General features: G+C 46.8%; 2 protein-coding genes across 10 annotated transcripts in view; one reads left to right on the forward strand and one right to left on the reverse strand.

Moving 5' to 3' along the window:
• Positions 1–17,744: 17,744 nt before the first annotated feature.
• hipk2 (homeodomain interacting protein kinase 2) lies at positions 17,745–349,171 on the reverse strand. 5 transcript variants are annotated; one of them, XM_070900688.1, is made up of 15 exons: positions 348,908–349,171; positions 304,789–305,875; positions 91,916–92,039; positions 76,183–76,302; positions 68,817–68,903; positions 60,515–60,699; positions 55,897–56,059; positions 48,082–48,208; positions 47,277–47,398; positions 45,787–45,926; positions 43,878–44,054; positions 40,229–40,510; positions 34,104–34,354; positions 25,828–25,988; positions 17,745–24,601 (listed from the first exon to the last, which is right to left on the reverse strand). In XM_070900688.1, the coding sequence occupies exons 1-15, from the start codon at positions 348,915–348,917 to the stop codon at positions 24,134–24,136; spliced, it is 3,504 nt and encodes a 1,167-aa protein (XP_070756789.1). In that variant the 5' UTR covers positions 348,918–349,171; the 3' UTR covers positions 17,745–24,133. The 5 variants fall into 5 exon arrangements, with proteins under 5 accessions (XP_070756789.1, XP_070756788.1, XP_070756786.1 ...); XM_070900687.1 differs by having other exon boundaries at positions 45,787–45,929; XM_070900685.1 differs by having other exon boundaries at positions 48,082–48,301.
• A 43,165-nt stretch (positions 349,172–392,336) lies between these two features.
• The window catches only part of tbxas1 (thromboxane A synthase 1 (platelet)), a 329,644-nt gene continuing 145,264 nt past the window's right edge, over positions 392,337–576,716 (forward strand). The window contains exons 1-6 of one of the 5 annotated variants that reach the window (XM_070900690.1): positions 392,337–392,377; positions 439,911–440,039; positions 458,446–458,539; positions 501,988–502,040; positions 536,587–536,683; positions 541,409–541,525. In XM_070900690.1, the coding sequence (XP_070756791.1) occupies positions 439,933–440,039; positions 458,446–458,539; positions 501,988–502,040; positions 536,587–536,683; positions 541,409–541,525 (468 nt within the window). In that variant the 5' untranslated portion in view covers positions 392,337–392,377; positions 439,911–439,932. Of the gene's footprint in view, positions 392,378–439,662; positions 439,769–439,910; positions 440,040–458,445; positions 458,540–501,987; positions 502,041–522,064; positions 522,252–536,586; positions 536,684–541,408; positions 541,526–576,716 lie in introns of those variants that run through there. The other 4 variants (XM_070900689.1, XM_070900691.1, XM_070900693.1 and 1 more) reach the window with 4 other exon arrangements.

A 576,716-nucleotide genomic window follows, 5' to 3' on the forward strand; every position in this document is an offset into this window, starting at 1 on the left:
CTGATTTACCGCTCCAATCCCCTCTTCAGGCGGTAAAACTGAATTCTGCAGTTGGCGGAGGTAAAAATAATCACTGAATTTCCATTCCTATGGCCTAGAAATTCTCTGTTATAGCGATGGCTGTTAAGGCCGGATTTGTTGAAAAGATGACGGCCGCCTCGCTTCTTCCCGCTTCTGGCGCAGGACACGGCGTAAGGGCCATTGCGCTGCCGTTGCCAGTGCTGGCTTTTCAAATTTAAATGAACAGATCGTGACGTTAATCGACATGCTGCGTCTGATTTGACACCACAACTGCTATTTTGGACGTCGCCACAAGCCAAAATTCCCAGTCCTAAATATGCACAAAAATCGTGGATGCAGCAGCCCTGCAGAGATGCTGTCAGCGCTTCTTAAATGGACACAGCCATCTTTCAGGTAAGTTTCGATTTCAGCTTTTGGACTGATTTTTAAAAATGATTTATTGAAGTAGTGGCTTGGTGCAATACATTTAATAAGTGTGCAGGGAGTGCTGCTGGATGCTTCCAAGGCTTTGGATGGTAAAGCAAGACCTCTGAGCAAACAGAAAATGCTGGAAATACCCAGCAGGTCAGGCAGCATGGGCGGAGAGAGAAACAGAGTTAACAGTTCGGGTCGAGATTCTGCCTGATCTGCTGAGTATTTCCAGCATTTTCTGCTTTTATTTCAGATTTCCAGCATCTGCAGTATTTGGCTTCTGAGAACACCACTTGCTCACAGAAGCAGAGGCAGCAAAGGGGACAAGCTGCTTGCAGGGGGAAGAGGAGGAAGCGAAAGGAAGGATGCAACCCAGACAGTCCCTTTCTGGCCGGGATATCCGGGAGCGAATCATCCGCCTGCGGTCCCAGTGAACACAACCTCAATTCCCCTTTCAACGTTTGTCCCACACCTTCTCTTCCCCCTGTTACTGACCATCACAGCATCCTCTGGGCAACCATGCTGAAATAAAAGCCACTACAAAGTCAACTTTCCAATCCAACTTTATCCATATATGCATGACTGTTTTGTAATGCTTTTATATATGTTGGTGATTTGCACCTCACAGTTATCCATTGTTCTCCTTTAGATGTCTGTGAATAGTCCTTTGTGTTTCTCATGTGTGTGTGATTTCTTTCTGTGCTTTGTGTATTCTAACCCTCCGTCTCTCGTTGGTCTGTCACTCCCCCTTCCTTGCCGACGTCTCATTTTTCCTCATCTCACCATGTGCTCATTTGGCTGCACTAGAAATAGGTAAGAGCCATTTGTCACCTTGTACAAATTAACCAGTGATTTGACCTGTTCTGGACTTTGTCTTGGTCATGTTGAAAGTTGTAAAATTGAAATATATTTGAAGCCTTTTACTAGGGTTCATGAGGAGGGTTTTTGAGCAGCCATTAGCTGGCAGTGAATTCAGACCAGTATGTTGAATTTATCTTGAAGATTTAATGATTGATGCAATTAAGGGGAAGCTAGATAAGCATGTGGCAGAAAGGAATAGAAGGATATGCGGGTAGGGTGAGATGAAAGATGGGAGGGGGAGACTCGCATGGAGCATGGATCTGTTGGGCTAAATGGCCTGTTCTATGCTGTAGACTCGATGTAATTCGCACCAACTCCCAGACAAGGAAATCAAACTTAATTGATTACAAAGCAACAAAAGATTCCTGCCTCTGACTGTTTCAGCTTCCTAGAGCCCGGCCATTACTAAAAAAAGAAAGCTGCATTTATGTTGCAGACGGTGTGTCGGGAGAATGAGCTAAATGTGCCGCTCCTGCACTTGTGTTCGAGTAAAGCCGTCGGTCTCCAGCTCCCAGAGCGAATCCCAATACACAGGCGTACGTGCAAATAGGCTGTGACTACTCGCCCATTGTGCATGCGTGGAATGCCTGTGTCGTGACATCGGCACTTGCTGGCAGCATGGCCCGACTGCAGGGATTGCACTGCTGCCAGTACAGGGTGCTTATTGGGCCCAGGAAAACCAGCAGTGTTTAGGGGATCCAGCAAAGACAATGGGGGTGGGGTTGGGATGGTCTTCTAACAGGTGGTACTGAAACAAAATACGCTGAGTTTAGCCTGTGGTTGTTGTCATGGGCCGCCCCGACCTGTGTGAGAACATCACCACAGGTTGAGTCTATAAATAGAGCTGGAGTGCCGAACCCTGGAACATCATGGGCTGCCCCAACCTGTGTGAGAACACCACCGCAGGTCGGGGCTATAAATAGAGCTGGAGCGGGGGCCCTGGAACATCGTGGCGGAGGTGCGGTGAATGAGGGTACGGAGCCCAGAAGAGCCTCGGGCCCAGGGGCAGCACGGGCCAGCCCACACTGCGATATGTGTGCGCACTAGGTCCGTGCAGCAGAGCAGGTCTCCAGCCGTCCTGGTTAATCCTTGCCACTGGACCAAGACCTAGCTCTGTCAAGCCCATGTGGTGGCTGGTGTGCAACGGCCACCACACGTTAAAAAAATCTACACACAGACATCTTCCACCCCCTCAATTGGAGTTCAGGACTGGAACATCGGGTTCTTCATTGAAACATCTGTGAACTCATGTGGAAGCAAGTCATCCTCGTTCGAGGGACCACCTATGATGATGATGACTACATCAAAAAATCAACTAATCACCCGTATGCATTCTCTTAGTGTCTCATGTGTGTCTCTGCCTATCCTACTGATGTCACACAATGCTACCACAGTGGCTGCAGCAAGGCTGATGGAAGGCTGCTGACTTTCAGTGGGGGACAAGGCAGATGGCCTTGCTGGCCGACCTCGAGGAGCTGGTGGCTGGGAGTGTGAAATGAAGTGATGGTGTTTCTTCTTCTTCTTCACTCTCCTCTCCCTCTCCTTGGTCAACCATTGGCTGGGCAAGCTGGATTTCTTGGGTGCCTGAAATGAGGAAGGCACAAGGGTTGGGTTGTGGTGAGGGGAGGGGATAAAGCATGGGTGCATGCTTACACCATGCACAGCTTGTACATCAGAAGCGATTGTGGGATGAGGGGGAAGTGGGATGCAAGAAGGATTATAATGTATGAGGATACTGGCATTTTATATTCTTTCATCCCCGCCACTGGCCTAGGGCTCAGCCATGCCCCTGCCAAGAATGGCCTGCACCGTCTCCTCCAAGGGGGTGAGGTGATGCTAGGAATGGGAGGTGGGCCTCGTGATTGGTACAGATCATTGGTAGGTGAGTGATGGGGGTGGAGGGTCGTGCATTGAGCAGTGTGAGAGGTTAATGGTGCTGTTGGTAGGAGACGGCTTTTGAAGATGTATTCACTGACCTTGACCGCTGGTCTGAGGTCATTAAACTTCTTTCGGCACTGGAGCCAGGTCCTGGAGGGGGCGGGGGGGAAGCGGGGTGACACTGCTGGCAATGATGGCCTCAGTGATCTGGTCCCACATCCTTATTTCTGGAGGTCCTCCTAGCCCTCTGTGGGTAGAGGTCCCCTCTTGCAGTGTTGACCCCCTGTACAAAGCTGGAGTGCTGTGTGTGAGACCCTGGATGCCCTTTCCCTGGGTGGCTGAGCTATTTGTGTTAGTACTGAAGCTCTTTTAACATTTTTTTTTTATGTACAGAAGGCAGTTCAGCTTTAAGAGCTGAAAACTGCCATTTTGAAATTATTTTTAATGTTTTTTGTCAGATGGCAGTTGAGCTCCAAGAACTAAAGACTGCCTATTTTTAAATGATTTATTTTTTTAATTTAGAAGGCAGTTCCCCTTTAAGGGCTTGAGACTGCTTGCCAAAATGACAGCTTAACTTTAAGAAAATGTTACCTTGCTCCAGGGCCGTTACAGCCATGCTACATTGGGCCTGCTGCTGAACGCACCGCCTGAAACAGCGCGTTGCACGGTACATTCCGCGCTGCAATCGTTTAAATCAGCAGGCAGCACTAGAGTCAACCTTGCTCCACGGTGACACTGCATGTTTTTGGGCTTTGTCGGATTTCTAGGCCACAGACTGAAGGATCAGGGACAGAGAGAGACACAGATTAAAGGATTGGGGACAGAGGGTGAGATGTGATGCATCCTACATTGCTGAGCGAAGAATGGAAATAGCAGAGGTAGTGTTCCCTCTAATTTTTTTTTTGTGCGCTGTCCCTTTAACTGGCTGCGCGGCCCATTCAAAGTTTTGGGCATTGGCGGTTTCTTCCATATAAGAGCCAGTGAGCGGCCTGAATGGGACCTCCAGATCACTCCATGGCTGTGCAGCTTAGCAGGAACATTGATTGGAGGCGCTGCACACAATTTCACCTATGGAGGCGGGCTAAGTGCAGCTGAGGTAGGTCGTGGACTGAGACTCCACTCCTGGTTCCATCACGCTCCGTTGAAGTGATTTTGCCCAGCCAATCAAAAGGAAGCAGGTCTGATGACGTCATTTGATGTCATCAGCTGGTTTTCTTAAAGGGACCATGCCCACATTCATGTTGACAGTTGTGCTGTCAGTGTTCTGCAGCATTGAGGAGCTGCAAACACAGATAAGCACTGCACATAGACGCAAGGCTGCACCCAAGCTCTCCCATCACTCCCTCCATATGCTTATGGAGGGAGTCACAGCACGTAGGGAGGTTCTCTTCCCTTCCAATGGGTGGAAGAGACCTCCCCAGGACACCAACGCAGCCTGACTGCACATTGTACAGCAGGGCACAAGCAGGGATGTTGTCAGGAGGACTGGGCTACAGTGGCGCAAATCATGAAACGTTAATACACAGCCACACTCAACCTCATCCTGCTGTGCCCCTCATCACATCCACATCACTCTGCCTTCCATACCCTACTCCTGCACATCCTTATTCACACCAACTTACCTTGCACCTCCACCCATCCCTCTCTATTTACATTATCAATTCCCCATCTCACTAGCTATCCCTCACACTCACCCTCATCCTTGTCCAATCATACGAAATAACAACATTGGTGATAACACCCAAGGGTAGGCACTTGGGTGTTATCACCAATGTTCATGTCAAGCTTCTATTAATGTGTAGTCAAACACTGAAACCTTTATTTTCAACACTTTGCCTTCTTAGACAGATCTGTGTGCACCTATGGAAGTGGCTTTGTGAGTTGCAGTGAATGGTGAGACATAACGGTATCACCGAATCGTGATGACTGAAAGGAATAGCTTGGGCATTGTAGGGATGCTTTATGGTGTTGGTGTGGGGTGGTGCCAACCTGACGCATCATGTGGCAGCCAGGGTGTACAGCGTCAAGTGAAGTAAATCTGACCATGGTGACGCCATCCCTGGCCTGGAAGGCATCAATGTGGTCAACTGCTAATTCCCTGTGTCCTGTGCAGCTTCAGGTGATTGCAGAGAAGGTTGGTGTTGTTGTTGGTGATGGTGGTGTGCCTGGTGATGCTGGTGTTGGGGCTGATCATAGAAATTTACAGCACGGAAGGAGGCCATTTTGGTCCATCGTGTCCGTGTCAGCCGATCAAGAACTATCCAGCCTAATCCCACTTTCCAGCTCTTGGTCCGTAGCCCTGCAGGTTACGGCACTTTAAGTGCACATCCAAGTATTTTTTAAATGTGGTGAGGGTTTCTGCCTCTACCGCCCTTTCAGGCAGTGAGCTCCAGACCCCCACCACCCTCTGGATGAAGACATTTCCCCTCAACTCCCCTCTAAACCTTCTACCAATTACATTAAATCTATGCCCATTGATTATTGACCCCTCTGCCAAGGGAAGCAGATCGTTCCTATCCACTCTATCCAGGCCCCTCATAATTGTATACACCGCAATAAGGTCTCCCTTCAGCCTCCTCTGTTTCAAAGACAACAGACCCAGCAACTCCAATTTTTCCTCATAGTCAAAATTCTCCAGTCTAGGCAACATTCTTGTACATCTCCTCTGCACCCTTTCCAGTGCAATCACATCTTTCCTGTAATGTGGTGACCAGAACTGCATGCAGTACTCCAGCTGCAGCCTAACCAGTGTTTTATACAGTTCAAGGATAACCTCCTTGCTCTTGTATTCCATGCCTCGACTAATAAAGGCAAGTTATTCCATCTGCCTTCTTAACCACCTTATCTATCTGGCCTGCTACCTTCAGGAACCTGTGGACCTGCACTCCAAGGTCCCTTTGTTCCTCTACACTTTTCAGTGTTGTACCATTTAATGTGTATTTCCTTGCCTTGTTAGACCTCCCCAAATACGTAACCTCACACTTATCCAGATTGAATTCCATTTGTCACTGTTCTGCCCACCTGACCAGTACATTGGAGTTAGATGTGGCCCTTACTGCTAAAGGGATCAGGGGGTATGGAGAGAAGGCAGGAGTGGGGTACTGAAGTTGCATGATCAGCCATGATCATATTGAATGGCCTGTTCCTGCACCTATTTTCTATGTTTCTATGTTTCCTGCAGTCCACATAGCCAATTTTAGTGTCATCTGCAAACTTCTTAATCATACCCCAACATTCAAGTCCAAGTCATTGATATATAGCATATAAAGCAAGGGACCCAGTACTGAGCCCTGTGAAACCCCACTGGAAACAGCCTTCCAGCCAATTAAACACCCATCAGCCATTACCCGTTGCTTCCTGCCTCTGAGCCAATTTTGGATACAACTTGCCACTTTGCCCTGGATCCCATGGACTTTTACTTTCGTGACCAGTCTGCCATGTGGGACCTTATCATAAGCTTTGCTAAAATCCATATAAACTACATAATCGACCCATATGTCGACCCTCCTGGTTACCTCCTCGAAAAATTAAATCAGGTTAGTCAAACATTAATTTTCCTTAACAAATCCATGCTGATTGTCCTTGATTAATCCATGTCTTTCCAAATGAAGATTTATCCTGTCCCTCAGGATTTTACCAATAATTTTCCCACCGCCGAGGTTAGGCTGACTGGCCTGTAATTACTCGGTCTATCCCTTTCTCTCTTGTTAAACAAAGCTCCAACATTAGCAGTCCTCTGGCACCACACCTGTAGCCAGAGAGGACTGGAAAATGATGGTCAGAGCCTCTGCTATTTCCTCTTTTGCTTCTTTTAACAGCCTGGGATACATTTCATCCGGGCCTGGGGATTTATCCACTTTCAAAGTTGCTAAGCCCCTTAATACTTCATCTCTCACTATGTTTATCTCGTCTAATATTTCACACTCCTCCTCCCTCATTGCAAAGTCTGCATCACCTCTCTCTTTTGTGAAAACAGATGCAAAGTATTAATTGAGAATCATACCCACGTCTTCTGCCTCCACCCACAGATTTCCTTTATGGTTTCTTATAGGCCCCACTCTTTCTCTAGATATCCTCTTGCTCTTAATGTATTTTTGAAACATCAACAGGGGGCTGTAGATTTGTTAGCCCCACCCTTTTTTTTTAAAGGGAATGTACTTGCTCTGTACCCTCAGGATCTCTTCCTTGAATGCCTCCCACTGCTCTGACACTGATTTACCATCAAGTAGTCAGATCCTGAGGACCAAGGTGAGATTTTTTCAAGGGCATTAATGCTCATGGAATAGATGGCCGGTGAAGTTGAGATGACAGAAGCGATCTGTCAATGGTGAGAGAGGTTGCTCCAAGGAGGTGACAGTGGAGAGAGATTACTCCAAAAACTTCCAAACTGCATAAAGTTCAAAAGTGTCTTCCAAATTCTGAAGGCTCCAGCTTCTAAAATTGGAAAGTGAACAGCTGTGAAATGGAAGCTTTTATACCAGTTTTGTAGCTGTCACCTATTCAAAGCAATGGAGAGTCATTGAGAACCCGACGTACTTACCTGACGTGATCCCCGATACATGGGAACCTCATGAGAAAGTTGGAAAAATAGTTAGTAGTTGGTAAAATGCTGCTTAAATACCTTTAAACACCCTCTTAAGTATTTGAATTGGCTCACCTGCCGTTTAGTGCCGGGTCTGCAAGGCGCAGGCAGAGCCAGAAATTGGGAAACTTACACCTTGGGAAACCTCCAAAGGCACCCTCTGAGCGCTGGCAAAATCCAACCCAGTCTTTCAATCCTCATTGGATCGGCAAGCGGCAGAGGACTGGAGAATTGCAAATGTTACACGCCTGTTCAAAAGAGGAGGGATAAACTCAGTGTGAAACTTCTAGAGACCATAATCCAGGACAAAATTAATTGTCACTTGGAAAAACATGGGTTAATAAGTGACAGCCGATAAGGCTTTGTTAAGGATCGTTTCTGACAAACTTGATTGAGTTCGATGCTTTGATGGAGAGGGTGGATGAATTGCAATTGATGCTGCGTACATGGTCTTTCAAAAGGCATTTAATTAAGTGCTCCATAAATAGACATGCTCGCAAAATTAAAGCCCATGGGATTAAAGAGGCGGAAATCTAAGCGCTCTGTGAGGCTCATCCAAGCGGACATCATTTCCATAACAGCAGTCGGTACAAAGACTGACCTGGTAACACAACTCCTACCTGGTGAAAGCTGCCATTCATTGAAGGACGTCATTTTGGTCAAAGAAGATCAGATTAGCCCCTATCTCAGAATAGTAGTTCCAAATTAATAGGCAAGACTGTGTTCAACAGTTTACTTGAGGCATCAAGTAATAGAAGACTTGTGCACTTATCAAGTGCAAATTCAATTACTGTATCTTGTTTTTGAGAGGCCCCAAGGAACTTTGGAAAGACTATCGTTATGTGAGCAGCTCTTTGTAAAGTTGGGGAATTGCTCTGAAGCATTTTGTTAGCTTGCTGTAAATGTTAAGTGCAGGTTTTGTTTGTCTGACTGCCAAACCTTCCCCACTGACTGTTCACAGCCAGTACCTACCAGCAATTGAGAAACCACTTCGCTGGCAAGTTTGGGTAGTCAAGTCGAGCCTAGGCCAACAAAAACAAAATGGTTGGCAGCATGGACAGTGCCAACATTGATGTTACTGCTCTGGTGCTGCTGCCTCCACGTTTTCCGATGATAACGACCTCTTTTTATGGTGAGCTGCGGTGCTGCTATAGTCAGCAGTAAGACTTCATTCACCTATCGCTCCGTAATCAGAGGTAGCCTCTATGAAGAGGGTGAAGACTGGGAAATAGTTATTCACACAGGACAGACAAGGGTAGAAAGCTCCAACAGTGCCTCAGTTGTCAAAGACAGGGGCTAACTCAGCCATACAGACAAGCGAGCTCAGTCATTTGATCCGTGCTGACTGATTGACCTGGCAGCAGCAGAAGGCCCAACACCGAGACTTCATTTGCACTCAGAGCCCCTGGGTCAGCGAACAAAAAGTCGCTTTGGGTTCCTGCTCCTTGTCACCGGAAAATACTGAGGTGTGAATGGTGGGATGAGAATGGAATCAGGCTGGCTGTGGTGCTCCTGCAGTTGAATAGCCTGCTAAAACTCGCCAGCAAGGCACACACAACTTGTATTTATATAGAGCCTTTAATGTGGAAAATAATTCCAAGGCATTTTACAGAGGCCTCATCAAAAGATGGAGAGCGAGCCAAAGAAAGAACTTGCATTTATATAGCGCTTTTCACAACCTTAGGACATTCCAAAGTGTTTAACAGCCAATGAAGTGCTTTGACAGTATAGTCACTGTTCTAACGCAAGGAAACACGGCACCCAATTTGCACAAAGCAAGGTCCCACAAACAACAATGAGACAAATGACCCAATAATCTGTTTTAGTGATGTTGGTTGAGGGATAAATATTGGCCAGGACACCGGGGATAACTCCCCTGCTCTTATTTGACTAATAGCATGGGATCTTTTACATCCACCTGAAAGGGCAGAAGGGGCCTTGATTTATCATTTCATCTGAAAGACAGCACATCTGGTAATGCAGAACTCCTTCAGTACTGCACTGTTATGTCAGCCAAGATGTTATGCTCAAGTCTCTGGAGTGGGATGCAGAGGTGAGAATGCTACCACTGAGCCAAGACTGTCACCATGGAGATGTTAGGAGGGCGTCAACAAGGTGGGTTTTAAGGAGGATCTTAAAGGAGGAGAGTGAGGTAGAGAGGAGGTTTCTGGGAGGCATTTCCAGAGCGTGGGGCCGAGGTGGCTGAAGTGATGGGTGCCAATGCTGGGAAAAAGGGAGAGGGCTATTTACAAGAGGCGGGATTCAGAGGAATGTAAAATTCGGTGGTGGGGGGATTGTTGGCCTGGAAATGGTTGCAGAGATGACTTTGGATGGTCTCAATCCAACTCTTTGTGGCAATAATTTGGCAATTTCACTCAGAAGCCAAAAGGTGGTAAGTATCAGAAATGGATGAACACCATTCAGAGTCAACAGCCTGGATTTTTCCTCTGTTTTTGAGCTATAAAATGAGGTGAAATGGAGTGCTGTGACATACCACCACAATCCCGCCCAAAATAACGGGCCACCAAACATTTCTAGCACCGGTCAGCATTGCTAACTGACCAGGACTACATGTAAATAAGAGCAGGTGTGACCAGCCATGTTTTCTGAGCCATTTCCCCTAAATTCCGCCCCTAACCCAAGCTCCCAGAGAATGACCACTACTAACATGAGCAGCAGAGTGGTATCACTGAGGCTGATACCCGATGCAGGAGACCATTTCGGGTTTCTTGCCTGAAGCTTACAGAGACATTGCTCGCACTGCAATTTTTGGTTGGTTCTCAAACTTCCTCGAAGGTTTCTCCTGTGGTTCCGTGACTAGTTGAAAGTGAATTTCTGGAGAATTCCTCTATTAAGAGCAGGGGAGTTACCCCCGGTGTCCTGGCCAATATTTATCCCTCAATCAATATAACAAAAAACGGATTATCTGGTCATTATCGCATTGCTGTTTGTGGGAACTTGCTTGTGCGCAAATTGGCTGCCGTGTTTCCCACATTATAACAGTGACTACACTCCAAAAGTACTTAATGGGCTGTAAAGCACTTTGAGACGTCCAGTGGTCGTGAAAGGCGCTATATAAATGCAAGTCTTATTGTGCTATGAAGAGTAGAAGGGGGATGGGGATAAAGAAGAGGCGACTCAAGAATAAGGCATCACTGCTGACACCCCGGGACCGCCCCTCTAATGAGGCGCAGCGCCTGAGACAGTGATCCACCTCGTTTGAGGAGCGCAAAGCCCAATTGATCACTGGGGGTGGGACGTCCGGCTCAGGCCCCGGAAGATTACAGACCCCAAATAGGCCGCGGTGCAATTTCGGCCCCCGTGTTTTTAAAAATGTTCTTTGAACATTTTTGCATACTAGTTATAAAAATATTGGGGTTGGAGAAAAAGACCGACTGACAGTTAAGATTTATCCAGTCGGGTAGCGAAGAGCTTATTCACTTTCTGATTGGCGTAGGAAGGCGGGGCATCATGACTCAACATGATGGACATTTTGGGCAAACAATGGCAAAAGTGTGGGGGCGGGGTGGTTGGAGTCTGTAGGTCATGTGATGAAACCTCCAGGAACATGTTCAGGCAGAGTTGGCAACCCTATTGGCAAGAGCAATTGCAGCAGGAGCAGCAAGATCGGGGCGAAAGAGCGGCGAGACTGTGGAGGGATGTGGTCAGGGCCCAGGAGAGGCGTGAGTTCGGGGCCAGGGGCCCAGGGGCAGCATGGGCCAGCCCATACTGCGATATGTGTGTGCACTAGGTCGTGCAATCGTCTTGGTTAATCCTTGCCACTGGACCAAGACCTAGCTCTGTCAAGCCCGTGTGATGGCTGGTGTGCAATGGCCATTCCACATTAAAAAAATCCACGCACAGGCATCTTCCACCCTTCAGGACGTAGTTCCGGTTCTTCATTCGAAACACCTGTTTTTTTGGCGTGGAAGCAAGTCATCCTCGTTTCGAGGGACTGCCTATGATGACGATGATGATTGACAACAGAGGCATGAACCAAGACATGAACAGAAATAGTTTGCCGTGGGAAATTTTCTTTTCAACATTTTCTGAGGTAATTTGACTTTGCAAACAGCTAAGAAACCTGCTGCGATAAACATTAATGAATTGCACCTACGACAGTGCAGAAAGCAGTCAGTGTGGGTGCGTCTATGCTCGTGGCTTCCACCGAGTTAATCTCTCCTGCAGTCAGGCATGCAGCACCCAAAACAAACGTTCTCAATTTATCTTCACTAAATGGCCATTTACATTGGAGACAAATAGTGCTGTGAGGCACTGCTGCCAACTGTGAAGCCGGCATGTGCCTACTTATGCTCAGTGTGTACGAACAAGGGGAGCCGCCAAGTCAGACCCATTACTGGCATCTCCCTGCGATTCTGGCCTTCTGCTAGAGCAGCTCCTGTGAGGAACAGAACTGATCGGGGGGGGGGGGGGGGAAATTGCGGTCGGAGGCTTCCTGCGGACGAACGCCTTCGACCTGAAAAAATTTACGAAAATACTTGATGGTCTTGGGGAACGCAGGATTGCGGCCGGAGGTCTCAATTCGCAGTCCAGCGTACGAGAACATGTCCTCCAGATACGTATGCACATCCTGGGATCACGTGGGCCTGGACCACCAATCACAATGTGGTATTCTCATTGATAATAATGGGAACTTTGTTTATATAAGCTCCCATTACTATCAATGAGAAAAAAAACCCCAAAAACAAAAAAAACACAACACAATAAAAAAAACTCATATTTAAAATTAATTGAAATTGAATGTAATTAAATGTTTTAGAAAAAAAATATATATTTTTTTAGTGTGTTTTAATAGTTAAAAATATACTTACCTTAATAGACAGGGTTTTTAATATAAAAATGAATGATTAGATTACATTTTTCGATGTTTTAAAACTTTTACGCTGGCAAAAGTAGGCTATATGCTTGGTTTTACCAGGTGTAAGAGTTTGAAGGATATTCGCTGGGCAATAGTTGGTCAATTAGCCCAACCTCTGCCTCAGATGTCCTTCTCCTGGGGATGCGTGCGATCTGTCAAAAGACATTGTAACAGATCGCAAAAGATGGTTCTTGGCACATGCACATCGCGCGCTGAGAACCGGCATTTGCGAGGCCTCTTCGGGTGTGTACACATCGTGAGAGATTGCAATGTACTGCCCAATATTTGGGGTATTAGATAAAAGACCTTGCAGTCTAGGGGCAGCAGCAGCGAGACTGTGGCCGACTGATGAAACAGCGATTAGGTGAATCTTGCTTTGCGCTCAGCAGGGTGAGAGGGGTGTGAGTTACATGGAGCTACAGCACAGAAACAAGTCATTCAGCCCAACTGGTTCATGCTCCACACAAGCCTACTCCCACCCTTCACCCTATCAATATATCCCTCTATTCCTTATCCTCTCGTGTGTTTATCTAGCTTCCCCTTCAATGCATCGATACTATTCGCTTCAACCACTCCCTGTGACAGCGAGTTCCACATTTTCACCAAACTCTGAGTAAAGAAGTTTCTCCTGAATTCCCTATTAGTGACTCTCTTACATTTATGACCTCTAGTTTTCCACAAGTGGAAACATTTCTGGGAAGACACCTACCGCCCCCCTCCAACCCCTACCCATCAGTGTCAGCATCAAGCACATCCAGCTCTGGTAGAGAACAGTTAAATGCAATGTGAAGCTCACCTCTTCTCTGCCCCAATAATACAATAACAACTTGTATTTATATAGCACCTTTAACGCAGTGAAACGTCCCAAGGCGCTTCACTGGAGAATTAAGAGACAAAAAAAAATTGACACCAAATTTGTGTTGTAACCTGATCCTTTTTTCCCCAGACCTATGCACGTGCCTTTTCCCAGCAGGGGTCAGTGTTGAGAGCAGCTCACGCAAGCAACGGAACTGTACATATTTGGGAAAATACATCTAGGAACATGCATTCATGGAGACCGAAAAAAAAACAACTTGCATTTCTATTGCACCTTTCACAACCTCAGGACGCCCCAATGTGGTTTACAGCCAATGAAGTATTTTTGAAGTTCAGTCACTGTTGTAATGCAAGAATCGCGGCAGCCAATTTGCCCACAGCAAGGACCTGCAAACAGCAATGTGATAATGGGCAGATAATCTGTTTTGGTTCAGGGATAAATATTGAACAGGAGATCGAGAGAACTTAGCTGTTCTTCTTCGAAATAGTGCCAGGGATCTTTTACCTCCACTTGAGAGGGCAGACGGGGCCTCGGTTTAACGTCTCATCTGAAAGAGAGCATCGAGGTTTTTGTGCTCAAGTCTCCAGAATGGGACTTGAACCCACAATCTTCTGACTCAGAGGCAAGAGTGCTATCAACAGTGGGAAATCTTCAATATGAGATGGATTGAGTACAAAAAATATATATTCCTACAAGGTAAAAGGAACATAGAATGTGCCATAGGGAGGTATAAAGGGAGGTTAGAAGAAAATGTGAAAGAGACTACTAGATCATAAAAACGGAAATAGTAAGGGATTTTATTATATGAAAAGGAAATGAATATTTGGAGAGAGGGTAAGGCCACTCAGGGATGAAGCATGGAATCTAATTGTGCAATATGAATCTATGGCAGAGATACAAAATAAATATTTTGCATTGTTTTTTTACAAATGATGGTGGAAGTGAGGAAGTAGATGTTCCAGAGGAGGAAAGGACCAATTGTCAAGAGATCAGAAAACTATTTCAAAAATGTTAAAAAGCAAAATTAAATCATTGAACAATCTGAAATCACCAGGGGAACAAATGTGAGCTTGCTACTTGCCAATGTTCTGGATTTTTCCACATGTAAAGGTAAATTCATTCCTTCACCAAACAGTCATTATAAACTCCCCCAGATGGACAAGGTAATTTTTTGAGAGAATGAGAATGAGAGCAGGAGAGACAGAGGGAGGGAATGGGAGGGAGAGAGATAGAGAGAAGGGGAGAGAGAGTGTGTGTGACCCAGCTGGGTGTTTGACACACACACACAGAAATGCATCATCATATCTCCAAGCCAAGTGACATGAAATGGGTTTCTTTTTACCCGTTATGATACTAGAGAAACACTTCCCACTTAACTCCTCTCAATGAACTTGAGTGAAAGTTGGTAAAACAAGTCTTTAGGGCCACCCCCGATGTGTGCACAGCTGTAGAGCAGGTCTTTAATCAGTTGAAACCATGCTAGTTTCCAGAAAACACTGGTAAGCTTGGCACGGCTAGGATCACCTTACCCGAGTGAATCGGCTTGCAGCTAATCTGCAGCAGAGTGGGAAGAATCACCAAGTCCCGTTGCCAGATGTACCCCTCCAGAGTCCAGGCTGACTGGTCAATTGTCAGCAGTGCCCTCGAGTACTGATGGCAGATCTGGTTCAGGATTCAAATGACCGAGTTTGTTAGAGAGGACTGCGAAGAGAAGAGAAGGGAGGAAGGGAAGGAGGGAAGAGAGAAAGAAGGAAGGAAGGACAGACATTTATGTGGCGCCTTTCATGACCTCAGGACGTCCCAAAGCGCTTTACTGGCACGGAAATACGTTTGAAGTGTTGCCACTGTTGCAATATAGGAAACATGGCAGCCAATTTGCACAAAACAAGATCACACAAACAGCAACAACTCCAATAAAGGCCAAGCCCCACTACCTTCCCATTAAACAATGATGGGCCGAATGGCCTCCTTCTGTGTCGTAATTTTCTATAATTCTATGACAAGTGCCCAAGCTTGGGTTGAGCCCTGGTGAGACAGACAGCGGGGGCTGGTGACAAATGGTATGACACGTGTACATCGTGCGTGGTGACAGAATGTGACAGGTAGGCACACACACAGACTGGTCCTGCGGTGACTTAAAACAGTTTAATGTAAATCCAAGACAGTGTGTGATTACATTTCCACACATATACAATATGCATATGTGAATGTATATATTCTGATTAGGAGATAAGCAGATTCACCTTGGAGACCGAAAAAATGATCAACAACCAGTGAACTACAAGCTAAACAGTTCACAACAATAGATCCCCTTTTCTCCCGACAGTTAGTAGTAACAGTTAAAATAACTATATACTCTATATTTTTTTTCATTAAAATCCTCTTTTAATTTACAATGCTTCTAATATTAGTTTCCGGATGAGACCATAACATTTCCACTCGTCCCTCCTACAACTGAAACAGTTAAGAGTGAGCTTACAACATCATTAGAGAAACACACGCGTTTAGTCGCTACAACGGAGCTTCTGGCTGAATCTTGGTTTTTTAAAACACTACAATTCAGTAAAATAAACATTCTCGTAACCATACCTAGAATATGGGGCAAAGATATAGGTTTCTACATTGTACATATATTCCTACAACATCTCACTCCTCCCCCGCCCCCCACTCCCCACCTTTAGAAGACAACAGATCACATAGCAAAAAAGACAGTTCACAAAGAAAAACATAGAATAACACTTTGATACACAAACCTACACAGAGTTTAATGCAGATTACCAGGCCTTGAAGCTGAATGAGAATGAGATGGAATTTTGAGTTTAGAAAAACCCAAAGATATCTTGGAGAGGGATGATCAGATTTGCAGCAGAGGTTGGGTACAGGAGGTGGGGTACTGTCCAACAGTTTGTGTCAATGCAGTAAATGTGCCCCGCGCTGACCTTTGAGATTCCCCCTTCTCTCAATTCAATCTTGTGAGATTCCTGGAAAGTCATCTCAGTGAGGGGAGTCTTCCCAGATACCGGGAAGTAAAGGCTTTTAATTCCAAGCAGACATCAGTTAGAAAATGCAGAATGGCACTTCACCATGGGCTGGATCACATCTCGCCAGGGACAACAAAAATCAAAGCCGTGTCATTATTGGGGGTGGGGGGAGAATTCTTGGGTCTTTACCAGGTCATTAAGGACAATAAATAAAGATTTTTGTGACTGGAGGTTTAATCTGTGCAGTGTAACTTATTTACTGTTCTTACTTTCCGTTTGCCTCTTTTCCCGAAACTTTCTATCCTTGGCTGGTAGGGTGGCAAACTCCAGCCTGTGCTTGGTTTTCTCCCAGGCTGTCTTGGGCATCGCTCCTTAATCGACTTGCTAGCTGTGCTGCAGCAGTGTGGGTAAGGCAGGGCATTGTGGGGGGAAAGGGCAGGGCAGTGTGGGGCAGTGTGAGCAGGGCAGTGTGGGTAGGACAGGGTGAGCGGGGCAGTGTGGGTTGGGCAGGAAGGATGGGTGGGACAGGGTGGGCGGGGCAGTGTGGGTAGGGCAGGGTTGGCGGGGTTGTGTGGGTGGGGCAGGGTAGTGTGGGTGGGGCAGGATGGGCGGGGCGAGCAGGGCAGGGTGGGTGGGGCAAACAGGGAACTTGCCGAGCTGCTTCAGCAGTTTTGCCCCTCGCTTTAATCCGACCATGGTTGGCCAGTCCATAGTCTGCAGGCTGTGTGTGAACACAAGCAGAGACCGAGAGTCAGACTAATTTCTTCTTCAGGAGTCTGGATCGCTTTTAGCGACCAGAATTCCCTACAGTGCTTGAATCATTGAGCTATTTGATGGACACTGGAAGTTGTACAGGGGGAGAGTTGATTGAATTTTTTAATATACATTTTTCCCCTTAAAGCAAGTACTAAATCATGGACATTTTACAACTTTCTCTCACTCTGAAGCATCTTAAATGCAACTATAATACATACCAAGTACATCACAAACCACTGTAGCCCTCGTTAGTCCTTCTTGTGAATTGTGCACAATGCAATTATCTCGCTTCATTGACATAGCAACCTCAACCCTTCTCCAACCCATCACTCGACTCCTTCCCACTGACTTTTCAACCCCCCACACCTATCCCTCTTCTCTTCAGCTCAGTTGCAACTGTACAAGTTACCAACATCACTTTTCTTCCAATCCATAGCTGGTGTTGGTATGTATTATAGAAAACAGACAAGTGCCACCGAGCGAGTTCGAAGTGTGATTTAACTTCCTCTGGTGCCCTCCTCCCTCCCCCCCCCCCCCCCCCCCCGATGGCTCAGTGAGTTCAGTCAGGGAATAGGAAGGTCCAAGAACTATGCTGAGTGAGGCATTTTGAGCCAGACCAATGTTGGGGGCGCTACAGTTAGGCCTATCGGGTTCCTGTTGCTAATCATTATTCAGAATCTTGGGGGTCCTGTCCATACCCATCGTTGAGGTTGACGGGTGAAGATTGGCCACTTGAGCAAGGCATCAGGTAAGACGGCACACCAACAAGGAGGGGAGGGGAGAAGGGGGCACTGACAATGTTCACGGTGCGAGAGCCCCACCGCAGACTCCCTCCGCTGTATCCATGCGCAATGACATATTGAAGGACAGCCTGTTTTTGAGACTTAAAGAAAAAGTCAACAAGTCGACAACGTAGCACTAAATCGACCACCGTTTCTCTTTTTATCTTGTTCAGGCCGGATTAGTCTGTGGAGCAAAAAAATCCTCCCACAAAATGAGCATCAGCCCCTGAATATATTCCAGCCCACAGTAAGAACCCAAACACCTGCACAACAACTTTTTGCAACCTAGCAGCTAAAAACAAAAACCTGAAATGTAGTATGTACAGATCAAATGCAACTCCCCCCAAAAAGTTACAGACATGTTTCCGGCAATGTTGGAGTCTCTTTAGACCTAGTCTCACTATACTTGCCAACTCTCACAAAGACAGTTGAGAGACGTTGGGAGGGTGATGGGATAAGGAGGCATATAACTCCCAAATATATGATGGTGCTTATTTTTGTCCCCCTCTCCAAATCCCAAATTTGCTCCAATGCTTCTCTAGGGTTGCCAACCCTGATTGGACCTTTCCTGGGAGTTTCATCACATGACGTCCAACTGCCCGGTCAAACAGCCCCATTTCCCCCATCTCCCAATATTTTTATAATTAAAAGAAATTGGGAAAAAAGAGAGGCATTTTTTTTTAATGCCCTGTGATTTTTCTCCCGGATTGCTCGCAGCGGTGTTTGCGAGATTAATCTTTATTTCCTGGAAACCCCAAGACAATCCCAAAGGGTTGGCAACCCCAAGGCTTCGCACCTCCACCCCACGTAACTCTTTACATATGATAGCACCTCCGTTATGGGTCATTTCTGTTGAACGAAGCAATGTTCCCAATGCCACACTCAGAGGGAGCCTGTGTGGGAGAGTCGCGACCAGTGTTGTAGCTCTGACTCCACTCAGTGCTCGGCATCAGCGAATTGCCGCTGCTTTCTTATGCACGTTTGAAAGCCGCCTTCTTTTTTTTAAAGAGCTGTGCGCTCTATTGCCAATACACCTAGAAGGGCCTCCGAGACTAAGGCACTTTCAGCCGAGTTGTTGAGATGCTCAGAGCGCATCTTTGCCATAGCATTTTACTCAATCGACAAGCGTAAAGATGACTAGTGCATCTTAAACCTCCAAACTGCAGCGAGCGGCAAGATACCTGAAGAAGGAGGTATTGTGGGACATTGTCAGACATCGCATGGACTTCAGGTTACCCAGAAAATCCAACCATGCCTGGCTCTACTTGTAATTGGTTAATCCTCTCAATGTCAACACCGACTCCCCCCACCCCAACCCTGCACCCACCCAATGGTTTCGGGTAGTGGGGGTGGGGGGGAGAGGGGCTTTCTGTTGGCATTGAATGACCTAACACTTACATCTCAATACGCCGTTAAAAGGTACATGTATAAATGCATTAAACAGAATAAAAATGGATTCCTGTGTGAGTTAAGAACTAAACTGTGCAGACAGCTCACTTTTTCTGGTAGTCAGTAGATTTTCAAGCCCCATTTCTTCCTGGACTTAATGATTAGGAACAATTTTTTTTCCTCTTTTTTTTATATATAAATATATGTATATACATACAGAACAGATACGGACTCACTCAAATGTTTAAATACATCAAAATAGCAGCAATGCCAGTTACCGTTAAACCTTTAAGAAATTCCCACCTAATGAAACAAGATGAAGTCGGGAAGTAAGAGTTAGTTACACATGAAGAGGAATACGTTCTGGCTCCTTCCTCCGAACAGGGTAAAGAAAGCTTCATGAACGTGCCTGGCAATCAAGGGCAGCAAAGCACATATAACGCAATAAAATGTGGTTTCTTTGGTGACAAGAGCCATTTTGTTTTTTTGTGTACGTGTGTGACTGATTCCTCCCTCCACATCCTCGCCCACAACCAACTCTTCTCCACCTTCGCTGGTTTCTGCCGGGCCAAGCATGAGGCGTGGCCTCCAGAGCGCACAGTGACCGCGGGCATCATTATATAATAATCCAGCCCAGGGGAATGTTCCCAATGCAGTTATTCCAGGGCCAGCCATTCAACTTGACCTCAAAGAGCTGACACAGCTTACGTCAACCTTTAACAACCCAACAACCACTCGATTACACAACTCAGGCAAGGCGGCAAACTCTGTGCGGGAAATTCAACCACCACACCATCAACGTTCTACCAGGTACCTGCTCTAAAGCAATGTTGCCCAATATGTGAGCCACTTGCCTCATGTGACTCATTAGGACTCCAGATGTGGCCAATTGGGAATAAACATGGATAATTGGGAATAGATGTGGATAATTGGGAATAGTTGTGGATAATTGGGAATACAGATGTGGATAATTGGGCCTCCAGATGTGACTGAGACTCCACATGTGGCTAATTTGGACTACAGATGTGACTAATTTGGACTACAGATGTGACTAATTGGGACTGCAGATGTGGCTAATTGAATTTTGGATTAGTAAATAAAAAATAATTGTCATTGGGCCTGTGATCTCAATACACATATTCGTGCGACATATGCGAGTGAACTTTGTAACTAATTTGTGCATTTGTTGGTAACAAGGTGCGAGCATTTATTGGTTGTCATGAGTGCGTTACTGCCTCAGTTACTAGATGGTGCTGGATGTGTGTTCAGTAAATATACACGTGTGACGTACTGCATTGTTTGAGTTGTGTGTAATTAAAATGAGTCCGTGTGGCAAAAAGTGTGTGGCTAAAAGTGGCCAGACCTGTGTCGAGTCAGCGATTCCTATTGGACAACACTGCTCCAACCAAGCCCAAACACAGCCCAGCGTCAAACAAACACGCAGAGAGAAATGAAACGCTTTGCACTAAGACGTGGGGGGCTGGTTTTCAGCGGAAAGAAAACGAATGAACCGAGAGTGGGGAAAAAAAGAACACTAATTCAAAAAGTGCAAAGCAGCAGCTAAAGGTGAAAACTGAATATAGCACTGACAAGGGACAGATGAAACGTTTGTTTAAAAACTGCTAGTCACAGTTCTGTGTAATGATCAAGGCAATTCTGCTCATTATCGGTACGATCTGCTTTTAAAACATTCATTTTCCTAAAAAAATATTTCAAGGAGAAGAATCCCTAACTTGCTTGTGACATTGCACCGCTTAGAAAGTTTCCTGCACTTTGTTCCAATTCCCAACCGGCCCTTTCTCCTCTGCACACGATGCTCTTCACCACCAGGTGGCAGTCAGGCACACAGTACAGAGTCTCGTCGCCGAGAGCATGCAGAAACCAAGCGCAGGCAGCGGAAGGAGCGTGCGGCAAACCAGACTCGCCACCCAACCTTTCCTTCAACCACTTGTCTGTCCCACCTGTGACAGAGACTGTGGTTCTCATATTGGACTGTTCAGCCACCTAAGAACTCATGCTAAGAGTGGAAGCAAGTCTTCCTCGATTCTGAGGGACTGCCGATGATGATGACAGAGGTGTCGTGGCTCAGGGCCAGTCAGAATTACTGGTGATGTAGGTCCCTTCTTAAACTATCTGTTCCACTCCCCTCACGTCTCAACTGGTCAGATCAGTCAGCCGCTTCCATCGGTGGACTGTGCGGTCAGCTGATGAGACACAGTAAGGGGGAGCAATAGTTGGTCTCAGTAATCCTGGATCAGATAGGCAGGGACAGTACAAGACACCCCTCCCCCACACCTCCCGCCAGGTCTCTCCTGGTCAACATCTAGCACATCCTCGGGATGTAAGCACAAGCGGGCAGAATTAGGGTCGGCAATGATGCTTCCTGGGGTTGGACAGCCAACCAATGTTCAATCTCAAGGCTCCAGCAGGCAGCCGCAGATAAGTATCTTGAGGAATCATAGAAATTTACAGCACGGAAGGAGGCCATTTCGGTCCATCACGTCCGTGCCGGCCGACCAAAAGCTATCCAGCCTAATCCCACTTTCCAGCTTTTGGTCCGTAGCTCTGGAGGTTCCGGCACTTCAAGCACTTTTTAAATGTGGTGAGGGTTTCTGCCACTACCACCCTTTCAGGCAGTGAGTTCCAGACCCCCACCACCCTCTGGGGGAAACGTTTCCCCTGAATTCTCCTCTATACCTACCACCAATTCGATGAAAGGGAGGAACACAGGAACAGGAGTAGGCCATTCAGCCTGTTGTACCATTCAGTTCGCTCAGGGCGGATATGTATCTCAATTCCAAGGAATTGGGGAAGGCAGGGGAGGAAACGGGCAGAAAGCAAAGTGTTGCATTTGTACGCAGGACAACATGGTATCACATGACATACAGATGGCAGGAAACAGTTAAATGTTGAATCACCGCAACTAAGCGATGCTGTAAAGGAGAGATGACGGCTTTTTCCTCATTTAATTGAAAAAGGCAGGCAATATTAAAACGGAGGAAACATTTTTTTCCAAGAGAAAACAGAAGTAGAGTGTTTTGGTGGACTGAGGTCAACTTGTTTTGCGGGTGAGGTTGGAATGTGTCAAGCTCATCTCAGCACCTAAACTAATGCACCAGCACCCCATACATTGTGATAACGTCGAGTTTGGTGGGACACAGCAGCTCTATATGGCCCTGTCTCCCATCTTTTCCTGTCCCTGCCTCAGTGCACACTTCTTGTGAAGGACAGGATCAGTGGTGCTGTAATGCCTTCCATGGTTGAATTGCCCACCAACACTGAGAAAGTAGTTGATTCAATGGCAATTGACACCTTAGAGAGGAGGGGCACCGATAGTTGTAAGAGATATTAGTGGCAAGACTTTATATTGTTTTCAGGGAGGAACCGATGGGCAGACAGAGGGGAGGGGGCTGATGGGGCAAATGGCATTTTCTTGCTTGAGACATCCTGTTATTCGACCTACACTGGCTGATCACTTCGGAGAGGGAATGGTGAGCTGCCAACACCTGCGGAGCTGCAAACGCGGGAGAGAGGACGGAGCAAGCAGAGACCACAAGTCCCCCTCCACCCCACCCCACGGCCTCTTCCAGCCAGTCCTTCTTGCCAGCTGGGAGCGTGAAGTCACGCCCAAGAGTGGCAATGGGCGGACGGCCTCAGCGTTAACACTGCCTCCATTACGTCTGTCGCAAGCCCGGAGGAAGTCTCACCCCTTTTCTGTAAGGCACTACAAGGGAATATGTTTGAAGCCAAAGACTATGACAGGAAGCTCTCTGCTGAAGAAACCACAGACAGCATACGCACACACACGTACACACACACACACACATACGTACACGCACATACACACACACACACACACACGTACACACACACACACACACGTACACACACACACACGTACACACACACACACGTACACACACACACACACATACGTACACGCACATACACACGTACACACACACGTACAGAAACACACACACACGTACACACACATACACACACACACATACACACGTACACACACTCACACATACACACACTCACACATACACACACACACACGTACACACACACACACACACGTACAGAAACACACACACACACGTACACACACACACATACACACACACACACACATACACACACACACACACACGTACAGAAACACACACACACACAGTGGAGCTCAGGACAGTACGACTAACATGCCTTAAGAACAGAGCTAGGTTGGATCATGGTTGTGCAATCACGATTAATATCTATTGGTATCGTATCATTGAATGAAGCTTTCCTTGCCTCTACCTTCTAAAAGGGGCCCCGGAAACCTCTACCTTCACAAGGAGGGTTCGACTTAGGGAAGGAAGAGCAGCTCTTTGTTTTTCCAACAAAAAAAAAGAAACTAAAATGGGGAAAGTCAACAACTATAGTACATATACTGAACTTCATTGATAAAACTCCGACCAAACTCTCAGAGTAGCTTCCAGGGTCCCATGGTCGCAGGTCATTAAGGAATATTCCAGAGATGAAGTATCTCCCGACTGTCTGTTGCTTGACTCCCCGTCGAAGGTCTTCGTCACTGGCCACAGGTCCGTCCTCAGCCTTTCACATTTTGGTGACATTTTTTTTTCAATAAACTTCTGATAAAAAGGATTTGTATTTCTCATTCGGTGACCGAGCACACTTCCTTCCAGCTCATTTCTCAAGTACCTTCGTAAGTGTGAGATGCATTGTTGCTTGTTTTAATTCAATCCAACGTCACGTTGGTCTCCAGTCTTAAAGGTAGGGGTACTGGTTTACCTTGGTGGGGCTCAGTGGGTATCCGGTGTAGACTGCAGAGGCTGGCGAAGGGTTGATGTACGTCTGGTGGGCAAACTGGGCTTGGTACTGACTGGGGTGGATGGTGGGCGACGGCAGTACCCTCGGCCCCATGCCAACGGGCACTTGGTGGACCAGCCCTGCGGGGTGGGTGGCGTAGGCGTGCCTGGCGGAACCCTGCGATGCCACGAGGTGCGCCACCGTGCTCGTGGGCCCCAGGGCAGCGGGCGTGGCATAAGTGTACAGGTGAGGCTGCCCAGGTAGGTGGGCCGTCGTCAGGTGAGGGTGTACGGTGCTGTGGTGCGAAGGGCTTCGGTGCGGGAAGGAGTAGGGGGGCTGAGCAATGGTCGGCGTGATGTAGGCCTGCTGCCTTCGATGGCCGTGGTTACCACTCCGCTCCTGCAGGCCTGTCACATGCTGCTGGGCCTAAACAACAAAACAGATCGTTAACTGAGGGAGAGAAGGACACGCTGAATGACACAACCAGCTATAGACACAGGACTATTACACGGCAATCACCTCCCTCTCCCCAGGTTACACTTGGTCCTCCTCACACCTGCAGGGGTCCCAGACACACTCAATCAGGAGCAAGTGGGCAGGGATCAGGAGGGATTGGGAACCAGGGATCGGGAGGGATCGGGAACGAGGGATTGGGAGCGAGGGATCGGGAGGGATTGGGAGCAAGGGGATCGGGGCCAGGAGCGAGGGGATCGGAGGCGAGGGGATCGGGGATCAGGAGCGAGGGATCGGGAGCGAGGGGATCGGGGATCGGGAGCGAGGGGATCGGGAGTGAGGGATCGGGAGTGAGGAATCGGGTGCGAGGGGATCGGGAACGAGGCAATCAGGGATCGGGAACAAGGAATCGAGAGGGATAAGGAGCGAGGGGATCGGCGATCAGGAGCAAGGGATCGGGAGCGAGGGATCGGGAGTGAGGGGTTCCAGAGCGAGAGGACGAGGATCGGGAGCGAGGGATCGGGAGCAAGGTATCAGGAGCGAGGGATCGGGAGCAACGGATTGGGAGGGATCAGAAGTGAGGGGATCGGGAGCGAGGGGATCGGGAGGGATCAGGAGCGAGGCGATCGGGAGGGAGGGGACGGGGATCGGGAGGGAGGGATCGGGAGCGAGTGATCGGGGATCGGGAGCGAGGGATCGGGAGCGAGGGGATCGGGAGGGAGGGGACGGGGATCGGGAGGGAGGAATCGGGAACGAGGGGATGGGGGTCGGGAGCGAGGTGATCGGGAGGGATCGGGAGCGAAGGATCGGGAGGGATCGGGAGCGAGGGGATCGGGAGAGATCGGGAGCGAAGGATCGGGAGGGATCAGGAGCGAGGGATCGGGAGAGAGGGGTTCGGGGATCGGGAGCGAGGGGAAGGGATTGGGAGCGAGTGATCGGGGAATGGGAGCGAGGGATCGGGAGGGTGGGGTTCGGGGATCGGGAGTGAGGGGATGGGGGATCGGGAGCGAGGGGAAGGGATCGGGAGCGAGGGGAAGGGATCGGGAGCGAGGTGATCGGGAACGAGGGGATGGGGAGTGAGGGGAAGGGATTGGGAGTGAGGGGATCGGGAGCGAGGGGATCGGGAGCGAGGGGATCAGGGAACGGGAGCGAGTGCACTGGCTGACATTGCATGTATATAACGGCATGTATTGAGGTACCTGGCTGAGATTGAGTGGTTGCTGTTGGAAGCAGTGGGCTGTGGACCTCTGTTGCCGGAAGGACGAGAGCCCCGAGGAGCCCCCTGAGGAGTGGCTGGTACTGGATGTTGCTGTGCTGGAGTTTTTCGTCTTGTGGCCCAGCGAATGGTTCCCTTGTGTGCCTGGAAGGTAGAAAGAGCATGAAAGCTGGAGAGATACCACAGGTGGGCTGCATGGGACCCCGAGGCGCGATACTCTGATTGTCATTATTCTGTTTAAAATAAATGGATTAACACCAAATGGGAAAATCTCTGCTTCAGTGTCTAACTAAAGAGATAAGGTTGGCCTGGCAACTTCTGCAATGGATCGGGGATTGGCTGGAGTTTAAGGAGATAAGGTTCGATTACTCCACCTGGCTGTTGGCCCTTCCTGTGTACCGCCATAAAGCCTAAGATGAGGCCATGTGAGTTTAGTTTATAAGCAGGGCTTATAAACCAAGCAGTTTGTAGCACGACCAGCTGAACCTCCCTGCCACTGCTCACTATTAATAATTCCCTCTTTGCAATATTATTTTCCATCTGTTTAAGGTTTTTGTGTTCACAGCAAGAGTCAAACACATACGAAACTAAAGAATAGATTAAATTAATTTGCATTTAATAGCTTCCAATAGCGAATATCTCTGCAACTGTACTTCGTGTTACCAAATATTCCGCTTAAGTACCATCATTTGAAAAAGAAAAAGAAAGACTTGGATGTATATAGCGCCTTTCACAGCCACCAGACGTCTCAAAGTGCTTTACAGCGTAGTCACTGTTGTAATGTGGGAAACGTGGCAGCCAATTTAGGCACAGCAAGCTCCCACAAACAGCAATGTGATAATGACCAGATCATCTGTTTTTGTTATGTTGATTGAGGGATAAATATTGGCCAGGACACCGGGGATAACTCCCCTGCTCTTCTTCGAAATAATGCCGTGGGATCTTTTACGTCCACCAGAGAAGGCAGACGGGGCCTCGGTTTAACGTCTCATCCAAAAGATGGCACCTCCGACAGTGCAGCACTCCCTCAGCACTGCGCTGGAGTGTCAGCCTAGATTTATGTGCTCAAATTCCTGGAGTGGGACTTGAACCCACAACCTTCTGACTCAGAGACGAGTGTGCTGCCCACTGAGCCACAGCTGACACTAAATGAGGACTTTTATTCAGAGCCTCCCTCTGAACCTGAATGATAACAGAGTCCTTCCAGAATTTGTTATTTATGCAAACAATGGTGGTTGCTAATTTCTGAGTCAAAACATAAATTAAAAATATAGTTGGTGTAAAACCCTTTTACAGCACATCGCAAACTATAACGGCCACCGCGGGGTAATGGTACCTGCATGAACTCAATACTCCATTTCCGCACACGGCACAAGCCTCCGGCACCAAATCATTTGTTTTGGGCGTTTCTAGCACAGAAAACACTAGTGTACAGGTAATATGAGCCAATTCATGTAAATGTTTACATTTTCATATTATGCTACAAACCTTCCCTCCGGTACTATGTGCTCAGGTTAGTGGAGGAGGCAAGATGGCAGGTGAAAGAATCGGAGCATTTCATTGGTTCACCTTCTCGGGTACAACACCTGAGTTGTGCTGTTGAGTTGGACACGCAGTATGCCAGCTTTTGTATATTGGCCGTCTCCGGTGGTGTTACTCAGGGGACATGCTCTGTTTTTAAAGGGACTTCTATGGAGGTTCGAACAAGGCATCGATTGTGCCCCCTTTGTTCTGGATTTCCCCACATAGGGAAATAGTTTCTCTGTATCTACCCTATCGAATCCTATTAATCATTTTAAACACCTCAATCAAATCACCCTGCAATCTTCTTAACTCGAGGGTCATCATCATAGGCAGTCCCTCGTATCGAGGATGACTTGCTTCCATGCCAAAAAGGGATGAGTTCACGAGTGTTTCAATGAAGGACCTAATATTCCAGGTCCAGAACTACATCTTGAAGGGTGGAAAATGTCTGTGTGTGGATTTTTTTAACGTGTGGTGACCGTTGCACACCAGCCACCACACGGGCTTAACAGAGCTAGGTCTTGGTCCAGTGGCCAGGATTAATCAGGACGACTGAAGACCAGCTCTGCGGCACGGACCTAGTGCGCACACATATCGCAGTGTGGGCTGGCTCGTGCTGCCCCTGGGCCCTCGCCTCTCCTGGCTCCGATCACGTCCCTCTACGAACTCTCGTCGCTCCTCCGCCCTGATATCGCCGCTCCTGCTGTACCTGCCCACGCTCCAATCAGCGACCTGGATTTGTATGACATCAAATCCAGGCGCCCTCTTCGCAGCCATCACCCTCCTGCAGCAGCACGCGCTGCTCCCTGAAGTGGTTCGCCGCCCTCTAATGGCCTCGGCCTGCTGATGGTCTTACAGGCCAGGACCGAGGGTATACAAGCCACGTTTATTCAATCTGTCCCCATAATTTAACCCTTCAAGCCCCAATATCACTCTGGGGGCACTGTGCTGTACCTGCTCCCAAGACCAATACATCCTTCCTGAGCTGCAGTGCCCAGAACTGAGCGCAGTGCCCCAGATAGGGTCTGACCCGAGTTCAGTACAGCTCGAACCTAACTTCACTCCTTTGTATTCCAGCCTCTTGAGATAAAGGTTAACATTCCATTCACCTTTTTGATCACTGGTTACAATGTCAGCCATGACTCATTGGGCAGCACTCTCTCGGTGGGAGGGGCTAGGAGTGAGCTCTCTCTCGGTGAGAGGGGCCAGGAGTGAGCTGTCTCGGTGGGAGGAGCTACGAGTGAGCATTCTCTCGGTGGGAGGGGCTAGGAGTGAGCTCTCTCTCAGGGGGAGGGGCTAGGAGTGAGCTCTCTCTCGGTGGGAGGGGCTCGGAGTGAGCTCTCTCGGTGGGAGGGGCTAGGCGTGAGCTCTCTCTCGGTGGGAGGGGCTAGTAATGAGCTCTCTCTCGGTGGGAGGGGCTAGGAGTGAGTACTCTCTCGGTAGGAGAGGCTAGGAGTGAGCTCTCTCGGTGGGAGGGGCTAGGAGTGAGCTTTCTCTCGGTGGGAGGGGATAGGAGTGAGCACTCTCGGTGGGAGGGGCTAGGAGTGAGTACTCTCTCGGTGGGAGGGGCTAGGAGTGAGCTTTCTCTCGGTGGGAGGGGCTAGGAGTGAGCACTCTCGGTGGGAGGGGCTAGGAGTGAGTACTCTCTCGGTGGGAGGGGCTAGGAGTGAGCTCCCTCTCAGTGGGAGGGGCTAGGAGTGAGCTTTCTCTCGGTGGGAGGGGCTAGGAGTGAGTACTCTCTCGGTGGGAGGGGCTCGGAGTGAGCTCTCTCGGTGGGAGGGGCTAGGAGTGAGCTCTCTCGGTGGGAGGGGCTAGGAGTGAGCAGGTACTGCTGATTACTGCAGGAGTTGGAGTGAGTTTGTAAAACGTTGGTGGTGGGTTTTTGGGTTATTTTGTCAAATTTTAGGTTCTTTTCGGCCCATAAACGTCAGCCAGATGCTGCTGGGGGGGCTTGGAGTGCCCACCCAGGGGACAGTGCTCCCAGTGTGAATTTAATCAGGCGAGAGAATGTCTTGAGATGGGAGAATGAAAGGCCCAAAGATTTGGGCTGGGACCCCAGGAGGTTTGGAAATGAAAACACAGTGGTGGCTCAGTGCCAGGATAAGGAGATGTGAGCTTGGGATATTATCCAGGCCGTACATGAGGACTGCGGGGAGGGAAGTTGCTTTGCCTGCCGACCAAAGCTGAATGTTGGATTCTAAGTGATGGTCAGTGGCCGAGAGGAGGTGGAAAGACTTTTACTGAGCCTGAAGTTTGGTGAGAAGTACTTGGATGTATCTTTGCTGTATTCCGAAGAGGTGGTGGTTTCATTTTTAAACCTGCCGGTTTATGTTGACGACGATGTGCTGATAAAACAGTTGGAATCATGGAACATTAACTTTGCTCAGTAATAAAGAAGTGATGCTATCCTGGAACGTGGGTAGCCGATGGAACCCGTTTTGTAAAAGTGCGGTTCCCAGCGGGGGTGAAGTCATTACCCTACAGCATGAAATTCGAGACAATTGAAGGAGTGCAGTACTTCCGGGTTCTGTATGATAACCAGGTGAAGGTTTGCTATTACTGTCTTGGACACGACCATCTAGTAAGAAGCTGTCCAGATCTGTACTGTTATAACTGTGGTAAGTCTGGACACATCGCTCGGAACTGCAAGGCAGAGAGCTGTGCGGTTTGTCGCATAGGCCCCCCACCGCTGTGAGTGTGAGGCAGAAGGAAGCTCCTTGAGCGATGAGGAGATGGGAGAAGGAGCATGAGATGTGAGTGGAGTGGCCAGAAGAGTGGAGCAGACGGAGGATACAGCTGCCGAATGAAATGAGGAAAGAGCGCAAGAAGAGGCAGAAAATTGCAGAGCAGAAAACAGGATGGAGATGGTGAAAAACGTACCAAGTATGGTGGAAAAGGATAAAGTCAGCAGAGGACATCGCGAGTCAGGGACATAATATGGCTCGCCTTCAGTTGTCTGTGGGGGGAGGTGCAGGGTGCGGGCTAAGTGTAAGTACTCCAAAGAGAGATGGGGAGTTGTACATCTTGGGGAGCAAGAGAGGGCAAGACCAGGAGAGGATGCAAGAGGAAGGAGCCTTAAGGGGGCAGCAAGAAAATTTCATTGAGTGGATAAGGATTTTTTTATTCAAACACATTTAGCTGTGTTAAATGTAATGGTTTTTTTGCCAAGTATTTTCCAATACAGAGATCAGTGAGACTGGATTGTCCCCTGTCCCCATTGTTGTACACATTGGTAGCAGAATCATTAGGTTACATGATGCGAAAGCAACAAGGTGTAGTCGGGATTGCGGTTCCGAGTTCCTGGCAGGTATCGGGTATACACTAATATGCAGATGACACGACCTTAATGTTGAGAGATGGGGAGTCAGTGAGGAAAGCTATGGGAGTAGTGGAGGAGCGTTGTAGAACTTCAGGAGCCGGAGTGAATTACAGTAAGTCCCAATGCCTGGTTGTGGGAAGGAGTCGGGGGGAGTGGGAGGAGGAAAGCCCTTTTAAGGTGGTGGAGGTTTTAGAAATTCTGGGGGTGCATATTGGGTGCAAGAAGGATAGGGATGAAGTGGATCGACTAAATTGGGAACCAAAGGTTATGAAAATTACAAAGATTTTGGAAAGATGGGAAAGAAGGTGGTTGAAAGTGCAAGGAAGAGCGACAGTGGTGGCAGCTCTCCTGCTATCTAAACTATGGCACTTATTGACAGTGGAGGATATTCCTGAGTGGGCGGAAAAGTCTATCCGAGAGGTTGTGTAAAGTTTTTATGGGAAGGGAAACCAGCCTTGGTTGCTTTCAATACCATAATTGAACAGCAAAATCAGGGAGGACTCAATTTCCCAGATATTGATTTATAGAAAAATTCCTTTAGAATTAAATGGGCGAAGAGATTTCTTCAGAAGTCAAATACAAGTTTTTGGAAGAGATGTTTCCAACATTTTTTAAAAATTAAGTGGGATAGGGGGACAGGGAATATTTTATATGGAATACAACAATATGTTTTTGAAATCGATTAAACCTCTCCCTGGGTTTTATAAGGGGGTTGTAGACACTTGGGCCCAATTTTTAAAAAGTGTGCAGTTTATGCCCAAAGGTGCTGAGGAATCTTTAGAACAGCCCTTATTTTTGAACAGGTGGGTCAACATTGAAGGAGAGGTATTATTTAATCAAGCTTTTATAAAAGCTGGTATTATATATGTGAAAGATATATTATGAGGTAATTCCAGGTTGGCTGCCGGAAGCGGGAGTGAGGGACATGGTTTGGGAGGAGGATCAGGGGGTAGAGGAAAAAGCAATTAGGATCATGTGTGAGAAGATTGTGAGGGCAATGCCACAGGATTGGATGGAAGAAATAAATACGCAAATCTCTAAAGGAGGTATAATGCGTCCCGCTTTTCCAAGCTTTCTGCTGGAGAAATGGGAGGAGTTGGTCCAATTTGACAATTGTAATACTCGAGAATTCTATGGGGTATTTAGAGAGGATTGAATCCAGAGTGGATTGAACTGGATTTCAAATTGGCTCATAACTGGATTTTTCCCATGATAGTCTTATGTAAGATTGGGCGAGTAGAGTTGGCAACGTGCCCAGTGTGTGGGACACGGGGTGAGACTCTGTCCCATTTGCTGGTGTTATGTCCGCAGTTAAAGCATTTTAAGTACTGTGTTCGACAGTTGTATGAAGTTTTCTTGCTGGGTGGGGACTGAAGAGCAAGAATTGGAATCCTGTGGGACTCAATTTTGAGATGGGGATTGCAAGTGAGTCTACCCGAGTCTAGCGGAGCAGCAATTAATGTAATGTTCAGTTTGGCTAGATTTGTGATTGTGCAAAGAACGAAGGGGATGAGAATAAATCTAAAAGAGTATTTTAAATATAAACTAAAAGATCATTATAAGGCTCTGTGGATGTTTTATTCAGAAAATAATTTAAAGATAGTATTTTATAATCAATTTGCAAAGTACAATAGATTTATTATATGTTACAGGAAACAAATTAAACGTCAGGTTTTGATGTTACTATGTATTGGAGGCTGTGCAGAGGGGCAGAATAGATTTGTATGATACAATGGAATGATCACGATGTTGTAAATGTTCAATAAATATTAATTATTAAAAAAAAGTGGGTAGCACTCTCGCCTCTGGGCCAGAAGGTTGTAGGTTCAAGTCCCACTCCAGGGACTTGAGCACAAAAAAAAATCTAGGCTGACACTCCACTGCAGTGCTGAGGGAGTGCTGCAATGTCGGAGGTGCTGACTCTTGGATGAGAAGTTAAATCGAGGTCCCGTCTGCTCTCTCAAGTGGACGTAAAAGATCCCACGGCACTATTTTGAAGAAGAGCGGGGGAGTTATCCCCGGTGTCCTGGCCAAAATTTATTCCTCAATCAACTTAACAAAAACAGATTATCTGGTCATTATCACATTACTCTTTGTGGGAGCTTGCTGTGCGCAAATTGGCTGCTCCGTTTCCCACATTACAACAGTGATTACACTCCAAAAGTACCTCATTGGCTGTAAAGCGCTTTGAGACATCCGGTGGTCGTGAAAGGCGCTATATAAATGCAAGCTTTTCTTTTACTGTTTGTAGCAGTGCATCATCATTTAGTGATTTCTGTACTTGGGCTCCCAAATCCCTTTATTCCTCCAGTGCCTAGTTTCTCACCATTTAGAAAATACTCCAAATGTATCTTTCTTGGGTCCAAAGTGTCCTTCAAGTTCATAACAGTTACTCCAGCAATGAATAAAACTGTAAAAATGGGCGGCATGTTACAGCTCCAAATAAGGCCCCCCCCCCCACACCCCCATACAATGCAAATGGCCAAGGTTACACATAGTGGGGGCCGACAAACCTGAGGGCCCGGCTTCCATTCCTGGTCTGTGCTGATATAGCAGATTTTCCCTGCAGCAAAGCACAGCTGCCCAAAGTGCACCTGTGCGAGGGAGGGGTTGAGTCAGCCAGGCCTTTTGCAGCCGATCGCTATCTAATTAACCCTGCAGGGAAGTGAAGATCTGTGGGCACTGCGTTCGGACAGGAAACACCTTGACTAAGATGCCTATTGCCGGTGGTCCGAGCTATAACGGCCGCAGTCAGGTAAATAATGCCCACCCCAGGTCAGTGTCATTGTTTTTCTTTTGCGATTTATGTTACGGTGGCATTGGGAATGTTTTTGGTGTTTTTTTTTCCCCCCGAGGCTTCTCCAAGGCGCTCCGAGGCCGGCTGTTTAGCTCGGGTTTTTCCCTTGCTCAGCTGGCCTAGCGCCCTAAAAGACCCGTGCAACGCCTCCCTGAGAGCCCCGCTCCACACTCCGGGCCCAGTGGATGAATTTTGCAGCGGCAGACGCAAACCATTTGCCGGCGCAAGATTTACCGCTCCGCCCGGGACACCGCCCCAACTGAGGCACAGCCGAATTTCCCCCCCCAAGCGACAGTCACAATCAGAAGAGTCAGTGTCCTCAAGAAAGGAGGGGATAAAAAGGTGGCCTGGGCAAAGAAAAAGGCATCAGTGGGATCAGCTCTGTGCACCAAGCTCGATATCTAGAATGTTGTGAGACACAAGGATGCACCTTAATACTTCCTCACGAGCAGCCAGAATCATCAGTGTCCGCTCCAGACCGCGCTCCCCCAGTCAGGGCAAGGCACGTGGGAGATTTGCCCGTCACATCGGGGTTTGCTGGGGTTGGGGGGCAGGTGATCACTGGACTGGGGCCCGGGCAGAGGATACAGGGAGGGTTTGAGGGCAAGTCTGCAGTTACCTGGCACCAGGCGGTCACACCCTGCCACCGTGTCGCTCGACTGTGTCTTTAGAGGCGGGACGATGATGGTGCGCGGGTTGCTGCCGTACTGGCCGTCCGACCGTCCCTTGGCCGGATTGTACGCGGTGCTGCCGCCGATGGTGTGCCGTTGCCGCACGGAATACGGGCTGTTGTTGCTCGAAGAGTCCGAATCTGGCGAGTCATGGACCGTCACACAGCTGATGACGTTCTTCCTCTGCTTTGACAATCTGCTGGAGAAAGAAAAGGAGGGTGCTTTCAGTGATAGACAGGAAGCTGATTTTTTTAACCACACCAGCCTTCAGCTCCACCACCACCCTCGCCCCTACCTCTCCCGAGGGTCCTGATTCTTCGGGAACTGAGGCTCCACTGGTAACAACCAATCACCAGTAACTTGTCCAAGTTTGCCATTCTTCAGGTATGACCTTGACGGTGAGAGAGGGCGGGCAATTCACCATGGTAAGGCATCACAACTCAGCCTGATCCAGTCCTCACCTAATATCCATTCTTACACAGGCACACACTCACACTCAGTCACAGTCACACAGACACAACATACACACACAGACATGTCACACAGTCACACACTCGCACAGACACACAGACACACCACGCACAGACAGACACACCACACACAGACACACCACACACACACAGACACTCGCACTCACACACAGTCACGCACACGCACACACATACACAAACACACACCAATCACATACACAGTCACACACACACGCGCGCACACGCACAGTCACACAGGCACAGGCGCACACGCACACACACACACACACACACACGCTCTCTCCAGCACAAAAATGAACCCTGGCTGTCATTTCTCATCTCCAACATACTGGGGCCAGTTGTTGAGACCCAACTGTTGACTGAGATCAGTTCATTCAGTAGAGTCTTTGGACTGAGACCTCCTGGCCTGTGCATGTCCATTGGGGGCATCTTGACGTGTATGATGACATTTTCCAATTCTAGAAAATCCATTACCGAAACTGAGACACAATGCTGTACTTCCCGAAATAAGTTTGTGTCCAAGTATCGAGGGGACCTAATACCTGCCTGAAGGTTTGGCTCATACACGGTGTTATGCAGGATGTGGCCTTAGGAGCAATGGGATGTTCTAGAAAAGCAAATATGACAAAGTAAGGCCCGAAACCTGACTCTGAGGCAGTTGCCTTCATTACTGCAAAAACCCAGATCAAATTCAAACCCAGCTGCCAAGATCAACAGCATCAGCCGAGCTAAGGCTGCCTGTAGAAAGACTTGACCAATGAGTGCTTCTGGTCCTTGTGAGGGGCGCTAGATGGGAGGGCTTTGTGGGTTGATTTGCTTTAAGAGATGACAGGCCTAGCAATGGCAGATTGGAAGCTAGCCAACCCTCTGTAGCAGACTTGAGGTAACCTGATACCTGAGTCAGGCCGGTTCCTGGTACTCTAGGGCACGGTTAATGATCAATAAGCCATCTGGACTCATTGGTGCGGCCTGGTGTCAGGCTGCCATTCTCCCCACTCGGCTTCAGGAAACCAGTGCCCGAAGATTTAAGGTAGTCCGCTGCTCTCATAGAATGTTCCAGCTCATTCCACCCGTCCAGTCTGAATTGGTGTATTGCTCCACGTAAGCTACTTAGTTTAATCTCCCACTCTCCCTGCCCACATACTTCAATATTCTTTTTCAGGCAACTATCTAATTCCTTTTTAAAAGAATTAAAGGACTCTGCTTCAATAACAGTTTGTGGCAGGGATTTGACCGTCCCTCAAGAGAGAGAGAGAGAGAGCGAGAGCGAGAGCGAGAGAGAGAGAGAGAGAGAAAGAGAGAGAGAGTGAGAGAGTTTCCAAGTCTCCCCTTCAGTTCTTAAGATCACCGTAACTCTGGGCCCTCTCGTTACTCCCTCACTGACCGAGGGAAACAATCACTCCCTATTTACCTTATCCTAACCCTGCACAATCATACAGACCTCAACCCACTCACTCCTTGGCGCTCTCTGCACCAATCAAAAATGCCCTCATTTCTCAAGACTCTCTTCATAATTGCAAGGTATGCACCAAGAGGATGCTCACAGGTTTGTAGAGCTGTTGACCTCACAACTTGAGCCTCCTCGGGCAAATCCCCTCGTGCCTTTCAGTTCTGCGCGGAGGGGTTTCCTGTGCGGGCTGCTCCTGCACATTCTCCACCTTGCCATCCACGTCTGCCGTCTGGACGTGCCATGGCGCACCATCTTGCCATCTGGAGGAGGCGCGGGTCCACAATGGAGTGCTCTCTACGCGGGAGTCCTCCCTCTATTTATTGGGGACTTGGCCTGGAGGATGTGGCACGGAGCAGTCCCGTGCAATAAGTTTTTAAGTCGGTTCACGGACTCCCAGGCCGCCTGTAATTTCTGCGGTCTGGAAGAGTCAGTGTTCCATATTTTTATGGAATGTGCGAGGTTGCAGCTCCTCTTCCAATATTTGAAGGGGCTGCTCCTCAAATTCTGGTTGCACTTCAGTCCCACACTCCTGATCTTTGGGCACTCTGTGCGGAGGGGAGCGGGCAGGTCAGAAGGCCGCCTCGTAGGACTGCTCCTGGGCCTGGCCAAGGGTGCCATCAGCCGGTCCAGGCAGCGGGCGGTTGAGGGGGTCGTTCAGCCCGACTGCCTGCCTCTCTTCCACGGTTACATTTGAGCCAGGGTGTCCCTGGAGATGGAGCACCCCGCGAGAGGTGGGCACCGGAGGGACTGGAGTGCAGCATCACCCCCGGCAACCAAATTTTAATTTGAACCATGTCCAAAGTTTAATTTGTTTAATTTTTAGTGCCCCCCCCCCCATCTTTAATAAGGGGGCACTTGATGTTTTGTTTGACTAAAATAGTTGCAGAGTTTTTGAGTTGGGAGTGGCTGAGCCAGTCACATGATGTTCACAAGACTCAATAACCCCCCCCCCCCACCACACACACACACACAAACCCCCCCCATCACCACACACACACACACACACAAACACAATCCCCCCATCACACCACCTCCACACCCCACACACACACACACACCACACACACCCACCCACCACACACACATACACACAAACACCCCCCACCCCACACACACACACACAAATCCCCCCCACCACACACACACACAAAACCCCCCCCCCACCACACACACACACACAAACACAATCCCCCATCACACCACCCCACACACACATATCCCCCCCCAACACACACCCCACCCTGCGCACCCCACACACACACACACCACATCCCCACACAACCTACACACACACACACACCCCATACCATACCACCCCCCCCCCCCCCCCCCCTACACACCACTCATTCACCCACTGGTTTTCAAAGCATTCTATAAGGTCAGTCAAGGACCAACTTGTGTTTTAGCAATATAAACATAGAAACATAGAAAACAGGTGCAGGAGTAGGCCATTCGGCCCTTTGAGCCTACACCGTCATTCAATATGATCATGGCTGATCATGCAACTTCAGTACCCCATTCCTGCTTTCTCTCCATATTCCTTGATCCCTTTAGCCATAAGGACCACATCTAACTCCCTTTTGAATCCTTGAATCATCTTAAACACCTCAATTAGATCACCCCTTAACCTTCTATAATCAAAGGAATACAAACCTAGTCAAGGCAACCTGTCCTCATAATTTAACCCTTTTAGGACCCGGTATCATTCCGGTGAATCTGTGATGCTCCCCCCGTGTCCCCCCCCCACCCAGCCCAAGGCCAATATTTCTTCCTGTGGACTGACTGGCTCTAACCAGTTCACGTTTCTTCAAGAACCTAATAATTTTATCCCATGTTATGGATTGTAGTAGTTGATCGACAGCTGAATTAAGTCTAACTGGCCTGTGATTTCCTGGCTTATCCTGGTTTCAAGAATGGAGTCATATTTGTCACAGTCCAGTCTTCTGGCACAATTGTGCTCCCACTGTCACAGCCTGCGCTATTCCTTCCCTAGCTTCCCTCCGCATCCTCGGTCACCAACCCTCTTTCCAGGTAAGTGGCATGGTTTTACCTCGGTTAAACTCTGGCAGCATCCCTGTGCATGTTTGGGGTCCTCGAGCCTCATCTCTTGACGGGTGTCAAAAGCAGACAGACCCCGAGATGTACAACTGTGGTTCACAACTTATCTCTTTACATCATCTCAATTGCTTGCCCATTGAAAAGAAATTATTTGATCATCAGCTGCTTTAAGGTCAAAGTGATTACAGTCGTGTGATTGAGGGCCAGCTCTGGGAGTTCTTCATTGGACCGCCTGAACTAACAGGGGCTAAGCGCACGGTCCTCTCCTACCGACTGTCCATATGTGCGCGTTGGTGTGATGTTAAGGTTACTCACTGGCTCGGAGAAGACGGAAGCATGTGCTGAGATTCCGTGGAATCTCTGGTGGGCAATTGCCCCGACTAATGGGTCTTCGCCGGTCCTCTCCCTTCTACCCTACATCCCAGGACACATCCCCTGCTCTTTCAACTCTGGCCTGCTTCAGTATTTCGGAAAAGTGTAAGCACACAGCTGGAGTACTGCATGCAGTTCTGGTCACCACATTACAGGAAGAATGTGATTGCACTAGAAAGGGTGCAGAGGAGATTTACCAGGATGCTGCCAGGACTGGAAAACTTTAGCTATGAAGAAAGATTGGATAGGCTGGTTTTGTTTTCCTTGGAACAGAGGAGGCGGAGGAGAGACCTGATTGAGGTGTATAAAATTATGAGTGGGCCTAGATAGAGAGGACAGGAAGGACCTATTTCCCTTAGCGGGGTGGTGGGGGCAATAACCAGGGGGCATAGATTTAAAGTAATTGGTAGAAGGTTTAGAGGGGAGATGAGGAAATATTTCTTCACCCAGAGGGTGGTGGGGTCTGGAACTCACTGCCTGAAAGGGTGGTAGAGGTAGATACCTTCACCACATTTAAAAAGTACTTGGATGTGCACTTGAAGTGCCGTAACCTACAGGGTTACGGACCTAGAGCTAGAAAGTGGGATTAGGCTGGGATAGCTCTTTGTCGGCCGGTGCGGACACGATGGGCCGAATGGCCTCCTTCTGTTTTTTGTAAATTTCTATGATTCTCTCCCCCCAACACCCCCCCCCCCCACCCACCACTCCTACCTATTCCCACTGTTGGTGTCAAACCCTCAGCGAGCACATGCTACAGTCTGCAGCTCTCTGACTTGCAATCTCTTGCTGCTCCTTCAACAGGAGCTCAGAACCTTCTCCACAAATGCGCTGTGTTGTTGAATTCCAGATGTAGTCACCGCGACAAACTCTGTTCAAAGGCTTTCAATGGACAACGTTCCTGGAGCCAAAGGCCTTGCTTGCGTAACACTCATTAATAAATCCAGTAAAGGGTTCGAGAGAAACTTCTTCACCCAGAGTCCTAACTGGTACCGAATCCCGTTCACCCATCACCCCTGTGTTGTAACTGGCACCGAGTCCCGCTCACCCATCACCCCTGTGCTCGCTGAACTACATTGGCTCCCAGTTAGGCAACACCTCGATTTCAAAAGTATCATCCTTGTTTTAAAATCCCTCCCTGACCTCGCCCCCTCCCTAGCTCTGTAACCTCCTCCAGCCCCACAACTCTCCGAGATCTCTGTGCTCCTTCATCTCTGACCTCGTGAATGTCCCTGATTATAATCGCTCAACTTCAGCCGTACCTTCAGCTGGCATGGCCCTGAGGTCTGGAATTCCCTCTCTTAACCTCTCCTCCTTTCTGCCTCTCTTTCTGCCTTTAAGACACTCCTTAAAACTCACCTCTTTGACCAAGTCGCCCTAATATCTCCTCATGTGGATTGGTGTCAAATTTTGTTTGATAACGCTCCTGTGAAGCGCGTTGAGATATTTTACTACCTTAAAGGCGCTATATAAATGCTAATTGTTGTAGTTGTTAGATTATGGAATTAGCAATCACCTGTTGAGGTAAATAGCAGAGATGCGTTTAAGGGGAAGCTGGATAAGTACATGAGGGAGAAAGGAATTGAAGGATATGTTGATGGGGTGAGATGAAGCAAGGTTGGAGGAGGCTCTTGTGGAGCATTAACACAGACGGCTGGACCCAAGCTCTGCAATTCTATGTAACAGTGCCCGCTGTCCCCCTCACCTGTTGGGCACCCGCTTGCGTTCCTCCTCCTCGTCCGTGTCGCTGCTGATGGTGATGACGCTGACGGCGGGGCTGGGCGTGTCGGGGATGACAATGGTCTGCCTCTGGGGCTCTCGGGTTGTGCTGGTGGCCTCCCCCCAGCCACACGTCAAGTTGCTGCAGGCCGGACTGTCCTGCACCACCGCACAGCGAGGCGGCGTGTTCTCCTTCACACGCTTCGAGCGCTGCGGGGAGTGCGAGGTGAAGCTTCGCGAGGAGGAGACCTCGTAGGCCGATATATTCCTGTGGAGAAAGCGCAGAAACGTTAAGACGTGCGCAGAAAAAAACCCAGGATCCCTGTGTATTAGTCATAGCCCCGTCGCCTTAAAAGCAGTTCTTATTTAAGGCATTGAGAACCCTGTAATTATGCTTCATTTGGATTTGAGTTCCTCTCTCTTTTCTCCAATATTTCCATTCCCCTCTGAAGGCGCTGACTCGTGTTGGCACACAGCTCCATAACCACTGGCTCCTCTCCATTTTCTCACCCAATTGCCCACTCTTCATGTGTGAGCCTAAGTCCCGAATGCTGGCAGGATACTCGACAGTGGGAGCCCTCACAGTCCAGCGATTTGAGCACAAAAATCTAGGCTGAAAGTCCAGTGCAGTACTGAGGGAGTGCTGCACTGTCGGAGGTGTCGTCTTTTGGATGAGACGTTAAACCGAGGCCCTGTCTGCTCTCTCAGGTGGATGTCAAAGATCCCATGGCTCTATTTCGAAGAAGAGCAGGGGAGTTATCCCCGGTGTCCTAGCCGATATTTATCCCTCAATCAACATAACAAAAACAGGTTATCTGGTCATTATCACATTGCTGTTTGTGGGAGCTTGCTGAGTGCAAATTGGCTGCTGAGTTTCCTACATTACAACAGTGACTACACGTCACAAAAATAAAAGTACTTCATTGGCTGTAAAGCACTTTGGGAGGTCTGGTGGTTGTGAAAGGCGCTATATAAATGCAAGTCTTTTTTGAGCCTGGACCTGGAAACTACAGGCACAGACTGTCCAGCAAAGGGAGGGATGGTCACTGAACATTGAGCAGTAACCGGGGCTGATTTTCCAACCCCTTCTTAATTCACAGGTGCCAAGGCAAATTTGACCAGCTGAGTTCAATTCACTCAGCACCGACTGGAGAGTGAACCTGAGGATTCTATTATCTCTCGATATATTCACCCACCAGGGAGCTGCTGTTAGCGATTCCCATTATTTTCTCCTCCCCAACAACTCTTTTGGAGGGGGGGAGGGGGAACAAAATAAACATTAGATCAAGTGCCCCCCGATCTGGGGTACACTCCAGACACTTAACTGCCCCTTTTTCTAATAAATGTTTTTTTTGTTGTTTTTTTTTTGTGATTTTTTTTGGGGCATTAAAACCATATATTTTACAAGCACCCCCTATAAAAGAGGAGGGGTCCTCCCCAACACCCCTCGAACATGAAGATCAGGTGCATCTTGTTGAAACGATTGATGAGAATGTCACAATTTAAACAGCGCACGATCAGATGTACCATGAGCTCAGTCCGCCTGACAACCAAATGTCCCACAACCTGCAGAATCACCCCATCTATGGTAGGTTACTTAAATGTGGTGACCAGACTCTGATGTTTGCTCCCTGGTAGCTTGGTTTCCCAACAATGAATTACCCCATAGATTCTGAAATAATCACTGAGTGTGTAAATTACAGTTTAAACATCGTATCCAACAACAACAATGTATATTTATATAGCGCCTTTAATGTAGTAAAACGTCCCAAGGCACTTTACAGGAGTGTTATGATAAAAAATAAAATTTGACACACTGCCACATAAGAAGAAATTACGGCAGATGCCCAAAAGCTTGGTCAAAGAGGTAGATTTTAAAGAGCGTCTTAAAGGAGGAAAGAGAGGTAGAGAGGCGGAGAGGTTTAGGGAGGGAGTTCCAGAGCTTAGGGCCCAGGCAGCTGAAGGTTGAGCAGTTCTAATCAGGGATGTTCAAGAGGGCAGAATTTGAGGACGCAGACATCTTGGGGGGGGGGGGGGGGGGGGTTGTGGGGCTGGAGGAGATTACAGAGATAGAGAGGGGCGAGGCCATGGAGGGATTTGTAAACAAGGACGAGAATTTTGAAATCGAGGTGATGCTTGACCGAGAGCCAATGTAGGTCAGCGAGCCCAAGGGTGATGGGTGAGCGGGACTTGGTGCGAGTTAGGACACGGGCAGCCGAATTTTGGATGACCTCAAGTTTACATAGGGTAAAATGTGGGAGGCCAGCCAGGAGTGTGTTGGATTAGTCAAGTCTAGAGGTAACAAAGGCATGGATGAGGGTTTCAGCAGCAGATGAGCTGAGACAGGAATGGAGACGGGCGATGTTATGGAGACGGAAATAGGCGGTTTTAGTTATGTGGCCAGAAGCTAATTTCAGGGTCAAATTTGCCATCTAGGTTGCGAACAGTCTGGTTCAGTCTCAGACATGCTAGGGAGAGGGATGGAATCGGTGGCTACGGAATGCAGTTTGTGGTTGGGACCGAAAACAATGGCTTTGGTCTTTCCAATATTTAATTGGAAAAAATTTCCGCTCATCCAGAACTGGATGTCAGATAAACAGTCTGAAATTTAGAGACCGTGGAGGGGTTGAGAGAAGTGGTGGTGAGGTAGAGCTGGGTGTCATCTGTGTACATGTGGAAACTGACGCTGTGTTTTCGGATGATGTTGCCAAGGGGCAGCAGATAGATGAGAAATAGGAGGGGGCTAAGGATAGATCCTTGGGGGACACCAGAGGTAATGATGTGGGGGCTGGAAGAGAAGCCATTGCAAATTAAATATAAATCTGGCAAATGTAAAGTATTGCATATTACAAGAAAAAATGGGTGGCATAGGAATTCATGGGAGTAGAATTAACACAAGGAGATTTTAGAGAGAACTTGGAAGTGACAGTGGACTTGTTACTTTTCATGTGAAAAAGATCAAATATTGGGCTTGTCCAGACAGTGGTATGTAAATCTCCAGAGGTTGTGTTGAGGCTTATTGACACATGACATGCTAAGTGTAGCGGGCTTGGGAGGTTCAGGGGACTTTGGACCTGTGGTTCCCAAAGCTCTCCACCTCTGGGGGGGGTTTCCTCACCTCATGTCTGGGTCTGTTGTAGACTCATTGATAGAGATTGTTGCTGTGATTGGTCAACATCTCCATTATTGTTGCAGCATGCGACTACCAGGATGGGAGAAGGCGAACTAGCTGGACCTTGGTGTGTTTTCATCCAGCAATTCCTTTGTGCCTAAATCATTGGCAGACTGAATTGTGTTGTGTACAATTTTGGTTGGCACACTTCAGAAGGTGTAGTGTCAGGGTAGCACACATGCCTCCTGAGTCGGAAGGTTATGGTCTTAGGCCCCACTCCTGGGCACGGGTACCCAATCTTGACTGGCAGTCAGGTGCTGAATGAAGGTACCGACCTTTGCACAAATTGGCTGCCGTGTTTCGCTACAGCGATTACATTTCAAAAATACATTGTTGGCTGTAAAGCACTGTGGGACATCCTGGGGTTGTGAAAGTATATAAATGTAAGTTCTTTCTTTGTCCAAAGTCACTCACTTTCCAACAGAGAAATGACGGCATATTTCAGACGACGCATTTTACTTACCTGGTGGAGGACTGTTGCTTGTTCTTCTTTGAGGTTGAGCTTGAGGTGGGCTGCTGTCTCATCACGTGAGCAACGCCAATATTCAACGGCTGGGCCGACGGCAGGGTCACATGACTTGCCAGCAGGGCCGGCTGCTGCATAATGGTATTGTAATGGCTGGTGTGCGGGTGGGCGTTCCTGGGCCAGACAGAGGGAGGTTAAAGGACATATTTACTCAGGACAGACCAACAACGAGCCTCTCCCCAGTTACAAGTAGTCAATCTTCTCCCCGACCTGCCCTCAGTGGAGCATTTTCCTAGTTCGAGATCATTGCGAGGGAAAGGGAGGAAACAGGGTTTGTGTTTGACATGGGCAGCACGTGCAATGGCCCCTTATTTGTACACAAATTTCAGGGCATTAAATAAATCGGGCAGAGTTCACGATCGGACTGTGGAAGGAGTGGCTTTGCCGGGTGGCACATTCTCCTTCCAATTCTTACTCATGTGACCAATTGGTGACAATCCTCCTTGACCTCTGCGGAGTCAAGTTGGCTCCATGATGACACACTTGAGCATAAGTCATTGGACATTGATGGGACAGTGGAACTGAGTCAACCTTCTATGGCATTCTCGGTTATTCAACATTAAAATACATTACGGGCATCAGCGGTGTCTGACCAGCCAGTGGTGATACCTGGAGGGGTAAGTCAAGCCGTACAGACATATGAAAGAAGGGTGAGAATACACCATCAGACCAGTCGAGCCATGCACAGATGGTGCAACACTCTATACACCATGTACCCACCCCTCAGCACACAATCTTCCCGGCAACGTGGAGCTGGGATGCTTCCCACTCAGCTCCAAATAACCCTGTTGTGGTGTATTTGCTTCATGGGTCCTTTGCTTAAGAATTCATAGAGCCACATTGCTATTAGGAACTAGTTGGTTTATTAGCAAAAAGTTTAACAATCACACTGCACACTACCAGTTCATCCACCAGGCTCAAAACCACCGACCTCATCGTGGATCTCCTGAACCCAATTGGCTGGGGTTTTATTGAGTCTTGTGAACATCACGTGACTGGCTAAGCCACTCACAACTCAACAGCTCAACAACTATGTTAAGTAGAACTTTAAATCAAGTACCCTCTTTTGGCAATTGCACTAGAACCCACAAATTTCCAAATAAAAACTTTGACGGAAACTTAGATCAAATTAAAATGTTGTTGGCAGGGCTGATAATGTGGAAGGCCGCGAGCGTACCAGAAGACACCGCGTGCTCTGTCTCCAGGGACACCCTGGCGCATCAACAGCTCTACAACTATTTTAAGGTGGAACATTAATACAAGTGTCCCCTTATTAAAGGGGCACTAAAACCAACAAATTAAACTTTGGACGTTAAACAAATCAAATTAAAATTTGGTTATCAAATTAAAATTTGGTTCAACAGCGCTACAAACCTGTGAACATACTTGCCGGATGCATACATTACAGCTGTAAGCCAACAAATACAAGGAGCTGGAAGCTTACCAGTGCTCTGTGCGAGCAAGTGGCGTGGTTTGCACTGGTTAAATTGGGCGGAGACCCTTTATGCCACCCTGTGCCTCAGTTCTCTGGATTTAGGCAATGGGGCCATTTGCCTGCAGGAAGAGTGCCAACACTCGATTGTTTGGACATTTCAGTAGACTTGTTTGGAGTTGGGTTTCCACATATGGCAGACACCCGACTGACCAACACAGAGGCTAGGCACCCTTCAGCCATGTTGCTGATGCCATTCAGGCCATTACACATGGTGTCACAAGCACATCAGGCCATGTTGTCTGACGGTTCTGCCAAACCAGGTGGTTTTGGGTTATGCTGCCGCGCATTACTTCCCTCCGGAGAGGACCCGGCAGAAAATGAAGCCGCCTCATCGAGGCCGATGGAGCCTACCTCCAATCCGCCAGTTGCTGGGTCCCTGCCATTGTCTCTGGAAGAACAGTCGCGTGCTGCATTGAGGTATGGGCTGCCACTCCTGTCAGCTGCTGCCAGGCTGGAGGCAAAAGAATCTGCTGGGTCCCACTGGGCCAAGCCTGCTACCAGGAAGAGAAGCAAAATAAGAAAGGCTCATGAGGTTAAGGGGAAGGGGTAATCACAATCCTGCAGCACCTACTCCACCACCCCCCACCCCATCCCCGCCCCGCCTTCTCCGTCCTGCCCCGCGCCCTGAAGTAATTTCCAAGCTGCCAGCAACTCTATCCCAAGTTTTCAATTTAATTCATTGCTGTTTGTGGGAGATTGCTGTGCGCATGTTGGCTGCCGCGTTTCCCACATTACAACAGTGACTACACCCCAAAAGTACTTCATTGGCTGTAAAGCACTTTTGAGATGTCCGGTGGTCATGAAAGGTTTTACATAAATGTAAGTCTCGTTTACATTCACCTGTAAATCCAAAGAGAGCATACCGGGTAGATTCACTGGGATGATTGCAGGGATGGAAAACTACAGTTATGAGAGGGGGTTTAAGGTTTAAGGTTTCATCCAAAAGACGGCACCTCTGACACTGCAGCACACCCTCAGCACTGCACTGGAGTGTCAGCCTAGATTTATGTGCTCAAGTTCCTGGAGTGGGACTGGAACCCACAACCTTCTGACTCAGAGGTGAGTCACAGCTGGTACTGTAAAAGATCCCATGGCAGTATTCGAAGAAGAATAGGGCATTTCTCCTCGATGCCTTGGGCCAATAATTATCTCTCAACCAACATCACTCAAAAACAAACCTAACGATTATCTGGTCATTAACGATTATCATATTACTGTGGGAGCTTGTTTTGTGCAAATTGGCTGCAATGTTTCCAATATTACAGCAGTGACTATAAATCAAAGGTGCTTAATTGGTTGCAAAGCACTTTTGGGACGTCCTGAGGTCGTGAAAGGTACTATATAAATGTAAGTCTTTCTTTCTTTGTTCTCAGCCCACGTCCAAAGACACTCACTTTCCAACAGAGGTCATTGGATAGCGGCCAGGAGCGGGAGCCCTGTCTAATTTTTCTTCTCCCGAGCCGAGGGGGGAAAGCCAACGTAGCAGCCAACCAACCATTCCCTCACTTCAGATGAGCTACCTCGGTACAGACTAGGAATCACACACGAGACCTTCTGCCCGCATGACGTAGTGTCTATGCTCTGACTGCCATGAGGGATTTGTTGAATCCTTCCGAAGTGCAACACCTTCTCGATCACCCCAACTGCTCGGGCCAGTGTGATATATTACGAAATCACGAACACTCAGGCACAAGATGGCGTGACGTGAACTTGTCATGTGACCTTGTCACATGATCCCTTTATTGTGTTTACATGAGCAGTTGCATTACCACAGCTGCCCACTAGGTGGAGCAGTAGCCCACTAAGGGGGAGCTCGATCTTACAGTCAGCATTGCAACTACCTGTGTCAGTAGGCCAGGCTGGATCTGCAGCGGCGGCGCTCCCGGAGCCTGCGTGACGATCGGAAGGGCATTCTCCATTCGCACCGAGTAGCCGGCGTGCTTGGTGGGGGAAGCCTGCAACCCTATTGGCACCAGGGAGAGAGCATTCAAATGGTAAGAAGGAAATCACACGGAGAATGATCTGTCTGCAGCAAGTAAGAGTTTAGTCATAATTGACGCACACTGGGGCGGATTTTCGGCTCCGTTTTTTGCCTCGGAGCAGCGGCAATGGCGGCGGTGAGGTGTTCTGGGAGGGCGGTCAACCTCCAGTGACTCGGCCGCCCTGCAGCGCCCCTCACAGTGAACGCCTGGGAAATCGGGCGATGCAACGATACCGACAGCGCAGAGGTAAGTAATGGACTCCTGAGGTAAGTGAGATTGTTTTTCCTTTTAATTTTTTTTGCGATTTGTGCTGTGGTGACGTGGGTAATGTTTTGGGAATGTTTTTATTACTTTTTTTTAATGGGTTCCCCCCTGCCCCCCCCCCACCCTGGTGTCTCTGGGAGTGCTCCCGGCCCGGCTCTTTAGCTCAGGAGTTTCCCACGCTAGCGCCCGAGAGAGGTGTACAACGCCTCCCTTAGCGCTGCGCCCCCTGACTCAGGGCCCAGCTGCCCAATGTTACTGACTGACCGCAAACTATTACCGGGCGCTAACTTTACCGCCCCACCGCCATTACCGCCCCGAAAACATCAAAGCCGAAAATCCAACCCGTAAAGTTATCCAAGCAGCGGGACTGAGGAATTGAGTCAAGCACAACACGTCTCACCTTGGAATCCAGGCGGGCACACAATCAGGGCCTGCTGGAAGGGATCGGGCCGTGCGCACAGCTGTGCGGCTCCTGTCTGTAGGGGCATGCTCCGCTGGGCAACCGCCGCTATGGATGCTGCTGAAGGCTGGTAAAGTGCAGATTGGTAGTTAAGTAAGGAGACATCAGGGTTGGCAAGGGAAAGGGTGGCACTTGTGGATGTGGGAGCCAGGCTGTTGGCCTAAAGGGATGACGGGATTTAACACAAATAATAGGAGATGGTAAGCAAGGCTGTTTGGGGGGGAAGGAGAAATTAAATCACAGAAAAAGCACAACATCTCGGCCGCAACAATTTGATTTCCCGGAGTTTGAGAAGAATATCCACATCAAATCACCAGATGAATTTATTTGTTATTAAAATCGTATTTGATTAGAAATCAAATTGATGGAGCCTAGTATTGGAAGAACAATGAAGATGTTTAATAACATTCAGAAAAATCCTCAGTATTCTTAAGTCAAACTTTACCAGACAGCATATTTATACATGGCTAGTACTGACTAAAATGGTTACTGACTGTGACCTTTACCTATCTATACATACATCCATATACTTGTGTATATTTAATAAAAAACAAAGGTCTAACTTTCTAGTCAATAAGCGGTCTGCGGTTGAATAGCACTGACTTCGACAACTCTTTGTGGTCAACATAAACCCCGGAGCACAAAGCTAAAACTAATGCAGTACAGGTGGGTACAGGTCTGTCACTGTATAACACTGGGGTACAGTACTGGTGGGTACAGTCTGTCACTGTATAACACTGGGGTACAGTACTGGTGGGTACAGTCTGTCACTGTATAACACTGGGGTACAGTACTGGTGGGTACAGTCTGTCACTGTATAACACTGGGGTACAGTACTGGTGGGTACAGTCTGTCACTGTATAACACTGGGGTACAGTACTGGTGGGTACAGGTCTGTCACTGTATAACACTGGGGTACAGTACTGGTGGGTACAGGTCTGTCACTGTATAACACTGGGGAACTGCACTGGTGGGTACAGCTCTATTGCTGTATAACACTGGGGTACAGTACTGGTGGGTACAGGTCTGTCACTGTATAACACTGGGGTACAGTACTGGTGGATACAGGTCTGTCAGTGAAAAACACTGGGGTACAGTACTGGTGGGTACAGTCTGTCACTGTATAACACTGGGGTACAGTACTGGTGGGTACAGGTCTGTCACTGTATAACACTGGGGTACAGTACTGGTGGGTACAGGTCTGTCACTGTATAACACTGGGGAACTGCACTGGTGGGTACAGGTCTGTCACTGTATAACACTGGGGTACAGTACTGGTGGGTTCAGGTTTGTCACTGTATAACACTGGGGAACTGCACTGGTGGGTACAGCTCTATTGCTGTATAACACTGGGGTACAGTACTGGTGGGTACAGGTCTGTCACTGTATAACACTGGGGTACAGTACTGGTGGGTTCAGGTTTGTCACTGTATAACACTGGAGTACAGTACTGGTGGGTACAAGTCTGTCAGTGTATAACACTGGGGTACAGTAGGGGTGGGTTCAGGGCTGTCACTGTATAACACTGGGGTACAGTACTGGTGGGTACAGGTCTGTCACTGTATAACACTGGGGTACAGTACTGGTGGGTACAGGTCTGTCACTGTATAACACTGGGGTACAGTACTGGTGAGTACAGGTCTGTCACTGTGTAACACTGGGGTACAGTACTGGTGGGTACAGGTCTGTCACTGTATAACACTGGGGTACAGTACTGGTGGGTACAGGTCTGTCACTGTATAACACTGGGGTACAGTACTGGTGGGTACAGGTCTGTCACTGTATAACACTGGGGTACAGTGCTGGTGGGTACAGGTCTGTCACTGTATAACACTGGGGTACAGTGCTGGTGGGTACAGGTCTGTCACTGTATAACACTGGGGTACTGTACCGGTGGGTACAGATCTGCCACTGTATAACACTGGGGTACAGTACTGGTGGGTACAGGTCTGTAACTGTATAACACTGGGGTACAGTACTGGTGGGTACAGGTCTGTCATTGTATAACAAGGGGTACAGTGCTGGTGGGTACAGGTCTGTCACTGTATAACACTGGGGTACTGTACTGGTGGGTACAGGTCTGGTCCTGGGAATGGTGGAACCTGTTTGAGATGGTCGCACTTTAAAGGAATCCTGGATTTAAACTACATAAAAGACCTGTACACTGCAATTTTGCAAAAAAAAAAGCATCCTGGCTGAAGAAAGAAAGGAGAGGAGAGTATAAAACTGAGGATTTTTTAGAAAGCCATGATCAATATACATCTGAGAATCAAGCAAAGAGATAACTAGCACAGTAACTACTTACAATAAGAGTTCCATGATCATATTACCATTTTGAAATTGAAACCATTGTTAGTTTATATTTTGTTTAAGTTCCCCATCCCGCTCCTGAAGGTGCAACTCTTACTGAGGTGTGGTCACATGAGGATGGGTCACCCCCAAAACTCCATCCCAGTGACCAATCTTCATGGGTGCGACCTTACAGTTGGGCCACTGCAGCTGAGCCAAACTTTGTGCGCCTTTTCCCGCTGGTGTCACCGGACGAGAATCAGGAGCGTTGGCCATTGCTGATGTTTTTCACCCCCATAGTCCAGGGGCACTAAGATCAATTTGAACACTCCTCAATTATTTACAATCTATAAGAACATCAGAAATAGGAGCAGGAGTAGGCCATTTGGCCCCTCGAGCCTGCTCCGCCATTTAATAAGATCATGGCTGATCTGATCATGGATTCAGCTCCACTTCCCTGCCCGCTCCCCATAACCCTTGACTCCCTTATCGCTCACAAATCTATCTATCTTCACCTTAAATATATTCAATGACCCAGCCTCCACAGCTCTGTGGGGCAGAGAATTCCCTAGATTTACAACCCTCTAAGAGAAGAAATTCCTCCTCATCTCAGTTTTAAATGGGCGGCCCCTTATCCTGAGACAATGTCCCCGAGTTTTAGTTTTCCCTATGAGTGGAAATATCCTCTCTGCATCCACCTTGTCGAGCCCCCTCATTATCTTATGAGTTTCAATAAGATCGCCTCTCATTCTTCTGAACTCCAATGAGTATAGGCCCAACCTATTCAACCTAGCCCCATAACTCAACCCCCTCATCTCCGGAATCAACCTCGTGAACCTTCTCTGAGCAGCCTCCATTGCAAGTATATCCTTCCTTAAATACGGAGACCAAAACTGTATGCAGTACTCCAGGTGTGGCCTCACCAATACCCTGTACAGCTGTAGCAGGACTTCTCTGCTTTTATACTCTATCCCCTTCGCAATAAAGGCCAACATTCTATTTGCCTTCCTGATTACTTGCTGTACCTGCATACTAACTTTTTGTGTTTCATGCACAAGGGCCCCAGGTCCCTCTGTACTACAGCACTTTGCAATTTGTCTCCATTTAAATTATAATTTGCTCTTCTATTATTTCTGCCAAAGTGGATAACCTCTCATTTTCCCACATTATACTCCATCTTCCAAATTTTTGCCTGTCTATATCCCTTTGCAGATTTTTTGTGCCCTCCCATCTTTGTATCATCAGCAAACTTGGCTACATTACACTCGGTCCCTCAGCACTGCACTGGAGTGTCAGCCTAGATTTATTGTGCTCAAGTCCCTGTGAACCCACAGCCTTCTGACTTCCGAGGCGAGGGTGCTACCCACTGAGCCACGGCTGACACTGAAGTATAAAATAGCAGAGGGGTAACTGGTTCCCACCCCTGTCGCAGCCTGGCTCAAATACAGCGCTGCCTCAGAAGAGCCCCCTGCCAGGAGGAATGTGATGCGACAACGAGAGATTTAAAAATAGGAGCAATTAGCAGACTCGCCAACAAAGACATTGACTGCCAGTCCAGCTGTATGATTCATTTTTAATTCCAGGACTTATCCTTAAAGACATTTCTGCTTCGGGTGAAGGATGGTTCCCGGAGAGACTCGAGTCATACTTTCCGAGGACTACTGAGCTTTCGCATCGTGAATGATATCATGATGATTATTGTGACAAAGAGGCTTTGCCAACACAAATGCGGCAGTGCCTCTTTAAGACTGAAACCCCAGTGTGAGCTGTTCTAACATATGGAGTTCCTGTTTACCCAACAGTCGAGTGTTTATTCATCAAAGTGAGAGCTAAATGACGGGATTCCAACTGGCCTGTGAATGACCTTGGCAATTCAATATCACACATGTTTAGTTTTCAGTTCAAACACTAGTTTTTACAAGAAAGGCTGCATTTAGCTTATTGGAACAGTTAAAGGGAATCTATCATTTGCAGTGAAGACCATGAATGGGCAGGTTCGTTTCTTGCCATTTTTCTCTCCCCTCCTCTCCTTAAAGATGTTGTCTCTTGCTGGATTACAGTCCCATTGCTGCCAGCTGTCTTTCAGCACCGTAGTCAAGTGGCCATTCTGGTCTCTCCAACCTTGGCATTGTGTTTGTAGGCTATTCAGCTTAGAAGGCATCCTAATCCTCACACCAACACTTTCCAACATAAATGACTGGACATTGATTCCCTGTCCAATTTATATTTTTCCTCATTCCACGGTCAAGGAGCTCAGAAGCCAACTGATCGTCTAAATTCAGCATGGACCAGGAATCAGATTTGGGCCATTCAGTTCCACACCAGGCAGATTTACCCCACTGAGGGGACACCGTTTTAAAAGTTACCCTGATTACTGGAGCCCTGAATTCATCCACTTCTCAGGAATACAGCCTGTGTAGATCACATGTTGCCTTCAGATTGGTTGGTCTGATTGCAAGCCATTTCATTCTCTCAGCATTGGTGTGTTCTGTCGGATTAAGCTGGGGCTGGTCTTGAGGTAAATCAGTATCCCCATCCTTTGGGCTATCCTGTATGTCAGAGATAAATGGTTGGGTTGTGGTGCTCACTGAGCCATCTGTTCCAGATATTTCTACCCATCAGTCTGACCAACAGAACAGATCACTCAGTCTGGTTGTGACCTGTGTTGACCTGGTTTAGATCACATAGTGTCTATCTGTCTGGTTGGGCTCTGTGTTGGGGCTCTGCTCTGTGGCTCTGCTCTGTGGATGTCGCCCTCCCGGTGAGTTTTTTGGTCCGCCTAATCCCCTGGCCGAACGGCCGAAAGATCGCAGCTCGGTGCCTGCTGCCGCTGCTTCGATGGAGCGGTAGGAAATTTTAATTTTTTATTTATTGATTTATTTATCATTTATAATTGATGATGGCTCTTTATTGGTAAAAGTGAAGTGTTTAATGCTTTGGAAAATCCCCTAACTTCCCTCTAACTTCCCTTCCCCCCTCCCCCCCCCCCCCGCTATCTCTGGCTACCTGCGCCTAATTCTAAAGTGTACGCAAGGTTTTTCTGAGCGTACAAAAGTGGACACTTAGTCCGTTCTAAGTTAGTTTGGAGTAACTTTTCGCTGTCTAAACTTGCAAAACAGGCTTAACTGGCTGCTAACGCCCCCTTTTGATAAAAAATCTGAACTAAAATGAAACAACGAACTCACTAGAACTGGAGCAAACTAAATGCCAAGAATTGCAATTTCTAAGATACTCCAAACTAAACTAGTTGCTCCAAAAAAAAAACAACTCCAGCCGAAACTTGGGCTAATTCCTTGGCTGTGACCTACGTAGAGCTGGTTAAGACAAATGAGTGCAAAAATATCCAGCTGTGGCCTGTGCTGACCCAGTTTAAATCCTTCAATCGCTGACTGCCCAGCTGTGGCCTGTGTTGGCACCATATAGATCACTCTGTATATTTACTCGGTTGTACTGTGCAGAACTGGTTCGGAACACTCAGGCCTGACACCACATGCGAACGTACACACAAATGAAACGTTGGCCTTTAACTCAAGGAGGCTGGAATACAAAAGTGAAGAAGTGAAGCTGCAGCTGTACAGAGCCTTGGTCAGGCCCCATCTGGGGCACTGCGTTCAGTCCTGGGCACCTCGTCTCGGGAGAAGATATATTGGATTTGGAAGGGGTACAGCACAGATTCACCAGAATTATAAATGCTTAAATTATGAGAAGGCAGGCTTCATAAACTTGGTATGTAGTCCCTTGATTGAGGGGCAATCTGATCGAGGTCTTTAGACTGATTACATGATTCGATAGTGTAATGTATGCACGTGTGAGTGTGCGCACAGGCTTGTAGAGCTGTTGACTCTACGTGGGAGTCCTCCCTCTATTTATTGGGGACTTGGCCTGGAGGGTGGTGCACGGAGTAGTCCAGTGCAATAAGTTTTTAAGTCGGTTCACGGGCTCCCAGGCCGCCTGCAATTTCTGTGGTCTGGAGGAGTCCGTGTTCCATGTATATGTTGCGTGTGCGAGGGTGCAGCCCCTATTACATTATTTGAAGGGGCTGCTCCTCAAATTCTGGTTGCACTTCAGTCCCACACTCCTGATCTTTGGGCACCCGGTGCAGAGGGGAGCGGGCAGGTTGGAAGGCCTCCTCATAGGACTGCTCCTGGGCACGGCCAAGGTGGCCATCAACTGGTCCAGGCAGCGGGCGGTCGAGGGGGTTATTCAGCCTGACTGCCTGCCTCTCTTCCGCGGTTACATCCGAGCCAGGGTGTCCCTGGAGATGGAGCACGCGGTGCCCACCGGTATGCTCGCGGCCTTCCGTGAGAGCTGGGCACCGGAGGGACTGGAGTGCATCATCACCCCCGGCAACCAAAGTTTAATTGAACTATTATTGTTAAAAGTACATTTGTTTAATTTGTCGGTTTTAGTGCCCCTTCAATAAGGGGGCACTTGATTTATAGGTTCACAAAAATAGTTGTGGAGCTGTTGTGTTGGGAGTGGCTTAGCGGTCAAGTGATGTTGACAAGACCCAATAAAACCCCAGGGTTCGGGGGATCCATGATGAGGCAGGTGGTTGTGAGCCTGGTAATGTGTAGTGTGATTGTTAAACCTTTGCTAATAAACCAACTAGTTCTTAATAGCAATGTGTTGCTACAAATTCTTAAGCAAAGAAACCATGAAGCAAATACATTACAGATAGGGTAGATACAGAGAAACTGTTTCCTCTGGTGGGGCAATCCAGAATTAATGGCCATAAATATTAAAATTAGAGCTAGGCAATTTAAGGGTGAAATCAGAAAGTAGTGGGAATAGGAACATAGGAATTTCCAGACAATAAAAGATCACAATCCATCTAGTTCGCCTTCTAACATCCTGATATTCGCATGATACACTTTCCCTCATTGTTCATAGAATATATGTAACCTTTAGGGCTGCTGACCAAGGGCCGTGCGGCTCTTTGTCGGCTGGTGCGGACATGATGGGCCGAAATGGCCTCCCTCTGCACTGTTAATTTCTATGTTAACTAATCCCAGCAACAACCTCTATCAATAAGTCTACAACAGACCCAGACATGACACGGGGAAAATCTGAGTGGTGGAGGGTTTTGGGAACCATGGGTCCAAAGTCCCCTGATCATTGCTTTCTTGGGGGTAGCCCCTGTCTGTGCCAGAGTTACCAAGGGAAACCAGCAGAAACCCCACCCTCACAATGAATTTCACAAGACCAGGAATAGGCCTCTCATCGAGTCGAGCCAGTCCCACCATTCAGCTCAATCGTGGCTGGTCTTTACCTCAACTCCATTTACCTGTCCTTTGTTCCATGTTGCTTGATACCCTTACCCAACAAAAACCTATCGGTCTCGGTGCTGTGCCAGGAGCACCTGTCCTGTGGTAATCAGATGGCCTTGCACTGACCCCGCAAACTAGGGGCTTTCTGCCCCTCCATCTTCATCTACCCGCTTTAAATCACTCGCTTCGCACATACCTGGTTGTGCACTGTGCTGAGTTGGTTGCTGAAGGTCATCGTCAGATTGCTGGATGTGCTTGGAGCCACGTGCGTGATGAATGGCGTCTTACTCTGGTTCACAGTGTCGTACATATTGACTCTGCGCTTGCATATCTCCATGTTCTGAAAGCAGGACTTGACACTGGAAAAAAAATGGAGAGAATCATTTATTATTAAAAAGAGGAAAACGGCAATGATTTCACTCATCAAAGCACCGATCCTGAGGGCCATGAATCTTCCCACCGTTGGGGCTGAATCCTGACAGGGGCAAGCTGAGTAGGGACGGGGATGGGGGGGGGGGGGAAGTGGGGGCGTGGCAGAGCGGGCTGCGTAGGGACAGGCGCGGGGGGGGGGGGGCGGGGGTTGGGGAGGGAGAACGGTGCTCTGTCGGGAATACCAGCAGTTCGGGTTTGCTTGTATGTTGTGGAGTTTTGCTTTGACAGGGTCCCCGCCTGGAGGTCAGCCTGATGACTGCCTTGGCTTCCAGTCGGGCAGGGAACAATCTCGAGCACGTCTCAAACACAGACAAGTCGCCTGCTGCTGCTAGTGGGAGTGTGGGGTTCCAATCCACGATTCTGGGTCGGGGGTGGGGGGAGCTTGGGGGGCAAGCACTTATCTTCTCCCCCAAACTGTCCTCGCCTCCCTTAAGCTGCTGGGTTTCCCGAGGCCTGAGAAACTCGTTAATTGGCCAACCCGCCTCCTGGAAAGGGATTGGTTGCCTGCCCCTTGTCCCGCCTCCGTTAAAACTGGGCAGGTTGGAGCCGGATTGGGGTTGAGATTTAAAGTTTTAACATCTCACCCAACCCCAACTGTAATGTGCTCACCCATGAGTATCCTCACAGGTTTGTAGAGCTGTTGCATTGTGAGTGGCTTAGCCAGTCACGTGATGTACACAAGACTCAATAAAACCCCAGCCAGTTGGGTCTCGGTCATCCACGATGAGGCAGGTGGTTGTGAGTCTAGTGGATGAACCGATAATGTGTAGTGTGATTGTTAAACTTTTGCTAAAAAACCAACTAGTTCTTAATAGCAATGAGTTGCTATGAATTCTTAAGCAAAGAACCCATGAAGCAAATACATTGCACCAACCCACCCGCTTTTGGGGGTTAAGCCTCAGCCCTCTTTGTGTGTTCGAAGGATACATAGAACTCAACCACACTGCCCTAACTGTCATCAACATATACAGAAGGCAACTTCTCAATCGCATGCTGTGCTTCGCAATTCAGCAGCTGCCCCTTTCTCAGTCACATTCGTCATATTCGCACGCCTCCAGTCCCTTCACTGCAAACCACAGAGATTAGATGCAGAGTGCAAAGAGGCCAACAACTGAGCTCTGCAAGTGAAGAGATTGTTTAATTGACTGGCAAAAAGAAAGGAAGGCAGCCACAGTCAAAAGGCAAAGCCAGTCTTTTGCCCAAGCTGGAGACAGGGTGCTCAATGAATCATAACCCTGCTGTGACCAAAGCCAGTCAGCGTCGTGAACTGGATAAAAACCAGGACGGCACAGAAATTGAGCACAAGGCTCAACCATTCAGTATTTGCTGTTTCTCTTCAACCTGTCTCAAAAGTCCTGACCCAATTTTTTCTTGACTCTTGGTGGCCAGTGACCAGTTCCAGCCAGTATTAAAGCTACACATCAGGTGTGATTCTGCTTTTGGAGCAGCAGCAGATAAGGATAAGGCCGTTGTGATGGAGCACTAAAAACACAGTTACCATCACAAGATGAGGAAGGCCCATCCTAACTCATTCATTCAGAAAGATCCAACAATCTTCCCATCACAATTCCCAGCTCTTTCCTAAATTATTCCAGGGGTTGTGCCTTCACGACCCTACTGACAGTCCAGTCAAATGCTGATCACTCTTCTGGTAAAAATATGTCCTCACATATCCTTAATTCACCTCCGTCATTTTGAACCAGTGTGTCCTTGGCTTAATTTGAAATAGTGTTCCAGATTGAACTTTTTTATATCACATATTACCTTATAAACCTCTATAAGACCTCCTTATCACCTCATTCAAAAGGTAGGTACTGTACTGCATAAAATTATTTGGGCCAAGTGATCTGGATTTATCTCAATCGCTTAAGGGGTTCAGAGGAGAATTTCCCAGATTCCGCCCCCCACCCCCACAACCAAATTGCCCTGGTTTTTATCTCCCCGGAGATCACATGGTTTCGGGTGGGGTGGGGAGTGAAAATATTGTGAGGCACAAGGTGTCACAATTGTATGGGACAGGCTGGATGGACTAGTAAGCTTTTGTTCCATCATTGTTCATATGTTCATACATGCTGCCAATGTTGAAGAGTTCTCCAGTCTTTCCTCATAAGTCCTCCCTCGCTACCGGTCAACTTCCTGGCTCTTCGCTCCAAGCCAGTCCAACATGCAGGTTGCAGCCGGGCTGCAATGGGTGCCTTGCGATACATCTCAAGTTGTTAAATTCTATAACCCTGCTGTCCCCACAAACTGAAGTCCTTCTTCTGCACCACAGCAGTAGTTAACCATTAAGTATTGCCTTGGGCATCAGCTACATTTTTTGTTCGTTCATGGGATGTGGGCATCGCTGGCAAGGCCGGCATTTATTGCCCATCCCCAATTGGCCTTGAGAAGGTGGTGGTGAGCCGTCTTCTTCAACCGCTGCAGTCTGTGTGGTGAAGGTGCTCCCATAGTGCTGTTAGGGAGGGAGTTCCAGGATTTTGGCCCAGCAACAATGAAGGAACGGCCGATATATGTCAGGATGGTATGTGACTTGGAGGGGAACGTGGAGGTGGTGGTGTTACCATGTACCTGCTGCCCTTGAGCTTCTAGGTGGTTGAGGTCGCGGGTTTGCGAGGTGCTGCCGAAGAAGCCTTGGCGAGTTGCTGCAGTGCATCTTGTAAATGGTACACACTGCAGCCACAGTGCGCCGGTGGTGGAGGGAGTGAATGTTTAAGGTGGTGGATGGAGTGCCAATCAAGCGGGCTGTTTTGTCCTGGATGGTGTCGAGCTTCTTGAGTGTTGTTGGAGCTGCACTCAGCCAGTCAAGTGGAGAATATTCCATCACACTCCTGACTTGTGCCTTGTAGATGGTGAAAAGGCTTTGGGGAGTCAGGAGGTGAGACACTCGCTGCAGAATACCCAGCCTCTGACCTGCTCTTGTAGCCACAGTATTTATGTGGCTGATCCAGTTAAGTTTCTGGTCAATGGTGACCCCCAGGATGTTAATGGTGGGGGATTCGGCGATGGTAATGCTGTTGAATGTTATGGGGCAGTGGTTAGACTCTCGCTTGTTGGAGATAGTCATTGCCTGGCACTTGTGTGGCGCGAATGTTATTTGCCACTTATCAGCCCAAGACTGAATGTTGTCCATGTCTTGCTGCATGCGGGCATGGACTGTTCCATTATCTGAGGAGTTGCGAATGGAACTGAACACTGTGCAGTCATCAGCGAACATTCCCACTTCTGACCTTATGATGGAGGGAAGGTCATTAATGAAGTAGCTGAAGATGGGCCGAGGACACTGCCCTGAGGAACTCCTGCAGCGATATCCTGGGGCTGTGATGATTGACCTCCAACCACCATGGCCATCTTCCTTTGTGCTAGGTATGACTCCAGCCAGTGGAGAGTTTTCCCCCTGATTCCCATTGACTTCAGTTTGACTAGGGCTCCTTGGTGCCACACTCGGTCAAATGCTGCCTTGATGTCAAGGGCAGTCACTCTCACCTCACCTCTGGAATTCAGCTCTTTTGTCCATGTTTGGACCAAGGCTGTAGTGAGGTCTGGAGCTGAGTGGTCCTGGCGGAATCCAAATTAAGCATCAGTGAGCAGGTTATTGGTGAATAAGTGTCACTTGGTAGCACTGTCGACAACACTTTCCATCACTTTGCTGATGATTAAGAGTAAACTCATGGGGGGTAATTGGCCGGATTGGATTTGTCCTGTTTTTTGTGGACAGGTCATACCTGGACAATTCTCCACATTGTTGGGTAGATGCTGGTGCCTCACTTTGGGATTGCTTGGTTCTGACACTAGGTGCCAGAAATACCAAGTGATCTATTCCCGGTTCTTTTTTCCTAATTAATTCTGGTGATATGGCATTGTTAAAAAGGCCAGCATTTCTTGCCTATCCCTAATTGTCCTTGAGAAGGTGTTGGTGAGCCACCTCCTTGAACCACATCTGTCCTTGTGGTGAAGGTGCTCCCACAGTGCTGTTAGGTAGGGTGTTCCAGGATACTACACACTGCAGCCACAGTGCGCCGGTGGTGGAAGATGGGCTGTGGATGGGCTGCTAACCAAGTGGACTACTTTGTCTTGGATGGTGTTGAGCTTCTTGAGCATTGGTGCAGCTGCACATATCCAGGCAAATGGAGAGTATTCCATCACACTCCTGACTTGTGCCATCTCTGTCATCAATTTAAATTCCATTTGAACGGCATAACTAGATTACAGCCTTGTAAACTCTCAGAATCTCCCAGTACAACCTATATCAAAAGTGCAAAGAAAATTCACAACTTGGAGGGTATAAATGACTCAGCAAACTGATTTCCTCCGAACACTTGTCACTTTGCAGAAGTTCATATGGGGGAGAATTCAGGAAACTGCCCTAGAAGGAGGGAACGTACTGTGTGCTATGAGGAAAGTCCAGTAGGTGGGTCATCGTTACAAAGGGATGGCTCAGCGTCTCGATCGGTGTAATTCTCTTGTCTGCGTCAATTGTCAACATCTTCTTCAGCAGATCGATAAACTCCCGCCTGTCTGCCTTCTCTGCCAACATCTCACTTCCCTCCAAATCCGTGCTCATGTTTACCTGCAAGGGAAAGGCTGGCGTTAGGTGGGAAGTTGTCTTTTCCACAGTCGAATGATACAAGCCTGGAGCAGCAACAATCACAGCGGGCATTCACGTTCCCTAGCGCAGTCCCGTGCTTGAGGCACGGCACAGGACGGTAAGGGAAGGGGACCCACCCCTGCAGCGGTGCAACAAGAATGCAAAGTCTGTGGTCGAGAGGAAAGAGAGAGGCTGGCTTTATGCACAAGCTTTTCTCTCTTAGTGTTCACCACAGTGCTCAAACTCTTGCTGCAGTACAGTTCCATGGGGGCCCGAGCACAACACCAGCTGCCCATTTTTCATCCTCATGTCTGCAGCGAGGCAGTATATTTATCTCTACACATCTATCACCTATCTATTATCCATACATATCTATCATCCATCTATAAATATCTATCATCATCTATCTATTATCTATCTATTTCTCTATCTATCTTTATATATATATAGCTCTATCTATCATACATATATCTACCGGTAGATATGGATGTAAATGCAAGTTGTTGTTTTATATATAGCTCTATCTATGTATATCTTTACATATATATCTATATATATATAGCTCTATCTATGCCTATCTATATGTATTATATATATCTATAAAACAACAACTTGCACTTACATCCATGCCTACCTGTAGATATATGTATGTATATATATAACGGCCCAGAGTTTGCAGTTAAAGTAACGGTCAGGCGAATGGTGCTCACTTGTTATTTATGCGTAAACGGTGCAGCAACTTCAGGCGAGGGGCCAATGCGCGATTAAACGCGGATGCGCAAATGTTGTCTGTGCTGCTCCACCATCAATTCCCCGAAAACAGCCTCTCGCTGTCTGACTCACCATCGACATGCATTGAATGGTGTGAGGTTGCTGTGTCTGTGTGGTGGATACCAACTAAACCCACCACGGAAAGTTACGTCTTGTCATTTCAAGACTACATAACATTTTAACGATGTGATAAATGTTAATTACTGCCAATTAACTTCTCCAACACCAAAAATAAGCTATCACAAGTGGGGAAACCATTCTTTTAGATATTAATTGTTGCCGATTTTAAAAGTGCAAAATATAACATTTTAATTTTTTTAAACTTTTCCCTTCTGTCTCTCTTTATTTCTCTCATTCTTAATCCACCTTTCTTGCCTCGTTTTATTTCCCTTTCTGCACTTGATTTGACATTGAATGCATCCACTCGAATTCACCCTCCTTCTCACCCTTGCACTGTTAATTTCACAATCCTTCAATCTGATTGGTTAAGGAGATATACATTTACTTGCCCTGATCACTCAGGTCCCAGATTCCCGATTTCCCTCGCGACGGTATCAGCTCACACTCCCAGCAACTTGCCACGCAAAAACTTTAAAAACCTAAATGTGCCAGGACAAGTCTAATTAACGGCAGACACCGTTAGATGCCCTCTCTCAGCAAACGATGGCCCATTATAAACACACCGACAAATAAATGCACCACCATACCCGCTCCTAACCACTATCCAATGACTCATAACTAGAATCATAGTTTACAGCACGGAAGGAGCCATTTCGGCCCATTGTGTCCGTGCCGGCTAACAAGAGGCTATCCAGCCTAATCCCACTTTCCAGCTCTAGGTCCATAACCCTGTAGGTTACAGCACTTCAGGTGCACATCCAAGTACTTTTTAAATGTGGTGAGGGTTTCTGCCTCTACCACCCTTTCAGGCAGCGAGTTCCAGACCCCCACCACCCTCTGGGTGAAGAAATTTCCCCTCAAATCCCCTCTAAACCTCCTACCACTTACTTTAAATGTATGCCCCCTGGTTGTTGACCCTTCTGCAAAGGAAAATAGACCCTTTCTATCCACTATATCTAGGCCCCTTTATAATTTTATACACCTCAATGAGGTCATCCCTCAGCCTCCTCTGTTCCAATGAAAACAAATCCAGCCCACTGGAATCTTGGCCTTTATTGCAAAGGGGATGGAGTATAAAAGCAGGGAAATCTTGCTACAGTTATACAGGGTATTAGTGAGACCACACCTGGAATACTGCATTCAGTTTTGATTTCCATATTTACGAAAGGATATACTTGCTTTGGAGGCAGTTCAGAGAAGGTTCACTAGGTTGATTCCGGGGATGAGGGGGTTATCTTATGAGGAAAGGTTGAGTAGGTTGGGCCTCTATTCATTGGAATTCAGAAGATTGAGAGGTGATCTTATCGAAACGTATAAGATTATAAGGGGGCTTGACAGGGTGGATACAGAGAGGATGTTTCCACTGATGGGGGAGACTAGAACTAGGAGTCTTAATCTAGAATAAGGGACCACCCATTTAAAACTTAGATGAGGAGGAATTTCTTCTCTCAGAGGGTTATAAATCGGTGAAATTCGCTGCCTCAGAGAGCTGTGGAAGCTGGGACATTGAATAAATTTAAGACAGAGATAGACAGTTTCTTAACCGATAAGGGAATAAGGGGTTATGGGAAGCGGGCAGGGAAGTGGAGCTGAGTCCATGATCGGATCAGCCATGATCGTATTAAATGGTGGAACAGGCTCGAGGGGCCATATGGCCTACTCCTGCTCCTATTTCTTATGTTCTATGTTCTTATCTAATCTGTCCTCATAGCTTAGATTCTCCACTCCCGGCAACATTCTCTTAAATCTCTTCTGTACCATCTCCAGTGCAATCACGTCCTTCCTGTTAAGCGGTGACCAGAACTGCACGCAGTACACCAGTTGTGACCTAACAAGTGTTTTATACAGTTCAAGCATAACCCTCCTGCTCTGCTACTTTCAGGGATCAGTAGACATGCACTCCAAGGTCCCTTTGTTCCTCTACACTTCTCAGTATCCTACCATTTTGTGTATACCAGTTGCTTGTTAGCCCTCACGAAATGCATTATTTCACACTTCTCTGGATTAACTTCCATTTGCCTCTGTTCTGCCCACCTGACCAGTTGACTGATATCTTCCTGCAGTCCGCAGCTTTCTTCTTCATTATCAATCACACAGCCGATTTTAGTATCATCTGCAAACTTCTTAATCATACCCCATATATTCACATCTACATCATGATGTATAGCACAAAAAGCTACTGGAGAATGGTTTCACACATGAGCGTCAGGTAAGGGCAGGGTCGGTGCCGGCAGTTATTTCCAACGGCCTGCTTACAATCATGGCCTGCGTTCCTTTATGAGGAATGGCTTGTTGTGCAAGGTACTGGTGGAGATTCTGAAGACCATGTAAGCCTTCAGGGAAGAGAGGGGGTCAAATGAGGGAGTCGAGTAATAAAAATCAAACACCCCTGATGATCAGCCAAACATTTTAATAACTGTAGCTGGGGAAAGATTGGGCCAGGGGTGTCTGCCCTGGAATAAGGCTGTGATTGGGAACTCAGCTGGGGGTGGGACCCTCGCACTTTGCAGACTGGTGTGTTACATACGAACATAAGAAATAGGAGCAGGAGTCAGCCATTCGGCCCCTCGAGCCTGCTCCGCCATTCAATAAGATCATGGCTGATCTGATCTTGGCCTCAACTTCACTTCCCTGCCAGCTCCCCATAACCCTTGACTCCCTTATCGCTCAAAAATCTGTCTATCTCCAGCTTAAAAATATTCAATGACCCAGCTTCCACAGCTCTCTGGGGCAGAGAATTCCAAAGATTCATGACCCTCTGAGAGAAGAAATTCTTCCTTAAATAAGGAGACCAAAACTCCAGATGTGGCCTCACCAATACCCTCTACAGTTGTAGCAGGACTTCTCTGCGTTTATACTCTATCCCCCTTGCAATAAAGGCCAACATTCCATTTGTCTTCCGAATTACTTGCTGTACCTGCATGCTAACTTTTTGTGTTTCATGTACAAGGACCCCCAGATCCCTCTGTACTACAGCATTTTGTAATCTCTCCCCATTTAGATAATAATTTGCTTTTTTATTTTTCCTACCAATGTGGATAACCTCACATTTTCCCACATTACACCCCATCTGCCAAATTTTTGCCTACTCACTTAGCCTGACTATATCCCTTTGCAGATTCTTTGCGTCCTCCTCACAACTTGCTTTCCCACCAATCTTTGTGTCAGCAAATTTGGCTACATTACACTCAGTCCTTTCATCCAAAAAATATTGTAATTAATATATACTGTAAATAGTTGAGGCCCCAGCACTGATCCCTGAAAATTACCCGTTTATCCCGACTCTTTGTTCTCTGTTAGTTAGCCAATCATCTATCCATGCTAATATATTAGGAATCCACCTGGTGGTATGGGAGATTCAGGGACTTGCAGTAAGGCACAGGCATCCCAGGGACCTGAAAAGCCTTTCACTGGTCTCAATTTAGCAAAATGCACTTCAACAAAGACTTCAATCGAATAATTCCCCACGTTTTAGATAAAAACTGAAGTATCTGACCCACACCATCTCAGCACAGACGAGGTACAGAAATATAAGAGAGTGTTCTAGAAGTCCAAATGCAGCCAGCCTTTCTGATGTGTTTCTATTTTCAGTCCAGGGAGAAAGGACGGGTTGTAGTTGACAATCCTGTTCGTGGCTTCATTTGCCTCAGTGAGCTCAGGCACTGGGCCATGCATAGAAACATAGAAAATAGGTGTAGGAGTAGGCCATTCGGCACCACCATTCAATAAAATCATGGCTGATCATTCCCTCAGTACCCCTTTCCTGCTTTCTCTCCATACCCCTTGATCCCCTTAGCCGTAAGGTCCAAAACTAATTCCCTCTTGAATATACCCAATGAACTGGCATCAACAACTCTCTGCGGCAGAGAGGCTAACAACTCTCTGAGTGAAGAAGTTTCTCCTCATCTCAGTCCTAAATGGCCTATCACTTATCCTAAGATTGTATCTCCTGGTTCTGGACTTCCCCATCATTGGGAACATTCTACCCACATCTAACCTTTCCCGTCCCGTCAGAATCTTATATGTTTCTATGAGATCCCCTCTCATTCTTCTAAACTCCAATGTATAAAGGCCCAGTTGATCCAGTCGCTTCTCATATGTCAGTCCAGCCATCCCGGCAATCAGTCTGGTGAACCTTCGCTGCACTCTTTCAATAGCAAGATCGTCCTTCCTCAGATTAGGAGACCAAAACTGAACACAATATTCCAGGTGAGGCCTCACCAAGGCCCTGTACAACTGCAGTAAGACCTCCCTGCTCCTATACTCAAATCCCCTAGCTATGAAGGCCAACATACCATTTGCCTTCTTCACCGCCTGCTGTACCTGTATGCCAACTTTCAATGACTGATGAACCATGACACCCAGGTCTCGTTGCACCTCCCCTTTTCCTAATCTGCCGCCATTCAGATAATATTCTGTCTTTGCGTTTTTGCCCCCAAAGTGGATAACCTCACATTTATCCACATTATATTGCATCTGCCATGCATTTGCCCACTCACCTAACCTGTCCAAGTCACCCTGCAGCCTCTTAGCGTCCCCCTCACAGCTCACACCGCCACCCAGTTTAGTGTCATCTGCAAAATTGGAGATATTACACTCAATTCTTTCATCTAAATCATTGATGAATATTGTAAAGAGCTGGGGTCCCAGCACTGAGCCCTGCGGCACTCCACTAGTCACTGCCTGCCATTCTGAAAAGGACCCGTTTATCCTGACTCTCTGCTTCCTGTCAGCCAACCAGTTCTCTATCCACATCAGCACATTACCCCCAATACCATGTGCTTTGATTTTGCACACCAATCTCTTGTGTGGGACCTTGTCAAAAGCCTTTTGACCAAATACACCACATCCACTGGTTTGCCCTTGTCCACTCTACTAGTTACATCCTCAAAAAATTCCAGAAGATTTGTCAAGCATGATTTCCCTTTCATAAATCCATGCTGATTTGGACCGATCCTGTCACTGCTTTCCAAATGCGCTGCTATTTCATCCTTAATGATTGATTCCAACATTTTCCCCACTACTGATGTCAGGCTAATCGGTCTATAATTACCCACTTTCTCTCTCCCTCCCTTTTTAAAAAGTGGTGTTACATTGGCTACCCTCCAGAACTGATCCAGAGTCGATAAGACTGTTGGAAAATGATCACCAATGCATCCACTATTTCTATGGCCACTTCCTTAAGTACTCTGGGATGCAGACTATCAGGCCCCGGGGATTTATCGGCCTTCAATCCCATCAATTTCCCTAACACAATTTCCCGCCTAATAAGGATATCCTTCAGCTCATACAGCTCACAGGTTCAGTCTGTGCTGAGGTAGGACTACCATTTATTTCAGGCTCTCTGGGTTGGAAAGTTCCAGGGAAATAAAAAACGGTCAGGGTTGTTCTAGTGAGTGCGTGTGTGCGTCTGAGTGTGTGTGTATGTTTGTGCGCGTATGTGTGTGTTGGTGTGTGTTTTTGTGTGTGACTGTGTATGTACGTCTGACGTCTGTATGTGTGTGCCCGCGTGAATCTGTGTGTTGCGTGAGCGTGCGTGCGTGAGTGAGTGCGTGTGTGTTTGTGTGTGTGGGTGTGTGTGTGCGCGAGTGTGAATCTGTGTGTGTGCGTGAGTGTGTGTGCGTGAGTTTTTGTGTGTTTGTGTGTGTGTGGGTGAGTGTGTGCGTGAGTGTGTGTGTGGGTGTGTGTATGTGTGTGTGTGTGTGTGAGTGTTTTTGTCTGTTTGCGTGGGTGTGTGTGTGTGAATATGTGTGTGTGTGGGTGAGTGTGTGTGCGTAAGTGCGTGTGCGTGAGTGTGTATGTGTGCTTTTGTCTGTTTGTGTGGGTGTGTGTGTGTGAATATGTATGTGTTTGGGTGAGTGTGTGTGCGTGAATGTGCGTGTGTGTGTGTGTGTGTGTGTGTGGGTGTGGGTGTGGGTGTGCGTGTGTATTTTTGTCTGTCTGGGTGTGTGTGTGTGAATCTGTGTGTGTGTGTGTGTGTGTGGGTGTGGGTGTGAGAGTGTGTGTGTGGGTGTGTGTGTGAGAGTGTGTGTGTGGGTGTGTGTGTGTGGGTGTGTGTGTGTGTTTTTGTTTGTTTGTCTGGGTGTGTGTGTGTGAATCTGTGTGTGTGTGTGTGTGTGTGGGTGTGCGTGTGTGTTTTTGTCTGTCTGGGTGTGTGTGTGTGAATCTGTGTGTGAGTGTGTGTGTGGGTGTGTGTGTGAGAGTGTGTGTGTGGGTGTGTGTGTGTGGGTGTGTGTGTGTGTTTTTGTCTGTTTGTCTGGGTGTGTGTGTGTGAATCTGTGTGTGTATGTGTGTGTGTGTGTGTGTGTGTTTGTCTGGGTGTGTGTGTGAATCTGTGTGTGTGGGTGTGTGTGTGTGTTTTTGTCTGGGTGTGTGTGTGTGTGTTTGTCTGTTTGTCTGGGTGTGTGTGTGTGAATGTGCGTGTGTGTGGGTGTGTGGGTGTGTGTGTGTTTTTGTCTGTTTGTCTGGGTGTGTGTGTGTGTGTGTGTGTGTGTGTTTTTGTCTGTTTGTCTGGGTGTGTGTGTGTGAATGTGCGTGTGTGTGGGTGTGTGTGTGTGTGTGTGTGTTTTTGTCTGTTTGTCTGGGTGTGTGTGTGTGAATGTGCGTGTGTGTGTGTGTGTGTGTGTGTGTGTTTTTGTCTGTTTGTCGGGTGTGTGTGTGAATGTGTGTGTGGGTGTGTGTGTGTGTGTGTTTTTGTCTGTTTGTCTGGGTGTGTGTGTGTGTGTGTGTTTTTGTCTGTTTGTCGGGTGTGTGTGTGAATGTGTGTGTGGGTGTGTGTGTGTGTGTGTGTTTTTGTCTGTTTGTCTGGGTGTGTGTGTGTGTGTGTGTGTGTGTGTGTGGGTGTGTGTGTTTTTGTCTGTTTGTCTGGGTGTGTGTGTGTGTGTGCGCGTATGTGTGGGTGTGTGTGTGTGTGTGTTTTTGTCTGTTTGTCTGGGTGTGTGTGTGTGTGTGTGTGTGTGTGTGTGTGTTTTTGTCTGTTTGTCTGTGTGTTTGTGTGTGTGTGTGTGTGGGTGTGTGTGCGCCTGTGGAAGCGGTGTGAGGACAGTTCGCTCTGATGCTCCAGCCCCGCTGTGTTCAAGTACCCGGCCGCCATTCCCCACCAGGGCTCAGACGTACAAATAGCCCCGTCGTGAAGTACTGGGAGGCAGCCGGTTCCTGTAGATTGTAACCCAGCAAGGGAGCAAGCTGTCCAAGAAAGACAATCGTACCTGTGCCATATCATCCAAACAGTTAAAAATGTACTTTCTTGCCTCCTTCGACTTGATCCCCATCTCTGTCTCGTGATCTTCCGCCGTCTGTAATTTTAACAAGAACATGTTTTTAGCTCAGCATTTAATGCGGTGCAGAGAGCATTGAGGCAATTTGGTCCCCCGGAGCCCTGCTATAGTTGTGTTTCTGGCACAAGGCGTTGCCTCAGGAGTGCAGCTCCTGACTAACTGCTCTGGGTACACCTACCAACATCTCCCCACCTTCTCTCCACACTTGTAAGACTGGCCTGGCCTGGCCTGGCCTGGCCTGCAGCCTGCCCATCAATCTCGGAGGTTCTCGGATGTCAAGGAAGTGGCAGCTACACAAGGGGCTCAAGTCGTTGAACAGCATCTGCATGTTGTCGCTCTTTCTCCATCAGCCGCTGCCCCGTGTTCATTCTTGCTTGCCCAAGGGTTTGGACAAGTTCCCTTTAAACCCAACCGCGGAGTCTCTCAGAATGGCCAACACATGTGCTGTGCGAGGAGGTTCGCTCAGACACGAGACCCCAAAGTGGCGCATGTTTGTTTAAGTGCTGGGACGCACCAGCTGTCAAATAAAATATTATTGGGACAGCTGATTTTTATTTTCATCCTTTCCTGTAATTCTAAAGCAGAATAATGTGTTTCCTGGCCTGGCAGCACAGCTTGTCCCTGCACAGCGGCACGGCAAGTGGAGGAATGAGATTTATACCATCAGAAAGATGGCGCTAGATTGCAGACCTGTTGAATCGCACTTTGCTGCATTGTAGAGCGAGATTCGGCAAAGTAAATCACATGATCTAAACCGAGAAATGAGTGATCAACTCGACAGGAGAGCTGAGTATCATTCGAAGAAAGAAACAAAGAAAGACTTGCATTTATTTCGCGCCTTTCACAACCTCAGGACGTTCCAAAGTGCTTTACAACCAATTATCTACTTTTAAAAATGATGGGCTCAATTTTCCCCAATAATGTTTTTTGCCGTATTGCCAGAGTTACGCCCGTTTCTTTTGGCCCTGACTACTCCAAAAAAATAACTAGTAAGTTTCCCCGTTCTATTTTTTGAAATTGGCACCACGCAGCCTGTCCTTTAGCTTTGGGGGTGGGAGTGGGGGCGTGGGGTGGGGTGAAGCCTGCTGTCTGCGCTGAAAAAACAATGCCCCCCCACTTCTGCCCATGCGCGAAAAAATAAAATGACGTTATTGACGTGATTCCTAAGGGCACGCATGCCCAGTACAGCTCCCGGTCTGCATTCAGCCATTTTTAAAGAGCCAGTTGTGTGTGAGAACTTTAATTCTCATTGGAAAAATCGGAGCTGCAATACAAGATACAACGTGGTGCAAGGACCAAGAATTTCTCACAGGACGATGTGGAGGTACCGGTTACTGTGATTGAGGGCAGATGACACGAGCTGGACACCAGCAGAGGTCACATAAAAGTTCCACCAAAAGAAATGAAGAAACACTGGAACCAAGTTGCAGAAGATTATTGCGCAGTGGTGACCACCCCGAGGTCTAGAGGCCAGTGCAAAAAGAAGTGGCAGGATCTTGGTCAAGTAGTTAGTGTAAGTAATATTTTCATTTATTCACTGGAATTGCAATTGTAACTGTGACCATCTGTCTATGTCCCACCCAGCAGAAATACACCCTCTCTAAAAGGTTGTATTTTCATCTTTGCAGAGGAAGGTGGCACACAACAAAAGGGAAAGAACTCGAACAGGAGGAGGCCTGGCAAATCTGCACCCACTGACACCCTTTAGGAAGACAGGGTCGCTGCTTTGATGGGTCCTCCCTGGAGAAAAGCAACCACCACTGCACAAGTTGGGCCCACACTTGAGGGAGAGGGTAAGGCCTGCAAATTCCACAGTCTGGCTTTGCTAAATGTTCAGTACTGCGAGGGCTAGCCATGCTTCGGTTCATGGGGATGTCTCCGTCAGCTACGCTTCGGTTGATGTAATGTGCTATCATTCATCGTGGTCCTTCAAATCAGCCTGCTGCCTGCGCTGTGAGCCTACTCATGTCACCCACCCTGCCCCTCCTCTGCTGCTAACCATTTGTCTGTTCTGTTATATTTTGCAGAACGTGAGGCCAACCCTGACGAGCTGAAGCTGATGCTGAAGATTCAGACGTGGATCAGCCTGAAGACGAGAACATCTTCCAATCGCACCTTCTAGACCATGAGGGTGAGGATGAGGGTGAGAGTGAGGGTGAGAGTGAGGGGGAGGGGAGGGGGAGGGGGAGGGGAAGGGGAGAGTGAGGAGGAGGGGAGGGGGAGGGGAAGGGGAGGATGAAGCCCCCACTGTTGTACTCACTCTGGAGGAGGTGCAAGTTCTGCCCATTGAGGTGCCAGGCCCTTTCTTGAGTGGTACGAGTGTAGGGAAATTCCATGGTTACTCACCGTCCCAGGTTGTGGGTCCCAGTGGGGTGCAGCGAGCCACACCCAGGGTGAGGAGGGGAAGGAGAGCTCGACCACGCTCTCCTGAGGTGCAGGATCTAACAGATGTGGTTCAGATGATGGCAATGAGTGTGGAGAGCATTGACCTTACCCGATCACTCCTGGGCACCATCGGTGGGGTGGGTGATGAAGTATAGGGACTGTCGGGAGAAGTAACAACACTCTCATGAGAAATGGGAACACTGTCCGGGCACATGAGGGAGTGAATGTCGGAGATAGCTGCTTCAATAAGGTAACATGCCCAGACCCCGCGTCCATTGTGACAGAATCAACTGCCACTCCCACTCCAATCCCCAAACAGTCTCTGAAGAGGCCCAAGCCGGGCCTTCCACATTACCACCTGCCCACGCCCCCCCATCAAGAAGTGCGCATTACCAGAGATGTTCGAAAGAATACCCGAGAAACGCTGCGCCACTGCCTGCGGGCAGGGGTGGAGTCACCAAGACCAAGCGCAGCGGGCGGTCTTAGAATAAGATGGAGGAGAGATGGGTGCAGCCTTTCTTTGCTGCTGTTGTTGTTGTTATTAGTATTGTTGTTACAGTTGTAACTGTTCTCAAATTAAAAGGTTTTTTGTAAGTTATGTAAATTTACAAGTTTAAAAGTTCGTAAGTGATCTTAAAGTTTGTAAGTGATCTTAAGTGAAAACTTTGAAGTTTGATGCAAGAATATTTTTTATTAAAGTTAAGTTAAGTGCGAGCGTGTGAAGTTACGAAAGGATATACTTGCTTTGGAGGCAGTTCAGAGGAGGTTCACTAGGTTGATTCCGGGGATGAGGGGGTTGTCTTATGAGGAAAGGTTGAGTAGGTTGGACCTCTACTCATTAATGAGAGGTGATCTTATCGAAATGTATAAGATTATGAGGGGGCTTGACAAGGTGGATGCAGAGAGGATGTTTCCACTGATGGGGGAGACTAGAACTAGAGGGCATGATCTTAGAATAAGGGGCCGCCCATTTAAAACTGAGATGAGAAGACATTTCTTCTCTCAGAGGGTTGTAAATCTGTGGAATTCACTGCCTCAGAGAGCTGTGGAAGCTGGGACATTGAATAAATTTAAGACAGAAATAGACAGTTTCTTAAACGATAAGGGGATAAGGGGTTATGGGAAGCGGGCGGGGAAGTGGAGCTAAGTCCATGATCAGATCAGCCATCTTATTCAATGGCAGAGCAGGCTCGAGGGGCCGTATGGCCTACTCCTGTTCCTATTCCTTATGTTCTTATGTATGTTCTTAAATGGCGCACACATCCCCAGTCGTGGTCTGGAACAATCCAGATGCATAGAATGAAAGTGCAGCTGTAACCTTCACTTCAACTGACAAAGCAGTCCTCCTGACACTTTTAGGTTGCAGGTCTGCTTTTACTAACTCACAGAACTCGGTTACAACTTCTTTGCAGAATCACAACCTTCTCGCACAGTCTGCATCACTCAGGTGCAGGTACAAACACCTGTCTCGATATACCCGATATGGGTAAGGCCTCCTGCCCATCATCCTACGTGCTCTGAGGTTCCTCATGTGATGACGTCGAATCAATCGTCTTCTCCGCAGCACCATCATACAGAAGTCTTGCACAAGGTATGACATTGTCAGTATTGCCCCCATGATTAAATTGTATCTTTGCAAGAAGTTCAAAACAGCAGGACAAAGTTAAAGCTTCTCTCCTCTCTCTCTCCCCCCAAGGTCAATGCCCTAGTATGGTCCACACCCTGATCTGCACGTGCGCAATAGGATTGCCTAGAATGGGAAGCTAGACATTCAATGAGGACATTTGGGGCAACGAAGTCTAATGTAATTATTTTAATTTTAGATTTTTTTCAAAGTACCACCACAGCATCGACCGAACGTCTCCTCAATGGGCTCGAGAGTCGGCCAGCAGAATTGCTCCCTCGCCCGGACACAGGGGCTTGGAAAACACTCCCCATCCGGGCTGCTTTTGATGATGCTGCATAGTGTAAGGTTTCTCATGCCTTCAGTTCGGCTTCCACAACCCCCACCCCTCCCCTGGGTTTCTTTTGGAGTCGAGCCCCGAGCCCCTGAGGAAACGTTTGGTGGTGGCGTGGCACTTTGAAAAAAATCCAAAATTAACGAATTGCACTGGACTTCCATTTTCTCTGTTTTAAATTTGAAAAAAATTAAGCTTCATGATGCATATTTAATGTCTTCTTGACCCCCTCCAAAACTTTGCATAAAAACAATGGCGTCTTTCTGCACCGAGTTTTTAATGTGCGCTGGTTTTTCTTAAGCACCCAGAAGGTTTGTTAGGAGTGGTCACATTTGCTGAGCTAGGAAAAATGTAAGTTGGCCAAACTTGCATAAATCTGAAAAACTGCCGTGGACATCAGAATCGCAAAAAAAAATGAACATTAAAAAATCGTAACTAACTGAGTTACGGTGGGGCAGAAACTTTGGGGAAAGGTGGATATTTTAATTTAGGCCAAAAAAAGCAGCAGATAACTGGGAAAAATTGAGCCTGTAGTCACTGCTGTAATGTGGGAAACACAACAATCAATTTACAAACAGCAAGATCACAAAAAAACAAAGATGTGATAACGACCAGATAATCTGATTTAGTGATATGGTCGAGGGATAAACATTGGGCAGGACACCATGAGAGCTTCCCTGCTCTTCTAATAGTGACATGGGATCTTTTACATCCACCTAAGAGGGCAGACGGGGCCTCAGCTTATCTGAAGAATATCACCTCCAACATCTAGAGTATCAGCCGAGACGATGTGCTCAAGTCTCTCGAGTGGGGCTTGAACCCATGATGGCAAATGGGGCTGCAAGTAACCATCGCCTCATAGGCAGTCCCTCGGAATCGAGGAAGACTTGCTTCCACTCTTAGAATGAGTCCTTAGGTGGCTGAACAGTCCAATACGAGAGCCACAGTCCCTGCCACAGGTGGGACAGACAGCCGCTGAGGGGAAGGGAGGATGGGACTGGTTTTCCGCACGTTCTTTCCGCTGCCTGCTCTTGTCTTCTTCATCCTATAGACAACCATTCCCTGGCCTCCCCCTCTCAACCAGATCCTTTCTGGAGTAAAATCTGATGCTAGCAGTTCATACCCTGGCAAGCTGTTTGCCTGTAAATTCAACCTCTGTGCCACAATCTAAATTTATGCCAACATGCAAGTGAAACTTGTGGGCATTCTCAACCAAGGTTAAGCCTCCCTGCAGCCAGCTGCACCAGAACTGCTTACCAACCAATCTGAAATGGGCCAAGGTTACCCAGAGTGTGAACCACACCCAAACCAGACCACGCACATGTATAACAGGAGCCTGGAAACTCTACATCATTCCAATGACTCCACAGTGAGTAAATGTGGTCCGCTCCTGACCTACACAGATCAGACATTCCCAAGTTCGATTCCTGATCTGGGCTGACCAAGCTTATTGTTGCCTGAGCAACAGTTGGGGTGGTACATTTGTCCTCAGTGGCTCTAAGCTAGATATGGGATGGGATGGGGATGGGCGGGGATAGTGATTGCTGCTGATTACCATCGAGTGGACCTTGCTGGGAAGAGCATGCATTCAGACACTGGCGAGGACATTTTAGGCTCGGTCTATATAGTCATCATCATAGTCATTCCCTCAAAATCAAGGAAGACTTGCTTCCACTTTAAAAGTGAGTTCTCAGGTGACTGAACAGTCCAATATGGGAATTACAGTCTCTGTCACAGGTGGGACAGACAGTGGTTGAAGGAAAGGGTGGGTGGGACTGGTTTGCCGCACGCTCCTTCCGCTGCCTGCACTTGCTTTCTGCATGCTCTCGGCGACGAGACTCAAGGTGCTCAGTGCCCTCCCGGATGCTTTTCCTCCACTTGGGGCGGTCTCTGGCCAGTGACTCCCAGGTGTTGGTGGGGATGTTGCACTTTATCAGGGAAGCTTTGAGGGTGTCCTTGAAATGTTTCCTCTTCCCCCCCTGGGGCTCGCTTGCTGTGTAGGAGTTCCAAGTAGAGCACTTGCTTTGGGAGTCTTGTGTCAGGTATGCGAACAATGTGGCTCGTCCAATGGAGCTGGTCAAGTGTGGTCAGTGCTTCGATGCTGGGGATGTTGGCCTGATCGAGAACACTAACGTTGGTGCGTCTGTCCCCCCCAGGAGATTTGCAGGATCTTGCGGAGGCATCGTTGGTGGTATTTCTCCAGTGATTTGAGGTGTCTACTGTACATGGTCGATGTCTCTGAGCCACCCTCACAGTCAAATAGCCCAGGCAGCACTCACCATCTAGCGTCACACAAGAACTATCACTTGGGCAAGATGCCCAGGGCCAACTAGCACCCAGGGGACCACAACCTCGTGGGAGTTAGTGCTTTCAGGAGTGGTGGGTTGGGGGGAGAGAGACTGGTGCATTAATACATGCCATGAGAAGGCAGCTTAAAGGCTGAAGCAGGAAGATGGAAGTACGGGTGGATAAAGATAGTCACCAGGCCTCACTCTGGATTGCAGCTGTGCATCAGCCGAGTCACTCCCACCGTCCACTTTAGGTTTGAGAGGATCAGGGTGACAGCTGAATGCGTGCCACATAAAGAATGCAATGGTTTCAGCCAGTGCTAGGGTGAGCACAACTCTTATAGTGAGTCTCTTCTCCCAGCATTGGCACCAACACCAAGAGAAGGGCAGTGAATCACACACAGGGAGGGAGGGACCGAAAGCCAGAGCAAGGGACTCATCCGAATGCTGTTTATGCTGTGTAATTAGCTGAGGATGGACTGCCCAATGCTGGAAGAGGCCGAAACGAGGCAGGCCAAGCTGTCGTGTTAAGAGTGCGTGATGCAGTGAGCTGCAGTTGAGGGGAAAGAGGTGTAATAGTGAACATAAATGGAAAAAACCAACAAAACAAACCACACACACACAGGTCCTCCTCACTCATTATAAAATTGAAAGAGAACAAATCACCTTAAGCCTCCATAGTGGGTACGATGAATCTGGATCTCTGTTGAAGAACCGTGTTGTCTTTGTCCCTGCGCTTAACAAATACTCCGCTGGCAACCCTTGTGTTTGTGAAATGTAACGGATCTGAGGGAGAAAGAGAAAGGAAAGCAGTGAGATAGACATCTGGTATGGTGCACCCCTTCACGTGTCCACTAGAGAATTCTCACAAAATCTTCTTGCCTCCATTTTGTACCCTCCACTCTGAAAGGCATGATGTTTGTTGGGAACCTGCCCTCCTGATACCCTGCCCAGGTGATCATTCTTCATGTTTCAGCCTGGTGAGGTTTAGCAGGACACTTGATCATTGAGGAGGTGGATTTGACCAATTTGGTGGGACAATTGGGAACTTCACACCTATGTCCAATGCTGTCCTTACCCAATGTCCATGCACACACACTTTCCATCAGGGTTTACAGGATAGTGATCGTGAGTAGCAAACCAACTTAACTTTTTCTTCTCCCCATCCATGGGTCACTGAGTCCGAATATATTGGCCCCAAGTGACTTTCTGGTCTCTGTGTCTCCATCGCACACTATATTTACTCAATAGCTGTGCAGAGGAACCCAACTATCTCACAAACCTCAATTGCATCTACTCACCACCCACATACATAAGTAGTTGCACTTTGCGAGATCCTCATACACAACAAGCACTGCTTCAGAACTTTAATGCTAAAACTACAACTAGAATTACTTTATTCACATAGTTGTTTTTGAAATCCTTTCCTTGCCAACACTAAAAGTTGGATCACCTCGTTGTGAAGGCCCCAGATAAAAGCACAAGCTGATAACTATCCCCACCCCCTCCACCGCCCCTTGGAAACAAGCAATTATTTAAATAACTATCCCTTAATTCAAAGAATCACCAACCAGACACACATCTGAACAAATCACAGAGCAGGTTTGAAATTGAAATAAGTGGCTTGCTTTCTCCCTCAAGAAAACTGTCCGGCAACCAATCCACCCAGTCATTGCCACAGGCAAAACACTTGACAGCCAATGAAGTACTTTTGGAGTGTAGTCATTGTTGTAATGTAGGAAACACAGCAGCCAATTAGCGCACAAGCAAGCTCCCACACACAGCAATGTGATAATGACCAGTTTGTTTTTTTGTTATGTTAAGGGATAAGTATTGGCCACGACACCGGGGGTCAACACCCCTGCTCTTCAAAATAGTGCCGTGGGATCTTTCACGTCCATCTGTGAGGGCAGACGGCGCCTCGGTTTAACATAAGAATATAAGAACATAAGAAATAGGAGCAGGAGTAGGCCCTTCGAGCCTGCTCCGCCATTCAATAAGATCATAGTTGATCTGATCATGGACTCAGCTCCACTTCTCTGCCTGCTCCCCATAGCCCTTTATTCCCTTATCGCTCAAAAATCTGTCCATCTCCACCTTAAATATATTCAGTGACCCAGCCTCCACAGTTCTCTGAGGCAGAGAATTCCATAGATTTACAACCTTCTGAGAGAATAAATTTTTCCTCATCTCAGTCAATGTCTCCTAGTTTTAGTTTCCCCTGTGAGTGGAAATATCCTCTCTACATCCACTTTGTCGAGCCCCCTCATTATCTTATCAGTTTCAATAAGATCACCTCATTCTTCTGAACTCCAATGTGTATAGGCCAAACCTACTCAACCTATCATCATAAGTCAACCCCCTCATCTCTGGAATCAACCTAGTGAACCTTCTCTGAACAGCCTCCAATGCAAGTATATCCTTCCTTAAATACAGAGACCAAAACTGTACACAGTACTCCAGGTGTGGCCTCACCAATACCATGTACAGTTGTAGCAGGACTTCTCTGCTTTTATACTCTATCCCTCTTGAAATAAAGGCCAACATTCCATTTGCCTTCCTGATTACTTGCTGTACCTACATACTAACTTTGTGTGTTTCATGCACAAGGACCCCCAGGTCCCTCTGTACTGCAGCACTTTGCAATTTTTCTCCATTTAAATTATAATTTGCTTTTCTATTATTTCTGCTAAAGTGGATAACCTCATATTTTCCCACATTATACTCCATCTTCCAAATTTTTGCCCACTCGCCTGTCTATATCCCTTTGCAGATTTTTTGTGTCCTCCTCACAATTTGCTTTCCCACCCATCTTTGTATAATTAGCAAACTTGGCTACATTACACTCGGTCCCGTCATCCAAGTCATTAATATAGATTGTAAATAGTTGAGGACCCAGCACTGATCCCTGCGGCACCCCACTAGTCACTGTTTGCCAACTGGAAAATGACCCATTTATCCCAACTCTCTGTTCTCTGTTAGTTAGCCAATCCTCTATCCATGCTAATATATTACCCCCAACCCCATGAGCTTGTATCTTGTGCAGTAACCTCTTATGTGGCACCTTATCAAATGCCTTCTGGAAATCCAAATACACCACATCCACTGGTTCCCCCTTATCCACCCAGTTCGTTACATCCTCAAACAACATCTCATCCGAAAGACGGCACCTTCGACAGTGCAGCGTTCCTTCAGCACTGCACAGGAGTAGATTTAAGTGCTGTAGTCCCTGGAGTGGGATTTGAATCCACAACCTTCTGACTCAGAGGCGGGAATGCGACCCACTGAGCCACGGCTGAAAATGTTTACAGTGCCGGGAAGCCCAGCATTTATTGCCATCCTGAGTTGGTGGTGGGCCTCATTCATGAGCTTCTGTAGCAACGAGTGGCTTCCTAAGTGCCAATCAATTTGGTGTGGGGCCGGTGTCACATATAGGCCAGACCACGTTAGTGATCCAGTTGGATTTTTTTTGACAATCTGACAGCTTCATGGTTCCTTTTACTCATACCAGCTTTTTATTTCCAGATTTTTATTATAAACTGAATTCAAATTGGTGAGGTTTATACTCACATCTTCTGGATTACTAGTCCAATATTATAATCACTACACTACCATACACCATTGATGAATAACGTGTCAGACTGGTTTACCTGAGCAAAGAATAGATTGCTTTTGAGAGGCACAATAAGGCATGCAACTTATAGAGTGTAGAAAATGCATTTTTATTTCTATTTTTAGAACTGTTTCTTGTTAGCCCCAAGCACTCCCATGTCAGGTCTATGACAGCCAGATAGAGAATAAAACTGGAAAAAAAACAAAATGCTGGAATTCTGAAAATAAAGCAGAAACCCTTTCTTCCTCTCTCCACCAGTGCTTTCAGACCTGCTGAGTGTTAATGCAGACTAAAGCTCCTCGCCAACAATGTGCCACCCTCAGCATGGGCCTCGTACTGCGCCAGTGTGTCACTTTACCCTTGGCTTCCCACCACACCATCCTCTGACCTGTCTGGGTCAGTCTGCTACTGTAGGATCATACAGCACAGGAGGCCATTCGGCCCAAGGTGCCTGTGCCCTTTCTTTGAAAAAGCTTTCCAATTAGTCCCGCTCTTTCCCCATAACCTTGCAAATTTTTCCTTTCTAAGTATATATCCAATTTCCTTAGTGCCGAATTGGAGGAGTTTTGAGCCCTGGGCCCAGGTCCTTTAACTACTGGACTAAGAAGGCCTAAGACCCTTGCAGCCAAGAACTTAACTGTAAAAATTGTTCCATATTATTGTGCTTGACTGAACAGATTCCACAGAAACTGAAGGCAAGCACCGGCCTTGAGAAGCGAGTACCTGCCAAACTAGACGGGTACAGAAATGGGAGTAGAATATGGCAGGATCGAGCCGGCAATGCAGCAAGAACGCTGAGCTGTATTCACCACCAAAACAGAACATTTCCTGAAGCTGCAGTTTGTGTCTCCACAACAATAAGTGCTCACTGGGCAAGTGCTGATGTAGACCTCTGTGAGACCTTCGAATCAAATATATTGATACAAAGAGAAGAGGGAAAGAAGAATCTCGGTTTTGCAGCCAAGAACTCAGTGCTCATGTTTCTCCGGGCTCCCAGGAACAGCTCGTCGGCTGTGCCCAACGTCGGTTGTCGCAGTGGAATGATCTTAGAGGTCAGTACGTACATTGTAGGGTCATATTTCATCCTGAAATTAGCTTTCGACCACATATCTATATCATAACTAAGACCGCCTATTTCCACCTCCATAACATCTCCGCCCCTGCCTCAGCTCATTTGCTGTTGAAGCCCACATCCATGTCTTTATCACCTCTAGACTTGACTATTCCAATGCACTCCTGGTTGGCCTCTCACATTCTACCCTATGTAAGCTTGAGGTGATCCAAAACTCGTGTCCTGTGTCCTAGTTCGCACCAAGTCCCGCTCACCCATCACCCCTGTGCTCGCTGACCGACATTGGCTCCCGTATAGCAACGCGTCGATTTCGAAATTCTCATCCTTATTTTCAAATCCCTTGCCCCTCCCTATCTCTGTAATCTCCTCTAGCCCCACAACCTCCCAAGATGTCTGCGCTCCTCTAATTCTGGCCTCTTGGGCATCCCTGATTATAATCGCTCAACCATTGGTGGCCGGGCCTTCTGTTTCCTAGGCCCCAAGCTCTGGAATTCCGTGCCTAAACCTCTTCTTCATTCTACCTTTCTTTCCTCCTTCAAGACGTTCCTTAAAACCTACCTCTTTGGCTTTTGGTCACCTGCCCTAATTTCTCCTTATGTGGCTCGGTATCAAATCTTTTGGTCTCATAATACTCCTGTGAAGCACCTTGGGACGTTTCACTACATTAAAGGCGCTATATAAATACAAGTTGTTCTTGTTGAAGAGGTCCGCCAATCACAAAATGAACCAAAGACGTTCTCGAAGGAATGAATGGCCCAATAACCATGACCCATGGCAGCTCAGCATGGGTCATGGGTGTAGAGTTACTCAACAACATTGGCCTCCTCACCAACAGGCAACCAGCCTGGAGAAGTGACTCTGCATTTCGCATCGCCCCATCAGCTGGTTCTGATCAATGTCCTCGCCTGTGCACGTAGACTTGGCTCTGGGGCATTCACAGAGCCTGCTGCTCAGTCAGTCATGTGTTTGACCCTCTGCAATTTTCCAATTGTCCTTCAGCAGAGGAGTTGGACATTACTACATATGTACAAAAGGATATACTTGCTTTGGAGGCAGTTCAGAGAAGGTTGATTCTGGAGATGAGGGGGTTGACTTATGAGGAAAAGTTGAGGAGGTTGGCCTCTACTCATTGGAATTCAGAAGAATGAGAGGTGATCTTATTGAAACATATAAGATTATGAGGGGGTTTGACAAGGTGGATGCAGAGAGGATATTTCCACTGATGGGGGAGACTAGAACTAGAGGGCATGATCTTAGAATAAGGGGCCGCCCATTTAAAACTGAGATGAGGAGGAATTTCTTCTCTCAGAGGGTTGTAAATCTGTGGAATTTGATGCCTTAGAGAGCTGCGGAAGCTGGGTCATTGAATAAATTTAAGACAGAGATAGACAGCTTCTTAACCAATAAGGGATTAGGGGTTATGGAGAGTGGGCAGGGAAGTGGACCTGAATCCATGATCAGACCAGCCATGATCGTATTAAATGGCGGAGCAGGCTCGAGGGGCCGTAAGGCCTACTCCTGCTCCTATTTCTTATGTTCTTATGTTGTTATGTTAAACCGAGGCCCCGTCTGCCCACTCAGGTGGACGTGAAAGATCCCATGGTACTATTTCGAAGAGCGGGGGAGTTGTTATTACTGCTAGTTTTTAGTAGCATGTTTGGTTTATGGTGCTCATACCTGCAGTGTCCCTCCTCCCTCGGCATTTGAGATGAGCCGTTAGCACAGAGGTTTATTCCCCGAGATTTACAGAGGTCGAAACGTTGACTCTGCATTGAGCCAGTATTCCCACATCAAACCTGACTCAAATGTATGGGCTGTGCTGCCTCCCTGGCCAGTTTCAGTGCCGTTTCCAGCTTCCAGCTGACACTGAGTGCAACAGTGCCCGGTACCTAATCGGTGCCAATGATGCGCGTTGTTAAAGAGATGATAGACATGTGACGGGACTCAAAGGGCAGAATTTTCCCACTAAAATAACAGGTGGGTTTGGAGCGTGGGTGTAATATATATACAGTTCCACCAAGTGGATTGCTGTAGCATTGCAGCCATTGCTGTTTACAAGAATAAACAGGTCAGGTCACCTGACAGGTTCCTGACGTTATCAGCCATCTTACAGCCTGTGTGTTTGTGATGTCGTACTGAGGGGGCGTCCAATTATTAAATATGGGATTCCAGACCTGATCCCCCCCAGGCCCCACCTACATCCGGTTTTGCGGGGCAGGGGGCAGGTGACCAACCCGCTCCCAGGGGGCGGTACCGCAATTGTAATATTGTAATGAGACCGGAAGCCCCTTTCCCCCAGCCCCTTTAACTGCGTGGGTATTCGTGAAACCCATCAGTTAAACCGAGGCGGGGACTGCTGCATCCAGGGGGTAAATGGCAAATACCCACTTCCTGGATCCAGGGTCCCTGCCGAACCCATCCCCCGCGATTGGAGACCCCACCACGAGGCCTCCCATCGCACTCCCAGGCCTCCCCCACACCCCGTGATGATGAGGCCTGCCACGATCCTCCAGTGACTGGCACCCCGCCCACCCCCCGTGCTCCCCCACCCCCACCCCCCCTCCATGATCCCCTGTTCCCTCCCCACCCCCCCGTGATCCCCTATTCCCCCCCAACATCCCCACCACCCCCCCGTGATCTCCGATCCCCCACCCCCCGTGATCCCCTGGCAATCCCTGCTTGCCTGCCGATCCTGCACCCCAACCCCGCCAATCCTCTCTCCACCCTCCCGATTGCCGACCCCTCTCCCATGATCCGTCCCCCAGACCGACCCCTTGCAACTGAGGTCTACCCGCCTGCAGCCCGCCTCTCCAACTCGCTGGCTGCGGGCGGGAAAGTGAGGCCTCACATTCAGATTAGGCCCTGTCGCTAAAGCAGTTAGGGCCCGAGGGAAATCCAGTCTCCCGGGAGTCCCGCCCGCCCCGGAGGCCCCCCGCCCCCAACCCACCTCCCCGAAGAAAATTCTGGCCATCCAATCTCTTCACCTCTCCCTCATCGATTGGTCTACAATGGGTTGATGGGTCATGTCTTGCCGATTCAGTATGGTTCTGGCACCAATTGTGGACATAACAATGTGAGTGGGTGTGGCTAATCCTATTTTTGTCAGCTGTGGCTCAGTGGGTAGCACTCTTGCCTCTGAGTCAGAAGGTTGTGGGTTCAAGGCCCACTCCAGAAACTTGAACATAAAAATCTAGGCTGACACTCCAGTGCAGTGCTGAGGGAGTGCTGCACTGTCAGAGGTGCCGTCTTTCAGATGAATTGTTAAACCTGCTCTCTCAGGTGGGCGTAAAAGATCCCATGGCACTATTTCAAAGAAGGACAAGGGAGTTATCCCCGGTGTCCCGGCCAATATTTATCCCTCAATCAACATAACAAAAACAGATCATCTGGTCATTATCACATTGCTGTTTGTGGGAGCTTGCTGTGCGCAAACTGGCTGCCGTGTTTCCCACATTACAACAGTGACTACATTTCAAAAAGTACTTCATTGGCTGTAAAGCATTCTGAAACATCCTGGGATTGTAAAAGGCGCTACATAAATGCAATTCTTTCTTTGTTTAAAAAAATAACCTTATATTCATCCTTTTTCCAGTTTTCTCCCGTCCTCCCCATGGTGTGATAGCTTTAGACACTACTACACAAGCACACACACTACAAAGTGACTTCTAACAAGAACTGTGACCTTTACCCCCTAGAAGGACAAGGGCAGCAGGCACATGGGAACACCACCACCTCCACGTTCCCCTCCAAGTCACACACCATCCTGACTTGGAAATATATCGCCATTCCTTCATCGTCGCTGGGTCAACATCCTGGAACTCCCTTCCTAACAGCACTGTGGGAGCACCTTCACCACACGGACTGCAGCAGTTCAGGAAGGTGGCTCACCACCACCTTCTCAAGGGAAATTAGGGATGGGCAATAAATGCCGGCCTTGCCAGCGACGCCCACATCCCGTGAATGAATTTTAAAAAAAGACCTTTTATTGGTATTACATCAGTAGTTGTTATTACATCAGTAGTCCACTAGGTGGAACTCTATTACACGAGGATTGCTGGAATACCGTTCCACCGGTTTGCTCCAACTTGATTTCCAGTTAACTGTAAACCTGAAGAGCTTCAATAGTGCCATGGGCATACTGAACTGCAGAGAGTGCCTTCAAACAGACATCAGGCGTGAGAACAAGTGGGTGAAGACAGCACCATAGACATGGCACATAACCACACAGGCCAACAGGTGATAGGTTCAAACCTTGTTCAGCGCTGACCCGAATTCTGGCCTCGTGTGCATCCTCGATTCTCATTTGGCCCATTGCCCTGAGTTAGTGAGGAGAAAATGAGCAATGGTTTCTACTTCTGATCCCTATCCACCGACTCCTGCTAGAAATGGATGTGTTTAAACACTGGTGTATTACACATCCTCCCAATTCCAGCGCACCACCATTGCCAGCCGTGCATTCAACGTTTAGGCCCTAAGTTCTGAAATTCCCTCCCAAACCCCTCCACTTCTCTCTCTTCCTTTTAGATGCTCTTTAAAATCTACTTCTTTGACCAAACTTTGGGTCAACTGTCCGAATATCTTCTTATGTGGCTCGGTGTCAGACTTTGTCCGATGACGCGCCTTTAGCCGTTTGACATCGTCAGCTGAGGTTGATGACCTCAATTGCTCCCTGGATTAAGGAGCCAGGGTTCCTGCTCCTGACCATCATCAAATGTTGTAGATGTGAGATGAGGACAGGATTGCCCTCCATGGGTGAATTGCTTGGCACCATTGACTGTCTAGGCTCAGACATGATGGGCAGCCATTTGTTCTAATTATTAGCACTCTGCCAAAGGCTTGTCTCTGGAGAACAGACGAGAAGTAAAATTAAGAGAAAAAAAAAAGTCAGCTCCCCAAAAACAGAGTTGGTTAAGGCAGTTGAGTAAGTGACCCATACAAGCAAGGCTCCAGGTTCATTCCCCAGCCTGCACAGTGCTAGCTGTACATTAGCACTGCTGGGCCCAGGGAGGGATAAATCAGCCAGGGTTCCTGCTCCTCATCGCCACCTAGTGACCCCTGCTGTGTGTGTGCATCAAATGAGGATGGCCTTGAGGTCAGGGGTGCCCAGGTTTAATTGCGGGTCCGTGCTGAGGTGGCTGATCTCGGCTAGGCTGGGGGTGAGATCGTGATAAAATGGGCCATCGTTCTTCTGGGCTAGGCAGAAATAAAAAAATCTGTTCCAATCCTGATTGTCCACTGCAGGACAGGAGAGGAGTCGAGCGGCTGATCAAATAACCTGTCACTCCTGGGCTCACACAGGCAGAATGGGAAAGGGTCCAGGGCAGCAACCAGTATCCCTGGTGACCTGACCAAGGGTCAAGTGGGCTGATTTTCGTGTGTTCTGCACTCCGTTTTTCACCCCGGAGCAGCGGCAATGGCGGCGGTGAGGTGTTCTGGGCGGGCGGTCAGCCTCCAGTACCCCGCGGGGATTTTTGGGTCTGGTTTTGCGGCGGGTCGGAGCAGCCCTTGGTTGCGACACCGCCGTGAGTTTCGACTCTTGCCCGACCTGTCCGCCCCGCAGCGCCCCTTGCAGTGACCACCTGGGAAATCAGGCAGTGCAACGTTACTGACAGCAGAGAGGTAAGTAATGGACTCCTGAGGTAAGTGTGATTGTTTTTAAAAAAAAGAATTGTAATTTGTGTGGGGTGGCGTGGACAATGTTTTGCGGATGTTTTTGTGGCTTTTTTTAAGGCTTTTTTTCTTGCCAGGTGTCTCTCGGACGCTCCCGGCCCGGCGCTTTAGCTCGGGAGCTTCCCATGCTAGGCCCCAAGAGAGGTGTACAACGCCTCTCTTAGCGCTGTGCCCCCTGACTCAGGGCCCAGCTGCTCAATGTTACTGACTGAGGCGCAAACTGTTCCCAGGCGCTAACTTTACCGCCCCAAAAACGTCAAAGCCGAAAATCCAACCCAATGGCTCCAGGAAACTATGGGGAGAGATCTAATACTGGAGAATAAAAACACATGCACAAGATATTGCCGAGGGACATTAGCCCTTCACTGCTATGGTTTGCTGATTTAACAATGCTTTATCAAGTGCAGTGGGGATCACTCCCTGCTCTGAATGGCAGGCACGGTGATGTAATGCTGTTTGCGGACTGTCAAAGTCCCTCCCTAACATTCCCAGCTGCCCGGTATGAAATTGGGCAGCAAGGTACTTTCATACCGATTGGCGGGACAGGGAGATTGCAGTGTTCAGGCTGAGCTCTGGGATACCTCTGATCCCCGCACACAGAAATGGCGGGGGGAAACCCCAGAATCTCAGGAGCAGCAGGTTAGGGGAGAGGTCAGGAGTCTCTGTCTGGGAGTTGCCTTCACAGAGTCCCGACGTCCACACTGCAGTCTTAAATCGGTTATCCCCCTGGTCAGCCTTCCTCTGGGACAACGCACACACACACACACACACACACACACAGTGCAATAATGAATGTGGTTTTATTTCCCACACAGTGCCTCGGGCTTTGTGGATCTTTTGATTACATTACCAATGCAAATGCAGGTTTGATCCCTTCTCGGGGAGCTGGGAATACGTCCGTGAAACTGGCTTGTTTTGCGAAATTAAATAAGCCGTGAGTTTCTGTCAGAGATGTAAGTTTGCATTGTAAACTGTCACCAGTGTACCGTCGACAATGAATCAAATCCAATTCATTCAGGGACCGAGGAATGTTTTGGAAGAGGATAAGCCGCGAGGCCCAACAAGATCGCCCCTTTTTGACAGATCAACCAATGGCACTGCACCTCAAACTTAGCTAAATATCCCAGGGTCCTTCGGCACGGAGGGAGGAGATGGCGTTGACTAAAGTTGAGGTCAAACAGGTGAAGCAAGAACTTGCATTTCTATAGTGCCTTCCATGTCCTCGAGACATCCCAAAGTGCTTTACAGCCAATGAAGTACTTTTTGAAGTGCAGACAAACGTGGCAGCCAATTGGCGCACAGCAAGGTCCCACAAACAGCAATGAGATAAATGACCAGTTAATCTGTTTAAACAATGTTCGTTGAGAGATAAACGGGCACCGGGAGAAATGTCCCCAGTCATCAAATTCAGGAAGTACCTCTTTCTGCAGAATGTGATCAGCAGCTGGGCTGGGAGGCCAGGAAGGGTGGCTGAGGCCTGGACACAAAGCTGATTTCAATAGCAGCGAGATGGGGTCATGGTGAGAGAGTCGGGTCGGTACCGTGGGTGGGTGAAAAATTAACCAATGGGCCATCAGAACTGATCTAGTGACTTGGCACGAAATAACTGGGTTTCCTCTGTAACTTTTATATTAACAGCCAAGTATAATTCTGAGCAGCAAATTACTGCTTCAAGGGAGGGTGGCATTATTTAATTTTTAAACAGTTGATAGAAAAGCGCAAATCGAAATAGTTAAATTCTAAATTCCTCTCCTGTGATCTCACCCTTCAAGCATATTCACTCTAGTCTCCACACACACCCACCCTCCCCACCATCTCTCCACCGTCTCACTGTCTCCCCACCGTCTCACTGTGTCCCCACCCTCCCCACCGTCTCACCATGTCCCCACCCTCCCCACCGTCTCACCGTCCCCTCACCGTCTCCCCACCATCTCTCCACCGTCTCACCATCTCCCCACCATCTCTCCACCGTCTCCCCACCCTCCCCACCGTCTCACCGTCCCCCCACCCTCCCCACCGTCTCACCGTCTCCCCACCGTCCCCCCACCCTCACCGTCTCCCCACTCTCCCTCCACCGTCTCACCGTCCCCCCACCCTTCCCACCGTCTCACCGTCCCCCCACCCTCCCCACCGTCTCACCGTCCCCCCACCCTCCCCACCGTCTCACCGTCTCCCCACCATCTCACCGTCTCCCCACCATCTCTCCACCGTCTCACCGTCTCCCCACCCTCCCCAATGTCTCACCGTCCCCCCACCCTCCCCACCGTCTCACCGTCTCCCCACCGGCCCCCCACCCTCACCGTCTCCCCACTCTCCCCACCATCTCTCCACCCTCCCCACCGTCTCACCGCCCCCCCACCCTCCCCACCGTCTCACCGTCTCCCCACCATCTCACCGTCTCCCCACCATCTCTCCACCGTCTCACCGTCTCCCCACCCTCCCCAATGTCTCACCGTCCCCCCACCCTCCCCACCGTCTCACCGTCTCCCCACCGTCCCCCCACCCTCACCGTCTCCCCACTCTCCCCACCATCTCTCCACCCTCCCCACCGTCTCCCCAACGTCTCCCCACCGTCTCCCCACCGTCTCCTCACCGTCTCACCGTCTTCCCACCCTCCCCACCCTCACCGTCTCCCCACCGTCTTACTGTCTCCCCACCCTCCCCACCGTCTCCCCACCCTCCCCACCGTCTCCCCACCGTCTCACCGTCTCCCCACCGTCTCACCATCTCCCCACGCTCCCCACCATCTCACTGTCTCCCCACCGTCTCACCGTCTCCCCACCCTCCCCACCCTCACCGTCTCCCCACCGTCTTACTGTCTCCCCACCCTCCCCACCGTCTCCCCACCATCTCACTGTCTCCCCACCGTCTCACCGTCTCCCCACCCTCCCCACCGTCTCCCCACCGTCTCACCGTCTCCCCACCGTCTCACCGTCTCCCCACCGTCTCACCATCTCCCCACGCTCCCCACCATCTCACTGTCTCCCCACCGTCTCACCGTCTCGCCACCCTCCCCACTGTCTCACCGTCTCACTGTCTCCCCACCGTCTGACTGTCTCCCCACCCTCCCCACCGTCTGCCCACCTTCTCCCCACCGTCTCACTGTCTCCTCACTGTCTCACTGTCTCCCCACTGTCTCCTCACCGTCTCACCATCTCCCCACGCTCCCCACCATCTCACTGTCTCCCCACTGCCTCACCATCCCACCCTCCCCATCCTCCCCACCGTCTCACCGTCTCCCCACTGTCTCCTCACCGTCTCACCATCTCCCCACGCTCCCCACCATCTCACTGTCTCCCCACTGCCTCACCATCCCACCCTCCCCATCCTCCCCACCGTCTCACCGTCTCCCCACCTTCTCCCCACCGTCTCACCCATCTCCCCACGCTCCCCACCATCTCACTGTCTCCCCACTGCCTCACCATCCCACCCTCCCCATCCTCCCCACCGTCTCACCGTCTCCCCACCTTCTCCCCACCGTCTCCCCGTCTCCCCACGCTCCCCACCATCTCACTGTCTCCCCACTGCCTCACCGTCCCACCCTCCCCACCCTCCCCACCATCTCACCGTCCCACCCTCCCCACGCACCCCACCATCTCCCCACCGTCCCACCCTCCCCACCATCTCCCCACCGTCTCCCCTTCTCCCCACGCACCCCACCATCTCCCCACCGTCCCACCCTCCCCACCGTCTCCCCTTCTCCCCACCATCTCACCGCCTCCCCACTGTCTCACCGTCTCCCCACTGCCTCACCGTCCCACCCTCCCCATCCTCCCCACTCTCCCCACCATCTCCCCACCGTCTCACCGTCTCCTCACCTGTCCACTGTCTCCCCACCCTCCCCACCGCCTGCCGATTATGTCCTGCAGGAGACCAGTGCCTTGTCCTGAGCCACCCTTCCCGGCTGTTGATTTATGAAGTACTTCCTGCCATCTGTCCTGAACTTGCATTTCCAACCCTGCACCTGCTCCTTGTCCTCTGCCCTGGCCCACCAATCGAACAACCTTTTTAAAAAAGAATCTGTAACTCCTAAAGATTAAAGTTAATCTTAAAACGGAGGTGCTATCGGGCCTGAAGTAAATCAGGGTGGGGGGGCGGAGGAAAGGGGTAGATGATGAGGGAAAGAACAGGGGAACAGTTCGTGCAGGCATTTAACGGCAAATATCTGTGACTAACCAAAGCTGCCTGGCCGATATGTCTGCAGCGGGCCCACACTTTCACAAAATCAGAGGAGGCCATCCTTCAACCTGCAGATAGGATGAAACCCGAACCAATGCAGGAAGGGTGTCAGGAGCGCAGTTTTCTACAGAATGGACAAATTCATAGCAATTCTCTGGTTGAGAATCCCGTGCTCAACTGTTCTCAGCGGGGCTGTTTAATGTTGGCACATCCTGGGACGTTGCCAGTTTTGTGGGCGGGGACTGGTTCAGGCGAAGACTGTTGAGTAAGCTTAAAAGATCGCGGAAATTCAGGCGTCATGATAAACATATGAGGGGGGAAAGGAATAGAAGGATACGTTGACAGGGTGAGATGAAGTCAGGTTGGAGGAGGCTCATGTGGAGCATAAACACCGGTATGGACCATTTGGGCTGAATGGCCTGTTTCTGTGCTGTTCATTCTATGTAACAACAACTTGTATTTATATAGCGCCTTTAACGTAGTGAAATGTTCCAAGGCGCTTCACAGGAGTGTTAGGCAATAAAAGTTTGACACCGAGCCACAAAAAAATAAATTATGGCAGGTCAAAGAGGTATGTTTTAAGGAGCGTCTTGAAGGAGGAAAGAGAAGTAGAGAGACGGAGAGGTTTAGGGAGGGAGTTCCAGAGCTTGGGGCCCAGGCAGCTGAAGGCACGACCACCGCTGGTTGAGCGATTATAATCAGGGATACTCAAGAGGGCAGAATTAGAGGAGCGCAGACATCTCGGGGGGTTGTGGGGCTGGAGGAGATTACAGAGATAGGGAGGGGCGAGGCCTTGAAGGGATTTGAAAATAAGGAAGAGAATTTTGAAATCGAGGCATTGCTCAACTGGGAGCCAATGTAGGTCAGCGAGCACAGGGGTGATGGGTGAGCGGGACTTGGTGCAAGTTAGGACACGGGCAGCCAAGTTTTGGATCACCTCAAATTTACATAGGGTGGAATGTGGGAGGCCAGCCAGGAGTGCATTGGAATAGTCAAGTCTAGAGCAAGGGACACTTGAAAGGTATAGTTGCTGAAGTACATGAGGGAGCTCCATACCTTGAACTATGCCCCGATGCTGGAGTTGAACGATTTCGGAGATTATTTTTTACCTGTCTGGACCGGTTGATGGCCCCCTTGGCCAGGCCCAGGAGCAGTCGCACGAGGAGGCCTTCCGACCTTCCCTCTCCCTCGCCCTTTCAACCTCTGTCCTCCATTCCATTCACCCTGCTTTCCATCCTTTTCCTGTCAATTCTCTCTGCATTGACTGCATTGGGTGTCTTTCTGTTTGCTGCTCCCAAGAAAGGCTTGTATTTATATAGCGCCTTTCACAACTTCAGGAAGTCCCAAAGTGCTTTACAATCAATGAAGTACTTTTGGAGTGTAGTCACTATTGTAATATATTAAACGCAGCAGCCAATTAGTGCACAGCAAGCTCCCACAAACAGCATGAGATAATGACCAGATCATCTGTGTTTTAATGATGTTGGGTGAGGGACACCGAGAGAACTCCCCTGCTCTTCTAAAAAATAGTGTCATGGGATATTTAATGTACGCCTGATAGGGCAGACGGAGCCTCGTTTTAACGCCTCAATCGAAAGGCGGTACCTCTGACAGTGCTGCAACTCCCTCAGTACTGTTCCAATCTTTGGAGTGGGACTTGAACCCACAACCACTGACTCAGAGGTGAGATTGCTACCAATGAAGCCATGGCTGACAAGCATTGGGAACATGAGATCACAACCGATGAAGACAAGACCACATGGGAAAGGCCCCAGCCAATGAGAGAAGAGGCCAACATTACTCAACGCCTACCGATCAGCTCAGACGTGGCATTGGGCCTGAGATGCAATCCAGTTGAAACATACCTGATCATACTCTGAAGCCCCTGGATACAACGGCCACCCCAAGAACAGCTCGGCAATGACACACCCTAGCGACCACATGTCGATAGCCTCGCAAAACAGCAATCCCAGGATAATCTCTGGCGCTCTACAGAGAGAGAGAAAAAGAGAGTTAAGAGTTAGTCACACAAACGTCTTTTCCTTTACTCCCCTCCTCTCCCGAGTGGGGTGCGGTTCTGCTGGCATCGGCAGCTCTTCAGCACCTCACATTGTCCCTCTGCCAACTCAGATAATGAGTGCCGCCAAGCAATTGGGCAGCGGAAGGCATCACAGGTTGGTGGAGCTGTTGACACCCTGTGCGGAGGGGAGCGGGTAGGTCCGAGGGCCTCATCGTATGACTGCTCCTGGGCACGGCCAAGGGGGCCATCAGCCGGTCCAGGCAGCGGGCAGCCGAGGGGGTCGTTCAGCCCGACTGCCTTCCTCTCTTCCGCAGTTACATCCGAGCCAGGGTGTCCCTGGAGATGGAGCACGAGGTATCCACCGGTACGCTCGCGGCCTTCCGCGAGAGATGGGCACCGGAGAGACTAGAGTGCATCATCACCCCCGGCAACCAAATTTTAATCTGATCTGCTAAGTTCCCTTAAGGTTTTATTGTTCATTTTTTGGTTCTAGTGACCCTTTAATAAGGGGGCACTCGGCTTTATCTGTTCATTTAAAACAGTTGTATATCTGTTGAGTTGGGAGTGGCTTAGCCAGTCACATGATGTTCACAAGGCTCAATAAAACCCCAGCCAGCTGGGTTCAGGGGGATCCACGATGAGGCAGGTGGTTGTGAGGCTGGTGGATGAACTGGTAATGTGTAGTGTGATTGTTAAACCTTTTGCTAATAAACCAATTGGTTCTTAATAGCAATGTGTTGCTATGAATTCTTAAGCAAAGAAACCACAAAGCAAATACATTACAACAGACAGGTTTGATCCGCTCCTCGCCCCATGTGCACCTTGCAGCAGGGGCCACTGGATAGCATTCAGGAATGGGAGCTCCCTCGGACACTGAAGCCAAGTGTAACACTTTCCCCTCCCCCTCTCATCAGCTGCTGAGATCAACCAACTTAGCACAGAGCAGGAATCAGGAACTTGGGGCCTTCGTTCAACTTCCTGTCGGACTGTGCTGTCTGACACTAACCCCTCCACCGGCCTTCACAACCAGCTACCACAAACATTTTCATTGCCAGCAGCAAGCTGGACAGAGATCAAAGCGACTGGAAATGAACATAACTCAACAGGCCAACACAAAACAAATACAGATTTACTGAACAAATAAGAGAAAAAAGCAGCGATGCAGATCGATAGATAGATAGGTAGTGGGATGACATTAATCCCACATTACAACATTGACTATACCTCAAAGGTACTTCATTGGCTGAAAGCATTTTGCAACCTCCTGAGATTGTGAAAGGCGCTATATAAATGCAAGTCTTCTTTCTTTAGATTGATAGAAAGAAAGAGATATATATAGATAAATAGATGTAGATGTCAGAAAGAAAGAAGTAAGAAAGACTTGCATTTATATAGCGCCTTTCATGACTACCGGATGTCCTAAAGTGCACAGCAAGCTCCCACACACAGCAATGTGATAATGACCAGAGAATCGGTTTTTGTTATGTTGATTGAGGGAGAAATATCTACATGTATATATAGATATAAGTGGATATACAGGTAGAGATTGATAGACAGCTAAATATAGATTTGTGATTTGGTGAGAACTGCTCAGATTGGAGTTATAGCTCTGAGCGATCCAGGTCAGAACTTCAAGTCACAGTCCCAACAACCCCAATGCAGCCTGGGACCTTTGAACATTTCTGTGAATTTGGTAAACACACAGCGTTCCTGCACCATGATTGTGTTTATTGTTACACGCAGACCTGATGGGCTGCCGGTGATTAGAGAGTTGCTATATCTTCCCCTCCCCCCGCCCTCTCCTATTTCCAATAAACTGTTTCCATAAAACCACTGAGTGATAGCCGCCAAGGGGAGCTAGACTGGGTAAATTGTCGGCCTGATCCATAGCTGCTCCGAGCCAAACACGGAATTTCAACTGACCAAATAATTTCCTGCTCACCCTTATTACACAGAATGCATGATCCAGTCATAACCTTAAAGCTGCATAATTCTGAAGTGTTCCTGATTAATCGCGGGTTCCACAGCCAGCCTCCAGCTAAAAGGATCAGGTTTCTGCAATAAAGGCTTTCATTTCTATTTGCCTTCAGCTCGAGTTATAGGTATTATAATCTGTTAATAAAATAAAAGTTACAAGCTCTCCTGTTGACACAGTTGGAAAGGGCGACGAGTAACATAACTGCAGAGAGTTAAGGGCCCGAGATTTGAACCCCAGTTTGTACGGAGTCTGATATCAGCCAGGGCAGCTGTTGCAGCACCACACACTCAGCCTGGATTCCTCTGGGCCAGGGAGAGGAAAATCAGCCAGCTCCCCCATGCCTGTTGGTGAGGAGGATAGAAACATAGAATGGAATAGTACAGCACAGGAGGCCGCCATTCGGCCCCTCGAGTCTGTTATGTATGTAAACATTGTAATTGTGTAAGACTTGCCACCAGAGGGCGCAACTGTTAGAGGCCCAAGAGTCACCTGCAGACCTCGTGCAAGGGAGTATAAAAGGTTGTCTGACATGCTGCTAAGGCACTCTGGAGTTGTATTAGTTTTACTCACAGTACTCAGTCTTGTGGAGTTCTTCCATACTTAGCAATTGGCAACGAGTAACAGATTACGAACTTTCACACAGTCATGGCTGCCGTTGGTATTTTAGAGAGACTTGTAGAGGGTGATGATTGGGAAGCCTTCATTGAGCGTCTCGACCAGTACTTCGTGGCCAACGAGCTGGATGGGGATGATAAAGCGATCAAGTGCAAGGCGATTCTCCTCACCGTGTGTGGGTCCACAATATACGGCCTCATCAAGAATCTGCTAACAGCGGAGAAACCAGCGGAGAAGACATATACAGAGTTGTGTACGCTGGTTCGGAACCACCTCAAGCCGAAGGAGAGCGTCTTAATGGCCAGGTATCACTTCTACACGCACCACCGCTCCGAGGGCCAGGACGTGGCGAGTTATGTCGCCGACCTGAGACACCTTACGGGAACTTGCGAATTTACTGGATTTTTGGGGAAATGCTGTGGGATTTTTTTTGTGCTTGGCATCGGCCACGAGGCCATTCTTCGCAAGCTGCCATCCGCCGAATCCCTAGACCTGAGCAAGGCCATCACGATAGCCCAGGCATTCATATCCACGAGCGATAATACCAGACAGATATCTTCCTAGCATCGAAACTCATCGGCAAGTATTGTGCATAAAATAACATTGCTAGGAGGCAGAATTGCAAATGGCAGGGCCTACACGTCTGCAGCTGTATGACCTAGGATGACTCAGAGTCCGCCTTGGGTGTGAATGCAAATCCATTAGCACCATGTTGGCGCTGCGGGGGTAATCATCGAGCCCATCAACGTCGATTCAAGCACGACGTTTGCAAAGGCTGTGAAACAATGGGACACCTCCAGCGAATGTGCAAGAGTTCTGCGACTCACCACGTGGCAGAGTCGGCAGAGGATGATCGATCCGGCGCGGATCACGCAGAACAAACAAGAGAGGCAACTCAACCCGAGGAAGAAGTGTATGGGGTACACACTTTCACCACCAAGAGCCCTCCTATTATGCTGAAAGTCAAATTGAACGGTATTCCGGTATCAATGGAGTCAGTCAATTATGAGCCAGAAGGCTTTTGAGAAACTGTGGGGCAACAAGGCACAGAGGCCCAAACTGAGCCCGATTCAGACAAAGCTGCACACCTACACCAAAGAGCTCATACCAGTCATTGGCAGTGCGGCAGTGAAGGTATCATACGATGGAGCTGTGCATGATTTATCACTGTGGATTGGACCAGGCGATGGCCCAACGCTATTCGGCAGAAGCTGGCTGGGAAAGATTAGATGGAATTGGGATGACATCAAAGCACTATCTTGAGTGGATGATGCCTCGTGCGCCCAAGTGCTGAGCAAGTTTCTGTCGCTATTTGAACCAGGCATCGGCAACTTCACAGGTGCCAAGGTGCAGATCCATCTAGTCCCTGATGCACGACCCATTCATCACAAGGTTTGAGCGGTTCCATATATGATGAGGGAGAAAGTCGAGATCAACCTGGACAGACTACAACACGAGGGAATCATATCGCTAGTCGAGTTCAACGAGTGGGCCAGTCCGATTGTTCCAGTGTTGAAAAGCTATGGCACGGTCAGAATCTGCGGAGACCATAAGGTAACGATCAACAGAGTCTCATTACAGGACCAATACCCGCTACCCAGGCAGATGACCTGTTCGCAACGTTAGCAGGGGGGAAGTCGTTCACCAAGTTGGACCTAACCTCCGCCTACATGACACAGGAGCTGGCTGAATCTTCGAAAAGATTGACGTGCATCAACACACTGTTTATATACCACAGATGCCCTTTCGGGATTCACTCGGCAGCTGCCATGGAGAGTCTGCTGAAATCGGTTCCGCGCATCGTTGTGTTTCAAGACAACATCCTGATCACCGGTCGTGACACCACCGAACACCTACACAACCTGGAAGAGGTTCTAAGTCGACTGGACAGAGTAGGACTCAGGTTGAAACACTCCAAGTGTGTTTTCCTGGCGCCAGAGGTCGAATTTTTGGGGAGAAAGATTGCGGCAGACGGCATCAGACCCACGGACTCAAAGACAGAGGTCATTAAGAATGCAGCCAGACCACAGAATGTGACGGAGCTGTGTTTGTTCCTGGGACTCCTCAACTATTTTGGTAACGTTCTGCCCGGGTTAAGCACTTTGCTGGAACCATTGCACATGTTGCTATGTAAGGATGATGACTGGGTTTGGGGTAAATCTCAAGAGGCAGCCTTTGAGAAGCCTACTTTGTTCCAATAAGTTACTTGTACTGTATGACCTGTGTAAACGATTAGTGCTAGCTTGTAATGCATCTTCGTACGGGGTCAGCTGTGTGTTACAGCAAACCAATGTATCGGGCAAACTTCAACCGGTTGCATACGCGTCTAGAAGTCTGTCTAAGGCTGAGAGAGCCTACAGTTTGGTCGAGAAAGAGGCGTTAGCATGTGTATATGGGGTTAAGAAAATGCACCAATACCTATTTGGACTTCAGTTTGAGCTTGAAGCCGACCACAAACCGCTCATTTTGCTGTTTTCAGAGAGCAAAGGTATAAACATCAATGCTTCGTCCCACATCCAGAGATGGGCACTAACATTATCCGCCTATGATTACGTTATCCACCACAGACCAGGCACGGAGAACTGTGCTGATGCCCTCAGTTGGCTACCATTGCCCACTACCGGGGTGGCAGAGGCGCAGCCCGCAGACTTGCTTCTGGTCATGGATGCTTTTGAGAGCGAGGGGTCACCCGTCACAGATCGCCAGATCAGGACCTGGACCAGCCAGGATCCTGTGCTATCACTTGTAAAAAGTTGCATCCTCAATGGGAGCTGGTCGGCCGTTCCCGGGGAAATGCAAGATGAAATTAAGCCGTTTCACCGACGCAAAGATGAAATGTCCATCCAGTCGGATTGTCTCTTATGGGGTAATCGTGTGGTTTTACCAAAAAAAGGCAGGGAAACGTTTGTACGCAACCTACACAATACCCACCCAAGCATAGTCATGATGAAGGCTATAGCCAGGTCGCATGTTTGGTGGCCCGGCATTGACTCGGACTTAGAGACATGTATACACCAGTGCAATACATGCTCACAACTGAGCAATGCACCAAGGGAAGCTCCACTGAGTCTGTGGTCATGGCCCTCCAAACCGTGGTCCAGGATCCACGTAGATTTTACTGGCCTCTTTCTCGGAAAGATGTTTTTAGTTGTAGTGGATGCTTACTCTAAATGGATTGAATGCATAATCATGTCATCCAGCACATCCACTGCCAACATTGAAAGCCTCTGGGCCATGTTCGCCACCCATGGCTTGCCCGATGTCCTTGTCAGTGACAATGGACTGTGTTTCACCAGCTCAGAATTCAACGAGTTTATGACCCACAATGGCATGAAGCATGTCAGGTCTACCCCGTTTAAGCCCGCATCCAACGGTCAAGCGGATCGGGCAGTCCAAACTATCGAGCAGAGCTTGAAACGCGTGACGGAAGGCTCCCTGCAGATCTGTTTATCTTGGGTTCTGCTCAGCTACCGGACGTGACCCCACTCGCTCACTGGGGATCCCCCTCCAGAATTGTTAATGAAGAGAGCACTCAAAACCAGGCTCTCCCTAGTCCACCCGGATCTAAACGATCATGTGGAAACCCAGCGACACCGGCAAAACATGTACCACGATCGCGCGGCTGTTTCACGTGACATTGATGTTAACGACCTTGTGTTTGTCCTGAATTACGGTCATGGTCCCTAAATGGGTTTCTGGCACTGTCTTGGCTAAGGAGGGGAATAGCGTGCTTATAATCAAACTATTGAATGGACAAACGTGCAGAAAGCATTTGGATCAGGCTAAACTGTGGTTCACCGACAACCAGGAACAACCTGAAGAGGACATCACCATCATCGATCCACCAACACACACCCAACCAGCAATCGACCTCACTGTCAATCAAGAGGATGAACCCACCATTCCCAACAGTCCGGTCAGTCCAGCTGCGCTGCAGTGCAGCAATGGTACGACCAACTCATCCATGCCAGAGTTTGAACTCAGACAATCAACCAGGGAGCGTAGGGCCCCGGATCGTCTCAACTTGTAAATAATTTGTATCAAAGACTTTGAGGGGGGGGTGGGGCGGAGTGATGTTATGTATGTAAACATTGTAACTGTGTAAGACTTGCCACCAGAGGGCGCAAGTGTTGGAGGCCCAAGGGTCACCTGCACACCTCGTGCAAGGGAGTATAAAAGGTTGTCTGCCATGCTGCTTAGGCACTCTGGAGTTGTATTAAAGAGACTAAGGTCACATCAGTTTTAGCTCAGAGTACTCAGTCTTGTGGAGTTCTTCCATACTTAACAGAGTCTGCTCTTTCAAAGGGCCAAGAAAAGGCTTGATGAGGAGGATAGGGCAGGATTGTGCTGTACAAAACCAGGGGCAAAAGATACTGTAGAGCAGAGAAATGGCAACTCAATAGGAGCAAGGGTTTGTTCCTTTCTGTTTTTGATCAGTATTTTTAATCTTTAATCCCTACAAACCCGGGATCAAATCCAGGGCCCTCAAGTCTCTGGGTGATGAACAGGATGAGGTCGCTATGTTTCTCTCTGGGCCAGCTCGCCTACCGACACTCCGTCTAGACACACCGATCTTCTTCTTCTCAATACATATGGCAGTAGCAAAGCAAATCAAACATCAATATCTAAGTCAGATATGCAGGACAAAGCTCCCGGTGTAACAGCGTGCATATCTTGTAGGCTGCGTGCGTATTCCCTCTGAGGGCAGTGCTCAATGATGTGTCCCAGGGTCTGATTAGGAGCTCCACAGTCGCATGAAGCGGATGCTTTAATCTTCCATCTATGGAGAAGGTGGCAGTAGCAAGCGTGACCGGTTCTGAGGCGGTTGATGGTTGTCCACTGTTTGCGAGGAAGGTTTGATCCTTCAGGTTGTACTGTGGGGTCCTCTGTAAGGAATCCAGTCCGTATGTCGCTGTTCTTCCAAGCATTTTGCCATCGGTCATCAAGGCTGAGGGGAGATCGCTGAAGGGCTTCGGCGACGGTTTAAAATAGCCTTCTATTTTACAATAATGGCCACTTGGGCAGTACTCCACAAAGAGCCAGCACATTCAGGGCAGGGAGAAACTTAGTCTAGTTTCCTGAAATCCAGATCTGATCGTCCAATATCCTTAGCTGAACAAGTTGGGGGGAGCTTCACCTCGGCCCACAGACTGTTAGCCAAGGCATAGAATGGTGGCAATGTGACGTTGAATGAATATTCTGGAGTTTTGTTCTATTACCTTTGTGGATCAGATATTATTTATGCACTAGTTTCTCTCAGGAGATAAATGAGCCAGGTTCGCTTCATGATTGGCTAAACATTACATGGTCTGTCCATGGGCAGATGGGCAGAATAGCCGTTTCTTATTTTGTTAAACCAATATTTCAGCACAGTGCACTCTACTTATAACATGCTCCCTGGTGTCGATCTAATCTGTCCTGTTAACACAATGTCTCCAGAAGTGAACAGATTATTTGTAGTAGATTAATGGTGTTAGAATATATCTGAAAGGGATTAAAGCAGTGCACAGAACAGTACAAACGAATTCATGAGGGTTCAACCACCCTGACCATCTCCCCAGACGCAGTCTTCCCCTCAGCTTCCTGTTACCGCAGTCTCACCCAATCCTGCCATCGCCCAATTCCAACATCCCCCACCCACCCCTGCCCCCAGCCACCCCTGACCCAGCCCCCTCCCCGGACACCCTATCTACCAATTAACTGGAGCAGACCAAAGTTGCCTCACCATTTAATGCAGCAAGAACTGCCAAAATGAGCCCTGTGTCAGATCACATCTCGTGCCTGGGTTCTCCGGTCTAATGTATGCACCGGTGAGTACGCTCACAGGTTTGTAGAGCTGTTGCATTGTGAGTGGTTTAGCCAGTCATGTGATGTTCACAAGACTCAATACAACTCCAGCCAGTTGGGTCTAGGTCATCCACGATGAGGGATGCAGTTGTGAGCCTGGTGGATAAACTGGTAATGTGTAGTGTGATTGTTAATCCTTTTGTTAATACACCAATAAGCCTTAATAGCAATGTGTTGCTATGAATTCTTAAGAAAAGAACCCATGAAGCAAAGACATTATACCCGGATCAAAAATACTGATCAAAATCGGAAAGAAACAAAGCCTTGCTCTGGCTCACACGCCATTTCTCTGCTCAACCTTTTCTTTTGCCACCTAACTTTATACATTACCAACCTGCTCTATCCTCCTCACCAAATGGCTACACCAAATAATTTGCTAGTGTTTGGTCTCATTATACCCTATTCTCCATACCAAAGATGCCCACCATAAATGGATTGTATTGTAACAGCAGGACGGCATCTGGGACCAATTTGCATCTGCTTGCTGTTTTCTCATAAGAACATAAGAATTAGGAGCAGGAGTTGGCCATTCGGCCCCTCGAGCCTGCTCCGCCATTCAATGAGATCATGGTTAATCTTCATGCTCAAGGGCTCTTAATGGTGAACTCACAACCTCCATGCAAAGTGCTGCAGTACAGCGGGACCTGGGGGTACTTGTGCATGAAACGCAAAAGGATAGTATGCAGATACAGCAGCTGATCAGGAAGGCCAATGGTATCTTGGCCTTTATTGCAAAGGGGATGGAGTATAAAAGCAGGAAAGCCTTGCTACAGCTATATAAGGCATTGGTGAGGCCACACCTGGAATATTGCGTGCAGTTTTGGTTTCCATATTTACAAAAGGATATACTTGCTTTGGAGGCAGTTCAGAGAAGGTTCACTAGGTTGATTCCGGGGATGAGGGGGTTGACTTATGAAGAAAGGTTGAGTAGGTTGGGCCTCTACTCATTGGAATTCAGAAGAATGAGAGGCGATCTTATTGAAACATATAAGATTATGAGGGGGTTTGACAAGGTGGATGCAGAGAGGATGTTTCCACTGATGGAGGAGACTAGAACGAGAGGGCATGATCTTAGAATAAGGGGCTGCCCATTTAAATCTGAGATGAAGAGAAATTTCTTTTCTCAGAGGGTTGTAAATCTGTGGAATTCGCTGCCTCAGAGAGCTGTGGAAGCTGGGACATTGAATAAATTTAAGACAGAAATAGACAGTTTCTTAAATGATAAGGGAATAAGGGGTTATGGGGAGTGGGCAGGGAAGTGGAGCTGAGTCCATGATCAGATCAGCCATGATCGTATTAAATGGCGGAGCAGGCTCGAGGGGCCTTATGGCCTACTCCTGCTCCTATTTCTTATGTTCTTATAAACACAGGTGCACGAGCTCGTGGTGCTTAATTACATTGTTGCATCAGTCGGCAACACTTCAATCATCGCAACACCAATCTGAAAAAAGCGTGTCGCTGCAAAGGGTCTCGAGGGGATTTGGTCGCCTACTTGAGCTTAGTCTGCACAAACCAAAGAGATTGAGAACCACTTTGACTGGCAAATAGAAAACTGCTCCATTGAAAAATTCACCATAAAATCTCCAGTGTAACTGGAGCATCAGGAAGGCATGACCTATTAGACCTGTCAATGTCCTGGGCAAATATCCATCCGGGCGCTTGGATCTAAGTTTCCTTTCTCTGCCAGCTATGTGAAGTGAGGCTGGAACATCTTCAACTCAGAGGAACCGGCAAATGCCCACATCACAAAGCTGTCCCTAATTTGGTACAAATTCACACCAAACCCATTACATAGAATTTTATAGGAAAGCACACACCACTCAGCCCAACTGGGCTACACAAGCTCCACACAAGCCTCTCACGACCTTACTTCATCCCACCCTATCAACATATCCTTCTATATCTTTTCTCCCTCATGTGATTATCCAGCTTCCCCTTAAATACATCGATTGCAGAACCTCTGCTTCATGGTATTTGGATTGCACCACGTGCTCAACGTCAAAAGGCCCACTCCACAAGCGAGCCCTTGCTCTCTATGAACCAATCCCTGACCTTTGATCCACAACATCTAGTAATAGGAGTCGAACAAAACACCCTAGTTACTGTTGTAATGTATTTGCTTCATGGGTTCTTTGCTTAAGAATTCATAGCAACACATTGCTATTCAGAACGAGTTGGTTTATTAACAAAGGTTTAACAATCACACGACACATTACCAGTTCATCCACCAGGCTCACAACCACCTGCCTCATCGTGGATCCCCTAAACCCAACTGGCTGGGGTTTTATTGAGTCTTGTAAACAGCACTTGACTGGCTAAGCCACTCACAACTCAACAGCTCTACAACTATTTTTGTTGCATCTGTTAAACAAATGTAAATCAAATGCCCCCTTATTAAAGGGGCACTAAAACCGACAATTTAAACAAATTAAACTTTAAACTTTAAACGGTCAAATCAACAGCGCTACAAACCTGTGAGCATACTCATAAGTGCATACATTACAACTGTAATCTGCTCACTGGGAATGACATGAAATCTCTCGTGTCACCCTGGTCTTTGGTTAGCTTACGTGCCTCCAGTCTATCAGAACCTGTGACGGTAGTCTAAGAAACAGGTTTAGTAAAAGTAGAAACATAGAAAATAGGTGCAGGAGTAGGCCATTCGGCCCTTCGAGCCTGCACCGCCATTCAACAAGATCATGGCTGATCACCCACCCCAGCACCTCCCCCCCACGCCCCCTCCATACCCGCCCCCCCCGACCCTCCCAGCCGCAAGGACCACATCCAACTCCCTCCCGAACACATCCAATGAACTGGCATCAACAACTCTCCACGGCAGGGAACCTCACAGGCCAACAACTCCCCGAGTGAAGAAGTCTCTCCCAATCACAGCCCCAAACAGCCTACCCCCATCCCAAGAGCGTTCCCCCCACCCAGCTCCGGACCCACCCAACACCGGGAACACTCCCCCTGCACCCAACCCGCCCCGTCCCGTCAGAATCCTTCCCAAATGCCAAACACCCCCGGATGTCGAGCCCCCAGTCCTGGCCACCCCGGAGCCACGCCCCCGCGACGCCAACCACACCACATCTACCAACCGCCATCTGCGCAGTCAACCCGTCCACCCCACTCCGAACACTCCCCGCACCGAGGCACAGAGCCCCCAGGCCCGCCCCTCCAACACACTTCACCCCCCCAGACCTCCGCTGCAATGTGGCCCCTCCTGTCCCCCGTCCTGGGTTTCTCCGCCCTCCACCTCCACCACTCTCCCCACCATCCCCCGCCCCCGTCTCCCCTCATCTTCCCTCTGCCTCCCCGCACAGGCTCCCATCTTGGGGGCGGTAACCTTCTGGGGCAGGGAATTTTAGCCCCCAGCGTGGAAGTCCTGCTCCCGCTGCAGAATTGGCCTCACCACCCCTCAATGGAAGTGGAGTGCAAGTTCCCACACTCCACTTCCTTTGGGGGCAGCTACCGGGGCACGACTGGATGCTCCTGTGACAGTAAGTTTTAAGGTAGGTTTTAAAAGTAATAATGAAACAACAGCAAAAATTCAACACAATATCTAACGCACAACTTCTCACTTCACAAAATAATGTGAGATCCAATAATTTCCAAGGGGTACTGTAATATTGTGGTTACAGCAGTGGACTGACATAGAATTACATAGAATGTACAACACAGAAACAGGCCATTTGGCCCAACAGGTCAGTGCTGGTGTTTATGCTACACGCGAACCTCCTCCCACCCCTCTTCATCTTCATATCTTTCTATTCCTTTCTCCATCATGTGTTTATCGAACTTCCCCTTAAATGCATCAAGATGATGGTGTGGAACTAGCTGGTAACCTAGAGGTTGTGAGTTCACCATGAAGAGCCCTTGTTATATGGGTGGGTCCAGACACTTGTCACAAGAACCTGAACCTGTCATTAGGTCCAACGAGTTATTTGAGTGTGAGTCCTCTCCCAATACAGAGAAGTCAAGTCTGCGGTCATCAAGTTTGTTACCTCTAGACTTGATTATTCCAACGCACTCCTGGCTGGCCTCCAACATTCTACCCTACATAAACTATAGGTGATCCAAAACTCGGCTGCTCGTGTCCTAACTCACACCAAGTCCCGCTCACTCATCATCCCTGCACTCACTGACCTGCATTGGCTCCCAGTTCAGCAACACCTCAATTTCAAAATTCTCATCCTTATTTTCAAATCCCTCCAGGGCCTCGCCCCTCCCTATCTCTGTAATCTCCTCCAGCCCGACAACCACCACCCCTCCTCTCCTCCCCCGCCCCCATCCGAGATGTCTGCGTTCCTCTAATTCTGCCCTCCTGAGCATCCCTGATTATAATCACTCAACCATTGGTGGCTGTGCCTTCTGTTGCCGAAGCCCCAAACTCTGGAACTCCCTCCCTAAACCTCTCTCCCTCTCTTTCCTCCTTCAAGATGCACCTTAAAACCTACCCCTTTGACCAAGCCCTGCACTAATTTCTACATATGCGGCTCGGTGTCAAATTTTTAGCGCATAATACTCCTGTGAAGCATCTTGGGACATTTCACAATGTTAAAGGTGCTATATAAATACAAGTTGTTGTTGTTGTCAGTTTGATGTGGTTGCCTCAAACGCTTGAATAGAATCATACCGCACAGGAGGCCATTTGGCCCATCGTGCCTGGGCCGGCTCTTTGAAAGCATCCAATTAATCCCACTCATCCTGCTCTTCCCCCATAACCCTGACTAACAAAAATAAAATGCTATAAAAATGCCAATGACATTAAACAGAACAAATTCCACATATCTACATGGGATGTGTCCAAACCCAACAGACACCACTGAAAATTGGAGAGAGAAAAAAACGAACAGACGTGGATTAAAAATAAGATGTTAGAATTCTGAGGGAAAATACCAGAAAATGTAGGAAATATGGAGGAGGGTCCTACAAAACCTGAACAAGAATAGTTCAATTTGCGGGTGGGGGGTCCCTCGTTGGGAAGAGGAAGGCCGGGATAAGGAAACCAGTATAGTGTCTGTGAGCCTTGGAACAAGTTGTCCTGTAGCTCCCGCTCCCGAAATCATCATCATCATAGACAGTCCCTCGAAATCGAAATCTAAATGCCCGACACGACTCCCAAATCAAGCACTTTACTCAAAACTCCGACACGGCAAGCGCAGGGGGTAGAGGAAACGTTTCAAGGACAACCTCAAAACCTTCTTGATAAAATGCAACATCCCCACTGACCCTGGGAGTCCCTGGCCACTCTAAAAGTGAGTTCTCAGGTGACTGAACAGTCCAATACGGGAATTACAGTCTTGGTCGCAGGTGGGACAGACAGTGGTTGAGGGAAAGGGCAGGTGGGGAGTCTGGTTTGCTGCATGCTCCTTCTGCTGTCTGCGCTTGGTTTCTGCATGCTCTCGGCGACGAGAGTCGAGGTGCTCAGTGCCCTCCCGGATGCTCTTCCTCCACTTAGGGTAGTCTTTGGCCAGGGACTCCCAGGGTCAGTGGGGATGTTGCATTTTATCAAGAAGGTTTTGAGGTTGTCCTTGAAACGTTTCCTCTACCCCCTGCGCTTGCCGTGTCGGAGTTTTGAGTAAAGTGCTTGATTTGGGAGTCGTGTCGGGCATTTAGACGATGAGATCTGCCCAGTGGAGCTGATCAAGTATGGTCAGTGCTTCGATGCTGGGGATGTTAGCCCGATCGAGGACGCTAACATTGGTGCGTCTGTCCTCCCAGGGGATTTGAAGGATCTTGCGGAGACATCGTTGGTATTCCACCTGTAACCACTGCCTGGCTTCAAGCAGGAATCTACACAAATGAAGCTGGAATTACAGAAGCTTTTCCAAGTAATCTCCTCAATAATGTCTCCTTGGGGAACAATGTGAAATTACTGAGAAGCCATTCCAGTTCGTAAAAATGCCTTGATTTAATCGCTTAAGGGTAGCACACAGCAGCTCAACCTCGGAAAATGAAAACTGTTAAATTAATTTACATTTTAAATGGTGATAAGGACAGTTTGTAGGTCTGGTCTAATGAAAGTTCCCATTTGAAATGTTAATTCCAGGTTAAGTGAAAGGATAACCCGGGAGCCATTTAAAAAAAATCAAGAACAAAACAGGCCGCGATCTGGTTAACAAAGCCTTATCAATACTTGATGGCTTCCCACAAAGGTCAAATTTTATTTTTATTTTTAAATGTGTTTATCGTGCGATTTTTTTGTTCTGATATCCGGTGTTTGAAACAAGTAGTCCCACATCAGGTACAGCAAAAGAATGATGTGGATTTATATAGCGCCTTTCAGGACCACCAGACGTCTCAAAGCGCTTTACAGCCAATGAAGTACTTTTGGAGTGTAGTCACTGTTGTAATGTGGGAAATGTGGCAGCCAATTTGCGCACAGCAAGCTCCCACAAACAGCAATGTGATAATGATCAGATAATCTGTTTTTTTTGTGATGTTGATTGAGGGATAAATATTGGCCAGGAGACCGGGGATAACTCCCTCTGCTCTTCTTTGAAATCATGCCGTGGGATCTTTTACATCCGCCTGAGAGAGCAGATGGGGCCTCGGTTTAACATCTCATCTGAAAAATATCACCTCCAACAGCACTGCACTGGAGTGTCAGCCTAGATTTATGCACTCAAGTCTCAAGTCCCTGGAGTGGGACTTGAACCCACAACCTTCTGACTCAGGGATAAAAGTGCTACCCACTGAGCCACAGCTGACCATGGAACTCCCTGTATTCACCCCCAGCAAGTTTCCACAGAGCTCAATGTGAAATTTTACATTTTCTGGTTTCCTTGAATAAGATTACCAAATGACAAAGATTACACTTTAAATAAAAGATTCAATTTCCATGAGTATTTTTCGGGATGCAAGGTTAGGTTAAGAGTACAAAACATCAGTTGTTGGGTCTCATTGTGTCTTAACTGTCCTCTTGTCCGAGACGTCTGTGCTCCCCAAATTCTGCCCTCTTGAGCATCCCTGATTATAATCGCTCAACCATCGGTGGCCATGCCTTCAGCTGCCTGGGCCCCAAGCTCTGGAACTCCCTCCCTAAACCTCTCCCCCTCTCTTTCTTCCTTTAAGACGCTCCTTAAAGCCAACCTCTTTGACCAAGGTTTCGGTCATCTGTCGTAATTTCTCCTTATGTGGCTCGGTGTCAAATTTATTTGTTTTGTATATAACACCCCTGTGAAGCGCCTTGGGACGTTTTACCATGTTAAAGGTGCTATATAAATACAAGTTGTTGTTGTTGTGGAATTGCCTGGCAATCCTTCACACCAATGTTCTTGTCCAGGAATATAGTGGTGGAATGGTCAGGACGGTATCCTAACTCGCACCAAATCCCGCTCACCCATCACCGTGCGCTTGCTGACCTACATTGGCTCCTGGTCCGACAACGCCTCGACTTTAAAATTCTCATAGCTGATCCCACCTTGGCCTCTACCCTCCCTACCTCAGTAACTATCTCCAGCCCCACAACCAACGTTCCCTTTAAGCTGCGTGGCTGTGTGGCCAAGCATCGTGCTGCAGGTCCCGCGCAGCCGGGGAGCTGGATTTTAAATTCGAAAAATGGCGCAACTGCGGAATTTTGAATGGCTCTCGCAGCCCGCTAAAGGGGCCACGTGGGCCAAACAAAATGAGAGGGAACATTGCCTACAACCCTCCGAGGTCTCTGCGTTCCTCCAATTCTGGCCTCTTATCCATCCCCCCTCCATTGGTGGTCGTGGCTTCAGCTGCCCCGAAACCTCGCTCTTCCTTGAATACGCTCCTCAAAACCACCCTCTTCAACTAATATCTCCCTATGTGGCTCTGTGGCAAATTGCTTTTGATAATGCCCCTGTGAAATGCCTTGGGACATTTTACTACGTTAAAGGCATCATATAAATGCAATTTTTTGTTGTCTAATGATTGAGGGGTCGGGGGTGGGGGGGTTTCACAGTCTTCAGAACGATAGGATCAAGAAGATGCTGGGGGGGGGGGGGGGCGCGGTGCTGGGGAGGGGGAGACGTACAAAAGTGGTAGCTTTGGACTGGACAGAAGTGGCATCTTGCAGAGTAGCAGTGAGCGTGGGATGGGCAAGATTGTATGGGTATCCCTGAGCGGGTGGTGTTAGGATGGCACTGGGGAATAGAGAAACAGCACTAGAGATGATCAGACTGGCAGCCTCCAGAAATTGCAAGGCAGCGTAGAGATATGATTCAGTTGGTGATATCACCTCCAAGAATGCTTTTGCCTGCTCCTGACAGGATCGACTGCTTCTCTAACTGAATTTCAGCCTTTGGGCATGCACCATTGTTAGTTAAAGTGCTGTGTAAAGATCTGTCCCTCGAGTTGTTTTTCTGCTGACGGGTGTTCATAAGAACATAAGAAATAGGAGCAGGAGTAGGTCATACGGCCCCTCGAGCCTGCTCCGCCATTTAATAAGATCATGGCTGATCTGATCATGGTCTCATCTCCACTTCCCTGCCCGCTCCCCATAACCCCTTATCCCTTTATCGTTTAAGAAACTGTCTATTTCTGTTTTAAATTTATTAATTGTCCCAGCTTCCACAGCTCTCTGAGGCAGCGAATTCCACAGATTTACAACCGTCTGAGAGAAGAAATTTCTCCTCATCTCAGTGTTAAATGGGTGGCCCCTTATTCTCAGATCATGCCCTCTAGTTCTAGTCTCCCCCATCAGTGGAAACATCCTCTCTGCATCCACCTTGTCAAGCCCCCTCATAATCTTATACATTTCGATAAGATCATCTCTCATTCTTCTGAATTCTAATGAGTAGAGGCCCAACCTACTCAATCTTTCCTCATAAGTCAACCTCCTCATCCCCAGAATCAACCTAATGAACCTTCTCTGAACTGCCTCCAAAGCAAGTATATCCTTTCTTAAATATGGAAACTAAAACTGCACACAGTATTTCAGCTGTAGCAAGACTTCTCTGCTTTTATACTCCATCCCCTTTGCAATAATGGCCAAGATACCATTGGCCTTCCTGATCACTTGCTGTACCTGCATACTATCCTTTTGTGTTTCATGCACAAGTACCCCCAGGTCCCGCTGTACTGTGGCACTTTGCAATCTTTCTCCATTTAAATAATAGCTTGCTCTTTGATTTTTTTTTGCCAAAGTGCGTGACCTAACATTTTCCAACATTATACTCCATCTGCCAAATTTTTGCCCACTCACTTAGCCTGTCTATGTCATTCTGCAGATTTTTTGTGTCCTCCTCACACATTGCTTTTCCTCCCATCTTTGTATTGTCAGCAAATTTGGCTACGTTACACTCAGTCCCTTCTTCCAAGTTGTTAATATAGATTGTAAATAGTTGGGGTCCCAGCACTGATCCCTGTGGCAGCCCACTAGTTACTGGTTGCTAACGAGAGAATGAACCATTTATCCCGACTCTCTTGTTAGTTTGCCAATCCTCTATCCATGCTAATATATTACCCCCAACCCCATGAACTTTTATCTTGTGCAGTAACTCAGTTCACTGACAAACCAGTTGACATTTGCAACCTGCACTCCCCTGATGGCTCCGTGAGTTGATATAAAGCAGCTGGGCCATATACAGAGCCAGGTATGGTCTGCGCTGAGTTCACTGATCTCGGTAGTTGGTGCGCTACAATTAGCTTTAAATCCTGCCTGCCCTCATCATCATAGGCGGTCCCTCGAACGAGGATGACTTGCTTCCACGAGTTCACAGATGTTTCAATGAAGGACCTGATGTTCCAGTTCTGAACTCCAATTGAAGGGGTGGAAGATGCCTGTACGTGGATTTTTTTTAACGTGTGGTGGCCGTTGCACATCAGCCACCACACGGGCTTGACAGAGCTAGGCCTTTATCCAGTGGCAAGGGTTAACCAGGATGACTGGAGACCTGCTTTGCTGCACAGACCTAATGAGCACACATATCGCAATATGGGCTGGCCCGTGCTGCCCCTGGGCCCACGCCTCTTCTGGGCCCCGTACCCTCATTCGCCGCACCTCCGCCACAACCTCCCTCCGCTCCTCCGCACCAAATATTCGCCGAACCTCTGTCACAATCACCCATCAAATCTCAGCCACTCCTGGGGTTGGGGGTGCAGGCCAGGGTTCACACTCAGGAATACTAATGTTCAGGCCAATATTTATCCCTAACATTACTAAAAACGCACATTATCCGGCCATGCATCCCGGTGCTGTTTGTGGGAGCTTGCTGTGCGCAAATTCACTGTCGTGTTTCCTACTTTACAACAGTGATCGCAGTTCAAAATTAATTGTCGGCTATAACGTGCTTTGGGGTGCCCTGAGGTTGGGAGAGGCACTGTTAGATACTGTTTGGGACACTAAATATCTGTGATATAGCCCAACAATAATGGATACTTCCTGACCCACTGCAGCCCTGCTATATTTTGAAGGCAGCTCTCCAAAAATAATCTTAACCTCGGGGCCCATTTCTCTTGCACTCGATTAACCAAACGACGTCCCATGGACTCTCTATCAGCTGCTTTCACTGTCAATACCTCGGACAGAAAGAAGGGTTGGTAAAAGAAAGACTTGCATTTATATAGCGCCTTTTACGAACACCAGAAGTTCCAAAGCACTTTACAGCTAATGAAGTGCTTTTGGAGTGTAGTCACTGTTGTAATGTGGGAAACGCGGTACCCAATGTGCGCACAGCAAGCTCCCACAAACTGCAATGAGATAATGACCAGATAATCTGTTTTAGTGATATTGATTGAGGGATAAATATTGGCCAGGACACCAGGGATAATTCCCCTGCTCGCCTTCGAAATAGTGCCATGGGATCTTTTACATCCACCTGAGAGCGTAGACAGGGCCTCAGTTTAACATCTCATCCATAAGGGGAATCCGTGGCCTCTCAGACACAGTGGGTTCCCACAAGAAGGTGGGGGGGGTAATTTAGAGCCAAGTGGGGTGTGCCGTCCAGGCTCGGGCCTGCTGGGTATTTGCAGCCTGCCCAAGTGCTGATTTTCAGGCACAGTCGGGGCATTGTTGTTATTTACTGGATGCTATTCTGAAGATAAAGGGCTTTTTAAGGTATCAGCTGTGGCTCAGTGGGTAGCACACTTGCCTTGGAGTCAGAAGGTTGTGGGTTCAAGTCCCACTCCAGGAACTTGAGCACGTATGTCTGGGCTGACACTCCAATGCAGTGCTGAGGGAGTGCCACACTGTCGGAGGTGCTGTCTTTCAGATGAGACATTAAACCGAGGCCCTGTCTGCTCTCAGGTGAATGTAAAAGATCCCATGGCACTATTTTGAAGAAAGAGTAGGGGAGTTATCCCCGGTGTCCTGGCCAATATTTATCCCTCACTCAACATAACAAAAACAGATTATCTGGTCATTATCACATTGCGGGAGCTTGCTGTGTGTAAGTTGGCTGTTGTGTTTCCTACATTGCAACAATGACTGTACTTCATTGGCTGTAAAGCGCTTTGAGACGTCCGGAGCTCGTGAAAGGCGCTATATAAGTGCAAGACTTTCTTTATTTTCTTGTTTTCAAACTGCCTGCCTTAAAGGAAGTGGGAGGGGAACATTGTCTCTCTGTCTACATGAGTGCATTAGCTGAGCAAAAGCAAATCCACATGATACAAGAACTGCTGGAGGCTGCTGCCAATGTAATGGGAGATTAGGCATGGCACAGTCATATGGCTGGCATGAGAGGTGGAGGGGGAGGTGGGGGGCTGCGGACTGATGCTTTTAAGAGCAGAATTAATCAGGACTTTTCAAGTGCCCCAGACCAAGGGTTTATGGATAACACTGGGTGTCTGACAGAGCCAAGAAGGAGAGGCCCGAATGTTGCTTCAAACACACTCACGTCATTCGAAAACTATGACAGTCCACTTGAAATGTTAAAGGGGCATTGCGTTGAATGTGCGATGAACAAGCTTGGATTTCGAGAATGTCCTCATCGAACACACTCAGGATGTGGCTAAGGCCTTGACAACCCACGAACTATGAACTCTGCTGATCTCAGTCTGGGCCGTGGTGGGCAGCTAACAGTTAGCCTCAGTGCCCTGGGTGCGAGAGAGGGAAATATAATCAACCACTCCCGACTGCTATCCAGTGACCCCGGCTAGAAAGTGTGCGCATGTGTGTGAACGGGCCAGTTGAATAATCTCATGCCGTTCATACATGGGCTGGATTTTTGGGTTTTGGGGTTTTTGAGCGAAAACGGTAATGATATGTGAAAATTATCGTTTTCGCTGCACTACCGATTTTGACCAAACTTTCAGCCTTTGGGCCTCGGTAAGAGAAGTGTTGCACAAGCACTCGCGGTGCAGAACGCAATCCTCGCCAACTCTAGTGCAGAGTCGTTTGAGCTGCGAGAGAGGCCTTGGGAGGGGGAGAAAAATTCAAAAGAACATTCAAACAACATTACCAAGACCCTTAGCTACCAAATCGCTGAAAGAAAAATGTAAAATTAAAACTTTAACTTGCCTTGTTTGCAGGTTTTATAACTTACCGCTGCTGGCAGGGCTGCACCGGCAGGTTTGATCTGTCGCTGTTCTGGGCATGGCGTCTGGGTCGGGAGAGAGCCGAAACGCAGACGGTAACGCAATCCGCGGCGTTACACGTCCGCCGCACCTCTCCCGGCGGTACTTCACATCGATGCCGCAAACAACGAGCCAAGGATCCCACCCGGACTTTTCGTCGCGGAGGGTCAAACCGCGGCAAAAACCAGGTCGCAAATCCCTCGAAAATCCAGCCCATAGTGTCGGCTCACCGTGGGGAAAGGGCCACTTAAAGAAAGACTTGCATTTATATAGCACCTTTCACGATCACCAGACGTCTCAAAGCGCTTTACAGCCAATGAAGTACTTTTTGGAGTGTGGTCACTGTTGTAGTGTGGGAAACGCGGCAGCCAACCTGCGCACAGCAAGCTCCCACAAACAGCAATGTGATAATGACCTGATAATCCATTTTCTTTTCGTGATGTTGATTGAGGGATAAATATTGGCCAAGACAATTGGGAGAACTCTTCCTGCGCTTCTTCAAATAGTGCCATGGGATCTTTTACATCCACCAGAGAGAGCAGACGGGGCCTCGGTTTAACGTCTCATCCGAAAGACGGCTCCTCCAACAGTGCAGACTCCCTCAGCACAGCACTGGAGTGTCAGCCTAGATTATGTGCTCAAGTCCCTGGAGTGGGACTTGAACCCACAACCTTCTGACTCCGAGGCGAGTGTACGACCCACTGAGCCACGGTTGACATCCAAAACAAAACATGATTGAAGTTCAAATTCCAGCACGAGCCTGGCGCTGGTTTTCCACAGCCGTGATAAAAGTGTAAATAAACAGGCCCTTCAGGGCATGTGGAAAATCACCCGGGGCCTAATCTGATCAGCTATGTCCTTCAGTTAAAAATATCCTGTGTTGTGGAAACACAACAAAATAAATATGCTGGCTTCTGCGCAGAATTTCAAATGTCAAACAAGTTTCCAAAGTGAAATCTGGCTGCTTTTACTTGCCAGGGAACACTGACAGTAAACTTTCATTCCATCTTGTTCTGACGGGCAGGATGTCTGTGTAAATGTGGGCCTATTTTTAATTCAAGCTAGTGGTGCAATTTGTTAGGCCACCAACAGGTGGAGACACCGAGACCAGGTTTGACACACTGCTTTGAGAGGGAGTTGAGCAGAGGCTGAGAGCAACAGTGACAACAACGTGTATTTATATAGCGCCTTTAACGTAGTAAAACATCCCAAGGCGCTTCACAGGAATGTTATAAGACAAAAACAAATTTGACACCGAGCCACATAAGAAGAAATTACGACAGATGACCAAAAGCTTGGTCTTGAAAGAGGAAAGAGAGGTAGAGAGGCGGAGAGGTTTAGGGAGGGAGTTCCAGAGCTTGGGGCCCAAGCAGCTGAAGGCACGGCCACCAAATGTTGAGCGATTACAATCAGGGATACTCAGGAAGGCAGAATTTGAGGAGTGCAGACATCTCGGGGGGTTGTGGGGCTGGAGGAGATTACAGAGATAGGGAGGGGCGAGACCATGGAAGGATTTGAAAATAAAGATGAGAATTTTGAAATCGAGGAATTGCTTAAATGGGAGCCAATGTAGGTCAGCGAGCAGAGGGGTGATGAGTGAGTGGGACTTGGTGCGGGTTAGGACACGGGCAGCTGAGTTTTGGATCACCTCTAGTTTACGTAGGGTAGAATGTGGGAGGTCAGCCAGGGGTGCATTGGAATAGTCAAGTCTAGAGGTAACAAAGGCATGGATGAGGGTTTCAGCAGCAGATGAGCTGAGGCAGGGGATGAGACGGACAATGTTACAGAGATGGAAAAAGGCGGTTTTAGTTATATCGGACAAGCAGTCTGACAATTTAGACGGGTCGAGAGAAGTAATGGTGAAGTAGAGCTGGGTGTCATCAGTGTACATGTGGAAACTGATGCCGAGAGCAGGAGAGAAAAGGAGTGAATGGCATCCCGTGTATCTCCCGGCAACTGGCTATAGATGGCTAGAGCCCGGGGCCTGAGACTCTGTCCCCTCCTGGTCAAGCACACAGCCCAATAACAGCAGAGAGAACAGGACACACAACACAAATAGAATGGTTGTAAGCCGGTTCCCTGGTAAATCAGGTGAAGTACGGACTTGCGGCTCAGCTTTTGAGGAGACGTGTCACTTTGACAACGACTGTGTGGGGTTGAGAAATCCCCCTCGCCCTATTGCAACGTGTGCACCGGTGAGTATGCTCACAGGCTGGTGGAGCTGTTGACACCCTGTGCGGAGGGGAGCGGGCAAGTCGGAAGGCCTCCTCGTGGACCTGCTCCTGGCATGGCCAAGGTGGCGATTAACCGGTCCAGGCAGCGGGCGGTCGAGGGGGTTGTTCAGCCCGACTGCCTGCCTCTCTTCCGCAGTTACATCCGAGCCAGGGTGTCCCTGGAGATGAAGCACGCGGTGTCCACCAGTACGCTCGTGGCCTTCCGCGAGAAGCGGGCACCGGAGGGACTGGAGTGCATCATCACCCATGGCAACCAAATTTTAATTTGATTTAAGTTCTGGTAAAACATCAATTGGTTTAATTGTCGGTTTTAGTGCTCCCCGTTAATAAGGGGCACTTCATTTATAGTTATACACTAAAATAGTTGTAGAGCTGTTGAATTGTGAGTGGCTTAGCCAGTCACGTGATGTTCACAAGACTCAATAAAACCCCAGCCAGTTGGGTTCGGGGGATCCATGATGAGGCAGATGGTTGTGAGCGTGGTGGATGAACTGGTAATATGTAGTGTGATTGTTAAACTTTTGCTAAGAAACCAACTAATTCTCAATAGCAATTTGTTGCTATGAATTCTTAAGCAAAGAACCCATGAAGCAAATACATTACAGCCATGTTTAGTGGAAGTGCCTGGCAGAAACAATAACCCGGTCTGTGGTTGGGTGAGGGATCACTAAGGGCAACAGTGGAGTGAGTTGCCAACCCGCCTGGATTGACCTGAAGATTCTCTCAAACACGGCTTCCAGCAACCCGGGACATTAACCACAAATTGTGTTTTATTCCATTTTTATGGAACACTTTCAGTTATTAGTTATAAAACAATATCGCAAGCGTTAAAAAAAAGGCTGTTTGACTGAACAGTCAAGACTCAGCCATTGAAGAGTCTGTTCACCTTCCGATTGTCCGTGGAGCCGAGGACAGATGTGCTGGCTGGCCAATGGCAGGAGTGTGGGGGCGGGGCAGTCAGACACAGGAGGCTACGTGCCACCGGATCAGGCAATGTGAGGCTGTTCCATCTCGCAGTTTCTGAGCAGGACCCTCGCTGGTGAGAGCAGCAGGCATACCAACCCCAGCCTCATAAACCAAGAGACAGACTCTTAAAAATCAAGAGATTTGGTATCAAATCATGAGTTGCCATTAATTTTTTAAAACATAAACCAATGTCGATATATTGGCCCTGAAATTCCGATGTCCCGGGTCCATATGAAGTTTCTACGGACCTGGGAAGGCATCGGAAAAGCCGGCTTTCAGCGCACAAGGTGCATGTGCTGAAAACCGGCTTTTCCGATCTGTCAAGTTTCTGGCTCAACAGATCATCCGTATCTCGGGAGCGAGGACACTTGCAGGGGAAGATTTCTGATATTTACGAATATCTTGCCCTGCAAATGTCCTTTAAAATCTTGTGCCTGAAAAAGCAGGCGAACAGCCTACTTTTACCGGCGCAAGCGTTTAAAAATACACAGAAACATTTTAAAATAAAGTTATAAAAACACATTTTATTTTTAAAAACGCTCCCTACTACAGTAAGTTTATTTTGAGGCTTAATTAAAAGAACTTTTTAAAAAGTCCGAAATTTTTTTTTTGATGAATGAATGTTAAATATGTTTATTTTCTATTTTTTATTGTGTTTTGTGTGTTTGGTGGGGGGGGTTCTCATTCATAGTAATAGGAGTTCCGGACTTACGGAACTCCTATTACTATGAATGAGAATCTATACTACACCTGATTGGCTGCTGTCTCCAGCTCCCGGCCTGCACACGTCCCCACGTGCATGCGCTGCGACGCGCAGTCACCAGAAGCCTCAGGCTCGGAAGTTCCAAAGGGTGCAGCAGCAACAGGTAAGTGCGCATCTTTTTTCCCCTATCTCATTCGTTTGTCCGCGGGAAGACCTCAATCGGAATTTCAGGCCCATTGACATAAAAACAAAAAATGCTGGAAACCTCAGCGGGTCAGGCAGCATCTGTGGCTAGAAACAGAGATAACATTTCGGGTCTGTGATCCTTCGTCAGAACTCTCGCGCTAGATCAAGCGATGGCTATGGAGACCAAATCCCCCTTCATTAAAGTGGCAGTGAAAGTCCTCCATTACATCTCTATCTCTGGCCCTCCTGTCCGCTCTCTCTCTCTTAAAGGGATCGATTGTTTGCTGGATGGGGGGTAAAGGAGGGTACTGGTTCCAGAGGTGCTGGGCCAACCTCCATTACCTCCCCCATTGCCAGTAACAATGAGGCTGAATAGCGTGTGTCGGCAGGAACCGTAGCAACAGAGTCTGATCCTACCCTCGCCAAATTCCATCTCCTCTTCCCACACATGGCAGGGGTTACCAATGACTGATCAGAAGTGCCCCAACCTGGTGCTGAGGTCAAACACAATGACTCAGCTGCTGCCCCCATGTGATGTCAAGGCCCTGTCCTTTTATAGAGGACCTTCACTACTACTATGCATGCTGGGATAGCCCTACACCCATTGTCCACATTGTCCAGGGCTATGCCGTGGATCTTGATGACTGGGGGCAGTGCTGTGCGGCGAGGGTAGGCTGGTGGAGAACCTTTATCTTACATTTCGGGTCTCTCTGATAAAGTGCAACATCCTCACCGGCACCTGGGAGGCCCTGGCCAAAGACCACCCTAAGTGGAGGAAGTGCATCCGGGAGGGCGCTGAGCACTTTGAGTTTCATTGGAGATAGAGCATGCAGAAACCAAGCGCAGGCAGCGGAAGGAGCGTGCGGCAAATCTTTCCCACCCTCCCGTTACCCTCAACGACCATCTGTCCCACCTGTGACAGGGACTGTGCCTCTCGTATTGGACTGTTTAGCCACCTAAGGACTCATTTTAAGAGTGGAAGCAAATCTTCCTCGATTCCGAGGGACTGCCAATGATGATGATGATTGAAGAGGCATTATTGTCTCTTGCCTTCCCATCCTCTCCGGTGACTGAAACCATGACACCTAAACATTGATGGGCTATGAATAGAGGAAGAAATATGGGAAATAAAGGGAGACAGGGCAAGAGGGAGAAAGGCTAAGAGCAGCCCCTGTGGCAGGGTTGTAGGATTTTGGGGAAGACAAGGCCTCAGGTGTAGCATGTGTTCAATGCTGCCAACTCTTTTGGTGACTATAGAATATACTTCAGCCACTGGCAGCAATCACTGTGCTACTCAGAAAACATACAACCGTGGCATTACTGCGAATAACAGTGATGGACAACGGCAGAGTGTGGCATCAGGTATCCCCCCTTTCGATAATGAATGTGAACATTTCGAGTTTCCAAACAGAAAACAATAATTAACTCTTGCTTTGCACCAAATCTCTTGCATGGTTTTCGAAGTAGCTGTGGTTTTTATGTTTCATGTGGGTAGCGCTCTTGCCTCTCAGTCAGAAGGTTGTGGGTTCAAGTCCCCACTTCAAAGACATCAGCACAAAAATCTAGGCATGCTGCACTGTCAGAGGTGCTGCCATTTGGATGAGACATTAAACTGAGGCCCTGTCTGCCCTCTCAAATGAACTTAAACGTTCTCATGGTACTATTCGAAGGAGAGCAAGGGAGTTCTCCAGTGTTCTGGTCAATATCGATCCCTCAACCACCACCACCAAAACAGATTAACTGGTCACTTGTTTTGTTGTTCTTCATGGGACCTTGCTGTGTGCAAATTGGCTGCCGCATTTCCTGCAACAGTGACTGCACTTCATTGGCTGTGATGCACTTTGGGATGTGGTGAGGACGTGAAAGGCACTATATAAATGCACAGAGTGCCACAATGTACTGCAGCAATAACACAGTGCCAGGGCTCAGGGCTGTGATTTCTCAGGCAACCACCTCCCGAGGTCAGATGGGTCAGCGGGGGCGGGGGGGAGGAGCAAGTCCATCACCGGAGGAGTATACCTACTGTTGGGGGGCAGGGGATTGGGGGGGGTTACAAAGTGCACCAGCAGACAGCTGCGGGCAGGTTGCTTCTCAGAACTTTTTAGGAAATGTTTTAAAAAGGAAAATTAAGTAAAATAAACTTTCCAAAGTCAGGACGGTGTGTGACTTGGAGGTGGTGCTGTTCCCCTGCACCGGCTGCCCTTGTTCCGCTTGGTGGTGGAGGTTGTGGGTTTGGAATATAGCGAAGAAAATATTCTTTTCCACTTTTACTGACAAGTTAGTGGAACAGAATAGAATTAGAATCGCCTCGGAAACCAGAGCAAACAACTAAAAGGCAAATCTGCCCCATTTCTCACTGAGTGTGCCACACCAATTCAGCAGATGGCTGAGGTTTCAGCCCTGATTGAAAGGCTTGTTGTGTCAAAACTTCAACCAATGTGTCACCAAGTGAGATGCGCAGTGTGGTGTGAAGCTTAGGGCATCTCTCAAACTCCTTCTACTGGAGGCACTGGTGGTGAAATTCAGTCATGGGAGGAAGCGCCTAATGGTAACCAATCGGCAGCCCGTTTTACACCCCACCCAATTTTCTGCTCCATTGAAAAATGGGCTGTTGATTCGCTAGCGCCTGACTCATGCCAACGACCAATGGGTAGGGGGGAGGGGATGTGGGGTGGGGGGGGGGGTGGGGGGGGGGGGTGTTGGGGGTGTGTGGGTGGGTGGTGTGGGGAGGGGGTTGGGGGGTGTTTGGGGGGATGGGGGGTTTATGGGGGATGTGGGAGGTGGGTGGGGGTGTGGTGTGTGGGGGGTGGTGGGGGGAGTTGGTGAGGGGGTAGGTGGGGATTGGTGGTTGGGGGGTGGGGGGTATGTGTGGTGTGGGGGGGGTTGGTGGTGGTAGGGGTGGGGTGTGTGTGGGGGTGGTGGGGGTGTTGTCGGGGGAGTGTGTGGGGGAGGGGGGTGTGGTGGGGTGTGTGTGGGGGGTGGTGGGGGGGTTGGTAGTGGGGGTAGGTGGGGATTGGTGGTTGGGGGGTGGGGGGTGTGTGTGGGGGAGGGGGGTGTGGGGGTGTGTGTGGTGGGGGGGTTGGTGGTGGGTGTTGTGTGGGGGAGGGGGGTGTGGGGGTGTGTGTGGTGTGGTGGGGTTGGTGGTGGATGTTGTGTGGGGGAGGGGGGTGTGTGTGGTGGGGGGGGGTTGGTGGTGGGTGTTGTGTGGGGGAGGGGGGTGTGGGGGTGTGTGTGGTGTGGGGGGGGGGTTGGTGGTGGGTGTTGTGTGGGGGAGGGGGGTGTGGGGGTGTGTGTGGTGTGGGGGGGTTGGTGGTGGGTGTTGTGTGGGGGTGTTGTGTGGGGGAGGGGGGTGTGAGGGTGTGTGTGGTGTGGGGGGGGTTGGTGGTGGGTGTTGTGTGGGGGAGGGGGGTGTGGGGGTGTGTGTGGTGTGGGGGGGGGTTGGTGGTGGGTGTTGTGTGGGGGAGGGGGGTGTGGGGGTGTGTGTGGTGTGGGGGGGGTTGGTGGTGGGTGTTGTGTGGGGGAGGGGGGTGTGGGTGGTGTGGGGGGGTTGGTGGTGGGTGTTGTGTGGGGGGGGGTGTGGTGGGGGGGGTTGGTGGTGGGTGTTGTGTGGGGGAGGGGGGTGTGGGGGTGTGTGTGGTGGGGGGGGGAGGTGGTGGGTGTTGTGTGGGGGGGGGGTGTGGTGGGGGGGGTTGGTGGTGGGTGTTGTGTGGGGGAGGGGGGTGTGAGGGTGTGTGTGGTGGGGGGGGGAGGTGGGGGTGTGGGGTGGGGGGGGTGTGGGGGTGTGTGTGGTGTGGGGGGGTTGGTGGTGGGTGTTGTGTGGGGGTGTGTGTGTGGTGTGGGGGGGGTTGGTGGTGTGTGTGGTGTGGGGGGGTTGGTGGTGGGTGTTGTGTGGGGGAGGGGGGTGTGGGGGTGTGTGTGGTTTGGGGGGGTTGGTGGTGGGTGTTGTGTGGGGGAGGGGGGTGTGGGGGTGTGTGTGGTTTGGGGGGGTTGGTGGTGGGTGTTGTGTGGGGGTGTGTGTGGTGGGGGGGGTTGGTGGGGGGTGTTGTGTGGGGGGGTTGGTGGTGGGTGTTGTGTGGGGGAGGGGGGTGTGGGGGTGTGTGTGGTGTGGAGGGGGTTGGTGGTGGGTGTTGTGTGGGGGAGGGGGGTGTGGGGGTGTGTGTGGTGGGGGGGTTGGTGGTGGGTGTTGTGTGGGGGAGGGGGGTGTGGGGGTGTGTGTGGTGTGGAGGGGGTTGGTGGTGGGTGTTGTGTGGGGGTGTGTGTGGTGGAGGGGGGTTGGTGGTGGGTGTTGTGTGGGGGAGGGGGGTGTGGGGGTGTGTGTGGTGTGGGGGGGTTGGTGGTGGGTGTTGTGTGGGGGTGTGTGTGGTGGGGGGGGGTTGGTGGTGGGTGTTGTGTGGGGGAGGGGGGTGTGGGGGTGTGTGTGGTGGGGGGGGTTGGTGGTGGGTGTTGTGTGGGGGAGGGGGGTGTGAGGGTGTGTGTGGTGGGGGGGGAGGTGGGGGTGTGGGGTGGGGGGGGTGTGGGGGTGTGTGTGGTGGGGGGGGAGGTGCGGGTGTGGGGTGGGGTGGGGGAATCAGGAGCAGGAACTCTGGTTGATCCTCCTCCTTCCCCAACCCCAGGGGCACCCAGAAACCAAGAGCCCAGACCAGCGGACTGAGTGCAGGCTGGACATCGAAGCTGTGGCCTTCCACTGCACGTGGCACTGACTGAACCATCTGTGGGAAAAAGGGTGAAGAAATATGCTGAATCACAGCAACGTGAGGAGCCCGAGCTGATCCCAGCACCTATTTCACCTCCCTCTCTGTATGAAGCGCCTTGCCCTTCTTCTTCATGTTCCCCTGACAACGTTGAGCACTTCAACACCTCACTGTATGCGAGGTACGGAGGGGGTTGGTGGGGAGGAGGGGGACAGGCTCTCACTCTGTCTCATTCTTCGAATGATGCCAAATCGACTTCATCGCACCGCACCGCTCCACTGTGTTTATCCCTCCATCTGTGTGTGCCACATGGCATTTGGAATTACATAGAATGTACAGCACCAGCCAGGCCATTGGGCCCAATAGGTCCATGCTGGCATTTATGCTCCACACAAGCCTCCTCCCACTTCTCTTCATCTCACTGTATTAGTACAACCTACTATTCCTTTCCCCCTCATATATTTATCTGTGCTTTTCGCCTCAACTACTTCTTGTGGTCACAAGTTCCACATTCTAACCTCTCCCTCCAGGAAAAAGATGTTTCTCCTGAATTCCCTATTGGATTTATTGGTAACTATCAATTTATGGCCCCTAGTCTTTGTCTCCCCCACAAGTGGAAACATCTTCTCTACCTCTACTCTATCAAACCCTTTCGTCATTTTAAAGACCTCAATCAGGTAACCCCCTCAGCCTTCTATTTTCAAGAGCCCCAGCCTTTTGAATCTTTCCTGATAGTTACAACCTCTCAGTTCTGGTATCATCCTTGTAAATCTTTTCAGCATCTTCTCCAGTGCCTCTATATCCTCACCATCCATTCTGCTACTTGTCCATTAAGCTAACTGGTCTATAGTTCACTGGACTTGTTCTATCTCCATTTTTAAAGATAGGAATAATATTAGATGTTCGCCAGTCCTCTTGCACTAAATCCTTTTCTAATCATTTTTTATACATATGTAATCGTGCCTCTGCTATCTCTTTCCTAACTTCTTTTAATATGCACATATGCAATCTATCTGGACCAGGAGTTTTATCCTCTTTAAATTTGATTAGTTTATCAATTATCTCCCCGCTTTCTATTTTAAATGTCGTTATATCTTTTTTGATCTCTTCCTCTAATATCATGTCCACCTTGTGAGTTTCCCTGGTAAATACTGAGGCAAAGTAATTATTTAATATTTCTGCCAGTTCTCTATCATTACCTGTGAGTTTATCCTGTGTAATTCCTTAGTGGCCCTATCCACATCCTGATTTTTCTTTTGTTATTTATGTGTCTGTAGAATACTTCACGATTTCTTTTTATATTCCTTGATAATTTAATTTCATAGTTCCTTTTTGCTTTCCTCATTTTTTTGACTTCTTTCCAAACCTCTTCGTATTCCCTTGTCATCCTCTCCTTTATTGTCTATGTACTTCGTGTATGCCTTTTTCTTTAGTTTCAAATTTTACTATTATCTCTTTATTCATCCATGATGTTTCGGTATTAACTAGTTTGTTGCTTTTTAGGGGAATATACTTCTCCTGAACTCTATTGATCACCATTTTAAATATTTCCCGCTGCTGTCCTATCTCTGTCAATTTTGTTTTCCAGTTCACCTTCCCTAGTTCTATTCTCATGCCCTCAGAATTAGCTTTTTACCAATCTATTACTTGGTCTTTGTTTTACTTAGTCTTTCGCAATTTTTCTCTTAAGTTGTGATCGCTATTGACGAGATGTTTCCCTATGATTACTTCTCTTGTCTGCTCTGGTTCATTTCCCATTACTGGATCCAGTAGTGAATTTGCAACTCACGCTGGCGCGGCAGGAATCCATCTTCAATAACCAACAGGACGCTGAGGGAAAGGGGGAGCAGAGAGACAAGAGGCCTATCTTGATAGCTGCCCCAGAGCTAATTGTCCAGATGTAGCTGTGATTTGCTGGAATCAAGAAACTCCCGAACAGCTCTAAATTTCAAACCATGGACCCCTGCTCTTTGCAACGAGATCACTCATGTCCCTGTCATCAATGGATTGAGCTCGTATTGAGGGAGGTCATATCGAGGGAGCCGGACATGAGGGAGTTCATATCAAGGGAGCTCATATCGAGGGAGCCGGACATGAGGAAATTCATATTGAGGGAGCTCATATCGAGGGAGCCAGACAAATGAGGGAGCTCATTTTGAGGGAGCTCGTATTGAGGGAGCCAGACATGAGGGAGCTCGTTTTGAGGGAGGCGTACATGAGAGCTCTATATTAGGGAATCCATGGCAGCAATATCATTAAAAGTTATTTTTCCATGTGATAAAAACTGTCCGTTTGATTATTATTTCAAGATTTTAAAAGTGAGAGAACTCTGAACAAAGCTCGGTCCCCCTAAATGTTCCGGCCTCTTTAAGGCTGTAACATGGATTAACACTAATGCTGTAGCCAGTCTCACATATTATTGTCAGTCTGTACTCAACCTTACTATACCCAGACTCACTACAAGACTGGATATGGGCTTATATTTATGCTATATACAGACCAATGTTAAGTCTGGATATGGGCCTACATTATGGAGATTGACACTAAGGCCAGATACGGGCCTACATTAATATTATAGCGAGATTAATGATAAGGCTGGATATAGATTGACATTAATACAATATGGAGACTGACATTAAGGCTGGCGAGAGTGATATGAACACTATGTACAGAATCCGACTCCAATGGAGTAGAGGCTGACAGTGACACCAGAGACACACACATATGACAGTTTTTAATCTTATATTTCCTATGGATCGCAACAGGGTTTCAGTTATTCTCTGGGATGGTGGGAGTGGGGTGGGGGGGGGGAGGGTTTAAAGAGGAGTGGGGGAATGGGAGGCTTTGAACGCTCCCTTTAAGACCAACAGTCCATCTATCACTGAAACGTCATTAGCAGAGGTAAGTGAAAACACAAGGCTGAGAAAGGTCAGATTCCATCTCTGCCTCATTTTTCATCACTTTAATTATGCCATTACCTTGCGAGCAGGTTTCAGCAATCCTATCATTTATGGATTTCCCAGGCGTAGCAAGACAGTACACTCACTTCTCAGACACCCTCATTAAAAACACACAAATTGCAAAAGAGATGCAATAGTTTTTGAAAAATTATTCAACACTTTTACCCTCATGGGTTTAGATACTTACACCGAGAGTGAAATGACAAAAGGTAGGCTGCCCATTCACACTAGTCTCTCACACTCACCCATTCACACTAGTGCCTCACACTCGCCCATTCACACTAGTCTTTCACGTTCGTCCATTCACACAAGTCTCTCACACTTGCCCATTCACACTCGCCTTTCACGTTCGCCCATTCACACAAGTCCCTCACACTCGCCCATTCACACTAATCTCTCACACTCGCCCATTTACACTCGCCCATTCATATTCGCCCATTCACACTAGTCTCTCACACTCTCCCATTCACACAAGTCCCTCACACTCGCCCATTCACACTAATCTCTCATATTCGCCCATTCACACTAGTCTCTCACACTCTCCCATTCACACTAGTCTCTCACACTCTCCCATTCATACAAGTCCCTCACACTCGCCCATTCACACCAATCTCTCACATTCGCCCATTCACACTAGTCTCTCACACTCGCCCATTCACACTAATCTCTCACATTCGCCCATTCACATGAGTCCCTCACACTTGCCCATTTACACTCGCCCATTCATATTCGCCCATTCACACTAGTCTCTCACACTCTCCCATTCACACAAGTCCCTCACACTCGCCCATTCACACTAGTCTCTCACACTCACCCATTCACATTTGCGCATTCACACTAGTCTCTCACACTCGCGCATTCACACTGGTCTCTCACACTCGCGCATTCACACTAGTCTCTCACACTCACCCATTCACACTAGTCTCTCACACTCGCCCATTCACAATAGTCTCTCAAACTCGCCGATTCACAGTTGCCCATTCACACTGGCCCATTCACACTAGTCTCTCACACTCGCCCATTCACAATAGTCTCTTACACTCGCCCTTTCACACTAGTCTCTCACACTTGCCCATTGACAATTGCCCATTCATACTAGTCTCCCACACTCGCCCATTCACACTTGCCCATTCACACGAGTCTCTCACACTTGCCCATTCACATTAGTCTCTCACACTCACCCATTCACATTCGCGCATTCACACTAGTCTTTCACACTCGCCCATTCACACTATTCTCTCACATTCGCCCATTCACACTAGTCTCTCACACTCGCCCATTCACACTCGCCCATTCACACTAGTCTCTCACAATTCACCCATTCACATTCGCGCATTCACACTAGTCTCTCATACTCACCCATTCACACTAGTCTCTCACACTCGCGCATTCACACTGGTCTCTCACACTCGCGCATTCACACTAGTCTCTCACACTCGCGCATTCACACTAGTCTCTCACACTCGCCCATTCACACTCGCGCATTCACACTAGTTTCTCACATTCGCCCATTCACACTAGTCTCTCAAACTCGCCGATTCACAGTTGCCCATTCACACTGGCCCATTCACAATAGTCTCTCACACTCGCCTATTCACAAATCGCGCATTCACACTAGTCTCTCACACTCGCCCATTCACAATAGTCTCTTACACTCGCCCTTTCACACTAGTCTCTCACACTTGCCCATTGACAATTGCCCATTCATACTAGTCTCCCACACTCGCACATTCACACGAGTCTCTCACACTTTCCCATTCACACTAGTCTCTCACACTTGCCCATTCACACTCGCCCATTCACACTAGTCTCTCACACTCGTCCATTCACACTCGCCCATTCACACTAGTCTCACACTCACCCATTCACACTCGCGCATTCACACTAGTCTCTCACACTCACCCAATCACACGAGTCTCTCACACTCGCCCATTCACACGTGTCCCTCACACTTGCCCATTCACACTTGCCCATTCACACTCACCCATTCACACTAATCTCTCACACTCGCCCATTCACACTTGCCCATTCACACTAGTCGCTCACACTCGCCCATTCAAACTTGCCCATTCACACTCGTCCATTCACACTCGCCCATTCACACTAGTCTCTCACACGCCCATTCACACTATTCTCTCACACTCGCCCATCCACACTAGTCTCTCACACTCGCCCATTCACACTAATCTCTCACACTCGCCATTCACACTCGCCCACTCACACTTGCCCATTCACATTAGTCTCTCACACGTGCCCATTCACACTCACCAATTCACACTCGCCCGTTCACACTAGTCTCTCACACTCGACCATTCACACTAGTCCCTCACACTTGCCCATCCACACTAGTCTCTCACACTCGCCCATTCACACTAGTCTCTCACACTCGCCATTCACACTCGCTCATTCACACTCGCCCATTCATACTAGTCTCTCACATTCGCCCATTCACACTCGCCCTTTCACACTAGTCCCTCACACTCGCCCGTTCACACTAGTCTCTCACACTCACCCATTCGCACTAGTCCCTCACGCTCGCCCATTCACACTAGTCTCTCACATTCGCCCATTCTCACTCGCCCTTTCACACTAGTCTCTCACACTCGCCCATTCACACTAGTCCCTCATACTCGCCCATTCACACTCGCCCTTTCACACTAGTCTCTCACACTCGCCCATTCACACTAGTCCCTCATACTCGCCCATTCATACTAGTGCCTCACACTTGCCCATTCACATTCGCCCATTCACACTAGTCTCTCACACTTGTCATTTACACTCGGCCTTTAATATTCGCCCATTCACACTAGACTCTCACACTCTCCTATTCACACAAGTCCCTCACACTCGCCCATTCACACTAGTCGCTCACACTCGCCCTTTCACACTCACGCATTCACACTCGCCCATTCACACCAGTCTCTCACACTTGCCTATTCACACTCACCCTTTCACACTCGCCCATTCACACTAGTCTCTCACACTCACCCATTCACACAAGTCTCTCACATTCGCCCATTCACACTCGCGCATTCACACTAGTCTCTCACACTCGCCCGTTCACACTAGTCTCTCACACTAGCGCATTCACACTAGTCTCTCACACTCATGCATTCGCAGTTGCCCATTCACACTGGCCCATTCACACACGTCCATTCACAATAGTCTCTCACACTCGCCTATTCACACTCGCGCATTCATACTAGTCTCTCACACTCGCCCATTCACACTCGCGCATTCACAATAGTCTCTCACACTCACCCATTCACACTAGTCTCTCACACTTGCCCATTCACACTAGTCTCGCACACTCGCCCATTCACACTTGCCCATTCACACACATCCATTCATAATAGTCTCTCACACTCGCGCATTCACACTAGTCTCTCACACTCGCCCATTCACGCCGCCCATTCACACTAGTCTCTCACACTCGCCCATTCACACTCGCCCATTCACACTAGTCTCTCACACTTGCCCATTCACACTAGTCCCTCACACTCGTCCATTCACACTCACGCATTCACACTAGTCTCTCACACTCACCCATTCACACAAGTCTCTCACATTCACCCATTCACACTCGCGCATTCACACTACTCTCTCACACTCGCCCGTTCACACTAGTCTCTCACACTCGTCCATTCACACTGGCCCATTCACACTCATGCATTCACACTTGCGCATTCACAATAGTCTCTCACACTCACCCATTCACACTAGTCTCTCATACTTGCCCATTCACACTCGCCCATTCACACTCGCCCATTCACACACGTCCATTCACAATAGTCTCTCACACTCGCCTATTCACACTCGCGCATTCACACTCGTCTCTCACACTCGCCCATTCAAGCACGCACATTCACACTAGTCTCTCACACTTGCCCATTCACAGTTGCCCATTCACACTAGTCCCTCACACTTGCCCATTCACACTGGTCTCTCACACTTGTCCATTCACACTAGTCACTCACACTCACCCTTTCACACTCACGCATTCACACTCGCCCACTCATACCAGTCTCGCACATTTGCCTATTCACACTAGTCCCTCACACTCGCCCATTCACACTCGTCTCTCACACTCACCCACTCACACAAGTCTCTCACACTCGTCCATTCACACTCACGCATTCACACTAGTCTATCACACTCGCCCGTTCACACTAGTCTCTCACACTCGCCCATTCACAGTTGCCCATTCACACTCGCCCATTCACACTAGTCTCTCACACTCACGCATTCACACTAGTCTCTCACACTCATGCATTCACACGAGTCTCTCACACTCGCCGATTCACAGTTGCCCATTCACATTGGCCCATTCACACATGTCCATTCACAATAGTCTCTCACACTCGCCCATTCACACTCGCGCATTCACAATAGTCTCTCACACTCGCCCATTCACACCAGTCTCTCACACTTGCCCATTCACACTAGTCTCTCACACTCGCCCATTCACACTTGCCCATTCACACTCGCCAATTCACAATAGTATCTCACACTCGCCTATTCACACTAGTCTCTCACACTCGCCTTTTCACACTCGCCCATTCACACCAGTCTCTCACACTTGCCCATTCACACCAGTCTCTCACACTCGCCCATTCACACTAGTCTCTCACACTTGCGCATTCACACTAGTCTCTCACGCTCACCCATTCACACAAGTCTCTCACACTCGCCCATTCACGCTAGTCTCTCACACTTGCCCATTCACACTCGCGCATTCACATTAGTCTCTCACACTCGTCTCTCACACTCGCCCATTCACGCTTGCCCATTCACACTCAACCATTCACACTAGTCTCTTACACTTGCCCATTCACTCTAGTCCCTCACACTTACCCATTCACACTAGTCTCTCACTCGCCCATTCACATTAGTCTCTCATACTCTCCCATTCAAACTTGCTGCCCTTTCACACTCGCCCATTAAAACTCACCCATTCACATTAGTCTCTCACATGCCCATTCACACTAGTCTCTCACACTCACGCATTCACACTCACCCATTCACACCAGTCTCGCACACTTGCCTATTCACATTAGTCTCTCACACTCGCCCATTCACACTAGTCCCTCACACTCGCGCATTCACACGAGTCTCTCACACTCACCCATTCACACAATTCTCTCACACGCGCCCATTCACATTCACGCATTCACACTAGTCTCTCACACTCGCCTGTTTACACTAGTCTCTCACAGTCGCCCATTCACAGTTGCCCATTCACAGTAGTCTCTCACACTCACGCATTCACACTAGTCTCTCACACTCATGCATTCACACTAGTCTCTCACACTTGCCGATTCATAGTTGCCCATTCACACTGGCCCATTCACACTCGCCCATTCACGCTAGTCTCTCACACTTGCCCATTCACACTAGTCTCTCATACTTGCCCATTCACATTAGTCTCTCACACTCTCCCATTCACACTAGTCTCTCACACTCGCGCATTCACACTAGTCTCTCACACTCGCCTTTCACACTCATGCATTCACACTCGTCTCTCACACTCGCCGATTCACAGTTGCCCATTCACACTGGCCCATTCACACATGTCCATTCACACTCGCCCATTCACACTAGTCTCTCACACTCGCCCGTTCACACTCGCCCATTCACACTAGTCTCACAATCTCGCATTCACATTGGTCTCTCACACTCGCCCATTCACACTTGTCCATTGACACTCGTCCATTCACACTAGTCTCTCACACGCACCCATTCACACTCGCGCATCATACTAGTCTCTCACACTCGCCCGTTCACACTAGTCTCTCACACTCGCCCATTCACAGTTGCCCATTCACACTCGCCCATTCACACTAGTCTCTCACACTCACGCATTCACACTAGTCTCTCACACTCATGCATTCACACGAGTCTCTCACACTCGCCGATTCACAGTTGCCCATTCACATTGGCCCATTCACACATGTCCATTCACAATAGTCTCTCACACTCGCCCATTCACACTCGCGCATTCACAATAGTCTCTCACACTCGCCCATTCACACCAGTCTCTCACACTTGCCCATTCACACTAGTCTCTCACACTCGCCCATTCACACTTGCCCATTCACACTCGCCAATTCACAATAGTATCTCACACTCGCCTATTCACACTAGTCTCTCACACTCGCCTTTTCACACTCGCCCATTCACACCAGTCTCTCACACTTGCCTATTCACACTAGTCTCTCACACTCGCCCATTCACACTAGTCTCTCACACTTGCGCATTCACACTAGTCTCTCACGCTCACCCATTCACACAAGTCTCTCACACTCGCCCATTCACGCTAGTCTCTCACACTTGCCCATTCACACTCGCGCATTCACATTAGTCTCTCACACTCGTCTCTCACACTCGCCCATTCACGCTTGCCCATTCACACTCAACCATTCACACTAGTCTCTTACACTTGCCCATTCACTCTAGTCCCTCACACTTACCCATTCACACTAGTCTCTCACTCGCCCATTCACATTAGTCTCTCATACTCTCCCATTCAAACTTGCTGCCCTTTCACACTCGCCCATTAAAACTCACCCATTCACATTAGTCTCTCACATGCCCATTCACACTAGTCTCTCACACTCACGCATTCACACTCACCCATTCACACCAGTCTCGCACACTTGCCTATTCACATTAGTCTCTCACACTCGCCCATTCACACTAGTCCCTCACACTCGCGCATTCACACGAGTCTCTCACACTCACCCATTCACACAATTCTCTCACACGCGCCCATTCACATTCACGCATTCACACTAGTCTCTCACACTCGCCTGTTTACACTAGTCTCTCACAGTCGCCCATTCACAGTTGCCCATTCACAGTAGTCTCTCACACTCACGCATTCACACTAGTCTCTCACACTCATGCATTCACACTAGTCTCTCACACTCGCCGATTCATAGTTGCCCATTCACACTGGCCCATTCACACTCGCCCATTCACGCTAGTCTCTCACACTTGCCCATTCACACTAGTCTCTCATACTTGCCCATTCACATTAGTCTCTCACACTCTCCCATTCACACTAGTCTCTCACACTCGCGCATTCACACTAGTCTCTCACACTCGCCTTTCACACTCATGCATTCACACTCGTCTCTCACACTCGCCGATTCACAGTTGCCCATTCACACTGGCCCATTCACACATGTCCATTCACACTCGCCCATTCACGCTAGTCTCTCACACTTGCCCATTCACAGTTGTCCATTCACGCTAGTCTCTCACACTTGCCCATTCACATTAGTCTCTCACACTCTCCCATTCACACTAATCTCTCACACTCGCGCATTCACACTCGCCTTTTCACACTCACGCATTCACACCAGTCTCTCACACTCACCGATTCACAGTTGCCCATTCACACTGGCCCATTCACACTCGCCCATTCACGCTAGTCTCTCACACTTGCCCATTCACAGTTGTCCATTCACACTAGCCTCACACACTCACGCATTCACATTAGTCTCTCACACTCGCCGATTCACAGTTGCCCATTCACACTGGCCCATTCACACACGTCCATTCACAATAGTCTCTCACACTCGCCTATTCACACTCACGCATTCACACTAGTCTCTCACACTCGCCCATTCACACTTGCCAATTTACACTAGTCTCTCACACTCGCCCATTCACACTAGTCTCTCACATGCCCATTCACACTAGTCTCTCACACTCACGCATTCACACTCACCCATTCACACCAGTCTCGCACACTTGCCTATTCACACTAGTCTCTCACACTTGCCCTTTCACACTCGCGCATTCACACTCGTCTCTCACACTCACACATTCACACAAGTCTCTCACACTCGCCCATTCACACTAGTCTCTCACACTCGCCTGTTTACACTAGTCTCTCACACTCGCCCATTCACAGTTGCCCATTCACACTGGCCCATTCACACTCGCCCATTCACACTAGTCTCTCACACTCACGCATTCACACTAGTCTCTCACACTTGCCGATTCAGAGTTGCCCATTCAAACTGGCCCATTCACACACATCCATTCACATTTGCCCATTCAGACTCGCCCATTCACGCTAGTCTCTCACACTTGCCCATTCACATTAGTCTCTCACACTCTCCCATTCACACTGGTCTCTCACACTTGTCCATTCACACCAGTCGCTCACACTCGCGTTTTCAAACTCACGCGATCATACACGCCCAGTCACACCAGTCTCTCACACTTCCCTATTCATACTAGTCTCTCACACTCGCCCATTCACACGAGTCTCTCACACTTCCCTATTCACACTAGTCTCTCACACTCGCCCTTTCACACTCGCCCATTCACACGAGTCTCTCACACTTGCCTATTCACACTAGTCTCTCACACTCGCCCTTTCACACTCGCCCATTCACACGAGTCTCTCACACTCGCCCATTCACACTTGCGCATTCACACTCGTCTCTCACACTCACCCGTTCACACAAGTCTCTCACACTTGCCCATTCACACTCGCGCATTCACACGAGTCTCTCACACTCGCCCATTCACACTAGTCTCTCACACTTGCCCATTCACAGTTGCCCATTCACACTAGTCTCTCACACTCGCACATTCAAACTAGTCTCTCACACTCGCACATTCACACTAGTCTCTCACACTCGCACATTCACACTCGTCCATTCACACTCGCCCATTCACACTAGTCTCTCACACTCGCCCGTTCACACTCGCCCATTCACACTAGTCTCACAATCTCGCATTCACATTAGTCTCTCACACTCGCCCATTCACACTTGTCCATTGACACTCGTCCATTCACACTAGTCTCTCACACGCACCCATTCACACTCGCGCATTCACACTAGTCTCTCACACTCGCCCGTTCACACTAGTCTCTCACACTCGCCCATTCACAGTTGCCCATTCACACTCGCCCATTCACACTAGTCTCTCACACTCGCCCATTCACACTAGTCTCTCACACTCACGCATTCACACTAGTCTCTCACACTCATGCATTCACACGAGTCTCTCACACTCGCCGATTCACAGTTGCCCATTCACATTGGCCCATTCACACATGTCCATTCACAATAGTCTCTCACACTCGCCCATTCACACTCGCGCATTCACAATAGTCTCTCACACTCGCCCATTCACACCAGTCTCTCACACTTGCCCATTCACACTAGTCTCTCACACTCGCCCATTCACACTTGCCCGTTCACACTCGCCAATTCACAATAGTATCTCACACTCGCCTATTCACACTAGTCTCTCACACTCGCCTTTTCACACTCGCCCATTCACACTAGTCTCTCACACTTGCGCATTCACACTAGTCTCTCACGCTCACCCATTCACACAAGTCTCTCACACTCGCCCATTCACGCTAGTCTCTCACACTTGCCCATTCACACTCGCGCATTCACATTAGTCTCTCACACTCGCCCATTCACGCGCGCCCATTCACACTCGTCTCTCACACTCGCCCATTCACGCTTGCCCATTCACACTCAACCATTCACACTAGTCTCTCACACTTGCCCATTCACTCTAGTCCCTCACACTTACCCATTCACACTAGTCTCTCACTCGCCCATTCACATTACTCTCTCATACTCTCCCATTCAAACTTGCTGCCCATTCACACTCGCCCATTAAAACTGGCCCATTCACACTCGTCCATTCACACTCACCCATTCACATTAGTCTCTCACATGCCCATTCACACTAGTCTCTCACACTCACGCATTCACACTCACCCATTCACACCAGCCTCGCACACTTGCCTATTCACATTAGTCTCTCACACTCGCCCATTCACACTAGTCCCTCACACTCGCGCATTCACACGAGTCTCTCACACTCACCCATTCACACAATTCTCTCACACGCGCCCATTCACACTCACGCATTCACACTAGTCTCTCACACTCGCCTGTTTACACTAGTCTCTCACAGTTGCCCATTCACACTAGTCTCTCACACTCACGCATTCACACTAGTCTCTCACACTCATGCATTCACACTAGTCTCTCACACTCGCCGATTCATAGTTGCCCATTCACACTGGCCCATTCACACTTGTCCATTCACACTCGCCCATTCACGCTAGTCTCTCACATTTGCCCATTCACACTAGTCTCTCATACTTGCCCATTCACATTAGTCTCTCACACTCTCCCATTCACACTAGTCTCTCACACTCGCGCATTCACACTAGTCTCTCACACTCGCCTTTCACACTCATGCATTCACACTCGTCTCTCACACTCGCCGATTCACAGTTGCCCATTCACACTGGCCCATTCACACACGTCCATTCACACTCGCCCATTCACGCTAGTCTCTCACACTTGCCCATTCACATTAGTCTCTCACACTTGCCCATTCACACTAATCTCTCACACTCGCGCATTCACACGAGTCTCTCACACTCGCCTTTTCACACTCACGCATTCACACCAGTCTCTCACACTCACCGATTCACAGTTGCCCATTCACACTGGCCCATTCACACACGTCCATTCAAACTCGCCCATTCACGCTAGTCTCTCACACTTGCCCATTCACAGTTGTCCATTCACACTAGTCTCTCACACTTGCCAATTCACATTAGTCTCTCACACTCATGCATTCACACTAGCCTCACACACTCACGCATTCACACTAGTCTCTCACACTCGCCGATTCACAGTTGCCCATTCACACACGTCCATTCACAATAGTCTCTCACACTCGCCTATTCACACTCATGCATTCACACTAGTCTCTCACACTCGCCCATTCACACTTGCCAATTTACACTAGTCTCTCACACTCGCCCATTCACACTAGTCTCTCACATGCCCATTCACACTAGTCTCTCACACTCACGCATTCACACTCACCCATTCACACCAGTCTCGCACACTTGCCTATTCACACTAGTCTCTCACACTTGCCCTTTCACACTCGCGCATTCACACTAGTCTCTCACACTCGCCCATTCACACTATTCTCTCACACTCGCCCGTTTACACTAGTCTCTCACACTCGCCCATTCACAGTTGCCCATTCACACTGGCCCATTCACACTCGCCCATTCACACTAGTCTCTCACACTCACGCATTCACACTAGTCTCTCACACTTGCCGATTCAGAGTTGCCCATTCAAACTGGCCCATTCACACACATCCATTCACATTTGCCCATTCAGACTCGCCCATTCACGCTAGTCTCTCACACTTGCCCATTCACAGTTGTCCATCCACACTAGTCTCTCACACTTGCCCATTCACATTAGTCTCTCACACTCTCCCATTCACACTGGTCTCTCACACTTGTCCATTCACACCAGTCGCTCACACTCGCCTTTTCAAACTCACGCGATCACACACGCCCAGTCACACCAGTCTCTCACACTTCCCTATTCATACTAGTCTCTCACACTCGCCCATTCACACGAGTCTCTCACACTTCCCTATTCACACTAGTCTCTCACACTCGCCCATTCACACGAGTCTCTCACACTTGCCTATTCACACTAGTCTCTCACACTCGCCCTTTCACACTCGCCCATTCACACGAGTCTCTCACACTTGCCTATTCACACTAGTCTCTCACACTCGCCCTTTCACACTCGCCCATTCACACTAGTCTCTCACACTCGCCCATTCACACTTGTGCATTCACACTCACCCGTTCACACAAGTCTCTCACACTTGCCCATTCACACTCGCGCATTCACACGAGTCTCTCACACTCGCCCATTCACACTAGTCTCTCACACTTGCCCATTCACACTAGTCTCTCACACTTGCCCATTCACACTAGTCTCACACTCGCACATTCACACTCGTCCATTCACACTCGCCCATTCACACTCGCCCATTCACACTAGTCTCTCACACTCGCCCGTTCACACTCGCCCATTCACACTAGTCTCACAATCTCGCATTCACATTAGTCTCTCACACTCGCCCATTCACACTTGTCCATTGACACTCGTCCATTCACACTAGTCTCTCACACGCACCCATTCACACTCGCGCATTCACACTAGTCTCTCACAATTGCCCATTCATATTTGCCCATTCACATTCGCCCATTCATACTCACCCATTCACACTCGCCCATTCATACTAGTCTCACAATCGCCCATTCACACTCGCCCATTCACACTCGTCTCTCACACCTGCCCATTCACACTAGTCTCTCACACTCGCCCATTCACACTAGTCTCTCAAACTCGCCAATTCAAACTTCCCATTTTACACTAGTCTCTCACACTCGCCCATTCACACTAGTCTCTCATACGCCCATTCACACTAGTCTCTCACAATCGCCCATCCACACTAGTCTCTCACACTCGCCCATTCAAACTAGTCTCTCATACTCGCCCATTCACACTTGCCCATTCACACTAGTCTCTCACACTTGCCCATTCACACTCACCCATTCACACACGCCCGTTCACACTAGTCTCTCAGACTCGCCCATTCACACTAGTCCCCCACACTCGCCCATTCACACTAGTCTCTCACGTTCAGCCATTCACACTCGCCCTTTCTCACTAGTCTCTCACTCTTGCCCATTCACACTAGTCTCTCACACTCACCTATTCACACTAGTCTCTCACACTTGCCAATTTGCACTTGCCCATTCACACACGCCCGTTCACACCAGTCTCACACTCGCACATTCACACTAGTCTCTCACACTCTCCCATTCACACTCGCCCATGCACACTCGCCCATCCACACTAGTCTCTCACATTCGCCCATTCACATTTGCCCATTCACACTTGCCCATTCACACTCACCTGTTCACACTAATCTCTCACACTCGCCCATTCACACTAGTCTCTCACATTCGCCCATTCACACTAGTCTCTCACACTCACCGATTCACACTCGCCCATTCACACGAGTCTCTCACACTTGCTTATTCACACTAGTCTCTCACACTCGCCCATTCACACTTGCGCATTCACACTCGTCTCTCACACTCACCCAGTCACACAAGTCTCTCACACTTGCCCATTCACACTCGCGCATTCACACGAGTCTCTCACACTCGCCCATTCACACTAGTCTCTCACACTCGCCCATTCACACCAGTCTCTCACACTCGTCCATTCACACTCGCCCATTCACACTAGTCTCTCACACTCGCCCATTCACACTAGTCTCACAATCTCGCATTCACATTAGTCTCTCACACTCGCCCATTCACATTCGCCCATTCATACTCACCCATTCACACTCGCCCATTCATACTAGTCTCACAATCGCCCATTCACACTCGCCCATTCACAATCGTCTCTCACACCTGCCCATTCACACTAGTCTCTCACACTCGCCCATTCACACTTGCCCATTCACACTAGTCTCTCAAACTCGCCAATTCAAACTTCCCAATTTACACTAGTCTCTCACACTCGCCCATTCACACTAGTCTCTCACACGCCCATTCACATTAGTCTCTCACAATCGCCCATCCACACTAGTCTCTCACACTCACCCATTCAAACTAGTCTCTCATACTCGCCCATTCACACTCGCCTGTTCACACTAGTCTCTCACACTTGCCCATTCACACTCACCCATTCACACTCGCCCGTTCACACTAGTCTTTCAGACTCGCCCATTCACACTAGTCCCCCACACTCGCCCATTCACACTAGTCTCTCACATTCAGCCATTCACACTCGCCCTTTCTCACTAGTCTCTCACACTAGTCTCTCACTCTTGCCCATTCACACTAGTCTCTCACAGTCGCCCATTCACACTAGTCTCTCACACTCACGTATTCACACTAGTCTCTCACACTCATGCATTCACACTAGTCTCTCACACTCGCCGATTCATAGTTGCCCATTCACACTGGCCCATTCACACTTGCCCATTCACACTCGCCCATTCACGCTAGTCTCTCACACTTGCCCATTCACACTAGTCTCTCATACTTGCCCATTCACATTAGTCTCTCACACTCTCCCATTCACACTAGTCTCTCACACTCGCGCATTCACACTAGTCTCTCACACTCATGCATTCACACTCGTCTCTCACACTCGCCGATTCACAGTTGCCCATTCACACTGGCCCATTCACACACGTCCATTCACACTCGCCCATTCACGCTAGTCTCTCACACTTGCCCATTCACAGTTGTCCATTCACGCTAGTCTCTCACACTTGCCCATTCACATTAGTCTCTCACACTCTCCCATTCACACTAATCTCTCACACTCGCGCATTCACACGAGTCTCTCACACTCGCCTTTTCACACTCACACATTCACACCAGTCTCTCACACTCACCGATTCACAGTTGCCCATTCACACTGGCCCATTCACACTCGCCCATTCACGCTAGTCTCTCACACTTGCCCATTCACAGTTGTCCATTCACACGAGTCTCTCACACTTGCCAATTCACATTAGTCTCTCACACTCATGCATTCACACTAGCCTCACACACTCACGCATTCACACTAGTCTCTCACACTCGCCGATTCACAGTTGCCCATTCACACTGGCCCATTCACACACGTCCATTCACAATAGTCTCTCACACTCGCCTATTCACACTCACGCATTCACACTAGTCTCTCACACTCGCCCATTCACACTTGCCAATTTACACTAGTCTCTCACACTCGCCCATTCACACTAGTCTCTCACATGCCCATTCACACTAGTCTCTCACACTTACGCATTCACACTCACCCATTCACACCAGTCTCGCACACTTGCCTATTCACACTAGTCTCTCACACTTGCCCTTTCACACTCGCGCATTCACACTAGTCTCTCACACTCACACATTCACACAAGTCTCTCACACTCGCCCATTCACACTAGTCTCTCACACTCGCCCGTTTACACTAGTCTCTCACACTCGCCCATTCACAGTTGCCCATTCACACTGGCCCATTCACACTCGCCCATTCACACTAGTCTCTCACACTCACGCATTCATACTAGTCTCTCACACTTGCCGATTCAGAGTTGCCCATTCAAACTGACCCATTCACACACATCCATTCACATTTGCCCATTCAGACTCGCCCATTCACGCTAGTCTCTCACACTTGCCCATTCACATTAGTCTCTCACACTCTCCCATTCACACTGGTCTCTCACAATTGTCCCTTCACACCAGTCGCTCACACTCGCCTTTTCAAACTCACGCGATCACACACGCCCAGTCACACCAGTCTCTCACACTTCCCTATTCATACTAGTCTCTCACACTCGCCCATTCACACGAGTCTCTCACACTTCCCTATTCACACTAGTCTCTCACACTCGCCCTTTCACACTCGCCCATTCACACGAGTCTCTCACACTTGCCTATTCACACTAGTCTCTCACACTCGCCCTTTCACACTCGCCCATTCACACGAGTCTCTCACACTCGCCCATTCACACTTGCGCATTCACACGAGTCTCTCACACTCGCCCATTCACACTAGTCTCTCACACTTGCCCATTCACAGTTGCCCATTCACACTAGTCTCTCACACTTGCCCATTCACACTAGTCTCTCACACTCGCACATTCACACTAGTCTCTCACACTCGCACATTCACACTCGTCCATTCACACTCGCCCATTCACACTAGTCTCTCACACTCGCCCGTTCACACTCGCCCATTCACACTAGTCTCACAATCTCGCATTCACATTGGTCTCTCACACTCGCCCATTCACACTTGTCCATTGACACTCGTCCATTCACACTAGTCTCTCACACGCACCCATTCACACTCGCGCATTCATACTAGTCTCTCACACTCGCCCGTTCACACTAGTCTCTCACACTCGCCCATTCACAGTTGCCCATTCACACTCGCCCATTCACACTAGTCTCTCACACTCACGCATTCACACTAGTCTCTCACACTCATGCATTCACACGAGTCTCTCACACTCGCCGATTCACAGTTGCCCATTCACATTGGCCCATTCACACATGTCCATTCACAATAGTCTCTCACACTCGCCCATTCACACTCGCGCATTCACAATAGTCTCTCACACTCGCCCATTCACACCAGTCTCTCACACTTGCCCAGTCACACTAGTCTCTCACACTCGCCCATTCACACTTGCCCATTCACACTCGCCAATTCACAATAGTATCTCACACTCGCCTATTCACACTAGTCTCTCACACTCGCCTTTTCACACTCGCCCATTCACACCAGTCTCTCACACTTGCCTATTCACACTAGTCTCTCACACTCGCCCATTCACACTAGTCTCTCACATGCCCATTCACACTAGTCTCTCACACTTATGCATTCACACTCACCCATTCACACCAGTCTCGCACACTTGCCTATTCACACTAGTCTCTCACACTTGCCCTTTCACACTCGCGCATTCACACTAGTCTCTCACACTCACACATTCACACAAGTCTCTCACACTCGCCCATTCACACTAGTCTCTCACACTCGCCCGTTTACACTAGTCTCTCACACTCGCCCATTCACAGTTGCCCATTCACACTGGCCCATTCACACTCGCCCATTCACACTAGTCTCTCACACTCACGCATTCATACTAGTCTCTCACACTTGCCGATTCAGAGTTGCCCATTCAAACTGACCCATTCACACACATCCATTCACATTTGCCCATTCAGACTCGCCCATTCACGCTAGTCTCTCACACTTGCCCATTCACATTAGTCTCTCACACTCTCCCATTCACACTGGTCTCTCACAATTGTCCCTTCACACCAGTCGCTCACACTCGCCTTTTCAAACTCACGCGATCACACACGCCCAGTCACACCAGTCTCTCACACTTCCCTATTCATACTAGTCTCTCACACTCGCCCATTCACACGAGTCTCTCACACTTCCCTATTCACACTAGTCTCTCACACTCGCCCTTTCACACTCGCCCATTCACACGAGTCTCTCACACTTGCCTATTCACACTAGTCTCTCACACTCGCCCTTTCACACTCGCCCATTCACACGAGTCTCTCACACTCGCCCATTCACACTTGCGCATTCACACGAGTCTCTCACACTCGCCCATTCACACTAGTCTCTCACACTTGCCCATTCACAGTTGCCCATTCACACTAGTCTCTCACACTTGCCCATTCACACTAGTCTCTCACACTCGCACATTCACACTAGTCTCTCACACTCGCACATTCACACTCGTCCATTCACACTCGCCCATTCACACTAGTCTCTCACACTCGCCCGTTCACACTCGCCCATTCACACTAGTCTCACAATCTCGCATTCACATTGGTCTCTCACACTCGCCCATTCACACTTGTCCATTGACACTCGTCCATTCACACTAGTCTCTCACACGCACCCATTCACACTCGCGCATTCATACTAGTCTCTCACACTCGCCCGTTCACACTAGTCTCTCACACTCGCCCATTCACACTTGCCCGTTCACACTCACCAATTCACAATAGTATCTCACACTCGCCTATTCACACTAGTCTCTCACACTCGCCTTTTCACACTCGCCCATTCACACCAGTCTCTCACACTTGCCTATTCACACTAGTCTCTCACACTCGCCCATTCACACTAGTCTCTCACACTTGCGCATTCACACTAGTCTCTCACGCTCACCCATTCACACAAGTCTCTCACACTCGCCCATTCACGCTAGTCTCTCACACTTGCCCATTCACACTCGCGCATTCACATTAGTCTCTCACACTCGCCCATTCACGCGCGCCCATTCACACTCGTCTCTCACACTCGCCCATTCACGCTTGCCCATTCACACTCAACCATTCACACTAGTCTCTCACACTTGCCCATTCACTCTAGTCCCTCACACTTACCCATTCACACTAGTCTCTCACTCGCCCATTCACATTACTCTCTCATACTCTCCCATTCAAACTTGCTGCCCATTCACACTCGCCCATTAAAACTGGCCCATTCACACTCGTCCATTCACACTCACCCATTCACATTAGTCTCTCACATGCCCATTCACACTAGTCTCTCACACTCACGCATTCACACTCACCCATTCACACCAGCCTCGCACACTTGCCTATTCACATTAGTCTCTCACACTCGCCCATTCACACTAGTCCCTCACACTCGCGCATTCACACGAGTCTCTCACACTCACCCATTCACACAATTCTCTCACACGCGCCCATTCACACTCACGCATTCACACTAGTCTCTCACACTCGCCTGTTTACACTAGTCTCTCACAGTTGCCCATTCACACTAGTCTCTCACACTCACGCATTCACACTAGTCTCTCACACTCATGCATTCACACTAGTCTCTCACACTCGCCGATTCATAGTTGCCCATTCACACTGACCCATTCACACTTGCCCATTCACACTCGCCCATTCACGCTAGTCTCTCACACTTGCCCATTCACACTAGTCTCTCACACTTGCCCATTCACATTAGTCTCTCACACTCTCCCATTCACACTAATCTCTCACACTCGCGCATTCACACGCGTCTCTCACACTCGCCTTTTCACACTCACGCATTCACACCAGTCTCTCACACTCACCGATTCACAGTTGCCCATTCACACTGGCCCATTCACACACGTCCATTCACACTCGCCCATTCACGCTAGTCTCTCACACTTGCCCATTCACAGTTGTCCATTCACACTAGTCTCTCACACTTGCTAATTCACATTAGTCTCTCACACTCATGCATTCACACTAGCCTCACACACTCACGCATTCACACTAGTCTCTCACACTCGCCGATTCACAGTTGCCCATTCACACACGTCCATTCACAATAGTCTCTCACACTCGCCTATTCACACTCACGCATTCACACTAGTCTCTCACACTCGCCCATTCACACATGCCCATTCACACTAGTTTCTCACACTCACGCATTCACACTCACCCATTCACACCAGTCTCGCACACTTGCCTATTCACACTAGTCTCTCACACTTGCCCTTTCACACTCGCGCATTCACACTAGTCTCTCACACTCACCCATTCACACAAGTCTCTCACACTCGCCCATTCACACTCGTCTCTCACACTCGCCCGTTTACACTAGTCTCTCACACTCGCCCATTCACATTCGCCCATTCATACTCGCCCATTCACACTAGTCTCACACTTGCCCACTCACACTCGCGCATTCACACTAGTCTCTCACACTTGCCCATTCACACTCGCCCATTCACACTCGTCTCTCACACACCCATTCACCCTAGTCTCTCACACTTGCCCATTCACACTCGCCCATCCACACTAGTCTCACACTTGCCCATTCACACTAGTCTCTCACACTCGCCATTCACACTCGCCCATTCACACTAGTCTCTCACACTTGCCCATTCACACTTGCCCGTTCACACTCGCCCATTCACACTCGCCCTTTCACACTAGTCTCTCACACTCGCCATTCACACTTGCCCATTCACACTCGCCCATTCACACTCGCCCATTAAAACTGGCCCATTCACACTCGTCCCTCACACTTGCCCATTCACACTAGTCTTTCACACTCGCCCATTCACACTAGGCTCTCACACTCGCCATTCACACTCGCCCATTCACACTAGTCTCTCACACTTGCCCATTCACACTTGCCCATTCACACTCGCCCATTCACACTAGTCTCTCACACTCACCCATTCAAACTAGTCCCTCGCACTTGCTCATTCACACTTGCCCATTCACACTCGCCCATTCAAACTAGTCCCTCGCACTTGCCCATTCACACTAGTCTTTCACACTCGCCCATTCACATTAGTCTCTCACACTAGTCTCTCACACTTGCCCATTCACACTCGCCCATTCACACTCGCCCATTAAAACTGGCCCATTCACACTCGTCCCTCACACTTGCCCATTCACACTAGTCTTTCACACTCGCCATTCACACTCGCCCATTCACACTAGTCTCTCACACTTGCCCATTCACACTTGCCCATTCACACTCGCCCATTCACACTAGTCTCTCACACTCACCCATTCAAACTAGTCCCTCGTACTTGCTCATTCACACTTGCCCATTCACACTCGTCTCTCACACTCGCCCATTCAAACTAGTCCCTCGCACTTGGTCATTCACACTCGCCCATTCACATTAGTCTCTCACACTCGCCCATTCACACTAGTCTCTCACACTTGCCATTCACACTCGCCCTTTCACACTAGTCTCTCACACTTGCCCATTCACACTCGCCCGTTCACACTAGTCTCTCACACTCACCCATTCAAACTAGTCCCTCACACTTGCCATTCACACTTGCCCATTCACACTTGCCATTCACACTTGCCCATTCACACTCGTCCCTCACACTTGCCCATTCACACTAGTCTCTCACACTCACCCATTCACACCAGTCCCTCACACTTGCCCATTCACACTCGTCCGTTCACACCAGTCCCTCACACTCACCCATTCACACCAGTCCCTCACACTCACCCATTCACACCAGTCCCTCACAGTTGCCCATTCACACTCGCCCGTTCACACTAGTCTCTCACATTCGCCCATTCACACTCGCCCTTTCACACTCGTCTCTAACATTCGCCCATTCACACTAGTCCCTTACACTAGTCTTTCACACTCGCCCATTCACACTAGTCTCTCACACTCACCCATTCACACCAGTCCCTCACACTCGGCCATTCACACTAGCCTCTCACATTCGCCCATTCACACTCGCCCTTTCACACTAGTCTCTAACACTTGCCCATTCACACTAGTCCCTTACACTAGTCTTTTACACTCACCCATTCACACTAGTGCCTCAAACTCACCCATTAATATTGTGCCTCACACTTGCCCTTTCACATTCGCCCATTCACACTAGTCTCTCACACTCACCCATTCACACTGGTCTCTCACACTCGCCCATTCACACTCGCGCATTCACACTAGTCTCTCACACTCGCGCATTCACACTAGTCTCTCACACTCGCGCATTCACACTAGTCTCTCACACTCACCCATTCACACTAGTCTCTCACACTTGCCCATTCGCACTCGCCCGTTCACACTAGTCTCTCACACTCACCCATTCACACCAGTCCCACACACTTGCCCATTCACACTCACCCATTCACACTAGTCCCTCATACTTGCCCATTCACACTCGCCCGTTCACACTAGTCTCTCACACTCGCCCATTCACTCTAGTACCTCACACTTGCTCATTCACACTGGTCCCTCACACTTGCCCATTCACACTAGTCTTTCACACACGCCCATTCACACTAGTCTCTCACTATTCACACTCGCCCATTCACACTAGTCCCTCACACTCGGCCATTCACACTCGCCCATTCACACTAGTCTCTCACATTCGCCCTTTCACACTAGTCTCTCACACTCGCCCATTCACACTAGTGCCTCAATCTCACTTATTAATATTGTGCCTCACACTTGCCCATTCACATTCGCCCATTCACACTAGTCTCTCCCACTCACCCATTCACACTAGTCTCTCACACTTGCCCATTCACACTCACGCATTCACACTAGTCTCTCACACTCTCCCATTCACACTCGTCTCTCACACTCACCCATTCACATTGCCCATTCACACTGGCCCATTCACACTCGCCCATTCACACTAGTCTCTCACATTCGCGCATTCACACTAGTCTCTCACACTCGCCGATTCAGTTGCCCATTCACATTCGCCCATTCACACTCGCCCATTCACACTAGTCTCACACTCGCCCATTCAAACCTGCGCATTCTCACTAGTCTCTCACACTCTCCCATTCACACTCGCCACTCACACTCACCCATTCACAGTTGCCCTTTCACACTCGCCCATTCACACTAGTCTCTCACACTCGCGCATTCACACTAGTCTCTCTCACTCGCCGATTCACACTCGCGCATTCACAATAGTCTCTCACACTCGCCCATTCACACTAGTCTCTCACACTTGCCCATTCACAGTTGCCCATTCATACTCGTCTCTCACACGCGCCCATTCACATTAGTCTCTCACACTCGCCCATTCACACTCGCCTATTCACACTCGTCTCTCACACTCCCCCATTCACACTCACGCATTCACACTAGTCTCTCACACTCGCCCACTCACACTCGCCCATTCACACTAGTCTCACACTCGCCCATTCACACTCGACCATTCACATTAGACTCTCACACTCGCCCATTCACACTTGTCCATTCACACTCGCCCATTCACACTAGTCTCTCACACCCACCCATTCACACTAGTCTCTCACACTTGCCCATTCACATTTGCCCATTCACACTGGCCCATTCACATTCGCCAATTCATACTCACCCATTCACACTCGCCCATTCACACGAGTCTCACATTCGCCCATTCACACTAGTCTCACACTCGCCCATTCACACTACTCTCTCACACTCGCCCATTCACACTTGCCCATTCACACTCGCCCGTTCACACTCGCCCGTTCACACTAGTCTCTCACACTCGCCCATGCACACTAATCCCTCATACTTGCCCATTCACACTCGCCCGTTCACACTAGTCTCTCACACTCGCCCATTCACTCTAGTCCCTCACACTTGCTCATTCACACTCGCCCATTTACACTAGTCTCTCACACTCACCCATTCACACTAGTCTCTCACACTTGCCATTCACACTAGTCCCTCAAACTTGCCCATTGGCACTCGCCCATTCACACTCGCCCTTTCACACTAGTCTCTCACACTCGCCCATTCACACTAGTCTCTCACTATTCACTCGCCCATTCACACTTGCCCATTCACACTAGTCTCTCACACTCGCGCATTCACACTAGTCTCTCACACTCGCGCATTCACACTAGTCTCTCACACTCACCCATTCACACTAGTCTCTCACACTTGCCCATTCGCACTCGCCCGTTCACACTAGTCTCTCACACTCACCCATTCACACCAGTCCCACACAGTTGCCCATTCACACTCACCCATTCACACTAGTCCCTCATACTTGCCCATTCACACTCGCCCGTTCACACTAGTCTCTCACACTCGCCCATTCACTCTAGTACCTCACACTTGCTCATTCACACTGGTCCCTCACACTTGCCCATTCACACTAGTCTTTCACACACGCCCATTCACACTAGTCTCTCACTATTCACACTCGCCCATTCACACTAGTCCCTCACACTCGGCCATTCACACTCGCCCATTCACACTAGTCTCTCACATTCGCCCTTTCACACTAGTCTCTCACACTCGCCCATTCACACTAGTGCCTCAATCTCACCCATTAATATTGTGCCTCACACTTGCCCATTCACATTCGCCCATTCACACTAGTCTCTCCCACTCACCCATTCACACTAGTCTCTCACACTTGCCCATTCACACTCACGCATTCACACTAGTCTCTCACACTCTCCCATTCACACTCGTCTCTCACACTCGCCCATTCACATTGCCCATTCACACTGGCCCATTCACACTCGCCCATTCACACTAGTCTCTCACATTCGCGCATTCACACTAGTCTCTCACACTCGCCGATTCAGTTGCCCATTCACATTCGCCCATTCACACTCGCCCATTCACACTAGTCTCACACTCGCCCATTCAAACCTGCGCATTCTCACTAGTCTCTCACACTCTCCCATTCACACTCGCCACTCACACTCACCCATTCACAGTTGCCCTTTCACACTCGCCCATTCACACTAGTCTCTCACACTCGCGCATCCACACTAGTCTCTCTCACTCGCCGATTCACACTCGCGCATTCACAATAGTCTCTCACACTCGCCCATTCACACTAGTCTCTCACACTTGCCCATTCACAGTTGCCCATTCATACTCGTCTCTCACACGCGCCCATTCACATTAGTCTCTCACACTCGCCCATTCACACTCGCCTATTCACACTCGTCTCTCACACTCCCCCATTCACACTCACGCATTCACACTAGTCTCTCACACTCGCCCACTCACACTCGCCCATTCACACTAGTCTCACACTCGCCCATTCACACTCGACCATTCACATTAGACTCTCACACTCGCCCATTCACACTTGTCCATTCACACTCGCCCATTCACACTAGTCTCTCACACCCACCCATTCACACTAGTCTCTCACACTTGCCCATTCACATTTGCCCATTCACACTGGCCCATTCACATTCGCCAATTCATACTCACCCATTCACACTCGCCCATTCACACGAGTCTCACATTCGCCCATTCACACTAGTCTCACACTCGCCCATTCACACTAGTCTCTCACACTCGCCCATTCACACTTGCCCATTCACACTCACCCGTTCACACTAGTCTCTCACACTCGCCCATGCACACTAATCCCTCATACTTGCCCATTCACACTCGCCCGTTCACACTAGTCTCTCACACTCGCCCATTCACTCTAGTCCCTCACACTTGCTCATTCACACTCGCCCATTTACACTAGTCTCTCACACTCACCCATTCACACTAGTCTCTCACACTTGCCATTCACACTAGTCCCTCAAACTTGCCCATCGGCACTCGCCCATTCACACTCGCCCTTTCACACTAGTCTCTCACACTCGCCCATTCACACTAGTCTCTCACTATTCACTCGCCCATTCATACTTGCCTATTCACACTAGTCTCTCACACTCGCCATTCACACTCGCTCATTCTTACTTGCCCATTCACACTAGTCTCTCACACTTGCCCATTCGCAATTGCCGATTCACACTCGCCCGTTCACACTAGTCTCTCACACTCGCCCATTCAAACTAGTCCCTCGCACTTGCTCATTCACACTTGCCCATTCACACTAGTCTCTCACACTCGCCCATTCATACTAGTCTCTCACACTTGCCATTCACACTTGCCCATTCACACTAGTCTCTCACACTCACCCATTCAAACTAGTCCCTCGCACTTGGTCATTCACACTCGCCCATTCACATTAGTCTCTCACACTCGCCCATTCACACTAGTCTCTCACACTCATCCATTCACACTCGTCCATTCACACTCACGTATTCACACTAGTCTCTCACACTCGCCCACTCACACTCACCCACTCACACTCGCCCATTCACACTAGTCTCACACTCGCCCATTTACACTCGCGCATTCACACTCGCCCATTCACACTCGACCATTCACATTAGACTCTCACACTCGCCCATTCACACTTGTACATTCACACTCGCCTATTCACACTAGTCTCTCACACTTGCCCATTCACACTGGCCCATTCACACTCGCCCATTCATACTAGTCTCTCACACTTGCCATTCACACTTGCCCATTCACACTAGTCTCTCACACTCACCCATTCAAACTAGTCCCTCGCACTTGGTCATTCACACTCGCCCATTCACATTAGTCTCTCACACTCGCCCATTCACACTAGTCTCTCACACTCATCCATTCACACTCGTCCATTCACACTCACCCATTCACACTAGTCTCTCACACTCGCCATTCCCACTCGTCCCTCACACTTGCCCAATCACACACGTCCATTCACACTCGTCTCTCACACTCGCATATTAAAACTGGCCCATTCACACTAGTCTCTCACACTCGCCCATTCACACTAGTCTCTCACACTCGCCCATTCACTAGTCTCCCACACGCGCCCATTCACATTAGTCTCTCACACTCGCCCATTCACACTCGCCTATTCACACTAGTCTCTCACACTCCCCCATTCACACTCACGCATTCACACTAGTCTCTCACACTCGCCCACTCACACTCGCCCACTCACACTTGCCCATTCACATTAGACTCTCACACTCGCCCATTCACACTTGTCCATTCACACTCGCCCATTCACACTAGTCTCTCACACTTGCCCATTCACATTTGCCCATTCACACTGGCCCATTCACATTCGCCAATTCATACTCACCCATTCACACTCGCCCATTCACACGAGTCTCACATTCGCCAATTCACACTCGCCCATTCACACTAGTCTCTCAAACGCCCATTCACCCTAGTCTCTCACACTTGCCCATTCACACCCGCCCATCCACACTAGTCTCTCACACTCGCCCATTCACACTAGTCTCACACTCGCCCATTCACACGAGTCTCTCACACTCGCCCATTCACACTTGCCCATTCACACTCGCCCGTTCACACTCACCCATTCACACTAGTCTCTCACACTCGCCCATGCACACTAGTCCCTCATACTTGCCCATTCACACTCGCCCGTTCACACTAGTCTCTCACACTCGCCCATTCACTCTAGTCCCTCACACTCGTCCATTCACACTCACCCATTCACACTAGTCTCTCACACTCGCCATTCCCACTCGTCCCTCACACTTGCCCAATCACACTCGTCCATTCACACTCGTCTCTCACACTCGCCCATTCAAACTTGCCCATTTACACTCGCCCATTCAAACTTGCCGCCCATTCACACTCGCCCATTAAAACTGGCCCATTCACACTAGTCTCTCACACTCGCCCATTCACACTAGTCTCTCACACTCGCCCATCCACACCAGTCTCTCATACTCGCCCATTCACACTCGCCCATTCACACTCGTCCATTCACACCAGATTCACACTCGCCCACTCACTCGTGCATTCACACTAGTCTCTCACACTTTCCCATTCACCCTAGTCTCTCACACACCCATTCACCCTAGTCTCTCACACTTGCCCATTCACACTCGGCCATCCACACTAGTCTCTCACACTTGCCCATTCACACTAGTCTCTCACACTCGCCATTCACACTCGCCCATTCACACCAGTCTCTCACACTTGCCCATTCACACTTGCCCGTTCACACTAGTCTCTCACACTCGCCCATTCACACTAGTCCCTCACTCTTGCCCATTCACACTCGCCCTTTCACACTAGTCTCTCACACTCGCTATTCACACTCGCCCATTCATACTTGCCCATTCACACTAGTCTCTCACACTTGCCCATTCACACTCGCCCGTTCACACTAGTCTCTCACACTCGCCCATTCATACTAGTCTCTCACACTTGCCATTCACACTTGCCCATTCACACTAGTCACTCACACTCGCCCATTCAAACTAGTCCCTCGCACTTGGTCATTCACACTCGCCCCTTCACATTAGTCTCTCACACTCGCCCATTCACACTAGTCTCTCACACTTGCCCATTCACACTAGTCCCTCACACTTGCCCATTCACACTAGTCTCTCACACTCACCCATTCACACCCGCCCATTCACAGTAGTCTCTCACATTCGCCCATTCACACTTGCCTATTCACGCTAGTCTCTCACACTTTCCCATTCACACTAGTCCCTCACACTCGCCCATTCACACTAGTCTCTCACACTCGCCAATTCACACGAGTCTCTCACACTTGGCCATTCACACTAGTCTCTCACATTCACACTAGTCTCTTACACTTGCCATTCACACTCGCCCGTTCACATTAGTCTCTAACACTCACCCATTCACACTAGTCCCTCACACTCGCCCATTCACGCTCTCCCATTCACACTAGTCTCTCACATTCGCCCATTTACACTCACCCATTCACACTAGTCTCTCACACTCGCCATTCCCACTCAGCCCTCACACTTGCCCATTCACACTCGTCTCTCACACTCGCCCATTCAAACTTGCCCATTTAGACTCGCCCATTAAAACTGGCCCATTCACACTAGTCTCTCACACTCGCCCATTCACACCAGTCCCTCACACTCGCCCATCCACACTAGTCTCTCACACTCGTCTCTCACACTCGCCCATTCACACTTGCCCAGTCACACTAGTCTCTCACACTTGCCCATTAACACTCACCCATTCACACTCACCCATTCACACTAGTCTCTCACACTCGCCCATTCACACTAGTCTCTCACACTTGCCCATTAACACTCACCCATTCACACTAGTCTCTCACACTCGCCCATTCACATTAGTCTCTCACACTCACCCATTCACACTAGTCCCTCACACTCACCCATTCACACTAGTCACTCATATTCGCCCATTCACACTCGCCCATTCACACTAGTCTCTCACACTCACCCATTCACACTAGTCTCTCACACTCGCCCATTCACATTCGCCCATTCACATTAGTCTCTCACACTCACCCATTCACAATAGTCCCTTACACTCACCCATTCACACTAGTCACTCATATTCGCCCATTCACACTCGCCCATTCACACTAGTCTCTCACACTCGCCCATTCACACTAGTCCCTCACACTCGCCCATTCACACTTGCCCAGTCACACTAGTCTCTCACACTTGCCCATTAACACTCACCCATTCACACTTGCCCATTCACACTAGTCTCTCACACTCGCCCATTCACACTAGTCCCTCACACTTGCCCATTCACACTCGCCCATTCACACTAGTCTCTCACACTCGCCAGTTCACATGAGTCTCTCACACTCGCCCATTCACACTAGTCTCTCACATTCACACTAGTCTCTTACACTTGCCATTCACACTCGCCCATTCACATTCGCCCGTTCACATTAGTCTCTCACATTCGCCCATTTACACTCACCCATTCACACTAGTCTCTCACATTCGCCATTCCCACTCGTCCCTCACACTTGCCCATTCACACTCGTCCATTCACACTAGTCTCTCACACTCGCCCATTAAAACTGGCCCATTCACACTAGTCTCTCACATTCGCCCATCCACACTAGTCTCTCACACTCGCCCATTCACACTCGTCTCTCACACTCGCCCATTCACACTTGCCCCGTCACACTAGTCTCTCACACTTGCCCATTAACACTCACCCATTCACACTCATCCATTCACACTAGTCTCTCACACTCGCCCATTCACATTCGCCCATTCACATTAGTCTCTCACACTCACCCATTCACACTAGTCCCTCACACTCACCCATTCACACTAGTCACTCATATTCGCCCATTCACACTCGCCCATTCACACTCGTCTCTCACACTAGCCCATTCACACTAGTCCCTCACACTTGCCCGTTCACAGTCGCCCATTCACACTAGTCTCCCACACTCGCCCATTCACTCTAGTCCTTCACACTTGCTCATTCACACTCGCCCATTCACACTAGTCTCTCACACTCACCCATTCACACTAGTCTCTCACACTTGCCATTCACAGTAGTCCCTCACACCTGCCCATTGGCACTCGCCCATTCACACTCGCCCGTTCACACTAGTCTCTCACACTCACCCATTTACACTAGTCCCTCACACTCGTCTCTCACACTCGCCGATTCACAGTTGCCCATTCACACTGGCCTACTCACACATGTCCATTCACAATAGTCTCTCACACTCGCCTATTCACACTCGTGTATTCACAATAGTCTCTCACACTCGCCCATTCACACTCGCGCAGTCACAGTAGTCTCTCACACTCGCTCATTCACACTAGTCCCTCACACTTGCCCATTCACAGTTGCCCATTCACACTAGTCTCTCACACTCGCCCATTCACACTTGCCCATTCACACGCGCCCATTCACACTAGTCTCTCACACTTGCCCATTCACACTAGTCTCTCACACTTGCCCGTTCACACTCGCCCATTCACACTGGTCTCTTACACTCCCCCATTCACACTAGTCTCTCACACTCGTCCATTCACACTCGCCCATTCACACTAGTCTCACACTTGCCCATTCACACTCGCGCATTCACACTCGCCCATTCACACTTGCCCATTCACGCTCGACCATTCACATCAGTCTCTCACACTCGTCCATTCACACTCGCCCATTAACACCAGTCTCTCACACTCAGCCATTCACACTAGTCTCTCACACTCGTCCATTCACACTCCCCCATTCACACTAGTCTCACACTCGCCCATTCACACTCGCGCATTCTCACTCGCCCATTCACACTTGCCCATTCACGCTCGACCATTCACATCAGTCTCTCACACACGCCCATTAACACTAGTCTCTCACACTCAGCCATTCACACTCGCGCATTCACACAAGTCTCTCACGCTTGCCCATTCATATTTGCCCATTCACACTGGCCCATTCACATTCGCCCATTCACACTAGTCTCTCACACTTTCCCATTCACCGTTGCCCATTCACACTAGTCTCTCACACACCCATTCACCCTAGTCTCTCACACTTGCCCATTCACACTCGCCCATCCACACTAGTCTCTCACACTTGCCCATTCACACTCGTCTCTCACACCCGCCCATTCACACTAGTCTCTCACATTCGCCCATTCACGCTAGTCTCTCACACTTGCCCATTCACACTAGTCCCTCACACTCGCCCATTCACACTAGTCTCTCACACTCGCCAATTCACACTAGTCTCTCACACTTGCCCATTCACACTAGTCTCTCACACTCGCATATTCACACTAGTCTCTCACACTTGCCATTCACACTCGCCCATTCACATTCGCCCGTTCACACTAGTCTCTCATACTCACCCATTCACACTAGTCCCTCACACCCGCCCATTCACATTCGCCCATTCACATTAGTCTCTCACACTCACCCATTCACACTAGTCCCTCACACTCGCCCATTCACACTAGTCTCTCACATTCGCCCATTCACACTCGTCCATTCACACTCGTCCATTCACACTCGTCCATTCACACTCACCCATTCACACTAGTCTCTCACACTCACCATTCCCACTCGTCCCTCACACTTGCCCAATCACACTCGTCCATTCACACTAGTCTCTCACACTCGCCCATTCAAACTTGCCCATTCAAACTTGCCCATTCACACTCACCCATTCACACTAGTCTCTCGCACTCGCCCATTCACACAAATGTCTCACACTCGCCATTCACACTCACCCATTCACACTCGCCCATTCACACGAGTCCCTCACACTTGCCCATTCACACTCACCCATTCACACTCGCCCATTCACACGAGTCCCTCACACTTGCCCATTCACACTCACCCATTCACACTCGCCTATTCACACTAGTCTCTCACACTCGCCCATTCACACTAGTCCCTCCACACTAGTATCTCACTGGCCCATTTACACTGCACAAAACAAGCCCTTGGCTGAAGATCCGGTGACACCATAACAGGTATTTTTCCCATTTTATTCTTGCCCATCTCGGCCATGCCTCCAGGCACCTGGCTCATCCCTGCCCATATTGCTTTAACTGGTACGTGTGGGTCATGGGCCTCTCCTCACTGTCACGCTCAATACTGGTCCACCATTAAGCAACAGGAGATGTAATTTGAGGAGAACTGTGGGCTGGTCCCTGGGCATCTTCCTGCCCCACTGAAATCAGGGAAACATTTGTAACATTACAGGGTTACACGAGAGGATTACGGACAAACAGAAGATGTCAACAACACTTGACAAAATCAGGTGAACCAAACTTCCCTCCGTGAGTCTTCATATTCCTCTACTTTCTGGTGTACCTTCGCAGTGTACTTAATATTTTATATATTATATAACATCTTCCACCTACAAACACTTCCTGTCACCTTTTCCCATTATAGAAAGAAAGGAGTTGTATTTAGAACCTCAGAATGTCCCAAAACACTTTGCAGCCAATTGTACCTTTGAAGCGTCGTCACTATTGAAATGGAGGAAACGCAGCAGCCAATTTGAGCATAGCACAAATGACAATGTGACAATGACCAGGTAATCTGTTTTAGTGATGTTGGTTGAGGGATAAATATTGGCCAGGAGAACTCCCCTGCTCTTCTTTGCACAATGCACAATGCCATGGGAACCAATGCAGGGAGACAGAGGGAGACAAAAGGGAGGCAGAGGCAGGAGACGGAGGGGAGATGGGGGTGGGTGGGGGGCGGAGCGGCCCGGGGCGGGGAACAGGAAGGGCCACTGTGCGGCAGAATTCTAAAAGGACAAAGGGTGTTAAAAAAACAAGCCTGAAGGCTTTGTGTCTTAATGCAAGGAGTATCCGCAATAAGGTTGATGAATTAACTGTGCAAATAGATGTTAACAAATATGATGTGATTGGGATTACGGAGACGTGGCTCCAGGATGATCAGGGCTGGGAACTCAACATCCAGGGGTATTCAACATTCAGGAAGGATAGAATAAAAGGAAAAGGAGGTGGGGTAGCATTGCTGGTTAAAGAGGAGATTAATGCAATAGTTAGGAAAGACATTAGCTTGGATGATGTGGAATCTATATGGGTAGAGCTGCAGAACACCAAAGGGCAAAAAACGTTAGTGGGAGTTCTGTACAGACCTCCAAACAGTAGTAGTGATGTTGGGGAGGGCATCAAACAGGAAATTAGGGGTGCATGCAATAAAGGTGCAGCAGTTATAATGGGTGACTTTAATATGCACATAGATTGGGCTAGCCAAACTGGAAGCAATACGGTGGAGGAGGATTTCCTGGAGTGCATAAGGGATGGTTTTCTAGACCAATATGTCGAGGAACCAACTAGGGGGGAGGCCATCTTAGACTGGGTGTTGTGTAATGAGAGAGGACTAATTAGCAATCTCATTGTGTGAGGCCCCTTGGGGAAGAGTGACCATAATATGGTGGAATTCTGCATTAGGATGGAGAATGATACAGTTAATTCAGAGACCATGGTCCAGAACTTAAAGAAGGGTAACTTTGAAGATATGAGGCGTGAATTGGCTAGGATAGATTGGCGAATGATACTTAAGGGGTTGACTGTGAATGGGCAATGGCAGACATTTAGAGACCGCATGGATGAATTACAACAATTGTACATTCCTGTCTGGCGTAAAAATAAAAAAGGGAAGGTGGCTCAACCGTGGCTATCTAGGGAAATCAGGGATAGTATTAAAGCCAAGGAAGTGGCATACAAATTGGCCAGAAATAGCAGCGAACCTGGGGACTGGAAGAAATTTAGAACTCAGCAGAGGAGGGCAAAGGGTTTGATTAGGGCAGGGAAAATGGAGTACGAGAAGAAGCTTGCAGGGAACATTAAGGCGGATTGCAAAAGTTTCTTTAGGTATGTAAAGAGAAAAAGGTTAGCAAAGACAAACGTAGGTCCCCTGCAGTCAGAATCAGGGGAAGTCATAACGGGGAACAAAGAAATGGCAGACCAATTGAACAAGTACTTTGGTTCAGTATTCACTAAGGAGGACACAAACAACCTTCCGGATATAAAAGGGGTCAGAGGGTCTAGTAGGGAGGAGGAACTGAGGGAAATCTTTATTAGTCGGGAAATTGTGTTGGGGAAATTGATGGGATTGAAGGCCGATAAATCCCCAGGGCCTGATGGACTGCATCCCAGAGTACTTAAGGAGATGGCCTTGGAAATAGCGGATGCATTGACAGTCATTTTCCAACATTCCATTGACTCTGGATCAGTTCCTATCGAGTGGAGGGTAGCCAATGTAACCCCACTTTTTAAAAAAGGAGGGAGAGAGAAAACAGGGAATTATAGACTGGTCAGCCTGACCTCAGTAGTGGGTAAAATGATGGAATCAATTATTAAGGATGTCATAGCAGCGCATTTGGAAAATGGTGACATGATAGGTCCAAGTCAGCATGGATTTGTGAAAGGGAAATCATGCTTGACAAATCTTCTGGAATTTTTTGAGGATGTTTCCAGTAAAGTGGACAAAGGAGAACCAGTTGATGTGGTATATTTGGACTTTCAGAAGGCTTTCGACAAGGTCCCACACAAGAGATTAATGTGCAAAGTTAAAGCACATGGGATTGGGGGTAGTGTGCTGACGTGGATTGAGAACTGGTTGTCAGACAGGAAGCAAAGAGTAGGAGTAAATGGATACTTTTCAGAATGGCAGGCAGTGACTAGTGGGGTACTGCAAGGTTCTGTGCTGGGGCCCCAGCTGTTTACATTGTACATTAATGATTTAGACGAGGGGATTAAATGTAGTATCTCCAAATTTGCGGATGACACTAAGTTGGGTGGCAGGGTGAGCTGCGAGGAGGATGCTATGAGGCTGCAGAGTGACTTGGATAGGTTAGGTGAGTGGGCAAATGAATGGCAGATGAAGTATAATGTGGATAAATGTGAGGTTATCCACTTTGGTGGTAAAAACAGAGAGACAGACTATTATCTGAATGGTGACAGATTAGGAAAAGGGAAGGTGCAACGAGACCTGGGTGTCATGGTACATCAGTCATTGAAGGTTGGCATGCAGGTACAGCAGGCGGTTAAGAAAGCAAATGGCATGTTGGCCTTCATAGCGAGGGGATTTGAGTACAGGGGCAGGGAGGTGTTGCTACAGTTGTACAGGGCCTTTGTGAGGCCATACCTGGAGTATTGTGTACAGTTTTGGTCTCCTAACTTGAGGAAGGACATTCTTGCTATTGAGGGAGTGCAGCGAAGATTCACCAGACTGATTCCCGGGATGGTGGGACTGACCTATCAAGAAAGACTGGATCAACTGGGCTTGTATTCACTGGAGTTCAGAAGAATGAGAGGGGACCTCATAGAAACGTTTAAAATTCTGACGGGTTTAGACAGGTTAGATACAGGAAGAATGTTCCCAATGTTGGGGAAGTCCAGAACCAGGGGTCACAGTCTAAGGATAAGGGGTAAGCCATTTAGGACCGAGATGAGGAGAGACTTCTTCACCCAGAGAGTGGTGAACCTGTGGAATTCTCCGCCACAGAAAGTGGTTGGGGCCAATTCACTAAATATATTCAAAAGGGAGTTCGATGAAGTCCTTACTACTCGGGGGATCAAGGGGTATGGCGAGAAAGCAGGAAGGGAGTACTGAAGTTTCATGTTCAGCCATGAACTCATTGAATGGCGGTGCAGGCTAGAAGGGCTGAATAGCCTGCTCCTGCACCTATTTTCTATGTTTCTATGTTTCACATCCACCTGAGAGCGTAGACGAGGTCTCAGGTTAACATCTCATCTGAAAGACGGCACCTCTGACAGTGCAGCACTCCCTCAGCACGACCCAATCACCCCCCACCTTAATGTTCATTGTTCTACAGTGGCACCCAGTCTGGCAAAGCCTCAAATTTAAAATTCTCATTCTTGTTTTCAGATCTCTCCATGGCCTCGCCCCTCCCTATCTCTGTAACCTCCTCCAGCCTGACAGCCCTCCGCGATCTCTGTGTTCCTCCATTTCTGGCCTCTTGTGCATCCCCGGTTTGCTTTGCCCCACCACAGGTGGCCATGCTTGCAGCTGTCTAGGTCCCAATTTCTGAATTCCCACCGTAAAGCTCCACCTCTAAATGCCCCCTAGTTGTGACACCGGCGCGGGTTTTGACTTCAGCCCGACCTGTCCGCCCCGCAGTGACCACCTAGGAAATTGGGCGGTCTAACGATACCGACAGTGAAGAGATAAGTCATGGACTCCTCAGGTAAGTGCGATTGTTTCTTCTTTACATTTTTTTTGTGAGTTGTGTTGTGGTGGCGTAGGCAATATATTGGGAATGTTTTTGTGGGGGGTTTTTAGGTCCCCCCCTCCAGTCCCTGGCGTCTCTCGGAGTGCGCCCGGCCCGGCTCTTTAGCTCGGGAGTTTCCCATCCTAACGCCCCAAGAGGTGTACAACGCCTCCCTTAGCACTGTGCCCGCTGACTCAGGGCCCAGATGCCCAATGTTACTGACTGAGGCGCAAACTGTTCCCAGGCACTAACTTTACTGCCCCGCCACCCCGGAATCATCAAAGCCGAGAATCCAGCCTGTCTTCCACCATACTTTGGTTTAGTTCCCGATCTGTCAGCTGATCACACCCCAGTGTTGCAGACAGACTACATTTGGCCTCGGTGTAGCAGGTTAGCTAAGAGACAACTGTTTTGATTCCCTGCTCCTGATTGCTACACAGCATTCCCTGCCAGAACATATGTGTAGGTCCGCATTGGCTGAGGCACAGGCTGTGATGCTTTCTGGAGTTGAATAGTCTGCAGGCACTCAATGTCTCGGCAATGGGGGAAATAGAGGAGGGCGAACGGCAACTCTACCCTGGCGATGAGTCAACACCTTTAGAAATGAAGGGGATAGAATTGGGGAGTGAAAATAATATTTATCTTGCTCCCTGCCCCCACCCCCCCCCCCCCCGCCCCCGTTCACGGCAGCATTCCTCGACAAGAGTGCTGGGAGACCAGTTGCCTGTGGCAACTGCCAATTGTGATCTAGAGCTGGAAGCTTTGGGAGAGAAATGCAGGGTGATGTACAGTACAATCTTCCCTCTTTCTTTCTCTCTCCAAGGAAGTGCCCCTCATCCAGATAGTCCGGCTGACATCGCAAGCCCACCGTGTGAGGAAGGACAGGAGTCATGCCCGTCTGTGGGCAGTGAGTCAATGCCCCAGCATCACCGCGATGTACGGAGGGGGGAAGGGGCGAAACATCCCAAGAGGCTTCACAAGAGAGGGAATCGGACACCGAACTGGGTGAAGAGTTAGGGGCAAGGACTGAAGTTGAAGAGTTAGGTTAGAGGAGACTTTGGAGATGGAGCAAGGAGAGAGCATTTTAGACATCAGTCCCATGTTGGCTGTACCACAGCGGGGGAGGGGGGAAAGGAGCGATCCACAGCGACCCGCAGATTCAAAAGAGTAGAGGGTGAAGTCTGTGACGGAGGGTCGGAGAAGGTTCCAGAGGTAGAGAGGAACGAGGGCACGAAGGGACTTGTAAACGAGGCTGAGGATCTCAAAATCAATTTGTTGGGCATGGGGAGCGAGTGCAGGTCAGCAAGCACGGGTGCAATTGATGAACAGTATACATCTGGATACAGGCAGACATCTGGATAAGCTGGGTCTGCGTAGGATGGAATGTCGGTGGCCAGTGAGGAGATAAGAGCTCGGAGATGAAAGCATTGATATTGAGGAGAAGAAAGGATAGAGGCGGCTGCCATTGCGGGGGTGGAAAGAGGCTGTCTTGCTCATGTTCTGGATGTAGGTTTTGAAGCTTAGCTCAGGTCAAATGGGTTATGTTTACCCTCAGTGAGCAATAATAACTTGTGTACCCTTAACATAGGAAAATGTCCCAAGGTGCTTCACAGGAGCATAATCAGACAAAAATTTATTAGGCGCCACATATTGGGAGAGGTGACCATCATCATCATAGGCAGTCCCTTGAAATCGAGGAAGACTTGCTTCCACTCTAAAGATAAGTTCTCCAGTGACTGAACAGCCCAATACAGGAATTACAGTCTCTGTCACAGGTGGGACAGACAGCGGTTGAAGGAAAGGGTGGGTGGGGAGTCTGGTTTGCTGCACGCTCCTTCCGCTGCCTGCACTTGTTTTCTGCATGCTCTCGGCGACGAGACTCGAGGTGCTCAGCGCCCTCCCGGATGCTCTTCCTCCACTTAGGGCGGTCTTTGGCCAGGGACTCCCAGGTGTCGGTGGGGATGTTGCACTTTATCAAGGAGGCTTTGAGGGTGTCCTTGAAGAGTTTCCTCTGCCCACCTGGGGCTCGCTTGCTGTGTAGGAGTTCCAAGTAGAGCGCTTGCTTTGGGAGTCTTGTGTCGGGCATGCGGACAATGTGGCCCGCCCAACGGACCAATAGCTTGGTCAAAGAGGTAGCTTTTCAGGAAGGTCAAAGGAGGAGAGGTAGAGAGGCAGAGAGGTGAAGGAAGGAATCCCAGAGCTTAAGGCCTAGGCAGCTGAATGCACAACTGCTAATGGAGACGGGCAGCGGGGTAGACCCAGGGGCTAAGTTCAAATCTTTTGGAGCGAATTGAATAGAATAGCTTTGGTTTTGCCATTGTTTAGTTGGAGGACATTCTAGTTATTTGCGACTCTTGATGCTGGAGAGAAAGTCATACTGGCGGAGAGGTAACGCTGGGTATCTTTACCGTGCTCACAGAGTCTGATCTCCATGTCTACAGATGATGTCGTTGAGAAGCAGAATCTCAGCGTTATGACAGGCTTATCAGTTTGACTTCCGTTGAAGACAATCACAGCTGATATGCGGACTCGGATTCAGAAAATCAACTCAAATTAGCACAATTTACAGAGGGAAGGAAATTAGAAGGGACAGTTGATTGTGAGGAGGCAGCTTGGAAAATATAAAGTGATTTGGACAAAATATGTTAATAGGCAAAACAATGGCAGAATAAAGGTATGGGTAAAATATCGGAAAAGAAATGAGTAACAAACATACTCCATGAATCATGGCAAAACAGCCAAGGATAAAGGTGGCGGAGAACTCTGGAGTTTCACTTGGGCAATGTAATGTATTTGCTTCAAGGGTTCTTTGCTTAAGAATTCATAGCAACACATTGCTATTAAGAACTAGTTGGTTTATTAGAAAAAGTTTAACAATCACACTACACATTACCAGTTCATCCACCAGGCTCACAACCGCATACCTCATCATGGATCCCCCGAACCCAACTGGCTGGGGTTTTATTGAGTCTTGTCAACATCATGTGACTGGCTAAGCCACTCACAACTCAACAGCTCTACAACTATTTTAAGTTGAAACCATAAGTCAAGTGCCCCTGATTAAAAGGGGGGGGGGGCACTAAAACCGACACATTAAACAAATTAAACCTTTGACAATAAACTTAAATCAAATTAAAATGTGGCTGCCGGGGGCGATGATGCACTCTAGTCCCTCCGGCGCCCACTCTCGCTCTACAACTCTTTTTGGCTGTAAAACAATAAATCAATTAAATCAAGTGCCCCCTGATTAAAGGGGGTGACACTCCAAACAGTCTTCAAGTGCCCTTTTTTGGGTTTTTTTGTGTTTTTTTGGGGGGCACTAAAATCACAAATTATACAAGTGCCCCCTGGCTAAAAGGGAGGGAGACACTAAAACCCGGCACAATAAAACAAATTAAACTTTAAAACATATAAGATCAAATTAAAATTTGGTTGCCGGGGGTGATGATGCACTCCAGTCCCTCTGGCGCCCACCTCTCGCGGAAGGCCCGAGCGTACCGGTGGAACAACAGCTCGACAACTCTTTTTGGGGGGAACAAAATAAACATTAAATCAAGTGCCCCCCGATCTGGGGGACACTCCAGACACTTTTAACTGCCCTCTTTTTAAAATATTTTTTTTTTTTGTTTTTTTGGGGGGCATTAAAATTATATATTTTACAAGTGCCCCCTATTAAAAGGGGAGGGGAGCACTAAAACCCGGCAATTAAAATAAATTAAACTTTAAAACATAAAATCAAATTAAAATTTGGTTGTCGGGGGTGATGATGCACTCCAGTCCCTCCGGCGCCACAACAGCTTTACAAACCTGTGAGCATACACACAGGTGTATACATTACAGATGTGACACTCAACATGTCTGATCAATGCAGAGCAGCAATCAGCAAAAGAGAATCGCCTGTTGAACGACATTGCCAAAATATGGGTATGTTTGCCGAGTGGTCTTGGCACTGGACCTAGAGGTCCTGAGCTCAAATCCCACCATGGTAAGTTGAGAAATTGATTTCAAATAAATCTGGTACTTTGTGTGCTGGCACCAGAACAAAATCACCATTTAAAAAAATGGGGTCACCCATGGCTCGTTGGGTAGCACTCGCTCACCTCAGAGTCGGAAGATCAAGGGTTCAAGTCCCACTCACGGACTTGAGCACATAATCCAGGCTGACACTTCAGTGCAGTGCTGAGGGAGTGCTGCACTGTCGGAGGTGCTGGGCTGGATTTTCGGTCTTCTACCGCTCCAGTAGCACTTCCGGGCAGACGGCCAGTTTCCAGCGCCCTGCCGGGACATTCGGGGCCGGTTCCGAGGGGGCGCGGAACAGTACCACCCGGAAGTGGTGAGCTGGTGTGCAACGCTGCTGGTGACGACACCAGTCAGATATTTGCTTCGCGTCCGCCACGTAGCGCCACGTAGCACGCCCCGGTGGGACCGCCTGTGGAAGCTGGCCTTTCGAGCTGTAGCGGCCGCAGTGAGGGAAGTAATGCCGACCTGAGATCGTCAATAACGTCAATCTGCGATTGATTTTTTTTTTTGAGATTTATGTTGGCGTGAGTTATTTATTGTGAATGTTTTTGGTGTTTTTTTTCAGAGTTTTATTTTTCCCCGCAGATCTCTCTTATGGCGCTCCGAGGCCGGCTGTTTAGCTCGGGATTTTCACTTGCTCAGCCGGCCTAGCGCCCTAAAAGAGGTGTGCAACGCCTTCCTTAGCGCCCCGCTCCAAACTCCGGGCCCAGCTGATGATTTTGCGGCAGCAAATGCAAATCATTTGCCGGCACAAAACTTACCGCTCCACCCGGGACACCGCGCCAACTGAGGAGCGACCAAATTTCTCCCCCTTATAAAGTCCCTCAGATAAAACTTAAACCGTGACCCTGTCTGCCCTCTCAGGTGGAAGTAAAAGATCACATGGCACTATTTCGCAGAGCAGGGGAATTCTCCCTGGTGTTCTGGCTAACAATTATCCCTTAACCACCACCTAAAACAGATGATCTGGTCATCATCTCATTGCGGTTTATGGGACCTTGCTGTGCCCTAATTGGCTGCTGCGTTTCCAACATTACAATTGTGAGTACATTGGCTGCATAGTCCTTCGGGATGTCCTTCGGTTGTGAAAGGCGCTATAGAAATGCAAGTCCTTTCTTTCTTTATGAACACTGCAGGATCATCGTAAAACCTGAACTGGTTGATGGATGGCCTTCAGGGAAGCGAACCCGCCACCCTGGCCTTCGAGTGACTCCGGTAACACACAGCTCTTAATGTCCTCAGGGCAACTAGACACGGCAATGGGGACTGTGTTGTTGGTGTTGCTCAGAACAGCAGAGTACAAGTTGGAGGAAATCCCACACCCGAGTCCTGCTCTGGCGACGAGGAGGACATTTAAGCCCTGGAGGAGGTTTGGGGATGAGCCACAAGACTGGTCCTCCGTGTCCGAGCAGATGGGATCTTGAATTATGAGGAAAGATTGTGGCTTTTGCGCTTTGAAGATATGCATCCGAGAGGTGATCTTACAGAGATCTGCAAGATCGTAAACGGAACAGAAGAGGGAAATCTGGGAGACAGCTATTAACCGACTTGTGAGAGGAGGGCAAGATGATAAATATCAAACCAATAAAAAGAAAATTAAACGCTGATGACACACAGGAAGTTGTTCAGATACAGAGCAATCTGCACACGGAATAGTCGGGTAGAGAAGACTCGGCAAAACCCCGCATTCGTTAAAGTAATACTGAGACGGTTGGGTTTTCAGAATCTTGTGATTGTCGGACTACACTTAAAATTCCCAAATTCACTCTGTATCCTCCTCTCCAAAATACAGTGAAAGTTACCGAGACACCTTCCCATGTCAGCCCGTGAGGCTCAGCAGACTAGTTCAATTTGGGAGGGGAGGCATCATAAACCAGTCCCGTATATTCTTGATCTGACATCGACACTCGCTTGCATTCCTGGCTTCTGGCTTGCTTGTCGAGTACCATAATCACTCGGCTCTTAATTAGGGCCCTCAATTAATGAATTCCCGACTGTTTGATCTTGGTGGTGCCGTGGCCTCATTTGAACTCAGAGAGAGTTGTTTGCATGCTGAACACATGAAACAACACTGGCTAAGCAATTTGTGTTGACAGGAAATGGAAAACATTGACTTTGAAACTTATTTGACTGCAGAGATAAAGGGGAATGAGTTCTGGGAGCAAGGTACCAAGAGAAGGCCCTGTGCCTTCAGTGCAAATGTCACCCCAGGGTTTCTTTGGAATGGGCAAAGATAAGTCACCTATGACTCAACAATTTCAGCAGAATTACTTAAATTCTATCAACGATCAGCAAATTAAAAACATATATTTAAAGTGTCAGCTGTGGCTCAGTGAGTAACATTCTCGCCTCTGAGTTAGAAGATTATGGGTTCAGGTCCCACTTCAGAGACTTGAGCACATAAATCTAGGCTGATACTCCCAGTGCTGTGCTAAGGGAGTGCTGCACTGTCGGAGGTGCCGTCTTTCGGATGAGACGTTAAACTGAGGCCCCGTCTGCTCTCTAAGGTGGACATAAAAAATCCCATGCCAATATTTCGAAGAAGAGCGGGGGAGTTATCCCCGGTGTCCTGGGCCAATATTTATCCCTCAATCAACATAACAAAAAAAAAAATTATCTGGTTATTATCACATTGCTGTTTGTGGGAGCTTGCTGTGTGCAAATTGGCTGCCACGTTTCCCACAAATACAACCGTGACCACACTCCAAAAGTACTTCATTGGCTGTAAACGGCTTTGAGACGTCCGGAGGTCATGAAAGGCGCTATCTAAATGCAAGTCTTTCTTTCTAATGATCTCAGCTCCGTTAACGAGTTAGCCGATCTCAGCCCAGGGCAGTAGTCGATGTGCAACGGTTGGCCTTAGTGCACACAGGTGAAGGAATGGAGAACTCCACCCAATAACAACCTGCATTTATATAATGCCTTAGAAACATAGAAACATAGAAAATAGGTGCAGGAGTAGGCCATTCGGCCCTTCGAGCCTGCACCACCATTCAATAAGATCATGGCTGAATATTCACCTCAGTACCCCTTTCCTGCTTTCTGTCCATACCCTTGATCCCCTTAGCTGTAAGGGCCATATCTAACTCCCTCTTGAATATATCCAATGAACTGACATCAACAACTCTCTGCGGTAGGGAATTCCACAGGTTCACAATTCTCTGAGTGAAGAAGTTTCTCCTCATCTCGATCCTAAATGGCTTACCCCTTATCCTTAGACTGTGACCCCTGATTCTGGACTTCCCCAACATCGGGAACATTCTTCCTGCATCTAACCTGTCCAGTCTCGTCAGAATTTTATATGTTTCTATGAGATCCCCTCTCATTCTTCTAAACTCCAGTGAATAAAAGCCCAGTCGATCCAGTCTCTCCTCATATGTCAGTCCTGCCATCCCGGGAATCAGTCTGGTGAACCTTCGCTGCATTCCCTCAATAGCAGGATCGTCCTTCCTCAGATTAGGAGACCAAAACTGAACACAATATTCCAGGTGAGGCCTCACCAAGGCCCTGATTAACTGCAGTAAGACCTCCCTGCTCCTATACTCAAAACCCCTAGCTATGAAGGCCAACATACCATTTGCCTTCTTCACCGCCTGCTGTACCTGCATGCCAACCTTCAATGACTGATGTACCATGACACCCAGGTCTCGTTGCACCTCTCCTTTTCCTAATCTGCCGCCATTCAGATAATATTCTGCCTTCATGTTTTTGCCCCCAAAGTGGATAACCTCACATTTATTCACATTATACTGTATCTGCCATGCATTTGCCCACTCGCCTAACCTGTCCAAGTCACCCTGCAGCCTGTAAGGGGGATGCTAAGATCCTCCTCACATCCTCCTCCTCACAGGGCCTCGGCAGCTGAAGGCACGGTTGCCAATAGTGGGGCAATGGAAACCGGGGATGAGCAAGAGGCCAGAATCGGAGGAGCGCAGAGATCTTGGAGGGTTGTAGGTAATGCGCCCTCTAATTGTTTTCCCCTGCAAGGGCCCTTTAAATTTGCTATGTGACTGTGCATGTGCAGTATCTCTTTCAGCAGCAATGCTGGTGGATAGCCCGTGCGGGGCCTGGGGATTAGTGCACAGCCGCCCAACCTTAGGGGGAAATATCAGTTGTGGGGCTGGAGGAGCACACACAGATGGGGTAGTGCGAGGCCATGGAGGGATTTGAACACAAGGATCAGGATTTCAAAACGGAGGAGTTGTCGTTTGGGAGCCAATGTAGGTCAGAGGGCTCAACATCACTGCTCCTTTGGGTAGCTGGCATGTAGGCGTTGTACAAGAGTTGGATCCAACTCGACCAGACGTCAGGCAGTTGTCACGGTGACTGAACATTCCGCAGAGGCCGAATGGCCTTCAGACACTAGCACGTGAAAAATTGGCCAATTGGGCAGGGTACTCATGGGCCTGTGAAACAGTACCCTTGCAACATTCAGCGCTAGGGGGGAAAATAACAAGGGTACATCGATGATGATACATTTCTGACAAGTAATATCAGCTTTTCCATCCTCTTGTAAGAGGCCTGAAACTGTCCATTTGACTATAGAATAGAAACCTGTGCACTAGTGCGTTTTTTGGTTTAATTTCCCCCTGCTCTCCTGAACCCACTGCCTCTAGCTCAAGGGCAGGTCCACAGGCTCCAACAGCCCATCCAATTTGCAGGTCTGCATGCAGAAGTGCGCATCAGCAAGCTATTCGCCTTTAGAGGGCATCACTGTCGAATCTAATCCTGTCCTCGCACATATATTGTCCAGCAGGCGACACTGGGTAGCAATCAGGAGCAGGAAACCTGGCTCATTTGTCCTTCCATAGCCCGGGGGCAACTGCAGCACCACAATTGCTGTCCTCAGCTAATATCCGCAAACTCGGTACAGACCAGGGATCGAATCTGCAGCGTTCTGGGTCTTCATGACTCACTAATGTAGCAAAAGGGATGGCCAGCAAACAATGCAGTAAAGTAGGACAAGACATGACCAGTCAACAACAGATGCTCATTTGTCATTGTCGGCTGTTCACGTTGCTGGTTAATATATTATATATAAGGGCAGAGAAACAGACTGAAAGAGACACACACACGCTGGAAGAAAGATAGAGACACAGAATGAGACACAGATATATAGAGAGAGCAACACAAAAGAAGAGAGACATAGACACAGAGCGAGAGAGAAAGATAGAGTGAGAGAAACACATAGGAAGAGAAATATAGAAAGAAAGACTTGCATTTATGTAGCGCCTTTCACGTCCACCGGACGTGTCAGAGCGCTTTACAGCCAATGCAGTACCTTTGGAGTGTAGTCACTGTTGTAATGTGTGAAACGTGGCAGCCAATTTGCACACAGCAAGCTCCCTCAAACAGCAATGTGGTAATGACCAGATAATCTGTTTTTGTTATGTTGATCGAGGGATAAATATCTACTCGGAACTCCTACACGACAAGCGAGCCCCAGGTGGGCAGAGGAAACGTTACAAGGACACCATCAAAGCCTCCTTGATAAAATGCAACATCCCCACAGACACCTGGGAGTCCCTGGCCAAAGACCGCCCTAAGTGGAGAAAGTGAATCTGGGAGGGCGCTGAGCACCTCCAGTCTCGTTGCTGAGAGCATCCAGAAAACAAACGCAGGTAGCGGAAGGAGCTTGCTGCAAACCAGACTCCCCACCCACCCTTTCCTTCAACAACTGTCTGTCCCACCTGAGACAGAGACTGTAATTCCCATATTGGACTGTACAGACACCAAAGAACTCACTTTTAGAGTGGAAGCAAGTCTTCCTCGATTTCAAGGGACTGCCTATGAATAATGAAGAAGATTGGCCAGGACACCGGGGATAACTTGCCTGCTCTTCTTCGAAATAGTGCCGTGGGATCTTTTATGTCACTTGAGAGAGCAGGATTTAACGTCTCATCCAAAAAACAGCACCTCCAACAGTGTAGCACTCCCTCAGCACTGCACTGGAGCGTCAGCCTAGATTTTTGTGCTCAAGTCCCTGGAGTGGGACTTGAACCCACAACCTTCTGACTCAGAGGCGGGAGTGCTACCCACTGAGCCACTGATAGAGATATAGATGCTCATATGTCATTGCCAGGTGCTCGCGCTGCTGGTTAATATATTATATGTAAGGGCAGAGAAACAGACAAACAGAGACAGAGAGAAGACACACACACATGCTGGAAGAGAGATATAGATACAGAGTGAGACACAGATATAGAGGGAGAGCAACCTGCAGGATATAGATACAGAGCAAGAGAGAGAGAGCAAAACACACACAGCAGGAGAGACAGACACAGAGTGAGAAAGCAAGGAAAACATACAGGAAGACATCGAGGCACAAGAGATAGAGAAAGATTAACACAGGACGGCAGACAGAGACACAGCAAGAGAGAACGGGACAGAGAGGGAGAGAGAGATGGAGAGGAAGACAAACAGTGAGACAGAAAAAGAGAGAGAAATACAGAATGAGCAAGGGAGAAAAGGGTGAAACACAAAGAAAGAAAAGCAGAGACTGCGTGAGTGGGAAACAGAGAGCAAGTTGCAGTTTGTCCTTTGTCATGTCCAGCTGATACTCTACAATGAAATGTTGAGAGACAGTGAGGGCCCAGATGGTCCCAGAGTTTGATTCCCGGCACGTGGTGGGTTAACTGAAGTCGGGTCACAGATCGGGGTGTCAACCGGGTGAGGTAGCAGGTGGCAACTTGCCCACCCCCACTCCAGCAGGACCAGGGGCTTCAGGAGAAGGGGAGCGTAACTGCGGGCAGGGGAGGAAGCTTCGGAGTTTGCTACAGCTACACGGTGAGCCAGACATAGACTGCAGGATTTAGCCAGACGATCAGACTAAGCAACATCTGCTCCCGACAACCTGACTGACTGTATTAGCGTGTCGGAGCGGAGAAAGGAAGCTGCACGTCTCGTGGTGGAACTCACTGACCCTCGCTGACCATTGCTCCTCCTCCTCCCCTTTCAGTCCGCACTGTTAATCTCCAGTGTTGGTCATCAGCATTTCACACCGCAACAAAGCCCAAACTCTCTCACAGCCTCTCAACAAAACCTTTGTGTCATGCCGCAACTCAGAATTCAACTGGGTCCATTGAGAAATAGTTCAGTTCGGGTCGATTTAAAGCGAGGAGCCTTTTATTGGCAAGTTACCCTCTCTTGATGCGCCAACTCAGTGCAGTGCCAGTGCCCTCTGGTACATTGCCCAAACGGCCACTTTAGCACGTGAGAGCCGGGACTGCGGGTACTGGCAGGCTGGTCGAGTGACAATATCCTAACCCAACATCCACTTTCCTGCAGGGTTTAGCAATCGGGAGCAGAAAAATGGCTGACTCTGCAGTAGGGCATGGAAACCGCTAACAATGGCCCCTCCAACTAAAATTAGCTACAGAAAGACTTGCATTTCTATAGCGCCTTTCATGATCCCAGGATGTCCCAAAGCGCTTCACAGCCAATGAAGCACTTTTGAAGTGTTGTAATGTAGGAAACACTGAAGCCAATTTCTGCACAGCAAGCTCCCACAAACAGCAATGAGATAAATGACCAGGTCATCTGTTCTTACGTGTTGGTTGAGGAATAAATATTGGCCAGGACACCGGGAAATAAAACCCTGTGCTTCTTTGAAAACATCTTTCACACCCACCTTAGAGGGCAGATGGGGGCCTTGGCTTAACATCTCATGCGAAAGATGGCACCTCCAACAGTGCGGCACTCCCTCAGCACTGCACTGGGAGTATCAGTGTGCTCAAGTCTCTGGAGTGGGACTTGAATCCATAACCTTGTGACTCTTGATGCGAGAGTGCTGCCCACTGAGCCACGGCTGACACCCTGACAGAGCAGAGATCGAACCCGACATGTGCGACTGACTCCTTATCACACCAGCCTGTGTCTTTATCCACTGGGCCATTGGGAAACCAGCTAATTTAAAGTAATAAGTTCATCTTGCTAAAAAAACTCCAGTTAAGATTAATACCGGCAGAAACCAATTTGAAATAGGCCCTGGCTAATCCTCATCAATAATCTGATTAGTTGCCTGACAGCTATCCATCCGAATCAAAACATAGGATCAGGCTTTTCTTGCTGTCCAGGGCCCTGCCAGCTGACCCCATTTGGATCTATTTGCTTCTTGTTGCTAATTGTAGCGAGAACGCCAGCGGCCCTGAAATCCCGCGTACTTTCTCCCGAAGGCCCAGAGAGAGGCGCACGTCACATTCCAAGGCCAGCGGAAGTAGAAAATGGAGGGAAACGGTTTGTATTTTTTCCTTTAGAGATGTCAGTCAGAGTCAGAAGATTGTAGGTTCAAGGCCCACTCAATAGACTTGAGCACATCACCATCATAGGCAGTCCCGCGTTCGAGGATGACTTGCTTCCACACCGAAAGGGACGCGTTTGCAGATGTTTCAATAAAGGTCCCGATATTCCAGTCCTGAACTCCACGACTGGAGACCTGCTCTGCTGCATGGACCTAGTGCGCACACATATCGCAGTGTGGGCTGGCCCGTGCTGTTCTTGGGCCCTCGGCTCTCGTAGGCCTCGTACCCTCATTCGCTGCACCTCCGCCTCGATCTCTCGCCGCACCTCCGCACCAAAACATTCACCGCACCTCCACTACGATCTCTCGCCAAATCTCAGCCATGATCTCTCACCGCTCCTCCGCCTCAATCATCTGCTGCATCTCCCATAACTCCAGCCTGACACTCCAGTGCAGTGCTGAGGGAGTGCTGCACTGTCAGAAGTGCCGTCTTTGGGATGAGACGTTAAACCGAGGCCCCGTCTGCCGTCTCAGGTGGACGTAAAAGAGCCCACGGCACTATTTTGAAAAGAGCAGGGGTGTTATCCCTGGTATATTGGTCAATATTTATCCCTCAATCAACATCACTAAAAACAGAATACCTGGTAATTTATCTCATTGCTGTTTGTGGGAGCTTGCTGTGTGCAAAATGGCTGCCGCGTTTCCTACATTACAACAGTACATTACTCCAAAGGTATTCCAGCAAAATGCTGCGGAGGCTGAAAATCTGAAATAAAAACAGAAAGTGCTGGGACTACCCAGCGGGTCAGGCAGCGTCTGTGGAGAGAGAAGCAGAGTTAATGTTTCAGGTCGATGAACCTTCGGCAGAAAACTGCCTGAGTATTTCCAGCATTTTCTGTTTTTACTTCAAAAGTATTTCATTGGCTGTAAACCACTTCGGGATGTCCTGAGGTCATGAAAGGCGCTATATAAATGCAAGTTCTTTCTTTTTTTATGTGCCATTGCAATAATTTTTCACTGACATGTGAAAGTCCTAGTTTATATAACATCGTATCAGGTCACTGAAACATCCTAAAGTGTTTCACATACAGCACAATACTTCACTGTTGTTCTGCCGACAGTGATCGGAGAGGGGGGGGGGGGGGGGGATACAACAACAACTTGTATTTATATAGCGCCTTTAACGTAGTGAAATTTCCAAGGCGCTTCACAGGAGTATTATGAGATTAAAAAAAAAGAGATAAAATATAACTGACTGAACACACTCACTGGCAAAGAGCAGGCCCTGGGGTGTAAATCCAGACCCCAGCAAGGAGCTTGCAGATTCGGGGAGAGGAGGGCAGGGGGAAACGCGGGTAGCAAAACAAGATATTTAAAAGATAAAACTTTTCTCTTTCTGTTGTTAACTCTGCCCTCTCCTCCCCTCCCCCCACAAAGCGCGGAATCCATCCTGTGAACACAAGCTATCGGGGAACGAGCAGTCCTGGGATGTCGAAGCGGCAGATACAGAGCAGACCTGGGCAAGACGCCCAGCTGACAGCCCATTGTGAGGGCGAATCAGAGGGGGAACATTATTCAAGAAGCAGGCTATGCAACCCACGATTAGTACTGGAGGAGGCCGTCCCCGGTCTCCTCAGTTGCTGGATCTGAGTCAACTTCTCTGCTGTCGGTTACATGAGAGGCCGCTGAGCACCTCGAGTCTCGTCGCCCAGAGCGTGCAGGAATCAAGCGCAGACAGCGGAAAGAGCGTGCAGCAAACCAGTCCCACCCACCCTTTCCCTCAACAACTGTCTGTCCCACCTGTGACAGAGACTGTGGCTCTCGTATCGGACTGTTCAGCCACCAAAGAACTCACTTCAGGAGTGGAAGCAAGTCTTCCTCGATTCCGAGGAACTGCCTATGATAATGAATGCTTTAAATTCTAATATTTTTCTTTTGCCAATTCCCCACCGCCCTCCCACTCCCCTCCCCTACCTTCCCTGAAGGTGCTAACTCTCACTGGAGTTTGATTCCACGGGCCCTCGTCGGGGCCGAAACCTCGCCCGATTGGCCTTCCTTCATGTGTGCCTGACAGTGACAGCTGGCAGGCTGTTCGGGCATGGGGGTTTTGCTGTTTTCACCCAACATATAGAGACACAAACACACGCACACATGCACAGACACACGTGCACTCAAGCAGGGGTCATCAGGAGGAGGAACGTTGATTAACATTCCCCCCCGCCAGCCCAGCGGCACGGAGGTAAATTCCAGCGCCTCAATTGACCAGCTATCTAAGAACAGACCGGGTATAAAACCGAGCTTCTGCTGGTCTGTGTGGCTCTACTACAAACTGACTAGGGCCAACTGAGGAACATACATACTACATCACTCCATACCCTGCTCTTACTCATTCAAAACCAAAAAAAAACTTGCATTTATATAGCGCCTTTCACGACCACCGGACGTCTCAAAGCACTTTACTGTCAATGACGTACTCTTGGAGTGTAGTCACTGTTGTAATGTGGGAAATGCAGCAGCCAATTTGCACACAGCAAGCTCCCACAAACAGCAATGTGATAATGACCAGATAATCTGTTTTTTTCTTATGTTAATTGAGGGATAAATATTGGCCAGGACACCAGGGATAACTCCCCTGCTCTTCTTCGAAATAGTGCCATGGGACCTTTTACATCCACCTGAGAGAGCAGGCGGGGCCTCGGTTTAACGTCTCATCCGAAAGACTCAAGCAGGTGCCATCAGGATGAGAAACTTTTCCCCCTCTCCAGCCCAGCCACACGGAGGTAAATTCTAGCGCCCCAATTGGCCAGCGCCCCAATTTCTAGGATCGTAAACTGATGGAATTCCTTCCTCCCTCCCGTAATTCTTACCTCTCTCCGACGGTCTTCAGGAAGTAAAACCTGAGCTTAGCATTTCCTCATCAGAATATAAACAGGGGAGCAGGAGTCGGCCATTCGGTCCCTCGAGCCTGCTCCACTATTCAATAAGATCATAGCTGGTCTGATCATGGACTCAGCTCCACTTCCCTGCCCGCTCCCATATCGCTCAAAAATGTGTCTACCTCCACCTTACCCCATCTCTGTGGTGTCCTGCATGGGGACTGTGACCCTTCACTTTAGATCCTCCGTGACGTTTTACAAACTGCCCTATCACAGATTATCTGGTCATTTATCCCTGTGTTGTTTCTGTGATCTTGTTTTGCGAAATTGGCTGTCACATTTCCCTAAATTACAACTAGTGACTACACTTCAAAAACGTCTTCATCGGCTGGAAAACGCTTCGGGCTGTCCTGAGGTTGTGAAATGTGTTTGATAATACAAGTTCTTTCTTATTGTACTGAGGGAGTGCCACACTGTCGGAGGGGCAGTACTGAGGGAGTGCCACACTGTCGGAGGGGCAGTACTGAGGGAGTGCCACACTGTCGGAGGGGCGGTACTGAGCGAGTGCCGCACTGTCGGAGGGGCAGTACTGAGGGAGTGCCACATTGTCGGAGGGGCGGTACTGAGCGAGTGCCGCACTGTCGGAGGGGCGGTACTGAGGGAGCGCCACACTGTTGGAGGGGCGGTACTGAGGGAGCGCCACACTGTCGGAGGGGCGGTAGTGAGGGAGTGCCACACTGTCGGAGGGGCGGTACTGAGGGAGTGCCACACTGTCAGAGAGGCAGTAGTGAGGGAGTGCCGCACTGTTGGAGAGGCAGTACTGAGGGAGTGCCACACTGTCGGAGGGGCAGTACTGAGGGAGTGCCATACTGTTGGAGGGGCCGTACTGAGGGAGTGCCACACTGTTGGAGGGGCGGTACTGAGGGAGTGCCACACTGTCGGAGGGGCGGTACTGAGGGAGTGCCACACTGTCGGAGGGGCAGTACTGAGGGAGTGCCATACTGTTGGAGGGGCCGTACTGAGGGAGTGCCACACTGTTGGAGGGGCAGTACTGAGGGAGTGCCACACTGTCGGAGGGGCGGTACTGAGGGAGTGCCACACTGTTGGAGGGGCGGTACTGAGGGAGTGCCACACTGTCGGAGGGGCGGTACTGAGGGAGTGCCACACTGTCGGAGGGGCGGTACTGAGGGAGTGCTGCATTGTTGGAGATGCCGTCTTTCGGATGAGACGTTAAACCGAGGCCCCGCCTGCTCTCTCAGGTGGATGTAAAAGATCCCATGGCATTATTTCGAAGAAGAGCAGGGGAGTTATCCCCGGTGTCTTGGCCAATATTTATCCCTCAATTAACATAATTTAAAAAACAGATTATCTGGTCATTATCACATTGCTGTTTGTGGGAGCTTGCTGTGCGTAAACTGCCTGGCACGTTTCCCACATTATAACAGTGACTACACTCCATAAATACATCATTGGCTGTAAAGTGCTTTGAGACATCCGGTGATCGTGAAAGGCGCTATATAAATCCAAGTCTTTCTTTATTTTTGGCCACTGAGGGCAAAAGGCCCCAGGGAGAAAAGGAAGAGAAAAAAGAAAATAGAAAGAGCTACACAAAATGGAGGATCTGGAACAAGGTGACTTAACGGAAACCACAAACGATGTGTGGAGGTGAGAAACATACAGAATAGGATGATATCTCAACACGTGGGAGTGACTGACTGTGTCCGCCATGCAGCGTGTCACTCATACAGCCTTCTTTCTTTGAATTGGAAAGAAAGAAAACAAGGAAGAAAGGACAGACAGACAGACCTGCATTTATATAGCGCCTTTCACGACCACTGGACGTCTCAAAGCACTTTACAGCCAATGAAGTACTTTTGGAGTGTAGTCACTGTTGTAATATTTGGGGAAATTCCATGATCTCATGCTCCTGTACCACTTCCTTGTTTCTCAAATTGCTGCAAGTTTATAATAAATATACAATCGAAGCATTATATAAAATAAGGACAGAATATATGATTTTAAAATGAGGACTGAAATATGTCGGCATTCCCTTTCTAATTATTATCCGTCCTGTAATTCCGCTTTCACCCAAACGCAGCATTTAATCACTGAAATCCGTATGGGAGATCGCCATAAATTAGATGTTATTGTTGATGTTTAATGTCCCTACAACCCTTTAAGTTATAAGCCGCATTCGCATCAAGGAAACACAAGGTATAAAACAGGCTTGTGCTCACGCAGCACCTTGTCATAGCTCAGACATGTCTCACGGGCACTTCGCATGAGTTACTTGGAAGTGCGGCAACTGTTGCTCAGTGGGCAAATACAGCGGCCAGTTTGTGCACAGCACGATCCCACGGGCAGCAATGAGGTGAATAACCAGGAACGTTGGTCAGGACTCCAGGAGAAGACCCTGAACAGGATCAAAGAAATCTTTATCGACCGATTGGTGTAGCACAAAATGACCCCTGTGCTAAAAGGGTTAGATTATGAGCACGGTGTATTTTATAGTTATCTCGTTACAGACAGATTGCATAGATTAGGCTTGTATTCCCGCGAGTATAGCAGATTAACGAGTGATCTAATCAAGGTGTTTAAGGTGATGAAAGGATTTGATAGGGTAGATACAGAGAGAAGCGATTTCCTCTGGTGGAACAAGGGGGCATAACCTTAAAATTAGAGGTCCTGCAGGGATGATGTACAAAGGATAGCGGAAATCTGGAACTCTGTCCCCCCTCCCCCCAAAAAATAGCTGTTGAGGCTGGGGGGTCAACTGAAACTTCAAAACTGTGATTGATAGTTTTTTGCTCGGTATATAGAGCCAGGGTGGGCAGATGGAGTTAAGATACAGATCAGCCATGATCTAATTGAATGGCCGAATAGGCGCGAAGGGTTGAATGGCCTTCTCTTGTTCCAATGAACCACCAGGTATAAAGCAAACGAGGCCTCGGTTTAAAGTTCCATCTGAAGGACGATGGAACCTCTGACAATGCAGGGCTCCTTCAGTATTGCACTGGATCGAGAGCCTAACAACGTGCTCACATACAGGCCCTTCCGACTCAGCTGTGGCACCATCAGCACCAGCCAGCTAAAATGGAAAGGCTTCAAGATTGAACTGTTCAACTGGACTCACAGGGGGAGAAATTCGGTCGGAGAAGTTGGGGCGGTGTCCTGGGCAGAGCGGTAAATTTTGCGCCGGCAAATGGATTGCCTCTGCCACCGCAAAGTTCATCAGCTGGGCCCGGAGTTTGGAGCGGGGCTCTAAGGGAGGCCGTTGCACATCTCTTTTAGGGCACTAGGCCGGCTGAGCAAACGAAGTTAAACAGCCGGCCTCGGAGCGGCATAAGAGAGGCCTTGCTGGGGGGGGGGGGGGGAACAAAACCTGAAAAAAAACAGCAAAAACATTCCCAATAAATAACTCACGGCGCCATAACATAAATCTAAAAAAAAACAAAAACACTTGCCTGAGGTCGACATTATTTACCTCACTGCAGCCGTTACAGCTCGGAACGCCAGCTTCCACAGGCGTTCCCATCAGGTGGCAGCCAAAAATCGAGTAGGTGTCGCAACCAGGGGCGTTGCACACCGGTTCGCCTCTCCCGGGCGGTAATGCTCCGCGCACCTTCAAAACAGACACCGAATGTCCCAGCGGGGTGCTGGAAGCTTGCCGCCCGCCCGGTAGTGCTTACCATCACCATTGCCGCCCCCTCCGGGGCGCTAACAGGGGCGGCAGAAGACCAAAAATCCAGCCCAGCGAGATCTGCTTCACAGCCAATGAAGACCACCAGCAGCCAAGGTTCAGGGTTATTTTGTAGAAATAGTGGCAGACATCTGATCCACACAAGCCCACTTAGGTTTAAATGAACTCATTATCCACACAGGGAAGAGAAGCCTAGTGGTTCCATGGCAGTGAAAGTGATCATTAACATTCACAATCAGTCAAGACAAATGGGCTTCCATTATTTCACAGCACATGCAGCTGGGCTACACAATTACTGCAGCAAATTAGCCCAGCTAAATGCAAATGGCATAATCAATTCACAGTGGCTCGAGAACACCTTCATCCATCCACCCCGGCAAAAAAAATTAACATTACATCAACAGTTAAAAATAAACAAAGAGCAAATTCTGACTAAACTCTCCCATCACTTTCATCAGCCACTTCATCCGACCTTTGGTTGACCTGGGCCTCCATTTATCGGGAGCTTCGAACACGTCAAAGCTCCAGAACATCATTTTCTTTAGCTGGGGGGGTGGGGGAGCACAGCAACATTTGGTCACAAACCCCAGTGAGCAACAGTGCAGACTCATCATTCTCCCAGCTCTGGGCTTCAATCCATCCCAGACTGACGGGATTGAAGCCCCCTCTCCTCGCTGGTTCTCAAGGTCAAAGGTGAAGTGCGGTTACATGGAGAGTTTGGGGCAGTTACTGCCCAATAAACTCTGCAACTTCACGGGCAGCCAACAAAGAGTCAAATTCACCCTCCATGTGTACAAGGTCGAATACCCAAACAATGTGGCGGCCACAAACATGCACAGCATTAGATGTCAAATAAATAATCTCCAAGAACAAGGACATTAGCAACAACAACTTGCATTAATATAGCGCCTTAACGGCGAAATGTATGCACCGGTGAGGATGCTCACAACTTTGTAGAGCTGCTGAGTTGGGAGTGGCTTAGCCAGTCACGTGATGTTCACAAGACTCAATAAAACCCCAGCCAGTTGGGTTCGGGGGATCCACGATGAGGCAGTTGGTTGTGAGCCTGGTGGATGAATTGGTAATGTGTAGTGTGATTGCTAAACCTTTGCTAATAAACCAACTAGTTTTAATAGCGACATGTTGCTATGAATTCTTAAGCAAAGAACCCATGAAGCAAATACATTACAGACGTAGTAAAACGTCCCAAAGTAAACAGGCAGCAGGCAATGGAGGCAATACCAGTGTGCAACCATCATCTGCCAGATTATGAAGGGATGGTAACTAGGGAGGCTTTGACTGAGACTCTCAAGCTGAGCAAACGACCCAGCTGCCCTCCGCACCTCCCCATTTCCTCAACGTAAGTGGCGTGCCGATCCATCATCAGCGGGATGAGGCGACGACACGTTCCCAGTGGCAACAGTTATTGTGAGCATTCCAGGCAGCAGTAAGCAATCGAGCTTACACCAACAGGATCTGCAGTAGCTCAATGTATTGACTCAGCACTGGGTCTCAATGTTGGCCATTAAGATAGCAACATCGTTAAAGGCAGTCACACTCAGTGCTTGGCATTCATTATTAGTCATATTTATATACAATGGTCAGATATCTGACTGACTTCATTCTGTTGGCAAAACCTGAGGTGTATCCTTCATTTAAAGAAAGACTCGCATTTATATCGCGCCTTCCATGACCTCAGGACGTCCCAAACTGCTTTACAGCCAATAAAGTACTTTTTGAAGTGTAGTCACTGTTGTTATGTAGGAAATGTGGCAGCCAATTTGTGCACAGCAAGCTCCCACAAACAGGGCGACTGAAAGGTGAGAGTGCTACCGACTGACGAAGGGCCATCGACCCAAAACGTTAACTCTGATTCTCTCTCCACAGATGCTGCCTGACCTTTTCTGTTTTTATTCCAGATTCCAGCATCCGCAGTATTTTGCTTTTGTGCTACCGACTGAGTCAAGCTGACACTTAATTAGCCAGAATTGGCCCTATAACAATGAGCATTAATGAAGACAGTTTGCATATAAGTGGAGCCGAAAATTAAGCATAAACCTATTTAAATTCTGTCATGCGACTGACAACTCTGATCTCTGATTGGTATGTACAACCCAACCACGATAGGATATATTGCAACATCAAACAGCTCCGACTCCAACTCTACACTCTCTATTTTAATTTCTCACCTCTTGAAGAGGCCAGTCTGACCCTCAAAGCTTCTTAACTCCTCGATCATCCATCCAGATACACAGTCCCTCCCATTGCAACATCCAATTATCTCTTCAATGACTCCCAAGATTTTTGCCTGCGTGACCTTTCATTCCATGAGTCAAACTATCTTAGTGTGAAAATCCTTATGACATCTGTTCCACAATCAAAGCTGTTACTGTCATCTACTACGAATAGGATCACCAACTCTGATTGGACGTATTCCTGGAGGTTTCATCACATGACCTCAACCGTCCCGCCCCCACGCTCCTGCCATTGGTCGCTCTTGTGGTGCATCACCTTCCCACACCAATTGGAAAGCGAACATGCTCTTCGTTACCTGACTGGATGATTCTTACCTGTCAAACAGCCTTATTTTTTTCAATCTCCAATAGTTTTTGAACTAATAAACATTCAAAAAAAAAGAAAAAAACACAACTGTTCATAATGCCCCTATGGTTTTTCTCCAGCAGAAACGTCCGGGAGCTTAATCTTTCAACCACATATCCGCAGCATAACTAAGATCGCCTATTTCCATCTCCGTAACTTCGCCCTTGCCTCAGCTCATCTGCTGCTGAAGCCCTCATCCATGCCTTTGTTACCTCTAGACTTGACTATTCCAACGCACTCCTGGCTGGCCTCCCACATTCTACCCTACGTAAACTAGAGGTGATCCAAAACTTGGCTGCCCCGTGTCCTAGCTCGCACCAAGTCCTGCTCACCATCACCCCCTGTGCTCACTACCTACAATGGCTTCTGGTTAAGCAACGCCTCGATTTCAAAATTCTCATCCTTATTTTCAAATCCCTCCATGGCCTATCCTCTCCCTATCTCTGTAATCTCCTCCATCCCCACAAACCGCCCCCCCACCCCACACCGAGATGTCTGCGCTCCTCTATTTCTGCCCTCCTGATCATTCCTGATTATAGTTGTTCAACCATTGGTGGCCATGCCTTCTGTTGCCTAGACAACCAAGCTCTGGAATTCCCTGCCTAAAAATATCCGCCTCTCTACTTCTCTTTCCTCCTTTAAGACGCTCCTTAAAACCTGCCTCTTTGACAAAGCTTTTGGTCACCTGCTGTAATTTCTACTTATGTGGCTCAGTGTCAAATATTTATCGCATAATACTCCTGTGAAGTGCCTTGGGACGTTTCACTGCATTAAAGGCGCTATATAAACACAAGTTGTTGTTGTTAATTCCTGTAGGCTCCAGGGCAATCCTGGAGGGTAGGCAACCCAATCTGTGAAGTCCATGTAAGCCTATAGGCCGAATAGAATGGTCTTCACTCTAGTATTTACTGAGCAGATTTCTCTTCCACCATCAGCTGTCTCAGACTTCTCCCATTCCCTTCACAAGCCTCCCTACTGTCCATCTCTAGCCCACATGGGAAGGAGTGGACTTGTTCTCAGGCTTCTATCAATGCGCACAGGAGGTGGGCAGGCCCTCAGTACTGCAAGGCACAGCTCTGCCTCTCCAGGTCCCAATAGTGAGCCAACTAGCCTGGCTCATTGCTGTGAGCTGCAGGAATACCCCCATCACTGGGGGGAGGGGGGCTTGGATTATTCACATTCAGCTCCAGGTAACCTTGCCAGTCGACACCTTAACGGGAATGATGGTTGGCCTCCAGTCGTCTTGGTTAACTCTTGCCACTGGATCAAAACCTAGCTCTGTCAAGCCCGTGTGGTGGCTGGTGTGCAATGGCCACCCCACGTTAAAAGAACCCACGCACAGGCATCTTCCACCCTTCAGGATGTAGTTTGGGACCAAGATTATAAGGTCCCTCACTGAAACACCTGTGAACTCATCCCTTTTTGGTGTGAAAGCAAGTCTTCCTCGATACGAGGGACTGCCTAATACTGGTTGTAACTGGGCAAGGAGGGCAAAGCTTACTTATGCTCTGCATCGATAGGATCCACAGTTTAATGGGTTGACCTCCAGCCGTACCCTTGTGTGAGGATTGCCAGCTCTACAAGCCAAGCGTGGAGGGTTGGTAACCCATACCTTGTGCACATTTTGGGGGAGTCCCCAAGCCTCAGCTGTTAACAACATCAGCCTCACCATTTATTCACCAAACGCAAACAGAATATCATTCTCAGGCCAACAAAACAATTCACTTCTGGAAATTAAAATCAGAGATGATTCAGTCTTCACTTGCTTCGCTTTACAGCCATTGTTTTAAAATGTGTTGATGTCTTAGCTCCGTCCCTCTCTCTAGGGCCTTGCAACTGGTTTGGCTGAGTATCACTCCATTGTGCAGGGCAATGGAGCGGTTACTTTGAGCTGGATTAGTGTGGCGGACGCAGCCATCGCAGCGTCCTTCTGGCAGGATGTCAGCATGCAGGGTCCTCTGGGTGTTCCCAGGGCTCTCACACAATCCTCTCTGCCCAACAGAGTGATGGCAAGCTCCAAAAGAGAAGGCACCTGCTCCTCCGACTGCCAATCTATCGCATACACTTTAAACCAAGTCAAGCAGACACAGAACGGACAATGGGCCAGTCACATCGAGGCAGCCGATGGCTTGTCACCCTGGCCTTGGAGATACGTGATGGGACGTGAAGAGCTGACCCTGTTAGCGCATTGGCTGCACTCTACCAGGGCTGAGACATTGAACAAGTGCAGGTGATATGGCCACAGGGGAAGTGCTGCAGTATAAAACAACCCAGCACGAGACTGACACTGCGGTCATCTGACTGCACATAGTGGCTGTCATGTGATTCGAGGCTCGGAACTACGAGTACAGAGCAGCAATCCGCTCAGACTGTGCCACAGTGCTAATGTTTAAAATCTATCGGACAGACTGCCAATGACGCACAGACACGCTCCATTTTTTTTACAACTATATGTTTAGTATTGTCAAAGGACGGGTAATAATGAGAGCACGTTAACAGGAGCTTGTTCTTTCCAAGTGAGGGGTTATACACAGCCACCCAACAGGTACAGACAGCGGTGGAGCTATATACAGAGGACCTCAACAGGTAGAAAGGGAGGTGAAGCGAAAGCAGGGCAGCCCAACACGTACTGATGGACTATTATATACCGACCATATCGACAGGTACTGATGCACTATTATATACTGACCATCAGGACAGGTACTGATGGACTATTAGAAACTGACCATATCGACAGGTACTGATGGACTATTATATACCGACCATATCGACAGGCACTGTTGGACTATTAGATACTGACCATATCGACAGGTACTGATGGACTATTATATACTGACCATATCAACAGGTACTGATGGACTATTATAAACTGACCATATCGACAGGTACTGATGGACTATTATATACCGACCATATCGACAGGCACTGTTGGACTATTAGATACTGACCATATCGATAGGTACTGATGGACTATTATACACTGACCATATCTACAGGTACTGATGGATTATTATATACTGACCATATCGACAGGTACTGATGTACTATTATATACTGAACATCGGGGCAGGTACTGATGGATTATTATATACTGACCATATCGACAGGTACTGATGGACTATTATATACTGACCATATCGACAGGTACTGATGGACTATTATAAACTGAACATCGGGGCAGGTACTGATGGATTATTATATACTGACCATATCGACAGGTACTGATGGACTCTTATATACTGACCATCAGGACAGGTACTGATGGACTATTGGAAACTGACCATATCGACAGGTACTGATGGACTATTATATACTGACCATATCGCCAGGTACTGAGGGACTATTATATACTGACCATCAGGACAGATACTGATGGACTAATTTACACTGACCATATCGACAGGTGCTGATGGACTATTATATACTGACCATCGGGACAGGTACTGATGCACTATTATATACTGACCATATCGTCAGGTACTGATGGACTATTATATACCGACCATATCGACAGGCAATGTTGGACTATTAGATACTGACCATATCTATAGGTACTGATGGACTATTATACACTGACCATATCTACAGGTACTGATGAATTATTATATACTGACCATATCGACAGGTACTGATGTACTATTATATACTGAACATCGGGGCAGGTACTGATGGATTATTATATACTGACCATATCGACAGGTACTGATGGACTATTATATACTGACCATATCGACAGGTACTGATGGACTATTATAAACTGAACATCGGGGCAGGTACTGATGGATTATTATATACTGACCATATCGACAGGTACTGATGGACTTTTATATACTGACCATCAAGACAGGTACTGATGGACTATTGGAAACTGACCATATCGACAGGTACTGATGGACTATTATATACTGACCATATCGCCAGGTACTGAGGGACTATTATATACTGACCATCAGGACAGATACTGATGGACTAATTTACACTGACCATATCGACAGGTGCTGATGGACTATTATATACTGACCATCGGGACAGGTACTGATGCACTATTATATACTGACCATATCGTCAGGTATTGATGGACTATTATATACTGACCATCAGGACAGGTACTGATGGACTATTATATACTGACCATCAGGACAGGTACAGATGGACAATTATATACTGACCATATCGACAGGTACTGAGGGACTATTATATACTGACCATCAGGACAGGTACAGATGGACTATTATATACTGACCATATCGACAGGTACTGAGGGACTATTATATACTGACCATCAGGACAGATACTGATGGACTAATATATACTGACCATATCGACAGGTACAGGTGGACGATTATATACTGACCATATCGTCAGGTATTGATGGACTATTATATACTGACCATCAGGACAGGTACAGATGGACTATTATATACTGACTATATCGACAGGTACTGATGGACTATTATATACTGACTATCGGGACAGGTATTGATGGACTATTATATACTGACCATATCAACAGGTACTGATTGACGAATATATACTGACCATATCGACAGGTACTGATGGACTATTATATGGTGACCATCAGGACAGATACTGATGGACTATTATACACTGACCATATCGATAGGTGCTGATGGACTATTATACACTGACCATATTGACAGGTACTGATTGACGAATATATACTGACCATATCGACAGGTACTGAGGGACTATTATACACTGACCATCAGGACAGCTAATGATGGACTATTATATAGTGACCATCAGGACAGGTACTGATGGACTATTACATACTGACCATATCGACAGGTACTGATGGACTATTATACACTGACCATCAGGACAGGAACTGATGGACTATTCTGGACTGATCATATCGACAGGTAATGATGGAATATTATAGACTGACCATATCGACAGGTACTGACGGACTATTATATACTGTCCACATCGACAGGTACTGATGGGCTATTATATACTGACCATCGGGACAGGTACTGATGGACTATTATATACTGACCATCAGGACAGATACTGATGGAGCAGTTTACACTGACCATATCGACAGGTGCTGATGGACTATTATATACTGACCATATCGACAGGTACTGATGGACTTTTATATACTGACCATTGGGGCAGGTACTGATGGACTATTATAAACTGACCATCAGGACAGATACTGATGGACTATTATATACTGAACATTAGGAAAGCTACTGATGGACTAATTTGCACTGACCATATCGACAGTTACTGATGGACTATCATATACTGACCATATCGACAGGTACTGATGGACTATCATATACTGACCATATCGACAGGTTCTGATCAACTATTATACACTGACAATATCGACAGGTACTGATCAACTATTATACACTGACAATATCGACAGGTACTGATGGATTATTATTTCCTGACCATCGGGGCAGGTACTGATGGACTATTATGTACTGACCATATCGACAGGTACTGATGGACTATTATACACAGACCATATCGACAGGTACTGATGGACTATTATATACTGACCATCGGGAAAGGTACTGATGGACTATTATATACTGACCATCAGGACAGGTACTGATGGACTATTATATACTGACCATATCGACAGGTATTGATGGACTATTATATACTGACCATATCGACAAGGTACAGATGGACTATTATATACTGACCATCAGGACAGGTACTCATGGACTCTTATATACTGACAATCGGGACAGGTACTGATGGACTATTATGTCTTGACCATCAGGCCAGATACTGACAGATTATTATATACTGACCATATCGACAGGTACTGATGGACTATTATAGACTGACCATATCAACAGGTACTGTTGGACTATTATATATTGACCATATCGACAGGTACTGATGGACGATTATATACTGACCATATCGACAGGTACAGATGGACTATTATATGCTGACCATATCGACAGGTACTGATGGATTATTATCTACTGACCATAGCGACAGGTACTGATGGACTATTATATACTGACCATCAAGACAGGTACTGATGGACTATTATATACTGACCATCAGGACAGGTACAGATGGACTATTATATACTGACCATATCAACAGGTACTGATTGACGAATATATACTGACCATATCGACAGGTACTGATGGACTATTATATGGTGACCATCAGGACAGATAGTGATGGAATATTATACACTGACCATATCGATAGGTGCTGATGGACTATTATATACTGACCATATCGACAGGTGCTGATGGACGATTATATACTGACCATCAGGACAGTACTGAAGCACTATTAGAAACTGACCATATCGACAGGTACTGTTGGACTATTATATATTGACCATTTCGACAGGTACTGATGGACGATTATATACTAACCATATCGACAGGTATTGATGGACTATTATATTCTGACCTTCGGACAGGTACTGATGGATTATTATATACTGACCATCGGGACAGATACTGATGGACAATTATACTCTGACCATATCTACAGGTACTGATGGGCTATTATATACTGACCATAAGGACAGATACTGACGGACTATTATATATTGACCTGATAGACAGGTACTGATGGACTATTATACACGGACCATATCGACAGGGACTGATGGGCTTTTATATACTGACCATATCGACCGGTACTGATGGGCTATTATATACTGACCATATCGACCGGTACTGATGGACTACTACATACTGACCATATCAACAGGTACTGATGGGCTATTATATACTGACCATCGGGACAGGTACTGACATACTATTATATACTGACCATCAGGACAGATACTGATGGACCAGTTTACACTGACCATATCGACAGGTGCTGATGGACTATTATATAATGACCATATCGATAGGTACTGATGGACTATTATATACTGACCATTGGACAGGTACTGATGGAATATTGTAAACTGACTATCAGGACAGACACTGATGGACTATTATATACTGACCATATCGACAGGTACTAAGCGACTATTATGTAATGACCATTAGGAAAGCTACTGATGGACTAATTTACACTGACCATATCGACAGATACTGATGGACGATCATATACTGACCATATCGACAGGGACTGATGGACTATTATACACTGACAATATCGACAGGTACTGATGGGTTATTATTTCCTCACCATCGGGACAGGTACTGATGGACTATTATACACTGACCATATCGACAGGTACTGATGGACTATTATACACAGACCATATCGACAGGTACTGATGGGCTATTATAGACTGACCATATCGACAGGTGCTGATGGACAATTACAAACTGACCATATGAGAGGTACTGATGGACTATTATAGACTTACCATATCGACAGGTACTGATGGACTATTATATACCGACCATAGCGACAGGTACTGATGGACTATTATATACTGACTATCGGGACAGGTATTGATGGACTATTATATACTGACCATCAGGGCAGGTACTGATGGACTATTATTCACTGACGATTGCGACAGGAACTGATGGACAATTATACACTGACCATATCGACAGATACTGATGGACTATTATATACTGACCATGTCGACAGGTACTGATGGACTATTATATATTTACCATATCGACAGTTACTGATGGACGATTATATACTGACCATATCGACAGGTATTGATGGACTATTATATACTGACCTTCGGACAGCTATTGATGGACTATTATATACCGACCATTGGGACAGATACTGATGGACAATTGTACTCTGACCAGATCTACAGGTACTGATGAACTATTATATACTGACCATTAGGACAGATACTGACGGACTATTATATATTGACCATATCGACAGGTACTGATGGACTATTATACACGGACCATATCGACAGGGACTGATGGACTATTATATACTGACCATATCGACAGGTACTGATGGACTATTTTTTGGCAACCATATCAACACGTACTGATGGGCTATTATATACTGACCATCGGGACAGGTACTGATGGACTATTATATACTGACCATCAGGACATATACTGATGGACGAGTTTACACTGACCATATCGACAGGTGCTGATGGACTATTATATACTGACCATATCGACAGGTACTGATGGACTACTATATACTGACCATTGGGACAGGTACTGATGGACTATTACATACTCTCCATATCGACAGGTACTGCTGGACTATTAAACACTGACCATATCGAAAGGTACTGATGGACTATTATACACTGACCATATCGACAGGTGCTGATGGACTACTATATACTGACCATATTGACAGGTACTGATGGACGATTATATACTGACCATATCGACAGGTACTGATTGACGAATATATACTGACCATATCGACAGGTACTGAGGGACTATTATACACTGACCATCAGGACAGGTAATGATGGTCTGTTATATAGTGACCATCAGGACAGGTAATGATGGACTATTATACACTGATCATCAGTACAGGTACTGATGGACTATTACATACTGACCATATCAACAGGTACTGATGGGCTACTATATACTGACCATCGGGACAGGTACTGATGGACTATTATATACTGACCATCAGGACAGGTACTGATGGACTATTATATACTGACTATCGGGACAAGTACTGATGGACTATTATATACTGACCATCAGGACAGGTACTGATGGACTATTATACACTGACCATATCGACAGGTACAGATGGACTATTATATATTGACCATATCGACAGGTACTGATGGACTATTATATATTGACCATATGAGAGGTACTGATGGACTATTATATACTGACCATATCAACAGGTACTGATGGACTATTATATACTGACCATATCGACAGGTACAGATGGACTATTATATACTGACCATATCGACAGGTACTGACCGACTGTTATATACTGAGCATCAGGACAGGTACTAATGGACTAATATATATTGACCATATCGACAGGTACAGATGGACTATTATATGCTGACCATATCGACAGGTACTGATGGATTATTATCTACTGACCATAGCGACAGGTACTGATGGATTATTATATACTGACCATCAGGACAGGTACTGATGGACTATTATGTACAGACCATCAGGACAGGTACTGATGGACTATTATATACTGACCATCAGGACAGGTACAGATGGACTATTATATACTGACCATATCGACAGGTACTGATGGACTATTAAACACTGGCCATGTAGACAGGTACTGATGGACTATTATATACTGACCATATCAACAGGTACTGATTGACGAATATATACTGACCATATCGACAGGTACTGATGGACTATTATATGGTGACCATCAGGACAGATAGTGATGGAATATTATACACTGACCATATCGATAGGTGCTGATGGACTATTATATACTGACCATATCGACAGGAGCTGATGGACGATTATGTACTGACCATCAGGACAGTACTGAAGCACTATTAGAAACTGACCATATCGACAGGTACTGTTGGACTATTATATATTGACCATTTCGACAGGTACTGATGGACGATTATATACTGACCATATCGACAGGTATTGATGGACTATTATATTCTGACCTTCGGACAGGTACTGATGGATTATTATATACTGACCATCGGGACAGATACTGATGGACAATTATACTCTGACCATATCTACAGGTACTGATGGGCTATTATATACTGACCATAAGGACAGATACTGACGGACTATTATATATTGACCTGATAGACAGGTACTGATGGACTATTATACACGGAGCATATCGACAGGGACTGATGGGCTTTTATGTACTGACCATATCGACCGGTACTGATGGACTACTACATACTGACCATATCAACAGGTACTGATGGGCTATTATATACTGACCATCGGGACAGGTACTGACATACTATTATATACTGACCATCAGGACAGATACTGATGGACCAGTTTACACTGACCATATCGACAGGTGCTGATGGACTATTATATAATGACCATATCGATAGGTACTGATGGACTATTATATACTGACCATTGGACAGGTACTGATGGAATATTGTAAACTGACTATCAGGACAGACACTGATGGACTATTATATACTGACCATATCGACAGGTACTAAGCGACTATTATGTAATGACCATTAGGAAAGCTACTGATGGACTAATTTACACTGACCATATCGACAGATACTGATGGACTATCATATACTGACCATATCGACAGGGACTGATGGACTATTATACACTGACAATATCGACAGGTACTGATGGGTTATTATTTCCTCACCATCGGGACAGGTACTGATGGACTATTATACACTGACCATATCGACAGGTACTGATGGACTATTATGCACAGACCATATCGACAGGTACTGATGGGCTATTATAGACTGACCATATCGACAGGTGCTGATGGACAATTACAAACTGACCATATGAGAGGTACTGATGGACTATTATAGACTTACCATATCGACAGGTACTGATGGACTATTATATACCGACCATAGCGACAGGTACTGATGGACTATTATATACCGACCATAGCGACAGGTACTGATGGACTATTATATACTGACTATCGGGACAGGTATTGATGGACTATTATATACTGACCATCAGGGCAGGTACTGATGGATTATTATATACTGACCATCGGGACAGATACTGATGGACAATTATACTCTGACCATATCTACAGGTACTGATGGGCTATTATATACTGACCATAAGGACAGATACTGACGGACTATTATATATTGACCTGATAGACAGGTACTGATGGACTATTATACACGGACCATATCGACAGGGACTGATGGGCTTTTATATACTGACCATATCGACCGGTACTGATGGGCTATTATATACTGACCATATCGACCGGTACTGATGGACTACTACATACTGACCATATCAACAGGTACTGATGGGCTATTATATACTGACCATCGGGACAGGTACTGACATACTATTATATACTGACCATCAGGACAGATACTGATGGACCAGTTTACACTGACCATATCGACAGGTGCTGATGGACTATTATATAATGACCATATCGATAGGTACTGATGGACTATTATATACTGACCATTGGACAGGTACTGATGGAATATTGTAAACTGACTATCAGGACAGACACTGATGGACTATTATATACTGACCATATCGACAGGTACTAAGCGACTATTATGTAATGACCATTAGGAAAGCTACTGATGGACTAATTTACACTGACCATATCGACAGATACTGATGGACGATCATATACTGACCATATCGACAGGGACTGATGGACTATTATACACTGACAATATCGACAGGTACTGATGGGTTATTATTTCCTCACCATCGGGACAGGTACTGATGGACTATTATACACTGACCATATCGACAGGTACTGATGGACTATTATACACAGACCATATCGACAGGTACTGATGGGCTATTATAGACTGACCATATCGACAGGTGCTGATGGACAATTACAAACTGACCATATGAGAGGTACTGATGGACTATTATAGACTTACCATATCGACAGGTACTGATGGACTATTATATACCGACCATAGCGACAGGTACTGATGGACTATTATATACTGACTATCGGGACAGGTATTGATGGACTATTATATACTGACCATCAGGGCAGGTACTGATGGACTATTATTCACTGACGATTGCGACAGGAACTGATGGACAATTATACACTGACCATATCGACAGATACTGATGGACTATTATATACTGACCATGTCGACAGGTACTGATGGACTATTATATATTTACCATATCGACAGTTACTGATGGACGATTATATACTGACCATATCGACAGGTATTGATGGACTATTATATACTGACCTTCGGACAGCTATTGATGGACTATTATATACCGACCATTGGGACAGATACTGATGGACAATTGTACTCTGACCAGATCTACAGGTACTGATGAACTATTATATACTGACCATTAGGACAGATACTGACGGACTATTATATATTGACCATATCGACAGGTACTGATGGACTATTATACACGGACCATATCGACAGGGACTGATGGACTATTATATACTGACCATATCGACAGGTACTGATGGACTATTTTTTGGCAACCATATCAACACGTACTGATGGGCTATTATATACTGACCATCGGGACAGGTACTGATGGACTATTATATACTGACCATCAGGACATATACTGATGGACGAGTTTACACTGACCATATCGACAGGTGCTGATGGACTATTATATACTGACCATATCGACAGGTACTGATGGACTACTATATACTGACCATTGGGACAGGTACTGATGGACTATTACATACTCTCCATATCGACAGGTACTGCTGGACTATTAAACACTGACCATATCGAAAGGTACTGATGGACTATTATACACTGACCATATCGACAGGTGCTGATGGACTACTATATACTGACCATATTGACAGGTACTGATGGACGATTATATACTGACCATATCGACAGGTACTGATTGACGAATATATACTGACCATATCGACAGGTACTGAGGGACTATTATACACTGACCATCAGGACAGGTAATGATGGTCTGTTATATAGTGACCATCAGGACAGGTAATGATGGACTATTATACACTGATCATCAGTACAGGTACTGATGGACTATTACATACTGACCATATCAACAGGTACTGATGGGCTACTATATACTGACCATCGGGACAGGTACTGATGGACTATTATATACTGACCATCAGGACAGGTACTGATGGACTATTATATACTGACTATCGGGACAAGTACTGATGGACTATTATATACTGACCATCAGGACAGGTACTGATGGACTATTATACACTGACCATATCGACAGGTACAGATGGACTATTATATATTGACCATATCGACAGGTACTGATGGACTATTATATATTGACCATATGAGAGGTACTGATGGACTATTATATACTGACCATATCAACAGGTACTGATGGACTATTATATACTGACCATATCGACAGGTACAGATGGACTATTATATACTGACCATATCGACAGGTACTGACCGACTGTTATATACTGAGCATCAGGACAGGTACTAATGGACTAATATATATTGACCATATCGACAGGTACAGATGGACTATTATATGCTGACCATATCGACAGGTACTGATGGATTATTATCTACTGACCATAGTGACAGGTACTGATGGATTATTATATACTGACCATCAGGACAGGTACTGATGGACTATTATATACAGACCATCAGGACAGGTACTGATGGACTATTATATACTGACCATCAGGACAGGTACAGATGGACTATTATATACTGACCATATCGACAGGTACTGATGGACTATTAAACACTGGCCATGTAGACAGGTACTGATGGACTATTATATACTGACCATATCAACAGGTACTGATTGACGAATATATACTGACCATATCGACAGGTACTGATGGACTATTATATGGTGACCATCAGGACAGATAGTGATGGAATATTATACACTGACCATATCGATAGGTGCTGATGGACTATTATATACTGACCATATCGACAGGAGCTGATGGACGATTATGTACTGACCATCAGGACAGTACTGAAGCACTATTAGAAACTGACCATATCGACAGGTACTGTTGGACTATTATATATTGACCATTTCGACAGGTACTGATGGACGATTATATACTGACCATATCGACAGGTATTGATGGACTATTATATTCTGACCTTCGGACAGGTACTGATGGATTATTATATACTGACCATCGGGACAGATACTGATGGACAATTATACTCTGACCATATCTACAGGTACTGATGGGCTATTATATACTGACCATAAGGACAGATACTGACGGACTATTATATATTGACCTGATAGACAGGTACTGATGGACTATTATACACGGAGCATATCGACAGGGACTGATGGGCTTTTATGTACTGACCATATCGACCGGTACTGATGGACTACTACATACTGACCATATCAACAGGTACTGATGGGCTATTATATACTGACCATCGGGACAGGTACTGACATACTATTATATACTGACCATCAGGACAGATACTGATGGACCAGTTTACACTGACCATATCGACAGGTGCTGATGGACTATTATATAATGACCATATCGATAGGTACTGATGGACTATTATATACTGACCATTGGACAGGTACTGATGGAATATTGTAAACTGACTATCAGGACAGACACTGATGGACTATTATATACTGACCATATCGACAGGTACTAAGCGACTATTATGTAATGACCATTAGGAAAGCTACTGATGGACTAATTTACACTGACCATATCGACAGATACTGATGGACTATCATATACTGACCATATCGACAGGGACTGATGGACTATTATACACTGACAATATCGACAGGTACTGATGGGTTATTATTTCCTCACCATCGGGACAGGTACTGATGGACTATTATACACTGACCATATCGACAGGTACCGATGGACTATTATACACAGACCATATCGACAGGTACTGATGGGCTATTATAGACTGACCATATCGACAGGTGCTGATGGACAATTACAAACTGACCATATGAGAGGTACTGATGGACTATTATAGACTTACCATATCGACAGGTACTGATGGACTATTATATACCGACCATAGCGACAGGTACTGATGGACTATTATATACCGACCATAGCGACAGGTACTGATGGACTATTATATACTGACTATCGGGACAGGTATTGATGGACTATTATATACTGACCATCAGGACAGGTACTGATGGACTATTATTCACTGACGATTGCGACAGGAACTGATGGACAATTATACACTGACCATATCGACAGATACTGATGGACTATTATATACTGACCATGTCGACAGGTACTGATGGACTATTATATATTTACCATATCGACAGTTACTGATGGACGATTATATACTGACCATATCGACAGGTATTGATGGACTATTATATACTGACCTTCGGACAGCTATTGATGGACTATTATATACCGACCATTGGGACAGATACTGATGGACAATTGTACTCTGACCAGATCTACAGGTACTGATGAACTATTATATACTGACCATTAGGACAGATACTGACGGACTATTATATATTGACCATATCGACAGGTACTGATGGACTATTATACACGGACCATATCGACAGGGACTGATGGACTATTATATACTGACCATATCGACAGGTACTGATGGACTATTTTTTGGCAACCATATCAACACGTACTGATGGGCTATTATATACTGACCATCGGGACAGGTACTGATGGACTATTATATACTGACCATCAGGACATATACTGATGGACGAGTTTACACTGACCATATCGACCGGTACTGATGGACTACTACATACTGACCATATCAACAGGTACTGATGGGCTATTATATACTGACCATCGGGACAGGTACTGACATACTATTATATACTGACCATCAGGACAGATACTGATGGACCAGTTTACACTGACCATATCGACAGGTGCTGATGGACTATTATATAATGACCATATCGATAGGTACTGATGGACTATTATATACTGACCATTGGACAGGTACTGATGGAATATTGTAAACTGACTATCAGGACAGACACTGATGGACTATTATATACTGACCATATCGACAGGTACTAAGCGACTATTATGTAATGACCATTAGGAAAGCTACTGATGGACTAATTTACACTGACCATATCGACAGATACTGATGGACGATCATATACTGACCATATCGACAGGGACTGATGGACTATTATACACTGACAATATCGACAGGTACTGATGGGTTATTATTTCCTCACCATCGGGACAGGTACTGATGGACTATTATACACTGACCATATCGACAGGTACTGATGGACTATTATACACAGACCATATCGACAGGTACTGATGGGCTATTATAGACTGACCATATCGACAGGTGCTGATGGACAATTACAAACTGACCATATGAGAGGTACTGATGGACTATTATAGACTTACCATATCGACAGGTACTGATGGACTATTATATACCGACCATAGCGACAGGTACTGATGGACTATTATATACTGACTATCGGGACAGGTATTGATGGACTATTATATACTGACCATCAGGGCAGGTACTGATGGACTATTATTCACTGACGATTGCGACAGGAACTGATGGACAATTATACACTGACCATATCGACAGATACTGATGGACTATTATATACTGACCATGTCGACAGGTACTGATGGACTATTATATATTTACCATATCGACAGTTACTGATGGACGATTATATACTGACCATATCGACAGGTATTGATGGACTATTATATACTGACCTTCGGACAGCTATTGATGGACTATTATATACCGACCATTGGGACAGATACTGATGGACAATTGTACTCTGACCAGATCTACAGGTACTGATGAACTATTATATACTGACCATTAGGACAGATACTGATGGACTATTATATATTGACCATATCGACAGGTACTGATGGACTATTATACACGGACCATATCGACAGGGACTGATGGACTATTATATACTGACCATATCGACAGGTACTGATGGACTATTTTTTGGCAACCATATCAACACGTACTGATGGGCTATTATATACTGACCATCGGGACAGGTACTGATGGACTATTATATACTGACCATCAGGACATATACTGATGGACGAGTTTACACTGACCATATCGACAGGTGCTGATGGACTATTATATACTGACCATATCGACAGGTACTGATGGACTACTATATACTGACCATTGGGACAGGTACTGATGGACTATTACATACTCTCCATATCGACAGGTACTGCTGGACTATTAAACACTGACCATATCGAAAGGTACTGATGGACTATTATACACTGACCATATCGACAGGTGCTGATGGACTACTATATACTGACCATATCGACAGGTACTGATTGACGAATATATACTGACCATATCGACAGGTACTGAGGGACTATTATACACTGACCATCAGGACAGGTAATGATGGTCTGTTATATAGTGACCATCAGGACAGGTAATGATGGACTATTATACACTGATCATCAGTACAGGTACTGATGGACTATTACATACTGACCATATCAACAGGTACTGATGGGCTACTATATACTGACCATCGGGACAGGTACTGATGGACTATTATATACTGACCATCTGGACAGGTACTGATGGACTATTATATACTGACTATCGGGACAAGTACTGATGGACTATTATATACTGACCATCAGGACAGGTACTGATGGACTATTATACACTGACCATATCGACAGGTACAGATGGACTATTATATATTGACCATATCGACAGGTACTGATGGACTATTATATATTGACCATATGAGAGGTACTGATGGACTATTATATACTGACCATATCAACAGGTACTGATGGACTATTATATACTGACCATATCGACAGGTACAGATGGACTATTATATACTGACCATATCGACAGGTACTGACCGACTGTTATATACTGAGCATCAGGACAGGTACTAATGGACTAATATATATTGACCATATCGACAGGTACAGATGGACTATTATATGCTGACCATATCGACAGGTACTGATGGATTATTATCTACTGACCATAGTGACAGGTACTGATGGATTATTATATACTGACCATCAGGACAGGTACTGATGGACTATTATATACAGACCATCAGGACAGGTACTGATGGACTATTATATATTGACCTGATAGACAGGTACTGATGGACTATTATACACGGAGCATATCGACAGGTACTGATGGACTATTATATACTGACCATATCAACAGGTACTGATTGACGAATATATACTGACCATATCGACAGGTACTGATGGACTATTATATGGTGACCATCAGGACAGATAGTGATGGAATATTATACACTGACCATATCGATAGGTGCTGATGGACTATTATATACTGACCATATCGACAGGAGCTGATGGACGATTATGTACTGACCATCAGGACAGTACTGAAGCACTATTAGAAACTGACCATATCGACAGGTACTGTTGGACTATTATATATTGACCATTTCGACAGGTACTGATGGACGATTATATACTGACCATATCGACAGGTATTGATGGACTATTATATACTGACCTTCGGACAGGTACTGATGGATTATTATATACTGACCATCGGGACAGATACTGATGGACAATTATACTCTGACCATATCTACAGGTACTGATGGGCTATTATATACTGACCATAAGGACAGATACTGACGGACTATTATATATTGACCTGATAGACAGGTACTGATGGACTATTATACACGGAGCATATCGACAGGGACTGATGGGCTTTTATGTACTGACCATATCGACCGGTACTGATGGACTACTACATACTGACCATATCAACAGGTACTGATGGGCTATTATATACTGACCATCGGGACAGGTACTGACATACTATTATATACTGACCATCAGGACAGATACTGATGGACCAGTTTACACTGACCATATCGACAGGTGCTGATGGACTATTATATAATGACCATATCGATAGGTACTGATGGACTATTATATACTGACCATTGGACAGGTACTGATGGAATATTGTAAACTGACTATCAGGACAGACACTGATGGACTATTATATACTGACCATATCGACAGGTACTAAGCGACTATTATGTAATGACCATTAGGAAAGCTACTGATGGACTAATTTACACTGACCATATCGACAGATACTGATGGACTATCATATACTGACCATATCGACAGGGACTGATGGACTATTATACACTGACAATATCGACAGGTACTGATGGGTTATTATTTCCTCACCATCGGGACAGGTACTGATGAACTATTATACACTGACCATATCGACAGGTACTGATGGACTATTATGCACAGACCATATCGACAGGTACTGATGGGCTATTATAGACTGACCATATCGACAGGTGCTGATGGACAATTACAAACTGACCATATGAGAGGTACTGATGGACTATTATAGACTTACCATATCGACAGGTACTGATGGACTATTATATACCGACCATAGCGACAGGTACTGATGGACTATTATATACCGACCATAGCGACAGGTACTGATGGACTATTATATACTGACTATCGGGACAGGTATTGATGGACTATTATATACTGACCATCAGGGCAGGTACTGATGGACTATTATTCACTGACGATTGCGACAGGAACTGATGGACAATTATACACTGACCATATCGACAGATACTGATGGACTATTATATACTGACCATGTCGACAGGTACTGATGGACTATTATATATTTACCATATCGACAGTTACTGATGGACGATTATATACTGACCATATCGACAGGTATTGATGGACTATTATATACTGACCTTCGGACAGCTATTGATGGACTATTATATACCGACCATTGGGACAGATACTGATGGACAATTGTACTCTGACCAGATCTACAGGTACTGATGAACTATTATATACTGACCATTAGGACAGATACTGACGGACTATTATATATTGACCATATCGACAGGTACTGATGGACTATTATACACGGACCATATCGACAGGGACTGATGGACTATTATATACTGACCATATCGACAGGTACTGATGGACTATTTTTTGGCAACCATATCAACACGTACTGATGGGCTATTATATACTGACCATCGGGACAGGTACTGATGGACTATTATATACTGACCATCAGGACATATACTGATGGACGAGTTTACACTGACCATATCGACAGGTGCTGATGGACTACTATATACTGACCATTGGGACAGGTACTGATGGACTATTACATACTCTCCATATCGACAGGTACTGCTGGACTATTAAACACTGACCATATCGAAAGGTACTGATGGACTATTATACACTGACCATATCGACAGGTGCTCATGGACTACTATATACTGACCATATTGACAGGTACTGAGGGACTATTATACACTGACCATCAGGACAGGTAATGATGGTCTGTTATATAGTGACCATCAGGACAGGTAATGATGGACTATTATACACTGATCATCAGTACAGGTACTGATGGACTATTACATACTGACCATATCAACAGGTACTGATGGGCTACTATATACTGACCATCGGGACAGGTACTGATGGACTATTATATACTGACCATCAGGACAGGTACTGATGGACTATTATATACTGACTATCGGGACAAGTACTGATGGACTATTATATACTGACCATCAGGACAGGTACTGATGGACTATTATACACTGACCATATCGACAGGTACAGATGGACTATTATATATTGACCATATCGACAGGTACTGATGGACTATTATATATTGACCATATGAGAGGTACTGATGGACTATTATACACTGACCATATCAACAGGTACTGATGGACTATTATATACTGACCATATCGACAGGTACAGATGGACTATTATATACTGACCATATCGACAGGTACTGACCGACTGTTATATACTGAGCATCAGGACAGGTACTAATGGACTAATATATATTGACCATATCGACAGGTACAGATGGACTATTATATGCTGACCATATCGACAGGTACTGATGGATTATTATCTACTGACCATAGCGACAGGTACTGATGGATTATTATATACTGACCATCAGGTCAGGTACTGATGGACTATTATATACTGACCATCAGGACAGGTACTGATGGACTATTATATACTGACCATCAGGACAGGTACAGATGGACTATTATATACTGACCATATCGACAGGTACTGATGGACTATTAAACACTGGCCATGTAGACAGGTACTGATGGACTATTATATACTGACCATATCAACAGGTACTGATTGACGAATATATACTGACCATATCGACAGGTACTGATGGACTATTATATGGTGACCATCAGGACAGATAGTGATGGACTATTATACACTGACCATATCGATATGTGCTGATGGACTATTATATACTGACCATATTGACAGGTACTGATTGACGAATATATACTGACCATATCGACAGGTACTGATTGACGAATATATACTGACCATATCGACAGGTACTGAGGGACTATTATACACTGACCATCAGGAAAGGTAATGATGGACTATTATATAGTGACCATCAGGACAGGTACTGATGGACTATTAAATACTGACCATATCGACAGGTACTGATGGAGTATTATAGACTGATCATCGGGACAGGAACTGATGGACTATTATGGACTGATCATATCGATAGGTAATGATGGAATATTATAGACTGATCATATCGACAGGTACTGATGGACTATTATATATTGACCATATCAACAGGTACTGATGGACGATGATATATTGACCATATCGACAGGTATTGATGGACTATTATGTACTGACCTTCGGACAGGTACTGAGGGACTATTATATACTGACCATCGGGACAGATACTGATGGACAATTATACTCTGACCATATCTACAGGTACTGATGGACTATTATATACTGACCATTAGGACAGACTGTGACGGACTATTATATATTGACCATATCGACAGGTACTGATGGACTATTATACACGGACCATATCGACAGGGACTGATGGACTTTTATATACTGACCATATCGACAGGTACTGATGGACTATTACATACTGACCACATGAACATGTACTGATGGGCTATTATATACAGACCATCGGGACAGGTACTGATGGACTATTATATACTGGCCATATCGACAGGTGCTAAGGGACTATTATGTACTGAACATTAGGAAAGCTACTGATGGACTAATTTACACTGACCATATCGACAGATACTGATGGACTATCATATACTGACCATATCGAAAGGTACTGATAGATTATTATTTCCTGACCATCGGGACAGGTGCTGATGGCATATTATGTACTGACCATATCGACAGGTGCAGATGGACTATTATATACTGACCATCGGACAGGTTCTGATGGACTATTATATACTGACCTTATCGGCAGGTACTGATGGACTATTATATACTGACCATCAGAACAGGTACTGATGGACTATTATATACTGACCATATCGACAGGTACTGCTGGACTATTATACACTGACAATATCGACAGGTACTGATGGGCGATTATAGACTGACCATATCGACAGGTGCTGATGGACGATTATATACTGACCATCAGGACAGGTGCTGATGGACTATTATAAACTTATCATATCGACAGGTAATGATGGAGTATTATAGACTGACCATATCGACAGGTACTGACGGGCTATTATATACTGACCACATCGACAGTTCCCGATGGACTATTAAATACTGACCATCAGGACATGTACGGATGGACTATTATACACTGACCATATCGACAGGTGCTGATGGACGATTATATACTGAACATCAGGACAGGTACTGATGGACTATTATATACTGATCATATCGACAGGTAATGATGCAATATTATATACTGACCATCAGGACAGGCACTGATGTACTATTATATAGTGAGCATCGAGACAGGTACTGATGGACTATTATATCCTGACCATCTGGACAAGTACTGATGGACTATTATATACTGAACATCGGGAGAGGTGCTGATGGACTATTAAATACTGACCATGTCGACAAGTTCTGATAGACTATTATATACTGACCATATCGACAGGTACTGATGGACTATTACATACTGACCATATCAACAGGTACTGATGGACTATTTGATACTGACCATCAGGACAGATGCTGATGGACTATTATACACTGACCATATTGACAGGTGCTGATGGACTATTATATACTGACCATATTGACAGGTACTGATGGACGATTATATGCTGACCATATCGACAAGTACTGATTGACGAATATATACTGACCATATCGACAGGTACTGATGGACTATTACATACTGACCATCGGGACAGGTACTGATGGAATATTATGGACTGATCATATCGACAGGTAATGATGGAATATTATAGACTGACCATATAGACAGGTGCTGATGGACGATTATATACTGACCATCAGGACAGTACTGAAACACTATTAGAAACTGACCATATCGACAGGTACTGTTGGACTATTATATATTGACCATATCGACAGGTACTGATGGACGATGATATACTGACCATATCGACAGGTATTGATGGACTATTATATACTGACCTTCGGACAGGTACTGATGGACTATTATAAACTGACCATCGGGATAGATACAGATGGACAATTACACTCTGACCATATCTACAGGTACTGATGGACTATTATATACTGACCATTAGGACAGATACTGACGGACTATTATATATTGACCATATCGACAGGTACTGATGGACTATTATACACGGACCATATCGACAGGGACTGATGGGCTATGATATACTGACCATATCGACAGGTACTGATGGACTATTACATACTGACCATATCAACAGGTACTGATTGACGAATATATACTGACCATATCGACAGGTACTGATGGACTATTATATACTGACCATATCGACAAGGTACAGATGGACTATTACATACTGACCATCAGGACAGGTACTGATGGACTATTATATACTGACCATTAGCCAGGTACTGATGGATTATTATATACTGACCATATCGACAGGTGCTAATGGACTATTATATACTGACCATATCGACAGGTACTGATAAACTATTATATATTGACCATATGAGAGGTACTGATGGACTATTATATACTGACCATATCAACAGGTACTGATGGACTATTATATACTGACCATCAGAACAGGTCCTGACGGACTATTATATATTGACCATATCGACAGGTACTGATCGACTATTATATACTGACCATATCGACAGGTGCTGATGGACTATTATATACTGACCATCGGGAGAGGTACTGATGGACGATTATATACTGATGATATCAACAGGTACTGATGGACTATTTTATACTGATCTTCGGACAGGTGCTGATGGACTATTATATACTGACCATCGGGACAGGAACTGATGGACAATTATACTCTGACCATATCGACAGGTAATGATAGACTATTATATACTGACCATCAGAAGAGGTACTGACGGACTATTATATATTGACCATATCGACAGGTACTGATAAACTATTATATATTGACCATATGAGAGGTACTGATGGACTATTATATACTGACCATATCAACAGGTACTGATGGACTATTATATACTGACCATCAGAAGAGGTACTGACGGACTATTATATATTGACCATATCGACAGGTACTGATGCACTATTATACACTGACCATATCGACAGGTACTGATGGACTTATATACTGACCATCGGGACTGATACTGATGGACTATTATATACTGATCATCAGGACAGGTACTGATGGACTATTATACACTGACCATCAGGACAGCTACTGATGGACTATTTTATACTGACCATGTCGACAGGTACTGATTGACTATTATACACTCACCATAGCGACAGTTACTGAAGGATTATTAAAAACTGAACATCTCGTCAGGGACTGATGGACTATTGTATACTGACCAAATCGACAGGTACTGATGGACTATGATACATTGACCATCAGGACAGGTACTGATGGACTATTATATACTGACCATATCGACAGGTACTGCTGGACTATTATACACTGACCATCAGGACAGGTAATGATGGACTATTATATCGTGACCATCAGGACAGGTACTGATGGACTATTATATACTGACCATAGAGACAGGTACTGATGGACGATTATGTACTGACTATCGGGACAGGTATTGATAGGCTATTATATACTGACCATCAGGACAGGTACTCATGGACTATTATACACTGACCATTACGACAGGTACTGATGGACAATTATACTCTGACCATATCTACAGGTACTGATGGACGATTATATGCTGACCATATTGACAGGTACTGAAGGACGATTATATACTGACCATATCGACAGGTACTGATGGGACTTTTGTAAACTGACCATATCAACAGTTACTGATGGACAATTATATACTGACCATATCGACAGGGACTGATGGACTTATATACTGACCATATCGACAGTTACTGAAGGACTATGATATACTGACCACATCGACAGGTACTGATGGACTATTATATACTGACCATCGGGACTGGTACTGATGGACTATTATATACTGATCATCAGGGCAGGTACTGATGGACTATTATACACTGACCATATCGACAGGTACTGATGGACTATTATACACTGACCATATCGACAGGTACTGATGGACTATAATATACTGACCATCGCGACAGGTACTGATGGACTATTATACACTACCCATATCAACAGGTACTGATGGACAATTATATACTGACCATATCGACAGGTAATGATGGACTATTATATACTGACCATCAGGAGAGATACTGATGGACTATTATGCACTGACCATATCGACAGGTGCTGATGGACTATTATATACTGACCATATTGAGAGGTACTGATGGACGATTATATACTGACCATATCGACAGGTACTGATTGACGAATATATACTGACCATATCGACAGGTACTGCGGGACTATTATACACTGACCATCAGGACAGGTAATGATGGACTATTATATCGTGACCATCAGGACAGGTACTGATGGACTATTACATACTGACCATATCGACAGGTACTGATGGACTATTATATACTGACCATCGGGACAGGAACTGATGGACTATTGCAGACTGATCATAGCGACAGGTAATGATGGAATATTATAGACTGACCATATCGATAGGTACTGACAGACTATTAAATACTGACCATCAGGACAGGTACTGATGGACTATTATATATTGACCATATCGACAGGTACTGATGGACTGTTATATACTGACCATAGCGACAGCTACTGATGGACTATTATATACTGACCATCAGGGCAGGTACTGATGGACTATTATTCACTGACGATTGCGACAGGAACTGATGGACAATTATACACTGACCATATCGACAGATACTGATGGACTATTATATACTGACCATGTCGACAGGTACTGATGGACTATTATATATTTACCATATCGACAGTTACTGATGGACGATTATATACTGACCATATCGACAGGTATTGATGGACTATTATATACTGACCTTCGGACAGCTATTGATGGACTATTATATACCGACCATTGGGACAGATACTGATGGACAATTGTACTCTGACCAGATCTACAGGTACTGATGAACTATTATATACTGACCATTAGGACAGATACTGACGGACTATTATATATTGACCATATCGACAGGTACTGATGGACTATTATACACGGACCATATCGACAGGGACTGATGGACTATTATATACTGACCATATCGACAGGTACTGATGGACTATTTTTTGGCAACCATATCAACACGTACTGATGGGCTATTATATACTGACCATCGGGACAGGTACTGATGGACTATTATATACTGACCATCAGGACATATACTGATGGACGAGTTTACACTGACCATATCGACAGGTGCTGATGGACTATTATATACTGACCATATCGACAGGTACTGATGGACTACTATATACTGACCATTGGGACAGGTACTGATGGACTATTACATACTCTCCATATCGACAGGTACTGCTGGACTATTAAACACTGACCATATCGAAAGGTACTGATGGACTATTATACACTGACCATATCGACAGGTGCTGATGGACTACTATATACTGACCATATTGACAGGTACTGATGGACGATTATATACTGACCATATCGACAGGTACTGATTGACGAATATATACTGACCATATCGACAGGTACTGAGGGACTATTATACACTGACCATCAGGACAGGTAATGATGGTCTGTTATATAGTGACCATCAGGACAGGTAATGATGGACTATTATACACTGATCATCAGTACAGGTACTGATGGACTATTACATACTGACCATATCAACAGGTACTGATGGGCTACTATATACTGACCATCGGGACAGGTACTGATGGACTATTATATACTGACCATCAGGACAGGTACTGATGGACTATTATATACTGACTATCGGGACAAGTACTGATGGACTATTATATACTGACCATCAGGACAGGTACTGATGGACTATTATACACTGACCATATCGACAGGTACAGATGGACTATTATATATTGACCATATCGACAGGTACTGATGGACTATTATATATTGACCATATGAGAGGTACTGATGGACTATTATATACTGACCATATCAACAGGTACTGATGGACTATTATATACTGACCATATCGACAGGTACAGATGGACTATTATATACTGACCATATCGACAGGTACTGACCGACTGTTATATACTGAGCATCAGGACAGGTACTAATGGACTAATATATATTGACCATATCGACAGGTACAGATGGACTATTATATGCTGACCATATCGACAGGTACTGATGGATTATTATCTACTGACCATAGCGACAGGTACTGATGGATTATTATATACTGACCATCAGGACAGGTACTGATGGACTATTATATACTGACCATCAGGACAGGTACTGATGGACTATTATATACTGACCATCAGGACAGGTACAGATGGACTATTATATACTGACCATATCGACAGGTACTGATGGACTATTAAACACTGGCCATGTAGACAGGTACTGATGGACTATTATATACTGACCATATCAATAGGTACTGATTGACGAATATATACTGACCATATCGACAGGTACTGATGGACTATTATATGGTGACCATCAGGACAGATAGTGATGGACTATTATACACTGACCATATCGATATGTGCTGATGGACTATTATATACTGACTATATTGACAGGTACTGATTGACGAATATATACTGACCATATCGACAGGTACTGATTGACGAATATATACTGACCATATCGACAGGTACTGAGGGACTATTATACACTGACCATCAGGAAAGGTAATGATGGACTATTATATAGTGACCATCAGGACAGGTACTGATGGACTATTAAATACTGACCATATCGACAGGTACTGATGGAGTATTATAGACTGATCATCGGGACAGGAACTGATGGACTATTATGGACTGATCATATCGATAGGTAATGATGGAATATTATAGACTGATCATATCGACAGGTACTGATGGACTATTATATATTGACCATATCAACAGGTACTGATGGACGATGATATATTGACCATATCGACAGGTATTGATGGACTATTATGTACTGACCTTCGGACAGGTACTGAGGGACTATTATATACTGACCATCGGGACAGATACTGATGGACAATTATACTCTGACCATATCTACAGGTACTGATGGACTATTATATACTGACCATTAGGACAGACTGTGACGGACTATTATATATTGACCATATCGACAGGTACTGATGGACTATTATACACGGACCATATCGACAGGGACTGATGGACTTTTATATACTGACCATATCGACAGGTACTGATGGACTATTACATACTGACCACATGAACATGTACTGATGGGCTATTATATACAGACCATCGGGACAGGTACTGATGGACTATTATATACTGGCCATATCGACAGGTGCTAAGGGACTATTATGTACTGAACATTAGGAAAGCTACTGATGGACTAATTTACACTGACCATATCGACAGATACTGATGGACTATCATATACTGACCATATCGAAAGGTACTGATAGATTATTATTTCCTGACCATCGGGACAGGTGCTGATGGCATATTATGTACTGACCATATCGACAGGTGCAGATGGACTATTATATACTGACCATCGGACAGGTTCTGATGGACTATTATATACTGACCTTATCGGCAGGTACTGATGGACTATTATATACTGACCATCAGAACAGGTACTGATGGACTATTATATACTGACCATATCGACAGGTACTGCTGGACTATTATACACTGACAATATCGACAGGTACTGATGGGCGATTATAGACTGACCATATCGACAGGTGCTGATGGACGATTATATACTGACCATCAGGACAGGTGCTGATGGACTATTATAAACTTATCATATCGACAGGTAATGATGGAGTATTATAGACTGACCATATCGACAGGTACTGATGGACTATTTTTTGGCAACCATATCAACACGTACTGATGGGCTATTATATACTGACCATCGGGACAGGTACTGATGGACTATTATATACTGACCATCAGGACATATACTGATGGACGAGTTTACACTGACCATATCGACAGGTGCTGATGGACTATTATATACTGACCATATCGACAGGTACTGATGGACTACTATATACTGACCATTGGGACAGATACTGATGGACTATTACATACTCTCCATATCGACAGGTACTGCTGGACTATTAAACACTGACCATATCGAAAGGTACTGATGGACTATTATACACTGACCATATCGACAGGTGCTGATGGACTACTATATACTGACCATATTGACAGGTACTGATGGACGATTATATACTGACCATATCGACAGGTACTGATTGACGAATATATACTGACCATATCGACAGGTACTGAGGGACTATTATACACTGACCATCAGGACAGGTAATGATGGTCTGTTATATAGTGACCATCAGGACAGGTAATGATGGACTATTATACACTGATCATCAGTACAGGTACTGATGGACTATTACATACTGACCATATCAACAGGTACTGATGGGCTACTATATACTGACCATCGGGACAGGTACTGATGGACTATTATATACTGACCATCAGGACAGGTACTGATGGACTATTATATACTGACTATCGGGACAAGTACTGATGGACTATTATATACTGACCATCAGGACAGGTACTGATGGACTATTATACACTGACCATATCGACAGGTACAGATGGACTATTATATATTGACCATATCGACAGGTACTGATGGACTATTATATATTGACCATATGAGAGGTACTGATGGACTATTATATACTGACCATATCAACAGGTACTGATGGACTATTATATACTGACCATATCGACAGGTACAGATGGACTATTATATACTGACCATATCGACAGGTACTGACCGACTGTTATATACTGAGCATCAGGACAGGTACTAATGGACTAATATATATTGACCATATCGACAGGTACAGATGGACTATTATATGCTGACCATATCGACAGGTACTGATGGATTATTATCTACTGACCATAGCGACAGGTACTGATGGATTATTATATACTGACCATCAGGACAGGTACTGATGGACTATTATATACTGACCATCAGGACAGGTACTGATGGACTATTATATACTGACCATCAGGACAGGTACAGATGGACTATTATATACTGACCATATCGACAGGTACTGATGGACTATTAAACACTGGCCATGTAGACAGGTACTGATGGACTATTATATACTGACCATATCAATAGGTACTGATTGACGAATATATACTGACCATATCGACAGGTACTGATGGACTATTATATGGTGACCATCAGGACAGATAGTGATGGACTATTATACACTGACCATATCGATATGTGCTGATGGACTATTATATACTGACTATATTGACAGGTACTGATTGACGAATATATACTGACCATATCGACAGGTACTGATTGACGAATATATACTGACCATATCGACAGGTACTGAGGGACTATTATACACTGACCATCAGGAAAGGTAATGATGGACTATTATATAGTGACCATCAGGACAGGTACTGATGGACTATTAAATACTGACCATATCGACAGGTACTGATGGAGTATTATAGACTGATCATCGGGACAGGAACTGATGGACTATTATGGACTGATCATATCGATAGGTAATGATGGAATATTATAGACTGATCATATCGACAGGTACTGATGGACTATTATATATTGACCATATCAACAGGTACTGATGGACGATGATATATTGACCATATCGACAGGTATTGATGGACTATTATGTACTGACCTTCGGACAGGTACTGAGGGACTATTATATACTGACCATCGGGACAGATACTGATGGACAATTATACTCTGACCATATCTACAGGTACTGATGGACTATTATATACTGACCATTAGGACAGACTGTGACGGACTATTATATATTGACCATATCGACAGGTACTGATGGACTATTATACACGGACCATATCGACAGGGACTGATGGACTTTTATATACTGACCATATCGACAGGTACTGATGGACTATTACATACTGACCACATGAACATGTACTGATGGGCTATTATATACAGACCATCGGGACAGGTACTGATGGACTATTATATACTGGCCATATCGACAGGTGCTAAGGGACTATTATGTACTGAACATTAGGAAAGCTACTGATGGACTAATTTACACTGACCATATCGACAGATACTGATGGACTATCATATACTGACCATATCGAAAGGTACTGATAGATTATTATTTCCTGACCATCGGGACAGGTGCTGATGGCATATTATGTACTGACCATATCGACAGGTGCAGATGGACTATTATATACTGACCATCGGACAGGTTCTGATGGACTATTATATACTGACCTTATCGGCAGGTACTGATGGACTATTATATACTGACCATCAGAACAGGTACTGATGGACTATTATATACTGACCATATCGACAGGTACTGCTGGACTATTATACACTGACAATATCGACAGGTACTGATGGGCGATTATAGACTGACCATATCGACAGGTGCTGATGGACGATTATATACTGACCATCAGGACAGGTGCTGATGGACTATTATAAACTTATCATATCGACAGGTAATGATGGAGTATTATAGACTGACCATATCGACAGGTACTGACGGACTATTATATACTGACCACATCGACAGTTCCCGATGGACTATTAAATACTGACCATCAGGACATGTACGGATGGACTATTATACACTGACCATATCGACAGGTGCTGATGGACGATTATATACTGAACATCAGGACAGGTACTGATGGACTATTATATACTGATCATATCGACAGCTAATGATGCAATATTATATACTGACCATCAGGACAGGCACTGATGTACTATTATATAGTGAGCATCGAGACAGGTACTGATGGACTATTATATCCTGACCATCGGGACAAGTACTGATGGACTATTATATACTGAACATCGGGAGAGGTGCTGATGGACTATTAAATACTGACCATGTCGACAAGTTCTGATAGACTATTATATACTGACCATATCGACAGGTACTGATGGACTATTACATACTGACCATATCAACAGGTACTGATGGACTATTTGATACTGACCATCAGGACAGATGCTGATGGACTATTATACACTGACCATATTGACAGGTGCTGATGGACTATTATATACTGACCATATTGACAGGTACTGATGGACGATTATATACTGACCATATCGACAAGTACTGATTGACGAATATATACTGACCATATCGACAGGTACTGATGGACTATTACATACTGACCATCGGGACAGGTACTGATGGAATATTATGGACTGATCATATCGACAGGTAATGATGGAATATTATAGACTGACCATATAGACAGGTACTGATGGACGATTATATACTGACCATCAGGACAGTACTGAAACACTATTAGAAACTGACCATATCGACAGGTACTGTTGGACTATTATATATTGACCATATCGACAGGTACTGATGGACGATGATATACTGACCATATCGACAGGTATTGATGGACTATTATATACTGACCTTCGGACAGGTACTGATGGACTATTATAAACTGACCATCGGGATAGATACAGATGGACAATTACACTCTGACCATATCTACAGGTACTGATGGACTATTATATACTGACCATTAGGACAGATACTGACGGACTATTATATATTGACCATATCGACAGGTACTGATGGACTATTATACACGGACCATATCGACAGGGACTGATGGGCTATGATATACTGACCATATCGACAGGTACTGATGGACTATTACATACTGACCATATCAACAGGTACTGATTGACGAATATATACTGACCATATCGACAGGTACTGATGGACTATTATATACTGACCATATCGACAAGGTACAGATGGACTATTACATACTGACCATATCAACAGGTACTGATTGACGAATATATACTGACCATATCGACAGGTACTGATGGACTATTATATACTGACCATATCGACAAGGTACAGATGGACTATTACATACTGACCATCAGGACAGGTACTGATGGACTATTATATACTGACCATTAGCCAGGTACTGATGGATTATTATATACTGACCATATCGACAGGTGCTAATGGACTATTATATACTGACCATATCGACAGGTACTGATAAACTATTATATATTGACCATATCGACAGGTACTGATGGACTATTATATACTGACCATATCAACAGGTACTGATGGACTATTATATACTGACCATCAGAACAGGTCCTGACGGACTATTATATATTGACCATATCGACAGGTACTGATCGACTATTATATACTGACCATATCGACAGGTGCTGATGGACTATTATATACTGACCATCGGGAGAGGTACTGATGGACGATTATATACTGATGATATCAACAGGTACTGATGGACTATTTTATACTGATCTTCGGACAGGTGCTGATGGACTATTATATACTGACCATCGGGACAGGAACTGATGGACAATTATACTCTGACCATATCGACAGGTAATGATAGACTATTATATACTGACCATCAGAAGAGGTACTGACGGACTATTATATATTGACCATATCGACAGGTTCTGATGCACTATTATACACTGACCATATCGACAGGTACTGATGGACTATTATATACTGACTATATCAACAGTTACTGATGGACAATTATATACTGACCATATCGACAGGTACTGATGGACTTATATACTGACCATCGGGACTGATACTGATGGACTATTATATACTGATCATCAGGACAGGTACTGATGGACTATTATACACTGACCATCAGGACAGCTACTGATGGACTATTTTATACTGACCATGTCGACAGGTACTGATTGACTATTATACACTCACCATAGCGACAGTTACTGAAGGATTATTATAAACTGACCATCTCGTCAGGGACTGATGGACTATTGTATACTGACCAAATCGACAGGTACTGATGGACTATGATACATTGACCATCAGGACAGGTACTGATGGACTATTATATACTGACCATAGAGACAGGTACTGATGGACGATTATGTACTGACTATCGGGACAGGTATTGATAGGCTATTATATACTGACCATCAGGACAGGTACTCATGGACTATTATACACTGACCATTACGACAGGTACTGATGGACAATTATACTCTGACCATATCTACAGGTACTGATGGACGATTATATGCTGACCATATTGACAGGTACTGAAGGACGATTATATACTGACCATATCGACAGGTACTGATGGGACTATTGTAAACTGACCATATCAACAGTTACTGATGGACAATTATATACTGACCATATCGACAGGGACTGATGGACTTATATACTGACCATATCGACAGTTACTGAAGGACTATGATATACTGACCACATCGACAGGTACTGATGGACTATTATATACTGACCATCGGGACTGGTACTGATGGACTATTATATACTGATCATCAGGGCAGGTACTGATGGACTATTATACACTGACCATATCGACAGGTACTGATGGACTATTATACACTGACCATATCGACAGGTACTGATGGACTATAATATACTGACCATCGCGACAGGTACTGATGGACTATTATACACTACCCATATCAACAGGTACTGATGGACAATTATATACTGACCATATCGACAGGTAATGATGGACTATTATATACTGACCATCAGGAGAGATACTGATGGACTATTATGCACTGACCATATCGACAGGTGCTGATGGACTATTATATACTGACCATATTGAGAGGTACTGATGGACGATTATATACTGACCATATCGACAGGTACTGATTGACGAATATATACTGACCATATCGACAGGTACTGCGGGACTATTATACACTGACCATCAGGACAGGTAATGATGGACTATTATATCGTGACCATCAGGACAGGTACTGATGGACTATTACATACTGACCATATCGACAGGTACTGATGGACTATTATATACTGGCCATCGGGACAGGAACTGATGCACTATTGCAGACTGATCATAGCGACAGGTAATGATGGAATATTATAGACTGACCATATCGATAGGTACTGACAGACTATTAAATACTGACCATCAGGACAGGTACTGATGGACTATTATATATTGACCATATCGACAGGTACTGATGGACTGTTATATACTGACCATAGCGACAGCTACTGATGGACTATTATATACTGACCATCAGGACAGGTACGGATGGACTATTATAAAGTGATCATATCGACAGGTACTGATGGACTATTATATACTGACTATCGCGACAAGTATTGATGGACTATTATACACTGACCATCAGGACAGGTGCTGATGGACTATTATTCACTGACCATTACGACAGGTACTGATGGACTATTAAATACTGACCATCGGGACAGGTACTGATGGACTATTATATACTGACCATATCGACAGGTACTGATGGACTATTATACACTGACCATATCGACAGGTACTGATGGACTATAATATACTGACCATCGCGACAGGTACTGATGGACTATTATACACTACCCATATCAACAGGTACTGATGGACAATTATATACTGACCATATCGACAGGTAATGATGGACTATTATATACTGACCATCAGGAGAGATACTGATGGACTATTATGCACTGACCATATCGACAGGTGCTGATGGACTATTATATACTGACCATATTGAGAGGTACTGATGGACGATTATATACTGACCATATCGACAGGTACTGATTGACGAATATATACTGACCATATCGACAGGTACTGCGGGACTATTATACACTGATCGTCAGGACAGGTAATGATGGACTATTATATCGTGACCATCAGGACAGGTACTGATGGACTATTACATACTGACCATATCGACAGGTACTGATGGACTATTATATACTGACCATCGGGACAGGAACTGATGGACTATTGCAGACTGATCATAGCGACAGGTAATGATGGAATATTATAGACTGACCATATCGATAGGTACTGACAGACTATTAAATACTGACCATCAGGACAGGTACTGATGGACTATTATATATTGACCATATCGACAGGTACTGATGGACTGTTATATACTGACCATAGCGACAGCTACTGATGGACTATTATATACTGACCATCAGGACAGGTACGGATGGACTATTATAAAGTGATCATATCGACAGGTACTGATGGACTATTATATACTGACTATCGCGACAAGTATTGATGGACTATTATACACTGACCATCAGGACAGGTGCTGATGGACTATTATTCACTGACCATTACGACAGGTACTGATGGACTATTAAATACTGACCATCGGGACAGGTACTGATGGACTATTATATACTGACCATATCGACAGGTACTGCTGGACTATTAAAAACTGACCATATCGACAGGTACTGATGGACTATTATATACTGACCAGATCAACAGGTACTGATGGGCGATTATATACTGACCATATCGACAGGTACTGATTGACTATTATATCCTGACCATCAGGACAGATACTGATGGACTATTATGCACTGACCATATCGACAGGTGCTGATGGACTATTATATACTGACCATATTGACAGGTACTGATGGACGATTATATACTGACCATATCGACAGGTACTGATTGACGAATATATACTGACCATATCGACAGGTACTGCGGGACTATTATACACGGACCATCAGGACAGGTAATGATGGACTAGTATATAGTGACCATCAGGACAGGTACTGATGGACTATTACATACTGACCATATCGACAGGTACTGATGGACTATTATATACTGACCATCGGGACAGGAACTGATGGACTATTGTGGACTGATCATATCGACAGGTAATGATGCAATATTATAGACTGACCATATCGACAGGTACTGACAGACTATTTTATACTGACCACATCGAAGGTACTGATCGACTATCAAATACTGAGCATCAGGACAGGTACCGATGGTCTATTATACACTGACCATATCGACAGGTACTGATGGGCTATTATAGACTGACCATATCGACAGGTGCTGATGGACGATTATATACTGACCATATCGACAGGTACTGATGGACGATTATATACTGACCATATCGACAGGTACTGATGGACTATTATATACTGACCATCAGGACAGATACTGATGGACCAGTTTACACTGACCATATCGACAGGTGTTGATGGACTATTATATACTGACCATCAGGACAGATACTGATGGACTATTTTATACTGACCATATAGACAGGTACTGATGGACTATTATATACTGACCATCAGGACAGGTACTGATGGACGATTATATACTGACCATCAGGACAGGTACGGATGGACCATTATACACTGAGCATCAGGACAGGTATTGATGGACTATTATATACTGACCATATCGACAGGTACTGATGGACTATTATATACTGACCATCAGGACAGGTACTGATGGACTATTATATACTGACCATCAGGACAGGTACGGATGGACCATTATACACTGACCATCAGGACAGGTATTGATGGACCATTATACACTGACCATATCGACAGATACTGATGTACTATTACATACTGACCATATCGACAGGTACTGATGGACTATGATATACTGACCATATCGACAGGTACTAATGGACTATTATATACTGACCATCAGGACAGGTACTGATGGACTATTATATACTGACCATCAGGACAGGTACGGATGGACAATTATACTCTGACCATATCGACAGGTAATGATAGACTATTATATACTGACCATCAGAAGAGGTACTGACGGACTATTATATATTGACCATATCGACAGGTACTGATGCACTATTATACACTGACCATATCGACAGGTACTGATGGACTATTATATACTGACTATATCAACAGTTACTGATGGACAATTATATACTGACCATATCGACAGGTACTGATGGACTTATATACTGACCATCGGGACTGATACTGATGGACTATTATATACTGATCATCAGGACAGGTACTGATGGACTATTATACACTGACCATCAGGACAGCTACTGATGGACTATTTTATACTGACCATGTCGACAGGTACTGATTGACTATTATACACTCACCATAGCGACAGTTACTGAAGGACTATTATAAACTGACCATCTCGTCAGGGACTGATGGACTATTGTATACTGACCAAATCGACAGGTACTGATGGACTATGATACATTGACCATCAGGACAGGTACTGATGGACTATTATATACTGACCATAGAGACAGGTACTGATGGACGATTATGTACTGACTATCGGGACAGGTATTGATAGGCTATTATATACTGACCATCAGGACAGGTACTCATGGACTATTATACACTGACCATTACGACAGGTACTGATGGACAATTATACTCTGACCATATCTACAGGTACTGATGGACGATTATATGCTGACCATATTGACAGGTACTGAAGGACGATTATATACTGACCATATCGACAGGTACTGATGGGACTATTGTATACTGACCATATCAACAGTTACTGATGGACAATTATATACTGACCATATCGACAGGGACTGATGGACTTATATACTGACCATATCGACAGTTACTGAAGGACTATGATATACTGACCACATCGACAGGTACTGATGGACTATTATATACTGACCATCGGGACTGGTAATGATGGACTATTATATACTGATCATCAGGGCAGGTACTGATGGACTATTATACACTGACCATATCGACAGGTACTGATGGACTATTATACACTGACCATATCGACAGGTACTGATGGACTATAATATACTGACCATCGCGACAGGTACTGATGAACTATTATACACTACCCATATCAACAGGTACTGATGGACAATTATATACTGACCATATCGACAGGTAATGATGGACTATTATATACTGACCATCAGGAGAGATACTGATGGACTATTATGCACTGACCATATCGACAGGTGCTGATGGACTATTATATACTGACCATATTGAGAGGTAGTGATGGACGATTATATACTGACCATATCGACAAGTACTGATTGACGAATATATACTGACCATATCGACAGGTACTGCGGGACTATTATACACTGACCATCAGGACAGGTAATGATGGACTATTATATCGTGACCATCAGGACAGGTACTGATGGACTATTACATACTGACCATATCGACAGGTACTGATGGACTATTATATACTGACCATCGGGACAGGAACTGATGGACTATTGTGGACTGATCATATCGACAGGTAATGATGCAATATTATAGACTGACCATATCGACAGGTACTGACAGACTATTTTATACTGACCACATCGAAGGTACTGATCGACTATCAAATACTGAGCATCAGGACAGGTACCGATGGACTATTATACACTGACCATATCGACAGGTACTGATGGGCTATTATAGACTGACCATATCGACAGGTGCTGATGGACGATTATATACTGACCATATCGACAGGTACTGATGGACGATTATATACTGACCATATCGACAGGTACTGATGGACTATTATATACTGACCATCAGGACAGATACTGATGGACCAGTTTACACTGACCATATCGACAGGTGTTGATGGACTATTATATACTGACCATCAGGACAGATACTGATGGACTATTTTATACTGACCATATAGACAGGTACTGATGGACTATTATATACTGACCATCAGGACAGGTACTGATGGACGATTATATACTGACCATCAGGACAGGTACGGATGGACCATTATACACTGACCATCAGGACAGGTATTGATGGACTATTATATACTGACCATATCGACAGGTACTGATGGACTATTATATACTGACCATCAGGACAGGTACTGATGGACTATTATATACTGACCATCAGGACAGGTACGGATGGACCATTATACACTGACCATCAGGACAGGTATTGATGGACCATTATACACTGACCATATCGACAGATACTGATGTACTATTACATACTGACCATATCGACAGGTACTGATGGACTATTATATACTGACCATATCGACAGGTACTAATGGACTATTATATACTGACCATCAGGACAGGTACTGATGGACTATTATATACTGACCATCAGGACAGGTACGGATGGACCATTATATATTGACCATATCGACAGGTATTGATGGACTATTATATACTGACCATATCGACAGGTACTGATGGACTATTATATACTGACCATCGGGAGAGGTACTGATGGACGATTATATACTGACGATATCAACAGGTACTGATGGACTATTTTATACTGATCTTCGGACAGGTGCTGATGGACTATTATATACTGACCATCGGGACAGGAACTGATGGACAATTATACTCTGACCATATCGACAGGTAATGATAGACTATTATATACTGACCATCAGAAGAGGTATTGATGGACTATTATATACTGACCATATCGACAGGTACTGATGGACTATTATATACTGACCATCAGGACAGGTACTGATGGACTATTATATACTGACCATCAGGACAGGTACGGATGGACCATTATACACTGACCATCAGGACAGGTATTGATGGACCATTATACACTGACCATATCGACAGATACTGATGTACTATTACATACTGACCATATCGACAGGTACTGATGGACTATTATATACTGACCATATCGACAGGTACTAATGGACTATTATATACTGACCATCAGGACAGGTACTGATGGACTATTATATACTGACCATCAGGACAGGTACGGATGGACCATTATATATTGACCATATCGACAGGTATTGATGGACTATTATATACTGACCATATCGACAGGTACTGATGGACTATTATATACTGACCATCGGGAGAGGTACTGATGGACGATTATATACTGACGATATCAACAGGTACTGATGGACTATTTTATACTGATCTTCGGACAGGTGCTGATGGACTATTATATACTGACCATCGGGACAGGAACTGATGGACAATTATACTCTGACCATATCGACAGGTAATGATAGACTATTATATACTGACCATCAGAAGAGGTACTGACGGACTATTATATATTGACCATATCGACAGGTACTGATGCACTATTATACACTGACCATATCGACAGGTACTGATGGACTATTATACACTGACCATAACGACAGGTACTGATGGACTATTATACAATGACCATATCGACAGGTACTGATGGACTTATATACTGACCATCAGAACAGGTACTGATGGACTATTATATACTGATCATATCGACAGGTAATGATGGAATATTATAGACTGACCATATCGACAGGTACTGATGGACGATTATACACTGACCATATCGACAGGTACTGAGTGACTATTAAATATTGACCATATCGACAGGTACTGATGGACGATTATATCCTGACCATATCGACAGGTACTGAGGGACTATTATATACTGACCATATTGACAGGTACTGATGGACGATTATATAATGACCATATCGACAGATACTGATGGACTATTATATATTGACCATATCGACAGGTACTGATGGATGATTATACACTGACCATATCAGCAGATACTGATGGACTGTTATACACAGACTATCAGGACAGGTACTGGTGGACTATAATCTACTGATCATATCGACAGGAACTGATGGATTATTACATACTGACCATTGGGACAGATACTGATGGACTATTATATATTGACCATTTCATAAAGATACTGATGGACAATCGTACTCTGACCATATCGACAGGTACTGATGGACTATTATGCACTGATCATTAGGACAGATACTGACGGACTATTATATATTGAGCATATCAGACAGGTACTGATGGACTATTATACACTGACCATATCGACAGGTACTGATGGACTATTATACACGGACCATATCGACAGGTACTGATGGACTATTCTATACTGACCATATCGACAGGTACTGATGGACTATTACATACTGACCATATCAACAGGTACTGATGGGCTATTATATACTGACCAGTGAGACAGGTACTGATGGACTGTTATATACTGACTATCAGGACAGTACTGATGGACTATTATACACTGACCAAATCGACAGGTACTGATGGACTACTATATACTGACCATCAGGACAGGTACTCATGGACTATTATACACTGACCATTACGACAGGTACTGATGGACAATTATACACTGACCATATCGACAGGTACTGATGGACTATTATATACTGACCATATCGACAGGTACTGAAGGGCTGTTATAGACTGATCATATCGTCAGGTGCTGATGGACGATTATATACTGACCATCAGGACAGATACTGATGGACTATTATATACTGATCATATCGACAGGCAATGATGGAATATTATAGACTGACCATATCGACATTACTGACGGACTATTATATACTGACCACATTAACAGGTACTTATGGACTATTATATACTGACCATCAGGACAGGTACTGATGGACTATCATACACTGACCATATTGACAGGGACAAATGGGCTATGAAAGACTGACCATATCGACAGTTGCTGATGGACGATTATATATTGACCATCAGAACAGGTACTGATGGACTATTATATACTGATCATATCGACAGGTAATGATGGAATATTATAGACTGACCATGTCGACAGGTACAGATGGACTATTATATTTTGATATTAACGACAGTTACTGATGGACTATTATACACTGACCATATCGACTGGTACTGATGGACTATTATACACTGACCATATCGACAGGTACTGATGGGCTATTATATACTGACCACATCGATAGGTACTGATTGACTATTATATCCTGATCATATCGACGGGTAATGATGGAATATTATATATTGACCATATCGACAGGTACTAATGCACGATTATATACTGACCATATCAACAGGTACTGATGGACTATTATATACTGACCTTCGGACAGATGCTGATGGACTCTTATAGACTGATCATCAGGACAGGTACTGATGGACTATTATATACTGACCATATCGACAGGTACTGATGGACTATTATATACTAACTATCGGGACAGGTATTGATGGACTATTATATACTGACCATATCGACAGCTACTGCTGGACTATTATATACTGACCACATCGACAGGTACTTATGTACTATTATATACTGACCATCAGGACAGGTACTGATGGACTATCATACACTGACTATATCGACAGGGACAGATGGGCTATGAAAGACTGACCATATCGACAGTTGCTGATGGACGATTATATATTGACCATCAGAACAGGTACTGATGGACTATTATATACTGATCATATCGACAGGTAATGATGGAATATTATAGACTGACCATGTCGACAGGTACAGATGGACTATTATATATTGACCTTAACGACAGGTACTGATGGACTATTATATACTGACCATAGTGACAGGTACTGATCGACTATTATATACTCACCATCAGGACAGGTACTGATGGATTATTTTATATTGACTATCAGGACAGGTACTGATGGACTATTATACACTGATCATCAGGACAGGTACTGATGGACTATTATATACTGACTATCGGGAGAGGTATTGATGGACTATTATATACTGAACATCAGGACAGGTACTGATGAAATTTTATATACTGACCATTAAGACAGGTACTGATGGACTATTATATACTGACCATCGGGAGAGGTGCTGATGGACTATGATATACTGACCATATTGACAGGTACTGATGGACGATTATATAATGACCATATCGACAGATACTGATGGACTATTATATATTGACCATATCGACAGGAACTGATGGACGATTATACACTGACCATATCGACAGGTACTGAGTGACTATTATACACTGACCATCAGGGCAGGTAATGATGGACTATTATATAGTGACCATCAAGTCAGGTACTGATGGACTATTACATACTGACCATCAGGACAGGTACTGAAGCAGTATTATATACTGACCATATCGACAGGTACTGATGGACTTTTATAAACTGACCATTAGGACAGATACTGGCGGACTATTATATATTGACCATATCAGACAGGTACTGATGAACTATTATGCACTGACCAAATCGACAGGTACTGATGGATTATTATATGCTGACCATTCGGACAGATACTGACGGACGATTATATATTGACCATATCAAACAGGTACTGATGGACTATTGTACACTGACCATATCGACAGGTACTGATGGACTATTATTCACTGATCATATCGACAGTTACTGATAGACTATTATGCACGGACCATATTGACAGGTACTGATGGACTATTATATACTGACCATATCGAAAGGTACTTATGGACTATTACATACTGACCATATCAACAGGTACTGATGGGCTATTATATACTGACCATCGAGACAGGTACTGATGGACTATTATATACTGACCATATCGACAGGTACTGATGGACTATTATATACTGACCATTAGGACAGGTACTGATGGACTATTATATACTGACCATTAGGACAGATACTGACGGACTATTATATATTGACCATATCCGACAGGTACTAATGGACTATTATACACTGACCATATCGACAGGTACTGATGGACCATTATACACTGACCATATCGACAGGTACTGATGGACTATTATACACTGATCATATCGACAGTTACTGATGGACTATTATACACTGACCATATCAACAGGTACTGATGGACTATTATATACTTACTTTCGGACAGGTGCTGAGGGACTATTATATACTGACCATCGGGACAGGTACTGATGGACAATTATACTCTGAACATATCGACAGGTAGTGATGGACAATTATATACTGTCCATTAGGACAGGTACTGATGGACTATTATACACTGACCATATCGACAGGGACTGATGGGCTATGAAAGACTGACCATATCGACAGTTGCTGATGGCGATTATACACTGAACATCAGAACAGGTACTGATGGACTATTATATGTTGACCTTAACGACAGGTTCAGATGGACTATTATATACTGACCATAGCGAATGGTACTGATCGACTATTATATACTGACCATCAGGACAGGTACTGATGGATTATTATATACTGACCATCAGGACAGGTACTGATGGACGATTGTAAACTGACCATATCGACATGTACTGATGGACTATTATATTGACCTTAACGACAGGTACAGATGGACTATTATATACTGACCATATCGACAGGTACTGATGGACTATTATATACTGACCATAGCAACAGGTACTGATGGACTATTATATACTCACCATCAGGACAGGTACTGATGGATTATTATATACTGACCATCAGGACAGGTACTGATGGACTATTATACACTGATCATCAGGACAGATACTGATGGACTATTATAAACTGAACATATCGACAGGTACTGATGGACTATTATATACTGACTATCGGGATAGGTATTGATGGACTATTATATACTGACCATCAGGACAGGTACTGATGGACTATTATATACTGACCATCAGGACAGGTACTGATGGACTATTATATACTGACCATCGGGACAGGTGCTGATGGACTATTATATACTCACCATATTGACAGGTACTGATGGACTATTATACACGGACCATATCGACAGGTACTGATGGACGATTATATACTGACCATTAGGACAGATACTGACGGACTATTTTATATTGACCATATCCGACAGGTACTGATGGACTATTCGACACTGACCATATCGACAGGTACTGATGGACTATTATATATTGATCACATCGACAGGTACTGATGGACTATTATATATTGATCATATCGACAGATATTGATGGACTATTATATACTAACTATCGGGACAGGTACTGATGGACTATTATATACTGACCATATCGACAGGTACTGCTGGACTATTATACACTGACCACATTGACAGATACTGATGGACTATTATATACTAACTATCAGGACAGGTACTGATGGACTATTATATACTGACCATATCGACAGGTACTGCTGGACGATTATACACTGACCATATCGACAGCTACTGATGGTCTATTATACACTGACCATATCGACAGGTACTGACGGACTATTATATACTGACCACATCGACAGATACTGATGGACTATTATATACTGATCATATCGATAGGTAATGATGGAATATTATATACTGACCATATCGACAGGTACTGATGGACTATTATATATTGACCATATCGACAGGTACTGATACACGATTATATACTGACCATATCAACAGGTACTGATGGACTATTATATACTTACTTCCGGACAGGTGCTGAGGGACTATTATATACTGACCATCGGGACAGGTACTGATGGACAATTATACTCTGACCATATCGACAGGTAGTGATGGACAATTATATACTGTCCATTAGGACAGGTACTGATGGACTATTATACACTGACCATATTGACAGGGACTGATGGGCTATGAAAGACTGACCATATCGACAGTTGCTGATGGACGATTATACACTGAACATCAGAACAGGTACTGATGGACTATTATATATTGACCTTAACGACAGGTACAGATGGACTATTATATACCTACCATAGCGACAGGTACTGATCGACTATTATATACTGACCATCAGGACAGGTACTGATGGATTATTATATACTGACCATCAGGACAGGTACTGATGGACTATTGTAAACTGATCATGTCGACATGTACTGATGGACTATTATATATTGACCATAACGACAGGTACAGATGGACTATTATATACTGACCATATCGACAGGTACTGATGGACTATTATATACTGACCATAGCAACAGGTACTGATGGACTATTATATACTCACCATCAGGACAGGTACTGATGGATTATTATATACTGACCATCAGGACAGGTACTGATGGACTATTATACACTGATCATCAGGACAGATACTGATGGACTATTATAAACTGAACATATCGACAGGTACTGATGGACTATTATATACTGACCATCAGGACAGGTACTGATGGACTATTATATACTGACCATCAGGACAGGTACTGATGGACTATTATATATTGACCATATCGACAGGTACTGATGGACGATTATACACTGACCATATCGACAGGTACTGAGGGACTATTATACACTGACCATATCGACAGGTACCGATGGACTATTATACACTGACCATATCGACAGATACTGCTAGACTATTATACACTGACCATATCGACAGATACTGATGGACTATTATATACTGACTATCGGGACAGATACTGATGGACTATTATATACTGACCATATCGACAGGTACTGCTGGACTATTGTACACTGACCATATCGACAGCTACTGATGGACTATTATACACTGACCATATCGACAGGTTCTGATGGGCTATTATAGACTGACCATATCGACAGGTACTGACGGACTATTATATACTGACCACATCGACAGATACTGATGGACTATTATATACTGATCATATCGATAGGTAATGATGGAATATTATAGACTGACCATATCGACAGGGACTGATGGGCTATGAAAGACTGACCATATCGACAGTTGCTGATGGACGATTATACACTGAACATCAGAACAGGTACTGATGGACTATTATATGTTGACCTTAACGACAGGTTCAGATGGACTATTATATACTGACCATAGCGAAAGGTACTGATCGACTATTATATACTGACCATCAGGACAGGTACTGATGGATTATTATATACTGACCATCAGGACAGGTACTGATGGACTCTTGTAAACTGACCATATCGACAGGTACTGATGGACTATTATATACTGACCATAGCAACAGGTACTGATGGACTATTATATACTGACCATATCGACAGGTACTGCTGGACTATTATACACTGACCATATCGACAGCTACTGATGAACTATTATATACTGATCATATCGACAGGTACTGATGGACTATTATACACTGACCATATCGACAGATACTGATGGACTATTATACACTGACAATATCGACAGGTACTGATGGGCTATTATATACTGACCATATCGACAGGTACTGACGTACTATTATATACTGACCACATCGACAGATACTGATGGACTATTGTATACTGATCATATCGAGAGGTAATGATGGAATATTATAGACTGACCATATCGACAGGTACTGATGGACTATTCTATATTGACCATATCGACAGGTACTGATACACGATTATATACTGACCATATCAACAGGTACTGATGGACTATTATATACTTACTTTCGGATAGGTGCTGAGGGACTATTATATCCTGACCATCGGGACAGGTACTGATGAACAATTATACTCTGACCATATCGACAGGTATTGATGGACAATTATATACTGTCCATTAGGACAGGTACTGATGGACTATTATACACTGACCATATCGACAGGGACTGATGGGCTATGAAAGACTGACCATATCGACAGTTGCTGATGGACGATTATACACTGAACATCAGAACAGGTACTGATGGACTATTATATATTGACTATAGCGACAGGTACTGATCGACTATTATATACTGACCATCAGGACAGGTACTGATGGATTATTATATACTGAACATCAGGACAGGTACTGATGGACGATTATATACTGACTATCGGGATAGGTATTGATGGACTATTATATACTGACCATCAGGACAGGTACTGATGGACTATTATATACTGACCATCAGAACAGGTACTGATGGACTATTATATACTGACCATCGGGACAGGTGCTGATGGACTATTATATACTGACCATATTGACAGGTACTGATGGAAGATTATATAATGACCATATCGACAGATACTGATGGACTATTATATATTGACCATATCGACAGGTACTGATGGATGATTATACACCGACCATATCGACAGGTACTGAGGGACTGTTATATATTGACCTTAACGACAGGTACAGGTGGACGATTATATACTGACCATATCGACAGGTACAGATGGACTATTATATACTGACCATAGCAACAGGTACTGATGGACTATTTTATACTAACCATCAGGACAGGTACTGATGGATTATTATAAACTGACCATCAGGACAGGTACTGATGGACTATTATACACTGATCATCAGGACAGATACTGATGGACTATTATAAACTGAACATATCGACAGGTACTGATGGGCTATTATATACTGACTATCGGGATAGGTATTGATGGACTATTATATACTGACCATCAGGACAGGTACTGATGGACTATTATATACTGACCATCAGAACAGGTACTGATGGACTATTATATACTGACCATCGGGACAGGTGCTGAATCACTATTATATACTGACCATATTGACAGGTACGGATGGACGATTATATAATGACCATATCGACAGATACTGATGGACTATTATATATTGACCATATCGACAGGTACTGATGGACGATTATAAACTGACCATATCGACAGGTACTGAGGGACTGTTATACACTGACCATCAGGACAGGTAATGATGGACTATTATATAGTGACCATCAGGACAGTTACTGATGGACTATTACATACTGACCATCAGGACAGGTACTGAATCACTATTATATACTGACCATATCGACTGGTACTAATGGACTATTATATATTGACCATATCGACAGGTACTGATGGACGATTATATACTGACCATATCGACAGGTACTGATGGACTATTATATACTGACCTTCGGACAGGTACTGATGGACTATTATAAACTGACCATTAGGACAGATACTGATGGACTATTATATACTGACCATATCGACAGGTACTGTGGGACTATTATATACTGACCATCAGGACAGATACTGATGGATTAATTTACACTGACCATATCGACAGGTGATGATGGACTATTGTATACTGAACATATCGACAGTTACTGATGGACTATTATATACTGACCATCGGGACAGGTACTGATGGACTATTATAGGCTGACCATCAGGACAGATACTGATGGACTCTTATATACTGCCTATCGGTACAGGTATTGATGGACTATTATATGCTGACCATCAGGACTGGTACTGATGGACTATTATATACTGACCATCGGGACAGGTGCTGATGGACCAATATATACTGACCATATTGATAGGTACTGATGGACGATTATATAATGACCAAATCGACAGATACTGATGGACTATTATATATTGACCATATCGACAGGTACTGATCGACGATTATATACTGACCATATCCACAGGTACTAATGGACTATTATAAACTGACCTTCGGACAGGTACTGATGGACTATTATAAACTGACCGTTAGGACAGATACTGACTGACTATTATATATTGACCATATCAGACAGGTACTGATGGACTATTAAAAACTAATATCGGGACAGGTACTGATGGACTATTATATACTGACCATCAGGACAGGTACTGATGGACTATTATATACTGACCATATCGACAGGTACTGATGGACTATTATACACTGACCATATCGACAGATACTGATGGACTATTATAGACTAACTCTCGGGAGAGGTACTGATGGACTGTTATCTACTGACCATATCGACAGGTACTGCTGGACTATTATACACTGACCATATCGACAGGTAGTGATGGGCTATTATAGACTGACCATATCAACAGGTACTGACGGACTATTATATACTGACCACATCGACAGGTACTGATGGACTATTATATACTGATCATATCGACAGGTAATGATGGAATATTATAGACTGACCATATCGACAGTACTGATGGACTATTATATACTGACCATATCGACAGGTACTGATGGACTATTATATAATGACCATATCGACAGGTACTGATGGACAATTATACTCTGACCATATCGACAGGTACTAATGGACTATTATATACTGACCTTCGGACATGTGCTGATGGACTATTATATGCTGACCATCAGGACAGATACTGATGGACAATTATACTCTGACCATATCAACAGGTAGTGATGGACTATTATATACTGACCATCAGGAAAGGTACTGATGGACTATTATACACTGACCATCAGGACTGGTAATGGTGTACTATTATATACTGTCCATCGGGACAGGTACTGATGGACTATTACATACTGAGCATCAGGAGAGGTACTGATTGACTATTATACACTGACCATATCGACAGGTAGTGATGGGCTATTATAGACTGACCATATCGACAGGTACTGACGGACTATGATATATTTACCATATCGACAGGTACTGATGGACTATTATAGACTGACCATATCGACAGGTAGTGATGGACTATTATACACTGACCATATTGACAGGTACGGATGGACTATTATATACTGACCATCTCGACAGGTACTGATGCACTATTATATACTGACCATATCGACAGGTGCTGATGGACTATAATATACTGACCATATCGACAGATACTGATGGACTATTATATACTGACCACATCAACAGGTACTAATGGACTATTATATACTGACTATCAGGACAAGTACTAATTGACTATTATACACTGACCATATCGACAGGTACTGATGGACTATTATATACTGACCATAGCGACAGGTACTAATGGACTATTATATACTGACCTTCGGACAGGTGCTGATGGACTATTATATGCTGACCATCGGGACAGGTACTGATGGACAATTATACTCTGACCATATCGACAGGTAGTGATGGACTATTGTATACTGACCATCAAGAAAGGTACTGATGGACTATTATACATTGACCATCAAGACTGGTAATGGTGTACTATTATATACTGTCCATCGGGACAGGTACTGATTGACTATTATACACAGACCATAGCGACAGGTAGTGACGGACTATTATATATTGACCATATCGATAGGTACTGATGGACTATTATACACTGACCATATCGACAGGTACTGATGGACTATTACGCACTGACCATATTGACAGGTACGGATGGACTATTATATACTGACCATCTCGACAGGTACTGATGGACTATTATATACTGACCATATCGACAGGTGCTGATGGACTATAATATACTGACCATATCGACAGATACTGATGGACTATTATATACTGACCACATCAACAGGTACTGATGGACTATTATATACTGACTATCAGGACAAGTACTGATTGACTATTATACACTGACAATATCGGAAGGTACTGATGGACTATTATATACGGACCATCAGGACTGGTAATGGTGTACTATTATATACTGTCCATCGGGACAGGTACTGATGGACTATTACATACTGACCATCAGGGCAGGTACTGATTGACGATTATACACTGACCATATCGACAGGTACTGATGGACTATTATATACTGACCATCGGGACAGCTACTGATGGACTATTATAGACACACCATATCGACAGGTAGTGATGGACTATTTTGTGCGGACCATCAGGACAGCTACTGATTGACTATTATAAACTGACCCTATCAACAGGTACTGATGGACTATTATATACTGACCATATCGACAGGTAATGATGGACTATTATATACTGACCATATCGACAGGTACTGATGGACTATCATATACTGATCATCAGGACAGGTACTGATGGACTATTATATACTGACCATATCGACAGGTACTGATAGACTATAATATACTGACCATATCGACAGGTCCTGATGGAATATCATATACTGACCATCAGGACAGGTACTGATGGACTATTATATACTGAACATATCGACAGCTACTGATGGACTATTATACACTGACCACATCGACAGGTGCTGAGGGACTATTATATACTGACCATAACGACAGATACTGACGGACTATTATATACTGACCAAAGCGACAGGTACTGATGGACTATTATATATTGACCGTCAGGACAGGTACTGATGAACTATTATATAATGACCATCGGGAGAGGTACTGATGGACAATTAAATACTAAACACTTCGACGGGTACTGATTAACTATTATATACTGACCTTATCGACAGGTACTGATGGACTATTATATCCTGACCATCAGGACAGGTACTGATGGACTATTATATACTGAACACATCGACAGGTACTGATGGATTATTATATACTGATCATATCGACAGTTACTGATGGACTATTATATAGTGACCATATGAGAAGTACTGATGGACTATTATATACTGACCACATCAACATGTACTGATGGACGATTATATACTGGCTATCAGGACAGGTGCTGATTGACTATTATACACTGACAATATCGGCAGGTACTGATGGACTATTATACACTGACCATCAGGACAGGTACTGGTGGACTATAATCCACTGATCATATCGACAGGTACTGATGCACTATTATATACTGACCATCGGGACTGGTACTGATGGACTATTATATACTGACAATATCGACAGGTACTGATGGACTATTATAGACTGACCATATCGACAGGTACTGATGAACTATTATACACTGACCATATTGACAGGTACTGATGGACTATTATATACTGACCATCGGGACAGCTACTGATGCACTATTATACACTGACCATATCGACAGGTACTGATGGACTATAATATACTGACCATCGGGACAGGTACTGATGGACTATTATACACTGACCATATCGACTGGTACTGATGGACTATTATATACTGACCATCGGGACAGCTACTGATGGACTATTCTAGACTGACCATGTCGACCGGTAATAATGGACTATTATATATGACCATCAGATCAGGTGCTGATTGACTATTATACACTGACCATATTGACAGGTACTGATGGACTATTATATAGTGACCATTAGGACAGCTACTGATGGACTATTATATATTGACCATATCAGACAGATACTGATGGACAATCATACTCTAACCATATCGACAGGTACTGATGGACTATTATATACTGACCATTAGGACAGATACTGACGGACTATTATATATTGACCATATAAGACAGGTACTGATGGACTATTATACACTGACCATCAGATCAGGTACTGATTGACTATTATACACTGACCATATTGACAGGTACTGATGGACTATTATATACTGACCATATCGACAGGTACTGATGGACTATTATATACTGACGATCAGGACAGGTACTGATGGACTATTATATAGTGACCACATCAACAGGTACTGATGGGACGATTATATCCTGACCATATCGACAGGTACTGATGGACTATCATATACTGACCATTGGGACAGGTACTGATGGACTCTTATATACTGACAATATCGACAGGTACTGATGGACTATTATATTCTACAATCAGGAAAGGTACTGATGGACTATTATATACTGACCATCAGGATGGTACTGATGGACGATTATTTTCTGACCATGTCGACAGGTACTGATGGACTATTTTACACTGACCACATCGGCAGGTACTGATGGACTATTATATACTGACCATCAGGACAGGTACTGATGGACTATCATACACTGACTATATCGACAGGTACTGATGGGACTATTATATATTAATATCGGGACAGGTATTGCTGGACTATTAAAACTGACCATATCGACAGGTGCTGATGGACTATAATATACTGACCATATCGACAGATACTGATGGACTATTATACACTGACCACATCAACAGGTACTGATGGACTATTATATACTGACTATCAGGACAAGTACTGATTGACTATTAAACAGTGACCATATCGACAGGTACTGATGGACTATTATATACTCACCATCAGGACAGGTACTGATGGATTATTATATACCCACCATCAGAACAGGTACTGATGGACTATTATCAACTGACCATATCGGCAGGTACTGATGGACTATTATATACTGCCTATCGGGATAGATATTGATGGACTATTATATACTGACCATCAGGACAGGTACTGATGGACTATTATATACTGACCATCGGGACAGGTGCTGATGGACTATTATATACTGACCATATTGATAGGTACTGATGGACGATTATATAATGACCATATCGACAGGTACTGATCGACGATTACATACTGACCATATCCACAGGTACTAATGGACTATTATAAACTGACCTTCGGACAGGTACTGATGGACTATTATAAACTGACCACTAGGACAGATACTGACGGACTATTATATATTGACCATATCAGACAGGTACTGATGGACTATTATATACCATAATCGGGACAGGTATTGATGGACTATTATATACTGACCATCAGGACAGGTACTGATGGACTATTATATACTGATCATATCGACAGATACTGATGGACTATTATATACTAACTATCGGGAGAGGTACTGATGGACTATTATCTACTGACCATATCGACAGGTACTGCTGGACTATTATACACTGACCATATCGACAGGTAGTGATGGGCTATTATAGACTGACCATATCAACAGGTACTGACGGACTATTATATACTGACCACATCGACAGGTACTGATGGACTATTATATACTGATCATATCGACAGGTAATGATGGAATATTATAGACTGACCATATCGACAGGTACTGATGGACTATTATATAATGACCATATCGACAGGTACTGATGCACGATTATATACTGACCATATCAACAGGTACTAATGGACTATTATATACTGACCTTCGGACAGCTGCTGATGGACTATTATATGCTGACCATCGGGACAGGTACTGATGGACAATTATACTCTGACCATATCAACAGGCAGTGATGGACTATTATATACTGACCATCAGGAAAGGTACTGATGGACTATTATACACTGACCATCAGGACTGGTAATGGTGTACTATTATATACTGTCCATCGGGACAGGTACTGATGGACTATTACATACTGAGCATCAGGAGAGGTACTGATTGACTATTATACACTGACCATATCGACAGGTAGTGATGGGCTATTATAGACTGACCATATCGACAGGTACTGACGGACTATGATATATTTACCATATCGATAGGTACTGATGGACTATTATACACTGACCATATCGACAGGTAGTGATGGACTATTATACACTGACCATATTGACAGGTACGGATGGACTATTATATACTGACCATCTCGATAGGTACTGATGGACTATTATATACTGACCACATCGACAGGTGCTGATGGACTATTATATACTGACCATCTCGATAGGTACTGATGGACTATTATATACTGACCACATCAACAGGTACTGATGGACTATTATATACTGACTATCAGGACAAGTACTAATTGACTATTATACACTGACCATATCGACAGGTACTGATGGACTATTATATACTGACCATAGCGACAGGTACTGATGGACTATTATACACTGATCATCAGGACAGATGCTGATGGATTATTATATACTGACCATATCGGCAGGTACTGATGGACTATTATATACTGCCTATCGGGACAGGTATTGATGGACTATTATATACTGACCATCAGGACAGGAACTGATGGACTATTATATACTGACCATCGGGACAGGTGCTGATAGACTATTATATACTGACCATATTGATAGGTACTGATGGACGATTATATAATGACCATATCGACAGATACTGATGGTCTATTATATATTGACCATATCGACAGGTACTGATCGACGATTATATACTGACCATATTCACAGGTACTAATGGACTATTATAAACTGACCTTCGGACAGGTACTGATGGACTATTATAAACTGACCATAAGGACAGATACTGACGGACTATTATATATTGACCATATCAGACAGGTACTGATGGACTATTATATACTAATATCGGGACAGGTATTGATGGACTATTATATACTGACCATCAGGACAGGTACTAATGGACTATTATAAACTGACCTTCGGACAGGTATTGATGGACTATTATAAACTGACCATGAGGACAGATACTGATGGACTATTATCTATTGACCATATCAACAGGTACTGATGGACTATTATACACTGACCATATCGACATATACCGATGGACTATTATCTACTAACTATCGGGAGAGGTACTGATGGACTATTATATACTGACCATATCGACAGGTACTGCTGGACTATTATACACTGACCATATCGACAGGTAGTGATGGGCTATTATAGACTGACCATATCGACAGGTACTGACGGATTATTATATACTGACCACATCGACAGGTACTGATGGACTATTATATACTGATCATATCGACAGGTAATGATGGAATATTATAGACTGTCCATATCGACAGTACTGATGGACTATAATATACTGACCATATCGACAGGTACTGATGGACTACTATATATTGACCATATCGACAGGTACTGATGCACGATTATATCCTGACCATATCAACAGGTACTAATGGACTATTATATACTGACCTTCAGACAGGTGCTGATGGACTATTATATGCTGACCATCGGGACAGGTACTGATGGACAATTATACTCTGACCATATCGACAGGTAGTGATGGACTATTGTATACTGACCATCAAGAAAGGTACTGATGGACTATTATACATTGACCATCAGGACTGGTAATGGTGTACTATTATATACTGTCCATCGGGACAGGTACTGATTGACTATTATACACTGACCATAGCGACAGGTAGTGATGGGCTATTATAGACTGACCATATCGACAGGTACTGATGGACTATTATATATTGACCATATCGATAGGTACTGATGGACTATTATACACTGACCATATTGACAGGTACGGATGGACTATTATATACTGACCATCTCGACAGGTACTGATGGACTATTATATACTGACCATATCGACAGGTGCTGATGGACTATAATATACTGACCATATCAACAGATACTGATGGACTATTATATACTGACCACATCAACAGGTACTGATGGACTATTATATACTGACTATCAGGGCAAGTACTGATTGACTATTATACACTGACAATATCGGCAGTTACTGATGGACTATTATATACGGACCATCAGGACTGGTAATGGTGTGCTATTATATACTGTCCATCGGGACAGGTACTGATGGACTATTACATCCTGACCATCAGGACAGGTACTGATTGACGATTATACACTGACCATATTGACAGGTACTGATGGACTATTATATACTCACCATCGGGACAGCTACTGATGGACTATTATAGACACACCATATCGACAGGTACTGATGGATTATTATATGCGGACCATCAGGACAGCTACTGATTGACTATTATACACTGACCCTATCGACAGGTACTGATGGACTATTATATACTGACCATATCGACAGGTAATGATGGACTATTATATACTGACCATATCGACAGGTACTGAGGGACTATCATATACTGATCATCAGGACCGGTACTGATGGACTATTATATACTTACCATATCGACAGGTACTGATAGACTATTATATACTGACCATATCAACAGGTCCTGATGGAATATCATATACTGACCATCAGGACAGGTACTGATGGACTATTATACACTGACCATATCGACATATACTGATGGACTATTATCTACTAACTATCGGGAGAGGTACTGATGGACTATTATATACTGACCTTATCGACAGGTACTGCTGGACTATTATACACTGACCACATCGACAGGTACTGACGGACTATTATATACTGACCAAATCGACAGGTACTGATGGACTATTATATATTGACCGTCAGGACAGGTACTGATGGACTATTATATACTGACCATATCGACAGGTACTGCTGGACTATTATACACTGACCATATCGACAGGTAGTGATGGGCTATTATAGACTGACCATATCGACAGGTACTGACGGATTATTATATACTGACCACATCGACAGGTACTGATGGACTATTATATACTGATCATATCGACAGGTAATGATGGAATATTATAGACTGTCCATATCGACAGTACTGATGGACTATAATATACTGACCATATCGACAGGTACTGATGGACTACTATATATTGACCATATCGACAGGTACTGATGCACGATTATATCCTGACCATATCAACAGGTACTAATGGACTATTATATACTGACCTTCAGACAGGTGCTGATGGACTATTATATGCTGACCATCGGGACAGGTACTGATGGACAATTATACTCTGACCATATCGACAGGTAGTGATGGACTATTGTATACTGACCATCAAGAAAGGTACTGATGGACTATTATACATTGACCATCAGGACTGGTAATGGTGTACTATTATATACTGTCCATCGGGACAGGTACTGATTGACTATTATACACTGACCATAGCGACAGGTAGTGATGGGCTATTATAGACTGACCATATCGACAGGTACTGATGGACTATTATATATTGACCATATCGATAGGTACTGATGGACTATTATACACTGACCATATTGACAGGTACGGATGGACTATTATATACTGACCATCTCGACAGGTACTGATGGACTATTATATACTGACCATATCGACAGGTGCTGATGGACTATAATATACTGACCATATCAACAGATACTGATGGACTATTATATACTGACCACATCAACAGGTACTGATGGACTATTATATACTGACTATCAGGGCAAGTACTGATTGACTATTATACACTGACAATATCGGCAGTTACTGATGGACTATTATATACGGACCATCAGGACTGGTAATGGTGTGCTATTATATACTGTCCATCGGGACAGGTACTGATGGACTATTACATCCTGACCATCAGGACAGGTACTGATTGACGATTATACACTGACCATATTGACAGGTACTGATGGACTATTATATACTCACCATCGGGACAGCTACTGATGGACTATTATAGACACACCATATCGACAGGTACTGATGGATTATTATATGCGGACCATCAGGACAGCTACTGATTGACTATTATACACTGACCCTATCGACAGGTACTGATGGACTATTATATACTGACCATATCGACAGGTAATGATGGACTATTATATACTGACCATATCGACAGGTACTGAGGGACTATCATATACTGATCATCAGGACCGGTACTGATGGACTATTATATACTTACCATATCGACAGGTACTGATAGACTATTATATACTGACCATATCAACAGGTCCTGATGGAATATCATATACTGACCATCAGGACAGGTACTGATGGACTATTATACACTGACCATATCGACATATACTGATGGACTATTATCTACTAACTATCGGGAGAGGTACTGATGGACTATTATATACTGACCTTATCGACAGGTACTGCTGGACTATTATACACTGACCACATCGACAGGTACTGACGGACTATTATATACTGACCAAATCGACAGGTACTGATGGACTATTATATATTGACCGTCAGGACAGGTACTGATGGACTATTATATACTGACCATCAGGACTTGTACTGATGGACGATTATATACTGAACACATCGACAGGTACTGATGAACTATTATAGACTGACCATCAGGACAGGTATTGATGGACTATTATATACTGATCACATCCACAGGTACTGATGGATTATTATATACTGATCATATCGACAGTTACTGATGGACTATTATATAGTGACCATATGAGAAGTACTGATGGACTATTATATACTGACCACATCAACATGTACTGATGGACGATTATATACTGACTATCAGGACAGGTACTGATTGACTATTATACACTGGCAATATCGGCAGGTACTGATGGACTATTATACACTGACCATCAGGACAGGTACTGATGAACTATTATACACTGACCATATCAGCAGATACTGATGGACTATTATACACTGACCATCAGGACAGGTACTGATGCACTATTATACACTGACCTTATCGACAGGTACTGATGGACTATAATATACTGACCATCGGGACACGTACTGATGGACTATTATACACTGACCATATTGACAGGTACTGATGGACTATTATATACTGACCATCTGGACAGCTACTGATGGACTATTATAGACTGACCATGTCGACAGGTAATGATGGACTATTATATACGGACCGTCAGGACAGGTACTGATGGACTATTATATACTGACCATCAGGACTTGTACTGATGGACGATTATATACTGAACACATCGACAGGTACTGATGAACTATTATAGACTGACCATCAGGACAGGTATTGATGGACTATTATATACTGATCACATCCACAGGTACTGATTGACTATTATATACTGATCATATCGACAGTTACTGATGGACTATTATATAGTGACCATATGAGAAGTACTGATGGACTATTATATACTGACCACATCAACATGTACTGATGGACGATTATATACTGACTATCAGGACAGGTACTGATTGACTATTATACACTGGCAATATCGGCAGGTACTGATGGACTATTATACACTGACCATCAGGACAGGTACTGATGAACTATTATACACTGACCATATCAGCAGATACTGATGGACTATTATACACTGACCATCAGGACAGGTACTGATGCACTATTATACACTGACCTTATCGACAGGTACTGATGGACTATAATATACTGACCATCGGGACACGTACTGATGGACTATTATACACTGACCATATTGACAGGTACTGATGGACTATTATATACTGACCATCTGGACAGCTACTGATGGACTATTATAGACTGACCATGTCGACAGGTAATGATGGACTATTATATACGGACCATCAGGACAGGTACTGATTGACTATTATACACTGACCATATCGACAGGTACTGATGGACTATTATATGCTGACCATATCGACAGATGCTGATGGACTATTATATACTGACCACATCAACAGGTACTGATGGACGATTATATACTGACTATCAGGACAGGTACTGATTGACTATTATACACTGACTATATCGGCAGGTACTGATGGACTATTATACACTGACCTCCAGGACAGGTACTCGTGGACTATAATCCACTGACCATATTGACAGGTACTGATGGACTATTATATACTGACCATCAGGACAGGTACTGATGGACAATTATACATTCACCATCAGGACAGGTACTGATGCACTATTATAGACTGACCATATCGACAGGTACAGATGGACTATTATATACTGACCATATCGACAGGTACTGATGGACTGTTTTATACTGACCATCAGGTCAGGTACTGATGGACTAATATACACTGACCATCTTGACAGGTACTGAAGGACTCTAATACATTGATCATTAGGACAGGTGCTGATGGACTATTATAAACTGACCATATCGACAGGTACTGATGGACTATTATATACTTACTATCGGGACAGGTATTGATGGACTATTATATACTGACCATCAGGACAGATACTGATGGACAATCATACTCTGACCATATAGCCAGGTACTGATGGACTATTACACACTGACCATATCGACAGGTACTCATGGACTACTATATACTGACCATGTCGACAGGTACTGATGGACTATTATATACTGACCATATCGCCAGGTACTGTGGGAATATTATATACTGACCATCAGGACAGATACTGATGGACTAATTTACACTGACCATATCGACAGGTGCTGATGGACTATTCTATACTGACCATATCGACAGGTACTGATGGATTATTATATACTGACCATCGGGACATGTACTGATGGGCTATTATATACTGACCATATCGGCAGATACTGATGGGCTATTATACAGTGACCATCAGGACAGGTACTGGTGGACTATAATCCACTGACCACATTGACAGGTACTGATGGATTATATATACACTGACCATCGGGACAGGTACTGATGGACTATTATATACTGATCATCAGGACAGGTCCTGATGGACTATTATACAGTGACCATCAGATCAGGTGCTGATTGACTATTATACACTGACCATGTTGACAGGTACTGATGGACTATTATATACTGACCATATCGACAGGTACTGATGGACTATTATATAGTGACCATTAGGACAGATACTGATGGACTATTATATATTGACCATATCAGACAGATACTGATGGACAATCATACTCTAACCATATCGACAGGTACTGATGGACTATTATATACTGACCATTAGGACAGATACTGACGGACTATTATATATTGACCATATCAGACAGGTACTGATGGACTATTATACACTGACCATCAGATCAGGTACTGATTGACTATTATACACTGACCATATTGACAGGTACTGATGGACTATTATATACTGACCATTAGGACAGATACTGACGGACTATTATATATTGACCATATCAGACAGGTACTGATGGACTATTATACACTGACTATATCGACAGGTGCTGATCGGCTATTATAGACTGACCATATCGACAGGTGCTGATGGACGATTATATACTGACCATCCGGACAGGTACTGATTGACTATTATACACTGACCATATCGGCAGTAACTGATGGACTATTATACACTGACCATCAAGACAGGTAATGGTGGACTATAATCCACTGATCATATCGACAGGTACTGATGGACTATTATATACTGACCATCAGGACAGGTACTGACGGACTATTATATATTGACCATATCGACAGGTACTGATGGACTATTCTAGACTGACCATGTCGACAGGAAATGATGGACTATTATATACGGACCATCAGGACAGGTACTGATTGACTATTATACACTGACCATATTGACAGGTGCTGACGGACTATTATATACTGACCATATCAATTGGTAATGATGGACTATTATATACTGACCATCAGGACAGGTACTGATGGACTATTATATACTGACCTTATCGACAGGTACTGATGGACTATTATATACTGACCATCAGGACAGGTACTGATGGACTATCATATACTGACCATATCGACAGGTACTGAGGGACTATTATACACTGACCATCAGGACAGGTAATGATGGACTATTCTATAGTGACCATCAGGACAGGTACTGATGGACTATCATATACTGACCATCGGGACAGGTACTGATGAACTATTATATACTGACCATCAGGACGGAACTGATGGACTATTATTTTCTGACCATGTCGACAGGTACTGATGGACTATTATACACTGACCACATCGATAGGTACTGATAGACTATTATATACTGACCATATCAACAGGTACTGATGGGCGATTATATACTGACCTTATCGACAGGTAGTGATGGACTACTATATACTGACCATCGGGACAGGTAATGATCGACTATGATACATTGACCATATCGGCAGGTACTGATGCACTATTATACACTAACCATCAGGACAGGTAATGGTGGACCATAATCCACTGATCATATCGACAGATACTGTTGGACTATTATATACAGACCATCGGGACAGGTACTCATGGACAATTAAATACTGACCAGATCGACAGGTACTGATGAACTATTATATACTGACCTTATCGACAGATACTGATGGACTATTATAAACTGACCATCAGGACAGGTACTGATGCACTATTATAGATTGACCATATCGACAGGTACAGATGGACTATTATATACTGACCATATCGACAGGTACTGATGGACTATTATGCTGAACACTTCGACAGGTACTGATGAACTATTATATACTGACCTTATCGACAGGTACTGATGGACTGTTATATACTGACCATTTTGACAGTTACTGATGAACTATTATTTTCTGACCATATGAGAGGTACTGATGGACTATTATATGTTGACCATATCGACTGGTACTGATGGACTATTATATACTGACCATCAGGACAGGTACTGATGGACTATCATACATTCACCATCAGGACAGGTACTGATGCACTATTATAGATTGACCATATCGACAGGTACAGATGGACTATTATATACTGACCATGTCGACAGGTACTGATGGACTGTTATATACTGACCATAGCGACAGGTACTGATGGACTGTTATATACTGACCATCAGGACAGGTACTGATGGACTATTATACACTGACCATATCGACAGGTACTGATGGACTATTATATACTGACTATCAGGACAGGTACTGATGGACTATTATATACTGACAATCAGGACAGGTACTGATGGACTATTATATACTGACCATATCGACAGGTATTAATGGGCTATTATAGATTGACCATATCGACAGTTGCTGATGGACGATTATATACTGACCATCAGGACAGGTACTGATGGACTATTATATACTGACCATATCGACAGGTATTAATGGGCTATTATAGATTGACCATATCGACAGTTGCTGATGGACGATTATATACTGACCATCAGGACAGGTACTGATGGACTATTATATACTGATCATATCGACAGGTAATGATGGAATATTATAGACTGACCATATCGACAGGTACTGATGGACTATTTTATACTGACCACATCGACAGGTACTGAAGAACTATTATATGCTGACAATCAGTCCAGATCGTGATGGACTATTATGCACTGACCATATCGTCAGGTGATGATGGACTATAATATACTAACCATCAGGACAGGTACTGATGGACTATTATACAATGACCATCAGGACAGGTACTGATGGACTATTATAGACTGACCATATCGACAGGTACAGATGTACAATTATATACTGACCATATCGACAGGTACTGATGGACTATTATATACTGACCATCGGGAGAGGTACTGATGGACTATTATATGCTGACCATATCAACAGGTACTGATGGACTATTATATACTGACCATCGGGAGAGGTACTGATGGACTATTATATACTGACCATATCGACAGGTACTGATGGACTATTATATACTGACCAGATCGACAGGTACTGATGGACTATTATATACTGACCATCAGGACAGGTACTGATGGACTATTATACAATGACCATCAGGACAGGTACTGATGGACTATTATAGACTGACCATATCGACAGGTACAGATGTACAATTATATACTGACCATATCGACAGGGACTGATGCACTATTATCGACTGACCATATCGACAGGTACAGATCGATTATTATATACTGACCATATCGACAGGTACTGATGGACTGCTATATACTGACCACACCGACAGGTACTGATGGACTATTATATACTGACCATCGGGAGAGGTACTGATGGACTATTATATGCTGACCATATCAACAGGTACTGATGGACTATTATATACTGACCATCGGGAGAGGTACTGATGGACTATTATATACTGACCATATCGACAGGTACTGATGGACTATTATATACTGATCATCTCGACAGGTACTGATGGACTATTATATACTGACTATATCGACAGGTACTGATGGACTATTATATACTGACCATATCAACAGGTACTGATGGACTGTTATATACTGACCATCGGGATCGGTACTGATGTACTATTATACACTTTCATTTTTCGAAGATGAGAAACAAGAACGGCCGAAGGTTGCATATTTCTGTCGCACTGTACAATAACGGAGCAGAGCGACATAATGCAAACTGAGCAGGAAGGAGCGCAGAGGCTGGGCTTAGGAACTGAAAGCACGGATGAGGAGATCCGTGAAAGTAGGGAAGGATGTGGCAGGATAGAACGGAGTGAGTGGAAACATTCCAAAAGGGCAGCAGTGTGGCAGCTGCCGACCATCAAGCGGAAGGAGCGAGGAGAAGCCTGGTTGAAGCTGCAGTTCTAAGTCACTGGTTCGGCCTCATCTGGAGGATTGTGGCCAATTCTGGGCACCACACTTTAGGAAGGATGTCAAGGCCTTGGAGAGGGTGCAGAGGAGATTTACTAGAATGGTTCCAGGGATGAGGGGCTCCGGTTAAGTGGATAGACTGGCGAAGTTGGTGTTGCTCTCCTTAGAGAAGGTTAAGAGCAGATTTAATAAAGGTGTTCAAAATCATGAATGGTTTTGTTGAGGGGAAAGCGTTTGCCATGGCAGGAGGGTTGGTAGCCAGAGAACACAGATTTAATGTGACTGGCCAAAGATACATTGGGGAGATGAGGATAATCTTTTTTAAAATTCAGCGCATTTTTATGATCTGGAATGCATTGCCGGACAGGGCGGTGGAAGCAGATTCAATAATAACTTTGAAAAGGGAATTGGATAAATATTTGAAAAGAAGGAAATTGCAAAGCTGTGGGAAATGAGCAGAATAGTGGGACTACCTGCTTGGCTCTTTCAAAGAGCCAACGCTGTCACATTGGGCAGAATGGCCTCCTTCTGTATCGATTCCATGATTCTGACAATGCACACAGGCGCATGGGAGGCAAAATAGATTACTGCGTGACGGGGATTTTCAAGTTGCAGTAAATATTTTTCTCCACTTTTAGTCATTTCAAACATTGTTCTGTTCTGTTTCAAAACACGAGGGCAGAAATCATCACGAGTGTTCCCCTGGCTGGAGTGTCGAGAACTACAGGACACAGTCTTAGGATAAGGGGCAGGCCATTTAAGACAGCGATGCGAAGAATTTCTTCACTCTGAAGGTTGAAATTCTCTGCCCCAGGGAGCTGTGGATGCTGAATCCCTGAGTATATTCAAAGCTGAGATAGATAGAATTTTGGAGTCTTGGGGAATCGAGGAATATCGGGATCGTGCGGGAAAGTGGAATTGAGGTCGAAGATCAGCCATGATCTTATTGAATGGCGGAGGAGGCTTGAGGGGCTGTATTGCTGTATTGTCCCTCCTACTCCTATTTCTTCTGTTCTTCTGGGCCCAAGTTTGGTCAAACCGAAGTTCCGCCCATGTACCGTCGAAAGGACCACTAAGATCCTGACGGTACTTTGGGCGGATGTTTGGTGGGAAAATGGGAAAAAAAATGCCCAGCAGCAAAAATGGGCATTGCATGGTGATTCTGGGCAGCAGCGGGTGGTAGGTCAGATTCTGGGCGGCAAATGCGATCCTCGGCAAAGTACCGCCGAGGATCGAGTCGGGCCCAGGGAAGGGGGAAGGAAAAAAAAAATTTCAACGAATGAAAAAAAAACTATGACAAATCCTTCAGAGGATCCTATCCACCAAAATCGCTGCAAAAGAAATGAAGAAAACAAGTGCACTAAGCTTCCTTTGCAGGTCTTCATACTTATCATTCAGGTAAAACCTGTTCCTAGGCGCGGTCTCTGCTGGTGCTGGTGCGGAGGGCTCTTTTTTCCACTGGGATTGGAGGTTGTCAGTACAGGTTGAACCTCCCTTATCTGGCACCACCCCTTGTCCGGCACAATTCCCGGTCACTCCAACATGAACAAATTGAAGCCCTTCCTTGCCGCTGACTCCCACAATCGCTGGCCTGACCCCGCGATCCACCGCCACCGCCCCCCCGGCAATGATCTCTCTGCCCCGCTCCCAAGCCAGCCAGCTCCGATATCCCCTTGTTCAGTACCTGTACCATCCAATTTAACATGACCACCCCTCATCTGGCAAAATCCCTTATCCAGAACAGGCCAGGTCCCGAGAGTTCCAGATAAGGGAGATTCAACCTGTATTAACTAATTAGATCAGCTGGAGGGTGGCGTTAGAAGCGATTGGAGCCAATCAATCCATTACTTCCTTTTGCTGTTAGTTGCTTTGAACTTGGGGCGGAAACGATTTAAGATGAGTTGATGGTTTCTGAGAGTTACAGTTTCAGATTATTTTATATTGCTTGACCCCAAAGAAAGTAGATAAAACAAATAATTGCTGCTTTTAACAACTTTTAACTTTCCTCAAGGCTACTTTCTGGGACATGCCTTGCTATTTGTTTTATGCGAGACATGTTGTAGACATGTGTTGGAGATAGGAAGGTGTTCCCTGGTGTGTAGATGTTAACTGGCTTTATTTGAGCATCCCTGTCACTGCATTGGTGGAATTGGCCAGGGTTTGTGGATCAAGGGGAATAGGGCTGGGGAGGGAGCAGGCGGGAGGACGTTGCACGCCAGTGCACACCAGCGGTCTTCTCTCCCCGCCGGTGTGAGGATCACACCAAATTCACTCAGAGGGAAGAGCACCCAAAAAACAGGGAGACCACCAAGAAAATGCAGCGGCAGCCGGCGGTAAGTCCCCCAAACTCGGGCCTTATGTCCTTAAGCAGACAAACGATTCCCATGCTGTGGTGGCATACCCCGGTCTGCTCTTTCACTAGAGCCATTGAGCCAATTAAAGGAAACAGTAGAATAGTGGGCAACGCAATCTCACATGAGCACATGAAATGTTTGTCCACTAATATCTGACCTGTCACAACGGTTTCCATTTATTGTACTAGAAATGAAACTGCAATCATCCAAAAAATTCAAGTAAATGAAAATGTGGTTTGCAGGAGGAACTGTATTATCTGCTCTCGGGTAGCATGGAATGACTGAGGTTTGCAATCTGTTACACTCTTATGGATTATTAATGTTCCTCCTCATATTTCCCAGTCTAACAAGGGCAAGCGCACCCATCCACCCCCCCCCCACCTCACCCCACCCCCAATTACAATCTGGTACGAAGAGATTTCCATCAGGGCGCTTAAACAAAATGAAAACAATTTTCAAAGTTACAGAGTGTAGCTGGGTGCTGGAATTCACCCAATGGTCCTTACAATAGTTACATTCCAAATAAGTTAGTCAAATCTTACCAGCACTCCTGCCCAATTAACAAGCTGATACGTGGATTCAAAGGTGGACGATCAGCTTTAAACGCTCGGCAGCTGTTGACATTTGTGACTTGTTGACCACTGCTGGAAAACTCAGCATTGAAGATTGGAGCAGACTTGGAGTGATGGCCGCTATAATAATATTCTAACATCGACCAATTCTCACTGTCCAGGCTCACACGTGAAGAATAGTCATGCGGGTAAAATATTGGAAGGCTTTTGGAGTTTTATAACTTACAAAAATATGTGTTATGTTGCTGTGTGTGCATGTGTGTTGTGTTGTATTGTGTTGGTGTGTGTATTGTGTTGGTGTGTGTTTTATTGGGTGCGTGTGTACCACTTATAGAACTGGCACAACCATGTGCCAACAGTCACTTGCAGTGTGGGTGCTCTCCACCGTAAATGCACCAGACTGGCTTTGCGTCGTTTGGTAAAGTTATCCCGAGTCAGCAATCTTCGACAAATCCCAGCGGCTCAGCGAGCTTGTAGACCAGGGAAGATCTGACCCAGCAGTGCGTTTTGAGTTTGCTTTTATCCCTGTCCACAGTCGAGACACTGCAGTCAGTCTCCGAACCCCCGGTTTAGGGTGAGCAATAATCAGGCAGGGTTCCCATTTCCAAACACCTGCTGGGAATGTGCATGTGTGGGCATCAAGTGAAGACATGGAAAGAAGTGGATGTAGTTGCAAGGGGACAACTCTGCCACGTTGAAGGTCCCAGCCTCAATCCTTCGTCAATGGCGAGTTTTTTAACTGATGCCAGGGCACGATAATTAGTCCCTTGGGATTGGGAACTGAGATGTGGGGGTGGGACGCGGAGTGGGCCGGGGGGTGGGGGGGGGGAAATCAGGCATCATCCAAAAACCCTGCAGGAACATACACGTGTGTCGGAGTCAGGCAAGGTCAAAATTGGGTTTGACTGCTATACTCTCCTACAGTTAAATTCAATATCTCAAATTACATGAAGAATGGTGACGTGGGTACAATATCTGGAGGGATACGGTATCAGCGGGTCAGGAGGTGCAGTAACAGAGGGGAGGGAATGTGGGGTCAGAGGGTCAGGAGGTGCAGTAACGGAGGGGAAGGGTTCGGTGTCAGGGAGTGCAGTAACAGAGGGGAGTGGCACGGTGTCAGGGGGTGCAGTAACAGAGGGGAGTGGGTGCGGGTTCAGGGGCGCAGTAACAGAGGGGAGGGGTGAGGTGTCAGGGGGTACAATAACAGAGGGGAGGGGGTGTGGTGTCAGGAGGTGCAGTAACAGAGGGGAGGGGGTGCGGGGTCAGAGGGTCAGGAGATGCAGTAACAGAGGGGAGGGGTGGTGTGTCAGTTGCAGTAACGGAGGGGAGGGGTATGGGGTCAGGGGGTCAGGGGGTGCAGTAATGGAGGGGGGGGTGTGGTGTCAGTTGCAGTAACGGAGGGAAGGGGTATGGGGTCAGGGGGTGCAGTAACGGAGGGGAGGGGTGTGGGGTCGGGGTCAGGGGGTGGTGTAACGGAGGGGAGGGGTGCGGTGTCACTGGATGGGGAGGAGTCTGTGGTCTGCACCCCTGGTGTTGCATCACAGGACATGTCAGCACTTTCGGGAGATTCTTTGGGTGGAGGTTGGAGGGACAGCTTCTTTAAATATTGCATTTCACTTGTGTCACTGAATCAATGAGAAAACTACAAACACAGTCATTTATAATTTATTACTGATCTCAAGAGAGTGGCAAATAGATGGCTGGAGCTTAAAGTCTTTATCCCTTCCCCTTAATTTTGAGGAGAGGGGAAGGGAAAAATTCTTGCTCTGTATTGTGAGAAGATAGATATAGGTTTTTTTTGAAGAATTCTAAGCTTGAAGACTTATTCAAGTTAGTGCATTACTCAGCCATCTTTTCATTGGATTACTGCAAAGTAATTTCCTCTGGTCATTGCGTGCCACTTACTGATTCAGGCCATCTGCTGAACATGACATATTCTTGCTGCAAAGAACAGTGGGTAAGTGATGCAATTGAGGATTTATTGTTTCTATGTTTATATTGTCATTTAACATGCTGATACTTTGTTATTTCTAAACAGAAAATCTTAATATGATTTTACATATTATTATTACAAAATAGAAAAATGATATGTTCCTGTCCAATGATAGGAGTTTCCAATGATGCAAATAAGAATGATGTCATTGAGAATGAGGTCATTGGTCCAGGCTTCCCAACACGCACTGCTGGCCTGCAATGACATCACCGACCCACAGTTCTCATCCGGGAAAAGCAAGACATCAAGTGACGCCGAGGGTTCTGTGACAGCGCTGACTGCGGGGCTAGACACACTCAGGCAGCAAGCAAAGAACGTAAGAACATAAGAAATAGGAGCAGGAGTCGGCCATTTGGCCCCTCGAGCCTGCTCCTCCATTCAATAAGATCATGGTTGATCTGATCTTGGGCTCAGCTCCACTTCCCTGCCCGGTCTCCATAACCCTTCACTCCCTTATCATTCAAAAATCTGTCTATCTCCGCCTTAAATATATTCAATGACCCAGCCTCCACAGCTCTCTGGGGCAGAGAATTACATAGATTTACAATCCTCTGAGAGAAGAAATTTCTCCTCATCTCAGTTTTAAATGGACAGCCCCTTATTCTGAGACTATGCCCCCTAGTTCTAGTTTCCCATATGAGTGGAAACATCCTCTCTGCATACACCTTGTCGAGCCCCCTCATTATCTTATATGTTAAGGAGATATTAGGGCAGGTGACCAAATGCTTGGTCAAAGAGGTAGGTTTTAAGGAAGGTCTTAAAGGAGGAGAGGTAGAAAGTCGGAGAGGTTTCGGGAAGGTAATTCCAGAGATTAGGGCCGAAGCAGCGGAAGACACGGCCACCAATAGTGGAGTAATAGAAATCGAGGATGAGCAAGAGGCTAAAATTGGAGGATTGTAGGGCTGGAGGAGGTTTCAGAGATAGAGGGAGCGAGGTCATGGGGAAATGGGAAGAAGAAAGCGAACCCTCATTAGTTATTCTAAAAACAACACCATGTGACCAGTACCAACTGGGCAGCCACTCAACTATTGATTCACAATCTCTCATCCGTTCCCAAACACCAGTAATAATGGGAGTTCTGAGGGGGCAGCCCTTGGAGTTTAATACGAGCAATGTCACCCTCCAGGAGCAGAGAACTAAACCCACCTTGTGAGGTGGGGGTCTTTGACTGCAGGGTTCTCCTTTATATCCTATCCTACATTATCTTATATATGCTACCTCTGGAGCCAGGGCTATAACATGACTGGGGGATTTTTTTTTATTCATTCACAGGATGTAGGCATCACTGGCACAGCCAGCATTTATTGCCCATACCTAATTGCCCTCGAGTGGCTTGTTAGGCCATTTCAGAGGGTCAACCACATTGCTGTGGGTCTGGAGTCACATAGAGTCCAGACTGGGTAAGGATGGCAGATTTCCTTCACTAAAGGACATTAGTGAACCAGATGAGTTTTTATGACAATCCAGTAGTTTCATGGTCACCATTACTGATACTAACTTTTTTAATTCCAGATTTATTTAATTAATTGAATTTAAATTCCCCAGCTGCCATGGTGGGATTTGAACTCCCGTCTCTGGATCATTCAGCCAGGCCTCTGGATTACTAGTCCAGTGACATAACCACTGTGCTACCATTCCTATATTGGAGCATGCACATAGTGTAATGCAGTGCCCTGTCAATGTAACCAATTTAGACTGAGAAAAGTATTCCAATTAGACCCTCTTAGTGAGATTGTAAGAGTAGGAGCAGGAGGAGACCATTCAGTCGCTCGAGCTTGATTGAGACTGATCTGCACCTCAGCTCCATTTACCAGCCTTTGATCCATAATCCCTCGGTATCCTTACCCAATAAATATCTATCAATCTCAGTTTTGAAAGCTCCAATTAACCCAGCACCCAGTGCCTTTTGGAGGGGGACCGAGTTCCAAATTTCTAATACCCTGTACAAACAGTAATCATAATTTAACCCTCTAAGCCCCGCTATCACTCTGGTGAATCTGCACTCTATCCCCTCCAAAGCCAATATATCCTTCCCAAGGTGCGGTGCCCAGAACTGAGCGCAGTGCTCCCAATGGGGTCTGACCAAAGCTCTGCACAACTGAGGCATTACTGGCTCCCCTTTGTATTCCAGCCCCTTCTCATCAGCGGCCGGAACACATTCAGAGGCTGGGGCTGGATAGTGAGTCGCTGTCTCTACCAGCGTTATGGCCCGATGATTCTCTGCTCCATCAACTGAAAATTAAACAAAACGTGCGACTTGTTGATGTGGGCACAGGTGAAGGCGAACCTGCCAACCGCAAAAAAGCTGGCCAGCTTCAAAAATATAAAGCAGACAGCTCAAAATATTAGCCTCCAACATGTGAAAACAAGTAACTATACTGGAAGCACAGTGGGACTTGGGCTTGGCACTGAAGCTGAGGGTATACTCAAGCTTAGTACATTCATATTGGAGGCAACAACAACTTGTATTTATATAACACCTTTAACGTAGTATTCACGTACTCACAGGAGTGTTATAAGACAAAACAAATAAATTTGACATCGAGCCACATAAGAAGAAATTAGGGCAGATGACCAAAAGCTTGGTCAAAGAGGTAGGTTTTAAAGAGCATCTTAAAGGAGGAAAGAGAGGTAGAGAGGCGGAGAGGTTTAGGGAGGGAGTTCCAGAGCTTGAGGCCAATGTTGTCCCTGAGAGGGCACAGATAGGGAAGGGCGAGGCCACGGAAGGATTTAAACACATGGATGAGAATTTTTAAAAGCGAGGTGTTTGCAGGACCGGGAGCCAGTGTAGGTCAGCGAGCACAGGGGTGAGTGATGGGTGAACAGGACTTGGTGCCAGTTAGGATACGGGCAACCGAGTTTTGGATAAACTCAAGTTTACAGAGGGTGGAAGATGGGAGGCCAGATAGGAAAGCGTTGGAACAGTCAAGTGTGAGGGAACAAAAGCACGGATGAGGGTGTCAGCAGTACATGGGCCGAGGCAGGGACGGAGAAACACCTTTCTCTCATGTACAGGCAGAAGGCCAGACTGCAGCAATGGGCAGCCTGGTTATACAGCAAAGAAATCAACAGACTTTTATCGGCCAGGTTAAGGAGCATTTACATTTTCCGTTTCGTAGTTTGTGGGATTTTGTGCCGACTCTCCCGTGTTTCCATGGCCAAAACTGGCTCCCTTATCGGCACAATTTTGGATCACTGATGAAAACAGTAAGAGGAGGAGCCGTTAGATATTGCTCTGCCGTGATTGGCCCTCCTGAAGAGCAAGTATAAAAGCACGTTTGACTTCCCCTCATAAACTACATTGGCAGTTTGTCTTTCATTTTTTTTTCCCTCCTGTGCTCCCCTTCAAGATGTTGAGCCTTGCCACAGTACAGCTCCTCAAGCACCCAGTTGCTCTCCTGTACTTCACGTTTGAGCCCGAGCAATGAGTTTCGATGGGCTATTCTACTGCATGGGGCATCGCCTCCCGTGCCCTCACTCAACAGCTACACATGCACATTTTTCAGCCGGAAACATTGAGGAGCAGCCAGGTGCAGGAACCATGGCTGGTTCTCAATCCGTGCCCACACTCACCTTGCCCCCAACCCTAACTGAGATTAGTTCATTCAATGGCAGCCTTGGCCCACAGGTAGGTCACTCGCCTCTGAGTCAGAAGGATGTGGCTTCAAGTCCCATTCCAAAAACTTCAGCAGCAAATCCAGGCCGACATCCAGTGCAGTGCTGATGGGAGTGCTGCACTGTTTGAAAGAGGCATTAACCGAGGCCCCGTCTGCTCTCTCAGGAGGGTGTGAACGATCCCACTACCCTTTTTTGAAGAATAGCAAGCGAGTTCTCCACATATTCTGGCCCATATTTGTCCCTCAACCAACATCACTAAAACATTATCTGGTCATAATCTCACTGCTGTTTGTGGGAGCTTGCTGTGCACAAATTGGCTGCCGTGTTTCCTATATTACAACACTGACTGCACTTAAAAAAGTACTTTGTTGGCTGTAAAGAGCTTCGGGACATCATGAGGTTGTGAAAGGCGCTATAGAAATGCAAGTTTTCTTTTTCTCTTTTGTCAGGTTTGGCTCCAGAGTAATAACTCACTAAAAGTAATAATGTCTTGCTGTAGAACCCATCTGGGAATACATCACCTTCGATTCACGTTTTAGTGTCAATTTCTGGTCATAGATCCGACAATGAGATGAAACTGGTGCAGTGCACAGAAGCATGAAGAACTGAGGACATGAAAGGCGCTATATAAATGCAAATACTTTATTTTCACAGACCCGGGGTTTGAACGAGGGACCTTTCTGGTCTGTGTGTGCAGGTACTCACCGTGTAAATCCAAAGCGCCGAGAGAGAAAAGCTGCCCATTCATTATGCTGTCAGCTGTGTGACAGTTTGGATTTATCACAAATAATAAAGCGGTGTAGCTTCCAAGGGAAAATCAGCAGAACATAAAAAAGACAATTCATGGCACTGGCCATGCTCCTGCACTGAGCTGGAGCTGTGACAGAGCTGCAAACACTGAGATCCTGCTTACCAGCCTCTTCATCACAAGCCAGCTGTCCGATTATACAGGCAGCAAAAACAAGTGGTAGGTTCGAGGCGTTCACTGTTCCCCTCTTTTATCCTTTCTTCCCCCTCTTGTCTATCTTCCTTCTGTCCCTTCCTTTCTTTCCTTCATTGCCGGCCTCTTGTGGACCAAACACAAGAATGGATGTGAACGGAGGTCCTTGCGAACAATAGGCTGAACCCCACACAGCCCACCCATCAAATTCTCAGCCAGCCCCCAAAATCTATACTCTTCAGGGGTTGTCCGATTTCAACCTCGGCTAGGCTCAGACCAGGGCCTCCAGGCATTATTTGAGTCCAGGGTTGTCGCTCCTTTGAAAGCCATGAGCGTGCTGTGCTCCCTCCCTCAGACAGACGCCTACCTTCAATCTCCAAGCAAAATTGAAACAACGCCTACCTGACCTCCCCACCCACAGGAAGGGTTAAGGTTGTGAACATTACTGTCTGTCCACTAATATGCACATATTGACTGCAGGGCCAAGCTCCTCCACGTCGCTATCTATCTCCCCTCCATCCCACCTTGTTTCTCTATCTCTTCTGCTGGTCTTTCTCTCCCCGCTCTCCATCCCTTATATTCTCCTTCCCCTTTATGATGCACTATGCCCCAGTTGACGTCTTGCTTCGCCGGTTGCAACTCCCCCAGAACAGTGGCAAATAGAATTTAATCCGGAGAAGTGTGAGGTGATGCATTTGAGCAGGGCTAACAAGGAAAAGGAACACACATTAAATGGTAGGACATTGAAAAGTGTAGATGAACAAAGGGACCTGGGAGTGCAGGTCCACAGATCCCTGAAGGTAGCAGGCCAGGTAGATAAGGTGGTTAAGAAGGCATACAGAATACTTGCCTTTATTAGCCGAGGCATAGAATACAAGAGCAGGGGGGGTTATGCTTGAACTGTATAAAACACTGGTTAGGCCACAGCTGGAGTACTGCGTGCAGTTCTGGTCACCACATTACAGGAAGGATGTGATTGCAGGGATGTGATTGGAGAGGGTACAGAGGAGATTTATGAGGATGTTGCCTGGACTGGAGAATCCAAGCTATGAGGAAAGATTGGATAGGCTGGGTTTGTTTTCTTTGGAACAGAGGAGGCTGGGGGGAGATCGCATTGAGGTGTATAAAATTATGAAGGGTCTAGATATAGTGGATAGAAAAGGTCTATTTCCCTTAGCAGAGAGATCAACAACCAGGGGGTTGATTTAAAGTAATTGGGGGGAGGTTTAGAGGAGATTTGAGGGGAAATTTCTTCATGCAGAGGGCTGTGGGGGTCTGGAGCTCGCTGCCTGAAAGGGTGGTAGAGGCAGAAACTCTCACCACATTTAAAAAGTACTTGGATGTGCACTTGAAGTGCCGTAACCTGCAGGGCTACGGACCTAGAGCTGGAAAGTGGGATTAGACTGGATAGCTTTTTGTTGGCCGGCGCGGACACGATGGGCTGAAGTGGCCTCCTTCCGTGCTGTAAACTTTGAATACCCGCCTTGCTAACGTTCTAGACTCCTGTCTCTACTGGAAAGCCTATATCCTCAGTGTAGTCTAACCTGGGCTTCCCACCTCTGTTGTATTGAGCACACCCCACCCTCGCACCCCTAAACTGCTTAAATCCCCTCCATCAGTATTTAACCTGCGTAGATACATAACACTAACCTTTGAAGGCAAGTACTGAGCCTGAGGTCATTATTGCCCCGTACAGATCTCCCACTGACAGCAGGGAAGATCCCAGCCAAACAATTATGCTCTGACTGTGCAAGAGCAAGAAGTACGCATCCACACCTGCAGCCTTCCGGGTGTCAGTATCGAGTGTCAGGCATGGCTCAGGTGGTAGTACTCTGGCCTCTGAGTCACGAGGTCAAGAGTGAGCGCTGCCCGGTGTTTTATATCCCAGCACCTGTTTTGTTTGGGTTCAAGTCCCACTCCGGAGACTTAAGTGTAAAGTCTGGGATGACACTTCAGTGCTGCACTGTTGGAGGTGTCATATTTTACATAAGACATTATACTGAAGCCTCCTCTGCTCACTCTGGTGGTCGTGAAAGATCCAGCAGCATTATTCAAAGAAAAGCCGGAGAGTTCACCCGGTGTCCTGACCGATATTTATCCCTCAACGAACACCTAAGGCAGATTATCTGTCCATTATCACCTTGCTGTTTGTGGGACCTTGCTGTGCGTAATACTGGCTGCCACGTTTCCTATATTACAGTGATTACACCTCAAAAGTGGCTGTGAAACGCTGTATCAATGCAATGTTCTTTCTTTCTGATGCACGAAGTAGATGTGGCACCATGGGAACAAGGTTACCGCACAGGCCAAACTGAACGGGTGCTGGGCTTGAAACACTCACTTGTGACGTACTTAACACCAGTGGTCTCAATCTGCGGACGGCTCTCTTTGAAACTGGCATGAATCAATTTCAAGGAAACTAGTTTCATTATAAATGGAGATGACGTTAGCACATCAATTTGTAATTACAGGAACTCCTGTCCCTTTGAAAATCCACTGGAACCGAGAGCTCAAGAGAAAAACATCTCCCGGGTGCGCTGGAACCTAATCACAAAGAAATATAATGTTCCATTCAACCCACCTTGTCTCTCTCTTTAACTTAATCTAATAATAATTATGGCATAATGTTATAATATGACGTGCATTTATAAGAGGGGTGCTTAGCAGGTCAAAACGCCTCAGGAGCATTTCACACAGTGAACTACTTTCCAAGTAGTGGCCGTTCAGTGTCTTGTTTGGATACGGTAGCTTAGTGGTTACTGGACTAGCAACCCAGAGGTTGTGTGTTCAAATCGCAGCAGGGCAAGTTGCAAAATTTAACTCAATAAATTTAGCAATTTGTGAGCTAGCACCAGAATAATGACCATTAAAGCTGTTATAAAAACCCAACTCATGCCCTTGGGCGAAGGGAACCTACCAAAACCTACCGAGCCCAGCTCGCGCTGACCCCAGTGCCACACTGTGTAAATTACCCTTAATGCCCTCAGGCCAACACGGGATGGGCAATAAATGCTGCCTTGCTGGTGCAACATCCCAAGAACAGATTTTTAAAAATGTATCCCTGGAAGCACTAAATTCGCCAGCCAAAAGATCGGCTAATTCCGATCAGCCACCATACCAACATAAAGTCACCCAATGGATTCGCTCTTTGAGGCTCAAGGTCCCCCTCTGTTGCTGGTGCCCCTGCTCCAGCGAGAGTGACGTACCCTCGAGTGAAGGGAAGACATTGGATTGTATTTCAATAGAGGTCAAATCCCAAATAGAATTAACACTTTCTTCTGCCTTCAGCAAACTGGGGGTAATTGTGACTTTGTAAACCGGGCAATGGTGAGTCAGCAGCCTGCTCCACATCTCTCCCCATTTTTATTTCCATTGACTTCATTAATTAAAAGAAAAGAGAAAGACTTGCATTTATATAGCACTTTCACATAGAAACATAGAAAATAGGTGCAGGAGTAGGCCATTCGGCCCTTCGAGCCTGCACCGCCATTTAATGAGTTCATGGCTGCCATGCCTCTTGATCCTCCTAGTAGTAAGGACTACATCTAACTCCTTTTTGAATATATTTAGTGAATTGGCCTCAACAACTTCTTGTGGTAGAGAATTCCACAGCTTCACCACTCTCTGGGTGAAGAAGTTTCTCCTCATCTCGGTCCTAAATGGATTATCCCTTATCCTTAGACTGTGACCCCTGGTTCTGGACTTGCCCAACATTGGGAACATTCTTCCTGCATCTAACCTGTCGAAACCCGTCAGAATTTTAAACGTTTCTATGAGATCCCCTCTCATTCTTCTGAACTCCAGTGAATACAAGCCCAGTTGATCCAGTTTTTCTTGATATGTCAGTCCCGCCATTCCGGGAATCAGTCTGGTGAACCTTTGCTGCACTCACTCAATAGCAAAAATGTCCTTCCTCAAGTTAGGAGACCAAAACTGTACACAATACTCCAGGTGTGGCCTCACCAAGGCCCTGTACAACTGTAGTAACACCTCCCAGTCCCTATACTCAAATCCCCTCACTATGAAGGCCAACATGCCATTTGCTTTCTTAACCGCCTGCTGTATCTGCATGCCAACCTTCAATGACTGATGTACCCAGGTCTCGTTGCACCTCCCCTTTTCATAATCTGTCACCATTCAGATAATAGTCTGTCTCTCTGTTTTTACCACCAAAGTGGATAACCTCACATTTATCCACATTATACTTTATCTGCCATGCATTTGCCCACTCACCTTACCTATCCAAGTCACTCTGCAGCCTCATAGCATCCTCCTCGCAGCTCACACTGCCACCCAACTTAGTGTCATCCGCAAATTTGGAGATACTACATTTAATCCCCTCGTCTAAATCATTAATGCACAATGTAAACAGCTGGGGCCCCAGCACAGAACCTTGCGGTACCCCACTAGCCACTGCCTGCCATTCTGAAAAGTACCCATTTACTCCTACTCTTTGATTCCTGTCTGCCAACCAGTTCTCAATCCACGTCAGCACATACCCCCAATCCCATGTGCTTTAACTTTGCGCATTAATCTCTTGTGTGGGACCTTGTCAAAAGCCTTCTGAAAGTCCAAATACACCACATCAACTGGTTCTCCCTTGTCCACTCTACTGGAAACATCCTCAAAAAATTCCAGAAGATTTGGCAAGCATAATTTCTCTTTCACAATGCACTTTACAGCCAATTAAGTACTTTTGGAGTGTAGTCACTGCTGTAATGTGGGAAATGAGGCAGCCAACTTGCGCACAGCAAGTTCCCACAAACAGTAATGACCAGATAATCTGTTTTTGTTATGTTGATTGAGGAATAAATATTGGCCAAGACACAGGGGCTAACTCCCCTGCAAAATAGTGCCATGGGATCTTTTACATCCACCTGAGAGGGTTTAATGTCCCATCCGAAAGACAGCATCTCCGATAGTGCAACACTCCCTCAGCACTGCACTGGAGTGTCAGCCTAGATTTTTGTGCTCAAGTTCCTGGAGTGGGACTTGAACCCACAATCCTCTGACTCATGAGGCGAGTGTGCTACCAACTGAGCCACAGCTGACACTATCTGTGTAGTGGTGCATTCGAGAGGGCACTGAGCACCTCGAGTCTCAACGCCGAGAGCACACAGAAACCAAGCGCAGACAGCGGAAAGAGCATGCGGCAAATCTGCCCCACCTGTGACAGAGTCTGTGGCTCTCGTATTGGACTGTACACCAAAGAACTCACTTCAGGAGTGGAAGCAAGTCTTCCTCGATTCCGAGGGACTGCCAATGGTGATTATTGATGAGTGGTTTCTTCCAACTGTGCGGCTTGCTAGGCCACTTCAGTCAAGAGTCAACCACGTTGGTGTGGGACTGGAATCAAGATAGGCCAGACCGGGTAAGGACAGCAGCATTCCTTCTCTAAAGGACATTCGTGAACCAGTTTGGGTTTTTACGGCAATCTGACAGCTTCATAGTCACTTTTACTGAGAGCAGCTTTTTATTTCCAGATTGCTTAAACTAAATTCAAATTCTCAAACTGCCTTTTGAATATGTCCAACAAACTGGACTCAACAACTTTCTGTGGTAGAGAATTCCACAGGTTCACCACTCTCTGAGTGAAGAAGTTTCTCCTTATCTCAGTCCTATATGGCTTACCCCTTATCCTTAGACTATGTCCCCTGGTTCTGGACTTCCCCAACATCGGGAACATTCTTCCTGCATCTAAGCTGTCCAGTCCCATCAGAATTTTATATGTTTCTATGAGATCCCCTCTTATTCTTCTAAATTCCAGTGAGTATAAGCCTAGCCGATCCAGTCTTTCCTCATATGTCAGTCCTACCATCCCGGGAATCAGTCTGGTGAACCTTCGCTGCACTCCCTCAATAGCAAGCATGTCCTTCCTCAGATTAGGAGACCAAAACTGCAAACAATACTCAAGGTGTGGCCTCACCAAGGCCCTGTACAACTGCAGCAAGACCTCCCTGCTCCTATACTCAAATCCCCTTGCTATGAAGGCCAGCATGCCATTTGCTTTCTTTGCTGCCTGCGATACCTGCATGCCTACCTTCAATGACTGATGTACCATGACACCCAGGTCTCGTTGCACCTCCCCTTTTCCTAATCTGTCACCATTCAAATAATAATCTGCCTTCCTGATTTTGCCATCAAAGTGGATAACCTCACATTTATCCACATTATACTGCATCTGCCATGCATTTGCCCATTCATTCACCTAATCTGTCCAAGTCCCCCTGCAGCCTCTTAGCATCCTCCTCACAACTCACACTGCCACCCAGGTTCGTGTCATCTGCAAATAGATATTACATTCAATTCCTTTGTCTAAATCATTAATGTATATTGTAAATAGCTGGGGTCCCAGCACTGAACCCTGCGGCATCCCACTAGTCACTGCCTGTCGGAATAGAGGAAGACTTGCTTCCACTCTAAAAGTGAGTTCTTAGGTGACTGTACAGTTCAATACGAGAACCACAGTCCCTGTCACAGGTGGGACAGACAGTGGTTGAGGGAAAGGGTGGGTGGGACTGGTTTGCCGCACACTCCTTCCGCTCCCTGCGCTTGGTTTCTGCATGCTCTCGATGATGAGACTCGAGATGCTCAGCGCCCTCCTGGATGCACTTCCTCCACTTAGGGCGGTCTTTGGCCAGGGACTCCCAGGTGTCAGTGGGGATGTTGCATTTTATCAGGGAGGCTTTGAGGGTGTCCTTGTAAAGTTTCCGCTGCCCACCTCGGGCTAGCTTGCCGTGAAGGAGTTCAGAGTAGAGCACTTGCTTTGGGAGTCTTGTGTCTGACATGCAAACTGTGGCCTGCCCAGCGGAGCTGATCGAGTGTGGCCAGTGCTTCAAGGCTGGGGATGTTGGCCTGGTCGAGGACACTAACATTGGTGCGTTTGTCCCCAGAGTGGATAGGATGGACCTATTTTCCTTAGCAGAGGGGTCAACAACCAGATTTAAAGTAATTGGTAGGAGGTTTAGAGGGGATTTGAGGGGAATTTTCTTCACCCAGGGGGTGGTGGGGGTCTGGAACTCAGTGCCTGAAAGGGTGGTAGAGGCAGAACCCTCTACATTTAAAAACTACCTGGATTTGCACTTTAAGTGCCGTAACCTACAGGGCTACGGACCAAGAGCAGGAAAGTGGGATTAGGCTGGACAGCTCTTTGTCGGCCGGTGCGGACACGATGGGCCGAAGTGGCCTCCTTTCGTGCTGTAAATTTCTATGATTTCTATGCAAAAGGGCAGATTCCGCTGACAATAACAGACACGATCTGAATAAACACACACGGGCTTCCTCCCGAACTCTCCCATTTTAATAAAACAGCCAGCTGTGGGCTGTTCCCAGGGCAGTCAGAGCACATTTCATCCTGAAAGCACTTTGAAAGCATTTCCTGAAAGACCCTTTGAAAAGCAGCCGAACAAAGGGGGCCTCCAGCTATTTTGTCCAATCAAATCGAGCAGCCCTGTCGTCAGCCACAATATGCCTCACATTAACCTTCAAAGCCAAAGAAAGAGGAGGCAGGTATCCCGAGTGGAAATATCTTCTTAGTTGGGTCAGACAACCCTTACAGATGATGTTTTTAGGCCCATTAGGAAATGCTGTGAGCAGGATTGTGGGGGAGAAATGAAAAGTAGATGAGACAAACGTGCAAATTGTCAATTCCAGGAGTACATCAGGCCAATGGAGAAGTAGCACAAGATTTCTTTCTTCTAGCTATTAATCCTCAGGATGTGGGCATCGCTGGCAAGGCCGGCATTTATTGCCGTCCTTAGCTGCCTCTTGCGAAGGTGGTGGTGAGCCGACCTTCTTGAACCGCTGCAGTCGGTGTGGTGAAGGTGCTCCCTCAGTGCTGTTAGGGAGGGAATTCCAAGATTTTGACCCAGCGACGATGAAGGAACGCCGATATATTTCCAAGTCAGGATGGCGTGCAACTTGGAGGGGAACTTGGAGGGGATGGACTTGCAGTTCGGAAGGAAATCAGCTGAGACCGAGCTTCCATGGGGGGTGTAGGGGGGACATGGCTCACCAAATGCCAGGAGTTGGCGGAGCAAGACGATAGCTAAAGGCACTGAACGATCCACACGTGAGAGCCCTGCCTGCAATGTCCCTGGTCTGGGCAGCGTTAACGATGGCCCGACTGGCCACGGCGCCCGTGCTTTACGCAAGCGTTGAGGAGCTTCTGATGGCTGGCCATTGGCTCCTGCTGGAAAGTGGGCGTGTGCACGTAGAGCGAGGGCAGCGGGTAGGCTAGCCAGCGAATGCTGACGTGGTTGAATAGCTCTCTGGCATTCAGCGTCTGGGCTCCCGGACAAAGGGATGGAACTTTTCTGCAAAACGTCACCTCAGCAAGAATAAAAGTTTAAAATTAAAAGTGGGCAGTGTTTTTTTTTCAGGAAAAAGCAGGAACTTGAAGGATGAGAATTGCTACCAGTGCCACGTGCTAGTCAGAGTAGTAATCGCAGGATAGCTCAGATGAATACGTGGCTTGAGCAGTGGTGCAGCAGGGAGGGATTCAAATTCCTGGGGCATTGGAACTGGTTCTGGGGGAGGTGGGACCAGTACAAACCGGATGGGCTGCACCTGGGCAGGACTGGAACCAATGTCCTAGGAGGAGTGTTTGCTAGTGCTGTTGGGGAGGAGTTAAACTAATATGGCACGGGGGTGGGAACCAATGCAGGGAGACAGAGGGAAACAAAATGGAGACAGAAGCAAAAGACAGAAAGGAGATGAGTAAAAGTGGAGGGCAGAGAAACCCAAGGCAAAAAACAAAAAGGGCCATTTTGCAGCAAAATTCTAAAAGGTCTAAGCGTGTTAAAAAGGCAAGCCTGAAGGCTCTGTGCCTCAATGCAAGGAGTATTTGGAATAAGGTGGACGAATTAACTGTGCAGATAGCAGTTAACGGATACGATGTGGTTGGCCATCACGGAGACATGGCTCCAGGGTGACCAAGGCTGGGAACTCATCATCCAAGAGTATTCAACATTTAGGAAGGATAGACAGAAAGGAAAAGGAGGCAGGGTGGTGTTGCTGGTTAAAGAGGAAATTAATGCAATTGTAAGGAAAGACATTAGCTTGGATGATGTGGAATCGGTATGGGTGGAGCTACGGAATACCAAGGGGCAGAAAACGCTAGTGGGAGTTGTGTACAGACCTCCAAACAGTAGTAGTGATGTTGGGGAGGGCATCAAACAGGAAATTAGGGGTGCATGCAATAAAGGTGCAGCAGTTATCTTGGGTGACTTTAATATACATATAGATTGGGCTAACCAAACTGGAAACAATACGGTGGAGGAGGATTTCCCGGAGTGCATAAGGGATGGTTTTCCAGACCAATATGTCAAGATACCAACTAGGGGGAAGGCCACCTTAGACTGGGTGTTGTGTAATGAGAGAGGATTAGTTAGCAATCTCGTTGTGAGGCCCCTTGGGGAAGTGTGACCATAATATGGTGCAATTCTACATTAGGATGGAGAATGAAACAGTTAATTCAGAGACCATGGTCCAGAACTTAAAGAAGGGTAATTTTGAAGGTATGAGGCGTGAATTGGCTAGGATAGATTGGCGAATGATACTTAAGGGGTTGACAGTGGATGGGCAATGGCAGACATTTAGAGACCGCATGGATGAACTACAACAATTGTACATCCCTGTCTGACGTAAAAATAAAAAAGGAAGGTGGCTCAACCGTGGCTATCAAGGGAAATCAGGGATAGTATTAAAGCCAAGGCATACAAATTGGCCAGAAATAGCAGCGAACCCGGGGACTGGGAGAAATTTAGAAGTCAGCAGAGAAAGACAAAGAGTTTGATTCGGGCAGGGAAAATAGAGTATGAGAGGAAGCTTGCAGGGAACATTAAAATGGACTGCAAAAGCTTTTATAGATATGTAAAGAGAAAAAGGTCAGTAAAGACAAACGTAGGTCCCCTGCAGTCAGAATCAGGGGAAGTCATAACGGGGAACAAAGAAATGGCAAACAAATTGAACTTTGATTCGGTATTTACTAAGGAGGACACAAACAACCTTCCGGATATAAAAGGGGTCGGAGGGTCTAGTAAGGAGGAGGAATTGAGGGAAATCTTTATTAGTCGGGAAATTGTGTTGGGGAAATTGATGGGATTGAAGGCCGATAAATCCCCAGGGCCTGATGGTCTGCATCCCAGTGTACTTAAGGAGGTGGCCTTGGAAATAGCGGATGCATTGACAGTCATTTTCCCACATTCCATAGACTCTGGATCAGTTCCTATGGAGTGGAGGGTAGCCAATGTAACCCCACTTTTTAAAAAAGGAGGGAGAGAGAAAACAGGGAATTATAGACCGGTCAGCCTGACATCAGTAGTGGGGAAATTGATGGAATCATTTATTAAGGATGTCATAGCAGCGCATTTGGAAAGAGGTGACATGATAGGTCCAAGTCAGCATGGATTTGTGAAAGGGAAATCATGCTTGACAAATCTTCTAGAATTTTTTGAAGATGTTTCCAGTAGAGTGGACAAGGGAGAACCAGTTGATGTGGTGTATTTGGACTTTCAGAAGGCTTTCGACAAAGTCCCACACAAGAGATTAGTGTGCAAAGTTAAAGCACATGGGATTGGGGGTAGTGTGCTGACGTGGATTGAAAACTGGTTGGCAGACAGGAAGCAAAGAGTAGGAGTAAATGGGTACTTTTCAGAATGGCAGGCAGTGGCTAGTTGGCTACCGCAAGGTTCTGTGCTGGGGCCCCAGCTGTTTATATTGTACAGTAATGATTTAGACAAAGGAATTGAATGTAATATGTCCAAGTTTGCAGATTACGCTAAGCTGGGTGGCAGTGTGAGCTGCGAGGAGGATGCTCGAAGGCTGCAGAGTGACTTGGATAGGTTAGGTGAGTGGGCAAATGCATGGCAGATGAAGTATAATGTGGATAAATGTGAGGTTATCCACTTTGGTGGTAAAAACAGAGAGACAGACTATTATCTTAATGGTGACAGATTAGGAAAAGGGGAGGTGCAACGAGACCTGGGTGACATGGTACATCAGTCATTGAAGGTTGGCATGCAGGTACAGCAGGCGATTAAGAAAGCAAATGGCATGTTGGCCTTCATAGCGAGGGGATTTGAGTACAGGGGCAGGGAGGTGTTGCTACAGTTGTACAGGGCCTTGGTGAGGCCACACCTGGAGTATTGTGTACAGTTTTGGTCTCCTAACTTGAGGAAGGACGTTCTTGCTATTGAGGGAGTGCAGCGAAGGTTCACCAGACTGATTCCCGGGATGGCAGGACTGACATATCAAGAAAGACTGGATCAACTGGGCTTGTATTCACTGGAGTTCAGAAGAATGAGAGGGGATCACATAGAAACGTTTAAAAGTCTGACGGGTTTCGACAGATTCGATGCAGGAAGAATGTTCCCAATGTTGGGCAAGTCCAGAACCAGGGATCACAGTCTAAGGATAAGGGGTAAGCCATTTAGGACCGAGATGAGGAGAAACTTCTTTACCCAGCGAGTGGTGAACCTGTGGAATTCTCTACCACAGGAAGTTGTTGAGGCCAATTCACTAAATATATTCCAAAAGGAGTTAGATGTAGTCCTTACTACTATGGGGATCAAGGGGTATGGCGAGAAAGCAGGAATGGGGTATTAAAGTTGCATGTTCAGCCATGAACTCATTGAATGGCGGTGCAGGCTCGAAGGGCCGAATGGCCGACTCCTGCACCTAATTTCTATGTTTCTATGTTTCTATGAATGGGATTGAGGCCCTCGCCTAGATGGCCATGTCACGGGTTGGCTATATAGAAACAAGAAAATAGGTGCAGAAGTAGGCTATTCGGCACTTCGAGCCTGCACCACCATTCAATATGATCATGGCTGATCATGCATTCTCGCCATACCCCTTGATCCCTTTAGCCGTGAGGGCCACATCTCATTCCCTTTTGAATATATGTAACGAACTGGCCCCAAAAACTTTCAGTGGTAGAGAATTCCACATGCCCACAACTCTGAGTGAAGAAGTTTCTCCTCATCTCGGTCCTAAATAGCTTACCCCTTATCCTTAGACTGTGACCCCTGGTTCTGGACTTCCCCAACATCGGGAACATTCTTCCTGCATCTAACTTGTCCAATCCCATCAGAATTTTATATGTTTCTATGAGATACCCTTTCATTCTTCTAAATTCCATTGAATACAAGCCTAGTCGATCCAGTCTTTTTTCATATGTCTGTCCTGTCATACCCGGGAATCAGTCTGGTGAACCTTCGCTGCACTCTCCCAATAGCAAGAATGTCCTTCCTCAGTTAGGAGACCAAAACTGTACACAATATTCAAGGTGTGGCCTTACCAAGGCCCTGTACAACTGCAGTAAAACCTCCCTGCTCCTATACTCGAATCCTCTCGCTATGAAGGCCAACATGCCATTTGCCTTCTTCACCGCCTGCTGCACCTGTATTCAAACCTTCAATGACTAATGTAGCATGACACCCAGGTCTCGTTGCACCTCCCCTTTACCTAATCTGTCACCATTCAGATATTAATCAGCCCTTCTGTTTTTACCACCAAAGTGGATAACCTCACATTTATCCACGTTATACTGCCATGGCATCTGCCATGTATTTGCCCACTCACCTAACCTGTCCAAATCAGCCTGCAGCCTTCTAGCATCCTCTTCACAGTTCACACTGCCACCCAGCTTAGCGTCATCTGCAAACTTGGACATATTACATTCAATTCCTTTGACTAAATCATTAATGTATATTGTAAATAGCTGGGGTCCCAGCACTGAACTTTGCGGTACCCCAATAGTCACTGCCTGCCATTCTGAAAAGGACCCATTTATTCCTACTCTCTGCTTCCTATCTGCCAACCAGTTCTCTATCCACTTCAGTACATTACCCCAAATACCTTGTGCCTTAATTTTGCACACTATTCTCTTTTGTGGGACCTTGTCAAAAGCCTTTTGGAAGTCTAAATACAACACATCCACTGGTCCTCCCTTGTCCACTCTACTAGTTACAACCACAAAAAATTCTAGAAAATTTGTCAAGCATGATTTCCCCTTCATAAATCCATGCTGACTTGGACCGATCCTGTCAATGCTTTCCAATGTGCTGCTATTTCATCTTTAATAATTTATTCCAACTTTTTCCCCACCACCAATGTCAGGCTGACCATTCTATAATTCCCTGTTTTCTCTCTCCCTCCTTTTTTAAAAAGTGGGGTTACATTAGCTACCCTCCAGTCCATAGGAACTAATCCAGAGTCTATAGAATGTTGGAAAATGACCACCAATGCATCCACTATTTCTAGGGCCACTTCCTTAAGTACTCTGGGATGCAGACTATCAGGCCCTGTGGATTAATCGACCTTCAATTTCTCTAACGCAATTTGCTGACTAATAAGGATTTCTTTTATTTCCTCCTTCTCGCTAGACCCTTGAACCCCTAGTATTTCCGGAAGGTTATTTGTGTCTTCCTTAGTAAAGACAGAACCAAAGTATTTGTTTAATTGGTCTGCCATTTCTTTATTCCCCATTATGACTTCACCTGATTCTGATGGTAAGGGACCTACATCTGTCTTCACTAATCTTTTTCTCTTCACGTATCTGTAGACACTTTTGCAGTCAGTTTTTATGTTCCCTGCAAGCTTACTCTCATATTCTATTTTCCCCCTCCTAATTAAACCCTTTGTCCTCCTCTGCTGAATTCTAAATTTCTCCCAGTCCTCAGGTTTGCTGCTTTTTCTGGCCAATTTATATGCCTCTTCCTTGGATTTAACACTATCCCTAATTTCCCTTGTAAGCTCCTCTAATTCTGCCCTCCTGAGCATCCCTGATTATAATCGCTCAATCAGCAGTGGCCGTGCCTTCAACGGCCTGGGCCCCAAGCTCTGGAATTCCCTCCCTAAACCTCTCTGCTTCTCTTTCTTCCTTTAAAATGCTCCGTAAAATCTACCTCCTTGACCAAGCTGCCCTAATTTCTCCTTATGTGGATTGGTGTCAAATCTTTTGACTCATAATACTGCCGTGAAGCACCTAGTGAGGTTTTACTACATTAAAGGTGCTATATAAATACACGTTGTTATTCAACTCAACAACAACACTGCCTTTCCATTTCACGAGGGGTAGACATGATACAGAATGAGAAAAGTGACAGACCAATACCCATACGGAAGATTAAGGGATGTAATGACGGTATTTAAGGGACTCGATGGGGTAGATAGAGAGAAATTATTTACCCTGGTGGGGGGAGGGGGGGGGTCCGGAACATAAGAACATAAGAAATAGGAACAGAAGTAGACCATACGATCCCTCGAGCCTGCTCCACCATTTAATACGATCATGGCTGAACCGATCATGGACTCAGCTCCACTTCCCCGCCTGCTCCCATAACCCCTTATCGGTTAAGAAACTGTCTATCTCTGTCTTAAATTTATTCAATGACCCAGCTTCCACAGCTCTCTGAGGCAGCGAATTCCAGATTTACAACTCTCAGAAGAAATTTCTCCTCATCTCAGTTGTAAATGGGCGGCCCCTTATTCTAAGATTATGCCATCTAGTTCTAGTCTCCCCTATCAGTGGAAACATCCTCTCTGCATCTACCTTGTCAAGTCCCCTCATAATCTTTAACGTTTTGATAAGATCACCTCTCATTCTTCTGATTTCCAATGAGTCGAGGCCCAACCTACTCAACTTTTCCTCATAAGTCAACCCCCTCATCTCCGGAATCAACCGAGTGAACCTTCTCTGAACTGCCTCCAAAGCAAGTATATCCTTTCTCAAATATGGAAACCAAAACTGTACACAGTATTCAAGGTGTGGCATCACAAATACCATGTATAACTTTAACAAGACTTCCCTGCTTTTATACTCCATCCCCTTTGCAATAAAGGCCAAGATTCCATTAGCCTTCCTGATCACTTGCTGTACCTGCATGCTAACCATAAGTGTTTCATGCACCAGGATCCCCAGGTCCCGCTGTACTGCAGCACTTTGCAATCTTTCTCCATTTAAATAATAAGTTTCTCTTTGAGTTTTTCTGTCAAAGTGCATAACCTCACACTTTCCAACATTATACTCCATCTGCCAAATTTTTTCCCATTCACTTAGCCTGTCCTCTTGCAGGTTTTTTGTGTCCTCCTCACACATTCCTCCCACCTTTGTATCGTCAGCAAACTTGGTTACATTACACGCGGTCCCTTCTTCCAAGTCATTAATATAGATTGTAAATAGTTGGGGTCCCAGCACTGATCCCTGCGGCACCCCACTAGTTACTGATTGCCAACCCGAGAATGAACCATTTATCCCGACTCTCTGTTCTCTGTTAGTTAGCCAATCCTCTATCCATGCTAATATATTAACCCCAACCCCGTGAATTTTTATCTTGTCTAGTAACCTTTTATGTGGCACCTTGTCAAATGCCTTCTGGAAGTCCAAATGCACCACATCCACTGGTTCCCCTTTATCCAGCCTGTTCGTTATATCCTCAAAGAATTCCAGCAAATTTGTCAAACATGACTTCCCCTTCATAAATCCATGCTGACTCTGCCTGACCGAATTATGCTTTTCCAAATGTCCTGCTACTGCTTCTTTAAAAATGGACTCCAACATTTTTCCAACCACAGATGTTAGGCTAACTGGTCTATAGTTTCCTGCTTTTTGTCTGCCTCCTTTTTGTTTATAAATAGGGGCGTTACATTTGCAGTTTTCCAATCTGCTGGGACCTCCCCAGAATCCAGGGAATTTTGGTAAATTACAACCAATGCATCCACAATCCCTGCCGCTACTTCTCTTAAGACCCTAGAATGCAAGCCATCAGGTCCAGGGGATTTATCTGCCTTTAGTCCCATTATCTTATTGAGTACCACCTCCTTTGTGATTGTGTTAAGTTCCTCCCCTCCTATAGCCCCTTGACTATCCACTGTTGGGATATTTTTAGTGTCCTCTCCCATAAAGACTGATACAAAATATTTGTTCAGAGTTTCTGCCATCTCCCTGTTCCCCATTACTAATTCCCCGGTCATGTCCTCTAATGGACCAACATTTATTTTAGCCACTCGTTTCCTTTTTACATACCTATTAGAAACTCTTGCTATCTGTTTTTATATTTTGTGCTTTCATAGTCTATCTTCCCTTTCTTAATCATTTTTTTAGTCATTCTTTGCTAGCTTTTAAAAGCTTCCCAGTCTTCTGTCCTCCCACTAGTTTTGACCACTTTGTATGCCCTTGTTTTTAATTGGATACCCCTTTATTTCTTTCATTAGCCACGGATGGCTATCTTTTCTCTTACACCCTTTCCTCCTCACTGGAATATATTTTTCTTGAGAGTTGTGAAATATCTCCTTAAATGTACACCACTGTTCATCAACCGCCCTACACTTTAATCTATTTTCCCAGTCCACTTTAGCCAACTCTGCCCTCATACCTTCATAGACTCCTTTATTTAAGCTTAGTACGCTGGTTAGAGATCCAACTTTCTCACCCTCCATCTGAATTTGAAATTCAGCCATGCTGTGATCACTCATTCTAAGGGGATCCTTTACTAGGAGATTGTTTATTAATCCTGTCTCATTGCACAGGACCAGATCTAAGATAGCCTGACTGGACAAGGGGGAATAACCCTTCAATTAGTGATAAACCACTTAGGAGTTATGTCAGGAAGCATTTATTCACACAAAGGACAGCAGAAATCTGGAACTCTCACCCCAGCCTGGCAAAAGCTATTGAGGCTGGTGGCCAATTGCAAATTTCAAAACAGAGACTGATAGATCTTTGTTCAGTCAGGGTATTAAGGGATACGGAGCCAAGGCGGGCAGATGGAGTTAAGTGACAGATCAGCCATGATCTAAGTGAATGGAGGAACAGGCTAGAGGGGCTGAATAGCCTCTTCCTGTTCCCAGAACAAGCATCATCAAAGCTCCACCAAGCTAACCTTAACTGAAAGGATCCAGCAATAACATCACAACAGCGGAGAAGACTATGCTTCCCAACAGTCTCTCACTGTGAATCGCTCAGTCAACCAAGGCTAGTTTGACCTATTGCCTTTGCCGGTTATGTAATCAAGTTCAAGAATACAAATATTAAACGATTTTGAATGGTACATCCAGAACTTTAAACATGAACTGGCTGTTCATTTTATTGCGGCAGAGGGGAAAAACAAATGGTTTTGAAATGAAACAGCAGACTCGATTGCCATGCGGCGGTGCCATATCTGGAAGTCTAATACCCGCTACCACAGGCTCCCCCGATTGCAGTCTGGTTTTGCACTGCGACTCCAGGAGGGGCTGCTAGGCAGATATTTCCCCCACAAGATCTTGCGGAGACAGCGTTGGTGGTATTTCTCTAGCGATTTGAGGTGTCTACTGTATATGGTCCACGTCTCTGATGCAAATCCCCTGGGAGGATAGACGCACCAATGTCAGTGTTCTCGATTAGGCCAACATCCCCAGCATCGAAGCACTGACCATACTCGACCAGCTCCGTTGGGCAGGCCACATCATTCGCATGCCCGACATGAGACTCTCAAAGCAAGCGCTCTACTGGAACTCCTACACGGCAAGCGAGCCGCAAGTGGGCAGAAGAAACATTTCAAGGACACCCTCAAAGCCTCCTTGATAAAGTGCAACACCCCCACCGACACCTGGGAATCCCTGGCCCAAGAGTGCCCCAAGTGGAGGAAGAGCATCCGGGAGGGCGGTGAGCACCTCGAGTCTCGTCGCCAAGAGCATGCAGAAATCAAAAAGGAGCGTGCGGCAAACCAGACTCGCCATCCACCCTTTCCTTCAACCACTGTCTGTCCCACTTGTGACAGAGACTGTAATTCCCGTATTGGACTGTACAGTCACCTGGGAACTCACTTTTGGAGTGGAAGCAAGTCTTCCTCGATTCCGGGGACGTTCTTGCTATTGAGGGAGTGCAGCGAAGGTTCACCAGACTGATTCCCGGGATGACTGGACTGACATATGAGGAAAGACTGGCCTTTATTCACTGGAGTTTAGAAGGATGAAAGGGGATCTCATAGAAACATATAAAATTCTGACGGGTTTAGACAGGTTAGATGCAAGAAGAATGTTCCCAATGTTGGGGAAGTCCAGAACCAGGGGTCACAGTCTAAGGATAAGGGGTAAGCCATTTAGGACTGAGATGAGAAGAAACTTCGTCACTCAGAGAGTTGTTAACCTGTGGAATTCCCTGCCGCAGAGAGTTGCTGAATATATCCAATGAACTGGCATCAAGAGGGAGTTAGATATGGCCCTTACGGCTAAAGGGATCAAGGGGTATGGAGAGAAAGCAGGAATGGGGTACTAAGGGAATGTTCAGCCATGATCTTATTGAATGGTGGTGCAGGCTCAAAGGGCCGAATGGCCTACTCCTGCACCTATTTTCTATGTTTCTATGCCTATGATGATAGGATGATGATTTTCCCCATAGGGAAGGAAATAACTTGGATTTATATAGCACCTTTCACAACCTTAGGATGTTCTAAAGCACTTTACAGCCAATGAAGTATTTTTAAAGTGTAGTCACTGTTGTAATGTAGGAAATACGGCAGCCAATTTGCACACAGCAAGCTCCAACAAACAGCAATGAGAGAATGACCAGATAATCTGTTTTAGTGATGTTGGTTGAGGGATAAATATTATCCAGGACACGGGGGATAATTCCCCTGCTCTTCTTAGAAATAGTGCCATGGAATCTTTTACGTCCACCCGAGAGAGCAGACGGTTGATTGAAGACGATGGGCAAAGGCACTGAGCACAATTGCTCCTTCAAAGAACCAGCATGGGCACAACGGGCCGAATGGTCTACTTCTGTACTGTAAGTTGCTGTAATCTATGAAAAGTATTTCATTGGTTGTAAAGCGCTTTGGGGTCGGCGAGAGGCCTATAAAGGCCAGCGGGAGTCGAGCAGTTCGAGCAGTCAGTCGAGGAGGCGGGAGCTCGGAGCAGCGCGAGTCCGGGGTCGGCGAGAGGCCTATAAAGGCCAGCGGGAGTCGAGCAGTTCGAGCAGTCAGTCGAGGAGGCGGGAGCTCGCAGCAGCACGAGTCCGGGGTCGGCGAGAGGCGTACCGGTGTAGCTACAGGGAGAAGGCAAAGAAAGAAACAAAGGTGACGTCACAGCCTAGGGGGTAAGTGATTGCCTGGTGATTGGTGAGTAGTTTTTCTTTTTCTTCTTATATTAGTCAGTAACTTTTAACATTGTTGTTGCCAATTTAAGTGTATCTAAGGGTTAAGTCATGGCAGGAGAGCTCGGTCGGGTGTTATGCTCCTCCTGTACCATGTGGGAACTCAGGGACACTTCCGGTGTCCCTGACGACTACGTGTGCAGGAAGTGTATCCACCTCCAGCTCCTGACTGTCCGCGTTGCGGAGTTGGAGCAGAGGGTGGATTTGCTCTGGAGCATCCACGATGCTGAGAATGATGTGAGTATCACGTGTAGCGAGTTGGTCTTACCGCAGGGAAAGGGTCCACAGCCAGCTAGGGAATGGAAGACCAGCAGGAAGAGTAGTGCAAGGAAGGTAGTGCGGGGTCCCCTGTGGTCATCCCCCTGCAAAACAGATACACTGTTTTGAGTACTGTTGAGGGGGATGACTCATCAGGGGAGGGCAGCAGCAGCCAAGTTCATGGCACCGTGGCTGGCTCTGCTGCACAGGAGGGCAAGAAAAAGAGTGGGACAGCAATAGTGATAGGGGATTCAATGGTGAGGGGAATAGATAGGCGTTTTTGCGGCCGCGACCGAGACTCCAGGATGGTATGTTGACTCCCTGGTGCAAGGGTCAAGGATGTCTCGGAGCGGGTGCAGGACATTCTGAAATGGGAGGGAGAACAGCCAGTTGTCGTGGTGCACATTGGTACCAACGACATAGGTAAAAAAAGGGATGAGGTCCTACGAAACGAATTTAAGGAGCTAGGAGCTAAATTAAAAAGTAGGACCTCAAAAGTAGTAATCTCGGGATTGCTACCAGTGCCACGTGATAGTCAGAGTAGGAATCGCAGGATAGCACAGATGAATACGTGGCTTGAGCAGTGGTGCAGCAGGGAGGGATTCAAATTCCTGGGGCATTGGGACCGGTTCTGGGGGAGGTGGGACCAGTACAAACCGGACGGTCTGCACCTGGGCAGGACCGGAACCAATGTCCTAGGGGGAGTGTTTGCTAGTGCTGTTGGGGAGGATTTAAACTAATATGGCAGGGGGATGGGAACCAATGCAGGGAGACAGAGGGAAACAAAAAGGAGGCAAAAGCAAAAGACAGAAAGGAGATGAGGAAAAGTGGAGGGCAGAGAAACCCAAGACAAAGAACAAAAAGGGCCACTGTACAGCAAAATTCTAAAAGGACAAAGGGTGTTAAAAAAACAAGCCTGAAGGCTTTGTGTCTTAATGCAAGGAGTATCCGCAATAAGGTGGATGAATTAATTGTGCAAATAGATGTTAATAAATATGATGTGATTGGGATTACGGAGACATGGCTCCAGGATGATCAGGGCTGGGAATGCAACATTCAGGGGTATTCAACATTCAGGAAGGATAGAATAAAAGGAAAAGGAGGTGGGGTAGCATTGTTGGTTAAAGAGGAGATTAATGCAATAGTTAGGAAAGACATTAGCTTGGATGATGTGGAATCTATATGGGTAGAGCTGCAGAACACCAAAGGGCAAAAAACGTTAGTAGGAGTTGTGTACAGACCTCCAAACAGTAATAGGGATGTTGGGGAGGGCATCAAACAGGAAATTAGGGGTGCATGCAATAAAGGTGTAGCAGTTATAATGGGTGACTTTAATATGCACATAGATTGGGCTAACCAAACTGGAAGCAATACGGTGGAGGAGGATTTCCTGGAGTGCATAAGGGATGGTTTTCTAGACCAATATGTTGAGGAACCAACTAGGGGGGAGGCCATCTTAGACTGGGTGTTGTGTAATGAGAGAGGATTAATTAGCAATCTCATTGTGCGAGGCCCCTTGGGGAAGAGTGACCATAATATGGTGGAATTCTGCATTAGGATGGAGAATGAAACAGTAAATTCAGAGACCATGGTCCAGAACTTAAAGAAGGGTAACTTTGAAGGTATGAGGCGTGAATTGGCTAGGATAGATTGGCGAATGATACTTAGGGGGTTGACTGTGGATGGGCAATGGCAGACATTTAGAGACCGCATGGATGAATTACAACAATTGTACATTCCTGTCTGGCGTAAAAATAAAAAAGGGAAGGTGGCTCAACCGTGGCTATCTAGGGAAATCAGGGATAGTATTAAAGCTAAGGAAGTGGCATACAAATTGGCCAGAAATAGCAGCGAACCTGGGGACTGGGAGAAATTTAGAACTCAGCAGAGGAGGACAAAGGGTTTGATTAGGGCAGGGAAAATGGAATACGAGAAGAAGCTTGCAGGGAACATTAAGGTGGATTGCAAAAGTTTCTATAGGTATGTAAAGAGAAAAAGGTTAGTAAAGACAAACGTAGGTCCCCTGCAGTCAGAATCAGGGGAAGTCATAACGGGGAACAAAGAAATGGCAGACCAATTGAACAAGTACTTTGGTTCGGTATTCACTAAGGAGGATACAAACAACCTTCCGGATATAAAAGGGGTCAGAGGGTCTAGTAAGGAGGGGGGAACTGAGGGAAATCTTTATTAGTCGGGAAATTGTGTTGGGGAAATTGATGGGATTGAAGGCCGATAAATCCCCAGGGCCTGATGGACTGCATCCCAGAGTACTTAAGGAGGTGGCCTTGGAAATAGTGGATGCGTTGACAGTCATTTTCCAACATTCCATTGACTCTGGATCAGTTCCTATGGAGTGGAGGGTAGCCAATGTAACCCCACTTTTTAAAAAAGGAGGGAGAGAGAAAACAGGGAATTATAGACCGGTCAGCCTGGCCTCAGTAGTGGGTAAAATGATGGAATCAATTATTAAGGATGTCATAGCAGTGCATCTGGAAAATGGTGACATGATAGGTCCAAGTCAGCATGGATTTGTGAAAGGGAAATCATGCTTGACAAATCTTCTGGAATTTTTTGAGGATGTTTCCAGTAAAGTGGACAAAGGAGAACCAGTTGATGTGGTATATTTGGACTTTCAGAAGGCTTTCGACAAGGTCCCACACAAGAGATTAATGTGCAAAGTTAAAGCACATGGGATTGGGGGTAGTGTGCTGACGTGGATTGAGAACTGGTTGTCAGACAGGAAGCAAAGAGTAGGAGTAAACGGGTACTTTTCAGAATGGCAGGCAGTGACTAGTGGGGTGCCGCAAGGTTCTGTGCTGGGGCCCCAGCTGTTTACATTGTACATTAATGATTTAGACGAGGGGATTAAATGCAGTATCTCCAAATTTGCGGACGACACTAAGTTGGGTGGCAGTGTGAGCTGCGAGGAGGATGCTATTAGGCTGCAGAGTGACTTGGATAGGTTAGGTGAGTGGGCAAATGCATGGCAGATGAAGTATAATGTGGATAAATGTGAGGTTATCCACTTTGGTGGTAAAAACAGAGAGACAGACTATTATCTGAATGGTGACAGATTAGGAAAAGGGAAGGTGCAACGAGACCTGGGTGTCATGGTACATCAGTCATTGAAGGTTAGCATGCAGGTACAGCAGGCGGTTAAGAAAGCAAATGGCATGTTGGCCTTCATAGCGAGGGGATTTGAATACAGGGGCAGGGAGGTGTTGCTACAGTTGTACAGGGCCTTGGTGAGGCCACACCTGGAGTATTGTGTACAGTTTTGGTCTCCTAACTTGAGGAAGGACATTCTTGCTATTGAGGAAGTGCAGCGAAGATTCACCAGACTGATTCCCGGGATGGCGGGACTGACCTATCAAGAAAGACTGGATCAACTGGGCTTGTATTCACTGGAGTTCAGAAGAATGAGAGGGGACCTCATAGAAACGTTTAAAATTCTGACGGGTTTAGACAGGTTAGATGCAGGAAGAATGTTCCCAATGTTGGGGAAGTCCAGAACCAGGGGTCACAGTCTGAGGATAAGGGGTAAGCCATTTAGGACCGAGATGAGGAGAAACTTCTTCACCCAGAGAGTGGTGAACCTGTGGAATTCTCTACCACAGAAAGTAGTTGAAGCCAATTCACTAAATATATTCAAAAGGGAGTTAGATGAAGTCCTTACTACTCGGGGGATCAAGGGATATGGCAAGAAAGCAGGAAGGGGGTACTGAAGTTTCATGTTCAGCCATGAACTCATTGAATGGCGGTGCAGGCTAGAAGGGCTGTATGGCCTGCTCCTGCACCTATTTTCTATGTTTCTATGTTTCTATGTCCCGAGGGAATGAAAGGCGCTTTAGATATAGGAGTTCTCTCTTGTTATAACTAGCCTTTAATTGTGTTTGCAACTCTCATTTTTTTCCCTTCCTCTACCTTTCCTAGTGGTTCATGAAGATGTCAAAGATCCCATGGTAATATCTGAAGAGCAAGCCAAAACTGCTCCCTGCACTATTGAAAGTAGATCAAATAGTCATACATGGAACATTGTTTGTGGGATCCCACGCATTGCTGTGCACAAAATAGTGACTGAGTTTAGCTACTAACAGGACGCTGCACTTCGAAATACCTCAGTGAACGTGAAGCGTCTTGAATCATTTCAGAGAGGCACAAGAAGGGGTTAAATAAACAGAAGCCTCTCTGGTTTCTAGATTCAATCTTTTCTACGCTGGGGGCACTAGGTCACTGTTTGAAAAGCAAACACCGAGTTGGTCAGAGGTTGCATTCAATAAGCGACCTTGATTTCAAAACGATATCCACAAACCTGGGGCTGGTTGCCAATCGAGAGGACCATTCCCCTCACCCCTCCACCACTCCCCCCCCGCACCCACCCACTACTGCTCCAGCCCCCACCCACTCACCCCACCACTGCTCCCCTCAAACCCCACCCCACCACTGTTCCCCGCCACTTGGGCAATGGGCCAGAGTCTCTAGAACATTATTTCCTTACTATATGTGACACTGGAAAGGCCACATTTATTGGCAGTCCACCACGTCATGCGAGACTGAAGGCACACGTAGGCCAGAGCAGGTAGGAGTGGCAGGCTCCGTTCCCGCAAAGATATTTTTGTATCAGTTGGGTTTTTAAAGACAGTCGGGTAGCTTTCATGGCCATTTTTCTAACAGATTATTGAACTGAATTTCCCAACTTGCTATGGTGGGACGAGAACTCACAAACTCAGGGTTGTCCCAGTCCCAGAAACACTCCGTTGCCGCAACTGCACATGATTCAGCATTTTCATACAGGAAGGGTAGTGACAAGGGAAATAGTTGGGAATGGGGTGAATCAGGCAGCAACCATGGTGTCCTTCAGAAGTGGTTGTGAAAGGCGCTATATAAATGCAGCTTCTTTCTTTTCCTAGAATAAACGGAAAGTGTGTTAATTTGATAACTCAATGTTGCATTTATTCTCCACCTTTGTTTAGAATCTGAACTTGGAAACTGTTTTCAGTGAGGGAGGCACGTTGGCCAGGAAACAGGGACAACTCCCTGTCCTCCAGCTGGTGCTTGTGAAGGTGCACACAGTCTAGTGTGTTAGGTGGTTTCAGTTGATAGAATCTGGGTAAAAGATATACTGAAGAGTGAGGGACCACAATGGAGGGTTACCCCAGCCTACACTTCACTAGCAGCATGAATGCTGGGCTAACACCACCTCCATTACTGTCTCTTACTTTCCCCCACTCGCCAGCAAAAGAAAGCACTTGTACCCAATGCTGGGTCAGGCTCTGAAGAATCACACACCCAGGAATCATCTCATGTCAACATCTAGCTACCACACACACACACACACACACTTTGTATCCTTCTTCTTCTTAGGCAGTCCCCCGGAGTCGAGGATGACTTGCTTCCATACTATGAGTTCTAAGCTGACTGATGAGTCTGATGTGGGATCTACAGTCTCTGTCACAGGTGGGGCAGACAGTGGTTGGAGAGACGGGTGGGTGGGGGGCTTGGGTTGTCGTACGTTCCTTCCGCTGTTTGTACTTGGCTTCCACGTGCTCCCGGCGAAGAGACTTGAGGTGTTCAGCACCTTCTCGGATGCTTCTCCTCCACTTCGAGCGGTCCTGGGCCAGGGATTCCCAAGAGTTGGTGGGGATGTTACATTTTTTCAAGTAGACTTTGAGGATGATCTGCTCTGCCCTCCTGGGACTTGCGTGCTTGTTTCGGGAGTCTTGTATCAGGCCTGCCCGCCTGAAACAAGACTTTGTATCACCATCCTTTTAACACGCTACAGTTAACACTGCAACCACCGGGGGGCCAATCACCATCGCAATCCCTCAGTGGCAATTGCAATGTCGCTGGCAGTCAGTAAGGCCTCATTCGCCATCCTATTCTTCATCCTATCCTTCAGCACGTTCTGAAGAGAACCATCACAAAGGTTCGACAAAGGGAGACTTGGCCGAGCATGAGCTCACCAGATGTCAGCGAGTTGCGTGACAATTCCCAGTTTAAGGACCTCAGTGCTCCTTCCTGTGTGCCTGCACTCAGTAACATTGCCAATGAGGAATAGGAGCAATTGCACACTGGAGGAAGTGTGTATGGGTGTGTGTGGGTGGGTGTGTGGATGTGTGGATGTGTGTCTGGGTGGAAGGCTGTGATGCCCGTCACAGGGGAAAAGCCTGCTTACATTCACTGTTCAGGGCTGCTCGCTGGGCAAGGTACAAGAGGACTGCCAGCACCTGTTCAACTCTTAGTTCAGCCAAGAATAACTGCCCAGGAGAGGAGGAGAGAACATTGGACAAAGAGAACACACAAAACCTTAAGATGAAAGAAAGACTTGGATTTATATAGCTCCTTTCACAACCTCCGGCCGTCTCAAAGCACTTTACAGCCAATGGAGTGTAGTCACTGTTGTAATGTGGGAAACACTGCAGCCAATTTGCGCACAGCAAGCTCCCACAAACAGCAATGTGATAATGACCAGATAATCTGTTTTTTTGTTATGTTGACTGAGGGATAAATATTGGCCCAGGACACCGGGGATAACTCCCCTGCTCTTCTTCGAAATAGTGCCATTGGATCTTTTACGTCCACCTGAGAGAGCAGATGGGGCCTCAGTTTAAACGTCTCACCCGAAAGACGGCACCTCCAACAAGCAGCACTCCCTCAGCACTGCACTGGGAGTGCCAGCCTAGATTTTTCTGTGCTCCAGTCCCTGGAGTGGGACTTGAACCCACATCATCATCATCATCATCATAGGCAGTCCCTCGAATCGAGGAAGACTTACTTTCACTCCTGAAGTGAGTTCTTTGGTGGCTGAACAGTCCAATACAAAAGCCACAGACCCTGTCACAGATGGGACAGACAGTCGCCGAGGGAAAGGGTGGATGGGACTGATTTGCCGCATGTTCCTTCCGCTGCCTGCGCCTGACCTCTTCACGCTCTCGGTGTTGAGACACGATGTGCTCAGCGCCCTCCCGGATGCACTTTCTCCACTTAGGGCGGTCTTCGGCCAGGGACTCCCAGGTGTCAGTGGGATGCTGCACTTTATCAGGGAAGCTTTGAGGGTATCCTTGTAACGTTTTCCGCTGCCCACCTTTGGCTCGTTTGCCGTGAAGGAGCTCCGCATAAAGCACTTGCTGAGGGAGTCTCATGTCTGGCATGCGCACCACGTGGCCTGCCCAGCAAAGCTGATCGAGTGTGGTCAGTGCTTCAATGCTGGGGATGTTAGCCCGGTCGAGGACAGTAATGTTGCTGCACCTGTCCTCCCAGGGGATTTGCAGGATCTTGCAGAGGCATCGTTGATGATATATCTCCAGCGTCAAGTCGATGAACCCAAAACCTTCTGACTCAGAGGCGAGTGCGCTGCCCACTAAGCCACAGCTGACATTAGACAGAAATTTTAACCCAGAAAATGAATCATTAAAAGGAACTCTGATTGTGCCTGGCCCTCGGTTTGATCCACCTGGCCAGATCTATCTTCTTGCTCAGTTACTGCCAAGCTTTCAGAGCCTACACGGAGCAGAGCGTGTGTCTGCTCCAGTTGCTGGCTGTTCTCTGGTACATTTAACACTGCATAACAAACCACCAGGAGACCAATCACCGTCACACATTACAACATCGCACATTCCTACATTACAACAGTGACTACACTTCAAAAAGCACTTAATTGGCTGTAAAGTATTTTGGGACATCCTGAGGCCCTGAAAAGTGCTCGAGAAATGGAAGTCTTTCTTTCTTTGCATCACCCCTGTGCTGCATTTTTTATTAAGCTGATAAAAGCCAAACTATGGCAGGAATGTCTGGCTGATAACTTAGACATAGGACCCGAATAGCTGCCCTCTGTTGTTCTTCAACAAAAAAAAATCACGCAAACCTTTCAGAGCAACTTCCATGTTGCTCATTGAAAGCTGATTGTTTGACAGAAGTCAATTCAATAGGAAGAATTCAGCTTCCTCGTGTTACCTTACAGGAAGGAGGCAGGACTCGAGTGCCTCTTCAGTGATTCAAACCAGCCCAGCCCATCATAACGCTTTGCAGATGCATATTGGATGGGTCACAGATTTGGGAAGAGATGTTGCCAGTAAACACTGCAATGGCATCAGCCCCAATCATTATCATAGGCAGTCCCTCGAAATCGAGGAAGACTTGCCTCCACTCTAAAAGTGGGTTATTAGGTGGCTGTACAGTCTAGTGAAACTAAACTACAGAACCATTGTGAACCTGTTCAACCTTCGTCATCTCCAGGCCAGGTCCAAGACCACCCCAACCTCTGGCATCGAGCTAAGTACACGGACGAAGCCTGCGTCTGTGCACATTCAGAGACCGAACTTTAAGTCACAGTCAACGTATTTACCGAGGCGTACGAAAGCATGGACCTTACGCTAAACATCCATAAGACAAAGGTCCTCCACCAGCCTGTCCACGCCGCTCAGCATGCCCCCCCAGTCATCAAGATCCACGGTGTGGCCCTGGACAACGTGGACCATTTCCCATACCTCGGGAGCCTCTTATCAACAAGAGCAGACATTGACGACGAGATTCAACACCGCCTCCACTGCACCAGTGCAGCATTTGGCCACCTGAAGAAAAGAGTGTTTGAAAACCAGGCCCTCAAATCTGCCACCAAGTTCATGGTCTACAGGGCTGTAGTAATACCCGCCCTCCTGTATGGCTCAGAGACATGTACCATGTACAGTAGACACCTCAAGTCGCTGGAGAAATCCCACCAACGATGTCTCTGCAAGATCCTACAAATCCCCTGGGAGGACAGACGCACCAACATTAGCATCCTCAACCAGGCCAACATCCCCAGAATTGAAGCACTGACCACACTTGATCAGTTCCGCTGGGCAGGCCACATTGTCCGCATGCCAGACAAGAGACTCCCAAAGCAAGCGCTGTCCTCGGAACGCCTTCACGGCAAATGAGCCGAAAGTGGGCAGAAGAAATGTTACAAGGACACCCTCAAAGCCTCCTTGATAAAGTGCAACATCCCCACTGACACCTGGGAGTCCCTGGCCAAAGACCGCCTTAAGTGGAGGAAGCGCATCCGGGAGGGTGCTGAGCACCTCAAGTCTCGTCGCCGAAAGCATGCGGAAACCAAGCGCAGGCAGCGGAAAGAGCGTGCGGTAAACCAGTCTCACCCACCCTTTCCCTCAATGACTATCTGCCCCACCTGTGACAGGGACTGTGGTTCTCGTATTGGACTGTTCAGCCATTTAAGGACTCATTTTTAGAGTGGAAGTCTTTCCCGATTCCGAGGGACTGCCTATGATGACGATGATAGTCCAATACGCGAATTACTGTCTCTGTCACAGGTGGGACAGACAGTGTTTGAAGGGTGGGTGCTGTACATGGTTTGCTGCATGCTCCTTCCATTGTCCATGCTTGATTTCTGCATGCTCTCGGCAACGAGACTCGAGGTACTCAGCGCCATCCCGGATGCTCTTGCTCCATTTTGGGCAGTCGATGAAGAGGTCCAACATCGCCTCCAGTGTGCCAGCGCAGCCTCCGATCGCCTGAGGAAGAGAGTGTTTGAAGACCAGGATCTCAAATCTTGCATCAAGCTTATGGTCTACAGGGCAGTAGTGATACCCGCCTTTCTGTATGGCTCAGAGACGTGGACTATATATGGCAGACGTCTCAAAGCCCCAATCACTCCTCAATGATTACCCTGGAATGGTTTCTGAACAGGAAATATATCTAACATCAAAGAGGCTATGCTCTCCTCACCTCTAGCCTGAAGTTCCTCTCTCACCATCACACTTCATACAATTTCTTGTTAATCTGATCACTACACTTCCCTCTATCCTCAATGTGTTCAAATCATATCATATCTGATTATCTCACTCTTCCTCAAGACCTCCAAACAGTGAACCCTCCCTTATCCTTCACCTTCCTCGTATTTTCTGGATTTTAAAGGGCCGGTTTGGGATCACCTGACTGGCCTGATTTATGGTCTTTCACTTTAAGTAGAAGTGGGCTGTGATGCTGGGGTCTGGGGCAATCTCACCAACTCCTCCAAACCATGGCCCACCTAACAGACCCCAAGTTCAACAGGTGCTGCTAACACTTGAGTGCATCTTTCGACTGAAGAGAATCTTCAAATGGGCCAACTAATTATAAAGAGAATTAAAAAAGGATGCATTGTTTTAGATGAGTTATTGAGTGCACTGAATTATTCAGTGGGCTTTTATTTTGCAATTCCCCGAGTGACCTTGGCTGGGATGGATGAAAGCTCCACCAGGTTGCAGCAATTTCAAAGAATCCAACTAAGTTGACACATTTAGCCAGAAACATTGTGATTTTTTTTTATCGTCTCTCCTTCAGAGCTGTTGAGTCCTTACTGTACAGTGCTTGGCCCATTCTTCAGGAGCAAGTCTGACAGCGAGTGCTCACAAGCTCCACAACCTCTCCTCAATGTCCCTTTAGGGGCACCACTGTCCAATCATGCATTCACTCAATGCTCACAACCTGCACACCTTATAACGGAAGTCGCAGATTGCTCACCACTCGCAGATATTTTTCCTCTCTCGTCACCCAGGGTATCCAAAGTCAACTGTCAGCACCAAGTCCTGCCACAGAAACTCAGCTCAGACCACAAATCAAACATGATGTCTGCCCTTATTGATAGTGGGCTCCCGATGTATGGAAAATGGTCCATCTTGTCCAGGGCAACGTATGCAGTTGTGAGCCAAGTGGATGAACTGGTAATGTGTAGTGGGATTGTTAAACCTTTGTTAATAAACCAACTAGTTCTTAATAGCAATGTGTTGCAATGAATTCTTAAGCAAATAACCCATGAGTGGCAGCTGTGGTTCAGTGGGTAGCACATTTGCCTCCGAGTCCGAAGGTTGTGGGTTCAACTCCCACTCCAGGGACTTGAGCACAAAAATCTAGGCTGATGCTCCAGTGCAGTACTGAGGGAGTAATGCACTGTCGGAGGTGCCGTCTTTCAGATGAGGCGTTAAACCGAGGTCCCGTTTGTTCTCTCAAGTGGATATAAACGATGCCATGGCACTATTCGAGACACTGATCATACGCCAGTGTACACAATCCAACCCATGCAACTGTGTCCAGAGGAGCAACAACGATGCTTGAAGAATAACATGAAACGTCTTGTGCCATGCAAGAGCAAGTCTGCTTAAAGCACGCACAGTGGAGTCATCCAGCGAGTAGCCACAGAAGGTGGCAAGTTAGCCGATTTCAGCAAGGGCACCACCGTTGGCCTCAGTTCCCTGGGCTAGGGAGGGTGGGGAGGAAAACAGTCAGGCACGCTTCGAGCCCCTCATCAGTATCCAATGACCTCTGGTGGGGAGCACGAGCGTGTGGTCATTGGGCGAGGCCAGGATTGGGTTCGGACTGGATAAACCCCCCGATCGAAGTCCCTCCCACCACACACTCACACCCCATCTTGAATGACTATACAACTGACCTATATTGTCTTGACGTGTGTTGCTAGAGGTGATCCAAAACTCGGCTGCCCGTGTCCTAACTCGCACCAAGTCCTGCTCACCCATCACTCCTGTGCTCACTGACCCACATTGGCTTCCGGTTAAGCAACGCCTCGTTTTCAAAATTCTCATCCTTGTTTACAAATCCTATACAGATGCGCTAATTTCTACTTATGTGGCTCGTGTCAAATTTTTTATCTCATAACACTGCTGTGAAGCACCTCGGGACGTTTCACTACATTAAAGGTGCTATATAAATACAAGTAGTTGTTGTTGTTGTAGACAAGGCCCATAGCCGAAGAATGGACAAAGTGTCGAAGGGAATGTGGAAATTCACCCCAGCACCAGTCCATGCCATCAGTAGTGGAGGTAGAGGGAGAGAAGGAGGAGATTGGAGAGATCAAAGGGAAATAAGTAAAAACAGTAACAGCGCCTATAATGTAGTAGTCCCAAGGAGTCTTATCAAACAAAATTTAACACCAAGCCATAAGGAGAAATTAGGACAGGTGACCAAAAGCCTGGTCAAGGAGGTAGGTTTTAAGGAGCGTCTTAAAGGAGGAGTGAGAGGCGGAGAGATAGAAGTAGGATACAGGCCGCTTAAGATATAGCTGCCAATGGAAATCGGGGATGCAAAGGCTGCTAGAATTGGAGGAGCATAGAGACCTTGGAGGGTTATAGGGCTGGAATCAGTGATGTGTTTGTCCGCGTTTACAGTAAGGTCTCTCTCACTACACCAAAAGTAACAGGTTACTCTTCAAAAAAACAATGGCTAGCCGAGGTGAACTGGTGCATTAACAATTTTTGAATGATCAAGTGGGTAGTTTTAGTGCTGTCAGCTGCATTGCCCTCGCTGCTCTTTTGAATGAGGAAAACAAAGCAGAGAAAGACCAGTTAGCATCTGCCCAGAAGGTGATTACTCAGCAGCCGTCTGCACGAGTTATTGGCAAAATAACAGCTTTATTTTTCGCATGTGATGAGGCGTACATCGATTCTGATGATATCAGCACAAAGCAACCTGTTTATCTTCCAAGATTTGATCGGACGAGATGAAATTCCGCCTGCCCAACATGAAAGGACAATAAAACCTCCCTCGGGCCTCGTCGTGTCATCTCCCGCTGACACCGAACCCACGTCGGGAGAATCTCTGGCGAATATCTCAGGTGCCTGCTCTCCTGCCAACAATACAACTTCAACACCTATTGTGCCACAGACAGAGAGGTCAAAACCCATCCCAGCGGGCAGAGAGCAAAAAGGCACAAGGGACAGAAGGGTTGAGCAGGGAGACCCGACGCAGAGCCAAGGAGAAGGCTGGTGTATGATCAAAAGGAAAAGAACGAATTTGCATTTCTATAGAGCTCTCACAACCTCAGGACATCCCAAGGTGCTTTACAGCCAATGAAGTACTTTTAATGTGACGTCATGTAGGCAGCCAATTTGCGCCCAGCAAGCGCTCACAAACAATCATGAGAAAGACCCCTAACCTGCCCATTTAATAACACACTGTCCCAGGGTCCCAATCACCAGCAGACCTGCCCCCACCCCCCCATTCAATAATGCCCATTTGATGGGTTTGTAAATCAGCATCATCTGAGCTCCTGGCTTATTGTGCAAATTGCAAAGCTTTTCCCTCCCAGCTCGCCGCTCAGAGATTTATCGGATTTATTTCATGTACTGGAATAGAACTTTTAGACGTTATGGTTTGAAATGAATTTGTGGATGAAATAATCCAGATTACTTGATGCGGGCCAGCTTTGAAAGATCAGGGAACCAGAGCATTAAAATAAATATCTTTCACAAAGTGCGGGAGCAAAGTTCCTTTTGTTTATAACAAGTGCTTGTGTCATTTCTCACCAAGATCACATTTCACCCCCGATTTGATTTGGCTTCAGTGGATTTCGTGACACGTTTACAATTAGATTACCACCTCTACAGTCAGTGTTCAAACAAAGATGGGTTCTCACTGATGCACCGTGAAATCACGTCGCCTTTAATAATCAAGTATATTCAGGCCGAATCCCACACTAATACGCACCTGAGTAAACCAAACACTGCATTGCCCGCCGACAAGGCTGCTGATCTACCACCCGCTTTCCCAAAGATTCAGGCCGCTGGAAATCTGGAAAACTCTTCCCAAAAAGGCTGAGTTACTGGAGGTCAACTGGAGCTTTCAAGACTAAGCGATAGATTTGTATTAAGTAAGGCTCAGTGGGTAGCCCTCTTGCCTTTGAGTCAGAAGGTTGTCGGTTCAAATCCCACTCCAGGGACTTTAGCACATAAATCCTGGCTGACGCTCCAGTGCAGTGCTGAGGGAGCGCTGCACTGTCGGAGGTGCCGTATTTCGGATGAGACGTTAAACCGATGCCCTGTCTGCTCTCACAGGTGGATGTAAAAGAACCCATGGCACTATTTCGAAGACGAGCAGGGGAGTTATCCCCGTTATCCTGGCCAATATTTATCCCTCAATCAACATAACAAAAACAGATTATCTGGTCATTATCACATTGCTGTTTGTGAGAGCTTGCTGTGTGCAAATTGGCTGCCGCGTTTCCCACATTACAACAATGACTACACTCCAAAAGTACTTCGTTGGCTGTAAAGTGCTTTGAGATCACCGGTGGTCATGAAAGGCGCTATATAAATCCAAGTCTTTCTTTCTTTTAAGGGTATCAAAGGATATGGAATAAAGGCAGATGCAGATCCGCCGTGATCTCATTCAATGAGGAACTAAATGGATCTACTCCTGTTCCTGTGTTCATAAAGTACTTAAAGTTAAACCGTATCAGTAAGCAGAGGGGTACAGGTCCAAATGATCAAAAGGCCAGTTTAAGACTGATGTCACACTCAGAACAAGCACTAGGCTCGAACTAAGGGGCCAAACACTCTGACATCATTTAAGAGACTGTAGGACGTCTGTAGGGTCTTTGTGTAGGGATGCACTAGAAGGGACCAAATGATCAATCATCTGGTGAATTGAAGATCGTGTTCTGCAGGCAGGAATATCCTAGTAATCCAAGGGCTAGTGGGAGCTTTCGATTAAATCGAAGGCCTTATCAGAGAAACTAATTAGGAAAAGAGTGTGGATGAAATCCGATTGATACAACTTGGCCCACATGACCGAGGTAGCTTCCTGATTTAAGCTCTCTTTACGTCTTATGAGCTGTTAGGTTCATGGTTCAGAACTGAAACCGGACTCCAGGGATTGGTCCGGCAAGGACAGCCATATTGGGTGCAGCTGATCGAGTTTCCAATCCTGACAGCAGTGGGTGCTGGGAACTGATGGTATCATTTTATAGACAAACCCACACTGAGGTAAGATTAAAGGAAAGAACTGGCATTTATATAGCACCTTTCTCAACTTCACAATGTCCCAAAGCACATTACAGCCAATGAAATACTTCTGAAGTGCAGTCACTGTTGTAACGTGGGAAACACGGCAGCCATATTTGAGCACAGCAAGCTCCACAAATAGCAATGTGGTAATGACCCAATCATTTGTTTTAGCGCCGTTGATTGAGGGATAAATATTGTCTGGGACACTGGGAAGACCTACCCTGCTCTACTTTGCAATAGTGCCATTGGAGCTGTTACATCCACCTGAGGGGGCAGACGGGGCCTCGGTTTAATGTCTCATCTGAAAGACGGCACCTCCGACAGTGCAGCATTCCCTCAGCACTGCACTGGAGTGTCAGCCTGGATTTTTGTGCTTAAGTCGCTGGAATGGAGCTTGAGCAATGCTCCAATCAGTAACCTGGATTTTGACGACAATCCAGTCGCCCTCCTCGAATCCGTCGCCCTCCTAGAACGGCTTGCACCACTGCCAGCGGTGGCTAGCTCCTGCTTCTATCCCCGCCTGCCGCTGATGGTGTTCTCTCGCAGCGCGGTGGGCAGCTCCCTCCCTCACCCACGGGGGGCAGTTTTTAACTGTCAATTTAACCGGGAATTCTCCAGAACGTCAGCAGATTATCACGTTCCTCAATAAATCAATTTTCCATTGTTTCTCCATGAAACTGGTGAGTAAGGCGCTCGCGTTCATTAACCAAGGAGAAGGCATGCACCGAAAGGTAGTGTACACACTCCAACAGCCAACACTGGTGTAAGCACGGGCCAGCCCACACTGCGATATGTGTGCGCACTAGGTCTCCAGTCGTCCTGGTAAACCCTTGCCACTGGACCAAGACCTAGCTCTGTCAAGCCCATGTGGTGGCTGATATGCAATGGTCACCCCACGTTAAAAAAATCCACGCACAGGCATCTTCCACCCCTGGAGTTCAGGACTGGAATATCGGGTCCTTCATTGAAACATCTGTGAACTCATCCCTTTTGGTGTGGAAACAAGTCATCCTCATTCGAGGGACCGCCTATGATGATGGAAGCATAAATTTAAGACAGAATCAGAGCCCTCCCCCTACAAAAGGTAAGCAGAATCTAACATACGAACCAAACCCAGCAAAGACGCCAAGGCTGCAATCGGATCTTGCGACTGTGGGCCATAAAACGCCCATGCAGCTGACATCACCATGGCCCCCGCAGCCCTGGTTTACATTACACCCTTGCAATCAGTTACCTGACCCCGGCTATTTATTGCGCTGTCCTCTGGTGTCACTCCCTGTCAATCACTGTGTTCTGCAATGGGGAAAGCACCAGCAAATCTTTGTGCAATTATATTGCACTTCGATTTCCAGCCTGCGTTAAGTTGATGATCTCAGCCAGGGTAGCAGTTCGAATGCTCCAATTAATCCCATCACCCTTTGCCCAAGGGTGGGGGAGGGGGGGACGAATAGGAATTAGCTAAAGTTTTCGTGTCAGCCATGGCTCAATGGTAGCCCTCTCGCCTCTGAGTCACAGGTTGCGGGTTCAAGTCCCACTCCAGGCCGACACTCCAGTGCAGTACTGAGGGAGTGCTGCACTGTCGGAAGTGGCATTTTTCAGATGAGACATTAAACCGAGGGCCCATCTGAGCTCTCAGGTGGATGTAAAAGATCCCAGGGTACTATTTCAAAGAAGAGCAGGGGAGGTCTCCCTGGTCTCCTGGCCAATATTGATCTCTCAAAGAATGCCACTAAAACAGATGATCTGGTCATGTATCTCAGTACATAACATAAGAATTAGGAGCGGGAGTGGGTCATTCGGTCCCTCGAGCCTGCTCCGCCATTCAATACAATCAAGGCTGATCTTCGACCTCAACTCCACTTTCCTGCACTTTCCCCATATCCCTTAATATCCAAAAATCTATCCATCTCTTTGTTGTGGATCTTGCTGTGCGCAAATCTGCTGCTGCGTTGCTTACATTACAACAGTGACTACACTTCAACAGTATTTCATTGGCTGTAAAATGCTTTGGGACATCCTGAAGTCATGAAAGGTGCTATCAAAATACAAGTCCTCCTTTCCCATTCCTGATTACAGTCCAGAGATTGCTTCAGGAGGCTACGCCAGTGTGGATGCATCAGTCCTTTTCCCGCGATCAAACATTTGCGCACACCCACCCTTTACGTTGGGACGAAGAGGTAGCACTCCAGTACATCGTGACGAGCAAACAATTACAATACAAAGCTTCAGAGGAGGGGCAGCAGCGTAGGACATATTCAAGGAGCTTTCTGATTCTGCAACGTCAACACACAATGCGACACACTGAAATTAATGTTACCAGATGGATTGTCGCTCCCTTCACTTCTCTTAATACAGTTTGTTTCTTTGGTTCCTTATTCGTGCCTCTCTTGCCACCTCTACAGGTTCAGATAGAATCAGAGAAATTTACAGCACGGAAGGAGGCCATTTCGGCCCATCGTGTCTGTAATGTATGTATGTAGACCTTACTCGAGGCCTTTTATGACATAATAACTAGCATCTGGGAAGATGAAGACATACCACAGGACTTCAGTGACGCTATGATAGTTTCCCTCGACAAGAACAAGGGCAACAAAGCAGACTGTGGTAACTACAGGGGAATATCGCTTCTGTCCATTGCTGGGAAAATCATCGTCTGCATAGCATTGAACAGACTCATAGCTAGTGTCTCAGAAGTAAATCTTCCAGAAACACAATGTGGCTTTCGACCTGGTCGGAGCAAAGCGGACATGATTTTTGCACTCAGACAAGTGCAGGAGACGTGCATTGAGCAGAACATGGACCTGTACGCTGTATTTATTGACCTCACCAAGGCCTTTGATACTGTCAACAGAGCAGCGCTGTGGTCAATCTTGACGAAACTTGGGTGCCCAAGGAAGTTTGTCCACATCATCGAGCTGTTTCATGACAACATGACAGGTGAAGTGCTCTCAGACGGCACAACCACGGCCCCATTTGCCATCTCAAATGGAGTGAAACAAAGTTGTGTACTCGCTCCAGTTCTGTTCAACCTATTCTTTACCTGCGTCTTGAACTATGCCATAAAAGGCTTGGGAGTTTGGGGTCCACCTGAAATGTCGATTAGATGGTTCACCGTTCGACCTCCGCCGCCTTGCTGCAAGGACCAAAGAACGGAAACGACTCATCCTAGAGGCACTCTTTGCTGACGACTGCACCCTTATGGCACACAAGGAGAGTGACCTACAATTCATACACAGCAAATTTGCTGAGGCAACAGAATTGTTTGGCCTAGCCATCAGCCTGAGTAAAACTGAGGTTCTCTATCAGCCTGCCTCTGGCACCACAGCACCTGCTCCCACAGTCTTCATCGGCAGTATACAACTAAAGTCAGTGGACAGCTTCAAGTACCTTGGCAGCACCATATCAAGTGATGGGTCCTTGGACAAGGAGATTGATGCAAGGATCTGTAAAGCCAGCCAGGCAATTGGTCACTTGCGCACTAAGATGTTGAGTCACCACCACATCCGACTATCAATTAAACTGTTGGTGTATAGAGCAGTCGTTCTCTCATCTCTCCTTTAAGGATGTGAGACCTGGACACCCTACAGGCGTCACATCAAAAAGTTGGAAGCTTTCCATATGCGCAGTCTCAGATCTATACTCCACATACGCTGGCAAAACCTGGTGTCAAACTTTGAGGTTCTGGAGAGAGCACAATCAACTAGCATCGAGGTGATGATCATGCGAGCCCAGTTCCAGTGGGCTGGACATGTCATCCGCATGGATGAGTCAAGGATCCCACGTCAGCTTCTTCACGGCGAGCTCTGTGAAGGTCGAAGACACCAGGGGCGCCCCCGCAAGCGCTACAAAGATTGCATTAAGGCTAACCTCCAGTACTGCGGCATCCGAGAATACAGCAGCTAATAAAATCCAGTGGCGAACCCTCACGAGGACTGCGTGCCAGATCTTCGAAGACACCGATGTCAACGCCTGCTGGACACTAGAGATAGACGACATCAGGTGGCAGTACTGTCAGCATCAGGCACATCGAACTTCCCTTGTCCGACGTGCAAGAGACTATGTGCATCCAGAATTGGCTTATACAGCCACTTGGAGACACATGCCATTGATGATTGGCACATCAACGTCTTTGTTGGATATGACAGACTACCAAGAGAGAGAGAGAGAGAGACCTTACCCAAATATAAGACTTGCTACTAGGGGGCACACCTGTGGGAGACCTAAGGGTCACCTGTGCACTCTGGGACAAGCAGGTACAAAAAGTGATTCACCATGCTGCTTCCTTACTCTGGAGTGTGAATAAAGAGACCAAGGTCACAACAGTTTGAGCTTGCGATATAGTCCTGTGAATTTATGCTGAGCATTACAGTGTCCTCGCCGGCCGACCAAGAGCTATCCAGCCTAATCCCACTTTCCAGCTCTTGGTCTGTAGCCCTGCAGGTTACAGCACTTCAAGTGCAAATCCAGGTACTTTTTAAATGTGGTGAGGATTTCTGCCTCTACCACCCTTTCAGGCAGTGAGTTCCAGACCCCCACCACCCTCTGGGTGAAGACATTTCTCCTCAAATCCCCTCTAAACCTCCTACCAATTACTTTAAATCTATGCCCCCTGGTTGTTGACCCCTCTGCTAAGGGAAATAGGCCCTTCCTATCCACTCTATTTAGACCCCTCATAATTCTATACACCTCAATGTCTTCCCTCAGCCTCCTCTGTTCCAAAAGAAACAAAATCAGCCTAACCAATCTTTTCTCATAGCTAAAATGTTTAGAAAGATTTAGCCACGAGGCAGAAATTACCCATACTGCTTAGCCAAGGCCAAACCATAAAGTAGAGTATAGAGCAAGTTGAATGAGAAACTTTACCCAGTAGTGAGAATGTGGAACTTACTACCTCAAGGAGTGTTGAGGCGACTAGCATAGATACATTTACAGGGAAACGCGATAGGCACTCGAGGAAGCAATAACAACAACTTGCATTTATATAGTGCCTTTAACATAGTGAAACGTCCCAAGGCGCTTCACAGGAATATTATGAGATAAAAATTATAACACCGATCTCGCATAAGAAATTAGCGCAGGTGACCAAAAGCTTGGTCAAAAAGGTATGTTTCATGGAGTATCTTGAAGGAGGAAAAAGAGGTATAGAGGCAGAGAGGTTTAGGGAGGGAGTTTCAGAGCTTGGGGCCTAGGCAACAGAAGGCATGGTCACCAATGGTTGAGCGATTATAATCACGGATGCTCAGGATGGCAGAATTAGAGGAGCGCAGACATCCTGGGGGGGTTGTGGGGCTGGAGGAGATTACAGAGATAGGGGGGGGGCAAGGCCATGGAGGGATTTGAAAATAAGGATGAGAATTTTGACACTGAGGTGTTGCTTAACCAGAAGCCAATGTAGGTCAGCGAGCACAGAAGAAAAAAGATTATGTTGATAGGGTTAGATGAAGAGGGGTTGAAGGAGGCTCATGTGGTGCATTAACATTGCCATGGACCAGTTGGGCCGAATGGCCTATTTCTGTGCTGTACATTCTATATATTATATATACATATACACACACGTCTATGAATGATGACAAGAGTATACCACCGCCATTTAACTTTATTGGACCAGGTGCCGTGTTGCTTGTTGTATGCTGGGCCCAATTGACAAACGTCGCCTGAATAGACATCACCATGTCGCACAAGCCTCCCGTGTCCCTTGCCCACCACAGTTGCCAGATCCACCCTCCCTTTCCCGCCCCCCCCTCCCTCCAGCAGGACAATGGTTCAACGTTTTGCACCAAAGCTGTCTCAGATGTCTGTTTTCATTTTAACTGAAAGACGATAGCAAACAGTAAAAGACAGGAGATGGATTCCCTCACCCTCCCTGTCTGCCAAAATCAGCGTTCCAGTAATACCGCCCATCTGTTAGCAAAAGGTTCTCAAAATGAGACATGGTCACCTTCAAAGGCTCCAAATAGTTCGGGCCTCCGTGAGATACCTGCGCTGTTCCGAACACTGTGTCCCCTACCACCATCCGAAGGGTGCCTCATTTGTTTGTGCTCAGCACTTGTGAATGTTATTACAGTAAACACATGCTGTCATTTGTTCTGTTGGCTGTGCCAAGATGGTTAAAAATGTCTCAACAACACTCGACTGAAACAAAATCCGAGCCATGAAAGGAGGCCTCAGTTTTGGACCCTGGTTTGTGCTGAGTTAGTTCATGTCCGCTCAGTGCTGCTGGGGCAGCGATTGGTGTTGGGATGATTGGCTTCCATGCTTCCTGGGTTGGAAAGTTTTGAAAAACTTAAGACATCATATCTAAGGTTCCTGCTCCTAAAGAACGATAGACTTGCATTTATATAGAGCCTTTCACGACCTCAGGATGTGCCAAAGCGCTCAACAGCCAATGAAGTGCAGTTACGCAAGAACATAAGAAATAGGAGTAGGCCATACGGCCCCTCGAGCCTGCTCCGCCTTTCAATAAGATCATGACTGATCCGATCATGGACTCAGGTCCACTTCCCTGCCCGCTCCCCATCACCCCTTATCGTTTAAGAAACTGTCCATCTCTGTCTTAAATTTATTCAATGTTCCGGCTTCCATAGCTCTCTGAGGCAGAGAGTTCCACAGTCACTGTTGTAATGTAGGAAACATGGTCAATTTGTACACAGCAAGGTCCCACACACAGCAATGAGATAATGAACAGAAGGACGGCATCTCCGACTGTGCAGCGCTTCCTCAGTACTGGGCTAGCATGTCCGCCTGGATTAATGACTGCGGTTGGTGGGAACCAGTCTTCTTCACTTGTGCCAAGTACGGCTCGAGCCAATAGAGATCTTTCCTTTCGACTTTCTATTGACTTTGCTTTCTCTAGCGTTCCTTGGTGCCATATTCGGTCAAATACTGCCGTGATGTCAAGAGCAGCTACTCACACCTCCTCTGGTACTCGGCCTTCATGGCTGTCTATATCAGGACCAAAGTTCTGGTGAGTTATGGAACATTGAACTGGGTGTTAGTGAGCAATTTATTGATCAGTGCATGTAACTTGATGCCAGTATCGAGGCTCCACCCATCACTTTATTGATAATTAGGAGGTGGCTGATAGGGTGGCAAATGCCCGAATCAAGTTCATCTTGTTCATTGTGGGGGGGCCATACCTGGACAATTTTCCACCTGATGTACCAGTGGACTCCCCCAGGGGTCAGTATTAAGACCATTGCTTTTCTTGTTTATACATAAATGACCTGGACTTGGGTATAGGGAGTTCAATTTTGAAGTTTGCAGACAATACAAAACTTAGCAGTGTAGTAAATAGTGAGCATGATAATAGCAGACTTCAGAAGGGCAGATAGGCTGGTGAAATGGGCGGGCACGTGGCAGATGCAGTTTGTTACGGATATCTGTGAAGTGATGCACTTTGGGAGAAACAACATGGTGAGGCAGTCGAATCTAAATGGTACTATTTTGAGGGGGGTGGGAGTGCAAGAACAGAGAGATCTGGAGAATGCATACTTACAAATCTTTGAAGGTGACACAGCAAGTTGATAAGGCGGTTAAGAAAGTGTATGGACTACTTGGCATTGTAAATAGGGGCACTGAATACAAAAACAAGGAAGTTTTGCTAAATCTTTACAAATCTCTGGATAGGCCTCAGCTGGAGTCTTGTGCACAATTCTGGGTTTTACCAGAGAACGGCACCTCGCACAATGGAGCCCTCCCTCAAAACTGAGCTGGGGTGTGTGCCTGGACTCTGTACTCGAACCATTACAGCAGGATATTCCTCAGTGGCTTTTGAGAAGGAAGTTGGATGATGATCAGCACAAACTCTATTGAAATTATGTATGTTTATGCAGAACTAGAGGAAACAAGTTCAAAATCAACCAAGGACTGGAGATTAGAGAGAATTGATCCTTTCCTGCACAGTAATGGGTGTACAGCGAACAGCTAAGCCCATGTTAATTGATGCGTTCAAAAAATAGATACCTATCTGTTTGGAGACGAGATTAAATGGTATCTAACTGTGGACAGTGATGATACAATACTCGCTGAAACACAAAGGCTGCTGTACTGCTTGGGCCCGGCGAATCAGCATCTATTGAAAATCACCAGGCACCGCTGAATAATGAAGGAATATATTCTTTAGTTCTTTTCCACAGCCTCACTCAGACTATCCTTTATCTCATCCAACAGCATTCTATTCAGCAGCTTCAGGTCATTCAACCCGTTAAGAAAGAGAGGCCTGAATTTATATAGCGCCTTTCACGACCACAGTTCGTCCCAAAACGCTTCACAGCCAATGAAGTACTTTTGAAGTGTAGTCACTGCTGTAATGTAGGAAAGATGGCAACCAATTTGTGAACAGCAAGATCCCACAGACAGTAAATGTATAAATAACATGGTGATTTGTTTTTAGTGATGTTGGTTGAAGGATAAATATTGGCAACAGGTGAGAAATCCTGTTTTTGTTCCTCCAATCCCTATTAAAGGGTTTTCTTATCGTTCAGTTTTCAGTTTCAGCCAAGGGATGTTACTCCGAGCTATATTTGTTTTGAACAGATGCTGATGATCCCGCTATGTATTTCCTGTATTCTCTCTTGTTGTCTCATATTTCTAGATGTTGTTTTTTTTGCTTTTCATTTGGGGCTTTGTTCAGTTAATCCAGGCTGGCACTTCAGCCTCGCACGAAGGGTGTGATGCTTGGTTAGAGGTGCCAACCTTTAGATGGGACGTTAAACCGAGGTCCCGCCTTGTCTCTTCCGGAGGTTCGAGTGGACGTTGAAGATCCCATGGCATCATTTATAAAAGAACCAGTTCTCCTGGTGTCTTGGTCAACATTTTCTCTCAACTGACACCACCAGAAGGTGATGGTTGTGGGATCCTGCTGTGGGAGCACCATTTGCTGCATTTGTCCACAGAACACTTCAGGTGAAGTGCTTCGAGATGTTTTCAGGGGCACGAATAGGCACAGTATAAATGTGTGTCTTCATTTCATCATCTTTGGAGATTAGGGAGATGTTTTTCTTGCAGGAGATTGAATGGGTTGAGTGGAGCCCATGACAGGGAAGCCTCTACAATCTTAACTCCAATAACCTTGGAGATAGAGTGTTTCTTAACCGATAAGGAAATAAGGGGTTATGGGCAGCAGGCAGGGAAGTGGACCCGAGTCCATGATCGGATCAGCCATGATCTTATTGAATGGCGGAACAAGCTCGACTCCTATTTCTTATGTTCTTATGCTTTCTGCCATGCGTTCTCAAGTCCTGTATATCTACAATTGTGAATTACATGTTTAGTCAGGACACTCTTTGACACTGGGACATAGTCCTCAATGACCACCAAGCTCTGGAATAAAAAAGGCACCTCCACATCAGGAGGTCAGAGCAGCTGTGGCTCAGTGTTGGAGATACTGATGTATTTCCTTTGATCATTTTCCTTTCCTCTTGCTCCTGAAGATGATCCACTGGATCTCCTGTACCATTCCCTTCCCTCCCGCCTGACCCCAGTCAATGAGTGGTTGGACGGCGTCGATTCTGGAGGCACCATATCAGGATTGGAATTGCCAGCTCTGGTTGGGCATATTCTGGGAGATTTCATCACATGACCGCCAGTAACCCACTGCTCCGCCCCCACACTCCCAGCAACTCAAGGAAATTAAATTCTGGAGACTCCAGGGCAGTACTAGAGGGTTGGCAACCCAAATCAGAACCCAATCCTACTTGCACATGATGCCTGCACACACTTCCTTGTAGCAAGGGGCCACTTTAATCAGGAGCAGGAGCCAGAGTGGATTATTCCCTCCACCAACACAGGGGTACTGAGGCCAACCTGATTGGCTCTCAAACTGAGCGAATACCACTGAGAAAAGTGTTGAATTTTCCGCTCCAATTTGCCGTTATCTGGCGAGTGGTGGTCTGGGACTCCTGATGTCTTCACCATACAAATCCACTAGGCCGCAATTGTCTCTCCTCTGGCAGCACACCCAGAGTAGCTGCTCTGCTCCTATTGCCCCCAGCACTTACACCCTCCACTGGAGTCAGAAGGTGATGGGTTCAAGTTCCCCTCCAGAGACTGGAGCACAAATTCTAGGCTGACAGGTGTAGTACCTGCATTGTTGTGCACCTCCACCATCAAACTTAAATGGGCCTCTTCGGAGTGCACTCAGTCAATTCATTTTTCAGGTCAGCCACATCAAAGGCAGAACCAGAGAGATCAGATTTTCAAAGTCCCATTGCCCACACAATACAATCTGCCCAGATTGAAAGCAAGAGACTCAAAAGCAACAACTTGCATTTATATAGCACTTTTAACATAGTAAAATAGCCCAAGACGCTGCACAGGAACGTTAACAAAATGTTATACCGAGCCACATAAGGAGACATTAGGACAGATGACCAAAAGCTTGGCCAAAGAGGTAGGTTTTAAGGAATGGTTTAAAGGAGGAGAGATTGGTAGAGAGGGGAAGAGGTTTAAGGAGGGAATTCCAGAGCTTAGGGCCTCAATAGTTGAAGGCACGGCTGCCGATGGTGAGGTGATAGAATTGGATGGATGCACAAGGCACCAGTGTCTTACACATCCCCAGCAGAGGAAGTAAAAAGAAAGACTGGATTTATATAGCACCTTTCATGACCACTGGACGTCTCAAAGCGCTTTACAGCCAATGAAGTACTTTGAGTGTAGTCACTGTTGCAATGTAGGAAAGTAGAAGAGAGCAGATAAGAGAGAGAGAGGAGAGGAGAGAAGAAAGAGAAAAGGGAAAGAGAGGACAAAGAAAAGAGAGAGGGAAAAATACATACACAAAGCTCACAAACAGCGTCTCTTGTATTAGGTGCCATAAAACCTCATCGTAATATAAATCTCTCTGGAATGAGTGTGTTTTCAGGAGCTGGGGCAACTACAGCGGAAAGGTTTTACAGACTATGCAGTGCAACCAAATTAATCCAGGCCCTGCATACTATGTCCTCCTCCTTTGCTGCGCTGTGCTCTGTAACTGAATGATTCACTGCCTCTCTCGTCCCAGCCTCTCCCAACCTGCAATCTGTTGTTCCAACCTCGCTACATTCCCAACACATCCGACACTGCCCGAATCCTTACTCCAGATATTCGGCATCCACCGTCCCCCTCCACTTATTCTTGCAGGGATTACCCCAAATTATTACATCGGATTACAACAAATCTACAGCACAGAAACAGGCCATTCGGCCCATCAGTCCATGCCGGCGTTTATGCTCCACTCGAGCCTCCTCCCATCTTTCCTCATCTAACTCTATCAGCATAACCCTCGATTCCTTTCTCCCACAAATGCTTATCCAGCTTCCCCTTAAATGCATCTTCCAAGGCTCCACAATAATCAAATCCCTAGTCTACATCACCACTCATTCCTACAAAGTCTGAATTCCTGATTCTTGCTATTCCACATTCCTACTCATACTCCTGGGTGCATTTAAAGGGAGCTAGAAAAAACAGATGAGGGAGAAAGGAATAGAAGGATATGCTTGATGGGGTGCGATGAAGTAGGGTGAGAAGAGACTCATGAGGAGCATAAACACCGGCATGGACCCGTTAGGCCGAGTGGCCTGTTTCTGTGCTGTATATTGTGTGTGTAATATCCGAATCCCTATTCCGTAGTTCCTTTGCATTCTGCCTCTTCCGTTCAGTCACCACCAATAATAGTAAAGCAGTTCTATGTGTGTGTATGTGTGCGTGCGGTGTGCGTGTGTGTATATATATATATATATATAGGGGGGGGGGGGGGGGGAGGGGGGGTAATTCCACACTCATTACACTTTCGCAGCACATCTCTGCTAGGAACAGACCAGTTTACTATCGGAAGTAGCTGGAAAGGCTTCAATATTAAATTAACACTCAGCTCTGCATCCTCTCAACATCTCCTTGGAAAATGCAAGGAAGGTAAACAGAAAGAAACCTGTCAGTGTCCTCAAGCAAAAATAAACCAATTGTGGTGCTGCGGTGTCTGGCCCTGTCAGCAGGCATTCTTCCCGTACAGGGACTGCTCCCTGGGATCTCAGTAGACCGCACGGTTCAGGCTTTACAAAACCAGAAAATAAAATGAATTACGAATTCAGTTGCATGTTGTGTTAAAAAGAGATGGGCAGTGCGTCCTTCCTTTCATCCCGCCCAATGAGTCTTTCATTCCTCGACAAAGTATATTTGATCACACAAATGCTGCGTGAATGTTGGAGAGACCCACCACATTGATAGTAATCCCAGGCGATTGCAGGCATTATGTCGTCGCATCTTGCCATCAGTAGCACTGAATGCATTCCACACTCCCAATTCTCCTGGGAGGCCGACACATCTACGCATTGAACCTAGCCACCGAGCTGGGTGCAATGGGGAATTTGAAATCCGAAGAGCATTGGTTCTACATTGCTTGCACTGCAAGCTGTTTCATAAGCAGCACGCGAGATAAATCAATTTGGTATTTAATAAAACAACTAAATACTTACTCAAAGATCGGACATCAGTTCCGACAGCACGTCACAGCAGCTGTGCCACAAGGCAGCAACCACTTGACAGCTCTTTTTGGGGGACACCAGTAGTGGGGGTCAAAGAGCATGTGGACAGCCGCAGGTTCGAGTCCTGCTCCTCACACTTTCTGATCTCTCGGCCTCCTTCTGTGGGATGTCTCCCCTGGGGAGGGGCCAGGGGTAGGAAAGGGGGCAAGGAGAGGGGAAAATCAGAGCGGAGAGTCACATCAGGCAGGCTCGGGCCCTCCTGGGCTACAGGGCTTTGATCAGCCATGATCTAATTGAATAGCGGAGCAGGCTCAAGGGGACAAATGGCCTACTCCTGCTCCGAATTCTTATGTTCTTAGGTTGTTATGAAGTGGCTGGGGAGCCAGGTTTGAGGCCTGGCCGACTGACCCGCCGGAAAAAGTGACAATGAAATTACTCCGAAGAAATAAAAATATGAACGACAGGGCTGTTTCTGGGTGTCTGAATTTAGCCGCACTCTGTTACTCCAAATTAATGCAACACAGCAAAGCCAGCTCAACACAGAGCACGAGGAAAGCGCCAGAGGTAAAGAAGGCCTGAACGTACCTGTAATACCGGGACTGTAGGTAAGTGGAACACACAGCCTTTGACACGTGACTCGCCGAGCCGAAGTCGATCACCTTAACTCTGTAGGGCTGCCTGACTGGGTCCACCAGCATGATGTTCTCTGGTTTGAGGTCAGCGTGAATCAGGCCCAGGTTCTTGAGCTTCATCAGGGCTGTGGCCACCTGCTGCAGGATGGGCCGGATGTACTTGAGGGGCAGTGGGCTGAACTTGTTCTGCTTCAGGAAGTCGTACAAGTTCTGCTCCAGCATTTCGAAGACAAGGCAAGTGTGGTTCTTGTGCTGAAAGCACTCGTAGGCCCGGACAAAATTGTAGTCATCCGCGCTCTCGGTGCTTAGGCGGGCGAGGATGCTCACCTCAATCTGGCCCTGCCGTGCGTAGGAAGGGTGGTTCTTCAGGATCTTGATGGCCACAATCTCATTGGTCCCTCGCTTCCAGCACTTCACCACCTGGCCAAAGGTGCCCCGGCCCAGGAACTCCAACACCTCGTACGTGTTGGTCATTGAGCACAGCACCTCGTGCTGCAGGAGCTGGTAGTCTCCCTCGCTGTTCGACCCGCTGTTCTTGGAGGTGGCGGTGGAGGTGGCTGCCGTGGCAACAGTGGCGCCGCTGGTGGCGTTCTGAAGCATTGGCGGATGCTCCTCGATGATCTGCACGCTGCTGGTGTTCTCGAGCTCCTCACTCTTGCGCTTGGGGCCGCATCGCTGGTAGGTGTCGAGGAGGCTGACGGTGGTGCGGCGGGTCAGGTTCTGCGGGCCGCTCAGGGCCTGGGCCGACACGGCCACCACGCCCGATGTGCTGCTTGCTGTGGTGAAGACAATGTGGCCGGCGCTGGCCGGGAAAATCACCGTCTGTTCGTAGGACAGAGCGGGATTGGCGACGTGAAGCGAGGCACTGACTGCTGACTGGGCGACGCTCGAACTCTTGCAGTGGCTGTAGACTTTACTGTGCGAACCATACCCGGTCATATCCCAGTTAGAACCCGGCTCCACTTTCAGTCTCTTCACACTGCAGAAGGCACTTGACTGAATTGTGTGAGGGGAAAAGGCTTGCACTTGCGAGGCCATACCTGCACAGACAACAAAGCAAAGGTTGAGGGCTACAATTCCTAAACCCGCCAAAGAAAGAAAGAAGAACTTACATTGCTCTAGTGCCTTTCATCACCTCAGAACATCCCAAATCGCTTTACAGCCAATGGACTACTTCTGAAAGGCTAGTGTCAATAATGGTGACCATGAAACTATCATAAAAAACCCATCTGGTTCACTGATGTCCCTTTAGGGAAGGAAATCTACCGTCCTTACCCGGTCTGGCCTGTATGTGACTCCAGACCCACAGCAATGTGATTGACTCTTAACTGCCCTCTGAAGTGCCCAGCAAGCCACTCAGTTGTACCAAACTGTTACAACAACATCAGCACACAGCCTGCAGTGGTTTAAGGCGGCGGCTCACCACCAACTTGCATTTATATAGCGCCTTTAACATAGATCGCACGGCACTATTTCGAAGAAGAGCAGGGGAGTTTTCTCTGGTGTCCTGGACAATGTTTAATCCTCAACCAGCATCACTAATACAGATTATCACACTGCTGTCTGTGGAACCTTGCTGTGCACAAATTGGCTGCTGAGTCTCGTACATTACATCAGTGGCCACACTTCAAAAGTACTTCATTGGCTGTAAAGTACATAAGCATTAGGAGCAGGAATCGACCATTGGCCCCTCGAGCCTGCTCTGCCATTCAATGAGATCACGGCTGATCTTCTACCTCAACTCCACTTTCCTGCACTGTTCCCATATCCCTTGATTCCCTTAATATCCAAAAATCTATCCATCTCTGTTTTGAATATACTCAAAGATTGAGCCTCCACAGCCCTCTGGGGTAGAGAATTCCAAAGATTCACCACCCTCTGAGTGAAGAAGTTTTTCCTCATCTCAGTCCTAAATGTCCGACCCCTTATTCTGAGACTGTGACCCCTGGTTCTAGACTCCCCAGCCCGGGGAAACATCCTCCCTGCATCTACCCTGTCAAGCCCTGTAATTATTTTGTAGGTTTGTATGTAAAGCCCCTTGGAAGGTTCTGAGGTGGTAAAAGTTGCTATATAAATGCAAGCCTTTCTTTTTTCGCTTGTGCACAGCAATAGCCCAGATGCACCATACTTGGCCACTGGGGAATAAGGTTCTGGTCAGTGGGGGTGTGGCAAACTCCACCAATGTTTTTTTTTGCATCACTGTGGTCTGTAAAGGGTTAAAATGTACACCCATTCTCAAGACATCTGGAGCTCCAGATTCTGTGAGCATAAGCTGCAAATCCTGACGGGCTTTAGTATCTAAAAACAGCACAATACTTCAGATCAGGCCAACGTTATCCATCTCAGGGATCACTTTAGTAAACAGCTCAGAGACTAAGGCCTCGATTCGGAACTTGTTTACATCTTGCTTCACTCAGAGTTTCCTAATAACTCAGTGTCTGCAGCAGCACTAAAGTACATTCACTGCAGTATTCTCCTCCTCGAGGTGCTGACCCTTGCTGGGCTATGGCCAACCTCGGCTACCTCGCCCAAGGCAGCCACTCCTCATGTTTTAGCCCACTGACAGGGCGCATGGGCATGCTATTCCACTGCGGAGGGCATCACCTCAGTCTTGCTCTCTCGCCGGTCTCATACCATGCCATCTCCCGCCCACAGTACAACTCGGGGAAGGGGCCTGGGCCCAGGCCCTGCTCGTCTCTACAGCACAGTGACATATAAGGGAAGCGCCTTAACCCATTGAACCATCAGCAGGGAGAGTGAAACGTTGAGGTAACCCATACTACAGAGAAACTATTTTCTCTGGTGGGGACATAATCTTAAAATTGGAGAAAGTCCATTCAGGAGTGAAGTCAGCAAACACTTCTTCACACCAAGGGTCGTGGAAATCTGGAATCCGTTTCCCCAAAAGGCTGTGGATGCTGATAGTCAATTGGAGCTTTCAAGACTGCGATAGACAGATAGATATTTGTTAGGTAATGGTATCAAGGGATAAGGAGTAAAGGCAGATCAGCACTGCTCTAATTGAATGGCGGAGCAGACCCGAGGGGCTGAATGGTCTGCTCCTGTTCCTATTGGCCCGAATTTGGGGTGGGTAATAGCAGCCAATAAACAGCATTTGCTGTTACTACCCCTTTGAAACTGACCACAACTGTGGGATTTAGCGCATGTGCATCCTAATGCAGAGATCCACTACTCCGACACTGGCTATACTGTGCTTGTGCCCACACCCCCTAATCCACCCCCCGCCAAAGCCCGCAATCAGTGTAATCAGCGAAATCAGAGAAACAGACGAAAACCTGGGCTTTTCCACGGTAATATTGCTGTTAAATACCCCATTAAAAGTTAGACATTGTTGGATTAGGTGTAACTGTGGTTTTAACAGCGTATTGACTGCTTAACAAACATTATGGCCCTGAAAAACTAATTTTAATTTTGTGGAGTGTAAAATTTATCAATTTTAATAAAAATTAAAATTTGAGAAACTTTAAAATATGTATACTTTTTTAAAGTTTGCTCTTCTTTATTTCAGGTTTACCATTTCCCCACGCGAGAGCCCCAATCTTTGTTTTGCTCTCTGTAATATTTTTTTTAAGTCTGAATAAAAGGAACTTACTCACTTCCTGGTTCCCAGTCTGTGAGAATTCTGCATTGTGATTCGCTGCTGAGACAGCTTGTTGACAGCTCGCGTTAAGGATTCCCCACTAACTTACACTGATCTCAACTGAATGTCAGAAAAGCCGAACTGCTGGCGAGATCGTTCTGGGAAGCTTACTTCGGGGTCAGCGGCAAATGTCTTTGCTTTGCCACTGACCGCAAATTACGGGGCAATGTTCCAATGTTCCCCCCATGTGAAACACCTTTCTGAGGCTGTGGATGGGTCGGTAAATTGGTCTGCTAATATTGAATAAACGAATGGCTGAGGCCCAAGGGTAAACCTCTCTGGCTTTGATTGCCCTTGGCTCTGCTCAGCACCTCCCCAGGTACCTCCGAAGAAGTAGGGAGACTCGGCATTGGGAATGAGTGTCTCAATTGGGTCGCTGAATTGTTACTGCGCGCTATTCAACCTCCACAATGCACCCCACCCCACCTCTGCCCACCCAACACGGTGCTGCCAAAGGGTCACTGGTGAGCCAGAGAGTCTCGTGGCGGGTGTCAAATGCTTTGCATGAAGTGTCGTGACTGCAAAGAAAACGCTGATCACAAATAACTCCTAACTTTCCCAAGTCCTTTGGCCGAAGGACAAATAGCCCAAGTTTATTGTCTCATCCCGAATCCAAAACTGGGAGTGAGCTTTGCTCTGCTGTGATGAACATTTATTAAAATTACATAAAGTTTGCAGCTCAGAAACAGGCCATTCGGCCCAGCAGGTCCATGCTCATGTTCATGTTAAAAACATACCTCCTCCCACCCTGCTTTTCCCACCGTACAACAGTGACGACATTCCAAAAGTAATTCATTGGTTGCAAAGCGCTTCGAGATGTCTGGTGGTCATCTAACCCCATCAACATAGCCTTCTATTCCTTTTCCCCTCATGTATCTAACTTATCTAGCTTTCCCTAAAATGTATCTATGCTAGTCACCTCAAGTGTTATGAGACAAACAATTTGACACCAAGCTGCACAAGAAGAAATTAGGGCAGGTGATCAAAAGCTTGGTCAAATAGGTAGGTTTTAAGGAGCATCTGAAAAGGAGGAGAGAGAGGTAGAGAGGCGGAGAGGTTTAGGGAGGGAATTCCAGAGCTTGGGGCCCAGGCAACAGAAGGCACGACCACCAATGGTTGAGCGATTATAATCATGGATGCTCAAGAGGGCAGAATTAGAGGAGCGCAGATATCTCGGGGGGTTGTGGGGCTGGAGAAGATTAGAGAGATAGGGAGCGGCGAGGCCATGAAGGGATTTGAAAATAATAATTTTGAAATCAAGGTGCTGCTTAACTGGAAGCCAATGTAGGTCAGTGAGCACAGGGGTGATGGGTGAGTGGGACTTGGTGCGAGTTAGGACACGGGCAGCCGAGTTTTGGATCACCTCTAGTTTACGCAGGGTAGAATGTGAGAGGCCAGCCAGGAGTGCATTGGAATAGTCAAGTCTAGAGGTAACAAAGGCATGGTTTAACCCTTTAAGCCCTGGTATCATTCTGGTGAATCTGTGCTGTATCCCTCCAAGGACAATATAGCTTTTTCTGTGGTTCAGTACACAAAACTGAATGCAGTGCTCCAGACAGGGTCTGACCAAGGTTCTGTCCAGCTGCAGCATAACTTCACCCTCTTTGTAGTCCAGCCCCTAAGGTCAGCATTCCATTGGCCTTTTTGATTGCTCTTTGTACCTGATCTCTAGCTTTGTGTACTTGAGACTCCAAAATCTCTTTGCTCCTCTGCAGTTGCTAGCTTCTCGCCATTTAGAAAATACTCCAATCTATCTTTCTTGGGTCCAAAACTTCTATCGAAAATTCTCACCTCTGTGTTCAGCTGGTATTTATTCTATAAATAGAATTCCTCTCATTCCCATTCCCAGCAGCATGCCACGTTTCGGGATTTCCAACTATTTTGCCACAAAGGCTTCTTGGTGTCATTCACCTTAAAGTGGTGACCAGTCAAATTCAGCCCACAAGCAGTTACATAGAAACATAGGAAATAGGTGCAGGAGTAGGCCATTCGGCCCTTCGATATGGTAAGGAAGACAGACCTCAAGAGAGCAAGGTCACGTTCAGAGAAATAACTGGTTAAATGCAACTTGACTGACCAATTAACAGAGACGATATGGCATTTTCATTATTTTCTATGTTACGAGGAGTATTATCATAGAATCATAGAAACTTACAGCACGGAAGGAGGCCATTCGGCCCATCGTGTCCGCCGGCCAAAAAGAGCTGTCCAGCCTAATCCCACCTTCCGGCTCTAGGTCCATAGCCTGTAGGTTACGGCACTTCAAGTGCACATCCAAGCACTTTTTAAATGTGGTGAGGGTTTCTGCCTCTACTACCCTTTCAGGCAGTGAGTTCCAGACCCCCACCACCCTCTGGATGAAGAAATTTCCCCTCAAATCCCCGCTAAACCTCCTACCAATTACTTTAAATCTATAACCCCTGGTTGTTGCCCCCTCTGCTAAGGGAAATAGGTCCTCCCTATCCACTCTATCTTGGCCCCTCATAATTTTATACACCTCAATCAGGTCTCCCCTCAGCCTCCTCTGTTCCAAAGGAAACAAACCCAATCTTTCCTCATAGCCAAAATTCCCCAGTCCAGGCAACATCCTCGTAAATCTCCCCTGTACCCTTATTATGAAATAAATTGAAATTCATTGAGAGTGTTATTCACTTTTCTTAAATAAATCCACCTGCTGATTTAAAATGGAGCTGCAGCTTACTGAAGTAAACAGCCGATGCCTTGCGGATATCCACAGGGAGGCACGTGTAAGCTTACAGTATCCAATTCCTATAACAAGGGCGTTTGATTGTTCCTGTGACTCCTCCCGACTCATGCTATCATGGGTGCACTCCAGATTGTTGGGACTGTGGGTACAAGTCATCAGCCGGTCCAGGCAGTGAACGGTCGAGGGGGTCGTTCAGCCCGACTGCCTGCCTCTCTTCCGCGGTCTGGAAGAGTCCATGTTCCATTTTTTTATGGAATGTGCGAGGTTACAGCCCCTATTCCATTATTTGAAGGGGCTGCACCTCAAATTCTGGTTGCACTTAACTCCCACACTCCTGATCTTTGGGCACCCTGTGCGGAGGGGAGCGGGCAGATTCGAGGGCCTCCTCGTAGGACTGCACCTGGGCATGGCCAAGGGCACCATCAGCCGATCCAGACCGCCTGCCTCTCTTCCGCGGTTACATCCGAGCCAGGGTGTCCCTGGAGATGGAGCACACGGTGTCCACCGGTACGCTCACGGCCTTCCACGAGAGATGGGCGCCGGAGGGACTTGAGTGCATCATCACCCCCGGCAACCAAATTTTTATTTGATTTAAGTTTATGGTCAAAAGGTTAATTTGTTTAATGTGTTGGTTTAGTGCCCCCCTTTAATCAGGGGGCACTTGATTATTGGTCTACCAAAATAGTTGTGGGTTACACGTAAAGTATTAGTGATCCTGAACCAAAACACATCTAGCACACATCTGACACAGCACATTCTCAGTGTCCGTTACTTAAGTGATTGGATAGGCTGGGGTTGTTTCCTTCGGAATAGGGGAGGCTGAGGGGAGACCTCATTGAGGTGTATAAAATTATGAGGGGCCTGGATAAGACTGTAAAGGAAGGACCTATTTCCCGTAGCAGAGGGGTCAACAACCAGGGGGCATAGATTTAAAATAATTAGTAGGAGGTTTAGTGGGGATTTGAGGGGAAATATCTTCACCCAGAGGGTGGTGGGGTCTGGAACTCGCTGCCTGAAAGGGTGGTAGAGGCAGAAACCCTCACCACATTTAAAAAGTACTTGGATGTGCACTTCAAGTGCCGTAACCTACAGGGCTAAGGACCGAGAGCTGGAAAGTGGGATTAGGCTGGGTAGCTCTTGGTCGGCCGACGCGGACACGATGGGCTGAAATGGCCTCCTTCCGTGCTGTAAATTTCTATGATTCTAACCCGCCCTCCCGATGTTCGTTTCAATTCATCTCTCCCTCTGCCTGTCATACTAGGCTGTCTCTGATTTATTTTTTTTTTTTTTTAAACAACATATCAGCGGTGGGAACCTGGACTGAAGCCGGGAGCGCTGCTACATATGGTAAGATCATCCATTACCGTGCCCCCGGTGTGTTGAGCGAGCGTATGAGGAAACAGTACACCCCCCCACCCCCCACACACTCCCCAACCAAGCTGCAATTCTCATTGATTGGATCCTGCAGACCCCGATTGGCTCTCCTGGCTTGCTGCAGCACCCCTTTAACTGCTACAACCCTGGACGGGCAGAGTCGCTGTTAGCCTTGGCTCAGCTGCAGCACTCTCACCTCGGATTGTCGGTTGTGGGTTCAAGTCCCACTCCTGAGATTTGAGAACATAATCTAGGCTCCAGTGCTCAGATGGATGTAAAAGATCCCATGGCACTATTTCGAAGACCAGCAGAGGAGTTCTCCCCGGGATCCTGGCCAATATTTATCCCTCAATCAACATAACAAAAACAGATTATTTGGTCATTATCACATTGCTGTTTGTGGGAGCTTGATGTGCGTAAATTGGCTGCTGTAATTCCTACTTTACAACAGTGACCACACTTCAAAAACACTTCATTGGCTGTAAAGCGCTTTGGAACGCCCTGAGGTACGAAGGTAGGTTGTCTATCTCTGTCTGTCTGTCTGTCCCCATTCTTCTCTATTTTTCCGGGACCTGGAGCAGCTGATAATGAACAATATTTAGATGGCGATTCCCTTCATCTCGATTTCAGTATCGACTCCTGCTGCCGATTTGAAATCTCTCTCTGTATCCATCGTATCGCTTTCTCTCTCTCTCTGATCAATCTGCAGTGGGAGTTGGCAGCCAGAGATAACCATTATAAATATCACCGAGCATTGCTATCAGCTGTAACTTCACTCCTCCGACACACCACTACACACAGTGGCAGCTCTCCCTCCCTTCCCTGGGTGCAGGTACACCCTATGCTCATTTTCATTCAGAAACTAGAGGTAATAGGGGTCTCCCTCTCCCTGCTTTTAGTCCCAAACTGGGACATAAATGGCTGTCCATTTCATAGCAGACAAGGGCCACTGCACAAAACTGCCCATCAGTAACAATAACTTGCATTTATATAGCACCTGTAACATAGTACAAACATCCCAAGGCGCTTCACAAGACCTTATTCAGACAAAACTTTGGCACCGAGCCACAGAGATATTTGGACAGGTGGCCAACACTTGGTCAAAGAGGTAGGTTTTAAGGAGCAAGTTAAAGGAGAGAGGGGTAAAGAGGCGGAGAGGTTTAGGAAGGGAGTTCCAGAGCTTGGGCCCAGGCAGCTGAAGACACGGCCACCGATGGTGGAGCGATTATAATCAAGCAAAGAAAATGAAAGACGCAATAAAATCAGGGGTGTGCAAGAAATCAGAATTGGAGGAGCGCAGAGATCTCTGGGGGTTGTGGGGCTGTAAGAGGTGACGGAGATAGGGAGGGTTGTGGGGCTAGAGGAGGTTACGGAGCTAGGGAGGGTTGTGGGGCTGGAGGAGGTTACAGAGATAGGGAGGGGTGTAGGGGCTGGAGGAGATTACGGAGATAGAGAGGGGTGTAGGGGCTAGAGGAGGTTACGGAGATAGGGAGGAGCACAGAGATCTCTGAGGGTTGTGGGGCTGGAGGAGGTTACGGAGATAGGAAGGGGTGAGGCAATGGAGTGTTTGGCACACAAGGATGAGAAATTTGAAATCGAGGCGTTGCAGGACCGGAGCCGATGTAGGTCAGCGAGCACAGGGGTGATGGGTGAGCGGGACTTGGTGCGAGTTGGACACGGCAGCTGAGTTTTGGTTGAGCTCAAGATCATCAGTTGAGAATCTGGCTTGTGCGGGGAAATAGAAAATAACAAACTAATATTGGTGCAGCAGGGGTTTAGAATGGGAGCAGAGTCGAAGAAGCTTTACTCTACTTTGAAGCTATACTCCACCTGCCTGGGAATACTCGATACTGAAACTGGGTGGGGAATTTAAAAGAGGAAAAACAAATTACTGGAACAAAGCAAAAGGTTTGCAGTTTTCAACACATACGCACTGATTCAGTTGAAGCCGTCGACCCAGACGTTCCTCACCATAGCAGCCCCAGGCCAAGGACTCCAATCAGAAGGATTACTGTCACACTAATTAGGTGTGGGAGGGGCCGAATGAGTTTAATTAACCACTGCAGTTTAAGCACCTAATACTTGACCCGTAGGGCTTCCACTTAGAGAGATTTCTGCTGTCAGGTTCAGATGTTACTTTCCAATTCAAAAGCTCCCAGGATTTTCAGAGAATCATAAAACCGTACAGAATAGGAGGCCCTTTGGCCCATCGAGTCCGTGCCAGTTCTTCGGTGGATCTATCCATTTAGTCCCATTCCTCTGAACTTTCCCCAAAGCCTTGCCAATATGTTCCTATTTAAGTATCTATCCCATTCCCTTTTAAAAGTTACTATTCAATCTGCTTCCATCGCCTTTTCAGGCAGTGCATTCCAGATCGTAACAACTCGCTGCGTAAAATAATTCTCATCTCTCCTCTGACAATTATCTTCAATCTGTGTCCTCTGGTTACCGATCCTCCTTGCACTGGAAACAATTTCACCCTATCATAAACCCTCATCATTTTGAACATCTCTCTTAAATCTCCCCAGCAGTGTCAGCCATGGCTCAGTGAGTAGCACATTCGCCTCAGAGTCAGAAGGTTGTGGGTTCAAATCCCACTCCAGGGACTTGAATACATAAATCTAGGGTGACAATCCAGTGCAGTGCTGAGGGAGTGCTGCACTGTCGGGAAGTGCCGTCTTTTGGATGAGACGTTAAATTGAGGCCCTGGACATAAATGATCCCATGGCACTATTTCGATGAAGAGCAGGGGGGTTATCCCCGGTGTCCTGGCCAATATTTATCCCTCAATCAACATAACAAAAAAAACAGATTATCTGGTGATTATCACGTTGCTGTTTGTTGGACCTTGCTGTGTACAGATTGGCTGCCGCGTTTCCCACATTACAACAGTGACGATACACCAAAAGTACTTCATTGGCTGTAAAGCACTTTGAGATATCCGGTGGTCATGAAAGGCGCTATATAAATGCAAGTCTTTCTTTCTTAACCTGCTCTGTTTTAAGGAGAACAATCCCAGCTTCTCGAGTCTCTCCACATAACTGAAATCTCTCAGCCCTTTTCTGAATCCCTGAAAGGTGCCATCTCGGCTGGGTACCGCTCCAATATCTCGCGCAAGTGGCCATTTTTCATGTGTGAGCCTAGCCAGCGAGTGTTAGAAGGCCGCTTGTTTATGGAGGGCCTCACAGTGTAACTTGGCCTTGTCCTCAGCTGCACTCTCGCATCGTCCATCAGGAGAGACCGACCAGACGGACATCAGGAATGGCAACTTTGGCTCGGAGACAATCTGTGGTAACCCCTCGGGGCGCAGCATCTGGCTCAGCACAGACAGGAAATAGAACTCCAGGCCTGCGTGGCTCAGTTACACACTGCCTTTACCAGTAAAGCCGTTGGGCAACTATAAACGGTAAGCTTTAAGGAGGGAGACTGTCTTCCTGCAAAACGGCACACCCGCAGGAATGAATGTGGAGCCCTCAACAGGAGTCATGGCTATATAACCATCCTCCAGCAAAAGGCCCCTGTAGAAAACACCCCCAGGAGTGGAAGGGGCAAGAGGGCTGAAAAATGAGGTTAGTAATAAACGAAAGATGAAGCCCCTCTATAACCACTGTGGGTTATGCAGGGGTTACACATTTGCTCAACAGTCTGGGTAATCTCTACCCCAGTGATACAAAGCTGACTCTTCCAATCCTTCACAGGGATCCTCGTGGCAATTCGAGTGATCTGACGATTTCACAAATGATATTGGGATTGAATGGTTTGAAAAGCTTTACTTGAAAGATGCTTTATTTAAAGTAGCCTTATTACTCATTTACTTCCTTATTGCTGCAAGAATTGCTTCAAAAATAAAATCAACCTCTCCTCACACTCTCCGAGAGCAGCCCGAATGAAGAAAGATTCAAGTATCTCGCACTGCGTTGTGATTAAATCAGTTAGCAGTCTTCTCGTCAGCCATAAAGATTCTCTCTTTGCTTAATGTGGGTGTGGGCAGCAGCTATCAATCACAGAGGGCAAGGCACTGGGTGTTGGCATCCTGGCTCTGTATGTGCTCGAGACACAGGGTCACTATGGTAACAGGAGTAATTGGAAAGATGAGAATGAATTTTGTTCCCCCCACATCCCCCGCCTCCTTTTGGACAGCTTCATTTATACAATCCAGTGACAGGCCTCAACCAGCCAAACCTTCATGGGAGGACATTCTTCAACTTAATCTAAAGATACAAAATGGCCTCATGTGCAATTACTGTGACTTCCTCCTCAACTGCAAAAAACAATCTTTCCACTGCACGGTTACAAACACATTTCTGGAGTTTAAAAATTCTGATTACCCTCCAAGAGGCGGCAGTTGTTGGGGGACAGCTGAAGCTTTCAAGACTGAGATCACGCGATTTCTTGTCAATGGATATGGAACAAAGGCAAGTACAGATCAGCCATGATCTAATTGAATCACACGGGCTCAAGGGGCTGAATGGCCTACTCCTTAAAGGAACATGGCTCTCGCTGGGTTATGGTGCTGTCGACACCAATTTACCACAGCCAAGTGGGCATAACTCAGACAGTGAGGAGCAGCTGGTTATTTTACCATGGTACTGGGAGAGAGGGTGAAAAAGGCATCACAGCTACTCGCCAATACTGTCCTCACCAAACGCCAACCTCTCCAGAGCAGGTTTATGGTAGCAATCAGGAACAGGGAATCATGACCAGCATTCCCCTCATCAACTCAGGGGCACCGAGCCAAGTTGCTGCATCCCAACCGCTGTCCTGCATTCGACACGTGGAGGCTCCAACCTGCGAGAAACCACCAGCCACAGGTCAGAGCCATAAAAGGAGTGGAGGGGCAGCGGCCCGGGAGCAGTGTGGAGGCCACTTCAGGGAGCAGCGCGAGCTGGTGCAGGAGGGCGGCGACTTGCAGAAGGGTGACTGGATTGGACGTCACCAAAATCAAGGTCACTGATTGGAGCGTGGGCAGGTACAGCAGGAGAGGCGGCATACAGCAGAGGAGCGGCGAGGTCGGGGCGAAGGAGCGGCGAGAGATTGCAGAGCGACGTGACCAGGGCCCAGGAGAGGCTCGAGTTCCGGGCCTAGGAGAGGCGAGGGCCCAGGGGCAGCACGGGCCAGCCCACACTGCGATATGTGTGCGCACTAGGTCCGTGCAGCAGAGCTGGTCTCCAGTCGTCTTGGGTAATTCTTGCCACTGGACCAAGACCTAGCTCTGTCAAGCCTGTGTGGTGGCTGGTGTGCAACGGCCACCCCACGTTAAAAATATCCACGCACAGGCATCTTCCACCCTTCAACATGGGCATTCAGAACCTGGAATATTAGGTCCTTCATTGAACTCATCCCTTTTTGGCGTGGAAGCAAGTCATCCTCGATTCGAGGGATGGCCTAAGAAGAAGCATTTGAGCTGCTAATTGAGGGTGGGGGTCGAACCCCTGGGGCCTTCCTGAGCTGTATGAGTCAACTACTCAACACTTTAACCAACCAATGCATCTGCAGAGTGGAGTAGAGTGCAGGGGGCAGTGGGCTATATGTGGAAAGAGATTGTTGACTAGTTAACAAAAATAAATTGGTGATCTGTTCAGTCACGTTGGCTGATGTGTGAATGTTGATCAAGAAAATGGGTGAACTCCCCTACTCTTCTTCGAATAGTGCCATGGGATATTTTACATCCGCTTGAACAAGCAGACGGGTTGAACGTCTCATCTCAAAAACGGCACCTCCGACAGTGCAGCACTCCCTCACTGTGAATGTTTATCAAGCGGCACTTGCTCATCAATAACCTTCTCACCGATGCTCAGTTTGGGTTCTGCCAGGACCACTCGGCTCCAGACCTCATTACAGCCTTGGTCCAAACATAGGCAAAAGAACTGAATTCCAGAGGTGAGGTGAGAGTGACTGCCCTTGACATCAAGGCAGCATTTGACAGAGTGTGGCATCAAGGAGCCCTAGTAAAATTGAAGTCAACGGGAATCAGGGGCAAAATTCTCCACTGGCTGGAGTCATACCTAGCACCAAAAAAGATGGCTGTTGTGATTGGAGGTCAATCATCACAGCCCCAGGATATCGCTGCAGGAGTTCCTCAGGGCAGTGTCCTCGGCCCAACCATCTTCAGCTGCTTCATCAATGACCTTCCCTCCATCACAAGGTCAGAAGTGGGGATGTTCGCTGATGACTGCACAGTGTTCAGTTCCATTCACAACTCCTCAGACAATGGAGCAGTCCATGCCCGCATGCAGCAAGACCTGGACAACATTCAGGCTTGGGCTGATAAGTGGCAAGTAATATTCGCACCAAACAAGTGCCAAGCAATGACCATCTCCAATAAGAGTCTAACCACCGCCCCTTGACATTCAACGGCATTACCATCGCCGAATCTCCCACCATCAACATCCTGAAGGTCACCATTGACCAGAAATTTAACTGCACCAGCCACATAAATACTGTGGCAACAAGAGCAGGTCAGAGGCTGGGTATTCTGCAGCGAGTGTCTCACCTCCTGACTCCCCAAAGCCTTTCCACCATCGACAAGGCACAAGTCAGGAGTGTGATGGAATACTCTCCACTTACCTGGATGAGTGCAGCTCCAACAACACTCAAGAAGCTCGACACCATCCAGGACAAAGCAGGTCGCTTGATTGGCTCCCCATCCACCACCTTAAACATTCACTCCCTCCACCACCAGCGCACCGTGGCTGCAGTGTGTGCCATCTACAGCACTGCCGCAACTCGCCACGGCTTCTTCGGCAGCACCTCCCAAACCTGTGGCCTCAACCACCTAGAAGGACAAGGGCAGCAGGCGCATGGGAACACCACCACCTCCAAGTTCCCCTCCAAGCCACACACCATCCTGACTTGGAAATAGATCAGCCGTTCCTTCATCGTCGCTGGGTCAAAAATCCTGGACCTCCCTCCCCAACAGCACTGTGGGAGTACCTTCACCACACAGACTGCAGTGGTTCAAGAAGGCGGCTCACCACCACCTTCTCAAAGGCAATTAGGGATGGGCAATAAATGTTGGTCTTGCCGGGACACCCACATCCTGTGAATGAATTTTTAAAAAGCTCAAGTCGTGGAAAGAGGTTTGAACCCACCACCGACTGACTCAGAGGTGAGAGTGCTACCAACTGAGCTAAACTGAGGTTTTGCGTTGGTGGAGCCAAAAAATAATGCCCACAATGCCAGCTGGACATTTTTAAAGAAATAATTTACATCAACAGCTTAACAAAAAAGTCGCAATGAATGGACAAAGCATTTGTCACTGCGACTGGCTCCAAGACTGAACAGAGTCCAAGCCTTTGTCAGTACCAGGAGAAACTGCCGTTTAAAAGCACATTGCATAGTTCTGTCATCCCTGAATGTGGAGAATATGCCATAAATGCAGCGTACTTTCTGTAATTCACTGACCCATGGCCAGACAGATTATTTGAGGATTAACTGGGTAGTTTCAGAGAGAATTCGTACAGACTTTCCTTTTTCAAAGACCAAGCTTAGAGAAAAACAAATCAAAATCTGGGCTGAAGGATATGACATGATGCTTGTTTCCCACTTTCAAAGATTTTTCTTCTCTCCCTCAAAGAGAATAAATAAATTGTACCAAGTTTCCTTGACTGGTTGTGCGTCATTGTGAAGTGATGGGCAGTCACTGACCTGCGGTAACATCACCCAAACGGCAGGGTGTTCTGGAATGCTGCCTCCTATAGGAAGACATAGGGCAAGAAATTCAGTTGTCTTATGTCTCAGTTAGCACTCAGAGGGGGCGTTAATGGGAGCATAAGAGGTTACCGACCGGGAGCGTAGCATTTAGCGCCCCGACCGAAAAGTCATTGTAGGCTGCTGACGATCGCTCCGATCCTGACGTATTCCTGGTGTAACGCCCACGCTTGCGCACCGGTTGGTAAATTCGGTGCGGCCGCCTCATTGAACGCCCACCAAAAACATCTGGATAAATAGTCGGTCCAGGCTTGCAGAATCGGTTACTGGTGGCTACTTAACGGAATGAGGGAGCGCTTTCCTCGGAGGTCACAATCAGTGCAACGTTTACAGAGCGCACAGTGCGTGAACTCCCAGTTTGCAGACAGAACAGTGCAGGTAGAAAACAAGTGATTTTGAAAACTTTAATGGGTGCATTACTATGCCGCGCGTTTAAGACTCGGCTTTTCCCGGGATCTGACTCGGAGTCCAGCGCATGCGCAATGGGCCTGCAAAATGTACCAACCAAACTTTCGTTATCACCCTGTAGCCACACAACCCCCCCACTCCCCGGCCCCCCCAAGCTCTGGTGTGCAACGGCTGATTTATCGCCCTGTCAGCTTTTCGACCGGTTCGAACGAATTTCTAGGCGGGAGGCGCAAACTTTTTCAAAGCGCTAAAAGTACCGCTCCGTCTGGATTAACGGCGCAACAGAGGCACGACCGAAGTTCTCCCCCTGGTGTGTGAATTGCGTGTAATGGCACAACATGGTGGATCTCTTTACATCGTTTTTTTCTTCACGCTTGGAACCAGTTGCCGGCTCGAGTGGTGAATGCCGATTCAGCGGTTCAAAAAGGAGCTTACCGCATTCCTTGCTACGTTTAATGTCAACGTGGGCAAAAGGTTGGTGGCAGGTTGGGTATGAACCTCACAGGCACGGTGATCTCCTGAACTCATTTCTATCACCTTTGGGAGTGGGAGAGGAATTTCCCTGATTTTTGTTCGCTCTGAATTGGCTTAGGGTTATTTTTCTCTCCCAGGAAATGACATGACTGGCTGTGGGAGGGAGCATTGGGAGTCACGATGCTTTGTTTAAAAAGAAAGACCTGCATTTATATAGCACCTTTCAAGGCCTCAGGACGACCCAAAGCGCTTTACAAACAATGACGTGTTTTTGAAATGTAGTCATGGTTGTAATGTAGACACAGCCAATTTGTGCACAGCAAGATCTCACAAACAGCAATATGATAATGACCAGATAATCCATTTTAGTGATTTTGTCTGAGGGATCAATATTGGCCAGGACACTGGGAGAATGCCCCTGCTCTTCTACAAATAGTGCCATGGAATCTTTTACATCCACCCGAGAGGGCATCTCATCCAGAGAACACCACCTCCAACAGTGCAGTGCTCCCTCAGCACTGCACTGGAGTGTCAGTCTGGATTTTGTGCTCAAGATTCTGGACAGGGACTTGAACCCATAAGCTTCTGACTCCAGTAAGAGCGCTACCCACTGAGCCACAGCTGACACCTCTTGTGTCCTGACTGGTTGAGACAGATCTCAATGGACCAGGTGGTCTTTTCCTGTTCAACAGTTGTGTGCTGCAGGTTCAATACCCCACAGCATTGAACACAATGCTAGGTTGATTCCTGAGATGAAGGGGTTGTCTTATGTAGAAAAGTTGAGCAGGTTGGGCCTATACACATTGGAGTTTAGAAGAATGAGAGGTGATCTGATTGAAACGTATACGATTCTGAGGGGGCTCGACAGGGCAGATGCAGAGAGGATGTTTCCGCTTGTGGGGGAATCTAGAACGAGGAGGCATAATTTCAGAATAAGGGGTCGCCCATTTAAAACGGAGATGAGGAGGAATTTCTGCTCTCAGAGGGTTGGGAATCTGTGGAATTCTCTGCCCCAGAGAGCTGTGGAGGCTGGGTCATTGAATATATTTAAGGTGGAGATAGACAGATTTTTGAACAATAAGGGAGTAAAGGGTTATGGGGAGCGGGCAGGGAAGGGGAGCGGAGGCCATGATCTTATTGAAGGGCGGAGCAGGCTCGAGGGGCCAAATGGCCTACCCCTGCTCCTAATTTCTTATGTTCTTATGTTCCCCACAGGGCCGGAGAGAATCACAATATACCAGAGAATCAGCGACACCTCGAGGCTGTTCCGTCTTTCACTTAGATCATGGCTGATCTGTATCTCAACTCCATTCACCCACCATTGCTCCATATCCCTTGATACCCTTACCCAACAAAAATCTATTGGTATCAGTCCTGAAATGTTCAATTGTCCCAGCATCCACAGCCTTTTGGGGAGAGAATTCCAAATTTACATTACTGTGTGACAAGATATGTTTCTTGATTTGACTCCTGGATGGCCTAGGGTCTAATTTTAAGATTTGCCCTCTTTGCATCTACCCTATCAAACCTCTTCACCTAGTAGAGCCCGGGGAACATTATCGAAAGCAGACAGGAGTGGACAGTGAGGAGGCCAGATGGAATTTTGCGCCGAGTAATGAAATTATTAATAAGTATAGCTACATTAAATCTCTAGTGGAAACACCTATTAATTCTTATTAAAAATCATAACCTCAAGCTTTAAATATGGTCAATGTTTCTATTAAATCTGCAATGTCCTTAAATTAAGAGTCAGGTTCATTAAATCCCGGGCTTTAAATGGCTTCATTTACTGAATGCTGATTTTCGAGATTTAATCAGTCTCAAGTCTAGCCAGTGAAGTCTGTATTTTTCCCCAATTCTCTCCTTTCACTGTCCTCATGGAATGAGCGATCGCCTGGGGTACAGTTCCAGCCACCAGCAGCTTTCCGGTACCTACCCAAGTTGCCATTCTTCCTGTGCAAAACCTGGCCAGTTGAGTGTGGGCAGGCTCTTCAATCACGGAGGGCGTCACAGGCCTAGCTCTGATCCCAATCCCGATCCTCATCCAATGCCACATTTCATCAACCACACTCCTAATTTATTTTAATATAAAGAAAGAGAGATCATAGAAACATAGAAAATAGGTGCAGGAGGAGGCTATTCGGCCCTTCGAGCCTGCAACACCATTCAATAAGATCAAGGCTGATCATTCACCTCAGTACCCCTTTCCTGCTTTCTCTCCATACCCCTTGATCCCTTTAGCAATAAGGGCCACATCTAAATCCCTCTTGAATATATCCAATGAACTGGCATCAACAACTCTCTGCGGTAGAGAATTCCACAGGTTAACAACTCTCTGAGTGAAGAAGTTTCTCCTCATCTCAGTCCTAAATGGCTTACCCCTTATCCTTAGACTGTGTCCCCTGGTTCTGGACTTCCCCAACATCGGGAACATTCTTCCCGCATCTAATCTGTCCACTACAGTCATAATTTTATATGTTTCTATGAGATCCCCTCTCATCCTTCTAAACTCCAGTGAATAAAGGCCCAGTCGATCCAGTCTCTCCTCATATGTCAGTCCAGCCATCCCTGGAATCAGTCTGGTGAACCTTTGCTGCACTCCCTCAATGGCAAGAACATCTTTCCTCAGATTAGGAGACCAAATCTAACACAATATTCTAGGTGAAGCCTCACCAAGGCCCTGTACAACTGCAGTAAGACCGCCCTGCTCCTATACTCAAAATCCCTAGCTATGAAGGCCAACATACCACTTGCCTTCTTCACCGCCTGCTGTACCTGCATGCCAACTTTCAATGATGTACCATGGCACCCAGGACTCGTTGCACCTCCCCTTTTCCTAATCTGCCGCCATTCGGATAATATTCTGCCTTCGTGCTTTTGCCCCCAAAGTGGATATCCTCACATTTATCCACATTATACTGCATCTGCCATGCATTTGCCCACTCACCTAACCTGTCCAAATCACCCTGCAGCCTCTTAGCGTCCTCCTCACTGCTCACAACGCCACCCAGTTTAGTGTCATCTGCAAACTTGGAGATATTACACTCAATTCCTTCATCTAAATCATTGATGTATATTGTAAATACTTGGGGTCCCAGCACTGAGCCCTGCGGCACCCCACTAGTTACTGCCTGCCATTCTGAAAAGGACCCGTTTATCCCGACTCTCTGCTTCCTGTCTGCCAACCAGTTCTCTATCCACGTCAGTATATTACCCCCAATACCATGAGCTTTGATTTTGCACACCAATCTCTTGTGTGGGACCTTGTCAAAAGCCTTTTGAAAGTCCAAATACACCACATCCACTGGTTCTCCCTTGTCCACTCTACTAGTTACATCCTCAAAAAACACCAGAAGATTTGTCAAGCATGATTTCCCTTTCATAAATCCATGCTGACTTGGACCGATCCTGTCACTGCTTTCCAAATGCGCTGTTGAAGATGCATCTTTAATAATTGATTCCAACATTTTCCTCACTACTGATGTCAGGCTAACCGGTCAATAATTACCTGTTTTCTCTCTCCCTCCTTTTTTAAAAAGTGGTGTTACATTAGCTACCCTCCAGTTCATAGGAACTGATCCAGAGTCAATAGACTGCTGGAAAATGATCACCAATGCATCGACTGTTTCTAGGGCCACTTCCTTAAGTACTCTGGGATGCAGACTATCAGGCCCCGGGGATTTATCAGCCTTCAATCCCATCAATTTCCCCAACACAATTTCCCGCCTAATAAGGATATCCTTCAGTTCCTCCTTCTCACTAGACCCTCGGTCCCCTAGTACTTCCAGAAGGCTATTTCTGTCTTCCTTCGTGAAGACAGAACCAAAGTATTTGTTCAACTGGTCTGCCATTTCTTTGTTCCCCATTATAAATTTCCCTGAATCTGACTGCAAGGGACCTACGTTTGTCTTCACTAATCTTTTTCTCTTCACATATCTATAGAAGCTTTTGCAGTCAGTTTTTATATTCCCAGCAAGCTTTCTCTCATACTCTATTTTCCCCCTCCTAATTAAACCCTTTGTCCTCCTCTGCTAAATTCGAAATTTCTCCCAGTCCTCAGGTGTGCTGCTTTTTTTGGCCAATTTATATGCCTCTTCCTTGGATTTAACACTATCCTTAATTTCCCTTGTTAGCCACGGTTGAGCCACCTGCCCCATTTTATTTTTACTCCAGACAGGGATGTACAATTGTTGTACATCCAGGGCTCCCATTCCCGATACCTCTCCAATGTCCCGCCCCCACTGTGGAACATGCAGGATTGGGATCAGTTATGGCTGTGGCATTGTCAACACTCATTAGCTGGGCCAACGCTTTAGGAATGACCACTATGCGAAGTATTGGAGGACACCCCGAGGAACCACACCCCACCATGAATCAGCGCCTGGAGTGCAGGTGTTGAAAAATTGTGGGACAAGTCTGTACACTTCAAATGGCCTTACTTTCAAACAGTTGCAACAAGAACTTACATTTATGTAGCACCTTTAATAAAGTAAAATGTCCCAATGGTCTTCACAGGACACCGAGCCACAGAGAGATATTACAACAGGTAAGATGTAGGTTTTAAGGAGCGTCTTAAAGGAGGAAAGAGAGAGGTGGAAAGGCGGGGACATTTAGGGAGGAAATTTCAGAGCATACGGTCTAGGCAGCTGAAGACACGACTATGAGTGGTGGAATAATAAAAATCGTGGATGCGCAAGAGGCCAAAATTGGAGGAGTGCAGAGATCTGGGAGTGTTATAGGACCTTGAAGAGGGGGGGCTTTTCAACCACTGGATCGCATCCGTGAGCAGACTTGCCTGAGAATTACACTCAAAACTTTTGGCTCTTGGGGCAAGTCACATTAATAAAGACCATGGGGACTGAAATTGGTCTTGGGCAGGAACACAAAACAGGCAGTATCTCATCGGTTACCCATTAGATGCCCCAGTCCATTGACCTCAACAGCAGTGAATATCGGGGGTGTGGTAAAACAGGCAAGCAATGTGACTCCATCTGCTTGTTTTCCAATTCACCCACCGCCCCCCCTCCCCTCTCCTCCATATGGGCACTAGCACATATCCCTCAGTTGAACGTCACGGAATTCAGAGCATCATCAAACAATAAGTGAATCTGCTCAAGTTTCACTATTCCCCTGTCATGAGGGGGTTGACTTATGAAGATAGATTGAGTAGGTTGGGCCTATACACTTTGGAGTTCAGAAGAATGAGAGGTGATCTTATCAAAACAAATAAAATAATGAGGGGGCTCGACAAGGTGGATGCAGAGAGGAAATTTCCAATCACAGGGGAAATAGTCTTCGAATAAGGGGCCGCCCATTTAAAATTGAGATGAGGAGCAATTTCTTCTCTCAGAGGGTTGTAAATCTATGCTGGCTGTGGCGGCTGGGTCTTTGAATATATTTTAGGCAGAGATAGACAGATTTTTGAGTGATGAGAGTAAAGGGTTATGGGGACGGGGAAGGGAAGTGAAGCCAAGTACATGATCAGATCAGCATGATTTTATTGAATGGCGGAGCAGGCTCAATGGGCCGTGTGCCCTACTCCTGCTCCTATTTCTTATGTTCTTATGTCAGCCCTTCCCTGGGTGCCTTGCTAAGCTTAGTAATAAAACGAGTGAAATGTCCATGCTATAATCCATTTAAAACGTGATTGACGCCCAGCAGTACAAATATAGATGGTGTCCTTCCAAACCAAGTGATCATCATCACGTTGCACTGAAAGCCAAGTGACACTGCAGTCCCACACCCAATTTTAACCCTGTCGGCTTTACATGCCAAAAATATCAGAGTTTAACTGAGTGTTTTTGACCTGACTGCACTAAAAGTCACCGTTCTACTCCTGTTCCGGCTCCAGCTGAGCAAAGTTCGAGCAGAGGCCCACAATTTCCTGGGGCAACTCTCTTCCCTTCTCCCCTGCCGATTGCGGGTGCCATTAGTTGGGCCAACAGTCCTCCGCAGCTTCAATCTTTACTCTTCAAACCCGCGGGATGTCTGATCCCAGGGGACCACTGGAGAGATGACGCCCACCCCCTTCACTTTATGATGGGCACTTGGCGATGGGGCTTCTGGAAATGTAGCGGTGGGCCATTGCCACCGCCAGGGCCCAGCTTGGAGGGTCCAGAGAATGACAGTGTGAGGCACCTCTATGCCTGGCCTGTCCAAAGCGACTGGTGGCAGGATGAAGGCCTCTGTTTGACCAGGACTTTCTTGGAGTCCCAGTAGCAATACAAAAGAGCCTTAAATCGCCAATGTGTAACACAAAGGGCTCTGAGTCACAATGCCCTCAGCTGTCTGTGAAAGGCTACAGTCAGGCCACAGTGTTAATGTAATCATTGTCACACTGTAACCATCTCCAGCAGGAAGAGTTCCCAGTTCTCCTCTAGTGCTCTCATGTGCTGATTGGCAAACAAGAGGATATCTGACCACAATTAAAGCTGTTACGGGTCCTTCAGATTGTAAGATTCTGAGGGGGCTTGACAGGGTAAATGCAGAGAGGATGCTTCCCCTCGTGGGGGAATCAAGAACTAGGGGCATAGTTTCAGAATAAGGGGTCGCTCATTTAAAACAGAGATGACGAGGAATTTCTTCTCTCAGAGGGTCGCGAATCTTTCGAATTCTCTACCCCAGAGAAATATGGAGACTGGGTCACCGAATATCTCTGCCTTAAATACAGACAGATTTTTGAATGATAAGGGAGTCAAGGGTTATGGGGAGCGGGCAGGGAAGTGAAGTTGAGGCCAAGATCAGATCAGCCATGATCTTATTGAATGGCAGAGCAGCCTTGAGGGGTCAAATGGCCGACTCCTGCTCCTGTTTCTTATGTTTTTATGTACAGCTCTCAGAAGCCTTCATCCTGCCACCAGTCGCTTTGGACAGGCCAGGCATAGAGATAGAATGGCGTACTATAAACGGAAAGAGTTCTGACAAATGAGCTTCAGTTGGGAAATATTTGAGATATTTCAAGATCATACTTCTCACAACAGAACTTCCTTGGAAGCAAGTTTCTGAAGCAGCCAATATAGATGTCAACTCACAGCCAGGCAACATCTCAAAGCTTGTCCTCTGATAGACCTCCAGACCCCAGCCTTATCTTCATTAGAATCCATTTATTTTTCCCTCTCTCGCTGATACTACTGTGGTCAGTGCACAACTGAACTTTCCTCTCAAGTTGCTTCTTCCATTTCCATCCTCACTGTGTTGCTATCATGACTGGCATCATCCTGACTCAAAGTCATTCTTGCCCAGGAACTCTTCGCCTCCCTCAGTCTTTGGTTTCCTTTGAAAACTAAAGCTTACTTCTCAATGTATCTCCCCTACTCCTTCTAAACTTATTGATGGCCTATCCCACCATCCTTCACTTCAATTTCTTAATGTATATATATTGTTTTTTTTTAAAGAGACTGCACCAGCATACAAGTCATAATAGCAAGTCTACAGGTCACTAAGACGTTCAAGAAGGTGCGATCTGTACCCTAAATTATACTGTAATTACACTGTTAAATGACCAGAAGCAGCAGACCCCTCCCTTCCTACATACTTGCACAACACTCTTCAAGTGGGACATTCATGTTAAACTGCTGACCTGGCTCCACCTATTTCACAAATCCCCGAACCACCCTTGACTCATGACACTTTCTCCTGTCACTGCCTTCGTGCACACACAATCTGACGACACGGCTGCAGCTTAGTCGGGTATTATGCAACTTTGAGTCACAAGGTTGTGTGTTCAAGCCCCATTCTGGCATTAATCTTGGCTGTGCAGTGGAGAAAGAAAGAAGACTTGCATTTATATAGCGCCTTTCACAACTTCAAGATGTCCCAATGCGCTTTACAGCCAATGAAGTACTTTTGGAGCGTAGTCACTGTTGTAGGAAACGCGGCAGCCAATTTGCGCACAGCAAGCTCCCACAAACAGCAATGAGATAAATGACCAGACAATCTGTTTTTGTGACGTTGATTCCCTAGCCACTGATTCCATCCCTCTCCCCAACTTCTGCCTGAGGCTGAACCACACTGTTCGCAACCTTGGTGTCATATTTGACCCTGAAATGAGCTTTTGCCCACATATCCGCAGCATAACTAAGACCACCTATTTGCACCTCCATAACATCGCCAGTCTCCGCCCCTGCCTCAGCTCATCCACTGCTGAAGCCCTCATCCATGCCTTTGTTACCTCTAGACTTGATTATTCCAACGCACTCCTGGCTGGCCTCCCACATTCTACCCTACATAAACGAGAGGTGATCCAAAACTCGACTACCCATGTCCTAACTCGCACCAAGTCCCGCTCACCCATCACCCCTGTGCTCGCTGACTTACATTGGCTCCTGGCTAAGCAACAGCTCGATTTCAAAATTCTCATCCTTGTTTTCAAATCCCTCCATGGCCTTGCCCCTCCATATCTCTGTAATCCCCACCCCCCAGAGATGTCTGCACTCCTCTAATTCTGCCCTCTTGAGCATCCCTGATTATAATCGCTCAATCATTGGTGGCCGTGCCTTCTGTTGCTTAGGCCCTAAGCTCTGGAACTCCCTCCCTAAACCTCTCTGCCTCTCTTTCCTCCTTCAAGACGCTCCTTAAAACCTACCTCTTTGACCTGCCCTGATTTCTCTTTATGTGAATCGGTGTCACATTTTTTATCTCAATAATATCATAATATTCCTGTGAAGTGCCTTGAGACGTATCACTACATTAAAAGGTGCTATATAAAGAAAAGTTATTGTTGTTGTTGATTTAGGGATAAATATTGGCCACGACACCGGGGCTAACTCCCCTGCGCTTCTTCGAAATAGTGCCATGGGATCTTTTACGTCCACCTGAGACAGCAGACTGGGCCTCGGTTTAACGTCTCACCTGAAGGACGGCAGTGCAGCACTCCCTCAGCACTGGAGTGTGAGCCTAGATTTGTGTGCTCAAATCCCCCTGGAGTGGGACTTGAATGCACCACTGTCTGACTCCGAGGGAGTGCTGCATTGCTGCATAAGTTGCTATACTGAGTGTCAATGAGAATAACCTCCCCAGGTATGGAAGCAATGCTGGAGTCTTGCACACACTTGGGCTGTAAAGAGTTCATCTGAAGTAACAATTACACAGTATAAACAGGGTAGACATCCATCTGTTTTGCTGAATGTTAAAGGCATGGTTCAAAGAGGAGCAGGGAGTTCTCCCAGTGACCTGGGCTACAAACTTCCTTCAACCAACACCATTAAAAACAGATCAACTGGTTATTCATCCCATTGCTGTTATTGTGTCAAATTTGTTCACATAACAACACTCACTGTATTTTTAAATAATTCCTTGTACGGGAAGTGCTTGGAGTTATTTTGGAGGGACAATGGAAGGTGTTCCATATATGGCCAATCTTTCTGTTCCTTTCCCCTCCCCGAGTATAATTGGAACTGATCTATAAATCTGCCCTTGCGGAGATCGAGACCAGATTATGACAACAGATTTCACTAATCCAGAACATTTAAATTTAAACCACTGCTTGGTGCTACAATGAAGGCAAGAAACATATAAAATTCTGACGGGATTGGACAGGTTAGATGCAGGAAGAATGTTCCCGATGTTGGGGAGTCCAGAACCAGGGGTCACAGTCTAAGGATAAGGGGTAAGCCATTTAGGACCGAGATGAGGAGAAACTTCTTCACTCAGAGAATTGTGAATCTGTTGACTTCTCTACCACAAAGTTGTTGATGCCAGTTCATTAGATATGTTCAAAAGGGAGTTAGAAGTGGCCCTTACGGCTGAAGGGATCAAGGGGTATGGAGCGAAAGCAGGAATGGGGTACTGAAGTTGCATGATCTGCCATGATCATATTGAATGGTGGTGCAGGCTCGAAGGGCCGATGGCCTACTCCTGCACCTATTTTCTATGGGCCCCAAGTTTCCACATGATAAAAAACGGGTGCCCCTCCGAGCTGGGCGCCCGTTTTTCGCGCCTAAAACGGCGCCAGAAAAGAAACGCGCTATTCTCAAGCGCTTTGCAGCTCCTGGTCTGTTTGGCGCGGCGCCCAGGGAGGCGGAGCCTACACTCGCGCCGATTTTGTAAGTGGGAGGGGGCGGATACTATTTAAATTAATTTTTTTCCTGCCGGCAACGCTGCGTGTGCGCGTTGGAGCGTTCGCACATGCTCAGTGTGAAAAAAACATTGGCACTCGGCCATTTTTGTAGTTCTTTGTAGCTGTTTAATTTTTGAACATTTTTTAATAAAAGCACATTGCCATCAGCACATCAGCACTGAGGCTTCTTGCAGCCTTCTCACTGTCTCCTTCCCCTCCCCACCCTCCACGGCAACAAACGGCGGTTTCCTCCCCCTCCCTCCCCTCCGCAGCGGCAACAAACCGCTGTCTCCTTCCCCTCCCTCCCCTCCGCGGCGGCAACAAACCGCTGTCTCCTTCCCCTCCCTCCCCTCCGCGGCGGCAACAAACCGCTGTCTCCTTCCCCTCCCTCCCCTCCGCGGCAACAAACCGCTGTCTCCTTCCCCTCCCTCCCCTCCACGGCGGCAAACAGCGGTTTCCTTCCCCACCCCCCGCGGCAACGAACGATGGCTGAAGCACTTTCACACAGGTAGGAAGATGGTTTATTTAATCTTTTCTTTGCTTATAAATGTTTATTCAGGTTGGATTTATTTGTATAATATTTGTAGAAGTATAAATAAGGATTGATTGTAGAATTTAATGACTTCCCTCCCCCCCCACCTCGTTCTGGACACCTAATTTGTAACCTGCGCCTGATTTTTTAATGTGTAGAACAGGTTTTTTCAGTTCTACAAAAATCTTCACTTGCTCCATTCTACTTTAGTTTGGAGTACGTTTTCACTGTGGAAACTTTTAAATCAGGCGTCAGTGGCCGGACACGCCCCCTTTTGAAGAAAAAATTCTGTTCCAAAGTAGAACTGTTCTACCTCACTAGAACTGCAGAAAAAAAAAGTGGGGAGAATTGCGATTTCTAAGATAGTCCGTTCTCCACCAGTTGCTCCTAAAAATCAGGCGCAAATCATGTGGAAACTTGGGCCCTATGTTTCTATGTTTGCTCAAACCGTTCAGGGAGCTGTTTCAATTATTGGGAGATCTATTCATGTCATCCAGATTCAGTCTGTGCAAATGCTGAGATTGGGTTCAAAGATGCTTTGCTTCCGAAATCCAGTGTGGTATTCCTGGTTTGGTCTACGTCGGTGCCAAAGGCAGATCAGCAGAGCAGCCTAAATTATACTGGGAGGTGGTGCTTTAATCCAGATTCCATGCGTGTAAATGGTGTGTTTACATTGTGTAAATGTAGCTTTAGGTAAAGTCTCCTTGTAGCCCAAATCGGTCCAAGAATTCAGTGCTGCTTCCATGCCTGGGGAGGCTGTTCTCACTGACACTCCTGGTCAGGATACAAGAAAAGGCTTGAGATTTCATTGGCAAGGCCTCGTTTGCCTCCCGCTTATCTTTATCCTTCACAACCTTTCACATCGCACTTACTTTCACCAAACGATGGTCAGTGCTTTTCTCCAAATGTTCCTCTCATTCCTCATGAGTTCCATATACACCATCCTGTGCCCTCCATCTCCCTGCTGCTGCACACTTCAAAATCAAAACTCAAGTTTTATTTATTCATTCCTGGGATGAGGGCGAGGTTGGCAAGGCTGGCATTTATTGCCATCCCTAATTGCCCTTGAGAAGGTGGTGGTGAGCTGCCTTCTTGAACCGCTGCAGTCCGTGTGGTGAAGGTACTCCCACATTGCTGTTAGGGAGGGAGTTTAAAGGTCTTAACCCAGTGAAGATGAAGAAACGGCAATATATTTCCAAGTCAGGATGGTGTGTGGCTTGGAGGTGATGGTATTTTAATGTGCCTGCTACCCTTGTCCTTCTCGGTGGTAACGGTTGAGGGTTTGGGATGTTCTTTTGCACCTTCTTAAAACTTTTGCTCCTCAATCTTCACTCAATTCTACTATTTTGCAGGCTTCAAAAACCCAAGCTTGCTCCTTCTTGCCGATTTATTTCACTTGCCCTTCTACCCATTTTATCCTGCACTGGGTCCCTCACTTAGGTTTATCTTTGGAAGATAAATAATGCTGAAGCTGCTTCAGGTATGGACGGAGTTATTTGCACTGTAAAAATGCTCTGATTGCTGATTGGTCCCCTTGGATGTTAAGCCACACCCAGAAGTTTCTCTGGAATGTGTAATTGGAACCGCCCAGCCCAAGTTCTGATTGACTTTACAAAGTGTCATTCGAGCCATTTTGACTTCAGAACCCAGAGAGGATAGAGCTTCTCCATCCCAGCACAAGTTCCTGACCCCATCCCAGCCGACGTTCCTGACACCCTCAGCCCAAGCTTCTGTGATATGATGCTGTTAACTAGACCTGATGCATGATGAATGTAGATTATTGAAAAGGCCCCATTTTCCTGACACACAACACTGTAATCTGGCTTCAATGCAAGTCGATGTTGAAGGCTATCAACTGATTCTGCAGCATCCGTTAGCAGTGAATATTTAACCTGTCCAATTCTCTCAGCCAGGATATTGAGTGTAGGGTGACATGAAGTTACAGGAAACAAAAAGCATCTTAAATGGGTTGGAGAGATGGGACTGAGCATCGGAGCAATAACACTCAGTGATAGAGTGGTATAGGTCTGCCCACTTGATAAGATCTGATCCAAGATGTGCCAGGCAGAGGGACAAGGCAAATCAACCAGTGATGTCTTGCCTGGGTTCCACCTTGGGGCTACTTGTAACCAGCCAAAGTAGACATCGACAGCAGATGGGCGGGTCCAGGTACGCTTCAAATTAGGGGATATATTTTAAAAAGAAATACATATGGAAATTACCCCTGGTAGTGCATTAGTTTTGGGGCCTGGGTTCATCTAACCCTCAACTGACGGGATGAAAGCCTCCTCTCTCTATAAGGGCCCGAGGAAAAGTGAAATTGGGTGGTCCCAACTCAGTTCACAGTGGGCACGAGCTTACAGCACACGCACAGGCAATCATACTCAAAAAAGCCATTGGATGGCTGTGGGAAATGAAGGGAGGAAGAAAAGAAGGAAAGGACGGAGAGAAAAAGGACAGGAAAAGGAAGGAAATTAATTTAGAAATTTGCGCACAGCAAGCTTCCATAAATAGCAATGAGATAATGATCAAATAATCTGTTCTAGTGTTGTTGGATGCAGGGAAAATACTGGCAAGGGCTCTGGGGAGAACTTCCCTGCTACTTTTTGAAAAGTAGCGTGGGAACTTTTACATCCACCTGTGAGAGTAGGTTTAACGTCTCATTCGAAAGACGGCACCTCCGATAGTGCAGCACTCCCTCAGTACTGCACTGAAGTGGTGCAATAGGCTCCGCTAAGATTGGAACTGGTTGTTGGGGCAGAGGGGGCCTTGCAAAGCCTGACTGAGGGCCCCTCAGTCCCAGCCACCAGGTGCTGCTCCGTCAAACCTCGCAGCTTGGCTCTGACGGTCACATGACTCATTGCTATTTTACAGTCAGCATGTAATAGTCTCATGGAAGTGCTTCTGTTACACATTCACAGTGTGTCACACATGGATGAGAAAGTCAGCGGCTGCTCGAGGATAGGATACAGGACTGTTAAGATAAACAGGACTTTAACACCTTCCTCGGGGCAGTACATTGCAAGATTATGGCATTGAAAAGATTAAAAACAAAGGCGGCTGCGATATGAAGTATTAACTGGTGAAGTTAATCTTTAAACTCCCAGCAAATATTTACCTAGCAGGGATCTGGTGAGGACGGTGAATGTCTGAATAGGAGTGCAACTTAAGCGGATGGCCGACTATTTCAAGTATACAATAAATTATTGTCCTATTACAATAACAACTTGTATTTATATAACACCTTTAATGTAGCATAATGTCAAAAACTGCTTCACATGAGCTTATCAAACAAAATTTGACACCGAGCCACATGAGATATTAGGATAGGTAACCAAAAGCTTGATCAAAGAGGTAGGTTTTAAGGAGCGTCTTAAAAGGAGGAAAGAGAGGTAGAGAGGTTTAGGGAGGGAATTCCAGAGCTTAGAGCCCAGGCAACTGCAGAAAATTGGGGATGTGTAAGAGGCCAGAATTGGAGGAGCATAGAGATCTCGGAAGGTTGTAGAAAACATAGAAAACAGGTGCAGGAGTAGGCCATTCGGCCCTTCGAGCCTGCACCACCATTCAATATGATCAGTACCCCATTCCTGCTTTCTCTCCATACCCCTTGATCCCTTTAGACACAAGGGCTACATCTAACTCCCTTTTGAATATATCTAACGAACTGGCATCAACAACTTTCTGAGGTAGAGAATTCCACAGGTTCACAATTCTCTGAGTGAAGAAGTTTCTCCTCATCTCGGTCCTAAATGGCTTACCCCTTATCCTTAGACTGTGACCCCTGGTTCTGGACTTCCCCAACATTGGTAACATTCTTCCTACATCTAACCTGTCCAATCTCATCAGAATTTTATATGTTTCTATGAGATTCCCCGCTCATTCTTCTAAATTCCAGTGAATATAAGCCTAGTTGATCTAGTCTTTCTTCATAGGTCAGTCCTGCCATCCCGGGAAGCTGAAGAGGGTCACAGAGATAGGGAAGGATGAGTCCATCGAGGGATTTGAAACCTGGGATGAGAATTTTAAATTTTAGGCGTTACTGGACTGGGAGCCAGGAGTGATGGATGAACGGGACTTGGCGCAAGCTAAGATACAGGCAGCAGAGTCTAGGATGAGCTCAAGTTTACTGAGGGTGCAAGGTGGGTGACCAGCCATAACAGACAGAAACACTTGCACAACTTGTGCGTCAGGTCGGCAGTCCGAGTCACGATTGCTCTGATCCAACAGAATCATAGAAACTTACAGCACGGAAAGAGGCCATTCGGCCCATCGTTTCTGCACCGACCGACTAGTGACTACCCAGCCTAATCCCACTTTCCAGCTCTTGGTCCGTAGCCCTGCAGGTTACGGCACTTCAAGTGCACATCCAAGTACTTTTTAAATGTGGTCAGGGTTTCTGCCTCTACCACCCTTTCAGGCAGTGAGTTCCAGACCCTCACCACCCTCTGGGTGAAGAAATCTCCTCTCAAATCCCCTCTAAACCGCCTACCAATTACTTTAAATCTATGCTCCCTGGTTGTTGACCCCTCTGCTAAGGGAAATAAGTCTTTCCTATCCACTCTATCTAGGCCCCTATCCACTCAATCTCGGCCCCTCATAATTTTATACACTTCAATAAGATTTCCCCTCAGCCTCCTCTGTCCCAAATGCAGGTGGTGTTGGGAGCAGCCCCAAGGAGGCAGTTTCGCCTCTTGGGGTAGTGGTCAGGGCCCCATCGCTTGCTGGTCTACAGGGCTGTAGTGATACCCGCCCTCCTATATGGCTCAGAGATGTGGACCATATACAGTAGACACCTCAAATCGCTGGAGAAATACCATCAATGATGTCTCCGTAAGATCCTGCAAATCCCCTTGAGGATAGAAGCACCAACGCCAGTGTTCTCGATCAGGCCAACAGCCCCAGCATCGAAGCACTGACCACACTTGACCTGTACCGTTGGGCGGGCCACATCGTCAGCATGCCCAACACAAGACTCCAAAAACAAGCGCTCTATTTGGAACTCCTATATGGCATGCAATCCCCAGATGGGCAGAGGAAAGGTTTCAAGGACACCTTGATAAAGTGCAACATCCCCACCGACACCTGGGAGTCCCTGGCCCAAGACTGCCCTAGTGGAGGAAGTGCATTCTGAAGGGCGCTGAGCACCTCGAGTCTCGTCGCCGAGAGCATGCAGAAAACAAGCGCAGGCAGTGGAAGGAGCGTGCGGCAAACCAGACTCTCCACCCACCCTTTCCTTCAACCACTGTCTGTCCCACCTGTGACAGAGACTGTAATTCCCGTATTGGACTGTTCAGCCACCTGAGAACTCACTTTTAGAGTGGAAGCAAGTCTTCCTCAATTTCGAGGGACTGCCTATAATGATGATGCGTGGAAACTGGGATGATCCTGCCTACTAAGAGCTGAGATCTTTCGCTCCTTTTGCTGGATAGCAAGAAAAAGATAGGAAGAGCCTGGAATGCCAGTTCAGTCCGGTAGGCTGGGAATGGAGGTGTTGAGGCACATGGAACAGTTGGCCTACCGAATGGCACAGGCAAAGGTTGGCCCCTTGGATGGCAGTACGAGTGCCACTGCCTGCAAGCCAGATTGTTCTTGACTGTAAATGCTTTGCCCTTCAGTAGATTCTGTGCTTAATTCAGAGACTGTTGCCGCCTTGCAGCAATAATTCCACTTTATCTTCCCATTTCCAGAGCTTGGTACTCGGTGCCTGACCCACATACACAGCCTGCCTCACACCCTCCAGGCTCCTCAATTAGACCCATCAATGGGGCAGGAGTAGAGTGCGCTGGAGGTTTAATTGTGGAGTTGAAATGCCCGATCGCTCTACAGTGACGTGGGATGAATTCTTTATCGCTGTGCCTGCACTCAAAAGGAAATATCCTTCAGCGTTAACACTTAACCACGGTCCACGCAGTTTTACCGGATTCCTAAAGGCTGCGATCAACAGCTGGCCATATAATGACATAATGATACGGCTTTGAAGGAGGTCACTCTGCTCATCCTCCCTCTTTGGTAGAACGATCTAATTAGTCCCACTCCCCTGCTCTTTCCCCACAGCACGGCAGTGTTTCCCCTTCAAGTATATATGCAATTTCTTTTTGAAAGTTACTATTGAATCTGCCTCCACCGCCCTTTCAGGCAGTGCATTCCAGATCATAACCACTCGCTGCGTAAAAAAACATTCTTCTCATTTCCCCTCGCTTTCTTTTCCCATTTACCTTAAATCCATGTCCTCTGGTTACCGACCCTCCTGCCAGTGGAAACAGTTTCTCATTATTTACTCTTATCAGCACACATTTCAATATTTTGTTTTGCTTCCAACTCCTTCCACAGCTCTCCTGAAGACCCTGACTGTTGCTGGGATATAACTTCATGGTTCTTGCAGCCCGCCAGTACCTCATTCAAGTCGCCATCCTTTTCATAACAATCCAGATAAGGACACCCTGTCTGAAGGTTTTCTCCCTACTACCGGCTCCCTCATCATCATCATAGGCAGTCCCTCGGAATCGAGGAAGACCTGCTTCCACTCCTGAAGTGAGTCCTTAGGTGGCTGAACAGTCCAATACGAGAGCCACAGTCCCTGTCACAGGTGGGACAGATAGTCGTTGAGGGAAAGGGTGGGTGGGACTGGCTTGCCGCGCGCTCTTTCCGCTTGATCTCTACTCGACTCGCCATCTGGCTATCTGACATTAACTCTTGGCGCAGCCATACTTTCGGCCACTTCTCAATGCTGACAAACCTGGGCCATCCTCTTCAGCTCCCGCTGGCCTCTATCTATTGGCTTCGCTTACTGACACCTCAGGCTAAGTGTGTTTGTGTGGAAGATTGCCTTCCAGCAGTATTGATGTGTACCGGTCTGTCACACAGGGCTGTCACACATCCATCCCCATTACTTGCCAAACTTTAATCCATTCCATTATCACCTCAAGACTCGGTCGATTCAATACTCTCCTAACCAATGTTTCTCAAACTGCAATCCATTCAGAAAGCCGCTGTCCCTGGTCGCACCTGTTCAAACCCAGCACGTCCATAACCCTGCTCTCACGTGTTCAAACCCCACACATCCTTAACCCTGCTCTCACCTGATCAAACCTCACACCTCCATAACCCTGTTCTTACTTGTTCAAACCTCACACATCCATAACCCTAGTCTCACCTGTTCAAACCCCACACGTCCATAACCCTGTTCTCACCTGTTCAAACCCCACACGTCCATAACCCTGGTCTCACCTGATCAAACCTCACACGTCCATAACGCTGGTCTCACCTGATCAAACCTCACACGTCCATAACCCTGCTCTCACCTGTTCAAACCCCACACGTCCATAACTCTGCTCTAACCTGCCTCTCTTTGTAACTTTGTTCTTGTCTTCAAATACTCCAATCAGCCTTCCCCAACTAACCTCCATGACCTACTTCTGCTCTCTGACCCTGCTCTCATCTTTCTCTGCTCCAACAGTGGTCTACTCCTCAGTGCCTGCATCATTCAGCCAGCATGCCTCAGCTTGTCCAGAACAATCTCCCTCTCCACCTCAAATCCTCCTCCATTTCAACTTTGAGAACCCTCCCAAAGACTTTTCTCTTCAAGGGCTCTTTCATTCCTGTCCTCCAACTCTATGCAAATTGTTCTCTCTTATTTTCTCTCTCCTCTATGTAAAGCTCATTGAGATGTTTTTCTAACATGAGGATCGCAATGTAAATAGAAGCTGTAATATTTATTAACCAACCTGTGGTAGCGATAGCAGTACTCCAATTAGCCAATAGAAACACTAAATTAGGTGACGGGGGAAATCATCATCATAGGCAGTCCCTCGAAATCGAGGAAGACTTGCTTCCACTCCAAAAGTGAGTTCTCAGGTGACTGCGCAGTCCAATACAGGAATTACAGTCTCTGTCACAGGTAGGACAGACAGTGGTTGAAGGAAAGGGTGGGTGGGACTGGTTTGCCGCACACTCCCTCCGCTGCCTGCGCTTGTTTTCTACATGCTCTCGGCGACGAGACTCTAGGTGCTCAGCGCACTCCCAGATGCACTTCCTCCACCTAGGGCGGTCTTTGGCCAGGGATTCCCAGGTGTCGGTAGAGATGTTGTATTTTATCAAGGAGGCTTTGAGGGTGTCCTTGAAACGTTTCCTCTGCCCACCTGGGGCTCGCTTGCCGTGTAGGAGTTCCGAGTAGAGTGTTGCTTTGGGAGTTTTGTGTTAGGCATGCGGATAATGTGGCCCGCCCAATGGAGCTGGTCGAGTGTGGTCAGTGCTTCGATGCTGGGGATGTTGGTCTGATCGAAATCACTGATATTGGTGCGTCTATCCTCCCAGGGGATTTGCAGGATCTTGCAGAGACATCGTTGGTAGTATTTCTCCAGCAGTTTGAGGTGTCTACTGTATATGGTCCACATCTCTGAGCCATACAGGAAGGCAGGTATCACGACAGCTCTGTAGACCATAAGCTTGGTGCCAGATTTGAGGGCCTGATCTTCGAACACTCTCTTCCTCAGGCAACCGAAGGCTGCATTGGCACACTGGAGGCAGTGTTGGGCCTCGTCGTCGATGTCTGCCCTTGCTGATAGTAGGCTCCCGAGGTATAGAAAGTGGTCCGCGTTGTCCAAGGCTGCGCCGTTGATTTTGATGACCGGGGGTGGGGGGTGGGGTGCAGTGCTGTGTGACGGGGTCAGGCTGGTGGAGGGCCTTTGTGTTACGGATGTTTAGTGTAAGGCCCATGCTTTCGTGTGCCTCGGTGAAGATATTGATGATGGCTCGGCGTTCAGCCTCTGAATGTGCGCCGACACAAGCATCATCTGCGTACTGTAGCTCAACAACAAAGGATGGGACGGGCTTGGAGGCGAACAGGTCCCCATTGATTCTGTAGTTTAGTTCCACTCCAGCGGGAAGCTTATTGATAGTGAGATGGAGCATTGCAGCAAGGAAGATCGTGAAGAGGGTTGGTGCGATGACGCAGCCTTGCTTGACCCCGGTTTGGACGTGGATTGGGTCTGTGGTGGATCCGTTGGTCAGGATCACGGTTTGCATGTCGTCGTGGAGCAGGCGGAGGATGGCGACAAACTTTTGGGGGCAGCCGAAACGGAGGAGGATGCTCCATAGTCCCTCGCGGTTATCAGTGTCAAAGGCCATTGTGAGGTCAAAGGCGGCCATGTACAAGGGTTGGTGCTGTTCCCTTCATTTCTCTTGCAATTGTCACGCTGTGAAGATCATGTCCGTTGAACCCCGTAGTGGATGGAATCCGCACTGTGACTCCAGGAGAAGACGGTTGAGGAGGATTCTAGCGACGACTTTCCCAGTGGCTGATAACAGGGAGATTCCTCTGTAGTTGCCTCAGTCAGACTTGTCCCCTTTTTTAAAGATGGTCACGATTACAGCATCTCTTAGATCTCCAGGCATGTACTCCTCTTTCCAGATGAGAGAGATGAGGTCATGCATTCGAGCCATAGTGCTTCTCTGCCATACTTTAGTGCCTCAGCGGGGATTCCATCTGCCCCCGATATCTTGTTGTTCTTGAGCTGACGGATGGCCTTTTCTACCTCGTGCAGGGCTGGGGATTTGCTGAGATGGTGGCGGGTAGCATGCTGCGAGATAGAGTCGAGGACACTCGTGTCAAAGGCAGAGTCTCCAATTAGTAGTCCAATTAGCCATAGAAACGCTAAATTAGGTGAGGGGGAATAACTATGGAGAAAAAGCTATTCCATCATTCACAGCAGTATTTAAAATTTCGTATTAACACAGTAGGGCTGCCAGCATCTTAATCTCCTGCTTCTTCACGCTCGCCAAACACTTGCCTGTAACTACCAGTGTATCAGTGTCCTTGCCTTCACTCCCTACACATAAGACCACAATCTTCCTTTGATTTAATTGAGAGTATTCTGGTCAATGCTTCTCTCCACCGTCCTCTCGTGTTCCTCCTAAATTGCTGTTACGCATTTTCCCTCCTCCCTGTATCCTCACTATTTTATCATAATTCATTACACGGCTTCCGACTATAATTCACTCCTTCCGAGACCTCATTACCTTGGACTTCCCTCAGTTTCTGCAAACTTCAGGCTTTTAAAACTCATCCGTGGAGCCACCTCATCGTTTGTTTCTCATTTACATTGGTTTCTCTGCGACTCTCTTCCTCCCTGGTGATATCCTGAGCTACGAGGTTTGGTCAATCACCGGGTATTCCCAATCAACAAGAATTGGTGCTTGCAAATTGGCTTGTCACTCTCGAGTTTTTTTTTAAAATAGTGCACCAGTATGTTGAAAATTCCCTCATGAAGCAATCTCCGTTACAAACTAAGGAAGCCAATCGAATTTCTCTAATGTGTGGAGGTTTTAGCAGTTTGGTTTAAAGCCTCACGACTTGGTGACTCTTGCAGAACCTCTGTGCGTAGCCACTGGCACTTCAGGTATCACAGCTGGCCAGCTGTTTTTCCATACCTTCATGCTCGCCACACATGAAACTTTCATGGGAGATTGATTAGATGCTATTAACTCACTGTGTAATTAGTCGTGCACTGAGTTGGAGATATGCATTATTGATTGGCTATCTCTGTTTTTGATACAACAATGCTTGCCTTTATATAGCAACTTTATCAGAGTAAAACGTCCTGAGGGGCTTTACAGGAGTGTTATCGGCGCTGGGCCACATAAGGAGATGTTAGGATTAGAGAGAGGTAGAGAGACGAAGAGGTTCGGGGAGAGAATTCTAGAGCTTAGGGCCTAGGCAGTTGAAGGCACTAGTGGAGCGATGAAAATCGGGGATACGCAAGAGGCCAGAATTGGAGGAGCGCAGACATCTCGGAGGATTGTAGGACTGTAGGAGATTACAGAGATAGGGAGGGACGAGGCCATGAAGGGATATGAAAACCAGGATTTAATTTTAAAATCGAGGCGTTGCTGGACCGGGAGTCAATGTAGGTCAGGAAGTATCATCATGTATATGTGAGCTATCAGTTGAGGCTTATACTGGCTGTTTGGGCCCTGGGCTGTTCTGGAATAACTGACAAAGAGGAGGCTGATGCATGAATGAGAGAAAGAAAGACTCGGATTTATATAACATCTCATCACATCTTAGAAATAACTCAAAATACAAAATTCCCCAGGATGTGAGGGCTCTCCAGTGGAAATGGACTTTTGTGTCTGGCACAAGAGAAAAATACCTGGAGTAGGGTTGCCAACTCTGGTTGGACATATTCCTGGAGGTTTCATCACATGAGCTCTCGCCTCCAACCACCCCACCGCCACTGACAAGTCCGACCTTGCGGCACATTGCCATCACACACCAAGTGTGGTGAGCAGTCAAATGGACAATTTTCCCACCTCCAATACTTTTACAACTAATTAACAAAAGTTCTCAAAGAAAATTAAAACAGGTCATTTTATTTAATGCCTCTACGCCTTTTTCTCCCGAGTTGTTCCCAGCAGTGTCCTGGAGATTAATCTCGAATTCCTGGAGACTCCGGCAACCCTAATCTGGAGCCAGTCCCAGTCTAACAGGTACAGTCTGACTGACACCCACAGAGAATGGAAACAAGTATGAAAAGTTAGAAATAAACAAAATCTCGCTACATTTGCAGTGATGCAGCATGGGCCAGTTGAGAGGAAGAGGTGTCAGTCAGGGCAGCATCTCCCTCTGACTACTGAGTACATTTGCCCGATTGGCAGCCAGCCGGTCTGGCAAGTGTACAGGGCTGTCAGCTCATTGGCTTTTTACATAGAATTACATAGACATTTACAGCACAGAAACAGGCCATTCTACCAAACTGGTCTATGCCTGGGTTTGTGCCCCTCACGAGCCTCCTCCCACCCCTTTTCATCTAACCCCATCAGCATGTCCTTTCTCCCTCATGTGTTTCTCTAGCCTCCCCTTGAATGCATCTATACTATTTGCCTCAAACATTCCGCGGTAGCGAGTTCCACATTCTAACCTCTCTTTAGGTAAAGAAGTTTCTCCTGAATTTCCTATTGGATTTATTGGTGACCAGCTTATATTTTATATCTTCTAGTTTTGGTCTCTCCCCACAAGCAGAAATGTTTTCTCTATGTCTACCCTATCAAACCCCTTCATAATTTGAAAGACCTCTATCATATCACATCACCTCTCAGCCTTCCCTTTTCTGGAGAAAAGAGCCCCAGCCTGTTCAGTCTTTCCTGATAGACTTGACTATTCCAACGCACTCCTGGCTGGCCTCCCACATTCTTCCCTACATAAACTGGAGGTGATCCAGGGCTCAGCTGACCATGTCCAAACTCGTACCAAGTCCCGCTCACCCATCACCCCTGTGCTCGCTGACCTACATTGGCTTCCGGTTGAGCAACGCCTCAATTTCAAAATTCTCATCCCTTATTTTCAAATCCCTCCATGGCCTCGCCCCTCCCTATCTCTGAGATCTCCTGCAGCCCCAGAAGCCCCCCACCCTCCCAAGATATCTGCGCTCCTCTAATTCTGCCCTCCTGAGCATCCCTGATTGTAATCACTCAACCATTGGTGGTCGTGCCTTCTGTTGCCTCGGCCCCAAGCTCTGGAACTCTCTGCTTCTCTTTCCTCCTTCAAGATGCTCCTTAAAACCTACCTCTTTAACCAAGCTTTTGGCCACCTGTGCTAATTTCTACTTATGCGGCTCGGTGTCAAATTTTTATCGCATAATGCGCCTGTGAAGCGCCTTGGGACGTTTCACTGCATTAGCGGCGCTATATAAATACATGTTGTGTTGATAGTTATTGCCTCTCCTTTGCACAACTTCTTCCCACCGCCATGTCCAGGAAATCCAACCCTTCAGCCAATGGAGTTTTAAACAGAGAAATGGTAGATACCTCCATCGCTTAGTGAAGGGCACCAGCACAGCGATCAGCCGCAAACTGGCAGTGGGGCAGCTGGGTGCTTTCTTCAAATTTTTAAAAAACAGTAGGGGCTTTATGTATTTACGATCCAGCTGGTGGCCATTTGCGAACAGAAATGTGAGGCAGATTGAAGAGCAGAAGGACCTGCTGGTCATCAGCGTGTGCTGCTATATGAAGAAACAATTCACGCCCTTGCTCCACTAAATAAAGAAAATGTCCATACAAGTAGTGCAACAAACCCAGGGGACCTGATCGTTAAAGGGAAACTGCCGACTCTTGAAGTACCTTGCCGTAAAGAAACCAGTAGATCGTGGGGTCCGCACACACTGGGAAGTATTCAGCTGTACAATTGCTCAGCACAAGAGTGAAGTTCATGCCAAACCATGGCCGAAAGAATTGTTGTTTTTCCCCCCTTCTCATTTTTCACATCCCCCCATTTTCCCTTTGGGAATAGGGTAAAGTTCAACAGGGCTGAACGCTCTCATTCTCTAATCCAGGCTGACACTCTAGCGCAGTGCTGAGGAAGCGCTGCATTGTGGGAGGTGCCATTTTTCAGATGACACTTTAAAACCGAGGCCTCGCCTGCTCTCTCAGGTGGACGTAAAAGATCCCATGGCACTATTTCGAAGAAGAGCGGGGGAGTTATCCCCGGTGTCCTGGCCAATATTTATCCCTCAATCAACATAACAAAAACACAGATTATCTGGTCATTATCACATTGCTGTTTGTGGGAGCTTGCTTGTGCGCAAATTGGCTGCCGCGTTTCCTACATTAGACAGTGACTACACTCCAAAAGTACTTCATTGGGCTGTAAAAGAGACATCCGGTGGTCATGAAAGGCGCTATATAAATCCTAGTCAGTCAGTCAGTTTGTCTTTTTCCTTCTTTCTATCTATCTATCTAATGGGCGACTCTAATTTGATGCCCTTGAGAAGATGGTGGCGAGCCCCTTTCTTGAATCGCTGCAGTCCGTGAGGTGAAGGTCCTCCCACAGTGCTGTTATGCAGGGAATTCCATGATTTTGACCCACCGACAACGAAGGAACGGCGATAGAGATCTGGAACATTGGACAAAGTTCTGTCTTACTCTCCTACAGCAAGCAGAGAGCAAGAGATTGAGTCTGGGCACCTTCCTAATCTGTATAACTCAGTTACTAATCGAGCAACTGGGGGAAGCCCTGCTGTGACAAATGTAACGAACATGGGAAGGAACATAGGAACAGGAGGAGGCCATTCAGCTCCTCGAGCTTATTCCACCATTCAATTAGATCATAGCTGATCTGCGTCTTAACTCCATTTACCCACCTTGGTTCCATATTCCTTAATACCATTACCTAAAAAAAATCTATTGGTTTCAGTTTTGACATTTTCAATTGATCCAACAGCCTTTTGGGGGAAGAGAGGTCCAGATTCCACCAACATGTGTGTGAAGAAGTACTTAAGATAAATTTCCATTAAAAAGAAAGTATTGCAAAATCTGATGTGACAGCTGTAGGATTTACATGATGTACAAATCCTTCCACTTTCCTGTCAGTCAACAACAGAGAACAGTCCGAGACTCACAGAACGATTCCTTCAACTTACACTAATGCAAATTGCTGAACACAACACCCGCTTGGGGGCTTAAATAACTGACCATGGCAGAAATGAGGAACCAAGGTTTGAGTGGACACAGAAGGAAGGACCAGTTGACAGAAATAGGTCAATCAACGTTAAAGGGTATCACAGCCAAGTCCTTCACAGTTACAGGCACTGCCCAGCACAGGTAACTGTCGTGATCCAAGGACATGAAGATCCTGTAACCAATGCCTTACAACAGCAACAACTTGCATTTATATACTGCCTTTATCGTAGTTAAACGTCCCCAGGCGCTTCACAGGAGTGTTTACAAACACCGAGCCACATAAGGAGATATTAGGACAAAAGCTTGGTCAAAGAAGTAGGTTTTAAGGAGCATCTTAAAAGGAGTAGAGAGAGACAGAGAGGTTTAGGGAGGGAATTCCAGAGTTTAGGGTCAAGGCAAGAGGCCAGAGATGGAGGAGCGCAGAGGAGCGGAGGGTTGTAGGGCTGGAGGAGAATACAGAGATAGGGAAGAGCAAAGCTGTGGAGAGATTAGAAAACAAACATGAGAATTTTAAAATTGATGCAGTGTAAGTGATGGGTGAACAGGGCTTGAATACGGGCAGCAGCGATGTAAATGAGCTCAAGTTTATGGAAGGTGGAAGATGGGAGGCCACCCAGGAGAGTGTCATGGCCGAGATGAGCACGGAGAGGGCATGAGGGGAGATCAGAGAGAAACTAGAGAATGATGCCTTTTCATGGTAAGCGCAGGGGGGAACCTTACAGGAAGTTTGGTCCGGTGGGAGGGAAGCGGCAGAGGCAGCTGAACAGATAGTCTCAATTTTATATATATTATATATCATATAACTCAGGAGAGAGCTGAAATCCAAGCTGGGATCTTGCTAGCCTGCACGGTTCAGTGCTACACCATCCAAGACCCGCTGATGCCTCCAATATAGAGCGCTAATATTTACAGAGGGTCCCTGCGAGTGTGTTAATATTTACAGAGGGTCCCTGTGAGTGTGTTAATAATTACAGAGGGTCCCTGCGAGTGTGTTAATATTTACAGAGGGTCCCTATGAGTGTGTTAATATTTACAGAGGGTCCCTGCGAGTGTATTAATATTTACAGAGGGACCGGCGAGTGTGTTAATATTTACAGGCAGTCCCCACAGAGAAAGTTTGAAAGACGCATGATGAAAGTTGGAGTTGCCCTGCTGTACCGTGAGTGAGATTCATCCATTTGTAGGTTAATGCAAAAGATTTTTTTCAGCCAGCTTTGAACTGGCATTTTGGTTCAGCCAACCCAAGCTCTTCCTGGGGTTGAGCTCTACTCTATTTCATTCACCTTTTCCACACTATCTCCACAAGTCTTGCACCACCATATATGAAAACCGTAATGTTTTCAGTGAGTTTTCCCAATGCCAGGGAGGTGGAATGTGTGTCATATTGAACAAACCAATACTGAGTGGGAATAAAATATTAAGTGCCAAGTACAACGAATATGTGCACACTTAAGAAAAAAAAACTCTAAATACAATTGTCCAATCGAATTTACAAGCAAACTCGAAAAAGTAGTATTCGTTCCTCGAACAAGAAGGAGGTTATCTATGCAAAAATAATAGTTCCCTTCAAACATTAATAGTTACAGACAATAATGCAATATGTACACACACTAGAGCTACACTGGAACAACTGTTTGAAAATGCACAGCATGCCGCTGGTATGGAGAAAGACTTGGGCCAATATGTGGGGACAACTGCAGTAATAAATCACCATGAAAGCATCAGTGAAATAACGAAAAATCCCATCTCGAAATAAAGAGTCCAGCAGCCAGATATCGGAGACAGGCATCGACATCACGGTAGGTTCGCCCGACAGGGGGCGGGCAAGTGAAGATTTCAGAGAGGAGACAATTATTTCAGAACCCAGAGAGTTTCTGTACACTGGCTGTGTTCTCTCCCAGTGCAATAAAATTCGCTTCCAGCAAACTGCTCCTTTTAAAAGACACTTGTGTGCAGGTTCATTGTGGCTAAAAATGACACCGCGGGATAACAACGCCCCCCCCCAAAAAAAAACAGGGCTTTGCAACAAAAAAAACAGACGCATTTCTAACAGTTGTTCTGCTTCCATAGCCCCCTTTAAGACATTCCTTTGTCTCCTGCTGTTTAATCCAAGCCCCGCTATCACCAGGAAATCCTTCCAACTATTCACCCGTAAATCAACGGGACTTTCACACGCACGCAAAGTTTGCTCACTTGTTATTCGCTCTGTGAATCAGATCTGTGAAATTAATCATATCAGCAATTTCCTCTCGTTTTCCTTTTTATACATATTGAGAAGAGGATTCACGTGAAGCACAAATTCACTCTTCCCCCAAAATAAAACAAAGGGCGGGGGATATCCGGGAAGTGACATTTGCTGATTTTAGATCTTTATAAATCCATTAGATTGGGAATGTAACCCAATCGGGTCCAGGCTGCAAGAGTCTGGACCCCTCAACAATAACAAGCAGGCTCCCTGTGCAATGCCCAGTGTCAGGTTCACTTGAACCTAGGCAAATCTTCTTTCGGTTTCTGCACTCTCACAGATCGAGTCTCCTGCACAGAATCTGCTGGCTGACCCCATCCTTTCACAATGACCCCCCAACCCCCCACACAAGCCTCCCCATCCTCAACCTGCCAGCTGATTTAAATGACATGAAAATAAGAGAGGAGACAGAGAGAGAGAGGTGTGTGTGTGTGTTAATTCAAGTCTTACCTTGGTACATCGGGGCCAGCGGTGCAATGCTGTGTGCTATGCATGGCAGAATACAAAGCCACTTGCTCCTCTCCTTGCTAAACACGGTGTAGATCTGCCATATTGTGCTGGACTAATTTGGACTGTAAATCCCTGGCTGCATCACTGTTCCGATTCATCCAGAGAGCGAGAGAGAGGGAGAGAGAGAGAGACATTGAGGGGGAAAACTCTTGCAAAATCGGTCATTGAACGCTCTTATTTCACGCAAGGTTCTCTCTCCCTCTCCCTCCCTCTCTCCCTCCCCCCAAACACAAGACACCCGAGACCCTGCGAGGATCCAGTTCGAGTCCCACATACGGATCTGCTAGTTTGTGTCTCAATTATTATTTTTTTTTAAATTGAGCCACATTGCGATCTTTTTTTTACCTTCCAGACAACATGTCTGTGGGGTTTCTGCAAACTTACAAGCAGAACCCAGAGAGCTGGAGAGACATCAACTGCCTATGCAGTCGATTCCTCCCGAAAAGAAACCCTTCAGCAGCGAGCTGAGCAACTTGACTTCCCACCCACCAACTCTCTTTGCAATGACTTTCTGGTCGCGGTCTCTTGTTGGGGGGGAGGGAGGAGGTGGAGAGGGTGTTGGGCTGTAATCACTGCGGTGGATGAGGGGGACAGAATCGATGTCTCCAGCACACCAACTGAAGGAGAATTATTTCTGCACCGTTCTTCTTTCGACTGCTACAGGCTGAGAGCGAGCGTGACGCAAAGACAGATACAACAAATAGCAATAGGGATGAGCCAGCGAGCGAGTGATGCTTGCCCATCCACACTGGACACTTTAACTCTTTGCTCTCTGGACCAGGAAACGCAACACTTTCATTTGGTTTTATTAAAATAAATCAGTGCACTTCATTGCCCAATATCTAATCCCTCGAACAAAATCTGAAAGAAGATGATCTCATTGCTGCTTGTGGGAGCTTGCTGTGCACCAGTTACCTGCTGTCGTGTTTCCAACAGTACAACGGTGACTATACTTCAAAAGTAGTTCATTAGCTGCAAAGTGCTTTGGGACGTCCTGAGGTCGTGAACGGTGCACAATCTTTCATTCTTTTTTCTAATGATATGCTCATGCATAAGTATAATAGGTTATGTTCTTTTTAAAATTAATTCTCAATTATGGGTGCAGCTGGCAAGGCCCGTATTTATTGCCCGTCTCTAGGTGTCCGTGAGAAGGTGGTGGTGGGTCTACTTCTTGAACCGCTGCAGTCCGTGTGGTGAAGGTGCTCCCACAGTGCTGTTCGGGAGGGAATTTCAGGATTTTGACCCAGCGACGATGAAGGAACGGCCAATATATTTCCATGCCAGAGTGGCGTGTTACTTGGAGCAGAGTGGTGTTCCCATGCGCCTGCTGCCCTTGTCCTTCTAGGTGGTGGAATGCAAGTTTGGGAGGTGCATTTTTTGCTGTCTGGGATACTTTTTTGTCTTCATTCAAAAGCCATTGCCATTGCGCCTCTCAAAGTGTAATACGTTGACGGGATAGAGTTGGCGAGGGCAGTGGGAATTGTCATTTCCTGTCGCAGTGGGGAATCGATTCGCCTGGAACCCTTGGTTTAAACCGAGATGGTGTACCCCTGCTGCATTGTAAAAAGATTGTGTAGCGCTGTTTGAGGAAAGAGAAGATCTCCAGGCATTTTGGCCAACATTCCTCCCTCAGCCAACACCTGCAAGCAAAACATTTTTTTTTAAACTGGTCAATCCTCTCCTGCTGTTAGTGGGATCATTCTGTGCATGCTTCAGCTGCCTGAAAAGACAACAGTGACTGCGTTCCAAAGCAGTTGATTGTGTAACGCAGATCGATGCATTGAGAGGTGATGAGCAGCTATTTCAACGTTCATCGAAGGCTGTGGCTTCTGTTTTGCTCCTTTGTGCTGCTAAATGTCAAAACGTCTCAACTGAAACAGCAAAAGTTGAGAGGTATGACTGTCGTGTGAAAGCGTTTGTCAAAACAATCTTTTCATATGTTTGTCAAACGTATGAGTCAATGGCATACAATATTCATATTCTCATCCTGTGTTCAAATCCCTTCCTGGCCTTGTGCCTCCCAATCTCTATAACCTCCTCCAGCCCTCTAACCCTCCGAGATCACAGCGTTCATCCAACTCTGGCCTCTGGCCCATCCCCGATTTTCATTGCCCCACCATTGGTGGCCGTGCCTTCAGCTGCCTAGACCCTAAGCTCTGGAATTCCCTCCCTAAACCTCGCCACCTCTTTCTCTTCCTTCAAGATTCTGCTTAAAACCTGCCTTGCTGACCAATCGTTTAGTCCTCTGTCCTAATGTTTCCTTCTTCGGCTCAGTGTCATATTTTTGTCTGTTTACGCTCCCGTGAGATATTTTCCTATGTTAAAGGCGTTAAATGCAGGTTGTTGTTGTCAGACATGGCTGACTGGCTTGTGAAAGCAGGTGCTTGCAAGGTCACACACCACCACGACTTGGATGTATATTGGCGTTCCTTCATTGTCGCTAGGTCAGAATCTTGGAACTCCCTCCCTAACAACATTGTGTGAGCACCTACACCCCTTGGACTACAGAGGTTCAGTGAGAAGGTCCCCCACCACCTACTCAAGGGCAAATCATCATCATGGGCAGTCCCTCGGTCGAGGAAGACTTGCTTCCACTCTAAAAATGAGTCCTTAGGTGGCTGAACAGTCCAATACGAGAATCAGAGTCCCTGTCACAGGTGGGACCGATAGTTGTTGAGGGAAGGGGGCATGGGACATGTTTGCCGCACGCTCTTTCCGCTGCCTGCGCTTGGTTTCTGCATGCTCTCGACGATGAGACTCGAGGTGCTCAGCGCCCTCCCGGATGCACTTCCTCCACTTAGGGCAGTCTTGGGCCAGGGACTCCCAGGTGTCGGTGGGGATGTTGCACTTTATCAGGGAGGGTTTGAAGGTGTCCTTGTAACGTTTCCTCTGCCCACGAGACTCTACTCGGAATTCCTTCATGGCAAACGAGCCAAATGTGGGCAGAGGAAACATTTCAAGGGCAAATAGGAATAGGCAATAAATATCAGCCTTGCCAGTGAAGCCCACATTATGAGAATTAATTTAAAGAAAATGCAGTATGTGTCACTTGGATATACAGCTGTTACAACAAACATGGCATATAGTGTGCGTCCCTCAATGCCTTACTTTGCAAAGAGAGCATATAACTCAGCCATATTGACCAGGAAGCTCCCAGGTTCTGTCTCTAGGCTGTGTGATTGCAGGTAGATTACCCTCTCAGGTGGATGTAAATGATCCCATGGCACTATTTCTAAAAAAAGAAGAGTTCTCCTCCGTGTCCTCACCCATATTTATTTCTCAACCAACATCACTAAATAAAATAAGATGAATGTTCATTATCTCATTGCTGTTTGTGGGAGCTTGCTGTGCGCAAATTGGCCACCCTGTTTCCTACAGTACAACAGTGACTATACTTTAAAATAACTTCATTGGCGGTGAAGCGCTTTGTGGGTCCTGAGGCCATGAAAGGTGATGTTTAAATGGAAGTCTTGTAAAAAAAATAAACACACAAAGTTTTGAAAAATAAATATTTTCTATGATCGTGCTTTACTGCTCCTGTGAAGTGCTTTTCAACTCACTGGAAAAATATATGGCCACAACATTGGAAATGCTGTGAACAGCAAGAACTTGGGTTGGAATAAACTGGGCTGCAGGTCATCCAAAAGATACTTTCCAGCCATTTGCCCCCTTCCGCTCCTCCAGTTACAGGCTCCTGCTGGTGTGCACTTCCACAGAAGCTCACCACATCTCATCCAAGGGGCCATTGTCTTCGTTTAGCCTCAACATCAGCACCAGAAAAGCCAGTTGACCCCAGGGGTCATCAGAGCATAGCCTGATTCTGTCCTCACCTGACCTTCCTGCAGGGGTCACTGGACAGTGATGCGGAACAAGATTCCTGGCTCTTGCTGCCTCCTGCTGGGAGCCAATTTCAGTTACACCCCGATCTCATTTAACGCAACATTGACCAGGGATCAAATCTGGAACCTTCTGTGTGTCTCTGTCCCATAAGAAAGAAGAACTTGCATTTATATAGCGCCTTTCATGTTTTCAGGATGTCCCAAAGAGCTTTACATGAGATCATGGCTGATCTGTACCTCAACTCCATTTATCCGTCTTTGCTCCAAATCCCTTGATATCCTTACCTAATAAATATCAATCTCAGTCTTGAACATTTCAATTGACCACAGCCTTTAAGGGGAGGGAGTTCTAGATGTCTATCACCCTTTGTGTGAAGAAGTGCTTCCTAATTTCACTCCTGAATGACCTCTAATTTTAAGATTATGCCCCCTTGTTCTGGATTCCCCACCAGGGGAAATAGTTTCTCTGTACCTACCCTATCAAAGCCCCCTCATCATTTCAAACTCCTTGATTAGATCAGCCCTCAGGTTGCTAAACTCAAGGGAGTGCACACCAAGTTTATGCAATCCTTTAAGCACTGACATCACTCTGGTGAATTCAAGAGCAACAAAGGCATGTGTTTCTTGTGAACTTCAGATGGTGCCCCAGATATCATCATCATCATCATAGGCAGTCCCTCGAAGCGAGAATGACTTGCTTCCATGCCAAAAAGGGATGAGTTCACAGGTGTTTCAACGAAGGACCTTAATATTCCAGGTCCCGAACTATATGTTGAAGGGTGGAAGGTGCCTGTGCGTGGATTTTTTTAACGTGGGGTGGCCGTTGCACACCAGCCACCACACGGGGCTAGGTCTTGGTCCACTGGCAAGGATTACTCAAGACGACTGGAGACCAGCTGTGCTGCACGGACCCAGTGCGCACACATATCGCAGTGTGGGCTGGCCCGTGCTGCCCCTGGGCCCTCGCCTCTTCTGGCCCCAAGCTCACGCCTCTCCTGGACCCCGATCACGTCCCTCTACAATCTCTCGCCGCCCCTTCGTCCCGACCTCTCCGCTCCTGCTGTACCTGCCCACACTCCAATCACCGAGCTGGACCTTGATGCATGTCGGGGCCATAAAAGGAGCAGCGAGCGGCGGACATGGGCAGCGTGGTGGCATACCACTGCAAGGTACAGCGCGAGCTGGTGCAGGAGGGCGACGGCAGCGAAGAAGGCCCCAGATAGCCCATTGGGTAAATGCACCATCCACTTAAAACATACAGACCAAACAGAGGTCATGAGTTCAAGTAAGGAAGTCTTACTACAATTGTACAGGACCTTGGTGAGATCACACCTGGAGTACTGTGCACAGTTTCCCTTTCCTTATCTAAGGAAGGATATACTTGCCTTGAGGCGGTACACTGGCGGTTCACTAGATTGATTCCTGGGATGGGAGGGCTGTCTTATGAGGAGAGATTGTGTAGAATGGACCTATAGTCTCTGGAGTTTGGAAGAATGAGAGAAAGATTGAAACAGACAAGATTCTGAGGGGGATTGACAGGGTAGATGCTGAGAGGTTGTTTCCCCTGGCTGGAGTGTCAAGAACTAGAGGGTACAGTCTCAGGATAAGGGGTAGGCCATTTAAGACAGAGATGAAGAGGAATTTCTTCATTCAGAGGGTTATGAATCTTTGGAATTCTCTGCCCCAGAGGACTGTGGCAGCTGAGTCTCTGAATATATTCAAGGCTGAGAGAGATAGATTTTTGGAGTTTTGAGGAATCAAGGGATGTGGAGATCGAGTGGGAAAGTGGATTTGAGGTCGATGATCAACCATGATCTCATTGAATGGCAGAGCAGGTTCGAGGGGCCATATAGAAACATAAAAACATAGAAAATAGATGCAGGAGTAGGCCATTCGGCCCTTCGAGCCTGCACAACCATTCAATATGATCATGGCTGATCATGCAACTTCAGTACTCCATTCTGCTTTCTCTCCATACCCTTTGATCCCTTTAGCCGTAAGGGCCACATTTAACTCCCTTTTGAATATATCCAACAAACTGGACTAACAACTTTCTGTGGTAGAGAATTCCACAGGTTCACAATTCTCTGGGTGAAAAAGTTTCTCTTCATCTTGGTCCTATATGACTTACTCCTTATCCTTAGACTGTGACCTCTTGTTCTGGACTTCCCCAACATTGGGAACATTCTTTCTGCATCTAACCTGTCTAATCCTGTCAAAATTTTATATGTTTCTATGAGATCCCCTCTCATTCTTCTAAATTCCAATGAATATAAGCCTAGTTGATCCAGTCTTTCTTCATATGTCAGTCCTGCCATCCCGGGAATCAGTCTGATGAACCTTCGCTGCACTCCCTCAATAGCAAGAATGTCCTTCCTCAGTTTAGGAGACCAAAACTGCACACAGTAGTCAAGGTGTGGTCTCACCAAGGTCCTGTACAACTGCAATAAGACCTCCCTGCTCCTATACTCAAATCCTCTCACTATGAAGGCCAGCATGCCATTTGCTTTCTTTGCTGCCTGCTGTACCTGCATGCCTACTTTCAATGACTGATGTACCATGACACCCAGGTCTCATTGGTTTTAGTAATCTGTCACCATTCAGATAATAATCTGCCTTTCTGTTTTTGCCGCCATCATCATTATAGGCAGTCCCTCGGAATCGAGGAAGACTTGCTTCCACTCTTAGCATGAGTCCTTAGATGGCTGTACAGCCCAATATGAGAACCACAGTCTCTGTCACAGGTTGGACAGATAGTCGTTGAGGGAAAGGGTGGGCAGGGTTTCTGGTTTGCCGCACGCTCCTTCCACTGCCTGCGCTTGATTTCTGCATGCTCTCGGCGACGATACTCGAGGAGCTCAGCGCCTCCCGAATGCACTTCCTCCACTTAGGGCGGTCTATGGCCAGGGACTCCCAGGTGTCAGTGGGGATGTTGTACTTTATCAGGGAGGCTTTGAGGGTATCCTTGTAACGTTTCCTCTGCCCGCCTTTGGCTCGTTTGCCGTGGACGAGTTCCGAGTAGAGCGCTTGCTTTGGGAGTCTCGTGTCTGGCATGCGAACTACGTGGCCTGCCCAGCGGAGCTGATCAAGTGTGGTCAGTGCTTCAATGCTGGGGATGTTGGCCTGGATAAGGACGCTAACGTTTGTGCGTCTGTCCTCTCAGGGGATTTGCAGGATCTTGCGGAAACATCGCTGGTGGTATTTCTCCAGTGATTTGAGGTGTCTACTGTACATGGTCAACGTCTCTGAGCCATACAGGAGGGCAGGTATTACTGCGGCCCTGTAGACCACGAGCTTGGTGACAGTTTTGAGGGACTGATCTTCAAACACTCTTCCTCAGGCAGCCGAAGGCTGCACTGGCGCACTGGAGGCGGTGTTGGATCTCGTCGTCAATGTCTGCTCTTGTTGATAGGAGGCTCCCGAGATAGGGGAAATGGTCCACGGTGTCCAGGGCACGTTGTGGATCTTGATGTCTGAGGGGTAGTGCTGTGCAGTGAGGACAGGCTGGTGGAGGACCTTTGTCTTACTGATGTTTAGCATAAGGCCTCTGCTTTCATATGCCTCGGTAAATACGTCGACTATGTCCTAGAATTCAGCCTCTGTGTGTGCACAGTCGCAGGCGTCGTCCGCGTACTGTAGCTCAACAACAGAGGTTGGAGTGGTATTGGATCTGGCCTGGAGACGGCAATGGTTGAACAGCTTCCCACTGGTTCTGTAGTTTAGTTCCACTCCAGTGGGGAGCTTATCACCTGTGAGGTGGAGAATGGCAGTGAGGAAGATTGAGAAGTGGGTTGGGGCGATGCCGCAGCCCTGCTTGACCCTGGTCTTTATCCACATTATAATGCATCTGCCATGCATTTGCCCACTCACCCTGAAGCCTCTTAGCATCCTCCTCACAGCTAACACTGTCACCCAGCTTAATGTCATCTGCAAACTTGGAGATATTACATTCAATTCCTTCGTCTAAATCATTAATATATATTGTAAATAGCTGGCGTCCTAGCACTGAACCTTGCGGTACCCCACTAGTCACTGCCTGCCATTCTGAAAAGGACCCGTTTATTCCCACTCTTTGCTTCCTGTCTGCCAACCAGTTCTCTATCCATGTCAATACATTACCCCCAATCCCATGTGCCTTAATTTTGCATACTAATCTCTTGTGTGGGGCTTTGTCAAAAGCCTTTTGAAAGTCCAAATACACCACATCCGGTGGTTCTCTCTTATCCACTCTACTAGTTACATCCTCAAAAAATTCTAGAAGATTTGTCAAGCATGATTTTCCTTTTATAAATCCATGCTTACTTGGACCGATCCTGTCACTGCTTTCCAAATGCGCTGTTATTACATCTTTAATAATTGATTCCAGCATTTTCCCCACTACCGATGTCAGGCTAACCAGTCTATACTTCCCTGTTTTCTCTCTCCCTCCTTTTTTAAAAAGTGGTGTTAGATTAGCTACCCTCCAATCCATAGAAACTGATCCAGAGTCCATGGAATGTTGGAAAATGATCACCAATGCATCTACTATTTCTTGGGCCACTTCGTTAAGTACCCTGGGATGCAGACTATCAGGTCCTGCCGATTTATCGGCCTTCATTCCCATCAATTTCCCTAACATCATTTCCTGACTAATAAGGATTTCCCTCACTTCTCTCAGTTCCTCCTTCTCGCTAGACCCTTGGTCCCCTAGTATTTTCAGGAGGTTATTTGTGTCTTCATTAGTGAAGACAGAACCAAAGTATTTGTTCAATTGGTCTGCCATTTCCTTGTTCCCCATTATAAATTCACCTAATTCTGACTGCAAGGGCCCTACAGTAATCTTCACTAATCTTTTTCTCTTCACCTATCTATATAAACTTTTGCAGTCAGTTTTATGTTCCCTGCAAGCTTACTCTCATACTCTATTTTATCCCTCCTAATTAAACCCTTAGTCTTCCTCTGTTGAATTCTAAATTTCTCCCAGTCCTCAGGTTTGCTGCTTTTGCTGGCCAATTTATATGCCTCTTCCTTGGATTTAACACTATCCCTAATTTCTCTTATTAGCCATGGTTGAGCCTACTCCTGCTCCTAATTCTTATGTTCTTATGTTCTTAAATCATGGTCTAGCTTGCATGGGCTGACATCAGACGGAACTGCACTTGGGGCACTACAACTGGCCTCAGCACCCCTGAGGTAAGGGGACAAGTGGGAAATCAGCAGAGGTTCGTGTACGCCGACACTCTTGTGCAGTGTTGAGGGAGTGCTGCACTGTCAGAGGTGCCGTCTCTTGGATGAGACGTTAAACCGAGGCCCCGTCTGCTCACTCAGGTGGGCGTAAAAGATCCCATGGCACTATTTCGAAGAAGAGCAGGGGAGTTATCCCCGATGTCCTGGCCAATATTTATCCCTTAATCAACATAACAAAAACAGATTATCTGGTCATTATCACATTGTTGTTTGTGGAAACTTTCTGTGTGCAAGTTGGCTGTCTCGTTTCTCACATTACAACAGTGACTACAATCCAAATGTACTTCATTGGCTGTAAAGCGCTTTGTGATGTCCGGTGGTCATGAAAGGTGCTATATAAATCCATGTCCTTACCTGATTGTTATCCAGCGCTGCAAAGTAGATGCATGATGACAGGTTTTGGAATTTGGTGAACTGTCTACCAGCGTTGACTGTCTCCCTCACACACCAGGAATAGTCACTTCGCAATGATAGCACGACATCCAACGCCCTTGGAAATGTAAATTAGCAAGAGTCAGTCCTTTCAGGGGGGGACAGAGAAAGGTGGTGTTGGGGGACCTCCCATTGGCAGGGACTGGAGAAGACCCAGAAAAGTCATAATATTCTCAATGTAATGACACTTTCATGACTAGTGACACACTGCAGCACACGGCACATTGGTAACCGAACAAACATCTGTCATGTGCTATTAATCATTTAATAACATTCAACTAAAAATGTCAACAATTTTTATTCATGATGGATTGGCTTCTAGCTTGTTACAAGTCAAGTCCAGTCACCAGGCTGGGAGATGGAACATTGAACAACACAGTTACTGTTCAAAAGCTCCGGTGGTACAATGACAGCCCAAGATGTATTCTCTCGTGGTAAGAATTGTCACCTCAATGAGCAAATAATTTACACACAAAAACCCCACAGTAAACAAAGCAAAAAGCCGATTTCCATTGAGATCAGAAAGAACCACAAAAAAAATCCGAGAATTCAAATGATTAAAGCGAAGAATGAAAATGAATATATAGAAGAGAGAGATGTCGCTTTTCAATTTAAGGATGGGGAAGATGCAAATCAGGAGATGCACTTGGATCAATCTGCGAGTCTCACACTCAGTGGGCACTCACTGTCTAAATTAAGCCTACAATTCCCCTGATGCAAGTGAAGGATTCACTCAGTTGCGTGCTAAGCTGTTCTGGCTAGAAGGGCCCGGGTTTATGATCAGAGGGGGAATTTTAAGTGGGAAAGATATCAGGGGAAGGGCGATTTTAACTCCTGGGCTTCCTCTGCGTGCCTTCCACCCGCCCAGAATGGGCATGACGTCGCAGCTGGCAGCGGGCAGGAGCAGAACTTTGAGTGGCAGGAGACGGGCCGGCAAGTAGGTCGATCGCGGGAAGGGGGTTTCGAGTGGGTCTCATGGAAGGGAAAGTTGGGAGCCAACGTTCCCACTAAGCTGTGCGGCCGCACAGTTGTCTGGAGATCCCGCGCAGTCCGCTCACCGGCTTTTTAACGGGAGGATTTGCGCCGTTTGAATGGGCCTTGCAGTCCAAAAAAAAATGAGGGAGAACATTGGTGGGAGCCCTTGCCATAGGAGATCCCAACTTTACTTGTGGGGATCAGAGGACGCTAATCACTCTTGCTCATTTTCTAATAATTTTTCCTGCATTGGGATGCTTAAAACTCCACAGAATGGTCCAAATGTGGCCCAACCAATGCATTGTACAAATATCACTTCACTGCCTTTATCATCATCACCGTCATCATCATAGGCAGTCCCTCGGAGTCGAGGAGAACTTGCTTCCACACTAAAAATTAGTTCTCAGGAGTTCAATGTGGGACCTACAGTCTCTGTCACAGGTGGGGCAGACGGTGGTTGGAGGGACGGGTGGGTGGGGAGCCTGTGTTGCCGCACGCTCCTTCCGCTGTCGACATTTGGCTTCAGCTTGCTCTCGTCGAAGAGACTCGAGGTGTTCAGCGTCTTCCCGGATGTTTTTCCTCCACTTTGGGCGGTCTTGAGACAGGGATTCCCACGTGTCGATAGGGATGTTGCACTTTTTCAAGGAGGCTTTGAGGGTGTCTTTGAAACGTTTCCTCTGCCCACCTGGGTCTCGCTTGCCGTGTCGGAGCTCCGAGTAGAGCACTTGTTTTGGGAGTCTCGTATCGGGCATGTGGACGATGTGGCCCGTCCAGTAGAGCTGATCGAGCGTGGTCAGTGTTTCGATGCTGGGGGTATTGGCCTGAGCGAGAACACTAACGTTGGTGCGTCTATCCTACCAATGGATTTGCAGGATCTTGTGCAGGCAGCATTAGTGGTACTTCTCCAGTGTTTTGAGGTGTCTGCTGTACATAGTCCATGTCTCTGAGCCATATAGGAGGGCAGTTATCACTACTGTTCTGTAGACCATGAGCTTGGTGCCAAGTTTGAGGTCCTGCTCTTCAAACACTCTCTTCCTCAGGCGACCGAAGGCTGCACTGATACACTGAAGGTGGTGTTGGACCTCGTCATCGATGTCTGCTCTTGCTGATATAGGCTCCCGAGGTATGGAAAATGGTCCACGTTGTCCAAGGCTGAGCCGTGGATTTGGATGACCGGGGGGCAGTGCTGTGTGGCGAGGGCAGGTTGGTAGAGGACCTTTGTCTTATGGATGTTTAGTGTAAGGCCCATGCTCTCATATGCCTCGGTGAAGGTGTTGATGATGGCTTGGAGTTCGGTCTCCAAATGTGCGCAGGTGTAAGCTTCATCTGCATACTGTAATTTGATGATGGAGGATGGGACAACCTCCGATCTGGCCTGAAGGCGGCAGGGATTGAGCAGATTCCTGTTTGTTCTGTAAGTTAGCTCCACTCCAGCGGATAGCTTGCTGAGGATGAGATGGAGCATTGCAGCAAGGAAGATCAAGAAGCGCGTTGGTGCGATGATGCAGCCTTACTTTACCCTGGTCCGAACGTGGAATGGGTCTGTGATGGATCCATTGGTTAGGATCTCGGCTTGTATGTCATCGTGGAGCAGGTGAAGGATGGTGACAAACTTTTGAGAGCAGCCAAATCTGAGGAAGATGTTCCATAACCCCTCACAGTTGACAATGTCGAAGGCTTTTGTGAGGTCAAAGAAGGCTTTTGTGAGGTCAAAGAAGGCCATGTACAAGAGTTGGTGCTGTTCCCTGCATTTCTCTTGTATCTGCTGCACAGTGACGATCATGTCCATTGTGCCCTTTAGCCTTTATATTCAATGCCTCACTGTATAAGTCCATTTATCTGGCCTTCCCTACTCTCAACTCAAAGATCGATGTTTATCTGCACCAGTAAATCTCCCTGTTCCTTTGTTCTGTTACAAATCTTACTCTTCAGTGTCCACTTCCTTTCACTGTTCTTTTTACAAAAAAGTACTTCACCTTTCTTGACACTGAGCTGCTTCTGATGCTATCTGCCCACTTGGCTTAACTATCTGTTTTACTGCATGCTTCTTCATTCTTTGCCCTGCTTTCTAATTTGACGTCATTGGCAAAATTCAATTATCAATTGTGCCTACACCCAAATTTTTTTATATAAATAGAAAACAATAGTTGACTCAGCACAGGACACATTGCAACCTGTGAAGTAGCGTGAGCCCGGGGTGCGTGGAGCGGCCTATAAAGGCCCAACGTCGGAGGAGGAGCGGCAGTTCGAGCAGCGTGTGTCCGGGATGCGTGGAGCGGCCTATAAAGGCCCAACGTCGGAGGAGGAGCGGCAGTTTGAGCAGCGTGTGTCCGGGATGCGTGGAGCGGCCTATAAAGGCCCAACGTCGGAGGAGGAGCAGCAGTTCGAGCAGCGTGTGTCCGGGGTGCGTGGTGAGGCCTCTAAAGGCCCAGCGTCGGAGGAGGAGCGGCAGTTCGAGCAGCGTGTGTCCGGGATGCGTGGAGCGGCCTATAAAGGCCCAACGTCGGAGGAGGAGCGGCAGTTCGAGCAGCGTGTGTCCGGGATGCGTGGTGAGGCCTATAAAGGCACAACGTCGGAGGAGGAGCAGCAGTTCGAGCAGCGTGTGTCCGGGATGCGTGGTGAGGCCTATAAAGGCCCAACGTCGGAGGAGGAGCGGCAGTTCGAGCAGCGTGTGTCCGGGATGCGTGGAGCGGCCTATAAAGGCCCAACGTCGGAGGAGGAGCGGCAGTTCGAGCAGCGTGTGTCCGGGATGCGTGGAGCGGCCTATAAAGGCCCAGCGTCGGAGGAGGAGCGGCAGTTCGAGCAGCGTGTGTCCGGGATGCGTGGAGCGGCCTATAAAGGCCCAGCGTCGGAGGAGGAGCGGCAGTTCGAGCAGCGTGTGCCCGGGATGCGTGGAGCGGCCTATAAAGACATGCTTGTGCAGCTGCTGCGGGGACAGAAGGCAAAAAAGTAGAAAGAAATCGAAAGGTGAAGTCACAGCCAAGGGGGGTAAGTGATTGGCTGGTGATTGGTAAGTAGTTTTTCTTTTTCTTTTCTATTTCAGTAAGTAACCTTTAGCATTGTTGTTGCCAAATTAATTTAATCTCGTGGTTAAGTCATGGCAGGAGAGCTCGGACATGTGTTGTGCTCCTCCTGTACTATGTGGAAATCAAGAACGCCTCTGGAGTCCCTGACGACTACGTGTGCGGGAAGTGTATCCGCCTACAGCTCCTGTCGAACTGCGTTGCGGAACTGGAGCTGCGGGTGGATTCACTCTGGAGCACGCACGATGCTGAGAATGATGTGAATAGCACATTTAGTGAGTTGGTCTTACCGCAGGTAAAGGGTCCACAGCCAGATAGTGAATGGAAGACCAACAGGAAGAGCAGTGCAAGGAATGACTGGGGTCCCCTGCAGTCATCCCCCTACAAAACAGATACACCGCTTTGGGTACTGTTGCGGGGGATGACTCATCAGGGGAGAGCAGCAACAGCCAGGTTCATGGCACCGTGGCTGGCTCTGCTGCACAGGAGGGCAGAAAAAAGAGTGGGAGAGCGATAGTGATAGGGGATTCGATTGTAAGGGAAATAGATAGGCATTTCTGCGGATGCAACCGAGACTCCAGGATGGTATGTTGTCTCCCTGGTGCAAGGGTCAAGGATGTCTCGGAGCGGGTGCAGGACATTCTGAAAAAGGAGGGTGAACAGCCAGTTTTCGTGGTGCACATTGGGTACCAACGATATAGGTAAAAAACGGGATGAGGACCTATGAGTCGAATTTAGGGAGCTAGGAGTTAAAATAAAAAGTAGGACCTCAAAAGTAGTAATCTCAGGATTGCTACCAGTGCCACGTGCTAGTCAGAGTAGGAATCGCAGGATAGCTCAGATGAATACGTGGCTTCAGCAGTGGTGCAGAAGGGAGGGATTCAAATTCCTGGGACATTGGAACCGGTTCTGGGGGAGGTGGGACCAGTACAAACCGGACGGTCTGCACCTGGGCAGGACCGGAACCAATGTCCTAGGGAGAGTGTTTGCTAGTGCTGTTTGGGAGGAGTTAAACTAATATGGCAAGGGGATGGGAACCGATACAGGGAGACAGAGGGGAATAAAATGGAGACAGAAACAAAAGATAGAAAGGAGAATAGTAAAAGTGGAGGGCAGAGAAACCCAAGGCAAAAAACAAAAAGGGTCACTTCACAGCAGAATTCTAAAGGGTCAAAGTGTGTTAAAAAGACAAGCCTGAAGGCACTGTGCCTCAATGCGAGGAATATTCGGAATAAGGTGGACGAACTAACTGCGCAGATAGCAGTTAACGGATATGATGTGATTGGCATCACGGAGACATGGCTCCAAGATGACCAAGGCTGGGAACCCAACATCCAGGAGTATTCAGCATTTAGGAAGGATAGACAGAAAGGAAAAGGAGGCGGGGTGGCGTTGCTGGTTAAAGAGGAAATTAATGCAATAGTAAGGAGGGACATTAGCCTGGATGATGTGGAATCGGTATGGGTGGAGCTACGGAATAGCAAAGGGCAGAAAACGCTAGTGGGAGTAGTGTACAGGCCACCAAATAGTAGTAGTGAGGTTGGGGACAGCATCAAACAAGAAATAAGGGATGTGTGCAATAAAGGTACAGCAGTAATCATGGGCGACTTTAATCTACATATTGATTGGGCAAACCTAACTGGTAGCAATGCGGTGGAGGAGGATTTCCTGGAGTGTATTAGGGATGGATTTCTAGACCAATATGTCGAGGAACCAACCAGAGAGCTGGCCATCCTAGACTGGGTGATGTGTAATGAGAAGGGACTAATTAACAATCTTGTTGTGCGAGGCCCCTTGGGGAAGAGTGACTATACTATGGTAGAATTCTTTATTAAGATGGAGAGTGACAAAGTTAATTCAGAAACTAGGGTCCTGAACTTAAGGAAAGGTAACTTTGATGGTATGAGGCGCAAATTGGCTAGATTAGACTGGCAAATGATACTTAAAGGGTTGACGGTTGATCGGCAATGGCAAACCTTCAAAGATCACATGGATGAACTTCAGCAATTGTACATCGCTGTCTGGAATAAAAATAAAACGGGGAAGGTGGCTCAACCGTGGATAACAAGGGAAATTAAGGATAATGTTAAATCCAAGGAAGAGGCATACAAATTAGCCAGAAAAGGTAGCAAGCCAGAGGACTGGGAGAAATTTAGAATACAGCAGAGGAGGACAAAGGGTTTAATTAAGAAGGGGAAAATAGAGTACGAGAGGAAGCTTGCCGGAAACATAAAAAATGACTGCAAAAGCTTCTATAGATATGTGAAGAGAAAAAGATTAGTGAAGACAAATGTTGGTCCCTTGCAGTCGGTTTCAGGTTAATTTATAATGGGGAACAAAGAAATGGCAGACCAATTGAACAAGTACTTTGGTTCTGTCTTCACAAAGGAAGACACAAATAACCTTCCCGATGTACTAGGGGTCCAAAGGTCTAGTGAGAAGGAGGAACTGAAGGAAATCCTTATTAGGCGGGAAATTGTGTTAGGGAAATTGACGGGATTGAAGGCCGATAAATCCCCAGGGCCTGATAGTCTACATCCCAGAGTACTTAAGGAAGTGGCCCTAGAAATAGTGGATGCATTGGTGATAATTTTCCAACAGTCTATTGACTCTGGATCAGCTCCTATGGACTGGAGGGTTGCTAATGTAACACCACTTTTTAAAAAAGGAGGGAGAGAGAAAATGGGTAATTATAGACCAGTTAGCCTGACATCAGTAGTGGGGAAAATGTTGGAATCAATCATTAAGGATGAAATAGCAGCACATTTGGATAGGATAGGTCCAAGTCAGCATGGATTATGAAGGGGAAATCATGCTTGACAAATCTTCTGGAATTTTTTGAGGATGTAACTAGTAGAGTAGACAGGGGAGAACCAGTGGATGTGGTGTATTTGGACTTTCAAAAGGCTTTTGACAAGGTTCCACACAAGAGACTGGTGTGCAAAATCAAAGCACATGGTATTGGGGGTAATGTACTGACGTGGATAGAGAACTGGTTGGCAGACAGGAAACAGAGAACCGGGATTAACGGGTCCTTTTCAGAATGGCAGGCAGTGACGAGTGGAGTGCCGCAGGGCTCAGTGCTGGGACCCCAGCTCTTTACAATATATATCAATGATTTGGATGATGGAATTGAGTGTAATATCTCCAAGTTTGCAGATGACACTAAATTGGGTGGCGGTGTGAGCTGTGAGGAGGACGCTAAGAGGGTGCAGGGTGATTTGGACAGGTTAGGCGAGTTGGCAAATACATGGCAGATGCAGTATAATGTGGATAAATGTGAGGTTATCCACTTTGGGTGCAAAAACACAAAGGCAGAATATTATCTGAATGGCGGAGATTAGTTAAGGGGAGGTGCAGTGAGACCTGGGTGTCATGATTCATCAGTCATTGAAGGTTGGCGTCATTTATCTCACATTACTGTATATAACGTATCTTACCATGCTATACATGACTGTAACTGGATATGACCTGTGATAATAAGCATACCTTGCCACCAGGGGTACACTTGCAGGAGACACTCCATACCTGTCCCACTGAGGTATATAAAGGGAGGTCTCAGGCAAGTGCAGGACTGGAGAGCTGGAATTAAAGGTGCAGGTCCTGAGTGACCTTGACTTCAGCATGTGCCTCGTGTAAGTCTGTACATTAGAGTCAGGACTTAACAGTGGTTACGAGTTACGGGATCACAGAATCCACAGAAAGGCTACCAACAGCTTAGATGAGAAATACAATGCTGGAGACAATTGGGATGACGTTATAGAAAGGCTCTAGCAAAGCTTTGTGACCAAAGACTGGCTGGGCGACGATAAAGCAGACAAGAGAAGAGCCCGTCTCTTGACCAGCTGTGGCTCGAAAACATACTCTTTAATGAAAGAACTGCTGGCACCCGAGAAACCAGCAAGCAAGTCGTTTGAGGAGTTGAGCACACTGGTGAGAGACCACATGAAGTCAGCGAGCAGCCTACACATGGCCAGACACAGGTTCTACAACTACAGACGCTGTGTGGACCAAAGCATACCCGACTTCGTGGCGGAACTTCGGAGGCTGGCTAGTTCATGTGAGTTCCCCGATGAACTAAGGAGAGAAGTATTGAGAGACTTTTTTATTGAAGGAATAGGCCACGCAGGCATATTCTGAAAGCTTATAGAGACTAAGACCTTGACTCTAGAGGCAGCAGCACTGGTCGCACAGACGTTCTTGGCAGGCGAAGAAGAAACGAGGCTGATCTATACTTCGGGTACGACAACCAACGAGGCATCGGAACAAGGGGTTCACATTGTGAAACAAACCGCTACCCCCACACACAGACAAAGGCAGGAGAGCAGGCCTTCAACAGCAGACAGTGGCGCCAGAAGCCATCAAAATCAAGGGCCACATGAACGGCCGATCACACCTCATCAACCCACAATGCGAGCAATCAACAACAGATTGAGAGAAGCTCAAGGGAGATCAGCCAGACGCAGCTTCGGAAATAATGAAAATGGTCTGTGTTGGAGATGTGGGGGAAGGCACTCAACCAGGGTGTGTCGATTTCAGCATGCCGTTTGCAGAAACTGCAACTATACAGGGCATCTGGCTCGCATGTGCAGAAAAACAGCAGCTTGCTGGTATACGAATCGGAAGGGTCAGAAAGCGGACCAGAAGACGGTTGGAACAGTGCACGGGACGCCGAGGTACAGCGGGTTAACACGATCAACGTCCACTGTTCTTACACCAAGACGCCTCCAATTATGATGAGGGTTCTACTCAACGGGATACCCGTCAACATGGAACTGGACACGGGGGCCAGTCAATCCCTCATGAGCGTTCAACAATTTGAACAGCTGTGGCCGCACAAAAGCAACAGACCAAAACTCACAAAGATCGACACCAAACTAAGGACCTATACTAAAGAAATCATCCCAGTCCTTGGCAGCGCCATGCTCTCAGTCACACACAAAGGGATGGTGAACCGACTTTCCCTGTGGATTGTCCCCGGGGATCTCCCAGCCCTGTTGGGGAGAAGCTGGCTGGCAGAACTTAATTGGAAATGGGATGATGTTCACGCCATGTCGTCAGAAGAACGGACCTCCTGCTCAACAGTTCTAAGCCGTTTTGAACATCTCTTTCAGCCAGGTGTGGACACCTTCAAAGGGGCTAAAGTTAGAATCTACATCACACAGAATGCCAGACCGGTCCATCACAAGGCTAGAGCTGTGCCTTATGTGATGAGGGAAAAGATTGAAAACGAACTGGACCGGCTTCTGCGGGAAGGCATAATTTCTCCCGTGGAATTCAGCGACTGGGCAAGTCCCATCGTCCCCGTCATGAAGCCTGATGGATCCGTGCGAATCTGTGGGGATTACAAGTCTACCATAAACATAGTCTCCCTACAGGACCAATACCCGCTGCCCAGAGCGGAGGACCTATTTGCCACGTTAGCTGGAGGAAAACTTTTCTCGAAACTTGACCTCACATCTGCGTATATGACGCAAGAACTGACCGAAGAGTCTAAGCTACTCACCACCATTAACACATATCGAGGCCTTTTTGTGTACAATCGATGCCCATTCAGCATCAGGTCGGCAGCTGCTATATTCCAGCGCAACATGGAGAGTCTGCTCAAGTCCATCCCAGGGACGGTTGTGTTTCAAGATGACATACTCATCACGAGCAGCGACACGGACTCTCATCTCCACAATCTTGAGGAAGTACTAAGTCGATTGAATCGGGTAGGCCTAAGAGTTAAGAAATCCAAGTGTCTGTTTCTTGCGCCTGAGGTTGAACTTTTGGGCAGAAGGATTGCCGCTGATGGAATCCGCCCAACCGAATCCAAAACCGAAGCGATCCGCCTGGCACCCAGGCCCCAGAATGTCTCGGAACTGCGTGCCTTTCTCGGGCTACTCAATTACTTTGGGAACTTTATGCAGAACTTGAGCATGCTGCTGGAGCCTCTCCACGTGCTACTCAGAAAGGGGTGCGATTGGTTTTGGGGGGACGCCCAAGAACGCGCCTTCAATAAGGCACGCAACCTTCTATGTTCCAAGAGTGTTTTAGCCTTTTTTGACCCAGGTAAAAAGTTAATCCTTATGTGTGATGCGTCAGCGTACGGGGTCGGGTGCGTTTTACAGCACGTCAATGATGCGGGTAAATTGCAGCCCGTTGCTTATGCCTCCAGGTCACTTTCGCGGGCGGAGCGCGGGTATGGTATGGTTGAGAAGGAGGCGCTCGCGTGCGTGTACGGTGTCAAAAAGATGCACCAATACCTTTTCGGGGCCAAGTTTGCGTTAGACACCGACCACAAACCCCTCATGTCCCTACGATCCGAGTGCAAGGCAATCAACGACAACGCCTCGGCGCGCATTCAGCTGTGGGCACTCATGCTGGCGGCTTACGACTACACGATAAGGCGCAGACCAGGCACAGACAACTGTGCCGACGCGCTTAGCAGGCTACCCCTGGCGACCACAGAAGGATCCGACGAACAGGACTGTGAGGTGGTCATGGCAATCAATGCCTTTGAACCCACAGGTTCGCCCATGACGGCTCGCCAAATCAGAGCCTGGATGACCAGCGACCCCATGTTATCTCTAGTTAACTGATGCGTTTTAACCGGTGACTGGGCAGAGGCTCGCAATGCCTTCCCCGAGGAGGTCAAACCCTTCCATAGGCGCATGCATGAACTCTCACTACAGGCAGACTGCCTGATGTGGGGCAGCCGAGTAGTTATGCCCTTGCGAGGCAGGGAGGCGTTTGTCCAGAAGTTCCATCGCGAGCACCCGGGGATCGTCCTTATGAAGGCCATAGCCAGATCTCATGTCTGGTGGCCTGGCATTGACGCGGACTTGGAGCTCTGCGTCCGGCGGTGCACCATTTGTGCCCAACTCAGTAATGCCCCCAGGGAGGCCCCACTAAGCCCCTGGCCCTGGCCCACCAAACCATGGTCATGGGTGCATGTCGACTATGCGGGCCCATTCATGGGCAAAATGTTCCTCGTAGTCGTTGATGCATTTTAAAAATGGATCGAGTGCACTATTTTAAACTCGAGCACCACCTCCACCACTGTGGAGAGCCTTAGAACCATGTTTGCAACGCACGGCATTCCTGACATATTGGTCAGTGATAATGGTCTGTGCTTCACCAGTGCAGAATTTCATGATTTTATCATTGACCACGGTATAAATTACATTAAGACGGCACCTTTCAAGCCGGCCTCCAATGGCCAGGCGGAGCGAGCAGTGCAGATCATTGAACAAGGCATGCTCAGAATCCAAGGTCCCACACTGCAAAGCCGCCTGTTGCGACTGCTGCTGGCATACAGATCTCATCCGCATTCGTTGACTGGAGTTCCCCCCGCGCAACTATTGATGAAATGAACCTTAAAGACCAGGCTCTCGTTAATCCTCCCATGCATGAAATTGTTGAGGCTAAGCGCCAAAAGCTAACCGAGTACCATGACCGAAAATTGAGGGGGAGGTGGAATGAGATAGGGGACAAAGTGTTTGTGCTAAACTATGGCCGGGGTCCCAAATGGCTTGCAGGGACAGTAACAGACAAAGAGGGAAACAGGCTACTGGTTGTACAAATGGACAATGGCCAAACCTGCCGGAGGCATGTAGACCGTAAAAAGTAGATTCACTGATAACACTGAAGAACCAGAGGCAGAATACAATGTGGAACTCACACCGCACCTGGTGGACAGACAGGTGGAACAACCTGAGGAAAGGGCAGTCTCAACAGACAGCCCAGGCGAGATACCAGCAATCACACCGAACGAAACAGACAGCCCAGGCGAGATACCAGCAATCACATCGAACGAAAAACAGGCACCAAGGCAAACAACTGAACCACAACTAAGACGCTCCACGCGAGAGCGCAGACCACCTGAGAAATTGAATCTATAAAGGCAATAAGACCTTGGGAGAGGGTGATGTCATGTATCTCACATTACTGTATATAACTGTATATTACCATGCTATACATGACTGTAACTGGATATGACCTGTAACAATAAGCATACCTTGCCACCAGGGGTGCACTTGCAGGAAACACTCCATACCTGTTCCACTGAGGTATATAAAGGGAGGTCTCAGGCAAGTGCAGGACTGGAGAGCTGGAATTAAAGGTGCAGGTCCTGAGTGACCTTGACTTCAGCATGTGTCTCGTGTGAGTCAGTACATTAGAGTCAGGACTTAACAGTTGGCTTGCCGGTCCAGCAGGCGGTGAAGAAGGCAAATGGTATGTTGGCCTTCATAGCAAGGGGATTTGAGTATAGGAGCAGGGAAGTCTTACTGCAGTTGTACAGGGCCTTGGTGAGGCCCCACCTGCAATATTGTGTTCAGTTTTGGTCTCCTAATCTGAGGAAGGATGTTCTTGCTATTGAGGAAGTGCAGCGGAGGTTCACCAGACTGATTCCTGGGATGACAGGACTTACATATGAGCTGAGACTGGATCGACTGGGCCTGTATTCACTGGAGTTTAGAAGGATGAGAGGGGATCTCATAGAAACATATAAAATTCTGACGGGACTGGACAGGTTAGATGCAGGAAGAATGTTCCTGATGTTGGGGAAGTCCAGAACCAGAGGACATAGTCTTAGGATAAGCGGTAAGCCATTTAGGACTGAGATGAGGACGAACATCTTCACTCAGAGAGTTGTTAACCTAAGGAATTTCCTACTGCAGAGAGTTGTTGATGCCAGTTCATTGGGTATATTCAAGAGGGAGTTAGATATGGCCCTTGCGGCTAAAGGGATGAAGGGGTATGGAGAGAAAGCAGGAAAGGGGTAATGAGGGAATGATCAGCCATGATCTTATTGAATGGTGGTGCAGGCTCGAAGGGACGGATGGCCTACTCCTGCACCTATTTTCTATGATTCTATGTTTCTAATCCAAAATAACATCCATTTATTGTTACCCGCTGCTTTCTGTTCCCCAATCGCCCCTCTATTCATGTGGCTATGTTCCCTTTAATATCATGTTTATCAAACTTTCTAAGAAGTCTGTTATGTGGCACTTTATCATACGCATTCTAAAACCCGTTGATAGATCATCCACCATATTCCTTTTATCTATAGACTCTGATTTCCTTGTGAAATTCAATTAAAATAGTCAAGCTTGACCTGCCCTTTTCAAACAACATGCAAATCACCCTCATTAGCCACTCCCTTTCTAAGTATTCACTCGTTTCATCCTGTATAATGGACTCTAGAAATTTACCCACAACCAATCTATTGTTTCATGGCTTATCTCTGTCCTCTGTCTTGCACAGGAGTATTTCCTACCCTCTGGTTCTTGTTTTCAAGGATTCTTGGTGTTTCTGCTCTCTTTTCCCCATGCTCCTTCACTATTCTGGGAATTCTTACCATCTGGGCGTGGTTACTTGTTTTTAACTTTCAGTTCCATTTGTTTTCATATAGTGGCTCAGCTGTAGCTCATTGGGTAACAGTATCGCCTCTGAGTCAGAAGGTTTTCTGCTCTTTTTCGTAATCTCTCTTGTCCTTGCTTGGCATTCATCCCCAGTGGCCATCCATAAAGCAGCAGGACAAGTTATAGAATCATAGAATGGTCTCCGCAAGATCCTGAAAATCCTTTGGGAGGACAGACGCAGCAACATTAGAGTCCTCATCCAGGCCAACATCCCCAGCATTGAAGCACTGACCACACTTGATCAGCTCCGCTGGGCAGGCCAGATTGTTTGCATGCCAGGCACGAGATTCCCAAAGCAAGCGCTCTACGGAACTCGTCCACGGCAAAGGAAATGTTACAAGGACACCCTCAAAGCCTCCCTGATAAAGTGCAACATCCCCACTGACACCTGGGAGTCCTTGGCCAAAGACCGCCCTAAGTGGAGGAAGTGCATCCGGGAGGCTGAGTACCTCGAGTCTCATCGCCGAGAGCATGCAGAAACCAAGCGCAGGCAGCGGAAAGAGCGTGCGGCAAACCAGTCCCACCCACCCTTTCCCTCAACGACTGTCTGTCCCACCTGTGACAGAGACTGTGGTTCTCGTATTGGACTGTTCAGCCACCTAAGGACTCATTTTAAGAGTGGAAGCAAGTCTTCCTCGATTCCGAGGGACTGCCTATGATGACGATGATGAGAATCATAGAATGGTTACTGCACAGAAGGAGGCCCATCCAGCCCGTGACGGACCGTCTACAAGAGCACCTCAGCTCGTCTCTTTCCCCGTAGCCCTGCACATTTTTTCTCTTCAGGTACTTATCCAATTTCCTTTTGAAAGCCACGATTGAATCTGCCTTCACCACCTTTTTAGGCCGTTCATTTCAGATCACTCCCTGTATAAAATAGTTTTTCCTCCTGTTACCTTTGGCAGAAGAACCAATCACCTTCGATCTGTGTCCTCTGGTTCTCGTCCCTTCTGCCAATGGGAACAGTTTCTCTCTATCTACTCTGTCCAGACCACTCATGATTTTGACTACCTCTATCAAATCTCCCTTTAACCTTCTCTGCTCTAAGGAGAACAAGCCCACGTAATTAACCCCACTCCAGGGACTTGAACACAAAAATTTAGGTTGACACTCCAGTGCAATGCTGCACTGTCGGAGGTGTTGTCTTTCAGATGAGGCCGCATCTGCCCTTTCAGGTGGATGTAAAAGATCCCATCGCAGTTATTATGTATGTAGGCACCTTGGTAATGACTCCACAAGGCAGAAGAATGTACTTAAACTGTGTAGACTATAGTCCGTTATTTGCAGCTCCTCGAGTGAGGACACAGTGTGCAGGTAATCCTTAGGTCTCCAGTAGCAGCACGCTCTGGTGTACAGGTAAGGTGTGTAGAGTGTAAGGTACATTCAGTGTTACAGACATCATATAACAATACAAGCATGCATACATAACAACACTCCCCCTAAGCATTTTTAAAATCCTTATGGTCATGACCTGGGGAGGTGATCAGTAGTAGGCTATGGGAGGTTGTGATGAGGGTTGTGTGGGTGTCAGGTGTGATCCCTGTACTTGAGGCTGGCCTCATACATTTCCCCTCCGCCCTCCTCACACACAGACCATGTGGGTGTCACTGCTGTGGGATCCCTCAGTGGGGTACCAGTGCAGCAGTGGTGTGGGTGAGTGCGTGGTTGTGGGCAGGGCCACAGGACTGTGTGGGCTCCTTGTCCTCCATTTGGGATGAGGGTCTGGTCATCCCAGGGTTTGCCAGGAAAGCTGGAGGGTATTGGCCTCTCGCTCCTGGCATTTGGCCCTGGTGGGCATGGGGTGTAGGGCCGGTCTGGGGCAGGTTGCCAGTGGTGGTGGCTGTTCTGCCCATTGACCACTGTCCTTGTAGTGGGTCTGCTCCCACTGGGTGTGAGTCCTCCCTGGGGCATCACATTTGTTCCAAAGGTCCAGGCTACATGGTCTGATAGCCCGCTAGATCTGGGGGTATCCCACAGGGGGGATTCCTCTAGCATTTACATTGTCCCTGTAGAACCCAGTATCCTTTAACAGTATACTTCCTGTATACATGACTCATTGGTTCCGATCATACATAGTCAAGTCTACATTATTAATTGCAGTATTTACATCACTTTCTTGATTCATGGTCTCCCCATACATGGTTACATTAGACATTTTGAATTTACTACCATAATCATTAGACCTTATTCTTACCCTTACTTACATAGGCATTCATTTCATTTTTCACATATGTTACACCAGCATCACAATTCCTCATTATATTGTCATACCTGCACCTGTTTACTGCATTTTTAGCTTTAAAGTCCTTGTCATCTTTCAGTTGAAACTGTCCCTTTAAATTATTTGGGTTGCTGTCTCCTTTAAGGGAGTCTTCCAATCCGATTCACCGCTTGGTGCCACCTGTCGCTCCTCCAACGCTGTCCCTCGTGGTCTGGTCGTGGCCATTTTGATTGTAGGTTCTTCTCCTCGTGGTGCAGCCGCCATCTTCTGGCTCTCTTCCAGGTAGGCTGTGGTAGTCTTTTCTTCCTCAGGATCAGCCATGGATGTCGGGAATCCACTTCTCTCGATGATGTTCGCCTCTTGGAGTCCTGTCCCGGCCCGGAAGGTGAAGTTTGGACTTTCAATCCTGACGATTTCACCATGGTATTGTGGAATCGTCGCCGCGCAGTTGAGCTGGACGGTGGGATCTCTAGATGCAGCGATTGATCCATGTTCAGGGCTGCGTGGGATGTCGATTGCTGGAGCCTGGAGGCTGTCGCCGACCGATTTGGACCGGGTTCATCCAATTCCTTCCCAGCAGCATGGGATCATCGCCGGCAATGATCCACAGGTGGAGTTTGTCCATCACGCCGCCCTGGGAGACCTGGACGTCCACGCTGTCAACGACCGGGATTTTACCTTTGATGTAAGTGAGCAGCTTCGCTTGGACAGGAGACAGTTTTGTCGATTGGTGGGATTTATCCAAATTTTTTCAAAGGTTGTTTGGCTCATCACAGACTGGCTTGCCCCTGTGTCGATCTCCCATTGAAACTGGGACTCCGTCGATGTATACTTCCATCTTCCACGAAGAACCTTCGGTGGAGCATGTATAATTTCCATACTCTTCTTCCAGGGGTTGAGCAGCTTCATCTTCATCTGTGTCGGAGCCCCGATGATCAGCCAACTCTTCGGTGATGCGGTGAGTAAAGCTATTTCTGCACATTCTCTTGAGGTGCCCTTTCTCTTTGCAGCCTTTGCATACATAGTCTTTGTAGCGGCACTGGTGGGCCCTGTGGTTTCCTCCACAGCGCCAGCACGGGGCCATCCGGTTTGCCCCATGTGGCGGACTCAGGGTTAACATAGAAACATAGAAACATAGAAAATAGGTGCAGGAGTAGGCCATTCGGCCCTTCTAGCCTGCACCGCCATTCAATGAGTTCATGGCTGAACATGCAACTTCAGTACCCCATTCCTGCTTTCTCACCATACCCCTTGATTCCCCTAGTAGTAAGGACTTCATCTAACTCCTTTTTGAATATATTTAGTGAATTGGCCTCAACAACTTTCTGTGGTAGAGAATTCCACAGGTTCACCACTCTCTGGGTGAAGAAATTCCTCCTCATCTCGGTCCTAAATGGCTTCCCCCTTATCCTTAGACTGTGTCCCCTGGTTCTGGACTTCCCCAACATTGGGAACATTCTTCCTGCATCTAACCTGTCTAACCCCGTCAGAATTTTAAACGTTTCTATGAGGTCCCCTCTCATTCTTCTGAACTCCAGTGAATACAAGCCCAGTTGATCCAGTCTTTCTTGATAGGTCAGTCCCGCCATCCCGGGAATCAGTCTGGTGAACCTTCGCTGCACTCCCTCAATAGCAAGAATGTCCTTCCTCAGGTTAGGAGACCAAAACTGTACACAATACTCCAGGTGTGGCCTCACCAAGGCCCTGTACAATTGTAGCAACACCTCCCTGCCCTTGTACTCAAATCCCCTCGCTATGAAGGCCAACATGCCATTTGCTTTCTTAACCGCCTGCTGTACCTGCATGCTAACCTTCAATGACTGATGTACCATGACACCCAGGTCTCTTTGCACCTCCCCTTTTCATAATCTGTCACCATTCAGATAATAGTCTGTCTCTCTGTTTTTACCACCAAAGTGGATAACCTCACATTTATCCACATTATACTTCATCTGCCATGCATTTGCCCACTCACCTAACCTATCCAAGTCACTCTGCAGCCTCATAGCATCCTCCTCGCAGCTCACACTGCCACCCAACTTAGTGTCATCCGCAAATTTGGAGATACTACATTTAATCCCCTCGTCTAAATCATTAATGTACAATGTAAACAGCTGGGGCCCCAGCACAGAACCTTGCGGTACCCCACTAGTCACTGCCTGCCATTCTGAAAAGTACCCATTTACTCCTACTCTTTGCTTCCTGTCTGACAACCAGTTCTCAATCCACGTCAGCACACTACCCCCAATCCCATGTGCTTTAACTTTGCACATTAATCTCTTGTGTGGGACCTTGTCGAAAGCCTTCTGAAAGTCCAAATATACCACATCAACTGGTTCTCCTTTGTCCACTTTATTGGAAACATCCTCAAAAAATTCCAGAAGATTTGTCAAGCATGATTTCCCTTTCACAAATCCATGCTGACTTGGACCTATCATATTACCTCTTTCCAAATGCACTGCTATGACATCCTTAATAATTGATTCCATCATTTTACACACTACTGAGGTCAGGCTGACCGGTCTATAATTCCCTGTTTTCTCTCTCCCTCCTTTTTTAAAAAGTGGGGTTACATTGGCTACCCTCCACTCCATAGGAACTGATCCAGAGTCAATGGAATGTTGGAAAATGACTGTCAATGCATCCACTATTTCCAAGGCCACCTCCTTAAGTACTCTGGGATGCAGTCCATCAGGCCCTGGGGATTTATCGGCCTTCAATCCCATCAATTTCCCTAACACAATTTCCCGACTAATAAGGATTTCCCTCAGTTCCTCCTCCTTACTAGACCCTCCGACCCCTTTTATATCCGGAAGGTTGTTTGTGTCCTCCTCAGTGAATACCGAACCAAAGTACTTGTTCAATTGGTCCGCCATTTCTTTGTTCCCCGTTATGACTTCCCCTGATTCTGACTGCAGGGGACCTACATTTGTCTTTACTAACCTTTTTCTCTTTACATATCTATAGAAACTTTTGCAATCCGTCTTAATGTTCCCTGCAAGCTTCTTCTCGTACTCCATTTTCCCTGCCCTAATCAAACCCTTTGTCCTCCTCTGCTGAGTTCTAAATTTCTCCCAGTCCCCGGGTTCGCTGCTATTTCTGGCCAATTTGTATGCCACTTCCTTGGCTTTAATGCGATCCCTGATTTCCCTTGATAGCCACGGTTGAGCCACCTTCCCTTTTTTATTTTTACGACAGACAGGAATGTACAATTGTTGTAGTTCATCCATGCGATCTCTAAATGTCTGCCATTGCCCATCCACAGTCAACCCCTTCAGTATCATTCGTCAATCTATCCTAGCCAATTCACGCCTCATACCTTCAAAGTTACCCTTCTTTAAGTTCTGGACCATGGTCTCTGAATTAACTGTTTCATTCTCCATCCTAATGCAGAATTCCACCATATTATGGTCACTCTTTCCCAAGGGGCCTCGCACAACGAGATTGCTAATTAATCCTCTCTCATTACACAACACCCAGTCTAAGATGGCCTCCCCCCTAGTTGGTTCCTCGACATATTGGTCTAAAAAACCATCCCTTATGCACTCCAGGAAATCCTCCTCTACCGTATTGCTTCCAGTTTGGATAACCCAATCTATGTGCATATTAAAGTCACCCATTATAACTGCTGCACCTTTATTGCACGCACCCCTAATTTCATGTTTGATGCCCTCCCCAACATCACTACTACTGTTTGGAGGTCTGTACACAACTCCCACTAACGTTTTTTGTCCTTTGGTATTCTGCAGCTCTACCCATATAGATTCCACATCATCCAAGCTAATGTCCTTCCGAATTATTGCCTTAATTTGCTCCTTAACCAGCAATGCTACCCCACCTCCTTTTCCTTTTATTCTATCTTTCCTGAATGTTGAATACCCCTGGATGTTGAGTTCCCAGCCCTGATCATCCTGGAGCCACGTCTCCGTAATCCCAATCACATCATATTTGTTAACATCTATTTGCACAGTTAATTCATCCACTTTATTGCGGATACTCCTTGCATTAAGACACAAAGCCTTCAGGCTTGTTCTTTTAACACCCTTTGTCCTTTTAGAATTTTGCTGTACAGTGGCCCTTTTTGTTCTTTGCCTTGGGCTTCTCTGCCCTACACTTTTCCTCATCTCCTTTCTGTTTTTTGCTTTTGCCTCCTTTTTGTTTCCCTCTGTCTCCCTGCATTGGTTCCCATCCCCCTGCCATATCAGTTTAAATCCTCCCCAACAGCACTAGCAAACACTCCCCCTAGGACATTGGTTCCGGTCCTGCCCAGGTGCAGACCGTCCGATTTGTACTGGTCCCACCTCCCCCAGAACCGGTTCCAATGCCCCAGGAATTTGAATCCCTCCCTGTTGCACCACTGCTCAAGCCACGTATTCATCTGCGCTATCCTGCGATTCCTACTCTGACTATCACGTGGCACAGGTAGCAATCCCGAGATTACTACTTTTGAGGTCCTACTTTTTAATTTAGCTCCTAGCTCCTTAAATTCGTTTCGTAGGGCCTCATCCCTTTTTTTACCTATGTCGTTGGTACCAATGTGCACCACGACAACTGGCTGTTCTCCCTCCCTTTTTAGAATGTCCTGCACCCGCTCCGAGACATCCTTGACCCTTGCACCAGGGAGGCAACATACCATCCTGGAGTCTCGGTTGCGGCCGCAGAAACGCCTATCTATTCCCCTCACCATTGAATCCCCAATCACTATTGCTCTCCCACTCTTTTTCCTGCCCTCCTGTGCAGCAGAGCCAGCCATGGTGCCATGAACTTGGCTGCTGCTGCCCTCCCCTGATGAGTCATCCCCCTCAACAGTACCCAAAGCAGTGTATCTGTTTTGCAGGGGGATGACCACAGGGGACTCCTGCACTACCTTCCTTGCACTGCTCTTCCTGTTGGTCTTCCATTCCCTATCTGGCTGTGGACCCTTTCCCTGCGGTACGACCAACTCGCTACACGTGATACTCACGTCATTCTCAGCATCGTGGATGCTCCAGAGTGAATCCACCCTCAGCTCCAACTCCGCAACGCGGACCGTCAGGAGCTTGAGGTGGACACACTTCCTGCAAATATAGTCGTCAGGGACACTGGTGTCGTCCCTGAGTTCCCACATGGTACAGGAGGAGCATAACATCCGACCGAGCTCTCCTGTCATGACTTAACCCTTATATACACTTAAATTGGCAACAACAATGTTAAAAGTTACTCACTGATATAGAAGAGAAAAAAGAAAAACTACTCACCAATCACCAGCCAATCACTTACCCTCTTGGCTGTGATGTCACCTTTTGATTTCTTTCTACTTCTTTTTTGCCTTCTCCCTGTAGCTGCACAAGTCACGCCTTTTATAGGCCTCTCCACGCACCTCCTCGACGCTGCTCCCGACTGCCGCCGACTCTGGGCCCCGGACTCCCTGCTGTGCCTTTTATAGGCCTCTCCACACACCTCCTCGACGCTGCTCCCGACTGCCGCCGACGCTGGGCCCCGGACTCCCTGCTGTGCCTTTTATAGGCCTCTCCACGCACCTCCTCGACGCTGCTCCCGACTGCCGCCGACGCTAGCCCTGGACTCCCTGCTGTGCCTTTTATAGGCCTCTCCACGCACCTCCTCAACGCTGCTCCCGACTGCCGCCGACGCTGGGCCCAGGACTCCCTGCTGTGCCTTTTATAGGCCTCTCCACGCACCTCCTCGACGCTGCTCCCGACTGCCGCCGACGCTGGGCCCCGGACTCCCTGCTGTGCCTTTTATAGTCCTCTCCACGCACCTCCTCGACGCTGCTCCCGACTGCCGCCGACGCTGGGCCCCGGACTCCCTGCTGTGCCTTTTATAGGCCTCTCCACGCACCTCCTCGACGCTGCTCCCGACTGCCGCCGACGCTGGGCCCCGGACTCCCTGCTGTGCCTTTTATAGTCCTCTCCACGCACCTCCTCGACGCTGCTCCCGACGACGCTGGGCCCCGGACTCCCTGCTGTGCCTCGGGGTTGCGGGACTCGGGGGAGCATTTCTGCCTTTAGAAGTATCCATGCGGTGCACTGCGCTCGCCGGTTTAGAGTCCTGGGTCAGTATTCACCTGGAGTCGCCGGCCGAAACCATGTACGCCTGGCTCACTTGAATTGCTTTCTGCACGGTGACTGTGATGTCCGCAGAGAGCAATTAGTGTAGGAGGCCCTCGTGGCCGATTCCGATGACAAATATGTTCCTTAGTGCTTCATTAAGGTGGTCGTCAAAATCACACAGTGTCGCCAGTCTTCTTAAATGTGCAGCATACTTAGCAATTTCTTGGCCTTCGGGTCGCTGGTAAGTGTAGAACCGGTCGGCCTGGCTGTGAAGATGTTTTCTTTTGGTTGTAGTTGCTCCTGTATTAGTGTTACAAGTTTCTCATAGCTCTTGGTGGTTGTCTTCTCCGGGGCTAGCAAGTCCCTGACGAGACAATGGATGGTGGCCCCACAACTGCTGAGCAGGATGGCCCTCCGCTTTTTCAGTCGTGTACCCGATGTGTCCCCATCAGGTTGTTGGCTATGAAGAAATGTTCCAATTTTTCTACAAAAGCATCCCAATCTTCCCCATCGGTGAATTGCTGAAAGTTGCTGAGATTCGAGATGCTGAGCATGTAGTTCGTGGCTTCGTCACCAATTATTATGTATGTAGGCACCTTGGCACCGAGGCAGAGGAATGGTACTTAAACTGTGTAGACTGTAGTCCTTTATTTGCAGCTCCTTGAGTGAGGACACTAAGCTGTGCGCTCCCTTTTATACTGGGTTACCTGCAGTGTAACCCTTAGGTCTCCAGCAGCAGCACCCTCTGGTGTACAGGTAAGGTGTGTACAGTGTAAGGTACATTCAGTGTTACAGACATCATTTTACAATACAAGCATGCATACATAACAGCACTATTTTGAAGAAGAGTGGGGGAGTTATCCCAGGTGTCCTGGCCAAATTTTATCCCTCAATCAACATAACAAAAAAACAGATTATTTGGTCATCATCACATTGCTGTGTGTGGGAGCTTGCTGTGTGCAAATTGGCTGCCGCGTTTCCCATATTATAACAGTGACTACACTCCAAAAGTACTTCATTGGCTGTAAAGCACTTTGAGATGTCCGGTGGTCATGAAAGGCGCTATAGAAATGCAAGTCTTTCTTTCTTTTTCTTCCACATCTTCCTCAGGCCCTACTTTCTGCTGCTTCTGTAATAATAAAGGTATCTCCACCATCCTCTTAAATCTCAAGTACAAGATGCCCCCTTTCATTTCCATGTAGTTTTCCCCCTTCTTTGACTATCCTTTTGCTTGTTGGGAGCTTCCAAAAGGCCTTCCTATTTCCCTTGATCTTGTCTGCCAGTCTTTTTTTCATACTCCCTCGGGCCTTCCTATTCTCTTTGCTTCCCTTTTATATACCTCTATTGTCACCTTCTGTATTATCCTCTCTATATTTACCACTTGCCTATTTGCATAAGCTACGCTATTCGGCCCTGGAACTCAAGCCTTTGACGCTCGCCCTTTCCTCCTAGTCAGCATGTTTTTAACCTGTATTTTACTTTCTTTAATTTAAACATCTCCCACTGCTGCACTGCTGTTTGACCTGTCATTTCTTTCCCCATCCTTTTAATCTGGGCGAGGACCTCTTTAATACCACTGAAATCAGCTCATTTCCAGTTCAACACTGTTATCTTCTATAACTAGGAATATCTTGTCCAACGGACTTGCCCCAGCTGAAGCCATATTTCTGACAGGACTACACCATGTCCCTTGCCATTAAATTGGTACCTTTGTTCCCCAACTATATGTTTTGCACAATGCACGGCACCCTGACTCATTCACGCTCCTAAGTAGCTGTTTTTTTCATTCTTTCCTTCGCTATCTTTCTCCTCAACCTCTGACTATCTGCCCTTAAAGTGTGTCTTTCCATAAGAAATAAAAAGAAAAAAGAAAGAATTTGCATTTACCTAGCACGTAACACAAACCCAGTACGTCCCAAAGCTCTTTACAGCCAATGAAGTACTTTCGGAGTGTAGTCACTGTTGTAATGTGGGAAATGTGGCAGCCAACTTGCACACAGCAAGCTCCCACAAACAGCAATGTGATAATGACCAGATAATCATGGTGATTGGGGGTTTAAATATTGTCCAGGACACAAGGGAGATCTCCCCTGCTGTTCTTTGAATAGTGCCATGGGATCTTTTATGTGCATCTGAAAGGGCAGATGGGGCCTCGGTTTAACGACTCATCTGAAAAACGGCACCCCCAACAGTGCAGCACTGCCTCAGCATTACACTCAGTGTCAGCTGTGACTCAGTGGGTAGTACGCTCACCTCGGAGTCAGAAGATTGTAGGTTCAAGTCCTGCTCCAGAGACTTGAGCACATAAATCTGGGCTGACACTCCAGTGGAGTGCTGCACTGTCGGAGGTGTCGTCTTTTGGATGAGACGTTAAACCGAGGCCCCGTCTACTTTCTCAAGTGGATCTAAAATATCCCATGGCACTATTTTGAAGAAGGTAAGGGGAGTTATTCCTGGTGTTCTGGCTAATATTTATCCCTCAATCAACATAACAAAAACAGATTATCTGGTCATGAACACATTTCAATTTGTGAGAGCTTGCTGTGCGCAAATTGGCTGCCGCATTTCCTACACTCCAAAAGCAGTTCATTGGCTGTAAAGCGCTATGAGACATCCGGTGGTTGTGAAAGGCGCTATATAAATGTAAGTCTTTCTTTCTTTCATTCACTAGAGTGTCAACCTAGATTTTGTGTTCAAGCCTCTGCTCATTACCCACCTAGAGCTGACTATTTTAGACTGCTTTTCCCCTTCACTATACCAGACCTAACCTTTCCCTCCATATACTCTATAGTAAGTCTCGCCATCCCACTCCTGGGTTTAGTAGTTTATGGTCACACTCAGTGCTCTACCTATTCTTGGCGCCAGGACATTCAGTTCAGATTAGAATCATAGAATCATAGAATGGTTACAGTATGGACGAAGGTCATTTAGCCTGTTGAGCCCATGTCAGCTCTCTGCAAGAGCACCTCAGCTGGTTCCACTCCCCCGCTCTTCTCCCGTAGCCCTGCAAAATGTTTTCTTTCAGGTACTTATCCAACTCCCTTTGAAAGCCGCGATTGAGTTTGCCTCCACCACCCTTTCAGGCAGTGCATTCCAGATCCTAACTGTAATGTATTTGCTTCATGAGTTCTTTGCTTAAGAATTCATAGCAACACATTGCTATTAAGAACTAGTTGGTTTATTAGCAAAAGGTTTAACAATCACACTACACATTACCAGTTCATCCACCAGGCTCACAACCACCTGCCTCATCGTGGATCCCCCGAGCCCAACTGGCTGGGGTTTTATTGAGTCTTGTGAACATCACATGACTGGCTAAGTCACTCGCAACTCAACAGCTCTACAAACCTGTGAGCATACTCACATGTGTATACATTACACTAACCACCCGCAGCGTCAAAATGTTTTTTCTTATGTGAGGGAACTTCAGGCACCAGAGTCAGCCTCAAGGACTCCCAGGTCAGGTATGACATGGTTGGGTGTAGATTAGAGCTTCTTGCACTCTGCCCCAATGGAGCATTTTACATACCGGCTACCTTTGGTTTATCTGAGGGATTGCCAAAATGCTGCCAACTTGTGGCAAAATGGCAGTAATTTTGTGCCATGGGACCTTGCCTATGAGGAACCAGGTTAAGCTGCTGAAAAGTCTTTACTTGGCAGCTGCAGATACATATTTCTCAATGGGTGACACTCACTTGTGATCAGGAGCAGGAACCCTGACTCACATTGTTCCCTGCTAAGTCCATGAGAATGGGTACTGACTGTAGAATCCAATGCTGCCTCAGCTGAGATGAGGTAACTTAGGATGGATTGGCAATTGAACCTGGGCCATTCTAGCTCTCGTGCAATGGAGCATGATACCTGGTGGTATATTTGTCCAATCGGTCATCAGGGGAGAACTCCAGAGAGGTCAATTTTCAACTGGAAGACCCAAGTTCGAATCCTACTCTAAATTTATATTCAGGGGCTCTGTGACAATTTTGTAAGTTGGTTGTGTAGGAAATGGAACAAAACACAGATGGTGGTGGTAGTGAGAGGCATGGGGGTGGAGAATGGAGGTATCCCCTGCTGCCTCCCTCAAATGTGCCTCTTGGCAGTTCATGTATAATGAGGCAGTGACAGGAAACTAGGGAATGTCCCAAACCAGGGCATCTTTTTACTTCCTTTTAAGTATTAGCTGTGGCTCAGTGGTAGAACTGTCGCCTTCGAATCAGAAGGTTGGTGGGTTCGAGTCCTGAGCACATACTCCAGTGCACTACTGAGGGACTGCTGCACTGCCAGAGGTGCTGTCTTTTGGATGAGACGTTGAACTGACGTCTGCCCTCTCAAGTGGATGTAAAAGATCCCATGGCTGTATTACAAAGAAGAACAGGGGAGGTGTCCTGGCCAATTTTTACCCCTAAGCAGATGATCTGGTCATTATCACCTTGCTGTTAGTGGGATCTTGCTGTGCGCAAGTCTTTCTTTTTTACATTTTAAATTTGCTCTTTAGAGGGACTATGGATTTCGAAGAAATTCTAACAAATCTGGCGTCTGTAAAGGTGGAATATAACCAAGTCTCACAGCGACTGCAGCTGATTGTATTTAGAAATTTTTTTTAAGATGGAAAGCATCCCAAAATGCTGCCCAGTGTAAGAATTGGACACCGAGCAGCAGTGGAAGGGTTTGGAGGCACGGTCTCACGCATCTAATCCAGGCTGAAACTTTAATGCAGTGCTGAGGGAGTGCTGCACTGTCGGAGGTGCCGCCTGCTCTCTTCGGTGTATGTAAAATATCCCATGGCACGATTGGAAAAAGAGCAGAGGAGATTTCCCATTGTCCTGGCCAACAATTATCCCTCAACCAGCACCACTGAGAACAGATTAACTAGTTACACATCTCCTTGCTGCTTGTGGGACCTTGCTTGATATAGATTGGCTGATGTTGTCCCACAAAGCAAGACTGACTCCACTTCAAAAAGTACTTCATCAGTTGTGAAGCATTTTGAGACATCCTAAGGATGTAAAAGACGCTATATAAATGAAAATTCTTACTTTTGATGATCTAATCATTTATTTCATTGCAGTTTGTGGGAGCTTTCTGTGCACAAATTGGCAGCCACAATTCCTACATTACAACAGTGACTACACTTTTAAAAAAGTACTTCGTTGGCAGTAAAGCGCTTTGGGACATCCTGAGGTTGTGAACGGTGCTATAGAAATACACGTTCTTTTCTCCTTTCTTTCCTTTCAACATCCTTTAGACATAAATCCTCCTTTATAAAGTCATTAGTTAGTATTTTCACCCCCTCCCCGTAATTTGTCATGTGTATTTGCTGTCCATTTCTCTCACGTTGCTCCTTTCCTTCTGGGTGGGTTGGATTTTAAATTTGTGTTTTTTATGTAAATATTGGGATGTGGACATCGCTAATAAGGCCACCATTTATTGCCGAGTTTCCCTTGAGAAGGTGCTGGTGGGCCACTTGCAAAGATAAAAAACATCCTGAGATGTTGCAGTATCGTTTCTGGCAGAGAGCCTTGTGTCGTTTGGTTCCCTGTGTTATGCATTGGGATAGATCTTCCATCAAGTGCTATTTTTAATGCATCAGTTAATCATCATCATAGACAGTCCCTCGAAATCGAGGAAGACTTGCTTCCACTCTAAAAGTGAGTTCTCAGGTGACTGAACAGTCCAATACAGGAATTACAGTCTCTGTCACAGGTGGGACAGACAGTGGTTGAAGGAAAGGGTGGGTGGGGAGTCTGATTTGCTGCACGCTCCTTCCGCTGCCTGCGCTTGTTTTCTGCATGCTCTCGGCGACAAGACTCGAGGTGCTCAGCACCCTCCCGGATGCTCTTCCTCCAGTTTGGACGGTCTTTGGTCAAGGACTCCCAAGTGTCGGTGGGGATGTTGCATTTTATCAAGGAGGCTTTGAGGGTGTCTTTGAAACGTTTCCTCTGCCCATCTTTGGGTCGCTTGCCGTGTAGGAGTTCCGAGTAGAGCGCTTGCTTTGGGAGTCTTGTGTCAGGCATGCGAACAATGTGGCCCGCCCAACGGAGCTGGTCGAGTGTGGTCTGTGCTTCAATGCTGGGGATGTTGGCCTGAACGAGGATACTAACGTTGGTGCATCTGTCCTCCCAGGCGATTGGGTAATTCCTACCTGCGCTGTTTCAACAACGTCACAAAACCCCATTTTTTTTTTGGGGTTGCACCCTGTAATTTCGTATTTGCAGAAAGTGAGCTAGCTTTTTTCCTTTTACATTATGGGCCAGAAATTGATGCACTCACTGCCCACTGCTGCCCACTGCCGCCGGCATTCCTCCTCGAGTTCCGCCCAGTGCCACTTTCGATCTGGGCTGGAGCGTATGGGAGTGGAGAGCTGCCGGGAACCGCCCGCTGACATTAGCGGGCGGCCGAGATACCAGATTGGTGCGAGCGGGAGTCGGTGCCAGTACAGGGGTGGACCGCTGCAAGGAGACTGGTCTATCCCTGACGGTGAGTATGAAGATCTTAAAAAAAAGTGAGTAAACATTTTTAAATTTTTTTCTTTACAGGGACCTACCTAGATGGGGTCCCCTGAAGGTGTCCGATGTTTTTTTTGGATGCTTTTTCTTTGCAGATCTTCGACCCTCTCTGGGCCCGACTCCATCCTCCGCGGCATTTGGGCGGCAAGCGCCTTTGCCGCCGAGATTGGGAGCTCCCGCCGGCTGCCGCCCAGATTGGCAGCATAAGTCCCTCATTTGCCGCCTCACTGCCTGTTGAAAGTCCTTTTCGATGAAAACCCCGCCCAAAGTACCGTCAGGGACCTCGGCGGCCATCGGCGGTCCTTTGGGCGGCACTTGGGTGGGCGGGGGCCTTCATCAAATTCGGGCCTATGTAACTTCAGGTTTATCAGAAGGTTTTGAAAAGGTAATTTTTAAAGATAAGTATTATTTTTATCCTATACCCTCCAGTCCTCTGCCTCTGGCCTTTTGTTTGCACCTTACACCCCACCATTGATGGCACAGCCTTCAGCTACCTCAGCCCTATCGCTACAACTCCCTCCTTAAACCTCTGCTCTTCCCCCTTCCCCATCTTGAAAAAGCTTTTCTAAGATGAGACGTTAAACCGAAGCCCCATCTGCTCCCTCTGGTAGATATAAACGGCACTATTTCAAAGAAGAGCAGGGGAGTTCCAAAATGTATCCCTCAACCAACATCACTAAAACAGGTTATCTGGTCATTATCACATTGCTGTTTGTGGGAGCTTGCTGTGCGCAAATTGGCTGCGGCGTTTCCCATATTACAACAGTGACTACACTTCAAAAAAGTAATTAATTGGCTGTAAAGCGGTTTGGGACGTCCGGTGGTTGTGAAAGGCGCTATATAAAGTTCACAACCTTGGTGTCATATTTGACCCTGAAATGAGCTTCTGACCACATATCAGCGATATAGCTAAAACCACCTATTTCCACCTCCGTAACATCGCCCATCTCCGCCCTTGCCTCCACTCATCCACTGCTGAAACCCTCATCCATGCCTCTAGTCTTGACTATTCCAACACAATCCTGGCTGGCCTCCCACGTTCTACTCCACATAAACTAGAGGTCATCCAAAACTCAGCTGCCCCGTGACCTAACTTGCACCAAGTCCCACTCACCCATCACCCCTGTGCTCGCTGACCGACATTGGCTCCACCTTAAGCCATGCCTTGATTTCAAAATTCTCATCTTTGTTTTCAAATCCCTCCACAGCCTCGCCCCTCCCTATCTCTGTAATCCCCTCCAGCCCCACAACCCCCCCACGATATTTGCGCTCCTCTAATTCTGCCCTCTTGAGCATCCCTGATTATAATCGCTCAATCATTGGTGGCCGTGCCCTCGGTTGCCTAGGCCCTAAGCTCTGGAACTCCCTGCCTCTCTACCTCTCTTTCCTCCTTCAAGATGCACCTTAAAATCTACCTCTTTGACCAAACGTTTGGTCACCTGCCCTAATTTCTCCTTCTGTGGCTCGGTGTAAAGCTTTTTGTCTTAAAATACTCCTGTGAAGCGCCTAATTAAAGGCACTATATAAATGTTCTTGACGTGTTTCCTCTGCCCACCTGGGGCTCGCTGGCCATGTTGGAGCTCTGAGTAGAGCGCTTGTTTTGGGAGTCTCGTATCGGGCATGCGGACGATGTGGCCCGCCCAATGGAGTTGATTGAGCGAGGTCAATGCTTCGATGCTGGGGATGTTGGTCTGAGCAAGAACACTAATGTTGGTACGCCTATCCTGCCAATAGATTTGCAGGATCTTGCGGAGGCAACGTTGGTGGTACTTCTCCAGTGCTTTGAGGTGCCTGCTGTACATAATCCATGTCTCTGAGACATATAGGAGGGCGGGTATCACTACTGCTCTATAGACCATGAGCTTGGTGCCGGGTTTGAGGTTCTGGTCTCCAAATACTCTCTTCCTCAGGTGACCGAAGGCTGTACTGGCACACTGAAGGCGGTGTTGGACTTCCTCATCGATGTGTGCCATTATTGACAATAGGCTCCCGAGGTATGGAAAATGGTTCACGTTGTCCAAGGCCTCATCGTGGATTTGGATAACCGGGGGGCAGTGCTGTGTGGCAGGAGCAGGTAGGTGGAGGATCTTTGTCTTACGGATCTTTTAGTGTAAGGCACATGCTCTCGTACCTTTCTGTGAATGTGTTGACGATGGCTTGGAGTTCGGCCTCAGAGTGTGTGCAGACGCAGGCGTTATCTGCGTACTATAATTCAATGACAGAGGATGGGACGACCTTGGATCTGGCCTGGAGGTGGCAGAGGTTGAAAAGTTTCCCGTTTGTTCTGTAGATTAGGTCCACTCCAGTGGGGAGCTTGCTGAGGGTGAGATGGAGCATTGCAGCAAGAAAGATCGAGAAGAGCGTTGATGCAATGACAGAGCCTTGCTTGATCCCTGTCCGAACGTAAATTGGGTCTGTGGTGGATCCGTTGGTCAGGGTCATGGCTTGCATGTCGTTGTGAAGCAGGCGAAGGATGGCGACAAACTTTTGGGGGCAGCCGAATTTGAGGAAGATGCTCCATAGTCCCTCATGGTTGACAGTGTCAAAGGCCTTTGTGAGGTCAAAGAAGGCCATGTACAGGGGTTGGTGCTGTTCCTTGCATTTCTCTTGGATTTGTGAAGATCATGTCCATTGTGCCCCTTAGTGGGCGGAATCCACATTGCGACTCTGGGTGGAGCTCTTCAGTCTCAGGAAGAAGACGATTGAGGAGGATTCTTACGATGACTTTCCTTGTGGCAGACAGCAGGGAAATTCCTCTGTAGTTACCGCAATCGGACTTGTCACCTTTCTTGAAGATGGTCACGATTACCATGTCTCTGAGATCACCTGGCATGCTCTCCTCCTTCCAGATGAGAGAAATGAGATTGTGTATTGAAGCCAAAAGTGCTTCTCCGCCATGTTTTGGTGCTTCGGTGGGGATTCCATCTGCTCCTGAGGCCTTGTTGTTTTTCAGTTGACGGATGGCCTTTTCTACCTCATGCTGGGCTGGGGTTGTGCTGAGGTGGTGGCGGTAGCATGCTGCAGGATGAAGTCGGGACACTCACGTCGAAGACAGACTCTCGATTTAGGAGATCATCGAAGTGCTCCTTCCAGCGGGCACTGACTGCCTCTCTGTCCTTGATGAGTACCTCTACGTTCTTGGTCAGCAGTAGGGTAAGGCCTTGGATGCTTGGGCCGTAGGTGGTCTTGACTGCGCTGAAGAATCCACGCATGTCGTGATTGTTGGCTAGTTCCTGCGCTTTCTCCAACCAACATTTGTTCTTTAGGTTGTGAGTTTTTTGTTGGACCTCGGTCTTCAGTTGTCTGTAGAGCTGCATTCTTGCTCCCGAGTTGTGTTGCTGTTTCCAGTTCAAGAATGCCTTGTGCTTGCGGCTTATTAGCTCCTGGATCTCCTGGTTGTTCTCGTCGAACCAGTCTTGGTGTTTCCTGGTCGAGTGACCAAGCGTCTCTTCACAGGTGCTGATTATGGAGGCCTTGAGGGCAGACCAGGCACTGTGGGCACTCTGCATCTCTGGGTTACTGGGAGTCACCAGGTTGGCAGTGAGGCGCTGGCTGAATAGTGCTTTCTTAGCAGGGTCTTTGAGTGCTCCAGCGTTGATTTTCCTGCGGCATTGTTTCTGTTGTCGTTGCTGTTTTGGGTCTACGTTGATGGTGATGACAGAACGGATTAGACGATGGTCCATCCAACAGTCGTCAGCTCCTTTCATGGTGCGGTCCCTCGCTCGTACGATGATGTAGTCGAGCAGATGCCAGTGCTTGGAGTGTGGGTGCTGCCATGAAGCCTTATACTTGTCTTTCTGACGGAACAGGGTGTTGGTTATGACAAGGCCATGTTCTAAGCATTTTGTCAGGAGGAGGGTACCGTTGGAGTTGGTTTTTCCTACCTCCTCTGCCAATCACATCTCCCAGATGCTTCAAGGACACTCTCAAAACCTCCTTGAAAAAGTGCAACATTCCCTCCAACACCTGGGAATCCCTGGCCCAAGATGGCACAAAGTGGAGGAAAAGCATCCGGGAAGGCGCCGAACATCTCGAGTCTCTATGCCGAGAGCAAGCTGAAACCAAACACAAACAGCGGAAGGAGCACACGGCAACTCAAGCACCCCACCCACCCGCCCCTTCAACCACCGTCTGCCCCACCTGTGACAGAGACTGTAGATCCCACATTGGACTCATCAGTCACCTTAGAACTCAATATAGTGTGGAAGCAAGTCATCCTCGACTCCAGGGCACTGCCTAAGAAGAAGAAGGATATAAATACAAGTTGTTGTTGTTGTATAAATGCAAGTCTTTCTTTTTCTCAACAGCCACCTTTTCTACCAAGTTTTCCATCAACCCTCTTAATTTCTCGCTCCGTGACTTGGCATTTGCTCCCTTATCTATTTCTATTTTTTCTGCTTCTCTCTCTAAGGTATCTTGGGATATTTTCTGCTGAACACATGTGCTTTCTAAATGCGAGTTGCTGTGGTTATCACGAGCACGCTCTGACAGAGCCTGAATAAGTCAAATTCTGTTTTGGGTTTTAACCAGCAGTTTTGCGGATTGCATTCTATTCAACTTTCTGTGATGACTTACTGTATTCAGTGAGGATCAGAAAGTTATAAACTTGTGAAACTGAAACAGTGAAAGAAGGAACCAGCATTTATATAACTCCTTTCGCAACCTTTGACCATCTCAAAGTGCTTTACAAGCAATGAAGTATTTAGATATATGAGCCTTCTTTCTAGATTTTAGATGGGTGCATTTCTATAGCATTTAGGATCTGCCTATTTTTTGCGCCGCAAAAGAATTTCACTGCTGACAACTCATCAAGTTTCATCACATCTTTTCCAGTCCAAAAGTAGGTAAGGCCTTTTACAAGAGAGTGTAGGAACAAACCTTTAATTCTGAACTTGCATTCCATGATAACAAAATGTCATCAAATGCCTGATGAACCCAAAGCCTCCTCATCTTGAGAGACTGAAAGAAATGGGGGGGTTGGGGGACTTTTATCTTAAATATCATTTTTTTAGTATCCGCTATATAACTTTGACATTTATGGCCAGCCACTCAAGAAATAGACAGGTGCCAACTGTGAACTAGTTCTTGATGATCCAGCTGCATTGATTTTCCACTGACATTTGCAAAACAGATAGAGGAATATTAATAATGCAGCGTTGCCAAGACTCACAATCTCATCAACGATTTATTGACTTTGTACCATGGTTTTAACAAGTGTGATTCACCAAGGGAAGGGATGGACTTTTTCTCTGTTCCCCACCCCCTTCTATCCCCAAGAATAATGTGCATCAAAGCAATTGTACAAACACCCAATAAATCGTTAACTGAATCCTTTCTGTTGGCAATTCTGTTAGTATTTGGTTCCAGGCTGCATCTCACATCTCTCCCCCAAAAAGATGAACTTTTTTTTTAGATGCTGTCCAGCATTATTTGTGTTTCTTTCATTTGTTTCAACAATTGCAATTTATTTTTTAATATACTTAAAGTTTGCAGCAAGTTACTATATGATGGCAGTTTGCGGGTTGAACATGTCTGGGGCAGTGTGCAATGGACCCATACCTGGGCGGTGATTGACGGCACGCGGTGCCGTGTGGGAGCTGTAGTCCCCCGGCCCCCTCCTGCGCTGATTGGACGCGAGCAGCTGGGGGCGGAAGGACTACAGCTCCCAGAGTGCCGCGCGTGCAGGGTGACAGCGACCGGCAGAGAGGGCGGAGGAGGCTACGGCACTGAGGTAAGCACTGAGGGAATTAGTTTAGGTAGGTGAGGAGGAGGGATGCCACTCCTCGTCATTAAACATTCTCCCCCCCACCATTGTCTCTCCCGGGGGTTGGGCGGGCAGGCCCGGCACTTCCTTGTTGCTAGGCTACAACTCTTTTAAAGGAGAAAAATAAACATTAGGTCAAGTGACCCCCGATCTGGGGGACACTCCAAACATTTTCAAGGCCCTTTTTTTGTGTTGCTAGGCAACAGGTGCACTTGGCAGTGCCGCAGGTGAGCTGGTGAGGGCTCAGGTGAGAGCTTTCATTTGCCTTCCCCGCCTCACGGCACGGACCCAGGCTAGGAATCAGCTTCCCGGGGCTCAGCTCCCCCTCACGCAGGTGCCACATGGAGAAAAAAAAGGGCATTTCAGGTTGGACTATTCGGCCACAGAGGGTATCACATCCGAGCTCCACTCTACCCTTCTTCTTCTTAGGCGGTCCCTCGTATCGAGAACGACTCGCTTCCACACCAAAGTGGGATGAGATCACAGGTGTTTCGATGAAGGACCCGATATTCTAGGTCCCGAACTGCATGTTGAAGGGGGAAGGGAAGGAGGGAGGAGGGGGGGTGGGAGGAGAAGGGGCCTGTGCGTGGATTTTTTTTAATGTGTGGTGGCCGTTGCACACCAGCCCACCACATGGGCTTGACAGAGCTAGGTCTTGTTCCAATGGCAAGGATTAATCAAGACGACTGGAGACCAAGCTCTGCTGCGCGGACCTAGTGCGCACACATATCGCTGTGGGGGCTGGCCCGTGCTGCCCCTGGGTCCACGCCTCTCCTGGGCCCCCGATCACGTCACTCTGCAATCTCTCGCCGCTCCTTCCCCCTGACCGCGCCACTCCTCTGCTGCTTACCACCTCTCCCACTGTACCTGCTCACGCTCCAATTAGCAGGGCATCTACACACTTCTATTGGGGTTGTCAGATTTGTGGTCAGCAAAGGGAGATTCTGGCGGACTTTGCCCAGCCCTGTGCATCAAGGGGTGCTGAGGCCAGTTGTTGAGGGGTACTTGTCTTTGGGATGAGACTTTAAAAGAAGTGCTTGTTCAGGTGGCTAAAGATCCCACGGCAATATTCAAAGGGAGTTCTCCCAGTGTCTATATCAACATTCTGTCCTGAACCAAAACCAAAATGCCTCCTCTCATTTGTGGGGATTTTGTGTGTAACTGGTTGCTGATATAACAATGGTATCTGCACTGAAAAAGTGGTAAAACTCTTTGAGACAGCAACAACAACTTTTATTTATATCGCGCCTTTAACGTAGTAAAATGTCCCAAGACGCTTCACAGGAGTGTTATAAGATAAAACAGATACAATTGATACCGAGACACATAAGAAATTAAGGCAGATGACCAAAAGCTTGGTTAAAGAGATAGGTTTTAAGGAGCATCTTAAAGGAGGAAAGAGAGGCGGAGAGGTTTAGGAAGGGTGTTCAGAGCTTGGGGCTCAAACAGCTGAAGGCATGGCCACCGATGGTTGAGCAGTTATAATGAGGGATGTTCAGGAGGGCAGAATTTGAGGAGTGCAGACATCTTGTGGGGTTATGAGGCTGAAAAAGATTACAGAGATAGGGAGGCGCAAGGCCATGGAGTGATTTGTAAACAAGGATGAGAATTTTGAAATCGAGGCATTTATTAACTGGGAGCCAATGTAGGTCAGAAACTCCATGGGTGATGGGTGATCGTGACTTGGTGCGAGTTAGGTCATGGGCTGCTGAGTTTTGGATGACCTCAAGTTTACGTAGTATAGAGTATGGGAGGCCAGCCAGGGGTGAGTTGGAGTAGTCAAGTCTAGAGGTAACAAAGGCATGAATGAGGGTTTCAACAGCAGAAGAGCTGAGGCAGGGCCGGAGGCAGGCAATGTTACAGAGGTGGAAAAAGGCGGTTTTAGTTACGCCGTGGATATGTGGCTAGAAACTCATTTCACAGTTAAATATGATGCCTAGGTTGTAAATAGTCTGGTTCAGCCTCAGGTAGATGCTAGGTAGAGAGATGGAGTCAGTGGTTCGAGAACGCAGTTTGTGGAGGGGACCAAAGATAATGGCTTCTGCCTTTCCAGTATTTAATTGGAAAAAATTTCTGCTCATCCAGTACAGGATGTCGGACAAGCGGTCTGACAATTTAGATACCAAGCAGAGTTTGAGAGAAGTGGTGGAGAGGTAGAGCTGGGTGTCGTCAGCGTACATGTAGAAACTGACTCCATGTTTTTGGATGATACCGCCAAGGGGCAGCATATAGATGAGAAATAGGAGTGGGGGGCAAGGGCAGATCCTTGGGAGACACCAGAGGTAACCATGCGGGAGTGGAAAGAGAAGCCATTGCAGGAAATTTTCTGGCAACAATTAGATAGATAATGCTATGTCCTTACGATACAGTATAAATGCACACGAGGCCCAAACTTGAGAGAAGGTCACTCTGTGACCAGTAACCTTTATTAGCCAGCACTGAAGTGATGAAGGTGGGTGGAGCTTCCCCTTTTATACCTGAAAGTCCAGGTTAGGAATGTCTCCCGCAAGTTCACCACCTAGTGGTCAATGTTCTCACGGTGTACAACTTAGATCAGTTTATACATGGATTACAATGATAGTTGAATACATGACATCACCTCCCCCCCCAAAGTCTTATTGGGATCACAGGTTAAGTCTCTCTGGTGGTTTACGCTCCCTTGTAGAGCGCCTGAGTTGGGGCTCCGGTTGTTGGGCGCTGGCCTGAGTGTCTGCTGTTTGCGGTGCCTCAGGCTTGTCCGGACTGCCCACAGTGACTGGGCTCTTCTCCGCTTGGTTCCGGTGTTCGGTCACCTGTGGAGGAGTGAACTCTACATCGTGTTCTTCCTCTGCTTCTTCTGTGGGGTTGCTGAACCTCCTTTTTGTTTGATCCACGTGTTTGCGGCAGATTTGTCCATTAGTAAGTTTAACTACCAGAATCCTATTCCCCTGTTTGGCAATCACAGTGCCTGCGAGCCATTTGGGTCCTGCAGCCTAGTTGAGGACAAAGACAGGGTCATTGACATCAATACATCACGCCGTTGCATTCCCGTCATGGTCGTCACATTGTGACTGGCGCCTGCTCTCAACAATTTCTTTCATGGCGGGGTGTATAAGGGATAACCTGGTTTTGAGCATCCTTTTCATTAGCAGCTCTGCGGGTGGAACCCCTGTGAGCGAGTGTGCTCGGGATCAATTGGCCAACAGGAGACATGATGAGCGGCTTTGTAGGGAACCCACTTGTATTCTGAGCATCCCCTGTTTGATTATCTGCACTGCTCGTTCCGCCTGGCCGTTTGAGGCCGGCTTGAACGGTGCCGTTCTGACATGGTTGATGGCATTTCCTGCAATGAAGTCCTGGAATTCAATGCTTATAAAGCACGAGCCATTGTCGCTGACCAAGACGTCTGGTAGACCATGGGCGGCGAACATTGCCCGTAGACTTTCTACCGTGGCAGAGGATGTGCTTGAATTGAGAATGTCACACTCGATCCATTTAGAGTAGGCGTCTACTACAATGAAAAACATTTTTCCCATGAAAGGACCTGCGCAGTCCACATGGATGCGTGACCATGGCTTGGCGGGCCAGGACCAGAGGCTAAGGGGGGCTTCCCTGGGCGCATTGCCCAGCTGGGCACACGTGTTGTACCTGCGAACACAAAGTTCCAGATCTGCATCTATCCCTGGCCACCAAACGTGTGACCTGGCAATTGCCTTCATCATGACAATGCCCGGGTGCTCATTGTGGAGTTCTCTGATGAACAGCTCTCTGCCCATCTGGGGCATGACTACTCTGTTTCCCCACAGTAGGCAATTGGTCTGAACCGAGAGTTCATCCTTGCGCCTGTGAAATGGTTTAAATTCCTCAGGGCATGCCCCGTACGTGGCTGCCCAGTCCTCATTCAGGACACATTTCTTGACTAAAGACAGTAGCGAGTCTCTATTTGTCCAGACTTTGATCTGACAGGCTGTCACGGGTGAGCCTTCGCTTTCGAAAGCTTCAACAGCCATGACCATCTCAAGAGCATGCTCGGTTGCCCCCTCGATGGTGACGAGTGGGAGCCTGCTGAGTGCATCGGCGAAGTTTTCAGTGCCCAGTCTGTGCCGAATTGTACAGTCATAGGCGGCTAACGTGAGTGTCCACCTCTGTATGCAGACCGATGCATTTGCATTTATGGCTTTGTTGTCGACCAAAAGGGACGTTAGGAGTTTGTGATCTGTCTCCAGCTCAAATTTCCTGCCAAACAGGTACTGGTGCATTTTTTTACTGCATATACACATGCAAGCGCTTCCTTTTCTACCATCCCGTAGCCCCTTTCTGCCTGGGACAGACTTCTGGAGGCATAAGCTACCGGCTGTAACTGACCCTTGGCATTAACATGCTGCAACACACACCCGACCCCATAGGACGACGCATCGCACGTTAAAACAAGTTTCTTACATGGGTCATAGAGCGTTAACAGATTGTTGGAGCATAACAAATTGCGTGCTGTATCAAAAGCCCTTTCCTGGCTGTCCCCGCAGACCCATTCGCGACCTTCGTGTAGCGGCTCTAACAGTGTGCTCAATTTGGGAAGAAAGTTACCAAAATAGTTCAGGAGCCCCAGGAACGAACGCAATTCCGTCGTGTTATGGGGTCTGGGTGCTCTCTGGATCGCTTCCGTTTTGGACGCAGTTGGTCTGATCCCGTCTGCTGCTACCCTCATCGCCAGGAATTCTACCTCTGGAAGACGCACTTCGCCTTTTTCAGTTGCAGCCCTACCCGGTCCAGTCTGCGTAGCACCTCCTCCAGGTTGTGGAGGTGTTCTTCAGTATCGCAACTCGTGATGAGGATGTCGTCTTGAAAAACCACCGTCCTTGGAATCGACTTGAGGAGGCTTTCCATATTTCGTTGAAAGATTGCGGCGGCCGAGCAAATCCTGAACAGACATCTGTTGTACTCAAACAACCCCTTGTGTGTAGTGATGGTGGTCAGCTTCTTCGACTCACTCGCCAGCTCCTGGGTCATGTAAGCTGAGGTCAGGTCCAATTTTGAATAAAGTTTGCCACCGAATAGCGTCGCAAAGAGGTCCTCTGCTCTCGGTAGCGGGTACTGGTCTTGGAGTGGTACCCGATTGATGGTGGCCTTGTAATCGCCACATATCCTGACCGACCATCCGCCTTGAGCACCGGCACAATCGGACTCGCCAATCACTGAATTCAACTGGCGAGATGATGCCTTCCCTCAGCAGGCGGTCCAATTCGCCTTCTATCTTTTCCCGCATCACGTACGGCACCGCTCTGGCCTTGTGGTGTACTGGCCTGGCGTCCGGGTTTATGTGAATCACTACCTTGGCCCCCATGAAAGTGCCGATGCCGGGTTGAAATAATGAGTCAAATTTGTCCAGGACCTGTGAGCATGATATTCGCTCCACAGAAGAAATTGCATTGACATCGCCCCATTTCCAGTTCATGACAGCAAGCCAACTCCTCCCCAGTAGTGCGGGACCGCCCCCGGGACAATCCAGAGTGGCAATCTGTTCTCCGAATCTTTGTGGGTCACGACTACCGTGGCGCTGCCTAGCACCGGAATGATCTCCTTTGTATATGTCTGTAGCTGTGCGTCAATTGGCAATAATTTTGGCCTCCTGGCCTTGGACAGCCACAATTTGTCAAACTGTTTGATACTCATCAGGGACTGGTTGGTTCCCCGTGTCTAGCTCCATTGATACTGGGATGCCATTGAGGAGCACTTTCATCATTATCAGTGGCGTCCTGGTATATGAATTGTATATGTGCTCCACATGAACTCGCTGAACTTCAGCTTCCAGCGATTTCCCCCAGTGTTCATTTCGCCTCGTAGGGCTTACATCGGGCCTGTCCTCCACGTAAATCAACCTGGCTGCAGGCTTCCTGCAGATACGTGCCAAGTGACCGTTGACGTTGCAATTATATTGCTGATACCTGCAAGCTCTAGCTGGGTGTTTGCCTCCACTCTTCCAACATGAGCCGTTGTTGGAAACAAAAGGTCCATTACCAGTCGATCGTCTCTGACTGTCTCTGTAACTGTCCTTAAGCGCACCATTGACAGGTGTTGATGGCCCCATTACTGGCCGCATTGTCCCTTGCGATGGCATGAATCAGCGTTCAGCTAGCCATTGTCTCTGTTGAATTCCCCTTTTGGGTTTGACTACATGCTCGGGCATGTCCGATTGCCCCTGTCTGCCTGGAGAACTGTGTGCCGTGTTAACAATGTTGACTCCCTGTCCATTTGCTGCATTTAAGCCAAGAATTTTGTCAAACATCATTCTGGTCTCTTCCTCTCCTGAGATAAATGTCTGTGCCATTAAAGCCGCCTTTTCCAGGGTCAAGTTTTTGGTCTCAATCAGTTTCCTGAAAACCCCAGCGTGCCCGATGCCCTCAATGAAAAAGTCTCGCAGAATCTCCTGGGAACTTACATAGGCTCGCCAGTCGCCGGAGGTCTGTCACGAAGTCTGGAACACTTTGCCCTTCTCGCCGCCGGTGCGTGTAAAACCGGTGTCTCGCCATGTGCATGCTGCTCGCCGGTTTAAAGTGTTCCCCGATCAACTTACTGAGCTCTTCAAAAGTCTTGTCCACCGGCTTCTCTGGCGCTAGAAGGTCCTTCATCAGGGAGTACGTCCTGGATCCACAAACCGTCAGGAGATGAGCCCTGCGTTTGTCGGCCGAATCTTGTCCCAGCCATTCCTTAGTGACGAAACTTTGCTGTAGTCTCGCAATAAAATCGTCCCAATCATCACCAACACAGTACCTCTCGTCTGTGCTGCTAGTGGCCATGCTCGCGTGGTTTAAATCCCAGTTTGTCATCGCCAATAATATGTCCTTACTATACAGTATAAATGCACACGAGGCCCATTCTTGAAAGAAGGTCTGTGACTAGTGACCTTTATTAGCCAGCACTGAAGTGATGAAGGTGGGTGGAGCTTCCCCTTTTATACCTGAAAGTTCAGGTTAGGAATGTCTCCCCCAAGTTCAGCATCTAATGGTCAATGTCCTCACGTTGTACAACTTAGGTCAGTTTATACATGGGTTACAATGACAGTTGAATATCTGACAGATAAGATGTGCCCATTTCCTATAACAAATACAGGTTTTCTTTTACTCCATTCAATTTTTACCCTCTGCTGTTCTCTTGGTTGCGATCAACTAACTGGAGGAATAAATATGTATGTGAATCCACTAAGTGCACGGCTGCCAAAGGTGGAGTGATTAAAATCGGGAATGTGCAAGAGGTCAGAATTGGAGGAGCGCAGTGATTTCAGAGGTTGGTCGGGCTGGAGGAAGTTACAGGGATAGGGAGGGGCGAGGCCATGGAGGGATTTGCAAACAAAGATGAAAATAATAAAATAGAGGCATTGCAGGACTGGGAGCCAGCAAGCACAGGGGTGATGGGGTGAACTAGACTTGGTGCGGTTTCGGATACGGGCAGCAGAGTTGTCGATGAGCTCTAGTTTATGTAGAGTGGAAGATGTGAGGCCTGCCAGGAGAGCATTGGAATAGTCAAGTCTAGAAGTAACAAAGACATGAATGAGGGGAGATAGGAGAGAAACTAGAGAAAGATGCGAGTTCAGGGCTCGGGTAGGGGGGAACATTAGGGGAAGTTTGGCCCAATAGGCTCGGGAAAGGGAGGGAAGCGACCGAGGCAGCTGATCGGATGATCTCAATCTTAGTGACAAAGAAGTCCATGAGCTCCGTGTCGCACTTGTTGTTGGAGATGAGGGTGGAGGAGATGGGAGAGGGGTGTAAGAAGACAGTTTGAAGTAGAGAAAAGAAGCCGGGAGTTATCTTTGCATTCCAGGATGATCTTGGAACAGTGAGCAGTTTTGGCAGACAAGAGCAGAACTCGATAGTGCTTTATGTGGTGCAGCCAGATCAAACAATGAATGGTTAAACCAGTTATCCACCATAATTGTTCACGTCTAGGTCCCTTGGATTTAAGGGAGCGGAGATGAGGGCCGTACCAGGGGGAACAACCCGGGTGTGAGAGATTATTCTTTTTAATAGGATCTGTGGTATATTCACAGAGCACAGCACACAAAGCTTTCTATAATGGCAGACAGCATCTCAGAAGTTCCGGAAGTTTCTGGTCAGCTGACTCATTTATTCATCTTTAGTTGCAGTAACACAATATGTCCACATCCACAGTGTGGAGCTACACGATTATAAGCTGACAGACATAACTTCTTCATTAAGGAGGGAGAAGTGTAATTAAAGCAAACATTATACATAACTTGCATGTTTATATATAACAAAAGATATGGACTTATTTTGTCATATTTACAAATTTAACTTAACCACTTGTTTTCTGTTTCGAAGAGGATACCTTCGCTCTCAAAGAACCTTCCAAACATTTTGTCGAATCTAAACTCATTTGAGGCTCATCCTGAGGAACGTTTTCCTCCACGGAATTTCCTTGATTTTCATTTAAACTCACTCTGTTTGTTTTCCTGACTCGGACTCAGACTTACATTCTGATTTTCTCGTGGATTTCCTTCCAGTACATTGGATGTAGGATATGCTACTGGTGTATCAAAACTATCTGATGAGTCAGAAATAATTGAATCATTCCCACCTTCAACTCCTTCCATGTCTGTGGGTAAAATATGATCAATGTGAACAAACCTAACCTGTTCATTATCAAATATCTTGACCAAATATGTGCGAGGACCACATATTTTCACCACTCTTCCTGGTAACCACTTTACCCATTTATGGTGATGATTCTTCACTCTCACCTTCTGGTTTAATTTCACACTTCTCTCTTTTACTCGACCTCTATCATGATTCTCTTTCTGTCTTAATTGTGTCTCTTCTGCGGACTGTGCCAAATTTGGTTTTAACAATGAGTATCTGGTTCGTGCTGTCGTTTGAGAAACAACTCTGCTGGTGTTCTACCAGTAGTTGTATGAGGAGTATTACATAGAAACATAGAAAATAGGTGCAGGAGTAGGCCATTCGGCCCTTCTAGCCTGCACCGCCATTCAATGAGTTCATGGCTGAACATTCAACTTCAGTACCCCATTCCTGCTTTCTCGCCATACCCCTTGATCCCCCTAGCAGTAAGGACCTCATCTAACTCCTTTTTGAATATATTTAGTGAATTGGCCTCAACAACTTTCTGTGGTAGAGAATTCCACAGGTTCACCACTCTCTGGGTGAAGAAGTTCCTCCGCATCTCGGTCCTAAATGGCTTACCCCTTATCCTTAGACTGTGACCCCTGGTTCTGGACTTCCCCAACATTGGGAACATTCTTCCTGCATCTAACCTGTCTAACCCCGTCAGAATTTTATATGTTTCTATGAGGTCCCCTCTCATTCTTCTGAACTCCAGTGAATACAAGCCCAGTTGATCCAGTCTTTCTTGATAGGTCAGTCCCGCCATCCCGGGAATCAGTCTGGTGAACCTTCGCTGCACTCCCTCAATAGCAAGAATGTCCTTCCTCAGGTTAGGAGACCAAAACTGTACACAATACTCCAGGTGTGGCCTCACCAATGCCCTGTACAACTGTAGCAACACCTCCCTGCCCCTGTACTCAAATCCCCTTGCTATGAAGGCCAACATGCCATTTGCTTTCTTAACCGCCTGCTGCACCTGCATGCCAACCTTCAATGACTGATGTACCATGACACCCAGGTCTCTTTGCACCTCCCCTTTTCCTAATCTGTCACCATTCAGATAATAGTCTGTCTCTCTGTTTTTACCACCAAAGTGGATAACCTCACATTTATCCACATTATACTTCATCTGCCATGCATTTGCCCACTCACCTAACCTATCCAAGTCGCTCTGCAGCCTCACAGCATCCTCCTCGCAGCTCACACTGCCACCCAACTTAGTGTCATCCGCAAATTTGGAGATACTACATTTAATCCCCTCATCTAAATCATTAATGTACAGTGTAAACAGCTGGGGCCCCAGCACAGAACCTTGCGGTACCCCACTAGTCACTGCCTGCCATTCTGAAAAGTACCCATTTACTCCTACTCTTTGCTTCCTGTCTGACAACCAGTTCTCAATCCATGTCAGTACACTACCCCCAATCCCATGTGCTCTAACTTTGCACATCAATCTCTTGTGTGGGACCTTGTCGAACGCCTTCTGAAAGTCCAAATATACCACATCAACTGGTTCTCCCTTATCCACTCTACTGGAAACATCCTCAAAAAATTCCAGAAGATTTGTCAAGCATGATTTCCCTTTCACAAATCCATGCTGACTTGGACCTATCATGTCACCTCTTTCCAAATGCACTGCTATGACATCCTTAATAATTGATTCCATCATTTTACCCACTACCGATGTCAGGCTGACCGGTCTATAATTCCCTGTTTTCTCTCTCCCTCCTTTTTTAAAAAGTGGGGTTACATTGGCTACCCTCCACTCCATAGGAACTGATCCAGAGTCAATGGAATGTTGGAAAATGACTGTCAACGCATCCACTATTTCCAAGGCCACCTCCTTAAGTACTCTGGGATGCAGTCCATCAGGCCCTGGAGATTTATCGGCCTTCAATCCCATCAATTTCCCCAACACAATTTCCCGGCTAATAAGGATTTCCCTCAGTTCCTCCTCCTTACTAGACCCCCCGACCCCTTTTATAACCGGAAGGTTGTTCGTGTCCTCCTTCGTGAATACCGAACCAAAGTACTTGTTCAATTGGTCTGCCATTTCTTTGTTCCCCGTTATGACTTCCCCTGATTCTGACTGCAGGGGACCTACATTTGTCTTTACTAACCTTTTTCTCTTTACATATCTATAGAAACTTTTGCAATCCGTCTTAATGTTCCCTGCAAGCTTCTTCTCATACTCCATTTTCCCTGCCCTAATCAAACCCTTTGTCCTCCTCTGCTGAGTTCTAAATTTCGCCCAGTCCCCAGGTTCGCTGCTATTTCTGGCCAATTTGTATGCCACTTCCTTGGCTTTAATACTATCCCTGATTTCCCTTGATAGCCACGGTTGAGCCACCTTCCCTTTTTTATTTCTATGCCAGACAGGAATGTACAATTGTTGTAGTTCATCCATGCGGTCTCTAAATGTCTGCCATTGCCCATCCACAGTCAACCCCTTAAGTATCATTCGCCAATCCATCTCAGCCAATTCACGCCTCATACCTTCAAAGTTAGCCTTCTTTAAGTTCTGGACCATGGTCTCTGAATTAACTGTTTCATTCTCCATCCTAATGCAGAATTCCACCATATTATGGTCACTCTTCCCCAAGGGGCCTCGCACAACGAGATTGCTAATTAATCCTTTCTCATTACATAACACCCAGTCTAAGATGGCCTCCCCCCTAGTTGGTTCCTCGACATATTGGTCTAAAAAACCATCCCTTATGCACTCCAGAAAATCCTCCTCCACCGTATTGCTTCCAGTTTGGTTAGCCCAATCTATGTGCATATTAAAGTCACCCATTATAACTGCTGCACCTTTATTGCACGCACCCCTAATTTCCTGTTTGATGCCCTCCCCAACATCACTACTACTGTTTGGAGGTCTGTACACAACTCCCACTAACGTTTTTTGCCCTTTGGTGTTCTGCAGCTCTACCCATATAGATTCCACATCATCCAAGCTAATGTCCTTCCTAACTATTGCCTTAATCTCCTCCTTAACCAGCAATGCTACCCCACCTCCTTTTCCTTTTATTCTATCCTTCCTGAATGTTGAATACCCCTGGATGTTGAGTTCCCAGCCCTGCTCATCCTGGAGCCACGTCTCCGTAATCCCAATCACATCATATTTGTTAACATCTATTTGCACAGTTAATTCATCCACCTTATTGCGGATACTCCTTGCATTAAGACACAAAGCCTTTAGGCTTGTTTTTTTAACACCCTCTGTCCTTTTAGAATTTTGCTGTACAATGGCCCTTTTTGTTCTTTGCCTTGGGTTTCTCTGCCCTCCACTTTTCCTCATCTCCTTTCTGTCTTTTGTTTTTGCCTCCTTTTTGTTTCCCTCTATCTCCCTGCATTGGTTCCCATCCCCCTGCCATATTAGTTTAACTCCTCCCCAACAGCACTAGCAAACACTCCCCCGAGGACATTGGTTCCGATTCTGCCCAGGTGCAGACCGTCCGGATTGTACTGGTCCCACCTCCCCCAGAACCGGTTCCAATGCCCCAGGAATTTGAATCCCTCCCTGCTGCACCATTGCTCAAGCCACGTATTCATCTGAGCTATCCTGCGATTCCTACTCTGACTAGCACGTGGCACTGGTAGCAATCCCGAGATTACTACTTTTGAGGTCCTACTTTTTAATTTAGCTCCTAGCTCCTTAAATTCATTTCGTAGGAACTCATCCCTTTTTTTACCTATGTCATTGGTACCAACGTGCACCACGACAACTGGCTGTTCTCCCTCCCTTTTTAGAATGTCCTGCACCCGCTCCGAGACATCCTTGACCCTTGCACCAGGGAGGCAACATACCATCCTGGAGTGTCGGTTGCGGCCGCAGAAACGCCTATCTATTCCCCTTACAATTGAATCCCCTATCACTATCGCTCTTCCACTCTTTTTCCTGCCCTCCTGTGCAACAGAGCCAGCCACGGTGTCATGAACTTGGCTGCTGCTGCCCTCCCCTGATGAGTCATCCCCCTCAACAGTACTCAAAGCGGTGTATCTGTTTTGCAGGGGGATGACCACAGGGGACCCCTGCACTACCTTCCTTGCACTACTCTTCCTGCATTACGTCATTAGAAAATTAGCAAATTTGTGATCCAATGACAACTGTCGTTTCTTTGGATTTGGATCCAACATTTGTTTTATGAGGGCATGTTTTACAATTCTGCTGCACCATTCGAAGCAGGGTGGTATGGTGGAATCTTGGTATGTTTCACACCATTTTTGCTCGTGAATTGTGCAAATTCTTCTGAACAAAATTGTGGTCCATTATCCAAAATAATTTCTTCTGGGAGGCCAAATGAAGAAAATAAACTTTGCAAAATGTCCAATGTTTTACTTGTTGTTATTTTCCACATTGGAAACACCTCAACCCACTTTGAATGGCCATCAATCACAATGAACAATTGTTGTCCTAGCTCAGCAAAATCAATATGTAGCCTTTGCCACACCCTGGGAGGCCATCTCCATGGCTGTAATGGTACTGATGGTGGTTGCTTGCTTACCGATTGACATGTCGTACGCTGACTCACGATGTACTCTATATCTTTATCAAGACCTGGCCAGCATAAATAACTGCGTGCAAAACTCTTGGTCAAGCACATTCCCAGATGCTAGTCATGGAGGTCTCCTAATAATTTGGACCTGGATTTATTTGGTATTAGCACTCTTGCACCCCACATGATACAATCTTTATCGACTGATAATTCATTCCTACGAATGAAGAATGGATGAATATCTTTGTCTATTACCTGGTTTGGCCATCCATTTGCATTATAATCATACACCTTTGACATCACTGGGTCACGTTTGGTTGCTCTAACAATCTCTTCAGCTGTGACTGGCAGTTCATCAATGTATGAAAAATAGAACACTTCTTCCCTATTGGGTGTAACTTGTGATGGGAAAGGCAATCTAGACATTGCATCAACATTACTGTGATCAGCTGATCGTCTGTATTCAATATCATATGTATATACTGACAAAATCAAAGCCCATCTCTGCATTCGGGCTGCAGCTAATGTTGGAACTGGGGACTTTGGATGGAGGATTGCTGTTAGGGGCTTATGGACCGTAACGATGGTAAACTTACGACCATACAAGTATTTGTGAAACTTCTTGACCACAAAAATTAATGCCAAAGCTTCCCTTTTGATTTGCGCATAATTACTCACTGGCACTGAGCAATTGGTCTCTCCTCCCCACTACATAATGCATGAGAGATTACTGCCCCAATCCAGGCGGAGAGGCATCACATGCTAGCTTAATCTCCTTAGATATGTCATAATGAACTAACATGGTGCTCTCTACCAATTTGCTTTTACGCTCCTTGAATGCTGTATCGCATTCTTTTGACCACTTCCAATGGACTTGTTTTTTCAATAGTTCATTCAGTGGATGTAATACTGTAGGCAAATTTGGTAGGAACTTCCCATAATAGTTCAAAAGACCCAAGAATGAACAAAGTTCAGTGACAGTCCTGGGAGTGGGTGCATTTCTAATTGCATCCCGTTTTCCTATGATTGGATGTAAACCATCTTTGTCTACTCTGTACCCTAAGTACTCCACTGAGTTTTGAAATAATTCACACTTACGAGCAGGCACTCGTACTCTGTGCTTCTCTAGCCGTTTGAAGACTTCATTCAATATGTTATTATGAATTTGTCTATTTGGTGCTGAAATTAGTATGTCATCCAAATAACATACTACCCGTTCAATACCTTGCAAAATCTGGTTCATCACCCCTTGGAATATGGCAGGGGCGAAAGACACTCCAAACGGTAGCCTATTAAATTGATATAGGCCTATATGAGTATTTATAGTCAAACATGACTTGGACTCCTCATCTAGTTCAAGCTGTAAGTAGGCATTTGTAAGATCCAGTTTTGAGAAAATCTGACCACCTATCAATATTGTGAACAAATCTTCTATATTCGGCAATGTATTGGGGACATTACCCTCTAGAACCTGGTTTACGGTTACTTTATAATCACCGCACAATCTTACTTTACCATCAGGCTTAGGTACAACAACAATGAGTGTAGCCCAATTACATTGATCTATCTTACAAATAAACTCAGTCTTTTGAGTTCTTGCTCAACTTTCTCCTTGAGTGCATATGGTATGGAACGTGGCTTGCAGTAAACTGATCTAGCGTCCTTCTGTACCCTGACACTTGCCTTGAAGCCTTGGATCGGACTGCCCGTTTCGCAGAACACCTTCGGATAATTCTTGATAATATCATCCGTTGATGCAAATCTCGTTTCAACATGGAAAATCTCACTCCAATCCAACTTCAGTGATCTCACCCAATTTCTTCCTAGTAAGGCAGGCTTGTCTCCTTTCACTACTATTAGAGGCAAGTTCTGAAATTGATCTTGGTATTTCACTGGTACGGTGATACGACCTACCACAGGAATTTTCTTTCCCGAGTAGCCTCGCAGCTCCATCTTGCATTTCTCCAATGGGAAATCGCGCTATTTGTCGAGATACAGCGACTCCGGCACTACACCAACAGATGCGCCCGTGTCAAATTCCATTGGTATCTTGAATCCCGCAACCTCTATGTGGATTTTGATAATTTTCGAGCTCCTGATGACGTTTAACTCTTAACATCTCGTCCTGTTGTTGTTCTTCCATGCTATGTAGTCTCTGGGGATTTCTACTCATAGCTTTGAAAACTGGACTCATAACTTTGAAAGCTGCTTTCAGTCAGCATGCCTTTGCAAGATGCTCAGTCTTTCTGCAGAAGAAACACTCTGCCTTCACATATGGACAACTTTGAGCAATGTGTTGCCCTAGGCACCTATAGCACGACTTTGGTGCTCTGTTAGAATTTCCAGTTTCTGAGACTTTGGGCCCCCACCGCCTTTTACTTTGAACCTGCAGATGATTCACCTCAGTTGTCTGCCGGCTGTAATTATTATGAAATTCTCGGGAATATTGATTGGCCATGCCCATTGACCTCGTTGTCTGACAAGCAATCTCAAAAGTCAAGTCATCTGTCGTCAATAACTTTCTTCTGATCGCATCATTTTTCATCCCACAAACAAAACGGTCCCGCAATGCTCGGTTTTGAAAAGTTCTGAAATTATAGTGAATAGATAGCTTTTTTAATGCTACAATGTACTCACTGATATTTTCATTAGCCTTTTGATTCCGTATCCCGAAACGATAGCTTTCAGCAATTTCTAGCGGTTTGGAGTGTAGTGCTGCTCCAGCTTCATTAAAATCTCTTTAAGCGTTGTGTCCTTTGGCTCGTCAGGCACAAGCTGATTTACCAGCATTTCATACAATTCAGGACCCGCTTCCGATAAGAAGATAGCTCACTTCTGTTCCAGCACAGCCGGCTTCTGATCTGCATTCTCTGGAACTTAGATTATATTATTTGCAGTGAAATACATTTCTAGCCGGTCCACATACGCCTTAAAACTTTCCTGGTCGCGTTTATATTCATCTAAGTTTTGCATTACTGCTATGGGTGCCGCCATTTTGTCTCTGCAGTGCAGACAGCGTGCTCGTTTTTTTTAATCTCGGATTTTGTAGCTATTTCTAAAGACAGAAGCTTCCAAAGTGTGTCTGTCGGCTGGCTGAATCCTTCACCAACAAAATTTCAGCTTTATATCATCTTAAAAATCCCATCTCATCGCCAAATGTGGTATATTCACAGAGCACAGCACACACAGCTTTCTATTATGGCAGACAGCATCTCAGAAGTTCTGGAAGCTTCTGGTCAGCTGACTCATTTATTCACCTTTTAGTTGCAGTAACACAATACGTCCACATCCACAGTGTGGAGCTACAACATTACAAGCTTACAGACGTTACAAGATCAAGGGCATGAAAAGTGGAGGTGAAAGGGTGACTGAGCAGTTCAGTTGCTGCAGAAATGTTGTTGTGAATGGAAGGCCAGAGGCTAGGCAGTTGGGAATTTGAAAGTACAGTTAGTTGTAAGTGATTTGTTTTTTTCCAGGACGGACACAGAAGGAACTCTGTTTGAGAGGAGGAAGGGAGAATATGGGTGGAGAGGGATACAAGGAAGTGATCAGAGATGACCTTATCTGTGATTGACATGATGGGAGTAGAGGGACTATGTGAGATGGCAAGGTCGAATGTGGGTAGGGAATTTTATATTCAGGGAGGATTGGAAGGCAGTGAACCAGGAGAGCGAGCATGATGAGTTGCGATGGAGATTTAAATCACAGAGGATGAGGGAGGAAAGGAGTAAAGATATCTCGGTGAGAAACTTGGCATGGTACTTTGGGGGTGGTAGAGAATGAGAATTTTAAATGAGGTGAGAGGGGTGGAACAAGGTGAGATGCTCAAAGGAGGAGAAGGTGCCAGAGGAGTCAGGGGACAGACCAGGATGTGATTTGGTGATAAGAGCCACACTGCCACCACGGTGGTTTTGGCGGGGCAAGTGGTGGAAGGTATAGCCAGGCTTCATTTAGGGGAACGGTGTCATCATCCCTCAGCCAGGTTTCTGTCGAAGGCCTTGATGTTGATGCGATAGTCCACAATAAGTGCATGAATGGCAAGGATCTTGTTCACAAGTGAACGGACATTCTGGAGGGAGATGCGGAGAGGGACGGTGATAGTTGATCCACTTGCGGAGTCCAGAGGGTCAGTATTGGGAGGGGCGAGTGGGGTGGGAAGGAGATTGGCAAGTTTAGCACCCAGTGAGCACGCTGGGTGGGATAGGTCCAGGAGGGCGTAGGATGGGGCATTCGGGATTGCTCTCGTAAGGAGGCAGCGAAAAGTGCCTCGATGGGCCCTTCGGAGTAAGCCAAGTGAGGCACAGAGGGAAGCTGTAGACTTATTCAAAAGAGAATCAAGCCTGGGACGGCGGCAAGAGAGTAAAAAGACCTAAGAGTGCTGAAGGGTTGGGATAGGGATTTGGGAGGGCAGAGTGCCTGCGAGGGGAGAGATGAAAGGAGGCTGACGACAGGGGAGAGGGGCCTAGGAGGGGTAAAGAGAAAAGAAGAAAAAAAGGGAAAATAGAAGTGATGTGCTCGAATCTGCAGTGGCAACCAAAACGTGCACGCAAATGGACACAGAAACTCAAGTTACATAGGCAGGGCTATATGGCAAGATTAGGATAGATAAGTCCTGGTAATAAATGGAGAATAGAGAAGAGACAATAGGAGTGAGCCCAGAGTTAAAGTCAGAGATCCTGTGGTGGGATAAAGTTGATGTAGATCGGGTGGAGTCAGCATGGAACATCGATGAACTGATGTCCAGACAGGTGTGGAGGGCGAGTGATCCAGAAGCTATTTGAAGGGTAGAGTATCGATGGATGGACCGCTGGAGGGATTTCCGTGGGAATCAAGAGCCAGGATCGATCGTGGATCAGAAAAGTGGTGGCAAAGTTGAAGGTCACCATAAGATCCAGAATCGGCAGAGAAATGGGCTATGGCCCAGGAGAGTGCATTTCTAGCCAGGAACCACACGGTAGCTGGAGAGTAAACATCAGTAAGATTAATAGGTCAGTCACAGGCTCAGCAATAACAGCAGGGTGATGGGCTGTAGGCTGGACAAAGTTATTGTCAGAGACACAGCAGCTGAGTCCGACAATGGAGTCCATTGGAGAAGCGTAGTCTCGATGCCCAGAGAAGTCCAGGAATTTCGAAGCCAAATCTGAGTAAAGATCCATTGCTCACTGATTAAAATAGAGCAGGTGTGGTCGGGGCATGTGCAGTGGGCCCAAGTAACTTTGAACTTGCATTTAACTTGTAGCTAGGGCTAAAATGCACCCACTATTAGAGCCAAGGGAACTTAAACAGTGGAAGAGAGGAAATTGTGGGAGAAAGGGCAAAGGATGGCAATAGGTGATCAAGGCTAGAATTGCACAGCCAAGAGCTCCCGAGGGAGCTGCCAGTTCAGCAACCATCTTGAATTAGTAGTATGTAGTAATATAAAAATAGATGATCACGTTTTCTGTAGAAACATAAACAACAAAAGAAAAACTTAAGTAGGGGTCGGGTCAATAAAGGATGAGCAAGTTAAACTCAGCGGTAATGACCGAAATGGCAGAAGTATTGAATAACCACTTCGCTTCAGTTTTTACTAAAGAAAATGATAAAATAGACACTTCACCAGAGGATGAGCTTAAAAAGAATATTAATACAGTTAGGATAGAAAGAGAGAAAATAATTGACAAACCAGCAGAACTAAAAGAGGATAGAACTCCAGGTCTGGATGGTATGTACCCACCCATACTCAACTAAACTAAGGAGGAGCTCACGGAGGCTTTAGTTTTTATATATATAATATATAATATAAAACGGATACTGCCAGAGGATTGGCGACAGCAAATGTTGCTCCTAGATATAAAAAGGGAGATAGAACATAACCTGGCAACTATGGACCAGCCAGCTTAATGCCAGTGATAGGGCAGTGCGTATGATGTAGTGTATATGGATTTTAGCAAAGCTGTTGATAAGGTCCCACATGGCAGAGTGGTCATGGAAGTAAAAGCCCATGGGATCCAAGGCAAAGTGGCAAGTTGGATCCAAAATTGGCTCAGAGGCAGGAAGCAAAGGGTAATGGTTGATGGGTGTTTTTGTGATTGGAAGGCTGTATCCAGTAGGGTTCCGCAGAGCTCAGTTTTGGGTCCCTTGCTTTTTGTGCTAGATATCAATGACTTGGATTTGAATGTTGGGGATATGATTAAGAAGTTTGCAGATGACACTAAAATAGGCTGTGTGGTTAATAATGAAGCAGAAAGCTACGGACTGCAGGAAGATATCAATGTACTGGTCAGGTGGACAGGTCAGTGGCAAATGGAAGTCAGTCCGGATAAGTGTGAGGTAATGTATTTGGGGAGGTCTAACAAGGCAAGGGAATACACATTGAGAAGTGTAGAGGAACAAATGGACCTTGGAGTGCAGGTCCACAGATCCCTGAAGGTAGCAGGCCAGGTAGATAAGGTGGTTAAGAAGGCATATGGAATACTTGCCTTTATTAGTCAAGGCATAGAATACAAGAGCAAGGATGTTATGCTTCAACTGTATAAAACACTGGATAGGCCGCAGCTGGAGTACTGTGTGCAGTGCTGGTCACCACATTACAGGAAAGACGTGATTGCACTGGAAAGGGTGCAGAGGAGATTTACAAGAATGTTGCCTGGACTGGAGAATTTTGGCTATGAGAAAAGATTGGAGATGCTGGGTCTGTTTGATATTAATATTCTTTTTAAGCTCATCCTCTGGTGAAGTGTATGGACGGTTATGTGGCAAATGAACTATAACATAGATAAATGTGAGGTGATGTACTTTGGTAGGAAAAATAGAAACATCACCTGCACCTTTGGGGGAAAAAAAGCAGCTGAATGGGGGAGAAGAGCAAAGGGATCTCGGGCTACAGGTGAACAAATCATTAAAAGCAGCATAACACATCAGCAAAGCAATGAAAAATGTTAAACAAGCACTGGGATTTATTTATAATAAAAACAGAAAATGCAGCTCAGGTCAGGCAGCATCTGAGTTAACGTTTCAGGTCGATGACCCTTCTTCAGAAACCATTATTTCTAGGGATATAGAATTTAAAAGTCGTGAAGTTATGTTAAACTGATTAGGCAGCATTTCGAGTACTGTGCACAGTTTGGTCTTCATACTATAAAAAATACATTGAAGCACTGGAGAAAGTGCAAAAAAAAAGATTTACAAGGATGGTACCAGAACTGAGAGTGTACAGCTATCGGGAAAGGTTGAACAGGTTGGGACTTTTTTCTTTAGAAAAGTGAAGAGGTGGAGGTGACCTAATAGAGGCCTTTAAAATGACAGTGGGTTGGATAAGGTAGCTGTTGAGAGAATGTTTCCACTTGTGGGAGAATTCAAAACTAGGGGCTATAAATACAAAGAAAAAAAGACTGCATTTATATAGCGCCTTTCGCGGCTACCGGATATCCCAAATCGCTTTACAGCCAATAGCTTTTGAAGTGTATTCACTGTTGCAATGTAGGAAACAAGATAGTTATTAATAAATCCAATAAGGAAACCAGGAGAAATGTCTTTACTCAGACAGTGGTTAGTGGTTGAGGTAAATAGCTTGGATGCTTTCAAAAGGAGACTCGCCGAGTCCATGAGAGAAAAAGGAACAGAAAGATAGGCTGAAAGGCTGAGATGAGGCAGATGGAGTGGGAGGAAACTCATGTGGAGTATAACCACCAGTACAGACTACTTGGGCCGAATGGCCTGTTTCTGTGCTGTATATTCTACGCCATTCTATGTAATTCAATACGGACTGTATTGAACTGGAAACTTTATGGTATAACTGTTCACTTACAACACTTGGTGGGGCTTATCTCATGAAGCCATCAAAAGAATATAGAAAATTGTTTCAATGCACATTTTTTTCTGGGAATTGTGGATATGTAAGGAAAGGAAAGGAGAACATTTAGAAAGAAAAGAAAGAACTTGCATTTATATAGTGCCTGTCACATTCCCTTTACATCCTAAAATACCGTACCTTTGATGTGTACTTACTGTTGTAATACAGGTGAATGTGGAAGCCAATTTGAACGCAGCAATGTCGTACAAGTAGCAATGTTATAAATGACCAGGTCCTTTCTATTTTTGGTGTTATTGGTTGAAGAATGAATGTAGGCTCGAACACCGGGAAGAACAACCCCTGCTCTTTTTTCAATAATGCTGTGGGATCTTTTACGTCTGCCTGAAAGAGCAGATGTGGCCTTGGTTTAATGTCTCATTTGCAAGGTGGCACCTCCGACAGTGCAGCACTCCCTCAGTATGGCACTGGAGTGTCAGCCTAGATTGTGTGCTCAAGCCTTTGGAGTGGGACTTGAACCCATAATCTTCTGACTCAGATGAGTGCTATCTCTGAGCAATACTTCAATAATTTAGAATGCCATTTTGCTTAAAAAGTAAATTTCTTGTATCTCCCTGATAAAATAATACATTGGCCCAGTTTTTGCTGCCAAAATATCGGCGAATTTAATGGCGCTTGCCATTAATAATGTAAATTGTCCAGCAACTTGTGGCTTGGAAGAGATACTGGATGCAGATGCTGAATGATGTAACTCTTATTTCACTCTCTTTCCTTCTCCATTGTTCCCTTTTTTTCTCCTCAGTCCTTGAATCTTCATGGTTAAGGAGATGGACTGTTGGAGCTGTGGCTCAGTGGGTAGCACATTCGCCTCTGAGTCAGAAGGTTGTGGGTTCAAGTCCCACTTCAGCGACTTGTGCACATAAATCTAGGCTGACATTCCAGTGCAGTGCTGAGGGAGTGCTGCACTGTCGGAGGTGCCGTCTTTCGGATGAGATGTTAAACCGAAGCCCCGTCTGCTCTCTCAGGTGGAAGTAAAAGATGCCATGACACTATTTTGAAGAAGGGCAGGGGAGTTATCCCTGGTGTCCTGGCCAATATTTATCCCTCAATCAACATAACAGAAAAAACAGAATATCTGGCCATTATCACATTGCTGTTTGTGCGCAAATTGGCTGCCGCGTTTCCTACATTACAACAGTGACTACACTACATCGGCGGTAAAGCACTTTGAGACGTTCGGTGGACGTGAAAGTTGCTATATAAATGCAAGTCTTTATTTATTTCTTTCTTGCATGTCCCATTGCCCTCACTGGGCTTTTATGATCTTGCACTTTCAGCAAGTTGCAGGGCAAAATATTTTCGAGCTGAATGGTAATGGAAAAAGTCCAACTAGCAGGGCATGTAGCCAGATGTCCCACTTCAGCAAAATCTGAGCCAATATAACATAATTAATTATGGAAAAGGTTATTTGATATTTATAACAGGACAAGATGAACCTTCTACCAGCTAGACCAGTGCTGATCATTAACTTTTCATCCAAGTCTATAATCCCAATTGGCAGTGATGAGATGCGGGTCAGTACCTGCGAATTCCCCATACAGTGAACTTCTGATTTCAGTATATCACTGCTACCAGTTTTGTAGTGTAGGCCATGCACATTTCCCACAGGAAGAGAGGGATCAATGGTGCTATTAAATTGGTCATAATTGATTTTTTAAAAAAAAACCTTTTAAATGCTGCATTGAAGCTGGATTAAGCGAGCTTCCTCTCATTATTCCACTGCTGGAGAACACGGAAAGGAGAGGGAAGCGCTTTGAATGCCAGCTGTGCCAACATTCGAAAGCCAGGCAGACTGTGAATAGAAGCCCAGAGGCGCATGGAACAGTGAGTCTGCCAGGGGCTACAGGTGACGGAACGGTGGGTTACAGTCTCCAGGGTCTTATTATAAGCATCAATGCATTTGAACTTTTACCAGATAAATGAACGATGAATATCATAAACGTGACACAGAAATGGAATGCAATGTAACTCAATAAGCACAAAAGAAAAAGTGGCTCATTACACAGCGAGTTGTTGTGATATGGACTGCGCTGCCTGAAAGGGCGGTGGAAACAGATTCAATAGTAACTTTCAAAAGTGAATTAGATATATACTTGAAGGGGAAACATTTTCAGTGCTATGGGGAAAGGGCAGGGGGGCGTGGGACTAATTGGATAGCTCTTTTTTCCTTCAGATACTTATCCAATTCCTGTTTGAAAGCCTTGACTGAATCTGTCTCCAGGCAGTGCATTCCAGATCCAAATCACTCGCTGTGTAAAAAAGTTTTTCCTTATATTGCCTTTGGTTCTTCTGCCAATCACCTTAAATCTGTGACCTCTGGTTCTCAAACCTTCCGCCAATGGGAACAGTTTTCTCTATCTATTCTGTCCAGACCCCTCATGATTTTGAACACCTCTATCAAATCTCCTCTTAATCTTCTCTGCTCCAAGGAGAACAACCCCAGCTTCTCCAGTCTCTCCACCTAACTAAAGTCCCTCATCCCTGCAACCATTCTTGTAAATCGTTCAAAGAGCAGCACAGACACGATGGGCCAAATTGCTGCCTCCTGTGCTGTGTAATACACAATTAACAGGAATTAGAGATGACTGGGAAAAATGTGCTTTTAGGAAACAGCACACTTGGAGTGGCCGTGACCTGTATACGTCACAGCTCTATAAAATGGCACATTTTAAAGTGTGGTGATTCAAAGGGTGAATCAAATAGAATTATCTTCAGCAACCTCTCCTGATGGCGTACTGAGTCAATCATCCCTGTTGTGCACTGTATATACCAGGATGTCCCAGTGTTGTAATTGCTGGCCAGCGATGAATTAACAGTGCACGTTACCCGAGATGGAGAGGGGAGGGGGAGGAATGTAGCTCGGGTTCTTGCTTCTGATCACTAGTGAGTGACCTGTGTAGTATTGTCCAATAGAAATTGCTGACGAACCACAGGTGTGGCTACGGTAACTACAGTAAAATAAAGTCTTATTCCTCTCTCCGTTCTGGTCACCAGTGTTCCCATTAAGCCGCGCGGCCAGGCAGCACTCTGCAGCTCCTGCGCAGCTAGCTCACTGGCTTTTAAATAAGAAAGTTGTATTTTGAATGGTCCTCACAGCCCCTTAAAGAGGCAGCGCACCCGAAAAAAATGAAAGGTACCATTGCTGGTCCCCTGCCCTAATGTCTCTTTCCTTGGCTTGATGTCAGTTCTTTTTGGCTGATTATAACCTTGGAAGGTTATGCTATATTAAAGGCGTTATATAAATATAAGTTGTTGGTGTAAATGTACTTACCATGTGTATATTTACTGAACAATCATCTACCACTTCAGTCACCTAACAAGTACAGTAGGGTAGTGCTTATGTTAGTGGGCTGGAAATGCAGAGATGTGAGTTCAAATCTTACCATGCCAGTTTATGTATTTGAATTCAATTTTTTTTTTAATCAATTAAATAAATCTGGAATAAAAAGCTAGCATCAATAATAGTGACTGTGTAACTATCGGATTGTTGTAAAAACCCAACTGGTTCGCTATTTATTTTAGGGAAGGAAATCTTACCTGGTCTGGCCTATAAGTAACCACAGACCCAATGTAGTTGGCTCTTAATTACTCTCTTAAATGGCCCAGCAACTTAATTGTAACAAACCGCTACAAAGAGGTCTAATAAGAATTAAACTGGACGGTCCACTTGGCTTCGACCTAGGCATTGGATTTGGACATGGCAAAGGCACACGCACCTTGCAGAGTCCTCCTAATGAACGTCTGTGGACTGGTACCAAGGTTAGGAGACCTATCTCACAGACCATTCAAGCAACAGCCTGACATAGTCATACTCACAGAACCATATCTATCTGCCAACGCCTTATGGCATCTGGTCTAATGTGGGCAAAGGAAACCTGCTGATTACTACCTGCCGCCTTCTCTCAACTGATGAATCAGGACATCGCTGCAGGAGTTCCTCAGGGCAGTGTCCTAGGCCCAAGCACCTTCAGCTGCTTCATCAATGACCTTCGCCATTACAAGGTCAGAAGTGGGAATGTTCGCGGATGATTGCACAGTGTTCAGTTCCATTCGCAATTCCTCAGATAATGGCCCAGAAATTGCGGTCGGATGAAAATGCTTCCGACCGCAAAAAATGCTACGAAAGTACCTGGTGGTCCTGGAGGTTCGGAGGCTTGCGGTCCTGGGCCTCTCCGCGAAGGCCTTCATAGACGCACACATATCCTAGGATCGTAAGGGTTTCGTACGCATCACTGGGATCACGTGGGCCAGCCCAACCTATCGGAGTAAGGGATCCCCATTCATACTTGCTTGAGTTCGTATATAAGGAAACAACGTAAGTATGAATGGGAATACCACCCAAAAACACAGAAACACTGAAAATAATTTTTTTTTTAAACCATCACATATTTCAAATGAATACAAATGGAATTTAATTAATTATTTAAAACAAAAATTACAATTTTTGAAAAATAAATTTACATATCTTAAAGGTCTAAAATAACTTACCTTATTTAACAGAATTTAAAATGTTTAAATTATTAAAAAATATATTTTTTTCTGTACTTTAAAAGTCTTATGTTGATAAAAGCAGGCACTGCTTTTTTCAGTTGTCGAAAACTGAAGGACATTCGCTGGGCAGGAGTTGAGCAAATAGCCCACCTCTCCGCCCGCAGAGGCCCTTTACATTTGGATGCGTGCGATCTGTCAAGCGGATTCTTGACAGATCGCAAGTTCCGGCTTTAGGCGCATGCGCTTCGCATACCTAAACCTGGAGCTCACCTCCTGATTTCCCAAAGCCTTTCCCCTACCTTTAAGGCACAACTCAGGAGTGTAATGGAATGCTCTCCACTTGCGAGGATGAGTGCAGCTTTCAAGAAGCTCGACACCATCCCGGACAAAGCAGTCTGCTCGATTGGCACCCCATCCACCACTTTCAACATTCACTCCCTCCATCATTGGCGCACCGTGGCTACAGTGTGTATCATCTACAAGATGCGCTGCTGCAACTGCCCAAGGCTTTTCCGACTGCACCTCCCAAACCCGTGACCTCTACCACCTAGAAAGACAAGGGCAGCAGGCACATGGAAACACTACAACCTTCCAAGTTCCCCACCAAGTCACACACCATCCTGACTTGGAAATATATCACTGTTCATTCATCAACTCTGAGTCAAAGTCCTGGAACTCCCTTCCTAACAGCACTGTGGCAGTACCTTTACCACACGGACTGCAGCGGTTCAAGAAGGCGGCTCACCACCACCTTCTCAAGGGCAACCATGGATGGACAATACATCTGGCATTGACAGCGACGCCCACATACTGAGAGTGATTTTTTTTTTAAAAAGGAGACTCATGTGGAGCTTAAACACTGACATAGATCCGTTGGGCCGAATGGTTTGTTTTTGTGCTGTAAATTCTCTGTAATTCAATATTAGATAATCCAGGTCCTCTTAAAAACCTGGGGGGAAGGGGGGAGGGCGGGGGGATAAAAGCTAAATAGAATGGCTGAAACTCCAGAGAGGTGCGTTTTGCATTCTGTATAATATGCCCTTGTTCTTCATGTTTCCATTCCTGGGATGGAGATAAGGCTGCCAGAAGCTTTGGATGACTTGACCAACAACAACAGCTTGCAGTTATATAGCACCATTAAATTAGTAAATCGACCCAAGGCACTTCACAGGAGTGTGACGAGACAAAAATTGACACTGAGCCAAAGAAAGAGACGTTAGGAGGGGTGAACAAACGGTTGGTTAAACAGGTAGTTTTGAAGGAGCGTCTTAAATGAGCAGAGAGAGGTGAAGAGGTTTAGGGAGGGAATTCCAGAGCTCCGGGCCGAGACAGCGGAAAACACGGTCATCAATGGTGGGCGAAGGAAGTAGGAGAGGATGGACAAGAGGCCAGAATTGGAGGAGCGCAGGTATCTCGGTGGGTTGGAGAAGGTTACAGAGATATGGAGGGGCGAGGTCATGGAGGGATTTGAACATGCGGATGGAAATTCCATTAATGCCAACTCTTACGATTTAATCGTAGGACATGCGATTTTTAATGAAAATTCAGCCCAACTTGCAATTCATCTCAGAAATCTCATGGTTTTAAACTTGGTCTGCAATATTATTGACACGCTAAGCAAGCCAGATGTGCACGCTCCGCCACGCACTATGCGGAGGAGTCCAACTTGCTGGATATGCTGGGAGATGTAGTTCCATTCCCGCACCATTCACCTGTGCACACCCACGAATAGGCAGAGTCAGTGACTGCAATCTGGTGAGGGTGAGACATGGGTGAGTGGAAGAGAAATGATGGAGAGTGACAGGGAGATTGGGTACAGAGAGAATGGGAGATAGATTGAGGTAGAAAAATAGAGGTTGGGGAAGAGTGAGAAAGAGATGGAGAGCGTGATGACAGAGAAAGAGAGAGTGAGAGAGAGCGAGATGGGGGTATAAAGAGAGGAATGGGAGAGAGATGGAGGTACAGAGAGGAAAGGGAGAGAGTAAGAGATAGGGGAGAGAATTGGAGATTCAGAGAGAGCAATTGGAGAGAGAGATGGGGTACAGAGATAGAGATGGGGTACAGAGATAGAGGATGAGACTCGGGAGAGGGAAAGAGATCGAGACCAGTGGAGAGGGAGAGAGAGGGATGGAGATGCGAAAGGAAGACATTGACACGGCCCGGGGGAGAGGAGCGCGCGAGAGATTGGGGGAGGAAGTGAGAGAGAGAGGATTAGACACTGGGGGCAAGAGATAGTGAGATACAGGGAAGAGGGAGGGGTGAGACAGATGAGAGAAGGAAACAGAGGTAGTGGGAGAAAAAGTTAGAGGGGAGAGCGATTGATGGCGAGTTGAATGGGAGAGAGACTGGAAGGAGGGGGTAGCAGAGAGAAACTGGAGGGGGTGGAGAGTGGGACCAGAGGCATGGGGGAGAGAAAGAGGTGGGAAGAGAAAGAGAAGAAAGGAGTCTGATAGAGGGACAGGGGTACAGGAAACAGGAGAGTGATGGGGATGTTCAAGGTTTTAGGCTACACCAGATGGGTTTCCTGAGTTCAGTGAGAAAAATAATTCCTGTACATAAGCCCACATGCCCAGGTAACTGAAGTGACTACATGCCAATATCCGGGAATGTAGCATTGCCCAAGGTATGTTGTAATTTGCTAACTGGATAGGACAGCAGTCCTCCCTTGTATTTGGATAATGGAAGAATAATCCCGTGGTTCCCAAACCGGGGTCCGTGCAGACCGGCCGGTAACCAGCAGAGGGGGAGGGAAGTAACCCTGGGATGCTCAGCCACTGTGCAGTGAGTAGGTAGGCTGTGGAAGGTCACACCTGAAACAGTGCCAGTGACACAATAGCAGCCACTGAGCCTAAACTCACTCCAGGGAGAGCAGGGAGATGTTGCGCAGTGACGTATTCAACAGGCATGTTGCTGAACTCATAGGGTTACCTTTCACCTGAAGGGAAGATAAAAGTTTTCACATCGCCAATCACATCAATGCTCACTCGGGGTGATCGCGACTCCTGGGAAGGTGTTTTTTCCCCAAAACTTACCTTTGGTTGGAGTTGCAGGGATTGCATTGCGTGGTGGTTGTGTTGGGCACTAGATGAAGGGTGGTGATAATGGGTAGGATTTTAAATATTTTTTTTAAAAAGCATTTTCTTGTACAGTAATGTCTTTGTGATGTGCTAGAGATTAAATAAAGCCACAAATGAGGTTTATAAACCAAAAAATCGCAACTCATGATTTCTTACCAAATCTCATGATTTTTCAGAGTTTGTCTCATGATTTATGAGATGGTGGGGTTGGCATTATTAGAAATCTAAAATTGAGGCATTGCCGGACTGGGAGCCAATGTAGATCAGCAAGCATAGGGGTGATGGGTCTGCGGGACTTGGTGCGATTTAGGATTCGTGCAGCAGAGTTTTGAATGAGCTTAAGTTTTTGGAGTGTGGAAAATTAGAGGCCGGCCAGGATAGCATTAGAAACTGGGCCATCCAGTTTTCCTCTTCACTCTGTAGCAGGGCAGGGATAAGGAATTTGCCCTAAGGACTCATGGGCATGAGTCTTTGTGCCACAGCAAACTGCGTAGGAACGTGCTGGTCATCACTGTAAACTGTTAACTCCATGAGCAAGGTCACCTCTCTGCTGTGGTTCAGTTCCTGACTGTCACATCTATATCTGAATTCTGTGCTATCATCACATCTGCCTCAGCGATCAGCAGATGTGACTACTGGGTGGCACAGCCATTTCCACCTTTTTTTGAGTGTCTTCAGTTATGGGTGAATAACTAATTGATAGTGTGTAAAATTATAAAGTGGTGCAGCTAAAGTAAAGCCACATTATTATTTCAAAGTAAATCTTGGGATACAGACAACGCTTTCAAGGTGACATTTATTATTAATCCCTGGTCGCCCTGAGAGGGTGGTGGCTAACCTTCAAGTTTTGATTGTACAACAAAAGGGGTTTGCTAGGCCACTTCAGAGAGCATCAAGAGTCAGCCAGCAATGGGGAGTAGAGTCATATTTAGGCTTCTTTCGTGGTCATTATTTCTGGTTCCAGCCTACAAAAAAACAGATTTATTATATAAGAACATAAGAAATAGGAGCAGGAGAAGGCCATTTGGCCCCTCGAGCCTGCTCCGCCATTCAATAAGATCATGGCTGATCTGATCTTGACCTCAGCTCCACTTCTCTGCATGCTCCCCATAACCCTTGACTTCCTTATTGTTCAAAACATGGTCCCATCTGAACTAGCTGAGTGAACATAATACAGCTTCCAAATAAAACCATACTCTATATAACCAAATGCACTTATATATAACAAGAGAAAAGTGATCTTTCGCACCAGATTAATTTACCCGGGTGGGATTTGAACTCACAACATATGGGTTGCTAGTTCATTATTGGCTGCCATTCTGACACTGAAAAACTATCTAGAGAAAACCCAGATTCAAAAGTAAATCAAGAGAATAGGAATCCTAATTTACTGATTCTTTTATTACAGCAGAGGGCACTCCACCCCCAAACTTATCAGTGTGGCTGTACCCTTGCAACAGAAGGTGTGTCAGAAGGTTGTAGGTTCAAGCCCCACACTAGTCTGACGCTCCAGGGTAGTACTGAGGGATTGCTGTTGGAGGTGACATTCTTTTGATGAGAAATTAAGTCTGCCAGTTCTGGTGACTGTTAAAAGATTCCATTGCGCTACTCAAAGAAAAGCAGGGAGTTCATGTTCACAGTCAACATTCTTCTCTCCATCAAAATCTGTAACAAAAAAAATAACTGGTTATTCATGTCCTCACTGTTTCTGGGACACTGCTGGCATAGAATTGCTGCTGTATTCGCCGACATAGCACCATAGCGTTTTAAAAGTAGTTCATTGTGTGTTGCGCTCTGAGATAATTCAACCTGATATGGTGCTGGGCAACTGCAAGCACACTATTTATTATAAATAGCAATGTCCATGGAGCTCGCGGAGTGTGCTGCAGATGTGAGGTATAAGTTGGAACATGGTCACATCTGAAATAGCTGAGTGAATATAATACAGCTTCCAAATAAAACCATACTCTATAACCAAATGTATTTATATATAACAAGAGAAAAGTGATCCTTCATACCAGAGTGTTAATTTCCCATTGACTCACTGTCTTTTTTCTTTCATTTGTCATTATCATCATCATCAAAGGCAGTGCCTCGGTGTGGTGTCCCTGCACCTTACTACAAAATCCACGAGGCATGTACTGCAGACACAGTCACTACGTGACCTTAAACTTGATTCCCCAGGACCAAGGAGAGCTGACCCTGGGTGGGACCTCCCCTTTTATACCTGGAAACCCAGGTGAGGAGTGTCTCCCACAAGTTCACCCCCTGTGGTCAGGGTGTGCATTTCTAGGGTATAAGTACAGTGTACAGGAGTTGCATGAAGGTTACAGTTACATGAAGGTTACCGTTGCATGATGGTTACATACATGACATCACCTCCCCCCTTACGTCTTTTTGTGTCAAGGGCACCCAATCCCCAGTCAGAACACATTTCTTTATCATGGATAGGAGGGGGTCTCTGTTGGTCCAGAGTTTGATCTGTCGGGCTGTGATGGGGGAGCCTGCGGTGTCAAAAGCCTCAACGGCCATGACCATCTCAGCGCTTTGCTCCGACGCCCCCTCAGTGGTGGCCAGTGGGAGCCTGCTGAGCGCGTCAGCGCAATTTTCGGTGCCTGGCCGGTGCCGTATGGTTTAGTCATACGCAGCCAGCGTGAGAGCCCATCGCTGTATGCGAGCTGACGTGTTGGCATTGACAGCCTTGCTGTCGGACAACAGGGATGTTAACGGCTTGTGGTCCGTTTCTAGCTCGAACCGTCTACCGAAAAGGTACTGGTGCATCTTTTTCACAAGCGAGTGCTTCCTTTTCGACCATGCCGTATCCACGCTCTGCCTGGGAAGGTGACCTGGAGGCATAAGCCACTGGTTCGAGTCGGCCGTCATCATTACCCTGCTGCAACACACACCCAACCCCGTAGGATGATGCATCGCACGTTAAAACCAGTTTATTACAGGGGTCATACAAAGTCAGCGTGTGATCAGGGTGTGCATTTCTAGGCTATAAGTGTACAGGAGTTGCATGAAGGTTACAGTTACATGAAGGTTACCGTTGCATGATGGTTACATACATGACACTCAGGATCAAGGAAGACTTGCTTCCACTCTTAGCATGAGTTCTTAGGTGGCTGTACAGTCCAATATGAGAACCACAGTTTCTGTCACAGGTGGGACAGATAGTTGTTGCGGGAAGGGGTGGGTGGGACTGGTTTGCCACACGCTCCTTCTGCTGCCTGCGCTTGATTTCTGCATGCTCTCGGCGACGATACTCGAGGAGCTCAGCGCTCTCCCGAATGCACTTCCTCCACTTAGGGCGGTCTATGGCCAAGGACTTCCAGGTTTCAGTGGGGACGTCGCACTTTATCAGGGAGGCTTTGAGGGTGTCCTTGTAACGTTTCCTCTGCCAGACTTTGGCTCGTTTGCCATGGACGAGTTCTGAGTAGAGCGCTTGCTTTGGGAGTCTCGTGTCTGGCATGCGAACTATGTGGCCTGCCAAGCTGATCAAGTGTGGTCAGTGCTTCAATGCTGGGGATGTTGGCCTGGACGAGGATGCTAATGTTTGTGCGTCTGTCCTCCCAGGGGATTTGCAGGATCTTGTGGAGACATTGCTGGTGGTATTTCTCCAATGACTTGAGGTGTCTACTGTACATGGTCCACGTCTCTGAGCCATACAGGAGGGCGGGTATTACTGCGGCCTTGTAGACCATGAGCTTGGTGACAGTTTTGAGGGATTGATCTTCAAACACTGTTTTCCTCAGGCAGCCGAAGGCTGCACTGGCGCACTGGAGGCGGTGTTGGATCTCATCATCAATGCCTGCTCTTGTTGATAGGAGGCTCCTGAGATAGGGGAAGTGGTCCACGTTGTTCAGGGCCACGCTGTGGATCTTGATGTTTGGGGGGCAGTGCAGTGTGGTGAGGACAGGCTGGTGGAGGAACATTGTCTTGCTAATGTTTAGCGTAAGGCCCATGCTTTCATACGCCTCGGTAAATACGTTGACTATGTCCTGGAGTTCAGCCTCTGTGTGTGCACAGACGCAGGCGTCGTCTGCGTACTGTAACTCGACGACAGAGGTTGGGGTGGTCTTGGACCTGGCCTGGAGACAGAGAAGGTTGAACAGCTTCCCACTGGTTCTGTAGTTTAGCTCCACTGCAGCGGGGAGCTTATCAACTGTGAGGTGGAGCATGGCAGCGAGGAAGATTGAGAAGAGGGTTGGGGTGATGATGCAGCCCTGCTTGACCCCGGTCCAGACATGAATTGGGTCTGTGATGGATCCGTTGGTAAGGATCATGGCTTGCATGTCGCCATGGAGCAGGCGGAGTATGGTGACGTACTTTTGGGGCATCCGAAACGGAGGAGGACGCTCCATAGACCCTGCGGTTGACATTGTCAAAGGCCTTTGTAAGGTCGAAGAATTTGCCATTATATCTGCCCACTTAAAGTATTCTGGTGGAGATAAACAATTGTTATGTTTTAGTTCCTCTCCAATTTGCCCCATCTCTACCCACTCTCATGGACTCTATTGCAAGGGCACAGTTTCACATGTGGTGGCTGCTCTTTGGCACCTTGCTCAAATGATTCACGTGTGAGTCTTAACTGATTGAAAACAGTCTCAATGGGCTATATTTTCGGCTGATTTGTGCCCTATTTAGCGCCTCGGCAGATCGCAAAAATGATTTTTTGGGCGAAAAACTAGGTGCACAACATTTTGCGCCCAGGCGGACTTTCACCAATGGGTTTGCAGTGGCGCTAAAACTTACTGCCACGCCACTGTTTTGATGACGTACATCGTCGTGCATTGCTGCGCTAGCATATTGCCCGATTGAGCGTCCGCCCGAGAACCCGCCAAGACAAAGCAGTCGGACCCTGGGCGCACCGGGCGCTAACGCCGCCATTTTGAAAGCGGAGGAGCAAGTTGCAGTTGTGAGCGATTAAAAGCATTGAGAGAAGAATGCTGCCTTACTGCATACTTTTGATCGTGAAGTTTATGTGAGTTTCTAGTTTGTTTTATAAAGGACATTTAAGGACATTTTAAATGATATGGGGGCCATGCTAGATCAGGAGCCAGTAATCCTGGCTGCTATTGCCATACGGCTTCAAGCTGGAAGAAGGCTTATTGTTGATCATTTGCAACGTAATCGAAGAGGTTGCAGACGTATGGGGAGGAGGCCTTACCCCCCCACGAGTTTACAGGGAACATCGCTCATATCTCCAGCTCTCTGAGGCACAGTGCATTAGAAGGCTGCACTTCCGAAAAGAGGTGGTCAGCTCATACAGGCAGACCTACAGCCTACCAGCAGCAACAGGACTGCACTGCCTGTTGAGGTGAAGGTGACTGTGGCACATGCCTTCTATGCCTCCGGCTCCTTTCAGGCATCAGCGGGGAACATATGCTCCATCTCGCAGCACGCTACACATTGCTGCATTCGCCAGGTGACTAATGCACTGTATGCATTAGTCGCCATCTTTAAAAAAGGGGACAAGTTCGACTGAGGCAACTACCAAGGAATCTCCCTGCTATCAGCCACTGGGAAAGTCGTCGCTAGAGTCCTCCTCAATCGTCTTCTCCCTGTGGCCGAGGAGCTCCTCCCAGAGTCGCTGTGCGGATTTCGTCCCCTATGGGGCACAACGGACATTATTTTTGCAGCCCGACAGTTGCAGGAAAAATGTAGGGAACAGCGCCAGCCCTTATACATGGCCTTCTTCGATCTTACAAAGGCCTTTGACACTGTCAACCGTGAGGGTCTATGGAGTGTCCTCCCCCATTTCAGACGCCCCCAAAAGTATGTCACCATCCTCCGCCTGCTCCACGACGACATGCAGGCTGTGATCCTTACTAACGGATCCATCACAGACCACATCCATGTCCGGACCGGGGTCAAGCAGGGCTACGTCATCGCCCCAACCCTCTTCTCAATCTTCCTCGCTCCCATGCTCCACCTCACAGTCGACAAGCTCCCCGCTGGAGTGGAACTAAACTACAGATCCAGTGGAAACCTGTTCAACCTTCACCGTCTCCAGGCCAGGTCCAAAACCACCCCAACCTCTGTCGTCGAGCTACAGTACGCGGACGACGCCTGCGTCTGTGCACATACAGAGGCTGAACTCCAGGACATAGTCAACGTATTTACTGGGGCGTACTAAAGCATGGGCCTTACGCTAAATATCAGTAAGACAAAGATCCTCCACCAGCCTGTTCTCGCTGCACAGCACTGCCCCCCCAATCATCAAGATCCATGGCGCGGCCCTGGACAACATGGACCACTTCCCTTATCTCGGGAACCTCCTATCAACAAGAGCAGGCATTGACAACGAGATCCAACACTGCCTCCAGTGCAGCCTTCGGCCACCTGAGGAAAAGAGTGTTTAAAGACCAGGCCCTCAAAACTACCACCAAGCTCATGGTCTACAGGGCCGTAGTAATACCCGCTGTCCTGTATGACTCAGAAACATGGACCATTATACAGTAGACAACTCAAGTCGCTGGAGAAATACCACCAACCATGTCTCCGCAAGATCCTACAAATCCCCTCATTCGCGTCCTCGTCCAGGCCAACATCCCAGCATTGGAGCACTGACCACAATTGATCAGCTCCGCTGGGCAGGCCATATAGTTCGCATGCCAGGCACGAGACTCCCAAACCAAGCGCTCTACTCGTAACTCCTTCACGGCAAACGAACCAAAGGAGGGCAGCGGAAACGTTATAAGGACACCCTCAAAGCCTCCCTGATAAAATGCAACAACCCCACTGACACCTGGGAGTCTCTGGCCAAAGACCGCCCTAAGTGGAGGAAATGCATCTGGGAGGGCGCTGAGCACCTCGAGTCTCGTCATCGACGGCATGCAGAAATCAAATGCAGGCAACAGAAAGAGTGTGCGGCAAACCAGTCCCACCCACCCCTTCCCTCAACAACTATCTGCCCCACCTGTGACAGGGACTGTGGTTCTCGTATTGGACTATTCAGCCACCTAAGAACTCATGCTAAGAATGGAAGCAAGTCTTCCTCGATTCTGAAGGACTGCTTATGATGATGATAAAGGCATGCAGGATGGAGTTCATAAACTTCCCGATGACTAGGGAGACCCAAAATAAGAGGGCTGTAGGTTTTAGACGATTTGCTGATTTTCCCAAGGTTCAGGATGCCCTTGTCTGTATGCACATCGCCCTGCGAGCACCTTTAGAGAATCCAGAGGTTTTCTGAAACCAAAAGGGATTCCATTCCATGAACTTACAGATCGTCTGTGACCATTCTCAGTGCATCATGGCAGTCAATGCCTAATATCCAGGGAGCATCCATGATGCTTTCATCTTGAGTGAGAGCACTGTCTCATGCATGTTCCAGCGTCAACCACAAGGCCAGAGCTGGATGCTGGGGAACAAAGGTTATGGCCTCGCCACCTGGCTCATGAGCCCCCTCCATAACCCTCAGGCAGAAGCCGAGCATTGCAATAATGAGAGCCATGCAGCCACACGCAACATCGTGGAACACACAATTGGAGTGCTCAAGCAGCGCTTCCAATGCCTGGACCACTCTGGAGGCTGCCGACAATACTCCCCTCAGCAGGTCTCTGAGTTCATTGTGGTGTGCTGTGTGCTACACAACTTAGACATCATGAGGCGACAGGAATTGCCAATGGGGATTGCAGAACCACCTCAGGAGAGGCGGTATGGGGTGAGGAGGAGGAAGAGGAGCCTGGTGAGGAACCCATGTCACCACCATAACCACAGGGGAGGCCTCGTGGAGATTTCGCCGCTGCAAAAGCCTTACGTCGGCAGCTCATAATTGAACGCTTTGCTTAAAGAGCGAACGGCACATTTGAGCATTGCCTGCCCACTCTATCCCACCATGTTGACTATTCCCCCTCTTATTCTGCAAATGTGACACTACACAGGAATGGTTAAGGTGAACAAAAAAATGTATTAAACATTGTAACATTGTAAATTTAACTTAATTTTGACTTAAATAAAATAAAGTAAGCTGCATCCAGCAGTGGGATCATTCAACAACATTAACAACATAATCCAGTGTGAAACTTGAACATAATCTGCAATATAATACTGTAACACTACTTTTTCCCACCGTCTTTTGCACTCCTTCCCCTTGCCACCCTCCCTTGCCTGCTGCTTCTACCCAAAGTGGCACCAAGATGGCGTGCAGCAAGGCTGCCAGAGTGCTGCTGTGTTGGTGGGAGAGACCATGGAGACACCATCTGGGGACGCACTGGAATAGCTCGTGGCGTGGAAGGCCCGGCTTCTGATTGGCTAGCCACTTCATCAACGTCGCCAGTCACAGGGTGATTTGGGTGTGACAATGGGGAAGGCAGAGAGTGTGGCGGCAGGCATGGACTGCATCACCTGCCCAAGCTCAAGCAGAGCTTGTGCCTGAGATGCGCCATATTCCGCAAGGGTTTGCGCCACACTCTCTGGGACTTCAATGTCACTGCTGGAGACCACCAGCCTCGTGTGGGCATTGATGGCCTCGCAGGTATCGCGGCTCGCACTGACAATCTCCGTATAATCGCTCTGTAATATACCTCCATAATGGTCGCTTTCAGACTGTCAATGCTCGCCGGGATCCTATCCAAGATATCAAGGAGCTGACGGTTGACCTGGATGCTCTCCCTGGACATTCCCACCATATCCAGTTTCACATCTGCCTGTCTGTCAACAGACCGACTTTGGCGACTCACCCTCCGGAGAGATGGCATACGGGATTCAACCCCAGCATTGCGTTGCTGCATGCCACTCATCCCCGGAGCCTCGGATTCCTCGAAACCTGAGAACGTCACGTCGTCCTCAGAGGAGCTGAGTGTCGATGGTGGACCAGTGTTCGATTGATGCTGTGCTGGAGTCGACTCATCAGTATCCTCCTCCTCCAGACATTGGCCTGACGTGGAGTGGTCCCTTGAGGGATGCTGTGCCTGTGGCTGGTCATCTGGAAGTAGAAAGCAACAGACGAGTGGTTAGTAGCAGGGGAGGGTGCAGGGTGACATGAGGAAGGTCGCATAGCACATTGCATGACATTGGCCCAACCTATCACAGGGAGTGTGCAGGATATTGCCCCAACCCTAGTCCAGAGGTACTGCATGACATTGCCCCAACTTATCCCTGGGACATCGAAGTGGGGAGCCATCTTATGAGATCTCAGAAAGCAATCTTAATAATGTATAAAGATCATTCATGGGAAATAGAGTGCTGAACTAAGCCTACCTATGTGTCATGCATTTTAGGAGGCAACACACAGAGTGCTGAGAGACAGCAACAGCATCAGAACAAACATAGTCATAGAAACATAGAAAATAGGTGCAGGAGTAGGCCATTCGGCCCTTCGAGCCTGCACCACCATTCAGTAAGATCATGGCTGATCATTCCCTCAGTACGCCTTTCCTGCCTTCTCTCCATATCCCTTGATCCCCTTAGCCGTAAGGGCCATATCTAACTCCCTCTTGAATATATACAATGAACTGGCATCAACAACTCTGCGGCAGGGAATTCCATAGGTTGACAACTCTCTGAGTGAAGAAGTTTCTCCTCAACTCAGTCCTAAATGGCCTACCCCTTATCCTAAGACTATGTCCCCTGGTCCTGGACTTCCCCAACATCGGGAACATTCTACCCGCATCTAACCTGTTCCGTCCCGTCAGAATCTTATATGTTTCTATGAGATCCCCTCTCATCCTTCTAAACTCCAATGTATAAAGGCCCAGTTGATCCAGTCTCTCCTCATATGTCAGTCCAGCCATCCCGGGAATCAGTCTGGTGAACCTTCGCTGCCTCAATAGCAAGAACGTCCTTCCTCAGATTAGGAGACCAAAACTCAACACAATATTCCAGGTGAGGCCTCACCAAGGCCCTGTACAACTGCAGTAAGACCTCCCTGCTCCTATACTCAAATACCCTAGCTATGAAGGCCAACATACTATTTGCCTTCTTCACCGCCTGCTGTACCTGCATGCCAACTTTCAATGACTGATGAACCATGACACCCAGGTCTCGTTGTACTTCCCCTTTTCCTAATCTGCCATCATTCAGATAATAATCTGTCTTCGTGACTTTACCTCACATTTATCCACATTATACTGCATCTGCCTTGCACTTGCCCACTCGCCTAACCTGTCCAAGTCACCCTGCAGCCTCTTAGCGTCCCCTTCACAGCTCACACTTCCACCCAGTTTAGTGTCATCTGCAAATTTGGAGATATTACACTCAATTCCTTCATCTAAATCATTAATGTATATTGTAAAGAGCTGGGGTCCCGGCACTAAGCCCTGCAACACTCCACTAGTTACAGCCTGTCATTCTGAAAAGGACCTGTTTATCCCGACTCTCTGCTTCCTGTCTGCCAACCAGTTCTCTATCCACGTCAGTATATTACCCCCAATACCATGTGCTTTGATTTTGCACACCAATCTCTTGTGTGGGACCTTGTCAAAAGCCTTTTGAAAGTCCAAATACATCACATCCACTGGTTCTCCCTTGTCCATTCTACTAGTTACATCCTCAAAAAATTCCAGAGGATTTGTCAAGCATGATTTCCCCTTCATAAATCCATGCTGACTTGGACTGATCCTATCACTGCTTTTCAAATGCGCTGCTATTTCATCCTCAATAATTGATTCCAACATTTTTCCCACTACTGATGTCAGGCTACCGGTCTATAATTACCCACTTTCTCTCTCCCTTTTTAAAAAGTGGTGTTACATTTGCTACCCTCCAGTTCATAGGAACTGATCCAGAGTCGATAGACTGTTGGGAAATGATCACCAATTTCTAGGGCCACTTCCTTAAGTACTCTGGGATGCAGACTATCAGGCCCCGGGGATTTATCAGCCTTCAATCCTATCAATTTCCCTAACTCAATTTCCCGCCTAATAAGGATATCCTTCAGTTCCTCCTTTCACTAGACCCTCGGTCCCCTAGTACTTCCGGAAGCTTATTTGTGTCTTCCTTCGTGAAGACAGAACCAAAGTATTTGTTCAATTGGTCTGCCATTTCTTTGTTCCCATTATAAATTCACCTGAATCCGACTGCAAGGGACCTACGTTTATCTTCACTAATATTTTTCTCTTCGCATATCTATAGAAGCTTTTGCAGTCAGTTTTTATGTTCCTGACAAGCTGCTTCTCATACTCTATTTTCCCTCTCTTAATTAAACCCTTTGTCATCCTCTGCTGAATTCCAAGTTTCTCCCAGTCCTCAGGTTTGCTGCTTTTTCTGGCCAATTTATATGCCTCTTCCTTGGATTTAACACGATCTTTAATTTCCCTTGTTAGCCACGGTTGAGCCACCTTCCCCGTTTTATTTTTACTCCAGACAGGGATGTACAATTGCTGAAGTTCATCCATGTGATCTTTAAATGTTTGCCATTGCCTATCCACCGTCAACCCTTTAAGTATCATTTGCTAGTCTATTCTAGCCAATTCACACCTCAAACCATCGAAATTACCTTTCCTTAAGTTCAGGACTCTAGTTTCTGAATTAATTGTCACTCTCCATCTTAATAAAGAATTCTACCATATTATGGTCACTCTTCCCCAAGGGGCCTCGCACAAAGATTGCCAATTAGTCCTTTCTCATTACACATCACCCAGTCTAGGATGGCCAGCTCCCTAGTTGGTTCCTCGACATATTGGTCCAGAAAACCATCCCTAATACACTCCAGGAAATCCTCCTCCACCGCTTTGCTACCAGTTTGGTTAGCCCAATCAATATGTAGATTGAAGTCACCCATGATAACTGCTGTACCTTTAATGCATGCATCCCTAATTTCTTGTTTGATGTTGTCCCCAACCTCACTACTACTGTTTGGTGGTCTGTGCACAACTCCCACTAGCGTTTTCTGCCCTTTGGTATTCCGCAGCTCCACCCATACCGATTCCACATTATCCAAGCTAATGTCCTTTCTTACTATTGCATTAATTTCCTCTTTAACCAGCAATGCCACCCCGCCTCCTTTTCCTTTCTGTCTATCTTTCCTAAATGTTGAAATAGTGTTTCAGATTTATAATTCAAGTAATAAAGGAGTGCATGAATTAAAATTGTACTCTGACGACTCTTGTCAGATCATTAAATGTCTTTCTGCACAGTGTGCCAGTCCTCACCACAGTATCTGACACAGAGACCTCCTCAGCGATTTGCTTCCAGATCCTTTTAAATACGGATGGCAGTGGTCTAGATCCACCCCAAGCATGCAACTCCTGCCATCTTCTGTCTGGAATTGTCATCCTGCATCATAAAAATCCAAATGTAAAATGGCTGATTTAGTCCCGGTTGTATTGCGCATGTGCGCGGCCACGCCCTGCATTAGCGTTTGCGACTGGAAAGCAGATCAGAAGCGCAAGAAGAAAAAAAAATTTGCAAATGCACAGAATGGCCGATTTATTTAGAGCTGGAACTTTCGGCTCCGGCGCACAAAGTGTGTGGTGCAATGCCGGAGTTAGCGCTAACGCTCCTCATCAACTTTCATTCGGCGAAAGTTGCGAGCTCTGACGCGAACGCTAACCCGACGCTAAAGGTTTGACTCTGCCGCGAATTGCGCCTGGAAACGGGCGAAAACGCAAAAAGCCAAAAATCCAGCCCTTTGGGCTGAACTTTCGGCTTTTGGGATTTCGGGGAGTTAATGACGGCGGGGCAGTCCTGATACCGCCTGGAAAAAGTTTGCGCCTCAATCAGCAAAATTGGGCAGTTGGGTCCGGAGTGTAGGGCGGAGTGCTAAGGGAGGCGTTACATACCTCTCTTAGGGCAATAGGCCGAGTGAGCATGGGAAAATCCAGAGCTTAACAGCCGGCCTCAGAGCGCTCTAATAGAAGTCTGGGGAGAAAACAACCCACCAAAAACATTCCCAATACATAGCCCACGCCACCACAACATAAATCGCAAAAATTACCTGAGGTCGGCATTATTTATCTCACTGCAGCTGCTACAGCTTGGAACGCCCGCTTTCAGAGGCGTTCCCTGCGGGGCGTGTTGCAGGATGCTACAGATCGGGCGGAAGTCAAAAAGTGAGCCAGTGGCGCAACCAGTGGCATTGCACACCGGCTCGCCTCTCCCAGGTGGTACTGCTCCGTGCCCCGCCGAAACCAGCCCCGAAACCCTCCCGCGGGGCGCTGGAAGCTGACCGCCCACTTCCCACCAAGAGGAGCTCACCACCGCCATTTCCATTCCTCCGGGGCATAAACAGGCAGACAGCAGCAGAAAATCCAGCTCTTTGACTATCGAGGGCATCACAGCCGAGCATCGCCCAGTCCTCAACTGACACCTACTTCCAAGAAGTCACTGGATGGTGATCAGCCAATGGAACCCTGGCTGACTTTTCCTTCCCCAACTCAGAGCACGGAGCATGTTGGAGCAATCCTAACTATCAGCTTAGCTGGGATAAGCTAACAGCAGAGACTTGATAGAAAGAAAGATTTGCATTTCTATAGCGCCTTTCACAACCTTATGACATCCCAAAGTGCTTTTGGAGTGTAGTCTCTGTTGCAATGTGGGAAATGTGGCAGCTAATTTGCGCACAGCAAGCTCCCACAAACAGCAATGGGATAATGACCAGATAATCTGTTTTTGTCATGTTGATTGAGTGATTAATATTGGCCAGGACACTGAGGATAACTCCCCTGCTGTTCTCAGAAATAGTGTCGTGGGATCTTTTACATCCACCTGGATGAGCAGACCATTATCAGAAAGACGGCACCTCTGACAGTGCAGCACTCCCTCAGTACTGCACTGGAGTGTCAGCCGCGATTTTTGTGCTCAAGTCTCTGGGGACAGCTTGAACCAGCGACCACCTAACTCAGAGGCGAGGGTGCTACCAACTGAGCCACAGCTAACACAAGGAATCCAACAGATCTTCTGATATTAAAAAATCTGAAGATGCTGGAAATCTGAAAAAGCGAAAACCCGCAGACAATGCTGGAAACACTCGGCAAATCAGGCAGCATCTGTAAAGAAAAAATATATATCGACATTTCGCAAAATACCTCTCCGTCCCTCTTCACCAGTAGCTGAAGATATTACATGTGAGCAGCTTATAAGGAACAGAGCGGGGAGGGCCGAGGCGGGGGGGCGGGTGGGGGGTGGGGGGTGAAGAGTGACAACGAGCTGTAAAGTGATTAGGTGGAGGACAGAAGATGATTAACTGACAGATGTGACGCTAGCTTGAGACAAAAGGAGAGAAATAAAAGACATGTACAGACTGTGAATAGTTGAAGCAGGTTAGCAAGGTTGGAGCGTGTAAACCTGGCAAAGCGGAACGAGCACCAATAGCCCAGGAGTCTGGTGGAAGAAAAAAGCAGGCGTACCCCAGGGGAGCGGACCACCCTGCTGCTTCTGCAGATGCGACTTCACAAGGTGGCCTATTTGTTTGCGCATTATTCAAAGCTGCCGATCAATGGATCAAAGCTGCATTTCCAGGACGAATACAAACGTACGAAAAATAAAGGCCAGGAAAAGACCCACTGAGCCATCCATCCCGTCCCACACAGTTGTGCTACCTGCTGCACAACAATACCAACACTCCCCACCCAACCCAAAACCATGATCTCCTGAGAGAGGCAAAGAAACATAAAACCCAAGGCTGGGGAGTGTGCGGGGGGGGAAGGAACTGGAGAATTCTGCCTGACAGGCTGAGTGTTTCCAGCATTGTCTGTGGGTTTTTGCTTTTCAGATTTCCATAGAAAATCCTATCCGACCCCCTTAGATGATCAAATCTGGTCCAGGGGACCACCCTGGGCCTGATTAATGTTACCAGGTACCTACCTTTTGTACAAGGTGATCTCCGCTCCAGCCAGAACAGGTCCAGCTCTCGCTTGAAGGCATGTAGCAAATTAGCTGAATAAAGGCTTTGCTTCACAGCTCTAAATTGGATTCCCTATTTTTATATAGTGGGAAGACACAGCAGAATGGCTCTCAGTGTGAAGTAATATAGTTGTGTTTTGTTGGAAAACATGGCAGCTATTTTGTGCCAGCAACTTCCCACAAACAGCCGTGAGGTGAACGACCCAGCCAGTCTGTTTATAGACTGAGGTAAGGACACTAGAAGAACTCCCTGCTCTTCTATATATTGTTATGGGATCATTAACATCCATCTGCACAGGCAGACTGTTTTATCGTTTGGCCCAATGGAGCAAGCAAAATAAAATCTGCAAGTTACTTTTTCAGGCTGCCTTTGGGTGCCAGGGTCAAAGTCAAAAGGTCACAAATTCCTCTGTGCATTTTTTGTAGTTCAGTAAATGTACCCGATCACTCGGTCCCAGCTGTGATTGATTGATGACTGAGTTAGATTTAGAGCAAAGTTCAGCAAAATAACACAGATCAACAGAGGTTGTGGAATTGGATGTGGAGGTTTATTCTGATTTTGGTCTGTACTGGCAATAGTTGTGGGTGTGAATTGTGAATGCTGACTATAATTACCCTCCTTGGCTATGCTGCATGACAACTTTCAAAGAACATGTTGACCCTGAAATTGCGACCTCTCCAGGTGCGTACGATGTGTGCCCGCAAGTTTCGACATTAGGCGCGAGAAGCACATGCGCCTGAACCTGGCATTTGCCATTTGTCAAAATGTTGCGCACCTCCCGGGTGGAGATTTGGGCTATTCACCCAACTTTTGCTCAATGAATGTCCTTCAAACTCTTACTTTTACCAGCATAAGAGTTTTAATAGATAGAAAAAATAAATGTTATTTCTTATTATATTAAAAACCTTGTCTGTGAAGGTAAATTTATTTGTATCGCGATTAAAACATTCAAAAAAATAAATTTTTCTCAAACATTTAATTTAATGCAATTTCTATTAATTTTAAAAAAGTGAATTTTTAAAAATTTATGTTTGTGTTTTATTTTATTTTAGGGGTATTCTCATTGATAGTAATGGGAGCTCGAAGCTCAGAGCTCCCTTTACAGGTTGAACTTCCCTTATCCAGAACCACCCCTCGTCCAGAACCATTCCCGGCCACCGGGTGGTGCATGTGCAGAACTCCGACATGAACAAATTGAAGTCCTTCCTTGCTGCTGACTCCCGCAATCGCTGGTCTGACCCCGCGATCCACCGCTGCCTCCTCCCAGCCCCCCCCCCCCCGCCCCCGATCGCCCTGCCACACTCCCAGCCCCAAGCCAGCCAGCCCTGCTATCCTCTTGCTCATTAACTGCTCCATCCAATTTAACGTGATCACCCCTCATCTGGCAAAATCCCTTATCCGGCATAGGCCAGGTAACGAGGGTTTTCCGATAAGGGAGATTCAACCTGTACTATGAATGAGAATACTACATTGTGATTGGTGGTCTAGGCCGATGTGATCTCAGGATGCCCGTACAATCCTGGAATACGTGGGCCTCTGCGCTGGGCTGCGCATGGAGGCCTCAGAGCGCAAGTGTTCGTTCTTCTGGGACCACCAGATACTTTCGTAAAAAAATATTTCCGGAGGCTTCCGCCTGCAGGCAGCCTCTGACTGCAATTTTTGGCCCAATGAACATCACTATTGCAGGTAGATATTTTTTCCTCCTTTGTTCTTCTGAAGGCAGTGATTTGGGTTGTCAACCCTCCAGGTTTACCCTGGAGTCTCCAGAAACTAAAGATTAATCTCCAGGGCACTGCTGTGAGCGACCCGGGAGAAACATCATAGGGGCAATAAAAAAAATCGGGATTTAAGAAAAGGTTTAATTAATCACTTTTGTTTACTAGTTATAAAAATATTGGACATGAGGGGGAAAAAAGCTGTTGGACTGAGAGTCAAGAATCATCCAATCGTTTAACGGAGAGTCTGTTACTTTCCAATTGGCACAGGAAGGTGGTGCACCATGACGATGGGCGTGTTGGGTGATCAATGGCGGGAGTGTGGGGGCGGGGTGGTTGTAGGCAGAAGGTCAAGTGATGAAATCTCCAGGAATATGTCCAAGCAGGGTTACCAACCCTAGCAGTAACCCATGCTAGGGTATTGCTCCACCCCTGCTGGACACCTCCTTGTACCACGTGTAAACTTGATGGGACCAAAATTGCCCTCCGCCCCATTTGGGGCACATAATTGGAATTAGATGGATAATTACCACCGGGATCCATGGGGCGGGGAAAAGAGGGAAATTGCCCTCTTTTCCTGGAAAAACTAATTGCGGCTGTGTTGGGGGCGGCAGAGGGGCGTAAGCGAGTCAGGAGTGGGGCGGAAGGCGGGCGGTGTCATCAACACCGCACTGAGCTCGTCAGCATGACGCGGATGTGCCGCATCACGCTGACGTGTAGCAACAACGCTCCCCTCCCTTTCACTTAAAGGAGAGGGACGCTGCGAGGCCTACTTGCCACCCACTGGGCCATCAGGGAGGGCTTTGGCCGGGATGGCAGCCAGGAGGGGGTGCCGGATTGCCTGTTGGCGGCTCAGCCGAACCCGTGGCTGCCATTGTTGGGCCGACTGCAGAGTCGGCCGATAATTAAAATAAAATGGCGGCCACGGCGGTGCGCCTAGCCACTGGCAGCTTCCTGCCGCGCAAAGCTGTCAGGAGCACCGAATGGCGGCGGGTGTGCTCCCACGGGGCGGAAAGGGGTTGGCGCGTGCCCGACAACGGGGTGGAGCGCCAGGCAGGGCAGAAATCCGTTTCCGCCACCCCCGAACTGGAAACAATTCCACAGTGGTCTGACCATCCGCCTGTGCCACCAGTCGGAAAGGCCTTACCACCCCATTACCGCTTCTTAACGGGCCTTAAAGAAGGGGGCTATTTCTCCCCTGATGTGTATATCCGAGACAGCGTATGTTGGCAGGCTATTCAATCGTACAGAGTATCAGGCCTGGTTTTATTCCTATCTGCCATGTACTGGATAGTGTTCAAGAGGAGGAATCCCTTGCTTGATTTTTTTCCACTCTCCCTTGCCTAGGGGTGCTAAGGCCAATTCTAACACCATAACTAATCTGGAATTGAACCTGGGGCCACTGGCCTGTGCTATCAACTGGCCATAATCTAGGTTTATCAAGAAGTAATTGGTAGTTTATTCCCTGGAGACTCTCTCTGCTGAGTGTATTTATAATGAGAAAAAACTGCAGTGTTAAACAGTCAACTAAAAATATTTTTCTCCATTCATCAATTCAGTCATTAGAATGGCATAAGCTCATATTCGCAGTCACAGTTAAGATGTGATGGATAATTCCGATCACTGCATTAGCTCAACTGTGATGCCATTCTAAGCTCACATGCAATCGAATCACAGAATCTTACAACACAGAAAGAGACCATTCGGCCCATCATGCTTGTTCTGGCTCTTTTGAAAGAGCTATCCAATTCGTCCCACAGCCCTTCAAATAGTTACTTTTCAAGCATATATACTGCTCTCTTTTGTAAGTTACTACTGAATCTGCTCCCACCGGCCTTTCAGGCAGCGCATTTCAGATCATAACAACTCGCTGCGTAAAAATAATTCTCCTCTCCCCTCTGGTTCTTTTGCCAATTATCTTAAATCTGTGTCCTCTGGCTACCGACCCTCCTGGTACCGACCCGCCTGTCAGTGGAAGCAGTTCCTCCTTATTTACTCTATCAAAACCATTCGTGATTTTGAACACCTCTGTTAAATCTCCCTTTAATCTTCTCTGCTCTAAGGCGAACAATCCCAGCTTCTCGACTCCCTCCACATAACTGAAGTCTCTTATCCCTGGTACCATTCCAGTAAATTCCTCTGCACCTGCTCCAATACGGTAATTATGCATGTATGAACCATGACCATTTCCGGACTGCACCTTGGTGCCTGTGGAATACACGAAGCAGAATTGTTTCTTTTAGGGAGGAAGGGAGAAAAAGAATTCCCCTTAGTTTCTGAACGGGAGCAGATTTGCCGAATCTGTTCTGCACAGTTAGTTGGTAAACAATACTGTTCCTGTTTACTTTCCTGGCCAATTGACTTGCACGTCAAAGAAAACGCCTTGTTGCAAATTGAGCAACTTGTTCAAAGAGTCCAGCGTGTGGTGAGATTCATTGCTTCTGTTCCTTCCGTATTGTGCAGGATTCAAACGGAATTACCGAAGATGGAATCTTTGGCAGACCTTGTGAGGTTTCCGGCTGCCTTGATCGAGCTCACTGGGACGACGGTTTCTGTTGGACTGTTTATGCTCTTCCTTGGCCTTCTGTACTGGTGAGTAGACTAAATGCCTTTTCCATTTTACTTTACAAAAAAGATGGTCCTAAAAGTAATTTTCGTTATGCTATTGCTTTCTTGCTCACAAGAAGCGTCCGTATCATTCTAGACCCTGGTCGGCCGTCTGACTCTCAAGTTCTCTGAAGCCACAAAGTGCGACCCTACCTGTGCAGGTAGTCTCGTGCTTTTTGGAAGGTGAGTGGAGTCTGATGTGAAACCAAGTTTAGAAAGTCTCCCCAGGTGGTTGGCCTGAGATCTTCTTGTGTAGGACTGTATCCCGGTACAACGTTCTATGTTTTAGTAACAGCAGAGAGTCACAGTCCTACTAGCGAATGGAACTCTGCACACGTGAACCTGTGCACCATCATAGAATGTTGCTGGGCAGAGTGCGAGATTCAACCGGCAGTAGAACTCCGATCTGGTGCCTCAGTATCAATAACTGTACGGGCACTGCTCTCACGCTAGTTCTGGGTATAATGACGCCTCTACATTATTACCATGTTTTTAACCTGTTGGCTATTTTCTCATTTGTTTTATTTGCCATCTTCCGCAAACCCCTCCCCCCCCTCCTCCACTCCACACCAAGACACTATGTGAATCCCATGAAAAGGCGGACAGAAGCATTCCATAAGACTAAATGTTCTCCTCCTCTTCTGTTAGGAAATGCTGCACCTCCATTCTGCATTCCTTACCGGAGAACAGGGACTGAGATTATGAACTCCTGATTATGTATCGAACCATGGGTATGAACCGGCCCCAGGGCTAGCTATCTTTTTCACATGGTGCGTTAGTACAACAACCTGGTTTACTACCACATTGCCTGAGCATCTTTAGACATCAGGATGACATCAAAAGTCATTGCACCCATTAGTACATGAAAATCCAACTGACCAGGTTCGGGTTAGGCTGACACATCTGTACAGTACTGAGGGAGTGTGGCACTGTCTTTCAGATGACATGTTAAACTGAGATCCCACATGTCTATTCTGTGGGCATAAGAAACCTCAAAGCATCATTGAGAGGGAGGAGAGAGTTGTGCTAATGGCCTGGCCAATATTTATCCCTCAACCAATTCCACCAAAAACAAATTAACTCATTGCATTTATTTGTGGCATCTTGCTGTGTGCATATTTGTTTGCTGCTTTTGCTTGCAAAGTAACAGTGACTCTGCTTCAAAGCAACTCATTGCCCGTAAAGAGCTTTGAGACGTCCAAAAGCTCAGTACAAGAGTTTTCTTTTGTTTTCCCCACAATGCAAAACTGCTTCCATTCCCGTAATATTATCCGGGTTCCGCCATTTACAGTGCACGGTGGGTATGGTGCAACGTGAGTAAAATGGCACGTGCGCATTCGCGACCTCACCGCACTAGCCGAGGGCTTTCTCAGACACGAGCCTGTCCACAGCCTGAGCTCTCGGTGTTGAGCAGCACCAGCCATCTACATTAGCACCTGGGATAGCATTGCCCCTTAAAGGCCCTGCTGTCGTATAAATCAGAGAGCATAGAAGGAGGCCATTCCCTTTTGAAAGTTACTGTTGAATCTGCTCCCACCGTCCAGATTATAACCACTCGCTGCTTAAAAAATGTCTCCTCATCTTGCCTCTGGTTCTTTTGTCAATTATCTTAAATCTGTGTCCTCTGGTTACCGACCCTCCTGGCAGTGGAAACAATTTCTCCTTATTTACTCTGTGAAAACCCCATATAATTTTCCAATGGGATATAAAGTTCCCTCCATACTTTGCAGTTACCAGTGATGTTCATGTATTTACAGATTTCAGATAAAAACACCTCATTTAATGGTTCCCATCCTTCTCTCGGTGCACTGTGACAAGCTTATTACAGAAAGGCAAATAAACTGTAGAAATACGAGGGGGAATGAAAGGGAGACTTATTTTCCTACACAGCTAACAGAAACTGTCTGACCCTGCTGTTTCTCTACAAAACTATATCAGATACACAAAGTACAGGGGAACTTCAACTGTACGGTTTATGGAGGAGACTCCTTTTCTTACCCCCCCGCCCCCCCCTCCGCCCCCGGCACCCCCACTTGGATAATGGAGGCAGGCCCTGAGTTGAGTGTTTGCCTTTGATGGTGTTGGTTTAGGGACAAATCTTATCCAGAATTCAGGGGACACTCACTGCTCTTTTTAGAAACATAGAAAATAGGTGCAGGAGCAGGCCATTCAGCCCATCTAGCCTGCACCGCCATTCAATGAGTTCATGGCTGAACATTCCTTGTCTTGAATTCAATGCCCCCGTTTACAAAGCCAAGTATCCCACAAGCTTTCTTCACTGTCTTATCAACTTGCTCTGCCACCTTCAAAGATTTGTGAACATTTACCCCAGTTTTCAAAGATAGCCAACATTCACAATATGAGCAGAGCGTTGGTTCAATATCTCTTCTGAAAGATAGCACTGTTGTAGCACTGCCTCGAAGTGTTAGACTAGATTGTGGCCTCAAATGTTCTCATGCGTGCTGATTGATAGAGGTTATGGGTAGGTGAGTGATGGGGGTGTGGTGAATTGAGCAGTGGCTGAGGCTAGTGGTGCAGTTTGTAGGATATGGCATTTAAAGATGCGTTCACTGACCTTGACCACTCGTGTGAGGTCATTAAACTTCTTGCGACACTGCATCCAGGTCCTTGGGGCTGCACTCCTGGTATTAACCTCCGCGGCTATCTGCTCCCACTGTCTTTTCACTGTGTGTTTGGAGGGCTTACTGCCCCCTGCAGGTACAGCTCATCTCTCCTGTATCTTTCCACTTCCTCCACCGCGACCTCCAGTGCAATGTCGGCAAACCTTGGTGCACGCTCTCTCCGATGATCAGCCATTGTTCTTTGTTGCACAGCACTATTCCGAATGATGTCATCACCTCCAGCAGCCACAATGCACCTTCCCTTTAAGAGGTGCAGGCTAGCTTTAAGCCGTTCAGACTAGCTTTAAGTAGTGCTAGTAAGTAACGATATTGGGCCCCCTGCTGAGGCATGCAGCCAATGAACAGCGTGGTTAGCGCTGGCTGCTCCCAGCATTCATTATAATGAGCAGGCGGCACAAGGATGGTGTGCTGCGTGGATTACATCGAATGGGCGCAGGGTAATTGCACATCGCGATTCTCGCACCCGTTTTCGTCCCCAGTATTCCTTAACAGATTGAAGTTCCCACTTATGTAGAACAATAAACTGGTGACAAATCAGTCTATTCCTTTAGCGCTGAGTCATTCTGCCCAATTATATTAGTGTAGACAGTGTAAGCTTGTTTTCTGACTCTTTAGGAGAGCTTGACTTATCTTTGTTTCCTGACTTGGCTCACAAGTTGCAGGTTTGATTGGATCTTCTCCAAACCAGGCTCTCAGTCTCAAAAAGTACCTAGCAGTCTGCTATCCATCTGCAACAGCAGTCTCCTCCTCCCCCTCTCCTCTTTATCTCTGCGACTACTGGAAAAACTTGTCCCAGACTTGCAAAACAAAATGTGGTCAGAATGTGCCACATGAAAGAAGTGGGACCAAGAGGTATCCTTTCGAAACTCCAAGACAAACTACCTTTGGAAATACACAAATAAAGTGTGTTGACGTATTTCCATGGCGATGAAGATACACAGGGGAGGCGAAGGCAAGCACAAGCTGCACCAACACTGCAGCCAAAAATATTTACAATGTTCTCACTGAAATTCTGAGCTCAAGCATGTGACAAACTGAACGCAAGATATAACCAGAATAAACAAAACCTGCCGACTGAGGAATAGAAAGAAACTCAAGGAAAATGAAACCTCTCCTTTTCTCCGCTCCTTTTCAAGTGCCAGCTCCCAGCTGGAGTACCAGTCCTGGTATGTTGCCCACAGTCATATTTCAGTGGTTGCTCTCTCTCTTCCAAACTTGTCCTTTGGGAAGAAATAAGCGACTCTCTTTGCAAGTCTCCTGCCAGTGACTGCTTAATCATCATAGGAAGTCCCTCGTATCGAGGATGACTTGCTTCCACGCCGAAAAGGGATGAGTTCACAGGTGTTTCAATGAAAGACCTAATATTCCGGATCCCGAACTACATCCTGAAGGGTGGAGGATGCCTGTGCGTGGATTTTTTTAACGTGTGATGGCCGTTGCACACCAGCCACCACACGGGCTTGACAGAGCTAGGTCTTGGTCCAGTGGCAAGGATTAACCAAGACGACTGAAGACCAGCTCTGCTGCACGGACCTAGTGCGCACACATATCGCAGTGTGGGCTGGCCCGTGCTGCCCCTGGGCCCCCGGCTCTTCTGGGCCCCGAACTCTCGCCTCTCCTAGCCCTGGATCACATTGGATGATATGGATGTATTTCAAAAAGCAAATCGCCGATGATATGTTTTGCGACTGCTTTGAGGTGAAATGGAACAGAACATCTGCTGCAACAGGGACATCCACACCAGTGCACACAGCTGTTCAAAAGAAATTCTCCACACAGGGAGAGAGGGCTCCAAGCTGCGTGTACTGTTGCTGAAGTTGGCGACTCTGCTTTGGCATCAAAAGATGATAGCAAAGTGAGTGGATAACCAAAAATAGCAACAATTGCCTCGGGAGCCGGAATAATGGTCAGGAAGAGCAGTCATTCAGGAAGCAGCTCAGTACCTTGCGTTCTGATCAGTCTTAATCATACTATTTATAAACATCTGCTTCATACAGTGAAGGGGATGAGCCATATGTTTATTCCATTTGACTGCTGTGACAGAACAGGACAAAGTTAAATGGATAAATTGAGTGTCGAAGATTGAGGGGTGATCTGATCGAGGTGTTTAAAATGATTTAAAGGATTCGATAGGGTAGATCCAGAGCAACTATTTCCTCTGGTGGGGAATCAAGGAAAAGGGGTCATAAACTTAAAATTAGAGCCAGGCCGTTCAAGAGGAAAGTCAGGAAGCTCTTTTACTCAAAAGGCAGTGGAAATCTGACACTCTCTCCCCAAAAGGCTGTGGCTACTGGGGGTCAGTTAGAGCTTTCAAGACTGAGAGCGAGAGATTTTTATTAGGTAATGATATCAAGGGATATGGAGGAAATACAAGTAAATGGAGTTGAGGTGCAGATCAGCCATGATCTAATTGAACTGCAGGGCAGACTCGAGGGGCTGACTGGCCTACACCTGTTCCTAATGTTACCATTTTCCTAAATGGCTGTTGAGAGAGACTACTGAGAAAACTCTAGTAACCCAGCACACCTCTCCTGAAGGTGCTGACTATGTTTTTGCAGGTGCCCGAACCTCACCCAGTCTTCATGAGCCCAGACAGTGAGTGTCGACAGGCGATTCAACTGCAAAGAGGATCAAAGCTGAGCCAAAACTGTTGCTAAATGACATGCGTGTGTACGTTCCAGCGTGGGGGCACTGGATAGTGATAGGGATCGCCCCGCCTCCTGTCCTAGCTAACTCAGCATAGGCTGAGCCTTAAATAATACATGTGGTGACTTTCTCCAACTCGCACACTGAGCAGCTGGAACGATGGTTTGGATTGCAGTTTCTTAACAGATGTGCACTGTGTAGACTCCCGAAACAAGCACTCTACTCCAAGCTACATCATGGCAAGCGAGCCCCAAGAGGGCAGAGAAAATGCTTCAAGGACATCCCCACCGACTCTTGGGAATCCGATCAAAGTGGAGGAGAAGCATCTGAAAAGGCGGCGAACACTTTGAGTCTCTTCACCGGGAGCACACGGAGGCCAAGTACAAACAGCGGAAGGAGCGTACGACAAATCAAGCACCCCACCCACCCGTCCCTTCAACCACTGCCTTTCCCACCTGTGACAGAGACTGTAGATCCCTCATCAGTCACCTTAGAACTCATTTTAGTGTGGAAGCATGTCATCCTCGACACTGGGGCACTGCCAAAGAAGAAGCAGCACTGCGTAGAAGGCAAAGGAAGAGTCATGGAGGAGGGGGGTGTTAATGAATTTAACACCTCTTGTTTTAATTCTGTTGCCCTGACATTGAATAAGAGCACGAAGGAAAGAAACACTGGATTTGAAGAAGGCAGCTAATGGTCTGCCCTGCTGAAAACATCCCAAGTGCTGACCCATTCAACACCCAGCCGGGTGAGAGATACGGAAGGGCCTGCAGTCCTGCCTGGCCTTTCCGAGCAGGTGCTGGGTGCCAAGGGACAAACACCAACAGAAATTACTGCAACCAATAAAAATGCGAAACTTGACATTTCAGAATTATTTATGAAGGATGCATGTTGTAAAAACAGGTGATTTGGAATCAATATTTCATCACCTCCCGTTTGACTACTGAAACCCGACAAGCTGCCAGATGTCCTCAATTACTGCTTGTGGGAAAATTGTGCTCAAATTTTGAGTTCAAATGATGATCTTGAACATGTGGGGGAGGGTAATGAAAGGCTCGACAATCAGTTCTTGAATATATATTAGGTTAACTTTTGAAAAACGACGACATCTGGAATAACAACTAGCTCTAATCAGTGATCGAATATTCGGCTTCCCATGCCATCTGTTCCTAACATTACTGTGACCTCTGAACCAGTATAACTTACTGGCATAGTCCTGCAGCCCTAGACTGTCTTTATCTGACAGAAAATGTTTCTCATTTGAGCACTGGGGATGTACAGAAACCTCCTTCCAGCAATCCAAAGTACATTTTTAAGTAGACTTATTGTTGAAGTGACTAGCGCTTTGCCCGACCCTCACACAGTTGCTGATCGTAATAGCATGCAAGGCCAGTGAGGTGTTTCCCTTTTGCACTTTGAAATGTCACTTTTATAAGTCTGAAAGAAAGAATGAGATAGAGAGAAAGAAAGAATGAAAGACTTGCATTTATGTCGTGCCTTTCCTGATCTCAGGACATCCCATAGTGATTTATAGGCAATGAAGTGTCGTAACTGGCACCAAGTCCCGCTGACCCATCACCCCTATGTTCGCTGACCTACGTTGACTCCCGGTTACAAAATTCCCACCCCTGTTTACAAATCCCTCTACGGCCTTGCCCCTCCCTATCTCTGTAATCTCTTTCTGCCCCACAACCCCCGAGATGTCTGCGCTTCTCTAATTCTGCCCTCTTGAGCATCCCTGATTACAATCGCTCAACCATCGGTGGCCGTGCCTTCAGCTGCCTGGGCCCTAAGCTCTGGAACTCCCTCCCTAAACCTCTCTGTCTATCTCTCTTTCCTCCTTTAAGACGCTCCTTAAAACCTACCTCTTTGACCAAGCTTTTGGTCATCTGCCATAATTTCTTCTTATGTGGATCAGTGTCAAATTAATTTGTTTTGTCTTATAACACTCCTGTAAAGCGCCTTGGAACGTTTTACTATTTCTTGTTGTTGTTGAAGTATTTATGAAGTGTAGTCACTAATGTAAGAAACTGCAGCAGCCAAGTAACACACAGCAAGGTCCCACAAACAGCATGATAATGACCAGATAGTCGGTGTTAGTGATCTTGGTTGAGAGATAAATATTGACAAGGATGCTGTGGAGCACTCCCCTGCTCTTCTTTGAATAGTGCTGTGGGATCTTTTACGTCTCATCCGAGAGACGGCAGCTTCTTCTCAGTACTGCACCAATGTGTCAGCTTCGATTATGTGCTTGAGGCTCTGGAGTGGAGCTCCAGAGGTGGGGGAAATTAAAATGGACTGGGAGACTTACCCGCTGGCCTCCCGTCCATAGCCTACCGACTGCAGGGTCCTTGTTTAAGTATCTGATCGGATCCTGATGACGTCATCGGGACCCGATTGCGATATTAACCCCAGGCTGGTATGGGCAATCCAGCGCGGATTCCCCGCTAGGCCAAACCGTCCGCAAACAGGAGCCAGCAAAGTTGGTGTGTTGTACTGTTTCCTTGTGAGGCAGAGGTGCTCCCCCAGGCACCACAAGGGAGCCTGGGCCTCCCCTGACATGGGCTTCCTTCTCGTCCGAACTCCAGAACGCCGTCCCAAAGACCTTAGTGCCGGGGGCCACTCGATCGGTGGCCTCTTACTGCCCGAAATCCTACTCGCGCCCGCCAGGAATGTAGATCGTCCCGCTGGCTGTGGGTGGGGAACGGCATCCGATTATGCAGGTGAGGCCGGGGAGTTAAGATCTCAAACTGCAAAGGGCCGGACGGATTGCCCTCCACCTCGGCCCCTTGGCTGCACCAATTCCGATCATATTTCAAACCGCCCTCATGTCGACTTGTCTCCTCGTTGGGATTTCAAGCCATTTCCTCTCATAGAATCTTCCAATTACCCTTTCGCCCCTCCTCCAAATTAAACAGATGTCTGTTTACATTCCTGGAAAAGAGTTACCAAGACTTCTTGGATTTGGGGTGGTCTGACCTCAAAAATTCAAACACTTCACTCAGACACAAAATTAACTAATCGCACAACTTTGTTTAAATTTGAATAATTACTCTTTCAAACCCACAAGTGACAAAACTTGCACCATTGCATTGGGATTGGCTTGGTGCATTTCTTGGGCCTGAGCTGGTGTGATTGTTGTGCAAAATCAAAGCGCATGGTATTGGGGGTAATGTACTGACGTGGATGGAGAACTGGTTGGCAGACAGGAAGCAGAGAGTCGGGATAGATGGGTCCTCTTCAGAATGGCAAGCAGTGACTAGTGGAGTGCCGCAGGGCTCAGTGCTGGGACCCCAGCTCTTTACAATATTCATTAACGATTTAGGTGAAGGAATTGAGTGTAATATCTCCAAGTTTGCGGATGACACTAAACTGGGTGGCGGTGTGAGCTGTGAGGAGGACGCTAAGAGGCTGCAAGGTGACTTGGACAGGTGAGTGGGCAAATGCATGGCAGATGCAGTATAATGTGGATAAATGTGAGGTTGTCCATTTTGGGGGCAAAAACATGAAGGCAGAATATTATCTGAATGGCGGCAGATTAGGAAAAGGGAAGGTGCAACAAGACCTGGATGTCATGGTTCATCAGTCACTGAAAGTGGGCATGCAGGTACAGCAGGCGGTGAAGAAGGCAAATGGTGTGTTCACCTTCATAGCTAGGGGATTTGAGTATAGGAGCAGGGAGGTCTTACTGCAGTTGTACAGGGTCGTAGTGAGGCCTCACCTGGGATATTGTGTTCAGTTTTGGTCTCCTAATCTGAGGAAGGATGTTCTTGCTATTGAGGGAGTGCAGCGAAGGTTTACTAGACTGCTTCCAGGGATGGCTGGACTGTCATATGAGGAGAGACTGGATCAACTGGGCCTTTATTCGCTGGAGTTTAGAAGGATGAGAGGGGATCTCATAGAAGCGTATAAGATTCTGATGGGACGGGACAGGTTACATGTTGGGGAAGTCCAGAACCAGGGGACATAGTCTTAGGATAAGGGGGGGGTGGGGGGGGGGGCATTTAGGTCTGAGATGAGGAAAAACTTCTTCACTCAGTTGTTAACCTGTGGAATTCCCTGCTGCAGAGAGTTATTGATGCCAGTTCATTGGATATATTCAAGAGGGAGTTAGATATGGCCCTTACGGCTCAGGGGATCAAGGGGTATGGAGAAAAAGCAGGAAAGGGGTACTGAGGGAATGATCAGCCATGATCTTATTGAATGGCGGTGGCAGGCTCGAAGGGCTGAATGGCCTACTCCTGCATCTATTTTTTACGTTTCTATGTTTCGATGAGCTGGCTGTTAGACTCCCAATGCACCCACCCAGGTGAGTGGTGAGTATTCCCTCACACAATCCTTGTAAATGGCGGAGGGGCTTTGAGGGGTCAGGAGGTGAGCCACTCATCGCAGAATACTCAGTGTCTGTCTGTAGCCCTGATGTTGATATGTCTGGCCCAGTTAACTCATGGTCAGTGATGATCTCTAGGATGTTGATGGTGGGGCCTCAATGATGGTGTTGCTGTTGAAGGTTAAGGGGAGGTGGCTGGATTTCCCTTCTTGGAGATGGTCATTACCTGCCACTTATGTGGCGAAAATATTACCTGCCATGTGTCAGCCCAAACCTGGATGTTATCCAGGCCCTTCTATAGACTAGCATGGCTGATTCATTATCAGAGCTGCTGTGAATGGAGCTGAACGCAGTGGATTCGACAATGATTAGTCCTGCCTCTGATCTTATGATGGGAAGGTTATTGATGAAACAGCTGAAGCTGGATGGGCCAAGGACACTTATCTGAGGTGATTTCTGGGACTATGATGAATAGGCTCTGACAAACACAACTGGAGGGTTTTTCCGATGACCTTGGTGCTATACTTGGTCAAATGCTGCTTTGATACAGATCTTGCATCCTTGTCTGGATCAAGATTGTGATGAGGTCTGGATCATTGTTTCTGGCTGAACCTAAACTGAGCTTCAGTGAGCAGGTTTTGGTGAGTAAGTTTCATTTGATGGCACTTTTGACGATTCCTCTCATCACTTTACTGATGATTGGGGTCACACAGGGCTGCCTCATCGTCCCAACCCTCTTAATCTTCTTCGCTGCAATGCTCCGCCTCAAAGTTGACAAGCTCTCCACTGGAGTGGAACTAAACTACAGAACCTGTGGGAAGCTGTTCAACCTTCGCCGTCAAGACCACACTAACCTCTGCCATCAAGCTACAGCACACGGATGATGCCTACGTCTGCGCACACACAGAGGCTGAACTCCAGGACATAGTCGACGTATTTACTGAGGCGTACGAAAGCATGGGCCTTACGCTAAACATCAGCAAGACAAAGGTCCTCCACCAGCCTGTCCTCGCCGCACAGCACTGGCCCCCAGTCATCAGGATCCACGGCGCAGCCCTGGACAACGTGGACCATTTCCCCTATCTCGGGAGCCTCCTATCAACAAGAGCAGGCATTGACGACGAGATTCAACACCGCCTCCAATGCGCCACTGCAGCCTTCGGCTGCCTGAGGAAAAGAGTGTTTGAAGACCAGGCCCTCAAAACTGCCACCAAGCTCATGGTCTACAGGGCTGTAGTAATACCCGCCCTTCTGTATAGCTCAGAAACATGGACCATGTACAGTAGACACCTGAAATCGCTGGAGAAATACCACCAACGATGTCTCCGCAAGATCCTACAAATCCCCTGGAGGACAGACGCACCAACATTAGCGACCTCGACAAGGCCAACATCCCCAGCATCGAAGCACTGAACACACTTGATCAGCTCCACTGGGCAGACCACATAGTTCGCATACCAGACATGAAACTCCCAAAGCAAGTGCTCTACTCGGAACTCCTTCATGGCAAACGAGCCAAAGGTGGGCAACGGAAACGTTACAAGGACACCCTCAAAGCCTTCCTGATAAAGTGCAACATCACCACTGACAACTGGGAGACCCTGGCCAAAGACCGTCCTAAGTGGAGGAAGTGCATCCGGGAGGGCGCTGAGCACCTTGAGTCTCGTCGCCGAGAGCATGCAGAAATCAAGCGCAGGCAGCGGAAAGAGCATGCGGCAAACCAGTCCCACCCACCCCTTTCCTCAACGACTATCTGCCCCACCTGTGACAGAGACTATGGTTCTGGTATTGGACTGTTCAGCCACCTAAGAACTGATGTTAAGAGTGGAAACAAGCCTTCCTCGATACCGAGGGACTGCCTTTGATGATGATTGGGAGAAGGCTAATAGGGCGGTAATGGGCTGGCATAGATTTATCTTGTTTACTGTGGATAGGCCTCACCTGGGCAATTTTTCACACTGCCAGAACTTTGTTACACAGCCATGATGTTGTCAGGGCCCATAGCTGTTGATACATCCAGAGCTGATAGCTGTTTTTTAATATCATGCAGAGTAAACCATTTTGGCTGGATATTGGATAACGAGGATGGTGGGGACCTGGGGAAGGAGTCCTGCAGGATTGTCTGCCTGACATTTTTGACTGGAGCATCAACTAAAATGGCAGTCTCTCTCTTGGAGATGTAAAGTGCTGTTTTAACTCCTGAAACAGTTGCATTTGTACACTAAGAAAGAACATGCGCCTTATCATATTTTCAGGGCATCCCAACGTACACTTTTGTTGCTATTTGGGCTAACACGGAAGCTAACTTTGTTATATCTTGCCCAGGAATGTTCATGTTTTTGAATAGGACTGCCAACTTGGTGCGTCCAGGATGCTGCCTGGAAATATGCCTTCTTCCAACATGTGTGGCATTTGCTGGTTCTAGCAGGATACACATCTCTGGGATGGGAGTGCGGGGAATGTATCCATTGGGAGGATAGACGTACCAACGTCAGTGTTCCCGACCAGGCCAACATCCCCAGTATTGAAGCACTGACCACACTCGACCAACTCCGTTGGGTGGGCCACATCATCCGCATGCCTGACATGAGACTCCCAAAGCAAGCGCACTATTCAGAACTCCCACACAGCAGGCGAGTTCCAGGTGGGCAGATGAAACGTTTCAAGGACACTCTCAAAGCCTCCTTGATAAAGTGCAGCATCCCCACCGGCGTCTGGGAATTCCTGGCCCAAGACCGCCCTAAGTGGAGGAAGAGCATCCGGGAGGGCGCTGAGCACCTCGAGTCTCGTCGCCAAGAGTATGCGGAGGACAAGCGCAGGTAGCGGATGGAGCATGTGGCAAACCAGTCCCACCCACCCTTTCCTTCAACGACTGACTGTCCCACCTGTGACAGAGACTGTAATTTCCGTACTGGACTGTACAGTCACCTAAGAACTCACTTTTGGAGTGGAAACAAGTCTTCCTCGATTTCGAAGGACTGCCAGTGATGATGATGATGGGTGGAGAGGAAACGTCCACACCAGTCACACACCTTTGGATTATCAGTGGGCTTCCCATTTGTAGCTTTGCTTCAGAGAGTCCTTTGGTCTTGACGCAATGGCTTTGACACTTGTATTGGCTGCTGCAGTTTTCCTCTCCGTGCCACCAACTAACTATATTTGCTTTCTCAGTTGGCTGGTTTCTAACTGCTGCCTTTTGCCTTTTAACAGCTACTCTTTTGCATTGATTCTTCTGTTGCCTCCTAAACTATAAGTTCAGGGTAAAGCTGTGAGAGTTTATGGAGAGCATTGTGATCTCGGACAAACACATTTGCAGTAAGTGCCTGCATTTTGAGGAACATCAGCTCAGAGTTGTTGAGCTAGAGTCTGAGACATTGCGGGGCATCAGGGAGGGGGAGAGTTACCTGGACACTTTGAACCAGGAGGCAGTCACACCCCTTAGGTGAGATAGTGGTACAGGTCTGGTTAGTGGCCAAGGTCAGGAGTGTGTGACTGCGACTCAGGCAGGTAAGGGGACCCCGAGTGCAGTGCTGGAGGAGCCTCAGCACTTGTCCTTATCCAACTGGTATGAGGTTCTTGCTGCCTGTATGGATGAGGGAAAGGCCTGCAGGATGGATGAGCAGGCTGACCATGGCACCATGGTGCAGGAGGCCATTCAAGTGAGGGGAGTGAAAACGCATGTGGTTGTGGTAGGGGCAGTATAGTCAGACGGATAAATACTGTTCTCTGCAGCTGCGACCGGCAGTTCCAAAGGTTGTGTTGCCCGCCCAGGGTCAGGGTTAAAGACATCCCCTCACTGCTGGAGAAAAACTTGGAGTGGGAGGGGGAGGATCCAGTTGTCGTGGGCCATGTAGGAACCAACAACATAGGTAGGACTAGGAATGAGGGTCTGCTGAAAGAGTTTGAGGAGTTAGGGTCCAAATTAAAAAACAGAACCTCAAAGTAATAATGTCTGGATTGTTACCTGAGCCAAGCACCAATTGGTATAGGGATAAGCAGATTAGAAGGAACAATATGTGGCTCAAAGAGTGGTGTGGGGGGCAAGGGTTTTGCTTCATGGGGCACTGGCATCAGTACTGGGGAAAGAGGGAGCTGTTCCGTTGGGTTGGGCTCCACTTGAACCGGGCTGGAACCAGTGTCTTGGCGAATTGAATAATTAGGGCAGTAAACAGGGCTTTAAACTAATGAAGTGGTGGGTGGGAGGGGGGAGGATTCAGGCAAGAGTAAATTTAAAAGCAGCAAGAGAAATGTCAAGGCTCTAGGGCAGAGTGGAGTTCTGGGTAAAAATAAGCAGAGTGGGTCAGGAAAGGACAGAGAGAATAACAAAGGTAATAGGGCATCACTGACTAAGGTGACATCAGGAAAAAATAGATTAAAAATCAAAGCTAAAGGCACTATATCTGAATGCACGAAGCATTCCCAACAAAATAGATGTATTAACAGCGCAGATGGAAATTAATAGGTTTGATCTAATAGCCGTTATGGGGACATGGTTGCAAAGTGACCAAGGTTGGGAACTAAATATTCCAGGATACTTAACTTTTAGAAGAGATAGGCAAAATGGAAAAGGAGGAGGGGTAGCTCTGATAAAGGATGGGATAAAGACAGGAGCGAGAAAGGATCTTAGCTCCAAAAATCAAGAAGTAGAATCAGTTTTGGTGAAGCTAAGAAACAGCAAGGGACAGAAAACATTGTTTATAGACCCCCAAACAGTAATGGTAATGTCGGGCACAGTATAAATCAGGAAATTAGAGGTGCATGTAATAAAGGTAATACAATAATCATGGGGGACTTTAATCTACATATAGACTGGGCAAACCAAATTTGCAATAATAGTGTGGAGGACGAATTCATGGAATGTATACAAAGTGGTTTTCTAGATCAGTGTGTTAAGGAACCAACTAGAGAACAGACTATTTTAGATCTAGTACTGTGCAATGAGAAAGGGTTCATTAATAACCTTGTAGTAAAGGGGCCCTTGGGGAAGAATGACCATAATATGATAGAATTTTACATTAAGTTTGAAAGTGATTTAGTTAAATCCGAAACTAGGGTCATAAATCTAAACAAAGGAAACTACATAGGTATGAGGGTCGAGTTGGCTAAGGTAGATTGGGAAACTACATTAAAGGGTATGAAGGTAGACAAGCAATGGCTAGCATTTAAAGAATGAATACATAATTTACAACAAACATACATTCCTTTAAGGCACAAAAACCCCACAGGAAAAGTGGTCCAAACGACGCGAACAAGAGAAGTTAAAGATAGTATTAGGTCAAAGGAAGAGGCTTATAGTGGTGCCAGAAATAACAGTAAGCCTGTTGATTGGGAGGATTTTAGAATTACTAGCGAGAGACATAAAAACAGACAGAAAAAGCTTTTATAGGTATGTAAAAAGGAAAAGATTAGCAAAAGTAAACATGGGTCCCTTACATGTGAGACAGGAGAAGTTATAATGGGGAATAAGGAAATGGCATAGAAATTAAACAAATACTTTGGGACCGAAATTGCCCTCTGCCCCAAACAGGGTGCACTTCCCGTTTTGTAAGTGTTCTCTTCGCCCAGTGCATTGGGCAGAGAATCTGTCGAAACTCAGGACTTTATTTTTTTTACGGAAGTGGGGCGGTATTCCGGCCGGGTGCGGGGCAAAAGTGCCATTCTATCGTCTCGGCCGCCGTTCCGAGTCATCCGCGCCACGCTGACACGTCACATCATCCCTCCCCTTCAGTTAAAGGGGAGGGCCGCTGCGAGCTCTGCAGCCACTTTAGTGGCACCCACTGGGCCACCAGGGAGGGTTTCGGCCAGGCCAGCGGCCCGGTACCGAAGAGTGGGTGCTGGGCTGTCTGTTGGCGGCCCGGCCAAACCCATCTCTGCCATTGTCGGGCCGCCCTCCCCTTTAAGGGTGGATGCGCTGTCCAGCCACAAGAAGCTTCCCGCCGGGGAAAGCTGTCGGGGGCACCGAGTGGTGGCTGCTCCGCTCCCATGGGACAAATTCCCGCAGGGCAATTTCCCATGGGGCAATCTCCCATGCGGGGTGGAACGGGGGTTGTGCCGGTCAGTAAGGGGTCAGCGCGTGCCCGATGGGGCGGGAAGGCAGCCGGGACGGTCCCGTCCACCGCTGCAAAAATAATGGAAGGCAATTTAAAAAATGTCAGCCCCTCCGTACCGATTGAATCTTTACTGACACGGCTCTTATAGAAAGTAGCAATTTCGATCCCTTTATGTCTGTCTTCACAAAACAAGACACAAAAAACTTCCTGTAAATAGTGGAATACTAAGGGTCAAGCAAAAATGAGGAACTGAAAAAAGTTAGTATTAGTAAAAAAAATAGTACTAGCGAAATTAATGGGACTGAAAGACGGTAAATCCCCTGGACTTGATGGCCTGCATCCTCGGGTTTTGCAAGAGAGTGGATGCATTGGTTGTCATCTTCCAAAATTCCATAGATTCTAGAACGGTACCCGCAGATTGGAAGGTAGCTAATGTAACCCTGCTATTTAAGAAAGGAGGGAGAGAGAAAACGGGAACTACAGACCAGTTAGTCTGACATCAGTATTAGGCAAAATGCTAGAATCTATTATTAACGACGTGGTAATGGGGATTGGACAGAGTCAACATGGATTTATGAAAGGGACATTATGATTGACAAATCTGTTAGAAATTTTTGAGGTTGTAACGAGCAGAATAAGGGGGAACCAGTGGATGTGGTGTATTTGGATTTTCACAAGGCATTCGATAAGGTGCCACACAAGAGGTTAATAAACAAAATTAGAGCTCATGGGATTGGGGTTAATATACTAGCATGGATTGAGGATTGGTTAGCAGACAGAAAACAGGGAGTAGGAATAACGGGTAATTTTCGGGTTGACAGGCTGTAACTAGTAGGGTGTCGCAAGGATCGGTGGGCCCCAGATATTCACAATCTTTATCAATGATTTGGATGAGTAATATATCCAATTTTTGCTGATGATACAAAGCTAGGTGGGAATGTAAGTTGTGAGGTTGACTTCAAGGGGATATAGACAGGCTAATGAGTGGGCAAGAACATGGCAAATGGAATATAATGTGGAGATATGTGAAGTTATCCACTTTGGTAGGAAAAATAGAAAAGCAGAGTTTTTTTTAAAATGGTGAGAGATTGGGAAATGTTGGTGTTCAGAGGGACCTGGGTGTCCTTGTACACGAATCACTGAAAGTTAACATGCAGGTATAGCAAGCAATTAAGAAAGAAAATGGTATGTTGGCCTTTATTACAAGAGGATTTGAGTATAAGAGTAAATACGTCTTACTGCAATTATATAGGGCCCTGGTGAGACCACACCTGGAGTATTGTTTACAGTTTTGGTCTCCTTACCTAAGGAAGGATATACTTGCCATAGAGGGAGTGCAACGAAGGTTCACCAGACTGCTTCCTGGAATTGTCCTATGAGGAGAGATTGAGTAGGCTAGGCCTATATTCTCTATAGAGTTTAAAAGAATGAGAGGTGATCTCATTGAAACATACAAAATTCTTACAGGGCTTGACAGGGTCGATGTAGGAAGGATGTTGCCTCTGGCTGAGGAGTCGAGAACCAGGGGGCACAGTCTCAGAATAAGGGGTCGGCCATTTAGGACTGAGATGAGGAGAAATATCTTCACTCAGAGGGTGGTGAATCTTTGGAATGCTCTATCCCGGAGGGCTGTGGAGGCTCAGTCGAGTATATTCAAGACAGGGATCGATAGATTTTTGGATATTAAGGGAATCAAGGGATATGGGGATAATGCAGGAAAGTGGAGTTGAGGTAGATCTGCCATTATCTCATTGAATGGCGGAGCAGGCTGGAGGTGCCGAATGGCCTACTGCTGTTCCTAATTCTTTTGCTTATGTTCTTAAAGGCTTTTATCTTGCAGACCAACTACAATGTGACCATGAAGCATTTCACCATGTAATGTACCATCTTTGGAATGCTCTGATTCCATTGCATCACCACCTTTCAAACCTTTCCACAGCTATTACATAAAATTTACAGCATAGAAAGAAGCCATTCGGCCATTCACCTCCAAGTTCCCCTCCAAGTCGCAACCGTCCTGACTTGGAAATATATCGCCGTTCTTTCATAGTCGCTGGGTCAATATCCTGGAACTCCCTCCAGAACAGCACTATGGGCGTACCTTCACCACATGGACTGCAGCGGTTCAAGAAAGTGGCTCATCACCACCTTCTCAAGGGCAATTAGGGATGGACAATTAAATGCCGGCCTTGCTAGCGGCGCCCATATCCCAGAACGACTAAAATAAATGGCGTGTGCCGGTGTTTATGCTCCACATGGCTATAGTCTCTCAGCTTGAATATGCAGACAATATCTTCTGTTTCATCCCGTCATCTATATGAGTGAGAAAATATGAATCTCCTCACATCCGCTGGATGTTTTTTCATAATCCTCAAGTGTTTGAATAAACTTAGCCCAATCTTCAGAGTTTTTGCAATTGAATTTCTTTGGGTGCTTAATTATGTTTTTGTTAGATTTGATCTCGAAAAGTAACATAACCACATTTATTAGCATTGTCCTATAATCGGGATATAGCAGCGGGGCTCACTCGAAATGCCCTATCCCTCCCAAAGTCAAATATCTTATCGACACTCGCATCTGAAGGATGGCCCCACTTGATTGAGGTCACGGAAGACAACCATGGAACTGTTGCCCAGCAAGAATTGTTTTTAGGAGAGAAAGGGACAAAAATTGGCCAAAACAGCACTGTGATACTTCCTTTAGTATTGTGTTATTCCTTACAGGTACTCAGTGTCACCATTCTCTAAGTTGGAAAGAATTGGAATCAAACATCCAAAGCCATATCCTTTTGTAGGCAACATGTTCTTCTTCCAAAAGGTAAGACCCTAAGAGAAGTATTGTACAAAGGAAACATTTGGGGTTGGGGAGGGAAGAAGAATTTGAATGGAGTGGCACCTTATGGAGGTATACAAGATAATAAGCGGAATAGAAAAGGTAAGTCTGGTGCACTCTGTCAAGTTAAACCACACCTGCAGGACAAGAGGACATTGTCTCAAACTGGTAAAGGGCAAGTTCAGGAAGCACTTCACACGACGAGTGATTAACACATGAAATGGTCTTCCCAGCAGGGTACTAGAGGCTGAAACTTAAATCATTCACGATGCAGCTAGAGACTGCGATGGGAATGCCCTGGGTTTCTATGGAAGGATTAGCTAGATGGACCAATGGTCTCCCTCATCACTACTTACCTTTCTGATTGAAATACAATTCCTTCATAGTATGAATGTTAGCTGTGGCTCAGTGGGTAGCACTCTCGCTTCTGAGTTAGAAGGTTGTGGATTCAAATCCCACTCCAGGGACTTAAGCACATAAATCTAGGCTGACACTCCAGTGCAGTGCTGAGGGAGTGCTGCACTGTCGGAGGTGCCGTCTTTTGGATGAGCCGTTAAACCGAGGCCCCTTCTACTCTCTCAGGTGGACGTAAAAGATTCCATGACACTACTTTGAAGAGCAGGGCTCCTGGCCAATATTTATCCCTCAACAGGGATTGGGTATGACAACAGTGACTACACTTCAAAAGTACTTCATTGGCTGTAAAGCGCTTTGAGACGTCTGATGGTCGTGAAATGCAAGTCTTTCTTAATCAACATAACAAAAAACAGATTATCAAGTCATTATCACATTGCTGTTTGTGGGAGTTGCTGTGCACAAATTGGCTGCTGCATTTCCCACATTACAACAGTATCTACGCTCCAAAAGTACTTCATTGCAGTTTGAGATGTCTGGTGGTCGTGAAAAACGTTATATAAATGTCTTTCTTTCTTTTGAAAATTTGCAAACCGAAATGAAGGGAAAAGGCCAAGTACAGGATACCACTAAGACAGAGGTGAGGAGAAGACGTGATAAGTCAGAAGTAGTGAGTTAGGTGAGGCTAAACGTTGGTTAATAATATAATTGATTGTTGGAGGAAAGGGAAACTGAGGAAAGTAAGGAGTGCCACAGTTTGAAGTCCTGAGGAAGAACGATTTGAGAAAGAAACATTGTGGGAAGTCTTAATTTTACCATAGTGAGGAAGTAGAAAGGAAGAGGGGGAGCATGTAGGATAGCGTATTTGTGGCTTAGATTATGGGTTTTGAAGTTAGATTACTTACCACACCAAGATAACACTGTCATACAACAGCGTGTCTACAATATTCTCCGGGTTAAGAGAGACCAGAAACACTCATTTCGCATTGCGGGAAGCTGAGATTGAGAGATGCTCATTTCCAGTCGGCCGTTCATTTCGCTGCATGTTTCCCCGAGAGACTCGTCACAGTGAATCAGTGTTTTCTAGCCAGTCCTGGTGGTTTCTAATTTGTTGCTGAGGCAACAGGCAATTGTATGAAAAGGAACCTAATCAATGATCTCGTACGAATTCCACAACAGTTTAAACTACATATTCACCAAGTCAGGAGTAGCTTGTCTGTCTGAATTCACCAGGCAAACCAGTTGTCACAACACCTTTGATTTAAATCTGAAGTCAAGACATTTCTGTTTGTCCCTGAGCATTTTACATTTATTTATTGTTTTCCTCGTTAAGAATCAGTGATAGATAATGTAGCCAAGGACTCTCAGTTCCTTCTTGCTCCTCAATCATTCTTGTTTTAAGAGATAGGGGAAGTACATCATGCTACAGAAATATGCAAGAAATGTTATTTGACTGTTTCAATAGCTATCTCAGCGCCAGGGAGACCAGCCTCCTCTCCCTACTCGGCTGCATTATGATGTCAGCGGTGACGAATGTCCCGGGTCGTTTCCTTTGTAAGTGACTCCAGACCAGGCTGAGAGTCGGTTCAAAGCTGCAAGACCCTGACGCAGCTGTCGACTGGGCCCTCCGAACACCGAGCCAACTGGTTGGCATGCAGTCAGGGCCTCCATCCTTTGCAGTGGAGCCACTCGAGGATACACAAGGCTATCGGGGTGGTGGTGTCGTGCGAGGCCTTCTCTCTCTTGAACTTTGTGCAGCTCAGGAAGTTGACACTTTTGGGGGTGGGGGGGGAAAACAAGGTCAAACAAAATTATGGGGCTGAATCGTCACCCCTTCTGCCGGTGAAAATGGAAGGCAATGACAAATGTATTTGCTTCATGAGTTCTTTGCTTAAGAATTCATTGCAACACGTTGCTATTAAGAATTAGTTGGTTTATTAGTTAAGGTTTAACAATCACACTACACATTACCAGTTCATCCACCAGGCTCACAACCACCTGCCTCATCGTGGATCCCCCGAACCCAACTGGCTGGGGTTTTATTGAGTCTTGTGAACACCACGTGACTGGCTAAGTCACTCACAATGCAACAGTTCTCCAAGCCTGTGAATATACTCACAGGTGCATACGTTGCAACATCCTTCTCTGACCTGTTTTGTTTGTGTCTGACATTGGTGGAAACATGTCACCTTGTCTGAATAGAACTGCTGAGAAATTTAGATGAGAACAAGTTCCAATTCCTCGATGCGGATTGTGCACCCTTTCCTGTAAGGAGGCATCCATTTACTTCACCCTGAGAACTTAAGCAGCTTGCATTTATATAGTGCATCTAACTCCATAAAACATTCCAAAGCACTTCACATGGGAAGAACAGAGGAGTGGAGAAAGAAGTAGGAAAGTTGATCAAATCCACAATAAAAGAAGAGGATTTTTGGGATGTGAGTGGATGAGGAGGGCAAGAATTCCAGAGAGCAGGACCTCAGCAGCTGAAAGCCCCCTCCACTCAGTGTCATTTTTCTATTCGAACAATCTTAACAACAACAACAACGTATTTATATAGCGCCTTTAGGTCCCAAGGAGCTTCACAGGAGCATTATAAGACAAAACAATAAATTTGACACCGAGCCACATTAGAAGAAATTATGGCAGATGACGAGGTAAGTTTTAAGGAGCGTCTTAAAGGAGGAAACGGCGGGGGGGGGGGGGGGTGTTTGTGGGGCTGGAGAAGATAACAGAGATAGGGAGGGGGTGAGGCCATGGAGGGATTTGTAAACAAGGATGAGAATTTTGAAATTGAGGCATTGCTTAACTGGGAGCCAGAGTAAGTCAGCGAGCACAGGGGTGATGGGTGAGCAGGACTTGGTGAAAGTTAGGACACGGACTGCCGAATTTTGGAAGACCTCAAGTTTACGTATGTAGAATGTGGGAGGCCAGCCAGGAGTGGGTTGGAGTAGTCAAGGCTAGAGGTAACAAAGGCAATCTCATGCAATACTAAATGCATTCAACACTCACTGAAACACATCATATAAAAGTGCAATGCATTGCTCACAATTGGAATCACACTGTGAGATATTTGTAACCAGTGAGTTTATAATCAATAGATTTCCATCTTTGTTAAAATAGCAAGTACTAGAGCTTCACAAGGACACAAACCATATTCTTCACTGCAATTGTGACTTCAATCGCTTTGTTTCCAAAGACTAAATGTACTCGATTTACAGTGAGCCTTGTTTTTTCACGCAGGTAAAATATCGGGGTTTATACCTTTGCTTCGTTCTTTCCACAGCCTATGGGTAGTGAGTAAGAGTCCTTGGGAGTGAACACACTGACTTGAAAGCACAGAGGGGGAAAGAGACTGGTTTTGGCCTGTTTTCGCGCACGAGATCAGAGATGCTTTTTGTAAAGTCCTGTCCCCTTAGTACAGATTCACACGAGGCATGTAGTGAAGTCAAGGTCACTCTGGACCTGCACATTTATTTCACATCTCTGGAATGCTGCACTTGCCTGAGACGTCTCCTTATATACCTCTCTCTTGCAAGTGCACCCCTGATGGTAAGATATGCTGGTGGTTACAGGTCATATCTTATTACAGTCATGTATAGCATGTTAGGATACAGTTATATATAATAATGTAAGATACATGACATCACCCTCCCCCAAGGTCTTATTGTCTTTATAGGTTCAGTCTCTCAGGTGGTCTATGCTCTCGCGTGGAACATCTGAGTTGTGGTTCAATTGTTTGCCTTGGTGTCTGTTTTTCTTTGGGTGTGGTTGCTGGTATCTCGCCTGGGCTGTCTGTTTCGATTGGTGTGATTCTTGTTGACTCGCCTGGGCTGTCTGTTGGGATGGCCCTTTCCTCAGGTTGTTCCCTCTGTCTGTCCACCAGGTATGATGCGAGTTCCACATTGTAGTCTGCCTCTGGTTCCGCAGTGTTGTTGGTAAATCTGCTTTTGACTTGGTCTGCATGTCTCTGGCAGGTTTTGCCATTGTCCATTTGTACTACCAGTAGCCTGTTTCCTTCCTTGCCCGTTACTGTCCCTGCAAGCCATTTGGGACCCCTGCCATAGTTTAGAACAAACACTTTGTCCCCTATCTCATTCCAGCTCCCCCTCGAATTTCTGTCATGGTACTCAGTCAGCTTACAGCGCTTTGCCTCAACGATTTCGTGCATGTCTGGGAGGATTAATGAGAGCCTTGTTTTTAAAGTCCTTTTCATCAACAGTTGCGCGGGGGGGATTCCAGTCAATGAGTGTGGATGAGATCTGTATGCCAGCAGCAGTCGCGACAGCGTGGGACCTTGGATTTTAAGCAAGCCTTGTTTAATGATTTGCACTGCTCTCTCCGCCTGGCCGTTGGAGGCCGGCTTGAACGGTGCCGTCTTGATGTGATTTATGCCATGGTCAATTATAAAGTCTTGGAATTCTGCGTTGATGAAGCACGAACCATTGTCACTGACCAATATGTCAGGGATTCCGTGCGTTGCAAACATGGTTGCAAGGCTCTCCACAGTGGTGGAGGTTGTGCTCGAGTTTAAAATGGTGCATTCGATCCACTTTGAAAATGCATCTACAACTACAAGGAACATTTTGCCCATGAATGGGCCCACATAGTCTACGTACACCCACGACCACGGTTTGGTAGGCCAGGGGCTCAGTGGAGCCTCCCTGGGGGCATTGCTGAGTTGGGCACAAATGGTGCACTTTCGGATGCAGAGCTCCAAGTCCGCGTCAATACCAGGCCACCAGACGTGGGATCTGGCTATGGCCTTCATGAGAACGATCCCCGGGTGCTCGCGATGGAGCTCCCGGACAAATGCCTCTCTGCCTTGCAGAGGCATGACTACTCGGCTGCCCCACATCAGGCTGTCTGCTTGTAGTGATAGCTCATGCATGCGCCTGTGAAAGGGTTTTAATTCCTCGGGGCAGGCATCGCGAGCCTCTGCCCAGTCACTGGTTAGGACACATCTTTTTACTAAGGATAACGTGGGGTCGCTGGCTGTCCAGGCTCTGATTTGGCGAGCCATCATGGGCGAACCTGTGGACTCAAAGGCATTGATTGCCATGACTATCTCACAGTCCTGTTCGTCAGACCCTTCCTTGGTCGCCAGGGGTAGCCTGCTGAGCGCGTCGGCACAGTTGTCTGTGCCTGGTCTGTGCCTTATGGTATAGTCGTAGGACGCCAGCATGAGTGCCCACCGTTGAATTCGCGCCGAGGCGTTGGCATTTATTGCCTTGCTCTCTGATAGGAGGGATGTGAGAGGCTTGTGGTCGGTTTCTAACGCGAACTTGGCCCCGAAAAGATATTGGTGCATCTTTTTGACACCGTACATGCACGCGAGCGCCTCCTTCTCTACCATTCCGTACCCGCCCTCCGCCCGCGAAAGTGACCTGGAGGCATAAGCTATGGTTTGTAATTTGCCCGCAGTATTGACATGTTGCAAAACGCACGCGACCCCATACGCTGACGCATCGCATGTGAGAACTAGCTTTTTACCTGGATCAAAGAAAGTCAAAACACTGTTGGAACACAGAAGGTTGCGTGCCTTATTGAAGGCGCGTTCCTGGGCGTCCCCTCAAAACCAATTGCACCCCTTCCTGAGTAGCACGTGGAGAGGCTCCAGCAGCGTGCTTAAGTTCTGCATAAAGTTCCCAAAGTAATTGAGTAGCCCGAGAAAGGCGCGCAGTTCTGAGACATTCCGGGGCCTGGGTGCCAGGCGAATTGCTTCTGTTTTGGACTCTGTTGGGCGGATTGCATCAGCGGCAATCCTTCTGCCCAAAAATTCAACCTCGGGTGCGAGAAACGGGCACTTGGATTTCTTGACTCGTAGGCCTACCCGATCCAACCGCTTTAGTACTTCCTCCAAATTACGGAGATGGGAGTCGGTGTCCCTGCCCGTGATAAATATGTCATCTTGAAATACAACCGTCCCCGGGATGGACTTGAGCAGACTCTCCATGTTGCGCTGGAATATGGCAGCTGCCGACCTGATACCGAATGGGCATCGATTGTACATGAAAAGGCCTCGATGTGTGTTGATGGTGGTGAGTAGCTTGGATTCCTCGGTCAATTCTTGCGTCATATACGCAGATGTGATGTCTAATTTTGAGAAAAGTTTACCTCCAGCTAATGTGGCAAATAAGTCCTCTGCTCTGGGCAGCAGGTACTGGTCCTGTAGGGAGACTCTGTTTATGGTAGATTTGTAGTCCCCACAGATTCGTACGGATCCATCAGGCTTCATGACTGGGACGATGGGACTTGCCCAGTCGCTAAATTCCACAGGTGATATAATCCCAGTTTTGTCTGTGTGTGGGGGTAGCAGCTTGTTTAGTGCTGTGAACTTCTTGCTCCGATATTTTGTTAGTTGTCGTACCTGCATTGTAAATCAACCTCGTTTTTTCTTCCCCTACCAAGAATGTCTGTGCAACCAGTGCTGCTGTCTCTAAGGTCAGGTTCTTGGTCTCTATGAGCTTTTGGAATATGCCTGCGTGGCCTATTCCTTCAATGAAAAAATCTCTCAGCATTTCTCTCCTCAGTTCATTGGAGAACTCACATAAACTAGCCAACCTCCGAAGTTCCACGAAGTCGGGTATGCTCTGGCCCACACAGCGTCTGTAGTTGTAGAACCTGTGTCTGGCCATGTGAAGGCTGCTCGCTGGCTTCAGGTGGTCTCTTACCAGTGTGCTCAATTCTTCAAACGACTTGCTTGCTGGTTTCTCGGGTGCCAACAGATCCTTCATTAAAGCGTATGTTTTCGAGCCACAGCTGGTCAAGAGATGGGCTCTTCTCTTGTCTGCCTTATCGTCGCCTAACCAGTCTTAGGCTCCAGCAAAGCTTTGTAACCATTCTATAAAGTCCTCTCAATTGTCTCCCGCATTGTACTTTTCATCTGATCCGTTGTTCGCCAGTCTGTGGATTCTGTAATCCCGTAACTCGTCGCCACTGTAAAGTCCTGTCCCCTCAGTACAGATTCACACGAGGCATGTAGTGAAGTCAAGGTCACTCTGGACCTGCACCTTTATTTCACAGCTCTGGAATGCTGCACTTGCCTGAGACCTCTCCTTATATACCTCTCTCTTGCAAGTGCACCCCTGGTGGTAAGGTATGCTGGTGGTTACAGGTCATAACTTATTACAGTCATGTATAGCATGTTAGGATACAGTTATATGTAATAATGTAAGATACATGACAGTTTTGATATGTGTGTCAATGATCGGAGGCTTGTCCCAAATTGGGCCTCTGGCTTCATCGCCATAATTCTGCAGAGCGGCGGAGCCAATTGGGTGTCAAGCTCCAGGCTGGCCAATTGGGCTGACTCAGCGTTAGCAGCGGCCCCCTCAGGACCTACCTGAGAGGCGGGGGCACGGCTGGGTGAGCTCAGTCCAGCAGAGGCCCACAGTGATGCTGTAGAGCCAAGAACATTGTTGCATTTAAAAAGAAGTAAATTACCGTTTTGTTAGTGGTTGTAATGTATGCACCTCTGCGTATGCTCACAGAGTTGTAGAGCTGTTGCATTGTGAGTGGCTTAGCCAGTCACGTGATGTTCACAAGACTCAAAACACCCCAGCCAGTTGGGAACAGGGGATCCACAATGAGGCAGGTGGTTGTGAGCCTGAATGTGTCGTGTGCTTGTGAAACCTTTGTTAATAAACCAACTAGTTCTTAATAGCAATGTGTTGCTATGAATTCTTAAGCAAAGAACCCATGAAGCAAATACATTATAGTGGTCTCCAGCGGCTCCTTTAAGAACTGCCAATTCGGCCACAGAGGAAGCCGAGTGAAATGTGCCCACGTGTGCTCTAACTTTTGGAGCAAGGGGCGTGAAACAGGCCTTGGGCCCCTCATTCGCATATGGAAGGAGCCTAATGCCTGGCTGAGGTGGCCCCCAGAGATGCCTCTGTATTATCTGGCCCAGTATGGCATTGGATGTACTTCTGGTCCCGTTCTAGCGCAGGACATAGCCCTCGTTAATTGTTGATCCCTTCCCCCAACCCCACCCCGTTTTGCGCCATAAAAATTGGCATGACAGGGTCCAGATTTTCCAGCAGAGTAAAAGTTCAACTGCTCGAATTGGAACATGTAACAGAACAGAAATAAAAATGTTGCATGGTCATATTTCAGAGTAATCACAAGTTTTTCTTGTCCTCAGTACTTCATTTCTTGACATAATTTAAGATTCCAGGGTTCAGATTTCCTGCTCGCCTACGTTTTTTTTTAAAAACAACATATTGCTGCTTCTTTGCTACCAGCCCATTGCTTGCAGGTACTTGAGGCAAAGTTTGTAGAGATACGATGGTTGTGGGAAAATGTGGCTTTTGACGTATAAACCAATACATTTGCCATAAGCAACAGGTTATGCTGGGATGATCCTAGCATCTGAGCACATTGTTGGGATACTGAAATGCATCCTGTTTAACTATTAATAGGACAGAATTTATTTTCTTTCTCATGATGGCTCATAGGAACAGGAGCTGTGCCATTCAGCCCCTTGAACCTGTTTACCATTCAGTTGATGGCTGATCTGTATTCTGTCATTTACCCTCCTTTGCTCCAGTTCTCTTAAATCCCTCTTTAAACAAAAATCTATTAGTTTCAGTTTGAAATTGGCAATTGACCTGCAGCCAGCCTCAATAGCTTTTTGGGGAGGGAGTTCCAGGTTTCCACTACCCTTTCTGTGAAGAAATGCTTCTTGACATCACGCTGAATGGCCTGCCTCTAATTTTAAGTTTATGCCCCTTATCCTAACTCCGCCACCAGAGGAAATAGTTTGTATCTACCTTATCAACTCCTTTAATTATCTTAAACATCTCAATTAGATCATCACTTAATCTTCTATATTCAAGACAATATGAGCATAGTCTATGTAACCTGTCCTCATAATTTAACCCTTTTAGCTCAGGGAGCATTCTGGTGAATTTCAAAGCCAATAGACCCTGAGGTGCGGTGCCCAGAACTGAACGCTCAGTTGGTAAGTTCAGTGTGCAGTTGAGCCATACCAACCAGATGGCCTGAGGTTCGATCCCTTTACCACACTGAGTTAGCTGATCTCAGCCAGGATCACAAGTGCTGCAATAAACGTCAGCGGCCCCCGGGCAGGGGGTGGGTAGTGGATTCGGCCAGCGCGTGGATGTTGGACGAGGACAGCCAGCCCGCTTGCATGGTCAAATTGCTTATTGAGGCACAGTCGCAGCTCAGACCGGTGTGGGGGGGGCGTGGGGGTGGGGGGAGAGGGGTCAGCTTGAGTAATGGATGATGCTCACGGATCCATCCCGAGCAAGAAGGCAGTGCCTCTAGGACAGGAAAGATAAAAATGTTGGCCTCAATTTTTCTGAGATGGTGGGGTGGGGTGGTGTGTGGTAGTAAGGGCGCATGAAAACCTGGTAGCGAGCAGGGCCCCATTTAAATAAGACTCCCCGAGTCCCACTGGATTCTTGGCCTCCTGGCAGACAGTACGGGAATACCCATTCTCCGTCCCCCCCACCCCCCCCATCCCCTGTCAGACAATGTGGGACACCCTCCCCCCTTCAGAAAGTCTCCCTTCCACCCCTCCATTGGCAGACTGTGCGGGACCCCGGCCCCTCACCCCACCCCCCCGGCAGACAGTGTAGGAATATACACCTCTGCCTCCCCATCACCTGACAGAGAGTGCTGGACTTCGCCTCCCACCTCGCCTCCCTGGCAAACAGTGCTGGACCCTCCCGCTGGCTTGACATCAATGTTACGCTGTGGCACTGATAACGTCATCGGGCTGCGACTTTTGCCTAAGAACATAAGAAATAGGAGCAGGAGTAGGCCATTTGGCCCCTCGAGCCTGCTCCGCCATTCAATAAGATCATGGCTGACCTGATGTTGAGCTAGATCCAAGATGTTGATGCTAGATCCAAGGTCGTCCCATTCTTTGTCATCGAACTATAGTATGCGGATGACAATTGCATCTGCGTACATTAAGAGGCTGAACTCCAAGCACTCATCGCCATCTTCACTGAGGCGTATGAAAGCATGGGCCTTAAACTAAACATCCATAAGACAAAGGTCCTCCACCAACCTGACCCCACCACACAGCACTGCCCCCCAGTCATCAAAATCTACAGCACGGGAGCCTACTATCACCGAGGGCAGACATCAACGACGAGGTCCAACACCGCCTCCAGAGCGCCAGCGCAGCCTTTGGTCGCCTGAGAAAGAGAGTGTTCAAAGACTTGGACCACAAATCTGGCACCAAGCTTATGGTCTACAGGCCTGTAGTGATACCCGCCCTCCTGTATGGCTCAGAGACGTGGACCATATAAAGTAGACACCTCAAAGTGCTGGAGAAATACCACCAACGCTGCCTCCGCAAGATCCTGCAAATTCCCTGGGAGGATAGACACACCAAAGTCAGTGTTCTCGATCAGGCCAACATCCCCAGCAACAAAGCACTGACCACACTCGACCAGCTCCGTTGGGCGGGCCACGTCGTCCACATGCCCGATACGGGACTCCCAAAGCAAGCGCTCTATTCGGAACTCCTACACGGCAAGGAAACATTTCAAGGATACCCTCAAAGCCTCCTTGATAAAGTGCAACATCCCCACCGGCACCTGGAATCCCTGGCCCAAGACCGCCCTAAGTGGAGGAAGAGCATCCGGGAGGGCGCTGAGCACCTCGAGTGTCGTCGTCAAGAGCATGTAGAAAACAAGCGCAGGCAGCGGAAGGAGCGTGCGGCAAGCCAGTCTCCCCACCCACCCTTTCCTTCAACAACTGTCCTACCTGTGACAGAGACTATAATTCCCGTATTGGACTGTACAGTCACCTGAAAACTCACTCTTAGAGTGGAAGCAAGTCTTGCTCGATTTCGAGGGACTACCTATGATGATCATGATGATGGCTGATCTGATCATTGACTCAGTTTCACTTCCCTGCCCGCTCCCCATAACCCTTTATTCCCTCATCGCTCAAAAATCTGTCTATCTCTGCCTTAAACATATTCAGTGACCCAGCCTCTACAGCTTTCTGGGGCAGAGAATTCCACAGATTTACGACCCTCAGAGAAGAAATTTCTCATCTCAGTTTTAAATGGGCGGCCCCTTATTCTGAGACTATGTCCCCTCGTTTTAGTTTCCCCTATGAGTGGAAATATCCTCTTGCATCCACCTTGTCGAGCCCCCTCATTACCTTATATGTTTCGTTAAGATCACCTCTCATTAACTCGGCCCCCGCCTGCTCTTAGCGGGAAACTCGTCCAGGGCCTGAAACCCCACTGTTTACGGCGCCCGGGAACACTGCGGGTTGGAGGCGGGTTTTTGATTTTCAGGATTTTGACCTCTCGCCCGATGCTTTCCTGCTCGTCGGGTGGGGAGGGGCGTGGTGGTTGGGGTGGAGGGGTGGGGGTTGTTAGTTAAAATCAAGACCAGTGTCTGAAAAGGAAGGGGTGAAAAAACAAAGTGACTCTGCCTTTGAGCAATCCAAGAGAAAAAGTTATTGTCCTATTTTGCAGCCTCGGCAGCTGGTCCATTCCTGCTGGTAGTTGGTTTGATTTAGTGCGCAATTGGCAGTTTGGTCTCGCCTTGCATCTCAATGAAAAGATCACTTTCTTGACGCCTCTTGAGCCAGACAGCATTCTCTTTGTTTGCCTTTCACTGCCTGGCCTATATATAGCACTTCAAGCTTTTCTCCCCCCCTCCACCCACTGTGTGTGCAAAATCCCAGGAAAACAGACCATGGATGTGTGCGCACATTGTCTACAGACGCTATGGGCCCAGGCTTTTTTTTTATCTGTTCGATGCCTGATGAGGCGTATTAAACTGTTTGTGGCAGTTTTCATTGTGCAACAGGTGACATTGCAGCTTCCCCCTCCCATCAGTGAAGTGCTGCCACTCATTCCCTTTATACAAACCAACGTTCTGTGCTAGAATATGAAGCCATTTCCACTGTGATACATTACCCAGAACAACCTTAAGTGGTTTAGCAACCAGAGCTCTGTCGCTCCTGCACAAAAACACACCTGCTGTCGAGCCTTTGCAATAAATCACGATAAAAGGAGCCCACGACACGTTTTGTGGTCAGTGCTGCTTGTGAAGACAGAATTCTCATTTGTTCAAGTTCCCGGGGTGTTATTTTCAAAATAACATTTTGATCTTTGAGGTATGTAAGATTGTGAAGGGGTTCGATAAGGTAGACGTAGAGAAGATGCTTCTACTTGTGGGAGAGACTAAAACTATGTAGCCATAAATATAAATTTAGTCATTAATTCGGAGAAACTTCTTTACTCAGAGAGTGGTTAGGCTGTGGAACTCGCTATCAAGAGGAGTGATTGAGGTGAATAGTATAGATACATTAAAGGGGAAGCTAGTTAAGTCCATGAGGGAGAAAGGAATAGAAGGATAGGCTGATAGAGTTGGATGAAGAGGGCGGTGGTGGGGGGTGGTTTGTGTGGAGCATAAACGCTGGCATGGACCAGTCAGGCCGAATGGCCCATTTCTATGCTGTAAATTCGATGTAAATCAATGATCTGAGTAGTGCGCTGGAAATACGTGTACAGTACCTCATTCATATTTTGGACGGCAAAAAAAACCCCATACGGCTCATTTATCGGTACAACCATGGAAAACCACCGCAGTTTGCTTGTACAAAGAAAAAAATATTATGTCAAATCCCACATTAAAAAATATCATCCGTTTTCTTTCACCTCCTTCAGGCTGCATTAAGCAGGTAGCCCCAGTCATGGTTTGGCATCCTAAAATAAAAACAGCGGAGACGATGATCTGAGCCGAAGCTGGTCAACAAGGCACTCGTACAGGAGTCAGTCCTGACATCTCACGTACCAATACAGCAGCTCTCTGTTTACGGGCCTGTGTAATTTGGATTTGGGAGTATTTTTGTTTGGTGGGCAAATCGAGGAGGTCTGGACCAAAGCCTGGACACAGGATCATTTCCAGTATTTTGTTGGCACTGTGCTGCGACTAATGGCTAGCTGCCTGGCAGTGCAGCACTAAAGAAACATTCAATCCCACAAGATCTGCTTCCCAGCTTTCTTGCCCTCCTCTCCCGATGGCAGCGACTTCTGCCCGGGGTACGGTTCCAAGGGGCGCTGGCTCGCCTCCGCTCCCTCGCTCCATTGACCATTCTGCATGTGTGCTCGCTCGGCTGTTTGACCTGCCAACCACTCTCTGAGTAAAGAAGTTTCCCCCCTCCCGAATTAACGACTGAATTTATTGGTGACTGTCTTATATTTATGGCCCTAGTTTCACGCTCTCCCACATCTTCTCTATGCCTATTCTATCGAACCCCTTCATAATCTTAAAGATCGAAATATTATCAAACGCTGTTTGGCATTACATCTCAGCTCAATCCCAGTCTTTGTCATCGTTCACACGTCCACAGTTTCCAGCGTCGGAACATTAGGAACATTTAAGCTGTATCTACCTGCCTCGGTTCTGTAATCCTTGATACCTTTACCTAACAAAAATTGATCAATCTCAGTTTCAATTGACCCCCAGCCTCAATAGCTTTTTGGGGAGAGAGTTCCAGATTTCCACGACCCTTTGTGTGAAGAAATGCTTCCTGACATTACCCCTGAACGACCTGCCTCTAATTTTAAGGTAATGCTCCCTTGTTCTGGACTCCAGAGGAAATAGTTTCTTTCCATCTACCCTCTCAATTCCTTTAATCATCTTAAATCACCCATTAATCTTCTAAGCTCGAGGGAATACAAGTCTAGTCTATGCAACCTGTTCTCATAGTTGAACCATTTTATCTCCGGGATCATTTTGTAGTGGGTTACTGGATGGCAATCATTCAGGTAATGCAACCCCATTGTGATGAGTTAGTAACCTTTCAAAAGGCCTATTTGGGGAAAGGCGGTGCACAATGTGGCACTGAGCTGTGCACAGCAGAGGGTCTTGGATTCAGTTGCCAGTCTGTGTTCGGGTAGCTGCTGCCCGACACTGCACCTGGCCCTGGGTGAGGGTGGAGGAAAAAAAACGGACTACAAAATGCATCCAAGTGAGGGCAGGATCGGGCTTGGCCGTGATGCCCTCTGTAGTTGAATAATCTGCCAGTAATCATCTGCGATCACACAGGAATGAGGTCCAGTTTGGTGAGGTAGTGGAAGTTGCCGGTACCCGTGGAGAAGTACTGAACACGAATCAGTGCCTTCAGGAGAGAAAGGGGGGAAGAGCATCACTACAAAAAAAACATTTATTGTTGAATTAGATTTGTGCTGAGTGTTTGGTCAGTGCTCATTCACATTATCCTTGTTCCATTTTATTTCTGAAGCCTGAAGTCAGATTCATTAAATTTGGAATGGAGACTAGGACACTTACCGGCCCATCACATAAGAACATAAGAATTAGGAGCAGGAGTAGGCCATACGGTCCCTCGAGCCTGCTCCGCCATTCAATAAGCTCTTGGATCTCCTGATCATTTTCATCAAACCAGTTCTGATGTTTTCTGGTTGAGTAACCGAGTGTCTCTCCACAGGCACTGGTTATGGAGGCCTGGAGGGCAGACCAACTGGTTTGATGAAAATGATCAGGAGATCCAAGAGCTAATAGATCGTAAGCGCAGAGCATTTCTGAGCCTCAAGCAACAACCCAACTCGGGAGCTGCAGAGCAACGTTACAGACGGCTCAAGGCTGAGGTCTAACAAAAAACCCGGGACCTAAAGAACAGATGGTGGATGGAGAAAGCGCAGGTGATACAACATCTAGCTGATAGCCATGACATGCGAGGATTCTTCACTGTAGGCATTCAGCATCTCAGGGTCATCAAGGCACGCCAGATTGGCTGTGAGGCGCTGGTTGTATAGGGCTCTCTCAGCTGGGTCTTTAACTTTTTTGCAGCACTGTTTCAGTTGTCCTCTCTGCTTTGGAACTATGTTAATATTGATGATGGATCGGATTAGGCGGTGGTCCGTCCAGTAGTCGTCAGCTCCTGTCATGGCATGGGTGATGCGCACATCCTTGCGATCCCTGGCTCGGACGATGACATAGTCAAACAGGTGCCAGTGTTTGGAGCGAGGATGTTGCCACGATGTCTTGTATTTATCCCTCTGGTGGAACAGGGTGTTGGTGATGAGGAGTTCATGTTCTAGACATTTTGTCAGGAGTAGGGTGCCTTTGGAGTTGGATTTCCCTACCCCCTCTCTGCCAATCACGCCTCCTCAGAGGGCTGTGTCTTTGCCGATCCTGGCATTAAAGTCATCCAGAAGGATCAATTTGTTGCCCGTGGGGACGCGGGACAGGGATGTCTCAAGGTTGGAATAAAAACCCTCTTTAGCCTTATCCATTGCACCAAGTGTTAGGGCGTACGCACTGATGACTGTTGTGCACTGGTTCCGGGACAGGATAAGGCGAAGGGTCATGAGGCATTCGTTAACCCCACAGGGGAAGTCTTTGAGGCGGCCGACCAGTTCATTTTTGACGGCGAAGTCGACTCAATGAAGGCGGCGTTCTTCCTCTGATTTTCCTTTCCAGAAAAAGGTGTAACCTCCACCATGTTCCTTGATCTGGCCTTCCCCTGCCCGCCGGGTCTTGCTTAGGGCAGCGATGTCGATGCTAAAGCGTCTAAGTTCCTGGGCAACTATGGCGGTGCAGCGTTCCGACCTGTCACTGTTGAGTTGTCCATTAGGGTCCTGATGTTCCAGGTTCCGAACTTCATATTAGATGAGTGGGAGATGCCTGTACATGAGTTCTTTTAGCGTGGGGTGGTCGTTGCACACCGACTACCACATGGGCTTAGCTTAGCAAGGTCTTGGTCCAGTGGCAAGGGGGTCCAAGACGACTGGAGACCAGGCATGCTGTATGAGCCTACGGCGAGATGTTGGCCTCAAGCTCGGCGCTGAGTAGCGCCCTTGATGGTAGGTGGTCTGCTGCTTGGTTGGGGGCAGGCATTGGGAAGGTCAGCGGTCTGCTTGAGTTCAATGTGGAAGGTCAGGGTGGTCACAGCGATGGTACTCACCACATGCTGGGGGAGAAGAGGCCAGGTGATTGGCGGGGAAGGAGAGGCCCAGTCGTCGCTGAAGGGAAGGAGGCCCAATCGCCGCCGATGAGAGGCCCAGAAGGTTTAGGAACACAAGGAACAGGAGTAGGCCATTCAGCCCCTCCAGCCTGTTTCGCCACTCAGTTAGATCACGGCTGATCTGCACCTCAACTCCACTTACCCACGTTTGCTCCATATTCCTTGATGCCCTTACCTAACAAAAATTTCTCAATCTTGAAAGCTCCAATTGACGTAGATCTGTATCTTGCCTCATTTACCCATCTTTGATCCATTTCTCTTAATACCCTTGCCTAACAAAAATCTATCAATCTTAGTTTTAAATTGACAATTGACCTGCAGCCTCAACAGCCTTTTGGTGGAGAGAGTTTCAGATTTATATTACCCATTGTGTGAAAAAGTGCTTCTTGATTTCACCTCTGGAATGGCCTGGCTCTAATTTTAAGATTATGCTCCCTTGTTCTGGATTCCCCCCTGCAGCGAGTAAATAGCTTCTCTGTATCTACTCCATCTGTTCTTTGTAACATTTTAAACACCTTGGGTTAAAAATGTGTGTTTGCCACGAAAGTTGCCGAGTTACCAGCTGCTGAAAATGGCCACCATGCTAAACTGAGTAAATTGGTCTGGGGAGCTGGAGAATGGTGGCGTGTGCAACACCCTCCCGGTGGTGTTAATGGAGACTTCCGAGGTGAAGTTCCCGTCCCGACCAAAGAAATGCGATCTTTCCACCCAGTGGGTGACCAAGAAGAGGGAGAGGACAATGAAGAAGAACAAGAACAGAAGATGATTGATTTCACACTCTCCAACCAGCAAGGACATTTGCAGTGTCCCCCACTGAAAGTCAACAACCTTTCACCAGCCATGCTGAAGCCACTGGGGTAGCACTGCGTGACATCAGTCGGATAGGCAAAGGCACACACAAGACACACACTAAGAAAATGCATGCGGGTGATGAGTCGATTTCTTGATGTCACGTTGGATGGATAAATGTATAGGTGGATTGGAAAGTTTGCTTTATTATGGCTTTTATTCCAACATTGTGGTCAAGAGGATGCTGAGATGGTCAGTAACAGAGGGAAGGTAAGGTGTGGGGCTAATGTTGAAAGGGGAATTGCGGTTGTGGTCACTGGGATCACAGGCGGATGAATCCATCCCGGATATCCCAGCCTTAAAGGGGCTGTCTGGAATGCAGCTTTCCGTCTACGTCCTTCTCCTCATCTTTCTCTTCGGCTTCCTCCTCTTCTGTGACTTCCTCTTCCCTCTGCGAGCGGATGCTGTAAATGTGAAATGACAACATAAAATGCTGAAAGTACTCAACTGATCAGGCAGCATCTCGGCCTGAGACATGAAGTCTGTTGCTCTCTCCATGGATGTTGCCTGACCTGCTGAGTATTTCCAGTATTTTCTATCTTCTCAGAGGCCTTCCTTTATCATCCGAGCCCTTGCAAGCGTCCAGCAGCACTCCCGACACACTTAAAAAAACTTTTAACATCTATTGCAGCAAACCACTACTTCAATAAAATGAAAAAACCCAATCCAAAAGCTTAAATGCAAACTTGCCTGAAAGATGTGTGTGTCCCTTTAAGAGGTGCTGACATCATTAACCTGGCAAGCTTGGGACCCAGCACTGAATTAAGCGCTAGGGTCGAAGTTCGAGTTTGTGACGTTAAGTCGGCATTGCACTTTGATTGATGTCACTACGCCGCCATTTTGTTGGGAGGTGGTACTGCCAGTTACCGGCAGTGCAAAGGTAAGCATGAAAACAGCAGCCACCGCAGGACCCACCACCAGCTAGCGAAAGAGCGACAGCTCCACTAGTGGTGCTGAGGCCATGAATTTCTTGCCCCTTGATCCGATCACCCCTCAATCTTCTAAACTCAAGGGAATGCAAGTCAAGTTTATGTAACCTGTCCTCCTAATTTAACCCTTTACATCCGGGTAACATTCTGGTGAATCACAGCAAACACTTTATAAGATTTACATTTTAGTGTGCAACTCAGAATGCAAACTCAGGAAGTTACAACTAGATGCTTCCTTTGGTCAATTCAGTATTCCCAATCTTACTTCATCACATATTCTTAATAAAAGAAAGAAAGACTTGCATTTATATAGCCCATTTCATGACCACCCGACATCCCAATGCGCCTTACAACCAATGAAGTACTTTTTGAAGTATGGTCACTGTTGTAATGTAGGAAATGCGGCAGCCAAGTTTTGCACTGCAAGCTCCCACAAACAGCAACGTGATAATAGCCAAATAATCTGTTTTTTTAGCAATGTTGATTGAGGGATAAATATTGGCTAGGATACCAGGGATAATTCGCCTGCTCTTCTTTGAAAGAATGCCATAGGATCTTGTACATCTCATCTGAAATATAATCCTGAATATCCTGAATAATAGTTCAAAATTCCAAGCATCAATTGGTTTTCTGCCACTTAAAAATCAGCTCCCTTGGTGGATAAGCAACACAGACCAAGAGGTCCCGTGCTTCAGACCCTCAGATCTCAGTTGGCTTAAAAGTTTTATTGTCCTTTAGGGAAGGAAACCTGCCATCCTTACTCAGTCTGGCCTATCTGTGACTACTTTCCCACAACAATCTGGTTGGTTCTTACCTGCCCTCTGAAGTGGCCTAGCAAGCTAGTCAATTGTATCAAAAAGAGTGACTGTTATCTCACCCGTAGCCCAAATGTGGTAGCAAATGAGGAAGAAATTTTCCAGGCTATGCAAAGTTGCCATGGTAAGCGTGCTTAAATGTGGTTGAATTTTACAATGTTATCTTACGATGCCTCTTAAGTGAACTTCACCATAAACTTGATGCACCATCACAGAGGGAGACTGCACTGCGCTTTGTCAGCTATTCATCTTTCTAAATGCACTGACGTGCTTGTGTTGTTCAAGGGCACTATGTAATATTGCTGTATCGATGTGTTAACCTTGTGGCCCATAAAATGTGGCAAACAGTAAGCACACTGCCAGCACGAGGTACTAGACATGTACTTGCAGAATGTGGTAGGTGGATTGGCCGCTTGGGTGATGAAAGTCATCTTCCACATGTCCGTTGTTTACAGGAGAAGAGGAAATGGGTTGCCATAGCTGTGACCTTTGACTCCTTATGAGGAGAGCACAACAGAGATTCTGGGCATGGAAACAACAGAGGGAGCGAGGGGATGGTGAGTTGGGAGGTTTCCTTTTAAAGCTCCTGGCTAGTATCCGTTACTTTTAGCTTCTTAGCAGCTCACTCATTCGCTCCCACAACACCTAAGGAGACATTGCAGCCCAGCACTCGGCAGTATTTTGCCAAGGGGAGGGGCAGGGTGGGGCAGGCCGGGGGGAATATGCCTGTTGGTGAGTTGTAGAAACACAGCATAAATGAGAAGAAGCAAAATCATCATCATAGGCAGTCCCTCAAAATCAAGGAAGACTTGCTTCCGCTCTAAAAGTGAGTTCTCAGGTGACTGTACAGTCCAAAAGCAGGGTAGATGGCAGGAGACTCAAGCTGCTGGCTGGAGGACCAGCTCAAGGGCTCCTTCAGTTGCTGAGCCCAGATATTTGGGCCCGCCTATAATGGCACTTTGGAGACTCAGCATTAGCACTTGATAGAGTAATATGAGTGTCTGCCGCGTGGCCTGTACAGTTTGGAAACATCTATGGAGGAGTCTGCATTTGCAGCAAGGTAGTTCACTATGGAGTATGTTGCCACTCCGGGCATATCTTCCATCGTACGAACATACAGCACTGATGGGTAGGAAAAGACCAGCTGGTCAATCAAGCCTACTCCACACTCAGGATGGCCAGAGCATCATGACGAAACACTTCCTTCCTGTACTAGTGGGACTTAATGAGAGACAGTATACAGACAGCTGATAGGTAGGCAAGTTAGAGTTTTTAGCGGGTGGAGGTCATTGGAAAAGTGACGTTTTAAGGTGATGAGGGTTTCAGTGGCCAGGGAGGGTAAAGGAGGGGCAGAGGCAGTTAATGTTGTGTAGGTGGGAGTAACCGAGCCATGTTGATGGAAAAGAACGTGAAGTTTGGAGCTCAGCTGATTCAAGCAGAACAGCAATGTTTTGCACAGTCTGGTTCATCCTGAAAAAAAGGCCAGGCAGAGGGATGGAGTCAGTGGCAAGGGAGTGGAGTTTATGGGGTGACCGAAGATGATGACTTTGGTCCTTCCAATGTTCAGTTGCATATGCTGAGGGGAGACTCCAGCAACAGAGGAATGATAGCAACTATCACAGATGATGGGTCATATTACCTACAGGCCCAAGCAGTCACCAAGTCAGTCGCAGTTGTAGGGCCATCTACTGATCCAGCATAACTAGGTCCTCCATCATTAGAGGCAGACACTGACACTTGTCAATTAACCACCTCACGCCCTCCTCCAACTGAATGACCACTTCGAAGTAGCTCAATGTTAGGAAGTAGAAGGCACGCACCATGTATTTAAATTAACAGGAGGCACTCGGGCAAAACACATGGAACTGCAGACAGTCAGGGTTAATAAACGTTTGGTTGACTGGTACTGGAATGTGTACCGACAGTTTTATTTTTCTGAGGCCAGCTGAGGTTATGGGGAGAAATTATGTGGTAACAGTCAGGTTACAAATTATTTACAGCACATTCGACCAACAGGGCCAGTATTTATGCTCCACACGAGCATCCTCTTAACCCTCTTCATCTCACCCCATCAGCATATCCTTCTATTCCTTTCTCCCTCATGTGTTTTATCTAGCTTCCCCTTAAATGCATCTATGCTATTCGCCTCAACTACTCATTGTGGTAACAAATTTCTCATGTTAACCACTCTCTGGGTATAGAAGTTTCTCCTGAATTCTCTATTGTATTTATTAGGGACTATTTTGTATTTATGGACCCTAGTTCTGGTCTTGCCCGCAAGTAGAAACATCTTCTCTACATCTACCCTATCAAATCCATCCATAATCTTAAATACCTCGATCAGGTCACCCCCTCAGAGCTCTCTTTTCTAGAGAAAAGAGCCCCAGCCTGTTCAGTCTTTTAGGTTAGGTATAACTCTCAGTTCTGATATCATCCTAATAAATCGTTTTTGTACCTTCTCCAGTGCCTCTTTATCCTTTTTATAATATGAACACTAGAACTATTCATAGTACTCCCAATGAGGAAACACCATGTAACGAGGTTTGATAGCATCTTCTGCAAGTATGACCATGAGTAATGAAAAATGTGTTCCTTCACAGTTGCGTGGTTCAGGACTTGACGAAGTGGATGAATAAGATCTGGGGATGGGAAGTGGAGAAGCTAGAGGTCATAGTTCACATGGGAACCAACACTGTAGGCAGCCATAGAATGAAGAGCCCACAAAGAGTCAAGAAAAATATTGAAGGAAAGGGCTTCCAAGATAGTAATCTCAGGATCACTGCTCATGCCAAATGCTGGGCCTATTATGGAGAGGCAGATTAGGCAGGTTAACACATAGGATAGGGACGGGAGGCATGCAAATTCTTGGCCCGCTGGCCCTCATCTTGGGCAAAAAAAAAAACTTTACCGTTGGGATATTAATCTCACTTGATATAAATAAAACATTTGGGAAGGATTTAAAATTGGGATGAAGTTCGGGGGCGGGGAGGGGGGTGGTGAATCAATTAGGAAGGAGTCAAGTGAGTACAGTAAGGAATGAACCAAAATGTAATTACATGAGTGCTAGGAGTGTAAGAATTCAATTTGATGAGTTAAAAGTGATGGTAAATAGGGATGTCGTAGCTATCATAGACATTTTAGGGAGAACGGTAGCATAATGGTTATGTTACTGGACTAGTAATCCCGTGGCCTGGACTAATGATCTGGAGACCTGAGTTCAAATCCCACCACGGCAGCTGTGGAATTTATATTCAGTTAATTAAGTAAAATCTGGAATAAAAAGCTAGTGTCCGTAATGGTGACCACAAAACTACTGGATTGTGGTAAAAACCCATCTGGTTCACGAATGTCCTTCAGCAAAAGGAAATCTGCTGCCCTTACCTGGTCTGGTCTCCGTGTGACTTCAGACCCACAACAATATGGGTAACTCTTAACTGCCCTCTGAAATGGCCCAGCAGTTGTATCAAACCACAAAGAAAACCTTCATCTCACAGACTGCAGCAGTTCAAGAAGGCGGCTCACCACAACCTTCTCAAGGGCAATTAGGGATTGGCAATTAATACTGGCCTTGTCAGCGATGCCCACACTAAAAAAAATAGTGAAAGCTAGCTAAGGGAGGAGGATGACAGGCGACTTACCTGCATGACTATATGTCTTAATCATCGGCAGTCCCTTGGAATCGAGGAAGACTTGCTTCCACTCTGAAAATGAGGCCTGAGGTGGCTGAACAGTCCAATAAGAGAACCACAGTCCCTGTCACAGGCGGGACTGATGGTTGTTGCGGGAAAGGGGTGGGTGGGACAGGTTTGCCACACGCTCTTTCCGCTGCCTGCACTTGATTTCTGCATGCTCTTGGCGATGAGACTCGAGGTACTCCTTTCCCTCCCGGATGCACTTCCTCCACTTAAGGCGGTCTTTGGCCAGGCATTCCCAGGTGTCATTGGGGATGTTGCACTTTATCAGGGATGCTTTGAGGCTTTCCTTGCAACATTTCCGCTGCCCTCCTTTGCCGTGAAGGAGTTCTGAGTAGAACGCTTGCTTTGGGAGTCTCGTGTCTGGCATGCGGACAATGTGGCTTTCCCAGCGGAGCTGATCAAGTGTGGTCAGTGCTTCAATGCTGGGGATGTTGGCCTGGTCAAGGACGCTAATGTTGGTGCGTTTGTCCTCCCAGGGGATTTGCAGGATCTTGCGGAAACATCGTTGGTGGTATTTCTCCAGAGACTTGAGGTGTCTACTGTACATGGTCCATGTCTCTGAGCCATACAGGAAGGCGGGTATTACTACAGCCCTGTAGACCATGAGCTTGGTGGCAGATTTGAGGGCCTGGTCTTCAAACACTCTTTTCCTCAGGCGGCTGAAGGCTGCAGTGGCGCAGTGGAGGCGGTGTTGAATCTCGTCGTCAATGTCTGCTCTTGTTGCTAAGAGGCTCCCAAGGTATGGGAAATGGTCCACCTTGTCCAGGACCACGCTGAGGATCTTGATGACTGGGGGGCAGTGCTGAGGGGGGGCAGTGCTGAGTGGCATGGACAGGCTGGTGGAGGACCTTTGTCTTAAGGATGTTTAGCGTAAGGCCCATGCTTTCGTACGCCTCAGTAAATACATTGACTATGACTTGGAGTTCAGCCTCTGTATGTGCGCAGATGCAAGCGTCGTCCCTGTACTGTAGCTCGACGACAGAGGTTGGGGTGGTCTTGGACCTGGCCTGGAGACGACGAAGGTTGAACAGGTTCCCTGGTTCTGCAGTTTAGTTCCACTCCAGCGGGGAGCTTGTTGACTGTGAGGTGGAGCATGTACTGTATTAGCGATGGTTTTCTGGACCAATATGTCGAGAAGCCAACTAGGGAGCTAGCCATCCTAGACTGGGTGATGTGTAATGAGAAAGGACTAATTAGCAATCTTGTTGTGCGAGGCCCCTTGGGGAAGAGTGACCATAACATGGTAGAATTCTTTATTAAGATGGAGAGTGACACAGTTAATTCAGAAACTTGGGTCCTGAACTTAAAGAAAGGTAACTTCGATGGTTTGAGGCGTGAATTGGCTAGAATAGACTGGCAAATGATACTTAAAGGGTTAACGGTGAATAGGCAATGGCAAACATTTAAAGATCACATGGATGAACTTCAGCAATTGTACATCCCTGTCTGGAGTAAAAATAAAACGGGGAAGGTGGCTCAACCGTGGCTAACAAGGGAAACTAAGGATAGTGTTAAATCCAAGGAAGAGGCATATAAGTTGGCCAGAAAAAGCAGCAAACCTGAGGACTGGGAGAAATTTAGAATTCAGCAGAGGATGACTAAGGGTTTAATTAAGAGGGGGAAAATAGAGTACGAGAAGAAGCTTGCCGAGAACATAAAAACTGACTGCAAAAGCTTCTATAGATATGTGAAGAGAAAAAGATTAGTGAAGACAAACGTAGGTCCCCTTGCAGTCGGATTCAGGTGAATTTATAATGGGGAACAAAGAAATGGCAGACCCCCAATTGAACAAATACTTTGGTTCTGTCTTCACGAAGGAAGACACAAATAAGCTTCCGGAAGTACTAGGGGACCGAGGGTCTAGTGAAAAGGAGGAACTGAAGGATACCCTTATTAGGCGGGAAATTGTGTTGGGGAAATTGATGGGATTGAAGGCTGATAAATCCCCGGGGCCTGATAGTCTGCATCCCAGAGTACTTAAGGAAGTGGCCCTAGAAATTGGTGATCATTTTCCAACAGTCTATCGACTCTGGATCAGTTCCTATGGACTGGAGGGTAGTTAAAAAGGGAGGGAGAGAGAAAGCAGGTAATTATAGACTGGTTAGCCTGACATCAGTAGTGGGGAAAATGTTGGAATCAATTATTAAGGATGAAACAGCAGTGCATTTGGAAAGCAGTGAGTGGATCGGTCCAAGTCAGCATGGATTTATGAAGGGGAAATCATGCTCGACAAATCTTCTGGAATTTTTTGAGGATGTAACCAATAGAGTGGAAAAGGGCGAGACAGTGGATGTGGTATATTTGGACTTTCAAAAGGCCCCACACAAGAGATTAGTGTGCAAAATCAAAGCACATGGTATTAGGCGTAATATACTGACGTGGATAGAGAACTAGTTGGCAGACAGGAAGCAGAGAGTCGGGATAAATGGGTCCTTTTCAGAATGGCAGGCAGTAACTAGTGGAGTGCCGCAGGGCTCAGTGCTGGGACCCCAGCTCTTTACAATATACATCAATGATTTGGATGAAGAAATTGAGTGTAATATCTCCAAGTTTGCAGATGACACTAAACTGGGTGTCAGTGTGAGCTGTGAGCAGGACGCTAGGAGGCTGCAGGGTGACATGGACAGGTTAGATGAGTGGGCAAATGCATGGCAGATGCAGTATAATGTGGATAAATGTGAGGTTATCCACTTTGGAGGCAAAAACGTGAAGACAGAATATTATCTGAATGGTGGCAGATTAGGAAAAGGGGAGATGCAACGAGACCTGGGTGTCATGGTTCATCAGTCATTGAAAGTTGGCATACAGGTACAGCAGGTGGTGAAGAAGGCAAATGGCATGTTGGCCTTCATAGCTAGGGGATTTGAGTACAGGAGAGGGAGGTCTTACTGAAGTTGTACAGGGCCTTGGTGAGGCCTCACCTGGAATATTGTGTTCAGTTTTGGTCTCCTAATCTGAGGAAGGACGTTCTTGCTATTGAGGGAGTGCAGCGAAGGTTCACCAGACTGATTCCTGGGGGGGCAGGACTGACATATGAGGAGGGACTGGATCAACTGGGCCTTTATACATTGGAGTTTAGAAGGATGAGAGGGGATCGCATAGAAACATATAAGATTCTGACGGGACGGGACAGGTTAGATGCGGGTAGAATGTTCCCGATGTTGCGGAAGTCCAGAACCAGGAGACACAGTCTTAGGATAAGGGGTAAGCCATTTAGGATCCGAGATGAGGAGAAACTTCTTCACTCAGAGAGTTGTTGACTTGTGGAATTCCCTGCCGCAGAGAGTTGTTGATGCCAGTTCATTGGATATATTCAAGAGGGAGTTAGACATGGCCCTTACGGCTAAGGGGATCAAGGGATATGGAGAGAAAGCAAGAAAGTGGTACTGAGGGAATGATTAGCCACGATCTTATTGAATGGTGGTGCAGGCTCGAAGGGCCGAATGGCCTACTCCTGCACCTATTTTCTATGTTTCCATGTTTCTACTGCAGGAGCAATAGAGAAAAAAGCAATCGGGAGTGTTTATGTGTTGATGAGAGGAAGGAAGTGGGAATAGGCAGAAGGGAATGGGTTCCTCAGTGAAATTGATGTGGGAGAACTGCTGCTGGGATACCCTGGGAGGGTAAGGTCTCCTGTTGACAGCCCTGTTGGCCCTCCTTCCTTGGACCACATTTTGCTGTCTTTCACTCTGCCTAAGCTGCCTCCGACGGTGATGTCGGTATGCGAGGTCGAGCACCAATACAGCCCCCATGAAACGATATGGGATTGGACTTTCAAATCGCCCCTCAATGAAAGAGACGCTGAAATCTGTCGAAACGCTTGTCTGCCTTCATGGAAGTAAGCAGCAACCATGCTACATGTTGGCGCTGCCATAAAAGCCCCTCCCAATTTAGCGGGAGGCACTGTTCTCGCCGCGCCCGGGCGAAAACTCATTTTAACGGTAGGTGCAAAGTACCAGAATTTCACCCCCCTCAGAGTTTCTTTGGATGGATCTGGAAGATAAAAATGGGGAAAAAAAAGTCAGAGGTAAAAATGTGTTCAGCCTTGTACAAAATGAAATAGAGGTCAGAAAGGCCTTGGTCGTAGCCATGAGAGATCATAAATTTTCCTTACAATGGGGACAGTCTGTAGGCCTGAGGGAATTTATTGAAGTACAGCAGGTAAAGGAGCCCTCAAGGGGGAAAATACTAATGCATTTGCTCCTAACTAATAAAGAGGGAATATTAAACCAAGCAGACTTAGGTAACATTTGGGGTCTGGTAATCACTAACTCTCGGCGTGGCTCACCTATGGAGCAACTAGGAAAGCTGAAGTTCCATTGGTATCCTTAGGATGAGCTTTCACATAAAGTTTTCAGTGGAAAGGCTGATATGGGAAAGAGTCTCAGTACAATCTTTGTTGCCAGTGATTGAATGAGAGAGTAGGATGAAATGGAAGAGCAACAGAAAGTTACAAGAAGCCCAATCCTCCGATTTCACTATACTTAATCCACTCTGTGTCCTCTCTCCCTAGGATCTGCAAGGCTTACTCCTCATATGCGGTCTGCACACTGAATATTAGGGTGCCCTCTCTCTGTATCTGTTCTCTCGCTTGTGTAACCGGACTTCCTTTCCTGCAAAAAGTGAAAAGTAACAATTGCCCTGATGACCTGCAATGATATCGAAATATCTAGCATATCATCCACAATGTGATAAGCGTCATCTTGGATCAGTGGGTAGCACTCTTGCTGAGTCAGAAGGTTGTGAGTTCAAGCCCTACTCCACAGAGTTGAACACACAATCTAGGCTGACATGTGCAGTGTAGTGCTGAGGAACTTCAGCACAGTTGGAGGTTCCAGTTTTCGGAACAGACATTAAACCGAGGTTTTGTCTGCCCTCTCAGATGGCCATAAAAGATCTCATGGCATTATTTGAAGAAGAGCAAGGGTGTTCCCAGTATCCTGGCCAATATTTATCTCTCTAGCAGCATCACTAAAACAGATAATCTGGTTATTTAATCCATTATTGTTGTGGGACCTTGCCGTGCGCAAATTGATTGCCATGTTTCCTATATTACAACAGTGACATCATTTCAAAAGTACTTTATTGGCTGCAAAGCACTTTGCGATGTCCTGAGGTTGTGAAAGGCGCTATATAAATCCAAGTTCTTTCCTTTCACAATTGGTGTGAGATGACCTAGGATCATGCAACTACACTACATGAGAGGCTAACTTTGGATCAGATGTAGGCAAGGTGTGAGTGAAGCAGCAGTTCAAGGCTGGTCGTGCTAAATGAACTCAGTAGCTTAAATGTCATTTACACTAACAACCAAAGTACTTTAAGACAGTGTGAGGTGGATGTAATTGCATGTGTTACCCATCACCCCTATGCTTAACGACCTATATTGACTCCCGGTTAAGCAACGCCTCGATTTCAAAATTCTTATCCTTGTTTACAAATCCCTCCATGGCCTCGCCCCTCCCTATCTCTGTAATCTCCTTCAGCCTCACAACCCCTCGAGATGTCTGCGCTCCTCAAATTCTGCCCTCTTGAGCATCCCTGATTGTAATGGCTCAACCATTGGCGGTCATGCCTTCAGCTGTCTAGGCCCCAAGCTCTGGAACTCCCTTAAAGCCTACCTCTTTGACCTCATCTGCCGTATGTGGCTTTTTGTGTGGCTCGGTTTCAAATTTATTTGTTTTGTCTTAAAACACTCCTGTGAAGCGCCTTGGGACGTTTTACTATGTTAAAGGCACTATATAAATGCACGTTTTTGCTGTTGTCATGTATGTTTACATAGTATTTACAGCACTGAAAAAGGCTCAACAGGTTAATGCCGGTGATTATGCTCCACAAGAGCCTCTTCCCACCCTTCTTCATTCTAACACCATCAATATATCCTTCTATTGCTTTCTCACTCATGTGTTTATCTAGCTTCCCCTTAAATGATCTATGTTAATCGCCTCAACCTTCTCTGTGGTAGCAAATTCCACATTCTAACCATCCTCTGGGTAAATACGTTTCTCCTGAATTCCCGATTGGATTTATTAGTGACTATCTTATATTTATAGTCCCTAGTTCTGGTCTCCCCAGAAGTGGAAACATCTTTTCTATGTCTACCCTATTAACCCTTTCATATTCTTAAAGTCTTCTATCAGGTCACCCCTCAGCCTTCCCTGTTCAATCTTTGCTGATATTTATAACCTCTCAGTTCTGATATCGTTCTAGTAAATCTGTTTTGCACTTTCTTCAGTTTAGTACACTGAATTAATGGATGGCAACAATCTGTTCTCCTACCTTGCCTGGCACGGTAAGGTGATTAAACTCAGTGCCTCATTTTCTGCAGCAGAATTTCTCTGACCTTTTCTGGAAAACAAGGTGTTTTCATTGCATCATTCCTTACAGACATTGTGAACCACCAAAGAAGTCTGCACCCTTTGACAGTCAGAAACCAGTGTCGGCCCCTTTGAGATGCCGTGGCTTTAAGTCCTGTCACAGACCCTGATTTCCTGCCCTGCGACAGGCGAACTCCCAGTGTGGAGTCTTTGCGCTGGGAATTTACCTCCAATATGCAAATTGTGTAGTTTCTGAAAATATGTGCCAGGTCAGTGCTTTTCACGCACCATCCCGTCTTTGGCTGTGCTTATACCCAGTTGGAAACTCTGGGCTAATATGTTTCCTGATTTTGGCTGCAGGATTCTTTATAGTTTCGTTAGGGCCTCTTTCAAAAATCTTAGTCTCCACATAGATATTCGGGTCCTGTACACGAGGGTGGTGGTGTAAGAATGCCTCTGAATGGAGGTTCTAATGTGCAGGCGCACCTATCTGTCTCGCCTCCTCCGACCCTGATGCTTTGACAGAACCTGAAAATTGACTGTTGTGCCCATTGGGCTGCACAGGCTCCTCACTGCAGATGACCGATGCAGTACTGCTTTAAGAAGCTGTCAGCAAAGTTCCAAGAAGTATCTCTCCTTCCCTTTGTCTAACACAGCAATATAGCAGAGAAGCCATGATCTTATTGAATGGCGGAGCAGGCTCGAGGGGCTATATGGCCTACTTCTGCTCTTATTTCTTATGTTCTTAAACAGCGTCTTGCAAAAAGATGTACCAAAAACAACCACGTACCTTTAAGATCAAGGACCCAACTAAAGGGAAGAAGCCTCTCTTGCAGCACCAATTTTACACGAACACTTTACCCATGGAAGTTCTGCTCAGGTCATCCACTTACAACTTGCATCAGGATTGGGGCCTTAAATATCCCACATAATTGGTGCGCAGACTCCAAGTGCTTAAAGCATTTCTGGCTCAGGTTCTTGTTTTTGGGCTCCGTAGACCTCAGCACCCATTAATTCTGGGAGCCAGAACCCAAGGTGGCTCCCCATCATAACATCCACGTGTGCAGATGCTTTATAGCTTATTTTCCATTTGCAAAATTATCTGGCAAAAATTGGCATTATCAGCCAATAAATAATCTGACCAGTTTAAACTGCAGTTTAAGTAAGAGGGAGGCACTTTAGGAATGAATATCATCATTCCCAATCTTCCACAAAACCAAAGTACCTCTCACCGCCCCCCTTCCCCCCCTCAACCAATTGAGGAATTCTCCAAGATAAATTCTCATCGTGCCCAGAAATTAATCCATTAATCCTTTAAAATGCCTTTTAGAATTCCAGTTTAATAATTAATGCTTTAAAAATGAAGCAATTGATCACTGCCTTTCTGTACCTGGGTTAAAATAAAACAGATCATTTCCTAATGCTCAAAGAAGATTGGTCTCAGGGGTAGAATCGAATTACTAGATCCAGTTAAGCACTATACAGCTTTTCAGGTTGAACTAAAGATTTATTGTATTGGTACCCAGCACTGCTTACATTGGGTTCTTATTACAGAGCAACTGGAAACTCCTAATGACTCAAACCTCTTTATGAAAAGAAAGAACTTGCATTTCTATAGCGCCTTTCACAACCTCTGGACATTTCAAAGCGCTTTACAGCCAATATTTTTGAAGTGTAGTCACTGTTGTAATGTAGGCAACGTGGCAGCCAATTTATATGCAGCAAGGTCCTATAAACAGCAAGGAGAGAAATGGCCAGGTAATCTGTTTTAGTAATGTTGGTTGAGGAATAAATATTGACCAGGACCTCGGGGAGAATTCCCTTGCTCTTCTTCGAATAGTGCCATGGAATCTTTTATGTCCAGCTGAGGGGGTAGACAGGGCTTTAGTTTAACTTCTTATCCGAAAGACGGCACCTCTGACTGTGCAGCACTCCCTCAGTACTGCACTGTCGGCCTAGATTATATACTCAACTCTTTAGAGTAAATTCAAGCTTACCTAGGAATCAATAATCTATCCCTAAAATATGTAAAGAATCACCCTCCCAATGCTCGCAGACCATGGTACGCACTTCCCCATCCCATGCTCCAGGATTTCCACTGCCAGGATTCTCCCCAGTGTTCGAGATCCCCTCTCCCTCCCCAGCACTCCACAAACAGGAACCTTGAGTACCACCTAGACCTGACAGACTGTTGTATCATCTTTCAATGCTTCCATCCCAGGAATCCCCTAGCAAATCCAAACCCCACACTCCTCATCCCAATGTCGCAAAATCCTAAATATCCACTTTGTAATACCGCTGTAGCCCACAAATGCCCCCCACTTCCTTTCTCCCCCTGCCCCACAAATTCAGAGCGACCTCACAACCCCCTCCCCACAACGGCTTCTAAACCCCACATAACTACAGCCAATTTGCTACATGCTGCCTGTAATCTTCTTGTGTGCCTTCAAAAAAAGATAAGAGATAAAAATTAAACATATTGCAACATAGCTTTTTTATGGTTAAAAAATGGTACAATAACATACACTTTCTGTATCAAACTTCAGTGTCACAGCTTTTTGGTTCGTCCAGATTCCAGCATCAGACTTGATTGGCTCACATTTTGGTGTGTCACTTGTAGATTGGCTCAAATCTCATTCAACAAATCACAAGCTCAGAAATGTAACCAAAACTGTTATCAATAAAGCAAAGCAGAACCTGAACCAATCATATCACTCCTTTTTTTTCTCAAAACCAAGCAAACGCTACCAGTAATAATAAAACTGGGATCAGTCTTGAACTGCTCTAGCAACGAACTGGCAAAGATGCGATGGGCCATATGGCCTCCTTATGGCCTCCTTCTGTGCTGTAAAAGTGTATGGTTCCACGTGATGAAGCCCAGCATCACATTAGCCTTTTTATTCAATTTTTGTAGCTGCAAACATAGCTTTTAATCACTTCTGTACCTGAATCCCTAAAATCCTTTATTTGTTTAATGTCCCCCCGCCATTCTGATCTATTTAGACACTACTCCCATCTGCCTTTCTTATGGCTCAGTGGGTAGCACCCTCTACTCAGAGTCAGAAGGTTGTGGGTTCAAGCCCCACTCCAGAGACTTTGAGCACAAAATCCAGGTTTACGTTCCAGTGCAGTACTGAGGGAGTGCCACACTGCACTACGATCTGGAATGCACTGCCTGAAAGGGTGGTGAAAGCAAATTCAATAATAACTTTCAAAAGGGAATTGGATATATTCTTCAAGGGGAACAATTTACGGGGCTATGGGGAAAGGGCAGGAGAGTGGGGACTAATTGGATAGATCTTTCAAAGAGCTTGAGCAGGCACGATGGGCCAAATGGCTTCCTTCTGTGCTGTATCATTCTATGATTATGTACAAGCTCACATTTGGTCATATCAAGGTGCATCTGCTATTGTTTCCCTCACTTGCTTAATGTGTTATGCAATCTTCTGCTCTCCTCCTCACCATTCACTATGACCTTGAAATTGTGCATGGGAGGAGGGGGGTGCAGTGCATCCCCGTGTAACTGCCAAAATACACCTGAAGGAGGAGAGACAGGTAGAGAGGCGGAGAGGTTTAAGCAGGGAGTTCCAGAGCTTCGGGCCTGTGCAGCTGAAGGCACGGCCACCAATGGTTGAGCGATTATAATCAGGGATGCTGAGGAGGGCAGAATTAGAGGAGCGCAGCGATCTCGGGTGGGGGGGGGGTGGTTGTGGGGCTGGAGGAGATTACAGAGATAGGGAGGGGCGAGGCCATAATCGGTTGTATAGAACTGTATCAAATGCCTTTGAAAATCCATGCATATGACATCCTATATAAGACTTCTATATTTATCGCTTGTAACTTTGTACAAACTCAATTAGCTTTTAAACATAACCTAAGTTATTTCTAGCAGTATAGAATTCAAAAGTAATGAAGTTATGTTAAACTTGTATAAGACCCTGGTCAGGTTGCACTTAGAGTACTGTGCACAGTTCTGGTCTTCATATTATAAAAAGGACATTGAAGCACTGGAGAAAATGCAAAAATGAGTTACAAGGATGGGACCAGATCTGGGAGATTACAGCTATTGGGAAAGATTGAACAGATTGGGGCTTTTTTTCTTTAGAAAAACACCGCCCTAGAGGTGACCTGATAGAGGTCTTTAAAGTTATGAATGGGTTGGACAAGATAAACATGCAGAGAATGTTTCCACTTGTGGGAGAATCCAGAACTAGGGGCCATAATTATAAGATAGTTACCAATAAATCTAATAGGGAAATAAGGAGACATGTCTTTACTCAGGGAGTGGTTAGAATGTGGAAATCGTGACGACAGGAAATGGTTGAGGCAAATAGCTTAGATGTTTTAAAAAGGAGTCCATGAGAGAAGACGGAATAGAAAGATATGCTGAAAGGTTGAGAAGAGGCAGATGGAATGGGAGGGGACTCGTGTGGAGGATAAACTGTTTCTGTGCTGTATATTTTATGTCATTCTATCTTTCACAAAACCATGCTGACTCTCCCTAATCAGCTCAGACTTTTCCAAGTGTTCTCTTTAGCTGCTATTGATGCTGGATTTTAGCAATGTTCACACCTTCGATGTCAAACTCACTGGCCTATAGTTACCTGGTTTGTCCCACCCTTTTTTTTTGCATAAGGATAATATTTGCTTTCTTTCAGTTCTCTGGTTCTGTCCCAAATCCAGTGAACTTTCAAAGATTGTAACTAATGCCTCTCAAATTTTCTTGCCTATTTTAATTCTCTCATATGAAACTTCTGGGCCTGGAGATTTGACCTGCTTAAATCTCATTATTTTACACTACGATTTTTCTGTTCAACGCTTTAAAAAATTCTCCCCTTCTGATTTCGAGTCTTCCTTGTACGTTAGTAATATTAAAAAATGGAACAATAGAGCAGAGTTCCTGTGTCACATCAAATGCCGAGTTTCACATTTTCCGATTGGCTCACATTCATATTCACCAAATAGCAACAAATCAGTAAGTAGGGAGCGTGTTAAGCCCTAACCACGTATCAAACCAACAAATCAAACCAAAGTCGTGAGGAAAACATACCAATAAGCAGGGAAAAACATTCTGAACTTGGTTTGAGCTGCCATCTTAACATTTGCTTTTCTTCATTTTAAAATTTACACATAAAAGTTAAATATATAACTTAGTAAAACCATAAAAGATTAAGTAATTCTTAATAACATGCTTATTCTTACTTAACCACTTTGCTGATTTGTTTTGTAAATCCCTTTCTCCCACAGGCTTTTTGCTTGCTCGGCAACCAACATCTAAATTTAATATTCCTCCAAAAGGCAGATTGACAATCACATTGCATATATGTGTTTTCAGTGCACAGGGCACTGCAAAAACCAATAAAAGTAATCCCAGTGGGTCACACAACTCTTTGCACCGTGATTAGCACGTTCTATATAAACTGCACAAAAATGTATCAAGGAGTAAAATTGAGGACTCATAACTTTTTTAAGAACAGAAAGATTTGGGATTTCTGTCTCGCTTATTATTTTATTGCAAAGTAATTTCATCTGAGTCACTAGATTGAGATAACGATCAATTCAGCCATTACAGCCTAACAGGCCATTAATTGCTACGTGTTTTACCTTGAGGTATATCAAAGACTTCATATTGGATCTTTGAAACAACATTTATTTATTTGCCATATATGGATTAAATTGCAGCCTAATTCTAGGGATTATTAGCATCTCCATGAACAAACTCCAGTTATGGTTCAGTCCTGGATTGAAAAACAGATCAACAGGAGCGGAATTGAACCACTGCAGTTTAATATAAACACATCGGTGTTTCAGCAAGTGGGAAAATGAGTGCATCCTTTCCAAACGGATCATTTAAAGTTGAACCAATTAGATCACTCCAAATAATTTATGAACTTGGTTTGATTTGCCTTCTTGAAATTTCCCCCAGTTGAAATTTTACCAGTAAAGGTAACATTTACATTAAAAAAAATCTAAATAGCATTATAAAGTCAATTGAGTTTTTCCTCAAGTCAATTAGAGGTTCAATGGTCTTAAAAAGAGATGTCTTTTAGAACTTTCTCTGTAAACAACAACAACTTGCATTTGTATAACGCCTTTAACATTGTAAAACATCCTAAGGCACTTCGCAGGAGCGTTATCAGACAAAAATTGACGCTGAACCACATAAAGAGATATTAGGACAGGTGATCAAAATTTTGGTCGAAGAAGTAGGTTTTAAGGATCGACTTAAAGGAGGAGAGAGAGAGGTAGAGAGGAGGAGAAGTTTAGGGAGGGAATTCCAGAGCTTAGGGCCTAAGCAGCTGAAGACACGGCTGCCGATGGTGGAGCGATGAAAATCGAGGATGCGCAAGAGTCCAGAGATCTGAGGGTTGTAGAAGGATTTGAACACAAGGATGAAAATTTTTAAATCAAAGCTTTCTCATTTGTTACATTACATAACAAATTCCACCTCACCACTTAGTTTTCTAGCAGGATATTGCATATATATATTTTTTAAATCTATAGTTCCAGACCGGGAACCAATGTAGGGTAGTGATGCGAGCACAGGGGTGATGGGTGAACGGGACTTAGTGGAAGTTAGGTTACGGGAAGCAGAGTTTTAGATGAGCTCAAGTTAGTGGAGGGTGCAAGGTGGGAGGCCGGCCAGGAGAGCGTTGGAATAGTCGAGTTTGGAGATAACAAAGGCATGGGTAAGGGTTTCAGCAGCAGATGAGCTGAGGCAGGGGCGGAGATGGGCGATGTGACAGAGGTGGAAGTAGGCGGACTTGGTGATGGAGAGGATTTGGGGTCAGAAGCTCAGCTCAGGGTCAAATAGAATGATGAGGTTGCGGCTTCATGTCGATGCCTCTGTTCCTTCCTTCAGACACCCTTTATAACCTATCCTTTCAGTTGTGAACTACCCTCCACCCCCATCTAGTTCCCCTGTTCGGCATTCTCCCCCTTCAGGAGCTCTTAAAAATGAAGTACTGCTGTAATGAATTTTTTTGAGGAGAACTTTGTGCTAACCCATGTATGTATTGCACCACTACAGATCAAGGCGAGAGAAAGGCGGAGTCTAACCTCCTGCCAAAGATCCAATTCAGTTCAAGGCCTTTGTGACAATGTGCCTTTCTCAACTCTCTTCAACCTGTTCGAGATCAGATTACAAAGTGGAGGCTCAGGGGGCAGAATGGGGGTGGCAAGGAAGTAAGAAAAGAGTACCTGGAAAATGAACTGAGTGTGAGAAAAGGAGGGAAGATGGAAAAGAACAAAAAGGAGGAATGAGAAAAAAGGAGTGAGTAAAAAAAAAACAAAGGACAAAGAAACTGAAAGGAAAAACTGCAGCAAGAATTTACACAAATATACTTTAAAACTGAACAGAATAGAAGTTTTGCAGTGCCTGGTCGGAGTGCAGACGTCTGGATATCCACTACCCTGTAATTCTGAAGTGTGCAGGACACAAAGAGACTGCAGTCTGTATAATAGAATATTTAATCGAGTTCATACAGTTACTTCAAGTCCAGCGGCCATCCATCAGTATCATGCACAGAGCAGACTTGTGTTCTTTGCAACTTGCCCTTTCAGGTTTTAACCACTATTAATCCAACTGCTATTATTGTGCAGACTGGATCCATTTCTTTTTTGCAGGGTAGTGACTGTAACCTGATTGTTCTTTCTGCCTCTGCTCCATAAAGGAAATTGAAAGTTTTACATACAGTTGAGTCAGTACAGAAATATTGGCAGGATAGGCGTTCCAACGTCAGTGTTCTCTCTCAGACCAACATCCCCAGCATCGAAGCATTGATCACGCTCAATCAGCTCCGATAGGCGGGCCACGTAGTCCGCATGCCCGATACAAGACTCCTGAAACTGGCACTCTACTCCAAGCTCCGTCACAGCAAGCGAGCCCCAGGAGAGCAGAGGAAAGGACATCCTCAAAGCCTCCTTGAAAAAATGTAACATCCCCACCGGCACCTGGGAATCCCTGGCCCAAGACCAGAAGAGAAGAAGCATTCGGGAAGGCACTGAACACTTTGAGTCTCTTTGCCGGGAGCACGCGAAAGCCAATCACAAACAACGGAAGGAGCGCACGACAAACCAAGCTCCCCACCCACCAGTCCCTCCAACCACCACCTGCCCCACCTGTTGCAGAGTCTGTGGATGCTGCATTGGTTTCATCAGTCAGCTTAGAACTCATGTTAGTGTGGAAGCAAGTCATCCTCGACTCCAGGGGACTTCCGACGGCAAACCTTACAGGAATATAACCAGTTTAAACATACTGGACTAAACCCCACATTCATATTATGCCTGCTAATCGCACCCGTCACCCTTACCTCTCCCTCACCGCTGCTGCAAAGCTAAGTTGTACCTGCATCCGCTCCGGGATTGACTTCTGCAGCCTCAAGACTGTCCCTGCCTCCACAAGCTCCAGCATATTCAGATTTCCATGTCCTCTCCTGCACAAAGTCCGATATTCCCTCACCACTAACCTCACCAAACTACACTCACGACCTCACCTCAGTGAATTGAGTTTAAGAATCCCGTTCTTGATTTCAGATCTCTGGAGCTTTGCCGCACACTAGCTCAGCCACCTCCAGTCGTATGACCCCTGGAAACACCTTCCACTGCACTATTAGTTCCCTTTATTTTAGTCACTATGGCCGTGCCCTTGAACTTTGTCCTTGCTTTCTGCGGTGGCTTAATGGATAGCACACTCACACCTGAGTCAGAAGGTTGTGGGTTCAAGTCTCATTGGAGGCGGTGCAACGAAGGTTCACTAGACTGATTCCTGGGATGAGAGGGCTGTCTTATGATGAGAGATTGTGTAGAATGGGCCTATACTCTCTGGAGTTTAGAAGACTGAGAGGTGATCTCATTGAAACATACAAGATTCTGAAGGGGATTGACAGGGTAGATGCTGAGAGGTTGTTTCCCCTGGCTGGAGAGTCTATAACTAGGGGGCACAGTCTCAGGATAAGGGGTAGGCCATTTAAGACAGAGATGAGGACGAATTTCTTCACTCGGAGTTGTGAATCTTTGGAATTCTCTGCTCCAGAGGGTTGTGGATGCTGAGTCTCTAAATATATTCAAGGCTGAGATAGATAGATTTTTGGAGTCTTGAGGAATTAAGGGATATGGAGATTGGGCAGGAAAGTGGAGTTGAGATCGATGATCAGCCATGATCTTATTGAATGGCGGAGCAGGCTCGAGGGGCCGTGGGCCCTAATCCTGCTCCTATTTCTTATGTTCTTATGTGCGTATTCCAGAGACTCAAGCACAAAAATCTAGGCTGACACTTCAGTGCAGTACTGAGGGAGTGTTGCACTGTTGGAAGTGCTGACTTTCAGATAAGATGTTAAACTGAGGCCACATCTGTTCTCTCAGGTGGACGTAAAAGAACCCATGGCACTATTTTGATGAAGAACAGGAGAGTTCTCCCTAGTGTCCTGCTCAATATTTATCTCTCAACCAACATCACTTAAACAGATTGGCCTAGAAATTCAGCTACTTAGCGCCACCCGTTGCTGGCAGATTCCTAAAAAAGAAATGGCGGGTGTGACATGCCTTGGACATGCAAATCTGGAGAGTGTGACATCAGTTGTCCTGCAACGCCAACTTGTGCCATATTCTGCGAACTTGGACCTTTGCGTTGAGTTTAATACAGGGTCCTGGGCTCGCTCTGAAAAGTGAGCGTGCAGCAGACCAACAGAGGCGCTGTCAGCTCTTCTTAAGGTAAGTTTGCATTTAAGCTTTTGGATTGGATTTTTAATATTTTATTAAAGTAGTGGCTTGGCGCAATAGATTGTTAAATTTTTAAAAAATGTGCAGGGAGTGCTGCTGGATGCTTGCAAGGCCTCAGAAGGTAAAGGAAGGCCGCTGAGAAGATAGAAATTGCTGGCAATACTCAACAGGGCAGGCAGCATTTGTGGAAAGAGAAACAGTGTTAACATCTCGGGTTGGGATGCTGCCTGACTTGCTGAGTATTTCCAGCATTTTCTGCTTTTAGTTCAGATTTCCAGCATCCGCTCGCAGGGGGAAGAGAAAGACGCAGGAGAAGACGCAGAAGAGGAGGAAGTAGAAGAAGGAGGCAACCCAGACAGTCACTTGGATATCAAGGATGGAATCATCCGCTTGGGGTCTCAGTGACCACAACTCCAATTCCCCTTTCAACATGTCTCGCACGTTATCTTCCCTCTGTTATTGATCATCACAGTATCCTCTTGGCCACAATGTTGAAATAAAAGCAAATTGGCTGCTGTGTTTCCCACATTGCAACAGTGACTACACTCCAAAAGTACTTCATTGGCTGTAAAGCGCTTTGAGACGTCCGGTGATCGTGAAAGGCGCTATATAAATGCAAGTCTTTCTTTTCACAAAGCAAACGTTCCAATCCAACTTTATATATCTATCCATCCAATATGACATCAAGAAATCAACAAATCACCCTTGTACATTCCCTTTATAACTGTCTTGTGTGTATCTTTGCCTATCCTACTGATGTCATGCAGTGCTACCCTAGTGGCTGCAGCACGGCTGGTGGAAGGCTGCTGACTTTCCATCGGGGACACTGGAAATAGCTTTGCAGGTCGACCTTGAGGAGCTGGTGGCTGAGAGTGTGAAATCAAATGATGCTTCTTCTACCGCTTTGTCTTCTCCCTCCAATCACTCCCTCTCAATAATCAGCATTGTCCAGGAGTTGCAGGGCTAAGGGGAAAGGACATGGGAGTGGGATTAATTGGATAGGTCTTTCAAAGAGCTGGTGCAGGCACGATGGGCCAAATGGCCTCCTCCTGTGCTCTTGTCATATTTGACCCTGAAATAAGCTTCTGGCCACATATCCGCGGCATAACAAAAAACGCCTATTTCCATCTCGGTAATATTGCCCAACTCCGCCTCTGCTTCATCCATGCCTTTGTTACCACTAGACTTGACTACTCCAACGCACTCCTGGCTGGCCTCCCACATTCTACCCTACGTAAAACTTGAGGCGATCCAAAACTCAGCTGCCCGTGTCCTAACTTGCACCAAGTCCTGCTCACCCATCACCCCTGTGCTCGTCGACCTATATTAATCCCGGTTAAGCAGTGCCTCAATTTCAAAATTCTCATCCTTGATTTCAAAGCCCTCCATGGCCTCGCCCCTCCCTATCTCTGTAACCTTCTTCAGCCTCACAACTCCTCGAGATGTCTGCGCTCCTCAAATTCGGCCCGCTTGAGCATCCCTGATTATAACTGCTCAACCATTGGTGACCGTGCCTTCAGCTGCCTAGGCCCGAGCTCTCGAACTCCCTCCTTAAACCACTCTGCTTCTCTACCTCTCTTTCCTCCTTAAAACCTACCTCTTTGACCAAGCTTTTGGTCATCTGCCGTAATTTCTTGTTATGTGGCTCAGTGTCAAATGTATTTGATTTGTCTTAAAACACTCCTGTGAAGTGCCTTGGGACTTTTTACAAGGTTAAAGGCGCTATATAAATACAAGTTGTTATTGTATCATTCTCTGATTGTCTTGTCGAGCGCTCCCAGAGGTACAGGAATAGATGCAATTAAGCACGACTATTGAGGCATTATTTGCACTGCAATGACTCATAACTGGACAGAGCCAGGCAAAAATAGAGAAGCAGTGGAGCCGGATTCCAAAATCACAGAACTACCTGCATAAGTTGGTGAGATTGCAAGGGGCTAGGGCCACTCGAAGTTGAAAGGCTAATAGAATTTCCTCCAGGAACAGGATAAAAGCAGGTCTGTGTCATCGCCACCCACTGATGCTCATTCGTATTTGTGTTCGTCAGTAATTGACTGAACCGGAGCAGCCGTCAATAATATAAACTAGACATGGGATAGCAAGTCAGTATGTTACCAATCCAAATAAAATGAGCTGGGGATTCAGCACCTTAAAGGGAGGCACGCTAGGAGCATTTCTAAGACATTCGAATAAAAATATTAATCCCGAGAACACTAACTCTCCCAAGTAGTGTTTGATATCTGAATTTGGAGGTTGTGGTTTCAAACCCCACTACAGATTTCAGCATGGGATTTTCACTGATTCAGTACAGAACTGAGGGAGTGCTGCATTGTTGGAGGTGCCGTCTTTCAGATGAGCTGCTAAACCGAAGACATGCCTGCCCTCGCAGGTGGATGTAAAAGAGTCTATGATACCATTCAAAGAGCAGCGGAGTTCCCTTAATGTCCTGTGGCCAAGATTTATTCTTCAGCCAACGCAGACAAAAGCAGGTTAACTGGCCATTCATCTCATAGATGCTTGTGGGATGTTGCTGTGTGCAAATTGATTGGCAGGTTAGCAACTGCACTTCAAAAGTAATTCACTGCTTGCAAAGCACTGAGGGACATCTGAGGACATGAAAGCTCCATCTAAATACAAAGTTCTTTCTTTTCTCCCAATCAATACATTGTGGACTGGATTTTGGGCTTGTTGGATTTCGGGGCGTTAATCGCGTTTAGTGCCTAAAAATAGTTTGCGCCTCCGACTGCAAATGTAAGTTGGATGAGTGTTGGCATTAAGTCAGGCATTACACAACGGACTTTTTGTGCCCGAGCCGAAACTTGCAGTGGTAAGGAAGTTTCATTGTTGTTTAGTTCCTTGCAACATAACATTGTATATTGTATGGTTTTATTTTGGTGGGGGTGTTTTTGTGACCTTGTTGCAGTAAAATTTATGACTCATCATTTGCCATTGGTGCCTTGTGCATCATTCCAACGTTCGCCGGAGATGTGCCTTTATGGGGGCACAAATTGTCCCTCAGTTTCCTCCATTTAGAAGCTGGTCCATTATGAGCTGGCGATTTGCTGGTGTTGGACCGGCAGCATCTCCACGTTGCCACCCCCTCCGCCAGGCTCCTCTTCATCGTCCTCCTCCTCCTCCTCCTCCTCCTGAGGTGGCCATGCAATCCCCACTGGCAATGCCTGACCCCTCATGATGGCCAAGCTGTGCAACATGCAGCACGCCACAATGAATTTGGAAACCTGTTGAGTAGAGTATTGAAGGCTGCCTCCAGAGCGGTCCAGGCATCGGTCTGTCTGCAGGAGATGGCATATCTTTGTCAGCACTTCCTTTCTGAATCGCACACACTGCTCCTCAGAGAGCTGGAGATCTGAGTGTTGGTAAACCCGTGGGGAGGGTAAGCCCTCCTCCCCGGACATATTCGGCCTTTCATCATCCGTGGGCCGACATGCCCAAGAGTCCTTTCTCTAGTTTGGCACTGCCTGGCAATAGCATGGAGCATGATACGCTGGTGAACTAGTAATGCCCCCATTAAATTTTCTCACTGAAGTTGTAAGGACACTGTCATGGCAGATAAAAGTGAAGTTTGCATGTTGGAGCTTCACACAGCTTTATGCGCGCGACTGTTGTAGTCAATATGACCTGTGGTGTAGGATCCTCATCCCTCCATTTAAAAATGCTGCCATAGGGTTTCCTGGGCTAGGCATTAAATGAGGCGTTAAGGCCGAATGTTCCATCCCGGGCGCGACGATTGACGTCATCATCACGCTAAAAACGGAGGCGGGACGGTACGTTTTTGCGCCAGCGCAAACCAATAGCCAAATCTTCCGCCTGGGCGGTAAATCCTGGTCGCCTTGCATAATGCCCAAAAAATAGAATTTAACGCCCCACCGGGCGCAAACGAGCTGAAAATCCAGCCCTAAAGATAGGAACTGATACTGGAGTTGCAGTAAGATATATTTAAATAGAATGGAATGAAACAGTCGGGATTATTTCAGTGTACGTACTGCTGTGGTTTAGATTTCCTTTTCACACAGCAATATAGATACAAAAGGCACACTTACAAAATGGCACCTAAGTGGACGATTCTGTAACAGTGCCGATTGTGTTCTTTTGGGGAATCTTCTCCCCTTCTCCCCAGAATGAATCAACTGTTGCTAAGATTGTATGTTCACATAGGCCCCAGCAACCCCCAGTACCGCAGTTAGTGGCATTTCTTCCCGCGTAAGCTTAGATATTCAGTGTCCAAAGGATATTGGACCGTGGGGAGCATCAGAATTCAACCAAATCCTGTCCTCACCCAACATACTCTGTCTGTCAGGGGTCACTCTCTGTCGGGGGTCACTCTCTGTCAGGATCACTCTGTACGTCAGGGGTCACTCTGTGTCAGGGGTCACTCTATGTCAGGGGGTCACGCTGTCTGTCAGGGTCACTCTGTCAGGGGTCACTCTGTCTATCAGGGGTCACTCTGTCAGGAGTCACTCTGTATGTCAGGGGTCACTCTGAATTATGTCTGAATTGGGCACTCTGGGTGATTTCTCCGCTCACTAGCCTGGGGCAATGATGCTATTCATAATCACCATTACACCTTAACTGTTGAACTCAGCTAACTCATTGCACCCAGTGATGGAACCTGGACCTCCTGGTCTGTATCATTCACCTGCACACGTTACCGACTGAATCACTGGGGGAATTAGCAGTATTATTGTTAGGCTTGTTTTTATTGCAAATTTACATCTTTAACTTATCTTTGTTTCCAAATAGGGCTTTTTTGAGGGCCACCAGGAGTTGGTCCAGAAGTATGGCCGAGTTTGTGGGTAAGCAGATTCTTGCTGTCTAAAAGTTTTATTACTGCACTGACCTGCCATAGCTGGGTGAGGTGTGGGGTGGGAGGGGGGGGAGGAAGTGGGGAAGGGGGAAGAGGGAGCAGCGAGAGAAACACTGATCACGAGAAACATCTTTACCCAGTGAGTCATCAGAATGTGGAACTCGCTATCACAAGGAATAGGTGAAGTGTGACTAGCATAGATGCATTTAAGAGGAGGCTAGATAAACACATAAGGGAGAAAGGAATAGAAGGATTTGTTGATGGGGTGAGATGAGGAAGGGTGGGAGTAGGCTCATGTGGTGTATAAACATGGACCTGTTGGACCGAATGGCCTGTTTCTGTGCTGTAAATACAATGTAATATAATGTAATAAGGATCAACAGTGCAGTGACTATCTCAGGTCTTACATTGGGTGGAATAATTGAACATACATTTTTTGCAGTTATTACGGTCCTTTTTTGGATGATGGAAACACATCAGTACTTTAACAGTGCCATTTCAGGGTCGTTAGAGAACCAGGCTCCATCTCCTTTCTTGACACCTACCCCTTGATTACTAGATGGAAACTATCTTTATTGTAGGAAGGCGCAGAAACATTTGTCAGTGTCTAGCCAGGAAGGTGTGGGGGAGGCCGAGAGGTTGTGGGGCAGGCGGGAAGGGGTGGGGGAGGCCGCGAGGGAAAGGGGGTGGGGGGGGGGGAGGAGCCGAAAACTGCCGAAGAATCCGCTAAGGCCGGGGATGCTGAGGCAGCTGGGCCTCATTATCATTAATCTGTTCTGTTTCCCGCCCGGGCACTGGCCAAATTGACATCCTGGCCGGCGGGTGGATGATAACACCAGTGGCAGGAGGCTGCCGTTGGGGACCCTTGGGACAGTCCCTGGCAATTGGCAATCGAAAGAGGAGGAAGGTAATATATTGTGGATGGGTGAGAGACAGGGCATTGGGGCGGGGGGCGGGGAGAGAGGGCATTGGGGCTGGGGGGAGGGAGAGAGGATATTGGGGCTGGGGGGGGGGGAGAGAGGGCATTGGGGCTGGGGGGGGAGGGCATGGGGGGGGAGAGAGAGCATTGGGGCTGGGGGGGGAGAGGGCATTGCGGGGGGGGGGGGAAGAGAGAGCATTGGGGCGGGGGGCGGGGAGAGAGGGCATTGGGGCTGGGGGGAGGGAGAGAGGATATTGGGGCTGGGGGGGGGGAGAGAGGGCATTGGGGCTGGGGGGGAGGGCATGGGGGGGGAGAGAGAGCATTGGGGCTGGGGGGGGGAGAGGGCATTGCGGGGGGGGGGAAGAGAGAGCATTGGGGCTGGGGAGGGGAGAGAGGGCATTGCGGGGGGGGGGGAGAGAGCATTGGGGCTGGGGGGGAGGGGGGAGAGAGGGCATAGGGGCTGGGGGGGGAGAGAGGGCATTGGGGCTGGGTGGGGGGGGCATTGGGGCTGGTGGTGGGGGGGTGGGAGAGAGGGCATTGGGGCTGGGGGGGGAGGAAGAGGGCATTGGGGCTGGGGGTGAGGGCATTGGGGCTGGGGGGGAGGGGGGAGAGAGGTCATTGGGGCTGGGGGGGTGGAGAGAGGGCATTGGGGCTTGGGAGGGGGGGAGAGAGGGCATTGGGGCTGGGGAGGGGTGAGAGAGGGCATTGGGGCTGGGGGGGGGGGCGGAGAGAGGGCATTGGGGCTGGGGAGGGGTGAGAGAGGGCATTGGGGCTGGGGGGGAGAGGGCATTGGGGCTGGGGGGGCAGGGAGAAGGGCATTGGGGCTGAGGGGGGCGGGGAGAAGGCATTGTGGCTGGGGGGGTGGGGAGAGAGGGCATTGGGGCTGGGAGGGTGGGTGCATTGGGGCTGGTGGGGGGAGAGAGGGCATTGCGGCTGGGGTGGTGGGGGCATTGGGGCTGGGGGGCGGGGTGGGGCATTGGGGCTGCGGGGGGGGAGAGGGCATTGGGGCTGGGGGAGGGGGTGAAGAGATTGGCAATCACGGCGGGGAGGAGGGAGAGACCACGATCGGCAGGGGGAGGCCAAAGGCTTCCTTGAGGATGGGGAGGTGGGGAGCACTGCTGGTCCTCTGGGCCCACAGGAAGTGCTGGAAAAGGCACTTATCTTGTGGAGCCAGCAGCTTCTGCCTCCCATTTACTGCCGGGTTTCCTGAACCCGAGGAATCCCTTGCAGCAGCAGTGGATTTTAAATCGGGCTCCTAATTACACAGTGGGATCCCGATTTAAATATGTTAACAAAGTGCCCCGCCTCTCCACAGTGGGACACCCAGACATCCCGTTCTCGGCTGCTGTAATAATGACTTGGGCACATGCGCGTTGGGGACATATTCCCCATATACAATTGTTTAACCCGACCCTCTCATGCCCATTATGGGGGGTTTAATATCGAGGCCACCATGTTTCCATGAATGAAAGTCATAGGATTGCACAGGATATACAGCACAGAAGCAGGCCATTCGGCCCAACCAGTCCATGCCAGAATTTATGCTCCCCTCAAGAATCCTCCTGTCTTTCCTCATCTAACTCTATCAGCATAACACTCTATTCCCTTCTCCCTCATATGTTTATCTAGCCTTCCCTTAAATGTATCTATACTATTTGCTTCAACCACTCCCTGTGAAAGCGAGTTCCACATTCTCACCACACTCTGGGTATCTGAATTCCCTATTGGATTTCTTGGTGACTATCTTATATTGATGACCTCTAGTTTTGCTTTTCCCTACAAGTGGAAACATTCTCTCTGTATCCACTCTGTCAAAACCTTCCATAATTTTAAAGATCTCTATTAGGTCACCCCTGAGCCTTCTCTTTTCAAGAGAAGAGAGACCCAGCCTGTTCACCCTTTTTGATATGTATACCCTCGCATTTCTGGTATCATCCTTGTAAATCTTTTTTGCACCCTCTCCAGTGCCTCTATATCCTTTTTATAATATGGAGACCAGAACTGTACGCTGTACTCCATGTGTGGTCTAACCAAGGTTCGATACAAGTTTAGCATAACTTCCCGACTTTCCAATTCAATCCTTCTAGAAATAAACTCTTGTGCTTGGTTTGCTGTTCTATGCCCTTATTAACCTGTGTCGCTACTTTCAGTGATTTGTGTATTTGTACTCTGAGAACCCTTTGCTCTTTTATCCCATTTAGATTTGTATTTTCCAAGTAATATGTGACCTCCCTATTTTTCTTGTAATAAAATGTAATATCTCACATTTATCTGTGTTGAACTACTTTTGACAATGGTATGCCCATTCTTCACGTTTATTAATGTCCTCCTGTAATTTGTTGCAGTCCTCCTCAGTATTGACTATTCCCCCAATTTGGTGTCATCTGCAAATTTAGAAATTGTGTTTTTGATGCCAAAGTCTAAATCCTTAATATAAATTGTGAACAAAGTGGACGCAGCACTGATCCTTGTAGAACACCACTACCTACCTTCTGCCATTGTAAATACCCCAACTCAAGTCTGTGGAGTGGGGCTTGAACCCACAATCTTCTGACTCAAATGCAAGAGTACTACTCACTGAGCCAAGGCTAGCACCCCCAAAAAAAGTGATGATAAAATAAAGCGTGATGTTTTTGCTCTAACTACTGTCAGTGTGGAGATGTTGATCGCTACTCAGTTGAACACTTTGACATTAATGAAGCTGACCAGACTTGCCTGATTTATGAAAACTAAGTAGATGTTCGAGATAAGCCTAGAGAATTTGAAGTCATGACTCTTACTATAAGCAGGATCTTTTACCTACTAAAAGTAGGGAGAGAGCTCGAGGGAAATGTTGTTCTGCAGGGAGATATAAGAGCATGAAATACTTTCCCGCAGCAATTGTTTTGAGGCAGGGACCATTGTATCTTTGAAGTGAACAGCAAACATTTGAAGCATAGGATGATACAGATATGGGAGAGCAGAGCAGCAGGATTAGCTTTGGGTAATCGCAAAGAGCCAGCAGTGACACAGTGGGCTGAATGGCCTCTTTCTGTGCTGTGAACATCTGCGGCTGAGTAACTTGATAACCACCCTGTGGTGCAGAATTGCACTTGCATGGATATTTACTCATGTTTATCACAGGCTAACAGCATCATAGAATAAAACGGGCAGACAGTAACTATGACCCAACACATAAATTCTAGAGGTCCTGTGGTGAGATCGTTGTTTTTCCTGAGTTTCTCCTGAGCATTAATTAGTCTCTTTCAGAATGGTGGAACTTTTCATCTGGCTACTGGCACTCACTGAAATTCAGACTGCTAAATTCTGAGCAGTGAGGAGTGGTATCATTTATTTAATTATGACAAAATCCAGGCATTTTCAGAGTCAAGTCCATGCCATGGTCGAGCTCAATGAACACAGGGATAGAGACGATAAAATTGGCCAGAATTCCTGCTCCTAATTGCCAGTAACCTTGGCGTGAAAGCATATGCAGATGTTGGGTGAGAACAAGATCAGTCTTGGCTATGATTTACCCTCCAAGGTCAATAAACTACCAACACTCACCCAGTCCTGAAGAATAGCCACTTGGGTGAGGTCAACAGCAGGATTCACTGGAAAATGATCAGGAGCATGAACCTTCTCTGATTCTGCCCCTTTTGCTATCCTAAAGCTGCTGAGGTCACGTGCAGCACCCGAGGTCGATTGCTGACCTCAGAAAGATTGGGTAACATGGTTTTCCAGCGTCAGGAATCCCAGAGCAGCTCTCGGCTAGGCTGGAATTTCCACCATTGGCTGTTTGCTATGGAGTTACTTCAAGATGGTCCCGTAATTGATATCACTGGAACATTCTTGTAGCAAGGGAGATTTGACTCAAGGTTATATGTAATGAAAGCTGAACTCCGTCCTGGTGAAAATTAGAATTTTGTTTTACTAACTTCGATTATGTATAGGGGAAATGCAAGTGACTTTAAACTAACATGGTCAAAATGGAATGGTCTTTTCTCACAAGACCACCAGCTGAAATTGGGACTAGGCTGTCTAGCAGACCAGAATTGTTTGAAGTGATCACCATCCCCACCAATCAGTAGTTCCTGGGTGTGCAGGACCTACACCAGTGTGAATTGTTGCACTTCACTTCAAATAGTGTCATTTCAAAACGCTTCATCGTGTCTTGAAACTGGCTTAGTGAACAGGTTGGGCAGTTATATGGTTGCCAACCCTCCAGGACAGTCCTGGAGTCTCCAGAGTAATGTCCAGAAAACGTCTGTTTGACTGACAGTTGGGCATCATCCAAACGGGTAACAAAGAGCCTTTTTGCTTTCCGATTGGCATGGAAAAGCGGGATGGGCAATGATGGATGTGTCACATGACCGAGGATGGGATCTTCAGGGGCGAGGCAGTTGGAGGCAGGAGGTTATGTGATGAAACTTTCACATCCAACCAGAGTTGGCAGCCCCGGGCAGTTGGGCAGTTTTGGACTTCAGTCAGACTAATCACATTGCGAGGTCAGGATGGTGAGAATAACTCAGAGCAGAAAGGCGTAAAAAGCTCACCTCAAATCTCTGAAAAAGGACTGCACGAATCTGGAAATAATTTGTTGTGTTGGATGAAATACTTTTTAATGTGTTGATCATAACCCGTAACCCTTGACTCCCCTATAGATCATCAATCTGTCTACTTCCACCTTAAATATATTCAGTGACCCAGCCTCCACAGCTCTCTGGGGTAGAAAATTCCAAAGATTCATGACTCTCTGAGAGAAGAAATTCCTCCTCATCTCCGTTTTAAATGGGTGACCCCTTATTCTGAAACTATGTCCCCTAGTTCTAGATTCCCCCATGAGTGGAAACATCCTCTCTGCATCTACCCTGTCAAGCCCCCTCAGAATGTTATATTTTTCTTTATGTTTCAGTAAGATCATCTCTCATTCTTCTAAACTCCAATGAGTATAGGCCCAACCTGCTCAACCTTTCTTCATAAGACACCCCCTTCATCTCAGGAATCAACCTCGTGAATCTTCTCTGAAGATATTAGGACAGGTGCCCAAAACTGTGGTCAAAGAGATAAGTTTTAAGGAGAGAGAGGTAGCGAGGCGGAGCGCATTAGGGAGGGAATTCCCGAGCTTAGGGCCTAGGCAGCTGAAGGCACGGCCGCCAATGACCGAAATCGGTGATGGTCTACTTCAGAAGAGATATGCCGCTCCTCATAGAAACTGCTTTTCGCGATGTGCACAAATGGAGTGCTGGGAGATCAGGCTGTTTTGGAAGGCAAGAAACAGACCACAGGAAATTTGATATTCTCTTCCATGAAAAGGATACTAGTTTGAACAAAAACTAGACTTTACTTGCCTTTAAGTAGCTTTGTGACTACATGAAAGAAGGATGCCATTAATTGTCCACTCTGTTCATTGATTCATTATGGCTTTGACTGTGTATTCACTGATACACGAGGTGCTTTGTGTGGCAAGGTTGGTCTTCTTTCCAGTTCATATTTTTCTCTACCTTTTCATTTCCCAACCCAGCTTAGTACTCAGAGATCTTATCCAGTGGAATAATAATTCAGTCCAGCTTGGCCTTCCAACCCAATTTCAGTGGGTTGAGAACAGATCTGGCTCGGGTAAATTGGAATCAAAGATTGGAAGGCAAAACTGTAATAGAACAATGGGCTGCCTTTAAAGAGGAGATGGTTTGGCTACAGTCGAGGTACATTCCCACAAAGGGGAAAGGGAGGGCAACCAAAGTAAGAGCTCCCTGGATGACGAAAGAGATAGAGCGTAAGATGAAGCAGAAAAAGGAGGCATATGATGGATACCAGGTTGAGAATACAAGTGAGAACCAGTCTGAATATAGAAAGCTCAGAGGGGAAGTGAAAAGGAAATAAGAGGGGCAAAGAGAGGGTATGAGAATAGATTGGCAGCTAACATGAAAGTTAATTCAAAAGTCTTCTATTGGCATATAAATAGTAAACTGGTAGTAAGAGGAGTGGTGGAACCGATTAGGATGCAAAATGGAAACTTATGCATGGAGGCAGAGGGCATGGCTGAGGTACTAAATTTGTACTTTGCATCTGTCTTTACCAAAGAAGAAGATGCTGCCAAAGTCATAGTGAAAGAGGAAGTAGTTGAGATACTGATGCAAAAGCAAAATACTGCGGATGCTAGAATCTGAAATAAAAACAGAGAATGCTGGAAATCTCAGCGGGTCAGGCAGCATCTGTAGAGAGAGAAACAGAGTTAACCCTCTATAGTTGAGATACTGGTTGGGATAAAAATTGGTAATGAGGTACTAGAAAGGCTGGCTGTACTTAAAATAGATAAGTCATTAGGACCGAATGGGATGCATCCTAGGATGCTGAGGGAAGTAAAGGTGCAAATTGCGGAGGTACTGGCCATAATCTTCCAATCCTCCTTAGATAGGAGTGGTGCCAGAGGACTGGAGAATTTCAAATGTTACACCCTAGATCAAAAAAGAATGTAAGGATAAACCCAGCAACTGCAGGCCAGTCAGTTTAACCTCAGTAGTGGGGAAGATTTTAGAAATTATAATCAGGGACAAAGTTAACAGTCACTTGGTCAAGTATGGATTAATTACGGAAATTCCAGCACGGATTTATTAAAGACACATCGTGTTTAACTAACTTGATGGAGTTTTTTAATGAGGTAAAAGAGAGGGTTGATGCGGGCAATGCAGCTGATGTGGTGTATATGGATTTTCAAAAGGCGTTTGATAAAGTGCCACATAATAGGCTTGCCAGCAAAGTTGAAGCCCATGAAATAAAAGGAACACTGGCAGCATCGATTCGGAATTGGCTAAATGAAAGGTAACAGAGAATAATGGTGAACGGCTGTTTTTCGGACTGGAGGAAGGTATTCAGTGGTGTTTCCCAGGAGTCGGTACTGTGACCACTGCTTTTCTTGATATATATTAATGATTTCAACTTGGGTGTACGGGGCACAAGTTTAAAATTTGTAGATGACACAAAACTTGGAAGTATAGTGAACAGTGAGGAGGATGGTGATAGGCTTCAGGAAGACATAGACAGGCTGGTGGAATGGGCGGACGCGTGGCAGATGAAATTTAACGCAGTAAAGTGCGAAGTGATGCATTTTGGTAGGAAGAACGAGACGAGGCAATATACACTAAAGGATACAATTTTAAAGGGGGTGCATGAACAGAGAGACCTTGGGGGTATGTGTGCACAAATCGTTGAAGGTGGCAGGGCAAGTTGAGAAAGCGGTTAAAAAAGCTTACGGGATCCTGGGTTTCATAAATAGAGGCATAGAGTACAAAAGCAAGGACATTATGATGAACCTTTATAAAACACTGGTTCGGCATCAACTGGAGTATTGTGTCCAATTCTGGGCACTGCACTTTAGCGAGGATGCGAAGGCCTTAGAGAGGGTGCAGAAAAGATTTACAAGAATGATTCCAGGGATGAGAAACTTCAGCTACGTGGATAGATTGGAGAAGCTGGAGTTGTTCGCAGAAGGGTCGAGAACCAGAGGACACAAGCGATTGGCAGAAGAACCAAAGGCAACATGAGGGAAAACTTTCTTATGCAGCCAGTGGTTAGGATCTGGAATGCACTGCCTGAAAGGAGACAGATTAAATTGTGGCTTTCAAAAGGAAATTGGATAAGTACCTGAAGGAAAAAAATTTGCAGGGCTACGGGGAAAGTGGGACTAGCGGAAGTGCTCTTTCAGAGAGCCAGCACTGACGCGATAGGCTGAATGGCCTCCTGTGCTGTAACCATTCTATGATACTAAGTAAGTGTTAGTTTGGCCATGAGATAAGTTGGCTTCGGAAAGCAAGAGTCTAGAAGATGAAAAATAATTAATGGTCTCTGACGTGGCCCGGCCTATGCTGGTAGATGATGAATACGCCATTCTTGGTGGTGATCGTGAAGTTGCTCCCTCCTGACATGCTCTGTGGTAAATAGCCTGAAATTTGGAGACTGTAGGAGAGGGGAAGAAACTGGCAAAAGCAATTTTATTCTGCAGTTTTATGCAATAGGAAATGTGATTGCTGGGATAGCTGAGGACATTTGATACGCAGAGTGTTTAAATCATCCCAGTGTTTACGTGTGCAGGAATATCAACACAGCACTGATCGCCTGCACTTACTACAAGGTATGTTGAAGGGTCAAGAACGAGGGGCTGCCGATACAAGGTTAAATGTGAATGATTTAGAACTGAGGGCAGAGAGTTGTGAGGCTGTGAATTCACTTTCAGGGTTAGTGGTTGAGGCCGTAACTGTGCCAACATTTAAGATTAGATTGGATCGGTGGATGAAGGAACAGGCAATGAAGGGATGTGGGAGCAGGGGTGGGTAAATGTGATTTGGACTATTTGTTCACGTGGAGGGGAAACGCTGACACGGACTGGTTGGGCCAAATTACCTGTTTCCGTGTTGCAACTTCTGTGTATTTCTCTGTATCATCGTCTCCCTGTCCCTAACACATGGAAAGCCTATCTTCTGTCAATCATCGCAGAACCATCATCCACTAAAGGCACTCGTGGTGCCCAAGTGGTGTGCCCTCACCCAATTTTCCTTTGTCGTGACGGGCCCTGTTTGAGTTGTAAGAAGCCCTGCCATTAGAGCTGCCTCGAGAAGCCGCACTTGTGTCCCTCCAGCAGTCGGCGTCTGGATGAAACCTGATGCGCAGAACCCATATTCTTTATATTATAGTGTGGCGTTGTAGCATTAAGGTGACATACCTGGCACATCAGTATAAAATAAATCACTATTCTATTATTAGACGTTGGTCTTGGCTCAGGGGTAGCACTCTCGCAAAGGTCGTGCGTTCAAGTCCCACAGCAGAGACTTGAGCACCTAATGCAGGCTGACAGTTCAGTGCAGTGCTGAGGGAGTGCTGTACTGTTGGAGGTGTCGACCTTCAGATGAGATGTTAAACCGAAGCCCCATCTGTCCTCTCATCTGGATGCAAAAGATCCAACTGCACTATTCGAAGGAGAGCAGCGGAGTTCTCCCCGGTGTCCTGACTAATATTTATCCCTCAACCCAAATCACTAAAAAAACAAATTAATCTCAGTGCTGATTTGGGCCTTTGTTGTGTGCGATTTGGCTACCGAGTTTTCTACATCAAAACAGTGACTACATTTTAAAAGTACTTAATTGGAAATAAAGCGCTTTAGGACGTCCTGAGGTTGTGAAAGGTGTTATATAAATGCAGGTTCTTTCCATTTCATTATTCAAAATCATTGGGCAAGCTATAATTACACAGCTACAACACTTGAGTGTCTATAACAGCGCCTAATCCCCGAAAGACGACATGGGCATTCAATACATACAAACAACTCCATCTGAAACACACACACGCCATCTAGCGTCCAAACACACGTATACAGCACGAATGGAATGGAGCTAAAGTGACACTTTATGCAAAAAAAACATGGCAGAACCCACCTGGATTATAAACAGGGCAACATCTTTCCCTGAAGGTGCCTTCAGAATTAACATGGATTTCAGGGTCTGGCTGCAGAGACAAGGAAGAGCCTAATAACCTTTCAAAGCTGATACGTGTTACTATGTGACCTCTGCCATGGCAGCCCAAATTCAACAAAAAAATGCTGCAAAGGTTTCTCACCTGAGTAATGTTATTTTTTAATTTGTTCTAGGGATGTGGGCATTGTTTTTACGGCCGGCATTTATTGCCCTTTAGTTACCCCTGAGAAGGTGATGGTGAGCCTTTTTCTTTGTCACAGTTTGATATAATCTATGTGGCTTGCTAGGCCACTCTGAAGACAGTTAAGAGTCGCCCATGTTGATGTGGGACAACAACAACAACTTGTATTTATATAGCACCTTTAACATAGTAATAGTCACTTGCATTTATATGTCACCTTTAACATAGTAGAATATCCCAAGGTGATACACAGGAGCGTTATTAAACAAAATTTGACACCGAGACACATAAGGAGATATTAGCACAGGTGAATAAAAGCTTGGTCAAAGAGCTAGGTTTTAAGAGGCATCTTAAAGGGGAGAGAGAGGCGGAGAGCTTTATTGAGCGAATTCCAGAGCTTAGGGCCTAGGCAACTGAAGGCACGGCGTCTGTGGTGGGCGATGGAAATCAGCAATGCACAAGAGGTCAGAATTGGAGGAATGCAGAGATCGCGGGGGTTTGTAGAGCTGGAGGAGGTCACAGAGATAGGTAGGGGTGAGTCCATGGAGGGATTTGAACACAAGGATGAGAGTTTTAAAATCCAGAAGTCAATGTACCCAGAATGAGTATTCAATTCAGTGTTAGCTGACATGATGCTTACAGAAAATGTAAGTGTTTGAGTATAGATACAGGGGTAATTGTGTGAGACAAGTGAAGCCTCACAAAATTACCCATTTATTATTATATACCAAGTTAGCACCAGGTTGATCATATCCATCATTTTAATATTTATATTGACGGGAGTGGAAATGGCATAGTGATCCAGTATTTGGAGCTTAAAAGTGCTGCAGTACAGAGTGACCGGCCATGGGTTTGTATCTGCAGTGGCCTCAATGCAGCAATCTTCATGTATGGTATGTTAGCTTTTATGTCACCTGTGACTCGGTGGGTAGCACTCTTGCCTCTGAGTCAGAAGATTGTGGGTTCAAGTCTCACTCCAGGGACTTGAGCACAAAAAAATCTAGGCTGACACTCCAGTCCAGTGCTGAGGGAGCACTGCACTGTCAGAGGTGCTGCCTTTCGGGTGAGATGTTAAACCGAGGCTTAGTCTGCCCTCTCAAGTGGACGTAAAAGATCCCATGACATTATTTCGAAGAAGAGCAGGGGCGTTATCCCTGGTGTCCTGGCCAATACTTTCCCCTCAGTCAACATAACAAAAAAACAGATTATCTGGTCATTATCACATTGCTATTTGTGGGAGCTTGCTTGTGCGCAAATTGGCTGCCGTGTTTTCTACATTACAACAGTGACTACACTCCAGAGTACTTTATTGACTGTAAAGCGCTTTGAGACGTCCGATGGTTGTGAAAGGCGCTATATAAATCCAGGTCTTTTTTCTTTTTTTATTACAAAGGGATTCGAGTAAAGAAGTCTTACTACAATTATACAGGGCATTAGCGACGCCACACCTGGAGTACTGTGTACAGATCTGATCTAACTTACCAAAGGAAAGACATACCTTCCTTCGAGGGAATGAAATGAAGGTTCACTAGACTGATTCCTGGGATGAGGGGATTGCTCTATGAGGAGAGATTGAATAGACTAGCCCTATATTCCCTAGAGTTCAGAAGAATGAGGGATGATCTTAAGGGTTAGTGTAATATAAAATTCTTAAGGGTTAATGCTGAGAAAATGTTTCCCCTGGCTGGGGAATGTAGAACACGGGCTCACAGTCTCAGAATAAGAGGTCGGCCATTTAGGACTGAGATGAGGAGAAATGTCTTCACACAAAGGGTTGTAAATCTTTGGCATTCTCTGCCCCAGAGGTCTGTGGATGCTCAGCCGTTGAGTATATTCAAGTTAGAGGTCGATAAATTATGAGGAATTAAGGGATATGGGGATAGTGCGGGAAGGTGGAGTTGAGGTAGAAGATCAGCCATGGTCTTGTTGATCAGGCTCGAAGGGCCAAATGGGCTACTCCTGTTCCTATTTATTATGTTCTTATCTTCTTATGTTCTTATGTGTTGCAGTGAAATGCACAAAGTGTTGTCACCTATTGCCAAGACATCATCATAGGCAGGCCCTGGGAGTCAAGACAGGGGCCCAGTACAATAGGGGCAGGAGGTGTGATAATAACCTGAGTTCTGATGCTTGCTTTGTCAGTAATGAATCTTAATGGGCTCATCCTTCACCATCTTTGTAATCTCATCCAGCCCTACCCTCCCCCGACCCCCCCTCCAACCATCTCAACTCTCCGTTGCTCTGATTCGGGCTTCTTTGTCAATCCCATCTTCTTTGATCCACTGTTGGTTGTTGTCCTTCAGCCACCTAGGCCCCAAGATGCCTCCCTAAAACACTCTGTCTCCCTCTCCTCCTTTAAGACTCTCCTCACACTCACCTCTTTGACCAAGCTTCTGGCTACCCCTCCCAAGCTGTCCCTCTTTGGCTTGGTATCAGTTTTCTTTTTTTATACCTCTACAAAGTGTTTTTCTATGCTAAATGCACTGTGTAAATGCAAATAATTGTTGTAATCAGAAACTTGAAGCGCAATGCCTCCACACCACAAAACACAAATAGGAGAGAAAGGATTTTCATTGTAAAATCTAGACTTCTTACATTAGGTACACCACTTGGAAATTTCCAGGTGGCCAACTCAAAAACCAGAGTTGGATCCCAATCTGGACAGGTAGCATTGCTAAATTTAGGATGAAGATTAAAGGTTTGCACCTCGGGATGGAAAGAAAAGCAGTCCATGCTTGGTGAACTCCTATGACACAGGCATCTACAGAGAAAGGGCAGTACATAATACTCCTCTCTCTTCACTTCAGTGCTAGGCTTGACATTAACACTGCACCCCATCCCCCACACTCCACCCAGCTCCCTTGAATGCTTGCCACTCTGTTGTAGCCATTACTAGTGTCCATTTGTACTGATTTATTTATAACTCTCGATAAGAATCTGAAAGGGCAGTGCTTCTATTGTGCCATCGAAACAGTGACAACGGGGGCTAGGCAGTTGTTTGTATAAAATACCTTCCGAACTCTGATCAGTTTAAGCTGTATAGTTCGTGCATTAGTACTGTAGTATGATTTATGATGCTCATTTGCAGCGTGACATAATAACATTCCAGTGCTATTCTGGACACCATAATGATTCTGAAGTTGTGATGCAGGTGATGTATCAGACAGGGACTATTGTGTCGCCTATGCGAGCACTGCAGTTGTGATTGAGGCAACTATCAACACTGACAGTGGCCTAACATAGTGGCAGGCCGCACCCTCATCCTCGTGACTTTCCATTCTCAACCAGCTGCTTGGTGAAGCAGCAAGTGGAAATGGGCACAGGGGAAGGCAGAATCTGTAGAGTGTTCGGGTTCCTCGAAACGATAGGCTGCAGAAGGTCATTGGCTGATAAAAGAAAGAATTTGCATTTATATAGTACCTTTCACGACCTCAGGACCAAAGCTCACGACCTTCTGCCTCAGAGGTGAGAGTGGTACCACTGAGCCACGGCTGACACCTAAGGAACTGAACAAGGAAATGGTTTGCTCTTCCTACTCGAGTGGAAGGACGCATGGAGAATAGGAGGATTGGATAAACAGATGTTAGCAAAGTGAAAGTGATGTGATGTATGGAAAAGCTGACTCACATGCTCCGAAGATTAACATTTTAAAGGCACTGCATACCTATGGGAGCTCTCCAATGACATGTTTATCTTATCCATGGTGCACCAACATCTACCTTTACCTTTTTATTTCCCACTTCCCTGATCCTTAATCAGGTGTAGCTCCACACACGGCCACTCTTCAAGTGTGCATCTAGAACATTTTTTTAATTATTTGTTCACGGGATGTGGACATCGTTGGCAAGGCCAGCATTTATTGCCCATCCCTAATTGCCCTTGAGAAGGTGGTGTTGAATAGCTTTCTTGAACAGCTATAGTCTAAAATTTTGACCCAGCGACGATGAAGGAACTGCGATATATTTCCAAGGCAGGATGGTGTGTGTAGTATCCCTGCATCTTACTACAAACTCACACGAGGCATATATATATCAGACACGGTCACTCTGTGACCTTCACCTTTATTCCCAGGACCAAGGAGTGCTGACCCTGGGTGGGACTTCCCCTTTTATACCTGGAAACCCAGATGAGGAGTGTCTCCCGCAAGTTCACCCCCTGTGGTCAGGGTGTGCATTTCTAGGGTACAGGTACAGTGTACATGAGTTACAGTTACATGACTATGTCATTGCAAGATGGTTAACTACATGACATAACCTCCCCCCTTAAGTTTTTTTGTTTCAGAGGTTAAGTCTGTCAGGTAGTCGACGCTCTCTCGTGGAGCGCCGCAGTTGTGGCTCTGGTGGCTGAGCCTCGGCACGCGTCTCAGTCACTTGAGGTGATTACGGCCTGTCTGGGCTGGCCGTAGGGATTGTGCATGCTGAGGACTGTCTTTGTTGCTTGCCCGCTGGCAGTGGTGTGGGTGCCATCTCATGCTCTTCTTCAGGTTCCTCCGTGTCTATGCGGAACCTTTTCTTTACTTGGTCCAAGTATTTGTGGTATCTGCCCATTGTTTAGTCGGACCACAATGACTCTATTTCCTTCTTTGCCAGTTATGGTGCCCTCAAGCCACTTGGGTCCCAAAGCATGGTTAAGAACAAATATCGGGTCATCTACTTCTATACACCTCCCCCTTGAGTTTCGATCATGGAGTTCGGTTTGGGACTGGCGCTTGCCCTCAACAATGCCAGGGCTAGGTGAATGAGGGACAATCGCGTCTTGGGCGTGCGTTTCATGAGGAGTTCCGCTGGCGGGACTCCCGTGAGCGAGTGCGGGCGGGACCTGTAGGCCAGCAGGAGGTGTGATAGGTGGTACTGAAGGGAGGGTCCTTGGATGCGTAGCATGCCCTGTTTTACGACTTGGACCGCCCGTTCCGCCTAGCCATTGGAGGCCGGCTTGAACGGCGCTGTCTGGACGTACTTGATACCATTGCCCGACATAAACTCCTGGAATTCATGGCTGGTGAAGCACGGGCCATTGTCGCTGACCAGGATGTCCGGCAAGCCATGGGTCGTGAAAACCGTACGCAGACTCTCCACTGTGATGGATGTCGTGCACAAGTTCAATATGATGCACTCGATCCACTTCGAGTATGCATCGACAATAATCAGGAACATTTTCCCCATGAACGGTCCTGCATAGTCTACGTGAATACGTGACCATGGTCTGGTCGGCCAGGGCCACGGGCTGAGTGGGGCCTCCCTGGGGGCATTGCCCAGCTGGGCACATGTCGTGCACCTGCGAACCCAGTGTTCCAGGTCTGAGTCAATCCCCGGCCACCATACATGTGACCGGGCAATGGCCTTCATTAACACGATGCCAGGGTGCTCGCTGTGGAGTTCCCTGATGAACGCTTCCCTTCCTTTCTGGGGCATGACTACCCGGCTGCCTCATAGCAGGCAATCGGCTTGGATGGAGAGCTCATCCATCCGTCTCTGAAACGGCCTGACTTCCTCGGGGCACGCCCCATGTGCGGGCGCCCAATTCCCAGTCAGGACACATTTCTTTATCATGGATAGGAGGGGGTCCCTGTTGGTCCAGAGTTTGATCTGTCGGGCTGTGATGGGGGAGCCTGCAGTGTCAAAAGCCTCAACGGACATGACCATCTCGGCGCTCTGCTCCGACGCCCCCTCGGTGGTGGCCAGTGGGAGCCTGCTGAGCGCGTCAGCGCAATTTTCGGTGCCTGGCTGGTGCCGTATGGCATAGTCATACGCAGCCAGCGTGAGGGCCCATCGCTGTATGCGAGCTGACGCATTGGCATTGACAGCCTTGCTGTCAGATAACAGGGATGTTAACAGCTTGTGGTCCGTCGCTAGCTCGAACTGTCTACCAAAGAGGTACTGGTGCATCTTTTTCACACCATACACACACGCGAGTGCCTCCTTCTCGACCATGCCGTATCCACGCTCTGCCTGGGAGAGCGACCTGGAGGCATAAGCCACCGGTTGGAGTCGGCCGTCATCGTTACCCTGCTGTAACACACACCCAACCCTGTAGGATGACGCATCGCATGTTAAGACCAGTTTTTTACAGGGGTCATACAAAGTCAACAGTTTGTTGGAACACAGCAAGTTCCTCGCCTTATTGAAAGCCAGTTCTTGACAATCCCCCCAAAACCATTCACAACCTTTACGCAGGAGCATGTGTAACGGCTCCAACAATGAGCTTAAGTTCGGCAGAAAGTTCCCAAAATAGTTCAAAAGTCCCAGAATGATCGCAACTCCGACATGTTGCTGGGCCTGGGCGCCCGGCGGATCGCCTCCGTTTTTGATTCAGTGGGCTGGATCCTGTCTGCGAAAACCCTCCTGCCCAAAAACTCGACCTCTGGGGCCAAAAACACACACTTGGCCTTTTTCAGCCGCAAGCCTACCCGATCCAATCGGCGTAGCACCTCCTCCAGGTTGTGGAGGTGTTCTTCGGTGTCTCGACCCATTATGAGAATGTCGTCTTAGAATACGATCGTTCCAGGAATGGATTTGAGCAAGCTTTCCATGTTTCTCTGAAAGATGGCTACTGCCGAACGAATGCCAAACGGACACCTGTTGTAGACAAATAATCCCTTGTGCGTCGTGATGGTGGTCAGAAGCTTGGATTCTTCAGCCAGTTCCTGAGTCATGTAGGCCGCAGTGAGGTCCAACTTCGTGACCAGCTTGCCACCTGCCAGCGTGGCAAAAAGGTCCTCCGCTCTCGGATGCGGGTATTAGTCTTGCAGCAATACTCGGTTGATGGTGGCTTTGTAGTCACAACAAATCCTAACCGAGCCATCTGCTTTGAGGACGGGAACGATGGGACTTGCCTAGTCGCTGAATTCAATGGCCGAAATTATGCCCTCTCTGAGCAGCCTGTCCAGTCACATTCAATTTTTTCACGCATCACATACGGCACCGCTCTGGCTTTGTGGTGCACTGGTCTGGCGTCCGGAGTGATGCGTATCACTACTTTAGTGCCCTTGAACGTTCCGACACCAGGTTGAAACAGTGACCCGAATTTTTGCAGGACCTGTGAGCATGAACTTCGCTCCATGGATGAAATGGCGTGCACATCCCCCCCATTTCCAATTCATCTCAGCTAGCCAACTCCTCCCCAAAAGCGTGGGGCCGTTTCCTGGAACAATCCAGAGTGGCAGCCACTTCTGTAATCCATTATGTGTTACCACCAAGTTTGCACTGCCCAGCACTGGGATAATCTCTTTGGTGTACGTCCGTAGCTGCGTCTCAATGCATTCCAGTTTGGGCCTGCTAGCTCTGTGTGGCCAAAGTCTCTCAAATTGTTGGGCACTCATGAGTGACTGGCTAGCTCCCGTATCCAGCTCCATGTGCACCGGGATGCCATTCAGTAAGACTTTCATCATCATGGGTGGCGTTTTAGTGTATGAGCTGTGGACGTCAACCACATGAACCCGCTGAACTTCAGCATCTATGGCTTTACCCCAGGCCTCATCCTGCATTGCAGACCCCTCGTCTGGTTCCTCTGTCTTGCAGATTAGCCTCGCTACTGCCTTTTTGCACATCCTGGCCAAGTGTCCACTGACATTATAAATCCTACAGGTATATTGCTGGAACCTGCAGCTTTTCGCAGTGTGTCTACCCCCGCACCTCCAGCATGAGCTGAGATTGAGATTGCTGTTAACAAAAGGACTATTACCAGGCATTCCTCTCTGATTGCCCATTTGGCTGTTTCTAAACACTCTGATGGTGGGTGTTAATGGTCCCATCGCGGGACGCATTGTTCCTCGAGATGGCATGAATTGCCGATCTCCTTTCCATTGTCCTTGTTGCGGGCCCAACTAGAGCCTGTTGCTGCCTGGGCGGTTTCGAAATGCCCTTGCCTGCCTGTGGGGTCCTGAGCCGCGTTCACCATGTTAACTCCCTGGTCTGTCGCCACGTTTGGACCAGGACTGTACGCGTAAATTAGCTTGGTCACCTCTTCCCTGCCATAAAGGTCTGAGCTATCAACGCCGCCCCTTCTAAGGTCAAGTCCTTAGACTTTATGAGCTTCCTGAAAATGCCGGCATGATTAAGGCCCTCAATGAAAAAGTCCCTTAACATCTCCCCCCTGCAGGCATTGGAGAACTTACAGAGACTGGCCAAGCGCCGCAGTTCCGCCACGAAATCCGAGATGTTTTGTCCCTCCCGACGCCGGTGAGAGTAGAACCGGTGCCGGGCCATGTGTACGCTACTCGCCGGCTTGAGATGCTCACTGATCAGCTGGCTGAGCTCTTCAAAGGTCTTGTCCCCCGGCTTTTGGGGTGCGAGCAGGTCAATCATCAGCGCATACGTCTGTGGTCCGCAGCTGGTCAGTAGATGCACCCTCCGCTTGTCAGCTGCTGTCTCTTCCAGCCAGTCCTTTGTGATAAAGTTCTGCTGGAGTCATTCCACAAAGTCGTCCCAGTCCTCACCCACACAGTAATGTTCCTCTGTGCCACCGGTGGCCATCCTCGTGGTTCGGTGATTCCCGTTTCTCATCATCCAATGTAGTGTCCCTGCACCTTACTACAAACTCACACGAGGCATGTATATATCAGACACGGTCACCTTCACCTTTATTCCCAGGACCAAGGAATGCTGACCCTGGGTGGGATCTCCCCTTTTATACCTGGAAACCCAGGTGAGGAGTGTTTCCCGAAAGTTCACCCCCTGTGGTCAGGGTGTGCATTTCTAGGGTACAGGTACAGTGTACATGAGTTACAGTTACATGACTATGTCATTGCAAGATGGTTAAATTCATGACAGTGTGTAACTTGGAGGGGAACGTGGAGGTGGTGGTGTTCCCATGCGCCTGCTGTCCTTGTCCTTCTAGGTGGTAGAGATCGCAGGGTTGGCAGGTGCTGTCGAAGGGGCCTTGGCGAGTTGCTCCAGTGCATCTTGTAGATGGTACACACTGTAGCCATGGTGCGCTGGTGGTGGAGGGAGTGAATCTTGGAGGTGGTGGATGGGGAGCCGATCAAGCGAGCTGCTTTGTCCTGCTCGGTGTCGAGCTTTTTGAGTGTTGTTGGAGCTGAGTGGCAGCTGGCTGTTTGACAATAATGGGAAGGGAGGGGACATTAGGGTTGAGCTCAGTACTATCATCACTGGTATCTACACATGAACTTCTCAGCACGGGTTACTAGAGAGGGAGCTCTGGCTGATTTAAACCTCCTTCGCCAACTCAGAGCATCTCAGCACAGACCAAGGATCTTCCTGATTCCAGACTTCCTTACTTAGCTGATGAACAGCTCTTTTTGTATGTTTGAAAGTTTTGCATAACAATCTACATCTATATAGTGCCTTAAACAACAACAATAACTTGCATTTATTTTTATGTATTAATGCTTGGGGGTCACCAGACACCAGAGGGCGCCGCGGTTGGAGGTTATCGGGCTGTACGCATGTAGCATGTGTGCTTGGTCACCTGTATATAAGCTGGGTGTCTTTGTCACGCAGGCACTCTTGGGCTGGAATAAAGTTGGATCAGGTTGCGTCTGAGTGAGTTTACAGTAACCAGACTCTTGAGTCATTACATTTATATAGCACCTTTAATATAGTAAAACGACCCAAGGCGCTTCACGGGAGTGTTTTAAGAGAAAACGAATACATTTGACACCGAGCTACATAAGAAGAAATTACGGCAGACAAAGAGGTAGGTTTTAAGGAGCGTCTTAAAGGAGGAGAGAGAGATAGAGAGGCGGAGAGGTTTAGGGAGGGGGTTCTAGAATTTGGGGCCTAGGCAACAGAAGGCACGGCCACCAATGGTTGAGCGATTATAATCAGGGATGCTCAGGAGGGCAGAATTTGAGGAGCGCAGACATCTCGGGGGAGTTGTGAGGCTGGGTTGCTTTACAGGAGCATAATCAGACCAAAAAAATTGGCACCGAGCCAGAGAAGGAACCATTAGGACAGGCGAGCAAAATCTTGGTCAAAGGGATAGGTTCTAGTTGAATTTTCTCTTTGTGTTGTTTTGCAACAGAGTTTGTTCATCGTTCTATCGTTTGCTCAAACACACCAGTGAGCACAAGACATTATTGTGTTTTTTCCTTCCTCCTACTGCTCGCTCGGTGTGACCGGGGACCATTCCAGCTACTCCATTCATCAGCTTATCAGCTACTACTGCTCGCTACATCAACAGATCTCCATTGTCTGATACAATTTCCACCCGGCTTCGAGCGTGGGGACTGGCACTATTGAACAACTGCTTCTTTGCTTTTGGGATTTTGGCATCTGGCTCATCGTACATTCAGCACCAAAATTCGATGATATAAAATGTCATTCACAATGACTGAGCTGTGGGGTTGACTGACGCTGGATGAACCGCATCTGAGTAATGATAAAGGATGTCCATCCCGAAACCTCTCTCTGCCCCTCTTCAGACTTTGACTCCATTTCCAGCGATTTTCGTTTTTATGTCAGATTTCCAGTGCTCGCTGGTTTGCATTTTATCTGGTTAGCATTGCGTTTTGTATGAAACTGTAACTTTCCTTTCATGCTCGACCGAACTAGGAAGGGTCAACACGACACAGGACTGCTTGTTGGGCGAGTAGCAGACTTAAGTAGATGTTAGGTTAAGATATTCCTTGCAGGTGGCTTCATTCCCCACAAAACCATCAATCGCAAAAAAAAAAATCAGAAATCTGGGCACAAACTGAAGGTAAAGAGTAAAAGAGAAGCAATGATTAGGTGATGCTAACTTTTGGGGTCCAAAAGCTGGTAGATTATAGGAGGAAGGGAGATAGGGAGTTCCCCAGTTTCAAAGAATTGGAGAAGAATGAGTTAAAGTTGTAGACAGTGCGATAAATCCTGAATTCAACACAAACTACCTCACTGTGCATTACAGTATTCATTCGTGAGAAGTCTTAATAATTCTGTTAATTCATTTTGTGTTTGGGTTATTGTATTTCTTTAAATATCTATCTGCTATGTTGGGGCTGTTGAACCAGAATGGTACAATAAATGTTTACATAGATAAATAAATCTGTTGGCACATGGGTAAAGCATAATGGTTCTTTGAACTTCAAACAGAAGGCTGTTTGAAGATTACTGCGATGATTGATGGTCTCTGCAAAAGCATTACCCATTTATAGCAAACAACAAGGAACAGATTTAGTCTGGGGAGACGTGCAGCTCATGAATATTGAGGCATCCCTTGTAGCCCCCAAAGATCCTTTGTGCTTTTTGAAAGGGAGGTTTTCTTTTTAAACAATTGCCATTTATTATTATAATATTTAATCTTGTTGCGGCGTTGCTCGCAGACCAACATTTTAAAGAAGGGTCTTTTTTTTTTTTATCCTGCAGTAGTCAAGCATGTGGGAGCAGTGCTATCTGTCCGTTTCTGACCCTCAGATCTAGTTGGGGTTCTTTTGTCAGCGGGGTGAGTGCTCTCATCAATAGCGCTCACCTCACTCCTCTTGCCTCAGAGGCAGAGGTTATGGGTTCAAGTCCCACTCCAGAGTCCTGAGCACATATTCCAGGCTGACACTCCAGTGCAGAAATGTCAGAGCTGCCGTCTTTTGGGTGAGATGTTAAACCAAGGCCCTGTCTGCCCTCACAGGTGGATGTTAATGATCCCATGACACTATTTGAAGACGAGTAGGAGCGTTCTCCTCGGGTGTCCTGGACAATATTTATACATCAACCAACATCACTAAAACAGATTATCTGGTCATTATCACGTTGCTGTTTGTGGGAGCTTGCTGTGCACAAATTGGCTGTTGCGTTTCCATTATTACAACAGTGACTACACTTCAAAAAGTACTTCATTGGCTGTAAAGCACTTTGAAATGTCCTGAGGTTGTGAAAGGCGCTATATAAATGCAAGTCTTTCTTTTTTACTTTAGCTCTGCCAGCACTCAGTCTGGGAAACGGACAGATTGGGCTTTAGGTTAACAGGAGAACATAAAGCCCAGGGTCCAGAGCTGCTGTTGAGCTGTTTGTTTAAATAATTTTTTTAAAGGGCTTGAAATTCGCTGCCGCTGTTTTGAGGCGACGTCACCACCTGAGTGCTGATTTTACCGCCAGGCGTTAGCTGTGGGCTCAAACCGCCAAATTCAGTTTATACGCCCAAAGATGAGAGAGCAGCGCCAAAATGTGGCGCTGCACACTCATCCTCGGACGGGAGCTCAGGAGGCCGACTGAATTTGCAACACGAGGCTGCCGCCATGCTAGCTGGAAAACGGGAAGAAAAGGGAATAAAGAAAAAAAAGCTCAAAGTTCACCGACCCACACACACTTCCCCACTGTTACAACTAAGGAAAAGAAGATGAAATAAAGAAAGAAAAAAACTTAGCTTGATCTCTGGGCGAGCACCGTGACGTCCCCTCCACTTTTCACAAGCAGTACGGATGCCTTGCCGTTAAGTGTCCGTACAAACTAAATATCGCAGGAGTGGCGCCAATGTGGGTGGCTTTAGACGGTGCAGCGTTAACCTCTTGGCGCCTCTACCAAAGAGCCTACCGAATTTCTCCCGCACCGTGGACGCCACATAACACCGACGGTAGGCCTCTGCTGCCCGTTAGCCGCCTAGCGCCGTTATAAAGGGACTTTCAACCCCTATGTGCTGTCATCGCACTCGTGTTTTTGGCGTGCTGTGCGGGTGTTCTTCACATTGGGTGCCAGCCGGGCAGAGCTGGGTTGTAAGGGTGTGGGAGAGAGTGCACGCAGAGTCAAGGCCACTGAGGGCATTGGAGTTCTTGGTCCTTGGGTAAGGAGGAAGCAAGTTGTTGGAGCATTTGGAATGTGGATGGATTATTTTATGGGATAGTCTGCGATTCCTTTGTGAATGGCTGCATTTTTTAACGTGGTTATTATGTTAAAATGTCTGCGGGTATACAGTGGGGTAGTTGGAGGAAATGGCATGGCGCTTTGGTAGCTGCCCACCCACACCCATTGGTTGGGCCTCTGGCACATCTGCCACTTCATTGGTCCACAGCCCTGTAAATAACCGTATCAGACCATCTAGAAATAATTTTGCGTTCACATCTGTTACAACAGACATAGAGTCACACACAACAAAGGATCGGATAGGTCCAGTGCCCTGCATTTAATGGTAACTATTAACTTGCAAATAGTTGAGCCTGATTTTATTTTATTTCTGTAAAAGCAGAACCTCAGCTGTAATTGTTGACTGGTCATTTAAATTCTTCATAACTGTCATGACAGATGCAGTAAAGGGTTTGATCGGGTAGATAGAGAGAAACTATTGCCTCTGTGGGGGGGCGGCGGGGGGGGTGGAAGTCCAGAATAAGGGGCATAACCTTAAAATTAGAGCCAGGCTGTTCAGGGGTGATGTCAGGAAGCATTTCTTCACACAAAGGTTCGTGGAAATCTGGAACTCTCTTCCCCAAAAAGCTGCTGAGGCTGGGGGTCAATTGAAAATTTCAAAACTGAGATTGATAGATCTCTGTTAGGCCAGAGTATTAAGGGTTACAGAACCAAGGCGGGTAGATGGAGTCAGGATACAGATTAGCCATGATCTAATTAAATGACGAAACAGGCTCGAGGGGCTGAATGACCTACTCTTGTTCCTGTGTTCCTAGTACAAAAAGTAAAATATCCCTAGGCCTCTTCACAGCAGCATCATCAAACAAAATTAGACACCGAGTCACATTAGGAGATACCAGGACAGCTGAGGTAGGTTTTAAGGTGCACCTTAAAGGAGGAGAAAGAGGCAGAGAGGTTTAGGGAAGGAATTCCAGAGCTTAAGGCCCAGGCAGCTGAAGGCACGGCCACCAGTGGAGCGATTAAAACCGGGGATGCGCAAGAGGCCAGAATTGGAGGAGCGCAGAGATCTTGGAGGGTTGTAGGGCTGGAGGAGATTACAGAGATAGGGAGGGGCGAAGTCATGGAGGGATTTGACTACAGGGATGAGAATTTTAAAATCAAGATGTTGCTGGACCGGGGGCCAATGCAGGTCAGCGAGCATAGGGGTGATGGGTGAGCGGGACTTGTTATGCAACGAAATACATTTAAAAACTGGCGGTGCTGGAATTGCACAGCAGGTCCATCAGTACATAAAATATTTTGGTTAGTACCCAGCTCTGCGAAAGGAAACATTTTTTTCTCTTTAAAATGTTGATAAATGCACATTCTACGACAGACTTCCTGTATTCTAGCTTTACTTTAACTTAACAAAGCACGTGTTCCTTTCCCTTGCCAAGCAGGGCGAGTATGGCGAGCCAGTCCGCCACTGCCCGTTTTACGCTGCCATCACAGTTGAATTTTGCCCCCATTGGTTGAGATCTGACCGTACATGTGAAAGGACAGGGAAGCTCATTGAACTGTGAGTTACCCCAGACAGCAGTTCTTTATTCATTTTTGGACGACGAGGTTCAACACCGCCTCCAGTGCGCTAGCGCAGCCTTCGGCCGCCTGAGGAAGAGAGTGTTCAAAAATCAGGCCCTCAAATCTGGTACCAAGCTTATGGTCTACAGGGCTGTAGTGATACCCGCCCACCTGTATGGCTCAGAAACATGGACCATATACAGTAGACACGTCAAATCGCTGGAGAAATACCACCAACGATGTCTCCGCAAGATCCTGCAAATCCCCTGGGAGGACAGACGCACCAAAGTCAGTGTCCTCGATCAGGCCAGCATAGAAGCGCTGGCCACACTCAACCAGCTCCGCTGGGCAGGCCACATTGTCCGCATGCCGAACACGAGACTCCCAAAGCAAGCGCTCTACTCGGAACTCCTACACGGCAAGCGAGCCCCAGGTGGGCAGAGGAAATGTTTCAAGGACACCCTTAAAACCTCCCTGATAAAATGCATTATCCCTACCGGCACCTGGGAATCCCTGGCCAAACACCACTCTAAGTAGAGGAAGAGCATCCGGGAGGGCACTGAGCACCTCGAGTCTTGTCGCCGAGAGCATGCAGAAATCAAGCGCATGCAGTGGAAGGAGCGTGCGGCACACCAGACTCTCCACCCACCCTTTCCTTCAACCACTGTCTGTCCCTTCTGTGACAGGGACTGTAATTTCCATATTGGACTGTTCAGTCACCCGAGAACTCACTTTAGGAGTGGAAGCAAGTCTTCCTCGATTTTGAGCGACTGCCAGTGATGAGGACCCCGGACTGCAGTTCCTTATTCATTTTTGGGACGTGGACTTCACTGGTAAGGCCCACCCCTAGTTCCTGTAAGTTTGATACAAACCCAGTGGCTTTGTAGACCATTTCAGAGGGCAACTAATAGTCAACCACGATGGTGCGGGACTGGAATTACATATAGGCTGGGTAAGAATGGATGGTTTCCTCCGAAAAGGACATTAGTGAACCATTTGGGTTTTTATGACTATCTGATGCATCCTTTATGTTACCGGCATTTTATTTCTACAGGTACAACGTCGCAAATCCGGCTGTCCGAAAACTGGATATTTTTGAGACAATCCCATTTGATAGTCAGTAAAATAAAATCTGGAATTATTGTCCAAAAACCGGCTGGCTGGACTAGTTATTGGCTTCGGCGATGCAGAGGATCCTCTTCGGAGAAATCTTGACAGATCGGAAAAGCCGTTTTTTGTCGCATGTGCATCGCGCCCCGAAAACCAGCTTTTGCGAGGTTTCGCCTGGTCCGTGCGCACTTCGGTTTCGGCCCATAACTATTCTTGTCCGAAATCCGATAAATCCAAATACCTGCAAGTTCTTGGTCTCGAGGTTGCCAGATTTGACACATTGCACCTGTAGCTTTTAAAAAATTCTAATTTCAACTTCGCAAACTGCCCCGCTGGAATTTGAACTCGCGTTCTGCTGGATTAACAGGCCTCTGGATTATTAGTCCAGCAACGTAACCACTACACTACCATACCGTTCAGAGTATTTTAAAATGTAACTCAACAATGAAGTGACTGTTTTAACAGTCAGCACTGGCCTGGCATACAGCCAAATAGATCCTGTGTCCTTTTGGACTCCAACAAAAACAATTGAACCCTGGAGATTGATTTTAGAAGTTTATAGCACAGAAGGAGGCCATTCTGCCCATTCTGTCTGTACTGGTTCTTTGCTTTAGCAATCCAAAACTAATCCCACTGCTCTGCCCTCAGCCCATAGTCCATATCTTCCTCTGCTTCAAATATTTATACAGTTTTCCCTTAAAAGATGAAATGGTTTCTGTATTAACCACTCCATGTGACAATGTATTCCAAGCTCCAACAACTCTCTGTGTACGAAATGTCTCCAAAGCGCTCTCTCTCCACTTTTTCCTTTGAAGATTTTAAATTGATAACTCTTTGGGGCCGAAATTGCCCCCCAAGAGTAGGCGCACTCACCGTTTCTGAAGATTTTTCTCCGCCCCAAAGCATGTTAAAGGGGAGAGCCGCTGCGAACGCTGCACTGAGTTTAGTTTGGCCCACTCGGCCACCAGGGAGGGTTTCAGCCGGGCCAGTAGCCCGATATTCAAGAGGGGGTGCCAGGCTGCCTATTATTGGCCCGGCCGAACACGTGGCCGCCATTGTTGGGCCAACCTTGGAGTCAGCTGACAAGTAAAATAAAATAGCGTCCGCAGTAGTGGGCCCTCCCCTTAAATGGCGGACGCACGCCCGGGCACACACAGCTTCCTGTGGAGGAAAGCTGTCAGTGGCACCGACCGGCAGCAGAGCCGCTCCTGCGGGGCAGAAAGGGGTCGCCGGCGGTCGGAGGGGGTCAGCACATGCCCGACAGGGCAGCAACACAGGCGGCGCGGAAATCCGTTGCCGCCGCTCCCATCCCGGGAGCAATTTTGGATGGGTCATCCCACCCATCTGACCCCAGTTGGTGAGGCCTATCCATTTCATTATCGCCAGCGCGCCCCCGACCTGCGAGGAACCATCAGTGGCAGGTCAGGGCCATAAAATTGCATGCCACTGCAAGGTACAGCGCCAGCCGGTCCGGGAGGGCGACGGCTGTGAAGAGGGCCACTGGATTGGACGTCACCATAATCCAGATCGCTGATTGGAGCTTGGGCAGATACATCAGGTGCGGCGAGGTCGGGGCGAAGGAACGGCGAGAGATTGCAGAGCAACGTGATCGGGGCCCAGGAGAGGCGTGAGTTCAGGGCCCAACAGAGGTGAGGGCTGAGGTGCAGCACGGGCCAGCCCACACTGCGATATGTGTGCGCACTGGATCCATGCAGCAGAGCTGGTCTCCGGTCATCCTGGTTAACCCTTGCCACTGGACCAAGACCTAGCTCTGTCAAGCCCGTGTGGTGGCTGGTGTGCAACGACCAACACACGTTAAAAAAATCCACGCACAGGCATCTTCCACCCTTCAACATGCAGCTCGGGACCTGGAATATTAAGTGCTTCATTGAAACACCATGAACTCATCCCTTTTTGACGTGGAAGCAAATCATCCTCGATGTGAGGGACTGTCTAAGAAGAAGAATGGGCCTTAAGGAAGGGGGGCAATTTCGTCCCTTTTGTCTCTGTCTTCTCAAACAAGGGAAATAGGCTGAGAAATTCCCGTTGCGCCCTGTTTGGGGACGGGAACATCCGCAAGGTGGGACTTTTTGCACGAGGCACGGAAGTCCCGCCTCACTCTTGAAATTTGGGTTACCTCCCCCGAGGGGAAGTTGAGCACAAAAATACTTCCTCTCTGAGGAGCTAACGAGGCAGACGGTCGGGAGCGGGGCGCAGCGCTGCCGTGTAGGAGGGGCCCTCCCCCTCATGCCGCCCTGTTCACGTCCCCGAAAGCTGTAGCTGTCATGGCCTGGCGCAGCTTCAGGGGGCGCGGGCCAATTTTTGTTCTGGCGCAAAAATGGGGTGCTGCACACGGTCACCGGCGCAGTGGGACTCTACCGCTTACCGCCACTGCTAAACGGCGCCGCGCCCAGGCAAAAAGTCATTTGCGCCCTATTAGCGATCCTCGGGTGCTAAAGGGAAGTGCAAACGACCCCAATTTCTCCCCCATAGCCTTTCACTGTTCATTATTATTAAATAAAACTCTTATTAGATGTCCTTTTACCCTTCTCTGCTCCAAATGGAAATAGTAACTCAAAGGGGGCGAAATTGGGTTACGCCCCGTTTGCAGGCAGTAACCGAGGGTTGGCAGGATTTCCAGCATGTAAGTGCCGCCCAGGCTGCGAAATTGCAGTTACTGCCCCTCACAGGAAGTGGAGCGCAATGTCGCGCACTCCACTTCCCTTTGGGGTGGGTTTGGGTGTGCTCCTCGGACGGGTTCCGCAGCATTACGCGGCTTCTCCGGTGAATCGGCCAAAGAAGAAAAATGGTACACCTCTCCTTTAACTTTTGCCCCATCTCCACTCCCCCGACCCCCCCCACTACCCCCCAGGCAAAAACAGTTTTGCGCCCCGTTAGCACCCCCCAGAGGCGCTAACGGAAGGGATAAAAGAGGGGCATTTCGGCCCCAAAGTCCTTCCAACAAACCAATGTTTCCCATCCCTGGCATCAACCTGGTATGCTCTCTGTGCCCTTACTGTAATGAGGGCCCCATACTACACTCAGTAACCGTGGCCTAACTAATGTTTTGTGCAAACTTATTCCATCTCTTCTTTAAAATTAAAATGCATTTAAATTGAAATAAAGTTGAACAATATCCGAAGTAGAATACTTTGAAGCCACAGTCCAATACATCAAACAATGTGCAAATGTAAAACTTGTCCACATGAAACACAATTTAAAGATTAAAGTCAAACCATCAAATGTAAAATCTCACCTCTGAACTATATAGATCAGTCTGGTCCCAAGTCTGTGCTAAGTTAGCTGATTTTTACCTCAGGCAGCTTTGGAGTGCTGCAGCTGGTTTAGTGAGGGGAAAGCTATAGTGGGGATTGCGACTGAAAGTGTGCATGAGGTGAGGGAAGGATCACACTCAACAGTCACAGCCTGGCTACAGTCACCATCAAGGCCAACACATGTATTGAGGTGAATTGGATAAGGGTGGCGTTGCACACCTCTCTTGGGGCGTTAGTATGGGAAACTCTTGAGCTAAAGAGCCGGGCCGGGAGCGCTCTGAGAGACGCCTGGGGGGCGGGGGATAAACTAATAAAAAAGCACAAAAACATTCCCAAACCATTGCCTGCGCCACCGCAACACAAATCCGCAAAAAAATTAAAAGAAAAAACAATCACACTGACCTCAGGAGTCCATTACGTACCTCTCCGCTGTCGGTATCGTTGCACCGCCCTGATTTCCCAGGCGGTCACTGTGGGGGGCGCTGTGGGGCGTACAATCTGGCAAGAGTCAAAACTCGCGCCGGTGTGGCAACCATGGGCGTTGCATACCGGCGCAGCTCTTCCGGGCGGTGCTGCTTCACGTCACTGCAAAACCGGACCCGAGGATCGCTGAGGGGCGCTGAATGCTGATCGCCCGCCCAGAACACCTCACCCCTGCCATTGCCGCCGCACTGGGGTGAAAAACGGAGCAGGGAGGAGCCGAAAATCCGCCCCAATCACCTTCAATGGAGGAAAGAAGCTGGGGGAGGAAGGGGGAGACAATTAGCAAAGAGAAGCTATTGATGGATGGCGGAAGTTGTGTTTCTGATTTGCAACAATATCTGATGTAAACTAAACCGTTTGATTAATTTCCTATTTGAGGCAGAAAACAATTAGACCTTTCAAGTTTGGGGAAGATAACACTTGCGGTATTTGAGTTTCCTGAGAAAGTCTGTTTTGTAATCAACTGGATAATTTGCCAGCGTAATGAGATCTAATTAGCTAATTCATTTGTATGTTCTCCTTTTACATACCCTCAACATTTCATTAGAATAGTGATGGTTGCAATTCTTGGAAAATTTTAACTTGTTAAATTATGATTAATGATAAATAATTAATTATGCATCATACTACCAGGCACTTGCTTTCAGACAGGACCCATGTATTTAAGCTGTAGGGAAGTTCCTATTTTCCAATTAGCTTGATTTTCATTTCCACATGCAAATGATGTGTAATAGTGTACATGTGTAATGCGTTTTCTGTTACAACTGTATGACCCTTGTACACACTGAATAGCTGAGTCTTCAATGCTCCCAAATGGAGTGCGTCGAACAGCTGACCCACACCTAACTCAAATAGGCTATCTTGGGACGTTTTGCTACCTTAAAGGCGCAACATAAATGCAAGTTGTTGTTGTTGTCCATTCCGATTTCTCCTATTACTGAAAATTCTAAGTCCCATCGTATTTCGACCTTGTGGGTAAAGGCACCGCCTGCTGATATTGTAGTGAGTCACAGGAACCAGAAGACACCAGGTTCCATTCCCGGTCACTTTTGAGTTTGCAAATCACAGCTGGGGCAACAGTGAGAGTGCCTCAAATGGCCTCCATGCTCCTGTACTTCAGAGGTGAATAGACAAAAGAATCAGCCAGAGGCCTTGCACCCGATTGTTACCCAGTGACCACTGCTGGAAACTGATGACAGATTGTGATCCTCTTCACTGTCGAACAGTCTGACATCATTCAGTGTCTGAGTTCACACATGAAGAATAGAAACTCAGGCGAAATATCAGAGGGCTCCTGTAAGAGCCTGTGTCTTAAGATGATGGGAGACGGTTGTGAGGAGAAAAATAATGGTAATTAGATCCCAGCATTATGTTTGGGTACAGATATTAAACTGTACAGGTCTTCGCGGGCTTTAATCCAAAGTTCCAACCCCGCTCTGTGCAGAGTCAGCCAGGATAGTAACAAGGGGCCCAAGTTTCGGGCCGTGCCTAGAATGGCGCAGCCCCGACCTGGACGCCCGTTTTTCGCGCCACAAAGTGCGCCTAAAAAAAACTTCCAGATTCTCCGGCTCCCTGCAGGTCCTCTGGCCCTCGGCACGGCGCAGCAAAAGCTGTAGGGGGCGGAGCTAGGTCCCTGCGCTGAAAACAGTGCCGGGACCTCTGCACATGCGCGCTACAGTGGGTGCGCATGTGCAGTAGCTCCAGGCGCCCAAAACTGTGTGGGAGGGGCCCGAAGCACGCAGCCCCTAGCCCTGGCCGAATGGCCTCACTGGGGCTGCGTGGATAAGGCTCCCATGCCCAGCTCCTGCTTCCACGGGACCTGACCCGACTTGACTCCCGCCCCCCCACTGGACCTCCCCCCCCCCGACCCGACCTCCGCTTCCCCCGCTCCCGACCTTTCCCCCCACCAGCCCCCGACCCGACCTCCGCTTCCCCCGCTCCCGACCTTCCCCCCCCCCCCCCCATCCCCGACCGATCTCAGCTCCCGACCGATCTCCTCCCCGCCCCCGACCGATCTCCACCCCCCCCCCCCGACCGATCTCCTCCCCCCCCGACTGATCTCCTCCCCCCCCCCCCCCGACCGATCTCCCCCGCCCCCTGATTGATCTCCTCCCCCACCCCCGACCGATCTCCTCCCCGCCCTCCGACCGATCTCCTCCCCCCCCGACTGATCTCCGACCGAATCCCCCCCCCCGATTGATCTCCTCCCCCCCTCCGACCGATCTCCTCCCCCCCCCCCCCGACCGATCTCTGATTGATCTCCCCCCCCCCCCAACCGATCTCCTCCCCCCCTCGACCGATCTCCTCCCCCCCCCTCCCCCGACCGACCCCCCCTCCCCTCTGCCCCGACCCGCGCTCCCGGACCCCGGACCCGACGCCACCTACCTGTCAATCCGGTAAGTCTAAGCTCGAAGTCTTGGGCCCGGCCCATACAGCCTCCCTCTCCTTTCTTTATCTCTCTCTCTCCCCCTTCTCTCTCTCTCTTTCTCTCTTCCCCCCTTCTCTCCCCCCTTCCCCTCCCTCCCTTCTCTTTCCCCCTCCCCTCCCTCCCTCCCTTCTCTCACCCCCCTCCTCCCTCCCTTCTCTCCCCCCTCACTCCCTCCCTTCTCTCCCTCCCTCCCATCCCCTCCCTCCTCCTACCTCTCCTCCCCCCCCTCCCCACCCTCCTTTCTCACCCCCCCTCCCCTCCCTCCCTTGTCACCCCCCTCCCCCACTATACCCCCTCTCCCCCACTCCTCCTCCCCCTCCCCATCCTCCCCCTGCTGTCAGAAACACAGACAGAGAGTGAGAGACACAGACAGACAGACAGACAGAGAGATAGAGACACTGACAGAGACACACTGGGGGGCATCTCAGCATGCTGTTGGAGGGCTCCCGGTGCTGCAGTCGGTAAGTAGAACATTTTTTATTTATTGATTTAAAAAAAAAATGATTTCTTATTAATTTTTTTGATTGATTTATTGGTTGATTTATTGATGTTTTTATCATTTATTATTGATGATGGCTCTTTATTTGTAAAACTGAAGTGTTTAATGTTTGTAAACTTCCCTTTAAACCCCCTCCCCCCATTCCCTACGCCTGATTTTCTAAAGTGTAGACAAGGTTTTTTCGAGCGTACAAAAATCTTCACTTACTCCATTCTAAGTTAGTTTGGAGTAAGTTTTCACTGCCGAAACTTTGAAAACAGGCGTAAGTGGCCGGACACGCCCCCTTTTGAAAAAAAATTCTGTTCCAAAGTGAAACTGTTCTAACTGACGAGAACTGGAGCAAACTAAATGCCGAGAATTTGAATTTCTAAGATACCCCGTTCTACACCAGTTGCTCCAAAAAATCAGGAGCAACTGAGGCCGAAACTTGGGCCCAAGGTTGCTATAGTGCACCTCAGCGTCCCTGGGCTAGGGAGTGGAAAAAACAGCCAGGCTACCATTCCCGCTGGACTTTGTGTGTGTTTGTGTAGAGGCAGTCATGGTCAATAGCCTGCTGACACTTGTAGGAAGGTTGAACTAGGTATTGGGTGGGCATCCAGAGCCCATTGTAGAAGAGTCTGTTAAGAGTCAGTGCCTTCAGGAGCAATGGGGAATAAAACAAAACCGAGCATTGCCTTTTCAACCTAAAAAGGTCTGTGCCTGCCACTGTTTTCATCTGCAAACTGTATCACTTCAGCTCTTTAATTTAAAAATAGACTGTTCTGAAAAGCAAATGTACAGTTTAATTTGCATGAAATGTCAACATGTCAGTGGATGGAATGACTTTCTGGATGAGCTGCTGTCTGAGCAGAATATGCAAAGGGTCGACAAGTAAACAACGGCTTCTTCCTGTGGGATTATGTGTGTGACTGGATTACTCTTCTATCACCTGCATTGTATAGCATCTGGCGTCTATGTGAACCCACATTCCCTATGCCACATGAAGGACGCTTGAACTCCAAATGATCACTGTATGTTGTCCATTTAAATTTCTCCCTATTTTTCACACCTTCCCATTCCCGGACTGATCCTGCCAGCCAGGATTCTCTCAGTGCTGCTATCTACCCGGGCTGCAAGATTTTGTTAAATTAATTCTCAGGATGTTGGCATCACTGGCAAGGCTGGCATTTATTGCCCATTCCTAATTGCTCCTTGAGAAGATGGTGGTGAGCCGCCTTCTTGAACCGCTGCAGTCCGTGTGGTGAAGGTGCTCCCACAGTGCTGTTAGGGAGGGAGTTCCAGAATTCTGACCTAGCGACGATGAATTCAGGATAGTGTGTGACTTGGAGGTGGTGGTGTTCCCCTGCGCCTGCTGCCCTTGTCCTTCTAGGTGGTAGAGGTCACGGGTTTGGGAAGTGCTGTCGAAGAAGCCTTGGCGAGTTGCTACAGTGCATTCTGAAGATAGTACACACTGCAGTCACATTGCCACGGTGAGTTGGTGGTGCAGGAGGGAGTGGGTGTTTAGGTGTCTGTGTATACCATGTCTGGATGTTTTAGCCAGGATAAAGCTACCCCAAAATTTGACTGGGAAAGGCATTGCTTGGTATGGTTCTGAGCCATGAGGAACAGAAGGTCCCATGTTCCTGTTCCAAGGCTGGCAGAGTCCCAAGAGCAGCTCACGTGCGTACCTCTGTGTCAGGTGGTGAGGTATAGCTTGGGAAAGAGTGGGGAAAAACAACTATTATAAAAAGGGGCTGCGGGGGTGTGGATGGAAGAATCGTGTTGTTTTATCACAACTTGTAATTTATTTCCTGTTGTACCTACACTGTTGACACATGTCTGACTGCATAAATAGCTGAAGTGGCAAAAAGATTTGCCTGAAAATTGTGATCTATTCTCAAGAAATCGTCCCTTTCGTATGTTTCAGATACTACTTTGGTCGGCAAGTATCCATTGTAATCGCCGAGCCTGAAATGCTGAAGCAGATTCTGGTGAAGGACTTCAGCAACTTTGTCAACAGAATGGTAAGAGATTCCGAACCCGTCTGCACCGTCACTGTAAACTGACAAGTCGCATGCCCAGTGTCGTTCAGAATGCAAAACCCACCGTGGGTGGGAGATCGTGATTCCTCCTCCCACTGGCGCTGCGCTTGTAAATCCGAATCTCTCTCTTGCTGCACATTTCATAATTCTGACTCACTTGGAATATTATTACATCACCACTTGCAGAGCTTGCCACAGCAGTCATAGTGCAAGCTGACTGCAGGTCTTGTTTAATTAGCTGAGCAAGGGTAACTGTAGCACTGTTTGCATGATAGCCCAGAGGATACAGGATCTGATTGAAATTAATTCAGTTTCCTTCACAGCTTGTAGAACACCTGTGGATGTGCCCAAGTGTATTTTCTGTATTTACCACTGCTGCTTTGTCTCCTCGTGTTTATATTTAATATTGATCAAGAGAATTCATGGTGGAAAGGGGGTGCAATTGGTCTTTCGTTGTAGCACAAAGCAGGTGCTAGCATATCGGCAGCCTGTTCTACAACCCTCTCTGTTGATTTCTGGTTGCTGCTTATTCGCTATCATCTGTTTTGTGCTGCCACCAAAGACCCAATTTCTCCCCCAAAGTTCTGAAGAGGAAGCTTTAAAGGAAAAACCTAAGTGTGGCATATAAAAAGACCAATCATGCCTTCTCATTCCAATGAGCCATGTGCAACGGGAGGCTCAGGCCCACCCTCCAGTGCCTTGACCAAGTGGTCATTTCCGAGCCCAGACGGTGAACGGCAATAAGCCTATCACGGTCTAGCCTGATCAAACATAAATTCACATGCCCAATAAGGGGCATCTGTACAGGGATCAGGAGCAGGAACCATGGCTCACCTTTTCTTCCATTACAAGCTTGATAGCACCTGTGCTGCCTGCTCCGACTAGCCATCCCACCCCCATGGCCATTCTGACCCGCAAGCATGTAAAACTATAGCGGACGTAGGCACGACTCTGCCATCAATGTGCCCTCCGCGGGGTAAATGCCATGTTGAGAAATGTGCTTCTGACTGCACCAACAAAACATGATTCTTCTCCTTGAATAATTTTCAGTAAACCAATCTTCTACCTTGACTGCTAAATGTGAAATGTTTGACTTTTTTCCTGTTTGGGATTGCATTCTTCTTTTGACATTTTTTTTACTGCCGATAAAAGAGCAATGGAAAGAATAAGGAAGTACAGCACAAAAAAAAATAGGCGGTTCCAATCATAGATCTCAGACAAAATCAAGATGAGAATTGGTCATTTTACCGCTTGAACCTTATCTCTCTTCTACCCTAACACTCCCATTATCACCTGCAGTTGCAATTTCCATACCACCAATGTTTTTCCATCTGCAGCCCACAAGGCAGATTATTTCAAAAGTTCTCCCTCTGAATAAAGACTGTCCTGGAAGCTTCTCGCTCCCTCAAAAGGATGTCGATCTCCAGCACTCGACCAACCAGATAACTTGCAATATACGTTTCACTTGCTGAGCTCCTCCACGTGACATTTCCATGGTTTTGGTAGCTCAGGAAACGTTATGTTCTCGAGAAATCTGGAAATAAAATTAAAAGCCGATGGCAGTAATAGTGACCATGAAGCTGTCTGATTGTTGTAAAAACCCAACTGGTTCACTGATGTCCTTTAGGGAAGGAAACCCGATCTGGCCTATATGTGACTCCAGTCCCACACCAATATTGAAGGGACCCAGCACTTGTATCAGGGATATTTCAAGAAGGCCCACAACCACCTTCTCAGGGCAACTAGGGACGAGAAATAAATGTCGGCCTTGCAGTGCACCCACAGCCCAATAATGAATAATAATTCTAAAACATGTCCCGTTGGTTATTATCTTAATGGCAAGGTTTAACCGAACCTCCTTGATGGGCCAATTTGAACAGACATAAAATAGGGTCTGAAATTTGCTAGGCTTTAAAGGTCAGGTGAATTTTGGAACAGAAAGGAGACTGAGATGAAAGTCACCTGCCTTCCAAATGAAAGGCTTCGGGGAACCTTGATTGGAAATTTCTGTCATTTGTTGACCAATATTCTCCACCAAACATTCTAAACCATCCGCTTCTGTGTTGTAAGTAAACACTGCCTGCAACACTACATTTGTACACGACCAAAGACATTGCTATGTAATGCATCCTGGATTAAGTGACATCACTGTACATAGAAACATAGAAATTTACAGCGCAGAATGAGGCCATTTTGGCCCATCGTGTCTGCGCTGGCCGACAAAGAGCCGCACGGCCCTTGGTAAGCAGCCCTAAAGGTTACATATAAACCTATGAAAGGCAAAGAGCACCCAGCCTAACCAGTCTGTCTCACACAACTGTGACACGCCTTATACTGAAACATTCTACACTCCACCCCAACCGGAGCCATGTGATCTCCTGGGAGAAACAAAAACCACATAAAAACCCAGGCCAATTTAGGGAGAAAAAATCTGGGAAAATTCCTCTCCAACCCATCCAGGTGATTGAAACTAGCCCAGAAGTTCACCCTGGCCATATTCTATTCCCTGCAGTACTTACCATTATATCTGCGCCGTCCAACAAAAGGTCATCCAGTCCAATCCCAATTACCAGCTCTAGGTCTGTAACCCTGCAGGTTATGATACTTTAACATAGAAACATAGAAAATAGGTGCAGGAGCAGGTCATTCGGTCCTTCGAACCTGCACCACCATTCAATAAGATCATGGCTGATCATTCCCTCAGTACCCCTCTCCTGCTTTCTCTCCATACCCCTTGATCCCCTTAGCCGTAAGGACCATATCTAACTCCCGCTTGAATATATCCAATGAACTGGCATCAACAACTCTCTGCGGCAGGGAATTCCACAGGTTAACAACTCTCTGAGTGAAGAAGTTTCTCCTCATCTCAGTCCTAAATGGCCTACCCCTTATCCTAAGACTGTGTCCCCTGGTTCTGGACTTCCCCAACATCGGGAACAATATACCCGCATCTAACCTGTCCCGTCCCGTCAGAATCTTGAATGTTTCTATGAGATCCCCTCTCATCCTTCTAAACTCCAATGTATGAAGGCCCAGTTGATCCAGTCTCTCCTCATATGTCACTCCAGCCATCCCGGGAATCAGTCTGGTGAACCTTCGCTGCACTCCCTCAATAGCAAGAATGTCCTTCCTCAGATTAGGAGACCAAAACTGAACACAATATTCCAGGTGAGGCCTCACCAAGGCCCTGTACAACTGCAGTAAACCTCCCTTCTCCTATACTCAAATCCCCTAGCTATGAAGGCCAACATACCATTTGCCTTCTTCACCGCCTGCTGTACCTGTATGCCAACTTTCAATGACTGATGAACCATGACACCCAGGTCTCATTGCACCTCCCCTTTTCTTAATCTGCCACCATTCAGATAATATTCTGTCTTCGCGTTTTTGCCCCCAAAGTAGATAACCTCACATTTACCATGCATTTGGCCACTCACCTAACCTGTCTAAGTCACCCTGCAGCCTCTTAGCGTCCCCCTCACAGCTCACACCGCCACCCTGTTTAGTGTCATCCGCAAACTTGGAGATATTACACTCAATTCCTTCATCTAAATCGTTAATGTGTATTTTAAAGAGCTGGGGTCCCAGCACTGAGCCCTGTGGCACTCCACTAGTCACTGCCTGCCATTCTGAAAAAGACCCATTTATCCCGACTCTCTGCTGCCAACCAATTCTCTATCCACGTCAGTATATTACCCCCAGTACCATGTGCTTTGATTTTGCACACCAACCTCCTGTGTGGGACCTTGTCAAGAGCCTTTTGAAAATCCAAATACACCACATCCACTGGTTCTCCCTTGTCCACTCTACTAGTTACATCCTCAAAATATTCCAGAAGATTTGTCAAGCATGATTTCCCCTTCATAATCCATGCTGACTTGGATCGATCCTGTCACTGCTTTCCAAATGCGCTGCTATTTCATCGTTAATAATTGATTCCAACATTTTCCCCACCACTGATGTCAGGCTAACCGGTCTATTATTACCCACTTTCTCTCTCCCTCCCTTTTTAAAAAGTGGTGTTACATTTGCTACCCTCAAGCCAATAGGAACTGATCCCGAGTCAATAGACTGTTGGAAAATGATCACCACTGCATTCACTATTTCTAGGGCCACTTCCTTAAGTACCCATCCGACCATCTCTTAAAAGTGGTGAGGGTTTCTTCATCCACCACTCTTCCAGGCAGAGTTCCAGATCCTCACAACACTCTGCGTAAAGACGACCCCCCTCAAATCCCCTCTAAAGCTTCCACCACCCACCTTAAAACTTTGCCCCCTCGTAATAGATCTCTCCATCAATGGAAATAGGCCACACTTCGTTCCAAAGCTTTGTCGAAAATAATTATTTCCAATGTAGCGAAGTGAGTTAGTGAGCAGCACCTTCATACCTGGGATCTGGCTTTAAGTTTAAGTGTGCACGTGTGAACACCAGGTGAGTACAGGATGAGGCTCAGCTGTGAGGCCCACCACAGTTAAAGAGCCAGCCAACACTCACTCAAGTGCCTCTTGGGCGAGATCCCAGGGGTAGACAACTTGCGCTTGTAGAATTGAACTATACCAGGAGTCTGCAGCTTCAGTAGAGGGGCAAATTGTGAAAGAAAAATTTTGCAAGCAGTGCTGTATATTGGTCGCTGCACTATGTACTCTTAAAAATAGCTTAGAGAATTCTGAGACACTTAGCTGACAAATAATGATTCTATTTTTCAGAAAGTAAATTTTTCCAGCAAACCACTAGGCGACAGTCTTTTGTTCCTACAAGATGGAGATTGGAAAAGTGTCCGCAGTGTCCTGACACCAACTTTCAGTAGTGCAAAGATGAGAGAGGTGAGAAGTGGGCAATGCTTTAAACATGAAACTCTTTCCATCAACAAATGTATTTTTATAAATCGATCATTAGCTCATTCCATTTCAAACTGTTTTTTAAATTTATCTTTGATTGTGTGAAGTTTTGTGCTCATTAAGATGACAGCTGTTAATACGAGAAATTTGAACTCTTTCTATTTCAAAATTAGCTAAGTAACAGGAAACAGCGTAGTGGTAAATGTTGTTTATCGGACTGGAGTCGGTACTAGGACCACTGTTTTTCTTGATGTATATTAATGACTTGGACTTCAGTGTACAGGGCACAATTTCAAAATTTGCAGGTGACACAAAACTTGGAAATATAGGGCCGCGAATTGCAGCACTGCCAGGCCTGTATGCAATGTGCATGCGCCGATCATCGGCTTTTCCAATCTGTCAAAATTTATTGAGACAGTGTCATGTATTCAACTGCCATGTATAAACTGACCTAAGTTGTACACCGTGAGAACATTGACCACTAGGTGGTGAACATGTGGGATACACTCCTAACCTGGACTTTCAGGTATAAAAGGGGAAGCTCCACCCACCTTCATCACTTCAATGCTGGAATAAAGGTTACTGGTCACAGAGTGACCTTCTCTCAAGTATGGGCCACGTGTGCATTTATACTGTATGGTAAGGACATATTATTGGCGACGAGAAACTGGGATTTAAACCACACGAGCATGACCACTAGCAGCTCAGACGAGAGGTACTGTGTTGGTGATGATTGGGACAATTTTATTGCGAGACTACAGCAAAGTTTCGTCACCAAGGAATGGTTGGGACAGGATTCGGCCGACAAATGCAGGGCTCATCTCCTGACGGTTTGTGGATCCAGGACGTACTCCCTGATGAAGGACCTTCTAGCGCCAGAGAAGCCGGTGGACAAAACTTTTGAAGAGCTCAGTAAGTTGATTGGGGAACACTTTAAACCGGCGAGCAGCATGCACATGGCGAGACGCCGGTTTTACACGCACCGGCGGCAAGAAGGGCAAAGCGTTCCAGACTTCGTGGCAGATCTCCTGACGACTGGCGAGCCTATGTAAGCTCCCAGATGCATGCAGAGCGGAGATGCTGCGAGACTTTTTTATTGAGGGCATCGGGCACGCTGGGGTTTTCAGGAAACCGATTGAGACCAAAGACTTGACCCTGGAAACGGTGGCTTTGATGGCCCAGACATCTATCTCAGGGGAGGAAGAGACCAGAATGATGTTTGACAAAAATCTTGGCTTAAATGCATCAAATGGACAGGGAGTCAACATTGTTAACACGGGCCACAGTTCTCCAGGCAGACTGGGGCAATCGGATGTGCCCGAGCATGTAGTCGAACCCAAAGGGAGAATTCAACAGAGACAATGGCTGGCTGAACGGCGATTCATGCCATCGCAAGGGACAATGCGGCCAGTAATGGGGCCATCGACACCTGTCAATGGTGCGCTTAAGGACAGTTACAGAGACAGTCAGAGACGATCGACTGGTAATGGACTTTTTGTTTCCAACAACGGCTCATGTTGGAGGTGTGGAGGCAAACACCCAGCCAGAGCTTGCAGGTATCAGCAATATACCTGCAGAAACTGCAACGTCAGCGGTCACTTGGCGCGTAAGTGCAGGAAGCCTGCAGCCAGGTTGATGTACGAGGAGGATGGGCCCGATGTTAGCCCTACGAGGCCAAATGAACACTGTGGGAAATCGCTGGAAGTTGAAGTTCAGCGAGTTCATATGGAGCACATATACAGCTCATACACCAGGACGCTACCGATAATGATTAAAGTGCTCCTCAATGGCATCCCAGTATTAATGGAGCTAGACACAGGGGCCAGCCAGCCTGTATCAAACAGTTCGGCAAGTTGTGGGCGTCCAAGGCCAGGAGGCCAAAATTATTGCCGATTGACGCACAGCTACGGACATACACAAAAGAGATCATTCCGGTGCTAGGCAGCACCACGGTAGTCGTGACCCACAAAGATTCGGAGAACAGATTGCCACTCTGGATTGTCCCGAGGGACGGTCCCGCACTACTGGGGAGGAGTTGGCTTGCTGTCATGAACTGGAAATGGGGCGATGTCAATGCAATTTCCTCTGTGGAGCGAGTATCATGCTTACAGGTCCTGGACAAATTTGACTCATTATTTCAACCCGGCATTGGCACTTTCATGGGGACCAAGGTAGTGATTCACATAAATCCGGACGCCAGGCCAGTACACCACAAGGCCATAGCGGTGCTGTACGTGATGCGGGACAAAATACAAGGCGAATTGGAACGCCTGCTGAGGGAAGGCATCATCTCGCCAGTCGAATTCAGTGACTGGGCGAGCCCGATTGTGCTGGTGCTCAAGGCGGATGGTCGGTCAGGATATGTGGTGATTACAAGGCCACCATCAATCGTGTGTCACTCCAATACCAGTACCCACTACCGAGAGTGGAGGACCTCTTTGCGATGCTATCCGGTGGCAAACTTTTTTCAAAATTGGACCTGACCTCAGCTTACATGACGCAGGAGCTGGCAAGTGAGTCGAAGAAGCTGACCACCATCACGACACGCAAGGGATTGTTTGAGTACAACAGATGTCCGTTCAGGATTCGCTCGGCCGCAGCGATCTTTCAATGAAATATGGAAAGCCTCCTCAAGTCGATTCCAAGGATGGTAGTTTTTCAAGACAACATCCTCATCACGGGTTGCGATACTGAAGAACACCTCCACAATCTGGAGGAGGTGCTACGCAGACTGGACCAGGTAGGGCTGCGACTGAAAAAGGCGAAGTACGTCTTCCTAGCTCCAGAGGTAGAATTCCTGGGGATGAGGGTAGCAGCAGATAGGATCAGACCTACTGCGTCCAAAACGGAAGTGATCCAGAGAGCACCCAGACCCCGCAATACGACGGAGCTGCGTTCGTTCCTGGGGCTCCTGAACTATTTTGGGAACTTTCTTCCCAAATTGAGCACGCTGTTAGAGCCGCTACATGTGCTCCTACGCAAAGGTCGCGATTGGGTCTGGGGGGACAGCCAGGAAAGGGCTTTTGACAGAGCACGCAATTTGTTATGCTCCAACAATCTGTTAATGCTATATGACCCATGCAAGAAACTTGTTTTAACATGTGATGCGTCGTCCTATGGGGTCAGGTGTGTGTTGCAGCATGTTAATGCCAAGGGTCAGTTACAGCCGATAGCCTATGCTTCCAGAAGTCTGTCCCAGGCAGAAAGGGGCTACGGGATGGTAGAAAAGGAAGCGCTTGCATGTGTTTATGCAGTAAAAAAAATGCACCATACTTGTTTGGCAGGAAATTTGTGCTGGAGACAGATCACAAACCCCTAACGTCCCTTTTGGCCGACAACAAGGCCATAAATGCAAATGCATCGGCCCGCATACAGAGGTGGGCACTCACGTTTGCCGCCTATAACTATACAATCCGGCACAGTCCGGGCACTGAAAACTGCGCTGATGCACTCAGCAGGCTCCCATTCGCCACCACCGAGGGGGGCAACCGAACATGCTGCTGAGATGGTCATGGCTGTTGAAGCTTTTGAAAGCGAAGGCTCACGCGTGACAGCCCGTCAGATTAAAGTCTGGACGAATAGAGACCCACTACTGTCTTTAGTCAAGAAATGTGTCCTTATTGGGGACTGGGCAGCCACGTACAGGGCATGCCCTGAGGAATTCAAACCATTTCACAGGCGCAAGGATGAACTCTCGATTCAGGCCGATTGCCTACTATGGGGAAACCGAGTAGTCATGCCCCAGATGGGCAGAGAGGTGTTCATCAGAGAACTCCACAATGAGCACCCGGGCATTGTCATGATGAAGGCAATTGCCAGGTCACATATTTGGTGACCAGGGATAGATGCAGACCTGGAACTTTGTGTTCGCAGGGGCTCACGTGTGCCCAGCTGGGCAATGCGCCCAGGGAAGCCCCCCTTAGCCCCTGGTCCTGGCCCGCCAAGCCAAGGTCACGCATCCATGTGGACTACGCAGGTCCTTTCATGGGAAAAATGTTTTTGGTTGTAGTAGATGCCTACTCCAAATGGATCAAGTATGACATTTTTAATTCAAGCACATCCTCTGCCACGGTAGAAAGTCTACGGGCAATGTTCGCCACCCATGGTCTACCGGACGTCTTGGTCAGTGACAATGGCTCGTGCTTTACAAGCACTGAATTCCAGGACTTCATGGCAGGCAATGGTATCAACCATGTTAGAACGGCACCGTTCAAGCTGGCCTCAAACGGCCAGGCGGAATGAACAGTGCAGATAATCAAGCAGGGGATGCTCAGGATCCAAGGGGGTTCCCTACAAAGCCGCTTATCACGCCTCTTGTTGGCCAATAGATCCCGACGACACTTGCTCACAGGGGTTCCACCCACAGAGCTGCTAATGAAAAGGACGCTCAAAACCAGGTTATCCCTTATACACCCCACCATGAAAGAAATTGTTGAGAGCAAGCGCCAGTCACAATGTGACTACCATGACAGGAATATGAGGGCGCGATGTATTGATGTGAATGACCCTGTCTTTGTCCTCAACTACGCTGCAAGGCCCAAATGGCTCACAGGCACTGTGATTACCAAAGAGGGGAATAGGATTCTGGTAGTTAAACTTACCAATGGACAAATCTGCCGCAAACACGTGGATCAAACAAAAAGGAGGTTCAGCAACCTCTTAGAAGAAGCAGAGGAAGAACACGATGTATAGTTCACTCCACCACAGGTGACCGAACACCAGAACCAAGTGGAGGAGAGCCCAGTCACGATGGGCAGTCCGGACAGACCTGAGGCACCGCAAATAGCAGACACTCAGGCCAGCGCCCAACAACCGGAGCTCCAACTCAGGCGCTCTACAAGGGAGCGTAAACCACCAGAGAGCCTTAACCTGTGATCCCAATAAGACTTTGGGGGAGGAGGTGATGTCATGTATTCAGCTGTCATTGTAACCCATGTATAAACTGACCTAAGTTGTACATCGTGAGAACATTGACCACTAGGTGGTGAACTTGTGGGAGACACTCCTAACCTGGACTTTCAGGTATAAAAGGGGAAGCTGCACCCACCTTCATCACTTTAGTGCTGGCAAATAAAGGTTACTGGTCACAGAGTGACCTTCTCTCAAGTATGGGCCTTGTGTGCATTTATACTGTATAGTAAGGACGTATTAGACAGATTCTACGCATCCCCGCAGGAAGGACATCCGCAGAGCAGAGATTTGGCTATTTGCCCAACTCTTGCCCAGCGAATGTCCTTCAAACTTTTACGCCTGGTAAAAGCCTACTTTTACTAGCATAACATTTTTAAAACACAGAAACATTAAATTTAATCATTCATTTTTATATTAAAAACCCTGTCCGAGAAGGTAAGTTTATTTTTAACCCAATTAAAACACATTAAAAAAAATTCCAAAAAATATTTGTTTTTCTAAAACATTTAATTACATTTAATTTCAATTAATTTTAAATATGTGATGTGTTTTTTAATTTATTGGGCTGTGTTTCGGTGTTTTAGGGGGTATTCTCATTGATGATAATGGGAGCCCGTACAAACTGGCTCCCATTATTATCAATGAAAATACTAGATAGTGATTGGTGGGCCAGGCCCACGTGATTCCAACATATACGTTCGTATGTGGAAGACATATTCCCGTACGCTGCGCAGCAAATGATGGCCTCCGATTGGAATCATATGTTCCTCCGGGATCAACAGGTATTTTCATAGAATTTTTTCGGGTCAGTGGCGTTCGCACGAAGGAAGCCTCCGACCACAATTTCCAGCCCATTGTGAACAGTGAGGAGGATAGTGATAGACTTCAAGAGGACATAGACAGGCTGGTGGAATGGGTGGACACGTGACATTTAACGCAGAAAAGTGCAAAGTGATACATTTTGGTTTGAAGAATGAGGAGATAACATAAGAACATAAGAATTAGGATCAGGAGTAGGCCATCTAGCCCCTCGAGCCTGCTCCGCCACTCAACTAGATCATGGCTGATCTGGCCGTGGACTCAGCTCCACTTACCCGCCCGCTCCCCATAACCCTTAATTCCCTTATTGGTTAAAAATCAATCTATCTGTGATTTGAATACATTCAATGAGCTAGCCTCAACTGCTTCCCTGGGCAGAGAATTCCACAGAATCACAACCCTCTGGGAGAAGAGGCAATATAAACTAAAGGATACAATTTTAAAGAGGGTGAATGAACAGAGAGACCTGGGGGTATATGTGCACAAATCGTTGAAGGTGGCAGAGCAGGTTGAAAAAGCGGTTAAAAATGCATACGGGATCCTGGGTTTCATAAATTGAGGCATATACAAAAGCAAGGAAGTTACGATGGACTTTCATAAAACATTAATTCGGCCTCAACTGGAGTATTGTGTCCAATTCTGGGCACTGCACTTTAGGAAGGATGTGAAGGCCTTAGAGAGGGTGCAGAAAAGATTTACAAGAATGGTTCCAGGGATGAGGGACTTCAGTTAGGTGGATAGACTGGAGAAGCTGGGGTTGTTCTTCGAGCAGAGAAGATTAGGAGGAGATTTGATAGAGGTGTTCATCTATGAGGGGTTTAGACAGAGTAAATGGAGAGAAACTGTTCCCATTGGTGGAAGGGTCGAGACATAGATTTAAGGTGATTGGCAGAAAAAGCAAAGGCGACATGAGGAAAAACATTTTCACGCAGCGAGTGGTTTGGATCTGAAATGCGCTGCCTGAAAGGATGGTGGAGTCAGACTCAATCGTGGCTTTCAAAAGGGATTTGGATAAGTACCCAAAGGAAAGAAAATTGCAGGGCTACGGGGAAAGGCAGTGGAGTGGGACTAGCTTAGGTGCTCTTGTAGAGAGCCGGCATGGGCTCGACGAGCCGAATGACCTCCTGTGTTATAATCATTCTATGATTCACTCAATGGCATAGTGCTTATGTAATCCAGAACCCTGGACTAATAATCCAGAGAACGTGAGTTCAAATCCCATCATGGCAGTTTGAGAATTTTAATTCAATTTTGAAAATCTGGAAATAAAAAGCTGGTGTCAGTAAAAGTGACCTGAAGCTGTCAGATTTTCGTAAAAACGCAACCAGTTCACTTATGCCCTCAAGAGAAGGAAATCTGTCGTCTTCACCCAGTCTGGCATATATGTGACTCCAAACATGTTCCAAACATGACTCCAAAGATTCTTCACTGCCCTTAGTAAGCCACTCAGTTGTACTAGGGATAGGCATTAAATGCTGTGCTCATATCCCAAGAATTAATTTTTAAAACACAATGTCCGCATCAAGCACTCCTATGTCTAGCACAACACAGTTAGTTGCAGAGTAAAGGTCCCCATAAAGCCCAACAATGTGCTTCACCTCCGGTCTCAGAAGTGTATTCCTCTTTCATTTCGGAGGGAGATTGCTACTTATTTCTGTGTCACTATTCAGTCTTCCTAAACAGTCTCAAAGTACAGTGCAGAATAATTGAATTAGATTAAAATCAAACTATGCCAACATTGGTTGTCAACATCATCAGAATGACTCCCGGACTTCAAGGTTAAGTTACGAGGAAAGATGACACAAATTAAGGTTGTATTCCCTAAATTTTTGAAGGTTAAGGGTAATCTAATCGAAGTTTTCAGGATATTAAGCGGAACAGATAGGCTAGATGAAGAGAAACTATTTCCGCTGGTTGGGAATTCTAGGACTCTGGGCACAGTCTAAAAATTAGAGCCAGACCTTTCAGGAGTGAAATTAGAAAACATTTCTACACACATAGGGCTGGATTTTACCAACCTCGGTGACCCCGCAGCTGTGTTGATCCGAAATGATCTTACCTTGATAGGGCTTGTTAAGCCCGCCCGCGAGGTTCCCGGCCAATAAAAGGAAGCGGGTCTGATTGAGGTGCTGCAAACACTGGCAAGCACTGCACAAAGGTGTCCGGCTGCACCCAGGCTCTCCCATGATTCCCTCTATATGCTTATGAAGGGAGTCACAGCACACAGGGAGGTTCACTTCCCTTTCAATGGGCGGAAGAGACCTCCCCAGGAGACCAGTGCTGCCTGGTTGCACATTGTACAGCAGGGCACAAGCAGGGATGTTGTCAGGAAGACCAGGCTGCAGTGGCGCAAACCTTTCAATGATCTCAGTAGATCACGAAATGTTAATACACAGCCACACTCAACCTCATCCTCCTGTGCCCCTCATCACATCCCCATCACTCTGCCTTCCCTACCCTACTCCTGAACATCCTTACTCACACCAACTTACCTTGCACCTCCACCCATCCCTCTCTATTTACATTATCACATCCACATCTCACTAGCCACACCTCACACTAACCCTCATCCTTGTCCAATCATACCAACTAACACCACACAAGGGTAGACACTTGAGTGTTATCGCCAATGTTGATGTAAAGTTTCTGCTCATGTGTTGTCAAACATTGAAATCAATATTTTCATTTGTGTCTGTGATGTTGGTGTTGGGGCTGATCGTGGTGGGATTCTGAGGACCAAGATGTGATTTTTTCAAAGGCACCGATGCTGATGGAATAGATGGCAGATGAAGTTGAAATGACAGAAGCAATCTGTCACTAATGAGTGAGGTTGTTTCAAGGAGGTGACACTGGATACAGAGTTGCAAACACTTCAAAGCTCCATAAAGCTGAAAAGTATATTCCAAAACCTGAAGTTTCCAGCTTTTATGATTGGAAATTGAAAAGCTGTGAAATGGCAGCTTTTATACCACTTTTGCAGCTGTCACCTATTAAAAGCAATGGAGAGTCATTGAAAACCGGACACATTTACCTGGCGTGTTCCCCGAGGAACAGCAAACTCGTCAAAAAGTTGGTAAGTGCCTGGTTATAATCCTCTTAAATACCTTTAAACTACCTGTTAAGTACCTTAATTGACTGGCTCGCCGCAGACCCGACAGTTGAGGAAGTGACACGGAGGCAGGCTCAGAGCGGGATCCTGACCTGCTGTCAATCTCGGCCATTTTGACAGCGGACCGGCCTCCAAACCCACACTTGCAGGGCTGGGAAGATTCCAGCCAAAGCGTGGTAGAAGTTTGGAACTCTTCCGCAAACAGCAATTGATGCTAGATCAATTGTTCATTTTAAATCGGAGATTGATAGCTTTGTGTTAACCTAAGGTATTTAGGGATATGGGCCAAAGGCGTGTACTAGGTCGCAGGTCAGCCATGATCTCATTGAATGGCGGAGTGGGCTCTAATGGCCTACTTCTGTTCCTATGTTCCTATTGTTTCAAGACAAGATGACATACAGAGACACACATGCACATGTGTTAACAAGGTGTTAGCTTTTCCATTGAAATTATTTAGAAATAAATTTGTAAGAGTAACAGTGAAGTCATTTTTTTAATCGTTCCTGGGAATAAATGAATTGTTTTCCTTTCCCACTGTAGAGGCATAAATACATGCATTCCCTTCACATAAATACATGTGTTCCCTTCATATAAATACATGTGTTCCCTTCACATAAATAAAGCTGTATGTGGAATGGGAGGAGCAACTCTTTCCTTCTGTATAGTGTGAGAATTTTTCTATCGAAGGCCTGAATAATACAAAACTTATAACAAAAGCAAAATGTCCTCCTTTTCTTCTTTACCAAATATCTCTGGACAATACTGACAAGGTTCTGCATAAATAAACAAATTTAAGTGCAGGACGTTTATTCAGAACTTCCCTCCAAACTTAACTGGTACTAGTCTTTCCAGAATATATTAATTGTTTTGTTTTGAGTTCAGAGATAAAGATAAATAAAAAGAAGTGCAGCTGGTGTGACTATTAGAAAATCAAAATTTCAAATGCCAAATTTCAAAGTGGAAAGCTTCATTTGTCACACTGAATTATTTGCTAAATAAACAACCCCTTGGAAGATAATGGCCTACATTGTTTTTTTCCTAAGAGGCAAATGTAAGAGTTCATGTTTTACTTTGTTTTGTTGTTTTATCTGAGAACACAGCTTTTGGTTCCTTTTACCTACTCCTAAAAATTGATTCCCCTGGGGGTTTATGCCAATGTTTGATACACCAAAGCTGAAGACAGCACAAGACTTACTAACCGCCAGTTTATACGTTAATCGTAAAATCTTTTTGGAGTTATAGGCACTGATGCGTACTGGCTGACGATGATTGTTCTGGGAAACCCCATGAACTCAAGTCCCAGGCTTCTCAGAGAGCCACAGGCCTCCTCCAAAAAGTGTTGTTAGGCACATGATAAACAGAGAATCTGTTTTTGTACTGGTAAGTTTGATTTTTTTTAAATTACAAATTCACCAGGATATTATGTCTTTAGGTTTCAGTTCTTGTTTCCCGCACTAAATTTCGTATTGCTTTCAAAAGGATTTAAAGCAAAATCATTGGCATTATTTCATTAGTTTGTCTGTTTTATTGGTAGCTTTTGCTGACGGCTTATTTGTTCTTTTCTTGCATCCTCAAATAACTTTACATTGGAGATTAATATATTAATGCAAGTTTTTTCTTTCAACGTACCTGCTTTTAGTTGGTACGTTTGCTACCTGTTTAGTTGTGATCTGTTGTGAATATGAGATTTGAGCCAATAAGATGCAAGTATGCCATATAGATTGCATATCAAGTGGCATCTGAGGTATGATGGTAAACGAGCCAAAGGTGGGCAGCGGAAGAGTTACAAGGACATCCTCAAAGCCTCCCTGGTAAAGTGCGACATCACCACTGACACCTGGGAGACCCTGGCTGAAGACCGCCAGAGAAAGTGCATCCGGGAGGGCGTTGAGTTCTTCGAGTCTCAACGCAAAGAGCATGAAGAGGTCGAGCGCAGACAGCGGAAGGAGCCCGCGGCAAGCCAGCCCCACCCACCCCTTCCCTCGACGAATGTCTATCCCACCTGTGACAGGGTCTGTGGCTCTCATATTGGACGGTTCAGCCACCAGAGAACTCACTTTGGGAGTGGAAGCAAGTCTTCCTCGATTCCGAGGGACTGCCTATGATGATTGATGACAGAGCCAAAGATTTATATCATCACATTATGGCTGGCCTCATAAGTTATCCCAGATACATGACCCTATCAGAAAAAAGAAAGAACTTGCATTTATGTCGCGTCTTCCACAACTTCAGGAAGTCCCAAAGTGCTTTACAGCCTTAGAGACCTAAACGACCAGTCTCTGACATTTATGTCACTCTCCTTATCGTTTTAATGATGAAAGTTTACCATTCTGATTTCCACTATAAGCAGAGGTCTTCATACAAAAAATAGTGGAAATCTGGAACTCTCTCCCCCAAAAGGCTGTGGATACTGTGGGTCAGTTGAGATTTTCAAGACTGCGATTGATAGATTTTTGTTAAGTAAGGTATCAAGGGATACGGAGCTATGTAGTTGTACAGATCAGTCATGAGCTAATTGAATGGCGGAGTAGGTTCGAGGGGCTAAATGGTCTACTCCTGTTCCAATGTCACAAGAGTGTGCAATTGGAGTAAAACCTTTTTAACAGAACTGCAGAAAAAAGAGAAAGTGAGGGTATGGATGTGGAATTTCATGTCATATTGTGTGTATATCTCCACCCATGACGCGGGCCATAACTCACTTGCTGTTTTGCCACTGCAGGTTATATGATTGCATTGGCATGTAGAGATACTGAAAGGGAAAAATACTCACTACTTCCATATTTGTATGAATAACAGGATAAAATAATTTGTAAAGTTCCTTTCCGCCAACCAATGGGGTAAAACATGCCCGGTATGTTACTGAACCATACAGGTCAGAAAGCTTTAGGTTCAATTCCCAGTCTGAGCCGAGTTTGCTGATATTAGCCAGGGCAGTGGATTGAGACGTGAAAAAAAAACTAGTCAGGGTTCTCGCTCCTGATCGCTACCCATTGAGTCTTGCTGCACATGCGTGGATGATGGGCGAGAGCCGTGATGCCCTCCATGGTTAAATAGCCTACTGACATTGGCGTTGCAGTTGAGGAATGATGACCTTTGTCAGGTCCTAAAGGGCTGCTAGCACTTGTAGAACCATCCCTCAGCCTGGATTTTATGATTGGTGTTACTTTTAATGCTGGCGTTAACCAATTTATTTTAAAAAGAAAAAGAAAAAGAAAGAACTTCCAAGGCAAATGGAACATTGGTCTTTATTGCAAGGGGGATGGAGTATAAAAGCAGCGAAGTCCTGCTACAGCTGTACAGAGCATTGGTGAGACCACACCTGAGGTACTGCGTACAGTTTTGGTTTCCTTATTTAAGGAAGGATATACTTGCATTGGAGGCAGTTGAGTGAAGGTTCACTAGGTTGATTCCTGAGATGAGGGGGTTACATAGAAACATAGAAAATAGGTGCAGGAGTAGGCCATTCGGCCCTTCACCCCTTCTAGCCTGCACCGCCATTCAATGAGTTCATGGCTGAACATGCAACTTCAGTACCCCATTCCTGCTTTCTCACCATACCCCTTGATCCCCCTAGTAGTAAGGACTACATCTAACTCCTTTTTGAATATATTTAGTGAATTGGCCTCAACAACTTTCTGTGATGGAGAATTCCACAGGTTCACCACTCTCTGGGTGAAGAAGTTTCTCCTCATCTCGGTCCTAAATGGCTTACCCCTTATCCTTAGACTGTGACCCCTGGTTCTGGACTTCCCCAACATTGGGAACATTCTTCCTGCATCTAATCTGTCTAAACCTGTCAGAATTTTAAACGTTTCTATGAGATCCCCTCTCATTCTTCTGAACTCCAGTGAATACAAGCCCAGTTGATCCAGTCTTTCTTGATATGTCAGTCCCGCCATCCCGGGAATCAGTCTGGTTGACTTATGAAGAAAGGTTGAACAGTTGGGTCTATACTCATTGCAGTTTAGAAGAATGAGAGGTGATCTTATTGAAACATATAAGGTACTGAGGGGGCTCGACAAGATAGATGCAGAGAGGATGTTTCCACTCGTGGGGGAATCTAGAACTGGGGGGCATAGTTTAAGAATAAAGGGTCGCCCATTTAGAACTGAGATGAGGAGGAATCTCTTTTCTCATATAGTTGTAAATCTGTGGAATTCTCTGCCCCAGAGAGCTGTGGAGGCTGGGTCATTGAATATATTTAAGGTGGAGATAGACAGATTTTTGAACGATAAGGGAGTCAAGGGTTATGGGGAGCGGGCAGGGAAGTGGAGTTGAGCCCAAGATCAGATCAGCCATGATCTTATTAAATGGCGGAGCAGGCTCGACCGGCCAAATGATCTACTCCTGCTCCTATTTCTCATGAACTTGCATTTGTGTAGCACCTTTCATGACCTTAGGACATCCCAAAGCTCTTTACATCCAATGAAGCACTTCTGAAGTGTAATCACTGTTGTAATGTTGGAAACACGGCAGCCAATTTGCGCACAGCAAGGTCCCACAAACAGCAATGAGATATTTACCAGATAATCTGTTTTCTTAGTGATGTTGGTTGAGGGATAAATGCTGTTCAGGACACCAGGAGAATTCCCCTGTTCTTCGAAATAGTGCCATGGGATCTTTTACATTCACCTGTGAGAGCAGATGGGGCCTCGGTTTAATGTCGCATCCGAAAGATAGTGCAGTACTCCCTCAGCACTGCACTAGTATGTCAGCAAGGATCATAAGGGTTAAAATAATCTCCATCCGAAAATCGAGGTTAGTTCCTTCTGGAGAGAAAGGGACAAAATAGGGGGAGGAAAGTTATCTGGATTTTCTCAAAAAAGTGCATGTTTTTTAAATAATGTACAATTTGAAGACATATTATACTAACTACCATTTATAGTAACAGTATATTTCACACTTGCTGTTCAGCCAGAAGTCTTCCAACATAGTTTTTCACAGCAAGAGTACAGCTTCTTTATTATTCACTGAACTCGCCTGGCTGTATTTCCACTGAGCCAAGAGGAATTTTTTTTAAACTGTCATTTGATAAACATCTTTGTTCTTTTCTACACAACTACAGTGAAGGTTACTGATTGCGTTTACATGGCTTGGCAGCAGTGATAGGACAATGAAGCTATCATCTTTTCATAAAGATGGGGGGGGGGAAGAAATTCCTCGTCAAAATCTGCCTGCAGTTTAAAGCTTGGCATCTATTAAAGTGATGAAGGACACAGGAGTCATTATGAGAAGCATTATTCCTCACTCCCGTGTCAGAGGAGATTAACATTTTTACATAGATAGCGTTCATATTAAAAACCCTTAGAGGGAAAATATCATGAGGCTCGTCACGTTATCCAAGCAGACTATTCTTATGTCAGTGCTTCAGCACCGAGGCAGCCAGCAGTTTCCTGGCAACCATGTGAAACTAGTTGGTCAGTTATTCATTTACAGCCTGCCATTCCCAGACTGCAATTAGAAAAGTGCTGAGCATAGGCCAGCTCGCGAGTTTGAAACAGAAACCATCTCGGCTTCTTGCAAGTGTTCACGACAATCCAAATAAAAAAAGGGGGTTTATTACATGGGAACACAACGCTGGCATTAACTCCAACCATAGGCTTCACTTGCTGTGAAAGTAGTGGTTTGCCCTCCGCACAACTGTAGATAAATGCCTTAACGGCAGTTCGCATATTGGACCAGAGCCAAGCAGAATAAGCTCCTCGTATTTATATTGTTTCGGAACAACATAAGGTCAGAGGTGTCCGAAGTACAGCCCACATGCATCCCATCAGCCCCATCTGTCTGGGCTGTGGTGTCCCAGGGGCTCCCTCACCCATGGTCCACTCTTCACCCAGTGCAGCACATTCAAACAGTTAGTTTCCAACTATACCTAGAGCCCTTTTATATGTTTTCAATTAAACAAAATTAGTTTTGAATTTAAAGTTTGTAATTTTGCATTGGGGGGAGGGTAGTGCTTTTCTGCATGTTCCTTAAATTTGACATATTTTATCGTCGTTCTTAATATGTGGCCTGTGGAGGTCCATTGTATGCAACATCTGACCGACAAAGGTCAAAGGTTTGGACTCCCCTGTCTTCCCCCTTCTTTTGCTACAGATTTCCCAACCTGCCTCTGGACCATTGCCAAGACTGACACATATATGGTCACCAGGATATGAGTGGAAGTTGCTGTGGTTGGTTTGACCTCTGACCGTCCCACTTCCCCCTCTTCCGATGAGGAAATGCCTCAACTTCATTCTGTACTTTCACCAATTTGAGACCAGTAGTGAGACGCCAATGACGTAAAACGATCCTATCAGACTATGTAAATACGCTTCATGCCTAATATTTCTTGAATGACCAGCACCACGAAGAAATAAATCAACTGTGCATTCATCTTATTGCTGTTTGTGGAACATTGCTGATGCTGCATTTGCCTACCTGACAATGGTCACTGCACTCCAAAAGTACCTTGATGTAGCGCCTTTAAACTTCACAAAGGCAACCAGATAGCAAGTATTGTTAGGACAAGAGTTAGGGGCGGTGGCCAAAGCCACGATTAATGAGGCAGGTTTTGAGAAGGTGTTTGACGGAAGGGAGAGAAGTAGCAAGGTGGAGGAGGTTTAGAAAGAGCATTCCGAAGTACGGGAATAGGATGGCTGAAGGCTCTGCTGCTAAAGGTGGCATAGAGGAAAGGGGATGCAAAGGAGGCCAAAGTCGGAAGTATGCTGGCACATCAGGGTGGGGGAGCTAGAGTGGGGGCGAGCAAGGTCACGGAGGGACCTGTAGATGAGCACAAGGATTTTGAAATTGATGCATTGGTGGATGGGGAGCCAATGAATGCATTGGTGATTGCAGAGTTTACAGTACGTAAGACTCTGTGGGATAGTATTCAGAACAGTGGAGTTTTGGACAAGTTCAGTTTTTTGAAGGGAACAACTTAGGAAGTTGTCAAGGAGGAGCAAAGTTTGGAGGTGACAAGAGCCTGGCAGTGGGGCTGACACAGAGGTAGAGGTGAGTGATGATCCAGAGGTGTAACAAGGTGGTTTTGATGGTTGCTACCATGTAGAGTTTGAAGCTGAGCTCAGGGTTAAACAGGATCCCACAGCTCGGCATTGTTGGACTCAGACTGAGCGAGCTCCCAGAATGAAGGAAATGATTGGGGCCTCTAAGGTGCAGAGCTTTTGGGGGGGAACAACAACACTTGGGAAGAAATTCTTCACCACAATTCAACAAATCATCATGCTGTTACTCAGTGCATGATTTTAATTTGTCTTCATGTGGCGTCATAAAGACATGATAAACTCTATATATCTGATACAGCAGTGTGTCTAAGTGCACAAGTGTGGTTGTTTTGGTGCTTTTCTTGGGTAGAATGGCTAAACCCACAGGCCGATTGACTTTGGCATCGCCCAGTGATTATTGTACATTTTGAAAGCAGAACTTTGATCAACAAACCAATTCTCACTGCCAAAGGACGTTTTGATGGTTTGGGCTGGGAGACCTTAGTAATCTTGAGTTCATCCAAAACTCTGCTGCTTATGTCCTAACTTGCACCAAATCCCATTCACCCATCACCCCTGTTCTTACTGACTTTCATTGGCTCCCGGTTAAGCAACACCTCGCTTTCAAAATTCTTATCCTTGTTTTCAAATCTCTCCATGGCCTCGCCCCTCCCTATCTCTGTAACTTCCTCCAGCCCTAGAGCCTTCTGAGATGTCTACGCTCCTCTAATTCTGGTCTCGTGTACATCGTCGATTTCCATCACTCCACCATTGGCAGCTGTGCCTTCAGCTCTGGAATTTCCTCTCTAAACCTCGCCGCTTCTTTAACTCTCCATTATTAAGAAATCAGAAACAAGGCACTTAGAAAATCATAATACGATTAGGCAGAGTCAAGCAGGGTTAATGGACAGAAAACAGAGAGTAGGGACAAAGCGGTTATTTTCTGGTTGACAGGCTGTAACCAGTGGGGTGCAGCAAGGATCAGTGCTTGAGCCTCAGCTATTTAAAAGATTAGTGAAGACTAATGTAGGTCCCTTGCAGTCAGAATCAGGTGAATTCATAATGGGGAACAAGGAAATGGCAGACCAATTGAACAAATACTTTGGTCTGTCTTCACGAAGGAAGACGCAAATACCTCCTGAAAATAATAGGGGACCGAGGGTCTAGAGAGAAGGAGGAACTGAAGAAAATCCTTATTAGTCAGCAAATTGTGTTAGGGAAATTGATGGGTTTGAAGGCCGATAAATCCCCAGGGCCTGATAGTCTGCATCCCAGAGTACTTAAGGAGATGGCCCTAGAAATAGTGGATGCATTGGTGATAAATTTCCAACATTCTATAGACACTGGATCAGTTCCTATGGATTGGAGAGTAGCTAATGCAACCCCACTTTTTTAAAAAAAGGAGGGAGAGAGAAAACAGGGAATTATAGACAGGTTAGCCTGACATCCGTAGTGGGGAAAATGTTGGAATCAATTATTAAAGATGTAATAGCAACGCATTTGGAAAGCAGCGACAGGATCGGTCCAAGTCAGAATGGATTTATGAAAGGGAAATCATGCTCGTCATATCTTCTAGAATTTTTTGAGGATGTAACTAGTAGAGTGGACAAGGGAGAACCAGTGGATGTGGTGTATTTGGACTTTCAAAAGGCTTTTGACAAGGCCCCACACAAGAGATTAGTGTGCAAAATTAAAGCACATGGGAGTAATGTATTTACGTGGATAGAGAACTGGTTGGCAGATAGGAAGCAGAGAGTAGGAATAAACGGGTCCTTTTCAGAATGGCAGGTAGTGACTAGTGGGGTACCGCAAGGTTCAGTGCTGAGACCCCAGCTATTTACAATATACATTAATGATTTAGACAAAGGAATTGAATGTAATCTCCAGTTTTGCAGGTGACACTAAGCTGGATGGCACTGTGAGCTATGAGGAGGATGCTAAGAGGCTGCAGGGTGACTTGGACAGGTTAGGTGAGTGGGCAAATGCATGGCAGATGCAGTATAATGTAGATAGATGTGAGCTTATCCACTTTGGTGGCAAAAACAGGAAGGCAGAATATTTGAATGGTGACAGATTAGGAAAAGGAGAGGTGCAACGAGACCTGGATGTCATGGTACATCAGTAATTGAAAGTTGGCATTCAGGTACAGCAGATGATGAAGAAAGCAAATGGCATGTTGGCCTTCATAGTGAGAGGATTTGAGTATAGGAGGAGTTGTCGAGGGCCTTGGTGAGGCCACACCTTGATTATTGTGTGCAGTTTTTATCTCCTAATCTGAGGAAGGATATTCTTGCTGTTTGAGGGAGTGCAGCGAAGGTTCACCAGGCTGATTCCTGGGATGGCAGGACTGACATATGAGGAGAGACTGGATCGACTAGGCTTATATTCACTGGAATTTAGAAGCATGAGAGGGGATCTCATAGAAACATATAAAATTCTGATGGGATTGGACAGATTAGATGCAGGAAGAATGTTCCTGATTTTGGGGAAGTCCAGAACCAGGGGTCACAGTCTAAGGATAAGGGGTAAGCCATTTAGGACCGAGATGAGGAGAAACTTTTTCACTCAGAGAATTGTGAACCTGTGGATTCCTCTACCACAGAAAGATGTTGAGGCCAGTATGTTAGATATATTCAAAAGGGAGTTAGATGTAGCCCTTACGGCTAAAGGGATCAAGGGGTCTGGAGAAAAAGCAGGAATGGGATACTGAAGTTGCATGATCAGCCATGATCATATTGAATGGTGGTGCAGGCTCGAAGGGCTGAATGGCCTACTCCAGCACCTATTTTCTATGTTTCTATGTTTTAGCTCTCTAAGGGAAGTGGTAGTGCTTGATTTAGTGTTCCACTTCCCTCTTGGAGCGCTAAAGCCGAAGTTCCCGTCAGCAGCAAATCTTTTTTGCCTGGTGATACTTTTGTGCTGCCTGAAAAGTCAGCGCCCCAAACGGGTCACTACGCAATTTCTAGTCCTAGATCTTTGACCGAGCTTTGACCTGACCTAATATCTCCTTATGTGGCTCGGTGTCAGATTTTGTTGGTGAAGCGCCTTGGAACATTAAATGCGCTGTATAAATGTAAGTTGTTGTTAGTTTGAAAAAAATCCTGTACATGATTGACACATTGTAAATGTTCAGTGTTACCCAAACCAGGATCTTAACAAAAACTCTGAAGGATTATTCGATAGATTCCAGGCACCAAATCCTTCCCTGAGCAAAGAGGAGGAGGGCTGCCACACAATTTCCCAATGCTAGCAACTCCACGACATTGAATTGCAATACTCTTGATTTCTACTGGAAAATATTTGTGCCAGACAAATGTCCAAAGGTTGGATTAAACCAATATACGCAAATATTTTAGCCTATTGGAAATTTTTCAAATGGAATAAGTCGCTAACAACTGGATCCTGGACTGAAACTGTATATTTACACCATGATTATTATTGCATATATGTTGCCAGCCTTGTCTCAGTGGTAGTTACTTTATCTAGTCAGAAGGTTGTGGGTTCAAGTCCCACTCCAGAAACTTGACCACATAAATCAGCCTGTCATTTCAGCGCACTACTGAGGGAGCGCTACACTGTCAGAAGTGCCATTAAACAGAGGCCCTGTCTCCCTTCTCAGCTTGATGTAAAAGATCCCATAGCACTATTTTGAAAAAGAGCAGGAGTTCCTGATGCTGTACGGGACAGAGGGCATCAGCGCAAGGCTGCACCATGCCGGAGGCGATACCCCCAACACACGGTATACAGGCAGAGGATGAGCTTCCTCAACATGACGGGACAGCAGTGCCAAAGGAGGCTTAGGCTATCGTGCCAGGCCATCGCAGACATTTGCACATTGCTGTAGCAAGACCTGTAGCCCAGAGAACTTGGTGGACACTTTACCAGTGGCTGTCAAAGTCACCGCCGCCCTCCACTTCCTCACCTCAGGCTCCTTCCAGGGATCTGCAGCAGACATTTGCGACATCTCGCAGTCGGCCACCCACAGATGCATCACACTGGTCACAGATGCATCACACAGGTCACCGATGCGATGTTTCACAACTCATCCAATTCTATCAACTCTTCTACTGATGAAGCCGGTGTTACTGAGCGGGCGTTTGGCTATGCCACTCTGGCTGGCTCATCGACTGCACACATGTGGCCATCAGGGAACCTCATCATCACCCAGGAGTATTTGTCAACCGCAAGGGCTTCCACTCCCTCACTGTGCAGCTCGTCTCCAACCATAGGTAGATCACCATGCATGTGTATGCCCAATTCCCTGGCAGTGGTCATGACTCTTTCATCCTGCGCCAGTCCACCCTCCCTTAGCTTTTCGCTTCTCCAAACAAACTTACCGGCTGGCTGCTTGGAGACAAGGGCTATCCACTGAAGGCCGAGGACAAATGTAATGAAAGCCATATGTCCACCAAATGTGTCATAGTTCAAACAATAGACTGAAAGTGCACTTCAGATGCCTTGACAGATCTGGAGGAGCCCTTCAGTACGCACCAGCCAGGCTCTCCGGAATCATCGTGGTCTGATGCGCCATGCACAACATAGTGCAGCAATGAGGATTAGGGCTGCATGAGGAGCAAGGTATTGAGCGCACAGACTCTTCAGAGGACGAGGAGGAGGAGCTGGGGGAACCTGCGGTCCAGATCTCTCAAACACCCAAGCGTTTGGCTGTCCGGCAGGCCAGGGATGGATTCATTACTAAACTTTACGCAGTACACCCATATGGCTGGCACGTGCTGCACCAGGTTGGCACCACTCCACAGCAACACCATAAAACATCCCTACAATGACCAAGCCATTTCTTTCACACTGAGGTAACGATCTATATCACCATTCACTCCAACTCACTAAGCCACTTCCAAAGGTGCACGCAAATTTGTCTATGGCTGTGGTGAATATAAATATTTTTATCTTGTATTTCATCTTTCACTTGATGAACCTGTGGGAGAGTAAAGAGATGAGTTACATATGTCATATGAAGAATAGGCTGAGATAACATTATGCACATGATGAACGTTCAACGGCTGCTGACATCAGTCCCCATATGAGTGACTGCTGTATGCCATGTCGCTGTACGAGATGTAATTCTGTCACCAGTTTGCTGAGATGCCCCCTTGCTCCATCTCTCACCTCCAGCTGCTTGGTGACTCCAGAGACTTCCAAGGCAGGCTCCTCTGCTGATGTTAGGGTGGCCAATGATGGAGGGCCACCTCCGGTTCGCTCCCTCTCCCTATTATTGTGGCTCTCTTTTCCTGCAAGGAGGAAAAGAAGGGAAGGTTGAGTGAGAGTGATGGAATGACTGTAAGGAATGGATGGGTTACATCTGTAGAGGGAATCTATGATGGATTGGGGGAGGGCGGTGGTAATGTCAAATGGCCTCCTTGTATGGTGTTAATTGGTATGATTGCATTAGGATGAGGGTGAGTGTGAGGGATGGCTAGTGAGATGGGGATGTGATAATGTAGATAGAGAAAGAGGGATGGGTGGAGGTGCAAGGTAAGTTGCAGGAGCAGGGTTGGGAAGGCAGAGTGATGGGGATGTGATGGGAGACACAGCAGCATGAAGTTAAGTGTAACTTTGTACTCATCTTTCCTGATCTAATGAGATCATTGAAACGTTTCTGGTACTGCACCCAGGTCTTCCTCACAACATCCCTGCTATTGATCTCTTCTGCAATTTGGAGCCAAGCTCGCTTTGTCTCCTGGGGGAGGTCTCTTCCCCCTCATTACAATGGAACAGGACCTCCCTGCATGCTCTCACTCCCTTCACAAGCATATGGAGGGAGTCATCAGAGAGCCTGGGTGCAGTGTCAGTGCAGTCATGTTTGGCACTCTGTGTAGCATTCCAATTGCGCATTGTGCTGCCTGCACACTCCTCGATGAACCATCAGATGCAATGTGACCATGGCTCCTTTAAATATCCCAGCTGAAAACGTGCCATCGATGATGTCATCAGACCCGCACCATTTAATAGAGCTGGGAAACGCTCTGGGCGCCCATAATAGGCCTTGTTATTGGAAAGTCGTTCTGAGGAGCGGCATGGTATGCAGAGCGGGGTCACGACCCGCCACGGTGACCACCTGACCCGCTCAGGTACAGAAGATTCCGGCCCATGTCTCGTCCCCATATCCCAGCACATTTTTCTCTTTCAAATATCTATACAATTCTCTTTTGAAAGCTACTATTGAATCTGTTTCCATCGCCATATCAGGCATTTCAATTTTGCTTATAAACCTATTATGTGGTACTTTATCAAACATCTTTTGAAAGTCCATATGCACAACATCGACTGCATTGCCCTCATTCCCCCCCCTCCCCGCCCCGTTACCTCATCAAAAAACTCAATCAAGTTAATCCTCCAATACCTCTATATCCAAGGGTATTCAGCATTTAGGAAAGATAGACAGAAAGGACAAGGAGGCGGGGTGGCGTTGCTGGTTAAAGAAGAAATCAATGCAATTGTAACGAAGGACATTAGCCTGGATGATGTGGAATCGGTATGGGTGGAGCTACGGAATTTCAAAGGGCAGAAAACGCTGGTGGGCGTTGTGTATAGACCACCAAATAGTAGTAGTAAGTTGGGGACAGCATCAAACAAGAAAATAAGGGATGTGTGCAATAAAGGTACAGCAGTTATCATGGGCGACTTTAATCTACATATTGATTGGGTTAACCTAACTGGTAGCAATGCAGTGGAGGAGGATTTCCTGGAGTGTATTAGGGATGGTTTTCTCGACTAATATGTCGAGGAACCAACCAGAGAGCTGGCCATCCTAGACTGGGTGATGTGTAATGAGAAGGGACTAATTAACAATCTTGTTGTGCGAGGCCCCTTGGGGAAAAGTGACCATAATATGGTAGAATTCCTTATTAAGATGGAGAGTGACAAAGTTAATTCGGAAACTAGGGTCCTGAACTTAAGGAAAGGTAACTTCGACGGTATGAGGCGTTAATTGGCTAGAATAGACTGGCAAATGATACTCAAAGGATTGACGGTGGATAAGCAGTGGCAAACATTTAAAGATCACATGGATGAATTTCAGCAATTGTTCATCCCTGTCTGGAGTAAAAATAAAACTGGGAAGGTGGCTCAACCATGGCTAACAAAGGAAATTAAGGATAGTGTTAAAGCCAAGGAAGAGGCATATAAATTGGCTAGAAAAAGCAACAACCTGAGGACTGGGAGAAATTTAGAATTCAACAGAGGAGGACTAAGCATTTAATTAGGAGGGGGAAAATAGAGTATGAGAGGAAGCTTGCAGGGAATATAAAAACTGACTGCAAATGCTTCTATAAATATGTGAAGAGAAAATGATTAGTAAAGACAAACGTAGGTCCCTTGCAGTCGGATTCAGGTGAATTTATAATGGGGAACAAAGAAATGGCAGACCAATTGACCAAATACTTTGGTTCTGTCTTCACGAAGGAAGACACAAATAACCTTCCGAATGTACTAGGGGACAGTGGGTCTAGTGAGAAGGAGGAACTGAAGGATATCCCTATAAAGCGGGAAATTGTGTTAGGGAAATTGATGGGATTGAAGGCCGATAAGTCCCCGGGGCTTGATAGTCTGCATCCCAGAGCACTTAAGGAAGTAGCCCTAGAAATAGTGGATGCATTGGGGATAATTTTCCAACATTCTATTGATTCTGGATCAGTTCCTATGGACTGGAGGGTAGCTAATGTAACACCACTTTTTAAAAAAGTAGTGAGAGAGAAAACGGGTAATTATAGACCGGTTAGCCTGACATCAGTAGTGGGGAAAATGTTGAAATCAATCATTAAAGATGAAATAGCAGCGCATTTGGAAAGCAGTGACAGGATCGGTCCAAGTCAGCATGGATTATGAAAGGGAAATCATGCTTGACGAATCTTCTGGAATTTTTTGAGGATGTAACTAGCAGAGTGGACAAGGGAGAACCAGTGGATGTGGTGTATTTTGACTTTCAAAAGACTTTTGACAAGGTCCCACACAGGAGGTTGGTGTGCAAAATCAAAGCACATGGTACTGGGGGTAATATACTGACGTGGATAGAGAATTGGTTGGCAGACAGGAAGCAGAGAGTTGGGATAAACAGGTCTTTTTCAGAATGGCAGGCAGTGACTAGTGGAGTGCTGCAGGGGTCAGTGCTGGGACCCCAGCTCTTTACAATATACATTAACGATTTAGATGAAGGAATAGAGTGTAATATCTCCAAGTTTGCGGATGACACTAAACTGGGTGGTGGTGTGAGCTGTGAGGAGGACACTAAGAGGCTGCAAGGTGACTTGGACAGGTTAGGTGAGTGGACAAATACATGGCAGGTGCAGTATAATGTGGCTAAATGTGAGGTTATCCATTTTGGGGGCAAAAACACGAAGGCAGAATATTATCTGAATGGCGGCAGACTAGGAAAAGGGGAGGTGCAATGAAACCTGGGTGTCATGGTTCATCAGTCACTGAAAGTGGGCACGCAGGTACAGCAGGCGGTAAAGAAGGCAAATGGTATGTTGGCCTTCATAGCTAGGGGATTTGAATATAGAAGCAGGGAGGTCTTAATTCAGCTGTACAGGGCCTTAGTGAGGCCTCACCTGGAATATTGTGTTCAGTTTTGGTCTCATAGTCTGAGGAAGGACTTTCTTGCTATTGAGGGAGTGCAACGAAGGTTCACCAGACTGATTCCAGGGATGGCTGGTCTGTCATATGAGGAGAGACTGGATCAACTGGGCCTTTATTCACTGGAGTTTAGAAGGATGAGAGGGGATCTCATAGAAACATATAAGATTCTGACGGGACTGGACAGGATAGATGCGGGAAGAATGTTCCCGATGTTGGGAAAGTCCAGAACGGGGGGCATAGTCTTAGGATAAGGGGTAGGCCATTTAGGACTGAGATGAGGAGAAACTTCTTCACTCAGAAAGTTGTTAACCTCTGGAATTCCCTGCCGCAGAGAGTTGTTGATGCCAGTTCACTGGATATATTCAAGAGGGAATTAGATATGGCCCTTACGGTTAAGGGGATCAAGGGGTATGGAGAGAAAGCAGGAAAGGGGTACTGAAGGAATGATCAGCCATGATCTTATTGAATGGCGGTGCAGGCTCGAAGGGCCGAATGGCCTGCTCCTGCACCTATTTTCTATGTTTCTATCTCAATATCCTCCCCTAGACCTTTGTGCCAGCGCACACCTTCTACTCTTACGACTTGACCTCCTTTGCATCCCCCCCTTTCTCTCTGCCACATTCAGCTGAGGAGCTTTTGCCATCTTATTCCCGTACTTTGGAATGCTCTTTCTAAACCCTTGCCACCTTGTGACCTCTCTCCCTTGCATCAAAAACCTTCTGAAAACCTGCCTCGTTAATCATGCTTTTGGGTACCATCCCTGAAGTTCTAACACTGCTTACTGTGTTAATTTTTGCCTTTGTGAAGTGCTTTCGAATGTTGTATTTTGTTCAAGTTGAGAATATGAAAAACATACTTCGAGATCCTATCAATAGTCATAGCAAAGGTTTTTGTAGGTTGTAAAGGGGGTAGGCTTAATGAAGGAGGGAAACGAACAGGACTTGATATAAACAGAAAAATTGTAATCAAAATTCAGGCCCAGATGGTTCCCACTCAAAAATATTAAGAAAAATTAGGAGAGGAAATTAGGGATCCATTAGTTGTAACATTCCAAAGCTTGGTTGATTCATGGATAATAACAGCAAACTTTATACCATCATTCAAAAGGGGAGCAAAGGACAAACCAAATGACTGCAGGCTAGTGGTTTAATGCCAATAGTGGGAAAAATCACTGGGATCCATTCAGTGCTCCCCATACAGTGCGCGGCTTCACAGCAGTTGGCATGCCCTGCACAGCTCACTCACCAGCTGCTGCCGCTGGAAAAGATACTGTGCATGCGCAGTGCCGCAGCAAATTTAAAGGGACCGTGTACCAAATAAAAAATTAGAGAAAGAAGAAAAAATAAATACTTTATAACGCGTTTCACGACCACCGGACATCTCAAAGCTCTTTACAGCCAATGAAGTACTTTTGGAGTGTAGTCACTGTTGTAATGTGGGAAACGCGGCAGCTAATTTTGCGCACAGCAAGCTCCCACAAACAGCAATGTGATAATGATCAGATAATCTGTTTTTTGTTATGTCGATTGAGGGATAAATATTAAGGATGCGTCTAACTGTACTAACTGAAATGCAGCCATTTCTCTGACTGGCTCTCCAGACCTATTGCTGATTGGTCCCGTTGGAGTAAAAGCCACATCCTGAAGTTTTCTGAAATGTGTAACCTGAACCGCCCAACCCAAGTTCTGAGTGATTTTCCAATTTGTAATTCAATCCATTTTGACTTCAGGATAGATCTCCCCAAAAGCCACCAAGTTCCAGCCAAAGTCCCTTACCCCAGCATAAGTGCATCCCTCCGACAGCTGAAGTCCATTACCCCAGTGTGTACATCCCTTCACCAGCCTGAAGACCTTTACCTTAGCAATCCCTCCGCCAGCTGAAGACCCATACCCAAGCGCAAAACATTAGGCCCCCCACCACCCCCATAGATGGAGCACTGTGTGCGGATTGTTAAGATGTTTATTGGGTATGAAGTGAATAGTGAAAGTGTCATGACTTTTGGATTTCATCCACCCCAACGATGTCTCTTATAACACACGCTCCGAGCTTGCACCACGAGGTAGGAAGAACGTGAGCCGTCTTCTCTGAGTTCCCTCTCTCCCCTCCGACTGCCCCACCCCCCCCACCACCCCACCTGTATCTCTCTTCGCCCCCCCCCCACCCCAGGCTCTCACTCCCCATCCCCCTGAAGCTCTCTCCCTACCCCCCGCCCCCAAGCGCTCTCTCTCCCCCCAAGGTCTCTCTCTCTTTCCCCCCCCAAGCTCTCTCTCCCCCCCCCAAGCTCTCTCTTCCCCCGCCCCCCAAAGCTCTCTCTCCCCCCCCACCCCAAGCTCTCTCTTCCCCACTCCTCCAAGCTCTCTCTTCCCCACTCCCCCAAGCTCTCTCTCTCTCTCTCTGGCCCCCCAAGCTCTTTCTCCCCCCCCCCCCACCAAGCTCTCTTCCCATCCCCAAGCTCTCTCTCTCCACCCCCCCCCCCCAGCTCTCTCTTCCCCCCAGCCCCCACCAGGCTCTCTCTCTGCCCCCCATCCCCCCACTTCTCGCTCTCCCCTTCTGCCTCTCGCTCTCCCCGCCGCCCGCTCTCCCTGGGGCTGCGGGAGTCTTGGGGCCCGAGGCTTGGGGCTCGGGGAGGCTCGGGGCTCAGCGGATGCGTTTGGCTGCTCAATGGAGACAACGTGGTGTTGGACGCATGCACAGAAAAGGCTTAATAGGAATTGCATTGCGGGGGGTGGGGGAGTCGATGATATTTGTCCTAACTCTCACTTCTGCATGCGTTGGGAGACCGCATGCGCAGAAGACAGACTTAGTACAAATAGTGACAACGAAATATTAAACCAGGACATTGGATCCATTATGAGGGCCACAGTAAATGAGCATTTGGAGTAAGTTGAACAGGGAGAGTCACCATGGTTTTGTGAAAAGTACGCCATGTGCAACCAAACAAAGACGGTTCTTTGGTAGAACCAGTGAGTGGTGGTTAAAAGAGGATTGTTGGGTGGCATTTTGCAACATAGAACATAGGAACCGGAGTAGGCTATTCATCCCCCTTGAGTCTGTTCCACCATTCAGTGAGATCATGGCTGATCTCTATCCTAACTTCATCCATATCCTTTTATACCCTTGTCCAGGAAAAATCTAGCGATCTTAGATTTAAAATTATTAGTTGAGCTGGCATTTACTGCTTTTTGTGGGAGAGAGTTCCACACTTCTACCACCCTTTGTTTGAAGAAGGGTTTCCAATGTACGTAGATTTTCAGAAGACATTTGATAAAGTTCTGCACAAGAGATGACCAACTAAAATTAAGGCTCTTGGAATTGGAGGCAACGTTATGGCATGGATAGGAAACTGGTTAAGAGGTATAAAAGGAGCACTCTCGGATTGGTGGGTAGTGACAAAATGGTATCCCTCAGGTATCAGGGCCTTGGCTCCAGCTTTCCAGTCAATGTATAAATGACCTGGATTTTGGAATTTCCAATTCTGCAGATGATATTACATTAAGAGGTATTACATAAGAGCATAAGAAATAGGAGCAGGAATATGCCCTATATGGCTTACTCCTTATCTTTAGACTGTGATCACTGGTTCTGGACATCCCCAACATCGGGAACATTCTTCCTGCATCTAACCTGTCCAGTCCCGTCAGAATTTCATAAGTTTCTATGAGATCCCCTCTCATTCTTCTAAATTCCAGTGAGTATAAGCCCAGCCGATCCAGTCTCTCCTCATATGTCAGTCCTGCCATCCCGGGAATCAGTCTGGTGAACCTTCGCTGCAATCCCTCAATAGCAAGCACGCCTTCTTCAGATTAGGAGATCAAAACTGCACACAATACTCAAGGTGTGGTCTCACCAAGGCCCTGTACAACTGCTCCAATCCTCCTATACTCAAATCCCCTTGCTATGAAGGCCAGCATGCCATTCGCTTTCTTTACTTCCTGCTGTACCTGCATGCCTACCTTCAATGACTGATGTACCATGTACCATGACACCCAGGTCTCGTTGCACCTCCCCTTTTCCTAATCTGTCACCATTCAGATAAATAATCTGTCTTCCTGTTTTTGTCACCAAAGTGGATAACCTCACATTTATCCACATTATGCTGCATTAACCATGCATTTGCCCATTCACCGAACCTGTCCAAGTCCCCCTGCAATCTCTTAGCATCCTCCTCGCAGCTCGCACTGCCATCCAGCTTAGTGTCATCTGCAGACTTGGAGATATTACATTCAATTCCTTCGTCTAAATCAGTAAGGTATATTGTAAATAGCTGTGGTGATCCCAGCACTGAACTCTGCTGGGACCCCAGCTATTTACAATATACGTTACTGGCACCCCACTAGTCACTGCCTGCCATTCTGAAAAGGATCCGTTTATTCCCACTCTTTGCTTCCTGTCTGCCAACCAGTTCTCTATCCACGTCAATACATTACCCCCAATACCATGTGCCTTAATTTTGCACACTAATCTCTTGTGTGGGACTTTGTCAAAAGCCTTTTGAAAGTCCAAATACACCACATCCACTGGTTCTCCCTTGTCCACTCTACTAGTTACATCCTCAAAAAACTCTAGAAGATTTGTCAAACATGATTTCCCTTTCATAAATCCATGCTGACTTGGACCGATCCTGTCACTGCTTTCCAAATTACATCTTTCGTGGAGAATCGGGAGGTGCATGGAGGAGCGGCCTATAAAAGGCCCTGTGCGTCGCTGAGGCTCGGGAGTTCGTGGAGACGTGCTTGTGCAGCTGCAGCAGGGAGAGAAGGCAAAATAGAAGCAGAAAAAAATCAAAAGGTGACGTCATAGCCAAGGGGGGAAGTGATTGGCTGGTGATTGTGAGTAGTTTTTCGTTTTCTTTTCTATATCAGTAAGTAACCTTTAGCATTGTTGTTGCCAATTTAAGTTAATCTAAGGGTTAATTCATGGCAGGAGAGCTCGGACACGTGCTATGCTCCTCCTGTACTATGTGGGAAGTCAGGGACGCTTCCAGTGTCCCTGACGACTACGTATGCGGGAAGTGTAACCGCCTCCAGCTCCTGACGGACCGCATTGCGGAACTGGAGCTGCAGGTGGATTCACTCTGGAGCATGCATGGTGCTGAGAATGACGTAAATAGCACGTTACATAGAAACATAGAAAATAAGTGCAGGAGTAGGCCATTCGGCTCTTCGAGCCTGCACCGCCATTCAGTGAGTTCATGGCTGAACATGCAACTTCAGTACCCCATTCCTGCTTTCTCGCCATACCCCTTGATCCCCCTAGTAGTAAGGACTACATCTAACTCCTTTTTGAATATATTTAGTGAATTGGTCTCAACAACTTTCTGTGGTAGAGAATTCCACAGGTTCACCACTCTCTGGGTGAAGAAGTTTCTCACCTCGGTTCTAAATGGCTTACCACTTATCCTTGGACTGTGTCCCCTGGTTCTGAACTTCCCCAACATTGGGAACATTCTTCCTGCATCTAACCTGTCAAAACCCGTCAGAATTTTAAACGTTTCAATGAGATCCCCTCTCATTCTTCTGAACTCCAGTGAATACAAGCCCAGTTGATCCAGTCTTTCTTGATATGTCAGTCCCGCCATCCCGGGAATCAGTCTGGTGAACCTTCGTTGCACTCCCTCAATAGCAAGAATGTCCTTCCTCAAGTTAGGAGACCTAAACTGTACACAATACTCCAGGTGTGGCCTCACCAAGGCCCTGTACAGCTGTAGCAACACCTCCCTGCCCCTGTATTCAAATCCCCTCGCTATGAAGGCCAACATGCCATTTGCTTTCTTAACCGCCTGCTGTACCTGCATGCCAACCTTCAATGACTGATGTACCATGACACCCAGGTCTCGTTGCACCTCCCCTTTTCCTAATCTGTCACCATTCAGATAATAGCCTTTCTCTCTGTTTTTACCACCAAAGTGGATAACCTCACATTTATCCACATTATGCTTCATCTGCCATGCATTTGCCCACTCACCTAACCTATCCAAGTCACTCTGCAGCCTCATAGCATCCTCCTTGCAGCTCACATTGCCACCCAACTTAGTGTCATCCGCAAATTTGGAGATACGACATTTAATCCCCTCGTCTAAATCATTAATGTACAATGTAAACAGCTGGGGCCCCAGCACAGAACCTTGTGGTACCCCACAAGTCACTGCCTGCCATTCTGAAAAGTACCCATTTATTCCTATTCTTTGCTTCCTGTCTGCCAATCAGTTCTCAATCCACGTCAGCACACTACCCCCAATCCCATGTGCTTTAACTTTACACATTAATCTCTTGTGTGGGACCTTGTCGAAAGCCTTCTGAAAGTCCAAATACACCACATCAACTGGCTCTCCCTTGTCCACTCTACTGGAAACATCCTCAAAAAATTCCAGAAGATTTGTCAAGCATGATTTCCCTTTCACAAATCCATATTGACTTGGACCTATCATGTCACCTCTTTCCAAATGCGCTGCTATGACATCCTTAATAATTGATTCCATCATTTTACCCAGTACCGATGTCAGGCTGAAGGCCAACATGCCATTTGCTTTCTTAACCGCCTGCTGTACCTGCATGCCAACCTATAATTCCCTGTTTTCTCTCTCCCTCCTTTTTTAAAAAGTGGGGTTACATTGGCTACCCTCCACTCCATAGGAACTGATGCAGAGTCAATGGAATGTTGGAAAATGACTGTCAATGCATCCGCTATTTCCAAGGCTACCTCCTTAAGTACTCTGGGATGCAGACCATCAGGCCCTGGGGATTTATTGTACTTCAATCCCATCAATTTCCCCAACACAATTTCCTGACTAATAAGGATTTCCCTCAGTTCCTCCTTCTTACTAGACCCTCTGACCCCTTTTATATCCAGAAGGTTGTTTGTGTCCTCCTTAGTGAATACCGAACCAAAGTACTTGTTCAATTGGTCTGCCATTTCTTTGTTCCCAGTTATGACTTCCCCTGATTCTGACTGCAGGGGACCTACGTTTGTCTTTACTAACCGTTTTCTCTTTACATATCTATAGAAGCTTTTGCAGTCCATTTTAATGTTCCCTGCAAGCTGCCTCTCGTACTCTATTTTCCCTGCCCTAATCAAACCCTTTGTCCTCCTCTGCTGAGTTCTAAATTTCTCCCAGTCCCTGGGTTCGCTGCCATTTCTGGCCAATTTGTATGCCACTTCCTTGGCTTTAATACTATCCCTGATTTCCCTTGATAGCCACGGTTGAGCCACCTTCCCTTTTTTATTTTTACACCAGACAGGGATGTACAATTGTTGTAGTTCATCCATGCGGTCTCTAAATGTCTGCCATTGCCCATCCACTGTCAACCCCTTCAGTATCATTCGCCAATCTATCCTAGCCAATTCACGCCTCATACCCTTCTTTAAGTTCTGGATCATGGTCTCTGAATTAACTGTTTCATTCTCCATCCTAATGTAGAATTCCACCATTTTATAGTCATTCTTCCCCAAGGGGCCTCGCACAATGAGATTGCTAATTAATCCTCTCTCATTACACAACACCCAGTCTAAGATGGCCTCCCCCCTAGTTGGTTCCTCGACATATTGGTCAAGAAAACCATCCCTTATGCACTCCAGGAAATCCTCCTCCACCGTATTGCTTCCAATTTGGTTAGCCCAATCTATATGCATATTAAAGTCACCCATGATAACTGCTGCACCTTTATTGTATGCACCCCTAATTTCCTGTTTGATGCCCTCCCCAACATCACTACGACTGTTTGGAGGTCTGTACACAACTCCCACTAACGTTTTTTGCCCTTTGGTGTTCTGCAGCTCTACCCATATAGATTCCACATCATCCAAGCTAATGTCCTTCCTAACTATTGCATTAATCTCCTCTTTAACCAGCAATGTTACCCCACCTCCTTCTCCTTTTATTCTATCCTTTCTGAATGTTGAATACCCTTGGATGTTGAGTTCCCAGCCCTGATCATCCTGGAGCGACGTCTCTGTAATCTCAATCACATCATATCTGTTAACATCTATTTGCACAGTTAATTCATCCACCTTATTACGGATACTCCTTGCATTAAGACACAAAGCCTTCAGGCTTGTTTTTTTAACACCCTTTGTACTTTTAGAATTATGATATAGTGTGGCCCTTTTTGTTTCTTGCCTTTGTTGACTCGGCCTTCCACTATTGCTTTTTAACTTTCTACCATCTGTTTCTGACTCCATATTACTTTGCCCTGTCTCACTGCATAGGTTCCCATCCCCCTGCCATATTAGTTTAAACACTCCCGAACTGCATTAGCAAATGTTACCCCAAGGACATCAGTTCGAGTCCTGCCCAAGTGCAGACCATCCCTTTTGTACAGGTCCTACTTCCCCCAGAACTGGTTCTAATGTCCCAGAAATTTGAATCCCTCCCTCTTGCACCACTGCTCAAGCCACATATTTATTCAAACTATCCTGCTCCCTCTACTCTGATTAGCACGTGGCACTGATAGAGATTACTACCTTTGAGGTCCTACTTTTTAATTTAACTCCTAGCTCCCTAAATTAAGCTTGTAGGACCTCTTCCCCCTTCTTACCTATATCGTTGGTACCTACATGTACCACGACAACTGGCTGTTCACCCTCTCTCTCCAGAATGCTCTGCATCCGCTCCGAGACATCCTTGACCCTTGCACCAGGGAGGCAACATACCATCCTGGAGTCTCGGTTGCGGCCGCAGAAACTCCTATGTATTCCCCTTACAATAGAGTCCCCTATCACTATAGCTCTCCCACTCTTTTCCCCGCCCTTCTGTGCAGCAGAGCCACCCATGGTGCCATGAACCTGGCTGCTGGTGCCTTCCCCTGGTAAGTCATCTCCCCCAACAATATCCAAAACGGTATATCTGTTTTGGAGGGAGATGACCGCAGGGGACTCCTGCAGTACCTTCCTGCTCTTACCTTGTCACTTGGTCACCCATTCACTATCTGTCCTAACCCTTACCTGCAGTGTGACCAACTCACTAAATGTGCTATCCACAACCTTCTCAGCATCGCGCATGCTCCAGAGTGAGTCCATCCGCAGCTCCAGTGCCGTCATGCGGTTTGTCAGGAGCTGCAGCTGGACACACTTCCCTCACACATAGTAGTCAGGAACACTAGAAGTGTCCCTGACTTCCCACATAGCACAGGAGGAGCACGACACGGGTCTGAGCTCTCCTGCCATGACTTAACACTTAAATTAATTTACTTACTAAAATTTACTTAAACACCAAACAGCTACTTAGTAGTTCGCTGCCAATTAAACCAGTCTAAAAGAGAGTTATACTTACCAGTCGAACAGCCAACCACTTACCAGCTTGGCTGTGACGTCACCTCTCGATTTCGCACCCCTCTATCTTTGTCTGCAGCTGGTTGGGCTGGTCTCTGGGCCTCCGTCTCCTACTCTCGCACTCCTTATCAGCTGCTCTAGTGTCAGCACTGGTAGGAATAACAAGATAAAACAGCACCTGCCACCCTCACTTGACCAAACTCACAAATGCCACTCTTTGCTGCTGCACTCCTTGCTCTGCACGAGCTGCCTCTTTTTAAACTGTATCTAGGTCAGATGACTCACTACTGGTCAGTTGTTAACAGAACTGGTTTTAACTAGCTGCTACTTGCCTCCTACTGGAGAGTTACCTTGTTTTTCTCTGCCTAAACCTGAAAGATTCCCAACTATTTAACTTTTCCCCTTTAAATTAAACTGCTACTTACTTAGAAGCTACTGGCAATTGCCACTAAAATTTACTCCAGCCTCCAAATGGTTTAAAGAGAATAACCCTTAAAACTCACCCACTTACCAAACTCACGAATGCCACTCTTTGCTGCTGCACTCTGTGCTCTGCACGAGCTGCCTCTTTTTAAACTGTAGTTTAGTGAGTTGATATTACCGCAGGTAAAGGGTCCACGGCCAGATAGGGAATGGAAGACCAACAGGAAGAGCAGTGCAAGGAAGGTAGTGCAGGGGTCTCCTGCGGTCATCCCCCTGCAAAACAGATACACCGTTTTGAGTACTGTTGAGGGGGATGACTCATCAGGGGAGGGAAGCAGCAGCCAAGTTCACGGCACGGTGGCTGGTTCTGCTGCACAGGAGGGCAGGGAAAAGAGTGGGAGAGCGATAGTGATAGGGGATTCAATTGTAAGGGGAATAGATAGGCGTTTCTGTGGCCGCAACCGAGACTCCAGGATGGTATGTTGTCTCCCTGGTGCAAGGTCAAGGATGTCTCGGAGCCGGTGCAGGACATTCTGAAAAGGGAGGGTGAACAGCCAGTTGTCGTGGTACATATAGGTACCAACGATATTGGTAAAATACGGGATGAGGTACTACAAGATGAATTTAAAGAGCTAGGAGTTAAATAAAAAGTAGGACCTCAAAGGTAGTAATCTCAGGATTGCTACCAGTGCCACGTGCTAGTCAGAGTAGGAATTGCTGGATAGCTCAGATGAATACATGGCTTGAGGAATGGTGCAGAAGAGAGGGATTCAAATTCTTGGTGCATTGGAACCGGTTCTGGGGGAGGTGGGACCAGTACAAACTGGACAGTCTGCACCTGGGCAGGGCCGGAACCAATGTCCTAGGGGGCGTGTTTGCTAATGCTGTTGGGGAGGAGTTAAACTAATATGGCAGGGGGATGGGAACCTATGCAGGGAGACAGAGGGAATTAAAATGGAGTCAGAAGCAAAAGCTAGAAAGGAGAATAGTAAAAGTGGAGGGCAGAGAAACCAAGGCAAAAAACAAAAAGGGCCATATTACATCAAAATTCTAAAGGGGCAAAGTGTGT

Source organism: Pristiophorus japonicus, chromosome 15, assembly GCF_044704955.1.
Source record: "Pristiophorus japonicus isolate sPriJap1 chromosome 15, sPriJap1.hap1, whole genome shotgun sequence".
NCBI classification, from domain to species: domain Eukaryota; kingdom Metazoa; phylum Chordata; class Chondrichthyes; family Pristiophoridae; genus Pristiophorus; species Pristiophorus japonicus.

Bases quoted from the DNA above. Each gene is read 5' to 3' on its own strand.
- hipk2 (XM_070900684.1), bottom strand. The intron at 68,904-76,182 runs GTGATTTGTTCT...TTAAAATTACAG, and splicing joins ACCCACTATGGAGGCTTAAG to ACGGCGGAAGATCACGAGAC. The intron at 45,930-47,276 runs GTAGTTGCAATG...TCTTCCTGGTAG, and splicing joins AGCCTGGCCTACTGACACAG to CAGGCTTGGCCCAGTGGGAC.